The sequence below is a fragment of the Anser brachyrhynchus genome (genome assembly GCF_964034855.1).
Source record: "Anser brachyrhynchus genome assembly, chromosome: 1".
Taxonomy (NCBI): Eukaryota; Metazoa; Chordata; class Aves; order Anseriformes; family Anatidae; genus Anser; species Anser brachyrhynchus.
In genome coordinates this window covers 77,133,565-77,710,280 of record NC_137694.1, presented here as the reverse complement: position 1 = coordinate 77,710,280, position 576,716 = coordinate 77,133,565, and the positions used below count along the sequence as shown (strand labels likewise).

At 48.0% G+C, this 576,716-nt stretch overlaps 2 protein-coding genes and 2 long non-coding RNA genes across 27 annotated transcripts; 2 read left to right on the top strand and 2 right to left on the bottom strand.

Annotated features, from left to right (window-relative positions):
- Window positions 1-269,925: 269,925 nt before the first annotated feature.
- C2CD5 (C2 calcium dependent domain containing 5) lies at window positions 269,926-337,765 on the top strand. Of its 22 annotated transcripts, XM_080596951.1 has the most exons (29): window positions 269,926-270,183; window positions 273,416-273,502; window positions 275,395-275,566; window positions 277,870-277,965; window positions 278,436-278,591; window positions 280,064-280,262; window positions 281,742-281,951; window positions 282,846-282,997; window positions 285,891-286,085; window positions 288,530-288,615; window positions 294,287-294,395; window positions 296,120-296,185; window positions 308,558-308,672; window positions 311,188-311,376; window positions 313,028-313,219; window positions 315,629-315,815; window positions 316,911-317,075; window positions 317,393-317,533; window positions 319,583-319,646; window positions 322,736-322,797; window positions 323,754-323,852; window positions 324,258-324,347; window positions 325,143-325,230; window positions 326,326-326,412; window positions 331,577-331,627; window positions 332,611-332,712; window positions 333,557-333,747; window positions 335,552-335,698; window positions 336,373-337,765. In XM_080596951.1, exons 1-29 carry the CDS (start codon window positions 270,094-270,096, stop codon window positions 336,502-336,504), a joined length of 3,720 nt encoding a protein of 1,239 aa, XP_080453077.1. In that variant the 5' UTR covers window positions 269,926-270,093; the 3' UTR covers window positions 336,505-337,765. The 22 variants fall into 22 exon arrangements, with proteins under 22 accessions (XP_080453077.1, XP_080453064.1, XP_080453078.1 ...); XM_080596952.1 differs by lacking the exon at window positions 281,742-281,951 and having other exon boundaries at window positions 269,931-270,183; window positions 311,188-311,316; XM_080596954.1 differs by lacking the exon at window positions 281,742-281,951 and having other exon boundaries at window positions 269,932-270,183; window positions 311,188-311,283.
- On the bottom strand, window positions 337,026-354,907 carry LOC308197145. 2 transcript variants are annotated; one of them, XR_013952628.1, is made up of 3 exons: window positions 354,748-354,907; window positions 353,972-354,089; window positions 337,026-353,746 (listed from the first exon to the last, which is right to left on the bottom strand). It is a non-coding gene; the product is annotated as an uncharacterized lncRNA (long non-coding RNA). The 2 variants fall into 2 exon arrangements; XR_013952627.1 differs by having other exon boundaries at window positions 353,972-354,907.
- A 352-nt stretch (window positions 354,908-355,259) lies between these two features.
- On the top strand, window positions 355,260-504,528 carry ST8SIA1 (ST8 alpha-N-acetyl-neuraminide alpha-2,8-sialyltransferase 1). Of its 2 annotated transcripts, XM_080597123.1 has the most exons (6): window positions 355,260-355,657; window positions 396,106-396,250; window positions 432,901-433,010; window positions 433,139-433,249; window positions 439,669-439,761; window positions 490,490-504,528. In XM_080597123.1, the coding sequence occupies exons 1-6, from the start codon at window positions 355,410-355,412 to the stop codon at window positions 490,974-490,976; spliced, it is 1,194 nt and encodes a 397-aa protein (XP_080453249.1). In that variant the 5' UTR covers window positions 355,260-355,409; the 3' UTR covers window positions 490,977-504,528. The 2 variants fall into 2 exon arrangements, with proteins under 2 accessions (XP_080453249.1, XP_080453250.1); XM_080597124.1 differs by lacking the exon at window positions 433,139-433,249.
- Window positions 504,529-531,083: 26,555 nt separating this feature from the next.
- LOC308197150 lies at window positions 531,084-534,766 on the bottom strand. Its single transcript, XR_013952632.1, has 2 exons — window positions 532,022-534,766; window positions 531,084-531,950 (listed from the first exon to the last, which is right to left on the bottom strand). It is a non-coding gene; the product is annotated as an uncharacterized lncRNA (long non-coding RNA).
- Window positions 534,767-576,716: the final 41,950 nt, after the last annotated feature.

The window sequence follows — 576,716 nt, the reverse complement described above, 5'->3', positions numbered from 1 at the left end:
CTCTCTGGACTCACTGTAGTACATCCCCAGTGGTGCTAGTGCACTCTCTGGACTCACTGCAGTGCATCCCCAGTGGTGCCAGTGCACTCTCTGGACTCACTGCACTGCATCCCCAGTGGTGCCAGTGCACTCTCTGGACTCACAGCAGTGCATCCCCAATGGTGCCAGTGCACTCTCTGGACTCACTGCACTGCATCCCCAGTGCTGCCAGTGCACTCTCTGGACTCACTGCTGGGCATCCCCAGTGGTGCCAGTGCACTCTCTGGACTCACTGAATTGCATTCTCAGTGGTGCCAGTGCACTCTCTGGACTCACTGCAGTGCATCCCCAGTGGTGCTAGTACACTCACTGGACTGACTGCAGTGCATCCCCAGTGGTGCCAGTGCACTCTCTGGACTCACTGCACTGCAACCCCATTAGTGCCAGTGCATTCTCTGGACTCACCGCACTGCACCCTGAGTGGTGCCAGTGCACTCTCTGGACTCACTGCACCGCATCCCAGTGGTGCCAGTGCACTCTCTAGGCTCACTGCGCTGCATCCCCAGTGGTGCCAGTGCACTCTCTGGACTCACTGCAGTGCATCCCCTGTGGTGCCAGTGCACTCTCTGGACTCACTGCACTGCATCCCCAGTGGTGCCAGTGCACTCTCTGGACTCGCGTCACTGCGTCCCGAGTGGCGCCAGTGCACTCTGTGGACTCACTGCACTGCATCCCGAGTGGTGCCAGTGCACTCTCTGGACTCACTGCAGTGCATCCCCAGTGGTGCCAGTGCACTCTCTGGAGTCACTGCACTGCAGTCCTAGTGGTGCCAGTGCACTCTCTGGACTCACTGCACTGCATCCCCAGTGGTGCCAGTGCTCTCTCTGGACTCACTGCACTACATCCCCAGTGGTGCCAGTGCACTCTCTGGACTCACTGCACTGCATCCCCAGTGGTGCCAGTGCACTCTCTGGACTCACTGCACTGCATCCCCAGTGGTGCCAGTGTACTCTCTGGACACACTGAAGTGCATTCTCAGTGGTGCCAGTGCACTCTCTGGACTCACTGCAGTGCATCCCCAGTGGTGCCAGTACACTCACTGGACTCACTGCACTGCATCCCTAGTGGTGCCAGGGCACTCTCTGCAGACACTGCAGTGCATCCCCAAAGGTGACAGTGCACTCTCTGGACTCACTGCACTGCATCCCCAGTGGTGCCTGTGCACTCTCTGGACTCACTGCACTGCTCTAGCCGCGGCAGTCGTACCAGCCGCGGTAGCCTTTCAGCCTCGGCAGCCGCGGCAGCCGCTCCAGCCGCGGCAGCCGCTCCGTCCGCGGCATACGCGGCAGACTCTCCAACCGCCGCAGCCGCTCCAGCCGCCCCAGCTGCGGAAGCCGCGGCAGCCGCTCCAAACGCGTCAGGCGCTCCAACCGCGGCAACCTCTCCAGCCGTGGCATCCGCTCCACTCGGTAGCGGCTGGAGCGGCTGCCGCGGCTGGAGCGGCTGGAGCGGCTGCCGCGGCTGGAGCGCCTGCCGCGTTTGGAGAGGCTGCCGCGGCTGGAGCGGCTGGAGCGGCTGGAGGGGCTAACGCGGCTGGAGAGGCTGACGCGGTTGGAGCGTCTAGAGCGTCTGCCGCGGCTGGAGGGGCTACCGCGGCTGGAGCGGTTGACGCAGCTGGAGCGGATGCCGAGGCTGGAGCGGCACTCTCTGGACTCACGGCACTGCATCACCAGTGGTGCCAGTGCAATCTCTGGACTCACTGCACTGCATCACCAGTGGTGCCAGTGCACTCTCTGGACTCACTGCACTGCATCCCCAGTGGTGCCAGTGCACTCTCTGGACTCACTGCACTGCATCCCCATTGGTGCTAGTGCACTCTCTGGACTCACTGCACTGCATCCCCAGTGGTGCCAGTGCACTCTCTGGACTCACTGCACTGCATCCCCATTGGTGCTAGTGCACTCTCTGGACTCACTGCACTGCATCCCCAGTGGTGCCAGTGCACTCTCTGGACACACTGAAGTGCATTCTCTGTGGTGCCAGTGCACTCTCTGGACTCACCGCACTGCACCCTGAGTGGTGCCAGTGCACTCTCTGGACTCACTGCACCGCATCCCCAGTGGTGTCAGTGCACTCTCTGGAGTCACTGCGCTGCATCCCCAGTGGTGCCAGTGCACTCCCTGGACTTACTGCACTGCTCCAGCCGCGGCATACGCTCCAGCCGCGGTAGCCCTCCAGCCGTGGCAGACGCTCCACTCGGTAGCGGCTGGAGCGGCTGCCGCGGCTGGAGCGGCTGGAGCGGCTGCCGCGGCTGGAGCGGCTGCCCCGGATGGAGCGGCTGCCACGGCTGGAGAGGCTGGCGCGGCTGGAGGGGCTGGAGCGGCTGCCGCGGCTGGAGCGTCTGCCGCGGCTGGAGGGGCTACCGCGGCTGGTGCGGTTGACTCGGCTGGAGCGGATGCCGAGGCTGGAGCGGCACTCTCTGGACTCACGGCACTGCATCCCCAGTGGTGCCAGTGCACTCTCTGGACTCACTGCAGTGCATTCTCAGTGGTGCCAGTGCACTCTCTGGACTCACTGCACTGCATCCCCAGTGGTGCCAGTGCACTCTGGACTCACTGCAGTGCATCCCCAGTGGTGCCAATGCACTCTCTGGACTCACCGCACTGCACCCTGAGTGGTGCCATTGCACTCTCTGGACTCACTGCACCGCATTCCCACTGGTGTCAGTGCACTCTCTGGAGTAACTGCAGTGCATCCCCAGTGGTGTCAAAGCACTCTCTGGACTCCAGGCACCGCATCCCCAGTGGTGTCAGTGCTCTCTCTGGACTCCCGGCACCGTTTCCTCAGTGGTGCCAGTGCATTCTCTGGACTCACGGCACTGCACCCTGATTGGTGCCAGTGCACTCTCTGGACTCAGTGCACCGCATCCCCAGTGGTGCCAGTGCACTCTCTGGACTAACTGCACTGCATCCCCAGTGGTGCCAGTGCACTCTCTGGAGTCACTGCAGTGCATCCCCAGTGGTGCCAAAGCACTCTCTGGACTCCCGGCACCGCATCCCCAGTGGTGCCAGTGCACTCTCTGGACTCGCGGCACTGCATCCGCAGTGGTGTCAGTGCACTCTGTGCAGTCAATGTAGTGCATTCCCAATGTTGCCGGGGCACTCTCTGGACTCACGGCACTGCATCCCCAGTGGTGCCAGTGCACTCTCTGGACTCACTGCACTGCATCCCCAGTGGTGCCAGTGCACTCTCTGGACTCACTGCACTGCATCCCCAATGGTGCCAGTGCACTCTCTTTACTCACTGCACTGCATCCCCAAGGTGCCAGTGCACTCTCTGGACTCACTGCACTGCTCCAGCCGCGGCAGCCTCTCCAGCCGCACCAGCCGCGGCATCCGCTCCAGCCTCGGCATCCGCTCCAGCCGCGTTAACCGCTCCAGCCGCGGTAGCCCCTCCAGCCGCGCCAGCCTCTCCAGCCGCGGCAGCCGCTCCAGCCGCTCCAGCCGCGGCAGCCGCTCCAACCGCGGCAGCCGCTCCAGCCGCGGCAGCCGCACCAGCCGCTCCAGCCGCGGCAGCCGCTCCAGCCGCTACCGAGTGGAGCGGCTGCCGCGGCTGGAGCAGTGCAGTAAGTCCAGGGAGTGCAAAGGCACCAGTCGGGATGGAGTGCAGTGAGTCCAGAGAGTGCACTGGCACCACTGGGGATGCAGTGAAGTGAGTGCAGAGAGTGCACTGGCACTACTGGGGATGCACTGCAGTGAGTCCAGAGAGTGCACTGGCACCACTGGGGATGCACTGCAGTGAGTCCAGAGAGTGCACTGGCACCACTGGGGATGCCCTGCAGTGAGTCCAGAGAGTGCACTGGCACCACTGGGGATGCACTACAGTGAGTCCAGGGATAGCACTGGCACCACTGGGGATGCAAGGCAGTGAGTGCAGAGAGTGCACTGGCACCACTGGGGATGCAGTGCAGTGAGTCCAGAGAGTGCACTGGCACCACTGGGGATGCACTGCAGTGAGTCCACAGAGTGCACTGGCACCACTGGGGATGCACTGCAGTGAGTCCAGAGAGTGCACTGGCACCACTGGGGATGCACTGCAGTGAGTCCAGAGAGTGCACTAGCACCACTGGGGATGCAGTGCAGTGAATCCAGTGAGTGCACTGGCACCACTGGTGATGCAGTGCAGTGAGTCCAGAGAGTGCACTGGCACCACTGCAGATGCAGTACAGTGAGTCCAGTGAATGCACTGGCAGCACTGGGGATGCAGTGCAGTGAGTCCAGAGAGTGCACTGGCACCACTGGTGATGCAGTACAGGGAGTCCAGTGGGTGCACTGGCTCCACTGATGATGCAGTGCAGTGAGTCCAGAGAGTGCACTGGCACCACTGCAGATGCAGTACAGTGAGTCCAGTGAATGCACTGGCAGCACTGGGGATGCAGTGCAGTGAGTCCAGAGAGTGCACTGGCACCACTGGGGATGCAGTGCAGTGAGTCCAGAGAGTGCACTGGCTCCACTGATGATGCAGTACAGTGAGTCCGGTGAGTGCACTGGCACCACTGGGGATGTAGTGCAGTGACTCGAGAGAGTGCACTGGCACCACTTGGGATGCAGTGCCGCGAGTCCAGAGAGTGCACTGGCACCACTGCGGATGCGGTGCCGGAGGTCCAGAGAGTGCATTGGCACCACTGGGTATGCACTGCAGTGAGTCCAGAGAGTGCACTGGTACCACTGGGGATTCACTGCAGTGAGCCCAGAGAGTGCACTGGCACCACTGGGGATGCGGTGCCGGGAGTCCAGAGAGTGCTTTGGCACCACTGGGGATGCACTGCAGTTACTCCAGAGAGTGCACAGGCAACACTGGGGATGCATTGCAGTGAGTCCAGAGAGTGCACTGCCACCACTGGAGATGCAGCGCCGGGAGTCCAGAGAGTGCACTGGCACCACTGGGGATGCGGTGCAGTGAGTCCAGAGAGTGCACTGGCACCACTCAGTGTGCAGTGCGGTGAGTCCAGAGAATGCACTGGCACCACTGGGGATGCAGTGCAGTGAGTACAGAGATTGCACTGGCACCACTGGGGATGCAGTGCAGTGAGTCCAGAGAGTGCACTGGCACCACTGGGGATGCAGTGTAGTGAGTCCAGAGAGTGCAGTGGCATCACTGGGGATGCACTGCAGTGAGTCCAGAGAGTGCACTGGCACCACTGACGATGCACTGCAGTGAGTCCAGAGAGTGCATTGGCTCCACTGGGGATGCAGTGCAGTGAGTCCAGAGAGTGCACTGGCACCACTGGGGATGCAGTGCAGTGAGTCCAGAGAGTGCACTGGCACCACTGGGGATGCAGTGCAGTGAGTCCAGAGAGTGCATTGGCACCACTGGGGATGCACTGCAGTGAGTCCAGAGAGTGCACTGGCACCACTGGGGATGCACTGCAGTGAGTCCAGAGAGTGCATTGGCACCACTGGGGATGCAGTGCAGTGAGTCCAGAGAGTGCACTGGCACCACTGGGGATGCAGTGCAGTGAGTCCAGAGAGTGCATTCGCACCACTGGGGATGCACTGCAGTGAGTCCAGAGAGTGCATTGGCACCACTGGGGATGCACTGCAGTGAGTCCAGAGAGTGCACTGGCACCACTGGGGATGCACTGTAGTGAGTCCACAGAGTGCACTGGCACCACTGGGGATGCACTGCAGTGAGTCCAGAGAGTGCACTGGCACCACTGGGGATGCACAGCAGTGAGTCCACAGAGTGCACTGGCACCACTGGGGATGCAGTACAGTGAGTCCAGAGAGTGCACTGGCACCACTGGGGATGCAGTACAGTGAGTCCACACAGTGCACTAGCACCACTGGGGATGCACTGCAGTGAGTCCAGAGAGTGCACTGGCACCACTGGTGATGCACTGCAGTGAGTACAGAGAGTGCACTTGCACCACAGGGGATGCAGTGCAGTGACTCCAGAGAGTGCACTGGCAACACTGGGGATGCAGTGCAGTGAGTCCAGAGAGTGCACTGGCACCACTGGGGATGCAGTGCAGTGAGTCCAGAGAGTGCTCTGGCACCACTGGGGATGCACTGCAGTGAGTCCAGAGAGTGCACTGGCACCACTGGGGATGCAGTACAGTGAGTCCACACAGTGCACTAGCACCACTGGGGATGCACTGCAGTGAGTCCAGAGAGTGCACTGGCACCACTGGGGATGCACTGCAGTGAGTCCAGAGAGTGCACTGGCAGCACTGGGGATGCAGTGCAGTGAGTCAAGAGAGTGCACTGGCACCACTGGGTCTGCAGTGCATTGAGTCCAGAGAGTGCACTGGCACCACTGGGGATGCACTGCAGTGAGTCCAGAGAGTGCACTGGCACCACTGGGGATGCAGTACAGTGAGTCCACACAGTGCACTAGCACCACTGGGGATGCACTGCAGTGAGTCCAGAGAGTGCACTTGCACCACAGGGGATGCAGTGCAGTGACTCCAGAGAGTGCACTGGCACCACTGAGAATGCACTTCAGTGAGTCCAGAGAGTGCACTGGCACCACTGGGGATGCAGTGCAGTGAGTCCAGAGAGTGCACTAGAACCACTGGGGATGCAGTGCAGTGAATCCAGTGAGTGCACTGGCACCACTGGGGATGCAGTGCAGTGAGTCCAGAGAGTGCACTGGCACCACTGGGGATGCAGTGCAGTGAGTCCAGAGAGTGCACTGGCACCACTGGGGATGCACTGCAGTGAGCCCAGAGAGTGCACTGGCACCACTGGAGATGCAGTACAGTGAGTCCAGTGAATGCACTGGCAGCACTGGGGATGCACTGCAGTGAGTCCAGACAGTGCACTGGCACCACTGGTGATGCAGTTTAGTGAGTCCAGTGAGTGCACTGGCACCACAGGGGATGCAGTGCAGTGAGTCCAGTGAGTGTACTGGCACCACTGGGGATGCACTGCAGTGAGTGCAGAGAGTGCAATGGCACCACTGGGAATGCACTTCAGTGAGTCCAGAGAGTGCACTGGCACCACTGGGGATGCACTGCAGTGAGTCCAGAGAGTGCACTGGCACCACTGGGGATGCAGTGCAGTGACTCCAGAGAGTGCACTGGCACCACTGGGGATGCGGTGCAGTGAGTCCAGAGAGTGCACTGGCACCACTCAGGGTGCAGTGCGGTGAGTCCAGAGAATGCACTGGGACCAATGTGGATGCAGTGCAGTGAGTCCAGAGAGTGCACTGGCACCAGTGGGGATGCAGTGCAGTGAGTCCAGAGAGTGCACTAGCACCACTGGGGATTCACTGCAGTGAGTCCAGAGAGTGCACTGGCACCACTGGGGATGCACTGCAGTGAGTCCAGAGAGTGCACTGGCACCACTGGGGATGCAGTACAGTGAGTCCACACAGTGCACTGGCACCACTGGGGATGCACTGCAGTGAGTCCAGAGAGTGCACTGGCACCACTGGGGATGCACTGCAGTGAGTCCAGAGAGTGCACTGGCACCACTGGTGATGCACTGCAGTGAGTACAGAGAGTGCACTTGCACCACAGGGGATGCAGTGCAGTGACTCCAGAGAGTGCACTGGCAGCACTGGGGATGCAGTGCAGTGAGTCCAGAGAGTGCGCTGGCACCACTGGGGATGCAGTGCAGTGAGTCCAGAGAGTGCTCTGGCACCACTGGGGATGCACTGCAGTGACTCCAGAGAGTGCAATGGCACCACTGGGGATGCAGTACAGTGAGTCCACACAGTGCACTAGCACCACTGGGGATGCACTGCAGTGAGTCCAGAGAGTGCACTGGCACCACTGGGGATGCACTGCAGTGAGTCCAGAGAGTGCACTGGCAGCACTGGGGATGCAGTGCAGTGAGTCAAGAGAGTGCACTGGCACCACTGGGTCTGCAGTGCATTGAGTCCAGAGAGTGCACTGGCACCACTGGGGATGCAGTACAGTGAGTCCACTCAGTGCACTAGCAACACTGGGGATGCACTGCAGTGAGTCCAGAGAGTGCACTGGCACCACTGGGGATGCACTGCAGTGAGTCCAAAGAGTGCACTGGCACCACTGGTGATGCACTGCAGTGAGTCCAGAGAGTGCACTTGTACCACAGGGGATGCAGTGCAGTGACTCCAGAGAGTGCACTGGCACCACTGAGAATGCAATTCAGTGAGTCCAGAGAGTGCACTGGCACCACTGGGGATGCACTGCAGTGAGTCCAGAGAGTGCACTAGAACCACTGGGGATGCAGTGCAGTGAATCCAGTGAGTGCACTGGCACCACTGGGGATGCAGTGCAGTGAGTCCAGAGAGTGCACTGGCACCACTGGGGATGCACTGCAGTGAGCCCAGAGAGTGCACTGGCACCACTGGAGATGCAGTACAGTGAGTCCAGTGAATGCACTGGCACCACTGGGGATGCAGTGCAGTGAGTCCAGACAGTGCACTGGCACCACTGGTGATGCAGTTTAGTGAGTCCAGTGAGTGCACTGGCACCACAGGGGATGCAGTGCAGTGAGTCCAGTGAGTGTACTGGCACCACTGGGGATGCAGTGCAGTGACTCCAGAGAGTGCAATGGCACCACTGAGAATGCACTTCAGTGAGTCCAGAGAGTGCACTGGCACCACTGGGGATGCACTGCAGTGAGTCCAGAGAGTGCAGTGGCACCACTGGGGATGCAGTGCAGTGAGTCCAGAGAGTGCACTGGCACCACTGGGGCTGCAGTGCAGTGAGTCCAGAGAGTGCACTGGCACCACTGGGGATGCGGTGCAGTGAGTCCAGAGAGTGCACTGGCACCACTCAGGGTGCAGTGCGGTGAGTCCAGAGAATGCACTGGGACCAAAGTGGATGCAGTGCAGTGAGTCCAGAGAGTGCACTGGCACCAGTGGGGATGCAGTGCAGTGAGTCCAGAGAGTGCACTAGCACCACTGGGGATGCACTGCAGTGAGTCCAGAGAGTGCACTGGCACCACTGGGGATGCACTGCAGTGAGTCCAGAGAGTGCACTGGCACCACTGGTGATGCACTGCAGTGAGTACAGAGAGTGCACTTGCACCACAGGGGATGCAGTGCAGTGACTCCAGAGAGTGCACTGGCAGCACTGGGGATGCAGTGCAGTGAGTCCAGAGAGTGCACTGGCACCACTGGGGATACAGTGCAGTGAGTCCAGAGAGTGCTCTGGCACCACTGGGGATGCACTGCAGTGAGTCCAGAGAGTGCACTGGCACCACTGGGGATGCAGTACAGTGAGTCCACACAGTGCACTAGCACCACTGGGGATGCACTGCAGTGAGTCCAGAGAGTGCACTGGCACCACTGGGGATGCACTGCAGTGAGTCCAGAGAGTGCACTGGCAGCACTGGGGATGCAGTGCAGTGAGTCAAGAGAGTGCACTGGCACCACTGGGTCTGCAGTGCAGTGAGTCCAGAGAGTGCACTGGCACCACTGGGGATGCACTGCAGTGAGTCCAGAGAGTGCACTGGCACCACTGGGGATGCAGTACAGTGAGTCCACACAGTTCACTAGCACCACAGGGGATGCAATGCAGTGAGTCCAGAGAGTGCACTGGCACCACTGGGGATGCACTGCAGTGAGTCCAGAGAGTGCACTGGCACCACTGGTGATGCACTGCAGTGAGTCCAGAGAGTGCACTTGCACCACAGGGGATGCAGTGCAGTGACTCCAGAGAGTGCACTGGCACCACTGAGAATGCACTTCAGTGAGTCCAGAGAGTGCACTGGCACCACTGGGGATGCACTGCAGTGAGTCCAGAGAGTGCACTAGAACCACTGGGGATGCAGTGCAGTGAGTCCAGAGAGTGCACTGGCACCACTGGGGATGCACTGCAGTGAGCCCAGAGAGTGCACTGGCACCACTGGAGATGGAGTACAGTGAGTCCAGTGAATGCACTGGCAGCACTGGGGATGCAGTGCAGTGAGTCCAGACAGTGCACTGGCACCACTTGTGATGCAGTTTAGTGAGTCCAGTGAGTGCACTGGCACCACAGGGGATGCAGTGCAGTGAGTCCAGTGAGTGTACTGGCACCACTGGGGATGCACTGCAGTGAGTCCAGAGAGTGCAATGGCACCACTGAGAATGCACTTCACTGAGTCCAGAGAGTGCACTGGCACCACAGATGATGCAGTACAGTGAGTCCAGTGAGTGCACTGGCACCACTGGGGATGTAGTGCAGTGAGTCCAGAGAGTGCACTTGCACCACTGGGGATGCAGTACAGTGAGTCCAGAGAGTGCACTGGCACCACTGGGGATGCACTGCAGTGAGTCCAGAGAGTGCACTGGCACCACTGGGGATGCAGTGCAGTGAGTCCAGAGAGTGCACTGGCACCTTGGGGATGCACTGCAGTGAGTCCAGAGAGTGCACTGGCACCACTGGGGATGCAGTGCAGTGAGTCCAGAGAGTGCACTGGCACCACTGGGGATGCAGTGCAGTGAGTGCAGAGAGTGCACTGGCACCACTGGGGATGCAGTGCAGTGAGTCCAGAGAGTGCACTGGCACCACCTGTGATGCAGTGCAGTGAGTCCAGAGATTGCACTGGCACCACTGGGGATGCACTGCAGTGAGTCCAGAGAGTGCACTGGCACCACTCAGGGTGCAGTGCGGTGAGTCCAGAGAATGCACTGGGACCAATGTGGATGCAGTGCAGTGAGTCCAGAGAGTGCACTGGCACCAGTGGGGATGCAGTGCAGTGAGTCCAGAGAGTGCACTGGCACCACTGGGGATGCACTGCAGTGAGTCCAGAGAGTGCACTGGCACCACTGGGGATGCAGTGCAGTGAGTCCAGAGAGTGCTCTGGCACCACTGGGGATGCACTGCAGTGACTCCAGAGAGTGCACTGGCACCACTGGGGATGCAGTACAGTGAGTCCACACAGTGCACTAGCACCACTGGGGATGCACTGCAGTGAGTCCAGAGAGTGCACTGGCACCACTGAGAATGCACTTCAGTGAGTCCAGAGAGTGCACTGGCACCACTGGGGATGCACTGCAGTGAGTCCACAGAGTGCACTAGCACCACTGGGGATGCACTGCAGTGAGTCCAGAGAGTGCACTGGCACCACTCTGGATGCAGTTCAGTGAGTCCAGTGAGTGTACTGGCACCACTGGGGATGCAGTGCAGTGAGTCCAGAGAGTGCACTGGCACCACTGGGGATGCACTGCAGTGAGTCCAGAGAGTGCACTGGCACCACTGGGGATGCGGTGCAGTGAGTCCAGAGAGTGCACTGGCACCACTGGGGATGCAGTGCAGTGAGTCCAGAGAATGCACTGGCACCAGTGGGGATGCACTACAGTGAGTCCAGTGAGTGCACTGGCACCTCTGGGGATGCAGTGCAGTGAGTCCAGAGAGTGCACTGGCAGCACTGGGGATGCAGTGCAGTGAGTCCAGAGAGTGCACTGGCACCACTGGGGATGCAGTTCAGTGAGTCCAGAGAGTGCACTGGCACCACTGGGGATGCACTGCTGTGAGTCCAGAGAGTGCACTGGGACCACTGAGAATTCACTTCAGTGAGTCCAGAGAGTGCACTGGCACCACTGGGGATGCAGTGCAGTGACTCCAGAGAGTGCACTGGCACCACTGGGGATGCACTGCAGTGAGTCCAGAGAGTGTACTGGCACCACTGGGGATGCACTGCAGTGAGTCCGGAGAGTGCACTGGCACCACTGAGAATGCACTTCAGTGAGTCCAGAGAGTGCACTGGCACCACTGGGGATGCAGTGCACTGAGTCCAGAGAGTGCACTGGCACCACTGGGGATGCAGTGCACTGAGTCCAGAGAGTGCACTGGCACCACTGGGGATGCCCTGCAGTGTGTCCAGAGAGTGCACTGGCACCACTGGGGATGCAGTGCAGTGAGTCCAGAGAGTGCAGTGGCATCACTGGGGATGCACTGCAGTGAGTCCAGAGAGTGCACTGGCACCACTGGGGATGCAGTGCAGTCAGTCCAGAGAGTGCATTGGCACCACTGGGGATGCAGTGCAGTGAGTCCAGAGAGTGCACTGGCACCACTGGGGATGCAGTGCAGTGAGTCCAGAGAGTGCATTCGCACCACTGGGGATGCACTGCAGTGAGTCCAGAGAGTGCATTGGCACCACTGGGGATGCACTGCAGTGAGTCCAGAGAGTGCACTGGCACCACTGGGGATGCACTGTAGTGAGTCCACAGAGTGCACTGGCACCACTGGGGATGCACTGCAGTGAGTCCAGAGAGTGCAGTGGCACCACTGGGGATGCAGTGCAGTGAGTCCACAGAGTGCACTGGCACCACTGGGGATGCAGTACAGTGAGTCCAGAGAGTGCACTGGCACCACTGGGGATGCAGTACAGTGAGTCCACACAGTGCACTAGCACCACTGGGGATGCACTGCAGTGAGTCCAGAGAGTGCACTGGCACCACTGGTGATGCACTGCAGTGAGTACAGGGAGTGCACTTGCACCACAGGGGATGCAGTGCAGTGACTCCAGAGAGTGCACTGGCAACACTGGGGATGCAGTGCAGTGAGTCCAGAGAGTGCACTGGCACCACTGGGGATGCAGTGCAGTGAGTCCAGAGAGTGCTCTGGCACCACTGGGGATGCACTGCAGTGAGTCCAGAGAGTGCACTGGCACCACTGGGGATGCAGTACAGTGAGTCCACACAGTGCACTAGCACCACTGGGGATGCACTGCAGTGAGTCCAGAGAGTGCACTGGCACCACTGGGGATGCACTGCAGTGAGTCCAGAGAGTGCACTGGCAGTACTGGGCATGCAGTGCAGTGAGTCAAGAGAGTGCACTGGCACCACTGGGTCTGCAGTGCATTGAGTCCAGAGAGTGCACTGGCACCACTGGGGATGCACTGCAGTGAGTCCAGAGAGTGCACTGGCACCACTGGGGATGCAGTATAGTGAGTCCACACAGTGCACTAGCACCACTGGGGATGCACTGCAGTGAGTCCAGAGAGTGCACTGGCACCACTGGTGATGCACTGCAGTGAGTCCAGAGAGTGCACTTGCACCACAGGGGATGCAGTGCAGTGACTCCAGAGAGTGCACTGGCACCACTGAGGATGCACTTCAGTGAGTCCAGAGAGTGCACTGGCACCACTGGGGATGCACTGCAGTGAGTCCAGAGAGTGCACTAGAACCACTGGGGATGCAGTGCAGTGAATCCAGTGAGTGCACTGGCACCACTGGGGATGCAGTGCAGTGAGTCCAGAGAGTGCACTGGCACCACTGGGGATGCAGTTTAGTGAGTCCAGTGAGTGCACTGGCACCACAGGGGATGCAGTGCAGTGAGTCCAGTGAGTGTACTGGCACCACTGGGAATGCACTGCAGTGAGTGCAGAGAGTGCAATGGCACCACTGGGAATGCACTTCAGTGAGTCCAGAGAGTGCACTGGCACCACTGGGGATGCACTGCAGTGAGTCCAGAGAGTGCACTGGCACCACTGGGGATGCACTGCAGTGAGTCCAGAGAGTGCACTGGCACCACTGGGGATGCAGTGCAGTGACTCCAGAGAGTGCACTGGCAGCACTGGGGATGCAGTGCAGTGAGTCCAGAGAGTGCGCTGGCACCACTGGGGATGCAGTGCAGTGAGTCCAGAGAGTGCTCTGGCACCACTGGGGATGCACTGCAGTGACTCCAGAGAGTGCAATGGCACCACTGGGGATGCAGTACAGTGAGTCCACACAGTGCACTAGCACCACTGGGGATGCACTGCAGTGAGTCCAGAGAGTGCACTGGCACCACTGGGGATGCACTGCAGTGAGTCCAGAGAGTGCACTGGCAGCACTGGGGATGCAGTGCAGTGAGTCAAGAGAGTGCACTGGCACCACTGGGTCTGCAGTGCATTGAGTCCAGAGAGTGCACTGGCACCACTGGGGATGCAGTACAGTGAGTCCACTCAGTGCACTAGCAACACTGGGGATGCACTGCAGTGAGTCCAGAGAGTGCACTGGCACCACTGGGGATGCACTGCAGTGAGTCCAAAGAGTGCACTGGCACCACTGGTGATGCACTGCAGTGAGTCCAGAGAGTGCACTTGTACCACAGGGGATGCAGTGCAGTGACTCCAGAGAGTGCACTGGCACCACTGAGAATGCAATTCAGTGAGTCCAGAGAGTGCACTGGCACCACTGGGGATGCACTGCAGTGAGTCCAGAGAGTGCACTAGAACCACTGGGGATGCAGTGCAGTGAATCCAGTGAGTGCACTGGCACCACTGGGGATGCAGTGCAGTGAGTCCAGAGAGTGCACTGGCACCACTGGGGATGCACTGCAGTGAGCCCAGAGAGTGCACTGGCACCACTGGAGATGCAGTACAGTGAGTCCAGTGAATGCACTGGCACCACTGGGGATGCAGTGCAGTGAGTCCAGACAGTGCACTGGCACCACTGGTGATGCAGTTTAGTGAGTCCAGTGAGTGCACTGGCACCACAGGGGATGCAGTGCAGTGAGTCCAGTGAGTGTACTGGCACCACTGGGGATGCAGTGCAGTGACTCCAGAGAGTGCAATGGCACCACTGAGAATGCACTTCAGTGAGTCCAGAGAGTGCACTGGCACCACTGGGGATGCACTGCAGTGAGTCCAGAGAGTGCACTGGCAACACTGGGGATGCAGTGCAGTGAGTCCAGAGAGTGCACTGGCACCACTGGGGCTGCAGTGCAGTGAGTCCAGAGAGTGCACTGGCACCACTGGGGATGCGGTGCAGTGAGTCCAGAGAGTGCACTGGCACCACTCAGGGTGCAGTGCGGTGAGTCCAGAGAATGCACTGGGACCAAAGTGGATGCAGTGCAGTGAGTCCAGAGAGTGCACTGGCACCAGTGGGGATGCAGTGCAGTGAGTCCAGAGAGTGCACTAGCACCACTGGGGATGCACTGCAGTGAGTCCAGAGAGTGCACTGGCACCACTGGGGATGCACTGCAGTGAGTCCAGAGAGTGCACTGGCACCACTGGTGATGCACTGCAGTGAGTACAGAGAGTGCACTTGCACCACAGGGGATGCAGTGCAGTGACTCCAGAGAGTGCACTGGCAGCACTGGGGATGCAGTGCAGTGAGTCCAGAGAGTGCACTGGCACCACTGGGGATGCACTGCAGTGAGTCCAGAGAGTGCACTGGCAGCACTGGGGATGCAGTGCAGTGAGTCAAGAGAGTGCACTGGCACCACTGGGTCTGCAGTGCAGTGAGTCCAGAGAGTGCACTGGCACCACTGGGGATGCACTGCAGTGAGTCCAGAGAGTGCACTGGCACCACTGGGGATGCAGTACAGTGAGTCCACACAGTTCACTAGCACCACAGGGGATGCAATGCAGTGAGTCCAGAGAGTGCACTGGCACCACTGGGGATGCACTGCAGTGAGTCCAGAGAGTGCACTGGCACCACTGGTGATGCACTGCAGTGAGTCCAGAGAGTGCACTTGCACCACAGGGGATGCAGTGCAGTGACTCCAGAGAGTGCACTGGCACCACTGAGAATGCACTTCAGTGAGTCCAGAGAGTGCACTGGCACCACTGGGGATGCACTGCAGTGAGTCCAGAGAGTGCACTAGAACCACTGGGGATGCAGTGCAGTGAGTCCAGAGAGTGCACTGGCACCACTGGGGATGCACTGCAGTGAGCCCAGAGAGTGCACTGGCACCACTGGAGATGGAGTACAGTGAGTCCAGTGAATGCACTGGCAGCACTGGGGATGCAGTGCAGTGAGTCCAGACAGTGCACTGGCACCACTTGTGATGCAGTTTAGTGAGTCCAGTGAGTGCACTGGCACCACAGGGGATGCAGTGCAGTGAGTCCAGTGAGTGTACTGGCACCACTGGGGATGCACTGCAGTGAGTCCAGAGAGTGCAATGGCACCACTGAGAATGCACTTCACTGAGTCCAGAGAGTGCACTGGCACCACAGATGATGCAGTACAGTGAGTCCAGTGAGTGCACTGGCACCACTGGGGATGTAGTGCAGTGAGTCCAGAGAGTGCACTTGCACCACTGGGGATGCAGTACAGTGAGTCCAGAGAGTGCACTGGCACCACTGGGGATGCACTGCAGTGAGTCCAGAGAGTGCACTGGCACCACTGGGGATGCAGTGCAGTGAGTCCAGAGAGTGCACTGGCACCTTGGGGATGCACTGCAGTGAGTCCAGAGAGTGCACTGGCACCACTGGGGATGCAGTGCAGTGAGTCCAGAGAGTGCACTGGCACCACTGGGGATGCAGTGCAGTGAGTCCAGAGAGTGCACTGGCACCACTGGGGATGCAGTGCAGTGAGTCCAGAGAGTGCACTGGCACCACCTGTGATGCAGTGCAGTGAGTCCAGAGATTGCACTGGCACCACTGGGGATGCACTGCAGTGAGTCCAGAGAGTGCACTGGCACCACTCAGGGTGCAGTGCGGTGAGTCCAGAGAATGCACTGGGACCAATGTGGATGCAGTGCAGTGAGTCCAGAGAGTGCACTGGCACCAGTGGGGATGCAGTGCAGTGAGTCCAGAGAGTGCACTGGCACCACTGGGGATGCACTGCAGTGAGTCCAGAGAGTGCACTGGCACCACTGGGGATGCAGTGCAGTGAGTCCAGAGAGTGCACTGGCACCACTGGGGATGCAGTGCAGTGAGTCCAGAGAGTGCACTGGCACCACTGGGGATGCAGTGCAGTGAGTCCAGAGAGTGTACTGGCACCACTGGGGATGCACTGCAGTGAGTCCAGAGAGTGCACTGGCACCACTGAGAATGCACTTCAGTGAGTCCAGAGAGTGCACTGGCACCACTGGGGATGCACTGCAGTGAGTCCACAGAGTGCACTAGCACCACTGGGGATGCACTGCAGTGAGTCCAGAGAGTGCACTGGCACCACTCTGGATGCAGTTCAGTGAGTCCAGAGAGTGCACTGGCACCACTGGGGATGCAGTGCAGTGAGTCCAGAGAGTGCACTGGCACCACTGGGGATGCACTGCAGTGAGTCCAGAGAGTGCACTGGCACCACTGGGGATGCGGTGCAGTGAGTCCAGAGAGTGCACTGGCACCACTGGGGATGCAGTGCAGTGAGTCCAGAGAATGCACTGGCACCAGTGGGGATGCACTACAGTGAGTCCAGTGAGTGCACTGGCACCTCTGGGGATGCAGTGCAGTGAGTCCAGAGAGTGCACTGGCAGCACTGGGGATGCAGTGCAGTGAGTCCAGAGAGTGCACTGGCACCACTGGGGATGCACTGCTGTGAGTCCAGAGAGTGCACTGGGACCACTGAGAATTCACTTCAGTGAGTCCAGAGAGTGCACTGGCACCACTGGGGATGCAGTGCAGTGACTCCAGAGAGTGCACTGGCACCACTGGGGATGCACTGCAGTGAGTCCAGAGAGTGTACTGGCACCACTGGGGATGCACTGCAGTGAGTCCGGAGAGTGCACTGGCACCACTGAGAATGCACTTCAGTGAGTCCAGAGAGTGCACTGGCACCACTGGGGATGCAGTGCACTGAGTCCAGAGAGTGCACTGGCACCACTGGGGATGCAGTGCACTGAGTCCAGAGAGTGCACTGGCACCACTGGGGATGCCCTGCAGTGAGTCCAGAGAGTGCACTGGCACCACTGGGGATGCAGTGCAGTGAGTCCAGAGAGTGCAGTGGCATCACTGGGGATGCACTGCAGTGAGTCCAGAGAGTGCACTGGCACCACTGGGCATGCAGTGCAGTCAGTCCAGAGAGTGCATTGGCACCACTGGGGATGCAGTGCAGTGATTGCAGAGAGTGCACTGGCACCACTGGGGATGCAGTGCAGTGAGTCCAGAGAGTGCATTCGCACCACTGGGGATGCACTGCAGTGAGTCCAGAGAGTGCATTGGCACCACTGGGGATGCACTGCAGTGAGTCCAGAGAGTGCACTGGCACCACTGGGGATGCACTGTAGTGAGTCCACAGAGTGCACTGGCACCACTGGGGATGCACTGCAGTGAGTCCAGAGAGTGCACTGGCACCACTGGGGATGCACAGCAGTGAGTCCACAGAGTGCACTGGCACCACTGGGGATGCAGTACAGTGAGTCCAGAGAGTGCACTGGCACCACTGGGGATGCAGTACAGTGAGTCCACACAGTGCACTAGCACCACTGGGGATGCACTGCAGTGAGTCCAGAGAGTGCACTGGCACCACTGGTGATGCACTGCAGTGAGTACAGAGAGTGCACTTGCACCACAGGGGATGCAGTGCAGTGACTCCAGAGAGTGCACTGGCAACACTGGGGATGCAGTGCAGTGAGTCCAGAGAGTGCACTGGCACCACTGGGGATGCAGTGCAGTGAGTCCAGAGAGTGCTCTGGCACCACTGGGGATGCACTGCAGTGAGTCCAGAGAGTGCACTGGCACCACTGGGGATGCAGTACAGTGAGTCCACACAGTGCACTAGCACCACAGGGGATGCACTGCAGTGAGTCCAGAGAGTGCACTGGCACCACTGGGGATGCACTGCAGTGAGTCCAGAGAGTGCACTGGCAGTACTGGGCATGCAGTGCAGTGAGTCAAGAGAGTGCACTGGCACCACTGGGTCTGCAGTGCATTGAGTCCAGAGAGTGCACTGGCACCACTGGGGATGCACTGCAGTGAGTCCAGAGAGTGCACTGGCACCACTGGGGATGCAGTATAGTGAGTCCACACAGTGCACTAGCACCACTGGGGATGCACTGCAGTGAGTCCAGAGAGTGCACTGGCACCACTGGTGATGCACTGCAGTGAGTCCAGAGAGTGCACTTGCACCACAGGGGATGCAGTGCAGTGACTCCAGAGAGTGCACTGGCACCACTGAGGATGCACTTCAGTGAGTCCAGAGAGTGCACTGGCACCACTGGGGATGCACTGCAGTGAGTCCAGAGAGTGCACTAGAACCACTGGGGATGCAGTGCAGTGAATCCAGTGAGTGCACTGGCACCACTGGGGATGCAGTGCAGTGAGTCCAGAGAGTGCACTGGCACCACTGGGGATGCAGTTTAGTGAGTCCAGTGAGTGCACTGGCACCACAGGGGATGCAGTGCAGTGAGTCCAGTGAGTGTACTGGCACCACTGGGAATGCACTGCAGTGAGTGCAGAGAGTGCAATGGCACCACTGGGAATGCACTTCAGTGAGTCCAGAGAGTGCACTGGCACCACTGGGGATGCACTGCAGTGAGTCCAGAGAGTGCACTGGCACCACTGGGGATGCACTGCAGTGAGTCCAGAGAGTGCACTGGCACCACTGGGGATGCAGTGCAGTGACTCCAGAGAGTGCACTGGCACCACTGGGGATGCGGTGCAGTGAGTCCAGAGAGTGCACTGGCACCACTCAGGGTGCAGTGCGGTGAGTCCAGAGAATGCACTGGGACCAATGTGGATGCAGTGCAGTGAGTCCAGAGAGTGCACTGGCACCAGTGGGGATGCAGTGCAGTGAGTCCAGAGAGTGCACTAGCACCACTGGGGATGCACTGCAGTGAGTCCAGAGAGTGCACTGGCACCACTGGGGATGCACTGCAGTGAGTCCAGAGAGTGCACTGGCACCACTGGGGATGCAGTGCAGTGAGTCCAGAGAGTGCACTTGCACCACAGGGGATGCAGTGCAGTGACTCCAGAGAGTGCACTGGCAGAACTGGGGATGCAGTGCAGTGAGTCCAGAGAGTGCACTGGCACCACTGGGGATGCAGTGCAGTGAGTCCAGAGAGTGCTCTGGCACCACTGGGGATGCACTGCAGTGAGTCCAGAGAGTGCACTGGCACCACTGGGGATGCAGTACAGTGAGTCCACACAGTGCACTAGCACCACTGGGGATGCACTGCAGTGAGTCCAGAGAGTGCACTGGCACCACTGGGGATGCACTGCAGTGAGTCCAGAGAGTGCACTGGCACCACTCGGGATGCAGTGCAGTGAGTCAAGAGAGTACACTGGCACCACTGGGTCTGCAGTGCAGTGAGTCCAGAGAGTGCACTGGCACCACTGGGGATGCACTGCAGTGAGTCCAGAGAGTGCACTGGCACCACTGGAGATGCAGTACAGTGAGTCCACACAGTGCACTAGTACCACTGGGGATGCACTGCAGTGAGTCCAGAGAGTGCACTGGCACCACTGGGGATGCACTGCAGTGAGTCCAGAGAGTGCATTGGCACCACTGGGGATGCACTGCAGTGAGTCCAGAGAGTGCACTGGCACCACTGGGGATGCACTGTAGTGAGTCCACAGAGTGCACTGGCACCACTGGGGATGCACTGCAGTGAGTCCAGAGAGTGCACTGGCACCACTGGGATGCACAGCAGTGAGTCCACAGAGTGCACTGGCACCACTGGGGATGCAGTACAGTGAGTCCAGAGAGTGCACTGGCACCACTGGGGATGCAGTACAGTGAGTCCACACAGTGCACTAGCACCACTGGGGATGCACTGCAGTGAGTCCAGAGAGTGCACTGGCACCACTGGGGATGCACTGCAGTGAGTCCAGAGAGTGCACTGGCACCACTGGTGATGCACTGCAGTGAGTACAGAGAGTGCACTTGCACCACAGGGGATGCAGTGCAGTGACTCCAGAGAGTGCACTGGCACCACTGGGGATGCAGTGCAGTGAGTCCAGAGAGTGCACTGGCACCACTGGGGATGCAGTGCAGTGAGTCCAGAGAGTGCTCTGGCACCACTGGGGATGCACTGCAGTGACTCCAGAGAGTGCACTGGCACCACTGGGGATGCAGTACAGTGAGTCCACACAGTGCACTAGCACCACTGGGGATGCACTGCAGTGAGTCCAGAGAGTGCACTGGCACCACTGGGGATGCACTGCAGTGAGTCCAGAGAGTGCACTGGCAGCACTGGGGATGCAGTGCAGTGAGTCAAGAGAGTGCACTGGCACCACTGGGTCTGCAGTGCATTGAGTCCAGAGAGTGCACTGGCACCACTGGGGATGCACTGCAGTGAGTCCAGAGAGTGCACTGGCACCACTGGGGATGCAGTACAGTGAGTCCACACAGTGCACTAGCAACACTGGGGATGCACTGCAGTGAGTCCAGAGAGTGCACTGGCACCACTGGGGATGCACTGCAGTGAGTCCAAAGAGTGCACTGGCACCACTGGTGATGCACTGCAGTGAGTCCAGAGAGTGCACTTGCACCACAGGGGATGCAGTGCAGTGACTCCAGAGAGTGCACTGGCACCACTGAGAATGCAATTCAGTGAGTCCAGAGAGTGCACTGGCACCACTGGGGATGCACTGCAGTGAGTCCAGAGAGTGCACTAGAACCACTGGGGATGCAGTGCAGTGAATCCAGTGAGTGCACTGGCACCACTGGGGATGCAGTGCAGTGAGTCCAGAGAGTGCACTGGCACCACTGGGGATGCACTGCAGTGAGCCCAGAGAGTGCACTGGCACCACTGGAGATGCAGTACAGTGAGTCCAGTGAATGCACTGGCAGCACTGGGGATGCAGTGCAGTGAGTCCAGACAGTGCACTGGCACCACTGGTGATGCAGTTTAGTGAGTCCAGTGAGTGCACTGGCACCCCTGGGGATGCAGTGCAGTGAGTCCAGTGAGTGTACTGGCACCACTGGGGATGCAGTACAGTGAGTCCAGAGAGTGCACTGGCACCACTGGTGATGCAGTGCAGTGAGTCCAGAGAGTGCACTGGCACCACTGGGGATGCACTGCAGTGAGTCCAGAGAGTGCAGTGGCACCACTGGGGATGCAGTGCAGTGAGTCCAGACAGTGCACTGGCACCACTGGGGATGCACTGCAGTGAGTCCAGAGAGTGCACTGGCACCACTGGGGATGCGGTGCAGTGAGTCCAGAGAGTGCACTGGCACCACTCAGGGTGCAGTGCGGTGAGTCCAGAGAATGCACTGGGACCAATGTGGATGCAGTGCAGTGAGTCCAGAGAGTGCACTGGCACCACTGGGGATGCACTGCAGTGAGTCCAGAGAGTGCACTAGCACCACTGGGGATGCAGTGCAGTGAATCCAGTGAGTGCACTGGCACCACTGGTGATGCAGTGCAGTGAGTCCAGAGAGTGCACTGGCACCACTGGAGATGCAGTACAGTGAGTCCAGTGAATGCACTGGCAGCACTGGGGATGCAGTGCAGTGAGTCCAGAGAGTGCACTCGCACCAGTGGGGATGCAGTACAGGGAGTCCAGTGAGTGCACTGACACCACTGGGGATGCAGTGCAGTGAGTCCAGAGAGTGCACTGGCACCACTGGGGATGCAGTGCAGTGAGTCCAGAGAGTGCACTGGCTCCACTGATGATGCAGTACAGTGAGTCCGGTGAGTGCACTGGCACCACTGGGGATGTAGTGCAGTGACTCGAGAGAGTGCACTGGCACCACTTGGGATGCAGTGCCGCGAGTCCAGAGAGTGCACTGGCACCACTGCGGATGCGGTGCCGGAGGTCCAGAGAGTGCATTGGCACCACTGGGTATGCACTGCAGTGAGTCCAGAGAGTGCACTGGTACCACTGGGGATTCACTGCAGTGAGCCCAGAGAGTGCACTGGCACCACTGGGGATGCGGTGCCGGGAGTCCAGAGAGTGCTTTGGCACCACTGGGGATGCACTGCAGTTACTCCAGAGAGTGCACAGGCAACACTGGGGATGCACTGCAGTGAGTCCAGAGAGTGCACTGCCACCACTGGAGATGCAGCGCCGGGAGTCCAGAGAGTGCACTGGCACCACTGGGGATGCGGTGCAGTGAGTCCAGAGAGTGCACTGGCACCACTCAGTGTGCAGTGCGGTGAGTCCAGAGAATGCACTGGCACCACTGGGGATGCACTGCAGTGAGTACAGAGATTGCACTGGCACCACTGGGGATGCAGTGCAGTGAGTCCAGAGAGTGCACTGGCACCACTGGGGATGCAGTGCACTGAGTCCAGAGAGTGCACTGGCACCACTGGGGATGCCCTGCAGTGAGTTTAGAGAGTGCACTGGCACCACTGGGGATGCAGTGCAGTGAGTCCAGAGAGTGCAGTGGCATCACTGGGGATGCACTGCAGTGAGTCCAGAGAGTGCACTGGCACCACTGACGATGCACTGCAGTGAGTCCAGAGAGTGCATTGGCTCCACTGGGGATGCAGTGCAGTGAGTCCAGAGAGTGCACTGGCACCACTGGGGATGCAGTGCAGTGAGTCCAGAGAGTGCACTGGCACCACTGGGGATGCAGTGCAGTGAGTCCAGAGAGTGCATTGGCACCACTGGGGATGCACTGCAGTGAGTCCAGAGAGTGCACTGGCACCACTGGGGATGCACTGCAGTGAGTCCAGAGAGTGCATTGGCACCACTGGGGATGCAGTGCAGTGAGTCCAGAGAGTGCACTGGCACCACTGGGGATGCAGTGCAGTGAGTCCAGAGAGTGCATTCGCACCACTGGGGATGCACTGCAGTGAGTCCAGAGAGTGCATTGGCACCACTGGGGATGCACTGCAGTGAGTCCAGAGAGTGCACTGGCACCACTGGGGATGCACTGTAGTGAGTCCACAGAGTGCACTGGCACCACTGGGGATGCACTGCAGTGAGTCCAGAGAGTGCACTGGCACCACTGGGGATGCACAGCAGTGAGTCCACAGAGTGCACTGGCACCACTGGGGATGCAGTACAGTGAGTCCAGAGAGTGCACTGGCACCACTGGGGATGCAGTACAGTGAGTCCACACAGTGCACTAGCACCACTGGGGATGCACTGCAGTGAGTCCAGAGAGTGCACTGGCACCACTGGTGATGCACTGCAGTGAGTACAGAGAGTGCACTTGCACCACAGGGGATGCAGTGCAGTGACTCCAGAGAGTGCACTGGCAACACTGGGGATGCAGTGCAGTGAGTCCAGAGAGTGCACTGGCACCACTGGGAATGCACTGCAGTGAGTCCAGAGAGTGCTCTGGCACCACTGGGGATGCACTGCAGTGAGTCCAGAGAGTGCACTGGCACCACTGGGGATGCAGTACAGTGAGTCCACACAGTGCACTAGCACCACTGGGGATGCACTGCAGTGAGTCCAGAGAGTGCACTGGCACCACTGGGGATGCACTGCAGTGAGTCCAGAGAGTGCACTGGCAGCACTGGGGATGCAGTGCAGTGAGTCAAGAGAGTGCACTGGCACCACAGGGTCTGCAGTGCATTGAGTCCAGAGAGTGCACTGGCACCACTGGGGATGCACTGCAGTGAGTCCAGAGAGTGCACTGGCACCACTGGGGATGCAGTACAGTGAGTCCACACAGTGCACTAGCACCACTGGGGATGCACTGCAGTGAGTCCAGAGAGTGCACTGGCACCACTGGTGATGCACTGCAGTGAGTCCAGAGAGTGCACTTGCACCACAGGGGATGCAGTGCAGTGACTCCAGAGAGTGCACTGGCACCACTGAGAATGCACTTCAGTGAGTCCAGAGAGTGCACTGGCACCACTGGGGATGCAGTGCAGTGAGTCCAGAGAGTGCACTAGAACCACTGGGGATGCAGTGCAGTGAATCCAGTGAGTGCACTGGCACCACTGGGGATGCAGTGCAGTGAGTCCAGAGAGTGCACTGGCACCACTGGGGATGCACTGCAGTGAGCCCAGAGAGTGCACTGGCACCACTGGAGATGCAGTACAGTGAGTCCAGTGAATGCACTGGCAGCACTGGGGATGCAGTGCAGTGAGTCCAGACAGTGCACTGGCACCACTGTGATGCAGTTTAGTGAGTCCAGTGAGTGCACTGGCACCACAGGGGATGCAGTGCAGTGAGTCCAGTGAGTGTACTGGCACCACTGGGGATGCACTGCAGTGAGTGCAGAGAGTGCAATGGCACCACTGGGAATGCACTTCAGTGAGTCCAGAGAGTGCACTGGCACCACTGGGGATGCACTGCAGTGAGTCCAGAGAGTGCACTGGCACCACTGGGGATGCACTGCAGTGAGTCCAGAGAGTGCACTGGCACCACTGGGGATGCAGTGCAGTGACTCCAGAGAGTGCACTGGCACCACTGGGGATGCGGTGCAGTGAGTCCAGAGAGTGCACTGGCACCACTCAGGGTGCAGTGCGGTGAGTCCAGAGAATGCACTGGCACCAATGTGGATGCAGTGCAGTGAGTCCAGAGAGTGCACTGGCACCAGTGGGGATGCAGTGCAGTGAGTCCAGAGAGTGCACTGGCACCACTGGGGATGCACTGCAGTGAGTCCAGAGAGTGCACTGGCACCACTGGGGATGCACTGCAGTGAGTCCAGAGAGTGCACTGGCACCACTGGTGATGCACTGCAGTGAGTACAGAGAGTGCACTTGCACCACAGGGGATGCAGTGCAGTGACTCCAGAGAGTGCACTGGCAGAACTGGGGATGCAGTGCAGTGAGTCCAGAGAGTGCACTGGCACCACTGGGGATGCAGTGCAGTGAGTCCAGAGGGTGCTCTGGCACCACTGGGGATGCACTGCAGTGAGTCCAGAGAGTGCACTGGCACGAATGGGGATGCAGTACAGTGAGTCCACACAGTGCACTAGTACCACTGGGGATGCACTGCAGTGAGTCCAGAGAGTGCACTGGCACCACTGGGGATGCACTGCAGTGAGTCCAGAGAGTGCATTGCCACCACTGGGGATGCACTGCAGTGAGTCCAGAGAGTGCACTGGCACCACTGGGGATGCAGTACAGTGAGTCCAGAGAGTGCACTGGCACCACTGGGGATGCACTGCAGTGAGTCCAGAGAGTGCACTGGCACCACTGGGGATGCACAGCAGTGAGTCCACAGAGTGCACTGGCACCACTGGGGATGCAGTACAGTGAGTCCAGAGAGTGCACTGGCACCACTGGGGATGCAGTACAGTGAGTCCACACAGTGCACTGGCACCACTGGGGATGCACTGCAGTGAGTCCAGAGAGTGCACTGGCACCACTGGGGATGCACTGCAGTGAGTCCAGAGAGTGCACTGGCACCACTGGTGATGCACTGCAGTGAGTACAGAGAGTGCACTTGCACCACAGGGGATGCAGTGCAGTGAGTCCAGAGAGTGCACTGGCAGCACTGGGGATGCAGTGCAGTGAGTCCAGAGAGTGCGCTGGCACCACTGGGGATGCACGGCAGTGAGTCCAGAGAGTGCACTGGCACCACTGGTGATGCACGGCAGTGAGTCCAGAGAGTGCACTGTCAACACTGGGGATGCACTGCAGTGAGTCCAGAGAGTGCACTAGAACCACTGGGGATGCAGTGCAGTGAGTCCAGAGAGTGCGCTGGCACCACTGGGGATGCAGTGCAGTGAGTCCAGAGAGTGCTCTGGCACCACTGGGGATGCACTGCAGTGACTCCAGAGAGTGCAATGGCACCACTGGGGATGCAGTACAGTGAGTCCACACAGTGCACTAGCACCACTGGGGATGCACGGCAGTGAGTCCAGAGAGTGCACTGTCAACACTGGGGATGCACTGCAGTGAGTCCAGAGAGTGCACTGGCAGCACTGGGGATGCAGTCCAGTGAGTCAAGAGAGTGCACTGGCACCACTGGGTCTGCAGTGCATTGAGTCCAGAGAGTGCACTGGCACCACTGGGGATGCACTGCAGTGAGTCCAGAGAGTGCACTGGCACCACTGGGGATGCAGTACAGTGAGTCCACTCAGTGCACTAGCAACACTGGGGATGCACGGCAGTGAGTCCAGAGAGTGCACTGGCACCACTGGTGATGCACGGCAGTGAGTCCAGAGAGTGCACTGTCAACACTGGGGATGCACTGCAGTGAGTCCAGAGAGTGCACTGGCAGCACTGGGGATGCAGTGCAGTGAGTCCAGAGAGTGCGCTGGCACCACTGGGGATGCAGTGCAGTGAGTCCAGAGAGTGCTCTGGCACCACTGGGGATGCACTGCAGTGACTCCAGAGAGTGCAATGGCACCACTGGGGATGCAGTACAGTGAGTCCACACAGTGCACTAGCACCACTGGGGATGCACGGCAGTGAGTCCAGAGAGTGCACTGTCAACACTGGGGATGCACTGCAGTGAGTCCAGAGAGTGCACTGGCAGCACTGGGGATGCAGTGCAGTGAGTCCAGAGAGTGCACTGGCACCACTGGGTCTGCAGTGCATTGAGTCCAGAGAGTGCACTGGCACCACTGGGGATGCACTGCAGTGAGTCCAGAGAGTGCACTGGCACCACTGGGGATGCAGTACAGTGAGTCCACACAGTGCACTAGCACCACTGGGGATGCACGGCAGTGAGTCCAGAGAGTGCACTGGCACCACTGGTGATGCACGGCAGTGAGTCCAGAGAGTGCACTGTCAACACTGGGGATGCACTGCAGTGAGTCCAGAGAGTGCACTGGCAGCACTGGGGATGCAGTGCAGTGAGTCCAGAGAGTGCGCTGGCACCACTGGGGATGCAGTGCAGTGAGTCCAGAGAGTGCTCTGGCACCACGGGGGATGCACTGCAGTGACTCCAGAGAGTGCAATGGCACCACTGGGGATGCAGTACAGTGAGTCCACACAGTGCACTAGCACCACTGGGGATGCACGGCAGTGAGTCCAGAGAGTGCACTGTCAACACTGGGGATGCACTGCAGTGAGTCCAGAGAGTGCACTGGCAGCACTGGGGATGCAGTGCAGTGAGTCAAGAGAGTGCACTGGCACCACTGGGTCTGCAGTGCATTGAGTCCAGAGAGTGCACTGGCACCACTGGGGATGCACTGCAGTGAGTCCAGAGAGTGCACTGGCACCACTGGGGATGCAGTACAGTGAGTCCACTCAGTGCACTAGCAACACTGGGGATGCACTGCAGTGAGTCCAGAGAGTGCACTGGCACCACTGGGGATGCACTGCAGTGAGTCCAAAGAGTGCACTGGCACCACTGGTGATGCACTGCAGTGAGTCCAGAGAGTGCACTTGCACCACAGGGGATGCAGTGCAGTGACTCCAGAGAGTGCACTGGCACCACTGAGAATGCAATTCAGTGAGTCCAGAGAGTGCACTGGCACCACTGGGGATGCACTGCAGTGAGTCCAGAGAGTGCACTAGAACCACTGGGGATGCAGTGCAGTGAATCCAGTGAGTGCACTGGCACCACTGGGGATGCAGTGCAGTGAGTCCAGAGAGTGCACTGGCACCCCTGGGGATGCAGTGCAGTGAGTCCAGAGAGTGCACTGGCACCAGTGGGGATGCAGTACAGGGAGTCCAGTGAGTGCACTGACACCACTGGGGATGCAGTGCAGTGAGTCCAGAGAGTGCACTGGCACCACTGGGGATGCAGTGCAGTGAGTCCAGAGAGTGCACTGGCTCCACTGATGATGCAGTACAGTGAGTCCGGTGAGTGCACTGGCACCACTGGGGATGTAGTGCAGTGACTCGGGAGAGTGCACTGGCACCACTTGGGATGCAGTGCCGCGAGTCCAGAGAGTGCACTGGCACCACTGCGGATGCGGTGCCGGAGGTCCAGAGAGTGCATTGGCACCACTGGGTATGCACTGCAGTGAGTCCAGAGAGTGCACTGGTACCACTGGGGATTCACTGCAGTGAGCCCAGAGAGTGCACTGGCACCACTGGGGATGCGGTGCCGGGAGTCCAGAGAGTGCTTTGGCACCACTGGGGATGCACTGCAGTTACTCCAGAGAGTGCACAGGCAACACTGGGGATGCACTGCAGTGAGTCCAGAGAGTGCACTGCCACCACTGGAGATGCAGCGCCGGGAGTCCAGAGAGTGCACTGGCACCACTGGGGATGCGGTGCAGTGAGTCCAGAGAGTGCACTGGCACCACTCAGTGTGCAGTGCGGTGAGTCCAGAGAATGCACTGGCACCACTGGGGATGCAGTGCAGTGAGTACAGAGATTGCACTGGCACCACTGGGGATGCAGTGCAGTGAGTCCAGAGAGTGCACTGGCACCACTGGGGATGCAGTGCACTGAGTCCAGAGAGTGCACTGGCACCACTGGGGATGCCCTGCAGTGAGTTTAGAGAGTGCACTGGCACCACTGGGGATGCAGTGCAGTGAGTCCAGAGAGTGCAGTGGCATCACTGGGGATGCACTGCAGTGAGTCCAGAGAGTGCACTGGCACCACTGACGATGCACTGCAGTGAGTCCAGAGAGTGCATTGGCTCCACTGGGGATGCAGTGCAGTGAGTCCAGAGAGTGCACTGGCACCACTGGGGATGCAGTGCAGTGAGTCCAGAGAGTGCACTGGCACCACTGGGGATGCAGTGCAGTGAGTCCAGAGAGTGCATTGGCACCACTGGGGATGCACTGCAGTGAGTCCAGAGAGTGCACTGGCACCACTGGGGATGCACTGCAGTGAGTCCAGAGAGTGCATTGGCACCACTGGGGATGCAGTGCAGTGAGTCCAGAGAGTGCACTGGCACCACTGGGGATGCAGTGCAGTCAGTCCAGAGAGTGCATTCGCACCACTGGGGATGCACTGCAGTGAGTCCAGAGAGTGCATTGGCACCACTGGGGATGCACTGCAGTGAGTCCAGAGAGTGCACTGGCACCACTGGGGATGCACTGTAGTGAGTCCACAGAGTGCACTGGCACCACTGGGGATGCACTGCAGTGAGTCCAGAGAGTGCACTGGCACCACTGGGGATGCACAGCAGTGAGTCCACAGAGTGCACTGGCACCACTGGGGATGCAGTACAGTGAGTCCAGAGAGTGCACTGGCACCACTGGGGATGCAGTACAGTGAGTCCACACAGTGCACTAGCACCACTGGGGATGCACTGCAGTGAGTCCAGAGAGTGCACTGGCACCACTGGTGATGCACTGCAGTGAGTACAGAGAGTGCACTTGCACCACAGGGGATGCAGTGCAGTGACTCCAGAGAGTGCACTGGCAACACTGGGGATGCAGTGCAGTGAGTCCAGAGAGTGCACTGGCACCACTGGGGATGCAGTGCAGTGAGTCCAGAGAGTGCTCTGGCACCACTGGGGATGCACTGCAGTGAGTCCAGAGAGTGCACTGGCACCACTGGGGATGCAGTACAGTGAGTCCACACAGTGCACTAGCACCACTGGGGATGCACTGCAGTGAGTCCAGAGAGTGCACTGGCACCACTGGGGATGCACTGCAGTGAGTCCAGAGAGTGCACTGGCAGCACTGGGGATGCAGTGCAGTGAGTCAAGAGAGTGCACTGGCACCACAGGGTCTGCAGTGCATTGAGTCCAGAGAGTGCACTGGCACCACTGGGGATGCACTGCAGTGAGTCCAGAGAGTGCACTGGCACCACTGGGGATGCAGTACAGTGAGTCCACACAGTGCACTAGCACCACTGGGGATGCACTGCAGTGAGTCCAGAGAGTGCACTGGCACCACTGGTGATGCACTGCAGTGAGTCCAGAGAGTGCACTTGCACCACAGGGGATGCAGTGCAGTGACTCCAGAGAGTGCACTGGCACCACTGAGAATGCACTTCAGTGAGTCCAGAGAGTGCACTGGCACCACTGGGGATGCAGTGCAGTGAGTCCAGAGAGTGCACTAGAACCACTGGGGATGCAGTGCAGTGAATCCAGTGAGTGCACTGGCACCACTGGGGATGCAGTGCAGTGAGTCCAGAGAGTGCACTGGCACCACTGGGGATGCACTGCAGTGAGCCCAGAGAGTGCACTGGCACCACTGGGGATGCAGTACAGTGAGTCCAGTGAATGCACTGGCAGCACTGGGGATGCAGTGCAGTGAGTCCAGACAGTGCACTGGCACCACTGGGGATGCACTGCAGTGAGCCCAGAGAGTGCACTGGCACCACTGGAGATGCAGTACAGTGAGTCCAGTGAATGCACTGGCAGCACTGGGGATGCAGTGCAGTGAGTCCAGACAGTGCACTGGCACCACTGGTGATGCAGTTTAGTGAGTCCAGTGAGTGCACTGGCACCACAGGGGATGCAGTGCAGTGAGTCCAGTGAGTGTACTGGCACCACTGGGGATACACTGCAGTGAGTGCAGAGAGTGCAATGGCACCACTGGGAATGCACTTCAGTGAGTCCAGAGAGTGCACTGGCACCACTGGGGATGCAGTGCAGTGAGTCCAGAGAGTGCACTAGAACCACTGGGGATGCAGTGCAGTGAATCCAGTGAGTGCACTGGCACCACTGGGGATGCAGTGCAGTGAGTCCAGAGAGTGCACTGGCACCACTGGGGATGCACTGCAGTGAGCCCAGAGAGTGCACTGGCACCACTGGGGATGCAGTACAGTGAGTCCAGTGAATGCACTGGCACCACTGGGGATGCAGTGCAGTGAGTCCAGAGAGTGCACTGGCACCACTGGGGATGCACTGCAGTGAGCCCAGAGAGTGCACTGGCACCACTGGAGATGCAGTACAGTGAGTCCAGTGAATGCACTGGCAGCACTGGGGATGCAGTGCAGTGAGTCCAGACAGTGCACTGGCACCACTGGTGATGCAGTTTAGTGAGTCCAGTGAGTGCACTGGCACCACAGGGGATGCAGTGCAGTGAGTCCAGTGAGTGTACTGGCACCACTGGGGATACACTGCAGTGAGTGCAGAGAGTGCAATGGCACCACTGGGAATGCACTTCAGTGAGTCCAGAGAGTGCACTGGCACCACTGGGGATGCACTGCAGTGAGTCCAGAGAGTGCAGTGGCACCACTGGGGATGCACTGCAGTGAGTCCAGAGAGTGCACTGGCACCACTGGGGATGCAGTGCAGTGACTCCAGAGAGTGCACTGGCACCACTGGGGATGCGGTGCAGTGAGTCCAGAGAGTGCACTGGCACCACTCAGGGTGCAGTGCGGTGAGTCCAGAGAATGCACTGGCACCAATGTGGATGCACTTCAGTGAGTCCAGAGAGTGCACTGGCACCACTGGGGATGCACTGCAGTGAGTCCAGAGAGTGCAGTGGCACCACTGGGGATGCACTGCAGTGAGTCCAGAGAGTGCACTGGCACCACTGGGGATGCACTGCAGTGAGTCCAGAGAGTGCACTGGCACCACTGGTGATGCACTGCAGTGAGTACAGAGAGTGCACTTGCACCACAGGGGATGCAGTGCAGTGACTCCAGAGAGTGCACTGGCAGAACTGGGGATGCAGTGCAGTGAGTCCAGAGAGTGCACAGGCACCACTGGGGATGCAGTGCAGTGAGTCCAGAGAGTGCTCTGGCACCACTGGGGATGCACTGCAGTGAGTCCAGAGAGTGCACTGGCACGAATGGGGATGCAGTACAGTGAGTCCACACAGTGCACTAGCACCACTGGGGATGCACTGCAGTGAGTCCAGAGAGTGCACTGGCACCACTGGGGATGCACTGCAGTGAGTCCAGAGAGTGCACTGGCACCACTCGGGATGCAGTGCAGTGAGTCCAGAGAGTGCACTGGCACCCCTGGGGATGCAGTGCAGTGAGTCCAGAGAGTGCACTGGCACCAGTGGGGATGCAGTACAGGGAGTCCAGTGAGTGCACTGACACCACTGGGGATGCAGTGCAGTGAGTCCAGAGAGTGCACTGGCACCACTGGGGATGCAGTGCAGTGAGTCCAGAGAGTGCACTGGCTCCACTGATGATGCAGTACAGTGAGTCCGGTGAGTGCACTGGCACCACTGGGGATGTAGTGCAGTGACTCGGGAGAGTGCACTGGCACCACTTGGGATGCAGTGCCGCGAGTCCAGAGAGTGCACTGGCACCACTGCGGATGCGGTGCCGGAGGTCCAGAGAGTGCATTGGCACCACTGGGTATGCACTGCAGTGAGTCCAGAGAGTGCACTGGTACCACTGGGGATTCACTGCAGTGAGCCCAGAGAGTGCACTGGCACCACTGGGGATGCGGTGCCGGGAGTCCAGAGAGTGCTTTGGCACCACTGGGGATGCACTGCAGTTACTCCAGAGAGTGCACAGGCAACACTGGGGATGCACTGCAGTGAGTCCAGAGAGTGCACTGCCACCACTGGAGATGCAGCGCCGGGAGTCCAGAGAGTGCACTGGCACCACTGGGGATGCGGTGCAGTGAGTCCAGAGAGTGCACTGGCACCACTCAGTGTGCAGTGCGGTGAGTCCAGAGAATGCACTGGCACCACTGGGGATGCAGTGCAGTGAGTACAGAGATTGCACTGGCACCACTGGGGATGCAGTGCAGTGAGTCCAGAGAGTGCACTGGCACCACTGGGGATGCAGTGCACTGAGTCCAGAGAGTGCACTGGCACCACTGGGGATGCCCTGCAGTGAGTTTAGAGAGTGCACTGGCACCACTGGGGATGCAGTGCAGTGAGTCCAGAGAGTGCAGTGGCATCACTGGGGATGCACTGCAGTGAGTCCAGAGAGTGCACTGGCACCACTGACGATGCACTGCAGTGAGTCCAGAGAGTGCATTGGCTCCACTGGGGATGCAGTGCAGTGAGTCCAGAGAGTGCACTGGCACCACTGGGGATGCAGTGCAGTGAGTCCAGAGAGTGCACTGGCACCACTGGGGATGCAGTGCAGTGAGTCCAGAGAGTGCATTGGCACCACTGGGGATGCACTGCAGTGAGTCCAGAGAGTGCACTGGCACCACTGGGGATGCACTGCAGTGAGTCCAGAGAGTGCATTGGCACCACTGGGGATGCAGTGCAGTGAGTCCAGAGAGTGCACTGGCACCACTGGGGATGCAGTGCAGTCAGTCCAGAGAGTGCATTCGCACCACTGGGGATGCACTGCAGTGAGTCCAGAGAGTGCATTGGCACCACTGGGGATGCACTGCAGTGAGTCCAGAGAGTGCACTGGCACCACTGGGGATGCACTGTAGTGAGTCCACAGAGTGCACTGGCACCACTGGGGATGCACTGCAGTGAGTCCAGAGAGTGCACTGGCACCACTGGGGATGCACAGCAGTGAGTCCACAGAGTGCACTGGCACCACTGGGGATGCAGTACAGTGAGTCCAGAGAGTGCACTGGCACCACTGGGGATGCAGTACAGTGAGTCCACACAGTGCACTAGCACCACTGGGGATGCACTGCAGTGAGTCCAGAGAGAGCACTGGCACCACTGGTGATGCACTGCAGTGAGTACAGAGAGTGCACTTGCACCACAGGGGATGCAGTGCAGTGACTCCAGAGAGTGCACTGGCAACACTGGGGATGCAGTGCAGTGAGTCCAGAGAGTGCACTGGCACCACTGGGGATGCAGTGCAGTGAGTCCAGAGAGTGCTCTGGCACCACTGGGGATGCACTGCAGTGAGTCCAGAGAGTGCACTGGCACCACTGGGGATGCAGTACAGTGAGTCCACACAGTGCACTAGCACCACTGGGGATGCACTGCAGTGAGTCCAGAGAGTGCACTGGCACCACTGGGGATGCACTGCAGTGAGTCCAGAGAGTGCACTGGCAGCACTGGGGATGCAGTGCAGTGAGTCAAGAGAGTGCACTGGCACCACAGGGTCTGCAGTGCATTGAGTCCAGAGAGTGCACTGGCACCACTGGGGATGCACTGCAGTGAGTCCAGAGAGTGCACTGGCACCACTGGGGATGCAGTACAGTGAGTCCACACAGTGCACTAGCACCACTGGGGATGCACTGCAGTGAGTCCAGAGAGTGCACTGGCACCACTGGTGATGCACTGCAGTGAGTCCAGAGAGTGCACTTGCACCACAGGGGATGCAGTGCAGTGACTCCAGAGAGTGCACTGGCACCACTGAGAATGCACTTCAGTGAGTCCAGAGAGTGCACTGGCACCACTGGGGATGCAGTGCAGTGAGTCCAGAGAGTGCACTAGAACCACTGGGGATGCAGTGCAGTGAATCCAGTGAGTGCACTGGCACCACTGGGGATGCAGTGCAGTGAGTCCAGAGAGTGCACTGGCACCACTGGGGATGCACTGCAGTGAGCCCAGAGAGTGCACTGGCACCACTGGAGATGCAGTACAGTGAGTCCAGTGAATGCACTGGCAGCACTGGGGATGCAGTGCAGTGAGTCCAGACAGTGCACTGGCACCACTGGTGATGCAGTTTAGTGAGTCCAGTGAGTGCACTGGCACCACAGGGGATGCAGTGCAGTGAGTCCAGTGAGTGTACTGGCACCACTGGGGATACACTGCAGTGAGTGCAGAGAGTGCAATGGCACCACTGGGAATGCACTTCAGTGAGTCCAGAGAGTGCACTGGCACCACTGGGGATGCACTGCAGTGAGTCCAGAGAGTGCAGTGGCACCACTGGGGATGCACTGCAGTGAGTCCAGAGAGTGCACTGGCACCACTGGGGATGCAGTGCAGTGACTCCAGAGAGTGCACTGGCACCACTGGGGATGCGGTGCAGTGAGTCCAGAGAGTGCACTGGCACCACTCAGGGTGCAGTGCGGTGAGTCCAGAGAATGCACTGGCACCAATGTGGATGCACTTCAGTGAGTCCAGAGAGTGCACTGGCACCACTGGGGATGCACTGCAGTGAGTCCAGAGAGTGCAGTGGCACCACTGGGGATGCACTGCAGTGAGTCCAGAGAGTGCACTGGCACCACTGGGGATGCACTGCAGTGAGTCCAGAGAGTGCACTGGCACCACTGGTGATGCACTGCAGTGAGTACAGAGAGTGCACTTGCACCACAGGGGATGCAGTGCAGTGACTCCAGAGAGTGCACTGGCAGAACTGGGGATGCAGTGCAGTGAGTCCAGAGAGTGCACAGGCACCACTGGGGATGCAGTGCAGTGAGTCCAGAGAGTGCTCTGGCACCACTGGGGATGCACTGCAGTGAGTCCAGAGAGTGCACTGGCACGAATGGGGATGCAGTACAGTGAGTCCACACAGTGCACTAGCACCACTGGGGATGCACTGCAGTGAGTCCAGAGAGTGCACTGGCACCACTGGGGATGCACTGCAGTGAGTCCAGAGAGTGCACTGGCACCACTCGGGATGCAGTGCAGTGAGTCAAGAGAGTGCACTGGCACCACTGGGTCTGCAGTGCAGTGAGTCCAGAGAGTGCACTGGCACCACTGGGGATGCACTGCAGTGAGTCCAGAGAGTGCACTGGCACCACTGGGGATGCAGTACAGTGAGTCCACACAGTGCACTAGTACCACTGAGGATGCACTGCAGTGAGTCCAGAGAGTGCACTGGCACCACTGGGGATGCACTTCAGTGAGTCCAGAGAGTGCATTGCCACCACTGGGGATGCACTGCAGTGAGTCCAGAGAGTGCACTGGCACCACTGGGGATGCACTGTAGTGAGTCCACAGAGTGCACTGGCACCACTGGGGATGCACTGCAGTGAGTCCAGAGAGTGCACTGGCACCACTGGGGATGCAGTACAGTGAGTCCAGAGAGTGCACTGGCACCACTGGGGATGCAGTACAGTGAGTCCACACAGTGCACTGGCACCACTGGGGATGCACTGCAGTGAGTCCAGAGAGTGCACTGGCACCACTGGGGATGCACTGCAGTGAGTCCAGAGAGTGCACTTGCACCACTGGTGATGCACTGCAGTGAGTACAGAGAGTGCACTTGCACCACAGGGGATGCAGTGCAGTGAGTCCAGAGAGTGCACTGGCAGCACTGGGGATGCAGTGCAGTGAGTCCAGAGAGTGCGCTGGCACCACTGGGGATGCACGGCAGTGAGTCCAGAGAGTGCTCTGGCACCACTGGTGATGCACGGCAGTGAGTCCAGAGAGTGCACTGTCAACACTGGGGATGCACTGCAGTGAGTCCAGAGAGTGCACTAGAACCACTGGGGATGCAGTGCAGTGAGTCCAGAGAGTGCGCTGGCACCACTGGGGATGCAGTGCAGTGCGTCCAGAGAGTGCTCTGGCACCACTGGGGATGCACTGCAGTGACTCCAGAGAGTGCAATGGCACCACTGGGGATGCAGTACAGTGAGTCCACACAGTGCACTAGCACCACTGGGGATGCACGGCAGTGAGTCCAGAGAGTGCACTGTCAACACTGGGGATGCACTGCAGTGAGTCCAGAGAGTGCACTGGCAGCACTGGGGATGCAGTGCAGTGAGTCCAGAGAGTGCGCTGGCACCACTGGGGATGCAGTGCAGTGAGTCCAGAGAGTGCTCTGGCACCACTGGGGATGCACTGCAGTGACTCCAGAGAGTGCAATGGCACCACTGGGGATGCAGTACAGTGAGTCCACACAGTGCACTAGCACCACTGGGGATGCACGGCAGTGAGTCCAGAGAGTGCACTGTCAACACTGGGGATGCACTGCAGTGAGTCCAGAGAGTGCACTGGCAGCACTGGGGATGCAGTGCAGTGAGTCAAGAGAGTGCACTGGCACCACTGGGTCTGCAGTGCATTGAGTCCAGAGAGTGCACTGGCACCACTGGGGATGCACTGCAGTGAGTCCAGAGAGTGCACTGGCACCACTGGGGATGCAGTACAGTGAGTCCACTCAGTGCACTAGCAACACTGGGGATGCACGGCAGTGAGTCCAGAGAGTGCACTGGCACCACTGGTGATGCACGGCAGTGAGTCCAGAGAGTGCACTGCCAACACTGGGGATGCACTGCAGTGAGTCCAGAGAGTGCACTGGCAGCACTGGGGATGCAGTGCAGTGAGTCCAGAGAGTGCGCTGGCACCACTGGGGATGCAGTGCAGTGAGTCCAGAGAGTGCTCTGGCACCACTGGGGATGCACTGCAGTGACTCCAGAGAGTGCAATGGCACCACTGGGGATGCAGTACAGTGAGTCCACACAGTGCACTAGCACCACTGGGGATGCACGGCAGTGAGTCCAGAGAGTGCACTGTCAACACTGGGGATGCACTGCAGTGAGTCCAGAGAGTGCACTGGCAGCACTGGGGATGCAGTGCAGTGAGTCAAGAGAGTGCGCTGGCACCACTGGGTCTGCAGTGCATTGAGTCCAGAGAGTGCACTGGCACCACTGGGGATGCACTGCAGTGAGTCCAGAGAGTGCACTGGCACCACTGGGGATGCAGTACAGTGAGTCCACACAGTGCACTAGCACCACTGGGGATGCACGGCAGTGAGTCCAGAGAGTGCACTGGCACCACTGGTGATGCACGGCAGTGAGTCCAGAGAGTGCACTGTCAACACTGGGGATGCACTGCAGTGAGTCCAGAGAGTGCACTGGCAGCACTGGGGATGCAGTGCAGTGAGTCCAGAGAGTGCGCTCGCACCACTGGGGATGCAGTGCAGTGAGTCCAGAGAGTGCTCTGGCACCACGGGGGATGCACTGCAGTGACTCCAGAGAGTGCAATGGCACCACTGGGGATGCAGTACAGTGAGTCCACACAGTGCACTAGCACCACTGGGGATGCACGGCAGTGAGTCCAGAGAGTGCACTGTCAACACTGGGGATGCACTGCAGTGAGTCCAGAGAGTGCACTGGCAGCACTGGGGATGCAGTGCAGTGAGTCAAGAGAGTGCACTGGCACCACTGGGTCTGCAGTGCATTGAGTCCAGAGAGTGCACTGGCACCACTGGGGATGCACTGCAGTGAGTCCAGAGAGTGCACTGGCACCACTGGGGATGCACTGCAGTGAGTCCAGAGAGTGCACTGGGACCAATGTGGATGCAGTGCAGTGAGTCCAGAGAGTGCACTGGCACCAGTGGGGATGCAGTGCAGTGAGTCCAGAGAGTGCACTAGCACCACTGGGGATGCACTGCAGTGAGTCCAGAGAGTGCACTGGCACCACTGGGGATGCACTGCAGTGAGTCCAGAGAGTGCACTGGCACCACTGGTGATGCACTGCAGTGAGTACAGAGAGTGCACTTGCACCACAGGGGATGCAGTGCAGTGACTCCAGAGAGTGCACTGGCAGCACTGGGGATGCAGTGCAGTGAGTCCACAGAGAGTGCACTGGCACCACTGGGGATACAGTGCAGTGTGTCCAGAGAGTGCTCTGGCACCACTAGGGATGCACTGCAGTGAGTCCAGAGAGTGCACTGGCACCACTGGGGATGCAGTACAGTGAGTCCACACAGTGCACTAGCACCACTGGGGATGCACTGCAGTGAGTCCAGAGAGTGCACTGGCAGCACTGGGGATGCAGTGCAGTGAGTCAAGAGAGTGCACTGGCACCACTGGGTCTGCAGTGCAGTGAGTCCAGAGAGTGCACTGGCACCACTGGGGATGCACTGCAGTGAGTCCAGAGAGTGCACTGGCACCACTGGGGATGCAGTACAGTGAGTCCACACAGTGCACTAGCACCACAGGGGATGCAATGCAGTGAGTCCAGAGAGTGCACTTGCACCACAGGGGATGCAGTGCAGTGACTCCAGAGAGTGCACTGGCACCACTGAGAATGCACTTCAGTGAGTCCAGAGAGTGCACTGGCACCACTGGGGATGCACTGCAGTGAGTCCAGAGAGTGCACTAGAACCACTGGGGATGCAGTGCAGTGAGTCCAGAGAGTGCACTGGCACCACTGGGGATGCACTGCAGTGAGCCCAGAGAGTGCACTGGCACCACTGGAGATGCAGTACAGTGAGTCCAGTGAATGCACTGGCAGCACTGGGGATGCAGTGCAGTGAGTCCAGACAGTGCACTGGCACCACTGGTGATGCAGTTTAGTGAGTCCAGTGAGTGCACTGGCACCACAGGGGATACAGTGCAGTGAGTCCAGTGAGTGTACTGGCACCACTGGGGATGCACTGCAGTGAGTCCAGAGAGTGCAATCGCACCACTGAGAATGCACTTCAGTGAGTCCAGAGAGTGCACTGGCACCACAGATGATGCAGTACAGTGAGTCCAGTGAGTGCACTGGCACCACTGGGGATGTAGTGCAGTGAGTCCAGAGAGTGCACTTGCACCACTGGGGATGCAGTACAGTGAGTCCAGAGAGTGCACTGGCACCACTGGGGATGCACTGCAGTGAGTCCAGAGAGTGCACTGGCACCACTGGGGATGCAGTGCAGTGAGTCCAGAGAGTGCACTGGCACCTTGGGGATGCACTGCAGTGAGTCCAGAGAGTGCACTGGCACCACTGGGGATGCAGTGCAGTGAGTCCAGAGAGTGCACTGGCACCACTGGGGATGCAGTGCAGTGAGTGCAGAGAGTGCACTGGCACCACTGGGGATGCAGTGCAGTGAGTCCAGAGAGTGCACTGGCACCACCTGTGATGCAGTGCAGTGAGTCCAGAGATTGCACTGGCACCACTGGGGATGCACTGCAGTGAGTCCAGAGAGGGCACTGGCACCACTCAGGGTGCAGTGCGGTGAGTCCAGAGAATGCACTGGGACCAATGTGGATGCAGTGCAGTGAGTCCAGAGAGTGCACTGGCACCAGTGGGGATGCAGTGCAGTGAGTCCAGAGAGTGCACTGGCACCACTGGGGATGCACTGCAGTGAGTCCAGAGAGTGCACTGTCACCACTGGGGATGCACTGCAGTGAGTCCAGAGAGTGCACTGGCACCACTGGGGATGCAGTGCAGTGAGTCCAGAGAGTGCACTGGCACCACTGGGGATGCAGTGCAGTGAGTCCAGAGAGTGTACTGGCACCACTGGGGATGCACTGCAGTGAGTCCAGAGAGTGCACTGGCACCACTGAGAATGCACTTCAGTGAGTCCAGAGAGTGCACTGGCACCACTGGGGATGCACTGCAGTGAGTCCACAGAGTGCACTAGCACCACTGGGGATGCACTGCAGTGAGTCCAGAGAGTGCACTGGCACCACTGGGGATGCAGTTCAGTGAGTCCAGAGAGAGCACTGGCACCACTGGGGATGCAGTGCAGTGAGTCCAGAGAGTGCACTGGCACCACTGGGGATGCACTGCAGTGAGTCCAGAGAGTGCACTGGCACCACTGGGGATGCGGTGCAGTGAGTCCAGAGAGTGCACTGGCACCACTGGGGATGCAGTGCAGTGAGTCCAGAGAATGCACTGGCACCAGTGGGGATGCACTGCAGTGAGTCCAGTGAGTGCACTGGCACCTCTGGGGATGCAGTGCAGTGAGTCCAGAGAGTGCACTGGCAGCACTGGGGATGCAGTGCAGTGAGTCCAGAGAGTGCACTGGCACCACTGGGGATGCAGTTCAGTGAGTCCAGAGAGTGCACTGGCACCACTGGGGATGCACTGCTGTGAGTCCAGAGAGTGCACTGGGACCACTGAGAATTCACTTCAGTGAGTCCAGAGAGTGCACTGGCACCACTGGGGATGCAGTGCAGTGACTCCAGAGAGTGCACTGGCACCACTGGGAATGCACTGCAGTGAGTCCAGAGAGTGTACTGGCACCACTGGGGATGCACTGCAGTGAGTCCAGAGAGTGCACTGGCACCACTGAGAATGCACTTCAGTGAGTCCAGAGAGTGCACTGGCACCACTGGGGATGCACTGCAGTGAGTCCAGAGAGTGCACTAGCACCAATGGGGATGCACTGCAGTGAATCCAGTGAGTGCACTGGCACCACTGGGGAATGCAGTGCAGTGAGTCCAGAGAGTGCACTGGCACCACAGGGGATGCAGTGCACTGAGTCCAGAGAGTGCACTGGCACCACTGGGGATGCCCTGCAGTGAGTCCAGAGAGTGCACTGGCACCACTGGTGATGCACTGCAGTGAGTACAGAGAGTGCACTTGCACCACAGGGGATGCAGTGCAGTGACTCCAGAGAGTGCACTGGCAACACTGGGGATGCAGTGCAGTGAGTCCAGAGAGTGCACTGGCACCACTGGGGATGCAGTGCAGTGAGTCCAGAGAGTGCTCTGGCACCACTGGGGATGCACTGCAGTGAGTCCAGAGAGTGCACTGGCACCACTGGGGATGCAGTACAGTGAGTCCACACAGTGCACTAGCACCACTGGGGATGCACTGCAGTGAGTCCAGAGAGTGCACTGGCACCACTGGGGATGCACTGCAGTGAGTCCAGAGAGTGCACTGGCAGCACTGGGCATGCAGTGCAGTGAGTCAAGAGAGTGCACTGCCACCACTGGGTCTGCAGTGCATTGAGTCCAGAGAGTGCACTGGCACCACTGGGGATGCACTGCAGTAAGTCCAGAGAGTGCACTGGCACCACTGGGGATGCAGTACAGTGAGTCCACACAGTGCACTAGCACCACTGGGGATGCACTGCAGTGAGTCCAGAGAGTGCACTGGCACCACTGGTGATGCACTGCAGTGAGTCCAGAGAGTGCACTTGCACCACAGGGGATGCAGTGCAGTGACTCCAGAGAGTGCACTGGCACCACTGAGGATGCACTTCAGTGAGTCCAGAGAGTGCACTGGCACCACTGGGGATGCACTGCAGTGAGTCCAGAGAGTGCACTAGAACCACTGGGGATGCAGTGCAGTGAATCCAGTGAGTGCACTGGCACCACTGGGGATTCAGTGCAGTGAGTCCAGAGAGTGCACTGGCACCACTGGGGATGCACTGCAGTGAGCCCAGAGAGTGCACTGGCACCACTGGAGATGCAGTACAGTGAGTCCAGTGAATGCACTGGCAGCACTGGGGATGCAGTGCAGTGAGTCCAGACAGTGCACTGGCACCACTGGTGATGCAGTTTAGTGAGTCCAGTGAGTGCACTGGCACCACAGGGGATGCAGTGCAGTGAGTCCAGTGAGTGTACTGGCACCACTGGGAATGCACTGCAGTGAGTGCAGAGAGTGCAATGGCACCACTGGGAATGCACTTCAGTGAGTCCAGAGAGTGCACTGGCACCACTGGGGATGCACTGCAGTGAGTCCAGAGAGTGCACTGGCACCACTGGGGATGCAGTGCAGTGACTCCAGAGAGTGCACTGGCACCACTGGGGATGCGGTGCAGTGAGTCCAGAGAGTGCACTGGCAACACTCAGGGTGCAGTGCGGTGAGTCCAGAGAATGCACTGGGACCAATGTGGATGCAGTGCAGTGAGTCCAGAGAGTGCACTGGCACCAGTGGGGATGCAGTGCAGTGAGTCCAGAGAGTGCACTAGCACCACTGGGGATGCAGTGCAGTGAGTCCAGAGAGTGCACTGGCACCACTGGGTATGCACTGCAGTGAGTCCAGAGAGTGCACTGGCACCACTGGGGATGCACTGCAGTGAGTCCAGAGAGTGCACTTGCACCACAGGGGATGCAGTGCAGTGACTCCAGAGAGTGCACTGGCAGAACTGGGGATGCAGTGCAGTGAGTCCAGAGAGTGCACTGGCACCACTGGGGATGCAGTGCAGTGAGTCCAGAGAGTGCTCTGGCACCACTGGGGATGCACTGCAGTGAGTCCAGAGAGTGCACTGGCACCACTGGGGATGCAGTACAGTGAGTCCACACAGTGCACTAGCACCACTGCGGATGCACTGCAGTGACTCCAGAGAGTGCACTGGCACCACTGGGGATGCACTGCAGTGAGTCCAGAGAGTGCACTGGCACCACTCGGGATGCAGTGCAGTGAGTCCAGAGAGTGCACTGGCACCACTGGGTCTGCAGTGCAGTGAGTCCAGAGAGTGCACTGGCACCACTGGGGATGCACTGCAGTGAGTCCAGAGAGTGCACTGGCACCACTGGGGATGCAGTACAGTGAGTCCACACAGTGCACTAGTACCACTGGGGATGCACTGCAGTGAGTCCGGAGAGTGCACTGGCACCACTGGGGATGCACTGCAGTGAGTCCAGAGAGTGCATTGGCACCACTGGTGATGCACTGCAGTGAGTCCAGAGAGTGCACTGGCACCACTGGGGATGCACTGTAGTGAGTCCACAGAGTACACTGGCACCACTGGGGATGCACTGCAGTGAGTCCAGAGAGTGCACTGGCACCACTGGGGATGCACAGCAGTGAGTCCACAGAGTGCACTGGCACCACTGGGGATGCAGTACAGTGAGTCCAGAGAGTGCACTGGCACCACTGGGGATGCAGTACAGTGAGTCCACACAGTGCACTAGCACCACTGGGGATGCACTGCAGTGAGTCCAGAGAGTGCACTGGCACCACTGGGGATGCACTGCAGTGAGTCCAGAGAGTGCACTGGCACCACTGGTGATGCACTGCAGTGAGTACAGAGAGTGCACTTGCACCACAGGGGATGCAGTGCAGTGACTCCAGAGAGTGCACTGGCACCACTGGGGATGCAGTGCAGTGAGTCCAGAGAGTGCACTGGCACCACTGGGGATGCAGTGCAGTGAGTCCAGAGAGTGCTCTGGCACCACTGGGGATGCACTGCAGTGACTCCAGAGAGTGCACTGGCACCACTGGGGATGCAGTACAGTGAGTCCACACAGTGCACTAGCACCACTGGGGATGCACTGCAGTGAGTCCAGAGAGTGCACTGGCACCACTGGGGATGCACTGCAGTGACTCCAGAGAGTGCACTGGCAGCACTGGGGATGCAGTGCAGTGAGTCAAGAGAGTGCACTGGCACCACTGGGTCTGCAGTGCATTGAGTCCAGAGAGTGCACTGGCACCACTGGGGATGCACTGCAGTGAGTCCAGAGAGTGCACTGGCACCACTGGGGATGCAGTACAGTGAGTCCACACAGTGCACTAGCAAAACTGGGGATGCACTGCAGTGAGTCCAGAGAGTGCACTGGCACCACTGGGGATGCACTGCAGTGAGTCCAAAGAGTGCACTGGCACCACTGGGGATGCACTGCAGTGAGTCCAGAGAGTGCACTTGCACCACAGGGGATGCAGTGCAGTGACTCCAGAGAGTGCACTGGCACCACTGAGAATGCAATTCAGTGAGTCCAGAGAGTGCACTGGCACCACTGGGGATGCACTGCAGTGAGTCCAGAGAGTGCACTAGAACCACTGGGGATGCAGTGCAGTGAATCTAGTGAGTGCACTGGCACCACTGGAGATGCAGTGCAGTGAGTCCAGAGAGTGCACTGGCACCACTGGGGATGCACTGCAGTGAGCCCAGAGAGTGCACTGGCACCACTGGAGATGCAGTACAGTGAGTCCAGTGAATGCACTGGCAGCACTGGGGATGCAGTGCAGTGAGTCCAGACAGTGCACTGGCACCACTGGTGATGCAGTTTAGTGAGTCCAGTGTGTGCACTGGCACCACAGGGGATGCAGTGCAGTGAGTCCAGTGAGTGTACTGGCACCACTGGGGATGCACTGCAGTGAGTCCAGAGAGTGCAATGGCACCACTGAGAATGCACTTCAGTGAGTCCAGAGAGTGCACTGGCACCACAGATGATGCAGTACAGTGAGTCCAGTGAGTGCACTGGCACCACTGGGGATGTAGTGCAGTGAGTCCAGAGAGTGCACTTGCACCACTGGGGATGCAGTACAGTGAGTCCAGAGAGTGCACTGGCACCACTGGGGATGCAGTGCAGTGAGTCCAGAGAGTGCACTGGCACCACTGGGGATGCAGTGCAGTGAGTCCAGAGAGTGCACTGGCACCTTGGGGATGCACTGCAGTGAGTCCAGAGAGTGCACTGGCACCACTGGGGATGCAGTGCAGTGAGTCCAGAGAGTGCACTAGCACCACTGGGGATGCACTGCAGTGAGTCCAGAGAGTGCACTGGCACCACTGGGGATGCACTGCAGTGAGTCCAGAGAGTGCACTGGCAGCACTGGGCATGCAGTGCAGTGAGTCAAGAGAGTGCACTGGCACCACTGGGTCTGCAGTGCATTGAGTCCAGAGAGTGCACTGGCACCACTGGGGATGCACTGCAGTGAGTCCAGAGAGTGCACTGGCACCACTGGGGATGCAGTACAGTGAGTCCACACAGTGCACTAGCACCACTGGGGATGCACTGCAGTGAGTCCAGAGAGTGCACTGGCACCACTGGGGATGCAGTGCAGTGAGTCCAGAGAGTGCACTGGCATCACTGGGGATGCAGTGCAGTGAGTCCAGAGAGTGCACTGGCACCACTGGGGATGCAGTGCAGTGAGTCCAGAGAGTGTACTGGCACCACTGGGGATGCACTGCAGTGAGTCCAGAGAGTGCACTGGCACCACTGGGGATGCAGTGCAGTGAGTCCAGAGAGTGCACTGGCACCACTGGGGATGCACTGCAGTGAGTCCACAGCGTGCACTAGCACCACTGGGGATGCACTGCAGTGAGTCCAGAGAGTGCACTGGCACCACTGGGGATGCAGTTCAGTGAGTCCAGAGAGTGCACTGGCACCACTGGGGATGCACTGCAGTGAGTCCAGAGAGTGCACTGGCACCACTGGGGATGCGGTGCAGTGAGTCCAGAGAGTGCACTGGCACCACTGGGGATGCAGTGCAGTGAGTCCAGAGAATGCACTGGCACCACTGGGGATGCACTGCAGTGAGTCCAGTGAGTGCACTGGCACCTCTGGGGATGCAGTGCAGTGAGTCCAGAGAGTGCACTGGCACCACTGGGGATGCAGTGCAGTGACTCCAGAGAGTGTACTGGCACCACAGGGGATGCACTGCAGTGAGTCCAGAGAGTGTACTGGCACCACTGGGGATGCACTGCAGTGAGTCCAGAGAGTGCACTGGCACCACTGAGAATGCACTTCAGTGAGTCCAGAGAGTGCACTGGCACCACTGGGGATGCACTGCAGTGAGTCCAGAGAGTGCACTAGCACCACTGGGGATGCAGTGCAGTGAATCCAGTGAGTGCACTGGCACCACTGGGGATGCAGTGCAGTGAGTGCAGAGAGTGCACTGGCACCACTGGGGATGCAGTGCAGTGAGCCCAGAGAGTGCACTGGCACCACTGGAGATGAAGTACAGTGAGTCCAGTGAATGCACTGGCAGCACTGGGGATGCAGTGCAGTGAGTCCAGAGAGTGGACTGGCACCACTGGGTATGCAGTTTAGTGAGTCCAGTGAGTGCACTGGCACCACTGGGGATGCAGTGCAGTGAGTCCAGTGAGTGCACTGGCACCACTGGGGATGCACTGCAGTGAGTCCAGAGAGTGCACTGGCACCACTGGGGATGCAGTGCAGTGACTCCAGAGAGTGCACTGGCACCACTGGGGATGCGGTGCAGTGAGTCCAGTGAGTGCACTGGCACCACTCAGGGTGCAGTGCGGTGAGTCCAGAGAATGCACTGGGACCAATGTGGATGCAGTGCAGTGAGTCCAGAGAGTGCACTGGCACCACTGGGGATGCAGTGCAGTCAGTCCAGTGAGTGTACTGGCACCACTGGGGATGCACTGCAGTGAGTCCAGAGAGTGCACTGGCACCACTGGGGATGCAGTGCAGTCAGTCCAGTGAGTGTACTGGCACCACTGGGGATGCAGTGCAGTCAGTCCAGTGAGTGTACTGGCACCACTGGGGATGCACTGCAGTGAGTCCAGAGAGTGCAGTGGCAGCACTGGGGATGCAGTGCAGTGAGTCCAGAGAGTGCACTGGCACCACTGGGGATGCAGTGCAGTGAGTCCAGAGAGTTCACTGGCACCACTGGGGATGCGGTGCCGGGAGTCCAGAGAGTGCTTTGGCACCACTGGGGAAGCACTGCAGTTACTCCACAGACTGCACTGGCACCACTGGGGATGCAGTGCAGTGACTCCAGAGAGTGCACTGGCACCACTGGGGATGCACTGCAGTGAGTCCAGAGAGTGCACTGTCACCACTGGGGATGCACTGCAGTGAGTCCAGAGAGTGCACTGTCACCACTGGGGATGCAGTACAGTGAGTCCACAGAGTGCACTGGCACCACTGGGGATGCACTGCAGTGAGTCCAGAGAGTGCACTGGCACCACTGGGGATGCAGTGCAGTGAATCCAGTGAGTGCACTGGCACCACTGGGGATGCAGTGCAGTGAGTCCAGAGAGTGCACTGGCACCACTGGGGATGCACTGCTGTGAGCCCAGAGAGTGCACTGGCACCACTGGAGATGCAGTACAGTGAGTCCAGTGAATGCACTGGCCGCACTGGGGATGCAGTGCAGTGAGTCCAGAGAGTGCACTGGCACCACTGGTGATGCAGTATAGTGAGTCCAGAGAGTGCACTGGCACCACTGGGGATGCAGTGCAGTGAGTCCAGAGAGTGCACTGGCACCACTGGGGATGCACTGCAGTGAGTCCAGAGAGTGCACTGGCACCACAGATGATGCAGTACAGTGAGTCCAGTGAGTGCACTGGCACCACTGGGGATGTAGTGCAGTGACTCGAGAGAGTGCACTTGCACCACTGGGGATGCAGTACAGTGAGTCCAGAGAGTGCACTGGCACCACTGGGGATGCACTGCAGTGAGTCCAGAGAGTGCACTGGCACCACTGGGGATGCACTGCAGTGAGTCCAGAGAGTGCACTGGCACCACTGGGGATGCAGTGCAGTGTGTCCAGAGAGTGCACTGGCACCACTGGTGATGCACTGCAGTGAGTCCAGAGAGTGCACTTGCACCACAGGGGATGCAGTGCAGTGACTCCAGAGAGTGCACTGGCACCACTGAGAATGCACTTCAGTGAGTCCAGAGAGTGCACTGGCACCACTGGGGATGCACTGCAGTGAGTCCAGAGAGTGCACTAGAACCACTGGGGATGCAGTGCAGTGAATCCAGTGAGTGCACTGGCACCACTGGGGATGCAGTGCAGTGAGTCCAGAGAATGCACTGGCACCACTGGGGATGCACTGCAGTGAGCCCAGAGAGTGCACTGGCACCACTGGTGATGCAGTTTAGTGAGTCCAGTGAGTGCACTGGCACCACAGGGGATGCAGTGCAGTGAGTCCAGAGAGTGCACTGGCACCACTGGGGATGCAGTGAAGTGACTCCAGAGAGTGCAATGGCACCACTGAGAATGCATTTCAGTGAGTCCAGAGAGTGCACTGGCACCACTGGGGATGCACTGCAGTGAGTCCAGAGAGTGCAGTGGCACCACTGGGGATGCAGTGTAGTGAGTCCAGAGAGTGCACTGGCACCACTGGGGCTGCAGTGCAGTGAGTCCAGAGAGTGCACTGGCACCACTGGGGATGCGGTGCAGTGAGTCCAGAGAGTGCACTGGCACCACTCAGGGTGCAGTGCGGTGAGTCCAGAGAATGCACTGGGACCAATGTGGATGCAGTGCAGTGAGTCCAGAGAGTGCACTGGCACCAGTGGGGATGCAGTGCAGTGAGTCCAGAGAGTGCACTAGCACCACTGGGGATGCACTGCAGTGAGTCCAGAGAGTGCACTGGCACCACTGGGGATGCACTGCAGTGAGTCCAGAGAGTGCACTGGCACCACTGGTTATGCACTGCAGTGAGTACAGAGAGTGCACTTGCACCACAGGGGATGCAGTGCAGTGACTCCAGAGAGTGCACTGGCAGCACTGGGGATGCAGTGCAGTGAGTCCAGAGAGTGCACTGGCACCACTGGGGATACAGTGCAGTGACTCCAGAGAGTGCTCTGGCACCACTGGGGATGCACTGCAGTGAGTCCAGAGAGTGCACTGGCACCACTGGGGATGCAGTTCAGTGAGTCCAGAGAGTGCACTGGCACCACTGGGGATGCACTGCAGTGAGTCCAGAGAGTGCACTAGAACCACTGGGGATGCAGTGCAGTGAGTCCAGAGAGTGCACTGGCACCACTGGGGATGCAGTGCAGTGACTCCAGAGAGTGCACTGTCACCACTGGGGATGCAGTACAGTGAGTCCACAGAGTGCACTGGCACCACTGGGGATGCACTGCAGTGAGTCCAGAGAGTGCACTGGCACCACTGGGGATGCAGTGCAGTGAATCCAGTGAGTGCACTGGCACCACTGGGGATGCAGTGCAGTGAGTCCAGAGAGTGCACTGGCACCACTGGGGATGCACTGCAGTGAGCCCAGAGAGTGCACTGGCACCACTGGAGATGCAGTACAGTGAGTCCAGTGAATGCACTGGCCGCACTGGGGATGCAGTGCAGTGAGTCCAGAGAGTGCACTGGCACCACTGGTGATGCAGTATAGTGAGTCCAGAGAGTGCACTGGCACCACTGGGGATGCAGTGCAGTAAGTCCAGAGAGTGCACTGGCACCACTGGGGATGCACTGCAGTGAGTCCAGAGAGTGCACTGGCACCACAGATGATGCAGTACAGTGAGTCCAGTGAGTGCACTGGCACCACTGGGGATGTAGTGCAGTGACTCGAGAGAGTGCACTTGCACCACTGGGGATGCAGTACAGTGAGTCCAGAGAGTGCACTGGCACCACTGGGGATGCACTGCAGTGAGTCCAGAGAGTGCACTGGCACCACTTGGGATGCAGTACAGTGAGTCCAGAGAGTGCACTGGCACCACTGGGGATGCAGTGCAGTGAGTCCAGAGAGTGCACTGGCACCACTGGGGATGCAGTGCAGTGTGTCCAGAGAGTGCACTGGCACCACTGGGGATGCAGTGCAGTGAGTCCAGAGAGTGCACTGGCACCACTGGGGATGCAGTGCAGTGAGTCCAGAGAGTGCACTGGCACCACTGGGGATGCAGTACAGTGAGTCCACAGAGTGCACTAGCACCACTGGGGATGCAGTGCAGTGAGTCCAGAGAGTGCACTGGCACCACTGGGGATGCAGTGCAGTGAGTCCAGAGATTGCACTGGCACCACTGGGGATGCACTGCAGTGAGTCCAGAGATTGCACTGGCTCCACTGGGGATGCACTGCAGTGAGTCCAGAGACTTCACTGGCACCACTGGGAATGCAGTGCAGTGAGTGCAGAGAGTGCACTGGCACCACTGGGGATGCAGTGCAGTGAGTCCAGAGAGTGCACTGGCACCACCTGTGATGCAGTGCAGTGAGTCCAGAGATTGCACTGGCACCACTGGGGATGCACTGCAGTGAGTCCAGAGAGTGCACTGGCACCACTGGGGATGCACTGCAGTGAGTCCAGAGAGTGCACTGGCACCACTGGTGATGCAGTACAGTGAGTCCAGAGAGTGCACTGGCACCACTGGGGATGCACTGCAGTGAGTCCAGAGAGTGCACTGGCACCACTGGGGATGCACTACAGTGAGTCCAGAGAGTGCACTGGCACCACTGGGGATGCAGTGCAGTGAGTCCAGAGAGTGCACTGTCACCACTGGGGATGCACTGCAGTGAGTCCAGAGAGTGCACTGGCACCACTGGGGATGCACTGCAGTGAGTCCAGAGATTGCACTGGCACCACTGGGGATGCAGTGCAGTGAGTCCAGAGAGTGCACTGGCACCACTGGGGATGCAGTGCATTGAGTCCAGAGAGTGCACTGGCACAACTGGGGATGCACTTCAGTGAGTCCAGAGAGTGCACTGGCACCACTGGGGATGCAGTGCAGTGAGTCCAGAGAGTGCACTGGCACCACTGGGGATGTGTCCAGTGAGTCCAGTGAGTGCACTGGCACCACTGGGGATGCAGTGCAGTGACTGCAGAGAGTACACTGGCACCACCGGGGATTCACTGCAGTGAGTCCAGAGAGTGCACTGGCACCACCTGTGATGCAGTACAGTGAGACCAGTGAGTGCACTGGCACCACTGGGGATGCAGTGCTGTGACTCCAGAGAGCGCACTGGCACCACTGGGGATGCAGTGCAGTCAGTCCAGTGAGTGCACTGGCACCCTGGGGGTGCAGTATAGTGAGTCCAGAGAGTGCACTGGCAGCACTGGGGATGCAGTGCAGTGAGTCCAGAGAGTGCACTGGCACCACTGGGGATGCAGTGCAGTGAGTCCAGAGAGTGCACTGGCACCACTGGGGATGCACTGCAGTGAGTCCAGAGAGTGCACTGGCACCACTGGGGATGCAGTGCAGTGAGTCCAGAGAGTGCACTGGCACCACTGGGGATGCACTGCAGTGAGTCCAGAGCGTGCACTGGCTCCAGTGGGGATGCAGTACAGTGAGTCCAGAGAGTGCACTGGCACCACTGGGCATGCAGTGCAGTGAGTCCAGAGAGTGCACTGGCACCAATGGTGATGCAGTGCAGTGAGTCCAAAGACTTCACTGGCACCACTGGGGATGCACTGCAGTGAGTCCATAGAGTGCACTGGCACCACTGGGGATGCAGTGCAGTGAGTCCAGAGAGTGCACTGGCACCACTGGGTATGCAGTGCAGTGAGTCCAGTGAGTGTACTGGCACCACTGGGGATGCACTGCAGTGAGCCCAGAGAGTGCACTGGCACCACTGAGAATGCACTTCAGTGAGTCCAGAGAGTGCACTGGCACCACCGGGGATGCACTGCAGTGAGTCCAGAGAGTGCACTAGCACCACTGGGGATGCAGTGCAGTGAATCCTGTTAGTACACTGGCACCACTGGGGGTGCAGTGCAGTGAGTCCAGAGAGCTCACTGGCACCACTGGGGATGCACTGCAGTGAGTCCAGAGAGTGCACTGGCACCACTGGAGATGCAGTACAGTGAGTCCAGTGAATGCACTGGCACCACTGGGGATGCAGTGCAGTGAGTCCAGAGAGTGCACTGGCACCACTGGGGATGCAGTGCAGTGACCCCAGAGAGTGCACTGGCACCACTGGGGATGCGGTGCAGTGAGTCCAGAGAGTGCACTGGCACCACTCAGGGTGCAGTGCGGTGAGTCCAGAGAATGCACTGGGACCAATGTGGATGCAGTGCAGTGAGTCCAGAGAGTGCACTGGCACCACTGGGGATTAAGTGCAGTCAGTCCAGTGAGTGTACTGGCACCACTGGGGATGCACTGCAGTGAGTCCAGAGAGTGCACTGGCACCACTGGGGATGCAGTGCAGTCAGTCCAGTGAGTGTACTGGCACCACTGGGGATGCAGTGCAGTTACTCCACAGACTGCACTGGCACCACTGGGGATGCAGTGCAGTGAGTCCAGAGAGTGCACTGGCACCACTGGGGATGCACTGCAGTGAGTCCAGAGAGTGCACTGTCACCACTGGGGATGCAGTACAGTGAGTCCACAGAGTGCACTGGCACCACTGGGGATGCAGTGCAGTGAGTCCACAGAGTGCACTGGCACCACTGGGGATGCACTGCAGTGAGTCCAGAGAGTGCACTGGCACCACAGATGATGCAGTACAGTGAGTCCAGTGAGTGCACTGGCACCACTGGGGATGTAGTGCAGTGACTCGAGAGAGTGCACTTGCACCACTGGGGATGCAGTACAGTGAGTCCAGAGAGTGCACTGGCACCACTGGGGATGCACTGCAGTGAGTCCAGAGAGTGCACTGGCACCACTGGGGATGCAGTGCAGTGTGTCCAGAGAGTGCACTGGCACCACTGGGGATGCAGTGCAGTGAGTCCAGAGAGTGCACTGGCACCACCGGGGATGCAGTACAGTGAGTCCACAGAGTGCACTGGCACCACTGGGGATGCAGTACAGTGAGTCCAGAGAGTGCACTGGCACCACTGGGGATGCAGTGCAGTGAGTCCAGAGAGTGCACTGGCACCACTGGGGATGCACTGCAGTGAGTCCAGAGATTGCCCTGGCTCCACTGGGGATGCACTGCAGTGAGTCCAGAGACTTCACTGGCACCACTGGGAATGCAGTGCAGTGAGTGCAGAGAGTGCACTGGCACCACTGGGGATGCAGTGCAGTGAGTCCAGAGAGTGCACTGGCACCACCTGTGATGCAGTGCAGTGAGTCCAGAGATTGCACTGGCACCACTGGGGATGCACTGCAGTGAGTCCAGAGAGTGCACTGGCACCACTGGGGATGCACTGCAGTGAGTCCAGAGAGTGCACTGGCACCACTGGTGATGCAGTACAGTGAGTCCAGAGAGTGCACTGGCACCACTGGGGATGCACTGCAGTGAGTCCAGAGAGTGCACTGGCACCACTGGGGATGCACTACAGTGAGTCCAGAGATTGCACTGGCACCACTGGGGATGCAGTGCAGTGAGTTCAGAGAGTGCACTGGCACCACTGGGGATGCAGTGCATTGAGTCCAGAGAGTGCACTGGCACAACTGGGGATGCACTTCAGTGAGTCCAGAGAGTGCACTGACACCACTGGGGATGCAGTGCAGTGAGTCCAGAGAGTGCACTGGCACCACTGGGGATGTGTCCAGTGAGTCCAGAGAGTGCACTGGCACCACCTGTGATGCAGTACAGTGAGTCCAGTGAGTGCACTGGCACCACTGGGGATGCAGTGCTGTGACTCCGGAGAGCGCACTGGCACCACTGGGGATGCAGTGCAGTCAGTCCAGTGAGTGCACTGGCACCCTGGGGGTGCAGTATAGTGAGTCCAGAGAGTGCACTGGCACCAGTGGGGATGCACTGCAGTGAGTCCAGAGAGTGCACTGGCACCACTGGGGATGCACTGCAGTGAGTCCAGAGAGTGCACTGGCACCACTGGGGATGCAGTACAGTGAGTCCACAGAGTGCACTGGCACCACTGGGGATGCAGTAGAGTGAGTCCAGAGCGTGCACTGGCACCAGTGGGGATGCAGTACAGTGAGTCCAGAGAGTGCACTGGCACCACTGGGCATGCAGTGCAGTGAGTCCAGAGAGTGCACTGGCACCACTGGGGATGCACTTCAGTGACTCCAGAGAGTGCACTGGCACCAATGGGGATGCAGTGCAGTGAGTCCAAAGACTTCACTGGCACCACTGGGGATGCACTGCAGTGAGTCCAGAGAGTGCACTGGCACCACTGGGGATGCAGTGAAGTGAGTGTAGAGAGTGCACTGGCACCACTGGGGATGCACTGCAGTGAGTCCAGAGAGTGCACTGGCACCACTGGGGATGCACTACAGTGAGTCCAGAGAGTGCACTGGCACCACAGGGGATGCAGTGCAGTGAGTCCAGAGAGTGCACTGGCACCACTGGGGATGCAGTGCAGTGAGTCCAGTGAGTGTACTGGCACCACTGGGGATGCACTGCAGTGAGCCCAGAGAGTGCACTGGCACCACTGAGAATGCACTTCAGTGAGTCCAGAGAGTGCACTGGCACCACCGGGGATGCACTGCAGTGAGTCCAGAGAGTGCACTAGCACCACTGGGGATGCAGTGCAGTGAATCCTGTTAGTACACTGGCACCACTGAGGGTGCAGTGCAGTGAGTCCAGAGAGCTCACTGGCACCACTGGGGATGCACTGCAGTGAGTCCAGAGAGTGCACTGGCACCACTGGAGATGCAGTACAGTGAGTCCAGTGAATGCACTGGAACCACTGGGGATGCACCTCAGTGAGTCCAGAGAGTGCACTGGCACCACTGGTGATGCAGTACAGTGAGTCCAGTGAGTGCACTGGCACCACTGGGCCTGCAGTGCAGTGAGTCCAGAGAGTGCACTGGCTCCACTGGAGATGCAGTGCAGTGAGTCCAGAGAGTGCACTGGCACCACCGATGATGCAGTACAGTGAGTCCAGTGAGTGCACTGGCACCACTGGGGATGCAGTGCAGTGACTCGAGAGAGTGCACTGGCACCACTGGGGATGCAGTGCAGTGAGTCCAGAGAGTACACTGGCACCACTGGGGATGCAGTGCAGTGAGTCCAGAGAGTGCACTGGCACCACTGGGTATGCAGTGCAGTGAGTCCAGAGAGTGCACTGGCACCACTGGGGATGCAGTGCAGTGAGTCCAGAGAGTGCACTGGCACCACTGGGGATGCACTGCAGTGAGTCCAGAGAGTGCACTGGCACCACTGGGGATGCACTGCAGTGAGTCCAGAGAGTGCACTGGTACCACTGGGGATGCACTGCAGTGAGTCCAGAGAGTGCACTGGCACCACTGGGGATGCAGTGCAGTGAGTCCAGAGAGTGCACTGGCACCACTGGGGATGCAGTGCAGTGAGTCCAGAGAGTGCACTGGCACCACTGGGGATGCACTGCAGTGAGTCCAGAGATTGCGCTGGCACCACTGGGGATGCAGTACAGTGAGTCCACAGAGTGCACTGGCACCACTGGAGATGCAGTACAGTGAGTCCAGAGAGTGCACTGGCACCACTGGGGATGCAGTGCAGTGAGTCCAGAGATTGCACTGGCACCACTGGGGATGCAGTGCAGTGAGTCCAGAGACTTCATTGGCACCACTGGGCCTGCAGTGCAGTGAGTGCAGAGAGTGCACTGGCACCACTGGGGATGCAGTGCAGTGAGTCCAGAGAGTGCACTGGCACCACTGGGGATGCACTGCAGTGAGTCCAGAGAGTGCACTGGCACCACTGGTGATGCAGTACAGTGAGTCCAGAGAGTGCACTGGCACCACTGGGGATGCACTGCAGTGAGTCCAGAGAGTGCACTGGCACCACTGCGGATGCACTACAGTGAGTCCAGAGATTGCACTGGCACCACTGGGGATGCAGTGCAGTGAATCCAGAGAGTGCACTGGCACCACTGGGGATGCACTGCAGTGAGTCCAGAGAGTGCACTGGCACCACTGGGGATGCACTTCAGTGAGTCCAGAGAGTGCACTGACACCACTGGGGATGCAGTGCAGTGAGTCCAGAGAGTGCACTGGCACCACTGGGGATGCACTTCAGTGAGTCCAGAGAGGGCACTGGCACCACTGGGGATGCAGTGCAGTGAGTCCAGTGAGTACACTGGCACCACTGGGGATGCAGTGCAGTGAGTCCAGAGAGTGCACTGGCACCACTGGGGATGCAGTGCAGTGAGTCCAGAGAGTGCACTGGCACCACTGGGGATGCAATCCAGTGAGTCCAGTGAATGCACTGGCACCACTGGGGATGCTGTGCAGTGAGTGCAGAGAGTGCACTGGCACCACCTGTGATGCAGTACAGTGTGTCCAGTGAGTGCACTGGCACCACTGGGGATGCAGTGCTGTGACTCCGGAGAGCGCACTGGCACCACTGGGGATGCAGTGCAGTGAGTCCAGAGATTGCACTGGCACCACTGGGGATGCAGTGCTGTGACTCCAGAGAGCGCACTGGCACCACTGGGGATGCACTGCAGTGAGTGCAGAGAGTGCACTGGCACCACTGGGGATGCAGTGCAGTGAGTCCAGAGAGTGCACTGGCACCACTGGGGATGCAGTGCAGTGAGTCCAGAGAGTGCACTGGCACCACTGGGGATGCACTGCAGTGAGTCCAGAGAGTGCACTGGCACCACTGGGGATGCAGTGCAGTGAGTCCAGAGAGTGCACTGGCACCACTGGGGATGCAGTGCAGTGAGTCCAGAGAGTGCACTGGCACCACTGGGGATGCACTGCAGTGAGTCCAGAGAGTGCACTGGCACCACTGGGGATGCACTGCAGTGAGTCCAGAGAGTGCACTGGCACCACTGGGGATGCAGTGCAGTGAGTCCAGAGAGAGCACTGGCACCACTGGGGATGCAGTGCAGTGAGTCCAGAGACTGCACTGGCACCACTGGGGATGCACTGCAGTGAGTCCAGAGATTGCACTGGCACCACTGGGGATGCAGTGCAGTGAGTCCAGAGAGTGCACTGGCACCACTGGGGATGCAGTGCTGTGACTCCAGAGAGCGCACTGGCACCACTGGGGATGCAGTGCAGTGAGTGCAGAGAGTGCACTGGCACCACTGGGGATGCACTTCAGTGAGTTCAGAGAGTGCATTGGCACCACTGGGGATGGGTTTCAAGCCAACTGCATTAATCGCTCATTCTTCTTTCTTATGAGACGTTAGTAAACCAATTACATAGTCTTGTCAAGACTAAATCACAGGTAAAAATCCTGTACATCTCATGTGGCCAACCACTCCCAACTAGGATTCCAAGAACCAGGAGGTTCGGTGAAAATAGGGCTAGTGCTATTAGAGGGGTGATTATTAGGTTAAGCCCTAAGCTGTCTTTAATGGAGAAGTATGGGTGGAATAGGATTTTGTCGCAGTCTGATACGATTCCTAGTGGGTTATTTGAGCCTGATTCGTGTAGGAAGGTTAGGTGGACTAGGGTGATTCCTGCAATTAGGAAGGGCAGTAGGAAGTGGATGGCGAAGAATCGGGTTAAGGTTGGATTGTCTACTGAGAATCCTCCTCAGGCTCATTCTACTAGAGTTTGCCCAATGTACGGGATGGCTGAGAATAGGTTGGTGATTACGGTGGCCCCTCAGAATGACATTTGTCCTCATGGTAGGACATACCCTACGAAGGCAGTTGCTATTAGGGTGAGTAGGAGGATTACTCCTGTGTTTCAGGTTTCTTTGTATAGGTAGGAGCCGTAGTAGAGGCCTCGTCCGATGTGTAAGTAGATGCAGATAAAGAAGAGCGAAGCACCGTTGGCGTGGAGGTTGCGGATGAGCCATCCGTACTGGACGTCTCGGCATGTGTGAGCTACTGAGGAGAAGGCGAGTGAAGTGTCTGCGGTGTAGTGTATGGCTAGTAGCAGGCCTGTTAGGATTTGTGTGGCTAAGCAGATGGCTAGAAGGGAGCCGAAGTTTCATCAGGCAGAGATGTTGGAGGGGGCGGGTAGGTCGATTAGGGAGTTGTTGATTATTTTTAGTAGGGGATGGGATTTGCGGATGTTAGGGGCCATTAGTGAGTCTGTGTGTTATTAGGATTATTACCAGGATGGAGAGGGCGAAGGATCCTAGGTAGGCCTTAATTAGCCCTGTGTGTATTGAGGTTGCGGCTTTGCTTGCGGCTACTTGTAGTTCAGCAAGGCCCTCTGGCCCTATTTTTTTGAGTCAGGAGAGGTCGATCAAGTGTAGGGCAATGTTTTGTCCCTTTTCTAGTAGGTTTTTGGAGAAGAATCGGTGTACTAGGGGGTTGAAGTACCCTAATGCAGAGGAGAAGTTTATGAGGGGGTTTGGTTTGGGGTGAGTGAGGGTGTGTGTTATGTTCGATAGTTCTAGGGCTAGGATGATTCCTAGGATTGTTATGAGGATGGCAGCGGTTTTGGTGATAAGGGGTATGGTTATTGGGGGGGTTTTGGTTGGTGTGATGAAAGAGGTAATGATTATTCCTGCTGTAATGCTGCCTAGGGCGAGTCGGGTTAGGGGGGCGGTGATTAGTGGGTTGTTTTCGTTTATTGATACTATTGGGGGGATTCGGGTTTGTCCAGCTTGGACTAGGATGGTTATGCGGATGCTGTAGGTTGCGGTGAATGCTGTGGCTATAAGGGTTAGGAGTAGGGCTCAAGTATTTAGGTATGATGTGTTTAAGCTTTCGATGATGAGGTCTTTTGAGTAGAATCCGGCTAGGAATGGGGTTCCTATCAGCGCCAGGTTTCCGATGGTTAGGCAGGAAGTAGTGACTGGGAGTATTTTCTGTAGGCCTCCTATCTTTCGGATATCTTGTTCTCCGTTTAGGTTGTGGATGATAGACCCTGAGCATAGGAATAGTATGGCTTTAAAGAAGGCATGGGTTGAGATGTGTAGGAAGGCTAGTTGTGGGAGGTTTAGTCCGATAGTGACTATTATTAGTCCTAGTTGGCTGGATGTTGAGAAAGCAATGATTTTTTTGATGTCATTTTGGGTTAGGGCGCATGTGGCAGCGAATAGGGTTGATAGAGCACCTAGGCATAGGCAGGCAGTTAGGGCTGTCTGGTTGGTGGCTAGCAGGGGGTGCATGCGGATGAGCAGGAAGATTCCGGCTACTACTATGGTACTGGAGTGCAGTAGGGCTGATACTGGGGTGGGGCCTTCTATTGCTGCGGGCAGTCATGGGTGGAGTCCAAATTGGGCGGATTTTCCTGCGGCTGCGAGGATTAATCCTATGAGGGGGAGGATTGGGGTTTGGTGGGGGTGTACGGCTTGTTGGATCTCTCAGGTGTTGAATGTTGAAGCTAGTCATGCTATGCTCAGGATCAGTCCGATGTCTCCGATTCGGTTGTAGATTACGGCTCGTAGGGCGGCGGTGTTGGCATCTGCTCGGCCTTGTCATCAGCCGATGAGAAGGAAGGACATGATTCCTACTCCTTCCCAGCCTACGAATAGGAGGAATATGTTGTTTGCGGTTGTTAGGAGGAGTATGGCGACTAGGAATGTCAGTAGGTAGGTGAAAAATTTTGTTACGTATGGCTCTGAGGCCATGTATCATATGGCGAATTGTAGGATTGATTATGTTACAAATAGGGCGATTGGAAGAAATGTTATTGAGTATTGGTCTATTTTTAGGCTCAGGGGGATTTTAAAGTTTATAATGAATTTTCACTCCCAGTGGCAGGTGACAGATTCTACTCCCGAGTAGATGAATGCGGTTGTAGGGGCTAGGCTAATTAGGAATGCGGTTTTAACAGCGCGGGTGGTGGCTTGTGGGGTGTTTTTAAAGTTTTTAAATAGAAATGGCAGGATGATTGGGGTTAGGAGGATTGTCAGCGTGAGTAGTGTGAGGGAGTTGATTAGTAGTGTGGGGTTCACTACTTTTACTTGGATTTGCACCAAGATGGGTGGTTCCTAAGACCAGTGGATTGCTGTTATCCTTTAAAAGTAAGGGGGCTGAGGTTTTAGGCTCAGATGTAAGAGTTAGCAGCTCTTGTTGGTTAAACCCTCCCCTCGGCAGGTAAGAAGGTTTGAACTTCTATTCTTAGAATCACAGTCTAATGTTTGGTTTAAACTATACTTGCATGAGGGGATTCCGGAGATCAGTTCGGGTTTGAGGATTAGGAGGAATATTGGGATAATGTGGGGTGTTATGAGCAGGTGTTCTCGCGTGGTTGAGTTTTGCATAGATGTGATGTGGGAGGGGATTGAGCCTCGTTGGGTCATTAGTAGTATGAATAAGGTGTAGGAGGCGGTTAGTAGGGTTGCGATTCCTGTTAGGATGATCGTGAAGGCAGATCAGTTGAATAAGGTGATTATAATGGTTAGCTCTGCTATGAGGTTTGTTGTTGGGGGTAAGGCTATGTTTGTTAGATTGGCCAGCAATCATCAGGTAGCTATGAGTGGTAGGAGAGGTTGTAGGCCTCGTGTGAGTAGTAGAATTCGGCTGTGCGTACGTTCATAGTTTGTGTTGGCTAGGCAGAATAGTATGGAGGAAGTTAGTCCATGGGAAATTATTAGGATCATTGCCCCTGAGAATGATCAGTGGGTTTGGATTATTCCTGCGGCGATAACTAGGCCTATGTGGCTAACGGATGAATAAGCGATTAGTGATTTTAGGTCTGTCTGTCGTAGGCAGATTGAGCTAGTCATTAGGGCGCCTCATAGGGCCAGGGTTAGGAAGGGGTAGTGCAGGAGGTTGGACAGTGGGCCCATAAATAGAGTGACTCGTATAATTCCGTATCCTCCTAGCTTTAGTAGTAGGGCGGCGAGGAGTATTGAGCCTGCGATGGGTGCTTCTACGTGGGCTTTTGGCAGTCAGAGGTGTAGGCCGTATAGTGGGGCTTTTACTATGAATGCTATGAGCAGTGCTAGACCTGATAGTATTCCTGTCCATGAGGTGGATAGGGTTGGGTGGGTTAGTTGTAGGGTTGGCAGGTGCAGGGTGCCAATTTTCACGTATAGGTGTATGATTGTGATTAGCAGGGGTAGAGAGCTTACTAGCGTGTAGAATAGCAGGTAGATGCCAGCGCTTAGGCGTTCTGGTTGGTTCCCCCATCGGGTGATTAAGATTAGGGTGGGAATGAGGGTTGCTTCAAATGAGATGTAAAATAGTGCTAGTTCTGTGGTGGAAAAGGCTAGTAGGATGAATGGCTGGACTGCGACTAAGGTTGAGATAAAGATTCGTTTGCGTTGTAGGGGTTCTTGTTGCAGGTGGTTTTGGCTTGCTATGATTATGAGTGGGAGTAGTCAGCAGGATAGTACTAGGAGGGGGGATGAGATTTGGTCAATTCCTGTTCAGTTGGATAAAAATTTGTAGGGGTAGTAGGTTGGGATTAATCACTGTAGGCTTAGGGCAGCGATTAGGAGGCTGTATAAGGTGGTGTTAGTCCATAGAAATTTTGGTGGAGACAGCAGGGCTGTTGGAAGAAGTATGATTGTGGGTAGGATGATTTTTAGCATTGCAGGAGGTTTAGGTTGTGTAGATGGTCGGAGCCATGTGTGCGGGTGGAGGCTACTAGGATGGCCAGGCCTGTGCCCGCCTCACACGCTGAGAAGGTTAGCATGAGAATTGGTACCATGGTGAATGAGGAGACTTGGTTTTCGATGGATCATATTGATAGGCCTACGAATATCGATAATATTATGCTTTCAAGGCATAGTAGGGCGGATACTAGGTGGGTTCGGTGGAAGGCTAGTCCTAGTCCGCTGAAAATGAAGGCTGAGTAGAAGCTTAAATGTAGGGGCGACATAAGAAAGTTACAGGGTTGGCTGTAATCTGCTGGGTCGAAACCAGCTATCTTTTTGGTTAGACTAACTTTCTGTTATTCTGCTCATTCTAGGCCCCCTTGAATTCACTCGTAGGCCAGTCCGAGTGTTAGGAGAAGGAGGATCACTACAGTTCAGGTGAGGGTCATTAGGGGGGATTGGAGTTGGACGGCTCATGGCAGGGGGAGTAGGAGGGCGATTTCTAGGTCGAATAGGACGAACAGGATGGCTACTGAGGAAGAATCGGACTGAGAATGGTAATCGAGCAGATCCAAGTGGGTCGAATCCACATTCGTACGGTGAGAGTTTCTCTGAGTCGGGGTTTATTTGGGCGAGTCAGAAGTTTAATGCGGTTAGGGCGGCGCTTAGGATTGATGATAGGGCGAATATGAACATGAGTGCGTTCATTGCTCTCCTCTGGGTTTATACCAGATTCTAGAGATTGGAAGTCAATTGTAATTAATATACTAGAAGAGCAAGATCCTCATCAGTAGATGGTTATGTAGAGGAATAGTCAGATGACGTCTACGAAGTGTCAGTATCAGGCTGCTGCCTCGAATCCGAAGTGGTGGTCTGATGTAAAGTGGAACTTGATCAGTCGGAAGAGGCAGACGGTCAGGAAGGAGGATCCGATGATTACGTGGAGTCCGTGGAATCCAGTGGCAACGAAGAAGGTAGATCCGTAGACGCTATCGGCGATTGAGAATGGGGCTTCGTGGTATTCTATTGCTTGTAGGGCTGTGAAGTAGAATCCCAGGAGGATCGTTAGGGTTAGGGCGTGGATGGCGTGTTTTCGGTTTCCTTCTGTGATGCTGTGATGGGCTCACGTTACGGTAACGCCTGAGGCTAGTAGGATGGCTGTGTTTAGTAGGGGGACTTCTATCGGGTTGAGTGGTTTAATTCCTGTTGGGGGTCATTGGCCTCCTAGTTCTGGGGTTGGGGCCAGGCTCGAGTGGAAGAACGCTCAGAAGAACCCTAAGAAGAAGAATGCTTCGGATGTGATGAAAAGGATTATGCCGTATCGTAGGCCTTTTTGGACTGTGGGAGTGTGATGGCCTTGGAAGGTGCTTTCTCGTACAATGTCTCGTCATCATTGGAGTATTACTAGGAGTATTGAGATGAGGCCTAGGGTTAGTAGTATGGATGAGTTGTAGTGGAATCACATGATTAATCCTGAGGTTGTGAGTAGGGCGGCGGCTGCCCCGAAGATTGGTCAAGGGCTTGGGTCAACTATGTGGTATGAGTGTGCTTGGTGTGCCATTAGATGTTTTCTTGTAAGTATAGGCTTAGAAGGAGCACGAAGACGTAGGCCTGGATTATGGCTACTGCTACTTCTAGGATGGTTAGGAGTAGTAGGATGATTATTGTTAGGATGGATACTACAGGAAGGGTGGGTATTAATGCAATGGAGGCTGTAGAGATGAGTTGGATGAGTAAGTGTCCTGCTGTAAGGTTGGCTGTAAGGCGGACTCCGAGGGCTAGGGGGCGGATTAGTAGGCTGGTTGTTTCGATCAGGATTAGTGCGGGGATTAGGGGTGTAGGGGTACCTTCGGGTAATAGGTGGGCTAAAGAGGCTGATGGTTGGTTTCGTAGGCCTGTTAGTAGTGTGGCGAGCCATAGTGGGAAGGCTAGGGCTATGTTCATAGATAGTTGGGTGGTTGGGGTGAATGTATATGGAAGGAGGCCTAGAAGGTTGATTGTAAGAAGTATGATTATTAGGGATGTAAATATTATGGCTCATTTGTGGCCATTTTTGTTGAGTGGGACTATTAGTTGTTTTGTGATTAGGTGAAGGAGTCATGTTTGGATAGTAGAAAGGCGGTTGTTGATTCATCGGTTGTTTGGGGACGGGAATAGTAGGGCTGGGAAGAGTAGGGATAGTAGGATTAAGGGGATGCCGAATAGATTGGGGCTGGAAAATTGGTCAAAGAAGCTTAGGTTCATGGTCAGGATCATGGTGTGGGTTTGGTAGTGAGGGAGGTCTTATTTGATGGGGGGTTGGTTGTGGTGAAGGCTAGTAGTTTTGGTTGGATGAGGAGTGCTAGGGTTAATCAGGTTATAATTATGATTGAAAATCATGGTGCGGGGTTAAGCTGTGGCATATCATTAAGGAGGGGGAAGTCCCTCTTTGGCTAGCTTAAAAGGCTAGTGCTGTTGCATAGCTTCTTAATGATTAGGATGATGATAGAAGGGACGATCAGGCCTCGAAATGTGGGAGTGGGGTTGATTCTACTACAATGGGTATGTAGCTGTGATTAGCCCCGCAAATTTCTGAGCATTGTCCGTAAAAAATCCCAGGCCGGGTGGTAATGAATGAAGTTTGGTTTAGTCGGCCTGGGATTGCGTCTGTTTTAACTCCGAGCGTTGGGACTGCTCAGGAGTGGAGTACGTCTCCTGCAGTAATGATCACGCGGATGGGGGATTCTATTGGGATAACTACGCGGTGGTCAACTTCTAGCAGTCGGAAGTGGCCGTTGGGTAAGTCTGGGGTGGGCACTATGTAGGAGTCGAAGGATAGGTCTTTGAAGTCTGTGTATTCGTAGCTTCAGTATCATTGGTGGCCGATGGCTTTTAGGGTGAGGTCTGGTTCATCGATTTTGTCCATTATGTAGAGGATTTGTAGGGATGGGAGGGCGAGGAGTACCAGGACGATAGCAGGTAGGATTGTCCAGATCAGCTCTACTTCTTGGGCGTCTACAGCATTGGACGAGAGTTTTTCTGTTAGTATGTGGGCTAAAAGGTAGAGAACTAGGCTGCAGATAGCTAGGGCAACGATTAGGGCGTGGTCGTGGAATTCAACGAGTTCTTCTATGATGGGTGATGAGGCGTCTTGGAATCCTAGTTGGGAGTGGTTGGCCACATGAGATGTACAGGATTTTTACCTGTGATTTAGTCTTGACAAGGCTATGTAATTGGTTTACTAACGTCTCATAAGAAAGAAGCATGAGCGGTGAATGCAGTTGGCTTGAAACCAGCATGTGAGGGTTCGATTCCTTCCTTTCTTGTACTTGGACGAAGGCCGGTTCCTCGAAAGTATGGTATGGGGGAGGGCAGCCGTGGATTCATTCAACGTTTGTGGTAGTTAGTTCTGGTTGTAGGACTTTTCGTTTGGCCGAAAAGGCTTCTCAGATGATGAATATTAGTATGATTACGGCTACTATTGAGATTAGGGAGCCGATGGAGGAAATGGTGTTTCATAGTGTGTAGGCGTCGGGATAGTCCGAGTATCGTCGGGGTATTCCTGCTAGGCCTAGGAAGTGCTGGGGGAAGAACGTTAGGTTTACTGCTGTAAATATTACCCCGAAGTGGGCTTTTGCTCATGTTTGGTGTAGGGTAAACCCAGTGAGTAGTGGGAATCAGTGAGTAAATCCTGCTAGAATGGCAAAGACGGCGCCTATGGATAGGACGTAGTGGAAGTGGGCAACTACGTAGTACGTGTCGTGCAGGGCGATGTCTAGGGAAGAGTTTGCAAGAACGATTCCTGTTAATCCTCCGATGGTAAATAGGAAGATAAATCCTAGAGCTCATAGTATTGGGGGGGTCTCATTTGATTGTTCCTCCGTGCAGGGTGGCTAGTCAGCTAAATACTTTGATTCCGGTAGGGATGGCAATGATTATAGTGGCTGATGTAAAGTAGGCTCGGGTATCAACGTCTATTCCTACTGTAAACATGTGGTGAGCTCAGACGATGAATCCTAGGAAGCCGATGGATAGTATGGCTCAGACTATTCCCATGTAGCCGAAGGGCTCCTTTTTGCCTGAGTAGTACGTGACTACGTGTGAGATGATTCCGAACCCCGGTAGGATCAGAATATAGACTTCTGGGTGTCCGAAGAATCAGAATAGGTGTTGGTACAGGATTGGGTCTCCTCCTCCAGCGGGGTCGAAGAATGTGGTGTTTAGGTTTCGATCAGTTAGTAATATTGTAATACCGGCGGCGAGTACGGGGAGTGATAGAAGGAGTAGGATGGCGGTAATTAGTACGGATCAGACAAATAGTGGGGTTTGGTATTGTGAGAGTGCGGGGGGTTTTATGTTGATGGCTGTGGTGATAAAGTTGATGGCCCCAAGGATGGAGGAGATACCGGCTAAGTGGAGTGAGAAGATAGCCAGGTCTACTGAAGCTCCGGCGTGGGCAAGGTTACCTGCTAGGGGAGGGTAGACAGTTCAGCCTGTGCCGGCGCCAGCTTCTACAGTGGATGAGGCTAGTAGGAGGAGGAATGATGGGGGGAGGAGTCAAAAGCTTATGTTGTTTATTCGCGGGAATGCTATGTCGGGGGCACCGATTATGAGGGGGACTAATCAGTTGCCGAATCCTCCGATCATGATGGGTATGACTATAAAGAAGATTATTACAAAGGCGTGAGCGGTAACGATTACATTGTAAATTTGGTCGTCGCCTAGGAGAGTTCCTGGTTGTCCTAGTTCTGCGCGGATTAATAGGCTGAGTGCGGTGCCGACTATTCCTGCTCATGCCCCGAAGATGAGGTACAGGGTGCCAATATCCTTATGGTTAGTGGAAAATAGTCATCGGTTGATGAAGGTGACGGGTAAGATGGCTGAGTGTTGAAGCGTTAAGCTGTAGTCCTTTTTACAGAGGTTTAATTCCTCTTCTTATCGGCTCTGTAGTGAAATTCATGTTGAGTTGCAAGCTCATCGATGCGCACTAGGGTGCGTCAGGGTCTTTGTAGGCAGAAGCCAATTGGTTTAGGCATTTAGCTGTTAACTAGAGTTTTGTGGGATCAAAGCCCATCTGTCTAGGGAGGCTTTACCTTAATTAAAGCGTCTGACTTGCATTCAGACGCACTCTCATTCATTGCACTGCATTCATTGCACTCTCTGGACTCACTACAGTGCATCCCCAGTGGTGCCAGTGCACTCTCTGGACTCACTGCACTGCATCCCCAGTGGTGCCAGTGCACTCTCTGGAGTTACTGCTCTGCATCCAGAGTGGTGACAGTGCACTCTCTGGACTCACTGCAGTGCATCCCCAGTGGTGCCAGTGCACTCTCTGGACTCACTGCAGTGCATTCCCAGTGGTGCCAGTGCACTCTCTGGACTCACTGCAGTGCATCCCCAGTGGTGCCAGTGCACTCTCTGGACTCACTGCAGTGCATCCGCAGTGGAGCCAGTGCACTCTCTGGACTCACTGCACTGCATCCCAAGTGGTGCCAGTGCACTCTCTGGACTCACTGCACTGAATCCCCAGTGGTGCCAGTGCACTCTCTGGACTCACTGCACTGCATCCCCAGTGGTGCCAGTGCACTCTCTGGAGTCACTGCACTGCATCCCCAGTGGTGCCAGTGCACTCTCTGGACTCACTGCAGTGCATCCCCAGTGGTGCCAGTGCACTCTCTGGACTCAATGCAATGCATCCCTAATGTTGCCAGTGCACTCTCTGGATTCACTGCACTGCATCTCCTATGATGCCAGTGCACTCTCTGGACTCACTTCACTGCATCCCCAATGGTGCCAGTGCACTCTCTGGACTAACTGCAATGCATCCCCAGTGGTGCCAGTGCACTCTCTGGACTCACTGCAGTGCATCCCCAGTGGTGCCCGTGCACTCTCTGGACTCAATGCAATGCATCCCTAATGTTGCCAGTGCACTCTCTGGATTCACTGCACTGCATCTCCTATGATGCCAGTGCACTCTCTAGACTCACTGCACTGCATCCCCAGTGGTGCCAGTGCACTCTCTGAACTCACTGCAGTGCATCCCCAGTGGTGCCAGTGCACTCTTTGGACTCACTGCAGTGCATCCCCTGTGGTGCCAGTGCACTCTTTGGACTCACTGCACTGCATCTCCAGTGGTGCCAGTGCACTCTCTGGACTCACTGCAGTGCATCCCCAGTGGTGCCAGTGCACTCTCTGGACTCACTGCATTGCATCCCCAGTGGTGCCAGTGCACTCTCTGGACTCAATGCAATGCATCCGTAATGTTGCCAGTGCACTCTCTGGATTCACTGCACTGCATCTCCTATGATGTCAGTGCACTCTCTGGACTCACTGCACTGCATCCCCAGTGGTGCCAGTGCACTCTCTGGACTCACTGCACTGCATCCCCAGTGGTGCCAGTGCACTCTCTGGACTCACTGCAGTGCATCCCCAGTGGTTCCAGTGCACTCTCTGGACTCACTGCAGTGCATCCCTAATGTTGCCAGTGCACTCTCTGGATTCACTGCACTGCATCTCCTATGATGCCAGTGCACTCTCTGGAGTCACTGCAGTGCATCCCCAGTGGTGCCAGTGCACTCTCTGGACTCACTGCAGTGCATCCGCAGTGGTGGCAGTGCACTCTGTGGACTCACTGCACTGCATCCCAAGTGGTGCCAGTGCACTCTCTGGACTCACTGCACTGCATCCCCAGTGGTGCCAGTGCACTCTCTGGACTCACTTCACTGCATCACCAGTGGTGCCAGTGCACTGTCTGGACTCACTGCAGTGCATCCGCAGTGGTGCCAGTGCACTCTCTGGACTCACTGCACTGCATCCCAAGTGGTGCCTGTGCACTCTCTGGACTCACTGCACTGCATCCCCAGTGGTGCCAGTGCACTCTCTGGACTCACTGCAGTCCATCCCCAGTGATGCCAGTGCACTCTCTGGACTAACTGCAATGCATCCCCAGTGGTGCCAGTGCACTCTCTGGACTCACTGCAGTGCATCCCCAGTGGTGCCCGTGCACTCTCTGGACTCAATGCAATGCATCCCTAATGTTGCCAGTGCACTCTCTGGATTCACTGCACTGCATCTCCTATGATGCCATTGCACTCTCTAGACTCACTGCACTGCATCCCCAGTGGTGCCAGTGCACTCTCTGAACTCACTGCAGTGCATCCCCAGTGGTGACTGTGCACTCTCTGGACTCACTGCACTGCATCCCCTGTGGTGCCAGTGCACTCTTTGGACTCACTGCACTGCATCCCCAGTGGTGCCAGTGCACTCTCTGGACTCACTGCAGTGCATCCCCAGTGGTGCCAGTGCACTCTCTGGACTCACTGCAGTGCATCCCCAGTGGTGCCAGTGCACTCTCTGGACTCAATGCAATGCATCCGTAATGTTGCCAGTGCACTCTCTGGATTCACTGCACTGCATCTCCTATGATGCCAGTGCACTCTCTGGACTCACTGCACTGCATCCCCAGTGGTGCCAGTGCACTCTCTGGACTCACTGCACTGCATCCCCAGTGGTGCCAGTGCACTCTCTGGACTCACTGCAGTGCATCCCCAGTGGTTCCAGTGCACTCTCTGGACTCACTGCAGTGCATCCCTAATGTTGCCAGTGCACTCTCTGGATTCACTGCACTGCATCTCCTATGATGCCAGTGCACTCTCTGGACTCACTGCACTGCATCCCCAGTGGTGCCAGTGCACTCTCTGGACTCACTGCAGTGCATCCCCAGTGGTGGAAGTGCACTCTGTGGACTCACTGCACTGCATCCCAAGTGGTGCCAGTGCACTCTCTGGACTCACTGCACTGCATTCCCAGTGGTGCCAGTGCACTCTCTGGACTCACTGCACTGCATCACCAGTGGTGCCAGTGCACTCTCTGGGCTCACTGCAGTGCATCCCCAGTGGTGCCAGTACACTCACTGGACTCACTGCACTGCATCCCCAGTGGTGCCAGTGCACTCTCTGGACTCACTGCACTGCATCCCCAGTGGTGCCAGTGCACTCTCTGGACTCACTGTAGTGCATCCCCAGTCGTGCCAGTGCACTCTCTGGACTCACTGCAGTGCATCCCCAGTGGTGCCAGTGCACTCTCTCGACTCAGTGCACTGCATCCCCAGTGGTGCCAGTGCACTCTCTGGACTCACTGCACTGCATCCCCAGTGGTGCCAGTGAAGTCTTTGGACTCACTGCACTGCATCCCCAGTGGTGCCAGTGCACTCTCTGGAGTCACTGAAGTGCATCCCCAGTGGTGCCAGTGCACTCTCTGGACTCACTGCACTGCATCTCCAGTGGTGCCAGTGCACTCTCTGGACTCACTGTACTGCATCCCCACTGGTGCCAGTGCACTCTCTGGACTCACTGCACTGCATCCCCAGTGGTGCCAGTGCACTCTCTGGACTCACTGCACTGCATCCCCAGTGGTGTCACTGCACTCTCTGGACTCACTGAAGTGCATCCCCAGTGGTGCCAGTGCACTCTCTGGACTCAATGCACTGCATCCCCAGTGGTGCCAGTGCACTCTCTGGACTCAGTGCACTGCATCCCCAGTGGTGCCAGTGCAATCTCTGGACTCACTGTAGTACATCCCCAGTGGTTCCAGTGCACTCTCTGGACTCACTGCAGTGCATCCCCAGTGGTGCCAGTGCACTCTCTGGACTCACTGCACTGCAGCCCCAGTGGTGCCAGTGCACTCTGTGGACTCACTGCACTGCATCCCCAGTGGTGCCAGTGCACTCTCTGGACGCACTGCACTGCATCCCCTGTGGTGCCAGTGCACTCTCTGCACTCATTTCTCTGCATTCCCAGTGGTGCCAGTGAAGTCTCTGGACTCACTGCACTGCATCCCCAGTGGTGCCAGTGCAATCTCTGGACTCACTGCAGTGCATCCCCATTGGTGCCAGTGCACTCTCTGGACTCACTGCACTGCATCCCCAGTGGTGCCAGTGCACTCTCTGGACTCACTGCACTGCATCCCCAGTGGTGCCAGTGCACTCTCTGGACTCACTGCAGTGCATCCCCAGTGGTGCCAGTGCACTCTCTGGACTCACTGCACTGCATCCCCAGTGGTGCCAGAGCACTCACTGGACACACTGTACTGCATCACAGGTGGTGCCAGTGCACTCTCTGCACTCACTGCACAGCATCCCCAGTGGTGCCAGTGCATTCACTGGACTCACTGGACTGCATCACCAGTGGTGCCAGTGCACTCTCTGGACTCAATGCACTGCATCCCCAGTGGTGCCAGTGCACTCTCTGGACTCACTGCACTGCATCCCCAGTGGTGCCAGTGTACTCTCTGGACTCACTGCACTGCATCCCCAGTGGTGCCAGTGCACTCTCTGGACTCACTGCACTGTATCCCCAGTGGTGTCAGTGCACTCTCTGTACTCACTGAAGTGCATCCCCAGTGGTGCCAGTGCACTCTCTGGACTCACTGCACTGCATTCCCAGTGGTGCCAGTGCACTCTCTGGACTCACTGCACTGCATCCCCAGTGGTGCCAGTGCACTCTCTGGACTCACTGTAGTGCATCCCCAGTGGTGCCAGTGCACTCTCTGGACTCACTGCAGTGCATCCCCAGTGGTGCCTTTGCGCTCTCTGGACTCACTGTACTGCATCACCAGTGGTGCCAGTGCACTCTCTGGACTCACTGCACTGCATCCCCAGTGGTGACAGTGCACTCTCTGGACTCACTGCACTGCATCCCCAGTGGTGCCAGTGCACTCTGTAGACTCACTGTACTGCATCCCCAGTGGAGGCAGTGCACTCTCTGCACTCACTGCACTGCATTCCCAGTGGTGCCAGTGCACTCTCTGGACTCACTGCAGGGCATCCCCAGTGGTGCCAGTGCACTCTCTGGACTCACTGCAGTGCATCCCCAGTGGTGCCAGTGCACTCTCTGGACTCACTGCACTGCATCCCCAGTGGTGCCAGTGCACTCTCTGGACTCACTGCACTGCATCCCCAGTAGTGCCAGTGCACTCTCTGGACTCACTGCAGTGCATCCCCAGTGGCGCCAGTGCACTCTCTGGACTCACTGCACTGCATCCCCAGTGGTGCCAGTGCACTCTCTGGACTCACTGCACTGCATCCCCAGTGGTGCCAGTGCACTCTCTGGACTCACTGCACTGCATCACCAGTGGTGCCAGTGTACTCTCTGGAGTCACTGCAGTGCATCCCCAGTGGTGCCAGTGCACTCTCTCGAGTCACTGCACTACATCCCCAGTGGTGCCATTGCACTCACTGGACTCACTGTACTGCATCATCGTTGGTGCCAGTGCACTCTCTGGACTCACTGCACTGCATCCCCAGTGGTGCCAGTGCACTCTCTGGACTCACTGCACTGCAGGCCCAGTGGTGCCAGTGCACTCACTGGACTCACTGTCCTGCATAACCAGTGCTGCCAGTGCACTCTCTGGACTCACTGCACTGCATCCCCAGTGGTTCCAGTGCATTCACTGGACTCACTGTACTGCATCACCAGTGGTGCCAGTGCACTCTCTGGACTCACTGCACTGCATCCCCAGTGGTGCCAGTGAGCTCTCTGGACTCACTGCACTGCATCCCCAGTGGTGCCAGTGTACTAACAGGATTCACTGCACTGCATCCCCAGTGGTGCTAGTGCACTCTCTGGACTCACTGCAGTGCATCTCCAGTGGTGCCAGTGCAGTCTCTGGACTCACTGAAGTGCATCCCCAGTGGTGCTAGTGCACTCTCTGGACTCACTGCAGTGCATCCCCAGTGGTGCCAGTACACTCACTGGACTCACTGCACTGCATCCCCAGTGGTGCCAGTGCACTCTCTGGACTCAATGCAATGCATCCCTAATGTTGCCAGTGCACTCTCTGGATTCACTGCACTGCATCTCCTATGATGCCAGTGCACTCTCTGGACTCACTGTACTGCATCCCCAGTGGTGCCAGTGCACTCTGTGGACTCACTGTACTGCATCCCCAGTGGTGACAGTGCACTCTCTGGACTCACTGCACTGCATCCCCAGTGGTGCCAGTGCACTCTCTGGACTCACTGCACTGCATCCCCAGTGGTGACAGTGCACTCTCTGGACTCACTGCACTGCATCCCCAGTGGTGCCAGTGCACTCTCTGGACTCACTGCACAGCATCCCCAATGGTGCCAGTGCACTCTCTGGACTCAATGCAGTGCCTTCCGAGGAGTGCCAGTGCACTCTCTGGACTCACTGCAATGTATCCCTAGTGTTGCCAGTGCACTCTCTGGACTCACTGCACTGCATTCCCAAGGTGCCAGTACACTCTCTGGATTCACTGTACTGCATCGCCAGTGGTGCAAGTGCACTCTCTGGACTCACTGCACAGCATCCCGAGTGGTGCCAGTACACTCTCTGGACTCACTGCAGTGCATCCCCAGTGGTGCCAGTGCACTCTCTGGACTCACTGCAGTGCATCCCCAGTGGTGCCAGTGCACTCTCTGGACTCACTGCACTGCATCCCCAGTGGTGCCAGTGCACTCTCTGGACTCACTGCAGTGCATCCGCAAGGTGCCAGTGCACTCTCTGGACTCACTGCACTGCATCCCCAATGGTGCCAGTGCACTCTCCGGACTCACTGCACTGCATCCCCAGTGGTGCCAGTGCACTCTCTGGACTCACTGCACTGCATGCCCAGTGGTGCCAGTGCGCTCTCTGGACTCACTGCACTGCATCCAGAGTGGTGCCAGTGCACTCTCTGGATTCACTGCACTGCATCCCCAGTGGTGCCAGTGCACTCTCTGGACTCACTGCAGTGCATCCCCAGTGGTGCCAGTGCACTCTCTGGACTCACTGCACTGCAGTCCTAGTGGTGCCAGTGCACTCTCTGGACTCACTGCACTGCATCCAGAGTGGTGACAGTGCACTCTCTGGATTCACTGCACTGCATCCCCAGTGGTGCCAGTGCACTCTCTGGACTCACTGTAGTGAATCGGTAGTGGTGCCAGTGCGCTCTCTGGACTCAATGCAATGCATCGCCAGTGGTGCCAGTGCACTCTCTGGTCTCAATTCAATGCATCCCTAATGTTGCCAGTGCACTCTCTGGATTCACTGCAGTTCATACCTAATGTAGCCAGTGCACTCTCTGGACTCACTGCACTGCATCCCCAGTGGTGCCAAAGCACTCTCTGGACTCCCGGCACCGCATCCCCAGTGGTGCCAGTGCATTCTCTGGACTCACTGCACGGCACCCCAGGTGGTGCCAATGCACTCTCTGGACTCACTGCACTGCATCTCCAGTGGTGCCAGTGCACTCTCTGGACTCACAGCAGTGCATCCCCAGTGGTGCCAGTGCACTCTCTGGATTCACTGCACTGCATTCCCAGTGGTGCCAGTGCACTCTCTGGACTCACTGCAGTACATCCCCAGTGGTGCCAGTGCACTCTCTGGACTCACTGCAGTGTATCCCCAGTGGTGCCAGTGCACTCTCTGGACTCACTGCACTGCATCCCCTGTGATGCCACTGCACTCTCTGGACTCACTAAACTGCATCCGCAGTGGTGCCAGTGCACTCTGTGGACTCACTGCACTGCATCCCAAGTGGTGCCAGTGCACTCTATGGACTCACTGCACTGCATCCCCAGCGGTGCCAGTGCACTCTCTGGACTCACTGCAGTGCATCCCCAGTGGTGACAGTGCACTCTCTGGACTCACTGCACTGCATCCCCAGTGGTGCCAGTGCACTCTCTGGACTCACTGCACTGCATCCCCAGTGGTGCCAGTGCACTCTCTGGACTCAATGCAATGCATCCCTAATGTTACCAGTGCACTCTCTGGATTCACTGCCCTGCATACCCAAGGTGCCAGTGCACTCTCTGGACTCACTGCACTGCATCCCCAGTGGTGCCAGTGCACTCTCTGGACTCACTGTGCTGCATCCCCAGTGGTGCCAGTGCACTCTCTGGACTCACTGCAGTGCTTCCTAACTGGTGCCAGTGAACTCTCTGGACTCACTGCACTGCATCCCCAGTGGAGCCAGTGCACTCTCTGGACTCACTGCACTGCATCTCCTGTGGTGACAGTGCACTCTCTGGACTCACTGCACTGCATCCCCAGTAGTGCCAGTGCACTCTCTGGACTCACTGCAGTGCATCCCCAGTGGTGCCAGTGCACTCTCTGGACTCACTGCAGTGCATTCCCAGTGGTGCCAGTGCACTCTCTGGAGTCACTGCACTGCATCCCCAGTGGTGCTAATGTACTCTCTGGACTCACTGCAGTGCATCCCCATTGGTGCCAGTGCACTCTCTGGACTCACAGCAGTGCATCCCCAGTGGTGCCAGTGCACTCTCTGGAGTCACTGCACGGCATCCCCAGTGGTGCCAGTGCACTCTCTGGACGCACTGCAGTGCATCCGCAGTGGTGCCAGTGCACTCTCTAGAATCACTGCACTGCATCCTTAGTGGTGCCAGTGCACTCTCTGGACCTACTGCACTGCATCCCCAGTGGTGACAGTGCACTCTCTGGAGTCACTGCACTGCATCCCCAGTGGTGACAGAGCACTCTCTGGACTCACTGCAGTGCATTCCGAGGAGTGCCAGTGCACTCTCTGGACTCACTGCAATGTATCCCTAGTGTTGCCAGTGCACTCTCTGGACTCACTGAACTGCATCCCCAGTGGTGCAAGTGCACTCTCAGGACTCACTGCACTGCATCCCCAGTGGTGCCAGTACACTCTCTGGACTCACTGCAGTGCAGCCCCAGTGGTGCCAGTGCACTCTCTGGACTCACTGCACTGCATCCCCAGTGGTGCCAGTGCACTATCTGGAGTCACTGCAGTGTATCTCCAAGGTGCCAGTGCACTCTCTGGACTCACTGCACTGCATCCCCAAGGTGCCAGTGCACTCTCTGGACTCACAGCAGTGCATCCCCAGTGGTGCCAGTGCACTCTCTGGATTCACTGCACTGCATTCCCAGTGGTGCCAGTGCACTCTCTGGACTCACTGCAGTACATCCCCAGTGGTGCCAGTGCACTCTCTGGACTCACTGCAGTGTATCCCCAGTGGTGCCAGTGCACTCTCTGGACTCACTGCACTGCATCCCCTGTGATGCCACTGCACTCTCTGGACTCACTAAACTGCATCCGCAGTGGTGCCAGTGCACTCTGTGGACTCACTGCACTGCATCCCAAGTGGTGCCAGTGCACTCTCTGGACTCACTGCACTGCATCCCCAGCGGTGCCAGTGCACTCTCTGGACTCACTGCAGTGCATCCCCAGTGGTGACAGTGCACTCTCTGGACTCACTGCACTGCATCCCCAGTGGTGCCAGTGCACTCTCTGGACTCACTGCACTGCATCCCCAGTGGTGCCAGTGCACTCTCTGGACTCAATGCAATGCATCCCTAATGTTACCAGTGCACTCTCTGGATTCACTGCCCTGCATACCCAAGGTGCCAGTGCACTCTCTGGACTCACTGCAGTGCATCCCCAGTGGTGCCAGTGCACTCTCTGGACTCACTGTGCTGCATCCCCAGTGGTGCCAGTGCACTCTCTGGACTCACTGCAGTGCTTCCTAACTGGTGCCAGTGAACTCTCTGGACTCACTGCACTGCATCCCCAGTGGAGCCAGTGCACTCTCTGGACTCACTGCACTGCATCTCCTGTGGTGACAGTGCACTCTCTGGACTCACTGCACTGCATCCCCAGTAGTGCCAGTGCACTCTCTGGACTCACTGCAGTGCATCCCCAGTGGTGCCAGTGCACTCTCTGGACTCACTGCAGTGCATTCCCAGTGGTGCCAGTGCACTCTCTGGAGTCACTGCACTGCATCCCCAGTGGTGCTAATGTACTCTCTGGACTCACTGCAGTGCATCCCCATTGGTGCCAGTGCACTCTCTGGACTCACAGCAGTGCATCCCCAGTGGTGCCAGTGCACTCTCTGGAGTCACTGCACGGCATCCCCAGTGGTGCCAGTGCACTCTCTGGACGCACTGCAGTGCATCCGCAGTGGTGCCAGTGCACTCTCTAGAATCACTGCACTGCATCCTTAGTGGTGCCAGTGCACTCTCTGGACCTACTGCACTGCATCCCCAGTGGTGACAGTGCACTCTCTGGAGTCACTGCACTGCATCCCCAGTGGTGACAGAGCACTCTCTGGACTCACTGCAGTGCATTCCGAGGAGTGCCAGTGCACTCTCTGGACTCACTGCAATGTATCCCTAGTGTTGCCAGTGCACTCTCTGGACTCACTGAACTGCATCCCCAGTGGTGCAAGTGCACTCTCAGGACTCACTGCACTGCATCCCCAGTGGTGCCAGTACACTCTCTGGACTCACTGCAGTGCAGCCCCAGTGGTGCCAGTGCACTCTCTGGACTCACTGCACTGCATCCCCAGTGGTGCCAGTGCACTATCTGGAGTCACTGCAGTGTATCTCCAAGGTGCCAGTGCACTCTCTGGACTCACTGCACTGCATCCCCAAGGTGCCAGTGCACTCTCTGGACTCACTGCACTGCATCCCCAGTGGTGCCAGTGCACTCTGTGGACTCACTGCTCTGCATCCCCAGTGGTGCCAGTGCACTCTCTGGACTCACTGCAGTACATCCTCAGTGGTGCCAGTGCACTCTCTGGACTCACTGCAGTGTATCCCCAGTGGTGCCAGTGCACTCTCTGGACTCACTGCACTGCATCCCCTGTGGTGCCAGTGCACTCTCTGGACTCAATGCAATGCATCCCTAATGTTGCCAGTGCACTCTCTGGATTCACTGCCCTGCATTCCCAATGGTGCCAGTGCACTCTCTGGACTCACTGCACTGCATCCCCAGTGGTGCCAGTGCACTCTCTGGACTCACTGTGCTGCATCCCCAGCGGTGCCAGTGCACTCTCTGGACTCACTGCACTGCAGCCGCAGTGGTGCCAGTGCACTCTCTGGACTCACTGCAGTGCTTCCTCACTGGTGCCAGTGAACTCTCTGGACTCACTGTACTGCATCCCCAGTGGAGCCAGTGCACTCTATGGACTCACTGCACTGCATCCCCAGTGGTGCCAGTGCACTCTCTGGACTCACTGCAGTGCATCCCAAGGTGCCAGCGCACTCTCTGGACTCACTGCACTGCATCTCCAGTGGTGCCAGTGCACTCTCTGGACTCACTGCACTGCATCCCCAAGGTGCCAGTGCACTCTCTGGACTCACTGCAGTGCATCCCCAGTGGTGCCAGTGCAATCTCTGGAGTCACTGCACTGCATCCCCCGTGGTGCCAGTGCACTCTCTGGACTCACTGCAGTGCATCCTCAGTGGTGCCAGTTCACTCTCTGGACTGACTGCAGTGCATCCCCAGTGGTGCCAGTGCACTCTCTGGACTCACTGCACTGCATCCCCAGTGGTGCCAGTGCACTATCTGGAGTCACTGCAGTGCATCCCCAAGGTGCCAGTGCACTCTCTGGACTCACTGCACTGCATCCCCAAGGTGCCAGTGCCCTCTCTGGACTCACTGCACTGCATCCCCAGTGGTACCAGTGCACTCTCTGGATTCACTGCACTGCATCCCCCGTGGTGCCAGTGCACTCTCTGGACTCACTGCAGTGCATCCTCAGTGGTGCCAGTTCACTCTCTGGACTGACTGCAGTGCATCCCCAGTGGTGCCAGTGCACTCTCTGGACTCACTGCAGTTCATCGACATTGGTGCCAGTGCACTCTCTGGACTCACTGCACTGCATCTCTAGTGGTGCCAGTGCACTCTCTGGTCTCAATGCAATGCATCCCTAATGTTGCCACTGCACTCTCTGGATTCACTGCAGTGCATCCCTAATGTTGCCAGTGCACTCTGTGGACTCACTGCACTGCATCCCCAGTGGTGCCAGTGCACTCTCTGGACTCACTGCACTGCATCCACAGTGGTGACAGTGCACTCTCTGGACTCACTGCACTGCATCTCTAGTGGTGCCAGTGCACTCTCTGGAGTTACTGCTCTGCATCCAGAGTGGTGCCAGTGCACTCTCTGGACTCACTGCACTGCATCCCCAGTGGTGCCAGTGCACTCTCTGGACTCACTGCACTGCATCCCCAGTGGTGCCAGAGCATTCTCTGGACTCACTGCAGTGCATCCCCAGTGGTGCCAGCGCACTCTCTGGACTCACTGCACTGCATCTCCAGTGGTGCCAGTGCACTCTCTGGACTCACTGCACTGCATCCCCAAGGTGCCAGTGCACTCTCTGGACTCACTGCAGTGCATCCCCAGTAGTGCCAGTGCACTCTCTGGAGTCACTGCACTGCATCCCCCGTGGTGCCAGTGCACTCTCTGGACTCACTGCAGTGCATCCTCAGTGGTGCCAGTTCACTCTCTGGACTGACTGCAGTGCATCCCCAGTGGTGCCAGTGCACTCTCTGGACTCACTGCACTGCATCCCCAGTGGTGCCAGTGCACTCTCTGGACTCACTGTGCTGCATCCCCAGCGGTGCCAGTGCACTCTCTGGACTCACTGCACTGCAGCCGCAGTGGTGCCAGTGCACTCTCTGGACTCACTGCAGTGCTTCCTCACTGGTGCCAGTGAACTCTCTGGACTCACTGTACTGCATCCCCAGTGGAGCCAGTGCACTCTATGGACTCACTGCACTGCATCCCCAGTGGTGCCAGTGCACTCTCTGGACTCACTGCAGTGCATCCCCAGTGGTGCCAGCGCACTCTCTGGACTCACTGCACTGCATCTCCAGTGGTGCCAGTGCACTCTCTGGACTCACTGCACTGCATCCCCAAGGTGCCAGAGCACTCTCTGGACTCACTGCAGTGCATCCCCAGTGGTGCCAGTGCACTCTCTGGAGTCACTGCACTGCATCCCCCGTGGTGCCAGTGCACTCTCTGGACTCACTGCAGTGCATCCTCAGTGGTGCCAGTTCACTCTCTGGACTGACTGCAGTGCATCCCCAGTGGTGCCAGTGCACTCTCTGGACTCACTGCACTGCATCCCCAGTGGTGCCAGTGCACTATCTGGAGTCACTGCAGTGCATCCCCAAGGTGCCAGTGCACTCTCTGGACTCACTGCACTGCATCCTCAAGGTGCCAGTGCCCTCTCTGGACTCACTGTACTGCATCCCCAGTGGTACCAGTGCACTCTCTGGATTCACTGCACTGCATCCCCCGTGGTGCCAGTGCACTCTCTGGACTCACTGCAGTGCATCCTCAGTGGTGCCAGTTCACTCTCTGGACTGACTGCAGTGCATCCCCAGTGGTGCCAGTGCACTCTCTGGACTCACTGCAGTTCATCGACATTGGTGCCAGTGCACTCTCTGGACTCACTGCACTGCATCTCTAGTGGTGCCAGTGCACTCTCTGGTCTCAATGCAATGCATCCCTAATGTTGCCACTGCACTCTCTGGATTCACTGCAGTGCATCCCTAATGTTGCCAGTGCACTCTGTGGACTCACTGCACTGCATCCCCAGTGGTGCCAGTGCACTCTCTGGACTCACTGCACTGCATCCACAGTGGTGACAGTGCACTCTCTGGACTCACTGCACTGCATCTCTAGTGGTGCCAGTGCACTCTCTGGAGTTACTGCTCTGCATCCAGAGTGGTGCCAGTGCACTCTCTGGACTCACTGCACTGCATCCCCAGTGGTGCCAGTGCACTCTCTGGACTCACTGCACTGCATCCCCAGTGGTGCCAGAGCATTCTCTGGACTCACTGCAGTGCATCCCCAGTGGTGCCAGCGCACTCTCTGGACTCACTGCACTGCATCTCCAGTGGTGCCAGTGCACTCTCTGGACTCACTGCACTGCATCCCCAAGGTGCCAGTGCACTCTCTGGACTCACTGCAGTGCATCCCCAGTGGTGCCAGTGCACTCTCTGGAGTCACTGCACTGCATCCCCCGTGGTGCCAGTGCACTCTCTGGACTCACTGCAGTGCATCCTCAGTGGTGCCAGTTCACTCTCTGGACTGACTGCAGTGCATCCCCAGTGGTGCCAGTGCACTCTCTGGACTCACTGCACTGCATCCCCAGTGGTGCCAGTTTACTATCTGGAGTCACTGCAGTGCATCCCCAAGGTGCCAGTGCACTCTCTGGACTCACTGCACTGCATCCCCAAGGTGCCAGTGCCCTCGCTGGACTCACTGCACTGCATCCCCAGTGGTACCAGTGCACTCTCTGGATTCACTGCACTGCATGCCCCGTGGTGCCAGTGCACTCTCTGGACTCACTGCAGTGCATCCTCAGTGGTGCCAGTTCACTCTCTGGACTGACTGCAGTGCATCCCCAGTGGTGCCAGTGCACTCTCTGGACTCACTGCAGTGCATCGACATTGGTGCCAGTGCACTCTCTGGACTCACTGCACTGCATCTCTAGTGGTGCCAGTGCACTCTCTGGAGTTACTGCTCTGCATCCAGAGTGGTGCCAGTGCACTCTCTGGACTCACTGCACTGCATCCCCAGTGGTGCCAGTGCACTCTCTGGACTCACTGCACTGCATCCCCAGTGGTGCCAGAGCATTCTCTGGACTCACTGCAGTGCATCCCCAGTGGTGCCAGCGCACTCTCTGGACTCACTGCACTGCATCTCCAGTGGTGCCAGTGCACTCTCTGGACTCACTGCACTGCATCCCCAAGGTGCCAGTGCACTCTCTGGACTCACTGCAGTGCATCCCCAGTAGTGCCAGTGCACTCTCTGGAGTCACTGCACTGCATCCCCCGTGGTGCCAGTGCACTCTCTGGACTCACTGCAGTGCATCCTCAGTGGTGCCAGTTCACTCTCTGGACTGACTGCAGTGCATCCCCAGTGGTGCCAGTGCACTCTCTGGACTCACTGCACTGCATCCCCAGTGGTGCCAGTGCACTCTCTGGACTCACTGTGCTGCATCCCCAGCGGTGCCAGTGCACTCTCTGGACTCACTGCACTGCAGCCGCAGTGGTGCCAGTGCACTCTCTGGACTCACTGCAGTGCTTCCTCACTGGTGCCAGTGAACTCTCTGGACTCACTGTACTGCATCCCCAGTGGAGCCAGTGCACTCTATGGACTCACTGCACTGCATCCCCAGTGGTGCCAGTGCACTCTCTGGACTCACTGCAGTGCATCCCCAGTGGTGCCAGCGCACTCTCTGGACTCACTGCACTGCATCTCCAGTGGTGCCAGTGCACTCTCTGGACTCACTGCACTGCATCCCCAAGGTGCCAGTGCACTCTCTGGACTCACTGCAGTGCATCCCCAGTGGTGCCAGTGCACTCTCTGGAGTCACTGCACTGCATCCCCCGTGGTGCCAGTGCACTCTCTGGACTCACTGCAGTGCATCCTCAGTGGTGCCAGTTCACTCTCTGGACTGACTGCAGTGCATCCCCAGTGGTGCCAGTGCACTCTCTGGACTCACTGCACTGCATCCCCAGTGGTGCCAGTACACTATCTGGAGTCACTGCAGTGCATCCCCAAGGTGCCAGTGCACTCTCTGGACTCACTGCACTGCATCCCCAAGGTGCCAGTGCCCTCTCTGGACTCACTGCACTGCATCCCCAGTGGTACCAGTGCACTCTCTGGATTCACTGCACTGCATCCCCCGTGGTGCCAGTGCACTCTCTGGACTCACTGCAGTGCATCCTCAGTGGTGCCAGTTCACTCTCTGGACTGACTGCAGTGCATCCCCAGTGGTGCCAGTGCACTCTCTGGACTCACTGCAGTTCATCGACATTGGTGCCAGTGCACTCTCTGGACTCACTGCACTGCATCTCTAGTGGTGCCAGTGCACTCTCTGGTCTCAATGCAATGCATCCCTAATGTTGCCACTGCACTCTCTGGATTCACTGCAGTGCATCCCTAATGTTGCCAGTGCACTCTGTGGACTCACTGCACTGCATCCCCAGTGGTGCCAGTGCACTCTCTGGACTCACTGCACTGCATCCACAGTGGTGACAGTGCACTCTCTGGACTCACTGCACTGCATCTCTAGTGGTGCCAGTGCACTCTCTGGAGTTACTGCTCTGCATCCAGAGTGGTGCCAGTGCACTCTCTGGACTCACTGCACTGCATCCCCAGTGGTGCCAGTGCACTCTCTGGACTCACTGCACTGCATCCCCAGTGGTGCCAGAGCATTCTCTGGACTCACTGCAGTGCATCCCCAGTGGTGCCAGCGCACTCTCTGGACTCACTGCACTGCATCTCCAGTGGTGCCAGTGCACTCTCTGGACTCACTGCACTGCATCCCCAAGGTGCCAGTGCACTCTCTGGACTCACTGCAGTGCATCCCCAGTGGTGCCAGTGCACTCTCTGGAGTCACTGCACTGCATCCCCCGTGGTGCCAGTGCACTCTCTGGACTCACTGCAGTGCATCCTCAGTGGTGCCAGTTCACTCTCTGGACTGACTGCAGTGCATCCCCAGTGGTGCCAGTGCACTCTCTGGACTCACTGCACTGCATCCCCAGTGGTGCCAGTTTACTATCTGGAGTCACTGCAGTGCATCCCCAAGGTGCCAGTGCACTCTCTGGACTCACTGCACTGCATCCCCAAGGTGCCAGTGCCCTCGCTGGACTCACTGCACTGCATCCCCAGTGGTACCAGTGCACTCTCTGGATTCACTGCACTGCATGCCCCGTGGTGCCAGTGCACTCTCTGGACTCACTGCAGTGCATCCTCAGTGGTGCCAGTTCACTCTCTGGACTGACTGCAGTGCATCCCCAGTGGTGCCAGTGCACTCTCTGGACTCACTGCAGTGCATCGACATTGGTGCCAGTGCACTCTCTGGACTCACTGCACTGCATCTCTAGTGGTGCCAGTGCACTCTCTGGTCTCAATGCAATGCATCCCTAATGTTGCCACTGCACTCTCTGGATTCACTGCAGTGCATCCCTAATGTTGCCAGTGCACTCTGTGGACTCACTGCACTGCATCCCCAGTGGTGCCAGTGCACTCTCTGGACTCACTGCACTGCATCCACAGTGGTGACAGTGCACTCTCTGGACTCACTGCACTGCATCTCTAGTGGTGCCAGTGCACTCTCTGGAGTTACTGCTCTGCATCCAGAGTGGTGACAGTGCACTCTGTGGACTCACTGCACTGCATCCCCAGTGGTGCCAGTGCACTCTCTGGACTCACTGCCCTGCATCCCCAGTGGTGCCAGAGCATTCTCTGGACTCACTGCAGTGCATCCCCAGTGGTGCCAGCGCACTCTCTGGACTCACTGCACTGCATCTCCAGTGGTGCCAGTGCACTCTCTGGACTCACTGCACTGCATCCCCAAGGTGCCAGTGCACTCTCTGGACTCACTGCAGTGCATCCCCAGTGGTGCCAGTGCACTCTCTGGAGTCACTGCACTGCATCCCCCGTGGTGCCAGTGCACTCTCTGGACTCACTGCAGTGCATCCTCAGTGGTGCCAGTTCACTCTCTGGACTGACTGCAGTGCATCCCCAGTGGTGCCAGTGCACTCTCTGGACTCACTGCACTGCATCCCCAGTGGTGCCAGTGCACTATCTGGAGTCACTGCAGTGCATCCCCAAGGTGCCAGTGCACTCTCTGGACTCACTGCACTGCATCCCCAAGGTGCCAGTGCCCTCGCTGGACTCACTGCACTGCATCCCCAGTGGTACCAGTGCACTCTCTGGATTCACTGCACTGCATCCCCCGTGGTGCCAGTGCACTCTCTGGACTCACTGCAGTGCATCCTCAGTGGTGCCAGTTCACTCTCTGGACTGACTGCAGTGCATCCCCAGTGGTGCCAATGCACTCTCTGGACTCACTGCAGTGCATCGACATTGGTGCCAGTGCACTCTCTGGACTCACTGCACTGCATCTCTAGTGGTGCCAGTGCACTCTCTGGTCTCAATGCAATGCATCCCTAATGTTGCCACTGCACTCTCTGGATTCACTGCAGTGCATCCCTAATGTTGCCAGTGCACTCTGTGGACTCACTGCACTGCATCCCCAGTGGTGCCAGTGCACTCTCTGGACTCACTGCACTGCATCCACAGTGGTGACAGTGCACTCTCTGGACTCACTGCACTGCATCTCTAGTGGTGCCAGTGCACTCTCTGGAGTTACTGCTCTGCATCCAGAGTGGTGACAGTGCACTCTGTGGACTCACTGCACTGCATCCCCAGTGGTGCCAGTGCACTCTCTGGACTCACTGCACTGCATCCCCAGTGGTGCCAGAGCATTCTCTGGACTCACTGCAGTGCATCCCCAGTGGTGCCAGTGCACTCTCTGGAGTCACTGCACTGCATCCCCAGTGCTGCCAGTGCACTCTCTGGACTCACTGCAGTGCATCCCCAGTGGTGCCAGTGCACTCTCTGGACTCAATGCAATGCATCCCTAATGTTGCCAGTGCACTCTCTGGATTCACTGCCCTGCATACCCAAGGTGCCAGTGCACTCTCTGGACTCACTGCAGTGTATCCCCAGTGGTGACAGAGCACTCTCTGGACTCACTGCAGTGCATCGCCAGTGGAGCCAGTGCACTCTCTGGACTCACTGCACAGCATCCCCAATGGTGCCAGTGCACTCTCTGGACTCAATGCAGTGCATTCCGAGGAGTGCCAGTGCACTCTCTGGACTCACTGCAATGTATCCCTAGTGTTGCCAGTGCACTCTCTGGACTCACTGCACTGCATTCCCAAGGTGCCAGTACACTCTCTGGATTCACTGTACTGCATCGCCAGTGGTGCAAGTGCACTCTCTGGACTCACTGCACTGCATCCCGAGTGGTGCCAGTACACTCTCTGGACTCACTGCAGTGCATCCCCAGTGGTGCCAGTGCACTCTCTGGACTCACTGCAGTGCATCCCCAGTGGTGCCAGTGCACTCTCTGGACTCACTGCACTGCATCCCCAGTGGTGCCAGTGCACTCTCTGGAGTCACTGCAGTGCATCCCCAAGGTGCCAGTGCACTCTCTGGACTCACTGCACTGCATCCCCAGTGGTGCCAGTGCACTCTCTGGACTCACTGCACTGCATCCCCAGTGGTGCCAGTGCACTCTCTGGACTCACTGCACTGCATCCAGAGTGGTGCCAGTGCACTCTCTGGATTCACTGCACTGCATCGCCAGTGGTGCCAGTGCACTCTATGGGCTCACTGCACTGCATCCCCAGTGGTGCCAGTGCACTCTCTGGTCTCAATGCAATCCATCCCTAATGTTGCCAGTGCACTCTCTGGATTCACTGCAGTGCATCCCGAGTGTTGCCAGTGCACTCTCTGGACTCACTGCACTGCATCCCCAGTGGTGACAGTGCACTCTCTGGAGTGACTGCACTGCATCCCCAGTGGTGACAGTGCACTCTCTGGAGTCACTGCGCTGCATCCCCAGTGGTGCCAGTGCACTCTCTGGACTCACTGCAGTGCATCGCCAGTGGAGCCTGTGCACTCTCTGGACTCACTGCAGTTCATCGACATTGGTGCCAGTGCACTCTCTGGACTCACTGCACTGCATTCCCAAGGTGCCAGTACACTCTCTGGATTCACTGCACTGCATCGCCAGTGGTGCAAGTGCACTCTCTGGACTCACTGCACTGCATCCCCAGTGGTGCCAGTGCACTCTCTGGAGTCACTGCAGTGCATCCCCAGTGGTGCCAGTGCACTCTCTGGACTCACTGCAGTGCAGCCCCAGTGGTGCCAGTGCACTCTCTGGACTCACTGCACTGCATCCCCAGTGGTGCCAGTGCACTCTCTGGAGTCACTGCACTGCATCCCCAAGGTGCCAGTGCTCTCTCTGGACTCACTGCACTGCATCCCCAAGGTGCCAGTGCACTCTCCGGACTCACTGCAGTGCATCCCCAGTGGTGCCAGTGCACTCTCTGGACTCACTGCACTGCATCCGGAGTGGTGCCTGTGCACTCTCCGGATTCACTGCACTGCATCCCCAGTGGTACCAGTGCACTCTCTGGATTCACTGCACTGCATCCCCAGTGGTGCCAGTGTACTCTCTGGACTCACTGCACTGCATCCCCAGTGGTGCCAGTGCACTCTCTGGTCTCAATGCAATGCATCCCTAATGTTGCCAGTTCACTCTCTGGATTCACTGCAGTGCATCCACAGTGGTGACAGTGCACTCTCGGGACTCAATGCAGTGCATTGCGAGGAGTGCCAGTGCACTCTCTGGAGTCACTGCAAGGCATTCCTAGTGTTGCCAGTGCACTCTCTGGACTCACTGCTCTGCATCCCCAGTGGTGCCAGTGCACTCTCTGGACTCACTGCACTGAATCCCCAGTGGTGCCAGTGCACTCTCTGGACTCACTGCAGTGCATCCTCAGTGGTGCCAGTGCACTCTCTGGTCTAAATGCAATGCATCCCCAGTGGTGACAGTGCACTCTCTGGACTCACTACACTGCATCCACAGTGGTGACAGTGCACTCTCTGGACTCAATGCAGTGCATTCCGAGGAGTGCCAGTGCACTCTCTGGACTCACTGCAATGCATTCCTAGTGTTGCCAGTGCACTCTCTGGACTCACTGCTCTGCATCCCCAGTGGTGCCAGTGCACTCTCTGGACTCACTGCAGTGCATCCCCAGTGGTGCCAGTGCACTCTCTGGACTCACTGCACTGCATCCTCAGTGGTGCCAGTGCACTCTCTGGACTCACTGCACTGCATCTTCAGTGGTGCCAGTGAACTCTCTGAAGTCACTGCAGTGCATCCCCAGTGGTTCCAGTGCAATCTCTGGACTCACCGGGGTACATCCCAAGTGGTGACAGTGCACTCTATGGACTCACTGCCCTGCATACCCAAGGTGCCAGTGCACTCTGTGGACTCACTGCAGTGCATCCCCAGTGGTGCCAGTGCTCTCTCTGGAGTCACTGCGCTGCATCACCAGTGGTGACAGAGCACTCTATGGACTCAATGCAGTGCTTCACCAGTGGTGCCAGTGCACTCTCTGGACTCACTGCTGTGCATTCCGAGGAGTGCTAGTGCACTCTTTGGACTCACTGCAATGCATCCCCAGTGGTGCCAGTGCACTCTCTGGACTCACTGCAGTGCATCCCCAGTGGTGCCAGTGCACTCTCTGGACTCACTGCACTGCATCCCCAATTGTGCCTGTGCACTCTCTGGACTCAATGCAGTGCATTCCGAGGAGTGCCAGTGAACTCTCTGGACTCACTGCAATGCATCCCTAGTGTTGCCAGTGCACTCTCTGCACTCACTGCACTGCATCCCCAGTGGTGCCAGTGCACTCTCTGGACTCACTGCACTGCATCCCCAGTGGTGCCAGTGCACTCTCTGGACTCACTGCCCTGCATTCCCAGTGGTGCTAGTGCTCTCTCCGGAGTCACTGCGCTGCATCACCAGTGGTGACAGAGCACTCTCTGTACTCACTGCAGTGCATCGCCAGTGGTGCCAGTGCACTCTCTGGACTCACTGCACTGCATCCCCCAATGGTGCCAGTGCACTCTCTGGACACACTGCACTGCATCCCCAATGGAGGCTGTGCACTCTCTGGTCTCAATGCAGTGCATCCCCAGTTGTGCCAGTGCACTCTCTGGACTCACTGCAGTGCATCCCCAGTCGTGCTAGTGCACTCTCTGGACTGACTGCAGTGCATTCCCAGTGGTGAGCCGTCCACTGGGGATGCAGTCACAGGAGTGGGAGCGGCTGCCGCGGCTGTCGCAGCTGGAGCGGCTAACGCGGATGGAGAGGCTACCGCGGCGAGAGCGGCTGGAGCGGCTGGAGCAGTTGCCGCGGTTGGAGCGGCTGCCGCGCCTGGAGCGGCTGGAGCGGCTGCCGCGGCTGGAGCGGCTGGAGCGGCTGCCGAGGCCGAGGGGCTGCCGCGGCTGGAGCGGCTGGAGCGGCTGGAGCAGAGCAGTGAGTCCAGAGAGTGCACTGGCACCTTGGGGATGCAGTGCAGAGAGTCCAGAGAGTGCACTGGCACCACTGGGGATGCAGTGCAGTGAGTCCAGAGAGTGCACTGGCACTACTGGGGATGCAGCGCAGTGAGTCCATAGGCTCCATAGTGGTGCCACTTCCCTCTCTGGAGTCACTGCCCTGCATCCCCAGTGGTGACAATGTACTCTCTGGACTCACTGCGCTGCATCCCCAGTGGTGACAGAGCACTCTCTGGACTCACTGCAGTGCATCGCCAGTGGAGCCAGTGCACTCTCTGGACTCACTGCACAGCATCCCCAATGGTGCCTGTGCACTCTGGACTCAATGCAGTGCATTCCGAAAAGTGCCAGTGCACTCTCTGGACTCACTGCAATGTATCCCTAGTGTTGCCAGTGCACTCTCTGGACTCACTGCACTGCATCCCCAGTGGTGCCAGTGCACTCTCTGGAGTCACTGCAGTGCATCCCCAGTAGTGCCAGTGCACTCTCTGGACTCACTGCAGTGCAGCCCCAGTGGTGCCAGTGCACTCTCTGGACTCACTGCACTGCATCCCCAGTGGTGCCAGTGCACTCTCTGGAGTCACTGCAGTGCATCCCCAAGGTGCCAGTGCACTCTCCGGACCCACTGCACTGCATCCCCAAGGTGCCAGTGCACTCTCCGGACTCACTGCACTGCATCCCCAGTGGTGCCAGTGCACTCTCTGGATTCACTGCACTGCATCGCCAGTGCTGCAAGTGCACTCTCTAGACTCACTGCACTGCATCCCCAGTGGTGCCAGTGCACTCTCTGGTCTCAATGCAATGCATCCCTAATGTTGCCAGTGCACTCTCTGGATTCACTGAAGTGCATCCCGAGTGTTGCCAGTGCACTCTCTGGACTCACTGCACTGCATCCACAGTGGTGACAGTGCACTCTCTGGACTCAATGCAGTGCATTCCGAGGCGTGCCAGTGCACTCTCTGGACTCACTGCAATGCATTGCTAGTGTTGCCAGTGCCCTCTCTGGACTCACTGCACTGCATCCCCAGTGGTGCCAGTGCACTCTCTGGACTCACTGCACTGCATCCCCAAGGTGCCAGTGCTCTCTCTGGAGTCACTGCGCTGCATCACCAGTGGTGACAGAGCACTCTCTGGACTCACTGCACTGCATACCCAATGGTGCCTGTGCACTCTCTGGACTCAATGCAGTGCATTCCGAGGAGTGCCAGTGCACTCTTTGGACTCAATGCAATGCATCCCCAGTCGTGCCAGTGCACTCTCTGGACTCACTGCGCTGCATCCCCAGTGGTGCCAGTGCACTCTCTGGACTCACTGCACTGCATCCCCAGTGGTGCCAGTGCACTCTCTGGACTCACTGCCCTGCATCCCCAGTGGTGCCCGTGCTCTCTCCGGAGTCACTGCGCTGCATCACCAGTGGTGACAGAGCACTCTCTGGACTCACTGCAGCGCATCCCCAGTGGTGCCAGTGCACTCTCTGGACACACTGCACTGCATCCCCAATGGTGGCTGTGCACTCTCGGGACTCACTGCAGTACATTCCCAGTGGTGAGCCGTCCACTGGGGATGCAGACACAGGAGTGGGAGCGGCTGCCGCGGCTGTCGCTGCTGGAGCGGCTAACGCGGCTGGAGAGGCTACCGCGACGGGAGCGGCTGGAGCGGTTGGAACAGTTGCCGCGGTTGGAGCGGCTGCCGCGCCTGGAGCGGCTGCCTCGGTTGCCGCGGCTGGAGCGGCTGGAGCGGCTACCGCGGCAGGAGCGGCTGCGGCGGCTGCCGCGTCTGGAGCGGTCTGAGCGGCTGCCGCGGCTGGAGCGTCTGGAGGGGGTGCCGAGGCCGGAGGGGCTGCCGCGGCTGGAGCGGCTGGAGCAGAGCAGTGAGTCCAGAGAGTGCACTGGCACCTTGGGGATGCAGGGCAGAGAGTCCAGAGAGTGCACTGGCACTACTGGGGATGCAGCGCAGTGAGTCCATAGGCTCCATAGTGGTGCCACTTCCCTCTCTGGAGTCACTGCACTGCATCCCCAGTGGTGCCTGTGCACTCTCTGGACTCACTGCAGTGCATCCCCAGTGGTGCCAGTGCACTCTCTGGACTCACTGCACTGCATCCCCAATGGTGCCTGTGCACTCTCTGGACTCAATGCAGTGCATTCCGAGGAGTGCCAGTGCACTCTCTGGACTCACTGCAATGCATCCCTAGTGTTGCCAGTGCACTCTCTGCACTCACTGCACTGCATCCCCAGTGGTGCCAGTGCACTCTCTGAACTCACTGCACTGCATCCCCAGTGGTGCCAGTGCACTCTCTGGACTAACTGCAGTGCATCCCCAGTGGTGCCAGTGCTCTCTCCGGAGTCACTGCGCTGCATCACCAGTGGTTACAGAGCAGTCTCTGGACTCACTGCAGTGCATCGCCACTGGTGCGAGTCCACTCTCTGGACTAACTGCACTGCATCCCCAGTGGTGCCAGTGCACTCTCTGGACTCACTGCACTGCATCCCAAGTGTTGCCAGTGCACTCTCTGGACTCACTGCAGTGCATCCCCAGTGGTGCCAGTGCACTCTCTGGACACACTGCATTGCATCCCCAGTCGTGCTAGTGCACTCTCTGGACTGACTGCAGTGCATTTCCAGTGGTGAGCCGTCCACTGGGGATGCAGACACAGGAGTGGGAGCGGCTGCCGCGGCTGGAGCGGCTGTCGCGGCTGGAGCGGCTAACGCGGCTGGAGAGGCTACCGCGGCGGGAGCGGCTGGAGAGGCTGGAGCAGTTGCCGCGGTTGGAGCGGCTGCCGCGGCTGGAGCGGCTGCCTAGGTTGCCGCGGCTGGAGCGGCTGCCGCGGCTGGAGCGGCTGGAGCGGCTGGAGCAGCTGGAGCAGAGCAATGAGTCCAGAGAGTGCACTTGCAACTTGGGGATGCACTGCAGTGAGTCCAGAGAGTGCACTGGCTCCACTGGGGATGCAGTGCAGTGAGTCCATAGAGTGCACTGGCTCCACTGGGGATGCAGTGCAGTGAGTGCAGAGAGTTCACTGGCACCAGTGAGGAAGCACTGCAGTGAGTCCAGAGAGTGCACTGGCACCACTGGGGATGCACTGCAGGGAGTCCAGAGAGGGCAGTGGCACCACTGGGGATGCAGTGCAGTGAGTTCAGAGATTGCACTGGCACGACTGGGGATGCACTGCAGTGAGACCAGAGAGTGCACTGGCACCACTGGAGTTGCACTGCAGTGAGTCCAGAGAGTGCACTGGCACCACTGGGGATGCAGTGCAGTCAGTCCAGAGAGTGCACTGACACCACTGGGGATGCACTGCAGTGAGTCCAGAGAGTGCACTGGCACCAATGGGTATGCAGTGCAGTGAGTCCAGAGAGTACACTGGCACCGATTGTGATGCACAGCAGTGAGTCCAGAGAGTGCACTGGCACCAATGGGGATGCAGTGCAGTGAGTCCAGAGTGTGCACTGGCACCACTGGGCATGCAGTGCAGTGAGTCCAGAGAGTGCACTGGCACCACTGGGGATGCAGTGCAATGACTCCAGAGAGTGCACTGGCACCACTGGGGATGCACTGCAGTGAGTCCAGAGAGTGCACTGGTACCAATGCGGATGAACTGCAGTGAGTGCAGAGAGGGCACTGGAACCACTGGGAATGCAATGCAGTGAGTCCACAGAGTGCACTGGCACCAAGGCAGATGCACTGCAGTAGTGCAGAGAGGGCACTGGCACCACTGGGAATGCAGTGCAGTGAGTCCACAGAGTGCACTGGCACCACTGGGGATGCACTGCAGATAGTCCAGAGAGTGCACTGGCACCACTGGGGATGCAGTGCAGTGAGTCCAGAGAGTGCACTGGCACCACTGGGGATGCAATGCAGTGAGTCCAGAGAGTGCACTGGCACCAGTGGGGATGCACTGCAGTGAGTCCAGAGAGTGCACTGGCACCACTGAGGATGCACTGCAGTGAATCCAAAGAGTGCACTGGCACCACTGGGGATGCACTGCAGTGAGTCCAGAGAGTGTACTGGCACCACTGCGGATGCACTGCAGTGAGTGCAGAGAGGGCACTGGCACCATTGGGAATGCAATGCAGCGAGTCCACAGAGTGCACTGGTACCACAGGGGATGCACTTCAGTGAGTCCAGAGAGTGCACTGGCACCACTGGGGTTGCAGTGCAGTGAATCCAGAGAGTGCACTGGCACCTTGGGGATGCAGTGCAGTGAGTCCAGAGAGTGCACTGGCACAACTGGGGATGCAGTGCAGTGAGTCCAGAGAGTGCACAGGCCCCACTGGGGATGCAGTGCATTGAGTCCAGAGAGTGCAGTGGCACCACTGGGGATGCAGTTCAGTGAGCATAGAGAGTGCACTGGCACCACTGGGGATGCAATGCAGTGAGTCCAGAGAGTGCACTGGCACCACTGGGGATGCAGTGCAGTGAGTCCAGCGAGGGCACTGGCACAACTGGGGATGCGCTGCAGTGATTCCAGAGATTGTAGAGCCACGACAGGGAATGCATTGCCGTGAGTGCAGAGACTGCACTGGCACCATTGGGGAATGCAGTGCAGTGAGTTCAGAGAGTGCACTGGAACCACTGGGGATGCACTGCAGTGACTCCAGAGAGTGCACTGGCACCACTGGGGATGCACTGCAGTGACTCCAGAGAGTGCACTGGCACCACTGGGGATGCACTGTAGTGAGTCCAGAGAGTGCATAGGCACCACTGGTGATGCAGTGCAGTGAGTCCAGAGAGTGCACTGGCACCAATGGGTATGCAGTGCAGTGAGTCCAGAGAGTACACTGGCACCGATTGTGATGCACAGCAGTGAGTCCAGAGAGTGCACTGGCACCAATGGGGATGCAGTGCAGTGAGTCCAGAGTGTGCACTGGCACCACTGGGCATGCAGTGCAGTGAGTCCAGAGAGTGCACTGGCACCACTGGGGATGCAGTGCAATGACTCCAGAGAGTGCACTGGCACCACTGGGGATGCACTGCAGTGAGTCCAGAGAGTGCACTGGTACCAATGCGGATGAACTGCAGTGAGTGCAGAGAGGGCACTGGAACCACTGGGAATGCAATGCAGTGAGTCCACAGAGTGCACTGGCACCAAGGCAGATGCACTGCAGTAGTGCAGAGAGGGCACTGGCACCACTGGGAATGCAGTGCAGTGAGTCCACAGAGTGCACTGGCACCACTGGGGATGCACTGCAGATAGTCCAGAGAGTGCACTGGCACCACTGGGGATGCAGTGCAGTGAGTCCAGAGAGTGCACTGGCACCACTGGGGATGCAATGCAGTGAGTCCAGAGAGTGCACTGGCACCAGTGGGGATGCACTGCAGTGAGTCCAGAGAGTGCACTGGCACCACTGAGGATGCACTGCAGTGAATCCAAAGAGTGCACTGGCACCACTGGGGATGCACTGCAGTGAGTCCAGAGAGTGTACTGGCACCACTGCGGATGCACTGCAGTGAGTGCAGAGAGGGCACTGGCACCATTGGGAATGCAATGCAGCGAGTCCACAGAGTGCACTGGTACCACAGGGGATGCACTTCAGTGAGTCCAGAGAGTGCACTGGCACCACTGGGGTTGCAGTGCAGTGAATCCAGAGAGTGCACTGGCACCTTGGGGATGCAGTGCAGTGAGTCCAGAGAGTGCACTGGCACAACTGGGGATGCAGTGCAGTGAGTCCAGAGAGTGCACAGGCCCCACTGGGGATGCAGTGCATTGAGTCCAGAGAGTGCAGTGGCACCACTGGGGATGCAGTTCAGTGAGCATAGAGAGTGCACTGGCACCACTGGGGATGCAATGCAGTGAGTCCAGAGAGTGCACTGGCACCACTGGGGATGCAGTGCAGTGAGTCCAGCGAGGGCACTGGCACAACTGGGGATGCGCTGCAGTGATTCCAGAGATTGTAGAGCCACGACAGGGAATGCATTGCCGTGAGTGCAGAGACTGCACTGGCACCATTGGGGAATGCAGTGCAGTGAGTTCAGAGAGTGCACTGGAACCACTGGGGATGCACTGCAGTGACTCCAGAGAGTGCACTGGCACCACTGGGGATGCACTGCAGTGACTCCAGAGAGTGCACTGGCACCACTGGGGATGCACTGTAGTGAGTCCAGAGAGTGCATAGGCACCACTGGTGATGCAGTGCAGTGAGTCCAGAGAGTGCACTGGCACCACTGGGGATGCACTGCAGTGAGACCAGAGAGTGCACTGGCAACACTTGGGATGCAGTGCAGTGAGTCCAGAGAGTGCACTGGCACCACTGGGGATGCACTGCAGTGAGTCCAGAGAGTGCACTGGCACCAATGGGGATGCAGTGCAGTGAGTCCAGAGAGTACACTGTCACCACTGGGGATGCACTGCAGTGCGTCCACAGAGTGCACTAGCACGACTGGGGATGCAGAGCAGTGAGTCCAGAGAGTGCACTGGCACCACTGGGGATGCACTGCAGTGAGTCCAGAGCGTGGACACTCACCACTGGGGATGCAGTGCAGTGAATCCACAGAGTACACTGGCACCACTGGGAATTCAGTGCAGTGAGTCCAGAGAGTGCACTGGCACCACTGGGGATGCAGTGCAGTGAGTCCAGAGAGTGCACTGGCACCACTGGGGATGCAGTGCAGTGAGTCCAGAGAGTGCACTGGCACCACTGGGGATGCACTGCAGTGAGTCCAGAGAGTGCACTGGCATCACTGGGGATGCAGTGCAGTGAGCCCATATAGTGCACTGGCACCACTGGGGATGCAGTGCAGTGAGTCCACAGAGTGCACTGGCACCACGGTGGATGAACTGCAGTGAGTCCAGAGAGTGCACTGGCACCACTGGGGATGCAGTGCAGTGAGTCCAGAGAGTGCACTGGCACCACTGGGAATGCAGTGCAGTGAGTCCACAGAGTGCACTGTCACCACAGGGGATGCACTGCAGTGAGTCCATAGAGTGCACTGACACCACTGGGGATGAACGGCAGTGAGTCCAGAGAGTGCACTGGTACCACTGGGGATGCAGTGCAGTGAATCCAGAGAGTGCACTGGCACCACTGGGGATGCTGTGCAGTGAGTCCAGAGAGTGCACTGGCACCACTGGGTATGCAGTGCAGTGACTCCAGAGAGTGCACAGGCACCACTGGGGATGCAGTGCAGTGAGTCCATAGAGTGCACTGGCACCACTGGAGATGCACTGCAGTGAGTCCAGAGATTGCACTGGCACCACTGGGGATGCAGTGCAGTGAATCCAGAGAGTGCACTGGCACCACTGGGGATGCACTGCAGTGAGTCCAGAGAGTGCACTGGCACCACTGGGGATGCAGGGCAGTGAGCCCATAGAGTGCACTGGCACCAGTGGGGATGCAGTGCAGTGAGTCCAGAGAGTGCACTGGCACCACTGGGGATGCATTGCAGTGAGTCCAGAGAGTGCACTGGCACCAGTGGCGATGCACTGCACTGAGTCCAGAGAGTGCACTGGCACCACTGGGGATGCACTGCAGTGAATCCAGAGAGTGCACTGGCACCACTGGGGATGCAGTGCAGTGAGTCCAGAGAGTGCACTGGCACCACTGGGGATGCTGTGCAGTGAGTCCAGAGAGGGCACTGGCACCACTGGGGATGCGCTGCAGTGACTCCAGAGATTGCACTGGCACGACTGGGGATGCAGTACAGTGAGTCCAGAGACTGCACTGGCACCATTGGGGAATGCAGTGCAGTGAGTCCAGAGAGTGCACTGGCACCACTGGGGATGCAGTGCAGTGAGTCCAGAGAGTGCACTGGCACCACTGGGGATGCACTGCAGTGATTCCAGAGAGTGCACTGGCACCTTGGAAATGCAGTGCAGTGAGTCCAGAGAGTGCACTGGCACCACTGGGGATGCAGTGCAGTGAGTCCAGAGAGTGCACTGGCACCACTGGGGATGCACTGCAGTGAGTCCAGAGAGTGCACTGGCACCACTGGGGATGCAGTGCAGTGAGTCCAGAGAGTGCACTGGCATCACTGGGGATGCAGTGCAGTGAGCCCATATAGTGCACTGGCACCACTGGGGATGCAGTGCAGTGAGTCCACAGAGTGCACTGGCACCACGGTGGATGAACTGCAGTGAGTCCAGAGAGTGCACTGGCACCACTGGGGATGCACTGCAGTGAGTGCAGAGAGTTCACTGGCACCACTGGGAATGCAGTGCAGTGAGTCCACAGAGTGCACTGTCACCACAGGGGATGCACTGCAGTGAGTCCAGAGAGTGCACTGTCACCACTGGGGATGCAGTGCAGTGAATCCAGAGAGTGCACTGGCACCAGTGGGGATGCAGTGCAGTGAATCCAGAGAGTGCACTGCCACCACTGGGGATACAGTGCAGTGAGTCCATAGAGTGCACTGGCACCACTGGGGATGAACGGCAGTGAGTCCAGAGAGTGCACTGGCACCACTGGGGATGCAGTGCAGTGAATCCAGAGAGAGCACTGGCACCACTGGGGATGCAGTGCAGTGAGTCCAGAGAGTGCACTGGCACCACTGGGGATGCAGTGCAGTGACTCCAGAGAGTGCACTGGTACCACTGGGGATGCAGTGCAGTGAGTCCATAGAGTGCATTGGCACCACTGGGGATGCATTGCAGTGAGTCCAGAGAGTGCACTGGCACTAGTGGCAATGCACTGCACTGAGTCCAGAGAGTGCACTGGCACCACTGGGGATGCACTGCAGTGAATCCAGAGAGTGCACTGGCACCACTGGGGATGCAGTGCAGTGAGTCCAGAGAGTGCACTGGCACCACTAAGGATGCGGTGCAGTGAGTCCAGAGAGTGCACTGGCACCACTGGGGATGCACTGCAGTGAGTCCAGAGAGTGCACTGGCATCACTGGGGATGCAGTGCAGTGAGCCCATATAGTGCACTGGCACCACTGGGGATGCAGTGCAGTGAGTCCACAGAGTGCACTGGCACCACGGTGGATGAACTGCAGTGAGTCCAGAGAGTGCACTGGCACCACTGGGGATGCAGTGCAGTGAGTCCAGAGAGTGCACTGGCACCACTGGGAATGCAGTGCAGTGAGTCCACAGAGTGCACTGTCACCACAGGGGATGCACTGCAGTGAGTCCATAGAGTGCACTGGCACCACTGGGGATGAACGGCAGTGAGTCCAGAGAGTGCACTGGCACCACTGGGGATGCAGTGCAGTGAATCCAGAGAGTGCACTGGCACCACTGGGGATGCAGTGCAGTGAGTCCAGAGAGTGCACTGGCACCACTGGGTATGCAGTGCAGTGACTCCAGAGAGTGCACAGGCACCACTGGGGATGCAGTGCAGTGAGTCCATAGAGTGCACTGGCACCACTGGAGATGCACTGCAGTGAGTCCAGAGATTGCACTGGCACCACTGGGGATGCAGTGCAGTGAATCCAGAGAGTGCACTGGCACCACTGGGGATGCAGTGCAGTGAGTCCAGAGAGTGCACTGGCAAGACTGGGGATGCAGGGCAGTGAGCCCATAGAGTGCACTGGCACCAGTGGGGATGCAGTGCAGTGAGTCCAGAGAGTGCACTGGCACCACTGGGGATGCAGTGCAGTGAGTCCAGAGAGTGCACTGGCACCAGTGGCGATGCACTGCACTGAGTCCAGAGAGTGCACTGGCACCACTGGGGATGCACTGCAGTGAATCCAGAGAGTGCACTGGCACCACTGGGGATGCAGTGCAGTGAGTCCAGAGAGTGCACTGGCACCACTGGGGATGCTGTGCAGTGAGTCCAGAGAGGGCACTGGCACCACTGGGGATGCGCTGCAGTGACTCCAGAGATTGCACTGGCACGACTGGGGATGCAGTACAGTGAGTCCAGAGACTGCACTGGCACCATTGGGGAATGCAGTGCAGTGAGTCCAGAGAGTGCACTGGCACCACTGGGGATGCAGTGCAGTGAGTCCAGAGAGTGCACTGGCACCACTGGGGATGCACTGCAGTGATTCCAGAGAGTGCACTGGCACCTTGGAAATGCAGTGCAGTGAGTCCAGAGAGTGCACTGGCACCACTGGGGATGCAGTGCAGTGAGTCCAGAGAGTGCACTGGCACCACTGGGAATGCACTGCAGTGAGTCCAGAGAGTGCACTGGCACCACTGGGGATGCAGTGCAGTGAGTCCAGAGAGTGCACTGGCATCACTGGGGATGCAGTGCAGTGAGCCCATATAGTGCACTGGCACCACTGGGGATGCAGTGCAGTGAGTCCACAGAGTGCACTGGCACCACTGGGGATGCACTGCAGTGAGTGCAGAGAGTTCACTGGCACCACTGGGAATGCACTGCAGTGAGTCCACAGAGTGCACTGTCACCACAGGGGATGCACTGCAGTGAGTCCAGAGAGTGCACTGTCACCACTGGGGATGCAGTGCAGTGAATCCAGAGAGTGCACTGGCACCAGTGGGGATGCAGTGCAGTGAATCCAGAGAGTGCACTGCCACCACTGGGGATACAGTGCAGTGAGTCCATAGAGTGCACTGGCACCACTGGGGATGAACGGCAGTGAGTCCAGAGAGTGCACTGGCACCACTGGGGATGCAGTGCAGTGAATCCAGAGAGTGCACTGGCACCACTGGGGATGCAGTGCAGTGAGTCCAGAGAGTGCACTGGCACCACTGGGGATGCAGTGCAGTGACTCCAGAGAGTGCACTGGCTTCACTGGGGATGCAGTGCAGTGAGTCCATAGAGTGCATTGGCACCACTGGGGATGCATTGCAGTGAGTCCAGAGAGTGCACTGGCACTAGTGGCAATGCACTGCACTGAGTCCAGAGAGTGCACTGGCACCACTGGGGATGCACTGCAGTGAATCCAGAGAGTGCACTGGCACCACTGGGGATGCACTGCAGTGAGTCCAGAGAGTGCACTGACACCACTGGTGATGCAGTGCCGTCAGTCCAGAGAGTGCACTGGCACCACTGGGGATGCACTGCAGTGAATCCAGAGAGTGCACTGCCACCACTGGGGATGCAGTGCAGTGAGTCCATAGAGTGCACTGGCATCACTGGGGATGCAGTGCAGTGAGCCCATATAGTGCACTGGCACCACTGGGAATGCAGTGCAGTGAGTCCAGAGAGTGCACAGGCACCACTGGGGATGCAGTGCAGTGAGTCCAGCGAGGGCACTGGCACAACTGGGGATGCGCTGCAGTGATTCCAGAGATTGTAGTGCCACGACAGGGAATGCAGTGCCGTGAGTCCAGAGACTGCACTGGCACCATTGGGGAATGCAGTGCAGTGAGTTCAGAGAGTGCACTGGAACCACTGGGGATGCACTGCAGTGACTCCAGAGAGTGCACTGGCACCACTGGGATATGCACTGCAGTGACTCCAAAGAGTGCACTGGCACCACTGGGGATGCAGTGCAGTGAGTCCAGAGAGTGCACAGGCACCACTGGGGATGCAGGGCAGTGAGTCCAGAGAGGGCACAGGCACCACTGGGGATGCAGGGCAGTGAGCCCATAGAGTGCACTGGCACCACTGGGGATGCAGAGCAGTGAGTCCAGAGAGTGCACTGGCACCACTGGGGATGCATTGCAGTGAGTCCAGAGAGTGCACTGGCACCAGTGGCGATGCACTGCACTGAGTCCAGAGAGTGCACTGGCACCACTGGGGATGCACTGCAGTGAATCCGGAGAGTGCACTGGCACCACTGGGGATGCACTGCAGTGAGTCCAGAGAGTGCACTGGCACCACTGGGGATGCAGTGCAGTGAGTCCAGAGAGGGCACTGGCACCACTGGGGATGCACTGCAGTGAATCCGGAGAGTGCACTGGCACCACTGGGGATGCAGTGCAGTGAGTCCAGAGAGGGCACTGGCACCACTGGGGATGCGCTGCAGTGACTCCAGAGATTGCACTGGCACGACTGGGGATGCAGTACAGTGAGTCCAGAGTCTGCACTGGCACCATTGGGGAATGCAGTGCAGTGAGTCCAGAGAGTGCACTGGCACCTTGGAAATGCAGTGCAGTGAGTCCAGAGAGTGCACTGGCACCACTGGGGATGCAGTGCAGTGAGTCCAGAGAGTGCACTGGCACCACTGGGGATGCGGTGCAGTGAGTCCAGAGAGTGCACTGGCACCACTGGGGATGCAGTGCAGTGAGCCCATATAGTGCACTGGCACCACGGTGGATGAACTGCAGTGAGTCCAGAGAGTGCACTGGCACCACTGGGGATGCACTGCAGTGAGTGCAGAGAGTTCACTGGCACCACTGGGAATGCAGAGCAGTGAGTCCACAGAGTGCACTGGCTCCACTGCAGATGCACTGCAGTGAGTCCAGAGAGTGCACTGTCACCACTGGGGATGCAGTGCAGTGAATCCAGAGAGTGCACTGGCACCAGTGGGGATGCAGTGCAGTGAATCCAGAGAGTGCACTGCCACCACTGGGGATACAGTGCAGTGATTCCATAGAGTGCACTGGCACCACTGGGGATGAACGGCAGTGAGTCCAGAGAGTGCACTGTCACCAATGGTGATGCAGTGCAGTGAATCCAGAGAGTGCACTGGCACCACTGGGGATGCAGTGCAGTGAGTCCAGAGAGTGCACTGGCACCACTGGGGATGCAGTGCAGTGAGTCCAGAGAGTGCGCTGGCACCACTGAGGATGCACTGCAGTGAGTCCAGAGAGTGCACTGGCACCACTGGGGATGCAGTGCAGTGAGTCCACAGAGTGCACTGGCACCACTGAGGATGCACTGCAGTGACTACAGAGAGTGCACTGGCACCACTGGGGATGCACTGCAGTGACTCCAGAGAGTGCACTGGCACCACTGGGGATGCAGTGCAGTGAGTCCAGAGAGTGCACTGGCACCACAGGGTATGCAGTGCAGTGAGACCAGAGAGTGCACTGGCAACACTTGGGATGCAGTGCAGTGAGTCCACAGAGTGCACTGGCACCACTGGGGATGCAGTGCAGTGAGTCCATAGAGTGCACTGGCACCACTGGAGATGCACTGCAGTGAGTCCAGAGATTGCACTGGCACCACTGGGGATGCAGTGCAGTGAATCCAGAGAGTGCACTGGCACCACTGGGGATGCACTGCAGTGAGTCCAGAGAGTGCACTGGCACCACTGGGGATGCAGTGCAGTGAGCCCATAGAGTGCACTGGCACCACTGGGGATGCAGTGCAGTGAGTCCAGAGAGTGCACTGGCACCACTGGGGATGCATTGCAGTGAGTCCAGAGAGTGCACTGGCACCAGTGGCGATGCACTGCACTGAGTCCAGAGAGTGCACTGGCACCACTGGGGATGCACTGCAGTGAATCCAGAGAGTGCACTGGCACCACTGGGGATGCACTGCAGTGAGTCCAGAGAGTGCACTGGCACCACTGGGGATGCAGTGCAATGAGTCCAGAGAGTGCACTGGCACCACGGTGGATGAACTGCAGTGAGTCCAGAGAGTGCACTGGCACCACTGGGGATGCACTGCAGTGAGTGCAGAGAGTTCACTGGCACCACTGGGAATGCAGAGCAGTGAGTCCACAGAGTGCACTGGCACCACTGCAGATGCACTGCAGTGAGTCCAGAGAGTGCACTGTCACCACTGGGGATGCAGTGCAGTGATTCCAGAGAGTGCACTGGCACCACTGGGGATGCAGTGCAGTGAATCCAGAGAGTGCACTGCCACCACTGGGGATACAGTGCAGTGATTCCATAGAGTGCACTGGCACCACTGGGGATGAACGGCAGTGAGTCCAGAGAGTGCACTGTCACCAATGGTGATGCAGTGCAGTGAATCCAGAGAGTGCACTGGCACCACTGGGGATGCAGTGCAGTGAGTCCAGAGAGTGCACTGGCACCACTGGGGATGCAGTGCAGTGAGTCCAGAGAGTGCGCTGGCACCACTGAGGATGCACTGCAGTGAGTCCAGAGACTGCACTGGCACCACTGGGGATGCACTGCAGTGAGTCCAGAGTGCACTGGCACCACTGAGGATGCACTGCAGTGACTACAGAGAGTGCACTGGCACCACTGGGGATGCACTGCAGTGACTCCAGAGAGTGCACTGGCACCACTGGGGATGCAGTGCAGTGAGTCCAGAGAGTGCACTGGCACCACTGGGGATGCACTGCAGTGAGTCCAGAGAGTGCACTGGCACCACTGGGTATGCAGTGCAGTGAGACCAGAGAGTGCACTGGCAACACTTGGGATGCAGTGCAGTGAGTCCACAGAGTGCACTGGCACCACTGGGGATGCAGTGCAGTGAGTCCATAGAGTGCACTGGCACCTTGGGGATGCACTGCAGTGAGTCCAGAGATTGCACTGGCACCACTGGGGATGCAGTGCAGTGAATCCAGAGAGTGCACTGGCACCACTGGGGATGCACTGCAGTGAGTCCAGAGAGTGCACTGGCACCACTGGGGATGCAGTGCAGTGAGCCCATAGAGTGCACTGGCACCACTGGGGATGCAGTGCAGTGAGTCCAGAGAGTGCACTGGCACCACTGGGGATGCACTGCAGTGAGTCCAGAGAGTGCGCTGGCACCACTGGGGATGCAGTGCAGTGAGTCCAGAGAGTGCACTGGCACCACTGGGGATGCAGTGCAGTGAGTCCAGAGAGTGAACTGGCACCTTGGGTATGTCGTGCAGTGAGTCCAGAGATTACACTGGCACCATGGGGAAGCAGTGCAGTGAGTCCAGAGAGTGCACTGGCACCATTGGGGACGCAGTTCAGTGAGTGCAGAGAGTGCGCTGGCACCACTGGGGATGCATTGCAGTGAGTCCAGAGAGTGCGCTGGCACCACTGGGGATGCAGTGCAGTGAGTCCAGAGAGTGCACTGGCACCACTGGGGATGCACTGCAGTGACTCCAGAGAGTGCACTGGCACCACTGGGGATGCAGGGCAGTGACTCCAGAGAGTGCACTGGCACCACTGGTGATGCAGTGCAGTGAGTCCAGAGAGTGCACTGGCACCTTGGGGATGCAGTGCAGTGAGTCCAGAGAGTGCACTGGCACCACTGGGGATGCAGTGCAGTGAGTCCAGAGAGTGCACAGGCACCACTGGGGATGCACTGCAGTGAGTCCATAGATTGCACTGGCACCACTGGGGATGCAGTGCAGTGAGTCCAGAGAGTGCACTGGCACCACTGGGGATGCATTGCAGTGAGTCCAGAGAGTGCACTGGCACCAGTGGCGATGCACGGCAGTGAGTCCAGAGAGTGCACTGGCACCACTGGGCATGCAGTGCAGTGAATCCAGAGAGTGCACTGGCACCACTGGGGATGCAGTGCAGTGAGCATAGAGAGTGCACTGGCACCACTGGGGATGCACTGCAGTGACTCCAGAGAGTGCACTGGCACCACTGGGGATGCACTGCAGTGAGTCCAGAGAGGGCAGTGGCACCACTGGGGATGCAGTGTAGTGAGTTCAGCGATTGCACTGGCAAGACTGGGGATGCACTGCAGTGAGTCCAGAGACTGCACTGGCACCATTGGGGATGCAGTGCAGTGAGTCCAGAGAGTGCACTGGCACCACTGGGGATGCAGTGCAGTGAGTCCAGAGAGTGCACTAGCACCACTGAGGATGCACTGCAGTGAGTCCAGTGAGTGCACTGGCACCACTGGGGATGCACCGCAGTGAGTCCATAGAGTGCACTGGCACCACTGGGGATGGACTGCAGTGACTCCATAGAGTGCTCTGGCACCACTGGGGATGCAGTGCAGTGAGTCCAGAGAGTGCACTGGCACCACTGGGGATGCACTGCAGTGAGTCCAGAGAGTGCACTGGCACCACTGGGAATGCAGTGCAGTGAGTCCAGAGAGTGCACTGGCACCACTGGGGATGCAGTGCAGTGAGTTCAGCGATTGCACTGGCAAGACTGGGGATGCAGTGCAGTGAGTCCAGAGACTGCACTGGCACCATTGGGGATGCAGTGCAGTGAGTCCAGAGAGTGCACTGGCACCACTGGGGATGCAGTGCAGTGAGTCCAGAGAGTGCACTGGAACCACTGGGGATGCACTGCAGTGACTCCAGAGAGTGCACTGGCACCACTGGGGATGCAGGGCAGTGACTCCAGAGAGTGCACTGGCACCACTGGTGATGCAGTGCAGTGAGTCCAGAGAGTGCACTGGCAAGACTGGGGATGCACTGCAGTGAGTCCAGAGACTGCACTGGCACCATTGGGGATGCAGTGCATTGAGTCCAGAGAGTGCACTGGCACCACTGGGGATGCAGTGCAGTGAGTCCAGAGAGTGCACTGGCACCACTGGGGATGCACTGCAGTGAGTCCAGAGAGTGCACTGGCACCACTGAGGATGCACTGCAGTGAGTCCAGTGAGTGCACTGGCACCACTGGGGATGCACCGCAGTGAGTCCATAGAGTGCACTGGCACCACTGGGGATGGACTGCAGTGAGTCCATAGAGTGCTCTGGCACCACTGGGGATGCAGTGCAGTGAGTCCAGAGAGTGCACTGGCACCACTGGGGATGCACTGCAGTGAGTCCAGAGAGTGCACTGGCACCACTGGGAATGCAGTGCAGTGAGTCCAGAGAGTGCACTGGCACCACTGGGGATGCACTGCAGTGAGTCCAGAGAGTGCACTGGCACCACTGGGGATGCAGTGCAGTGAGTCCAGAGAGTGCACTGGCACCACTGGGGATGCACTGCAGTGAGTCCACAGAGTGCACTGGCACCACTGGGGATGCACTGCAGTGAGTCCAGAGAGTGCACTGGCACCACTGGGGATGCAGTGCAGTGAGTCCATAGAGTGCATTGGCACCACTGGGGATGCATTGCAGTGAGTCCAGAGAGTGCACTGGCACTAGTGGCGATGCACTGCACTGAGTCCAGAGAGTGCACTGGCACCACTGGGGATGCACTGCAGTGAATCCAGAGAGTGCACTGGCACCACTGGGGATGCACTGCAGTGAGTCCAGAGAGTGCACTGGCAGCACTGGGGATGCAGTGCCGTGAGTCCAGAGAGGGCACTGGCACAACTGGGGATGCGCTGCAGTGATTCCAGAGATTGTAGTGCCACGACTGGGGATGCAGTGCGGTGAGTCCAGAGACTGCACTGGCACCATTAGGGAATGCACTGCAGTGACTCCAGAGAGTGCACTGGCACCACTGCGGATGCAGTGCAGTGAATCCAGAGAGTGCACTGGCACCACTGGGGATGCGCTGCAGTGAGTCCAGAGAGTGCACTGGCACCACTGGGGATGCAGTGCAGTGAGTCCAGAGAGTGCACTGGCACCACTGGGGATGCATTGCAGTGAGTCCAGAGAGTGCACTGGCACCACTGGGGATGCAGTGCAGTGAGTCCAGAGAGGGCACTGGCACCACTGGGGATGCAGTGCAGTGAGCCCATATAGTGCACTGGCACCACTGGGGATGCAGTGCAGTGAGTCCAGAGAGTGCATGGGCACCACAGGGGATGCACTGCAGTGAGTCCATAGAGTGTACTGGCACCACTGGGGATGAAGTGCAGTGAGTCCAGAGAGTGCACTCCACCACTGGGGATACAGTGCAGTGATTCCATAGAGTGCACTGGCACCACTGGGGATGAACGGCAGTGAGTCCAGAGAGTGCACTGTCACCAATGGTGATGCAGTGCAGTGAATCCAGAGAGTGCACTGGCACCACTGGGGATGCAGTGCAGTGAGTCCAGAGAGTGCACTGGCACCACTGGGGATGCAGTGCAGTGAGTCCAGAGAGTGCGCTGGCACCACTGAGGATGCACTGCAGTGAGTCCAGAGACTGCACTGGCACCACTGGGGATGCACTGCAGTGAGTCCAGAGTGCACTGGCACCACTGAGGATGCACTGCAGTGACTACAGAGAGTGCACTGGCACCACTGGGGATGCACTGCAGTGACTCCAGAGAGTGCACTGGCACCACTGGGGATGCAGTGCAGTGAGTCCAGAGAGTGCACTGGCACCACTGGGGATGCAGTGCAGTGAGTCCAGAGAGTGCACTGGCACCACTGGGTATGCAGTGCAGTGAGACCAGAGAGTGCACTGGCAACACTTGGGATGCAGTGCAGTGAGTCCACAGAGTGCACTGGAACCACTGGGGATGCAGTGCAGTGAGTCCATAGAGTGCACTGGCACCTTGGGGATGCACTGCAGTGAGTCCAGAGATTGCACTGGCACCACTGGGGATGCAGTGCAGTGAATCCAGAGAGTGCACTGGCACCACTGGGGATGCACTGCAGTGAGTCCAGAGAGTGCACTGGCACCACTGGGGATGCAGTGCAGTGAGCCCATAGAGTGCACTGGCACCACTGGGGATGCAGTGCAGTGAGTCCAGAGAGTGCACTGGCACCACTGGGGATGCACTGCAGTGAGTCCAGAGAGTGCGCTGGCACCACTGGGGATGCAGTGCAGTGAGTCCAGAGAGTGCACTGGCACCACTGGGGATGCAGTGCAGTGAGTCCAGAGAGTGAACTGGCACCTTGGGTATGTCGTGCAGTGAGTCCAGAGATTACACTGGCACCATGGGGAAGCAGTGCAGTGAGTCCAGAGAGTGCACTGGCACCATTGGGGACGCAGTTCAGTGAGTGCAGAGAGTGCGCTGGCACCACTGGGGATGCATTGCAGTGAGTCCAGAGAGTGCGCTGGCACCACTGGGGATGCAGTGCAGTGAGTCCAGAGAGTGCACTGGCACCACTGGGGATGCACTGCAGTGACTCCAGAGAGTGCACTGGCACCACTGGGGATGCAGGGCAGTGACTCCAGAGAGTGCACTGGCACCACTGGTGATGCAGTGCAGTGAGTCCAGAGAGTGCACTGGCACCTTGGGGATGCAGTGCAGTGAGTCCAGAGAGTGCACTGGCACCACTGGGGATGCAGTGCAGTGAGTCCAGAGAGTGCACAGGCACCACTGGGGATGCACTGCAGTGAGTCCATAGATTGCACTGGCACCACTGGGGATGCAGTGCAGTGAGTCCAGAGAGTGCACTGGCACCACTGGGGATGCATTGCAGTGAGTCCAGAGAGTGCACTGGCACCAGTGGCGATGCACGGCAGTGAGTCCAGAGAGTGCACTGGCACCACTGGGCATGCAGTGCAGTGAATCCAGAGAGTGCACTGGCACCACTGGGGATGCAGTGCAGTGAGCATAGAGAGTGCACTGGCACCACTGGGGATGCACTGCAGTGACTCCAGAGAGTGCACTGGCACCACTGGGGATGCACTGCAGTGAGTCCAGAGAGGGCAGTGGCACCACTGGGGATGCAGTGTAGTGAGTTCAGCGATTGCACTGGCAAGACTGGGGATGCACTGCAGTGAGTCCAGAGACTGCACTGGCACCATTGGGGATGCAGTGCAGTGAGTCCAGAGAGTGCACTGGCACCACTGGGGATGCAGTGCAGTGAGTCCAGAGAGTGCACTAGCACCACTGAGGATGCACTGCAGTGAGTCCAGTGAGTGCACTGGCACCACTGGGGATGCACCGCAGTGAGTCCATAGAGTGCACTGGCACCACTGGGGATGGACTGCAGTGACTCCATAGAGTGCTCTGGCACCACTGGGGATGCAGTGCAGTGAGTCCAGAGAGTGCACTGGCACCACTGGGGATGCACTGCAGTGAGTCCAGAGAGTGCACTGGCACCACTGGGAATGCAGTGCAGTGAGTCCAGAGAGTGCACTGGCACCACTGGGGATGCAGTGCAGTGAGTTCAGCGATTGCACTGGCAAGACTGGGGATGCAGTGCAGTGAGTCCAGAGACTGCACTGGCACCATTGGGGATGCAGTGCAGTGAGTCCAGAGAGTGCACTGGCACCACTGGGGATGCAGTGCAGTGAGTCCAGAGAGTGCACTGGAACCACTGGGGATGCACTGCAGTGACTCCAGAGAGTGCACTGGCACCACTGGGGATGCAGGGCAGTGACTCCAGAGAGTGCACTGGCACCACTGGTGATGCAGTGCAGTGAGTCCAGAGAGTGCACTGGCAAGACTGGGGATGCACTGCAGTGAGTCCAGAGACTGCACTGGCACCATTGGGGATGCAGTGCATTGACTCCAGAGAGTGCACTGGCACCACTGGGGATGCAGTGCAGTGAGTCCAGAGAGTGCACTGGCACCACTGGGGATGCACTGCAGTGAGTCCAGAGAGTGCACTGGCACCACTGAGGATGCACTGCAGTGAGTCCAGTGAGTGCACTGGCACCACTGGGGATGCACCGCAGTGAGTCCATAGAGTGCACTGGCACCACTGGGGATGGACTGCAGTGAGTCCATAGAGTGCTCTGGCACCACTGGGGATGCAGTGCAGTGAGTCCAGAGAGTGCACTGGCACCACTGGGGATGCACTGCAGTGAGTCCAGAGAGTGCACTGGCACCACTGGGAATGCAGTGCAGTGAGTCCAGAGAGTGCACTGGCACCACTGGGGATGCACTGCAGTGAGTCCAGAGAGTGCACTGGCACCACTGGGGATGCAGTGCAGTGAGTCCAGAGAGTGCACTGGCACCACTGGGGATGCACTGCAGTGAGTCCACAGAGTGCACTGGCACCACTGGGGATGCACTGCAGTGAGTCCAGAGAGTGCACTGGCACCACTGGGGATGCAGTGCAGTGAGTCCATAGAGTGCATTGGCACCACTGGGGATGCATTGCAGTGAGTCCAGAGAGTGCACTGGCACTAGTGGCGATGCACTGCACTGAGTCCAGAGAGTGCACTGGCACCACTGGGGATGCACTGCAGTGAATCCAGAGAGTGCACTGGCACCACTGGGGATGCACTGCAGTGAGTCCAGAGAGTGCACTGGCAGCACTGGGGATGCAGTGCCGTGAGTCCAGAGAGGGCACTGGCACAACTGGGGATGCGCTGCAGTGATTCCAGAGATTGTAGTGCCACGACTGGGGATGCAGTGCGGTGAGTCCAGAGACTGCACTGGCACCATTAGGGAATGCACTGCAGTGACTCCAGAGAGTGCACTGGCACCACTGCGGATGCAGTGCAGTGAATCCAGAGAGTGCACTGGCACCACTGGGGATGCGCTGCAGTGAGTCCAGAGAGTGCACTGGCACCACTGGGGATGCAGTGCAGTGAGTCCAGAGAGTGCACTGGCACCACTGGGGATGCATTGCAGTGAGTCCAGAGAGTGCACTGGCACCACTGGGGATGCAGTGCAGTGAGTCCAGAGAGGGCACTGGCACCACTGGGGATGCAGTGCAGTGAGCCCATATAGTGCACTGGCACCACTGGGGATGCAGTGCAGTGAGTCCAGAGAGTGCATGGGCACCACAGGGGATGCACTGCAGTGAGTCCATAGAGTGTACTGGCACCACTGGGGATGAAGTGCAGTGAGTCCAGAGAGTGCACTCCACCACTGGGGATGCAGTGCAGTGAGACCAGAGAGTGCACTGGCATCACTGGGGATGCAGTGCAGTGAGCCCATATAGTGCACTGGCACCACTGGGGATGCACTGCAGTGAGTCCAGAGAGTGCACAGGCACCACTGGGGATGCAGTGCAGTGAGTCCATAGAGTGCACTGGCACCACTGGGGATGCACTGCAGTGAATCCAGAGAGTGCACTGGCACCACTGGGGATGCAGTGCAGTGAGTCCAGAGAGTGCACTGGCACCACTGGGGATGCAGGGCAGTGAGTCCATAGAGTGCACAGGCACGACTGGGGATGCAGTGCAGTGAGTCCTGAGAGGGCAGTGGCACCACTGGGGATGCAGTGCAGTGAGTCCAGAGATTGCCCTGGCACGAATGGGGATGCACTGCAGTGAGTCCAGAGACTGCACTGGCACCATTGGGGATGCAGTGCAGTGAATCCAGAGAGTGCACTGGCACCACTGGGGATGCGCTGCAGTGAGTCCAGAGAGTGCACTGGCACCACTGGGGATGCAGTGCAGTGAGTCCAGAGAGTGCACTGGCACCACTAAGGATGCACTGCAGTGAGTCCAGAGAGTGCACTGGCACCTTGGGTATGCAGTGCAGTGAGTCCATAGAGTGCACTGGCATCACTGGGGATGCAGTGCAGTGAGCCCACATAGTGCACTGGCACCCCTGGGGATGCAGTGCAGTGAGTCCAGAGAGTGCACTGGCACCACTAAGGATGCAGTGCAGTGAGTCCAGAGAGTGCACTGGCACCACTGGGGATGCAGTGCAGTGAGTCCAGAGAGTGCACTGGCTCCACTGGGGATGCACTGCAGTGAGTCCAGAGAGTGCACTGGCACCACTGGGGATGCAGTGCAGTGAGTCCAGAGAGTGCACTGGCACCACTGGGGATGCAGTGCAGTGAGTCCAGAGAGTGCACTGGCACCTTGGGAATGCAGTGCAGTGAGTCCAGAGAGTGCACTGGCACCCCTGGGGATGCAGTGCAGTGAGTCCAGAGAGTGCACTGGCACCACTGGGGATGCACTGCAGTGAGTCCAGAGAGTGCACTGGCACCATTGGGGACGCAGTGCAGTGAGTCCAGAGAGTGCGCTGGCACCACTGGGTATGCATTGCAGTGAGTCCAGAGAGTGCGCTGGCACCACTGGGGATGCAGTGCAGTGAGTCCAGAGAGTGCACTGGCACCACAGGGGATGCACTGCAGTGAGTCCAGAGAGTGCACTGGCACCACTGGGGATGCACTGCCGTGAGTCCAGAGAGTGCACTGGTACCACTGGGGATGCAGTGCAGTGAGTCCAGAGAGTGCACTGGCACCACTGGGGATGCAGTGCATTGAGTCCAGAGAGTACACTGGCACCACTGGGGATGCAGCGCAGTGAGTCCATAGAGTGCACTGGCACCACTGGGGATGCACTGCAGTGACTCCAGAGAGTGCACTGGCACCACTGGGGATGCAGGGCAGTGACTCCAGATAGTGCACTGGCACCACTGGTGATGCAGTGCAGTGAGTCCAGAGAGTGCACTGGCACCTTGGGGATGCAGTGCAGTGACTCCAGAGAGTGCACTGGCACCACTGGGGATGCAGTGCAGTGAGTCCAGAGAGTGCACTGGCACCACTGGCGATGCAGTGCAGTGAGTCCAGAGATTGCACCGGCACGACTGGGGATGCACTGCAGTGAGTCCAGAGACTGCACATGCACCATTGGGGATGCAGTGCAGTGAGTCCAGAGAGTGCACTGGCACCACTGGAGATGCACTGCAGTGACTCCAGAGAGTGCACTGGCACCACTGGGGATGCAGTGCAGTGCAGTGCGCATAGAGAGTGCACTGGCACCACTGGGGATGCACTGCAGTTACTCCAGAGAGTGCACTGGAACCACTGGGGATGCAGTGCAGTGAGTCCAGAGAGGGCAGTGGCACCACTGGGGATGCAGTGCAGTGAGTCCAGAGAGTGCACTGGCACCACTGAGGATGCACTGCAGTGAATCCAGAGAGTGAACTGGCACCACTGGGGATGCACTGCAGTGAGTCCATAGAGTGCACTGGCACCACTGGGGATGGACTGCAGTGAGTCCATAGAGTGCTCTGGCACCACTGGGGATGCAGTGCAGTGAGTCCAGAGAGTGCACTGGCACCACTGTGGATGCACTGCAGTGAGTCCAGAGAGTGCACTGGCACCACTGGTGATGCACTGCAGTGAGTCCAGAGAGTGCACTGGCACCACTGGGGATGCACTGCAGTGAGTCCAGAGAGTGCACTGGCACCACTGGGGATGCAGTGCAGTGAGTCCAGAGAGTGCACTGGCACCACTGGGGATGCACTGCAGTGAGTCCACAGAGTGGACTGGCACCACTGGGGATGCACTGCAGTGAGTCCAGAGAGTGCACTGGCACCACTGGGGATGCAGTGCAGTGAGTCCATAGAGTGCATTGGCACCACTGGGGATGCATTGCAGTGAGTCCAGAGAGTGCACTGGCACTAGTGGCGATGCACTGCACTGAGTCCAGAGAGTGCACTGGCACCACTGGGGATGCACTGCAGTGAATCCAGAGAGTACACTGGCACCACTGGGGATGCAGTGCAGTGAGTCCAGAGAGTGCACTGGCAGCACTGGGGATGCAGTGCCGTGAGTCCAGAGAGGGCACTGGCACAACTGGGGATGCGCTGCAGTGATTCCAGAGATTGTAGTGCCACGACTGGGGATGCAGTGCGGTGAGTCCAGAGACTGCACTGGCACCATTAGGGAATGCACTGCAGTGACTCCAGAGAGTGCACTGGCACCACTGGGGATGCACTGCAGTGAATCCAGAGAGTGCACTGGCACCACTGGGGATGCAGTGCAGTGAGTCCAGAGAGTGCACTGGCACCACTGGGGATGCAGGGCAGTGAGTCCATAGAGTGCACAGGCACCACTGGGGATGCAGTGCAGTGAGTCCTGAGAGGGCAGTGGCACCACTGGGGATGCAGTGCAGTGAGTCCAGAGATTGCCCTGGCACGAATGGGGATGCACTGCAGTGAGTCCAGAGACTGCACTGGCACCATTGGGGATGCAGTGCAGTGACTCCAGAGAGTGCACTGGCACCACTGGGGATGCGCTGCAGTGAGTCCAGAGAGTGCACTGGCACCACTGGGGATGCAGTGCAGTGAGTCCAGAGAGTGCACTGGCACCACTAAGGATGCACTGCAGTGAGTCCAGAGAGTGCACTGGCACCTTGGGTATGCAGTGCAGTGAGTCCATAGAGTGCACTGGCATCACTGGGGATGCAGTGCAGTGAGCCCACATAGTGCACTGGCACCCCTGGGGATGCAGTGCAGTGAGTCCAGAGAGTGCACTGGCACCACTAAGGATGCAGTGCAGTGAGTCCAGAGAGTGCACTGGCACCACTGGGGATGCAGTGCAGTGAGTCCAGAGAGTGCACTGGCACCACTGGTGATGCACTGCAGTGAATCCAGAGAGTGCACTGGCACCACTGGGGATGCACTGCAGTGAGTCCAGAGAGTGCACTGGCAGCACTGGGGATGCAGTGCCGTGAGTCCAGAGAGGGCACTGGCACAACTGGGGATGCGCTGCAGTGATTCCAGAGATTGTAGTGCCACGACTGGGGATGCAGTGCGGTGAGTCCAGAGACTGCACTGGCACCATTAGGGAATGCACTGCAGTGACTCCAGAGAGTGCACTGGCACCACTGCGGATGCAGTGCAGTGAATCCAGAGAGTGCACTGGCACCACTGGGGATGCGCTGCAGTGAGTCCAGAGAGTGCACTGGCACCACTGGGGATGCAGTGCAGTGAGTCCAGAGAGTGCACTGGCACCACTGGGGATGCATTGCAGTGAGTCCAGAGAGTGCACTGGCACCACTGGGGATGCAGTGCAGTGAGTCCAGAGAGGGCACTGGCACCACTGGGGATGCAGTGCAGTGAGCCCATATAGTGCACTGGCACCACTGGGGATGCAGTGCAGTGAGTCCAGAGAGTGCATGGGCACCACAGGGGATGCACTGCAGTGAGTCCATAGAGTGTACTGGCACCACTGGGGATGAAGTGCAGTGAGTCCAGAGAGTGCACTCCACCACTGGGGATGCAGTGCAGTGAGACCAGAGAGTGCACTGGCATCACTGGGGATGCAGTGCAGTGAGCCCATATAGTGCACTGGCACCACTGGGGATGCACTGCAGTGAGTCCAGAGAGTGCACAGGCACCACTGGGGATGCAGTGCAGTGAGTCCATAGAGTGCACTGGCACCACTGGGGATGCACTGCAGTGAATCCAGAGAGTGCACTGGCACCACTGGGGATGCAGTGCAGTGAGTCCAGAGAGTGCACTGGCACCACTGGGGATGCAGGGCAGTGAGTCCATAGAGTGCACAGGCACGACTGGGGATGCAGTGCAGTGAGTCCTGAGAGGGCAGTGGCACCACTGGGGATGCAGTGCAGTGAGTCCAGAGATTGCCCTGGCACGAATGGGGATGCACTGCAGTGAGTCCAGAGACTGCACTGGCACCATTGGGGATGCAGTGCAGTGAATCCAGAGAGTGCACTGGCACCACTGGGGATGCGCTGCAGTGAGTCCAGAGAGTGCACTGGCACCACTGGGGATGCAGTGCAGTGAGTCCAGAGAGTGCACTGGCACCACTAAGGATGCACTGCAGTGAGTCCAGAGAGTGCACTGGCACCTTGGGTATGCAGTGCAGTGAGTCCATAGAGTGCACTGGCATCACTGGGGATGCAGTGCAGTGAGCCCACATAGTGCACTGGCACCCCTGGGGATGCAGTGCAGTGAGTCCAGAGAGTGCACTGGCACCACTAAGGATGCAGTGCAGTGAGTCCAGAGAGTGCACTGGCACCACTGGGGATGCAGTGCAGTGAGTCCAGAGAGTGCACTGGCTCCACTGGGGATGCACTGCAGTGAGTCCAGAGAGTGCACTGGCACCACTGGGGATGCACTGCAGTGAGTCCAGAGAGTGCACTGGCACCACTGGGGATGCAGTGCAGTGAGTCCAGAGAGTGCACTGGCACCTTGGGAATGCAGTGCAGTGAGTCCAGAGAGTGCACTGGCACCCCTGGGGATGCAGTGCAGTGAGTCCAGAGAGTGCACTGGCACCACTGGGGATGCACTGCAGTGAGTCCAGAGAGTGCACTGGCACCATTGGGGACGCAGTGCAGTGAGTCCAGAGAGTGCGCTGGCACCACTGGGTATGCATTGCAGTGAGTCCAGAGAGTGCGCTGGCACCACTGGGGATGCAGTGCAGTGAGTCCAGAGAGTGCACTGGCACCACAGGGGATGCACTGCAGTGAGTCCAGAGAGTGCACTGGCACCACTGGGGATGCAGTGCAGTGAGTCCAGAGAGTGCACTGGCACCACTGGGGATGCAGTGCATTGAGTCCAGAGAGTACACTGGCACCACTGGGGATGCAGCGCAGTGAGTCCATAGAGTGCACTGGCACCACTGGGGATGCACTGCAGTGACTCCAGAGAGTGCACTGGCACCACTGGGGATGCAGGGCAGTGACTCCAGATAGTGCACTGGCACCACTGGTGATGCAGTGCAGTGAGTCCAGAGAGTGCACTGGCACCTTGGGGATGCAGTGCAGTGACTCCAGAGAGTGCACTGGCACCACTGGGGATGCAGTGCAGTGAGTCCAGAGAGTGCACTGGCACCACTGGCGATGCAGTGCAGTGAGTCCAGAGATTGCACCGGCACGACTGGGGATGCACTGCAGTGAGTCCAGAGACTGCACATGCACCATTGGGGATGCAGTGCAGTGAGTCCAGAGAGTGCACTGGCACCACTGGAGATGCACTGCAGTGACTCCAGAGAGTGCACTGGCACCACTGGGGATGCAGTGCAGTGCAGTGCGCATAGAGAGTGCACTGGCACCACTGGGGATGCACTGCAGTTACTCCAGAGAGTGCACTGGAACCACTGGGGATGCAGTGCAGTGAGTCCAGAGAGGGCAGTGGCACCACTGGGGATGCAGTGCAGTGAGTCCAGAGAGTGCACTGGCACCACTGAGGATGCACTGCAGTGAATCCAGAGAGTGAACTGGCACCACTGGGGATGCACTGCAGTGAGTCCATAGAGTGCACTGGCACCACTGGGGATGGACTGCAGTGAGTCCATAGAGTGCTCTGGCACCACTGGGGATGCAGTGCAGTGAGTCCAGAGAGTGCACTGGCACCACTGTGGATGCACTGCAGTGAGTCCAGAGAGTGCACTGGCACCACTGGGGATGCACTGCAGTGAGTCCAGAGAGTGCACTGGCACCACTGGGGATGCACTGCAGTGAGTCCAGAGAGTGCACTGGCACCACTGGGGATGCAGTGCAGTGAGTCCAGAGAGTGCACTGGCACCACTGGGGATGCACTGCAGTGAGTCCACAGAGTGGACTGGCACCACTGGGGATGCACTGCAGTGAGTCCAGAGAGTGCACTGGCACCACTGGGGATGCAGTGCAGTGAGTCCATAGAGTGCATTGGCACCACTGGGGATGCATTGCAGTGAGTCCAGAGAGTGCACTGGCACTAGTGGCGATGCACTGCACTGAGTCCAGAGAGTGCACTGGCACCACTGGGGATGCACTGCAGTGAATCCAGAGAGTACACTGGCACCACTGGGGATGCAGTGCAGTGAGTCCAGAGAGTGCACTGGCAGCACTGGGGATGCAGTGCCGTGAGTCCAGAGAGGGCACTGGCACAACTGGGGATGCGCTGCAGTGATTCCAGAGATTGTAGTGCCACGACTGGGGATGCAGTGCGGTGAGTCCAGAGACTGCACTGGCACCATTAGGGAATGCACTGCAGTGACTCCAGAGAGTGCACTGGCACCACTGGGGATGCACTGCAGTGAATCCAGAGAGTGCACTGGCACCACTGGGGATGCAGTGCAGTGAGTCCAGAGAGTGCACTGGCACCACTGGGGATGCAGGGCAGTGAGTCCATAGAGTGCACAGGCACCACTGGGGATGCAGTGCAGTGAGTCCTGAGAGGGCAGTGGCACCACTGGGGATGCAGTGCAGTGAGTCCAGAGATTGCCCTGGCACGAATGGGGATGCACTGCAGTGAGTCCAGAGACTGCACTGGCACCATTGGGGATGCAGTGCAGTGACTCCAGAGAGTGCACTGGCACCACTGGGGATGCAGTGCAGTGAGTCCAGAGAGTGCACTGGCACCACTGGGGATGCAGTGCAGTGAGTCCAGAGAGTGCACTGGCACCACTAAGGATGCACTGCAGTGAGTCCAGAGAGTGCACTGGCACCTTGGGTATGCAGTGCAGTGAGTCCATAGAGTGCACTGGCATCACTGGGGATGCAGTGCAGTGAGCCCACATAGTGCACTGGCACCCCTGGGGATGCAGTGCAGTGAGTCCAGAGAGTGCACTGGCACCACTAAGGATGCAGTGCAGTGAGTCCAGAGAGTGCACTGGCACCACTGGGGATGCAGTGCAGTGAGTCCAGAGAGTGCACTGGCTCCACTGGGGATGCACTGCAGTGAGTCCAGAGAGTGCACTGGCACCACTGGGGATGCACTGCAGTGAGTCCAGAGAGTGCACTGGCACCACTGGGGATGCAGTGCAGTGAGTCCAGAGAGTGCACTGGCACCTTGGGAATGCAGTGCAGTGAGTCCAGAGAGTGCACTGGCACCCCTGGGGATGCAGTGCAGTGAGTCCAGAGAGTGCACTGGCACCACTGGGGATGCACTGCAGTGAGTCCAGAGAGTGCACTGGCACCATTGGGGACGCAGTGCAGTGAGTCCAGAGAGTGCGCTGGCACCACTAGGGATGCGCTGCAGGGAGTCCAGAGAGTGCACTGGCACCACTGGGGATGCAGCGCAGTGAGTCCAGAGAGTGCACTGGCACCACTGGGGATGCAGTGCAGTGAGTCCAGAGAGTGCACTGGCACCTTGGGAATGCAGTGCAGTGAGTCCAGAGAGTGCACTGGCACCACTGGGGATGCAGTGCAGTGAGTCCAGAGAGTGCACTGGCACCACTGGGGATGCAGTGCAGTGAGTCCAGAGAGTGCAATGGCACCACTGGGGATGCAGTGCAGTGAGTCCAGAGCGTGGACACTCACCACTGGGGATGCAGTGCAGTGAATCCAGAGAGTGCACTGGCACCACTGGGGATACAGTGCAGTGAGTCCAGAGAGTGCACTGGCACCACTGGGGATGCAGTGCAGTGAGTCCAGAGAGTGCACTGGCACCACTGGGGATGCAGTGCAGTGAGTCCAGAGAGTGCAATGGCACCACTGGGGATGCACTGCAGTGAGTCCAGAGCGTGGACACTCACCACTGGGGATGCAGTGCCGTGAATCCAGAGAGTGCACTGGCACTACTGGGGATGCACTGCAGTGAGTCCAGAGAGTGCACTGGCACCACTGCGGATGCACTGCAGTGAGTGCAGAGAGGGCACTGGCACCAGTCGGAATGCAATGCAGTGAGTTCACAGAGTGCACTGGCACCAATGCAGATGCAGTGCAGTGAGTCCAGAGAGGGCACTGGCACCACTAGGAATGCAGTGCAGTGAGTCCACAGAGTGCACTGGCACCGCTTGGGATGCACTGCAGTGAGTCCAGAGAGTGCACTGGCACCACTGGGGATGCACTGCAGTGAGTACAGAGAGTGCACTGGCACCACTGGGGATGCAGTGCAGTGAGTCCAGAGAGTGCACTGGCACCACTGGAGATGCACTGCAGTGAGTCCAGAGATTGCACGGGCGCCATGGGGATGCACTGCAGTGAATCCAGAGAGTGCACTGGCACCACTGGGGATGCACTGCAGTGAGTCCAGAGAGTGCACTGGCACCATTGGGGACGCAGTGCAGTGAGTCCAGAGAGTGAGCTGGCACCACTGGGGATGCATTGCAGTGAGTCCAGAGAGTGCGCTGGCACCACTGGGGATGCACTGCCGTGAGTCGAGAGAGTGCAATGGTACCACTGGGGATGCAGTGCAGTGACTCCAGATAGTGCACTGGCACCACTGGTGATGCAGTGCAGTGAGTCCAGAGAGTGCACTGGCACCTTGGGGATGCAGTGCAGTGACTCCAGAGAGTGCACTGGCACCACTGGGGATGCAGTGCAGTGAGTCCAGAGAGTGCACTGGCACCACTGGCGATGCAGTGCAGTGAGTCCAGAGATTGCACCGGCACGACTGGGGATGCACTGCAGTGAGTCCAGAGACTGCACATGCACCATTGGGGATGCAGTGCAGTGAGTCCAGAGAGTGCACTGGCACCACTGGAGATGCACTGCAGTGACTCCAGAGAGTGCACTGGCACCACTGGGGATGCAGTGCAGTGCAGTGCGCATAGAGAGTGCACTGGCACCACTGGGGATGCACTGCAGTTACTCCAGAGAGTGCACTGGAACCACTGGGGATGCAGTGCAGTGAGTCCAGAGAGGGCAGTGGCACCACTGGGGATGCAGTGCAGTGAGTCCAGAGAGTGCACTGGCACCACTGAGGATGCACTGCAGTGAATCCAGAGAGTGAACTGGCACCACTGGGGATGCACTGCAGTGAGTCCATAGAGTGCACTGGCACCACTGGGGATGGACTGCAGTGAGTCCATAGAGTGCTCTGGCACCACTGGGGATGCAGTGCAGTGAGTCCAGAGAGTGCACTGGCACCACTGTGGATGCACTGCAGTGAGTCCAGAGAGTGCACTGGCACCACTGGGGATGCACTGCAGTGAGTCCAGAGAGTGCACTGGCACCACTGGGGATGCACTGCAGTGAGTCCAGAGAGTGCACTGGCACCACTGGGGATGCAGTGCAGTGAGTCCAGAGAGTGCACTGGCACCACTGGGGATGCACTGCAGTGAGTCCACAGAGTGGACTGGCACCACTGGGGATGCACTGCAGTGAGTCCAGAGAGTGCACTGGCACCACTGGGGATGCAGTGCAGTGAGTCCATAGAGTGCATTGGCACCACTGGGGATGCATTGCAGTGAGTCCAGAGAGTGCACTGGCACTAGTGGCGATGCACTGCACTGAGTCCAGAGAGTGCACTGGCACCACTGGGGATGCACTGCAGTGAATCCAGAGAGTACACTGGCACCACTGGGGATGCAGTGCAGTGAGTCCAGAGAGTGCACTGGCAGCACTGGGGATGCAGTGCCGTGAGTCCAGAGAGGGCACTGGCACAACTGGGGATGCGCTGCAGTGATTCCAGAGATTGTAGTGCCACGACTGGGGATGCAGTGCGGTGAGTCCAGAGACTGCACTGGCACCATTAGGGAATGCACTGCAGTGACTCCAGAGAGTGCACTGGCACCACTGGGGATGCACTGCAGTGAATCCAGAGAGTGCACTGGCACCACTGGGGATGCAGTGCAGTGAGTCCAGAGAGTGCACTGGCACCACTGGGGATGCAGGGCAGTGAGTCCATAGAGTGCACAGGCACCACTGGGGATGCAGTGCAGTGAGTCCTGAGAGGGCAGTGGCACCACTGGGGATGCAGTGCAGTGAGTCCAGAGATTGCCCTGGCACGAATGGGGATGCACTGCAGTGAGTCCAGAGACTGCACTGGCACCATTGGGGATGCAGTGCAGTGACTCCAGAGAGTGCACTGGCACCACTGGGGATGCAGTGCAGTGAGTCCAGAGAGTGCACTGGCACCACTGGGGATGCAGTGCAGTGAGTCCAGAGAGTGCACTGGCACCACTAAGGATGCACTGCAGTGAGTCCAGAGAGTGCACTGGCACCTTGGGTATGCAGTGCAGTGAGTCCATAGAGTGCACTGGCATCACTGGGGATGCAGTGCAGTGAGCCCACATAGTGCACTGGCACCCCTGGGGATGCAGTGCAGTGAGTCCAGAGAGTGCACTGGCACCACTAAGGATGCAGTGCAGTGAGTCCAGAGAGTGCACTGGCACCACTGGGGATGCAGTGCAGTGAGTCCAGAGAGTGCACTGGCTCCACTGGGGATGCACTGCAGTGAGTCCAGAGAGTGCACTGGCACCACTGGGGATGCACTGCAGTGAGTCCAGAGAGTGCACTGGCACCACTGGGGATGCAGTGCAGTGAGTCCAGAGAGTGCACTGGCACCTTGGGAATGCAGTGCAGTGAGTCCAGAGAGTGCACTGGCACCCCTGGGGATGCAGTGCAGTGAGTCCAGAGAGTGCACTGGCACCACTGGGGATGCACTGCAGTGAGTCCAGAGAGTGCACTGGCACCATTGGGGACGCAGTGCAGTGAGTCCAGAGAGTGCGCTGGCACCACTAGGGATGCGCTGCAGGGAGTCCAGAGAGTGCACTGGCACCACTGGGGATGCAGCGCAGTGAGTCCAGAGAGTGCACTGGCACCACTGGGGATGCAGTGCAGTGAGTCCAGAGAGTGCACTGGCACCTTGGGAATGCAGTGCAGTGAGTCCAGAGAGTGCACTGGCACCACTGGGGATGCAGTGCAGTGAGTCCAGAGAGTGCACTGGCACCACTGGGGATGCAGTGCAGTGAGTCCAGAGAGTGCAATGGCACCACTGGGGATGCAGTGCAGTGAGTCCAGAGCGTGGACACTCACCACTGGGGATGCAGTGCAGTGAATCCAGAGAGTGCACTGGCACCACTGGGGATACAGTGCAGTGAGTCCAGAGAGTGCACTGGCACCACTGGGGATGCAGTGCAGTGAGTCCAGAGAGTGCACTGGCACCACTGGGGATGCAGTGCAGTGAGTCCAGAGAGTGCAATGGCACCACTGGGGATGCACTGCAGTGAGTCCAGAGCGTGGACACTCACCACTGGGGATGCAGTGCCGTGAATCCAGAGAGTGCACTGGCACTACTGGGGATGCACTGCAGTGAGTCCAGAGAGTGCACTGGCACCACTGCGGATGCACTGCAGTGAGTGCAGAGAGGGCACTGGCACCAGTCGGAATGCAATGCAGTGAGTTCACAGAGTGCACTGGCACCAATGCAGATGCAGTGCAGTGAGTCCAGAGAGGGCACTGGCACCACTAGGAATGCAGTGCAGTGAGTCCACAGAGTGCACTGGCACCGCTTGGGATGCACTGCAGTGAGTCCAGAGAGTGCACTGGCACCACTGGGGATGCACTGCAGTGAGTACAGAGAGTGCACTGGCACCACTGGGGATGCAGTGCAGTGAGTCCAGAGAGTGCACTGGCACCACTGGAGATGCACTGCAGTGAGTCCAGAGATTGCACGGGCGCCATGGGGATGCACTGCAGTGAATCCAGAGAGTGCACTGGCACCACTGGGGATGCACTGCAGTGAGTCCAGAGAGTGCACTGGCACCATTGGGGACGCAGTGCAGTGAGTCCAGAGAGTGAGCTGGCACCACTGGGGATGCATTGCAGTGAGTCCAGAGAGTGCGCTGGCACCACTGGGGATGCACTGCCGTGAGTCGAGAGAGTGCAATGGTACCACTGGGGATGCAGTGCAGTGAGTCCAGAGAGTGCACTGGCACCACTGGGGATGCACTGCAGTGAATGCAGAGAGTGCACTGGCACCACAAGGGATGCACTGCAGTGAGTCCAGAGAGTGCACTGGCACCACTGGGGATGCAGTTCAGTGAGTCCAGAGAGGGCACTGGCACAACTGGGGATGCGCTGCAGTGATTCCAGAGATTGTAGTGCCACGACTGGGGATGCAGTGCGGTGAGTCCAGAGACTGCACTGGCACCATTAGGGAATGCACTGCAGTGACTCCAGAGAGTGCACTGGCACCACTGCGGATGCAGTGCAGTGAATCCAGAGAGTGCACTGGCACCACTGGGGATGCGCTGCAGTGAGTCCAGAGAGTGCACTGGCACCACTGGGGATGCAGTGCAGTGAGTCCAGAGAGTGCACTGGCACCACTGGGGATGCGCTGCAGTGAGTCCAGAGAGTGCACTGGCACCACTGGGGATGCAGTGCAGTGAGTCCAGAGAGTGCACTGGCACCACTGCGGATGCAGTGCAGTGAATCCAGAGAGTGCACTGGCACCACTGGGGATGCGCTGCAGTGAGTCCAGAGAGTGCACTGGCACCACTGGGGATGCAGTGCACTGAGTCCAGAGAGTGCACTGGCACCACTAAGGATGCAGTGCAGTGAGTCCAGAGAGTGCACTGGCACCACTGGGGATGCAGTGCAGTGAGTCCAGAGAGTGCGCTGGCACCACTGGGGATGCAGTGCAGTGAGCCCATATAGTGTACTGGCACCACTGGGGATGCAGTGCAGTGAGTCCAGAGAGTGCACGGGCACCACAGGGGATGCACTGCAGTGAGTCCATAGAGTGTACTGGCACCACTGGGGATGAAGTGCAGTGAGTCCAGAGAGTGCACTCCACCACTGGGGATGCAGTGCAGTGAGTCCATAGAGTGCACTGGCATCACTGGGGATGCAGTGCAGTGAGCCCATATAGTGCACTGGCACCACTGGGGATGCAGTGCAGTGAGTCCAGAGAGTGCACAGGCACCACTGGGGATGCAGTGCAGTGAGTCCAGAGAGTGCACTGGCACCACTGGGGATGCACTGCAGTGAATCCAGAGAGTGCACTGGCACCACTGGGGATGCACTGCAGTAAGTCCAGAGAGTGCACTGGCACCACTGGGGATGCAGGTCAGTGAGTCCATAGAGTGCACTGGCACCACTGGGGATGCAGTGCAGTGAGTCCTGAGAGGGCAGTGGCACCACTGGGGATGCAGTGCAGTGAGTCCAGAGATTGCCCTGGCACGAATTGGGATGCACTGCAGTGAGTCCAGAGACTGCACTGGCACCATTGGGGATGCAGTGCAGTGAATCCAGAGAGTGCACTGGCACCACTGGGGATGCGCTGCAGTGAGTCCAGAGAGTGCACTGGCACCACTGGGGATGCAGTGCAGTGAGTCCAGAGAGTGCACTGGCACCACTAAGGATGCACTGCAGTGAGTCCAGAGAGTGCACTGGCACCTTGGGTATGCAGTGCAGTGAGTCCATAGAGTGCACTGGCATCACTGGGGATGCAGTGCAGTGAGTCCAGAGAGTGCACTGGCACCACTAAGGATGCAGTGCAGTGAGTCCAGAGAGTGCACTGGCACCACTGGGGATGCAGTGCAGTGAGTCCAGAGAGTGCACTGGCACCACTGGGGATGCACTGCAGTGAGTCCAGAGAGTGCACTGGCACCACTGGGGATGCAGTGCAGTGAGTCCAGAGAGTGCACTGGCACCACTGGGGATGCAGTGCAGTGAGTCCATAGAGTGCACTGGCACCACTGGAGATGCACTGCAGTGAGTCCAGAGATTGCACTGGCACCACTGGGGATGCAGTGCAGTGAATCCAGAGAGTGCACTGGCACCACTGGGGATGCACTGCAGTGAGTCCAGAGAGTGCACTGGCACCACTGGGGATGCATTGCAGTGAGTCCAGAGAGTGCACTGGCACCAGTGGCGATGCACTGCACTGAGTCCAGAGAGTGCACTGGCACCACTGGGGATGCACTGCAGTGAATCCAGAGAGTGCACTGGCACCACTGGGGATGCACTGCAGTGAGTCCAGAGAGTGCACTGGCACCACTGGGGATGCAGTGCAAAGAGTCCAGAGAGGGCACAGGCACCACTGGGGATGCGCTGCAGTGACTCCAGAGATTGCACTGGCACGACTGGGTATGCAGTACAGCGAGTCCAGAGACTGCACTGGCACCATTGGGGAATGCAGTGCAGTGAGTCCAGAGACTGCACTGGCACCACTGGGGATGCAGTGCAGTGAGTCCAGAGAGTGCACTGGCAGCACTGGGGATGCACTGCAGTGAGTCCAGAGAGTGCACTGGCACCACTGGGGATGCACTGCAGTGAGTCCAGAGAGTGCACTGGCACCACTGGGGATGCATTGCAGTGTGTCCAGAGAGTGCACTGGCACCAGTGGCGATGCACTGCACTGAGTCCAGAGAGTGCACTGGCACCACTGGGGATGCAGTGCAGTGAATCCAGAGAGTGCACTGGCACCACTGGGGATGCACTGCAGTGAGTCCAGAGAGTGCACTGGCACCACTGGGGATGCAGTGCAGTGAGTCCAGAGAGTGCACTGGCACCACTGGGGATGCACTGCAGTGAGTCCAGAGAGTGCACTGGCACCACTGGGGATGCAGTGCAGTGAGTCCAGAGAGTGCACTGGCACGACTGGGGATGCAGTACAGTGAGTCCAGAGACTGCACTGGCACCATTGGGGAATGCAGTGCAGTGAGTCCAGAGAGTGCACTGGCACCACTGGGGATGCAGTGCAGTGAGTCCAGAGAGTGCACTGGCACCACTGGGGATGCACTGCAGTGATTCCAGAGAGTGCACTGGCACCTTGGAAATGCAGTGCAGTGAGTCCAGAGAGTGCACTGGCACCACTGGGGATGCAGTGCAGTGAGTCCAGAGAGTGCACTGGCACCACTGGGAATGCACTCCAGTGAGTCCAGAGAGTGCACTGGCACCACTGGGGATGCAGTGCAGTGAGTCCAGAGAGTGCACTGGCATCACTGGGGATGCAGTGCAGTGAGCCCATATAGTGCACTGGCACCACTGGGGATGCAGTGCAGTGAGTCCACAGAGTGCACTGGCACCACTGGGGATGCACTGCAGTGAGTGCAGAGAGTTCACTGGCACCACTGGGAATGCACTGCAGTGAGTCCACAGAGTGCACTGTCACCACAGGGGATGCACTGCAGTGAGTCCAGAGAGTGCACTGACACCACTGGGGATGCATTGCAGTGAGTCCAGAGAGTGCACTGGCATCACTGGGGATGCAGTGCAGTGAGTCCAGAGAGTGCACTGACACCACTGGTGATGCAGTGCCGTCAGTCCAGAGAGTGCACTGGCACCACTGGGGATGCACTGCAGTGAATCCAGAGAGTGCACTGCCACCACTGGGGATGCATTGCAGTGAGTCCAGAGAGTGCACTGGCATCACTGGGGATGCAGTGCAGTGAGCCCATATAGTGCACTGGCACCACTGGGAATGCAGTGCAGTGAGTCCAGAGAGTGCACAGGCACCACTGGGGATGCAGTGCAGTGAGTCCAGCGAGGGCACTGGCACAACTGGGGATGCGCTGCAGTGATTCCAGAGATTGTAGTGCCACGACAGGGAATGCAGTGCCGTGAGTCCAGAGACTGCACTGGCACCATTGGGGAATGCAGTGCAGTGAGTTCAGAGAGTGCACTGGAACCACTGGGGATGCACTGCAGTGACTCCAGAGAGTGCACTGGCACCACTGGGATATGCACTGCAGTGACTCCAAAGAGTGCACTGGCACCACTGGGGATGCAGTGCAGTGAGTCCAGAGAGTGCACAGGCACCACTGGGGATGCAGGGCAGTGAGTCCAGAGAGGGCACAGGCACCACTGGGGATGCAGGGCAGTGAGCCCATAGAGTGCACTGGCACCACTGGGGATGCAGTGCAGTGAGTCCAGAGAGTGCACTGGCACCACTGGGGATGCATTGCAGTGAGTCCAGAGAGTGCACTGGCACCAGTGGCGATGCACTGCACTGAGTCCAGAGAGTGCACTGGCACCACTGGGGATGCACTGCAGTGAATCCAGAGAGTGCACTGGCACCACTGGGGATGCACTGCAGTGAGTCCAGAGAGTGCACTGGCACCACTGGGGATGCAGTGCAGTGAGTCCAGAGAGGGCACTGGCACCACTGGGGATGCGCTGCAGTGACTCCAGAGATTGCACTGGCACGACTGGGGATGCAGTACAGTGAGTCCAGAGTCTGCACTGGCACCATTGGGGAATGCAGTGCAGTGAGTCCAGAGAGTGCACTGGCACCTTGGAAATGCAGTGCAGTGAGTCCAGAGAGTGCACTGGCACCACTGGGGATGCAGTGCAGTGAGTCCAGAGAGTGCACTGGCACCACTGGGGATGCGGTGCAGTGAGTCCAGAGAGTGCACTGGCACCACTGGGGATGCAGTGCAGTGAGTCCAGAGAGTGCACTGGCATCACTGGGGATGCAGTGCAGTGAGCCCATATAGTGCACTGGCACCACGGTGGATGAACTGCAGTGAGTCCAGAGAGTGCACTGGCACCACTGTGGATGCACTGCAGTGAGTGCAGAGAGTTCACTGGCACCACAGGGAATGCAGAGCAGTGAGTCCACAGAGTGCACTGGCTCCACTGCAGATGCACTGCAGTGAGTCCAGAGAGGGCACTGGCACCACTGGGGATGCAGTGCAGTGAGCCCATATAGTGCACTGGCACCACTGGGGATGCAGTGCAGTGAGTCCAGAGAGTGCATGGGCACCACAGGGGATGCACTGCAGTGAGTCCATAGAGTGTACTGGCACCACTGGGGATGAACGGCAGTGAGTCCAGAGAGTGCACTGTCACCAATGGTGATGCAGTGCAGTGAATCCAGAGAGTGCACTGGCACCACTGGGGATGCAGTGCAGTGAGTCCAGAGAGTGCACTGGCACCACTGGGGATGCAGTGCAGTGAGTCCAGAGAGTGCGCTGGCACCACTGAGGATGCACTGCAGTGAGTCCAGAGAGTGCACTGGCACCACTGGGGATGCAGTGCAGTGAGTCCACAGAGTGCACTGGCACCACTGAGGATGCACTGCAGTGACTACAGAGAGTGCACTGGCACCACTGGGGATGCACTGCAGTGACTCCAGAGAGTGCACTGGCACCACTGGGGATGCAGTGCAGTGAGTGCAGAGAGTGCACTGGCACCACAGGGTATGCAGTGCAGTGAGACCAGAGAGTGCACTGGCAACACTTGGGATGCAGTGCAGTGAGTCCACAGAGTGCACTGGCACCACTGGGGATGCAGTGCAGTGAGTCCATAGAGTGCACTGGCACCACTGGAGATGCACTGCAGTGAGTCCAGAGATTGCACTGGCACCACTGGGGATGCAGTGCAGTGAATCCAGAGAGTGCACTGGCACCACTGGGGATGCACTGCAGTGAGTCCAGAGAGTGCACTGGCACCACTGGGGATGCAGTGCAGTGAGCCCATAGAGTGCACTGGCACCACTGGGGATGCAGGGCAGTGAGTCCAGAGAGTGCACTGGCACCACTGGGGATGCATTGCAGTGAGTCCAGAGAGTGCACTGGCACCAGTGGCGATGCACTGCACTGAGTCCAGAGAGTGCACTGGCACCACTGGGGATGCACTGCAGTGAATCCAGAGAGTGCACTGGCACCACTGGGGATGCACTGCAGTGAGTCCAGAGAGTGCACTGGCACCACTGGGGATGCAGTGCAATGAGTCCAGAGAGTGCACTGGCACCACGGTGGATGAACTGCAGTGAGTCCAGAGAGTGCACTGGCACCACTGGGGATGCACTGCAGTGAGTGCAGAGAGTTCACTGGCACCACTGGGAATGCAGAGCAGTGAGTCCACAGAGTGCACTGGCACCACTGCAGATGCACTGCAGTGAGTCCAGAGAGTGCACTGTCACCACTGGGGATGCAGTGCAGTGATTCCAGAGAGTGCACTGGCACCACTGGGGATGCAGTGCAGTGAATCCAGAGAGTGCACTGCCACCACTGGGGATACAGTGCAGTGATTCCATAGAGTGCACTGGCACCACTGGGGATGAACGGCAGTGAGTCCAGAGAGTGCACTGTCACCAATGGTGATGCAGTGCAGTGAATCCAGAGAGTGCACTGGCACCACTGGGGATGCAGTGCAGTGAGTCCAGAGAGTGCACTGGCACCACTGGGGATGCAGTGCAGTGAGTCCAGAGAGTGCGCTGGCACCACTGAGGATGCACTGCAGTGAGTCCAGAGACTGCACTGGCACCACTGGGGATGCACTGCAGTGAGTCCAGAGTGCACTGGCACCACTGAGGATGCACTGCAGTGACTACAGAGAGTGCACTGGCACCACTGGGGATGCACTGCAGTGACTCCAGAGAGTGCATTGGCACCACTGGGGATGCAGTGCAGTGAGTCCAGAGAGTGCACTGGCACCACTGGGGATGCAGTGCAGTGAGTCCAGAGAGTGCACTGGCACCACTGGGTATGCAGTGCAGTGAGACCAGAGAGTGCACTGGCAACACTTGGGATGCAGTGCAGTGAGTCCACAGAGTGCACTGGAACCACTGGGGATGCAGTGCAGTGAGTCCATAGAGTGCACTGGCACCTTGGGGATGCACTGCAGTGAGTCCAGAGATTGCACTGGCACCACTGGGGATGCAGTGCAGTGAATCCAGAGAGTGCACTGGCACCACTGGGGATGCACTGCAGTGAGTCCAGAGAGTGCACTGGCACCACTGGGGATGCAGTGCAGTGAGCCCATAGAGTGCACTGGCGCCACTGGGGATGCAGTGCAGTGAGTCCAGAGAGTGCACTGGCACCACTGGGGATGCACTGCAGTGAGTCCAGAGAGTGCGCTGGCACCACTGGGGATGCAGTGCAGTGAGTCCAGAGAGTGCACTGGCACCACTGGGGATTCACTGCAGTGAGTCCAGAGAGTGAACTGGCACCTTGGGTATGTCGTGCAGTGAGTCCAGAGATTGCACTGGCACCATGGGGAAGCAGTGCAGTGAGTCCAGAGAGTGCACTGGCACCATTGGGGACACAGTTCAGTGAGTGCAGAGAGTGCGCTGGCACCACTGGGGATGCATTGCAGTGAGTCCAGAGAGTGCGCTGGCACCACTGGGGATGCAGTGCAGTGAGTCCAGAGAGTGCACTGGCACCACTGGGGATGCACTGCAGTGAGTCCAGAGAGTGCACTGGCACCACTGGGGATGCAGGGCAGTGACTCCAGAGAGTGCACTGGCACCACTGGTGATGCAGTGCAGTGAGTCCAGAGAGTGCACTGGCACCTTGGGGATGCAGTGCAGTGAGTCCAGAGAGTGCACTGGCACCACTGGGGATGCAGTGCAGTGAGTCCAGAGAGTGCACAGGCACCACTGGGGATGCACTGCAGTGAGTCCATAGATTGCACTGGCACCACTGGGGATGCAGTGCAGTGAGTCCAGAGAGAGCACTGGCACCACTGGGGATGCATTGCAGTGAGTCCAGAGAGTGCACTGGCACCAGTGGCGATGCACGGCAGTGAGTCCAGAGAGTGCACTGGCACCACTGGGCATGCAGTGCAGTGAATCCAGAGAGTGCACTGGCACCACTGGGGATGCAGTGCAGTGAGCATAGAGAGTGCACTGGCACCACTGGGGATGCACTGCAGTGACTCCAGAGAGTGCACTGGCACCACTGGGGATGCACTGCAGTGAGTCCAGAGAGGGCAGTGGCACCACTGGGGATGCAGTGTAGTGAGTTCAGCGATTGCACTGGCAAGACTGGGGATGCACTGCAGTGAGTCCAGAGACTGCACTGGCACCATTGGGGATGCAGTGCAGTGAGTCCAGAGAGTGCACTGGCACCACTGGGGATGCAGTGCAGTGAGTCCAGAGAGTGCACTAGCACCACTGAGGATGCACTGCAGTGAGTCCAGTGAATGCACTGGCACCACTGGGGATGCACCGCAGTGAGTCCATAGAGTGCACTGGCACCACTGGGGATGGACTGCAGTGACTCCATAGAGTGCTCTGGCACCACTGGGGATGCAGTGCAGTGAGTCCAGAGAGTGCACTGGCACCACTGGGGATGCACTGCAGTGAGTCCAGAGAGTGCACTGGCACCACTGGGAATGCAGTGCAGTGAGTCCAGAGAGTGCACTGGCACCACTGGGGATGCAGTGCAGTGAGTTCAGCGATTGCACTGGCAAGACTGGGGATGCACTGCAGTGAGTCCAGAGACTGCACTGGCACCATTGGGGATGCAGTGCAGTGAGTCCAGAGAGTGCACTGGCACCACTGGGGATGCAGTGCAGTGAGTCCAGAGAGTGCACTGGAACCACTGGGGATGCACTGCAGTGACTCCAGAGAGTGCACTGGCACCACTGGGGATGCAGGGCAGTGACTCCAGAGAGTGCACTGGCACCACTGGTGATGCAGTGCAGTGAGTCCAGAGAGTGCACTGGCAAGACTGGGGATGCACTGCAGTGAGTCCAGAGACTGCACTGGCACCATTGGGGATGCAGTGCATTGAGTCCAGAGAGTGCACTGGCACCACTGAGGATGCAGTGCAGTGAGTCCAGAGAGTGCACTGGCACCACTGGGGATGCACTGCAGTGAGTCCAGAGAGTGCACTGGCACCACTGAGGATGCACTGCAGTGAGTCCAGTGAGTGCACTGGCACCACTGGGGATGCACCGCAGTGAGTCCATAGAGTGCACTGGCACCACTGGGGATGGACTGCAGTGAGTCCATAGAGTGCTCTGGCACCACTGGGGATGCAGTGCAGTGAGTCCAGAGAGTGCACTGGCACCACTGGGGATGCACTGCAGTGAGTCCAGAGAGTGCACTGGCACCACTGGGAATGCAGTGCAGTGAGTCCAGAGAGTGCACTGGCACCACTGGGGATGCACTGCAGTGAGTCCAGAGAGTGCACTGGCACCACTGGGGATGCAGTGCAGTGAGTCCAGAGAGTGCACTGGCACCACTGGGGATGCACTGCAGTGAGTCCACAGAGTGCACTGGCACCACTGGGGATGCACTGCAGTGAGTCCAGAGAGTGCACTGGCACCACTGGGGATGCAGTGCAGTGAGTCCATAGAGTGCATTGGCACCACTGGGGATGCATTGCAGTGAGTCCAGAGAGTGCACTGGCACTAGTGGCGATGCACTGCACTGAGTCCAGAGAGTGCACTGGCACCACTGGGGATGCACTGCAGTGAATCCAGAGAGTGCACTGGCACCACTGGGGATGCACTGCAGTGAGTCCAGAGAGTGCACTGGCAGCACTGGGGATGCAGTGCCGTGAGTCCAGAGAGGGCACTGGCACAACTGGGGATGCGCTGCAGTGATTCCAGAGATTGTAGTGCCACGACTGGGGATGCAGTGCGGTGAGTCCAGAGAGTGCACTCGCACCACTGGGGATGCAGTGCAGTGAGTCCAGAGAGTGAACTGGCACCTTGGGTATGTCGTGCAGTGAGTCCAGAGATTGCACTGGCACCATGGGGAAGCAGTGCAGTGAGTCCAGAGAGTGCACTGGCACCACTGGGGACGCAGTTCAGTGAGTCCAGAGAGTGCGCTGGCACCACTGGGGATGCATTGCAGTGAGTCCAGAGAGTGCGCTGGCACCACTGGGGATGCAGTGCAGTGAGTCCAGAGAGTGCACTGGCACCACTGGGGATGCACTGCAGTGACTCCAGAGAGTGCACTGGCACCACTGGGGATGCAGGGCAGTGACTCCAGAGAGTGCACTGGCACCACTGGTGATGCAGTGCAGTGAGTCCAGAGAGTGCACTGGCACCTTGGGGATGCAGTGCAGTGAGTCCAGAGAGTGCACTGGCACCACTGGGGATGCAGTGCAGTGAGTCCAGAGAGTGCACAGGCACCACTGGGGATGCACTGCAGTGAGTCCATAGATTGCACTGGCACCACTGGGGATGCAGTGCAGTGAGTCCAGAGAGAGCACTGGCACCACTGGGGATGCATTGCAGTGAGTCCAGAGAGTGCACTGGCACCAGTGGCGATGCACTGCAGTGAGTCCAGAGAGTGCACTGGCACCACTGGGGATGCAAAGCAGTGAGCATAGAGAGTGCACTGGCACCACTGGGGATGCAGTGCAGTGAGCATAGAGAGTGCACTGGCACCACTGGGGATGCACTGCAGTGACTCCAGAGAGTGCACTGGCACCACTGGGGATGCACTGCAGTGAGTCCAGAGAGGGCAGTGGCACCACTGGGGATGCAGTGCAGTGAGTTCAGCGATTGCACTGGCAAGACTGGGGATGCAATGCAGTGAGTCCAGAGACTGCACTGGCACCACTGGGGATGCAGTGCAGTGAGTCCAGAGAGTGCACTGGCACCACTGGGGATGCAGTGCAGTGAGTCCAGAGAGTGCACTGGCACCACTGGGGATGCAGTGCAGTGAGTCCAGAGAGTGCACTGGCACCACTGAGGATGCACTGCAGTGAGTCCAGTGAGTGCACTGGCACCACTGGAGATGCACTGCAGTGAGTCCATAGAGTGCACTGGCACCACTGGGGATGGACTGCAGTGACTACAGAGAGTGCACTGGCACCACTGGGGATGCAGTGCAGTGAGTCCAGAGAGTGCACTGGCACCACTGGGAATGCAGTGCAGTGAGTCCAGAGAGTGCACTGGCACCACTGGGGATGCAGTGCAGTGAGTCCAGAGAGTGCACTGGCACCACTGGGGATGCACTGCAGTGACTCCAGAGAGTGCACTGGCACCACTGGGGATGCACTGCAGTGAGTCCAGAGAGTGCACTGGCACCACTGGGGATGCACTGCAGTGACTCCAGAGAGTGCACTGGCACCACTGGGGATGCAGTGCAGTGAGTCCAGAGAGTGCACTGGCACCACTGGGGATGCACTGCAGTGAGTCCAGAGAGTGCACTGGCACCTTGGGAATGCAGAGCAGTGAGTCCAGAGAGTGCACTGGCACCACTGGGAATGCAGTGCCGTGAGTCCAGAGCGTGGACACTCACCACTGGGGATGCAGTGCAGTGAATCCATAGAGTACACGGGCACCACTGGGAATGCAGTGCAGTGAGTCCAGAGAGTGCACTGGCACCACTGGGGATGCAGTGCAGTGAATCCAGAGAGTGCACTGGCACCACTAAGGATGCGGTGCAGTGAGTCAAGAGAGTGCACTGGAACCACTGGGGATGCAGTGCAGTGAGTCCAGAGAGTGCACTGGCATCAAGGGGGATGCAGTGCAGTGAGCCCATATAGTGCACTGGCACCACTGGGGATGCAGTGCAGTGAGTCCACAGAGTGCACTGGCACCACGGTGGATGAAGTGCAGTGAGTCCAGAGAGTGCACTGGCACCACTGGGGATGCAGTGCAGTGAGTCCAGAGAGTGCACTGTCACCACAGGGGATTCACTGCAGTGAGTCCAGAGAGTGCACTGTCACCACTGGGGATGCAGTGCAGTGAATCCAGAGAGTGCACTGGCACCACTGGGGATACAGTGCAGTGAGTCCATAGAGTGCACTGGCACCACTGGGGATGCAGTGCAGTGAGTCCAGAGAGTGCACTGGCACTACTGGTGATGCAGTGCAGTGAATCCAGAGAGTGCACTGGCACCACTGGGGATGCAGTGCAGTGAGTCCAGAGAGTGCACTGGCACCACTGGGGATGCAGTGCAGTGAGTCCATAGAGTGCACTGGCACCACTGGAGATGCACCGCAGTGAGTCCAGAGATTGCATTTGCACCACTGGGGATGCAGTGCAGTGAATCCAGAGAGTACACTGGCACCACTGGGGATGCACTGCAGTGAGTCCAGAGAGTGCACTGGCACCACTGGGGATGCAGTGCAGTGAGCCCATAGAGTGCACTGGCACCACTGGGGATGCAGTGCAGTGAGTCCAGAGAGTGCACTGGCACCACTGGGGATGCATTGCAGTGAGTCCAGAGAGTGCACTGGCACCAGTGGCGATGCACTGCACTGAGTCCAGAGAGTGTACTGGCACCACTGGGGATGCACTGCAGTGAATCCAGAGAGTGCACTGGCACCACTGGGGATGCACTGCAGTGACTCCAGAGAGTGCACTGGCACCACTGGGGATGCGCTGCAGTGACTCCAGAGATTGCACTGGCACGACTGGGGATGCAGTACAGTGAGTCCAGAGACTGCACTGGCACCATTGGGGTATGCAGTGCAGTGAGTCCAGAGAGTGCACTGGCACCACTGGGGATGCAGTGCAGTGAGTCCGGAGAGTGCACTGGCACCACTGGGGATGCAGTGCAGTGAGTCCATAGAGTGCACTGGCACCACTGGGGATGCACTGCAGTGACTCCAGAGAGTGCACTGGCACAACTGGGGATGTAGTGCAGTGACTCCAGAGAGTGCACTGGCACCACTGGGGATGCAGTGCAGTGAGTCCAGAGACTGCACTGGCACCACTGGGAATGCAGTGCAGTGAGTCCACAGAGTGCACTGGCACCACTGGTGATGCACTGCAGTGAGTCCAGAGAGTGCACTGGCACCACTGGGGATGCACTGCAGTGACTCCAGAGAGTGCACTGGCACCACTGGGGATGCAGTGCAGTGAGTCCAGAGAGTGCACTGGCACCACTGGGGATGCACTGCAGTGACTCCAGAGAGTGCACTGGCACCACTGGGGATGCAGTGCAGTGAGTCCAGAGAGTGCACTGGCACCACTGGGGATGCACTGCAGTGAGTCCAGAGAGTGCACTGGCACCTTGGGAATGCAGAGCAGTGAGTCCAGAGAGTGCACTGGCACCACTGGGAATGCAGTACCGTGAGTCCAGAGCGTGGACACTCACCACTGGGGATGCAGTGCAGTGAATCCATAGAGTACACTGGCACCACTGGGAATGCAGTGCAGTGAGTCCAGAAAGTGCACTGGCACCACTGGGGATGCAGTGCAGTGAGTCCAGAGAGTGCACTGGCACCACTAAGGATGCGGTGCAGTGAGTCAAGAGAGTGCACTGGCACCACTGGGGATGCAGTGCAGTGAGTCCAGAGAGTGCACTGGCATCACTGGGGATGCAGTGCAGTGAGCCCATATAGTGCACTGGCACCACTGGGGATGCAGTGCAGTGAGTCCACAGAGTGCACTGGCACCACTGGTTATGCAGTGCAGTGAGTCCAGAGAGTGCACTGGCACCACTGGGGATGCAGTGCAGTGAGTCCATAGAGTGCACTGGCACCACTGGAGATGCACTGCAGTGAGTCCAGAGATTGCATTGGCACCACTGGGGATGCAGTGCAGTGAGTCCAGAGAGTGCACTGGCACCACTGGGGATGCACTGCAGTGAGTCCAGAGAGTGCACTGGCACCACTGGGGATGCAGTGCAGTGAGCCCATAGAGTGCACTGGCAGCACTGGGAATGCACTGCAGTGAGTCCAGAGAGTGCACTGGCACCACTGGGGATGCAGTGCAGTGAGTCCAGAGAGTGCACTGGCACCAGTGGCGATGCACTGCACTGAGTCCAGAGAGTGTACTGGCACCACTGGGGATGCACTGCAGTGAATCCAGAGAGTGCACTGGCACCACTGGGGATGCACTGCAGTGAGTCCAGAGAGTGCACTGGCACCACTGGGGATGCAGTGCAGTGAGTCCAGAGAGTGCACTGGCACCACTGGGGATGCGCTGCAGTGACTCCAGAGATTGCACTGGCACGACTGGGGATGCAGTACAGTGAGTCCAGAGACTGCACTGGCACCATTGGGGAATGCAGTGCAGTGAGTCCAGAGAGTGCACTGGAACCACTGGGGATGCAGTGCAGTGAGTCCGGAGAGTGCACTGGCACCACTGGGGATGCAGTGCAGTGAGTCCAGAGAGTGCACTGGCACCACTGGGGATGCACTGCAGTGAGTCCAGAGAGTGCACTGGCACCACTGGGGATGCAGTGCAGTGAGTCCAGAGAGTGCACTGGCACCACTGGGGATGCACTGCAGTGAGTCCAGAGAGTGAACTGGCACCTTGGGTATGTCGTGCAGTGAGTCCAGAGATTGCACTGGCACCATGGGGAAGCAGTGCAGTGAGTGCACAGAGTGCACTGGCACCATTGGGGACGCAGTGCAGTGACTCCAGAGAGTGCACTGGCACCACTGGGGATGCAGTGCAGTGAGTCCAGAGAGTGCACTGGCACCACTGGCGATGCAGTGCAGTGAGTCCAGAGATTGCACCGGCACGACTGGGGATGCACTGCAGTGAGTCCAGAGACTGCACATGCACCATTGGGGATGCAGTGCAGTGAGTCCAGAGAGTGCACTGGCACAACTGGGGATGCACTGCAGTGACTCCAGAGAGTGCACTGGCACCACTGGGCATGCAGTGCAGTGAATCCAGAGAGTGCACTGGCACCACTGAGGATGCACTGCAGTGCAGTGAGCATAGAGAGTGCACTGGCACCACTGGGGATGCACTGCAGTTACTCCAGAGAGTGCACTGGAACCACTGGGGATGCAGTGCAGTGAGTCCAGAGAGGGCAGTGGCACCACTGGGGATGCAGTGCAGTGAGTCCAGAGAGTGCACTGGCACCACTGAGGATGCACTGCAGTGAGTCCAGTGAGTGCACTGGCACCACTGGGGATGCACTGCAGTGAGTCCATAGAGTGCACTGGCACCACTGGGGATGGACTGCAGTGAGTCCATAGCGTGCTCTGGCACCACTGGGGATGCAGTGCAGTGAGTCCAGAGAGTGCACTGGCACCACTGGGGATGCAGTGCAGTGAGTCCAGAGAGTGCACTGGCACCACTGGGAATGCAGTGCAGTGAGTCCAGAGAGTGCACTGGCACCACTGGGGATGCACTGCAGTGAGTCCAGAGAGTGCACTGGCACCACTGGGGATGCAGTGCAGTGAGTCCAGAGAATGCACTGGCACCACTGGGGATGCACTGCAGTGAGTCCACAGAGTGCACTGGCACCACTGGGGATGCACTGCAGTGAGTCCAGAGAGTGCACTGGCACCACTGGGGATGCAGTGCAGTGAGTCCATAGAGTGCATTGGCACCACTGGGGATGCATTGCAGTGAGTCCAGAGAGTGCACTGGCACTAGTGGCGATGCACTGCACTGAGTCCAGAGAATGCACTGGCAGCACTGGGGATGCACTGCAGTGAATCCAGAGAGTGCACTGGCACCACTGGGGATGCACTGCAGTGAGTCCAGAGAGTGCACTGGCACCACTGGGGATGCAGTGCCGTGAGTCCAGAGAGGGCACTGGCACAACTGGGGATGCGCTGCAGTGAGCCCATATAGTGCACTGGCACCACTGGGGATGCAGTGCAGTGAGTCCAGAGAGTGCACGGGCACCACAGGGGATGCACTGCAGTGAATCCAGAGAGTGCACTGGCACCACTGGGGATGCAGGGCAGTGAGTCCATAGAGTGCACAGGCACCACTGGGGATGCAGTGCAGTGAGTCCTGAGAGGGCAGTGGCACCACTGGGGATGCAGTGCAGTGAGTCCAGAGATTGCCCTGGCACGAATGGGGATGCACTGCAGTGAGTCCAGAGACTGCACTGGCACCATTGGGGATGCAGTGCAGTGAATCCAGAGAGTGCACTGTCACCACTGGGGATGCGCTGCAGTGAGTCCAGAGAGTGCACTGGCACCACTGGGAATGCAGTGCAGTGAGTCCAGAGAGTGCACTGGCACCACTGGGGATGCACTGCAGTGAGTCCAGAGAGTGCACTGGCACCTTGGGTATGCAGTGCAGTGAGTCCATAGAGTGCACTGGCATCACTGGGGATGCAGTGCAGTGAGCCCACATAGTGCACTGGCACCCCTGGGGATGCAGTGCAGTGAGTCCAGAGAGTGCACTGGCACCACTAAGGATGCAGTGCAGTGAGTCCAGAGAGTGCACTGGCACCACTGGGGATGCAGTGCAGTGAGTCCAGAGAGTGCACTGGCTCCACTGGGGATGCACTGCAGTGAGTCCAGAGAGTGCACTGGCACCACTGGGGATGCACTGCAGTGAGTCCAGAGAGTGCACTGGCACCACTGGGGATGCACTGCAGTGAGTCCAGAGAGTGCACTGGCACCTTGGGAATGCAGTGCAGTGAGTCCAGAGAGTGCACTGGCACCCCTGGGGATGCAGTGCAGTGAGTCCAGAGAGTGCACTGGCACCACTGGGGATGCACTGCAGTGACTCCAGAGAGTGCACTGGCACCATTGGGGACGCAGTGCAGTGAGTCCAGGGAGTGCGCTGGCACCACTAGGGATGCGCTGCAGGGAGTCCAGAGAGTGCACTGGCACCACTGGGGATGCAGCGCAGTGAGTCCAGAGAGTGCACTGGCACCACTGGGGATGCAGTGCAGTGAGTCCAGAGAGTGCACTGGCACCTTGGGAATGCAGTGCAGTGAGTCCAGAGAGTGCACTGGCACCACTGGGGATGCAGTGCAGTGAGTCCAGAGAGTGCACTGGCACCACTGGGGATGCAGTGCAGTGAGTCCAGAGAGTGCAATGGCACCACTGGGGATGCACTGCAGTGAGTCCAGAGCGTGGACACTCACCACTGGGGATGCAGTGCAGTGAATCCAGAGAGTGCACTGGCACCACTGGGGATGCAGTGCAGTGAGTCCAGAGAGTGCACTGGCACCACTGGCGATGCAGTGCAGTGAGTCCAGAGATTGCACCGGCACGACTGGGGATGCACTGCAGTGAGTCCAGAGACTGCACATGCACCATTGGGGATGCAGTGCAGTGAGTCCAGAGAGTGCACTGGCACAACTGGGGATGCACTGCAGTGACTCCAGAGAGTGCACTGGCACCACTGGGGATGCAGTGCAGTGAGTCCAGAGAGTGCACTGGAACCACTGGGGATGCACTGCAGTGACTCCAGAGAGTGCACTGGCACCACTGGGGATGCAGGGCAGTGACTCCAGAGAGTGCACTGGCACCACTGGTGATGCAGTGCAGTGAGTCCAGAGAGTGCACTGGCAAGACTGGGGATGCACTGCAGTGAGTCCAGAGACTGCACTGGCACCATTGGGGATGCAGTGCATTGAGTCCAGAGAGTGCACTGGCACCACTGGGGATGCAGTGCAGTGAGTCCAGAGAGTGCACTGGCACCACTGGGGATGCACTGCAGTGAGTCCAGAGAGTGCACTGGCACCACTGAGGATGCACTGCAGTGAGTCCAGAGAGTGCACTGGCACCACTGGGGATGCACCGCAGTGAGTCCATAGAGTGCACTGGCACCACTGGGGATGGACTGCAGTGAGTCCATAGAGTGCTCTGGCACCACTGGGGATGCAGTGCAGTGAGTCCAGAGAGTGCACTGGCACCACTGGGGATGCAGTGCAGTGAGTCCAGAGAGTGCACTGGCACCACTGGGAATGCAGTGCAGTGAGTCCAGAGAGTGCACTGGCACCACTGGGGATGCACTGCAGTGAGTCCAGAGAGTGCACTGGCACCACTGGGGATGCAGTGCAGTGAGTCCAGAGAGTGCACTGGCACCACTGGGGATGCACTGCAGTGAGTCCACAGAGTGCACTGGCACCACTGGGGATGCACTGCAGTGAGTCCAGAGAGTGCACTGGCACCACTGGGGATGCAGTGCAGTGAGTCCATAGAGTGCATTGGCACCACTGGGGATGCATTGCAGTGAGTCCAGAGAGTGCACTGGCACTAGTGGCGATGCACTGCACTGAGTCCAGAGAGTGCACTGGCACCACTGGGGATGCACTGCAGTGAATCCAGAGAGTGCACTGGCACCACTGGGGATGCAGTGCAGTGAGTCCGGAGAGTGCACTGGCACCACTGGGGATGCAGGGCAGTGAGTCCATAGAGTGCACAGGCACGACTGGGGATGCAGTGCAGTGAGTCCTGAGAGGGCAGTGGCACCACTGGGGATGCAGTGCAGTGAGTCCAGAGATTGCCCTGGCACGAATGGGGATGCACTGCAGTGCGTCCAGAGACTGCACTGGCACCATTGGGGATGCAGTGCAGTGAATCCAGAGAGTGCACTGGCACCACTGGGGATGCGCTGCAGTGAGTCCAGAGAGTGCACTGGCACCACTGGGGATGCAGTGCAGTGAGTCCAGAGAGTGCACTGGCACCACTAAGGATGCACTGCAGTGAGTCCAGAGAGTGCACTGGCACCTTGGGTATGCAGTGCAGTGAGTCCATAGAGTGCACTGGCATCACTGGGGATGCAGTGCAGTGAGCCCACATAGTGCACTGGCACCACTGGGGATGCAGTGCAGTGAGTCCAGAGAGTGCACTGGCACCACTAAGGATGCAGTGCAGTGAGTCCAGAGAGTGCACTGGCACCACTGGGGATGCAGTGCAGTGAGTCCAGAGAGTGCACTGGCTCCACTGGGGATGCACTGCAGTGAGTCCAGAGAGTGCACTGGCACCACTGGGGATGCACTGCAGTGAGTCCAGAGAGTGCACTGGCACCACTGGGGATGCAGTGCAGTGAGTCCAGAGAGTGCACTGGCACCTTGGGAATGCAGTGCAGTGAGTCCAGAGAGTGCACTGGCACCCCTGGGGATGCAGTGCAGTGAGTCCAGAGAGTGCACTGGCACCACTGGGGATGCACTGCAGTGAGTCCAGAGAGTGCGCTGGCACCACTGGGTATGCATTGCAGTGAGTCCAGAGAGTGCGCTGGCACCACTGGGGATGCAGTGCAGTGAGTCCAGAGAGTGCACTGGCACCACTGGGGATGCAGTGCAGTGAGTCCAGAGAGTGCACTGGCACCACTGGGGATGCACTGCCGTGAGTCCAGAGAGTGCACTGGTACCACTGGGGATGCAGTGCAGTGAGTCCAGAGAGTGCACTGGCACCACTGGGGATGCAGTGCATTGAGTCCAGAGAGTACACTGGCACCACTGGGGATGCAGCGCAGTGAGTCCATAGAGTGCACTGGCACCACTGGGGATGCACTGCAGTGACTCCAGAGAGTGCACTGGCACCACTGGGGATGCAGGGCAGTGACTCCAGATAGTGCACTGGCACCACTGGTGATGCAGTGCAGTGAGTCCAGAGAGTGCACTGGCACCTTGGGGATGCAGTGCAGTGACTCCAGAGAGTGCACTGGCACCACTGGGGATGCAGTGCAGTGAGTCCAGAGAGTGCACTGGCACCACTGGCGATGCAGTGCAGTGAGTCCAGAGATTGCACCGGCACTACTGGGGATGCACTGCAGTGAGTCCAGAGACTGCACATGCACCATTGGGGATGCAGTGCAGTGAGTCCAGAGAGTGCACTGGCACCACTGGAGATGCACTGCAGTGACTCCAGAGAGTGCACTGGCACCACTGGGCATGCAGTGCAGTGAATCCAGAGAGTGCACTGGCACCACTGAGGATGCACTGCAGTGCAGTGAGCATAGAGAGTGCACTGGCACCACTGGGGATGCACTGCAGTTACTCCAGAGAGTGCACTGGAACCACTGGGGATGCAGTGCAGTGAGTCCAGAGAGGGCAGTGGCACCACTGGGGATGCAGTGCAGTGAGTCCAGAGAGTGCACTGGCACCACTGAGGATGCACTGCAGTGAATCCAGAGAGTGAACTGGCACCACTGGGGATGCACTGCAGTGAGTCCAGAGAGTGCACTGGCACCACTGGGGATGGACTGCAGTGAGTCCATAGAGTGCTCTGGCACCACTGGGGATGCAGTGCAGTGAGTCCAGAGAGTGCACTGGCACCACTGTGGATGCACTGCAGTGAGTCCAGAGAGTGCACTGGCACCACTGGGGATGCACTGCAGTGAGTCCAGAGAGTGCACTGGCACCACTGGGGATGCACTGCAGTGAGTCCAGAGAGTGCACTGGCACCACTGGGGATGCAGTGCAGTGAGTCCAGAGAGTGCACTGGCACCACTGGGGATGCACTGCAGTGAGTCCACAGACTGCACTGGCACCACTGGGGATGCACTGCAGTGAGTCCAGAGAGTGCACTGGCACCACTGGGGATGCAGTGCAGAGAGTCCATAGAGTGCATTGGCACCACTGGGGATGCATTGCAGTGAGTCCAGAGAGTGCACTGGCACTAGTGGCGATGCACTGCACTGAGTCCAGAGAGTGCACTGGCACCACTGGGGATGCACTGCAGTGAATCCAGAGAGTGCACTGGCACCACTGGGGATGCAGTGCAGTGAGTCCAGAGAGTGCACTGGCAGCACTGGGGATGCAGTGCCGTGAGTCCAGAGAGGGCACTGGCACAACTGGGGATGCGCTGCAGTGATTCCAGAGATTGTAGTGCCACGACTGGGGATGCAGTGCGGTGAGTCCAGAGACTGCACTGGCACCATTAGGGAATGCACTGCAGTGACTCCAGAGAGTGCACTGGCACCACTGCGGATGCAGTGCAGTGAGTCCAGAGAGTGCACTGGCACCACTGGGGATGCGCTGCAGTGAGTCCAGAGAGTGCACTGGCACCACTGGGGATGCAGTGCAGTGAGTCCAGAGAGTGCACTGGCACCACTAAGGATGCAGTGCAGTGAGTCCAGAGAGTGCACTGGCACCACTGGTGATGCAGTGCAGTGAGTCCAGAGAGGGCACTGGCACCACTGGGGATGCAGTGCAGTGAGCCCATATAGTGCACTGGCACCACTGGGGATGCAGTGCAGTGAGTCCAGAGAGTGCATGGGCACCACAGGGGATGCACTGCAGTGAGTCCATAGAGTGTACTGGCACCACTGGAGATGAAGTGCAGTGAGTCCAGAGAGTGCACTCCACCACTGGGGATGCAGTGCAGTGAGTCCATAGAGTGCACTGGCATCACTGGGGATGCAGTGCAGTGAGCCCATATAGTGCACTGGCACCACTGGGGATGCAGTGCAGTGAGTCCAGAGAGTGCACAGGCACCACTGGGGATGCAGTGCAGTGAGTCCATAGAGTGCTCTGGCACCACTGGGGATGCACTGCAGTGAATCCAGAGAGTGCACTGGCACCACTGGGGATGCAGTGCAGTGAGTCCAGAGAGTGCACTGGCACCACTGGGGATGCAGGGCAGTGAGTCCATAGAGTGCACAGGCACCACTGGGGATGCAGTGCAGTGAGTCCTGAGAGGGCAGTGGCACCACTGGGGATGCAGTGCAGTGAGTCCAGAGATTGCCCTGGCACGAATGGGGATGCACTGCAGTGAGTCCAGAGAGTGCACTGGCACCATTGGGGATGCAGTGCAGTGAATCCAGAGAGTGCACTGGCACCACTGGGGATGCGCTGCAGTGAGTCCAGAGAGTGCACTGGCACCACTGGGGATGCAGTGCAGTGAGTCCAGAGAGTGCACTGGCACCACTAAGGATGCACTGCAGTGAGTCCAGAGAGTGCACTGGCACCTTGGGTATGCAGTGCAGTGAGTCCATAGAGTGCACTGGCATCACTGGGGATGCAGTGCAGTGAGCCCACATAGTGCACTGGCACCCCTGGGGATGCAGTGCAGTGAGTCCAGAGAGTGCACTGGCACCACTAAGGATGCAGTGCAGTGAGTCCAGAGAGTGCACTGGCACCACTGGGGATGCAGTGCAGTGAGTCCAGAGAGTGCACTGGCTCCACTGGGGATGCACTGCAGTGAGTCCAGAGAGTGCACTGGCACCACTGGGGATGCACTGCAGTGAGTCCAGAGAGTGCACTGGCACCACTGGGGATGCAGTGCAGTGAGTCCAGAGAGTGCACTGGCACCATTGGGGATGCAGTGCAGTGAGTCCAGAGAGTGCACTGGCACCACTGGGGATGCACTGCAGTGACTCCAGAGAGTGCACTGGCACCACTGGGGATGCAGTGCAGTGAGTCCAGAGAGTGCACTGGAACCACTGGGGATGCACTGCAGTGACTCCAGAGAGTGCACTGGCACCACTGGGGATGCAGGGCAGTGACTCCAGAGAGTGCACTGGCACCACTGGTGATGCAGTGCAGTGAGTCCAGAGAGTGCACTGGCAAGACTGGGGATGCACTGCAGTGAGTCCAGAGAGTGCACTGGCACCATTGGGGATGCAGTGCATTGAGTCCAGAGAGTGCACTGGCACCACTGGGGATGCAGTGCAGTGAGTCCAGAGAGTGCACTGGCACCACTGGGGATGCACTGCAGTGAGTCCAGAGAGTGCACTGGCACCACTGAGGATGCACTGCAGTGAGTCCAGAGAGTGCACTGGCACCACTGGGGATGCACCGCAGTGAGTCCATAGAGTGCACTGGCACCACTGGGGATGGACTGCAGTGAGTCCATAGAGTGCTCTGGCACCACTGGGGATGCAGTGCAGTGAGTCCAGAGAGTGCACTGGCACCACTGGGGATGCAGTGCAGTGAGTCCAGAGAGTGCACTGGCACCACTGGGAATGCAGTGCAGTGAGTCCAGAGAGTGCACTGGCACCACTGGGGATGCACTGCAGTGAGTCCAGAGAGTGCACTGGCACCACTGGGGATGCAGTGCAGTGAGTCCAGAGAGTGCACTGGCACCACTGGGGATGCACTGCAGTGAGTCCACAGAGTGCACTGGCACCACTGGGGATGCACTGCAGTGAGTCCAGAGAGTGCACTGGCACCACTGGGGATGCAGTGCAGTGAGTCCATAGAGTGCATTGGCACCACTGGGGATGCATTGCAGTGAGTCCAGAGAGTGCACTGGCACTAGTGGCGATGCACTGCACTGAGTCCAGAGAGTGCACTGGCACCACTGGGGATGCACTGCAGTGAATCCAGAGAGTGCACTGGCACCACTGGGGATGCAGTGCAGTGAGTCCGGAGAGTGCACTGGCACCACTGGGGATGCAGGGCAGTGAGTCCATAGAGTGCACAGGCACGACTGGGGATGCAGTGCAGTGAGTCCTGAGAGGGCAGTGGCACCACTGGGGATGCAGTGCAGTGAGTCCAGAGATTGCCCTGGCACGAATGGGGATGCACTGCAGTGCGTCCAGAGACTGCACTGGCACCATTGGGGATGCAGTGCAGTGAATCCAGAGAGTGCACTGGCACCACTGGGGATGCGCTGCAGTGAGTCCAGAGAGTGCACTGGCACCACTGGGGATGCAGTGCAGTGAGTCCAGAGAGTGCACTGGCACCACTAAGGATGCACTGCAGTGAGTCCAGAGAGTGCACTGGCACCTTGGGTATGCAGTGCAGTGAGTCCATAGAGTGCACTGGCATCACTGGGGATGCAGTGCAGTGAGCCCACATAGTGCACTGGCACCCCTGGGGATGCAGTGCAGTGAGTCCAGAGAGTGCACTGGCACCACTAAGGATGCAGTGCAGTGAGTCCAGAGAGTGCACTGGCACCACTGGGGATGCAGTGCAGTGAGTCCAGAGAGTGCACTGGCTCCACTGGGGATGCACTGCAGTGAGTCCAGAGAGTGCACTGGCACCACTGGGGATGCACTGCAGTGAGTCCAGAGAGTGCACTGGCACCACTGGGGATGCAGTGCAGTGAGTCCAGAGAGTGCACTGGCACCTTGGGAATGCAGTGCAGTGAGTCCAGAGAGTGCACTGGCACCCCTGGGGATGCAGTGCAGTGAGTCCAGAGAGTGCACTGGCACCACTGGGGATGCACTGCAGTGAGTCCAGAGAGTGCGCTGGCACCACTGGGTATGCATTGCAGTGAGTCCAGAGAGTGCGCTGGCACCACTGGGGATGCAGTGCAGTGAGTCCAGAGAGTGCACTGGCACCACTGGGGATGCAGTGCAGTGAGTCCAGAGAGTGCACTGGCACCACTGGGGATGCACTGCCGTGAGTCCAGAGAGTGCACTGGTACCACTGGGGATGCAGTGCAGTGAGTCCAGAGAGTGCACTGGCACCACTGGGGATGCAGTGCATTGAGTCCAGAGAGTACACTGGCACCACTGGGGATGCAGCGCAGTGAGTCCATAGAGTGCACTGGCACCACTGGGGATGCACTGCAGTGACTCCAGAGAGTGCACTGGCACCACTGGGGATGCAGGGCAGTGACTCCAGATAGTGCACTGGCACCACTGGTGATGCAGTGCAGTGAGTCCAGAGAGTGCACTGGCACCTTGGGGATGCAGTGCAGTGACTCCAGAGAGTGCACTGGCACCACTGGGGATGCAGTGCAGTGAGTCCAGAGAGTGCACTGGCACCACTGGCGATGCAGTGCAGTGAGTCCAGAGATTGCACCGGCACTACTGGGGATGCACTGCAGTGAGTCCAGAGACTGCACATGCACCATTGGGGATGCAGTGCAGTGAGTCCAGAGAGTGCACTGGCACCACTGGAGATGCACTGCAGTGACTCCAGAGAGTGCACTGGCACCACTGGGCATGCAGTGCAGTGAATCCAGAGAGTGCACTGGCACCACTGAGGATGCACTGCAGTGCAGTGAGCATAGAGAGTGCACTGGCACCACTGGGGATGCACTGCAGTTACTCCAGAGAGTGCACTGGAACCACTGGGGATGCAGTGCAGTGAGTCCAGAGAGGGCAGTGGCACCACTGGGGATGCAGTGCAGTGAGTCCAGAGAGTGCACTGGCACCACTGAGGATGCACTGCAGTGAATCCAGAGAGTGAACTGGCACCACTGGGGATGCACTGCAGTGAGTCCATAGAGTGCACTGGCACCACTGGGGATGGACTGCAGTGAGTCCATAGAGTGCTCTGGCACCACTGGGGATGCAGTGCAGTGAGTCCAGAGAGTGCACTGGCACCACTGTGGATGCACTGCAGTGAGTCCAGAGAGTGCACTGGCACCACTGGGGATGCACTGCAGTGAGTCCAGAGAGTGCACTGGCACCACTGGGGATGCACTGCAGTGAGTCCAGAGAGTGCACTGGCACCACTGGGGATGCAGTGCAGTGAGTCCAGAGAGTGCACTGGCACCACTGGGGATGCACTGCAGTGAGTCCACAGACTGCACTGGCACCACTGGGGATGCACTGCAGTGAGTCCAGAGAGTGCACTGGCACCACTGGGGATGCAGTGCAGAGAGTCCATAGAGTGCATTGGCACCACTGGGGATGCATTGCAGTGAGTCCAGAGAGTGCACTGGCACTAGTGGCGATGCACTGCACTGAGTCCAGAGAGTGCACTGGCACCACTGGGGATGCACTGCAGTGAATCCAGAGAGTGCACTGGCACCACTGGGGATGCAGTGCAGTGAGTCCAGAGAGTGCACTGGCAGCACTGGGGATGCAGTGCCGTGAGTCCAGAGAGGGCACTGGCACAACTGGGGATGCGCTGCAGTGATTCCAGAGATTGTAGTGCCACGACTGGGGATGCAGTGCGGTGAGTCCAGAGACTGCACTGGCACCATTAGGGAATGCACTGCAGTGACTCCAGAGAGTGCACTGGCACCACTGCGGATGCAGTGCAGTGAGTCCAGAGAGTGCACTGGCACCACTGGGGATGCGCTGCAGTGAGTCCAGAGAGTGCACTGGCACCACTGGGGATGCAGTGCAGTGAGTCCAGAGAGTGCACTGGCACCACTAAGGATGCAGTGCAGTGAGTCCAGAGAGTGCACTGGCACCACTGGTGATGCAGTGCAGTGAGTCCAGAGAGGGCACTGGCACCACTGGGGATGCAGTGCAGTGAGCCCATATAGTGCACTGGCACCACTGGGGATGCAGTGCAGTGAGTCCAGAGAGTGCATGGGCACCACAGGGGATGCACTGCAGTGAGTCCATAGAGTGTACTGGCACCACTGGAGATGAAGTGCAGTGAGTCCAGAGAGTGCACTCCACCACTGGGGATGCAGTGCAGTGAGTCCATAGAGTGCACTGGCATCACTGGGGATGCAGTGCAGTGAGCCCATATAGTGCACTGGCACCACTGGGGATGCAGTGCAGTGAGTCCAGAGAGTGCACAGGCACCACTGGGGATGCAGTGCAGTGAGTCCATAGAGTGCTCTGGCACCACTGGGGATGCACTGCAGTGAATCCAGAGAGTGCACTGGCACCACTGGGGATGCAGTGCAGTGAGTCCAGAGAGTGCACTGGCACCACTGGGGATGCAGGGCAGTGAGTCCATAGAGTGCACAGGCACCACTGGGGATGCAGTGCAGTGAGTCCTGAGAGGGCAGTGGCACCACTGGGGATGCAGTGCAGTGAGTCCAGAGATTGCCCTGGCACGAATGGGGATGCACTGCAGTGAGTCCAGAGACTGCACTGGCACCATTGGGGATGCAGTGCAGTGAATCCAGAGAGTGCACTGGCACCACTGGGGATGCGCTGCAGTGAGTCCAGAGAGTGCACTGGCACCACTGGGGATGCAGTGCAGTGAGTCCAGAGAGTGCACTGGCACCACTAAGGATGCACTGCAGAGAGTCCAGAGAGTGCACTGGCACCTTGGGTATGCAGTGCAGTGAGTCCATAGAGTGCACTGGCATCACTGGGGATGCAGTGCAGTGAGCCCACATAGTGCACTGGCACCCCTGGGGATGCAGTGCAGTGAGTCCAGAGAGTGCACTGGCACCACTAAGGATGCAGTGCAGTGAGTCCAGAGAGTGCACTGGCACCACTGGGGATGCAGTGCAGTGAGTCCAGAGAGTGCACTGGCTCCACTGGGGATGCACTGCAGTGAGTCCAGAGAGTGCACTGGCACCACTGGGGATGCACTGCAGTGAGTCCAGAGAGTGCACTGGCACCACTGGGGATGCAGTGCAGTGAGTCCAGAGAGTGCACTGGCACCTTGGGAATGCAGTGCAGTGAGTCCAGAGAGTGCACTGGCACCCCTGGGGATGCAGTGCAGTGAGTCCAGAGAGTGCACTGGCACCACTGGGGATGCACTGCAGTGAGTCCAGAGAGTGCACTGGCACCATTGGGGACGCAGTGCAGTGAGTCCAGAGAGTGCGCTGGCACCACTAGGGATGCGCTGCAGGGAGTCCAGAGAGTGCACTGGCACCACTGGGGATGCAGCGCAGTGAGTCCAGAGAGTGCACTGGCACCACTGGGGATGCACTGCAGTGAGTCCAGAGAGTGCACTGGCACCTTGGGAATGCAGTGCAGTGAGTCCAGAGAGTGCACTGGCACCACTGGGGATGCAGTGCAGTGAGTCCAGAGAGTGCACTGGCACCACTGGGGATGCAGTGCAGTGAGTCCAGAGAGTGCAATGGCACCACTTGGGATGCACTGCAGTGAGTCCAGAGCGTGGACACTCACCACTGGGGATGCAGTGCAGTGAATCCAGAGAGTGCACTGGCACCACTGGGGATACAGTGCAGTGAGTCCAGAGAGTGCACTGGCACCACTGGGGATGCAGTGCAGTGAGTCCAGAGAGTGCACTGGCACCACTGGGGATGCAGTGCTGTGAGTCCAGAGAGTGCAATGGCACCACTGGGGATGCACTGCAGTGAGTCCAGAGCGTGGACACTCACCACTGGGGATGCAGTGCCGTGAATCCAGAGAGTGCACTGGCACTACTGGGGATGCACTGCAGTGAGTCCAGAGAGTGCACTGGCACCACTGCGGATGCACTGCAGTGAGTGCAGAGAGGGCACTGGCACCAGTCGGAATGCAATGCAGTGAGTTCACAGAGTGCACTGGCACCAATGCAGATGCAGTGCAGTGAGTCCAGAGAGGGCACTGGCACCACTAGGAATGCAGTGCAGTGAGTCCACAGAGTGCACTGGCACCGCTTGGGATACACTGCAGTGAGTCCAGAGAGTGCACTGGCACCACTGGGGATGCACTGCAGTGAGTACAGAGAGTGCACTGGCACCACTGGGGATGCAGTGCAGTGAGTCCAGAGAGTGCACTGGCACCACTGGAGATGCACTGCAGTGAGTCCAGAGATTGCACGGGCGCCATGGGGATGCACTGCAGTGAATCCACAGAGTGCACTGGCACCACTGGGGATGCACTGCAGTGAGTCCAGAGAGTGCACTGGCACCATTGGGGACGCAGTGCAGTGAGTCCAGAGAGTGAGCTGGCACCACTGGGGATGCATTGCAGTGAGTCCAGAGAGTGCGCTGGCACCACTGGGGATGCACTGCCGTGAGTCGAGAGAGTGCAATGGTACCACTGGGGATGCAGTGCAGTGAGTCCAGAGAGTGCACTGGCACCCCTGGGGATGCACTGCAGTGAATGCAGAGAGTGCACAGGCACCACAAGGGATGCACTGCAGTGAGTCCAGAGAGGGCACTGGCACAACTGGGGATGCGCTGCAGTGATTCCAGAGATTGTAGTGCCACGACTGGGGATGCAGTGCGGTGAGTCCAGAGACTGCACTGGCACCATTAGGGAATGCACTGCAGTGACTCCAGAGAGTGCACTGGCACCACTGCGGATGCAGTGCAGTGAATCCAGAGAGTGCACTGGCACCACTGGGGATGCGCTGCAGTGAGTCCAGAGAGTGCACTGGCACCACTGGGGATGCAGTGCAGTGAGTCCAGAGAGTGCACTGGCACCACTGGGGATGCGCTGCAGTGAGTCCAGAGAGTGCACTGGCACCACTGGGGATGCAGTGCAGTGAGTCCAGAGAGTGCACTGGCACCACTGCGGATGCAGTGCAGTGAATCCAGAGAGTGCACTGGCACCACTGGGGATGCGCTGCAGTGAGTCCAGAGAGTGCACTGGCACCACTGGGGATGCAGTGCAGTGAGTCCAGAGAGTGCACTGGCACCACTAAGGATGCAGTGCAGTGAGTCCAGAGAGTGCACTGGCACCACTGGGGATGCAGTGCAGTGAGTCCAGAGAGGGCACTGGCACCACTGGGGATGCAGTGCAGTGAGCCCATATAGTGTACTGGCACCACTGGGGATGCAGTGCAGTGAGTCCAGAGAGTGCACGGGCACCACAGGGGATGCACTGCAGTGAGTCCATAGAGTGTACTGGCACCACTGGGGATGAAGTGCAGTGAGTCCAGAGAGTGCACTCCACCACTGGGGATGCAGTGCAGTGAGTCCATAGAGTGCACTGGCATCACTGGGGATGCAGTGCAGTGAGCCCATATAGTGCACTGGCACCACTGGGGATGCAGTGCAGTGAGTCCAGAGAGTGCACAGGCACCACTGGGGATGCAGTGCAGTGAGTCCAGAGAGTGCACTGGCACCACTGGGGATGCACTGCAGTGAATCCAGAGAGTGCACTGGCACCACTGGGGATGCACTGCAGTGAGTCCAGAGAGTGCACTGGCACCACTGGGGATGCAGTGCAGTGAGTCCTGAGAGGGCAGTGGCACCACTGGGGATGCAGTGCAGTGAGTCCAGAGATTGCCCTGGCACGAATGGGGATGCACTGCAGTGAGTCCAGAGAGTGCACTGGCACCATTGGGGATGCAGTGCAGTGAATCCAGAGAGTGCACTGGCACCACTGGGGATGCGCTGCAGTGAGTCCAGAGAGTGCACTGGCACCACTGGGGATGCAGTGCAGTGAGTCCAGAGAGTGCACTGGCACCACTAAGGATGCACTGCAGTGAGTCCAGAGAGTGCACTGGCACCTTGGGTATGCAGTGCAGTGAGTCCATAGAGTGCACTGGCATCACTGGGGATGCAGTGCAGTGAGTCCAGAGAGTGCACTGGCACCACTAAGGATGCAGTGCAGTGAGTCCAGAGAGTGCACTGGCACCACTGGGGATGCAGTGCAGTGAGTCCAGAGAGTGCACTGGCACCACTGGGGATGCACTGCAGTGAGTCCAGAGAGTGCACTGGCACCACTGGGGATGCAGTGCAGTGAGTCCAGAGAGTGCACTGGCACCACTGGGGATGCAGTGCAGTGAGTCCATAGAGTGCACTGGCACCACTGGAGATGCACTGCAGTGAGTCCAGAGATTGCACTGGCACCACTGGGGATGCAGTGCAGTGAATCCAGAGAGTGCACTGGCACCACTGGGGATGCACTGCAGTGAGTCCAGAGAGTGCACTGGCACCACTGGGGATGCATTGCAGTGAGTCCAGAGAGTGCACTGGCACCAGTGGCGATGCACTGCACTGAGTCCAGAGAGTGCACTGGCACCACTGGGGATGCAGTGCAGTGAATCCAGAGAGTGCACTGGCACCACTGGGGATGCACTGCAGTGAGTCCAGAGAGTGCACTGGCACCACTGGGGATGCAGTGCAAAGAGTCAAGAGAGGGCACAGGCACCACTGGGGATGCGCTGCAGTGACTCCAGAGATTGCACTGGCAGGACTGGGTATGCAGTACAGCGAGTCCAGAGACTGCACTGGCACCATTGGGGAATGCAGTGCAGTGAGTCCAGAGACTGCACTGGCACCACTGGGGATGCAGTGCAGTGAGTCCAGAGAGTGCACTGGCAGCACTGGGGATGCACTGCAGTGAGTCCAGAGAGTGCACTGGCACCACTGGGGATGCACTGCAGTGAGTCCAGAGAGTGCACTGGCACCACTGGGGATGCATTGCAGTGTGTCCAGAGAGTGCACTGGCACCAGTGGCGATGCACTGCACTGAGTCCAGAGAGTGCACTGGCACCACTGGGGATGCAGTGCAGTGAATCCAGAGAGTGCACTGGCACCACTGGGGATGCACTGCAGTGAGTCCAGAGAGTGCACTGGCACCACTGGGGATGCAGTGCAGTGAGTCCAGAGAGTGCACTGGCACCACTGGGGATGCACTGCAGTGAGTCCAGAGAGTGCACTGGCACCACTGGGGATGCAGTGCAGTGAGTCCAGAGAGTGCACTGGCACCACTGGGGATGCAGTGCAGTGAGTCCAGAGAGTGAACTGGCACCTTGGGTATGTCGTGCAGTGAGTCCAGAGATTGCACTGGCACCATGGGGAAGCAGTGCAGTGAGTCCAGAGAGTGCAATGGCACCATTGGGGACGCAGTTCAGTGAGTCCAGAGAGTGCGCTGGCACCACTGGGGATGCATTGCAGTGAGTCCAGAGAGTGCGCTGGCACCACTGGGGATGCAGTGCAGTGAGTCCAGAGAGTGCACTGGCACCACTGGGGATGCACTGCAGTGACTCCAGAGAGTGCATTGGCACCACTGGGGATGCAGTGCAGTGAGTCCAGAGAGTGCACTGGCACCACTGGTGATGCAGTGCAGTGAGTCCAGAGAGTGCACTGGCACCTTGGGGATGCAGTGCAGTGAGTCCAGAGAGTGCACTGGCACCACTGGGGATGCAGTGCAGTGAGTCCAGAGAGTGCACAGGCACCACTGGGGATGCACTGCAGTGAGTCCATAGATTGCACTGGCACCACTGGGGATGCAGTGCAGTGAGTCCAGAGAGAGCACTGGCACCACTGGGGATGCATTGCAGTGAGTCCAGAGAGTGCACTGGCACCAGTGGCGATGCACTGCAGTGAGTCCAGAGAGTGCACTGGCACCACTGGGGATGCAAAGCAGTGAGCATAGAGAGTGCACTGGCACCACTGGGGATGCAGTGCAGTGAGCATAGAGAGTGCACTGGCACCACTGGGGATGCACTGCAGTGACTCCAGAGAGTGCACTGGCACCACTGGGGATGCACTGCAGTGAGTCCAGAGAGGGCAGTGGCACCACTGGGGATGCAGTGCAGTGAGTTCAGCGATTGCACTGGCAAGACTGGGGATGCAATGCAGTGAGTCCAGAGAGTGCACTGGCACCACTGGGGATGCAGTGCAGTGAGTCCAGAGAGTGCACTGGCACCACTGGGGATGCAGTGCAGTGAGTCCAGAGAGTGCACTGGCACCACTGGGGATGCAGTGCAGTGAGTCCAGAGAGTGCACTGGCACCACTGAGGATGCACTGCAGTGAGTCCAGTGAGTGCACTGGCACCACTGGAGATGCACTGCAGTGAGTCCATAGAGTGCACTGGCACCACTGGGGATGGACTGCAGTGACTACAGAGAGTGCACTGGCACCACTGGGGATGCAGTGCAGTGAGTCCAGAGAGTGCACTGGCACCACTGGGAATGCAGTGCAGTGAGTCCAGAGAGTGCACTGGCACCACTGGGGATGCAGTGCAGTGAGTCCAGAGAGTGCACTGGCACCACTGGGGATGCAGTGCAGTGAGTCCAGAGAGTGCACTGGCGCCACTGGGGATGCACTGCAGTGACTCCAGAGAGTGCACTGGCACCACTGGGGATGCACTGCAGTGAGTCCAGAGAGTGCACTGGCACCACTGGGGATGCACTGCAGTGAGTCCAGAGAGTGCACTGGCACCTTGGGAATGCAGAGCAGTGAGTCCAGAGAGTGCACTGGCACCACTGGGAATGCAGTGCCGTGAGTCCAGAGCGTGGACACTCACCACTGGGGATGCAGTGCAGTGAATCCATAGAGTACACTGGCACCACTGGGAATGCAGTGCAGTGAGTCCAGAGAGTGCACTGGCACCACTGGGGATGCAGTGCAGTGAATCCAGAGAGTGCACTGGCACCACTAAGGATGCGGTGCAGTGAGTCAAGAGAGTGCACTGGAACCACTGGGGATGCAGTGCAGTGAGTCCAGAGAGTGCACTGGCATCAAGGGGGATGCAGTGCAGTGAGCCCATATAGTGCACTGGCACCACTGGGGATGCAGTGCAGTGAGTCCACAGAGTGCACTGGCACCACGGTGGATGAAGTGCAGTGAGTCCAGAGAGTGCACTGGCACCACTGGGGATGCAGTGCAGTGAGTCCAGAGAGTGCACTGTCACCACAGGGGATTCACTGCAGTGAGTCCAGAGAGTGCACTGTCACCACTGGGGATGCAGTGCAGTGAATCCAGAGAGTGCACTGGCACCACTGGGGATACAGTGCAGTGAGTCCATAGAGTGCACTGGCACCACTGGGGATGCAGTGCAGTGAGTCCAGAGAGTGCACTGGCACTACTCGTGATGCAGTGCAGTGAATCCAGAGAGTGCACTGGCACCACTGGGGATGCAGTGCAGTGAGTCCAGAGAGTGCACTGGCACCACTGGGGATGCAGTGCAGTGAGTCCATAGAGTGCACTGGCACCACTGGAGATGCACCGCAGTGAGTCCAGAGATTGCATTGGCACCACTGGGGATGCAGTGCAGTGAATCCAGAGAGTACACTGGCACCACTGGGGATGCACTGCAGTGAGTCCAGAGAGTGCACTGGCACCACTGGGGATGCAGTGCAGTGAGCCCATAGAGTGCACTGGCACCACTGGGGATGCAGTGCAGTGAGTCCAGAGAGTGCACTGGCACCACTGGGGATGCATTGCAGTGAGTCCAGAGAGTGCACTGGCACCAGTGGCGATGCACTGCACTGAGTCCAGAGAGTGTACTGGCACCACTGGGGATGCACTGCAGTGAGTCCAGAGAGTGCACTGGCACCACTGGGGATGCGCTGCAGTGACTCCAGAGATTGCACTGGCACGACTGGGGATGCAGTACAGTGAGTCCAGAGACTGCACTGGCACCACTGGGGATGCAGTGCAGTGAGTCCACAGAGTGCACTGGCACCACTGGGGATGCACTGCAGTGAGTCCAGAGAGTGCACTGGCACCACTGGGGATGCACTGCAGTGACTCCAGAGAGTGCACTGGCACCACTGGGGATGCAGTGCAGTGAGTCCAGAGAGTGCACTGGCACCACTGGGGATGCACTGCAGTGACTCCAGAGAGTGCACTGGCACCACTGGGGATGCAGTGCAGTGAGTCCAGAGAGTGCACTGGCACCACTGGGGATGCACTGCAGTGAGTCCAGAGAGTGCACTGGCACCTTGGGAATGCAGAGCAGTGAGTCCAGAGAGTGCACTGGCACCACTGGGAATGCAGTACCGTGAGTCCAGAGCGTGGACACTCACCACGGGGGATGCAGTGCAGTGAATCCATAGAGTACACTGGCACCACTGGGAATGCAGTGCAGTGAGTCCAGAAAGTGCACTGGCACCACTGGGGATGCAGTGCAGTGAGTCCAGAGAGTGCACTGGCACCACTAAGGATGCGGTGCAGTGAGTCAAGAGAGTGCACTGGCACCACTGGGGATGCAGTGCAGTGAGTCCAGAGAGTGCACTGGCATCACTGGGGATGCAGTGCAGTGAGCCCATATAGTGCACTGGCACCACTGGGGATGCAGTGCAGTGAGTCCACAGAGTGCACTGGCACCACTGGTTATGCAGTGCAGTGAGTCCAGAGAGTGCACTGGCACCACTGGGGATGCAGTGCAGTGAGTCCATAGAGTGCACTGGCACCACTGGAGATGCACTGCAGTGAGTCCAGAGATTGCATTGGCACCACTGGGGATGCAGTGCAGTGAGTCCAGAGAGTGCACTGGCACCACTGGGGATGCACTGCAGTGAGTCCAGAGAGTGCACTGGCACCACTGGGGATGCAGTGCAGTGAGCCCATAGAGTGCACTGGCAGCACTGGGAATGCACTGCAGTGAGTCCAGAGAGTGCACTGGCACCACTGGGGATGCAGTGCAGTGAGTCCAGAGAGTGCACTGGCACCAGTGGCGATGCACTGCACTGAGTCCAGAGAGTGTACTGGCACCACTGGGGATGCACTGCAGTGAATCCAGAGAGTGCACTGGCACCACTGGGGATGCACTGCAGTGAGTCCAGAGAGTGCACTGGCACCACTGGGGATGCAGTGCAGTGAGTCCAGAGAGTGCACTGGCACCACTGGGGATGCGCTGCAGTGACTCCAGAGATTGCACTGGCACGACTGGGGATGCAGTACAGTGAGTCCAGAGACTGCACTGGCACCATTGGGGAATGCAGTGCAGTGAGTCCAGAGAGTGCACTGGCACCACTGGGGATGCAGTGCAGTGAGTCCGGAGAGTGCACTGGCACCACTGGGGATGCAGTGCAGTGAGTCCAGAGAGTGCACTGGCACCACTGGGGATGCACTGCAGTGAGTCCAGAGAGTGCACTGGCACCACTGGGGATGCAGTGCAGTGAGTCCAGAGAGTGCACTGGCACCACTGGGGATGCACTGCAGTGAGTCCAGAGAGTGAACTGGCACCTTGGGTATGTCGTGCAGTGAGTCCAGAGATTGCACTGGCACCATGGGGAAGCAGTGCAGTGAGTGCACAGAGTGCACTGGCACCATTGGGGACGCAGTGCAGTGACTCCAGAGAGTGCACTGGCACCACTGGGGATGCAGTGCAGTGAGTCCAGAGAGTGCACTGGCACCACTGGCGATGCAGTGCAGTGAGTCCAGAGATTGCACTGGCACGACTGGGGATGTACTGCAGTGAGTCCAGAGACTGCACATGCACCATTGGGGATGCAGTGCAGTGAGTCCAGAGAGTGCAGTGGCACCACTGGGGATGCACTGCAGTGACTCCAGAGAGTGCACTGGCACCACTGGGCATGCAGTGCAGTGAATCCAGAGAGTGCACTGGCACCACTGAGGATGCACTGCAGTGCAGTGAGCATAGAGAGTGCACTGGCACCACTGGGGATGCACTGCAGTTACTCCAGAGAGTGCACTGGAACCACTGGGGATGCAGTGCAGTGAGTCCAGAGAGGGCAGTGGCACCACTGGGGATGCAGTGCAGTGAGTCCAGAGAGTGCACTGGCACCACTGAGGATGCACTGCAGTGAGTCCAGTGAGTGCACTGGCACCACTGGGGATGCACTGCAGTGAGTCCATAGAGTGCACTGGCACCACTGGGGATGGACTGCAGTGAGTCCATAGCGTGCTCTGGCACCACTGGGGATGCAGTGCAGTGAGTCCAGAGAGTGCACTGGCACCACTGGGGATGCAGTGCAGTGAGTCCAGAGAGTGCACTGGCACCACTGGGAATGCAGTGCAGTGAGTCCAGAGAGTGCACTGGCACCACTGGGGATGCACTGCAGTGAGTCCAGAGAGTGCACTGGCACCACTGGGGATGCAGTGCAGTGAGTCCAGAGAGTGCACTGGCACCACTGGGGATGCACTGCAGTGAGTCCACAGAGTGCACTGGCACCACTGGGGATGCACTTCAGTGAGTCCAGAGAGTGCACTGGCACCACTGGGGATGCAGTGCAGTGAGTCCATAGAGTGCATTGGCACCACTGGGGATGCATTGCAGTGAGTCCAGAGAGTGCACTGGCACTAGTGGCGATGCACTGCACTGAGTCCAGAGAATGCACTGGCAGCACTGGGGATGCACTGCAGTGAATCCAGAGAGTGCACTGGCACCACTGGGGATGCAGTGCAGTGAGTCCAGAGAGTGCACTGGCACCACTGGGGATGCAGTGCCGTGAGTCCAGAGAGGGCACTGGCACAACTGGGGATGCGCTGCAGTGAGCCCATATAGTGCACTGGCACCACTGGGGATGCAGTGCAGTGAGTCCAGAGAGTGCACGGGCACCACAGGGGATGCACTGCAGTGAATCCAGAGAGTGCACTGGCACCACTGGGGATGCAGTGCAGTGAGTCCAGAGAGAGCACTGGCACCACTGGGGATGCAGGGCAGTGAGTCCATAGAGTGCACAGGCACCACTGGGGATGCAGTGCAGTGACTCCTGAGAGGGCAGTGGCACCACTGGGGATGCAGTGCAGTGAGTCCAGAGATTGCCCTGGCACGAATGGGGATGCACTGCAGTGAGTCCAGAGACTGCACTGGCACCATTGGGGATGCAGTGCAGTGAATCCAGAGAGTGCACTGTCACCACTGGGGATGCGCTGCAGTGAGTCCAGAGAGTGCACTGGCACCACTGGGAATGCAGTGCAGTGAGTCCAGAGAGTGCACTGGCACCACTAAGGATGCACTGCAGTGAGTCCAGAGAGTGCACTGGCACCTTGGGTATGCAGTGCAGTGAGTCCATAGAGTGCACTGGCATCACTGGGGATGCAGTGCAGTGAGCCCACATAGTGCACTGGCACCCCTGGGGATGCAGTGCAGTGAGTCCAGAGAGTGCACTGGCACCACTAAGGATGCAGTGCAGTGAGTCCAGAGAGTGCACTGGCACCACTGGGGATGCAGTGCAGTGAGTCCAGAGAGTGCACTGGCTCCACTGGGGATGCACTGCAGTGAGTCCAGAGAGTGCACTGGCACCACTGGGGATGCACTGCAGTGAGTCCAGAGAGTGCACTGGCACCTTGGGAATGCAGTGCAGTGAGTCCAGAGAGTGCACTGGCACCCCTGGGGATGCAGTGCAGTGAGTCCAGAGAGTGCACTGGCACCACTGGGGATGCAGTGCAGTGAGTCCAGAGAGTGCACTGGCACCATTGGGGACGCAGTGCAGTGAGTCCAGGGAGTGCGCTGGCACCACTAGGGATGCGCTGCAGGGAGTCCAGAGAGTGCACTGGCACCACTGGGGATGCAGCGCAGTGAGTCCAGAGAGTGCACTGGCACCACTGGGGATGCAGTGCAGTGAGTCCAGAGAGTGCACTGGCACCTTGGGAATGCAGTGCAGTGAGTCCAGAGAGTGCACTGGCACCACTGGGGATGCACTGCAGTGAGTCCAGAGAGTGCACTGGCACCACTGGGGATGCAGTGCAGTGAGTCCAGAGAGTGCAATGGCACCACTGGGGATGCACTGCAGTGAGTCCAGAGCGTGGACACTCACCACTGGGGATGCAGTGCAGTGAATCCAGAGAGTGCACTGGCACCACTGGGGATGCAGTGCAGTGAGTCCAGAGAGTGCACTGGCACCACTGGCGATGCAGTGCAGTGAGTCCAGAGATTGCACCGGCACGACTGGGGATGCACTGCAGTGAGTCCAGAGAGTGCACATGCACCATTGGGGATGCAGTGCAGTGAGTCCAGAGAGTGCACTGGCACAACTGGGGATGCACTGCAGTGAGTCCAGAGAGTGCACTGGCACCACTGGGCATGCAGTGCAGTGAATCCAGAGAGTGCACTGGCACCACTGAGGATGCACTGCAGTGCAGTGAGCATAGAGAGTGCACTGGCACCACTGGGGATGCAGTGCAGTTACTCCAGAGAGTGCACTGGAACCACTGGGGATGCAGTGCAGTGAGTCCAGAGAGGGCAGTGGCACCACTGGGGATGCAGTGCAGTGAGTCCAGAGAGTGCACTGGCACCACTGAGGATGCACTGCAGTGAGTCCAGTGAGTGCACTGGCACCACTGGGGATGCAGTGCAGTGAGTCCATAGAGTGCACTGGCACCACTGGGGATGGACTGCAGTGAGTCCATAGAGTGCTCTGGCACCACTGGGGATGCAGTGCAGTGAGTCCAGAGAGTGCACTGGCACCACTGGGGATGCACTGCAGTGAGTCCAGAGAGTGCACTGGCACCACTGGGAATGCAGTGCAGTGAGTCCAGAGAGTGCACTGGCACCACTGGGGGTGCACTGCAGTGAGTCCAGAGAGTGCACTGGCACCACTGGGGATGCAGTGCAGTGAGTCCAGAGAGTGCACTGGCACCACTGGGGATGCACTGCAGTGAGTCCACAGAGTGCACTGGCACCACTGGGGATGCACTGCAGTGAGTCCAGAGAGTGCACTGGCACCACTGGGGATGCAGTGCAGTGAGTCCATAGAGTGCATTGGCACCACTGGGGATGCATTGCAGTGAGTCCAGAGAGTGCACTGGCACTAGTGGCGATGCACTGCACTGAGTCCAGAGAATGCACTGGCAGCACTGGGGATGCACTGCAGTGAATCCAGAGAGTGCACTGGCACCACTGGGGATGCACTGCAGTGAGTCCAGAGAGTGCACTGGCACCACTGGGGATGCAGTGCCGTGAGTCCAGAGAGGGCACTGGCACAACTGGGGATGCGCTGCAGTGAGCCCATATAGTGCACTGGCACCACTGGGGATGCAGTGCAGTGAGTCCAGAGAGTGCACGGGCACCACAGGGGATGCACTGCAGTGAATCCAGAGAGTGCACTGGCACCACTGGGGATGCAGTGCAGTGAGTCCATGGAGTGCACAGGCACCACTGGGGATGCAGTGCAGTGAGTCCTGAGAGGGCAGTGGCACCACTGGGGATGCAGTGCAGTGAGTCCAGAGATTGCCCTGGCACGAATGGGGATGCACTGCAGTGAGTCCAGAGACTGCACTGGCACCATTGGGGATGCAGTGCAGTGAATCCAGAGAGTGCACTGGCACCACTGGGGATGCGCTGCAGTGAGTCCAGAGAGTGCACTGGCACCACTGGGAATGCAGTGCAGTGAGTCCAGAGAGTGCACTGGCACCACTAAGGATGCACTGCAGTGAGTCCAGAGAGTGCACTGGCACCTTGGGTATGCAGTGCAGTGAGTCCATAGAGTGCACTGGCATCACTGGGGATGCAGTGCAGTGAGCCCACATAGTGCACTGGCACCCCTGGGGATGCAGTGCAGTGAGTCCAGAGAGTGCACTGGCACCACTAAGGATGCAGTGCAGTGAGTCCAGAGAGTGCACTGGCACCACTGGGGATGCAGTGCAGTGAGTCCAGAGAGTGCACTGGCTCCACTGGGGATGCACTGCAGTGAGTCCAGAGAGTGCACTGGCACCACTGGGGATGCACTGCAGTGAGTCCAGAGAGTGCACTGGCACCACTGGGGATGCAGTGCAGTGAGTCCAGAGAGTGCACTGGCACCTTGGGAATGCAGTGCAGTGAGTCCAGAGAGTGCACTGGCACCCCTGGGGATGCAGTGCAGTGAGTCCAGAGAGTGCACTGGCACCACTGGGGATGCACTGCAGTGAGTCCAGAGAGTGCACTGGCACCATTGGGGACGCAGTGCAGTGAGTCCAGGGAGTGCGCTGGCACCACTAGGGATGCGCTGCAGGGAGTCCAGAGAGTGCACTGGCACCACTGGGGATGCAGCGCAGTGAGTCCAGAGAGTGCACTGGCACCACTGGGGATGCAGTGCAGTGAGTCCAGAGAGTGCACTGGCACCTTGGGAATGCAGTGCAGTGAGTCCAGAGAGTGCACTGGCACCACTGGGGATGCAGTGCAGTGAGTCCAGAGAGTGCACTGGCACCACTGGGGATGCAGTGCAGTGAGTCCAGAGAGTGCAATGGCACCACTGGGGATGCACTGCAGTGAGTCCAGAGCGTGGACACTCACCACTGGGGATGCAGTGCAGTGAATCCAGAGAGTGCACTGGCACCACCTGGGATACAGTGCAGTGAGTCCAGAGAGTGCACTGGCACCACTGGGGATGCAGTGCACTGAGTCCAGAGAGTGCACTGGCACCACTGGGGATGCAGTGCAGTGAGTCCAGAGAGTGCAATGGCACCACTGGGAATGCACTGCAGTGAGTCCAGAGCGTGGACACTCACCACTGGGGATGCAGTGCAGTGACTCCAGAGAGTGCACTGGCACCACTGGGGATACAGTGCAGTGAGTCCAGAGAGTGCACTGGCACCACTGGTGATGCAGTGCCGTGAATCCAGAGAGTGCACTGGCACTACTGGGGATGCACTGCAGTGAGTCCAGAGAGTGCACTGGCACCACTGCGGATGCACTGCAGTGAGTGCAGAGAGGGCACTGGCACCACTCAGAATGCAATGCAGTGAGTCCACAGAGTGCACTGGCACCAATGCAGATGCAGTGCAGTGAGTCCAGAGAGGGCACTGGCACCACTGGGGATGCAGTGCATTGAGTCCAGAGAGTGCACTGGCACCGCTTGGGATGCACTGCAGTGAGTCCAGAGAGTGCACTGGCACCACTGGGGATGCACTGCAGTGAGTACAGAGAGTGCACTGGCACCACTGGGGATGCAGTGCAGTGAGTCCAGAGAGTGCACTGGCACCACTGGAGATGCACTGCAGTGAGTCCAGAGATTGCACGGGCGCCATGGGGATGCAGTGCACTGAGTCCAGAGAGTGCACTGGCACCACTGGGGATGCACTGCAGTGAGTCCAGAGAGTGCACTGGCACCATTGGGGACGCAGTGCAGTGAGTCCAGAGAGTGAGCTGGCACCACTGGGGATGCATTGCAGTGAGTCCAGAGAGTGCGCTGGCACCACTGGGGATGCACTGCCGTGAGTCGAGAGAGTGCAATGGTACCACTGGGGATGCAGTGCAGTGAGTCCAGAGAGTGCACTGGCACCACTGGGGATGCACTGCAGTGAATCCAGAGAGTGCACTGGCACCACAAGGGATGCACTGCAGTGAGTCCAAAGAGTGCACTGGCACCACTGGGGATGCAGTTCAGTGAGTCCAGAGAGGGCACTGGCACAACTGGGGATGCGCTGCAGTGATTCCAGAGATTGTAGTGCCACGACTGGGGATGCAGTGCGGTGAGTCCAGAGACTGCACTGGCACCATTAGGGAATGCACTGCAGTGACTCCAGAGAGTGCACTGGCACCACTGCGGATGCAGTGCAGTGAATCCAGAGAGTGCACTGGCACCACTGGGGATGCGCTGCAGTGAGTCCAGAGAGTGCACTGGCACCACTGGGGATGCAGTGCAGTGAGTCCAGAGAGTGCACTGGCACCACTGGGGATGCAGTGCAGTGAGTCCAGAGAGTGCACTGGCACCACTGGGGATGCAGTGCAGTGACTCCAGAGAGTGCACTGGCACCACTGGGGATGCACTGCAGTGAGTCCAGAGAGTGCACTGGCACCACTGGGGATGCACTGCAGTGACTCCAGAGAGTGCACTGGCACCACTGGGGATGCACTGCAGTGAGTCCAGAGAGTGCACTGGCACCACTGGGGATGCACTGCAGTGAGTCCAGAGAGTGCACTGGCACCTTGGGAATGCAGAGCAGTGAGTCCAGAGAGTGCACTGGCACCACTGGGAATGCAGTGCCGTGAGTCCAGAGCGTGGACACTCACCACTGGGGATGCAGTGCAGTGAATCCATAGAGTACACTGGCACCACTGGGAATGCAGTGCAGTGAGTCCAGAGAGTGCACTGGCACCACTGGGGATGCAGTGCAGTGAATCCAGAGAGTGCACTGGCACCACTAAGGATGCGGTGCAGTGAGTCAAGAGAGTGCACTGGAACCACTGGGGATGCAGTGCAGTGAGTCCAGAGAGTGCACTGGCATCAAGGGGGATGCAGTGCAGTGAGCCCATATAGTGGACTGGCACCACTGGGGATGCAGTGCAGTGAGTCCACAGAGTGCACTGGCACCACGGTGGATGAAGTGCAGTGAGTCCAGAGAGTGCACTGGCACCACTGGGGATGCAGTGCAGTGAGTCCAGAGAGTGCACGGGCACCACAGGGGATTCACTGCAGTGAGTCCAGAGAGTGCACTGTCACCACTGGGGATGCAGTGCAGTGAATCCAGAGAGTGCACTGGCACCACTGGGGATACAGTGCAGTGAGTCCATAGAGTGCACTGGCACCACTGGGGATGCAGTGCAGTGAGTCCAGAGAGTGCACTGGCACTACTGGTGATGCAGTGCAGTGAATCCAGAGAGTGCACTGGCACCACTGGGGATGCAGTGCAGTGAGTCCAGAGAGTGCACTGGCACCACTGGGGATGCAGTGCAGTGAGTCCATAGAGTGCACTGGCACCACTGGAGATGCACCGCAGTGAGTCCAGAGATTGCATTGGCACCACTGGGGATGCAGTGCAGTGAATCCAGAGAGTACACTGGCACCACTGGGGATGCACTGCAGTGAGTCCAGAGAGTGCACTGGCACCACTGGGGATGTAGTGCAGTGAGCCCATAGAGTGCACTGGCACCACTGGGGATGCAGTGCAGTGAGTCCAGAGAGTGCACTGGCACCACTGGGGATGCATTGCAGTGAGTCCAGAGAGTGCACTGGCACCAGTGGCGATGCACTGCACTGAGTCCAGAGAGTGTACTGGCACCACTGGGGATGCACTGCAGTGAATCCAGAGAGTGCACTGGCACCACTGGGGATGCACTGCAGTGAGTCCAGAGAGTGCACTGGCACCACTGGGGATGCGCTGCAGTGACTCCAGAGAGTGCACTGGCACGACTGGGGATGCAGTACAGTGAGTCCAGAGACTGCACTGGCACCATTGGGTAATGCAGTGCAGTGAGTCCAGAGAGTGCACTGGCACCACTGGGGATGCAGTGCAGTGAGTCCGGAGAGTGCACTGGCACCACTGGGGATGCAGTGCAGTGAGTCCATAGAGTGCACTGGCACCACTGGGGATGCACTGCAGTGACTCCAGAGAGTGCACTGGCACAACTGGGGATGTAGTGCAGTGACTCCAGAGAGTGCACTGGCACCACTGGGGATGCAGTGCAGTGAGTCCAGAGAGTGCACTGGCACCACTGGGGATGCAGTGCAGTGAGTCCACAGAGTGCACTGGCACCACTGGGGATGCACTGCAGTGAGTCCAGAGAGTGCACTGGCACCACTGGGGATGCACTGCACTGACTCCAGAGAGTGCACTGGCACCACTGGGGATGCAGTGCAGTGAGTCCAGAGAGTGCACTGGCACCACTGGGGATGCACTGCAGTGACTCCAGAGAGTGCACTGGCACCACTGGGGATGCAGTGCAGTGAGTCCAGAGAGTGCACTGGCACCACTGGGGATGCACTGCAGTGAGTCCAGAGAGTGCACTGGCACCTTGGGAATGCAGAGCAGTGAGTCCAGAGAGTGCACTGGCACCACTGGGAATGCAGTGCCGTGAGTCCAGAGCGTGGACACTCACCACTGGGGATGCAGTGCAGTGAATCCATAGAGTACACTGGCACCACTGGGAATGCAGTGCAGTGAGTCCAGAAAGTGCACTGGCACCACTGGGGATGCAGTGCAGTGAGTCCAGAGAGTGCACTGGCACCACTAAGGATGCGGTGCAGTGAGTCAAGAGAGTGCACTGGCACCACTGGGGATGCAGTGCAGTGAGTCCAGAGAGTGCACTGGCACCACTGCGGATGCAGTGCAGTGAATCCAGAGAGTGCACTGGCACCACTGGGGATGCGCTGCAGTGAGTCCAGAGAGTGCACTGGCACCACTGGGGATGCAGTGCAGTGAGTCCAGAGAGTGCACTGGCACCACTGGGGATGCAGTGCAGTGAGTCCAGAGAGTGCACTGGCACCACTGGGGATGCAGTGCAGTGACTCCAGAGAGTGCACTGGCACCACTGGGGATGCAGTGCAGTGAGTCCAGAGAGTGCACTGGCACCACTGGGGATGCACTGCAGTGACTCCAGAGAGTGCACTGGCACCACTGGGGATGCACTGCAGTGAGTCCAGAGAGTGCACTGGCACCACTGGGGATGCACTGCAGTGAGTCCAGAGAGTGCACTGGCACCTTGGGAATGCAGAGCAGTGAGTCCAGAGAGTGCACTGGCACCACTGGGAATGCAGTGCCGTGAGTCCAGAGCGTGGACACTCACCACTGGGGATGCAGTGCAGTGAATCCATAGAGTACACTGGCACCACTGGGAATGCAGTGCAGTGAGTCCAGAGAGTGCACTGGCACCACTGGGAATGCAGTGCAGTGAATCCAGAGAGTGCACTGGCACCACTAAGGATGCGGTGCAGTGAGTCAAGAGAGTGCACTGGAACCACTGGGGATGCAGTGCAGTGAGTCCAGAGAGTGCACTGGCATCAAGGGGGATGCAGTGCAGTGAGCCCATATAGTGCACTGGCACCACTGGGGATGCAGTGCAGTGAGTCCACAGAGTGCACTGGCACCACGGTGGATGAAGTGCAGTGAGTCCAGAGAGTGCACTGGCACCACTGGGGATGCAGTGCAGTGAGTCCAGAGAGTGCACTGTCACCACAGGGGATTCACTGCAGTGAGTCCAGAGAGTGCACTGTCACCACTGGGGATGCAGTGCAGTGCATCCAGAGAGTGCACTGGCACCACTGGGGATACAGTGCAGTGAGTCCATAGAGTGCACTGGCACCACTGGGGATGCAGTGCAGTGAGTCCAGAGAGTGCACTGGCACTACTGGTGATGCAGTGCAGTGAATCCAGAGAGTGCACTGGCACCACTGGGGATGCAGTGCAGTGAGTCCAGAGAGTGCACTGGCACCACTGGGGATGCAGTGCAGTGAGTCCATAGAGTGCACTGGCACCACTGGAGATGCACCGCAGTGAGTCCAGAGATTGCATTGGCACCACTGGGGATGCACTGCAGTGAATCCAGAGAGTACACTGGCACCACTGGGGATGCACTGCAGTGAGTCCAGAGAGTGCACTGGCACCACTGGGGATGCAGTGCAGTGAGCCCATAGAGTGCACTGGCACCACTGGGGATGCAGTGCAGTGAGTCCAGAGAGTGCACTGGCACCACTGGGGATGCATTGCAGTGAGTCCAGAGAGTGCACTGGCACCAGTGGCGATGCACTGCACTGAGTCCAGAGGGTGTACTGGCACCACTGGGGATGCACTGCAGTGAATCCAGAGAGTGCACTGGCACCACTGGGGATGCACTGCAGTGAGTCCAGAGAGTGCACTGGCACCACTGGGGATGCGCTGCAGTGACTCCAGAGATTGCACTGGCACGACTGGGGATGCAGTACAGTGAGTCCAGAGACTGCACTGGCACCATTGGGGAATGCAGTGCAGTGAGTCCAGAGAGTGCACTGGCACCACTGGGGATGCAGTGCAGTGAGTCCGGAGAGTGCACTGGCACCACTGGGGATGCAGTGCAGTGAGTCCATAGAGTGCACTGGCACCACTGGGGATGCACTGCAGTGACTCCAGAGAGTGCACTGGCACAACTGGGGATGTAGTGCAGTGACTCCAGAGAGTGCACTGGCACCACTGGGGATGCAGTGCAGTGAGTCCAGAGAGTGCACTGGCACCACTGGGAATGCAGTGCAGTGAGTCCACAGAGTGCACTGGCACCACTGGGGATGCACTGCAGTGAGTCCAGAGAGTGCACTGGCACCACTGGGGATGCACTGCAGTGACTCCAGAGAGTGCACTGGCACCACTGGGGATGCAGTGCAGTGAGTCCAGAGAGTGCACTGGCACCACTGGGGATGCACTGCAGTGACTCCAGAGAGTGCACTGGCACCACTGGGGATGCAGTGCAGTGAGTCCAGAGAGTGCACTGGCACCACTGGGGATGCACTGCAGTGAGTCCAGAGAGTGCACTGGCACCTTGGGAATGCAGAGCAGTGAGTCCAGAGAGTGCACTGGCACCACTGGGAATGCAGTGCCGTGAGTCCAGAGCGTGGACACTCACCACTGGGGATGCAGTGCAGTGAATCCATAGAGTACACTGGCACCACTGGGAATGCAGTGCAGTGAGTCCAGAAAGTGCACTGGCACCACTGGGGATGCAGTGCAGTGAGTCCAGAGAGTGCACTGGCACCACTAAGAATGCGGTGCAGTGAGTCAAGAGAGTGCACTGGCACCACTGGGGATGCAGTGCAGTGAGTCCAGAGAGTGCACTGGCATCACTGGGGATGCAGTGCAGTGAGCCCATATAGTGCACTGGCACCACTGGGGATGCAGTGCAGTGAGTCCACAGAGTGCACTGGCACCACTGGTTATGCAGTGCAGTGAGTCCAGAGAGTGCACTGGCACCACTGGGGATGCAGTGCAGTGAGTCCATAGAGTGCACTGGCACCACTGGAGATGCACTGCAGTGAGTCCAGAGATTGCATTGGCACCACTGGGGATGCAGTGCAGTGAGTCCAGAGAGTGCACTGGCACCACTGGAGATGCACTGCAGTGAGTCCAGAGAGTGCACTGGCACCACTGGGGATGCAGTGCAGTGAGCCCATAGAGTGCACTGGCAGCACTGGGAATGCACTGCAGTGAGTCCAGAGAGTGCACTGGCACCACTGGGGATGCAGTGCAGTGAGTCCAGAGAGTGCACTGGCACCAGTGGCGATGCACTGCACTGAGTCCAGAGAGTGTACTGGCACCACTGGGGATGCACTGCAGTGAATCCAGAGAGTGCACTGGCACCACTGGGGATGCACTGCAGTGAGTCCAGAGAGTGCACTGGCACCACTGGGGATGCAGTGCAGTGAGTCCAGAGAGTGCACTGGCACCACTGGGGATGCGCTGCAGTGACTCCAGAGATTGCACTGGCACGACTGGGGATGCAGTACAGTGAGTCCAGAGACTGCACTGGCACCATTGGGGAATGCAGTGCAGTGAGTCCAGAGAGTGCACTGGCACCACTGGGGATGCAGTGCAGTGAGTCCGGAGAGTGCACTGGCACCACTGGGGATGCAGTGCAGTGAGTCCAGAGAGTGCACTGGCACCACTGGGGATGCACTGCAGTGTGTCCAGAGAGTGCACTGGCACCACTGGGGATGCAGTGCAGTGAGTCCAGAGAGTGCACTGGCACCAGTGGGGATGCACTGCAGTGAGTCCAGAGAGTGAACTGGCACCTTGGGTATGTCGTGCAGTGAGTCCAGAGATTGCACTGGCACCATGGGGAAGCAGTGCAGTGAGTGCACAGAGTGCACTGGCACCATTGGGGACGCAGTGCAGTGAGTCCAGAGAGTGCGCTGGCACCACTGGGTATGCACTGCAGTGAGTCCAGAGAGTGCGCTGGCACCACTGGGGATGCAGTGCAGTGAGTCCAGAGAGTGCACTGGCACCACTGGGGATGCACTGCAGTGAGTCCAGAGAGTGCACTGGCACCACTGGGGATGCACTGCCGTGAGTCCAGAGAGTGCACTGGTACCACTGGGGATGCAGTGCAGTGAGTCCAGAGAGTGCACTGGCACCACTGGGGATGCAGTGCATTGAGTCCAGAGAGTGCACTGGCACCACTGGGGATGCAGCGCAGTGAGTCCATAGAGTGCACTGGCACCACTGGGGATGCACTGCAGTGACTCCAGAGAGTGCACTGGCACCACTGGGGATGCAGGGCAGTGACTCCAGATAGTGCACTGGCACCACTGGTGATGCAGTGCAGTGAGTCCAGAGAGTGCACTGGCACCTTGGGGATGCAGTGCAGTGACTCCAGAGAGTGCACTGGAACCACTGGGGATGCAGTGCAGTGAGTCCAGAGAGTGCACTGGCACCACTGGCGATGCAGTGCAGTGAGTCCAGAGATTGCACCGGCACGACTGGGGATGCACTGCAGTGAGTCCAGAGACTGCACATGCACCATTGGGGATGCAGTGCAGTGAGTCCAGAGAGTGCACTGGCACAACTGGGGATGCACTGCAGTGACTCCAGAGAGTGCACTGGCACCACTGGGCATGCAGTGCAGTGAATCCAGAGAGTGCACTGGCACCACTGAGGATGCACTGCAGTGCAGTGAGCATAGAGAGTGCACTGGCACCACTGGGGATGCACTGCAGTTACTCCAGAGAGTGCACTGGAACCACTGGGGATGCAGTGCAGTGAGTCCAGAGAGGGCAGTGGCACCACTGGGGATGCAGTGCAGTGAGTCCAGAGAGTGCACTGGCACCACTGAGGATGCACTGCAGTGAGTCCAGTGAGTGCACTGGCACCACTGGGGATGCACTGCAGTGAGTCCATAGAGTGCACTGGCACCACTGGGGATGGACTGCAGTGAGTCCATAGAGTGCTCTGGCACCACTGGGGATGCAGTGCAGTGAGTCCAGAGAGTGCACTGGCACCACTGGGGATGCACTGCAGTGAGTCCAGAGAGTGCACTGGCACCACTGGGAATGCAGTGCAGTGAGTCCAGAGAGTGCACTGGCACCACTGGGGATGCACTGCAGTGAGTCCAGAGAGTGCACTGGCACCACTGGGGATGCAGTGCAGTGAGTCCAGAGAGTGCACTGGCACCACTGGGGATGCACTGCAGTGAGTCCACAGAGTGCACTGGCACCACTGGGGATACACTGCAGTGAGTCCAGAGAGTGCACTGGCACCACTGGGGATGCAGTGCAGTGAGTCCATAGAGTGCATTGGCACCACTGGGGATGCATTGCAGTGAGTCCAGAGAGTGCACTGGCACTAGTGGCGATGCACTGCACTGAGTCCAGAGAATGCACTGGCAGCACTGGGGATGCACTGCAGTGAATCCAGAGAGTGCACTGGCACCACTGGGGATGCACTGCAGTGAGTCCAGAGAGTGCACTGGCACCACTGGGGATGCAGTGCCGTGAGTCCAGAGAGGGCACTGGCACAACTGGGGATGCGCTGCAGTGAGCCCATATAGTGCACTGGCACCACTGGGGATGCAGTGCAGTGAGTCCAGAGAGTGCACGGGCACCACTGGGGATGCACTGCAGTGAATCCAGAGAGTGCACTGGCACCACTGGGGATGCAGTGCAGTGAGTCCAGAGAGTGCACTGGCACCACTGGGGATGCAGGGCAGTGAGTCCATAGAGTGCACAGGCACCACTGGGGATGCAGTGAAGTGAGTCCTGAGAGGGCAGTGGCACCACTGGGGATGCAGTGCAGTGAGTCCAGAGATTGCCCTGGCACGAATGGGGATGCACTGCAGTGAGTCCAGAGACTGCACTGGCACCATTGGGGATGCACTGCAGTGAATGCAGAGAGTGCACAGGCACCACAAGGGATGCACTGCAGTGAGTCCAGAGAGTGCACTGGCACCACTGGGGATGCAGTTCAGTGAGTCCAGAGAGGGCACTGGCACAACTGGGGATGCGCTGCAGTGATTCCAGAGATTGTAGTGCCACGACTGGGGATGCAGTGCGGTGAGTCCAGAGACTGCACTGGCACCATTAGGGAATGCACTGCAGTGACTCCAGAGAGTGCACTGGCACCACTGCGGATGCAGTGCAGTGAATCCAGAGAGTGCACTGGCACCACTGGGGATGCGCTGCAGTGAGTCCAGAGAGTGCACTGGCACCACTGGGGATGCAGTGCAGTGAGTCCAGAGAGTGCACTGGCACCACTGGGGATGCGCTGCAGTGAGTCCAGAGAGTGCACTGGCACCACTGGGGATGCAGTGCAGTGAGTCCAGAGAGTGCACTGGCACCACTGCGGATGCAGTGCAGTGAATCCAGAGAGTGCACTGGCACCACTGGGGATGCGCTGCAGTGAGTCCAGAGAGTGCACTGGCACCACTGGGGATGCAGTGCAGTGAGTCCAGAGAGTGCACTGGCACCACTAAGGATGCAGTGCAGTGAGTCCAGAGAGTGCACTGGCACCACTGGGGATGCAGTGCAGTGAGTCCAGAGAGGGCACTGGCACCACTGGGGATGCAGTGCAGTGAGCCCATATAGTGTACTGGCACCACTGGGGATGCAGTGCAGTGAGTCCAGAGAGTGCACGGGCACCACAGGGGATGCACTGCAGTGAGTCCATAGAGTGTACTGGCACCACTGGGGATGAAGTGCAGTGAGTCCAGAGAGTGCACTCCACCACTGGGGATGCAGTGCAGTGAGTCCATAGAGTGCACTGGCATCACTGGGGATGCAGTGCAGTGAGCCCATATAGTGCACTGGCACCACTGGGGATGCAGTGCAGTGAGTCCAGAGAGTGCACTGGCACCACTGGGGATGCACTGCAGTGAATCCAGAGAGTGCACTGGCACCACTGGGGATGCACTGCAGTGAGTCCAGAGAGTGCACTGGCACCACTGGGGATGCAGGTCAGTGAGTCCATAGAGTGCACTGGCACCACTGGGGATGCAGTGCAGTGAGTCCTGAGAGGGCAGTGGCACCACTGGGGATGCAGTGCAGTGAGTCCAGAGATTGCCCTGGCACGAATGGGGATGCACTGCAGTGAGTCCAGAGACTGCACTGGCACCATTGGGGATGCAGTGCAGTGAATCCAGAGAGTGCACTGGCACCACTGGGGATGCGCTGCAGTGAGTCCAGAGAGTGCACTGGCACCACTGGGGATGCAGTGCAGTGAGTCCAGAGAGTGCACTGGCACCACTAAGGATGCACTGCAGTGAGTCCAGAGAGTGCACTGGCACCTTGGGTATGCAGTGCAGTGAGTCCATAGAGTGCACTGGCATCACTGGGGATGCAGTGCAGTGAGTCCAGAGAGTGCACTGGCACCACTAAGGATGCAGTGCAGTGAGTCCAGAGAGTGCACTGGCACCACTGGGGATGCAGTGCAGTGAGTCCAGAGAGTGCACTGGCACCACTGGGGATGCAGTGCAGTGAGTCCAGAGAGTGCACTGGCACCACTGGGGATGCAGTGCAGTGAGTCCAGAGAGTGCACTGGCACCACTGGGGATGCAGTGCAGTGAGTCCATAGAGAGCACTGGCACCACTGGAGATGCACTGCAGTGAGTCCAGAGATTGCACTGGCACCACTGGGGATGCAGTGCAGTGAATCCAGAGAGTGCACTGGCACCACTGGGGATGCACTGCAGTGAGTCCAGAGAGTGCACTGGCACCACTGGGGATGCATTGCAGTGAGTCCAGAGAGTGCACTGGCACCAGTGGCGATGCACTGCACTGAGTCCAGAGAGTGCACTGGCACCACTGGGGATGCACTGCAGTGAATCCAGAGAGTGCACTGGCACCACTGGGGATGCACTGCAGTGAGTCCAGAGAGTGCACTGGCACCACTGGGGATGCAGTGCAAAGAGTCAAGAGAGGGCACAGGCACCACTGGGGATGCGCTGCAGTGACTCCAGAGATTGCACTGGCACGACTGGGTATGCAGTACAGCGAGTCCAGAGACTGCACTGGCACCATTGGGGAATGCAGTGCAGTGAGTCCAGAGACTGCACTGGCACCACTGGGGATGCAGTGCAGTGAGTCCAGAGAGTGCACTGGCAGCACTGGGGATGCACTGCAGTGAGTCCAGAGAGTGCACTGGCACCACTGGGGATGCACTGCAGTGAGTCCAGAGAGTGCACTGGCACCACTGGGGATGCATTGCAGTGTGTCCAGAGAGTGCACTGGCACCAGTGGCGATGCACTGCACTGAGTCCAGAGAGTGCACTGGCACCACTGGGGATGCAGTGCAGTGAATCCAGAGAGTGCACTGGCACCACTGGGGATGCACTGCAGTGAGTCCAGAGAGTGCACTGGCACCACTGGGGATGCACTGCAGTGAGTCCAGAGAGTGCACTGGCACCACTGGGGATGCACTGCAGTGAGTCCAGAGAGTGCACTGGCACCACTGGGGATGCAGTGCAGTGAGTCCAGAGAGTGCACTGGCACCACTGGGGATGCAGTGCAGTGAGTCCAGAGAGTGAACTGGCACCTTGGGTATGTCGTGCAGTGAGTCCAGAGATTGCACTGGCACCATGGGGAAGCAGTGCAGTGAGTCCAGAGAGTGCAATGGCACCATTGGGGACGCAGTTCAGTGAGTCCAGAGAGTGCGCTGGCACCACTGGGGATGCATTGCAGTGAGTCCAGAGAGTGCGCTGGCACCACTGGGGATGCAGTGCAGTGAGTCCAGAGAGTGCACTGGCACCACTGGGGATGCACTGCAGTGACTCCAGAGAGTGCATTGGCACCACTGGGGATGCAGTGCAGTGAGTCCAGAGAGTGCACTGGCACCACTGGTGATGCAGTGCAGTGAGTCCAGAGAGTGCACTGGCACCTTGGGGATGCAGTGCAGTGAGTCCAGAGAGTGCACTGGCACCACTGGGGATGCAGTGCAGTGAGTCCAGAGAGTGCACAGGCACCACTGGGGATGCACTGCAGTGAGTCCATAGATTGCACTGGCACCACTGGGGATGCAGTGCAGTGAGTCCAGAGAGAGCACTGGCACCACTGGGGATGCATTGCAGTGAGTCCAGAGAGTGCACTGGCACCAGTGGCGATGCACTGCAGTGAGTCCAGAGAGTGCACTGGCACCACTGGGGATGCAAAGCAGTGAGCATAGAGAGTGCACTGGCACCACTGGGGATGCAGTGCAGTGAGCATAGAGAGTGCACTGGCACCACTGGGGATGCACTGCAGTGACTCCAGAGAGTGCACTGGCACCACTGGGGATGCACTGCAGTGAGTCCAGAGAGGGCAGTGGCACCACTGGGGATGCAGTGCAGTGAGTTCAGCGATTGCACTGGCAAGACTGGGGATGCAATGCAGTGAGTCCAGAGAGTGCACTGGCACCACTGGGGATGCAGTGCAGTGAGTCCAGAGAGTGCACTGGCACCACTGGGGATGCAGTGCAGTGAGTCCAGAGAGTGCACTGGCACCACTGGGGATGCAGTGCAGTGAGTCCAGAGAGTGCACTGGCACCACTGAGGATGCACTGCAGTGAGTCCAGTGAGTGCACTGGCACCACTGGAGATGCACTGCAGTGAGTCCATAGAGTGCACTGGCACCACTGGGGATGGACTGCAGTGACTACAGAGAGTGCACTGGCACCACTGGGGATGCAGTGCAGTGAGTCCAGAGAGTGCACTGGCACCACTGGGAATGCAGTGCAGTGAGTCCAGAGAGTGCACTGGCACCACTGGGGATGCAGTGCAGTGAGTCCAGAGAGTGCACTGGCACCACTGGGGATGCAGTGCAGTGACTCCAGAGAGTGCACTGGCACCACTGAGGATGCAGTGCAGTGAGTCCAGAGAGTGCACTGGCACCACTGGGGATGCACTGCAGTGACTCCAGAGAGTGCACTGGCACCACTGGGGATGCACTGCAGTGAGTCCAGAGAGTGCACTGGCACCACTGGGGATGCACTGCAGTGAGTCCAGAGAGTGCACTGGCACCTTGGGAATGCAGAGCAGTGAGTCCAGAGAGTGCACTGGCACCACTGGGAATGCAGTGCCGTGAGTCCAGAGCGTGGACACTCACCACTGGGGATGCAGTGCAGTGAATCCATAGAGTACACTGGCACCACTGGGAATGCAGTGCAGTGAGTCCAGAGAGTGCACTGGCACCACTGGGGATGCAGTGCAGTGAATCCAGAGAGTGCACTGGCACCACTGGGGATGCGCTGCAGTGAGTCCAGAGAGTGCACTGGCACCACTGGGGATGCAGTGCAGTGAGTCCAGAGAGTGCACTGGCACCACTAAGGATGCAGTGCAGTGAGTCCAGAGAGTGCACTGGCACCACTGGGGATGCAGTGCAGTGAGTCCAGAGAGGGCACTGGCACCACTGGGGATGCAGTGCAGTGAGCCCATATAGTGTACTGGCACCACTGGGGATGCAGTGCAGTGAGTCCAGAGAGTGCACGGGCACCACAGGGGATGCACTGCAGTGAGTCCATAGAGTGTACTGGCACCACTGGGGATGAAGTGCAGTGAGTCCAGAGAGTGCACTCCACCACTGGGGATGCAGTGCAGTGAGTCCATAGAGTGCACTGGCATCACTGGGGATGCAGTGCAGTGAGCCCATATAGTGCACTGGCACCACTGGGGATGCAGTGCAGTGAGTCCAGAGAGTGCACAGGCACCACTGGGGATGCAGTGCAGTGAGTCCAGAGAGTGCACTGGCACCACTGGGGATGCACTGCAGTGAATCCAGAGAGTGCACTGGCACCACTGGGGATGCACTGCAGTGAGTCCAGAGAGTGCACTGGCACCACTGGGGATGCAGGTCAGTGAGTCCATAGAGTGCACTGGCACCACTGGGGATGCAGTGCAGTGAGTCCTGAGAGGGCAGTGGCACCACTGGGGATGCAGTGCAGTGAGTCCAGAGATTGCCCTGGCACGAATGGGGATGCACTGCAGTGAGTCCAGAGACTGCACTGGCACCATTGGGGATGCAGTGCAGTGAATCCAGAGAGTGCACTGGCACCACTGGGGATGCGCTGCAGTGAGTCCAGAGAGTGCACTGGCACCACTGGGGATGCAGTGCAGTGAGTCCAGAGAGTGCACTGGCACCACTAAGGATGCACTGCAGTGAGTCCAGAGAGTGCACTGGCACCTTGGGTATGCAGTGCAGTGAGTCCATAGAGTGCACTGGCATCACTGGGGATGCAGTGCAGTGAGTCCAGAGAGTGCACTGGCACCACTAAGGATGCAGTGCAGTGAGTCCAGAGAGTGCACTGGCACCACTGGGGATGCAGTGCAGTGAGTCCAGAGAGTGCACTGGCACCACTGGGGATGCACTGCAGTGAGTCCAGAGAGTGCACTGGCACCACTGGGGATGCAGTGCAGTGAGTCCAGAGAGTGCACTGGCACCACTGGGGATGCAGTGCAGTGAGTCCATAGAGAGCACTGGCACCACTGGAGATGCACTGCAGTGAGTCCAGAGATTGCACTGGCACCACTGGGGATGCAGTGCAGTGAATCCAGAGAGTGCACTGGCACCACTGGGGATGCACTGCAGTGAGTCCAGAGAGTGCACTGGCACCACTGGGGATGCATTGCAGTGAGTCCAGAGAGTGCACTGGCACCAGTGGCGATGCACTGCACTGAGTCCAGAGAGTGCACTGGCACCACTGGGGATGCACTGCAGTGAATCCAGAGAGTGCACTGGCACCACTGGGGATGCACTGCAGTGAGTCCAGAGAGTGCACTGGCACCACTGGGGATGCAGTGCAAAGAGTCAAGAGAGGGCACAGGCACCACTGGGGATGCGCTGCAGTGACTCCAGAGATTGCACTGGCACGACTGGGTATGCAGTACAGCGAGTCCAGAGACTGCACTGGCACCATTGGGGAATGCAGTGCAGTGAGTCCAGAGACTGCACTGGCACCACTGGGGATGCAGTGCAGTGAGTCCAGAGAGTGCACTGGCAGCACTGGGGATGCACTGCAGTGAGTCCAGAGAGTGCACTGGCACCACTGGGGATGCACTGCAGTGAGTCCAGAGAGTGCACTGGCACCACTGGGGATGCATTGCAGTGTGTCCAGAGAGTGCACTGGCACCAGTGGCGATGCACTGCACTGAGTCCAGAGAGTGCACTGGCACCACTGGGGATGCAGTGCAGTGAATCCAGAGAGTGCACTGGCACCACTGGGGATGCACTGCAGTGAGTCCAGAGAGTGCACTGGCACCACTGGGGATGCAGTGCAGTGAGTCCAGAGAGTGCACTGGCACCACTGGGGATGCACTGCAGTGAGTCCAGAGAGTGCACTGGCACCACTGGGGATGCAGTGCAGTGAGTCCAGAGAGTGCACTGGCACCACTGGGGATGCAGTGCAGTGAGTCCAGAGAGTGAACTGGCACCTTGGGTATGTCGTGCAGTGAGTCCAGAGATTGCACTGGCACCATGGGGAAGCAGTGCAGTGAGTCCAGAGAGTGCAATGGCACCATTGGGGACGCAGTTCAGTGAGTCCAGAGAGTGCGCTGGCACCACTGGGGATGCATTGCAGTGAGTCCAGAGAGTGCGCTGGCACCACTGGGGATGCAGTGCAGTGAGTCCAGAGAGTGCACTGGCACCACTGGGGATGCACTGCAGTGACTCCAGAGAGTGCATTGGCACCACTGGGGATGCAGTGCAGTGAGTCCAGAGAGTGCACTGGCACCACTGGTGATGCAGTGCAGTGAGTCCAGAGAGTGCACTGGCACCTTGGGGATGCAGTGCAGTGAGTCCAGAGAGTGCACTGGCACCACTGGGGATGCAGTGCAGTGAGTCCAGAGAGTGCACAGGCACCACTGGGGATGCACTGCAGTGAGTCCATAGATTGCACTGGCACCACTGGGGATGCAGTGCAGTGAGTCCAGAGAGAGCACTGGCACCACTGGGGATGCATTGCAGTGAGTCCAGAGAGTGCACTGGCACCAGTGGCGATGCACTGCAGTGAGTCCAGAGAGTGCACTGGCACCACTGGGGATGCAAAGCAGTGAGCATAGAGAGTGCACTGGCACCACTGGGGATGCAGTGCAGTGAGCATAGAGAGTGCACTGGCACCACTGGGGATGCACTGCAGTGACTCCAGAGAGTGCACTGGCACCACTGGGGATGCACTGCAGTGAGTCCAGAGAGGGCAGTGGCACCACTGGGGATGCAGTGCAGTGAGTTCAGCGATTGCACTGGCAAGACTGGGGATGCAATGCAGTGAGTCCAGAGAGTGCACTGGCACCACTGGGGATGCAGTGCAGTGAGTCCAGAGAGTGCACTGGCACCACTGGGGATGCAGTGCAGTGAGTCCAGAGAGTGCACTGGCACCACTGGGGATGCAGTGCAGTGAGTCCAGAGAGTGCACTGGCACCACTGAGGATGCACTGCAGTGAGTCCAGTGAGTGCACTGGCACCACTGGAGATGCACTGCAGTGAGTCCATAGAGTGCACTGGCACCACTGGGGATGGACTGCAGTGACTACAGAGAGTGCACTGGCACCACTGGGGATGCAGTGCAGTGAGTCCAGAGAGTGCACTGGCACCACTGGGAATGCAGTGCAGTGAGTCCAGAGAGTGCACTGGCACCACTGGGGATGCAGTGCAGTGAGTCCAGAGAGTGCACTGGCACCACTGGGGATGCAGTGCAGTGACTCCAGAGAGTGCACTGGCACCACTGAGGATGCAGTGCAGTGAGTCCAGAGAGTGCACTGGCACCACTGGGGATGCACTGCAGTGACTCCAGAGAGTGCACTGGCACCACTGGGGATGCACTGCAGTGAGTCCAGAGAGTGCACTGGCACCACTGGGGATGCACTGCAGTGAGTCCAGAGAGTGCACTGGCACCTTGGGAATGCAGAGCAGTGAGTCCAGAGAGTGCACTGGCACCACTGGGAATGCAGTGCCGTGAGTCCAGAGCGTGGACACTCACCACTGGGGATGCAGTGCAGTGAATCCATAGAGTACACTGGCACCACTGGGAATGCAGTGCAGTGAGTCCAGAGAGTGCACTGGCACCACTGGGGATGCAGTGCAGTGAATCCAGAGAGTGCACTGGCACCACTAAGGATGCGGTGCAGTGAGTCAAGAGAGTGCACTGGAACCACTGGGGATGCAGTGCAGTGAGTCCAGAGAGTGCACTGGCATCAAGGGGGATGCAGTGCAGTGAGCCCATATAGTGCACTGGCACCACTGGGGATGCAGTGCAGTGAGTCCACAGAGTGCACTGGCACCACGGTGGATGAAGTGCAGTGAGTCCAGAGAGTGCACTGGCACCACTGGGGATGCAGTGCAGTGAGTCCAGAGAGTGCACTGTCACCACAGGGGATTCACTGCAGTGAGTCCAGAGAGTGCACTGTCACCACTGGGGATGCAGTGCAGTGAATCCAGAGAGTGCACTGGCACCACTGGGGATACAGTGCAGTGAGTCCATAGAGTGCACTGGCACCACTGGGGATGCAGTGCAGTGAGTCCAGAGAGTGCACTGGCACTACTCGTGATGCAGTGCAGTGAATCCAGAGAGTGCACTGGCACCACTGGGGATGCAGTGCAGTGAGTCCAGAGAGTGCACTGGCACCACTGGGGATGCAGTGCAGTGAGTCCATAGAGTGCACTGGCACCACTGGAGATGCACCGCAGTGAGTCCAGAGATTGCATTGGCACCACTGGGGATGCAGTGCAGTGAATCCAGAGAGTACACTGGCACCACTGGGGATGCACTGCAGTGAGTCCAGAGAGTGCACTGGCACCACTGGGGATGCAGTGCAGTGAGCCCATAGAGTGCACTGGCACCACTGGGGATGCAGTGCAGTGAGTCCAGAGAGTGCACTGGCACCACTGGGGATGCATTGCAGTGAGTCCAGAGAGTGCACTGGCACCAGTGGCGATGCACTGCACTGAGTCCAGAGAGTGTACTGGCACCACTGGGGATGCACTGCAGTGAATCCAGAGAGTGCACTGGCACCACTGGGGATGCAGTGCAGTGAGTCCAGAGAGTGCACTGGCACCACTGGGGATGCAGTGCATTGAGTCCAGAGAGTGCACTGGCACCACTGGGGATGCAGCGCAGTGAGTCCATAGAGTGCACTGGCACCACTGGGGATGCACTGCAGTGACTCCAGAGAGTGCACTGGCACCACTGGGGATGCAGGGCAGTGACTCCAGATAGTGCACTGGCACCACTGGTGATGCAGTGCAGTGAGTCCAGAGAGTGCACTGGCACCTTGGGGATGCAGTGCAGTGACTCCAGAGAGTGCACTGGAACCACTGGGGATGCAGTGCAGTGAGTCCAGAGAGTGCACTGGCACCACTGGCGATGCAGTGCAGTGAGTCCAGAGATTGCACCGGCACGACTGGGGATGCACTGCAGTGAGTCCAGAGACTGCACATGCACCATTGGGGATGCAGTGCAGTGAGTCCAGAGAGTGCACTGGCACAACTGGGGATGCACTGCAGTGACTCCAGAGAGTGCACTGGCACCACTGGGCATGCAGTGCAGTGAATCCAGAGAGTGCACTGGCACCACTGAGGATGCACTGCAGTGCAGTGAGCATAGAGAGTACACTGGCACCACTGGGGATGCACTGCAGTTACTCCAGAGAGTGCACTGGAACCACTGGGGATGCAGTGCAGTGAGTCCAGAGAGGGCAGTGGCACCACTGGGGATGCAGTGCAGTGAGTCCAGAGAGTGCACTGGCACCACTGAGGATGCACTGCAGTGAGTCCAGTGAGTGCACTGGCACCACTGGGGATGCACTGCAGTGAGTCCATAGAGTGCACTGGCACCACTGGGGATGGACTGCAGTGAGTCCATAGAGTGCTCTGGCACCACTGGGGATGCAGTGCAGTGAGTCCAGAGAGTGCACTGGCACCACTGGGGATGCACTGCAGTGAGTCCAGAGAGTGCACTGGCACCACTGGGAATGCAGTGCAGTGAGTCCAGAGAGTGCACTGGCACCACTGGGGATGCACTGCAGTGAGTCCAGAGAGTGCACTGGCACCACTGGGGATGCAGTGCAGTGAGTCCAGAGAGTGCACTGGCACCACTGGGGATGCACTGCAGTGAGTCCACAGAGTGCACTGGCACCACTGGGGATGCACTGCAGTGAGTCCAGAGAGTGCACTGGCACCACTGGGGATGCAGTGCAGTGAGTCCATAGAGTGCATTGGCACCACTGGGGATGCATTGCAGTGAGTCAAGAGAGTGCACTGGCACTAGTGGCGATGCACTGCACTGAGTCCAGAGAGGGCAGTGGCACCACTGGGGATGCACTGCAGTGAATCCAGAGAGTGCACTGGCACCACTGGGGATGCACTGCAGTGAGTCCAGAGAGTGCACTGGCACCACTGGGGATGCAGTGCCGTGAGTCCAGAGAGGGCACTGGCACAACTGGGGATGCGCTGCAGTGAGCCCATATAGTGCACTGGCACCACTGGGGATGCAGTGCAGTGAGTCCAGAGAGTGCACGGGCACCACTGGGGATGCACTGCAGTGAATCCAGAGAGTGCACTGGCACCACTGGGGATGCAGTGCAGTGAGTCCAGAGAGTGCACTGGCACCACTGGGGATGCAGGGCAGTGAGTCCATAGAGTGCACAGGCACCACTGGGGATGCAGTGCAGTGAGTCCTGAGAGGGCAGTGGCACCACTGGGGATGCAGTGCAGTGAGTCCAGAGATTGCCCTGGCACGAATGGGGATGCACTGCAGTGAGTCCAGAGACTGCACTGGCACCATTGGGGATGCACTGCAGTGAATGCAGAGAGTGCACAGGCACCACAAGGGATGCACTGCAGTGAGTCCAGAGAGTGCACTGGCACCACTGGGGATGCAGTTCAGTGAGTCCAGAGAGGGCACTGGCACAACTGGGGATGCGCTGCAGTGATTCCAGAGATTGTAGTGCCACGACTGGGGATGCAGTGCGGTGAGTCCAGAGACTGCACTGGCACCATTAGGGAATGCACTGCAGTGACTCCAGAGAGTGCACTGGCACCACTGCGGATGCAGTGCAGTGAATCCAGAGAGTGCACTGGCACCACTGGGGATGCGCTGCAGTGAGTCCAGAGAGTGCACTGGCACCACTGGGGATGCACTGCAGTGACTCCAGAGAGTGCACTGGCACCACTGGGGATGCGCTGCAGTGAGTCCAGAGAGTGCACTGGCACCACTGGGGATGCAGTGCAGTGAGTCCAGAGAGTGCACTGGCACCACTGCGGATGCAGTGCAGTGAATCCAGAGAGTGCACTGGCACCACTGGGGATGCGCTGCAGTGAGTCCAGAGAGTGCACTGGCACCACTGGGGATGCAGTGCAGTGAGTCCAGAGAGTGCACTGGCACCACTAAGGATGCAGTGCAGTGAGTCCAGAGAGTGCACTGGCACCACTGGGGATGCAGTGCAGTGAGTCCAGAGAGGGCACTGGCACCACTGGGGATGCAGTGCAGTGAGCCCATATAGTGTACTGGCACCACTGGGGATGCAGTGCAGTGAGTCCAGAGAGTGCACGGGCACCACAGGGGATGCACTGCAGTGAGTCCATAGAGTGTACTGGCACCACTGGGGATGAAGTGCAGTGAGTCCAGAGAGTGCACTCCACCACTGGGGATGCAGTGCAGTGAGTCCATAGAGTGCACTGGCATCACTGGGGATGCAGTGCAGTGAGCCCATATAGTGCACTGGCACCACTGGGGATGCAGTGCAGTGAGTCCAGAGAGTGCACAGGCACCACTGGGGATGCAGTGCAGTGAGTCCAGAGAGTGCACTGGCACCACTGGGGATGCACTGCAGTGAATCCAGAGAGTGCACTGGCACCACTGGGGATGCACTGCAGTGAGTCCAGAGAGTGCACTGGCACCACTGGGGATGCAGGTCAGTGAGTCCATAGAGTGCACTGGCACCACTGGGGATGCAGTGCAGTGAGTCCTGAGAGGGCAGTGGCACCACTGGGGATGCAGTGCAGTGAGTCCAGAGATTGCCCTGGCACGAATGGGGATGCACTGCAGTGAGTCCAGAGACTGCACTGGCACCATTGGGGATGCAGTGCAGTGAATCCAGAGAGTGCACTGGCACCACTGGGGATGCGCTGCAGTGAGTCCAGAGAGTGCACTGGCACCACTGGGGATGCAGTGCAGTGAGTCCAGAGAGTGCACTGGCACCACTAAGGATGCACTGCAGTGAGTCCAGAGAGTGCACTGGCACCTTGGGTATGCAGTGCAGTGAGTCCATAGAGTGCACTGGCATCACTGGGGATGCAGTGCAGTGAGTCCAGAGAGTGCACTGGCACCACTAAGGATGCAGTGCAGTGAGTCCAGAGAGTGCACTGGCACCACTGGGGATGCAGTGCAGTGAGTCCAGAGAGTGCACTGGCACCACTGGGGATGCACTGCAGTGAGTCCAGAGAGTGCACTGGCACCACTGGGGATGCAGTGCAGTGAGTCCAGAGAGTGCACTGGCACCACTGGGGATGCAGTGCAGTGAGTCCATAGAGAGCACTGGCACCACTGGAGATGCACTGCAGTGAGTCCAGAGATTGCACTGGCACCACTGGGGATGCAGTGCAGTGAATCCAGAGAGTGCACTGGCACCACTGGGGATGCACTGCAGTGAGTCCAGAGAGTGCACTGGCACCACTGGGGATGCATTGCAGTGAGTCCAGAGAGTGCACTGGCACCAGTGGCGATGCACTGCACTGAGTCCAGAGAGTGCACTGGCACCACTGGGGATGCACTGCAGTGAATCCAGAGAGTGCACTGGCACCACTGGGGATGCACTGCAGTGAGTCCAGAGAGTGCACTGGCACCACTGGGGATGCAGTGCAAAGAGTCAAGAGAGGGCACAGGCACCACTGGGGATGCGCTGCAGTGACTCCAGAGATTGCACTGGCACGACTGGGTATGCAGTACAGCGAGTCCAGAGACTGCACTGGCACCATTGGGGAATGCAGTGCAGTGAGTCCAGAGACTGCACTGGCACCACTGGGGATGCAGTGCAGTGAGTCCAGAGAGTGCACTGGCAGCACTGGGGATGCACTGCAGTGAGTCCAGAGAGTGCACTGGCACCACTGGGGATGCACTGCAGTGAGTCCAGAGAGTGCACTGGCACCACTGGGGATGCATTGCAGTGTGTCCAGAGAGTGCACTGGCACCAGTGGCGATGCACTGCACTGAGTCCAGAGAGTGCACTGGCACCACTGGGGATGCAGTGCAGTGAATCCAGAGAGTGCACTGGCACCACTGGGGATGCACTGCAGTGAGTCCAGAGAGTGCACTGGCACCACTGGGGATGCAGTGCAGTGAGTCCAGAGAGTGCACTGGCACCACTGGGGATGCACTGCAGTGAGTCCAGAGAGTGCACTGGCACCACTGGGGATGCAGTGCAGTGAGTCCAGAGAGTGCACTGGCACCACTGGGGATGCAGTGCAGTGAGTCCAGAGAGTGAACTGGCACCTTGGGTATGTCGTGCAGTGAGTCCAGAGATTGCACTGGCACCATGGGGAAGCAGTGCAGTGAGTCCAGAGAGTGCAATGGCACCATTGGGGACGCAGTTCAGTGAGTCCAGAGAGTGCGCTGGCACCACTGGGGATGCATTGCAGTGAGTCCAGAGAGTGCGCTGGCACCACTGGGGATGCAGTGCAGTGAGTCCAGAGAGTGCACTGGCACCACTGGGGATGCACTGCAGTGACTCCAGAGAGTGCATTGGCACCACTGGGGATGCAGTGCAGTGAGTCCAGAGAGTGCACTGGCACCACTGGTGATGCAGTGCAGTGAGTCCAGAGAGTGCACTGGCACCTTGGGGATGCAGTGCAGTGAGTCCAGAGAGTGCACTGGCACCACTGGGGATGCAGTGCAGTGAGTCCAGAGAGTGCACAGGCACCACTGGGGATGCACTGCAGTGAGTCCATAGATTGCACTGGCACCACTGGGGATGCAGTGCAGTGAGTCCAGAGAGAGCACTGGCACCACTGGGGATGCATTGCAGTGAGTCCAGAGAGTGCACTGGCACCAGTGGCGATGCACTGCAGTGAGTCCAGAGAGTGCACTGGCACCACTGGGGATGCAAAGCAGTGAGCATAGAGAGTGCACTGGCACCACTGGGGATGCAGTGCAGTGAGCATAGAGAGTGCACTGGCACCACTGGGGATGCACTGCAGTGACTCCAGAGAGTGCACTGGCACCACTGGGGATGCACTGCAGTGAGTCCTGAGAGGGCAGTGGCACCACTGGGGATGCAGTGCAGTGAGTTCAGCGATTGCACTGGCAAGACTGGGGATGCAATGCAGTGAGTCCAGAGAGTGCACTGGCACCACTGGGGATGCAGTGCAGTGAGTCCAGAGAGTGCACTGGCACCACTGGGGATGCAGTGCAGTGAGTCCAGAGAGTGCACTGGCACCACTGGGGATGCAGTGCAGTGAGTCCAGAGAGTGCACTGGCACCACTGAGGATGCACTGCAGTGAGTCCAGTGAGTGCACTGGCACCACTGGAGATGCACTGCAGTGAGTCCATAGAGTGCACTGGCACCACTGGGGATGGACTGCAGTGACTACAGAGAGTGCACTGGCACCACTGGGGATGCAGTGCAGTGAGTCCAGAGAGTGCACTGGCACCACTGGGAATGCAGTGCAGTGAGTCCAGAGAGTGCACTGGCACCACTGGGGATGCAGTGCAGTGAGTCCAGAGAGTGCACTGGCACCACTGGGGATGCAGTGCAGTGACTCCAGAGAGTGCACTGGCACCACTGAGGATGCAGTGCAGTGAGTCCAGAGAGTGCACTGGCACCACTGGGGATGCACTGCAGTGACTCCAGAGAGTGCACTGGCACCACTGGGGATGCACTGCAGTGAGTCCAGAGAGTGCACTGGCACCACTGGGGATGCACTGCAGTGAGTCCAGAGAGTGCACTGGCACCTTGGGAATGCAGAGCAGTGAGTCCAGAGAGTGCACTGGCACCACTGGGAATGCAGTGCCGTGAGTCCAGAGCGTGGACACTCACCACTGGGGATGCAGTGCAGTGAATCCATAGAGTACACTGGCACCACTGGGAATGCAGTGCAGTGAGTCCAGAGAGTGCACTGGCACCACTGGGGATGCAGTGCAGTGAATCCAGAGAGTGCACTGGCACCACTGGGGATGCGCTGCAGTGAGTCCAGAGAGTGCACTGGCACCACTGGGGATGCAGTGCAGTGAGTCCAGAGAGTGCACTGGCACCACTAAGGATGCAGTGCAGTGAGTCCAGAGAGTGCACTGGCACCACTGGGGATGCAGTGCAGTGAGTCCAGAGAGGGCACTGGCACCACTGGGGATGCAGTGCAGTGAGCCCATATAGTGTACTGGCACCACTGGGGATGCAGTGCAGTGAGTCCAGAGAGTGCACGGGCACCACAGGGGATGCACTGCAGTGAGTCCATAGAGTGTACTGGCACCACTGGGGATGAAGTGCAGTGAGTCCAGAGAGTGCACTCCACCACTGGGGATGCAGTGCAGTGAGTCCATAGAGTGCACTGGCATCACTGGGGATGCAGTGCAGTGAGCCCATATAGTGCACTGGCACCACTGGGGATGCAGTGCAGTGAGTCCAGAGAGTGCACAGGCACCACTGGGGATGCAGTGCAGTGAGTCCAGAGAGTGCACTGGCACCACTGGGGATGCACTGCAGTGAATCCAGAGAGTGCACTGGCACCACTGGGGATGCACTGCAGTGAGTCCAGAGAGTGCACTGGCACCACTGGGGATGCAGGTCAGTGAGTCCATAGAGTGCACTGGCACCACTGGGGATGCAGTGCAGTGAGTCCTGAGAGGGCAGTGGCACCACTGGGGATGCAGTGCAGTGAGTCCAGAGATTGCCCTGGCACGAATGGGGATGCACTGCAGTGAGTCCAGAGACTGCACTGGCACCATTGGGGATGCAGTGCAGTGAATCCAGAGAGTGCACTGGCACCACTGGGGATGCGCTGCAGTGAGTCCAGAGAGTGCACTGGCACCACTGGGGATGCAGTGCAGTGAGTCCAGAGAGTGCACTGGCACCACTAAGGATGCACTGCAGTGAGTCCAGAGAGTGCACTGGCACCTTGGGTATGCAGTGCAGTGAGTCCATAGAGTGCACTGGCATCACTGGGGATGCAGTGCAGTGAGTCCAGAGAGTGCACTGGCACCACTAAGGATGCAGTGCAGTGAGTCCAGAGAGTGCACTGGCACCACTGGGGATGCAGTGCAGTGAGTCCAGAGAGTGCACTGGCACCACTGGGGATGCACTGCAGTGAGTCCAGAGAGTGCACTGGCACCACTGGGGATGCAGTGCAGTGAGTCCAGAGAGTGCACTGGCACCACTGGGGATGCAGTGCAGTGAGTCCATAGAGAGCACTGGCACCACTGGAGATGCACTGCAGTGAGTCCAGAGATTGCACTGGCACCACTGGGGATGCAGTGCAGTGAATCCAGAGAGTGCACTGGCACCACTGGGGATGCACTGCAGTGAGTCCAGAGAGTGCACTGGCACCACTGGGGATGCATTGCAGTGAGTCCAGAGAGTGCACTGGCACCAGTGGCGATGCACTGCACTGAGTCCAGAGAGTGCACTGGCACCACTGGGGATGCACTGCAGTGAATCCAGAGAGTGCACTGGCACCACTGGGGATGCACTGCAGTGAGTCCAGAGAGTGCACTGGCACCACTGGGGATGCAGTGCAAAGAGTCAAGAGAGGGCACAGGCACCACTGGGGATGCGCTGCAGTGACTCCAGAGATTGCACTGGCACGACTGGGTATGCAGTACAGCGAGTCCAGAGACTGCACTGGCACCATTGGGGAATGCAGTGCAGTGAGTCCAGAGACTGCACTGGCACCACTGGGGATGCAGTGCAGTGAGTCCAGAGAGTGCACTGGCAGCACTGGGGATGCACTGCAGTGAGTCCAGAGAGTGCACTGGCACCACTGGGGATGCACTGCAGTGAGTCCAGAGAGTGCACTGGCACCACTGGGGATGCATTGCAGTGTGTCCAGAGAGTGCACTGGCACCAGTGGCGATGCACTGCACTGAGTCCAGAGAGTGCACTGGCACCACTGGGGATGCAGTGCAGTGAATCCAGAGAGTGCACTGGCACCACTGGGGATGCACTGCAGTGAGTCCAGAGAGTGCACTGGCACCACTGGGGATGCAGTGCAGTGAGTCCAGAGAGTGCACTGGCACCACTGGGGATGCACTGCAGTGAGTCCAGAGAGTGCACTGGCACCACTGGGGATGCAGTGCAGTGAGTCCAGAGAGTGCACTGGCACCACTGGGGATGCAGTGCAGTGAGTCCAGAGAGTGAACTGGCACCTTGGGTATGTCGTGCAGTGAGTCCAGAGATTGCACTGGCACCATGGGGAAGCAGTGCAGTGAGTCCAGAGAGTGCAATGGCACCATTGGGGACGCAGTTCAGTGAGTCCAGAGAGTGCGCTGGCACCACTGGGGATGCATTGCAGTGAGTCCAGAGAGTGCGCTGGCACCACTGGGGATGCAGTGCAGTGAGTCCAGAGAGTGCACTGGCACCACTGGGGATGCACTGCAGTGACTCCAGAGAGTGCATTGGCACCACTGGGGATGCAGTGCAGTGAGTCCAGAGAGTGCACTGGCACCACTGGTGATGCAGTGCAGTGAGTCCAGAGAGTGCACTGGCACCTTGGGGATGCAGTGCAGTGAGTCCAGAGAGTGCACTGGCACCACTGGGGATGCAGTGCAGTGAGTCCAGAGAGTGCACAGGCACCACTGGGGATGCACTGCAGTGAGTCCATAGATTGCACTGGCACCACTGGGGATGCAGTGCAGTGAGTCCAGAGAGAGCACTGGCACCACTGGGGATGCATTGCAGTGAGTCCAGAGAGTGCACTGGCACCAGTGGCGATGCACTGCAGTGAGTCCAGAGAGTGCACTGGCACCACTGGGGATGCAAAGCAGTGAGCATAGAGAGTGCACTGGCACCACTGGGGATGCAGTGCAGTGAGCATAGAGAGTGCACTGGCACCACTGGGGATGCACTGCAGTGACTCCAGAGAGTGCACTGGCACCACTGGGGATGCACTGCAGTGAGTCCAGAGAGGGCAGTGGCACCACTGGGGATGCAGTGCAGTGAGTTCAGCGATTGCACTGGCAAGACTGGGGATGCAATGCAGTGAGTCCAGAGAGTGCACTGGCACCACTGGGGATGCAGTGCAGTGAGTCCAGAGAGTGCACTGGCACCACTGGGGATGCAGTGCAGTGAGTCCAGAGAGTGCACTGGCACCACTGGGGATGCAGTGCAGTGAGTCCAGAGAGTGCACTGGCACCACTGAGGATGCACTGCAGTGAGTCCAGTGAGTGCACTGGCACCACTGGAGATGCACTGCAGTGAGTCCATAGAGTGCACTGGCACCACTGGGGATGGACTGCAGTGACTACAGAGAGTGCACTGGCACCACTGGGGATGCAGTGCAGTGAGTCCAGAGAGTGCACTGGCACCACTGGGAATGCAGTGCAGTGAGTCCAGAGAGTGCACTGGCACCACTGGGGATGCAGTGCAGTGAGTCCAGAGAGTGCACTGGCACCACTGGGGATGCAGTGCAGTGACTCCAGAGAGTGCACTGGCACCACTGAGGATGCAGTGCAGTGAGTCCAGAGAGTGCACTGGCACCACTGGGGATGCACTGCAGTGACTCCAGAGAGTGCACTGGCACCACTGGGGATGCACTGCAGTGAGTCCAGAGAGTGCACTGGCACCACTGGGGATGCACTGCAGTGAGTCCAGAGAGTGCACTGGCACCTTGGGAATGCAGAGCAGTGAGTCCAGAGAGTGCACTGGCACCACTGGGAATGCAGTGCCGTGAGTCCAGAGCGTGGACACTCACCACTGGGGATGCAGTGCAGTGAATCCATAGAGTACACTGGCACCACTGGGAATGCAGTGCAGTGAGTCCAGAGAGTGCACTGGCACCACTGGGGATGCAGTGCAGTGAATCCAGAGAGTGCACTGGCACCACTAAGGATGCGGTGCAGTGAGTCAAGAGAGTGCACTGGAACCACTGGGGATGCAGTGCAGTGAGTCCAGAGAGTGCACTGGCATCAAGGGGGATGCAGTGCAGTGAGCCCATATAGTGCACTGGCACCACTGGGGATGCAGTGCAGTGAGTCCACAGAGTGCACTGGCACCACGGTGGATGAAGTGCAGTGAGTCCAGAGAGTGCACTGGCACCACTGGGGATGCAGTGCAGTGAGTCCAGAGAGTGCACTGTCACCACAGGGGATTCACTGCAGTGAGTCCAGAGAGTGCACTGTCACCACTGGGGATGCAGTGCAGTGAATCCAGAGAGTGCACTGGCACCACTGGGGATACAGTGCAGTGAGTCCATAGAGTGCACTGGCACCACTGGGGATGCAGTGCAGTGAGTCCAGAGAGTGCACTGGCACTACTCGTGATGCAGTGCAGTGAATCCAGAGAGTGCACTGGCACCACTGGGGATGCAGTGCAGTGAGTCCAGAGAGTGCACTGGCACCACTGGGGATGCAGTGCAGTGAGTCCATAGAGTGCACTGGCACCACTGGAGATGCACCGCAGTGAGTCCAGAGATTGCATTGGCACCACTGGGGATGCAGTGCAGTGAATCCAGAGAGTACACTGGCACCACTGGGGATGCACTGCAGTGAGTCCAGAGAGTGCACTGGCACCACTGGGGATGCAGTGCAGTGAGCCCATAGAGTGCACTGGCACCACTGGGGATGCAGTGCAGTGAGTCCAGAGAGTGCACTGGCACCACTGGGGATGCATTGCAGTGAGTCCAGAGAGTGCACTGGCACCAGTGGCGATGCACTGCACTGAGTCCAGAGAGTGTACTGGCACCACTGGGGATGCACTGCAGTGAATCCAGAGAGTGCACTGGCACCACTGGGGATGCACTGCAGTGAGTCCAGAGAGTGCACTGGCACCACTGGGGATGCGCTGCAGTGACTCCAGAGATTGCACTGGCACGACTGGGGATGCAGTACAGTGAGTCCAGAGACTGCACTGGCACCACTGGGGATGCAGTGCAGTGAGTCCACAGAGTGCACTGGCACCACTGGGGATGCACTGCAGTGAGTCCAGAGAGTGCACTGGCACCACTGGGGATGCACTGCAGTGACTCCAGAGAGTGCACTGGCACCACTGGGGATGCAGTGCAGTGAGTCCAGAGAGTGCACTGGCACCACTGGGGATGCACTGCAGTGACTCCAGAGAGTGCACTGGCACCACTGGGGATGCAGTGCAGTGAGTCCAGAGAGTGCACTGGCACCACTGGGGATGCACTGCAGTGAGTCCAGAGAGTGCACTGGCACCTTGGGAATGCAGAGCAGTGAGTCCAGAGAGTGCACTGGCACCACTGGGAATGCAGTACCGTGAGTCCAGAGCGTGGACACTCACCACGGGGGATGCAGTGCAGTGAATCCATAGAGTACACTGGCACCACTGGGAATGCAGTGCAGTGAGTCCAGAAAGTGCACTGGCACCACTGGGGATGCAGTGCAGTGAGTCCAGAGAGTGCACTGGCACCACTAAGGATGCGGTGCAGTGAGTCAAGAGAGTGCACTGGCACCACTGGGGATGCAGTGCAGTGAGTCCAGAGAGTGCACTGGCATCACTGGGGATGCAGTGCAGTGAGCCCATATAGTGCACTGGCACCACTGGGGATGCAGTGCAGTGAGTCCACAGAGTGCACTGGCACCACTGGTTATGCAGTGCAGTGAGTCCAGAGAGTGCACTGGCACCACTGGGGATGCAGTGCAGTGAGTCCATAGAGTGCACTGGCACCACTGGAGATGCACTGCAGTGAGTCCAGAGATTGCATTGGCACCACTGGGGATGCAGTGCAGTGAGTCCAGAGAGTGCACTGGCACCACTGGGGATGCACTGCAGTGAGTCCAGAGAGTGCACTGGCACCACTGGGGATGCAGTGCAGTGAGCCCATAGAGTGCACTGGCAGCACTGGGAATGCACTGCAGTGAGTCCAGAGAGTGCACTGGCACCACTGGGGATGCAGTGCAGTGAGTCCAGAGAGTGCACTGGCACCAGTGGCGATGCACTGCACTGAGTCCAGAGAGTGTACTGGCACCACTGGGGATGCACTGCAGTAAATCCAGAGAGTGCACTGGCACCACTGGGGATGCACTGCAGTGAGTCCAGAGAGTGCACTGGCACCACTGGGGATGCAGTGCAGTGAGTCCAGAGAGTGCACTGGCACCACTGGGGATGCGCTGCAGTGACTCCAGAGATTGCACTGGCACGACTGGGGATGCAGTACAGTGAGTCCAGAGACTGCACTGGCACCATTGGGGAATGCAGTGCAGTGAGTCCAGAGAGTGCACTGGCACCACTGGGGATGCAGTGCAGTGAGTCCGGAGAGTGCACTGGCACCACTGGGGATGCAGTGCAGTGAGTCCAGAGAGTGCACTGGCACCACTGGGGATGCACTGCAGTGAGTCCAGAGAGTGCACTGGCACCACTGGGGATGCAGTGCAGTGAGTCCAGAGAGTGCACTGGCACCACTGGGGATGCACTGCAGTGAGTCCAGAGAGTGAACTGGCACCTTGGGTATGTCGTGCAGTGAGTCCAGAGATTGCACTGGCACCATGGGGAAGCAGTGCAGTGAGTGCACAGAGTGCACTGGCACCATTGGGGACGCAGTGCAGTGACTCCAGAGAGTGCACTGGCACCACTGGGGATGCAGTGCAGTGAGTCCAGAGAGTGCACTGGCACCACTGGCGATGCAGTGCAGTGAGTCCAGAGATTGCACTGGCACGACTGGGGATGCACTGCAGTGAGTCCAGAGACTGCACATGCACCATTGGGGATGCAGTGCAGTGAGTCCAGAGAGTGCAGTGGCACCACTGGGGATGCACTGCAGTGACTCCAGAGAGTGCACTGGCACCACTGGGCATGCAGTGCAGTGAATCCAGAGAGTGCACTGGCACCACTGAGGATGCACTGCAGTGCAGTGAGCATAGAGAGTGCACTGGCACCACTGGGGATGCACTGCAGTTACTCCAGAGAGTGCACTGGAACCACTGGGGATGCAGTGCAGTGAGTCCAGAGAGGGCAGTGGCACCACTGGGGATGCAGTGCAGTGAGTCCAGAGAGTGCACTGGCACCACTGAGGATGCACTGCAGTGAGTCCAGTGAGTGCACTGGCACCACTGGGGATGCACTGCAGTGAGTCCATAGAGTGCACTGGCACCACTGGGGATGGACTGCAGTGAGTCCATAGCGTGCTCTGGCACCACTGGGGATGCAGTGCAGTGAGTCCAGAGAGTGCACTGGCACCACTGGGGATGCAGTGCAGTGAGTCCAGAGAGTGCACTGGCACCACTGGGAATGCAGTGCAGTGAGTCCAGAGAGTGCACTGGCACCACTGGGGATGCACTGCAGTGAGTCCAGAGAGTGCACTGGCACCACTGGGGATGCAGTGCAGTGAGTCCAGAGAGTGCACTGGCACCACTGGGGATGCACTGCAGTGAGTCCACAGAGTGCACTGGCACCACTGGGGATGCACTGCAGTGAGTCCAGAGAGTGCACTGGCACCACTGGGGATGCAGTGCAGTGAGTCCATAGAGTGCATTGGCACCACTGGGGATGCATTGCAGTGAGTCCAGAGAGTGCACTGGCACTAGTGGCGATGCACTGCACTGAGTCCAGAGAATGCACTGGCAGCACTGGGGATGCACTGCAGTGAATCCAGAGAGTGCACTGGCACCACTGGGGATGCAGTGCAGTGAGTCCAGAGAGTGCACTGGCACCACTGGGGATGCAGTGCCGTGAGTCCAGAGAGGGCACTGGCACAACTGGGGATGCGCTGCAGTGAGCCCATATAGTGCACTGGCACCACTGGGGATGCAGTGCAGTGAGTCCAGAGAGTGCACGGGCACCACAGGGGATGCACTGCAGTGAATCCAGAGAGTGCACTGGCACCACTGGGGATGCAGTGCAGTGAGTCCAGAGAGAGCACTGGCACCACTGGGGATGCAGGGCAGTGAGTCCATAGAGTGCACAGGCACCACTGGGGATGCAGTGCAGTGACTCCTGAGAGGGCAGTGGCACCACTGGGGATGCAGTGCAGTGAGTCCAGAGATTGCCCTGGCACGAATGGGGATGCACTGCAGTGAGTCCAGAGACTGCACTGGCACCATTGGGGATGCAGTGCAGTGAATCCAGAGAGTGCACTGTCACCACTGGGGATGCGCTGCAGTGAGTCCAGAGAGTGCACTGGCACCACTGGGAATGCAGTGCAGTGAGTCCAGAGAGTGCACTGGCACCACTAAGGATGCACTGCAGTGAGTCCAGAGAGTGCACTGGCACCTTGGGTATGCAGTGCAGTGAGTCCATAGAGTGCACTGGCATCACTGGGGATGCAGTGCAGTGAGCCCACATAGTGCACTGGCACCCCTGGGGATGCAGTGCAGTGAGTCCAGAGAGTGCACTGGCACCACTAAGGATGCAGTGCAGTGAGTCCAGAGAGTGCACTGGCACCACTGGGGATGCAGTGCAGTGAGTCCAGAGAGTGCACTGGCTCCACTGGGGATGCACTGCAGTGAGTCCAGAGAGTGCACTGGCACCACTGGGGATGCACTGCAGTGAGTCCAGAGAGTGCACTGGCACCTTGGGAATGCAGTGCAGTGAGTCCAGAGAGTGCACTGGCACCCCTGGGGATGCAGTGCAGTGAGTCCAGAGAGTGCACTGGCACCACTGGGGATGCAGTGCAGTGAGTCCAGAGAGTGCACTGGCACCATTGGGGACGCAGTGCAGTGAGTCCAGGGAGTGCGCTGGCACCACTAGGGATGCGCTGCAGGGAGTCCAGAGAGTGCACTGGCACCACTGGGGATGCAGCGCAGTGAGTCCAGAGAGTGCACTGGCACCACTGGGGATGCAGTGCAGTGAGTCCAGAGAGTGCACTGGCACCTTGGGAATGCAGTGCAGTGAGTCCAGAGAGTGCACTGGCACCACTGGGGATGCACTGCAGTGAGTCCAGAGAGTGCACTGGCACCACTGGGGATGCAGTGCAGTGAGTCCAGAGAGTGCAATGGCACCACTGGGGATGCACTGCAGTGAGTCCAGAGCGTGGACACTCACCACTGGGGATGCAGTGCAGTGAATCCAGAGAGTGCACTGGCACCACTGGGGATGCAGTGCAGTGAGTCCAGAGAGTGCACTGGCACCACTGGCGATGCAGTGCAGTGAGTCCAGAGATTGCACCGGCACGACTGGGGATGCACTGCAGTGAGTCCAGAGAGTGCACATGCACCATTGGGGATGCAGTGCAGTGAGTCCAGAGAGTGCACTGGCACAACTGGGGATGCACTGCAGTGAGTCCAGAGAGTGCACTGGCACCACTGGGCATGCAGTGCAGTGAATCCAGAGAGTGCACTGGCACCACTGAGGATGCACTGCAGTGCAGTGAGCATAGAGAGTGCACTGGCACCACTGGGGATGCAGTGCAGTTACTCCAGAGAGTGCACTGGAACCACTGGGGATGCAGTGCAGTGAGTCCAGAGAGGGCAGTGGCACCACTGGGGATGCAGTGCAGTGAGTCCAGAGAGTGCACTGGCACCACTGAGGATGCACTGCAGTGAGTCCAGTGAGTGCACTGGCACCACTGGGGATGCAGTGCAGTGAGTCCATAGAGTGCACTGGCACCACTGGGGATGGACTGCAGTGAGTCCATAGAGTGCTCTGGCACCACTGGGGATGCAGTGCAGTGAGTCCAGAGAGTGCACTGGCACCACTGGGGATGCACTGCAGTGAGTCCAGAGAGTGCACTGGCACCACTGGGAATGCAGTGCAGTGAGTCCAGAGAGTGCACTGGCACCACTGGGGATGCACTGCAGTGAGTCCAGAGAGTGCACTGGCACCACTGGGGATGCAGTGCAGTGAGTCCAGAGAGTGCACTGGCACCACTGGGGATGCACTGCAGTGAGTCCACAGAGTGCACTGGCACCACTGGGGATGCACTGCAGTGAGTCCAGAGAGTGCACTGGCACCACTGGGGATGCAGTGCAGTGAGTCCATAGAGTGCATTGGCACCACTGGGGATGCATTGCAGTGAGTCCAGAGAGTGCACTGGCACTAGTGGCGATGCACTGCACTGAGTCCAGAGAATGCACTGGCAGCACTGGGGATGCACTGCAGTGAATCCAGAGAGTGCACTGGCACCACTGGGGATGCACTGCAGTGAGTCCAGAGAGTGCACTGGCACCACTGGGGATGCAGTGCCGTGAGTCCAGAGAGGGCACTGGCACAACTGGGGATGCGCTGCAGTGAGCCCATATAGTGCACTGGCACCACTGGGGATGCAGTGCAGTGAGTCCAGAGAGTGCACGGGCACCACAGGGGATGCACTGCAGTGAATCCAGAGAGTGCACTGGCACCACTGGGGATGCAGTGCAGTGAGTCCATGGAGTGCACAGGCACCACTGGGGATGCAGTGCAGTGAGTCCTGAGAGGGCAGTGGCACCACTGGGGATGCAGTGCAGTGAGTCCAGAGATTGCCCTGGCACGAATGGGGATGCACTGCAGTGAGTCCAGAGACTGCACTGGCACCATTGGGGATGCAGTGCAGTGAATCCAGAGAGTGCACTGGCACCACTGGGGATGCGCTGCAGTGAGTCCAGAGAGTGCACTGGCACCACTGGGAATGCAGTGCAGTGAGTCCAGAGAGTGCACTGGCACCACTAAGGATGCACTGCAGTGAGTCCAGAGAGTGCACTGGCACCTTGGGTATGCAGTGCAGTGAGTCCATAGAGTGCACTGGCATCACTGGGGATGCAGTGCAGTGAGCCCACATAGTGCACTGGCACCCCTGGGGATGCAGTGCAGTGAGTCCAGAGAGTGCACTGGCACCACTAAGGATGCAGTGCAGTGAGTCCAGAGAGTGCACTGGCACCACTGGGGATGCAGTGCAGTGAGTCCAGAGAGTGCACTGGCTCCACTGGGGATGCACTGCAGTGAGTCCAGAGAGTGCACTGGCACCACTGGGGATGCACTGCAGTGAGTCCAGAGAGTGCACTGGCACCACTGGGGATGCAGTGCAGTGAGTCCAGAGAGTGCACTGGCACCTTGGGAATGCAGTGCAGTGAGTCCAGAGAGTGCACTGGCACCCCTGGGGATGCAGTGCAGTGAGTCCAGAGAGTGCACTGGCACCACTGGGGATGCACTGCAGTGAGTCCAGAGAGTGCACTGGCACCATTGGGGACGCAGTGCAGTGAGTCCAGGGAGTGCGCTGGCACCACTAGGGATGCGCTGCAGGGAGTCCAGAGAGTGCACTGGCACCACTGGGGATGCAGCGCAGTGAGTCCAGAGAGTGCACTGGCACCACTGGGGATGCAGTGCAGTGAGTCCAGAGAGTGCACTGGCACCTTGGGAATGCAGTGCAGTGAGTCCAGAGAGTGCACTGGCACCACTGGGGATGCAGTGCAGTGAGTCCAGAGAGTGCACTGGCACCACTGGGGATGCAGTGCAGTGAGTCCAGAGAGTGCAATGGCACCACTGGGGATGCACTGCAGTGAGTCCAGAGCGTGGACACTCACCACTGGGGATGCAGTGCAGTGAATCCAGAGAGTGCACTGGCACCACTGGGGATACAGTGCAGTGAGTCCAGAGAGTGCACTGGCACCACTGGGGATGCAGTGCACTGAGTCCAGAGAGTGCACTGGCACCACTGGGGATGCAGTGCAGTGAGTCCAGAGAGTGCAATGGCACCACTGGGAATGCACTGCAGTGAGTCCAGAGCGTGGACACTCACCACTGGGGATGCAGTGCAGTGACTCCAGAGAGTGCACTGGCACCACTGGGGATACAGTGCAGTGAGTCCAGAGAGTGCACTGGCACCACTGGTGATGCAGTGCCGTGAATCCAGAGAGTGCACTGGCACTACTGGGGATGCACTGCAGTGAGTCCAGAGAGTGCACTGGCACCACTGCGGATGCACTGCAGTGAGTGCAGAGAGGGCACTGGCACCACTCAGAATGCAATGCAGTGAGTCCACAGAGTGCACTGGCACCAATGCAGATGCAGTGCAGTGAGTCCAGAGAGGGCACTGGCACCACTGGGGATGCAGTGCATTGAGTCCAGAGAGTGCACTGGCACCGCTTGGGATGCACTGCAGTGAGTCCAGAGAGTGCACTGGCACCACTGGGGATGCACTGCAGTGAGTACAGAGAGTGCACTGGCACCACTGGGGATGCAGTGCAGTGAGTCCAGAGAGTGCACTGGCACCACTGGAGATGCACTGCAGTGAGTCCAGAGATTGCACGGGCGCCATGGGGATGCAGTGCACTGAGTCCAGAGAGTGCACTGGCACCACTGGGGATGCACTGCAGTGAGTCCAGAGAGTGCACTGGCACCATTGGGGACGCAGTGCAGTGAGTCCAGAGAGTGAGCTGGCACCACTGGGGATGCATTGCAGTGAGTCCAGAGAGTGCGCTGGCACCACTGGGGATGCACTGCCGTGAGTCGAGAGAGTGCAATGGTACCACTGGGGATGCAGTGCAGTGAGTCCAGAGAGTGCACTGGCACCACTGGGGATGCACTGCAGTGAATCCAGAGAGTGCACTGGCACCACAAGGGATGCACTGCAGTGAGTCCAAAGAGTGCACTGGCACCACTGGGGATGCAGTTCAGTGAGTCCAGAGAGGGCACTGGCACAACTGGGGATGCGCTGCAGTGATTCCAGAGATTGTAGTGCCACGACTGGGGATGCAGTGCGGTGAGTCCAGAGACTGCACTGGCACCATTAGGGAATGCACTGCAGTGACTCCAGAGAGTGCACTGGCACCACTGCGGATGCAGTGCAGTGAATCCAGAGAGTGCACTGGCACCACTGGGGATGCGCTGCAGTGAGTCCAGAGAGTGCACTGGCACCACTGGGGATGCAGTGCAGTGAGTCCAGAGAGTGCACTGGCACCACTGGGGATGCAGTGCAGTGAGTCCAGAGAGTGCACTGGCACCACTGGGGATGCAGTGCAGTGACTCCAGAGAGTGCACTGGCACCACTGGGGATGCACTGCAGTGAGTCCAGAGAGTGCACTGGCACCACTGGGGATGCACTGCAGTGACTCCAGAGAGTGCACTGGCACCACTGGGGATGCACTGCAGTGAGTCCAGAGAGTGCACTGGCACCACTGGGGATGCACTGCAGTGAGTCCAGAGAGTGCACTGGCACCTTGGGAATGCAGAGCAGTGAGTCCAGAGAGTGCACTGGCACCACTGGGAATGCAGTGCCGTGAGTCCAGAGCGTGGACACTCACCACTGGGGATGCAGTGCAGTGAATCCATAGAGTACACTGGCACCACTGGGAATGCAGTGCAGTGAGTCCAGAGAGTGCACTGGCACCACTGGGGATGCAGTGCAGTGAATCCAGAGAGTGCACTGGCACCACTAAGGATGCGGTGCAGTGAGTCAAGAGAGTGCACTGGAACCACTGGGGATGCAGTGCAGTGAGTCCAGAGAGTGCACTGGCATCAAGGGGGATGCAGTGCAGTGAGCCCATATAGTGGACTGGCACCACTGGGGATGCAGTGCAGTGAGTCCACAGAGTGCACTGGCACCACGGTGGATGAAGTGCAGTGAGTCCAGAGAGTGCACTGGCACCACTGGGGATGCAGTGCAGTGAGTCCAGAGAGTGCACGGGCACCACAGGGGATTCACTGCAGTGAGTCCAGAGAGTGCACTGTCACCACTGGGGATGCAGTGCAGTGAATCCAGAGAGTGCACTGGCACCACTGGGGATACAGTGCAGTGAGTCCATAGAGTGCACTGGCACCACTGGGGATGCAGTGCAGTGAGTCCAGAGAGTGCACTGGCACTACTGGTGATGCAGTGCAGTGAATCCAGAGAGTGCACTGGCACCACTGGGGATGCAGTGCAGTGAGTCCAGAGAGTGCACTGGCACCACTGGGGATGCAGTGCAGTGAGTCCATAGAGTGCACTGGCACCACTGGAGATGCACCGCAGTGAGTCCAGAGATTGCATTGGCACCACTGGGGATGCAGTGCAGTGAATCCAGAGAGTACACTGGCACCACTGGGGATGCACTGCAGTGAGTCCAGAGAGTGCACTGGCACCACTGGGGATGCACTGCAGTGAGCCCAGAGAGTGCACTGGCACCACTGGGGATGCAGTGCAGTGAGTCCAGAGAGTGCACTGGCACCACTGGGGATGCATTGCAGTGAGTCCAGAGAGTGCACTGGCACCAGTGGCGATGCACTGCACTGAGTCCAGAGAGTGTACTGGCACCACTGGGGATGCACTGCAGTGAATCCAGAGAGTGCACTGGCACCACTGGGGATGCACTGCAGTGAGTCCAGAGAGTGCACTGGCACCACTGGGGATGCGCTGCAGTGACTCCAGAGAGTGCACTGGCACGACTGGGGATGCAGTACAGTGAGTCCAGAGACTGCACTGGCACCATTGGGGAATGCAGTGCAGTGAGTCCAGAGAGTGCACTGGCACCACTGGGGATGCAGTGCAGTGAGTCCGGAGAGTGCACTGGCACCACTGGGGATGCAGTGCAGTGAGTCCATAGAGTGCACTGGCACCACTGGGGATGCACTGCAGTGACTCCAGAGAGTGCACTGGCACAACTGGGGATGTAGTGCAGTGACTCCAGAGAGTGCACTGGCACCACTGGGGATGCAGTGCAGTGAGTCCAGAGAGTGCACTGGCACCACTGGGGATGCAGTGCAGTGAGTCCACAGAGTGCACTGGCACCACTGGGGATGCACTGCAGTGAGTCCAGAGAGTGCACTGGCACCACTGGGGATGCACTGCACTGACTCCAGAGAGTGCACTGGCACCACTGGGGATGCAGTGCAGTGAGTCCAGAGAGTGCACTGGCACCACTGGGGATGCACTGCAGTGACTCCAGAGAGTGCACTGGCACCACTGGGGATGCAGTGCAGTGAGTCCAGAGAGTGCACTGGCACCACTGGGGATGCACTGCAGTGAGTCCAGAGAGTGCACTGGCACCTTGGGAATGCAGAGCAGTGAGTCCAGAGAGTGCACTGGCACCACTGGGAATGCAGTGCCGTGAGTCCAGAGCGTGGACACTCACCACTGGGGATGCAGTGCAGTGAATCCATAGAGTACACTGGCACCACTGGGAATGCAGTGCAGTGAGTCCAGAAAGTGCACTGGCACCACTGGGGATGCAGTGCAGTGAGTCCAGAGAGTGCACTGGCACCACTAAGGATGCGGTGCAGTGAGTCAAGAGAGTGCACTGGCACCACTGGGGATGCAGTGCAGTGAGTCCAGAGAGTGCACTGGCACCACTGCGGATGCAGTGCAGTGAATCCAGAGAGTGCACTGGCACCACTGGGGATGCGCTGCAGTGAGTCCAGAGAGTGCACTGGCACCACTGGGGATGCAGTGCAGTGAGTCCAGAGAGTGCACTGGCACCACTGGGGATGCAGTGCAGTGAGTCCAGAGAGTGCACTGGCACCACTGGGGATGCAGTGCAGTGACTCCAGAGAGTGCACTGGCACCACTGGGGATGCAGTGCAGTGAGTCCAGAGAGTGCACTGGCACCACTGGGGATGCACTGCAGTGACTCCAGAGAGTGCACTGGCACCACTGGGGATGCACTGCAGTGAGTCCAGAGAGTGCACTGGCACCACTGGGGATGCACTGCAGTGAGTCCAGAGAGTGCACTGGCACCTTGGGAATGCAGAGCAGTGAGTCCAGAGAGTGCACTGGCACCACTGGGAATGCAGTGCCGTGAGTCCAGAGCGTGGACACTCACCACTGGGGATGCAGTGCAGTGAATCCATAGAGTACACTGGCACCACTGGGAATGCAGTGCAGTGAGTCCAGAGAGTGCACTGGCACCACTGGGAATGCAGTGCAGTGAATCCAGAGAGTGCACTGGCACCACTAAGGATGCGGTGCAGTGAGTCAAGAGAGTGCACTGGAACCACTGGGGATGCAGTGCAGTGAGTCCAGAGAGTGCACTGGCATCAAGGGGGATGCAGTGCAGTGAGCCCATATAGTGCACTGGCACCACTGGGGATGCAGTGCAGTGAGTCCACAGAGTGCACTGGCACCACGGTGGATGAAGTGCAGTGAGTCCAGAGAGTGCACTGGCACCACTGGGGATGCAGTGCAGTGAGTCCAGAGAGTGCACTGTCACCACAGGGGATTCACTGCAGTGAGTCCAGAGAGTGCACTGTCACCACTGGGGATGCAGTGCAGTGCATCCAGAGAGTGCACTGGCACCACTGGGGATACAGTGCAGTGAGTCCATAGAGTGCACTGGCACCACTGGGGATGCAGTGCAGTGAGTCCAGAGAGTGCACTGGCACTACTGGTGATGCAGTGCAGTGAATCCAGAGAGTGCACTGGCACCACTGGGGATGCAGTGCAGTGAGTCCAGAGAGTGCACTGGCACCACTGGGGATGCAGTGCAGTGAGTCCATAGAGTGCACTGGCACCACTGGAGATGCACCGCAGTGAGTCCAGAGATTGCATTGGCACCACTGGGGATGCACTGCAGTGAATCCAGAGAGTACACTGGCACCACTGGGGATGCACTGCAGTGAGTCCAGAGAGTGCACTGGCACCACTGGGGATGCAGTGCAGTGAGCCCATAGAGTGCACTGGCACCACTGGGGATGCAGTGCAGTGAGTCCAGAGAGTGCACTGGCACCACTGGGGATGCATTGCAGTGAGTCCAGAGAGTGCACTGGCACCAGTGGCGATGCACTGCACTGAGTCCAGAGGGTGTACTGGCACCACTGGGGATGCACTGCAGTGAATCCAGAGAGTGCACTGGCACCACTGGGGATGCACTGCAGTGAGTCCAGAGAGTGCACTGGCACCACTGGGGATGCGCTGCAGTGACTCCAGAGATTGCACTGGCACGACTGGGGATGCAGTACAGTGAGTCCAGAGACTGCACTGGCACCATTGGGGAATGCAGTGCAGTGAGTCCAGAGAGTGCACTGGCACCACTGGGGATGCAGTGCAGTGAGTCCGGAGAGTGCACTGGCACCACTGGGGATGCAGTGCAGTGAGTCCATAGAGTGCACTGGCACCACTGGGGATGCACTGCAGTGACTCCAGAGAGTGCACTGGCACAACTGGGGATGTAGTGCAGTGACTCCAGAGAGTGCACTGGCACCACTGGGGATGCAGTGCAGTGAGTCCAGAGAGTGCACTGGCACCACTGGGAATGCAGTGCAGTGAGTCCACAGAGTGCACTGGCACCACTGGGGATGCACTGCAGTGAGTCCAGAGAGTGCACTGGCACCACTGGGGATGCACTGCAGTGACTCCAGAGAGTGCACTGGCACCACTGGGGATGCAGTGCAGTGAGTCCAGAGAGTGCACTGGCACCACTGGGGATGCACTGCAGTGACTCCAGAGAGTGCACTGGCACCACTGGGGATGCAGTGCAGTGAGTCCAGAGAGTGCACTGGCACCACTGGGGATGCACTGCAGTGAGTCCAGAGAGTGCACTGGCACCTTGGGAATGCAGAGCAGTGAGTCCAGAGAGTGCACTGGCACCACTGGGAATGCAGTGCCGTGAGTCCAGAGCGTGGACACTCACCACTGGGGATGCAGTGCAGTGAATCCATAGAGTACACTGGCACCACTGGGAATGCAGTGCAGTGAGTCCAGAAAGTGCACTGGCACCACTGGGGATGCAGTGCAGTGAGTCCAGAGAGTGCACTGGCACCACTAAGAATGCGGTGCAGTGAGTCAAGAGAGTGCACTGGCACCACTGGGGATGCAGTGCAGTGAGTCCAGAGAGTGCACTGGCATCACTGGGGATGCAGTGCAGTGAGCCCATATAGTGCACTGGCACCACTGGGGATGCAGTGCAGTGAGTCCACAGAGTGCACTGGCACCACTGGTTATGCAGTGCAGTGAGTCCAGAGAGTGCACTGGCACCACTGGGGATGCAGTGCAGTGAGTCCATAGAGTGCACTGGCACCACTGGAGATGCACTGCAGTGAGTCCAGAGATTGCATTGGCACCACTGGGGATGCAGTGCAGTGAGTCCAGAGAGTGCACTGGCACCACTGGAGATGCACTGCAGTGAGTCCAGAGAGTGCACTGGCACCACTGGGGATGCAGTGCAGTGAGCCCATAGAGTGCACTGGCAGCACTGGGAATGCACTGCAGTGAGTCCAGAGAGTGCACTGGCACCACTGGGGATGCAGTGCAGTGAGTCCAGAGAGTGCACTGGCACCAGTGGCGATGCACTTCACTGAGTCCAGAGAGTGTACTGGCACCACTGGGGATGCACTGCAGTGAATCCAGAGAGTGCACTGGCACCACTGGGGATGCACTGCAGTGAGTCCAGAGAGTGCACTGGCACCACTGGGGATGCAGTGCAGTGAGTCCAGAGAGTGCACTGGCACCACTGGGGATGCGCTGCAGTGACTCCAGAGATTGCACTGGCACGACTGGGGATGCAGTACAGTGAGTCCAGAGACTGCACTGGCACCATTGGGGAATGCAGTGCAGTGAGTCCAGAGAGTGCACTGGCACCACTGGGGATGCAGTGCAGTGAGTCCGGAGAGTGCACTGGCACCACTGGGGATGCAGTGCAGTGAGTCCAGAGAGTGCACTGGCACCACTGGGGATGCACTGCAGTGTGTCCAGAGAGTGCACTGGCACCACTGGGGATGCAGTGCAGTGAGTCCAGAGAGTGCACTGGCACCAGTGGGGATGCACTGCAGTGAGTCCAGAGAGTGAACTGGCACCTTGGGTATGTCGTGCAGTGAGTCCAGAGATTGCACTGGCACCATGGGGAAGCAGTGCAGTGAGTGCACAGAGTGCACTGGCACCATTGGGGACGCAGTGCAGTGAGTCCAGAGAGTGCGCTGGCACCACTGGGTATGCACTGCAGTGAGTCCAGAGAGTGCGCTGGCACCACTGGGGATGCAGTGCAGTGAGTCCAGAGAGTGCACTGGCACCACTGGGGATGCACTGCAGTGAGTCCAGAGAGTGCACTGGCACCACTGGGGATGCACTGCCGTGAGTCCAGAGAGTGCACTGGTACCACTGGGGATGCAGTGCAGTGAGTCCAGAGAGTGCACTGGCACCACTGGGGATGCAGTGCATTGAGTCCAGAGAGTGCACTGGCACCACTGGGGATGCAGCGCAGTGAGTCCATAGAGTGCACTGGCACCACTGGGGATGCACTGCAGTGACTCCAGAGAGTGCACTGGCACCACTGGGGATGCAGGGCAGTGACTCCAGATAGTGCACTGGCACCACTGGTGATGCAGTGCAGTGAGTCCAGAGAGTGCACTGGCACCTTGGGGATGCAGTGCAGTGACTCCAGAGAGTGCACTGGAACCACTGGGGATGCAGTGCAGTGAGTCCAGAGAGTGCACTGGCACCACTGGCGATGCAGTGCAGTGAGTCCAGAGATTGCACCGGCACGACTGGGGATGCACTGCAGTGAGTCCAGAGACTGCACATGCACCATTGGGGATGCAGTGCAGTGAGTCCAGAGAGTGCACTGGCACAACTGGGGATGCACTGCAGTGACTCCAGAGAGTGCACTGGCACCACTGGGCATGCAGTGCAGTGAATCCAGAGAGTGCACTGGCACCACTGAGGATGCACTGCAGTGCAGTGAGCATAGAGAGTGCACTGGCACCACTGGGGATGCACTGCAGTTACTCCAGAGAGTGCACTGGAACCACTGGGGATGCAGTGCAGTGAGTCCAGAGAGGGCAGTGGCACCACTGGGGATGCAGTGCAGTGAGTCCAGAGAGTGCACTGGCACCACTGAGGATGCACTGCAGTGAGTCCAGTGAGTGCACTGGCACCACTGGGGATGCACTGCAGTGAGTCCATAGAGTGCACTGGCACCACTGGGGATGGACTGCAGTGAGTCCATAGAGTGCTCTGGCACCACTGGGGATGCAGTGCAGTGAGTCCAGAGAGTGCACTGGCACCACTGGGGATGCACTGCAGTGAGTCCAGAGAGTGCACTGGCACCACTGGGAATGCAGTGCAGTGAGTCCAGAGAGTGCACTGGCACCACTGGGGATGCACTGCAGTGAGTCCAGAGAGTGCACTGGCACCACTGGGGATGCAGTGCAGTGAGTCCAGAGAGTGCACTGGCACCACTGGGGATGCACTGCAGTGAGTCCACAGAGTGCACTGGCACCACTGGGGATGCACTGCAGTGAGTCCAGAGAGTGCACTGGCACCACTGGGGATGCAGTGCAGTGAGTCCATAGAGTGCATTGGCACCACTGGGGATGCATTGCAGTGAGTCCAGAGAGTGCACTGGCACTAGTGGCGATGCACTGCACTGAGTCCAGAGAATGCACTGGCAGCACTGGGGATGCACTGCAGTGAATCCAGAGAGTGCACTGGCACCACTGGGGATGCACTGCAGTGAGTCCAGAGAGTGCACTGGCACCACTGGGGATGCGCTGCAGTGACTCCAGAGATTGCACTGGCACGACTGGGGATGCAGTACAGTGAGTCCAGAGACTGCACTGGCACCATTGGGGAATGCAGTGCAGTGAGTCCAGAGAGTGCACTGGCACCACTGGGGATGCAGTGCAGTGAGTCCGGAGAGTGCACTGGCACCACTGGGGATGCAGTGCAGTGAGTCCATAGAGTGCACTGGCACCACTGGGGATGCACTGCAGTGACTCCAGAGAGTGCACTGGCACAACTGGGGATGTAGTGCAGTGACTCCAGAGAGTGCACTGGCACCACTGGGGATGCAGTGCAGTGAGTCCAGAGAGTGCACTGGCACCACTGGGAATGCAGTGCAGTGAGTCCACAGAGTGCACTGGCACCACTGGGGATGCACTGCAGTGAGTCCAGAGAGTGCACTGGCACCACTGGGGATGCACTGCAGTGACTCCAGAGAGTGCACTGGCACCACTGGGGATGCAGTGCAGTGAGTCCAGAGAGTGCACTGGCACCACTGGGGATGCACTGCAGTGACTCCAGAGAGTGCACTGGCACCACTGGGGATGCAGTGCAGTGAGTCCAGAGAGTGCACTGGCACCACTGGGGATGCACTGCAGTGAGTCCAGAGAGTGCACTGGCACCTTGGGAATGCAGAGCAGTGAGTCCAGAGAGTGCACTGGCACCACTGGGAATGCAGTGCCGTGAGTCCAGAGCGTGGACACTCACCACTGGGGATGCAGTGCAGTGAATCCATAGAGTACACTGGCACCACTGGGAATGCAGTGCAGTGAGTCCAGAAAGTGCACTGGCACCACTGGGGATGCAGTGCAGTGAGTCCAGAGAGTGCACTGGCACCACTAAGAATGCGGTGCAGTGAGTCAAGAGAGTGCACTGGCACCACTGGGGATGCAGTGCAGTGAGTCCAGAGAGTGCACTGGCATCACTGGGGATGCAGTGCAGTGAGCCCATATAGTGCACTGGCACCACTGGGGATGCAGTGCAGTGAGTCCACAGAGTGCACTGGCACCACTGGTTATGCAGTGCAGTGAGTCCAGAGAGTGCACTGGCACCACTGGGGATGCAGTGCAGTGAGTCCATAGAGTGCACTGGCACCACTGGAGATGCACTGCAGTGAGTCCAGAGATTGCATTGGCACCACTGGGGATGCAGTGCAGTGAGTCCAGAGAGTGCACTGGCACCACTGGAGATGCACTGCAGTGAGTCCAGAGAGTGCACTGGCACCACTGGGGATGCAGTGCAGTGAGCCCATAGAGTGCACTGGCAGCACTGGGAATGCACTGCAGTGAGTCCAGAGAGTGCACTGGCACCACTGGGGATGCAGTGCAGTGAGTCCAGAGAGTGCACTGGCACCAGTGGCGATGCACTTCACTGAGTCCAGAGAGTGTACTGGCACCACTGGGGATGCACTGCAGTGAATCCAGAGAGTGCACTGGCACCACTGGGGATGCACTGCAGTGAGTCCAGAGAGTGCACTGGCACCACTGGGGATGCAGTGCAGTGAGTCCAGAGAGTGCACTGGCACCACTGGGGATGCGCTGCAGTGACTCCAGAGATTGCACTGGCACGACTGGGGATGCAGTACAGTGAGTCCAGAGACTGCACTGGCACCATTGGGGAATGCAGTGCAGTGAGTCCAGAGAGTGCACTGGCACCACTGGGGATGCAGTGCAGTGAGTCCGGAGAGTGCACTGGCACCACTGGGGATGCAGTGCAGTGAGTCCAGAGAGTGCACTGGCACCACTGGGGATGCACTGCAGTGTGTCCAGAGAGTGCACTGGCACCACTGGGGATGCAGTGCAGTGAGTCCAGAGAGTGCACTGGCACCAGTGGGGATGCACTGCAGTGAGTCCAGAGAGTGAACTGGCACCTTGGGTATGTCGTGCAGTGAGTCCAGAGATTGCACTGGCACCATGGGGAAGCAGTGCAGTGAGTGCACAGAGTGCACTGGCACCATTGGGGACGCAGTGCAGTGAGTCCAGAGAGTGCGCTGGCACCACTGGGTATGCACTGCAGTGAGTCCAGAGAGTGCGCTGGCACCACTGGGGATGCAGTGCAGTGAGTCCAGAGAGTGCACTGGCACCACTGGGGATGCACTGCAGTGAGTCCAGAGAGTGCACTGGCACCACTGGGGATGCACTGCCGTGAGTCCAGAGAGTGCACTGGTACCACTGGGGATGCAGTGCAGTGAGTCCAGAGAGTGCACTGGCACCACTGGGGATGCAGTGCATTGAGTCCAGAGAGTGCACTGGCACCACTGGGGATGCAGCGCAGTGAGTCCATAGAGTGCACTGGCACCACTGGGGATGCACTGCAGTGACTCCAGAGAGTGCACTGGCACCACTGGGGATGCAGGGCAGTGACTCCAGATAGTGCACTGGCACCACTGGTGATGCAGTGCAGTGAGTCCAGAGAGTGCACTGGCACCTTGGGGATGCAGTGCAGTGACTCCAGAGAGTGCACTGGAACCACTGGGGATGCAGTGCAGTGAGTCCAGAGAGTGCACTGGCACCACTGGCGATGCAGTGCAGTGAGTCCAGAGATTGCACCGGCACGACTGGGGATGCACTGCAGTGAGTCCAGAGACTGCACATGCACCATTGGGGATGCAGTGCAGTGAGTCCAGAGAGTGCACTGGCACAACTGGGGATGCACTGCAGTGACTCCAGAGAGTGCACTGGCACCACTGGGCATGCAGTGCAGTGAATCCAGAGAGTGCACTGGCACCACTGAGGATGCACTGCAGTGCAGTGAGCATAGAGAGTGCACTGGCACCACTGGGGATGCACTGCAGTTACTCCAGAGAGTGCACTGGAACCACTGGGGATGCAGTGCAGTGAGTCCAGAGAGGGCAGTGGCACCACTGGGGATGCAGTGCAGTGAGTCCAGAGAGTGCACTGGCACCACTGAGGATGCACTGCAGTGAGTCCAGTGAGTGCACTGGCACCACTGGGGATGCACTGCAGTGAGTCCATAGAGTGCACTGGCACCACTGGGGATGGACTGCAGTGAGTCCATAGAGTGCTCTGGCACCACTGGGGATGCAGTGCAGTGAGTCCAGAGAGTGCACTGGCACCACTGGGGATGCACTGCAGTGAGTCCAGAGAGTGCACTGGCACCACTGGGAATGCAGTGCAGTGAGTCCAGAGAGTGCACTGGCACCACTGGGGATGCACTGCAGTGAGTCCAGAGAGTGCACTGGCACCACTGGGGATGCAGTGCAGTGAGTCCAGAGAGTGCACTGGCACCACTGGGGATGCACTGCAGTGAGTCCACAGAGTGCACTGGCACCACTGGGGATGCACTGCAGTGAGTCCAGAGAGTGCACTGGCACCACTGGGGATGCAGTGCAGTGAGTCCATAGAGTGCATTGGCACCACTGGGGATGCATTGCAGTGAGTCCAGAGAGTGCACTGGCACTAGTGGCGATGCACTGCACTGAGTCCAGAGAATGCACTGGCAGCACTGGGGATGCACTGCAGTGAATCCAGAGAGTGCACTGGCACCACTGGGGATGCACTGCAGTGAGTCCAGAGAGTGCACTGGCACCACTGGGGATGCAGTGCCGTGAGTCCAGAGAGGGCACTGGCACAACTGGGGATGCGCTGCAGTGAGCCCATATAGTGCACTGGCACCACTGGGGATGCAGTGCAGTGAGTCCAGAGAGTGCACGGGCACCACTGGGGATGCACTGCAGTGAATCCAGAGAGTGCACTGGCACCACTGGGGATGCAGTGCAGTGAGTCCAGAGAGTGCACTGGCACCACTGGGGATGCAGGGCAGTGAGTCCATAGAGTGCACAGGCACCACTGGGAATGCAGTGCAGTGAGTCCTGAGAGGGCAGTGGCACCACTGGGGATGCAGTGCAGTGAGTCCAGAGATTGCCCTGGCACGAATGAGGATGCACTGCAGTGAGTCCAGAGACTGCACTGGCACCATTGGGGATGCAGTGCAGTGAATCCAGAGAGTGCACTGTCACCACTGGGGATGCGCTGCAGTGAGTCCAGAGAGTGCACTGGCACCACTGGGAATGCAGTGCAGTGAGTCCAGAGAGTGCACTGGCACCACTAAGGATGCACTGCAGTGAGTCCAGAGAGTGCACTGGCACCTTGGGTATGCAGTGCAGTGAGTCCAGAGAGTGCACTGGCACCCCTGGGGATGCAGTGCAGTGAGTCCAGAGAGTGCACTGGCACCACTGGGGATGCACTGCAGTGAGTCCAGAGAGTGCACTGGCACCATTGGGGACGCAGTGCAGTGAGTCCAGAGAGTGCGCTGGCACCACTAGGGATGCGCTGCAGGGAGTCCAGAGAGTGCACTGGCACCACTGGGGATGCAGCGCAGTGAGTCCAGAGAGTGCACTGGCACCACTGGGGATGCAGTGCAGTGAGTCCAGAGAGTGCACTGGCACCTTGGGAATGCAGTGCAGTGAGTCCAGAGAGTGCACTGGCACCACTGGGGATGCAGTGCAGTGAGTCCAGAGAGTGCACTGGCACCACTGGGGATGCAGTGCAGTGAGTCCAGAGAGTGCAATGGCACCACTGGGGATGCACTGCAGTGAGTCCAGAGCATGGACACTCACCACTGGGGATGCAGTGCAGTGAATCCAGAGAGTGCACTGGCACCACTGGGGATACAGTGCAGTGAGTCCAGAGAGTGCACTGGCACCACTGGGGATGCAGTGCAGTGAGTCCAGAGAGTGCACTGGCACCACTGGGGATGCAGTGCAGTGAGTCCAGAGAGTGCAATGGCACCACTGGGGATGCACTGCAGTGAGTCCAGAGCGTGGACACTCACCACTGGGGATGCAGTGCCGTGAATCCAGAGAGTGCACTGGCACTACTGGGGATGCACTGCAGTGAGTCCAGAGAGTGCACTGGCACCACTGCGGATGCACTGCAGTGAGTGCAGAGAGGGCACTGGCACCAGTCGTAATGCAATGCAGTGAGTTCACAGAGTGCACTGGCACCAATGCAGATGCAGTGCAGTGAGTCCAGAGAGGGCACTGGCACCACTAGGAATGCAGTGCAGTGAGTCCACAGAGTGCACTGGCACCGCTTGGGATGCACTGCAGTGAGTCCAGAGAGTGCACTGGCACCACTGGGGATGCACTGCAGTGAGTACAGAGAGTGCACTGGCACCACTGGGGATGCAGTGCAGTGAGTCCAGAGAGTGCACTGGCACCACTGGAGATGCACTGCAGTGAGTCCAGAGCTTGCACGGGCGCCATGGGGATGCACTGCAGTGAATCCAGAGAGTGCACTGGCACCACTGGGGATGCACTGCAGTGAGTCCAGAGAGTGCACTGGCACCATTGGGGACGCAGTGCAGTGAGTCCAGAGAGTGAGCTGGCACCACTGGGGATGCATTGCAGTGAGTCCAGAGAGTGCGCTGGCACCACTGGGGATGCACTGCCGTGAGTCGAGAGAGTGCAATGGTACCACTGGGGATGCAGTGCAGTGAGTCCAGAGAGTGCACTGGCACCACTGGGGATGCACTGCAGTGAATGCAGAGAGTGCACTGGCACCACAAGGGATGCACTGCAGTGAGTCCAGAGAGTGCACTGGCACCACTGGGGATGCAGTTCAGTGAGTCCAGAGAGGGCACTGGCACAACTGGGGATGCGCTGCAGTGATTCCAGAGATTGTAGTGCCACGACTGGGGATGCAGTGCGGTGAGTCCAGAGACTGCACTGGCACCATTAGGGAATGCACTGCAGTGACTCCAGAGAGTGCACTGGCACCACTGCGGATGCAGTGCAGTGAATCCAGAGAGTGCACTGGCACCACTGGGGATGCGCTGCAGTGAGTCCAGAGAGTGCACTGGCACCACTGGGGATGCAGTGCAGTGAGTCCAGAGAGTGCACTGGCACCACTGGGGATGCGCTGCAGTGAGTCCAGAGAGTGCACTGGCACCACTGGGGATGCAGTGCAGTGAGTCCAGAGAGTGCACTGGCACCACTGCGGATGCAGTGCAGTGAATCCAGAGAGTGCACTGGCACCACTGGGGATGCGCTGCAGTGAGTCCAGAGAGTGCACTGGCACCACTGGGGATGCAGTGCAGTGAGTCCAGAGAGTGCACTGGCACCACTAAGGATGCAGTGCAGTGAGTCCAGAGAGTGCACTGGCACCACTGGGGATGCAGTGCAGTGAGTCCAGAGAGGGCACTGGCACCACTGGGGATGCAGTGCAGTGAGCCCATATAGTGTACTGGCACCACTGGGGATGCAGTGCAGTGAGTCCAGAGAGTGCACGGGCACCACAGGGGATGCACTGCAGTGAGTCCATAGAGTGTACTGGCACCATTGGGGATGAAGTGCAGTGAGTCCAGAGAGTGCACTCCACCACTGGGGATGCAGTGCAGTGAGTCCATAGAGTGCACTGGCATCACTGGGGATGCAGTGCAGTGAGCCCATATAGTGCACTGGCACCACTGGGGATGCAGTGCAGTGAGTCCAGAGAGTGCACAGGCACCACTGGGGATGCAGTGCAGTGAGTCCAGAGAGTGCACTGGCACCACTGGGGATGCACTGCAGTGAATCCAGAGAGTGCACTGGCACCACTGGGGATGCACTGCAGTGAGTCCAGAGAGTGCACTGGCACCACTGGGGATGCAGGTCAGTGAGTCCATAGAGTGCACTGGCACCACTGGGGATGCAGTGCAGTGAGTCCTGAGAGGGCAGTGGCACCACTGGGGATGCAGTGCAGTGAGTCCAGAGATTGCCCTGGCACGAATGGGGATGCACTGCAGTGAGTCCAGAGACTGCACTGGCACCATTGGGGATGCAGTGCAGTGAATCCAGAGAGTGCACTGGCACCACTGGGGATGCGCTGCAGTGAGTCCAGAGAGTGCACTGGCACCACTGGGGATGCAGTGCAGTGAGTCCAGAGAGTGCACTGGCACCACTAAGGATGCACTGCAGTGAGTCCAGAGAGTGCACTGGCACCTTGGGTATGCAGTGCAGTGAGTCCATAGAGTGCACTGGCATCACTGGGGATGCAGTGCAGTGAGTCCAGAGAGTGCACTGGCACCACTAAGGATGCAGTGCAGTGAGTCCAGAGAGTGCACTGGCACCACTGGGGATGCAGTGCAGTGAGTCCAGAGAGTGCACTGGCACCACTGGGGATGCACTGCAGTGAGTCCAGAGAGTGCACTGGCACCACTGGGGATGCAGTGCAGTGAGTCCAGAGAGTGCACTGGCACCACTGGGGATGCAGTGCAGTGAGTCCATAGAGTGCACTGGCACCACTGGAGATGCACTGCAGTGAGTCCAGAGATTGCACTGGCACCACTGGGGATGCAGTGCAGTGAATCCAGAGAGTGCACTGGCACCACTGGGGATGCACTGCAGTGAGTCCAGAGAGTGCACTGGCACCACTGGGGATGCATTGCAGTGAGTCCAGAGAGTGCACTGGCACCAGTGGCGATGTACTGCACTGAGTCCAGAGAGTGCACTGGCACCACTGGGGATGCACTGCAGTGAATCCAGAGAGTGCACTGGCACCACTGGGGATGCACTGCAGTGAGTCCAGAGAGTGCACTGGCACCACTGGGGATGCAGTGCAAAGAGTCCAGAGAGGGCACAGGCACCACTGGGGATGCGCTGCAGTGACTCCAGAGATTGCACTGGCACGACTGGGTATGCAGTACAGCGAGTCCAGAGACTGCACTGGAACCATTGGGGAATGCAGTGCAGTGAGTCCAGAGACTGCACTGGCACCACTGGGGATGCAGTGCAGTGAGTGCAGAGAGTGCACTGGCAGCACTGGGGATGCACTGCAGTGAGTCCAGAGAGTGCACTGGCACCACTGGGGATGCACTGCAGTGAGTCCAGAGAGTGCACTGGCACCACTGGGGATGCATTGCAGTGTGTCCAGAGAGTGCACTGGCACCAGTGGCGATGCACTGCACTGAGTCCAGAGAGTGCACTGGCACCACTGGGGATGCAGTGCAGTGAATCCAGAGAGTGCACTGGCACCACTGGGGATGCACTGCAGTGAGTCCAGAGAGTGCACTGGCACCACTGGGGATGCAGTGCAGTGAGTCCAGAGAGTGCACTGGCACCACTGGGGATGCACTGCAGTGAGTCCAGAGAGTGCACTGGCACCACTGGGGATGCAGTGCAGTGAGTCCAGAGAGTGCACTGGCACCACTGGGGATGCAGTGCAGTGAGTCCAGAGAGTGAACTGGCACCTTGGGTATGTCGTGCAGTGAGTCCAGAGATTGCACTGGCACCATGGGGAAGCAGTGCAGTGAGTCCAGAGAGTGCACTGGCACCATTGGGGACGCAGTGCAGTGAGTCCAGAGAGTGCGCTGGCACCACTGGGGATGCATTGCAGTGAGTCCAGAGAGTGCACTGGCACCACTGGGGATGCACTGCAGTGAGTCCAGAGAGTGCACTGGCACCACTGGGGATGCACTGCAGTGACTCCAGAGAGTGCACTGGCACCACTGGGGATGCAGGGCAGTGACTCCAGAGAGTGCACTGGCACCACTGGTGATGCAGTGCAGTGAGTCCAGAGAGTGCACTGGCACCTTGGGGATGCAGTGCAGTGAGTCCAGAGAGTGCACTGGCACCACTGGGGATGCAGTGCAGTGAGTCCAGAGAGTGCACAGGCACCACTGGGGATGCACTGCAGTGAGTCCATAGATTGCACTGGCACCACTGGGGATGCAGTGCAGTGAGTCCAGAGAGAGCACTGGCACCACTGGGGATGCATTGCAGTGAGTCCAGAGAGTGCACTGGCACCAGTGGCGATGCACTGCAGTGAGTCCAGAGAGTGCACTGGCACCACTGGGGATGCAAAGCAGTGAGCATAGAGAGTGCACTGGCACCACTGGGGATGCAGTGCAGTGAGCATAGAGAGTGCACTGGCACCACTGGGGATGCACTGCAGTGACTCCAGAGAGTGCACTGGCACCACTGGGGATGCACTGCAGTGAGTCCAGAGAGGGCAGTGGCACCACTGGGGATGCAGTGCAGTGAGTTCAGCGATTGCACTGGCAAGACTGGGGATGCAATGCAGTGAGTCCAGAGAGTGCACTGGCACCACTGGGGATGCAGTGCAGTGAGTCCAGAGAGTGCACTGGCACCACTGGGGATGCAGTGCAGTGAGTCCAGAGAGTGCACTGGCACCACTGGGGATGCAGTGCAGTGAGTCCAGAGAGTGCACTGGCACCACTGAGGATGCACTGCAGTGAGTCCAGTGAGTGCACTGGCACCACTGGAGATGCACTGCAGTGAGTCCATAGAGTGCACTGGCACCACTGGGGATGGACTGCAGTGACTACAGAGAGTGCACTGGCACCACTGGGGATGCAGTGCAGTGAGTCCAGAGAGTGCACTGGCACCACTGGGAATGCAGTGCAGTGAGTCCAGAGAGTGCACTGGCACCACTGGGGATGCAGTGCAGTGAGTCCAGAGAGTGCACTGGCACCACTGGGGATGCAGTGCAGTGACTCCAGAGAGTGCACTGGCACCACTGGGGATGCAGTGCAGTGAGTCCAGAGAGTGCACTGGCACCACTGGGGATGCACTGCAGTGACTCCAGAGAGTGCACTGGCACCACTGGGGATGCACTGCAGTGAGTCCAGAGAGTGCACTGGCACCACTGGGGATGCACTGCAGTGAGTCCAGAGAGTGCACTGGCACCTTGGGAATGCAGAGCAGTGAGTCCAGAGAGTGCACTGGCACCACTGGGAATGCAGTGCCGTGAGTCCAGAGCGTGGACACTCACCACTGGGGATGCAGTGCAGTGAATCCATAGAGTACACTGGCACCACTGGGAATGCAGTGCAGTGAGTCCAGAGAGTGCACTGGCACAACTGGGGATGCAGTGCAGTGAATCCAGAGAGTGCACTGGCACCACTAAGGATGCGGTGCAGTGAGTCAAGAGAGTGCACTGGAACCACTGGGGATGCAGTGCAGTGAGTCCAGAGAGTGCACTGGCATCAAGGGGGATGCAGTGCAGTGAGCCCATATAGTGCACTGGCACCACTGGGGATGCAGTGCAGTGAGTCCACAGAGTGCACTGGCACCACGGTGCATGAAGTGCAGTGAGTCCAGAGAGTGCACTGGCACCACTGGGGATGCAGTGCAGTGAGTCCAGAGAGTGCACTGTCACCACAGGGGATTCACTGCAGTGAGTCCAGAGAGTGCACTGTCACCACTGGGGATGCAGTGCAGTGAATCCAGAGAGTGCACTGGCACCACTGGGGATACAGTGCAGTGAGTCCATAGAGTGCACTGGCACCACTGGGGATGCAGTGCAGTGAGTCCAGAGAGTGCACTGGCACTACTGGTGATGCAGTGCAGTGAATCCAGAGAGTGCACTGGCACCACTGGGGATGCAGTGCAGTGAGTCCAGAGAGTGCACTGGCACCACTGGGGATGCAGTGCAGTGAGTCCATAGAGTGCACTGGCACCACTGGAGATGCACCGCAGTGAGTCCAGAGATTGCATTGGCACCACTGGGGATGCAGTGCAGTGAATCCAGAGAGTACACTGGCACCACTGGGGATGCACTGCAGTGAGTCCAGAGAGTGCACTGGCACCACTGGGGATGCAGTGCAGTGAGCCCATAGAGTGCACTGGCACCACTGGGGATGCACTGCAGTGAGTCCAGAGAGTGCACTGGCACCACTGGGGATGCATTGCAGTGAGTCCAGAGAGTGCACTGGCACCAGTGGCGATGCACTGCACTGAGTCCAGAGAGTGTACTGGCACCACTGGGGATGCACTGCAGTGAATCCAGAGAGTGCACTGGCACCACTGGGGATGCACTGCAGTGAGTCCAGAGAGTGCACTGGCACCACTGGGGATGCGCTGCAGTGACTCCAGAGATTGCACTGGCACGACTGGGGATGCAGTACAGTGAGTCCAGAGACTGCACTGGCACCATTGGGGAATGCAGTGCCGTGAGTCCAGAGAGTGCACTGGCACCACTGGGGATGCAGTGCAGTGAGTCCGGAGAGTGCACTGGCACCACTGGGGATGCAGTGCAGTGAGTCCATAGAGTGCACTGGCACCACTGGGGATGCACTGCAGTGACTCCAGAGAGTGCACTGGCACCACTGGGGATGTAGTGCAGTGACTCCAGAGAGTGCACTGGCACCACTGGGGATGCAGTGCAGTGAGTCCAGAGAGTGCACTGGCACCACTGGGAATGCAGTGCAGTGAGTCCAGAGAGTGCACTGGCACCACTGGGGATGCAGTGCAGTGAGTCCAGAGAGTGCACTGGCACCACTGGGGATGCAGTGCAGTGACTCCAGAGAGTGCACTGGCACCACTGGGGATGCAGTGCAGTGAGTCCAGAGAGTGCACTGGCACCACTGGGGATGCACTGCAGTGACTCCAGAGAGTGCACTGGCACCACTGGGGATGCAGTGCAGTGAGTCCAGAGAGTGCACTGGCACCACTGGGGATGCACTGCAGTGAGTCCAGAGAGTGCACTGGCACCTTGGGAATGCAGAGCAGTGAGTCCAGAGAGTGCACTGGCACCACTGGGAATGCAGTACCGTGAGTCCAGAGCGTGGACACTCACCACTGGGGATGCAGTGCAGTGAATCCATAGAGTACACTGGCACCACTGGGAATGCAGTGCAGTGAGTCCAGAAAGTGCACTGGCACCACTGGGGATGCAGTGCAGTGAGTCCAGAGAGTGCACTGGCACCACTAAGGATGCGGTGCAGTGAGTCAAGAGAGTGCACTGGCACCACTGGGGATGCAGTGCAGTGAGTCCAGAGAGTGCACTGGCATCACTGGGGATGCAGTGCAGTGAGCCCATATAGTGCACTGGCACCACTGGGGATGCAGTGCAGTGAGTCCACAGAGTGCACTGGCACCACTGGTTATGCAGTGCAGTGAGTCCAGAGAGTGCACTGGCACCACTGGGGATGCAGTGCAGTGAGTCCATAGAGTGCACTGGCACCACTGGAGATGCACTGCAGTGAGTCCAGAGATTGCATTGGCACCACTGGGGATGCAGTGCAGTGAGTCCAGAGAGTGCACTGGCACCACTGGGGATGCACTGCAGTGAGTCCAGAGAGTGCACTGGCACCACTGGGGATGCAGTGCAGTGAGCCCATAGAGTGCACTGGCAGCACTGGGAATGCACTGCAGTGAGTCCAGAGAGTGCACTGGCACCACTGGGGATGCAGTGCAGTGAGTCCAGAGAGTGCACTGGCACCAGTGGCGATGCACTGCACTGAGTCCAGAGAGTGTACTGGCACCACTGGGGATGCAGTGCAGTGAATCCAGAGAGTGCACTGGCACCACTGGGGATGCACTGCAGTGAGTCCAGAGAGTGCACTGGCACCACTGGGGATGCAGTGCAGTGAGTCCAGAGAGTGCACTGGCACCACTGGGGATGCGCTGCAGTGACTCCAGAGATTGCACTGGCACGACTGGGGATGCAGTACAGTGAGTCCAGAGACTGCACTGGCACCATTGGGGAATGCAGTGCAGTGAGTCCAGAGAGTGCACTGGCACCACTGGGGATGCAGTGCAGTGAGTCCGGAGAGTGCACTGGCACCACTGGGGATGCAGTGCAGTGACTCCAGAGAGTGCACTGGCACCACTGGGGATGCACTGCAGTGAGTCCAGAGAGTGCACTGGCACCACTGGGGATGCAGTGCAGTGAGTCCAGAGAGTGCACTGGCACCACTGGGGATGCACTGCAGTGAGTCCAGAGAGTGAACTGGCACCTTGGGTATGTCGTACAGTGAGTCCAGAGATTGCACTGGCACCATGGGGAAGCAGTGCAGTGAGTGCACAGAGTGCACTGGCACCATTGGGGACGCAGTGCAGTGACTCCAGAAAGTGCACTGGCACCACTGGGGATGCAGTGCAGTGAGTCCAGAGAGTGCACTGGCACCACTGGCGATGCAGTGCAGTGAGTCCAGAGATTGCACCGGCACGACTGGGGATGCACTGCAGTGAGTCCAGAGACTGCACATGCACCATTGGGGATGCAGTGCAGTGAGTCCAGAGAGTGCACTGGCACAACTGGGGATGCACTGCAGTGACTCCAGAGAGTGCACTGGCACCACTGGGCATGCAGTGCAGTGAATCCAGAGAGTGCACTGGCACCACTGAGGATGCACTGCAGTGCAGTGAGCATAGAGAGTGCACTGGCACCACTGGGGATGCACTGCAGTTACTCCAGAGAGTGCACTGGAACCACTGGGGATGCAGTGCAGTGAGTCCAGAGAGGGCAGTGGCACCACTGGGGATGCAGTGCAGTGAGTCCAGAGAGTGCACTGGCACCACTGAGGATGCACTGCAGTGAGTCCAGTGAGTGCACTGGCACCACTGGGGATGCACTGCAGTGAGTCCATAGAGTGCACTGGCACCACTGGGGATGGACTGCAGTGAGTCCATAGCGTGCTCTGGCACCACTGGGGATGCAGTGCAGTGAGTCCAGAGAGTGCACTGGCACCACTGGGGATGCAGTGCAGTGAGTCCAGAGAGTGCACTGGCACCACTGGGAATGCAGTGCAGTGAGTCCAGAGAGTGCACTGGCACCACTGGGGATGCACTGCAGTGAGTCCAGAGAGTGCACTGGCACCACTGGGGATGCAGTGCAGTGAGTCCAGAGAGTGCACTGGCACCACTGGGGATGCAGTTCAGTGAGTCCAGAGAGTGCACTGGCACCACTGGGGATGCACTGCAGTGAGTCCAGAGAGTGCACTGGCACCACTGGGGATGCAGTGCAGTGAGTCCATAGAGTGCATTGGCACCACTGGGGATGCATTGCAGTGAGTCCAGAGAGTGCACTGGCACTAGTGGCGATGCACTGCACTGAGTCCAGAGAATGCACTGGCATCACTGGGGATGCAGTGCAGTGAGCCCACATAGTGCACTGGCACCCCTGGGGATGCAGTGCAGTGAGTCCAGAGAGTGCACTGGCACCACTAAGGATGCAGTGCAGTGAGTCCAGAGAGTGCACTGGCACCACTGGGGATGCAGTGCAGTGAGTCCAGAGAGTGCACTGGCTTTACTGGGGATGCACTGCAGTGAGTCCAGAGAGTGCACTGGCACCACTGGGGATGCACTGCAGTGAGTCCAGAGAGTGCACTGGCACCACTGGGGATGCACTGCAGTGAGTCCAGAGAGTGCACTGGCACCTTGGGAATGCAGTGCAGTGAGTCCAGAGAGTGCACTGGCACCCCTGGGGATGCAGTGCAGTGAGTCCAGAGAGTGCACTGGCACCACTGGGGATGCACTGCAGTGAGTCCAGAGAGTGCACTGGCACCATTGGGGACGCAGTGCAGTGAGTCCAGGGAGTGCGCTGGCACCACTAGGGATGCGCTGCAGGGAGTCCAGAGAGTGCACTGGCACCACTGGGGATGCAGCGCAGTGAGTCCAGAGAGTGCACTGGCACCACTGGGGATGCAGTGCAGTGAGTCCAGAGAGTGCACTGGCACCTTGGGAATGCAGTGCAGTGAGTCCAGAGAGTGCACTGGCACCACTGGGGATGCAGTGCAGTGAGTCCAGAGAGTGCACTGGCACCACTGGGGATGCAGTGCAGTGAGTCCAGAGAGTGCAATGGCACCACTGGGGATGCACTGCAGTGAGTCCAGAGCGTGGACACTCACCACTGGGGATGCAGTGCAGTGAATCCAGAGAGTGCACTGGCACCACTGGGGATGCAGTGCAGTGAGTCCAGAGAGTGCACTGGCACCACTGGCGATGCAGTGCAGTGAGTCCAGAGATTGCACCGGCACGACTGGGGATGCACTGCAGTGAGTCCAGAGACTGCACATGCACCATTGGGGATGCAGTGCAGTGAGTCCAGAGAGTGCACTGGCACAACTGGGGATGCACTGCAGTGACTCCAGAGAGTGCACTGGCACCACTGGGCATGCAGTGCAGTGAATCCAGAGAGTGCACTGGCACCACTGAGGATGCACTGCAGTGCAGTGAGCATAGAGAGTGCACTGGCACCACTGGGGATGCACTGCAGTTACTCCAGAGAGTGCACTGGAACCACTGGGGATGCAGTGCAGTGAGTCCAGAGAGGGCAGTGGCACCACTGGGGATGCAGTGCAGTGAGTCCAGAGAGTGCACTGGCACCACTGGGGATGCAGTGCAGTGAGTCCAGAGAGTGCACTGGCACCACTGGGAATGCAGTGCAGTGAGTCCAGAGAGTGCACTGGCACCACTGGGGATGCACTGCAGTGAGTCCAGAGAGTGCACTGGCACCACTGGGGATGCAGTGCAGTGAGTCCAGAGAGTGCACTGGCACCACTGGGGATGCACTGCAGTGAGTCCACAGAGTGCACTGGCACCACTGGGGATGCACTGCAGTGAGTCCAGAGAGTGCACTGGCACCACTGGGGATGCAGTGCAGTGAGTCCATAGAGTGCATTGGCACCACTGGGGATGCATTGCAGTGAGTCCAGAGAGTGCACTGGCACTAGTGGCGATGCACTGCACTGAGTCCAGAGAATGCACTGGCAGCACTGGGGATGCACTGCAGTGAATCCAGAGAGTGCACTGGCACCACTGGGGATGCACTGCAGTGAGTCCAGAGAGTGCACTGGCACCACTGGGGATGCAGTGCCGTGAGTCCAGAGAGGGCACTGGCACAACTGGGGATGCGCTGCAGTGAGCCCATATAGTGCACTGGCACCACTGGGGATGCAGTGCAGTGAGTCCAGAGAGTGCACGGGCACCACAGGGGATGCACTGCAGTGAATCCAGAGAGTGCACTGGCACCACTGGGGATGCAGTGCAGTGAGTCCATAGAGTGCACAGGCACCACTGGGGATGCAGTGCAGTGAGTCCTGAGAGGGCAGTGGCACCACTGGGGATGCAGTGCAGTGAGTCCAGAGATTGCCCTGGCACCAATGGGGAAGCACTGCAGTGAGTCCAGAGACTGCACTGGCACCATTGGGGATGCAGTGCAGTGAATCCAGAGAGTGCACTGGCACCACTGGGGATGCGCTGCAGTGAGTCCAGAGAGTGCACTGGCACCACTGGGAATGCAGTGCAGTGAGTCCAGAGAGTGCACTGGCACCACTAAGGATGCACTGCAGTGAGTCCAGAGAGTGCACTGGCACCTTGGGTATGCAGTGCAGTGAGTCCATAGAGTGCACTGGCATCACTGGGGATGCAGTGCAGTGAGCCCACATAGTGCACTGGCACCCCTGGGGATGCAGTGCAGTGAGTCCAGAGAGTGCACTGGCACCACTAAGGATGCAGTGCAGTGAGTCCAGAGAGTGCACTGGCACCACTGGGGATGCAGTGCAGTGAGTCCAGAGAGTGCACTGGCTCCACTGGGGATGCACTGCAGTGAGTCCAGAGAGTGCACTGGCACCACTGGGGATGCACTGCAGTGAGTCCAGAGAGTGCACTGGCACCACTGGGGATGCAGTGCAGTGAGTCCAGAGAGTGCACTGGCACCTTGGGAATGCAGTGCAGTGAGTCCAGAGAGTGCACTGGCACCCCTGGGGATGCAGTGCAGTGAGTCCAGAGAGTGCACTGGCACCACTGGGGATGCACTGCAGTGAGTCCAGAGAGTGCACTGGCACCATTGGGGACGCAGTGCAGTGAGTCCAGGGAGTGCGCTGGCACCACTAGGGATGCGCTGCAGGGAGTCCAGAGAGTGCACTGGCACCACTGGGGATGCAGCGCAGTGAGTCCAGAGAGTGCACTGGCACCACTGGGGATGCAGTGCAGTGAGTCCAGAGAGTGCACTGGCACCTTGGGAATGCAGTGCAGTGAGTCCAGAGAGTGCACTGGCACCACTGGGGATGCAGTGCAGTGAGTCCAGAGAGTGCACTGGCACCACTGGGGATGCAGTGCAGTGAGTCCAGAGAGTGCAATGGCACCACTGGGGATGCACTGCAGTGAGTCCAGAGCGTGGACACTCACCACTGGGGATGCAGTGCAGTGAATCCAGAGAGTGCACTGGCACCACTGGGGATACAGTGCAGTGAGTCCAGAGAGTGCACTGGCACCACTGGGGATGCAGTGCACTGAGTCCAGAGAGTGCACTGGCACCACTGGGGATGCAGTGCAGTGAGTCCAGAGAGTGCAATGGCACCACTGGGAATGCACTGCAGTGAGTCCAGAGCGTGGACACTCACCACTGGGGATGCAGTGCAGTGACTCCAGAGAGTGCACTGGCACCACTGGGGATACAGTGCAGTGAGTCCAGAGAGTGCACTGGCACCACTGGTGATGCAGTGCCGTGAATCCAGAGAGTGCACTGGCACTACTGGGGATGCACTGCAGTGAGTCCAGAGAGTGCACTGGCACCACTGCGGATGCACTGCAGTGAGTGCAGAGAGGGCACTGGCACCACTCGGAATGCAATGCAGTGAGTCCACAGAGTGCACTGGCACCAATGCAGATGCAGTGCAGTGAGTCCAGAGAGGGCACTGGCACCACTGGGGATGCAGTGCATTGAGTCCAGAGAGTGCACTGGCACCGCTTGGGATGCACTGCAGTGAGTCCAGAGAGTGCACTGGCACCACTGGGGATGCACTGCAGTGAGTACAGAGAGTGCACTGGCACCACTGGGGATGCAGTGCAGTGAGTCCAGAGAGTGCACTGGCACCACTGGAGATGCACTGCAGTGAGTCCAGAGATTGCACGGGCGCCATGGGGATGCAGTGCACTGAGTCCAGAGAGTGCACTGGCACCACTGGGGATGCACTGCAGTGAGTCCAGAGAGTGCACTGGCACCATTGGGGACGCAGTGCAGTGAGTCCAGAGAGTGAGCTGGCACCACTGGGGATGCATTGCAGTGAGTCCAGAGAGTGCGCTGGCACCACTGGGGATGCACTGCCGTGAGTCGAGAGAGTGCAATGGTACCACTGGGGATGCAGTGCAGTGAGTCCAGAGAGTGCACTGGCACCACTGGGGATGCACTGCAGTGAATCCAGAGAGTGCACTGGCACCACAAGGGATGCACTGCAGTGAGTCCAAAGAGTGCACTGGCACCACTGGGGATGCAGTTCAGTGAGTCCAGAGAGGACACTGGCACAACTGGGGATGCGCTGCAGTGATTCCAGAGATTGTAGTGCCACGACTGGGGATGCAGTGCGGTGAGTCCAGAGACTGCACTGGCACCATTAGGGAATGCACTGCAGTGACTCCAGAGAGTGCACTGGCACCACTGCGGATGCAGTGCAGTGAATCCAGAGAGTGCACTGGCACCACTGGGGATGCGCTGCAGTGAGTCCAGAGAGTGCACTGGCACCACTGGGGATGCAGTGCAGTGAGTCCAGAGAGTGCACTGGCACCACTGGGGATGCAGTGCAGTGAGTCCAGAGAGTGCACTGGCACCACTGGGGATGCAGTGCAGTGACTCCAGAGAGTGCACTGGCACCACTGGGGATGCACTGCAGTGAGTCCAGAGAGTGCACTGGCACCACTGGGGATGCACTGCAGTGACTCCAGAGAGTGCACTGGCACCACTGGGGATGCACTGCAGTGAGTCCAGAGAGTGCACTGGCACCACTGGGGATGCACTGCAGTGAGTCCAGAGAGTGCACTGGCACCTTGGGAATGCAGAGCAGTGATTCCAGAGAGTGCACTGGCACCACTGGGAATGCAGTGCCGTGAGTCCAGAGCGTGGACACTCACCACTGGGGATGCAGTGCAGTGAATCCATAGAGTACACTGGCACCACTGGGAATGCAGTGCAGTGAGTCCAGAGAGTGCACTGGCACCACTGGGGATGCAGTGCAGTGAATCCAGAGAGTGCACTGGCACCACTAAGGATGCGGTGCAGTGAGTCAAGAGAGTGCACTGGAACCACTGGGGATGCAGTGCAGTGAGTCCAGAGAGTGCACTGGCATCAAGGGGGATGCAGTGCAGTGAGCCCATATAGTGGACTGGCACCACTGGGGATGCAGTGCAGTGAGTCCACAGAGTGCACTGGCACCACGGTGGATGAAGTGCAGTGAGTCCAGAGAGTGCACTGGCACCACTGGGGATGCAGTGCAGTGAGTCCAGAGAGTGCACTGTCACCACAGGGGATTCACTGCAGTGAGTCCAGAGAGTGCACTGTCACCACTGGGGATGCAGTGCAGTGAATCCAGAGAGTGCACTGGCACCACTGGGGATACAGTGCAGTGAGTCCATAGAGTGCACTGGCACCACTGGGGATGCAGTGCAGTGAGTCCAGAGAGTGCACTGGCACTACTGGTGATGCAGTGCAGTGAATCCAGAGAGTGCACTGGCACCACTGGGGATGCAGTGCAGTGAGTCCAGAGAGTGCACTGGCACCACTGGGGATGCAGTGCAGTGAGTCCATAGAGTGCACTGGCACCACTGGAGATGCACCGCAGTGAGTCCAGAGATTGCATTGGCACCACTGGGGATGCAGTGCAGTGAATCCAGAGAGTACACTGGCACCACTGGGGATGCACTGCAGTGAGTCCAGAGAGTGCACTGGCACCACTGGGGATGCAGTGCAGTGAGCCCATAGAGTGCACTGGCACCACTGGGGATGCAGTGCAGTGAGTCCAGAGAGTGCACTGGCACCACTAGGGATGCATTGCAGTGAGTCCAGAGAGTGCACTGGCACCAGTGGCGATGCACTGCACTGAGTCCAGAGAGTGTACTGGCACCACTGGGGATGCACTGCAGTGAATCCAGAGAGTGCACTGGCACCACTGGGGATGCACTGCAGTGAGTCCAGAGAGTGCACTGGCACCACTGGGGATGCGCTGCAGTGACTCCAGAGATTGCACTGGCACGACTGGGGATGCAGTACAGTGAGTCCAGAGACTGCACTGGCACCATTGGGGAATGCTGTGCAGTGAGTCCAGAGAGTGCACTGGCACCACTGGGGATGCAGTGCAGTGAGTCCGGAGAGTGCACTGGCACCACTGGGGATGCAGTGCAGTGAGTCCATAGAGTGCACTGGCACCACTGGGGATGCACTGCAGTGACTCCAGAGAGTGCACTGGCACAACTGGGGATGTAGTGCAGTGACTCCAGAGAGTGCACTGGCACCACTGGGGATGCAGTGCAGTGAGTCCAGAGAGTGCACTGGCACCACTGGGGATGCAGTGCAGTGAGTCCACAGAGTGCACTGGCACCACTGGGGATGCACTGCAGTGAGTCCAGAGAGTGCACTGGCACCACTGGGGATGCACTGCACTGACTCCAGAGAGTGCACTGGCACCACTGGGGATGCAGTGCAGTGAGTCCAGAGAGTGCACTGGCACCACTGGGGATGCACTGCAGTGACTCCAGAGAGTGCACTGGCACCACTGGGGATGCAGTGCAGTGAGTCCAGAGAGTGCACTGGCACCACTGGGGATGCACTGCAGTGAGTCCAGAGAGTGCACTGGCACCTTGGGAATGCAGAGCAGTGAGTCCAGAGAGTGCACTGGCACCACTGGGAATGCAGTGCCGTGAGCCCAGAGCGTGGACACTCACCACTGGGGATGCAGTGCAGTGAATCCATAGAGTACACTGGCACCACTGGGAATGCAGTGCAGTGAGTCCAGAAAGTGCACTGGCACCACTGGGGATGCAGTGCAGTGAGTCCAGAGAGTGCACTGGCACCACTAAGGATGCGGTGCAGTGAGTCAAGAGAGTGCACTGGCACCACTGGGGATGCAGTGCAGTGAGTCCAGAGAGTGCACTGGCACCACTGCGGATGCAGTGCAGTGAATCCAGAGAGTGCACTGGCACCACTGGGGATGCGCTGCAGTGAGTCCAGAGAGTGCACTGGCACCACTGGGGATGCAGTGCAGTGAGTCCAGAGAGTGCACTGGCACCACTGGGGATGCAGTGCAGTGAGTCCAGAGAGTGCACTGGCACCACTGGGGATGCAGTGCAGTGACTCCAGAGAGTGCACTGGCACCACTGGGGATGCACTGCAGTGAGTCCAGAGAGTGCACTGGCACCACTGGGGATGCACTGCAGTGACTCCAGAGAGTGCACTGGCACCACTGGGGATGCACTGCAGTGAGTCCAGAGAGTGCACTGGCACCACTGGGGATGCACTGCAGTGAGTCCAGAGAATGCACTGGCACCTTGGGAATGCAGAGCAGTGAGTCCAGAGAGTGCACTGGCACCACTGGGAATGCAGTGCCGTGAGTCCAGAGCGTGGACACTCACCACTGGGGATGCAGTGCAGTGAATCCATAGAGTACACTGGCACCACTGGGAATGCAGTGCAGTGAGTCCAGAGAGTGCACTGGCACCACTGGGGATGCACTGCAGTGAATCCAGAGAGTGCACTGGCACCACTAAGGATGCGGTGCAGTGAGTCAAGAGAGTGCACTGGAACCACTGGGGATGCAGTGCAGTGAGTCCAGAGAGTGCACTGGCACCACTGGGAATGCAGTGCAGTGAGTCCACAGAGTGCACTGGCACCACTGGGGATGCACTGCAGTGAGTCCAGAGAGTGCACTGGCACCACTGGGGATGCACTGCAGTGACTCCAGAGAGTGCACTGGCACCACTGGGGATGCAGTGCAGTGAGTCCAGAGAGTGCACTGTCACCACAGGGGATTCACTGCAGTGAGTCCAGAGAGTGCACTGTCACCACTGGGGATGCAGTGCAGTGAATCCAGAGAGTGCACTGGCACCACTGAGGATACAGTGCAGTGAGTCCATAGAGTGCACTGGCACCACTGGGGATGCAGTGCAGTGAGTCCAGAGAGTGCACTGGCACTACTGGTGATGCAGTGCAGTGAATCCAGAGAGTGCACTGGCACCACTGGGGATGCAGTGCTGTGAGTCCAGAGAGTGCACTGGCACCACTGGGGATGCAGTGCAGTGAGTCCATAGAGTGCACTGGCACCACTGGAGATGCACCGCAGTGAGTCCAGAGATTGCATTGGCACCACTGGGGATGCACTGCAGTGAATCCAGAGAGTACACTGGCACCACTGGGGATGCACTGCAGTGAGTCCAGAGAGTGCACTGGCACCACTGGGGATGCAGTGCAGTGAGCCCATAGAGTGCACTGGCACCCCTGGGGATGCAGTGCAGTGAGTCCAGAGAGTGCACTGGCACCACTGGGGATGCATTGCAGTGAGTCCAGAGAGTGCACTGGCACCAGTGGCGATGCACTGCACTGAGTCCAGAGAGTGTACTGGCACCACTGGGGATGCACTGCAGTGAATCCAGAGAGTGCACTGGCACCACTGGGGATGCACTGCAGTGAGTCCAGAGAGTGCACTGGCACCACTGGGGATGCGCTGCAGTGACTCCAGAGATTGCACTGGCACGACTGGGGATGCAGTACAGTGAGTCCAGAGACTGCACTGGCACCATTGGGGAATGCAGTGCAGTGAGTCCAGAGAGTGCACTGGCACCACTGGGGATGCAGTGCAGTGAGTCCGGAGAGTGCACTGGCACCACTGGGGATGCAGTGCAGTGAGTCCATAGAGTGCACTGGCACCACTGGGGATGCACTGCAGTGACTCCAGAGAGTGCACTGGCACAACTGGGGATGTAGTGCAGTGACTCCAGAGAGTGCACTGGCACCACTGGGGATGCAGTGCAGTGAGTCCAGAGAGTGCACTGGCACCACTGGGAATGCAGTGCAGTGAGTCCACAGAGTGCACTGGCACCACTGGGGATGCAGTGCAGTGAGTCCAGAGAGTGCACTGGCACCACTGGGGATGCACTGCAGTGACTCCAGAGAGTGCACTGGCACCACTGGGGATGCAGTGCAGTGAGTCCAGAGAGTGCACTGGCACCACTGGGGATGCACTGCAGTGACTCCAGAGAGTGCACTGGCACCACTGGGGATGCAGTGCAGTGAGTCCAGAGAGTGCACTGGCACCACTGGGGATGCACTGCAGTGAGTCCAGAGAGTGCACTGGCACCTTGGGTATGCAGAGCAGTGAGTCCAGAGAGTGCACTGGCACCACTGGGAATGCAGTGCCGTGAGTCCAGAGCGTGGACACTCACCACTGGGGATGCAGTGCAGTGAATCCATAGAGTACACTGGCACCACTGGGAATGCAGTGCAGTGAGTCCAGAAAGTGCACTGGCACCACTGGGGATGCAGTGCAGTGAGTCCAGAGAGTGCACTGGCACCACTAAGGATGCGGTGCAGTGAGTCAAGAGAGTGCACTGGCACCACTGGGGATGCAGTGCAGTGAGTCCAGAGAGTGCACTGGCATCACTGGGGATGCAGTGCAGTGAGCCCATATAGTGCACTGGCACCACTGGGGATGCAGTGCAGTGAGTCCACAGAGTGCACTGGCACCACTGGTTATGCAGTGCAGTGAGTCCAGAGAGTGCACTGGCACCACTGGGGATGCAGTGCAGTGAGTCCATAGAGTGCACTGGCACCACTGGAGATGCACTGCAGTGAGTCCAGAGATTGCATTGGCACCACTGGGGATGCAGTGCAGTGAGTCCAGAGAGTGCACTGGCACCACTGGGGATGCACTGCAGTGAGTCCAGAGAGTGCACTGGCACCACTGGGGATGCAGTGCAGTGAGCCCATAGAGTGCACTGGCAGCACTGGGAATGCACTGCAGTGAGTCCAGAGAGTGCACTGGCACCACTGGGGATGCAGTGCAGTGAGTCCAGAGAGTGCACTGGCACCAGTGGCGATGCACTGCACTGAGTCCAGAGAGTGTACTGGCACCACTGGGGATGCACTGCAGTGAATCCAGAGAGTGCACTGGCACCACTGGGGATGCACTGCAGTGAGTCCAGAGAGTGCACTGGCACCACTGGGGATGCAGTGCAGTGAGTCCAGAGAGTACACTGGCACCACTGGGGATGCGCTGCAGTGACTCCAGAGATTGCACTGGCACGACTGGGGATGCAGTACAGTGAGTCCAGAGACTGCACTGGCACCATTGGGGAATGCAGTGCAGTGAGTCCAGAGAGTGCACTGGCACCACTGGGGATGCAGTGCAGTGAGTCCGGAGAGTGCACTGGCACCACTGGGGATGCAGTGCAGTGAGTCCAGAGAGTGCACTGGCACCACTGGGGATGCACTGCAGTGAGTACAGAGAGTGCACTGGCACCACTGGGGATGCAGTGCAGTGAGTCCAGAGAGTGCACTGGCACCACTGGGGATGCACTGCAGTGAGTCCAGAGAGTGAACTGGCACCTTGGGTATGTCGTGCAGTGAGTCCAGAGATTGCACTGGCACCATGGGGAAGCAGTGCAGTGAGTGCACAGAGTGCACTGGCACCATTGGGGACGCAGTGCAGTGAGTCCAGAGAGTGCGCTGGCACCACTGGGTATGCACTGCAGTGAGTCCAGAGAGTGCGCTGGCACCACTGGGGATGCAGTGCAGTGAGTCCAGAGAGTGCACTGGCACCACTGGGGATGCACTGCAGTGAGTCCAGAGAGTGCACTGGCACCACTGGGGATGCACTGCCGTGAGTCCAGAGAGTGCACTGGTACCACTGGGGATGCAGTGCAGTGAGTCCAGAGAGTGCACTGGCACCACTGGGGATGCAGTGCATTGAGTCCAGAGAGTGCACTGGCACCACTGGGGATGCAGCGCAGTGAGTCCATAGAGTGCACTGGCACCACTGGGGATGCACTGCAGTGACTCCAGAGAGTGCACTGGCACCACTGGGGATGCAGGGCAGTGACTCCAGATAGTGCACTGGCACCACTGGTGATGCAGTGCAGTGAGTCCAGAGAGTGCACTGGCACCTTGGGGATGCAGTGCAGTGACTCCAGAGAGTGCACTGGAACCACTGGGGATGCAGTGCAGTGAGTCCAGAGAGTGCACTGGCACCACTGGCGATGCAGTGCAGTGAGTCCAGAGATTGCACCGGCACGACTGGGGATGCACTGCAGTGAGTCCAGAGACTGCACATGCACCATTGGGTATGCAGTGCAGTGAGTCCAGAGAGTGCACTGGCACAACTGGGGATGCACTGCAGTGACTCCAGAGAGTGCACTGGCACCACTGGGCATGCAGTGCAGTGAATCCAGAGAGTGCACTGGCACCACTGAGGATGCACTGCAGTGCAGTGAGCATAGAGAGTGCACTGGCACCACTGGGGATGCACTGCAGTTACTCCAGAGAGTGCACTGGAACCACTGGGGATGCAGTGCAGTGAGTCCAGAGAGGGCAGTGGCACCACTGGGGATGCAGTGCAGTGAGTCCAGAGAGTGCACTGGCACCACTGAGGATGCACTGCAGTGAGTCCAGTGAGTGCACTGGCACCACTGGGGATGCACTGCAGTGAGTCCATAGAGTGCACTGGCACCACTGGGGATGGACTGCAGTGAGTCCATAGAGTGCTCTGGCACCACTGGGGATGCAGTGCAGTGAGTCCAGAGAGTGCACTGGCACCACTGGGGATGCACTGCAGTGAGTCCAGAGAGTGCACTGGCACCACTGGGAATGCACTGCAGTGAATCCAGAGAGTGCACTGGCACCACTGGGGATGCACTGCAGTGAGTCCAGAGAGTGCACTGGCACCACTGGGGATGCAGTGCAGTGAGTCCAGAGAGTACACTGGCACCACTGGGGATGCGCTGCAGTGACTCCAGAGATTGCACTGGCACGACTGGGGATGCAGTACAGTGAGTCCAGAGACTGCACTGGCACCATTGGGGAATGCAGTGCAGTGAGTCCAGAGAGTGCACTGGCACCACTGGGGATGCAGTGCAGTGAGTCCGGAGAGTGCACTGGCACCACTGGGGATGCAGTGCAGTGAGTCCAGAGAGTGCACTGGCACCACTGGGGATGCACTGCAGTGAGTACAGAGAGTGCACTGGCACCACTGGGGATGCAGTGCAGTGAGTCCAGAGAGTGCACTGGCACCACTGGGGATGCACTGCAGTGAGTCCAGAGAGTGAACTGGCACCTTGGGTATGTCGTGCAGTGAGTCCAGAGATTGCACTGGCACCATGGGGAAGCAGTGCAGTGAGTGCACAGAGTGCACTGGCACCATTGGGGACGCAGTGCAGTGAGTCCAGAGAGTGCGCTGGCACCACTGGGTATGCACTGCAGTGAGTCCAGAGAGTGCGCTGGCACCACTGGGGATGCAGTGCAGTGAGTCCAGAGAGTGCACTGGCACCACTGGGGATGCACTGCAGTGAGTCCAGAGAGTGCACTGGCACCACTGGGGATGCACTGCCGTGAGTCCAGAGAGTGCACTGGTACCACTGGGGATGCAGTGCAGTGAGTCCAGAGAGTGCACTGGCACCACTGGGGATGCAGTGCATTGAGTCCAGAGAGTGCACTGGCACCACTGGGGATGCAGCGCAGTGAGTCCATAGAGTGCACTGGCACCACTGGGGATGCACTGCAGTGACTCCAGAGAGTGCACTGGCACCACTGGGGATGCAGGGCAGTGACTCCAGATAGTGCACTGGCACCACTGGTGATGCAGTGCAGTGAGTCCAGAGAGTGCACTGGCACCTTGGGGATGCAGTGCAGTGACTCCAGAGAGTGCACTGGAACCACTGGGGATGCAGTGCAGTGAGTCCAGAGAGTGCACTGGCACCACTGGCGATGCAGTGCAGTGAGTCCAGAGATTGCACCGGCACGACTGGGGATGCACTGCAGTGAGTCCAGAGACTGCACATGCACCATTGGGTATGCAGTGCAGTGAGTCCAGAGAGTGCACTGGCACAACTGGGGATGCACTGCAGTGACTCCAGAGAGTGCACTGGCACCACTGGGCATGCAGTGCAGTGAATCCAGAGAGTGCACTGGCACCACTGAGGATGCACTGCAGTGCAGTGAGCATAGAGAGTGCACTGGCACCACTGGGGATGCACTGCAGTTACTCCAGAGAGTGCACTGGAACCACTGGGGATGCAGTGCAGTGAGTCCAGAGAGGGCAGTGGCACCACTGGGGATGCAGTGCAGTGAGTCCAGAGAGTGCACTGGCACCACTGAGGATGCACTGCAGTGAGTCCAGTGAGTGCACTGGCACCACTGGGGATGCACTGCAGTGAGTCCATAGAGTGCACTGGCACCACTGGGGATGGACTGCAGTGAGTCCATAGAGTGCTCTGGCACCACTGGGGATGCAGTGCAGTGAGTCCAGAGAGTGCACTGGCACCACTGGGGATGCACTGCAGTGAGTCCAGAGAGTGCACTGGCACCACTGGGAATGCAGTGCAGTGAGTCCAGAGAGTGCACTGGCACCACTGGGGATGCACTGCAGTGAGTCCAGAGAGTGCACTGGCACCACTGGGGATGCAGTGCAGTGAGTCCAGAGAGTGCACTGGCACCACTGGGGATGCACTGCAGTGAGTCCACAGAGTGCACTGGCACCACTGGGGATGCACTGCAGTGAGTCCAGAGAGTGCACTGGCACCACTGGGGATGCAGTGCAGTGAGTCCATAGAGTGCATTGGCACCACTGGGGATGCATTGCAGTGAGTCCAGAGAGTGCACTGGCACTAGTGGCGATGCACTGCACTGAGTCCAGAGAATGCACTGGCAGCACTGGGGATGCACTGCAGTGAATCCAGAGAGTGCACTGGCACCACTGGGGATGCACTGCAGTGAGTCCAGAGAGTGCACTGGCACCACTGGGGATGCAGTGCCGTGAGTCCAGAGAGGGCACTGGCACAACTGGGGATGCGCTGCAGTGAGCCCATATAGTGCACTGGCACCACTGGGGATGCAGTGCAGTGAGTCCAGAGAGTGCACGGGCACCACAGGGGATGCACTGCAGTGAATCCAGAGAGTGCACTGGCACCACTGGGGATGCAGTGCAGTGAGTCCAGAGAGTGCACTGGCACCACTGGGGATGCAGGGCAGTGAGTCCATAGAGTGCACAGGCACCACTGGGGATGCAGTGCAGTGAGTCCTGAGAGGGCAGTGGCACCACTGGGGATGCAGTGCAGTGAGTCCAGAGATTGCCCTGGCACGAATGGGGATGCACTGCAGTGAGTCCAGAGACTGCACTGGCACCATTGGGGATGCAGTGCAGTGAATCCAGAGAGTGCACTGTCACCACTGGGGATGCGCTGCAGTGAGTCCAGAGAGTGCACTGGCACCACTGGGAATGCAGTGCAGTGAGTCCAGAGAGTGCACTGGCACCACTAAGGATGCACTGCAGTGAGTCCAGAGAGTGCACTGGCACCTTGGGTATGCAGTGCAGTGAGTCCATAGAGTGCACTGGCATCACTGGGGATGCAGTGCAGTGAGCCCACATAGTGCACTGGCACCCCTGGGGATGCAGTGCAGTGAGTCCAGAGAGTGCACTGGCACCACTAAGGATGCAGTGCAGTGAGTCCAGAGAGTGCACTGGCACCACTGGGGATGCAGTGCAGTGAGTCCAGAGAGTGCACTGGCTCCACTGGGGATGCACTGCAGTGAGTCCAGAGAGTGCACTGGCACCACTGGGGATGCACTGCAGTGAGTCCAGAGAGTGCACTGGCACCACTGGGGATGCAGTGCAGTGAGTCCAGAGAGTGCACTGGCACCTTGGGAATGCAGTGCAGTGAGTCCAGAGAATGCACTGGCACCCCTGGGGATGCAGTGCAGTGAGTCCAGAGAGTGCACTGGCACCACTGGGGATGCACTGCAGTGAGTCCAGAGAGTGCACTGGCACCATTGGGGACGCAGTGCAGTGAGTCCAGGGAGTGCGCTGGCACCACTAGGGATGCGCTGCAGGGAGTCCAGAGAGTGCACTGGCACCACTGGGGATGCAGCGCAGTGAGTCCAGAGAGTGCACTGGCACCACTGGGGATGCAGTGCAGTGAGTCCAGAGAGTGCACTGGCACCTTGGGAATGCAGTGCAGTGAGTCCAGAGAGTGCACTGGCACCACTGGGGATGCAGTGCAGTGAGTCCAGAGAGTGCACTGGCACCACGGGGGATGCAGTGCAGTGAGTCCAGAGAGTGCAATGGCACCACTGGGGATGCACTGCAGTGAGTCCAGAGCGTGGACACTCACCACTGGGGATGCAGTGCAGTGAATCCAGAGAGTGCACTGGCACCACTGGGGATACAGTGCAGTGAGTCCAGAGAGTGCACTGGCACCACTGGGGATGCAGTGCACTGAGTCCAGAGAGTGCACTGGCACCACTGGGGATGCAGTGCAGTGAGTCCAGAGAGTGCAATGGCACCACTGGGGATGCACTGCAGTGAGTCCAGAGCGTGGACACTCACCACTGGGGATGCAGTGCAGTGACTCCAGAGAGTGCACTGGCACCACTGGGGATACAGTGCAGTGAGTCCAGAGAGTGCACTGGCACCACTGGTGATGCAGTGCCGTGAATCCAGAGAGTGCACTGGCACTACTGGGGATGCACTGCAGTGAGTCCAGAGAGTGCACTGGCACCACTGCGGATGCACTGCAGTGAGTGCAGAGAGGGCACTGGCACCACTCGGAATGCAATGCAGTGAGTCCACAGAGTGCACTGGCACCAATGCAGATGCAGTGCAGTGAGTCCAGAGAGGGCACTGGCACCACTGGGGATGCAGTGCATTGAGTCCAGAGAGTGCACTGGCACCGCTTGGGATGCACTGCAGTGAGTCCAGAGAGTGCACTGGCACCACTGGGGATGCACTGCAGTGAGTACAGAGAGTGCACTGGCACCACTGGGGATGCAGTGCAGTGAGTCCAGAGAGTGCACTGGCACCACTGGAGATGCACTGCAGTGAGTCCAGAGATTGCACGGGCGCCATGGGGATGCAGTGCACTGAGTCCAGAGAGTGCACTGGCACCACTGGGGATGCACTGCAGTGAGTCCAGAGAGTGCACTGGCACCATTGGGGACGCAGTGCAGTGAGTCCAGAGAGTGAGCTGGCACCACTGGGGATGCATTGCAGTGAGTCCAGAGAGTGCGCTGGCACCACTGGGGATGCACTGCCGTGAGTCGAGAGAGTGCAATGGTACCACTGGGGATGCAGTGCAGTGAGTCCAGAGAGTGCACTGGCACCACTGGGGATGCACTGCAGTGAATCCAGAGAGTGCACTGGCACCACAAGGGATGCACTGCAGTGAGTCCAAAGAGTGCACTGGCACCACTGGGGATGCAGTTCAGTGAGTCCAGAGAGGACACTGGCACAACTGGGGATGCGCTGCAGTGATTCCAGAGATTGTAGTGCCACGACTGGGGATGCAGTGCGGTGAGTCCAGAGACTGCACTGGCACCATTAGGGAATGCACTGCAGTGACTCCAGAGAGTGCACTGGCACCACTGCGGATGCAGTGCAGTGAATCCAGAGAGTGCACTGGCACCACTGGGGATGCGCTGCAGTGAGTCCAGAGAGTGCACTGGCACCACTGGGGATGCAGTGCAGTGAGTCCAGAGAGTGCACTGGCACCACTGGGGATGCAGTGCAGTGAGTCCAGAGAGTGCACTGGCACCACTGGGGATGCAGTGCAGTGACTCCAGAGAGTGCACTGGCACCACTGGGGATGCACTGCAGTGAGTCCAGAGAGTGCACTGGCACCACTGGGGATGCACTGCAGTGACTCCAGAGAGTGCACTGGCACCACTGGGGATGCACTGCAGTGAGTCCAGAGAGTGCACTGGCACCACTGGGGATGCACTGCAGTGAGTCCAGAGAGTGCACTGGCACCTTGGGAATGCAGAGCAGTGAGTCCAGAGAGTGCACTGGCACCACTGGGAATGCAGTGCCGTGAGTCCAGAGCGTGGACACTCACCACTGGGGATGCAGTGCAGTGAATCCATAGAGTACACTGGCACCACTGGGAATGCAGTGCAGTGAGTCCAGAGAGTGCACTGGCACCACTGGGGATGCAGTGCAGTGAATCCAGAGAGTGCACTGGCACCACTAAGGATGCGGTGCAGTGAGTCAAGAGAGTGCACTGGAACCACTGGGGATGCAGTGCAGTGAGTCCAGAGAGTGCACTGGCATCAAGGGGGATGCAGTGCAGTGAGCCCATATAGTGGACTGGCACCACTGGGGATGCAGTGCAGTGAGTCCACAGAGTGCACTGGCACCACGGTGGATGAAGTGCAGTGAGTCCAGAGAGTGCACTGGCACCACTGGGGATGCAGTGCAGTGAGTCCAGAGAGTGCACTGTCACCACAGGGGATTCACTGCAGTGAGTCCAGAGAGTGCACTGTCACCACTGGGGATGCAGTGCAGTGAATCCAGAGAGTGCACTGGCACCACTGGGGATACAGTGCAGTGAGTCCATAGAGTGCACTGGCACCACTGGGGATGCAGTGCAGTGAGTCCAGAGAGTGCACTGGCACTACTGGTGATGCAGTGCAGTGAATCCAGAGAGTGCACTGGCACCACTGGGGATGCAGTGCAGTGAGTCCAGAGAGTGCACTGGCACCACTGGGGATGCAGTGCAGTGAGTCCATAGAGTGCACTGGCACCACTGGAGATGCACCGCAGTGAGTCCAGAGATTGCATTGGCACCACTGGGGATGCAGTGCAGTGAATCCAGAGAGTACACTGGCACCACTGGGGATGCACTGCAGTGAGTCCAGAGAGTGCACTGGCACCACTGGGGATGCAGTGCAGTGAGCCCATAGAGTGCACTGGCACCACTGGGGATGCAGTGCAGTGAGTCCAGAGAGTGCACTGGCACCACTAGGGATGCATTGCAGTGAGTCCAGAGAGTGCACTGGCACCAGTGGCGATGCACTGCACTGAGTCCAGAGAGTGTACTGGCACCACTGGGGATGCACTGCAGTGAATCCAGAGAGTGCACTGGCACCACTGGGGATGCACTGCAGTGAGTCCAGAGAGTGCACTGGCACCACTGGGGATGCGCTGCAGTGACTCCAGAGATTGCACTGGCACGACTGGGGATGCAGTACAGTGAGTCCAGAGACTGCACTGGCACCATTGGGGAATGCAGTGCAGTGAGTCCAGAGAGTGCACTGGCACCACTGGGGATGCAGTGCAGTGAGTCCATAGAGTGCACAGGCACCACTGGGGATGCAGTGCAGTGAGTCCTGAGAGGGCAGTGGCACCACTGGGGATGCAGTGCAGTGAGTCCAGAGATTGCCCTGGCACGAATGGGGATGCACTGCAGTGAGTCCAGAGACTGCACTGGCACCATTGGGGATGCAGTGCAGTGAATCCAGAGAGTGCACTGTCACCACTGGGGATGCGCTGCAGTGAGTCCAGAGAGTGCACTGGCACCACTGGGAATGCAGTGCAGTGAGTCCAGAGAGTGCACTGGCACCACTAAGGATGCACTGCAGTGAGTCCAGAGAGTGCACTGGCACCTTGGGTATGCAGTGCAGTGAGTCCATAGAGTGCACTGGCATCACTGGGGATGCAGTGCAGTGAGCCCACATAGTGCACTGGCACCCCTGGGGATGCAGTGCAGTGAGTCCAGAGAGTGCACTGGCACCACTAAGGATGCAGTGCAGTGAGTCCAGAGAGTGCACTGGCACCACTGGGGATGCAGTGCAGTGAGTCCAGAGAGTGCACTGGCTCCACTGGGGATGCACTGCAGTGAGTCCAGAGAGTGCACTGGCACCACTGGGGATGCACTGCAGTGAGTCCAGAGAGTGCACTGGCACCACTGGGGATGCAGTGCAGTGAGTCCAGAGAGTGCACTGGCACCTTGGGAATGCAGTGCAGTGAGTCCAGAGAATGCACTGGCACCCCTGGGGATGCAGTGCAGTGAGTCCAGAGAGTGCACTGGCACCACTGGGGATGCACTGCAGTGAGTCCAGAGAGTGCACTGGCACCATTGGGGACGCAGTGCAGTGAGTCCAGGGAGTGCGCTGGCACCACTAGGGATGCGCTGCAGGGAGTCCAGAGAGTGCACTGGCACCACTGGGGATGCAGCGCAGTGAGTCCAGAGAGTGCACTGGCACCACTGGGGATGCAGTGCAGTGAGTCCAGAGAGTGCACTGGCACCTTGGGAATGCAGTGCAGTGAGTCCAGAGAGTGCACTGGCACCACTGGGGATGCAGTGCAGTGAGTCCAGAGAGTGCACTGGCACCACGGGGGATGCAGTGCAGTGAGTCCAGAGAGTGCAATGGCACCACTGGGGATGCACTGCAGTGAGTCCAGAGCGTGGACACTCACCACTGGGGATGCAGTGCAGTGAATCCAGAGAGTGCACTGGCACCACTGGGGATACAGTGCAGTGAGTCCAGAGAGTGCACTGGCACCACTGGGGATGCAGTGCACTGAGTCCAGAGAGTGCACTGGCACCACTGGGGATGCAGTGCAGTGAGTCCAGAGAGTGCAATGGCACCACTGGGGATGCACTGCAGTGAGTCCAGAGCGTGGACACTCACCACTGGGGATGCAGTGCAGTGACTCCAGAGAGTGCACTGGCACCACTGGGGATACAGTGCAGTGAGTCCAGAGAGTGCACTGGCACCACTGGTGATGCAGTGCCGTGAATCCAGAGAGTGCACTGGCACTACTGGGGATGCACTGCAGTGAGTCCAGAGAGTGCACTGGCACCACTGCGGATGCACTGCAGTGAGTGCAGAGAGGGCACTGGCACCACTCGGAATGCAATGCAGTGAGTCCACAGAGTGCACTGGCACCAATGCAGATGCAGTGCAGTGAGTCCAGAGAGGGCACTGGCACCACTGGGGATGCAGTGCATTGAGTCCAGAGAGTGCACTGGCACCGCTTGGGATGCACTGCAGTGAGTCCAGAGAGTGCACTGGCACCACTGGGGATGCACTGCAGTGAGTACAGAGAGTGCACTGGCACCACTGGGGATGCAGTGCAGTGAGTCCAGAGAGTGCACTGGCACCACTGGAGATGCACTGCAGTGAGTCCAGAGATTGCACGGGCGCCATGGGGATGCAGTGCACTGAGTCCAGAGAGTGCACTGGCACCACTGGGGATGCACTGCAGTGAGTCCAGAGAGTGCACTGGCACCATTGGGGACGCAGTGCAGTGAGTCCAGAGAGTGAGCTGGCACCACTGGGGATGCATTGCAGTGAGTCCAGAGAGTGCGCTGGCACCACTGGGGATGCACTGCCGTGAGTCGAGAGAGTGCAATGGTACCACTGGGGATGCAGTGCAGTGAGTCCAGAGAGTGCACTGGCACCACTGGGGATGCACTGCAGTGAATCCAGAGAGTGCACTGGCACCACAAGGGATGCACTGCAGTGAGTCCAAAGAGTGCACTGGCACCACTGGGGATGCAGTTCAGTGAGTCCAGAGAGGACACTGGCACAACTGGGGATGCGCTGCAGTGATTCCAGAGATTGTAGTGCCACGACTGGGGATGCAGTGCGGTGAGTCCAGAGACTGCACTGGCACCATTAGGGAATGCACTGCAGTGACTCCAGAGAGTGCACTGGCACCACTGCGGATGCAGTGCAGTGAATCCAGAGAGTGCACTGGCACCACTGGGGATGCGCTGCAGTGAGTCCAGAGAGTGCACTGGCACCACTGGGGATGCAGTGCAGTGAGTCCAGAGAGTGCACTGGCACCACTGGGGATGCAGTGCAGTGAGTCCAGAGAGTGCACTGGCACCACTGGGGATGCAGTGCAGTGACTCCAGAGAGTGCACTGGCACCACTGGGGATGCAGTGCAGTGAGTCCAGAGAGTGCACTGGCACCACTGGGGATGCACTGCAGTGACTCCAGAGAGTGCACTGGCACCACTGGGGATGCACTGCAGTGAGTCCAGAGAGTGCACTGGCACCACTGGGGATGCACTGCAGTGAGTCCAGAGAGTGCACTGGCACCTTGGGAATGCAGAGCAGTGAGTCCAGAGAGTGCACTGGCACCACTGGGAATGCAGTGCCGTGAGTCCAGAGCGTGGACACTCACCACTGGGGATGCAGTGCAGTGAATCCATAGAGTACACGGGCACCACTGGGAATGCAGTGCAGTGAGTCCAGAGAGTGCACTGGCACCACTGGGGATGCACTGCAGTGAATCCAGAGAGTGCACTGGCACCACTAAGGATGCGGTGCAGTGAGTCAAGAGAGTGCACTGGAACCACTGGGGATGCAGTGCAGTGAGTCCAGAGAGTGCACTGGCACCACTGGGAATGCAGTGCAGTGAGTCCACAGAGTGCACTGGCACCACTGGGGATGCACTGCAGTGAGTCCAGAGAGTGCACTGGCACCACTGGGGATGCACTGCAGTGACTCCAGAGAGTGCACTGGCACCACTGGGGATGCAGTGCAGTGAGTCCAGAGAGTGCACTGTCACCACAGGGGATTCACTGCAGTGAGTCCAGAGAGTGCACTGTCACCACTGGGGATGCAGTGCAGTGAATCCAGAGAGTGCACTGGCACCACTGGGGATACAGTGCAGTGAGTCCATAGAGTGCACTGGCACCACTGGGGATGCAGTGCAGTGAGTCCAGAGAGTGCACTGGCACTACTGGTGATGCAGTGCAGTGAATCCAGAGAGTGCACTGGCACCACTGGGGATGCAGTGCAGTGAGTCCAGAGAGTGCACTGGCACCACTGGGGATGCAGTGCAGTGAGTCCATAGAGTGCACTGGCACCACTGGAGATGCACCGCAGTGAGTCCAGAGATTGCATTGGCACCACTGGGGATGCACTGCAGTGAATCCAGAGAGTACACTGGCACCACTGGGGATGCACTGCAGTGAGTCCAGAGAGTGCACTGGCACCACTGGGGATGCAGTGCAGTGAGCCCATAGAGTGCACTGGCACCACTGGGGATGCAGTGCAGTGAGTCCAGAGAGTGCACTGGCACCACTGGGGATGCATTGCAGTGAGTCCAGAGAGTGCACTGGCACCAGTGGCGATGCACTGCACTGAGTCCAGAGAGTGTACTGGCACCACTGGGGATGCACTGCAGTGAATCCAGAGAGTGCACTGGCACCACTGGGGATGCACTGCAGTGAGTCCAGAGAGTGCACTGGCACCACTGGGGATGCGCTGCAGTGACTCCAGAGATTGCACTGGCACGACTGGGGATGCAGTACAGTGAGTCCAGAGACTGCACTGGCACCATTGGGGAATGCAGTGCAGTGAGTCCAGAGAGTGCACTGGCACCACTGGGGATGCAGTGCAGTGAGTCCGGAGAGTGCACTGGCACCACTGGGGATGCAGTGCAGTGAGTCCATAGAGTGCACTGGCACCACTGGGGATGCACTGCAGTGACTCCAGAGAGTGCACTGGCACAACTGGGGATGTAGTGCAGTGACTCCAGAGAGTGCACTGGCACCACTGGGGATGCAGTGCAGTGAGTCCAGAGAGTGCACTGGCACCACTGGGAATGCAGTGCAGTGAGTCCACAGAGTGCACTGGCACCACTGGGGATGCAGTGCAGTGAGTCCAGAGAGTGCACTGGCACCACTGGGGATGCACTGCAGTGACTCCAGAGAGTGCACTGGCACCACTGGGGATGCAGTGCAGTGAGTCCAGAGAGTGCACTGGCACCACTGGGGATGCACTGCAGTGACTCCAGAGAGTGCACTGGCACCACTGGGGATGCAGTGCAGTGAGTCCAGAGAGTGCACTGGCACCACTGGGGATGCACTGCAGTGAGTCCAGAGAGTGCACTGGCACCTTGGGTATGCAGAGCAGTGAGTCCAGAGAGTGCACTGGCACCACTGGGAATGCAGTGCCGTGAGTCCAGAGCGTGGACACTCACCACTGGGGATGCAGTGCAGTGAATCCATAGAGTACACTGGCACCACTGGGAATGCAGTGCAGTGAGTCCAGAAAGTGCACTGGCACCACTGGGGATGCAGTGCAGTGAGTCCAGAGAGTGCACTGGCACCACTAAGGATGCGGTGCAGTGAGTCAAGAGAGTGCACTGGCACCACTGGGGATGCAGTGCAGTGAGTCCAGAGAGTGCACTGGCATCACTGGGGATGCAGTGCAGTGAGCCCATATAGTGCACTGGCACCACTGGGGATGCAGTGCAGTGAGTCCACAGAGTGCACTGGCACCACTGGTTATGCAGTGCAGTGAGTCCAGAGAGTGCACTGGCACCACTGGGGATGCAGTGCAGTGAGTCCATAGAGTGCACTGGCACCACTGGAGATGCACTGCAGTGAGTCCAGAGATTGCATTGGCACCACTGGGGATGCAGTGCAGTGAGTCCAGAGAGTGCACTGGCACCACTGGGGATGCACTGCAGTGAGTCCAGAGAGTGCACTGGCACCACTGGGGATGCAGTGCAGTGAGCCCATAGAGTGCACTGGCAGCACTGGGAATGCACTGCAGTGAGTCCAGAGAGTGCACTGGCACCACTGGGGATGCAGTGCAGTGAGTCCAGAGAGTGCACTGGCACCAGTGGCGATGCACTGCACTGAGTCCAGAGAGTGTACTGGCACCACTGGGGATGCACTGCAGTGAATCCAGAGAGTGCACTGGCACCACTGGGGATGCACTGCAGTGAGTCCAGAGAGTGCACTGGCACCACTGGGGATGCAGTGCAGTGAGTCCAGAGAGTGCACTGGCACCACTGGGGATGCGCTGCAGTGACTCCAGAGATTGCACTGGCACGACTGGGGATGCAGTACAGTGAGTCCAGAGACTGCACTGGCACCATTGGGGAATGCAGTGCAGTGAGTCCAGAGAGTGCACTGGCACCACTGGGGATGCAGTGCAGTGAGTCCGGAGAGTGCACTGGCACCACTGGGGATGCAGTGCAGTGAGTCCAGAGAGTGCACTGGCACCACTGGGGATGCACTGCAGTGAGTACAGAGAGTGCACTGGCACCACTGGGGATGCAGTGCAGTGAGTCCAGAGAGTGCACTGGCACCACTGGGGATGCACTGCAGTGAGTCCAGAGAGTGAACTGGCACCTTGGGTATGTCGTGCAGTGAGTCCAGAGATTGCACTGGCACCATGGGGAAGCAGTGCAGTGAGTGCACAGAGTGCACTGGCACCATTGGGGACGCAGTGCAGTGAGTCCAGAGAGTGCGCTGGCACCACTGGGTATGCACTGCAGTGAGTCCAGAGAGTGCGCTGGCACCACTGGGGATGCAGTGCAGTGAGTCCAGAGAGTGCACTGGCACCACTGGGGATGCACTGCAGTGAGTCCAGAGAGTGCACTGGCACCACTGGGGATGCACTGCCGTGAGTCCAGAGAGTGCACTGGTACCACTGGGGATGCAGTGCACTGAGTCCAGAGAGTGCACTGGCACCACTGGGGATGCAGTGCATTGAGTCCAGAGAGTGCACTGGCACCACTGGGGATGCAGCGCAGTGAGTCCATAGAGTGCACTGGCACCACTGGGGATGCACTGCAGTGACTCCAGGGAGTGCACTGGCACCACTGGGGATGCAGGGCAGTGACTCCAGATAGTGCACTGGCACCACTGGTGATGCAGTGCAGTGAGTCCAGAGAGTGCACTGGCACCTTGGGGATGCAGTGCAGTGACTCCAGAGAGTGCACTGGAACCACTGGGGATGCAGTGCAGTGAGTCCAGAGAGTGCACTGGCACCACTGGCGATGCAGTGCAGTGAGTCCAGAGATTGCACCGGCACGACTGGGGATGCACTGCAGTGAGTCCAGAGACTGCACATGCACCATTGGGTATGCAGTGCAGTGAGTCCAGAGAGTGCACTGGCACAACTGGGGATGCACTGCAGTGACTCCAGAGAGTGCACTGGCACCACTGGGCATGCAGTGCAGTGAATCCAGAGAGTGCACTGGCACCACTGAGGATGCACTGCAGTGCAGTGAGCATAGAGAGTGCACTGGCACCACTGGGGATGCACTGCAGTTACTCCAGAGAGTGCACTGGAACCACTGGGGATGCAGTGCAGTGAGTCCAGAGAGGGCAGTGGCACCACTGGGGATGCAGTGCAGTGAGTCCAGAGAGTGCACTGGCACCACTGAGGATGCACTGCAGTGAGTCCAGTGAGTGCACTGGCACCACTGGGGATGCACTGCAGTGAGTCCATAGAGTGCACTGGCACCACTGGGGATGGACTGCAGTGAGTCCATAGAGTGCTCTGGCACCACTGGGGATGCAGTGCAGTGAGTCCAGAGAGTGCACTGGCACCACTGGGGATGCACTGCAGTGAGTCCAGAGAGTGCACTGGCACCACTGGGAATGCAGTGCAGTGAGTCCAGAGAGTGCACTGGCACCACTGGGGATGCACTGCAGTGAGTCCAGAGAGTGCACTGGCACCACTGGGGATGCAGTGCAGTGAGTCCAGAGAGTGCACTGGCACCACTGGGGATGCACTGCAGTGAGTCCACAGAGTGCACTGGCACCACTGGGGATGCACTGCAGTGAGTCCAGAGAGTGCACTGGCACCACTGGGGATGCAGTGCAGTGAGTCCATAGAGTGCATTGGCACCACTGGGGATGCATTGCAGTGAGTCCAGAGAGTGCACTGGCACTAGTGGCGATGCACTGCACTGAGTCCAGAGAATGCACTGGCAGCACTGGGGATGCACTGCAGTGAATCCAGAGAGTGCACTGGCACCACTGGGGATGCACTGCAGTGAGTCCAGAGAGTGCACTGGCACCACTGGGGATGCAGTGCCGTGAGTCCAGAGAGGGCACTGGCACAACTGGGGATGCGCTGCAGTGAGCCCATATAGTGCACTGGCACCACTGGGGATGCAGTGCAGTGAGTCCAGAGAGTGCACGGGCACCACAGGGGATGCACTGCAGTGAATCCAGAGAGTGCACTGGCACCACTGGGGATGCAGTGCAGTGAGTCCAGAGAGTGCACTGGCACCACTGGGGATGCAGGGCAGTGAGTCCATAGAGTGCACAGGCACCACTGGGGATGCAGTGCAGTGAGTCCTGAGAGGGCAGTGGCACCACTGGGGATGCAGTGCAGTGAGTCCAGAGATTGCCCTGGCACGAATGGGGATGCACTGCAGTGAGTCCAGAGACTGCACTGGCACCATTGGGGATGCAGTGCAGTGAATCCAGAGAGTGCACTGTCACCACTGGGGATGCGCTGCAGTGAGTCCAGAGAGTGCACTGGCACCACTGGGAATGCAGTGCAGTGAGTCCAGAGAGTGCACTGGCACCACTGGGGATGCGCTGCAGTGAGTCCAGAGAGTGCACTGGCACCTTGGGTATGCAGTGCAGTGAGTCCATAGAGTGCACTGGCATCACTGGGGATGCAGTGCAGTGAGCCCACATAGTGCACTGGCACCCCTGGGGATGCAGTGCAGTGAGTCCAGAGAGTGCACTGGCACCACTAAGGATGCAGTGCAGTGAGTCCAGAGAGTGCACTGGCACCACTGGGGATGCAGTGCAGTGAGTCCAGAGAGTGCACTGGCTCCACTGGGGATGCACTGCAGTGAGTCCAGAGAGTGCACTGGCACCACTGGGGATGCACTGCAGTGAGTCCAGAGAGTGCACTGGCACCACTGGGGATGCAGTGCAGTGAGTCCAGAGAGTGCACTGGCACCTTGGGAATGCAGTGCAGTGAGTCCAGAGAATGCACTGGCACCCCTGGGGATGCAGTGCAGTGAGTCCAGAGAGTGCACTGGCACCACTGGGGATGCACTGCAGTGAGTCCAGAGAGTGCACTGGCACCATTGGGGACGCAGTGCAGTGAGTCCAGGGAGTGCGCTGGCACCACTAGGGATGCGCTGCAGGGAGTCCAGAGAGTGCACTGGCACCACTGGGGATGCAGCGCAGTGAGTCCAGAGAGTGCACTGGCACCACTGGGGATGCAGTGCAGTGAGTCCAGAGAGTGCACTGGCACCTTGGGAATGCAGTGCAGTGAGTCCAGAGAGTGCACTGGCACCACTGGGGATGCAGTGCAGTGAGTCCAGAGAGTGCACTGGCACCACGGGGGATGCAGTGCAGTGAGTCCAGAGAGTGCAATGGCACCACTGGGGATGCACTGCAGTGAGTCCAGAGCGTGGACACTCACCACTGGGGATGCAGTGCAGTGAATCCAGAGAGTGCACTGGCACCACTGGGGATACAGTGCAGTGAGTCCAGAGAGTGCACTGGCACCACTGGGGATGCAGTGCACTGAGTCCAGAGAGTGCACTGGCACCACTGGGGATGCAGTGCAGTGAGTCCAGAGAGTGCAATGGCACCACTGGGGATGCACTGCAGTGAGTCCAGAGCGTGGACACTCACCACTGGGGATGCAGTGCAGTGAATCCAGAGAGTGCACTGGCACCACTGGGGATACAGTGCAGTGAGTCCAGAGAGTGCACTGGCACCACTGGTGATGCAGTGCCGTGAATCCAGAGAGTGCACTGGCACTACTGGGGATGCACTGCAGTGAGTCCAGAGAGTGCACTGGCACCACTGCGGATGCACTGCAGTGAGTGCAGAGAGGGCACTGGCACCACTCGGAATGCAATGCAGTGAGTCCACAGAGTGCACTGGCACCAATGCAGATGCAGTGCAGTGAGTCCAGAGAGGGCACTGGCACCACTGGGGATGCAGTGCATTGAGTCCAGAGAGTGCACTGGCACCGCTTGGGATGCACTGCAGTGAGTCCAGAGAGTGCACTGGCACCACTGGGGATGCACTGCAGTGAGTACAGAGAGTGCACTGGCACCACTGGGGATGCAGTGCAGTGAGTCCAGAGAGTGCACTGGCACCACTGGAGATGCACTGCAGTGAGTCCAGAGATTGCACGGGCGCCATGGGGATGCAGTGCACTGAGTCCAGAGAGTGCACTGGCACCACTGGGGATGCACTGCAGTGAGTCCAGAGAGTGCACTGGCACCATTGGGGACGCAGTGCAGTGAGTCCAGAGAGTGAGCTGGCACCACTGGGGATGCATTGCAGTGAGTCCAGAGAGTGCGCTGGCACCACTGGGGATGCACTGCCGTGAGTCGAGAGAGTGCAATGGTACCACTGGGGATGCAGTGCAGTGAGTCCAGAGAGTGCACTGGCACCACTGGGGATGCACTGCAGTGAATCCAGAGAGTGCACTGGCACCACAAGGGATGCACTGCAGTGAGTCCAAAGAGTGCACTGGCACCACTGGGGATGCAGTTCAGTGAGTCCAGAGAGGGCACTGGCACAACTGGGGATGCGCTGCAGTGATTCCAGAGATTGTAGTGCCACGACTGGGGATGCAGTGCGGTGAGTCCAGAGACTGCACTGGCACCATTAGGGAATGCACTGCAGTGACTCCAGAGAGTGCACTGGCACCACTGCGGATGCAGTGCAGTGAATCCAGAGAGTGCACTGGCACCACTGGGGATGCGCTGCAGTGAGTCCAGAGAGTGCACTGGCACCACTGGGGATGCATTGCAGTGAGTCCAGAGAGTGCACTGGCACCACTAAGGATGCAGTGCAGTGAGTCCAGAGAGTGCACTGGCACCACTGGGGATGCAGTGCAGTGAGTCCAGAGAGGGCACTGGCACCACTGGGGATGCAGTGCAGTGAGCCCATATAGTGCACTGGCACCACTGGGGATCCAGTGCAGTGAGTCCAGAGAGTGCACGGGCACCACAGGGGATGCACTGCAGTGAGTCCATAGAGTGTACTGGCACCACTGGGGATGAAGTGCAGTGAGTCCAGAGAGTGCACTCCACCACTGGGGATGCAGTGCAGTGAGTCCATAGAGTGCACTGGCATCACTGGGGATGCAGTGCAGTGAGCCCATATAGTGCACTGGCACCACTGGGGATGCAGTGCAGTGAGTCCAGAGAGTGCACAGGCACCACTGGGGATGCAGTGCAGTGAGTCCAGAGAGTGCACTGGCACCACTGGGGATGCACTGCAGTGAATCCAGAGAGTGCACTGGCACCACTGGGGATGCACTGCAGTGAGTCCAGAGAGTGCACTGGCACCACTGGGGATGCAGGTCAGTGAGTCCATAGAGTGCACTGGCACCACTGGGGATGCAGTGCAGTGAGTCCTGAGAGGGCAGTGGCACCATTGGGGATGCAGTGCAGTGAGTCCAGAGATTGCCCTGGCACGAATGAGGATGCACTGCAGTGAGTCCAGAGACTGCACTGGCACCATTGGGGATGCAGTGCAGTGAATCCAGAGAGTGCACTGGCACCACTGGGGATGCGCTGCAGTGAGTCCAGAGAGTGCACTGGCACCACTGGGGATGCAGTGCAGTGAGTCCAGAGAGTGCACTGGCACCACTAAGGATGCACTGCAGTGAGTCCAGAGAGTGCACTGGCACCTTGGGTATGCAGTGCAGTGAGTCCATAGAGTGCACTGGCATCACTGGGGATGCAGTGCAGTGAGCCCACATAGTGCACTGGCACCCCTGGGGATGCAGTGCAGTGAGTCCAGAGAGTGCACTGGCACCACTAAGGATGCAGTGCAGTGAGTCCAGAGAGTGCACTGGCACCACTGGGGATGCAGTGCAGTGAGTCCAGAGAGTGCACTGGCACCACTGGGGATGCACTGCAGTGAGTCCAGAGAGTGCACTGGCACCACTGGGGATGCACTGCAGTGAGTCCAGAGAGTGCACTGGCACCACTGGGGATGCAGTGCAGTGAGTCCACAGAGTGCACTGGCACCTTGGGAATGCAGTGCAGTGAGTCCAGAGAGTGCACTGGCACCACTGGGGATGCAGTGCAGTGAGTCCAGAGAGTGCACTGGCACCACTGGGGATGCAGTGCAGTGAGTCCAGAGAGTGCAATGGCACCACTGGGGATGCACTGCAGTGAGTACAGAGCGTGGACAATCACCACTGGGGATGCAGTGCAGTGAATCCAGAGAGTGCACTGGCACCACTGGGGATACAGTGCAGTGAGTCCAGAGAGTGCACTGGCACCACTGGGGATGCAGTGCAGTGAGTCCAGAGAGTGCACTGGCACCACTGGGGATGCAGTGCAGTGAGTCCAGAGAGTGCAATGGCACCAGTGGGGATGCACTGCAGTGAGTCCAGAGCGTGGACACTCACCACTGGGGATGCAGTGCAGTGAATCCAGAGAGTGCACTGGCACCACTGGGGATACAGTGCAGTGAGTCCAGAGAGTGCACTGGCACCACTGGTGATGCAGTGCCGTGAATCCAGAGAGTGCACTGGCACTACTGGGGATGCACTTCAGTGAGTCCAGAGAGTGCACTGGCACCACTGCGGATGCACTGCAGTGAGTGCAGAGAGGGCACTGGCACCACTCGGAATGCAATGCAGTGAGTCCACAGAGTGCAATGGCACCACTTCAGATGCAGTGCAGTGAGTCCAGAGAGGGCACTGGCACCACTAGGAATGCAGTGCAGTGAGTCCACAGAGTGCACTGGCACCGCTTGGGATGCACTGCAGTGAGTCCAGAGAGTGCACTGGCACCACTGGGGATGCAGTGCAGTGAATCCAGAGAGTGCACTGGCACCACTGGGGATACAGTGCAGTGAGTCCATAGAGTGCACTGGCACCACTGGGGATCCAGTGCAGTGAGTCCAGAGATTGCACTGGCACCACTGGGGATGCAGTGCAGTGAATCCAGAGAGTGCACTGGCACCACTGGGGATGCACTGCAGTGAGTACAGAGAGTGCACTGGCACCACTGAGAATGCACTTCAGTGAGTCCAGAGAGTGCACTGGCACCACTGGAGATGCACTGCAGTGAGTCCAGAGATTGCACTGGCGCCATGGGGATGCAGTGCACTGAGTCCAGAGAGTGCACTGGCACCACTGGGGATGCACTGCAGTGAGTCCAGAGAGTGCACTGGCACCATTGGGGACGCAGTGCAGTGAGTCCAGAGAGTGCGCTGGCACCACTGGGGATGCATTGCAGTGAGTCCAGAGAGTGCGCTGGCACCACTGGGGATGCAGTGCAGTGACTCCAGAGAGTGCACTGGCACCACTGGGGATGCACTGCAGTGAGTCCAGAGAGAGCACTGGAACCAACGCGGATGAACTGCAGTGAGTGCAGAGAGGGCACTGGAACCACTGGGAATGCAATGCAGTGAGTCCAGAGAGTGCACTGGCACCAATGCAGATGCACTGCAGTAGTGCAGAGAGGGCACTGGCACCACTGGGAATGCAGTGCAGTGAGTCCACAGAGTGCACTGGCACCACTGGAGATGCACTGCAGATAGTCCAGAGAGTGCACTGGCACCACTGGGGATGCAGTGCAGTGAGTCCAGAGAGTGCACTGGCCCCACTGGGGATGCAGTGCAGTGAGTCCAGAGAGTGCACTGGCACCACTGGGGATGCAGTGCAGTGAGTCCAGAGAGTGCACTGGCACCACTGAGGATGCACTGCAGTGAATCCAGAGAGTGCACTGGCACCACTGGGGATGCACTGCAGTGAGTCCAGAGAGTGTACTGGCACCACTGCGGATGCACTGCAGTGAGTGCAGAGAGGGCACTGGCACCATTGGGAATGCAATGCAGCGAGTCCACAGAGTGCACTGGTACCACAGGGGATGCAGTGCAGTGAGTCCAGAGAGTGCACTGGCACCACTGGTGTTGCAGTGCAGTGAATCCAGAGAGTGCATGGCACCACTGGGGATGCAGTGTAGTGAGTCCAGAGAGGGCAGTGGCACCACTGGGGATGCAGTGCAGTGAGTCCAGAGATTGCCCTGGCACGAATGGGGATGCACTGCAGTGAGTCCAGAGACTGCACTGGCACCACTGGGGATGCAGTGCAGTGAGTCCAGAGAGTGCACTGGCACCACTGGGGATGCAGTGCAGTGAGTCCTGAGAGGGCAGTGGCACCACTGGGGATGCAGTGCAGTGAGTCCAGAGATTGCCCTGGCACCACTGGGGATGCACTGCAGTGACTCCAGAGAGTGCACTGGCACCAGAGGGGATGTACCCCGGTGAGTCCAGAGATTCCACTGGCACCACTGGGGATGCACTGCAGTGACTTCAGAGAAGGCACTGGCACCACTGATGATGCAGTGCAGTGAGTCCAGAGAGTGCACTAGCACGACTCGGGATGCAGAGCAGTGAGTCCAGAGAGTGCACTGGCACCACTGGGGATGCAGTGCAGTGAGTCCACAGAGTGCGCTGGCACCACTGGGGATGCAGTGCAGTGAGTCCAGAGAGTGCACTGGCACCACTGGGGATGCAGTGCAGTGAGTCCTGAGAGGGCAGTGACACCACTGGGGATGCAGTGCAGTGAGTCCAGAGAGTGCACTGGCACCACTGGGGATGCAGTGCAGTGAATCCAGAGAGTGCACTGGCACCAGAGGGGATGTACCCCGGTGAGTCCAGAGATTCCACTGGCACCACTGGGGATGCACTGCAGTGACTTCAGAGAAGGCACTGGCACCACTGATGATGCAGTGCAGTGAGTCCAGAGAGTGCACTAGCACGACTCGGGATGCAGAGCAGTGAGTCCAGAGAGTGCACTGGCACCACTGGGGATGCAGTGCAGTGAGTCCAGAGAGTGCACTGGCACCTTGGGAATGCAGTGCAGTGAGTCCAGAGAGTGCACTGGCACCACTGGGGATGCACTGCAGTGAGTCCAGAGCGTGGACACTCACCACTGGGGATGCAGTGCAGTGAGTCCAGAGAGTGCACTGGCACCACTGGGGATGCAGTGCAGTGAGCATACAGAGTGCACTGGCACCACTGGGGATGCACTGCAGTGAGTCCAGAGAGTGCACTGGCACCACTGGGGATGCAGTGCAGTGAGTCCAGAGAGGGCAGTGGCACCACTGGGGATGCAGTGCAGTGAGTCCAGAGATTGCACTGGCACGAATGGGGATGCACTGCAGTGAGTCCAGAGAGTGCACTGGCACCATTGGGGATGCAGTGCAGTGAGTCCAGAGAGTGCACTGGCTCCACTGGCGATGCACTGCAGTGACTCCAGAGAGTGCACTGGCACCACTGGGGATGCAGTGCAGTGAGTCCAGAGAGTGCACTGGCACCACTGAGGATGCACTGCAGTGACTACAGAGAGTGCACTGGCACCACTGGGGATGCACTGCAGTGACTCCAGAGAGTGCACTGGCACCACTGGGGATGCACTGCAGTGACTCCAGAGAGTGCACTGGCACCACTGGGGATGCACTGCAGTGAGTCCAGAGAGTGCACTGGCACCACTGGGGATGCAGTGCAGTGACTCCAGAGAGTGCACTGGTACCACTGGGGATGCAGTGCAGTGAGTCCACAGAGTGCACTGTCACCACTCTGGATGCAGAGCAGTAACTCCAGAGAGTGCACTGGCACCACTGGGGATGCAGTGCAGTGAGTCCAGAGAGTGCACTGGCACCACTGGGGATGCAGCGCAGTGAGTCCAGAGAGTGCACTGGCACCACTGGGGATGCATTGCAGTGAGTCCATAGAGTGCACTGGCACCACTGGGGATGCAGTGCAGTGAGTCCAGAGAGTGCACTGGCACCACTGGGGATGCAGTGCAGTGAATCCAGAGAGTGCACTGGCACCACTGGGGATGCAGTGCAGTGAGTCCAGAGAGTGCACTGGCACCACTGGGGATGCACAGCAGTGAGTCCAGAGCGTGGACACTCACCACTGGGGATGCAGTGCAGTGAGTCCAGAGAGTGCACTGGCACCACTGGGGATGCAGTGCAGTGAGCATAGAGAGTGCACTGGCACCACTGGGGATGCACTGCAGTGAGTCCAGAGAGTGCACTGGCACCACTGGGGATGCAGTGCAGTGAGTCCAGAGAGGGCAGTGGCACCACTGGGGATGCAGTGCAGTGAGTCCAGAGATTGCACTGGCACGAATGGGGATGCACTGCAGTGAGTCCAGAGAGTGCACTGGCACCATTGGGGATGCAGTGCAGTGAGTCCAGAGAGTGCACTGGCTCCACTGGCGATGCACTGCAGTGACTCCAGAGAGTGCACTGGCACCACTGGGGATGCACTGCAGTGAGTCCAGAGAGTGCACTGGCACCACTGAGGATGCACTGCAGTGACTACAGAGAGTGCACTGGCACCACTGGGGATGCACTGCAGTGACTCCAGAGAGTGCACTGGCACCACTGGGGATGCACTGCAGTGACTCCAGAGAGTGCACTGGCACCACTGGGGATGCACTGCAGTGAGTCCAGAGAGTGCACTGGCACCACTGGGGATGCACTGCAGTGAGTCCAGAGAGTGCACTGGCACCACTGGGGATGCAGTGCAGTGAGTCCAGAGAGTGCACTGGCACCACTGGGGATGCAGTGCAGTGAGTCCATAGAGTGCACTGGCACCACTGGGGATGCAGTGCAGTGAGTCCAGAGAGTGCACTGGCACCACTGGGGATGCAGTGCAGTGAGACCAGAGAGTGCACTGGCAACACTTGGGATGCAGTGCAGTGACTCCAGAGAGTGCACAGGCACCACTGGGGATGCAGTGCAGTGAGTCCAGAGAGTGCAATGGCACCAGTGGCGATGCTCTGCAGTGAGTCCAGAGAGTGCACTGGAACCACTGCGGATGTAGTGCAGTGAATCCAGAGAGTGCACTGGCACCACTGAGGATGCACTGCAGTGATTCCAGAGAGTGCACTGGCACCACTGGGGATGCACTGCAGTTAGTCCAGAGAGTGCAGTGGCACTCCTCGTAATGCACAGCATTGAGTCCAGAGAGTGCACAGGCACCATTTGGGATGCACTGCAGTGAGTCCAGAGAGTGCACTGGCACCTTGGGGATGCAGTGCAGTGAGTCCAGAGAGTGCACTGGCACTACTGCGGATGCACTGCAGTGAGTCCAGAGAGTGCACTGGCACCACTGGGGATGCAGTGCAGTGAGTCCAGAGAGTGCACTGGCACCACTGGGGATGCACTGCAGTGAGTCCAGAGAATCCTGCAGAGTGCACTCTGTGGACTCACTGCACTGCATCATCAGTGGTGCCAGTGCCTTCTCTGAAGTCACTGCAGTGCATCCCCAGTGGTGCCAGTGGAATCTCTGGACTCACCGGGGTACATCCCCAATGGTGCCAGTGCACTCTCTGGATTCACTGCACTGCATCCCCAGTGGTGACAGTGCACTCTCTGGACTCACTGCAGTGCATCCCCTGTGGTGCCAGTGCACTCTCTGGACTCACTGCACTGCATCCCCAGTGGTGCCAGTGCACTCTCTGGACTCTCTGCATTTCATCCCCTGTGGTGCCAGTGCACCCTGTGGACTCACTGCACTGCATTCCCAGTGGTGCCAGTGCCCTCTCTGTACTCACTGCACTGCATCCTCAGTGGTGCCAGTGCACTCTCTGGACTCACTGCAGTGCATCCCCAGTGGTGCCAGTGCACTCTCTGGACTCACTGCAGTGAATCCCCAGCGGTGACAGTGCACTCTCTGGATTCACTGCACTGCATCCCCAATGGTGCAAGTGCACTCTCTGGAGTCACTGCACTGCATCTCCAATGGTGCCAGTGTACTCTCTGGACTCACTGCACTGCATGCCCAGTGGTGCCAGTGCACTCTCTGGATTAACTGAACTGCATCCCCAGTGGTGCCAGTGCACTCTCTGCACTCACTGCACTGCATCCCCAGAGGTGCCAGTGTACTCTCTGGACTCACTGCACTGCATCCCCAGTGGTGCCAGTGCACTCAATGGACTCACTGCAGTGCATCCCCAGTGGTGCCAGTGCACTCTCTGGACTCACTGCCCTGCATCACCTGTGGTGCCAGTGCACTCTCTGGACTCACTGCACTGCATCCCCAGTGGTGCCAGTGCACTCTATGGACTCAATGCACTGCATCCCCAGTGGTGCCAGTGCACTCTCTGGACTCACTGCACTGCATCCCCAGTGGTGCCAGTGCACTCTCTGGACTCACTGCAGTGCATCCCCAGTGGTGCCAGTGCACTCTCTAGACTCACTGCACTGCATTCCCAAGGTGCCAGTGTACTCTCAGGACTCAGTGCACTGCATCCCCAGTGGTGCCAGTGCACTCTCTGGACTCACTGCACTGCATCGCCAGTGGTGCCAGTGCACTCTCTGGACTCACTGCAGTGCATCCCCAGTGGTGCCAGTGCACTCTGTGGACTCACTGCACTGCATCCCAAGTGTTGCCAGTGCACTCTCTGGTCTCATTGCACTGCATCCCCAGTGGTGCCAGTGCACTCTGTGGACTCACTGCACTGCTTCCCAGTGGTGCCAGTGCACTCTCTGGACTTACTGCATTGCATCCCCAGTGGTGCCAGTGCACTCTCTGTAGTCACTGGAGTGCATCCCCAGTGGTGCCAGTGCACTCTCTGGACTCACTGCAGTGCATCCCCAGTGGTGCCAGTGCACTCTCTGGACTCACTGCAGTGCATCCCCAGTGGTGTCAGTGCACTCTCTGGACTCACTGCACTGCATCCCCAGTGGTGCCAGTGCACTCTCTGGAGTCACTGCAGTGCATCCCCAGTGGTGCCAGTGCACTGTCTGGACTCACTGCAACGCATCCCCAATGGTGCCAGTGCAGTCTCTGGACTCACTGCACTGCATCCCCAGTGGTGCCAGTGCACTCTCTGGATTCACTGCAGTGCATCCCCAGTGGTACCAGTGCACTCTCTGGAGTCACTGCAGTGCATCCGCAGTGGTGCCAGTGCACTCTCTGGACTCACTGCACTGCATCCCCAATGGTGCCAGTGCAGTCTCTGGACTCACTGCAGTGCATCCCCAGTCGTGCCAGTGCAATCTCTGGACTCACTGTAGTGCATACCCAGTGGTGCCACTGCCCTCTCTGGACTCACTTCACTGCATCCCCAGTGCTGCCAGTGCACTCTCTGGAGTCACTGCACTGCATCCCCAGTGGTGCCAGTGCAATCTCTGGACTCACCGGGGTACATCCCCAGTGGTGCCAGTGCAGTCTCTGGACTCACTGCAGTGCATCCCCAGTCGTGCCAGTGCAATCTCTGGACTCACTGTAGTGCATACCCAGTGGTACCACTGCCCTCTCTGGACTCACTTCACTGCATCCCCAGTGCTGCCAGTGCACTCTCTGGAGTCACTGCACTGCATCCCCAGTGGTGCCAGTGCAATCTCTGGACTCACCGGGGTACATCCCCAGTGGTGCCAGTGCACTCTCTGGAGTCACTGCAGTGCATCCCCAGTGGTGCCAGTGCAATCTCTGGACTCACCGGGGTACATCCCCAGTGGTGCCAGTGCACTCTCTGGACTCACTGCACTGAATCCCCAGTGGTGCCAGTGCACTCTCTGCACTGACTGCACTGCATGCCCATGGTGCCAGTGCACTCTCTGGATTCACTGCACTACATACCAAGGTGCCATATCACTCTCTGGACTCACTGCACTGCATCCCCATTGGTTCCAATGCATTCTCTGTACTCACTGCAGTGCATCCCCAGTGGTGCCAGTGCACTCTCTGGACTCAGTGCAGTGCATCCCCAGTGGTGTCAGTGCACTCTCTGGACTCACTGCACTGCATCCCCAGTGGTGCCAGTGCACTCCCTGGACTCACTGCAGTGCATCGCCAGTGGTGCCAGTGCACTCTCTGGACTCACTGCAGTGCATTCCCAGTGGTGCCAGTGCACTCTCTGCACTCACTGCGCTGCATCTCCAGTGGTGCCAGTGCACTCTCTGGACTCACTGCAGTGCATTCCGAGGAGTGCCAGTGAACTCTGTGGACTCACTGCAGTGCATCCCCAGTGGTGCCAGTGCACTCTCTGGACTCACTGCACTGCATCCCAGTGGTGCCAGTGCACTCTCTGGACGCACTGCAGTGCATTCCCACTGGTGCCAGTGCACTCTGCGTACTCACTGCAGTACATTCCCAGTGGTTCCAGTGCACTCTCTGGACTCACTGCATCTGGACTCACAATGCATCCCTATTGTTGCCAGTGCACTCTCTGGACTCACTGCACGGCATCCCCTGTGGTGCCAGTGCACTCTATGGACTCACTGCCGTGCATCTCCTTTGGTGCCAGTGCACTCTCTGGACTCACTGCACTGCATCCCCAGTGGTGCCAGTGCACTCTTTGGACTCACTGCAGTGCATCCCCAGTGGTGCAAGTGCACTCTCTGGACTCACTGCACTGCATCCCCAGTGGTGCCAGTGCACTCTCTGGACTCACTGCAGTGCATACAGTGTGGTGCCAGTGCACTCTCTGGACTCACTGCACTGCATCCCCAGTGGTGCCAGTGCACTCTCTGGAGTCACTGCACTGCATCCCCAAGGTGCCAGTGCACTCTCTGGACTCACTGCACTGCATCCCCAGTGGTGCCAGTGCACTCTCTGGACTCACTGCAGTCCATCCCCTGTGGTGCCAGTGCACTCTGTATACTCACTGCACTGCATCCCCAGTGGTACCAGTGCACTCTCTGGACTCACTGCAGTGCATCCCCAGTGGTGCCAGTGCACTCTCTGGATTCACTGCAGTGCATCCCCAGTGGTGCCAGTGCACTCTCTGGACTCACTGCACTGCATCCCCAGTGGTGCCAGTGCACTCTCTGGACTCACTGCAGTGCATCCGCAGTGGTACCAGTGCACTCTGTGGATTCATTGCACTGCATCCCCAGTGGTGCCAGTGCACTCTATGGACTCACTGCACTGCATCCCCAGTGCTGCCAGTGCACTCTCTGGACTCACTGCAGTGCATCCCCAGTGGTGCCAGTGCCCTCTCTGGACTCACTGCACTGCATCCCCAGTGGTGCCAGTGCACTCTCTGGACTCACTGCAGTGCATCCCCAGTGGTGCCAGTGCACTCTCTGGACTCAATGCAATGCATCCCTAATGTTGCCAGTGCACTCTCTGGACTCACTGCAGTGCATCCCCAGTGGTGCCAGTGCACTCTCTGGAGTCACTGCACTGCATCCCCAGTGGTGCTAGTGCACTCTCTGGATTCACTGCACTGCATCCCCAGTGGTGCTAGTGCACTCTCTGGATTCACTGCACTGCATCCCCAGTGGTGCCTGTGCACTCTCTGGACTCAATGCAGTGCATTCCGAGGAGTGCCAGTGCACTCTCTGGACTCACTGCAATGTATCCCTAGTGTTGCCAGTGCACTCTCTGGACTCACTGCACTGCATTCCCAAGGTGCCAGTGCACTCTCTGGATTCACTGCACTGCATCGCCAGTGGTGCAAGTGCACTCTCTGGACTCACTGCACTGCATCACAAGTGGTGCCAGTGCACTCTCTGGAGTCACTGCAGTGCATCCCCAGTGGTGCCAGTGCACTCTCTGGACTCACTGCAGTGCATCCGCAGTGGTGCCAGTGCACTCTCTGGACTCACTGCACTGCATCCCCAGTGGTGCCAGTGCACTCTCTGGACTCACTGCAGTGCATCCCCAAGGTGCCAGTGCACTCTCTGGACTCACTGCACTGCATCCCCAGTGGTGCCAGTGCACTCTCCGGACTCACTGCAGTGCATCCCCCGTGGTGCCAGTGCACTCTCTGGACTCACTGCACTGCATCCCCAGTGGTGCCAGTGCACTCTCTGGACTCACTGCACTGCATCCCCAGTGGTGCCAGTGCACTCTCTGGATTCACTGCACTGCATCCCCAGTGGTGCCAGTGCACTCTCTGGACTCACTGTACTGCATCCCCAGTGGTGCCAGTGCATTCTCTGGACTCACTGCAGTGCATCCCCAGTGGTGCCAGTGCACTCTCTGGAGTCACTGCAGTGCATCCCCAGTGGTGCCAGTGCACTCTCTGGACTCACTGCAGTGCATCCCCCGTGGTGCCAGTGCACTCTCTGGACTCAATGCACTGCATCCCCAGTGGTGACAGAGCACTCTCTGGACTCACTGCAGTGCATCGCCAGTGGTGCCAGTGCACTCTATGGAGTCACTGCACTGCATGCCCAGTCGTGCCAGTGCACTCTCTGCATTCACTGCACTGCATCCCCAGTGGTGCCAGTGCAATCTCTGGACTCACTGCACTACATCCCCAGTGGTGTCAGTGCACTCTCTGGACTCAATGCAGTGCATCCGCAGTGGTGCCAGTGCACTCTCTGGACTCACTGCACTGCATCCCCAGTGGTGCCAGTGCACTCTCTGGACTCAATGCAATGCATCCCTAGATTTGCCAGTGCACTCTCTGGACTCACTGCACTGCATCCCCTGCGGTGCCAGTGCACTCTATGGACTCACTGCACTGCATCCCCAGTGGTGCCAGTGCACTCTCTGGACTCACTGCAGTGCATCCCCAGTGGTGACAGTGTACTCTCTGCACTCACTGCACTGCATTCCCAGTGGTGCCAGTGCACTCTCTGGACTCACTGCCGTGCATCTCCTTTGGTGCCAGTGCACTCTCTGGACTCACTGCAGTGCATCCCCAGTGGTGCCAGTGCACTCTCTGGAGTCACTGCAGTGCATCCCCAGTGGTGCCAGTGCACTCTCTGGACTCACTGCACTGCATCCCAGTGGTGCCAGTGCACTCTCTGGACTCACTGCAGTGCATTCCCACTGGTTCCAGTGCACTCTGCGTACTCACTGCAGTACATTCCCAGTGGTTCCAGTGCACTCTCTGGACTCACTGCATCTGGACTCACAATGCATCCCTATTGTTGCCAGTGCACTCTCTGGACTCACTGCACGGCATCCCCTGTGGTGCCAGTGCACTCTATGGACTCACTGCCGTGCATCTCCTTTGGTGCCAGTGCACTCTCTGGACTCACTGCACTGCATCACCAGTGGTGCCAGTGCACTCTTTGGACTCACTGCAGTGCATCCCCAGTGGTGCAAGTGCACTCTCTGGACTCACTGCACTGCATCCCCAGTGGTGCCAGTGCACTCTCTGGACTCACTGCAGTGCATACAGTGTGGTGCCAGTGCACTCTCTGGACTCACTGCACTGCATCCCCAGTGGTGCCAGTGCACTCTCTGGACTCACTGAACTGCATCCCCAGTGGTGCCTGTGCACTCTCTGGACTCACTGCACTGCATCACCAGTGGTGCCAGTGCACTGTCTGGAGGCACTGCACTGCATCCCCAGTGGTGCCAGTGCACTCTCTGGAGGCACTGCACTGCATCCCCAGTGGTGCCAGTGCACTCTCTGGACTCACTGCACTGCATCCCCAGTGGTGCCAGTGCACTCTCTGGAGGCACTGCACTGCATCCCCAGTGGTGCCAGTGCACTCTCTGGAGTCACTGCACTGCATTCCCAGTGGTGTCAGTGCACTCTCTGGACTCACCGGGATGCATCCCCAGTGGTGCCAGTGCACTCTCTGGACTCACTGCAGTGCATCCCCAGTGGTGCCAGTGCACTCTCTGGACTCACTGCACAGCATCCCCAGTGGTGCCAGTGCACTCTCTGGAGTCACTGCAGTGCATCCCCAGTGGTGCCAGTGCACTCTCTGGACTCACTGCACTGCATCCCCAGTGGTGCCAGTGAAGTCTCTGGACTCACTACACTGCATCCCCAATGGTGCCAGTGCACTCTCTGGACTCACTGCACTGCATCCCCAGTGGTGCCAGTGCACTCTCTGGACTCACTGCACTGCATCCCCAGTGGTGCCAGTGCACTCCCTGGAGTCACTGCACTGCATCCCCAGTGGTGCCAGTGCACTCTCTGGACTCACTGCAGTGCATCCCCAGTGGTGCCAGTGCACTCTCTGGACTCACTGCACTGCATCCCCAGTGGTGCCAGTGCACTCTCTGGACTCACTGGGATGCATCCCCAGTGGTGCCAGTGCACTCTCTGGACTCACTGCAGTGCATCCCCCGTGGTGCCAGTGCACTCTCTGGACTCACTGCACTGCATCCCCAGTGGTGCCAGTGCACTCTCTGGACTCACTGCACTGCATCCCCAGTGGTGCCAGTGCACTCTCTGGAGTCACTGCACTGCATACCCAGTGGTGCCAGTGCACTCTCTGGACTCACTGCACTGCATCCCCAGTCGTGATCACTGTACATATCCAGGAACAGGTGTGCATAAATGAATTGGCTCTCTACATTAGAGAATCTTTTGATGTTGATGTTGTGGAACTCCAGGCTGGGAATGATAAGGTTGAATCCCTGTGGGTTAGGATCCGCGGTAAGGCCGGCAAGGCTAACTTCCTGGTCGGGGTCTGTTATAGGCCGCCGAACCAGGATGAGGAGACGGATGAGGAGTTTTATAGGCAACTGACAGAAGTTGCAAAATCGTCGGCGCTTGTCCTCGTGGGGGACTTCAACTTCCCGGACATATCCTGGAAACACAACACGGCACAGAGAAAGCAGTCTAGGAGGTTTCTGGAGAGCGTGGGAGATAGCTTCCTGACGCAGCTGGTCAGCGAACCTACCAGGGGTGGTGCCCCGCTAGACCTTCTCTTCACAAACAGAGAAGGACTGGTGGGAGATGTGGTGGTCGGAAACTGTCTTGGGCAGAGTGACCACGAAATGGTAGAGTTCTCTATTCTTGGCGAGGCCAGGAAGGGGACCAGTAAAACTGCTGTATTGGACTTCCGGAGGGCTGACTTTGAGCTGCTCAGGACGCTGGTTGGCCGAGTCCCTTGGGAGGCGGTTCTGAAGGGCAGAGGAGTCCAGGAAGGCTGGGCGCTCCTCAAGAAGGAAATCGTGATGGCACAGGAGCGGTCCGTCCCCACGTGTCCAAAGACGAGCCGGCGTGGAAGAAGACCGGCCTGGCTCAACAGAGAGTTGCGGCTTGTGCTTAGCAGAAAAAAGAGGGTTTATAATCTTTGGAAAAAAGGGCGGGCCACTGAGGAGGACTACAAGGATGTAGCGAGGCTATGCAGGGAGAAAATTAGAAAGGCCAAAGCTCATCTGGAGCTCAACCTGGCTACTGCCGTTAAAGACAACAAAAAATCCTTTTACAAATATATCAACGCGAAACGGAGGACTAAGGAGAATCTCCATCCTTTACTGGATGCGAGGGGAAACCTAGTTACTAAGGATGAGGAAAAGGCTGAGGTGCTTAATGCCGCCTTTGCCTCAGTCTTTAGCGGCAATACCGGTTGTTCTCTGGATACCCAGTGCCTTGAGCTGGTGGAAGGGGATGGGGAACAGGACGTGGCCTTCGCTATCCATGAGGAAATGGTTGGCGACCTGCTACGGAGCTTGGATGTGCGCAAGTCGATGGGGCCGGATGGGATGCACCCGAGGGTACTGAAAGAACTGGCGGAGGAGCTGGCCGAGCCGCTTACCATCATTTATCGGCAGTCCTGGCTATCCGGGGAGGTCCCAGTTGACTGGCGGCTAGCCATTGTGATGCCCATCTATAAGAAGGGCCGCAGGGCAGACCCGGGGAACTATAGGCCTGTCAGTTTGACCTCAGTGCCAGGAAAGCTCATGGAGCAGATTATCTTGAGGGTCATCACGCGGCACTTGCAGGGCAAGCAGGCGATCAGGCCCAGTCAGCATGGGTTTATGAAAGGCAGGTCCTGCTTGACGAACCTGATCTCCTTCTATGACCAAGTGACGCGCTTGGTGGATGAGGGAAAGGCTGTGGATGTGGTTTACCTTGACCTCAGTAAGGCTTTTGACACAGTTCCCCACAACATTCTCCTCAAGAAACTGGCTGCTCGGGGCTTGGACTGGCGTACGCTTCACTGGGTTAGAAACTGGCTGGATAGCCGGGCCCAGAGAGTTGTGGTGAATGGAGTCAAATCTGGTTGGAGGCCGGTCACTAGTGGTGTCCCCCAGGGCTCGGTACTGGGGCCGGTCCTCTTTAATATCTTTATCGATGATCTGGATGAGGGCGTCCAGTGCACCCTCAGTAAGTTTGCAGATGACACCAAGCTAAGTGCGTGTGTCGATCTGCTCGAGGGCAGGAAGGCTCTGCAGGAGGATCTGGATAGGCTGGAGCGATGGGCTGAGGTCAACTGTATGAAGTTCAAAAAGGCCAAGTGCCAGGTCCTGCACCTGGGGCGCAACAACCCCAAGCAGAGCTACAGGCTGGGAGATGAGTGGCTGGAAAGCTGCCTGGCCGAGAGGGACCTGGGAGTATTGGTTGATAGTCGGCTGAATATGAGCCAGCAGTGTGCCCAGGTGGCCAAGAAGGCCAACAGCATCCTGGCCTGCATAAGAAGCAGTGTGGCCAGCAGGTCTAGGGAAGTGATTGTGCCCCTGTACTCGGCTCTGGTGAGGCCGCACCTCGAGTACTGTGTTCAGTTTTGGGCCCCTCGCTACAGGAAGGACATGGACGTGCTCGAGCGAGTCCAGAGAAGGGCGACCAAGCTGGTGAGGGGTCTGGAGTACAAGTCTTACGAGGAGCGGCTGAGGGAGCTGGGCTTGTTCAGCCTGGAGAAGAGGAGGCTCAGGGGCGACCTTATCGCTCTCTACAGTTACCTTAAAGGAGGCTGTAAAGAGGTAGGGGTTGGTCTGTTCTCCTATGTGCCTGGTGACAGGACGAGGGGGAATGGGCGAAAGTTGCGACAGGGGAGTTTTAGGTTGGATGTTAGGAAGTACTTCTTTACCGAAAGGGTTATTAAGCATTGGAATGGGCTGCCCAGGGAGGTGGTGGAGTCACCATACCTGGAGGTCTTTAAAAGACGTTTAGATGTAGAGCTTAGCGATATGGTTTAGTGGAGTACTTAGTGTTAGGTCGGAGGTTGGACTCGATGATCTTGAGGTCTCTTCCAACCTAGAAATCTGTGGTACTGTGATACTGTGATAAATAACTCAGAAATACAGTTTTAGGTCTGAGACATAATTGTGCTTATTTTTACCCCCTAAATGTAAGCCTTGAGAATAACTCTAGGCTTCTGTTTTTCCCTCAAAGGACTCTCAGGTTTTACTCAATTCACTAGCTCAGCATAGGAACAATATTTTAGAATGTCACTGGAATTGGAGAAAAGAGTTTTTGTTGGGTAAGCTTTTTTGGTACATATTTTTAGCACATTTATCTGGATCTTACTATCTGTTCTACCAGTAGTACAGCATTTAAACTTCTTGACAATCTTTAACTTCAAAAAATTAATTTCAACATATTGTCTTCTTTTAAAGTCCAAATAAGTTCTGCATTCAGTTTCTGCATAATACAATGTAATAGACTATATTATCATATATCACTAATGTCAGCTCAAATTAATCCCCTTAGCCTCAGAACTACTTTGAATAGATTCAGGAAAAAGTGAAGTATGTGATACAAGCAATGGCATACACTGGCAGTTTAATTCCATCAGGGAAATCCCTCATTATGACCATCTGATTTTTACCTACTAGTTACAGCATCAAGATTAGAAAACATTACTGGCAGAGATAGCTTTACGCATAGCAGGATGAAGTCAACAAAACTGAGCCCATGACATTCTCCCCAAGTAACTGAGGGTCAAGATGAACCTCTTGGCTCAAGTACTAAATGGAAACTGTTCATTGCTTGCCTTCACAACCTCCTGCTGGAGCTGTCTTCAGGCTTGTTTTTCACCCATACTGTGCGTATGAACGGGCAGGAGGGAGTTGCCCTAGCAGTGAGATGACAATAAGGGAGGACTGGAGGCTGTGCACAGTCACATCCTTCCTTATCTTAACAAGGCCAACAGCCTTTTCTTACAAATTTCTCTTACAAATACGTCAGCAAAAAACGCAGCCTTAGTAATAAACTACAGACTCTAGGCAGTCTCAATGACTTATGATGATGAGCAATTAAAAAAATGAGCAAAAATGATGAGCAAAAAAAAAAAAAGTAACGTCGGTGACTTACTCAATGATAACCTGCATTTCCATTAGTCATGTCCACATATTTCCTGTTTTAATTTGTCCCACTCAGACTTCCATTCTTTCCTAATCATTGCCTGCTATATTAAAGACCCTCATGGTATCAGCAATTTGTCCGTGTAGATAGTGATAGACATTAAGATTGCTCTTAATCTTCTGTTTAAACATGTTAACTGCAGTCAGCACCTCCAGTGTAAAATCAGAAACCTCAGCAATGAAGTCTTGGTCCCTCCACAGATCATAATAAAATCCACCTATTCATTTCAGTGAGGTAGAGTTTCACCTTACTGATTTGACTGAGACAGGATTTCATGCCCTATCTTTTGTTGACAGAAGGGGTTCCAGTGCTACAGCAAATACATACAGGCAGTAATAGGTAGCAGTGATCAGATTTTGCCCTGTCTAAAACCTTGTAGTGGGCATAGCATAACACATGTACTCAGAGTGTATATGAGTTTTTTTGTCTGGGATAGCAGAGGTTCATTACTAAGTGATATTATACATACACACATATAAAAATATATATGTATATATAAATATACATAACTCTGGATTCAAGACCCTCAGGGCATTATTAAAAATATTTTTGGATTGTTCTCTTTTAGATTTCAGCCAGATAGTTTTGAAACGTGCAGTTTTACAGAGAAACGCTGTCATTTTTCCAGCAACCTAAAACTGGTACTGCAAAATTTTCTTTGTAATAATAGTTGACAACTATTACAGTAGTGTCCTGTTCCAGACACTACTTGGCACAGTAACTGCAGTAGAAAGAGCCAGTATCTTCTGTGAATGCCTCTATGCAAAAGCAGACGTATTTTAAGTATTTTTAGACTTCTGATGAAGTCTCGTTGGTGTGTTTCATCAAGGTAAAAGCAAACAAACAAAATTTCTTCATTCATTTTTCTTCAAATCAGCTTAATGCAGGATAATCAAAAAGTTATCTTTTCAATGTTTAAGACACCCATCCCATTTCAGGTCACACTGTAACCTGGGGGAAGCTTAGCATAACACCTTCTAATCAGTATCTTAAAAAAGGTCAGTAAGCCGGTATCATTGAAACCTACCCTAAAGGGATAGGTTTAGTCAGCAGACTAAAGTTATGGGGAAAACTTTTATTTGGAGTATCAGTTTCTAAACTAAGGGTTAAACATGTACATCTTTCACAAGGGAAATCTCTTTGTTGGAAATCAAAGCATATACTGAGATAGTAGTTTAGGCAGAAAGCAGAACAAAACCCTATCATATTTCAAACACCTGGGAGAAAGAAGAAGACAAGGATGCATGAATCTTTACATTTAGATGGTAAAATCTCTCAGCTTCCCTACACAAAAATCTTATTTTTATGGCACTCATTGTTCCACACAAGATGTCTTTAAAATTATAATTAGCAATGTTCTTGGTTTGTAGATGTTGGCTTACAATGCCATTGAATACATGACAATACCTGCTCAAATAAGATAACACTGTTCTTCAAGTTTATCACGCTTGTTATCTAGCTGAAGCAGGACTTGTCACAACCTGCTAAAACACCAGTTTTAAGCAGAAGGGAAAGAAACTTAGCAGGAGACAAAATGGATGCTAAAGTGCAGCCAGTTCCTCACATCTTTACTGCTCTTATGATGAAAATACATCTCTTGATATTTTCTATGGACTTTGAACATGCATATTACCAAAAAACTACATATTATAGGTTTAAAGTATATTCATTACATTGAATGTTTGCCTGAACAGCAGGAAACGTAATGCTTTTTTAGATGCTTCAAATAGTTTATCTGTTTTAGGGCTTTGGCTAAACTTTTGCCTGAGTCCTTTCTACCTTAATCGTTCTGTAAATTCCTGCTGGCCCTGGGGAACTGGAATGCTGTTGGCATGAGATGTGTTAAAGGACATGCTAATTGATGGGAAGACAGGTCTCATTCTGCCAGTATGGAAAGTCCTCAGCCCTAAGACAGATATAACACACCAAGCAGGTTTCTTAAAACATGAAATCATATCCTTACTGATCCTTTCAACTATGTAAGAAACAGATTTGAACTCGTTTCTCCATTTTTTTTATTTTTATTTTTTTGTCTACTAAGATTTTCTTTTGTAAAGCTGGATCCTCAGGAAAAAAATAGAAGTATGTACACATCAATCTCTGTATTTCATTATTCCACAGAGAGGGAGAAGCATGGTCACTAGGAAACACTGGTCCTGGAACATGGTTTCCCATCTGAGATACTACAGTTCCAGAAAAAACATGGCCTGTTCAGAGAGTCTTCAGGTGAAATTAAGAAGAATGTTCAGACACATGAAGGAAAGGCCTATGGGGAAAAAAAAAAAAAAAAAAGACAGGAAAAAATTAAAGTTATTTTAAAAAATAATAATAATAATAAAAAGTGAGATGGTAAGTCCATAAAAAAATCCCCTTTAAAATGTTGCATGAGTAAAGGGAACAATTATTCACTCTTTCATAATATAAGAGAGAGGAATCCACAAATTAAATCAGTTTGCAAGTTCAAAATAAAGAGGTAGATTTTCCCAATACAAGTAGTTAACCTGTGGATCCTACTGGCCCCACAAACTGTAAGTTAAACATAAAAGATTACCTAAAAGCATATGCACCAGTTGCTAGCAGTTTAATCTAGTAAGGGTCTTCTAATATTTCTAAAGGGATAATCTATTCCCTAGGTTCAGTGGGTAAGACAAGAACAGATTTGTATTTCACCATCCAGCATTCAGTTTGAAAACTAGAAACATTTTTATGTATTTATTTATTTTTTAAACTGGATAATAAGAAGCAGTGAAGTGAATTTTCTGGGAAGATATGAGAGGTCTTTGAATCAGCAGTGCCGCAATTTAACCAGAACCTGTCTGGAAGAGTTTATTGCCTTAGAGTTCTCTTGAATGCTTCCCTTACAGCATGCAATGGGCACAATAAAGGTTGAATTGTCTAAGGATTGTCCCAAACTTTAGCTATTTTATTTAACAAGGCAGTACATTTAGTCAGGTATTCACTATTAACTGGCCATTAGTCAGTCAAACTGTCCAACCTCTGGTGAGCCGTAACGAATTCCAGAGTTTTTTTGTTTAGTGTTCAGGGTAGAAAGACAGATTTAGGAGCACCCTGACTTCACCAACAAATTTCACAGAGCCACATACCAATCTCTAAAGGGATACAACTAAACTAAATTTGTGTTCTTTACCTTATAACGTACAAGACAGTTTCAATCTTTATTGTTAGGTTAGGGTTAGGAATTTCTTCTTCCAAAGCAAGAAGTTTCAAGTATTCACATCTCCAAAAGCTCAAAAAACCCACTCTACATATCATAAGATGTAGTAAAGTCACAGTAACTGCATAATGTTTCCTAAAAATCGTTGCATCGTAATTTATCTGGCAAAGGAAGCAAACAAGAGTGTGTCTTGTCAGAAATAAATAAATAAATAAAAATTTACATATGACAAAGTTTGTCTTTACTTCGTTCCTACTTATGTACAGTCAGGAACTTAGTTTATGCTCTGAATCTTGGGCTATAGAGCCCAAGAATTAATGAAGGCCAAACAATGTCATATCTAACAAGGGCAACAGAGAATGTTGTGTTTCTTTTTGTCATCACACCCTCTGCTGGTAATTTTCTACTCTATTAGGGAAGTTACGTTACAGGAATGGCTGTTTACAAGTAACATAGTGGATTAATGACCTGTATTTAGGGCTAAACAATGCTGAGGATCCAACATCCACACCATGTGCAATTCAGGGGATTTCATTTCATATTATCTTTAATTTGCTGCCATGACCTGCATGGTCTTAAACAACCAAAATACATTTGGTGAGTTGCTCGTGTATGCTTTCTGGTTTGGCCTAATTGGAATGAAATCTCCAGTACCTGCGTTCTGTGACTGCTCCAATTTGCAAGCCAGAACGTTTGAGCAGCCAAGATCTAGGTATTTTATTAAAAATTGCCGGTTTCTGGTCTAAAACTGTAACATTAGCAACAAGTTTTCTGCTTTTGACTCCCGTCCTGGATCTTTGCTCTTTTCTATATTGCCTTGGGATAACTGAGTTCCAGTACTCTGCTCAAACAAGGGTGGATAAAGAAGAAACATGGATTTAGCCTGGTTATAACTTCCCCAGGTTTGACAGACAACAAGAAGAGTGGTTCCTAAGATGCCTTCAGAGCACACACTAACGAGAGGAGGCGCCATCTGCACTAACAAGGCAAGAAAGCAGTAAACTGGAGGGCAGAGAAGCCGAGAACCCCTACGTATCGCTCTGCTCTAGCCACCCGCTGCTGAATTTTGTTCATTGTGCTTTTATCGCCACGGCCTGACCCACAACATTACTTAATGCTTGTAGGCTTATAACGACCGATGCTCCAGCACCCTCGGGCCGCCATTTTGGCTGCGGGGCGGAGCGTTGCCGCGAGGGGGCGCGATCTGGATGGGAGGCGTGGCCGAAACGAGGGGCGGTCGCCGCTGGGTCCTACAGCCCCCCCCATCACCGCGCTCCTCCGCCGCGTAGCGCATGCGCCCCGCGGCTTGCGTCAGGGCGCGCCCCGCGGCGGCGGCGGCGGCGGCGGCGGCGGCGGGTGCGGGTGCGAGGCGGCCGCGCCGGGCATGGGCGGGCGCCGGCAGCGGCGGCTGCGGGCCGTTGGGCGGTGCGGCGCATGCGCATCCGGCCCCTCACCCCCCCCTCCCGGCGGGCCGCGGCGTGCCTGCGGGCGGTGGCGGCGGGAGGCGGCGGCGGAAGATGCCGGGCAAGCTGAAGGTCAAGATCGTGGCCGGGCGCCACTTGCCGGTGATGGACCGCGCCAGCGACCTCACCGACGCCTTTGTGGAGGTGGGGGGGATCGAGAGCGGGGAGCGCCGCCGCTCAGGCACCTGCCGGGCCCCGCCGCGACAGGCCCGCGGGGACGGACGCGGGCGGCGGGGGGAGGGCGGGTAGAAGCGGAGGTGGTCCTGGTCCGTGATCCGGGTCTGTGATTCAGTACTTCCACCATACCGCGCGTAACCCCGAGCGATTTCGGCAGCATTTCAAGCGCTCAGAAACCGCGCTCGAGGAGAAACGTGTTTAAAAAGGGAACGGATGCTGCATAAACGCGTGCTTGTGCTATAGGTAGTAACTGGGGCTGGCACAGTGCTGCCCTGAGGTAGGGAGACAATGTCCTTTTAAACTGTATGAACGGAAGAAAATGTCCTAGAACTCTATAAATAGAAAAAGTGCGTATATTAATCTCAAAATAGATTTGATTTGGTGCGTGTAAATTTGACTGTCACTACGTTTGCTTAGTGAGACAATTCATTGAAAATAAAGTGAAAATGTGTTTCTGATGTGCTTTTCAATGGAGCTGAAATGCTACATAGCTGTGCTGTCTTAAATATAGGAAAACATGATACTACAGTGTTTGTTTTCAGAAATTGCATCACTAAGTTAAATTTATTAATAAATCGCCGTGTGATTTAAATATGATTGATAGGTAAGCTATAATATCTCTGATGTGTATTAGTAGGAGACAGGGAAAACAGGAGTAAGAAGTGTGGCTCTGAGTTTCATGTAGCCTGTTTTTGAGCTGCCTTGAGAAACAGCTTTCCTCTCCCTTCGGTCACTTGTTCCCAAACCTGCACTTTCTGCACCAACCCTAGAGCGTGAGTAGCTGTGTGGCAGCATAGCTGTAGAAATTAATCTGGTTAAACGCTAACTTAACAACAACAAAAAGAGGACAATATACTCAGCAAGATCAATTTTCTTAGCTAGATTAACATGCAGCTTCATGAATGTATTGGCACAAATAAGGCTGAAGAAATTCATAGATGGAGCCTTGCTTTTAGGACCACTGTTTAGGAAAAAAAAATCGACGTGGGAATTACCCTTTGCTATGTGGAGTGAGTATGGCTGCAGGTGAAGGGTGTCAAAATAAATTGAGCTTAAAACTGTCGTTTTGTTTTTCTGTGTGAGGTTGCTGAAAGCCTTTACAAAACTTTTTAACTTAAGTAAAAATGACAAGTGGAAGTAATGTTAAAGTACTAGTTGGTTACTAGCCTTTAAATTTCCCTTTTAAAGATTCTAACATAAATCTAGAATTAGAAAAGAAATGAAAGACTTTAGAGCTGTTACTTCAGGTTATGCATAACTTGCCAGAATGTGTGGTCTGGAGCAAATTAGCACAATTTCTTCTGCATCTGTGCTTCTAAATTTGTACAGCGGACAGCACTGCAGTGCTTGATTACCTCTGCTAGCTTTAATGAACTAACTTGACTACTGGCAAAGTTTAGTTATAGTTGCCTGAGGCTCTGAGGGAGCTAATTTACTCCCTAGATAACGTGTAAAATTAGACTGGGTGGAGCTCTGGGCTATTGCATGTTGGCAGCTTGTGTATAAAATAGCTCTGTTAAAACTAGCATCATTATTGCTTTATTATACAGCTTTGTGCAATGAATACACGTTCTGAGTAGTTATGCTGCTAGTTTTTTCTATGCTCCTAAGCTGAATCTACATTTACATAGCTAGATCTGTGTTTTCATACTCTGTGTTTTCATACCCTCTGACTTTTAATTCGAAAGCTTACTCTGAAAACAGTATCTTTTCCAAAATCATTACTGTTTATTGAATCAAGTGGGGGGCCTCAATAGAGTTCTGTAGGGTTCTGTTGATCGAGGTGTGGTAATATACAGAGTTCAATGGGAATTTGTAGTCCAGTTTTGCAGCGCTTTCAGCTCTCAGAACTAACTAGATGTATGTATGTAAGTACAGAATCTCATTAGAGTTGAGCTACGCACATATGTAAAATAACAACCATACGCTGACATATATATATATATATAAAATGACATACGCTCATACTGATGTTTCATGTGGAAACATCTAAGTATCAATACTTCCTTAATTAATGTTTTAAAAAATGCTATGTAGTGTTCCAAATCTAAGACTGAATTTAATCTCCAAGATCTATTTGCACTTTTAAAAAGATAATTGTATTCAGAATCCACAGCTGCCTTTGACTGTAGAGTGTCTTTTAAATCAGCACACATTATTTTCTTAAGAATCTTGAATACGTTCAAAAACTTTACGTATTTGTAAGTAACATCAGATATTTGTTACAAGTTGAAGTACTAATTCTTTTGAGAGGTACCATTCACGGAATTACGAGTGTGCATAATGGCTTGGAATGAAAGGTACAATGAGATAAAACCTTTTAGATTACGTAGCATGGTTTCTTGGTGTATGGATTGTCACAGAAATTCTGTTAGATGTTTTTTCAAGCAATTGGGGTGGTCCTTAAATAGACTGCTGTGAAGACCAAATGGAGATTCCCAAAATACGTACTTTTAACTGCTTAATAGCCTTAATCAATAGAAGTATGTAGAATATTTAATCTGTGTTAATTGAAGATTAGAAGGATATATATAGATATGTAGTCCCTCTGTCCTTTTTGCTGATATGCTTTCTGGAATTTTCTATAAGAAGGGAGGAATAGAGCTGGTTAAGGTTCTTCCCCCTGCTGCTGTGAATTTACTGATATGTGTCCAGCATGTCAAGACTGCAGTTTATGGAAATGGTTTCAGTTATTTTCTGGTGCGTATCTATCAAGACAACATGTTTTAAGAAATAAGATGACTGATGTTATCATTTTAGTTCTGTGTTTCTTTTATAACTTGACAATAAATCTGATTTAGAAAACCTAGAGAGAAGAGTAATGGCACATAAACTATCAGTATTTATATAGAATACTTTTGCTTAAAATATTTCTAAACAAAAGACAAGCAACTGCTAAGGTGATCTACCAAGTGACTTTGAATAGCCAGTGTAACTGCTATTTTTAACTAAAGTGATTGAGGAGAAAAAGAAATAATTTTGAAACTAGTGGGAGAGAGAGGTTTATTGGGAGTTCTGGTGATACGTGGAAAGTTACTTAAACATGTAACATAGATTCAAAAAGAAACTCACTGAAAAGAACTTGTAGATGTTATTAAAACATGTATTTGAAATTATTTGCATGTGTAGATTTAATTAGTAACTCAGTTTCTAAATCTACTAATTAATGTTTGTTTTTAATAATTGCGTATATTTTTAGGTAAAATTTGGAAATACAACATTTAAGACCGATGTGTATCCAAAATCACTTAATCCTCAGTGGAATTCTGAATGGTTTAAATTTGAAGTAAGTGGTTTTTTTTTTTTTTTTTAAGAGCTTGCCTTTATCTATCTACATGGATGTTCTGTTTTAGATGCCCTTGAAATATTTTCATTTCAGGCAGAAAATGGGTTTTGAGGAGTGATGGTATTCATGTTTAAATACACATGAAATCTTTCAGCAAATCTATCTATGTGTAGATCTTCTTTGCCAAGGTGCCTTATTTTATCTTTACAAACGGTTTAAAAAAGAGGCAAACATGACAGAATGGATCTGACACAAATGTTTTGGGGGAGGTGAAAGGGAGGGAAAGCATTTTCCGTTAAGCTTTCAGATACCAGTGTCGGTATACCTGCCTTTTTTTTCCTGAAGGGGTAGTTTTGAGGAAGGAAAGTTACTTGGTATTTGGAATGTTACTTTGGCTTGCAAATAATGTACTTGAAGAAGAAAATGGAGAATTTGTACAAGAAAATTATAAAATAAAGAGCTTGGACAACAACTATCAGACACTTTTTTCTCATTTCCTTATGTAATAATGAGGGCAGTCAGCATTTTCCCATAACTGCTTGTTTGTTTCTAGGATCTGATCAGTTGACCTTAATGAACTGAGTACAGTAGTACCATAGGTGTCCTTTGACATTCTACCGTGAAGAACTGTTTGCATAGTTATTATTTGTTACTGCATTTTTGTTGCATTAAAAATAATAATTGTGTAGTGGTATTCAGAACAAATTAGTTGTTAAAACATTTGAATGTATAGTACTGATTTGTTTATATTGTTCAAAGATAGTATCACAATACAGTCATGTTTGTAAATACTAGCTACTATGTCACTACATGTGCATATAATGTTAGAAATGCAACAAATATAAAAAAGGTAAGTTTAGGAACCTTATTAATCAACATGGAGTGCTTGATTAAGAGCATCTCTCAATCAGTAATCCATGTTGATTAAGAAAGTAGTACTAGCATAGTGAGGTTCACTCTGTTCTTTTTTTTCTTTTTTATTTCAATTCCTTGGGTCTTTTTTGTGGAGTGGAAGGAGCTGGATGATGTGGAGGATTAACTCTCTTAGTACAGAGAGTTGACTCTGTCAATAACAGAAGTCTTAAAATTCTATCTTTTCTTTCCCAAATCCATTTTTCCATGCAAAAAGAGCCAAACAACAACACTAAAAAAAATACATCAGAATTCCACATTTCAAAGAGTGGAAAAGCACTACCTGCTTAAGAAATCTTAAGTGCGTGCATTTGTCTGTAGTTTGATCTTTTTACAACATTGCGTTATAATTCTAAAAAAAGCTTACGTGAGTCCTCACAGTATATTTAGCAAAACTTATTTTGGTTCATGATGTTTAGCACAAAGTTTTAGAATGCTTGTCTTTTATCTCCTAAAAAAATAGCTGAGGTATCTGAAGATGGATTATTGCATCTATTTAGGGAAATACATGTCTGAAATTACTGAATTTTTGCAGTGGGTTACATAAAATGTATTGCCTTTTTTAAGCCACCAGCCAGCTTGGAAGTGTGAGAGCAAAACTTAAGAGTTAAGACTTCAGAGTGAGATGTTTTGTCTTAAATTTTCATGTTTTTTCTTTTTTTTTCCCTCAAGAATATGGATTGTGGGGATTGGTAGACAAACTAAAGAATGTGACTTAAAAGCGGGATTTTAAAATAATGTAGTCGCCATAACCTTCTTTTTCTGTACTTCTCGAAGTGATAAGTCTAATTGCAGGATGTTAGCATTCTGTGAAGGGTAATATCAAAATAACACTGTTTAGATCCAGGAAATAGAAATCAGATTTCTGTGTGTAATGTCACTGTACATGACGAACTTGCCTCTTACTGCATTTGTTTTTCCAGGAGTGTTTCCTTGTGCTTTTTTTAATATTCAAATTCCATGTCAATATTTGTTTCTAGGTAGATGATGAAGAGCTGCAAGACGAGCCTCTCCAGATCACAGTTCTTGATCATGATACCTACAGTGCTAATGATGCCATTGGCAAAGTGTACATAGATATTGATCCTTTGCTGTACAGTGAAGCAGCTACAGTTATTTCAGGATGGTTTCCAATTTATGATACCATCCATGGTAAGATTTGCTAAGTTAAAAGTAAAACAGTGTTGTTTGAGATGTAATCTGCTTCTTGCAATATTCATTGCTGTAAGCTGGCTTTGGAAACGTGTAATAGTTTTAGCCTTGGGAGCTGGAAAGCTATGGTTTTGGTACTTTTTTTATTAGGTCTTCGGAAAGTTAAGAGTGCCATCTAAAATCATTGGCAAAGTACTTCTACGATAATCTTCACTTTTGATAATACTAATGATTGTACATGAAAGATGTCTAAAACTTCTGGAATGAGAATTTCTGGCATAGTAGTTGACTAGTGTTTGGCAGAATGCCTTTCATAGAATTTGCAACAAGTGGAAAACATCTTCACATAGTATTTAAAATAGTAACTGGAAAATTCAGATTAAAAAAAAAAAAAACTAAAACATGCTTACTCAATCACTATATGTTTACTAAAAGAACGTACTCTTGCTGAAGTCACTTGGGGTACGCCTTCCTGGGATGTTGCATAAACTTTGTTTGAGATGTGGCAAACACAAAATGCAGGGTGAAACTCCTTTTCCTTGCAGAAGGTACTCTCAGTCCTATGTATATTTCTTCAGAATATTTTGAAGGTATGATAAAATCAAGTTAATGATGCTTTTGCCTTTGATTTTAAGGAAGCAGAGCTTTCATCCCAGAAAGTTAAGGTCAGTTCATAGCTAGTTAGCTTCTTGATACCTTATTGCAGAACATCTATGTGGTTATTATTGCTGCTCTAGTTTATTATCCAGTGGGAGTTAAGTGACTTAGCTATTTTAAAAGCTGATTATAAGGCATCGATGGGGAAGCATTAGTTGTATTTATTGTCATTACTGATGATAATTTTTGTTTTTATTTGTAACAGTTATATTGAAGAAGGTTCTTGAGAAATATTGCATGCATTTTCTTCTGCTTTTAGTCTATTCTTTCATATATACTTTCTTTTGAAGTTAATTTAGGTGAACGCTTGTCTCAGGATGTGTGCAACTTGTTTGTCAGAGAGAATTAGATTGCTCTGTTTTCTAGGTCTGTTGGTACTTCACAGCTTTTTTTCTATTTAAATAAGAATTCTTATTTTTTCATGATTGTAGCAGTAGGTTCTAATTATTGTGATGCTTGGCAAATGGCAATTAATGCTTCCTTAAAAATGTTGACATAATATTTATAAATACTTACTAGATTGTATTTGCACCCTAACATGATTATTTGTGGAAAATAAGAGCCTGATGCACTTCCTGTTAAAGTAAATGGGGGCTTCTTCTTTTGACGTTTTGGAGGATAGTTCTAGGTGACTATTGCAATAATGTCAGAGTCAGTCTGTGAATCTAATGCATTTGAGCGTCAGATATTTCTGTGATAAAATCACAAGAGACCAGACTTATCAAGTAGTTCAGTCCTCAATATGTCAGAATCTATAATGATGTGAAAGGATTTTATTGGGGGGGGGGGGGGGGGGGGGTAAGCTGAAAATAGAAAAATCAAAAAGGAATGGCTGTGTTTTGAAGAAATGCTGTATTAATGAGATGTAAATGTAGCCAAAATACTAAGATTTATCTAAAAAAGTTTGTAATACCTTATTTAAAATATTTCTTCTCAACATATTTTACATTGCCTGCTTTCTGGTTCTCAGAAGAACCATCACTTTTCTTATTGGATTGAACTTCAGCGAGTAGCTTTACTGTGATGTTGAAATTATGTGAGGGAGAAAATTTAAAATGCTCTGAACAACAACATAAAGCTTTTTATGTGGACAGGACTCTAGTAGTTTCAAGGCATCCAAGGTAAAGCTTCTACCCTTTTATACTGAGGATGTCTTGGGACAGCATTGCAGTACTTGGCTCTTGATTTCATTCCCTGCCTGCACTGATGATATAGGACACAAGAGCAGAGAAAGCGCTTGCTGCAGCTGGAACCACTGCAACAGCAGGAGGCTGATGGCTTCTCTTTTCCCAGTCACATCCTTCTATAAATTCCTGCTTGCTGCAGCAGGTATTTGAGGACTGTTTCATGCATGGCTTCAGCCTGAAAGGCTGGACAGAACTAAAGCTTCCCCTGTGAGGGTGTCTCTGCAACATGCCCGAGAGGCAAGGAAGTGTCTTCCTGCCCCTCTGGCCCTAGTTGGAATTGACACATTAGCTGTCAGTTTAAGCAAGCCTTTTAGCATGGTTATATTAAATTCTTTGTAGGAAAGCTAACTCATTTGTAATAAAAGGTACTTCAATTACTACTAATAAGGATTAATTAATAGGGCTAGTTTGTATTGCTTTTTGATACAGTTTCACATTTTTTTTTCTTTTTGTTGATAGGCATACGTGGGGAGATCAATGTGGTGGTGAAAGTAGATCTCTTCAATGATTTAAACAGATTTAGGCAGTCATCATGTGGAGTCAAGTTTTTTTGCAGTAAGTAGAGGGGTGGAAAAAAAAGAGGGGAAAGCAAAGCTTTTTTTTTTTTCCTTTCCCTTTTCTTTGCCAATTCTGTCCTTTACCATCCAGTCAACCAGCTCATTCTATAAGCCCAATGCGTGTTACATTGACACCAGTAGCAAATATATGAATTTGTTTAGTTTGCTTCTCTTCTTTAAATTTTTTATATTTCAAGTCAGTGTAGGTAACTTTTTTTTTTTCCTGATCTTGCTGGTGCATGTGAACGTTATGTTACTTTGGGTGCAGATTCTGTTAAAAAGGTACACAGTGAAAAGCTTTCGCTCTGGTACATGTTCCAGCATCTTCCAGAAAAAAAAACTGCTTGGATATGTCTACATTTTAACAGTTGAAGCTGTCTGATGTAGAAAATCAAATTTTTATTTTTTTTCTTTGAATTCCTGTTCTTAGATTCATGCCTTACGTCTTTTTGTATTTCTTTTTAACAGCCACATCTATTCCGAAGTGTTACAGAGCAGTAATAATTCATGGGTTTGTGGAAGAACTTGTAGTTAATGAAGACCCAGAATACCAGTGGATAGACCGAATTCGCACACCGAGGGCATCAAATGAGGCTAGACAAAGACTCATTTCGCTAATGTCAGGTATTAATACATACACTGTAATAGTTATTGCTGCTTTTTAAAAAATGTCACCATTTAAAGAAGTGACTTACTTTTGAGACAATGTTGTATATGATTTTTGGTATTAACTGTGTTCATTTTTTCAATTCACTCTGTCTTGTGTTTCTGAAGATTCTGTTTTCCTAACTGAGGACAAGTATGACAGACTTCCTCTTCTCAACATTATGAAGTTTTAAATACGGTTTCTCTGCTATGCCACTTTACAGGATTAACATTTGCGTATTCCTTGTTTGCATAAATGGTAGAAGTGGATGAAAGCGCACGTGGAAGTAATCTGCTATGTTTTATTAGTATTTGTGGCAGTGATTAAGAGGAAAAAACATAGAAGACTTCATAGTAATACTGCTTCATGTCATGTAATACAGTGCTTAATACTGCAGTCATTGGTGGCCATTTGAAGAATCCTGAAGAACTCTCGTAACTCTTCTGAGAATGGCGTGTTTTGCTTTTGCAATCAGTCTTCCATTGCTATGAAGTCTGAGAAGCATCATCATTCCATGATTTGTAATGAGTTACGTGATTGATTTAGAACATGTTCCCAGGACATTTCGTAGGTCTCTGTCATATTATGTGTTGAATACTGGAAAAGAATTCTGTTACAACCTCGGGTTGAATGGAGTCCATAGCAATTGCAGTTCCTTCCACTTGGCTAGAAACTTTCATATTCTACTACCACTCTTAGAGGTGTTTTTCAAGACCAGTGCATTCATAATTTCAGTCTGCAGTTAAGTAGGTTGCAATAGGAACCTGTTCCAATAAGGGTGAAAAACTTATAGAAGGCAAAAGTGATCATTTTGTTCCCTTTGGTTTCTTAAGCGAAAATTCCTAATGTCAATAATGTCATCTTCTGTGGCGATGAAGCTTTTTCAGTTTGTTAAAAGAAGATTTTTGTCAGTCCTTCATTAAAAGACAGATGATGTTTTGTACTTAGCATTATCAACGCTATCTAGCTATGTTGATCAATGTCTCTGATTTTGTTGCTTAAATAAGTTTTAAGAGTTCGGAGACTTAATAAAAAAAAAAAAAAGCCTTTTCTCATGGATTTCAAAGATGTTGCTTTGGTCTGAACTGTATGAAGGAGTATCTAGAAACTTTTGTGTTCCAGCACACATCTTGACCATCTTTTTCTCTCTCTAAATAAGAAAGGAAATAGCTAAAGAAAATTTGGAAAAAAAAAAAAAAGAAACATCTATGAAATAATATACTGTGGTTGCAGTTGGAATAGATTTGGATAGAAAGAGAAAGCTATGCAACTAATGAAACTTCATGCTATGTTCCAGGAAGCGGAGGTTATCACCAGCTACTTGGCATATATAAATTTGAATCTATTGCCTGTTTTGTTCATCTGCAATTCCAAAAGCAGAGAGGATAATGCCCACAAAAGAGAATAGGAAAAGGTCACTGTGATCAGCTCTTTACCTTTTGTTTTGTAGGTGAACTGCAAAGGAAGATTGGCTTGAAAGTGCTTGAAATGAGAGGAAATGCTGTTGTTGGTTATTTGCAGTGTTTTGATTTGGAGGGGGAATCTGGACTGGTAGTACGAGCCATAGGAACAGCCTGCACGTTGGATAAATTAAGTAACACATCAGCATTTTTACCTGCATGTAACTCCCCATCCAAAGAAATGAAGGAGTAAGTATGAATTAATAGTTTTTTAGGGGAACAAGTTTCTTCTCTCTTTTCGTACTCGTTCAGTTTTACAGTGTGATTTCTACCTGTCTCCCTTCCCCCCCCCCCCCCCCCCCTTTTTCCCAGGAATTTGTTTCTTTTGTAGTTTTTTGTCTGCAACTCAGTTTGTATTCCACAATTTCAAAATGTTTTACGTTGGATTACTTGCATTCTTTCTTTAGAAGCTGGAGTGGCAAACCTTAATGACTTTTTCGTATTTCTGTTGCTAGCAAAAGTATTTCATATCCTTGGGCTGGGATCCACCAATTTCCTAACATATAATTATGCATTGACTCTGTGTTTGTACAACAAACGCTTTTGTGAGGGCTTCTTATGATACGCATTGTATACAAGATATTCTGATATGAGTACAGTCAGGTTTGAGTGGCTGTGCTGAGCATATAAGAAAAGGTAGATTTACCTTTGAGTCCATACAGTTCAGTAAATGGTTTAGAAAGTGACCCTGAAGTAGTGTCATCTTTTTTTGTGCGCTTTGCTTTTTACTGTTGACGTTTGGCCTGTTATACAAGCAGGGCTAAAGTGTACTTGCAGAGAATACCGTTTATGATGAGAAATAGTATTTCTTGATCTCTTTTACCTACTGCAGCACCAAACACAGTTGCATGCAGATTTTCAATGTGCATAGAAATTAATAGATAAATACTTGCAGTCTCTAAATTGTTGTTTGGATAAATTACCTATTTTCTGTTTGATAGAGCCATCCAATTTCTGGAAGGAAAAATGAGCATCAAAAAGCATATTATTTCTGTAATGTTCCCCACCGTCTTTATTAACTTGCTGTTGTGTTGTTATAATAGTAATCAGGCATTTTTGTAGCGTAGGCAGCAATGTGCTCTGACTTCTCAAAATTATGGTTTTCTATTTCAAATCATAGCTTGTTTAACTTGTCTTAATTTTAAAACTTTGCTATCAATAAAGGCTTCAGGATATGCTGGAGCATAAAATAACAGTAGTGATTAAAAAAAAACCAACCAAACAAACAGAAAACTGGACCTGGTAACCACCAACTTAAAAGGCATTCATAAGTCACTCTGAAGTGAAACGTGAAAATTCCATCCCCTAAATAATCTATGTTTAGCAGCTTGGTAGTGGATGTAGACAGAATGATTGTCCCTCAGTCCAAAAAACGATAATGCTTCTCAAAGGCAGCAAAGTCGACTAATGCTTCTTAATATTGGCTTTACTAACTTGATGCACTGTTGCCAAAGAATCTTTTTACATTCACAAGGTAGTGCTTAAGCTATTCCTTTCTCTCTCTATTTCATCTGGACTCTTGCATGCTAGGAATTAAAATTCTTAGTCTGCTTAAAGTAAAAGATCTCCTCTAGCTAAACCTCCCTTTAAATCATTTATAACATAACTTTGCAACCTGTTTGTATGTATTGTTTTCTTTTCTTCCACCCTGGCTGCAAATTCTCTCAGGTCTCCGCTGGTTCATCCGCCAAGCCATGGATGCCGCTCGACTCACAACAGTCCAATTCACACTGCTACTGGCTCACGACTTACTCAGAACTTCTCTGTGTCTGTTCCCACTCTCATCTACACTGGTACGAGACTGCTCAGACTCAAGAGCTGGGGAGAGACAGGCCACAAGCACAGTGGTCGCAAAGTGCAGGCAGGCAGGCAGTGTAGGCAGGTACCACTCATCTTTTCTCCCTCATTTTCTCATGGAGACGCCTACTGTTGTCAGTGAAGATCTATTCTGTGCAGCTGCTGAAACAAAGGAAGTAGTTTCTTGAAAGTGCATCAGTCTCTTCCACAAAGCCACACTCTTCATTTCTCTTTTAATGGGCTTACTTCATAAGAAATTAAGTAAAACTAATTTGATGCATCCGATTAACATTCGCTGTGTTACAGTTGTCGGGGGAAATATATTTCAATTGAAGTTAATAATTGCTTTCAAGCATAATTCGCATACAGTATGTGGGTTTTAAAATGGTTATAAGAAGGGTATGTGCCATTTGTGGAAGACACAGTTTTGGAGAGCAGGTAAGTCAATCTGTAAATCAGTGAACTGTTAATGTAGCTGTTCCCATAAAGATTCTCCTCTTTGCTCTGTTTTTAGCTGTGGCATGCTGATGATGCTATAGGATAAGGAAACATTTTATTTTTTTTCTTAAAAAGTGTATGTGTGTATATACATAAATGTATGACTATGTATAGACACAAATATAATTTGAAATCACTTTTTCTTTATTAAACTAACTCAAAGCATTGTGCATTTGACCAGATTTTTAAGCCACAAACTGTTTTCAGTTTTTTCTTTTGTGTATATATAATCTTTTTTTCTTTGGTCCCATCTCATGCCTTTCATTTGGCTTAATTGTTTCATTGTAGATTATCAGCATCTATCTGTAGAATGCTGAATGGGTAAACAGCGTTTGCCTTTGGCCTCATCCCCAGTTTCGCACCTAAGGAATAGCTGCTGGCCCTGCCCCAACCCTATCCTGGTGTTTGGATCATGCTGCTGTCAGCCAGGTCCTTTGGCACAGGATTACTGAATGTGTTTCCACCTTCTTCTGGCAGGATTCCCTTCAATGAAGATCCCAATCCCAATACTCATTCATCAGGACCCTCCACCCCTCTGAAAAACCAAACCTATTCCTTTTCACCTTCCAAGTCCTACAGTCGACAGTCCTCTTCTTCTGACACAGATTTGAGTTTGACACCCAAAACTGGTAAGGCGCTTCCACCCACTTTTAATTTGTGTTTCTCTTTTTATATTTTCATTCAACCCCTTTTTGCTTTTTGGCATTTAAGTTATCAAAATGATGTAGAAATTGAAAACTTTAGGTAGCACATCTCATGCTTGAAAAGAGTTTCGGTAGGGTGAAAATTTAAATCCCACCTTAGGTTTCCACTAATATGGAAATGTCATTAAAATATCATTAAAGTGACACTTCTAACACAACTGTATTCAAGCCAAAATAAAATACCACAGACCAAGGGAGTCCTAAGCAACTGCCTTTTTCTGATTTCCTCCGTTTCATATCAGATCATGGGAGTACATTTCTCACCATAATACAATAAGAGGCAGAGTGTTCTTACTAAAACTGTTTAATTTTCAAGCACAATGTATTGTACTTCAAGTGTATTGTTGTATGCTGATCTGTGACTTTTTACTTCTTGCAAATGATATAATAGAAATGGTGCAGCTACTGTCTGTTTAATCTCCTTGGTATATGGAAATAGCTTTACATACACAGTATAATTTTTGAAAGTAACCTAAATTATACTCTACCCATCTTCTAAAAGCATTTTTTTTCTCCATTGGTATATCAAATTTTCTTTGATATTTCCTTCTTCCCTTCTTAATTTTTTTTTAGTCTGTGGTTAGAATCATGTCAGTAATAATGTCAGCATAGCTCAAAGAACTGCGTTCTGCTTATTCTCTATTATGTGACCTGAGTTTTTGCCACTGTAGGGCTAAATAGTTTCCAGATTTGTTTATAAAAGTTTGGTTGTCTTTGAAGTAGTGTTTTAAATTGTGGTATTCGAAGCTCAAAGCATTCTTGTCTCCATCTAATCATGAAAGCTTTTAAGCATATTAAAGTTGGTTCAGCTTTACTTGATAGCACTCCTTCCAAGAACCTTGTGAGAGTTTTTCCAAGCAGATAAATTAACGGCATTTGAATGTAGCATTTATATTAAATATTTTACCTAGTTTATTCTCCAGATTTCTGTTGAAAAATGTTCCCTGTTGGAAAGCTGTCTTTCCTTGTTCTGTTACTTCTGTCCTGTTTAAAATAAAACAACCCGAAACCAAACAAATAAGAAATAAGAACAACAAAAAGGAAAAAAAAACAAAACAGAACAAACCAACCAAACATAAAAACAACACCACACCACCAGCACTTTCTTTTTTGGTCCTTTAGTGTAAATAACTTTTGTGGAAAACCTATGATGGTCACTTGTGTAAAAGATATTTATATAGGAGAACTACAAATTCTTGTTTGTTTTATGGAGTATTTGAAAGTGTGTTTTTTGAACAGATTTTCATGGTAAGGACTGTGTCATATAAAGGATTTAAATGCAGTGTTGATACTCATCCCTGTAGGTGTAAACATTCTGAATTTATGAAGGCAGCAATTCACTGTGTGTGAATTTGTCAAATTTTTGAAGCTGCAACTGTACATTGTTACTGGTAATGTTATGTGAGTGGATGGTCTCACCTTCAGTCAGTTCATTCAGAACTAAAACAGACTGTGTAATTGATACCTCTTATTTGTAGGGATATTGAAGTATGTAGAAAAGGCAGACCTATTTTCTACCAATCCTTTTAGTATTAAAGCTAACAGTAGGTGTGCTTTTGCTTTCTAGCACTGTTTTTTTAGCAGCTTTTAATTCTGCTGCTGAAACTGAAGAGGATTTGCTCATTACACTTAAAAATAATCTATCTTGGTGCTATGTACTAAATTTTGAATCTTATTAGCTTGAAAGAACAATATTTTTTTGTAACTTGTTTTACCTAAAATATGATGATGTGCAAAAGGTGTTTCCATAACATACTAAATTCAGTATGATGCTTTTAACAATTCAGTGTGTGTGTTTCAGCATCCATTGTCATTTCTGAAGACTGTAACTGCTTTTCAGTGTGAAAGTTAGTAATGTTAGTATTAAAATAAATAGCCATTTTTATTAACGTGACACGTAAAACATCAAATTTGAGATAGCAGTTACTGAGATTGGCTGATGTGAAAAACAAAGTACTTCCTGATTATTTTTTTCTGCAGTACACTACAGTCTCTTTATTTCTCAGTCAGGTAGCTAGTACGTTCACATGCTTGAGATGGAGACTAACCCTGAAAAAGAGTGCAGATACCACAATTTCACAATATGAATAACTAAACAGAAGAGATCAAACCTTGGATATGCGTAAGCATGTAGTTTTCATTAGCTCCAAGTCAGGAGAATATTACCCTAATGTCTTTTAGGAAAACATTGCATTATTCATTCTGGCTTATGTTTGCTCTAAATAGAAGGGAAACTTTTTCTGTTCTGAGAAGGCTTGTTTTGGTGTGAAGCTTGATTTCTTCAGTGAGCAGTGGCCTATTTTATGCCGCCACAAGCTAACAGAAATATCAGGCAGACAAACAACATTGAATTTTTTAGTAAGGTAATACATTTGATGTAGCATATGTTAGGAGGAAATCAAGAAGGTAGGAACTCCTTTTCTTTGTGAGACTACTATTCTATGAGATTTAAGACTCCCAAGAACTTTTTACACCTAAATAACAAAAGTAATCAGATTGTGTGAGAAGACTGTGTTATTTAGCCTTAATTCCATACCACTTAAATTCTGTATAAAATCTAAAACAAATTTTAGATTATCATGGCTTTTTAATAAAACTACATCATTTCAAAGTGAAATTAATTGGTTCATGATTTTTGATAACATGCTTCTCATTCACATTGTGTAGCTGTACTGTCATTCCATTTCTTTGTATGTTGAGAAATAATTTAGTGTGGGTTCATTTGGAGAACAAAAAAATTGCTTCGTTTTGATTTTTTCTGTTTCTTTAGTCATCTTCTGAATCTACATCTTTTTGTCTCTATTACTTTCCTCCACAGCACCTTCCCCACAGGGACCTAGGATTTTCCTGTTTCCCAGCTCCCCTACACTCTCATGTGATTCCCCACATCTTAAAAAGTCCTGTCTTCTCCTCTTGGGGTCTAGCCTTAACCCTCTACACTCTAGCCATGTCAGCCCAGTTGTTCTGAGGAAAAGTGTTTCTTTCACTGAAGAGCTGCTTCTGGCTGCTTCTGGTAGGATCAATCTATTATGGCCTTTTAAACAAACTTTTAAGAATTTGTTGTTGCTATTTGATGTAGGGACACTTAACACACAGCCTTCTATAACCCTGTGTTTTTGTTAGCCTCTGAAAACTGCTGGCTACGTGACTATTCATACCATCTCTCACCTCTGCTTTAGAAGCTTGCAACAGCTTCAGAACTTCTTAAATTACAGGAATTGAAACACACATAGTTCATGCTAAAGAACTTTCTCGTCTCCCCTCTCAATTTCCTTTGGTAATTGAACTAAAATAAGTTCTCCTTCTCCCCCCCTGTTCCCTTCAGTTTGTTGTTCCTCTGTTTTGCATGGCACACGCACATGCTCATTGATTCATTCATATTTTTTTTGGAAGTCTGGCTATCAGATGGCTAGCAACTCTGCTCTCTTAATGTGTTTTAAGCAAAGTCCATACAGATTTTTTTATTTGCACTGCCCTTTTTTCCATTCCACTGGCATGTATTATTTTCATAGATTTAAATTAAATAGTTGATATTATTGCCTTTTTTCTGTAGAAGCTATTTTGATTAGTTTGTATTTTTGTTTGTTTCATGTCCAGTATTTGTACTGTTTGTCTGTTTTTAATATTGTATAGTCCCTGACAATGATACTTAAAATCAATGACAAATAAATAAATAAAAAAGAAAAAGGACAAAAAAACAACAATAAAAATCTCGTTTAACGGGACTATACAGATACTAATCCTTTTTGTTTCCTTATCCAAGAACAGCTAAAAATACTTATTCTTCAGAAATTATGGTGTGTGTGTGGGTGTGTATATACACACACAATTACATGGCAATGATAGTCTAGTCATTTTCGAAAATGTTAGGAATAAAGTTAACATGTATGAAGTCCAGTATTATTTCCAGATCTCCCTGTGTTTGATTAAAACAAGTGACTACACTTTGGTGTATTTGTACAATCTCATTCATGTTTATTAGTTGCTTAATGAGAAGAAAAAAGAAACTAGCAAGGAATTGTGTTTAATTATTTAGAATTATTGTGACAGAATATCACTTAGCTGTTTGCACTGTAGTGTGTTTTTATTTCATCTTGCTCCTGATAGTTCTTTTTTTTTCTTTATCCTTAGTGATTTCGTAAACTTAGGTGCTTATTTTTGCAGGGTCTAGTTAGCTCTGATAGTTTTAGAGGCAGTAAATAACAACAATAGTACATTTTTAGGCATGAAGCATTACCAAGAAAATCTGATTCACCAGTATTGTTTAATTTAGGAAAAACACAATCTGGTAGGGGCTTAATTTTTACTTCTGTGATTGCTTCGTAGAGCAAACAACACAGTCATACATATAACCTGCATCTTGCCATGCTCAATTAAGAGTACAGTTCCTTGATTACAGATCCTTTGGTAGCAAAGATGTTTGCATATCTGTTAAACTTAATAGCTCTTCAGACAAACTCCTGGAGTGAAATATATGAAAAAAAAGAAATAGAGTATTATCCTTTTATGCAAAACTAGAATTTACTTGTTGTTTTCATTTACAAACAATCTGCAGGTTGTGTGTGTGAGAGCGTAGTAGTCAAATAAGTGTGGCAGTTTTAAGTGGTGAGCATTATTCCTTAGCTTATCTGAGTGAATCAGATGAGTGAATATTCCATAGTATAATTGTTAAAATAATTACTGTGTTTTTCAGAGTTTATATTTCAGTTCAAAGGATTTGCATTGCCTTTGCAATTTTCTTTTTAGTTCCACTCATGCAATATATAGCTACTGCTGATATTGTGTAGCGTCTCCTCCCAGTGGTTAGGAAAGGTGATTTAGTTATTCTGAAACTATTGGAAAGGCAGATTTTTTTTTTTTTTAAACTGATGCAAGTACACATCTCTTACTATAGAGGAATCTAGCAGAGAGGAATTGTTTGACAGTGTGGAATTCATGGTGACTGCAGCCCTTTTATATAAGGATTGAAACTGATTATGTAGAAACTTCCTGTGAAAAGCACAGAAGGTAGGTAGGTATTTATTGAAATTACCAGTACAACTGCCAGTAGTGACAGTTGAGGAAAGGGGAAAAAAAAAAAAAAAAGCTTTTTCAAATGAAAGAACTGCAAGCCCAGGTCTAAGATCTACTTTCTATTTAGAAGCCTTTTAAATTCAGGACATGAGGAAAAGGTCTTAGATCAGGAGGTTTTTTATCCAAATCTGTAATGCTTAAAGATGCTGCTAGTCACTTAAACAAACAACAAAAGAAATTCCCAACCACTCCCTTACCCTACTGCTTTCACCCAAACACGTTAACTGTGATACTCAGTGTTTTTTTCCCCCTGAAAATTTAAGGGGATAATTTGTCTATTTTCAATGACTTTTATATAATTTTAAATCAAAGTTTCATTACAAATGATAATATATGTTTTCTTGAATGTTTCTATTGAATGTCATTTGTACTGGTACTCTTCAGGAATGGGCAGTGGGAGTGCTGGAAAAGAAGGGGGGCCATTTAAAACTCTTTTAAGACAGCAGACTCAGTCAGCTCTGGAACAAAGGGTAAGGCATTTTATACTTACATTTCTGATCTACTAACCTGAAAATTTAGCTTGTAAGTTAAATGTTTCCTCTTTCTGTTTAAAAGTATGCATAATTTTTATGTTTGAAAACTTAGTGTAGATGTTGAATGTTTAATAGCCTTTTTAGTCCAAACAAAACAACACCTGAATTCTAATATATTACTAAAGCATTAAGAGTGGGACAAATAAACATAATGTGTGTATATTAGCAATTACACTCAACTGATTATTGTTGGTATTACAAGAAAGTTACCGCAAATGTTACTGATATTTACTAAATTACTGATGCATGTGTCATTTTAATACTTTACTGTCATGTATTTAGTTAAATTTTTATAGAAGCCAAACTCAAACATTGAAATAGTTTCAAACAAGGTGAAAATCCCATTTATAACTAAGAATACTTTTTTGGTTTGGGGAAAAAAGAAAGTTGGTGCATAGTTTAGCATTGTTTCTACTGCATGAAATGGTATGCATGTAGCCTTTATAAGATGGTAACCTAAATTCATTTCCCAAACAATAAAAGGTCTTCGTATGTTTACAGGCTTTGGAAGAATCTCTGTAGGGCTAAAAATACCACGTGTTACTATGCTGTCAGTATATTATTGAATATACAGCAGTATAAAAATAGTGGTTTTAATTTTTTAATTAAAAAAAAATCCTTGCTACTTTTATTTTTATACTGCTCTTATCAAACTGTTGTGTTATTAGTGAGGTGTCTTGGAGGAATAAATGCGAATCTTCTCCTGTCCAAGGAGAAAAATTCTGTTTTAACTTTTTTGATTATCTGAGCTACTTATGTAGAACTTATGTACCTTTGTTGAAAACAATATCAGCTACATCTGTAAAACAGAAGTGAATAGTTATTATTTTGAGTTAAGTGGATGATTTTCTTCTCTTATTTTGTGTTGTTCATTGCTAAGGGAGGATCGCCTCATAGGTTCTGTAGAAGGCGGGTATGTTCCAAAACATTGTGTGACTCTTACTGTAGGCTTTTTCCTTTTTTTTTCTTATTTTTATTTTTTTTGGTATTGAAGATCTCTGAATAATAATTTGGAATCTTTTGATTTTCTTCTTTGTGAGGTTTCTGCAGATTTCTTTGGAATCTTGTTTATGCAGGATTTTTCTTTTGTTTTTTTGTTTAAGTATTTATCAGGTTGGTATATTTTGGTTTAATTTTATATTTTGCATGCTGATACATTTCAGTTATAATTTCTCCTTAAATACAAATCCATGGCTCTGCTTTTAATGTTTTAGAGGAGAAAAAAACCTTAAAAAAGATCTTTTTATTTTACCTTTTTCAGCTAGCATTATAGATATTTCATGGCTTATCTGTTATTTCTTTAGGAAACTTTTTAAAAGTAATTAAAAATACAAAATAAGGACAGATAACATGTCTTTAGAATTTGAATGATTTGTGAATTGTTTTGATAAGACCTGTACATTGACTAGTGGAAAAAATACCGTAAAATCGAATAGAAATATGTTGAATCTCTTCTTAATGATAAGATGATCGTGATGTAGCAAAGCATACAGACTCTTAATTGATATAAAAAAAAAAATTGTGTTCCTGTTGTCTTTCTGAAAATTTCGGGTTGGAATTGGTTTTGCTACAGTTAACTCTCTTTCAGATATTCAACTAGAAGTTAATAACAGGGATGGGGAAAGACATTTAGCTCCATGTCTTTGGCATTCATAAGAGTTTTTTTTTGTCTGTTTCAATATTACAAATAGAGTGCATTCTAGTTACCTGTCTGGATTAGTTAAGGTAGCATGTAAGGTAAAGTCTAAAATCGATGTGTGTTACCTTTCCACATGTATTAGATATCTAGTTAAATTCTTTTGAATCTTAGCTATAATTATTTAGGTATATGGCAATGCTAAACATTAGAAACAATTCATTTAACTGGGTATCTTCTCAGTTTTTTTAATCAGTGTGTTTTTAGTCTGTCACTTAAATAACCCTAACTGCAAACCAGAACAGATTTTGCTAGAAGAGTAATCTTATTGTTACTGTTTCTTCTGGGAAAATCCACCTGCCATGGAAAACTCATATACATGTTATATTTTATATTAATGTATTTTTAACAATTCACAGGGTGCCTGTTGATAGCAGTTGTAACTATAGCACAGTTATCTGTGTACTTTTATATGTGTACTTTTATCTGGAAATGTATATGCTGTATTTCTGTCAGCAGGCAAAAATTTACCTGTGTTTTCACGGAAACAATCAAGTGCTGCTCTTGATTGTAATTTGTATCTGTGTTGACTCCAACTTGGACAAATGCTGTTACTCCTCCATATTTGCATTCTGCAAGTGCTTGAGAGATCTTTACTGCCGCCTTTACAAAACAGAGATCCACCGATCTTCATTTGCCAAGAGCACTGCTAGATAACTGTTGCTAGAATGCAGTTCTCTGTGTGATTCTGCTGGCTGCAATGCTGACTTGAGCAACTTTTCTTTCCAGCGACTTGTTACTACTATCTAGGCCATCCCCTCAGTTCAGTTGAAATACAAAGTATAAGATCGTTTGGGGACTTCATGAGAAGGCACATTTATTTACATAGAATAAGAATAATTGAAGCAGGAAATTAACAGTATTTGAATATGGATCAGATCCGTATACTGTGGCTCAGCCGACAAAGCTCTATGAAAATACCAGCATTACTAGCATTATCTGAGGGAGTGGTACAGTGTTGGGAATGAGTGAAAGGCTGGAAGGAAATCTGATATCTGCTTCTGTGGCACTAACACCGAAAGATGTGTCTATGTAGCCTTGTTCCATGTGCTTTTTCATCATTTTGTGTGTAATGTATGTAAAATGCAGCTAAAATACTAGCAATACATGTATGCATACACACAAGCATTTTAAAACACTGTATTAAACATTACATTAACTTTATTGTAGCCTTAACAAACTTTCTCCAAACTTTCTCTGGCTATAAAATCTCTGTGTAGTTGCAAGGATGAGATCAGTGACATCTTTCAGAGACTATGCAATCAGTAACTGAAGTGACATAGCAAATTAGAATCATGTCCTGATTTGGAAGGGACCTACAAGGATCATAGCGTCCAACTTCTAATTTACCAATTAGTATTGATAACATGATTGACTGTGTTCAGTTGTAGATTGGAAAATCAAAGTCAGGGTGTCTTCTCTCACACAAGAAGATGCTGTGTTTGTGCCACCATGTTTTAAAGGTAGTCCCTTGCAAAGTGTAGGAATAGAGGAAATCTCTAATACGCAAGTACTGCAACTGTTTCTTAGGGAGTCTGTTTTCCATGCAATGAGTATAGCTTTAAAGTGTTGAAATATTACAGACTACCACATGTAGTTGAGGCTGAATCTTGTATTTGAGTAATACGATAATAATAAAACCAAAACCCTTAAGCTTGGGGGAGAAAAAAAAAAAAGGCTGTCATACTAAGTGACAGCATTCTGTGTCAGAAGGTTTGAGACACGTTAATGGAGTAAGAATATGTTGGAATAGTTCAGTGATTCAGTTGTGTAGATTTGTTTGTGGCTGAAATTAACCGATCAGATACAGGTCTAATTTTAGCATATATCATAACATAGACTTCCAGTTATTGATATACCTGACTGTATTGATTGAGACAAAGCCATGTTATTATTTTAAAGTTTTATTCCTAGTTTGTGAAGTGGAAAATCAGGCAAACTGGAAATCTCAATGTGTTAAAATTACTTGCACTATAAAGCCTTATGAAACTAAATCACAAATTTAAAGTAACTTCTGAATCTCTACAAAAGCATTGGTTTGTATTTTAGAGTGTGGAGTAAAAACGTTCACTTTAAGTGTGCTGTAAGTATGAATATATGTATGTATAAAACATAAATGTAGTATAGAATGGAACTTCATATAAATGGCATGCATTAAAATTTTAAAAATTATTTCTGTAGTTCTGGGAAAGCTAGCTATTAATTCTTAATGTTACAAATGCAGGATAACTATATTCAGGGGACAAAACAAATCTAGGATATATTTAAGTTATGCAGAATAGGTGCCATAGAATTAAATGGAAAAAAATATTATCGCTGTACTTGTGAATCACTGAACAGTTGATGTAGCAAGCAAAAATGAAACAGTTCTGACAAAGTCTTGCTGTACTGGAATTTTTCCTTTTCTTGGCATGAAAACAGTACAGAAAAGGAGTCTAGATTGTGTTGTAGTCAGGGTTTTCTGGCTACTCTGGTGACCTGCAAAGCACTTTGTGCTTTGGTGCAACCATCTGGTGGAATCTTTTCTCTAGCCCTCTTTAGAGATCCACTGATGCTCCTGAAGAAAATTAGCCAAGCAGCTTTGCAGAGTCCTGTGGTGAAATATTCCTACTTTTTAATTGCTTCATAAAATGCGCATGCAGTATTTTTTTTATTTGCTTATGATTGTTGATACTATTGTTACTACTGATTACAAAGTTTGTCTCAGTTTTGAAATTCTCTAAAATAATTGAAAATCCAGAAAAATAGGAGTTTGTAGGATCTTTTAAGAGTTGTAAGAGTTTAAATAACCTTTGTATGGGTGGTAATAATCCTGAAGTGTTCATTTTTAATCTACATTGGGCTTTTGCTTAAGAGGATTTTTCATGCCGTGTATTGCTGGAAGAACCATGATCTTCATTTAATCTGCAGCATGTACACTATTTAGGTAGAGGCTCAGTTGCACTGTACTGTTGCAAGTGCTTCAAGTCTGTGAGAAGGGAATCTATCCTGTACTTTTTCTCATATAGAATGACGGTGTTTATTTTTTCCATTTAACCATTCATCGTGACTACACAAACCATGATTGCACGATTTTTCTTTTTTTTTTTTTGCATCTGCATTTAGAATTGCTGAATATTAATCTGTCACCTTTCCCCCATACATACGCTATAATATATATAATAGATATTGCATAGAGTATCTCTTTAGAAAATATTCCGATTTGGGGATTCACCTCCCCTGAGTATGAAAGATTTATTTTCTGTCATGTATGTCATGAAAAACTGTTACTTCTTACCTGGCCTCGTGTATAACTGTTCTCAAACAATTGCCGAAACTTAATGCCTCATTTTATTTATGAATTGGTAAAACCCACCTATGTAAATGAAAGTGGAATTGAATTTCTTTTTTTTTTTTAAGAACTTAGTTGTACTTCAAAGACTTACGCTTTATTCTATGCTATATTTATGAGACATTCATCATTCTTGCAAAATTACAATTAGCTTTACACTGTGCTTCAGGATCAAACTGCATTCAGATGTAACAATAAACCCTAGAATTTGGAGGAAAGTATTCCTTTATTTTTTATCAGCTAATAAGAGTAAAATTATGGTGTTCTGCTGCCTCCCAAAAGTTAACCAATAACACAAATATATGAAGTTTTGATCATTAATTAATGCTATTTTGGGATGCAGATCTATGGGGGAAAAGTATTTTTACATTTTTAGAATCTCTCTACTTTTACTATACTATTGGTATATGAAGATGAATGGTTACACAGTGCTTAGTAAGCCTGAAGGTATGTTTGGCCCAATGTAACTGCTTTGCTTGTATTCCAGAGGAATTACCAGTTCACTGCATGTTTATTGGCAACCAGTATTGGTTGATAAGCAGTCATTTGATATGTTTTATTTTATTTTTTACTCATAACAGGAATTTCCGTTTTTTACCTTGACGGCCTTTCCACCAGGCTTCCTTGTCCATGTTGGTGGTGTTGTCAGTGCACGTTCTGTGAAGCTCTTGGATCGCATTCACAATCCTGGTATGTTGACACAAATCTTGCCCAAGTCCAATTGCAATACTTATAATCTTTGAAACTTTATAGAATACCAATATTATAATAGATGCAGATCTCTTCTAACAGTGTATATTAAAAGCAATAATTTAAGCGTGAACAATAATAGTCGTTCAGAGGGTATGTCTTCAGTGAGAAATCTCTTAGCAAGTTAATGAAATTATAAAGTACTTGAATCCAGTAACTTCACCAAGAACTGTCTCTGAATTATTGAGGGTTTAATTATTTTTTGTCTACTTCCAAATATTAAAACAGTTGTCCATTCAAACAGAAATCAGATTAAATGCTTGAAGTGTTTTCTAACTTTCAGCTCCTTGCACTTCTTAAGAACTAATTGCAACAGTTTAGCTCATTATGTGTTTTTTTAACCTCAGTTGATAAAACGTTTACAGTGTAGTTTCTGTTCTTACTTAAAAACATATACATAACAGTCGTTTAATATTTTTATTTAATATTTACAAGGGAACTCCAATAACAGAAAGTGTATTTTGCATGTCCTAGTTCTGAAATCAGAATTAAGTGGCTGCTGACTCTGTTATATTCACTGAGACAAGCAGAGACACTATTTAAAAAGCTGGAGTTAACAAGTGCATTTAAAATCCGGACAGATGAGAGACAAAAATAGCACCTATAGTGGTTTTGCATGCACTGGCCAGGAGTAATAAAACAAAGTTTGTGCAAATGCATCTTTAAAAAAAATAAATCTTTTTCCTGTTCTTTCCTCTAAGGCAAGTAATTCTTGAAGCAGGTAGATTGTTACTGCAGTAAACTGACAATATGAAATAAAATCACAGACTTAATTTGTATTCAAGAAAACTACGTTAGGGTTTTTTTAAAGCATCTGAGTACATACTACTGTTCTTTTTTCTTCTTTTTAAGGTGCTATTTATAAAAATGGAGAGGAGATTAAGATAAATATCAACATATAATTTACGTGCCCTTTTTTGCCACAAAGTTGTCATAGACTTCTGTATTTTTGACACATGTAATACAGATCACTTATGAAATTTACTATGTGATAAATTTAAGACAAAATGGAAAAAAATTGTTTACGGTCAGGAGTTTTCCAAAATGATATCTTCCGTTATGTACTCTTATTTTTTGCCTACTGAGTGAAAGCAGGATGAGAAATAATAGAAGTAGAGATGCATATCTGCACAACTAAGTAACATTTTGCAGTTTTTTGTGGGATTTATAGATTGCTCCTGACAAGTGAATGTAAGATGCATGATACTTCAAACTCATTGTATTTCAAAACAATGAAAACTGAAAAAGGAGAATGAAGGGACATGGCAACGGAGGGGAAGGTGAAGAAGTAAGGAAAAAAAATCTTATGCAGTGATGGTCATACTAAGCATTTGAATCAAGTATGTAAAGTATTAAAGGAGTTGCATAAGCTGTCAAGTAAATATGCAGGAAAATATAGAAGAGGAAAGAACAATAAGAGAGGTTGTTTGAGAACATAATGATTACACAATAATTGCTATATGCTGTACACTTTGATCACGCCTAGTGCTAGATTGCTATAGCATGCTCCTTTTTTCCCTTTCTATTTCAGCCTCTTATTAACTCTGCTGTCTGTGTCTTTCCAGTTCCTGTGGAGTGGTGTTGTCAATTGTGTTCTTGTTGGTAGTTTTTTTTCACTATTCTGCTCCTATAACTGATCTACTAATTTGCTGTTTTGAACTCAGCCTTTGTCGGAATTATGGGTAACACAAGATCATACAAACTGCTAGACTGGAATAGTTTCAATTCAGGTATTTTACTAGTCATTTGGTACTACATACGCTGACAGAAATTATGGCAGCTCAGTGAAGTTCTTAGAAATGCTGTAGGATATTCATTAGGTTAATGCTTCAAATTTAAATCTGTTTAACCATCAAATGCCTCAATGTATTACTTGTTAATGTTGTTAAAGGCTTTCTTTAAAATTGCAAAACATTGTTTTAGTATAAAATAGCATTACTAAGATTATAATAATATCTGAAAAGCTGAATACTCATGTTCTCAGTAGCTTTCAGCAAAGTGTTTGGAAAACAAGTAAGTTAGGGAAAGAGAACAGGTTCAGGTTCTGATTTATATAGTGGGAATCATGTCAGGTGTGACTTCTTTTTGCATGGGCTTGTGCTTTCTTCAACAATGGCTGTACTTCTGTTTGTTTCAGGAAATCAATGAATATGTTTATTGTAAATTTTAGAGATAAATAGACTGAGTGAATGAGAAATAGACAAAATTTACTAAGAGGACAAGCTGCTTAAAGAGGATTGTATGTAGTCCAGAATTTGTTGGTTCATAATTCCTGTATTGTAAAATGCATTTAGCTTGCAGGTCTTACAACGTAATTATTTGAATTTCTAAAATCACTTCAAAACTTAATGTGGAAAAAGCCCCAATGTTCTATTTTTTTTTTTTTACCTGCAGTTTTAGGGATCAAAATGTGTACAGCTGCAGAGAAAATGGAAGAGCTGATGGTACAGTTTGCATAAAAGCTGTATAGAGTACTGGCCTCTTCTGGCAAGAAATGAAGATGATTCCCCCCACTGTTTCTCTGGAAACAAAATACTTTGGAAGAAGCAGAGGCATAACTTCTCTATATGTAGTATCAAAGTCAGCAGAGCTTGCCAAATAGTAAAGTTTTTAAAGCTGACACAGTAAAAGGGTAGAAAGCTGACCTCTGTTCCCTGTCCCCCCCCCCCCCCGCCCTCCCCCCCACCCCGAATCAAACCTGCCTTGCTGTTACTGCGCTGTTGCAGTATGTATATCACATGCCTTTGAAAATTATCTACAGTCATACTTTAAACTTTGGTTTAAACTATCTGTATACATTTTTCATCTTACAAACAGTGCAATTACAGTTAGTATGTGAAACAGCTTTTTTTTGTGTCCTTGTTCCTTGCCACATAACGCGTCCTGGAAAATTAGAATTGAGAGTTCATTTTTTAAATTTGTCTGTTCTCAAACGGTCTTTTAAATTGAATTTTAATTTCCATATGCAAATAATGTTATGGAATTTCCAGATTTATTATTGGTGTATCATGGCCTAATCTAAGGTGTTTAAAGGTGTAGAAATTTCACATCTTTTATGCTACCTTGAAAAGTTTGAATTAATTGTTGCTTCTTTGATATAGTGTTTAGGAGGATGTTACGATGGAAAAACTTATGAGAATAATGGAGTAACTGAGTTGTGTACAGACGCTAATATATATATTAAGCTAGGCTAGAAAGTGATCCAGAAATGTAAGCCTTTGAAGCTAAGGAAAAGCTAGTCTCGAATTCATTTCTTGATGAATTATCCAAAACAGTAGTCTAAATTGTTTAGAGATAACAGGAAAGAGAAGGCATATGGCTGTTACGTGCATTTTATACCTTGAGGTGGTGGTTATACAAAAATTTTGGATTAGAGAGGCCTAAATTAAAGTCTAATTTTAGAGTTAATACCTCTCTTAAGAACTGTCTGCATTTCTGTTGCCTTGAACATGGATCAGCAGTGCTCTGCTAGCAGTCTTGATTTATCTTACTGGTCAGGGACTGAGCCGGTCATGCCTCATATTCCTGGAAGTACGTTTTCTTTTCATCCGTTGGTGTGTTGCTGAGCAAGAAGAGAGGAAAAAGGCAGTAGATCAAGTGTTATATATCAAGGTTGGACATGGTGGTTAGGGACATGGTTTAGTGGGTCGTATCGGTGCTAGGAGGATGGTTGGAAGTCTTTTCCAGCTGTTATGAATCTATATGTACAATGGATAATGAGTTTTGTAGTAGAGTTTAGATTACATGCATTAATCCTGTCTTAGATTGAAATAAAGAATGTGCTGTGTAAATCTGCTACTATTGAGAAATCACTGCAGGAGATTTCTGTTCATCTCCCCCCTTCTAGAGCTCGCTTGCCGGCTCTGTTGTTGCTTGCTAATACTTGGCCTGAAGGAGAGCAAAGAGTTGTGTTGTTTTTTTTAATACAGATTAAGGAAAACATTACTACATGTTTACATTGCATTCCTGTCAGCAAGAATGCAACCAACAACCATAAGTAGGCTAAAATTATTTTCCTTTTTGAAAGTGTTCAGACTTCATTTAAGCTTGTCATGTAACTTGTGTACAGACACTAAAGAATATGGAAGGATATTCCTTTTTTATTTTTATTCTTTTTACTTTTTAAATGGGGCTTTTTTGTGTAAGGTACAACAGTATCTGATGGTGGTAAAAAGTTGCAGAGATTTGAGAATGCTTGAAAATCAAACGTGGAAGTAAAGGCTGATTGTTGGATGATACTTAAACATCTGGGAATTGTATATAGTTCAATGACATAATTGTTTAAATGTTTGTAAAGAGATGAAAAGATGATGATCAAGATGAACCTGCAAAGTAAAAGTAGAGAGGTAAGGGCACAAATTCTTAGAAAAGAGGGCACATAATGCAAAGGAAAAAATCCTGTGGTGCTGTCACTGGAAAAGGGTGCTGATGATACACTGTAAATATAAAAATGTGGAAGGAAACCTGGGTCCACAAGACTTTGTTACTTTCTCATTAAAGTTAAATGTAGAGAAGGAAAGTTTCTTAGCAAGTAAGAGGAACTAGTTGAATAGAGACCCTTCTTGCATACAACTGTTTCATAGACTAACGTATACGGTGTGCTTAAATAATTCCATTTTTAACCTCCTCATTCAGGGAGCTGCTCCAATAGTGCTTCTTTGGCTCCAGTAGTCAGAAACATGGAAGGAGAAAAGATGTTTAATAAAATTCCCAAGGATCTCTTGAGTGCTTTGTGTGTTATTCCAGACTTGTTGTTGGAGTGTGAAATTCTCCAGAATGCTAGTTTTGTGTGTGGGGAAATGTAAGAGGAAAGCTTGAAAACATTTTGGTTCTGAAATGGAATGCTTTTCTTTACAGAAATACAAACATATGGTGAATGTGCAAATTACATTTCATACTGTTGCTTTCTGGGATGTAAATGTGGCATACTTGAAAGAATGCAGTAGAAAATGTCAGAATGTTTCTGTTAGTGTGTAATATGGCTATTGTTCAGAACCAGCAGGCAAGGCAGAATTTTCAGCTTGACCTCTAGCTGTTTCCAGAAGAATCTCCAGATTGACTTACGTGTGTTGATATAATAATGGGTAAGGCAGATGTCGGAAGGTTTTCTGAACAGGGGGAGGAGTAGTAAAAACTACATGGTACCTGAATGGATCTTTAGCTTTTCACAGTTTATTAGTATGTCTATTAGTATATGATGTTTTTTAGTATTACTTTCCTCTACTTTTTTGCAAACATTTCAAAGGAGTGAGTAATTCCAAATATTTTTATAGTTAACGTGGATGGTTTTTGAATACTCTTTTGACGTAGGTATACCCTTAATTACCCTTAAATTAATGAAATAATTTTCTTTGGGATTGTGTGTTATTTTTCATTTAGAGAGTTTTGAGTAGATTCAACATAACTGAACAAAGGCTGATCATTGTCAGAATGTAGAATTTGTCTTTGATCTTTTAGTGTGCACTTGCAGCCTAGAAGGCCAACTGTATCCTGGGCTGCATCAACAGAAGTTTGCCTGCAGGCGAGGGAGTGGGTCCCCTCTGGGTCCCCTCTACTCTGCCCTTGTGAGGCCGCACTTGGAGTGCTGCATCCAGCTCTGGGGCCCCCAGCACCATAAAGATGTGGACATGTTAGAGTGGGTCCACAGGAGGGCTGTGAAGATCAGGGAGCTGAAGCACCTCTCCCGTGAAAAACGTCTGAGAGGGCTGGGGATGTTCAGCTTGGAGAAGAGAAGCCTACGGGGAGACCTCATTGCAGCCTTCCGGTACTTTAAGAGGACTTACAAGTATGATGGAGATTGACTTTTTACACAGGCAGATAGTGATATAGGACAAGGAGGAATGGTTTTAAACTAAAAGAGAGGAGATTTAGACTAGATGTTAGGAGGAAATGTTCCACTCAGAGGGTGGTGAGGCACTGGAAACAGGTTGCCCCGAGAAGCTTTGGATACCGCCTCCCTAGAGGTGTTCAAGGCCAAGTTGGATGGGGCTTTGGACAGCCTTATCAAGTGGGTGGCGTCCTTACCCGTGGTGGTGGTGGTGGGGTTGTAACAAGATGGTCTTTAAGGTCTATTCCAACCCAAGCCATTTTACTGATTTTTATTTGCAGAAATATTTTTAGTGGTTTTTGTAAGTTCTGAGTTTTTGCCTCTGTTAGTGTGGTCTCGAGGTCCTGAACTTGCTCCAAAAGTGACTGTAGGAAAGACTCATTGGATGTAGAAATTTAGAGATGGTTCTTCTGCTAGCTTGTCTTTAAAATCAAAACAAAAATAAATGGTTGTGAGTGTATAGAAATAATGTATGCAGAGGTTCTGTGTATGTAATGCATAAAAGCGTGAGGAATGTAAACAAGGAGTAGGAAATGCAGAGACAGTATTCCTGCCAAATAATGCCATCTTATTTCTGCAATTGTACAGTGAGGTAGATTGTCTGCATGGCAGTCAGCAAGAAAGCAGCAATCCTGTCTGTGAACAGCTGTTTTTGTTGAGAGATTAATGTTTTTGTTTGAAACTCCATATTTTTCTTTCAATGACTGTTAGATACAATAATATTCTTGCTTTTTTTAAGGTTCCAAATAGTTAGGCTTGTTTAAAACTTTAGAACATACCTGTAGGTCAGTTAGCGATACTAGTTATAAAATACACACCCTTGTTTTAAAAAACCTTGACTTGTTACAGCTGAGTAATGAGCTCAGGTAATCTCCAGCTTTGGGTAGTAGTCTCTTCACTGCTATCATTTGAAAATGTCCTCTGTATTTATTGTGCCTAAATGACAGAGCAGCAGATAAGAGATGAAATAAGTAGTTTCTTTATTACCTATCAGCTTGTCAAAATGGCAGACTTTTGCAATTGTTACTATAATAGGAACAATTAAAACACTCCTATATCATACTGAATATCCCATTCATTTTGTTATCAGAAGAACCTTATGCACAGTTATAAGGACTTCACCATTATAGGAAAAATGACTGATTGAGATAATAACTAAAAACTAGAGTGACAGACGTAGGCCTGGCACACTAATTTTCAAGAGACAAAATAATTCTGGTATTTAACATTTCATTATGTCTGGGCAACTAAGGAAGTATACAATAGTGCTAAGGAAATACGGTGAAGATGAATCTTTTTTTTTGTTGTCTTAATAATAGTTTAATTTTAGGTTTAATTTTTAATATGTATATATAACAACATTTTTTAAATCTTCAAATGCAGCATGTTTTGTAAGTTCATTTTAGTTGTCACATGATGATTTTCTTTCACTGTAAACCAAATTATTACTGCCATGTTGGTGGTATTACAGATTTTTTTTTTAAATGGTGCTATTTTGTAGCTTGTGTTACTGCTATCAAACCTCCACATACAATTTAAAGGAGGAGTTAAAAGGTTGTGTTACCATCATGGATGTGTAGTTAATGCTGGCAGTATTTTTCAGCAGATTTGGTTGAACCAGGTTATGGAAAACTGTTTCCTCAAAGACTATGTGCAATGTCTAGGAAAGTTTAAATTATGCTGTGGTCTGTCCAAGTGGTTCTTGCTTGCTTATTTCTGATACCAATCATAGATAATTTGCAGTGCGTGACTGATAGACAGTGTAGAACAGTGGGGGCTTGGCTTTTTTCACTGTGAAAATCCAAGTAGTTACTCTTTTCTCATGTGGGATGTTGTTTAGATTTACAAGGTTGAATTAGCATAGGTTACGCACTGGTTTATATAAAATATTTGTATTTTGTGATGTCATTCGTGAGACTAGAAGATGCTAATCTTCAGGTATCTGAGTGTTTAACCCATTCCAAGGATTATTTGTTTGAGATTAGGAACGTGTTAGGAATGTCTCAAGGCTTGGTGTTGGGGATGTCAGGAATGTGAGGTTGCTTATGATCATAAGGCTGAGAGAGTTAGCTCTTTTGAGGTTAAGGCAGGATTCTAAGTGCCAAACTTCTGAAGTATGATTTGTATCATTGCTTTTTAGGGGTATGACAATTAAAACATCTTGATCCATTTAGAATTCCTGGATGGAAGCATAATGCTATACATTCCTTTCTAAATTACAAATACATTCACCCATATCAGAGAAACAGGAATTACAGAGATGCTTAATTCTGTTTTCTAGTTAAAGCAACTTCTCTTTTTTTTCTTACAAAAGAAAGAAAAGAAAAGTGTTCTCGAGTGTTCTAGCAAGGATGTAGGGGGATTTCATGGAATTTGGAGTATAAGAAAATTTAGGAGTTGTGGGAATGTAAGTAAGTGAAACACTGTTTTTTCCTCATCTAGAGGTGTATCTTGGTATTAAACACTCCAACAGTGAGTTGTCACTAAAAGCAGTGATCCTACTTTTCTGCACAATTTCTGCCATGTGGTCCTGCAGTCTTCTGGTGATCATGTGCTTGCAGAGTGAGTCACTTGGCCTGACTAACCTGATAGAAGACTAGCCATGCAAATGAATGGTTGTGTTCAATCAGCCAGCTGAAATACTAGCTGTAAATGCATCCTGTAAATGCATGAAGGGTGGATGCGGTTCTAATCCTTGATGCTGCATCTTCAATAATTGAAGAACTTCCTCAACATCAACGTTTATACCTGCTTTTCTTCTCGTTCAGCAGGTTGGGCTTGAGAAATGAGATAGGTGCTTTCTGACCTCATTTCATAGGTTGGCAGGAAAGCACTCACAGTGCTATTCTCTAGCCTGAATGTTTTGTCTGTAGGAGTAAGTGTACCATTTCTCTTTGGCATTTATGCACTGATTTTTGCTGTTCTAGTCTATCTTAGTTTCTATTTGATAAATCACAGTAATCGATTTCCTTCGGTTTCTATATCATAATAACAGTTTTTCATTTTCACATCTTTTGGTCTTAAACATGAGGAGCAATTTAAAGAGGGTGAAAAAAGTATTGTAGTGCCATTGAGAATCTTTAAGTTGTAGATTAGTCTTGGTGTGTTGTAGGATTACTTATTTGCTACCCAAGTTGTATGTTTAAAATTTACTGACAAGAGGCTTTTTGTGCACCTACCGTTAAATATTTTAAAGAGGTGATAAATACTATTATCTATGGGATAACCAGAGAGGTTCAAATTAGATTTGTAGGTCAGGGAGCTTCTACACAAAGGAGTCTCTTTAAAAAAAAAAAAAAGGGGGGGGGGGAACTCTTTCAACAACAAAACCAACCCACACTCAGAAAACAAAACAAGCAAATAAAAAACCCACTCCCTCCTGTATAAGCAGACTAATAGGTTTTAATAGAAAAGGATTTAGAATAAAGGGATAAGGAAGCTCAGTTTGCAGTATAAAAGCACAGTAACTATGCCTGTTCCTGCAACTTTGAGGTTATTAAGAATGAGGCGCTGCTCACGGACGTGTGGATTATGGCTCTGCCTACTGAAAGACTCTAAGATTAAATTTGTTGTCTCCATTGCTATTTTTTGAGGTGCCAGAACAATGACTCATTTGTAGATTGTTAAAACTTCCATAGTATGATTGTCCTCCTCATTTCAGAATGCTGCATGGTAGATTTAAATGTTGACTAGATTTCAATACTAATCATAATAATAGGTTGAAATGAACCATAACAATTCCTACTTCAGAGTGATTTTCTCAGGATGTCTAGGGATTCAGCTTTAATACAGTAACTCTTGAGTACAATCTGTGTAATTCAGAAATCATTCTTCTTAGGTTTTCTTCAAGTTTTAAAAAATCTGTAGGGACCTTGCCTAGTGCAGATTCTGGCTAAATCTTGACAGGCCTTGAAGAGAACCTCTAGGAAATAACTCTTTGGAAAGATGCAGGTGTTTTCCGATTCGCAGGAAACAAGTATGTCAGGTGAAAGATGTTGGCTGTATTGTTAACAGGACAACATCCTGTCTAATGGAAGTCCACCTTGTATTTTGATGGCAAGAAATAGGTGGCTTCTGGAACTGCCCAAATGAACACCTGGGGCACGAAATAAACGCAATGTTTGTAACTACTGGAGCTGTTTAATAAAGTAAGTTTGGAAGGTTTCAACTGAAGGAGGTTGGAGTTGGCACAATTTTTATAGAGTACTGTACTGTTCACAGCATTGTTTCTCAAGTCTTCAACTCCAGAAAGAGTAGGGTTTGCTTCCACTTTGTTATAAATATGCCAATTTTTAAACATTAATGAAAGTAGGTTTAATATTCAGTCTTTGGTTTCCAATAAAAGGGGTATATTAGCAGTGTAATTTTTGCAGACTCTTTTGCTTGGAGTTAAGATAAACCTTGCTATAAACCTCTTGATAGATTTGCTAGAAAAGCTTGTGATTGAGTGCTATGTATGCTTGCCTTTTTGCTTCCACCTAGAATCCAGGGCCATTACTTTCTGTAACCATTTCAGTGAGCTGCCATAGTTTTCAGTCTGTACTGTCACCTGATCCAAGCATGCGCCAAAATACCCACCGTTTCTGGCTACTGTCTGCGGAATCTGCTTTGCAAACCCTTAGTTCTTAAGCTTTTGCCATAGCAAAAAACAGCAACAGACACTCTTATGGAGTGTACTGGACACATGCCATCCTGCTTCCCTAATTCCTCTAATTGTTTATATAAATCCTTAGCTTTACTAAACTTGTAAATGCTACAGTGGCATCCCCATGTGAAATTGTGTGGCTCGTGTCAAAAAAAGGCTGCTTGTGAAAATATTTGTCAGAAGAATATGAATGCTACACATTGCACTGCATTCAGTGTTTTGTATCAATTTATTACTGCAATGTCATGGTGTTTGATCTTAATTGTAGACAATCATTTTGTATTTTAATATTCAAAGGTAAGTTCATGTAAACTGTGTGTGAATGTACAGTATTAATATATAAACATACTGATTCACATTTGACCTCTGGAAGTGAAAAAATAGTGACTCAGTTAAATGTCTTAAAGGAGACTGGGTTCTCTGCTTACAAGCATTTATGCATGACTATAATATAAATTTTGAACTTGCACAATTTGTTGGATTTTTATTTGAAAGATATTGGGCCTGATCTTGTGAACATTTGAAGACAATGGCTGGAAAATTATCTTTAATAAGAATGAAAATGATGGATTATATTACTGTAGTTATATAATTTTGTTAATTCTGATGTTGAACAGATTCTCAGTAAAGGGTTAAATGTTACCTGAGCAAGGCATAGTGTTGAGCAACCTCACAATAATATGTGTTTTCCATTATGATAAGTCATTCTTGTAGATAGACTAGGTGAGAAAATTGTGTTAACTCTTAGGAACTTGTTTCTAAACTTTGATTTAAATGATAAATTTGTTGTGGAGGAAAGTTTACATGTTTGCAATAGAATTTGGGACCCGTCACTTCTATCTCTGCCATTTCTGTTCCTGTTAAGCATATCTGTTGTTTCAACACTTCATTCTGTTTCAGTTCTTCCTGTCAGACCACGTTCTTTTTTGGTGTCATCTTGCTTGTAATCTCATTCTTTATTCCACAGCACTTTCCCCGTTCATCTGCAGTTGCTTCACCTGTTGCTCACTTTCAACTCCTTCGTCATAACATCATTTCCTTTGCACTTTTTGTCATAGGAAGGTCATTAGCAGTGTTTGCCAAATGGTAACTAATGGTGTGAAGAGAAAACAGATGATATAATAAAAACAGTTTTCCTTTGCTTAAGTCTCTATGTCTGGAAAAAGATTGCAAGAGTCCTGTTACATCTCCATTTTAGGTTTTTCTGTGAAGTGCAAACATTTGTGTGGCTGTTCCATCCATGATTGTAGCCACCAGCCTGTGGTCAAGTCTAACTGAGCAAGAATTGTTTTGCATAGTCAGTATACCACTTTTCCTACTACTTACACCTTTCACTTGTAGAGAGAAACACACATTAATAAGCAAACTTCTTGTCTGTGATTGGATGGGGAAGGAAGAATTTCTCCTGAGATCCATGTGTCTTCCACCATGAAGAGTTAGTGACAACGTTTACAGAATCTGCTTGTGGTCTCACATCTTCCATGCAGCTCCCTGTTTTATCGGACCTTGTAGATTTTGCCTTAAAATGGGTTTCCAAAGTTCCTCTGTTCACTAGCACTACTACCATCAGCTGGTGGCAACAAGGACAGTCTCTGTTCTGACTCAGAGATGCACGTGCAAAAGACAACATTTTTATCTCCTGCTTTCCTTTGTGTACCACAAATTGTTCACCTAGCTGAGCTTGGGAACTCCAGCGCTCTGATGTGATGGGCTACTTCTGCATGATTCTCAGCTCTTAAAAGCTGAAAAGTTTGAGACCTTGATAGCAAGTACCCCAGCCATCTGAGTCAGGATTACTGTATATATAACCTTTATATAACATTTGATTTTTCCCAGTCGGCAAAAGTCCTTTCAACAGTGGTTCGCTTTGAGGAACAGCAAAGTATAGTGCCTAGAGATTCTGCTAGGAATATATTGAAACCTGGTGAAGGTGAACTCACCTATAATGGAACATGATACAGTTCATGAAAATCCTTAGTCTGTTTTGTGTTGTGGTGTGTATGTTTCTGTCTCAGTTCTTAGGAGGGTTTTCTACAGTCATCAATGTAGTTATTTGTTCTTAAAGCTAAGTTTGGATAAACCTGATTCCGCACACCAAAGCCTGCTCTTAGTACAATGCTATGAGTACACAAGCATTAACATCTGAAGTTAGATATGGTTGAATATACAAACCTCTGTGCTTTTTTAATTATTAGAAAATGTTCATTAGTTTATTTTAGCTGAAAGCCCAGTTCCATATCAAAAGCTGAGGTAAATTCATGGATGAATACGTATTGCTGTACAACACTTCTGCTTCAGTAAATTTCAAAATATCTGTATATCTACATCTTCCATTTTTGTTTGCATGTTGTCAGAGAACTTAGTGTATGATACGTGATTATCATACACTATACTTAGAAACATTCCTAATAGTAACAAAGTGCAAAAGTGGTTCCCAATGAATCTCAGACTTTGGCATTAATATTTTAAATCATGATTTAGCAAGGAGATCTCAAGGGCTGGATGTATCCATGCAAAATTGAGTTGATTTCAGAGAAAATGTACCTGAATCCATCTGTTCAGATCCCTTTGCAGCATCTGAGTGCCTACTGTTTATTACTGTTTTTCCTCTTATTTTATGTATGAACGATTACCATAGTTTTTAACTAAGTTCATTTGTACACATAAGCCATTTTGAAAGAAGAAACACTTCACAAACTCCAGTTTTAAGCTATTGTACCTGTTGACTTATACGTAAAAAGTTCACAGGAGGAGAGCTTTAGTTCTCGGAAACTTAGTGCTGAACGACTTACTCTAGTAGCACTCTTCTTTGCGTTTTTAATACAGTTTTCAGGAAAAGCAGGTAGGATGTATTTTAAGATATACTTCAAAGACAATAAGGTAATTAGATAAAGAATCCATTTTGGAAAAAAAAAAAGTACAGTCACCAGGATACTGAAGCAAAAAATGAATAAATTGATGAACGTCAGCATACATCTTGGACTTCTTAATGTTGTTAATTTAGAAGTAGTTGCAAATAAGTATGGTTTCTGTAAGTTAGAAGTACTGAAATGAGCCACAGAACACTGTGTGTTTGACTGGTGATATAACCTTGAACAAATATTTAAAAAAAATCTGATGAACAGGACTTCTGATTGCAGTAGGAAAAACTGTTCAGGTTATTTTAAAGATGTCAGATGTACACTGATGTAAAATATTATCACTATAAATACTGTTTCATTACTGCTACTGGTAGTTTTTCCATATTACAGAAGATCTTTGATGCTTTATTGCAAATTACATTCTCCTCATATGTTGTTGGAAACTGACAGTATGATCTTAGAGTAGGTAGAGATTGGAACAACGTCTACAATATGTCGATGTCGGTTGTCATAAGGACACCAACAAGAACACAGTAACTTGTCAGAACCAGTTCCATGGATGATTTAAAAAAAATAAAAATAAAAAAAAAGAAATTAATGAAACTGTCCCGTTGGTGTTTGTTCAATACTTGAAGTGTGACAGCTAGGAAATAGAAAGTTGTCAGATAAAACACTTGAACATAAAAAATTCAAACTTACAGATTAATTGCATGAAACTTTATGTTGACAAAGTGCAGAATAGTGAACTGATTTATGCTTTGTCTTTCAGATGAACCAGAAACACGAGATGCATGGTGGGCAGAAATCAGACAAGAAATAAAATCCCATGCCAAGGCATTGGGTTGTCATGCTGTAGTGGGCTACAGTGAATCAACTAGCATTTGGTAAATCATGATGATGATTTGATTTTCAAAATGCCACAGAAAATTTATTTCTTCTACAGTGGATTACAAATGATAAACTATTTCAACATAGTTGTTTTTACTCTCTAGCATGCCTACTTTGGAGAGCTTGTGGAATTAACTTAGATATTGGTATTGTGCTTAAGAAGTTAAACAAGTTGTCAGATTTTCTTTTTGTTAACAGGTGTTTTTTTGGGTTTTTACTGGATTTTCATTTGTTCTCTAATGAGCATTTTATTGTTCTTATTTCTTTTTTTATTTTGAAACCTGCATGTTTGTTTTCGTTTTGTTTTTTGTTTTTGTAGTAACAATCTATCTATGAAATTTTCTAAACTTAATCTACCTAAATACTTAAGATTGTTCCTAAAAGTATATGTATTGCAGTTTCAGTATTGGATTAAAACTGGCAGACTGGTACTTAAATGGTAAACTTCAAACTTAAGACACAAGCTCTTTACTAAGAATTAATTAATTGTACATTAAAGGCAAATGTGCTGCCTGATAGATCAAGATAGATTGGTACTTCAGGTGTCAATGTTTGTCTTACTAGAAAATGCATGTCATTATTTTTCTCAGAATGCTACAGTACTGTTCAACATGTTAAGCTGCAGCTCTGCAGTAGTCTTTCTGAAGCACAGGGTTAGGAAACGATTAAGTTCCCCAGATCTGTATCCAACTCAAGCCAAAATTCCAGTGTCTTGCTGTATTCCCCTTGACAAAGACCATTCCAATCTTGGGTGTTTTGTGGCGTAATAATAAAATGTGAGAAGCTTGGAGATGAGGAGAAATAACTGGGGGTTTATTTAATTACTCCTCTTTCTCTCTGGCCCAAGAACATTTTTTGTCTAGTTATACCTTGGGAAAGTAATCTGTGAAGAATTCCTCCTGGGGCTGAGTGAATCTGAAAAACACTTTGGTTCACTAGTTGTTTGAGTTGCTCTAGGAATGTAACTGAAGCAGACTTGGATTACTAAATTTATTTTCTGTCTAGTTGATTATGTCTAAATACTTCAAAGAAAAAGTAATAGTAATTTGCATTTTTAAAGAGATAAGGAGGAAAAAGTTTTGTTTTATTTCGCAGCTGGTAAGTTGAAGAAAGTAAGAGTTACACAGTGCTTTCATGAGTCTATCCATAAAGCAGTAAGATAATCAGAAATGATCAGTCTGAAAGCCATGACATGGGTTGCTTCACGTGTTGCTCCTTCACATTTATTGCTTCACTGCATTAAAAAAAATGTATTTAACAAAACTTGAGGACAGTTTTTGGAAGTCAAGTACTTGTTCTCCTGTGTAACTATTCCACTAGCACTTAGTATACAGACAAGGCAGGGTTTCTTTTCCTTACGCTGTTTTATCTGGTTGTGTTTTTTTGGTGTATTAAAGACTTTATTTACCTCATATATGTAGTTTTCAAGTTTCATCCCTTGTGGATGGATTTACAGTAAAAATGGAAAAAACGTGCCTTTGGTCATCAGTCTCCCTATAAAAAAAGTATGAATATTTGGGGGATTTTTTTAACTATGGGGAAAGAGTGTACAGAGGTAACCTAATAACAGACTGCCTATTTCACGCTTTCCTTTTCTTTAGAAATTTAATGTAGTTAAAACTTAAAAATGTAGTAAGCATAAAACTTAAAATTAGAGTTTCTGTGCTTACTTGTGAATTCACTTTAATTCCATGCTTAAAGAGCAAAGGTCTTTTCTGTAAGTACTGGTCTGCTAGATAATGTATAAGAAAAAATTATTCTGAAAATAAATGACAACTAAGAAGGAAAATATATCATTTGAGAAAATGTGGGAAAGCTTTTCTCCATATTTTTCCAACATAGTATTTTATGTACTTAGTGTTATAGATTTGTTTCTTATTTAACAATTTCAAAAATACTAAAAGCTTTGTGATCATGCTTTGCACTTCTGCAGGCTTTAACTCTGCTAAATCGGGAATATGGTCGGTTACATTACATGCTACATGTACCATTATTGTAGTTTGTAGTTAAATTTTACTGTTCTGCTACTTTTTATACTCCAAGAAGCATCCTTGTCAGTGTTGTATTGTAGCTGCATTTTGAGAGTGAATGTCTGTAAGATGATGAGGCTCTCAACTTCCAGCTTAATTCTTTAAAGCCCTTTTTTTTTTTTTTTTTACTAATGTTGCTTTACTTTGGTTGACTGGATTTCTATGCTTTATTAACTGTACTATTGAAAACCATTCTTAAACCTGGTTAACCTTTGTGATACTATAGCATATTCTTTATAATCTTGTGCAAAGCTCTTTAGTCTTTCTGTTCAGTCCTTCTGCATCTTACTGATACAATGGTTTAAACAACACAAGAGGATTGTGTGTAAGGTTTAATGGATAAAATTGCACAAATGCATAAAATTAATAGCCATATTTAATTCACTGAGACTTAAGTACAAGCCTTTTAATCTAATAGTTTTATTTTAAAGTGGCACTAACTAGTAGGAATTCACTTTTTTGTAATTCTTTTCTCTTATAGTGAAGAGGTCTGTATTTTGTCCGCGTCTGGCACAGCAGCTGTACTGAACCCTAGGTTTCTTCAGGATGGCACCATGGAAGGCTGTTTGGAACAAAGGTTGTCATGGCAGCCTGGCTTCTTTTCCATAGGGTCAGAGAAGGGAGAGGTTGATTTTTTTCCTCAGAGCCAAGATAGTTCTTCTCTATTAGGGTAGGTTACAGTGTTACAGTGCAGGATGCGGGACCAACCACTTTACTGCTTTTCACTAACAACAACAACAACAGAAGTAATGGAACTCTGCAGCAAATTATATATTCTGTTTTTATTTCTAACAGTCTGAATAAGGTAACACATTTGATACTAACCACAGATAACTCAGTGTTTTTTTTGGCACTCCTCAGGTATCTTTCTCAACTTTATATCTTACTAAAAAAAAAGACAGATATATGATAAAGTACATACGCCAAATGCTGCTGTGGCTATAACATCTGTATATATGCTCTGTGTGTTATTTAAGAGCTGTATAGGAAATAAAGTAGCATAGTTGTAAAACAAAGGTGATCACAGACTTGCAAAGGATGTATGTTTTAGTTGAAGCTTGAAGAAAATCATTAAACTGAAGGAAGAACATGAAGTTTTCTGCTATATCCCTTTGTTTCTGCCTTTGCAAATAAAATGTGAAGAGTGATGATTGATAAACACTTTCAGGAAAAAAAACAATTAGATTAATGTATATTGGTAGTTTGTTTGTCAGAAAAGTCGTCATATATTTCAAGGGATTGCTGTAGTTGTAAGTAAGGCTATTTATTGTACCTGAACACTTTTTCCATATAAGCCTGCTAATGTTGTACTGTGTATTACTTTTTTACTTTGTTAGCAGGAGGCTGTTATTATGTAGATAAACTCTTGAAAACTGTAGCCAGAACAAAAATACTTCTTTCTGTATTCAGTATATCAGTGGACATTCTGTCAGGAAAGTAAGAGATGAAGAGAAAGAAATGTTATGTTTATATTGTGAAGGAAATTACATTTTTATCTCAATATATATTTCACTACTACTAAGAATCTTGGCAAGGATAACAAATGCCAAAGGAAGGTAAAAACAACCAGGTAGACAAAGCCTATGTTTGAGACAAAGTATGCTTGGCAAAGCGACACCTAGTCTCTCGGATTTGTTTTAAGCATCTCCTCAAAAATCACTGTGAAGAATTGCTCATGTGAAACAAAATAAATTTGTTGGGATGCTGTTAGCCTATGCTTTCCTGGTTTATATTTTTATAGTGGTTGTTTCTAGATATTTCCTTTTGGGGAGGGGGACTAACTGTTCTTAGTGAATAACAAGTTTTACCTTACACCTTATCTTAGGAAATAAATTTGCTGTTCTTACAATGTTAATGCATATTGTGCTGCTTCTCAGTAGGATGGTTGTTGTGTTGTTCATGTTCTGCTCATTTGGTTTGTGGATACAATCCAGGTAAAAGAGGCTTTTTGTCGTATTTGGAACAGCAAATTCTCAGCGGTTGTACCATGGACTACATTTAGAAAGTCATGGAGCCTAAAGCCAGCTCAGTAACATTTTAGATTTATATAAGTCATTTGGCCACTGTATGTATGTGATCTTTCTATAATAAGTTTGAACACAAATTTTATTACATCGTTTTATCTAGTAGTGTGCAGCCTAATTTTATCCTTTTTATTGATGAGGTGTAATACATGTCATGTTGGTATAATAGAACAAAATACAGCTGCAGTGTATGATTTAAGTAGGTATTGCTGTAGGTGTTTATACACATATGCACATGTTGATGTTTGTCAATAAGATGCGGATGTTTTAAGTATGTTCTCCATAATGTATTTTTAGGATTGAAGAAGCTTCACCACCAGGTTGTGGATTTTGCCATATTCCATATGATGAATTGAACATGCCATTCCCTGCTCATCTCACTTATTGTTACAACTGCAGGAAGCAAAAAGTTCCTGATGTCCTTTTCACCACAATTGATCTTCCTGTAGAGGCAGCAGTTATTGGGAAGGGATGTCTTATTCAAGCCAGGTATCGATCAAAATGTTCTCCTAGTAAAGTTTTAGAGATCTTTGAAAGAATTCCTGTTGCTAAAATCCAGTATGTTATCAAATCTGAAATTTTGATGCTGAATTGCTAGGCATTAATGACAGTGTACTAGGGTATGGGAGGAGAAGGAGAGCCTTCTCCCATTGTATTGTGCGTCATGTTTGCTGATGGAACCCTTGGTAACTTTTGTGTGGACACTGCGGTGTTTTGTCTGCCTGGATTAGAGTTTTCATGCTTTAATTTGCTGTTTGCCACTGCTAACGTGAACATTTAAAGCTATTCCCTTGGAAACTCAACTGTTAAAGTCAGTTATATTAATTCTGTGATTGCATCTGTAACTGAACTTCATCTCTGTAGAATTGTCAGCTATGTCCAGCTGAGAGACTCTAGTCTTTGAATTTTGAAAAGAGAATAAGGAGATTTGGGGTGAAGAAGGAAGGGTTAGCTGTGTACAGTCTGTATAGGGTGGCCAGCTACATGAGTAGGTAACTACTACCTTGGGCTGAGAGGGTTGTCATTTATGGTTCGTAACCTGTCTGGATGACTGTGACAAGTGTAATAAGGTCTGCAGTGGGACCTGTCTTGTTGAACATGTGGAGGGGGTGATGGTCTGCGCTCCCTTCATGTTGGCTGGTTATACCACACTGAGGGGGACCAGTCAGTACAATACCCTTTGTTTTTTTTTTATTCTCTGAGAGTAAGAAACACATCAGTAAACTAGAGTGAGTTCAGTGGAGGGCCAACAAAAGAGTAAGGAGCACCTGAGCTGGACTAGTCGTCTCTGGAGAGAGGAAGGATACAGGGGGATCTAACAGTATCCTGCCCACCAATGGGGAGGTAATGGAGAAGATGGAAAAAGGATTGTGCGCAGTGGAAGGACAAGAGGCATAAGCTGAAGGTAATAGAGGTTCATACTGGATATAATGAAAAGCTTCTACCCCATGAGGACAGTCAGGCAGTGGAGCAGATTGCATAGAGAGGCTGTGCACTCTCCATCCTTTGGGAGTTTTCAAGACCACGCTATATAAAGCTCAGAGCAGCATGCTATGATCTTGCAAGCTGGCCCTGCTTTGTGAAGGAGGTTGTACTTCTCACGTGAGGGTTTTTTTAATCACCCTACAGTTATCATTCTTTGAGTTGTGTTAGAGAAGAATTATTGGAGCTACTGTAGAGGTGTATTATGCAGTTCTCCTTTGGTATTTTCCATATTATTAAACTGTGTGTTCAGCACCAGTTTGGAAGTCGACTTTGTGTCACAATGTTGTTCCTGCTATGCCTCTGGAGTGCTTGCAGATGTCCCATCTTCTTTAGGATAGTTTCTCAAAACATTCCCAACCTCTGATCAACCCTCCCCCTAAAAAAAAAAAAAAAAGAGACATGGAGCTATAATGACAAAGATTTTTGAGGTGAACTTCACAACTTGATAGGATTGGGTGAATTACCACATTTTTCATGGTCATGTAGTAATGGTGGTCCTTAGAAGAAAGTGTCTGACTATATCATTAAATTAAAAGTTGTTGTTTGCTTTTTGAATGACAGTTTGCCACTGAAAGTAGGCAGTCATTACACTGGTGTGGTGTTTGAATTTCAGCTTATGGGACTATAAACTCAAAGGGTGGATGGACTATGACTATCAGTGTAGTCAGAGATGGTATTTGTAGTTGTTTTTTTTCCCATGGAAATACAAGTATTTTTAATCTTGTTAGTGCTTAAATTGTGAGAGCATTTGATTTTTCTTCTCCTTTTTTTCCTTTATTCCCAAGTGTGCCTTGAATAACTGTATTAATACGAATTTTTAAAGTTCTACCAGTAGATGTAATTTCCTGTACTTGTACGTGGCGCGCTTAAGAGATTTGCAGCAACAGAAATATGAAACAGGTGTTTGTTATTTGGTGCTGTCAGACTATTTTGAAAAACAACCTGTGTGAGGCATGTTGTTTCTATTTGATAGCAACCCTTAAGCATATTTTAAGGAAGGAAATGATGTGACTTCGTTCAATAGTCTAGAAAAAGGCAGTATTTCTAATTTTTGTATACTGCTTTGATAGAGAAGATAGAGAATATTTTTAAATATTGCTGAAGGTTACATATTGTTCTACTTTGTTTCCGTTATTGTTACATGTTTTTATTGATAATTAAAACAGCTTCCTATTAAAAATGAAGATCAAATCTTAAGTTATCGAGCCTCAGTGCATTAGTCTGCCTTGATCTTACTGACAAGGATTTACTTTAATTTTTTTACAGGATTTTAAAATATATTAAAAAAAAACTATTTTTATTAAGTTATACGTTGAGGGGGGAAGATCAAAATATACTATTATCCCTTTTGGTTTTCAACAGTCCATTGAAACTGTTTCTCTGCTGATGCCATATACCACTTCATCTTGTCAGGTTATGCCGTCTAAAGAAGAAAGCTCAAGCAGAAGCAAATGCAACATCTATCAGTAATCTCTTGCCATTTATGGAATATGAAGTGCACACTCAACTGATGAATAAACTTAAGCTGAGAGGAATGAATGCTCTGTTTGGGCTAAGAATTCAAATCACTGTGGGTGAAAATATGCTAATGGGGTTGGCAGTAAGTACAGTTTTAATCTTGGAATTCTTTTGCCTTCTTACAGTATTTTTTTGAAGACATGTAAGTGTTGTGGAATTCACGGTGACTAGAGATATTAAAATGTTATTTTAAGAAAAAATTGAAATGATGGAAAGCAGTAAGATGCCTAAATGTTGACAAATGAGGACAGGCTGTCTTTCAGTGCCAGAAAAGAAGATTGGAACATCTTGGTCCTCTGCTAGAGGAGAAGATTACTAGAAATGGGATGAGAGGAAAAGAAGCTTTAAATGGTTTAATGGCATAAATTACAGAAAAACGATTGTGTTCTTTAAAGGTCCTGTCAGAGATCCCTGTTCTTCAAGTTGCATTACAGTTCCATGACAAAGAAGGTCAATTAAGTCTCTCAAATACATCCTTTGGTTAGTTGCCAACAAGAGAAAGATCTGTTGCCTCTTCTTTAATGGCACTGAAGAAATAAATTATAGATTGAAAGCGTCCTAAAGTTAGTGAGGAAATGTTAACTCACAATATTTTCTAACCTTGTTCTGTCATGTGGGGTTAGAACAATGAATTATGCTTCTTCCTGCATCAGTGTAAGAGGATGCTTGGGTTAATATTGACTGGTTTGCATTTTCTTTTGTCTGAACTGGTGATCTGTTTCCTGTAAATACAAAATGGAACTGTCAGAACTTCAGTAATACTGTAAATGGTTTGGACAGGTTTTAAATCTTTGAAACTGGGAAACCATCACTTGCCTATGCAAGATATACTAATGCCAAGGCCTATATCAACATAATTCATTTTGAAGATATAAATTCACAACAGTTTAGAGGAACAAATAGGTTTTAATTCGTATTTTGTTTGGAACTTTTAGGTAAGTTATGAGCTCCATCATGCAAAAGATCTATGAGAAGGAAGGAGTTCATAAAATAATTGTTCTGCATAAGTAAACATGTTGTAGAAAGTGATTGTGCTGCAATGTACACATCATACTGCATTATAGCATAAGCATTATTTATTGAAAACTATTTCTATGAAAATATTAAAAGCACGTGCTTGTTTAAGAGATTTGAAGATGCTGAAGAGTATCATTTTTCTTAATGACTTTTTAAAAAGTCTGCAACAGGTGTGTATCTAGCAGCTTTGCCAACACCTGGTGGTATTCAGATTGCCGGGAAGACTCCAAATGATGGCAACTATGAGCAGCATATATCTCACATGCAAAAGAAAATAAATGATACGATAGCAAAAAACAAGGAGCTTTATGAGATTAACCCTCCAGTAAGTAGAACTTTTGTATTCTTAAAAACCAAGCCTTCTGAATCAAACACACATATGATATGTATATCCTTGAATTCTTAGTTTGTATCACGTTAAATGTAAATTGTTTTTTAATATATTATTTTCACTATTTTTTTTGTGAACCTACTGCAGTTTTCAGATCTCCTAATCTACATAATCAAATCAGTTTGATCTTGTTTAGATCTATTTCTGTTATTTTCAGAATGTTCTGATTCTTAGAACTGTAAACAAATTGCTTAGAACTGGAATTATTTTGAAGCTATGTAGAGCAACTGTTAATTTGATACCCTTTTTAGGAGCTACCTGAAGAAATCATTGGGTCTCCCATTCCAGAACCAAGACAACGTTCCAGGTTGTTAAGATCTCAGTCAGAAAGCTCTGATGAAGTTACGGAGCTAGATCTTTCACATGGGAAGAAGGATGCTTTTGTCTTGGAGGTGATGAATGTTTTCAGTACTTTAATATTTTTATTTTCCTGAAATATACGTTAAAAAAGAAAAAGGTAGAAAAAAATTCTTATTCATCCCCAAAGACAATTTTTAAATTGTATACAAATTTTTCTATTTAGTATCAGTAGAAAGAAAAATCAAATTTTTAACATTTTCTCTTCTTCCAATTCTTTAAAGCATAGTTAATGTGTGCCTCTAGGGACAATGTCTGAAAAAAGATTTTGTGAACATATCACAGGATATAGAATTAAAACTAAGCTGGCAAGAATTGTTCTTCCGTTTGTTCGACCATTTTCATTAAGCACTTTTGCAGTTATCATTCTCTTTGTGCACCAACAGGAATGGAATTGTATCCTCAAAACAAAAATGGTGAGAGGTGCTCTTTGAGGCACTGCATTGAAATAGATGAGTTAATCAGAAGATATTTGATTAAATACAAAAGGGTTGAATGCCTCTCTCAAAAACAGAGGATTATGTTAAGGCATAAAAGCCCCCAAAGACCGTTTTGCTGCAAGAGACCCTTTGGAGAAATTACAAAAAATATCTGAAAAAACATATGCCCAGCCTCCATTTTGCTTTCACATTTCTCAAATGGTAGAGGGATAGTGGTAATAAAAACTAGGTGTATTTCTGTTGGGTTACCTCATTGAGAAGGTAAATACATTACAAGCAAAGATCAGCTAGTTAAGGACTGCATTATATGGTCCAAGCAGAGTTCAGCTCAGTTTTTACTGTTTCAGGGAATTCTTCCCTTCACCTTATATATAGACCATGGTACATGTGGTTGGAAGGATAAGAGGAGTTTTCTATGTGGAAAGGAAAATCATAAGTGCATAGGAGAGTATGTTATAAACGCTGCTCAGAGTAGGGAAAAAAACTGATACTTGGAGAACGGAGCCTGAATTTAGGGACCATGTTTAGTGCCTTACATTATGTGAATGTGTTTGTCCTAGAATATGCGCCCCTATGTTTTGTTAGCACGATCTTTATTTATAGAAAAAATAAAAGACTTTTCATGTGTGCGACCACTTACTACTGTATCCTTTGTTAAGAAATGGAGTATTAGACACAGTATTCGAGGGGCTTTAATGAGGCTGCCTACTCTGACCTCAGTTAAAATCATTGGTCACTGGAAATATGTAAGAGAGTGGTTTAAAAAAAAAGTCATGTGATGAGGAAGTGCTGTGAGATGGTGGGAAGGCAATTATGAGTGCTAAGGTTGTCTGTATTTAACAACATCAAAGTATTCTTCTTTTGCTTTTTTTAAATGAGAAAGTTGTGTGTGTGTCAAAGAGAAGCAGTACACGACAGAAAACCGCTTAATACTGGAATTAAGATAAAAGCAATTTCCAAAAAACGTGGTAAGAAAATGTCAGAAGCTTAAAAGTAAACTTGGATCTCTTGCAGATCAATTAGGCAGAATGAATCTACATATAAAGAGCACAGAAATATTTACAGAATGCTGGAGTAGATGTGTTCTCAGTCTGATCTGAAATAAGAAAAGTCTTTAAAAATTGAATGTGGCAGAGTTTATTTCAACAGAAAAACTAATAACCCAAAATGTGCCTTTTCCGATTTGATTTTCCATTGCTCATACTGAACAAGGCTTTTTAAAGTCTTGGAAAGATTTTTGTCTGGCACTGGAAGAGGCAGGGAATGATCACATCAGTATAATTATAGACTTTATGAGAGCTCTCATAGTCAAGGCTCTAGTTCTAAGTTGTGTAAAACCTTTAGTATTTTAAATTGTTTTAGAAATTATCTTTTTGTTATTATTATCTAGTGCAGTTCCTGTGTGTTCTGGGTGTGTTATTTTATTTTTAATACCATTTAGTTAAGGTAACTGCTTTTCAAGTGTTAAGCACACCATAGACTGCTGGATTAGATTAAGAAGTCTGGTTGATGGAATCCTTTTTGAAAATCTCTCCTTAACTGTCAGATACAGATCTCTTGATAACATAATTTTTACATCTTTATGAGACTTAAAACTGGAAGAGCAACATGATTTTTATCTATAACTACTTTTTTTTTTTCCAGATTGATGATACAGATGCGATGGAAGATGTACATTCTTTACTGACAGATGCTCCACCACCTTCTGGTATAGTTAAAAACATATTTTTCTAATTTATGCTGTAGCCTGTATAACTTCATTTTTATGACATACTGGGCAAAATAGAACATTGTAAGTTAAAGTGAAAATTGTCTTGAAGAGTTCAGTTTGTCTGACATACCTGGGAAGAACAAGTCCCTAAGACTTCTGTGGGGATTGATCTGTACTGAAAACAGGTAAACACAGTATTTGTGTGGCATATTGTGTGTCACTGATTTGTACTGTTGTTGTAAATCTGTAGTTAATTCATATAGGCATGGAGCACGGTATGTTGTTCAAGTATTTTTAGCCGTATAATGTGACATAGTGGTTTTGTATTCCAAGAACGTTTTAATTTGAGGTGAGCAATTTGCCCTTCTGTAGCAGTCTTGTTTATCTGGTACATATGTATTTTCCTTACTTTGTGATTGTGCTATACTGTCAATTCAAATGTAAGTGATTTTCTATAGGAAGCAATAAGGTCACATAATAGAAACAACAGTAGTTTCTAACTTCAGTGTTTATAGATGTATTTCTTTTTTCTTTATTTTTCTTTATTTATTTTTCTCATTTAAGAATCCAACACGGGAAGAGGTGTACTGTATCACCTTGTGTAAGCTTGCTGACAGGGATTAGTCAAGAATGTGTGTTGTATTAAATTAAGAGCAAGTAAAATGAACAAAAAATAGTCTGCTAAGAGTTCATAGTTCAGCAGCATCCCAAGAGAAGGATATTTTATGTGTAATTCATAGCTTTTTGTCAAACTCTTCTGTGCATTTGGATGTTTGCATTTTAAATCCATGTGCTTTCAGTGTTTGTAGAATTTTGCACCAGAACATGCACCCTTATACCCATTTCCTTATGTTTGTTTTGAATCAGCCACCATCTTACTTCTTGTTTGTTTTTCTTCCTTACTGTATTGGGAAAATATGACTCATTGCTTTCTGTCAGTCTTCTTTATGCCATCTATGGCTTTATAGACATCTGTCATATGCCTCTCAGTGGAACTCTTTGATCTGGATAAGAGGCTAACATAGTTGTTGATTATACAGAAGTTGCACGGTATGTTTGGTTATACTTGTCATCCCTCTTTCTTTCTGAGTTTACCATGCATCTGAGAATATATCCGTTCCATTCCTAATAATTGCTATTAGTACATACCTTTTAAGTTCTGTTGAGTCCAGAACTATCTTTATCATAGTTCCCTATTATTAGAACCAATTTTTTTATTCCTCATAGTCTCTATTGGCTATAATCTATCATTGTATATATGATGTTAAAATTTTCTGCATGCATCAGTTGTTTTTTTATATTGATTTTCATCTATTATCAACTTATTATCTATTGTTAGGTCCCACTGCAGTTGATTTTACTACCCTAAAATAAGGCTGTCAGCAGTTGCCTCATTTTTTCCTCTTTTGTAGATAAGTTATGTTGGGAGCATACAATCCTGAGTTAAAAATGTCTCCATTGTGAAAATTGGCCATTTCTTCTGACCCTCTGTTTAGTCTTTTAATCAGTTGTATTTTCTTCATGGTATTCTATTCTGCCCTTGAGCATATTGGTTTATTGAAGAGTCCTTGGTGGAGGATCTTACAAAATGTCTTTTGATGTCCGAAGTAGGTTGTGTCAGCCTTTTATTTACATGTTTGTCGATTCCTGCAGAGAACTCTGTTGGATGTGTAAGACATCAGTTTATTTACAAAAGTAATATTGGCTTCTCTTCAGCGTTCTGTTTTTCTGTGTGCCCATGAACTTCATTTTCTAGAATGTCTTTGACAGACCAGTAATATCAATATCTGTACTAAGCAAATTAGTAGCTCCCAGTTACTTCGAGGCATCTCACTACCAGAAGATGAAAGGATCCTTTCATCTGGTAGCAAGGTAATTTTAAGTGAGAGTTTGATCAGTTAGTCAGCTATTTCATCTTTTCCCTTTCCAGTTGTTTATATGATTTCTTACTTGTTATTTTGCCCATTTGTCCAATAAATTCTTCAGAAACTTTCATTTAAGACAAGTTCTTAAATGAAAACTAAACAAGGGTTTTCTACCAGCATGGAAACCTTCACCGCCATCGTGAACATTGATGCAAAAAATGCATATTTTTCTGCTATTGTTAACTTCTCTGAATATTCTTTCTGTCTTAACTTGATTCTTCAACAAGATTTCTGCTTTTGATATTCTGAAAGAAAACTTACTTATTTTTATACCCTTTGCAAGCTGGTTCACAATTTCTTTTCTAGCTAATTTTGTGTGTTGACACAGAGCCCACCAGATTTTTCTCTTCTGAACACATTAGGTGTATATTCAGATTTTCAAGGTTGCTTATTTACTTTTGATAACTTCTCTTACTGTGCTGTTTAGTCATTATCCCTTTTTTTCAGTCTTTTCAAGTCTCTCTTAGTAAGTGCTAGGAGTTTGTACTCCAGTCTTCAGGCAGTATCTTCAAAGCATCTCTATGCTGTCTGTCAAGGGTTATCTTTTAGCTTCTCCAACAAGCACCTTTTTAGTAAGCTTCGTCATTTGTACTTAGTGTATTCAAATTAAATAGTGGATTTTGGTGTTGGTCCTTCCTATGAGAATGCTTAAGTGTATTCTTCATCAGAGCAAAAGTACTTTGTATGCTTCTTCTTCCTCAGGACCAGCTAGCTGGGAGTTTCTTGTTTCACAGGATCTGGGAGAAGTGGCAATGTGAAGCAGTCAGGGAGCATGTCTCACCAGGTCGTCTTAGCATCATGGGACATGAGCTACCCAGTCTCCATGGGGAGTAACTCAGTGTTGCATTTCATACTACTTAGTCTCAACACGATGACACCTCTGGTCTTGCTTTTTGGTATTTCAAGAAATATTCAGAATAAGAATTCTGCAGTCAGAGTATTTGTTTTAGAAGTGGTGAGTTCAATCTCTATTATTAGTTTTTCACTTTAATATAAATAACAGAAGCTATGTGTTGTTCTTTTATTTATGTTATTATCCAGTATTCAGGAACACTTGAGGGGAATTACTTGGAAAACTTCAAATGATATTGTATATATTTCTTTCAAAGTATTTTGATATTTCAGTGTACAGCATAATTTTCCCAAATATTTTCTTCGCAGGTTTTTACAGTTGCAACACAGAAATTATGCCTGGTATAAATAACTGGACACCAGAAATTCAAGTAAGGTTATTTGAAAGAAAGAAAGAAAAATAAAAACTTTTTTTCAAATTGGGTTGAAATATGAAGTAGTAATTTCAGCGATCTCTGAAGTATACTGATTTTGAAAGATAAATTTAAAGGATACTCTTGTGTTAGAAATACAAGTGATATTTTGGTAAGAAAAGTAGGGTATGAGAGTATATTTTGTTGTGCTTTTTAAAATGCCGTTATCTAACAATTTATTAAAATAACGTGAGTGTTAGAAAGTAGCTGCAGTAAAATACGGAATTTTAAGTTTTCAGGCATTCTTAATAGTTTGTTTAGATTTTACAGACTCTTAAACAGGTGTTGAAAGTGTTATGTGAGATTCTGAATTTGATAACATTAATAGGTTAAGATAAGTAAGAATTTGTAAACCCAATCTGGAGGTAGGAGAAAATTCTGTTAATAATGAAGTTTAAACACTTTAATGGGGGTTGTACGACACAGTTCAGTCCCGTGTAAAACAGATGTAAATTGGTACAGTGTAAGACTGTGCTTTGCAGAGGTACAGGTCGAATCTGAAAACAATGGCTGTGTTAGCAACATGCTTTCAGGTTGATGGGATTGCCAGTGTATCTGTTATGACAGTCCATTATTGTACGTGATTTACATAAATTTTATTTCTGCTGTTGAAAATCATGGAGGTGGTAGCATGACTGCTTTATGAAGCAAGTGAAAATGACATACAGTATTTCATATCTTGCTTAATCACTTTTTTCATATATTCATAAGCAATGGTTTGTAGAAATTTTGTCTCAAAACTTTGAGCAACAAGTGTTTTACTTGACTGGCTACAGCTTTTTCCCTTTCCTTCATATTTCTATCTCTCATTTTTTCTTAACTATGTTATGAGTTATTTATATTCTTTATGAATTTCTGGTTTTAATATGATAGATAGACGTGCATTTTAAAAAGTGCGTTTGTTTCTCATTCAGATGTTCACAGCAGTAAGAGTATCCAGATTAAGCAACATTAATCTAACAAATCAAACACTTAATAAGAACTTCAATGATCTCTGTGAGAATCTGTTGAAGGTAAGAATCTTTGATTTCAAACATATTTTGAGTTGTTCATGTGGAAGCAAAGTGAAGCGAGGCTGTATTGAAAATAACATTTTCTTCATAGTTGCTTTCCACATTTAGGCTACACCGTGCCTGTTATTAGTTGGTAAGCTACTCTAAAGATAGATTCAGCCTTCTTAATATATCAAGGATTTCTGAAGCTTTTTGAATCAGAATGAATCCTTTGATTGGTAGTGTACTTTGGAAACAGTGATATAAAGACAGTTATTCTATCCTGACTTTAGACTTTTAATTCTTCAAGAAAAATTAACATGATTAGATGATTTCTGCTATGAATTTTGATCATTAATTCTTCTGAAGTAAACCATACCTTTTTTTTTTTTTTACCTAACACAAATAATGTTTTGTCTTTGGCAGAGCTTGTATTTTAAACTGCGATCTATGGTTCCTTGCTGCCTTTGTCATGTAAATTTTACAGTTGCTCTACCAGAGGATGAAATAGTTCAGGTAAGTAAACTGCTTCTTTTGATTTTCAGCATATAGGCGTGCCAGTTTTGGCCTTCAATTGACATGTGCTGCTGAGAGTAAACTGGGCTAGAACTGGATTACTAGTATGTCTGTGGAATTCTGAAGTAAAACTTACAGCTGTAATGTGTTGTGAAGAAAAAGGGGTGACCTATCGGGTCATCAGTTCTGCGAATCATGGGATTGCATGGTGTTTCCTGATCATGGTGTATCTAATGACATCTCTTTAGCTAGATAGGAAACAAAAAGCCCTGATTAGATACCCATTAAAAGGTTTTATCACATACTCTGTAAGAATATGGCATACCAGTTTCTAAGTGTTTTTCTTTCAGTTTCAAGATGATGCAATATACTTGATTATTTTAAAACAAAATGTTTTTTTTAAGTATAGCATCATTCTTGTGATCAATTGAGCATCTTTTTCTCTTGCAAAAATAGTAATGAGTTTGATTCTTTTTGTCACTTCACTAAGAATGAATGAGCAAACATGAATAAAATCATAACCTGTCAGATGTATATGCTAACAGACCTTAGAATTATCATTTAATAGTGATTTATAAATGTTTATAAATAAAGATTATAAACCTGTGAAGGCTTTTATTATATCTACTTATATCTACTTAGTTTTTTTTTCCCTTCGTTGTTTTCCTGTGGCAAAATCTGTGGTTGTGTTTTATTGTTGTGTTGATTTTTCCTGTTTTTTTTTTTTTTTTCCAAAAATCTTTTTGGACTTTGCATGAGAGATTAAGTTACTAATATATTATTTCTGATTTGCAGATTGCAGTCACAGCTGTTGCAATTACATTTGACAAAAACCAAGCATTACAAGCCAGTAAACCCCCTATAGAAAAATCACAGCAAAGAGGTAAATACTGCAATGCACATAAACATGAAAGAGAATCTTTTTTCTCACTTTTTAAAATTTTATTTATCCTGATACGTAATTAATCTACATTTTAATTGCAGTTACACATACACAGTTTTTACAGGGTAGTTCTATAAAATCATAACACGGGTTTTTAGAGTTCAGGTATGTGACCTCCAGCAGAATGACTTAGTTGTCAGGTAGTAGGTATTTGTTTGCACCTAATCAACAAACTTACAGTCATATGAAAGAAATGTTTGGTATTTCCTTATTGCGTGTACTATATTTGAATTCATTAGACAAAAATATTCATGTAACAGATGACAATGTTTTCATTGTATTTTGAAGTACATGATATAAGTACATGATGTAAGAGAATATTTGTGCTTAAAACTTACAAATCCTGTCCTTACTTCAAGAAGACATAAAATAAGTTATTCATAATACTTTAAAAAAAAAAACAACACACACACCAAAAAACCTTAAGTTAGTTAAGTGATATTGTTTGATATCAGTGAAAGCATGTAGGATTATTGAGGGAGAAGACTACTGCAATCTGCCTTTGTCTTTCTCATAATGAAGCACCATCATACACTAGAAATGTACGTATGCAGTCTGGACATAGGAATTTAGACAGGCTTTGAAGATACTCCATTCTGTAGAATGGAACTTAGCAGTAGAACACAGAGCCTTATGTTTCTAAAATATGAGTTGTATATTATCTCCTTCAATAGGAACAGTAAATTGTTTTCCTCTTACATTAAATAAATTATGCTTTTTACTGTAATGTATAGCTAAACATATGCTTTTTACTGTAACGTATAGCAGAATCAAGTGTAAGGTACATGAATTGACTTAATATTTTTTTTTTCCTGAAAATACTGAATCCTAATAAATACAACACAGGTTCTGTTCAATTTTGCAGCTGGCTTTCCTGTCAAGCATCTAACTGTTCATACAGAACAGCAACAGAACAGTGTTCATGTGCTGAAAAACTGTGTTCTGGTCAGACCGGACTAAACTGAATCTGTAGTGCTTATTATTACTGGCAAAACATTTTGGAATAATTACCAACTTGATATGTTTTCTTTGAAGCATCAACAGATAATGAAGAACAGCTACAATTTCCATTGGAACTTAGCTCTGATCCCCTTGCTTCTCAACCATTCTCACCAGCTAAAGGTTGGTTAAATGGAAGAAGAGTGAACTCTGCTTTTTACTGATTTTGAGTACTGCTCTTTCACTGTTGCAGTAGCATTAAAATATCTGTATTTTCACATGTTTTAAATATTTTGTACTACATAAGCATAATGGATATGCTCACTCCTAAAGCCAATTTTTTTGAGAGTCAGATAAGGTGGCTAATTTTTCTGTTTATGTTCCTTTGTAGGTTTCCTATAGTTCTATCTTTTGTTGTATTCAGTGTATAGGAAATGTAAAACTACTGAATGTTTGGTGTCGTTTCACTTAAAGAATTATAAATTACTTTATAATTATAAAAAATTATAAAAGGCTTGCCTCACACTGCTTTGCTTCTAGGGATGGCCCATATAGATCAACTCCATGAATTTATTGTCAGCTTCAAATAGCTTAAGTCATAGTTTTCGTGGTGGGAAATACTTTATCTAGCAAATGTTGGTGTTTTGGCTGAGCAAAATTGCGTGCAGTTTTTTTGAGGTGAAGTGGCTTAAACTTGTATAATAAACAACTTGTACCATGCAGCACTTCTATTAGCTGTTAAACAGCCTTCATTGAAATCAGCTGTATTTTCTTTCTTGTATGTTGTTGGAGGATAATCTGCCCACCATATAGATAATCTGTCCACCATCCTGCTAGGCATAGAAAGTTTAGTATGTGTGAATTTTGTAAATGTTTTTGCTAAAATGTTACAGCTCCTCTTTTTCTGTTACACAAGTTCTGTAAAAGAGGATGTCTACCATGTTTGTTTGCATTTTCAGAGGTCAGTTTAATTTCAGCAATGATATTCTCATTGTGTTGTATTATTTTAATACATTTTTCATTGCTTAACTTCTAATTGTTTATGCTATGATAATATCAACCTTTCATCCTCAAAAAGAGGAGCTACCCAGAAATTACTGACCAGGATAAACTTTTGAGTACCATATTGTTTCTGTAGTAGAGATGCTTCAAAACTTACACTTTCACTGAGGCACTGAATACTTTGTTTTTAAGTACTGGAGCCCAGTGTTCATTGCTCTATGATTGTGTCATGATTTTGAGATTCAGCATTTAATACACAAAAAGGGAACCCGTGTATTAACTATGGCAAATTCTGTTGATTAGTCCCATGTCTAACAGTCTCTGTTTTTTTGTTTTCCTCAAAGTCTACTGATTATGGTTGAGGAAAATAGTGGAGCATTTTTATCGCTTACGTAGCAGCAAGTTATTACTTGAAGGTGATGTGATTTTTGTCATTTAGCTTGCTTTTAGTTTTGTTTAAAACAATCAGTGCATTTCTTTAAATTCTTGAAAGCAAGATGTGCTTTATAGGCATCAGTTATCTTATTAGCATTTTGGTTTAAAATGTCATTCTTGCCTGTGCAATATAAGTGAGCAGTAATGTCTATTTATTGTCCCTAGACTGTGCTAGTTGTAAAATAGGCGCTGACCAGTAGAGGGTAGCCTGCTCATGTGTATAACTCTTCTGGGTGGTCTTTACAATCGATGCTGTACTACAATTCACTTCGGAGGCTTTCAACTAGATAATTATTTAATTTGTCATTTCTTCACAAGTAGGCATTGAGGCTTCCCTGTAGTTATACTTACTTAGCAGTTTATTTAATATACTGATGACCTTTTTCTCTTATTTTTCTGTAAGATTGTTATTTTTTTAAAGTATTTTTATACAACTTTATTATATAATGACCTTTAGTAAATAAAAAGTTACCACCCTTGAAATAAACAAAATTTGACAGGTTGGTTTTCGCTTAGTGGCTTTTAATTTGTGCATTAATCCAGCTTAAAATAATTCACTAAAGAGAGATTAAAGAAAAAACAGGAAGGGGAAAGTCATGGTTTCATCTGAAAATTTTTGTTCTACTCTCAAAACATAAGATTCTCAAAACTGATAGCTTACAAGAGGATTGTTTGTTTGAGTTCTTCGGTTTTTCCACTTCCATTTTTGCATTTGGCAGAACTTCTATATCTGTTTTCCATATTAGTCAGTTGCTTATCTTGTTCTATGCTGCTGGTGTGCTGTGTGGAGAACCTCAAGTACTCTTTAGAGTACTGTTATTACACGAGCTGAGCTGAAAGTGAGTTAGGAGCCTGGAGAATGAGCCTTTTCTTAGGGAGTCTTGCTCACATCTAGTGGTGTTAGGAGTTGTGTAGTCCTTCTTTTCCCACCCCCAGCAGTGGAATGTAGGGATTTTTGGGGGGTGATAGGGTAGGAGTCTGACGAAGGACTTGAGGAATCTACTTTTCTGTTCTCACATGCCTGTATATTGTCAGGGCCCTGAGGATGACTGTAAAGTTTACAGTAGTGTCCTAGTAAGTGTTAAACTCCTTTAATCTGTTAGAAGTGAAGAAATGCCATTTTCCATACAGGTGTCGAATCCCTGGCCAACAGGCAGGCATATAAAAAGAGGGATGAGAAATTTTGCTTTATTTTCAGGTTCCAGGTATTATTCCGTGATGCAAAACGGCTTTTCAAAAAACATCCCAAGGACCAGAAAACATAAAAATAGATTACATATGTACACTGTAATACTCAAACAGGACTTAAATAATGTACCAAGTTATATGTAACTAAATACTTCTACTGTGACATAGTTTATTAAAAAAATGTTACTGTGCACTGTAGTATCTAGCATATAGTATAGTAATTAGGTTGTGTTGTTTGCAGTGGAGTTAAGATTGATGCTTTCACTGGACTGGATGTCATTCGTTATTACCATGAAAATTGTTACTTGTCAATAACAAGTATGAAGTTAAATGCAGCTGAATAATATTTTAGACACAATTAAACTGCAAGCGTGGAGTTAAGTTCTCCAATTTTTAACAGTTTTCATAAAAACATTGAATTTATTTGAGATTTGAATTAATTTGAGATTGAATTTTAATTATTTTTGAATTTTGAATGTTAATTAATTTTGAATTTTTAATTAATTTTGAAATTGAATTAATCTGAGATTGTATGTTATTTATAGCCTTGGAACAGAGACTAGGCCATTGTGTGTGATTGCTTTTCTAGCGCCAAATCTCATGTACTGTTTAAGCAATATGATCTTTGAACATACAGAGTTTGATGGTACTCAACAGTAGAATGTTCCAAATGCATCTAATCTATCTATATAGATATATATAGGAAGGGGCGGAGAAATTCTAACCTGTACTTTGTAGATCAGTTTCTGATATGACTGTAAAATTACCAGAAAGTAAAGAGGCAAACTAGGGTCTATTAAGATGGACTGTTTGTAGTTTAGTCCATATCCGTGAGGTTTTACTTTCTTCAAAGATGTTTATAAAATCATCTGTAATCAGAGAGCTGTGTGTGTGTGCAAGTGAACATAGGAGAAGAAAAGTAAGTTTTGAAAAGCATTGGATGTCTGCCAATATCCTGTTAGATGTTCTTAATTGATGTCAGGTAGGGTTAGAATGGTGTTAAATGGCTTTTGCTGTGCTTGGATTGATCAGAAAATGTGTGAGACTAGAGACAAGTATAATAAAATAGATTTCTGTTAAACTTCTGACAGTCCTAATGTCAAAGGTTGAGGCCTGAATATACATCATTCTTCTAACACATTCTCTGTAAGACACTGCTACCCTGGCTGACTTCTGTTCTTCACGGTGAATGGTTTCTTTTAGGGTAACATTTGCAGTATCCTCATTCCTGTATTGTTTATTATTCAGTATAAGTCATAGGGAAAAATCTTAGCTCTTGTTGTATTGTTCTTAAACTTACCAGCAACAGTGCATAAATGTTGCTAGTGGTTTAGTTGCAATTGGTATTAAAACCAGGCTTTCCTAAGTCTCCTGAGGACTTAAAGATTTAATACTTCACTATGAATGGGATTCATGTGAGCAAAAGTGCTTATATTTACTTCTGATCTTACCTAGATGACTATTACAGTTGATGCAGATAAATAGACACTACTGGGACACAGCATAGCTTATTCTAAAAGAAAAGTTAATTTTAGGATCAGATGCATCGTGCCCTAAAAACGTATGCCCCTTCTTATAAAGGGAGCAAGAATGATTAGGTATCAAGTTGGGGGGAAGAATCCATCATCCTTTTCATAGAGACTCAGCATGCTTGCCATCTCTTCAACACGTAAGCAGGAAAAGTTGCGTGCCACTCACCAGTTCTTGTGTTATGACACATCACTGTAAGTAGGACCTCTTCTGCTCACTGCTTATCAGAGATGTTGCTATGGTAGATTGCTGAAGTTATGACAGTTTTGAAAGTCTAATCTGTTATCGTGATAAAAGATGCAGAAGTAATAACTGTAAGGTTAAATGGCAACTCCTGGGGTAATATAGACTAAATTTATTTTTGCATTCAGATAGCATTTTAAGAGTTACTAAAAGTTGAAAGGCCAGTTAAAAGTCAGACTGACACCCGGTTTCTGTAGTGACAGACTGTAGCAATAGACCATAAATTCATCTACCAGAACAATGAGAATCACAGTCTTCATTGGACCATTATTTCTAAGAACCTTATTCCTGTGCTGTGAGGGGTGATGAGAGCAAATGTGTTGGAAGTGATGGGTGTATTTACTTGTTTGTGTGTTATTGATTAAAGAACTGGTAAGTGTGCCAAGAAAAGTGTAAACGGGATGAAAGGTACTTCTTACAAGAAAAAATAATGATCAGAATCGCCATCTATGATTTTAAACTTGCTGTTTCTTGTTGTTACTTGTTGAGCTTATTTATTGCCTTATGTTCAAAGAAAAATCATAATTGATCTCAGTTTTTCCTTTTTTACTGAAAATCTTTGCTGTTGCTATGGGATGGGAGGTGAAAAAAGTTGGGGATTCCTTTATTTCAAATAAACATTGAAGTTTGACTTCTGTAACATAAACTCTAATGTAAACTCTTCTGTTTGTTTACATTAAGCTAAACATTAAATGTCTGTACGTAGTATCTATGTGCTTTCGGAACTGCTTAACAAATTATCTTTTTGCAAGACATTTAATAAACTATACTAATTTATAATTAATTTGTGTTTTCAAGGTACATTACATAGCAGAGTATATATAGAAGGTTTTTCTGATATTTACTCTAAAACTTTTTTATAAAAAGAAAGCTGTTAGTCACATCCTACATGACTTGCAGTTACCAGTGCTCATATATTATCTGAGTGAAATTCATTTTATTTTATTAGAAGTCCTGGAGGGTGCAAGTTCCCACACAGGTATTCCTGCTGCTCAGAGAGGTGAGTTTACTTAATTTAGCCATATGCCAGAACAGAATAAGCATTCTTAGGACATTGGTATACTCTTTTTGGATGTGTCTTAATCCAGGAAGTGTTTACTAGTTAACTGAGAATGCATGCTCTGGTGTGGCTTAATAATATCATAATATTTTGATGTTTTATAATTACAGAAGTCAGATTTTTTAATAATAGGTGTGTCTCTGCCAAATATATTGAGATCACTTTATCTGCCAGAAAATTAGTTTCCTGAGAGAGAGCTTTTTTTGCTTTTAATGTTGTCTTAATTTAAAGTTAGCATGTGTTCCTTCCATTTCTTCAGGATAATGAAGAAATGGTGTTTGCAAAACTTGTGTTTTTGAAGAAATGCAAACACCACTGCAACTAATTCCAAAAAGTAATAACAGAAACAACTCTAGTCCTTGTTGTAATGATAATGTTGGGTGGGGAAGGAGGATAGCATTTTGTTAAGGAAAATTCATTTGTGTTTAAAACTGAGGTGCTATTTCAGCTTGTGACTCTTATTATCATCACCAGTGGTTTTTTTCAGTCTCTGGGTTAGATAGTGGTAGTTAGGAAGTTTAAATCACGATCTGCAGCTCTTCAGGAGGAAAGGAATAGCAATGAAAATTAAACAAGGCTTAGATAAGCTTAAAGAAATAAAAGCTTAATACCTAACATGGGATTTAAAAATAAAATAAAATCTAGCGTAAGGTATTAATGACTGTATTTGCATGTTTTTTCAGTGATGAAGTCCCAGTCAGGCAGTTGGTTCACAACTGTGACCTCACCAGAAATCGGTACACTGGTTTGGACAAGTCCAGACCTATACTGTAACTTTTCCTTTAAACAGACCTGGAAAGGGATGTTCATTCTCTCTCAGACAGATAATTGCCTCCTCAGAAGGAGCATTGAGATGAGCAAGAGACATCATCCATACTTTTTTCTTTGTTTTTTTTCTTTTGTTTTTCTGTCTGTGTTTTCAGCAACGTCAATTGATTACAGTTCCTTTGCAGACAGATGCAACAGCTGGATAGAGCTCATTAAACTGAAAGCTCAGACCATAAGGCGCGGATCAATTAAGACAAGTAGGCGGCTGTTTCTACCACGTTATGATAATCTGAGACATACCTCTGATTTCCCAGTGGTGAATAGTGGAGTTTCTTGCCCAGCAGTAATATTTCAGATCACATATAGAATGAATACCTGAGTATGAAAACTGCCGACATTGTTAATGTCTGTGTAAGCTAACACAGGGTTTATGAACCAGTATCATAAAGAGCAAAATACAGTATTTCTGTTCACTTAGTAAAAATTAGTTATCAATAAATGTGTATGGCTACTAATTATATAACATACACTGCATGGATGTAGGTGTATGTATGATCTTGGAAAATTTTTGGTGAGAAACAGGAAGCAATCACCAAGGTGACAGTCAAGGCAATGGTCACTAAATTAGCAAGTGGTGAGTTATTTTTCAGCAGTTCTTTGGCCACAGGTCTGACTATCTTGCTTAAATTAGTAGAGATTAATATCTGTTTTAATGGAAAATGCTGCACTGGGGAAACACAACAACTTTCACACTTCCTATAATAATTTGTTCCTCCAGCAGAATATGTGTTTCAAAATGTTGGCACTTTTTTCTTTACCTTCACTTTATAACTGATTGTTGTATGTGCAGCTACTCGCCTCAGTGTTTTCTTTTGCAGGAATGCCACTCTTCCAAATAAATTCCATTTCAGCTTTTTGTCTCCTTTTTGCATGCATTGCATGATAATTTCCTTTCTCACATGATATGGCTGAGCATCACAGGCAGCTGAATGTTGTCACCAAGCTATTTGGAAACCATAAAGAAGAGTTGTTGTGTGTTAAGAAACAGTGATTGATCTTTCTTGATGGTTACTTTCTCTTCTTTCTTTTTCATCTTTTTAGCTGCTTCACTTGATAAAGCAAGTCCATTGGCTGAGGGATACTTACGGCATCGTTCTTTTCCATCATGTGCCAATTCTACCATCTCAGTTGTTAAGATGACACCTCTTTCTTTCATACCTGGAGCAAAAATAACCAAATATCTTGGGATAATCAACATGTTTTTTATACGAGAAACTACTTCTTTACGTGAGGTGAGCTGTGTATCAGGGATTTGCACTTTGTTTATTATAATAATCAAGGCTAAGTATATAATGCCTGCAGAGGTTTGAGTTGAGGTATGGCATAGAGAATTGAGTTTTTTGTCACTTGAGGCTAGGTGCTGAATGGGGATTAAGTTGTATCATGTTGCTCTTGTCATAGTAGAGCGTTTTTGTGTTTGGCATTGTTAAGAAAGGGCTGCTTACCCTAGGGCCATTGTTGATGGTTGATTTGGGTATAATATTAAACCAGTAAGTTCTTAAACAGAACTATGTGAAAAAATGGGTCTGACTGGCAGTGGGAGTTGGACTCTTTTGTACCCAAAACAGATTAATTTGAATGCTTAAAAAAAACGCCAAACAAAAACATTCTCATTTAGCAAGTTCAGTGATGAACTTTCATAGTGTATTCGGATTTTAGAGGTCTTCAGTTAATAAAGATTTCCTATACAGTATATAACATTTGCACTGACTTTTAATGTTGCATTCTCAGTAACATAGGTCTGTATCATAAATGTCCAAAAAGCATGCTATTGAGTATATCACCACACAAGCAGCTTAGAAGGTATAGTTCATGATATTCAAACAATGAAGTCCAGTCCAGATCTAGACTCCTCTGAGAAAAATCTCAAGACATATTCTTTATCATCGTCATGTTCTTTTTGGGAAGCTGCTCCATCCTTCTGCCACAATTTCTAGATGCAGAAATAGAACGAACCTATCTGGTTTACCACTACTGAAGAGTATGCTGTTTCCCAATAATTACACATTTATAAAATTACATAGCAGATGTTAATAAAAATGATAAGTCTTTATAAAAATTTGTCAAAAGCTCTATATAGAAACTTTGAATGCCTTGTTTGGATCTTGCAAGTAATGGCCCCTTTTAATTTGAGAAATCTATGTGAAAAGGACAACATTTTCAAAAGGATGTAGTAAGGTATGATGAGGACATTGAGTTCATGGCATTTTTATTCTAACTGCAGCTTCTATAGATACAAATTAAATAGCTGATACTCAAGCTTTGGTGACTATGATAACAGATCTCAGTGGAAGTAAGTTGCTCAAGTATTGAATTCAGCTCCTCCGTGAAGTTGGGAAGCCTGTGTAGTTTTTCAGTGATGCTGACAGTGTGCTTTTTTTCAGCACTGAGACCAACTAATTAATACCTATTTCAGCTATATAGACTGAGTCACAAACCAGTTTTATTAAAAGTTCTATTGCCCCAAGGTTGCGACAGAGTCAAAAGAAAGGTCATTATATCCAACTTAAGTGGTATCATCTCAGATTCTACAGAAGCATAATTAGCTACATTTGTGTTTGTATTGCTTTATACTTTGGTTATGGTAGTTGGTGACAAAAGGTAGCGGCCACTCCTTACTATTCATTTCCTGGAAATGCAAATGATTCTTAGTCCTCGGTGTAAATTATTCTGTGTCTACTACACAAAAAAATAAAACGGCACTACTCTTCCTGGTGAAAGAAAAGCTCGTTACTCAAGTGTCAATTGAACATGCATGCTCCTGCAAAGGTGTAGGAATATCTGAAAAGAATGGGGTGTATGTACTACACTTACTACGAAGAATATCAATCACAAATGAATAACCTAGTTGTGAGTTCAATTGATCTGTGTTTTATCTGTGATAGATTAAAAAGTGAATGGGTTTCACGTTCTGTACAAAATGCAATTTCAGATTTACTGAAATATTCAGTGGATAAAAACGTAAGGAGAGTATTCATCATCTTATTGCAATACCTGACATAAAATACTTTTTCTTTTTCCTTTTCCCCATTATAGGAGGGTGGTGTCAGTGGCTTTCTCCATGCTTTTATCGCTGAAGTGTTTGCAATGGTGAGAGCACATGTTGCAGCTTTAGGGGGCAATGCAGTTGTCTCATACATAATGAAGCAGTGTGTTTTCATGGAGAATCCGAACAAAAATCAGGTAAATTATTGAAAGAAACTACAGTGCTTGTATTAGTAAGACAGAAATATTTTTAATAAATTAAGATCCCTGTAGAGCCATGTCTGCATAGCATTTCAGGATCTCTCATCATAATGTTGCTTTAAAGAAACCAAGAGCATTCTGAACACCCCAAGTTAACATGAAATTGCAGATATGCTTCATAAATACCCAAATGGTATTGATGTTAAATACATAAAATACTAGGTTTGCTAGGATGAAGTAAATGGCAGGAACCACAGAACACAGTAGTGCTAAACTTAGTTGTTCTGATGCTGCGGTGTTAGTGTTTACATTATTTTCACATGGAATTGGTCCATTTTGGACGTAAAGGTATAAAGCTTTATTAGAAGAGAAAACCACTGAATTTGGTTGTCTTGGTGTGTGAAATAAATTCAAAACAATAGTGAAATGAACAGCCACCCAGGTATTCCATTTTTGTTGGTCTTAGGAGAATCTATCTGCATGTTTGATAGCATGAGTGGATATAAAAGGGATATGGCAGAGATTGCCTTACTAATAATAATTTGTCTTTCTAATAATTTGTCCTTTGATCTCTGGCAACTTTTATCATCTGTGTAGTTATATGGTGCAGATTAAATAGTTACGTATTTTATGTTTGGTAACTGTATGTTGTCTTCTTTTTTTCTTCCTAGGCCCAGTGCTTAATAAATGTAAGTGGAGATGCAGTCGTCTTTGTACGTGAATCTGAGTTAGAAATGCTACCAGTGCAACCTTCTACAGTTGTTTCTCAACCTGCAAGTACTGGAGGAGATGTTACAACATGAAGACAGAAAAATTGAAACGATCTCTGTCAAATAGATTGTTTAAAATATGGAAATGTTAGGTTTGCAGCTTCAGAATCAATATCTCCCATCAACATCATTAGCCAAAATCTAAGACAATCACTGTATTTTGTCCTTCAGGTTTATGCAATAGTCAGGACACCATACTGGCAGGTATGCTCTGATTTTTTTGTTAAAATTACAGGACCTTTGAAACCTATACGGAAAGAGAAGCACCCACGGAAAACTATGCATTGAAATAGTAGGCATCACATGAAAGTAAACAAAAATTCTGTTGTATTTTTCAGCTGTTCAACAGGACCATGATAAGTTAAAATTCAGACCGATCTGAGTTTGCTTATTGTATTAGCTGATTCTCAGCTCAGCTGAAAGGAAAAAGCGGGTGGGGAGCAGATGGGAAGTAACTGAGAGTCCTGTATTAGCAACCTTTGCTGGAGAACCCAGAGATACATGCTAATAAAATGTGAAGCCTAAACTTGTTTTAGATTGTACAGCGAGGAGAGGAAAAAGCAGCACCAAGAAGTTACAGTTTGAATTTCTGCACACTAAAAATATTTTTCAACTGTTTGAGAACTGCTGTTTTTTTTTTTAATTAGTAGTATATGAAATATGTTTTGGGTATTTATTTTTTTTGGAAAAGCTGTCAGACCATAATGCTGTTCTGATAATCCCTATGAATCAAAAAAATAATAATGGGTTAAGTGCTGTTATAAGATTTCACGTCAATGTTGACAAAGAAAAAAAAACTTTATATAAAAAAGGTTCTGTGAAAGAATTGTCATGAGGCTGATTACCTTAAGGAATGATTTCTTGCAAGGATGACATTAGCAGTTCTCTGAAAGTGTACAGAGGTATAGTCCGGCCTCCTTTCCGTTGGAGATGGGAAATGCCTGGCTAATTAGAGACAGACATATGGTTGTGATGCTAATTTCTGCTAGTTGTTCTTCTCTTCCAGTACAGTAACTGGGAAATGAGGGTACTGCAAAGAAAGGAAATTTGTCATTTCTGGTAAATGTCTGAAAGGCAGTGATATTTTAGTATAAAAAATGCAAATCTTTGATCTGAAGATGCATTCTTACTTAAGTCTGACTGTCATACATGGAACTTGAACAAACATGTAAACTTGAATGTAAATATTCTGCTTAGTGTTGAAATTAAGCAATGGCATGGTTATTTGTTAAAATATTTCATTGTAAATGAGCATGAAAATCATTCTTTGCACAATAAATTTGTGTAAAAAATATCTTGCCTTTTTATATGTATAATAGCTAAATGTGTACACTGAATACGTACTAAAATGTCACATCCCCTTTCTCCTCAGGGAAACATATATTTTTAAATAGTGTTACAACCTGCTTATTTAAAATTCATTGAGTAATTATATTTGAAGAGTTTGAGTTTGGTGCTTACCAGAACACTTCTCTCATATAGCTAATTGTTTTTCTGAGTTTTGTAGCTGTTACGGCCAAAACTACCATAAGTTGTATCATCAGTGAGTAGCTGCAGCTCTCTTAATTATTTTGCAAGGCAAATCTTGTTCCCTTTGAAGCTGGTGGCAGAATAATTTGTGAAGGTCTTGGATCTGGCACAACAAGTTATTTTCAGCATAAATAATCAGCATTGCAATACTGACTGAAACAGCATATTAGAGTAGCTTTTTTTTTTATTTGAGGGGAGGGATTTGGTAGCGTCTGTGGGAGTATCAATGCCATCTTTTTTCATTTTGTAGCTATTTAAAAAAAGTTTACATTTTTCATCTACTGTGTTTCATTAGAGCTAGAGTAAAAAAATTACAGTTTCCAGATGAGAAAGCATTAATTATTATTCCTGAAGTAACAAATATATCTAACTGTTGCTAATTGGGATCCAGCTTTTCCTCATTAGTTCAGCTGGATAAACTTAATCTGTAGGAAGTTGTACACTTAATTTGCTCTATGCAGGTTCTTCTTTTAAAAAAAAAGAAAAGAAAAGCACAACTAATACATTGAAATACATAGGACATTATATCTAATATATTTCTCATACTTAAAAAGGATCTTATGAAATTCAGGCAATTATTAGAGGATATTAGAAAAGCAAAACTAAACCACAAGGTAAATACTTAAGTCATCTGTGTGCAAAACACCTTTGAGGAGCTGAGTGCCTGCAATTTACTTTCCTTAGCTGGTTCAGAATGGCTGAAAAATCATGAAATTTTCAGCCATTTCTGCCTTGTGTAGGTACTTAAGGTACCTCGTTTATTGACTTTTATTCCTTTAGCGATGATAAAATGACCAAAGTTTTGATTGTGAGAGAATCATTGAAGTTCCTGCTAAAACAGGAGCTGTTAATGGAAGATAATCCTGTTCTCTACTCAAATGGGACTTCCAGATGCAAGGTGAAAAACAGTATTGATTGAGATATTTATGGCTGAAACATTGCTGCTTTGTCAGGAATTTTACCCTACTCTGAGAATAGCTGTTTGGGGATAGGAGCTAATGCAACTTGTTGCTTTCTCTTCATTTGAGAAATCCAAGTTGACAGAGGGTAGAGTGAAAGTAGCCCTTCTTTCTGCAGTGGTTGAAGTGTCACCTTCACAGTGACTGGGAAGCTTGTGGAGAGCGCTTGGTTCCTTTTTCTTGTTCAGATGGGTAGATGGAAGCTTGGATGATTGATCTAAAGGAGTAACAGAGCTTTCTTGGCAAGCATGTTATGAATATCTAGGCTAAATGCAGCATCTGCAAATCTGTTGAGCTTTAGGTTGCGTGGGCAAGAAAACTTTTCTTGCCACACACAATTTGTGGGTTTGGGAGGTAGGAGTTTTGTCTGCTCTGCAAAGCAGCAGTGAGGCAAATTAAGGGTGAGTGGTGTGCCTTGTTTGTAGATGAGTGTCAGGCTCTGGGGACACCAGCAGCTCTTACAGTCCCTGTCTGGCCTCCCCCCAGCACCCCATATCAGCCCCAGCCCTGGCAATGCTACAGCAGGGCCGGATCCAGCTCCCCATGGCCCTGTCTGGCCACCCTGCTCCTGGCTGGCCAGGCCCTGTCCTGCTGCCCCTGGGGGCCTGTGCCACACGGGTGAGAGCTGGGTTTTGAGGTGCAGGCTGAGACAGCATTTCAAATGCAAAACATGAGGTGTTCAGAGCTTGCACAACCTGCGTTAATTGTGGGAAGGCTGGTGTGCGTGCTCAAGGTCTCAGGTGGCAGGAAGGGATGCTGCCTTTCAAGGACTCCGTACTCCTTTTCAGCTGTGTGAATTGTGCCTGGTGTGAGAGGAAGCCAGGCTGCTGGTCCTCATTGTTACCAATGACCCCATCGGCTAACACTTCCCGTTGGTAGACCTTAAGTGTTTCAAGTGTTTCACAGAAGTGGTTGCTATCTTTCTTGCATTTTACAGCGGAAGGAGCAGAGGCGTGAAGCAGTGTGCTAAGGTCATGCTGGGGGCTGGTGGGAGAAGCAGGTCTCACTCCAGACGTCAAAACACTGTGCTTGTGAATAGGGTGCTAAAAATGAGAACTGGCCGAAGATGGATTTCTGTGGTGCTGGGTCTGTTGGCATTGCAGCTACGCAATCAACACACCTGGAAAACGGACCTGGGTCTTCACAAGTGCAGCCACTACAGATACAAACTTCCTGTGTTTATCAGTCCATGGGCAAATTGCTGAATGGAAGCTGGAGCTTTAAATTGTTGATTTCACTTTGGAAGTGGGCTTTGTTTCAGTTGACCTGCAGGCATTTAGCATGAAAATGCACATTCACATTAAATGGCTGACATTTATTTTTGTTGCGAAAGCATTTTCATTAGTGCATGCAGAAATATGCCCTTAAATTGTAGGGAGGGGAGGAGCTAGGGTGTTCAGTTGTGGCAGTTTAGGTTTTATTTTCTTGAAATAAAATGCTCTTAATGCTTCAGCCAAGGAGAATCTCTGCCTAGAAACCTTGTGAGACTTGGAAACATCGCACTAATTGCAACCTCGCACATCGAATATTTTCACACACGCACACCTGAAAGAGCTCTTAAGTTTTGTAGGAGGGCATCTCAGCCCAGGAGGCTTTAAAGAGATGCCATTCCCTCCTGGCATGCACTCGAAAATCCAGAGTGAGCAAAAGCACATGCAGACAGCAACCCTTCCTCTTCCTGCATCCCTCCTCTGCCCAGGCTGCCCTGTGCCCTGTCCCTCCCCTGCACCTTCCATTCCCGGGGTCCCACCTGGGGCGGCGCTTGCCCCGTCTGTCCGTGGTGGGCTTGGTTTGTCACAGCGCATATGCAGCTGCTCTCTGCTTTTTCCACCATTCCACAGGGCGGCTGTGTTTGGATTTGGAAATGCTAGATTCTGTTCACACTTCTCAGATGATGGCAGAGCTGTCGGAGTTGCACAGCTGTAACTCAATTTTCAAGCTTTTACTGAAATTTCTGATCTTACTTATATTTTGGCTCCAGTCCAAGGGTTGGTGCTGTTTGCATGGGTGAAAATAGCTGAGAGAAGGTTGAGAGAAGGTTAAAAGGAAGAGATGCTTATTATTAAATTGTCATAATCCCCTACCTCTGTCTTCCCTAATGCTCAGCTCCTGCCCTTATGCTGTCCACCCTGCACTTAGTTACCCATTTGCTCTGTCAGTTGAAGTTGGATGTGCAGCACGATGACAGCACTCTGGTCTGGAGAGATCTCTTGTTTATGCCAGGAATCTGCAAATGAGCTTTTAAATTGTCACTTTAATTTTACATATATCAACTGTTAAACCTACCCAGAGGCCATGTGAAGGGAGTGAAACTTGGCAATAATGCTTTCACAACATTGTTTCTGTTGACAGCACCAGAGCACCATTTGTTGAAGGTGAAACGCTTTTATTTCTAGTGCTGTTATTGCTGTTGATGGTCTCCACAAAGAGCAGCAGAGCACATCTGCAGGCCATCTAATGCCCAGGCAGAGTTAGGTGCCTTCTGGGTTTCCATTTCTCTATTGCTATTGCAGAAGAAGGGCTGAGATAAAGAAGGGAAAGGCAAGAGATGCGTTAGATAAAAAGCTTAATGCAGACAGAAGAAACAAGGGAAGAACACAATGAAGTTGAGTATCTACTGAGCAAAAATGATGGAAAGGAAAATAATTGGTTGAAGAGACATATGAATAATGAATCCCCAATCAAAATAAATAAGAAATGCTGAAAATAATGTAATGATAATATGTTATTTCATCAATCAATGCAGTAATGTCTCACTCTCATGCAAAGCATTTCATCGGTAGGCCTTGAAACACTGCAGAGGCTTAGATTGTTGTTGGGCCTTAAGGTGAAGGGGCATGGCTAGAAACAGACACTGCTTTTCACCATGGCCTTGCCTGCAAATGAAATGACATTGTTTTAATAATGTGATCAGACTGGCGTGAAACACGTCATTACTGTTCCTTTCCTAGGTTAATCATGATTTGGCTGAGCTCATTATAGAATTTATCCTTTAAAAAAAAGGCACAAACAAACAAACAAAAACCCTCTGAAATTAAAAGATTTTGTACTACAACAGTTAAATCTGTGTCCAAATCATTTATGTTAAATTGGAATGGGGAAATAGCCTAGATGGAAGCTTGCTCAGATCCTGGTGATAATGTTATTTCAAATACACGTGCATAAATACAATCTATTCTGCAATAAAACAATTACATTGTCTCATTTAATTTAATGAACCATAAAGTCATTACTTCTTGCAATTAAAAAGGTGTATGAGACAAGCAGCTGATCTCTCAAGCACCCTGGCTGTACTTAAGGGAGAAATTTCTTTGACAGGAAATGATTGGAGACTTTTCAAAGAAATTGCCTGAGCCATTAGGCAGTCTGACATCAGAGTTTTCAAGTGATTAATGACTTCAGTGGTTTCACCATAGATTTATTTGATACCAAACAGCCACTCTGTGAAAAATACTAACAGAGCATCATTAATTTCTCCACAGTTCATTCTATTAAAAAATTGCATAGCTAATGGTTCTCAGATACCTGCTACAAGACATTTTGGGCTGCTATAAAATGAATATAATGCCAAACGTGTGTTTCTTTTCAAGTGATTGTGGCTGAGCAGTAAACCCCCACAATGGAAGAAGGCTGAGGAGAGATGGGCAAGGGCACTGTGCACATGAAGCTCAGGGAATAATGCAAGGTGTGACTGACCGTGGCTGTTGCAAAGCAAGCTGCCTTTAACTCAGCACAAAGGGGGAGAGGATGGCCTTTGTTTTAGATAAACATCCACCAGCAGTCGAGTGGATCAACTGGGGATGTGTTTCTCCCTGAGTTAGAACGACCATTACAGGGGAGAGTGAATACATGGCTCAGCCCAATCTAGAACCTAAAAATCAACACAATTAACAAAAGGATTTTGAAAAAAGCAATGGTCTGGTTTGGCTTTAACCCACATATTCCTTCCCTGTGACTGGTGATGCCCAGTGTCATGATGGAGAGCACATTAGAGACCAGTAATATGATTCATGTTGGTATTGTGAGAAACACTCTGTAGCCAATAACTTAGGCTCAGCCAAGGATCTCAGTGAAGTACTAATTTATTCGCAATTGCAATGGTGGGCGTCCCACAAGCAGGAGCGCATCTACTAGTCACACAGTACAGTTCATATACTTTATTTCTCGATGACCGGGACCCTCCCCTGTTTCCCCATTGACTGGGTAATCCAGGTTCACAACCTATCCGATGCTTCACAGACAATACATGGCCTTCAGTTACCGGCTTGTTAAATTTCAAATTTATTTTGACTTTTTTTACTGTTTGAACTGGTAATGTTTCTTCACTTATCTGACTTGACTTGACACCATGATCTTCACCTAGTTTTCTAAGGAGTCTGGTTGTCTGCATTTTACAAGGTTGCCTGCTAAGTTTTCTTATCACTGCAAGCATATCTCAATACCCCATTCCTTACCTTTAAACAATGTAACTCTGTGCAAAAACAACATTTTTATTCCCACAGTATTGTGACTGAACTTTGTACTGCAACTGCTGTATTTTGCTAAGTGCAACTTACATGTGTATTGTGTTTTCAGTATGTTTTGTATCACTCTGTTAAGTCAGAAATCTCTTGTAACATCAAATATTTTCAAATAAGTAAATTAGATATTAAACATTTTACCCTCTGCCTGTGGTATATATAAAATAACCTGGTCGGAGAGCATTGGGCTCTGACAGTGATAAAAATCAGTGGCTATTCTGATCAGTTTGCTTCTTTTGAAACCTTCAAGTGAGTTCTTTTTGACAGCATTCAGCAGCAAATTCAAGCCCAGTCATTGAAACATCATTATAAAAGCTGTAGTGCAGTGCAGTGGATTTAAAGAAACATGGAATACAGTCACACAGGGATGGAATGCAAAACCATTACAGCTTGGGCAAAATGGATATCACTGCTGTAGTACTATTTCTAGCTTAACCATGAACAAGTAAGCACCAGGTTCCTACTTTCCTTTTTTCCTGCTCATTTCGCTGTGACGTTTCCTTAGCTTTGAGCTAGATAGCGTGGCTCATCTGCTGGGGGTATCTCTGTTATTCAGAGTGAACTGCTTGACTTTGCTGGTTTATTTTGTTTAGAAGATTGTTCAAAATGAACTGTCTTGTAGGAGCTTCAAGGAAATCAGAGTAAATATTTCACCAGAAATAATGTAGCAGGAATATTAGAAGGTGGTAGTTAAAACAGGGAACAGTCTGAATGTAAAGTAATTGTTTGTGGAACATAATCACACAGGAACAATTTTTCTATTGTCTTGTGATTCTACTTGGGGAAGAAAAAATGTACACTCCAATGACAACCAAAAATATTTTTGGTTGGCTAGACAGATTTAATTCATATGATTTGCTTGAATGGTATAATTATGATATTAATTTTCATCATGTTGCCTAAATACAAGTGCCAGAAACAGAAGACTGAATTGGCAGCCACTGAAATACAGTGAACCCACAGGAAATGTCTCAGACTAAAGTAATCTACAGATTAAGAGTGAGTGGGAGTGAAGCATCAAGAGAAAAGAAAAATATAATCTATGGCAAGGAGAGGAAATCAAATTAAATACAGATTTCACCTTCATTGCATTTTACCAGCTATGCTTACTTTTTCTTCCAAGAAAATCTCAAAACATATTAGTCCTAAATTTCTTAATGACAGGGAATTCAAATATTTCTGATCATTCTTTGGCATAATGTCTAAAAAAAAAGTCTTCAGTTGCTGAAGAAATCCTGCTGTTGTAGGTAAGTGGGGACTGAAGACTCCTAAAGGCTCAGAATAGTCTTAAGGCTGATTAATTAGTGAAGAGAATGTAGAGCCATACCAAGGATGGATAAAAGTGTGCATGGCTATTAATAATGAGGAGAAATATCCAAGCGCTGATATAGCTTCTAAGAGTACTGGGATCTTAGCTGTAAATTTTCAAAAATATTGAATGACATAAAGAGAAGGGAAATTCAGCATTTGTAGGATGTAGGAAACTTTTAAAGATTTCATGCTTAGTCTTAGCTCTTAGTCTTAGTGTATGAGGGAGGGAAAAGATTCTCAAAATCTATTTTCTTCCTCAGCTTTCCTGTTTTATCAATGGATATCAAGTCTATCTATGGTACTTCTGGAGACAAATAATTGCAACGTACAAGCATACTCTAGTATGTGCATACATATTGTTGCTGTGGGAATTTTTACTTAAGAATGTGCAAATACATCAGTCTGACCTCATTTTTTTTTTTAAACTAATACAAAAAAAATCTAGCTGACATTTGAAGATTACACAGTAAGCATGTTGAGAGGCACAGCTGGATAGCTTACAGACAGACAAAACACACTGCCCATGAAAAACAGGTTATGAAATTTAAGGAAGACATTGCAAATTGAATATGGGTCTGCTGCAGAGATAACACAGAAGCCAATAAAATAGTGAGTCATGGATGTCATGGTAGTCACTTTATTTCTGAAATGCTTAAGGTTATGCTTGAGCTAATTCCTATCATATTAGAAAACTGAGATAAATGAATAGATTAGTATACCATTTTACAGTGCTTGAGTGCTCCTGAGAGTTATCTGAGGACAGTTTGGTCCCAGGAGGAATATTCCTAGATTAATGGATAGAACCAGGTGAACGTTGTTAGTGGACAGGCTGTAAATATACAAAAAGCTGAATTTCTCACTGTTTTCTTCAAAGCTAGCACAGTAGAAAGAAAATCTTCATAGAATATTAGGGGCACACTTAGAAAATCAATGTAAACTTTCGATCTCAATTATTTTTTTTTACCCCACACTGTAAGATATGTTCTTGTTCCTTATGAAATTAGATAATATGCTTGCTAGAATTTGGTCTACAAGATGCTTGTTTCATTAAAGGGGTTGATGGGTAGTCAGTTCAGAAATGTCTTGCTGAGTTTTTCTGGGTTTAACATATTCTTTCTATAGTTTTATAATGATATTTTAGAGCAACTGTGAATCATTTGAGTTGTGAGTAATTAACCCCTCTGGAAATGTGACTCTTAAGGATGTCTCAGGTTGAATAATCATAAAATGAGTCATTGAAATTGGACACATTGGGAATATTTTGAGTTAATCATCCAAAAATTTGGAGTCACTGTTAGAGCAGATAATGACCCAAAACATAAGTGTATGTGCTTCTATGATGTGTGTCATGCAGGAAAATAAAAAATATCTGAATAAATCTAAATTAGTATTGTATCCAAGACAGAAGAGGGAGGACCGCAGTTAAATTCTAGGACTGAAATTTTGCCAAACAGTAGCCAAACTTAGCAATCGAAAAGCAATCAACTGCAATGAATAGAACATCCTTTATTAAATCATTTCTGTACTGATATAAAATGCTATTTGAAGATCCATTTAACTGTTTTTATGCATTCATTCCTTTTCCAGCTTCCAAGAACTAACTTATCTTTCTAAAACTACAAACATATGAAAACAACACTTCCTCCATCTGAAGAATTATCTGCTTATTCAGCATTTATGGATTCTGAAAGTCTGCAGGAGAAAAAATGCAGACTTTGTAAGATGTTTGCCACTTTATAATTATTGTAACTCCAAAACACAAAACATTATTTGTACGAATAATAAGTCTAAGCAGCAACAAAGTGTGTGCCTTTCCTCCAGGTTTCAGCTCTGGGAAGTATTTTGACAGTTGGATCCACGGTACGTCTCTACATGTGGGCAGAGTTGTTTTTCTTTTGCTGCTGAAGAGAGGCTTTTACATTTGCTACAAATCCCAATTTACGAGCAGATTTTTCCTACTAAAAATCCTTTCTTATGCTCTCATTTTCTTCACATGGAATGAGATGGTTGCTATCCTGATTTGTATTTACTAGTATCACCCACCCTCTGGAAATGGTTCCACTACTATTAGAGGGATACCACGATGTCAAATACTACTTGCTCTAACAAAACTATGACAGCTGGGTCTGCAAGACAAAATTCTCCTCTAAGCTTGAGCTAGCACACAGCCTGACACCACTTTGATCACTAATGCCCCTTTGGAGGCTATCAGCTAGGCATTGAGCTTGTCTTGGGCCATTCTGAGGGCAGGATTCCCCTGGTTCTGGTGTTAGCTGTTATAAATCATGACCACTGGAAGAAGGAGATCACCCCAGCAACTGATAAGGTTGTAACAAAGCCTCTTGGATCTTTTCTTTTTTTGTTTGGGAATAGAAAGTATGTGATGATCTGTTCTGCTATCCAGGGGAGATGCTATCAAAATCACCACCAGATAGCCAACATGAGAATTGCGGGAACTCCTGATTACATTATAGCTATGACTTAGAAAGAGAAGCCACATCTAAAACCAGTTCAAGCCCAGAAGCTGAAGGCAAGTATCTGGAGAATTCAGCATCAGCTTCAAGATATCCACTGTGGAAGTTTCTTTCCTTTGTTTACTTGGGGTCACAGGCTCTTTCACTTCAATACTCTTCAGAGGATAGGTAGCTACTGTATAAAGATTCGTAGATAAAGTTTTCTGTCTCTGAAAAGGAACAATTCTAAAAAGGGAGATCTTTAGATCTTTTTTATTTTATTTTTCCAGTTTGTGGTATGATAATCGTAAGTAACAGCTTTCTCTGCAATTTAGAGCTTACTGGTGTCCTGACATCAAAAAGCTTGATGGTTTCATGCAATTTGGTTAAGTGGTCTACATTTCAAAGCTTTTCCAAGCCCTGTTAGGTTGGGAAGCTCATGAGCACAGACCTCCCTGTGGTGGTTGAGCAATTTTGCCTGTCCTGCTACAACGGAGGAACATGTAGAGGAAAAATGAAAGTTCATTTACTTCACCTTGTTAGTCAAGTTTATATTTCTTGAGTATTTTTCTAAGCTACTTATGATAGGTATTAATATACAGACTTTTTGAGTAGTAACTTTTTGTACCTTAGAATGACTATAATTGTTAGGGGAAAGGACCACTCTGTATGGCTTTGTAGAAGAGATTTTAGGTGAGATCATGTGCAACTTCACAATGCACTTTTTGCAAACACTTTTCAGGAAAATCAGGTCTGCTTCAATCGCCGAGTTTGGAAAAAAAAAAAAAAAAAAACAACCACGCCTACAGCAAGGACTTTGTTTATTTATTTATTTTTAAAAATGTCACTCAATAATATGTTACCTGAATGGCTTTCACTACTATTTTTTACACTCCTACCTATATTTTGGGCCTTTCAACTCAGCAGAGATCTTGTTAATGGTGATACTTTAATCTTGCTGTAAGGGGAGACATATGAACAGATGCCTGTTTAATTGCAGGTCAAAGATTTTGTTCTTTACTTAAATTCCGGTATATGGGCAACTGTTATCTTCTCTGAGCCCAAACAATTCTTTGTGCAGCAATATTAAAATGTAAGTTAAAACTGTTTGATGTCACATCTCCCACAAGCAAATATGTAGGTTGGAAAGTATGTTGTGTCTGCAAAAGAGCCTTTGTTGATATTTATGTTCCCATCCAGCTTATGTTACCTATTAGACTGCACCACCATCTGGTTGAATTAATGACTTGTGAAACTCGCCTTCTAGATGTCAGAAATCGCAATGTGACATTTTGTAAGACAAAGTAATCCATCTCCTGTGTTTCTTCTCGAGAGAAAACTGTTATTTCTTTTCAACTCTTGCAGAACTTGCCTTGAAACGGAGTGAATGTGTGGTCCTTAAAATGGTTTAAAACTTATTTGCATAAGTAACTTCAGAAAAAAACAACATGGGGAAGTTCCAGAATTAATGGTGACTGTGTGTCCAGGGTCTATGCAACCTGGATAGCATGGGAGAGATCACATTACTACTGACAAGTGTGAAAGAACTGCTGTGACCTGAGACTGCGAAGTGCCCCTGAAGTTCAGCAAAGGAACATGCAAGTTGCACTAGTGATGTTTCCCAGCTTCTTGATCGCTAGAGATTTTAGTGATGGGGTTGATGATTTGGGCAATACTACAGACCTCTGTATGAGGTTGCTTTTCCTCAGAAACCTTATTGAGTCATACGGTGCTTCTGTCTTCCTTTGCTAGTGCTTTGTGCTTTCACTCAGCACAGAGAACAAATTTTTTTTTCCTAGCTTCATCTCTGTCTTTTGGTATAAAATCTCTTGCTCTTATCTTCATTGTATTTGTGAATAAACAAATTAAACTTTAATTATTGTTTGCTCATTAATGAAACTTTAAATTGTTTGCCTGGGTCTAGGTGAAATGCTGCTGCATAACTTTAGAGGCCTTAAAAAAATCCATAATAGTTTTGAAGCACTTGTCTGATATTACCTGTTGGTGCATCCAAGAGTTTGAATTACAACTGAAGTTGCCCTTGCAGTGTGTGTCCTACAGTACTACAGTAGGCTTGAAGAAGTCTCAGTTACAAATCTATCCAAATCTACCTCAGTCATCAGTCAAGCCTTTTCAGCTGTCTCTGTTTCCCCTGGGTAATAATGGTAACAATAACTTTCCTTTGTAAAACAAAACAAAACAAAACAACAACAAACAAAAACTTTTGAGACCTACTTAAAAATGCCAGAGTGGTTCTGGTTCCTGTATATAAATATTGTTGTATGCATATTTTTGCTAGTCACAAGTATGTTTCAATTAATATGTTTGGAAAAGCTCTCCGGAGGTCAGCATGTGAATTTTGCTTTAAATAAATGGGCTAATGGAAGATGTGGCTAATGTAAATCTTACAGATAACCCTAGCTCAGCATAGAAGTCAGCAGTTTTTGCACTGTTTCTGCACCTGAAATCTTATCTAGCCAGGTTGTTCAATTTCCTGTCACTGAAGCCTTGCTTTTTCTCCATTTTAAGTCAGGTTTCCATTTATGCTGTGTATGCTGGAGCTGGTTTTACTCACCATCCTGCACAACAGGTTCTGCTCAGGGTCCACGTGCTTGCCTGAGGAGGCTGCAAGCAGTGAGCATCTGTGAGGCTTCCTCTTAGATGGTTTAGGCTTTGAGGGTTGCAACCATCCTTGCTGAAATTTCTCTTTAAACACATTTCTGTATCACCCTTGTTCACCTTAGAGGCGGACAACTGAACAAATCTCATAACCTAGGCCCACTGCTAATTCTCAGCTAGTCCCAGAAGCAGAGAGGAACTTCTCATGCCTCACACAAAATCATGGTTTTCCTTAATGATAGCTAAGAAGCATTTGTTACAGGAAGAAGACGTAAGGCAGTGATATCAACAAGCTGTTTCCTCTCCTTTGTTTTTATTTCATTTATTTTATTTATTTAGAGGGGTTACTTCTTGCAGACCAAATTTATTATGTCCCTCTGTATATGAGACATGACCTTCTCATGAACAGGCATTCTTAAACAACGCTGAATTATGAATGATGGCTTCCTGACAGCAACAGCTCAGATCGAAATTTCAGCAAATGTCAGACATGAGGTCAGAATCTATCTGAGTCCCCAAGGTAAAGGAACTCTACTAAACAAGGTAAGTGCCTACTCGCTTAAGCAATTCGTTTGAAGTCTGTGTGCATGTACATGTGCATGTTCCAGTGCTACTCCTACAAACATTTTATTTCCATTTTAAATGGTGTATCATAAAAGGATCCCTCCAGCCATAATGCTTTTGGTGTGACAGAACTAACACATAATTGATACCACTCCAGCAAGTCCCTGACTCTTCTGAGTAGCCCTTCTCCTTGTGAGTAACCCCCTTAACTGCAGTAGAAATTGCTTTCACTAGTAAGGACAACGCATATGGCCACACAGGGGTTCACATTCACTACAGCATGTTCATGATTAATTTTCCCTACGGAAGATTTCAGAGAGGCTGCTGAGCAAACCTGTCTCCAGTAATGTATGCGTATGTGTGCACCATAATTTTTTTCTCTGCAACTTTAAACTATTCTTTGTAACTGATCTCTCAGAATGGAGGCAGTATGCTTTATAAAGAGAGCTTCTTCTAGGAATTCTAGAAGAATAGCTTCTTCTATTAAAGTAATAAATATTGCAGTGGTCTGGTCTGGAAGCAGATTTCTTTCCCTTTGTTACAGTAGGCCAGACCTACTGGATCCAGTTGTGCATAAGGTCAAACCCTTTAAAGATTATAATAAGCTTATTGTGATTTATAGATGCATCTACTTCAATTGGATAAAATTAAACTAATTGTGTGAGCATTTGTTTTATGGGTGAGGGAGGAAGATTTGGATATATACTGTGAAATTCACTGTACTCCCATATTGTAACAGCAGTGGAGCTCCTGACCACCCATGTCTTTCGTAGACACTTTCACATGTTTTAAAATGTGCTAAAGAGGTGTCCTAAAGCCAGTGCTGTACAATAGAAGTCTGGTCTTTATGACTTTCCTAGAGATACCTTAATGACGTACAGCAGTAATGGCAAAGTTGTGGAGAAAAAAAAAAAAAGGCTCTGCTCGTCTGTTTTAAATACATCCCCTCCCCCTCTCCCATTTCCCTGCAAAACCCAAAAGCAAAGTTCCTGTGGTTAATGGCTTGATACAGTCTTTGTTACTGAAGCCTGTAGGTTTTTACTCCTTTTTCCACCTTGGTACTAGGTAACATTACTGGCCACATACAAGGATGTTTTGAAAGTCCTTTCAACACTGCTCATAACAGAGGTTCTCTGTTTTAGGAAACGAACTCCGTCTTTGATCAGTAAGATCCTTTTCCCCATTTTATGCTTCTTCCCTGTGCATTCTGATTTCTCTCTGCAGCTGAAAAGATGATTGTACACGTTGTCACAGTAATAATATTATTACAGCATGCTAGCTGAGGAGCAAAGATATGGCAAAACTTCTAAGGAGAAATGATATTCTTTTTTTCCTAAGCCAACTGATACAGCCAGGTAAAAAGCAGATTAGATTTAGACACCATGCTTTTCCAGGAATATTAATTTGATATTGTTTTTGGCTGTAGTTAAAATTATCCCCCTCTAATAGGATTATTGAAAACTATCTGTCATAGTAGGGGCTTAAAATGTTTTATCAGTGAGAATACACATTTGTTAGGGGTTTTAGCAAAGCTGTAAAGTAAATCCTGATGGAAAGAAGTATTATGGGAATTTACCAACTGGTCTTTGTATGGGCAACTGTTTGTCCATTCATAAATGCACTCTCATTGTTTGTGTTATTCTTACAAAAGATGGAGATGTTAGTTTTTCAAAATATATCAATTGAAGGAATGCAAAGAAATCAGAATGTTCAAAGGTGACATCATACAAAAGCTGACCTAAAATAATATGTAAAACAGATGATGATTTCTGAACATTTTGCTGTTGAACATTTGGCCAAAACACATACAAAATGAGCACAGAACATTTATAGTAGTGGGGAATAAGGGTTGCCATTATACACTAAAGACCAATGTTTTTTTCAGCTCCCTTCTTCCTTAGAAAAAAAATCCATTCTTCACATAGACTCTACTAATGGAGCATGAAATACTTGCAGAACTGACGGCAGTGCATAGAGTGAGGTATTTCAGTCAGGTGGTAACTGAGTGCATTTGGAAGATAACAGATTTATCTTGTAGGTATACGACACGATAGCATTTTCATAAACTGAAAGGGTGGTATAGCCTAAAGGCTGATTCCAATGCAACTGCTCTGCTAAAATCTGCAGAGCAGAAAATGAGTGGAGTGTTGAAGCAGAGGGGTAAAGCCCTGTCATTTTGGAAACGAGAGGGCTTGAAAGGGAGCAAAGAAAAGGCATCAAAGGATATGTATAGGAAGCTCTAAATGAAAGCACTTAAAAACTGGATTTTTGAACAGAGGCAGCTCTATTCTTGATGTGTGCTTTGGGTTGGGGGTAAGGGAAAGAGCAGCTGCTCAGAAAAGATCTTTACCCTGCTCTCCTGAGCACGGCTTTCTCAGAGACAGCAGCAGCATTAAGTAACTGAGCAGAGTATCAGCTCCACCCGCAGGGGCAGAAAGGGAAATGCAAAGCCATCAGATGAGTACAGCTAGCTCAGGGATGTTGTGAATGAGTCTGCATGGCTGTACTGTTTGCATTGTTGTGGCAAATAAACAGGCAATAGAAAACTGGAAGAGAGGTCTGCTGATGGATTTTGCAGTGAACCCAGGAAAAACATAACACTTTTCTTTCTGATCTGTGGATAGCATCTCTATTTCTTCTTAATGCTCAAAATGCTTGTTATTCACTGGTCTCACCCATTGCTTTTTCTCTATGTTTCTTTCTGAAGGCATCTCTCAATATATATATATTTTTTCTTTTTCTGTATGAGGCCCGCTTATGAACCTTGTCCAGAGTAATTAGCCTTTCTGCTTGTAGATCTTACCTGGGACCAAAAGAATGAAGATGAGAATAAATCTCACTACTGAAGTTCTCGCTAATGTGGAGTACAGCAGAGAGGAAACTTCCATCTTTCGGCTTTGATTTAAAGGCACGGATTGTCAATTACATCTTCACAATGATTGCAAACTGCCATTGAGGTAGTTAAGACTGTTTGCTCGAAAGCAAGATTAATGTTTAGCAGTTTATTCTTATCTTCAGTTTATTCTCCACCTGAAATCATTACCCACAATGTAAAGCATCAGTACGCTTTTCTTCAGGGCTCACTGTCAGAAGGTAAGGAAAGAAGACATTTCTACCTGTATAATAACAGAACGAGGCCAGACATTTTCAGTTCTCTGTGCCATGTCAGTAACAACATAACAGGCTCTGCCTCATCTCTGTCTTGGTACATCTGGCTCCTTGTGGGCTGTAGGCAGGAAATGGTGAAGGAGTTAACAGCCATTGCACTAGACAGACTGTGGACTGTTATAAATTCAGTGAACAGCCTGGGGGCTTGAGGCTGAAAGATATTCAGAAAAAAAAAAAAAAAGGAAAGAAAAAAAAGAGGAAAGGCTTAGGAATACTTTATAGGTTCACAAACAAAAAATACCCCCCAACCCTGCATCTAATTGTGTAAGGGCAGAAATCCTTTATTAAAGAAATGATCCCTCCCTACACTACTTAAGGAGGGACTACGTTACCAAAGAAACTAGCAAATAACTGCATCTATTTCATTTCTACTTACTTCATTGCATCCAGTTTGGACGGTCAAAGAATAAGCCATTTCTACTTTCTTTTTGTTCCTTTTTCCACTTTCTGGTTTCCCAAGTGACATCAAGACTCAGGTTTGTCTCTCTTCTCAGCTAAAGGTGAGCAACGAGGCAGAATTTAATTTGGAGTTCATGGTTTTGCACATTTACACAAAAATGCACAGTTTTGCACATTTTAATAATTTTTACTTTTGATAAGTCTAGCTAACTACATTTTGAATAAGTCTCCCTAAAGATCATAGAATCATAAAGGCTGGAAAAGACTCCAAGATCACCCAGTCCAACCATTACGCTACTACCAATATCACCCACTAAACCATGTCCCCTAAGCACCCAGTCCAACCTTTCCTTGAACACCCCCAGGGACAGATTGATTAGTTCTGTTTGTTTTTAGTGGAGTTGATTGGACAGTTTTATGTTACTGTTGGTAAATAGCTTCCTCACCAAAAATACAAGTTTACTTAGGGAGGATGTAAACATCTGTTCTACTTGGAACATATTTGTCAGGTGTTGGCCAGGAACACATTGCTCGATTTCTTTTCCCATTTGGTCTGAAGAGTGCAGCTCTAATGCTCTAGACAGCTCTGCTGTGTAAGGTGTGAATGAAAACAATATTTGTTACGCAGTAATAGGTCTCGGACATGAGAGGCTGTAAATGTCCTCTCGCATCCTTGGATCTCCCAAGTTACAAGTAGCTGTGGGTACACACGGACGTAACGGCGCTGTCAGTCGGAGCCCGCTCCCCTCTTACACGGGCCACTCCTGTCAGGTTCTCGAGTCATCCAGCACCCCCAGCCTTTCCAGGCTCAGCTCTGGCGGGCCACTTCTTCCCTCCCAGCTGCAGCCCCGAGCCGGGGGCTGCTCCTCGCCAGCTGGCTCCCGGTGGCAGCCACGAGGCGGTGGCTCGGGCTGGCTCCGCGGGCGAGAAGATGGCCGCCAGGGCGCGCTGCGGCGCCGGCCCCCGGCGGGAGCGCCGCTGCCGGGCGGTGCGGCGGCTCCCGGGGGAGGAGGCCGGGACTGCGGGGGGCTCGGCGGCGGCTCCTCAGCCCCGCGCAGGGGCCGGGAGGTGCCTCGGCCCCGGTGCGAGCGGAAGGAAGCCCCGGCGCGGGGCTAAGCCCGCACAGGCTGAGCGAGAGAAGGGGCCGGGGTGGAAATTTACCGGGGCGGCCCGCAGCGAGAGCGGGCGGGAGGCGGAGGGAGGGGAGCATCGCCTCGCCTCGCCTGGCGGGCAGAGCGAGGGACCAAATGCCTGTGAGGAAGGGGGGCAGCAGCCACCGCCGAGAGAGGAGCCAACCGCGGCGCAGCCCCCGGGAGGAGCCCGGCCGGGCTGCGATGGCCGCGGGCAGCGGGCGCCGGCCGGGCCGCCGGGCATAGGGCGGCGAGGCTGGGCGGCCCCCGCACGGCGAGGGCCTGATGCAGGAGCGCAGCCCGGCGCCGCGGCGGCGCTGCGGGCGGAGGAGGAGGAGGATGGCGGGGCTGGCGTGGAAGTGGCCGCGCACCCGCCTGCCCGTAGGGGCCAGCGCCCTGGGCGTCTTCGTCCTCTGCTGGCTCTACGTCTTCCCCGTCTACCGGCTGCCCGACGAGAAGGAGATCGTGCAGGGGGTGCTGCTGCAGCAGGGCAAAGCGTGGAGGAGGAACCACACTGCGGTCGCCGGCTTCAGGTACCGCCGGCTCAAGGGCGGCCGGGGACGGGCACCCTCACCGCCCCAAACTTTGCGCTGCCAGCCCCGTCCCTCCGCTGCTGCCGCCCCCAGCCCGGTCCCGACCCTTTCTGCTCTGCCAAACTTTTGTGGGGGGCTCGTCCTGGGCCGAGCAGGCAAAGGGCCGGAGTGCAGCCGGGTGCTCCTGCGGCAGGGAGGGCTTTCTGGGCGCCCCTGGCCTGAAAGGGGGTGCGGAAGAGATTTGCCTTCCGCTGAAGCCCGCTCGAGCGGCTGGGTGAAATGCAGATAGCTGCGGGGTCTCCCTTCCCCTCCAGGTGGGAAGCTGGGTTTTCTCCTTGTCCTCTAAGCAGCAGATGAAAGATCAGAGTCAGTGGTAACCGGGCTGCCTGCAAAAAGACTCCCTTTCTTTAGTAAATGCCACAGTGAATCAGATCCCAGTTCCTAGGGGCTTCTGTTCTGGCATACAGCTTTATTTGGTGTTCTTCTTTGTTTTGTGAATGCAGCTCAACTTGTGTTTGCCGTGAACTGGAGCTGGCATGTGATTGCTTACTATCTTGTCTGCTGGGATAGCAGAAACTTTGCAGTTCTTCAAAAGCACACCCTTCAGCACCTGGAGCTTGCAGGAAATATAAGCAATGAGAGATGATAAATGGGCTTGTGTTAATAGAATCTAGGCCTGAAAGAAGTCCTCCCTTTAATACAGAGCTAACAATGAGGTTCTGATGTAGAATCCTTGTTCTAGAGCACAGGATATAAAACTGGAATAAACTGGGTTGGTCTCCTCAGTTATTAATTTATCTTAATTCTTTTGTGCCACAGATTTACATTTTTTAGGTAGATTAATCATTTTTTTAAAAAAATTAACCTGATAGGTGATATAGGAGAGAGCTTGATGCATTATTTCTCATGTTTGTAAGCCAAATGTTGCTTTGAAGGGTGACACAGCTGCTGCAACTTCAGTTTAAAAAATATTTTTTAGTCTATTTCAGCCACATGGTTTACAAACACAAACTCTGTGTGGCTTCTCAACTATTCCACCTGCCCAGATATTTTTCCACTGTCTAAGCATAGTGGTTATCTCAAGGATGCTTACAGAAGAGAATATCTTGCAATAAAGTGAGCTGTGGTTTCTCGTCTGTGTCTTGCTCAGTTGGTGCAGTGCTAAATACAATTAACTTTAAATCAATCTGCTTTAGGAATTAATGCTTTTTTAAAGGAAATTTTCACTGGAGATATGTAGTGAATATACCAAAATAGTCAAACAATAGTGATGTAGAACTCTGAATTCTTGCTGAGTAGATTTGCTGCTCTTAACATTGGTAGAAAGCTATGAAATTAAAGTCCTTGTCAGGTAAACTTCTCTATATTGTAATACCATCAACAGAAACAATGATGTTCTTTGCTACCATTCTTTTCTTTTTATGTAAGAGCATTGTAAAAGCTCCAAGTTTCAGTTTGTACTGGAAACTCTCTATGAATGCAGGTCTCTGTTTTAAGTGGTGAGCAGGTATAGAGCTTTGTAGACAACCTCTGTGCGGACTTTGAAGTAATACTGCCTTCCATAATAGCCTAATATTGGGTGGGTTTCCATAAGATAGTATCCTTATTTAAGAAGGACATGGATTGCTATTCTCTCTAGCGCTCCTGCACACAGGAGGTTGTGAAACAATTTTGGCTGTGCACAGTTCTGAAGAACAAATCTGTACTTCTGCTAAAAATCTGTATGAGGAAGTACAAGATTTTCCATTACTGTGCTTGCATATATTTCTTTGTATAATACTATATTGTATAACATGGTACATTATAAGTGTTCAAATAGCCAGGTTCTTGCTACGTAGTGAAAATATCTGACACCTCTGCATCTCTCTTCCTATAAACTCACTTGGCTCCTATTGTTGAAGTAGATGATGGTTGTCCCCAGGTAGTTAACTTTATCAAAATATATTTTTCAAAACTAGGGAGTGCTGTTCCCTTTGCATTATGTGCCTGATTCAAAGAGCTCTTCAGTGAGTAGCTTAGCAAGGTCAGAGAAAGCACCTCTGCTGATGTGGGCTGAACCCTGGCAGATGAGTGCCAGCAACTCCTTAATCTCCACAGTGGCTCCTTCCTCCTTCAGAAACCCTATAAAAAGGTCTAACTGATGTATGCTCGTGTTTATGCAGGTATATGCGCTGTCCGGGTGCTTGTGGGATGATCTACATGAGGGTTTTTTGTTTGAACATGGACTCACTGAATTGTTTTCCAAATCTAAACACCTGTGTAAATAGTCATGTGTTTCTGAGGCCGTGTCCTTCACTTGCAGTATGTGTTGCCTTCTGCATCTGTGAATAAGGACAGGTTGTGAGAATAACAAAATGAGCAGGATTAAGCCTTTGGCTTTGGAATGAATCTGCGTTTAAAGCATGCTTTCAGCCTTGACTCTGCATACACGACTTCCGTGAGTAATCCTCGCATGATGTTTGTGTGCTGGGTGCTGCTGGCATCAGTGTGGTGGGTGTTTGCGTAGCAGTTACCTAGGTTCTTAGATGAAGGAACAAATCCTGAAAAGCCTGAAGATACAGTTGAAGTTATTAAGAGCTCTTGGTCCAAATCCTTTCCGCAGTTGACAATAGCTTCCTGTAAAGCCTTCAGGTTCTGGGCATTCAGGGGTAAGCACAGCCTAACTGCAAATTATTGCTGTTAGCATCCTTTAAATTTCAAGTCACTACTGGCTGAGGGCAGTCAAACTCTGCTGTGGAAATATCTCGTCTCTGACAAATGCTGAATAACAGTCTGTCAGTCAGATTGCAAACTGCTTGATCCTGGGCTGCCCACACTACAAAGCGGTCAGAATAGGAATGAGACTGTCATTAGAGTCAGTAATGGCTAACGTGTCTAATTTACCTACAGTATAATGGCTTGTCATACTCTGAGGTGTTTAACGTTATTGCGCCCTAATTGTTTTTACAGATTGCTTAGCTTTTTTAAAGGCTTAGTGCTGCTTAAATTATTTAGGCAAGAATTTTGTTAATTGCTGTTTGTTATTAGTGAAATAAATTACATTCAAGAATACCTTTAGGATTATTTTATTTAAAATTATTGCAGTTGATGAAAGGCAGAGCTGAATCTTTCCATCTGCTTTATGAGCTCCATACAACCGCACATCCCAAGTGCTGTGTGTGTATCTGACACTTCTTCATTTCTCAGCCAGGGCGGGCTCCTCTGGGCAGTCAGCAACCTTGCGTGGAAAAACTTCTGTTCTCCTATGAAGACAGATGGGGGAGCTGGGGTTGCTCAGCCTGGAGAAGGCTTCAGGGAGACCTTATTGCGGCCTTCCAGTACCTAAAGGGGGCCTGCAGGAAGGGGACTCTTCACCAGGGAGTGCAGTGATAGGACAAGGGGGAATGGCTTTAAATTAAAAGAGAGGAGATTTAAATTAGACATTTGGAGGAAATTCTTCACTCAGAGGGTGGTGAAGCACTGGCACAGGCTGCCCAGAGAAGCTGTGGATGCCCCATCCCTGAAGGTGTTCAAGGTGAGGCTGGATGCAGCTCTGGGCAACGTGATCTGGTGGGAGGTGTCCCTGCCCGTGGCAGGGGGGTGGAACCAGGTGGGCATTAAGGTCCCTTCCAGCCCAAACCGTTCTGTGACAGTGAATGGGCTTTTGACTGTCAGAGCTCCCACTGCACTAACTTATATGGTTCAATGGTGATTAGTGACTGAGTTAGAGGTTAGAGACTCCTCAAGAAGAGATGAGACAATTGTGAGATGAGGACAATGAAAATGCTACCCTTGAGATTCGGATCGTGTTGTTACTTCTGCTGCAGCAGCTTTGTGTGATGCCAAAAGGTTCTCCAGGGTTTATTCTGGGGGTGGCTTGGCTGAGCTGGTGGCAGACATCTCCTGTGAACTCACCATTGGTGACCTGCCTCCAGTCCAATGCATCTGCTACAACTTGGCTCTGCTCCCCAGTGCTGTCCCCCCTGTCCCTAGATCTACACTGGCTGTGCTTATCTTTGCAGGTGGCTTGTCTGCTCCATTTTCCTCAGGTTTGGGCTGTTGCCCATTTTCAAGGACAGAGAGGTGAAACTACTAGCTTGAAATCACACTGAAGCGGCTGAATACCCAGGCAGAATATGCAGACTTGATGGACTGTGGTGCTTTTGGTCTCTGCTCTTAATGCTGTGTAGGTGTGAACAGAGTGCATGAAGGTTCTTCTATGGTTAGCTTCATGTGCCATCCAAAAATAATGCTCTGTCACTGTCATGTGCGGTGCCAGGTGGGTCTTCCTACTGTGATCTGCCAGCTGTTCTCTGCCAGCTGTTAATAGCTGTACCTCACGTGTAATCACAACAAACACCAAAGAACATCCTCTCCTACAAATCATTTTTCATTTTTAGGTCGCATTAATGCAGAGCTGGTATTCCAGGTCACCTCCCAGTCTGGGTAAGATGAATGCTGTTGCCAAGTCAGCAGGAGTTCCTTTAGTTCAGCTGACTTTTCCTTCTCTTTTGATGCAGGCATTGGAAATTACATAAGAGGTGTGATCCTTACTGGGATAATTCGAGGCAAATCTGAGATAAACCTTCATATTGCTCAAGTTGACTAGATAAGAGTTTTGCCCTGCTTAAACAGCTTTATAGGATTCTAAATTATTGCTGCTTGTTTCACTGAAACGTGAAAAATGAATTTCGGATTGGAGCTGGGAAATGCTGGGTTAGATTACTTCTACTTCTGTGGCTCATGGAGCCCTATCCTAAAACCATCGGGTTTGAACCATAGGTTCAAATGTGCTTCAGCAGTTGCCAAATCCAGCTTGGTTTGCTCTCCTGAGTAAGTGTCACTACTACATGCCTGTATTTTTAACTTACTAACATTTTGAATGACTGTTTTTCTTTTCATTATGTTTGTTGCATTTCATGGCAATTGGATATTTGCAATTTGTAGTTTCTTAGCATCTCCATCTGAGCAGGGAAGTTGTTTTTGCAGAGAGGTACCAATTTGAAGAGCAGGTTAAAGATGAGAGAAGTGTTCTTGTCCCATACAATTATTTGGAGGCTGTGGTGAAGAAAGCAAGTTGCAGAGAGGTCTGGGACTATACCCTCAAGGTCTTTAGGAGTCTTCAGATACCTACATTACTTGAAAACAATACGGATTAGTTGTCTGAGTTCAAAGTGTCTTTGCAGATTAGGGCTGTGGAGGCAAGATTGAATTAAATTCAGGATTCCGGAGTTCTTGCTCATGGTATCCTTCCTTGCCCATAAATAGTTTTTTCTTACAGACTTTGAATCTGCCTTCCACAAGAAACATACAGTTGAGTTCCCTGTTTTCAGTATCTGCTTTTGCAGAGATCTTTGCTCTTTTCTTTTGAATCTGTAAAGACTCTAGTGCTGCCAGCATTTCTGGGAGGGTATAACCAACTAAGACTTTTGCTGTTAGCTGGGAGCATCCAAAGGCCCAGTGCCAGGCACCAGGGAACTGGAAGAACAGAGACTTCAGTGGAATTTTGGTTACCAGACTAGGGCCCTGAATGTCTGGTATGTGCGTACACAGATACTGCTGGATGTATATAGTTTCACATCTGTGTTTTCCCTTTTCCTACCTTGTAGTGGATGTAATGGACACTGAATAATCCATACAATATAGTAACTTGTGATTTATTGCTGTGCTTGTAATTTTTGTCTTCACAGCAGTGAAGCAAACAGCATATTTGATGTATGTTCAATGACGTATATAAAAAGACTTACTTCTGAGACTAGCTCCTACTAGGTAAATGCATGGGAAATGAATTGTCTGTCCCCCTTTTGAATTTATCTTGCCACAGTGAGGATGAACCTCATTGAATTGATGAGGCTGTTTGGACTGCGATCTTCTGTTTTTCCACTTTCTTAATATTCTTAAAAATGTTTAATTTAAAATCTTTGTATATATTTTCATCTTTTTCTGTATGCTACATATGGCTTCCAAAATGCAAGAAAATTGCTCTTAAAGTTACACACTAATGTCAAATCATTTTAACATAGCCGTGTGCAGTTAAATTCATGCTGAAGTACATTATCTGTGTTATATAGTATTTGCAAACCTCTGCAGAGATTTAGGTTTCACTGTGTCACAATTTTTATGCACAGAAAGCCAGGGACAATTCTTCTCTTGGGCCTTACAATCTAAACTGGTTAGATAAAGGGTGGAGTGGGTGATGGCATTGATAAGTCACTTAACCCTAGTGAAGACCTCTTCCAAAAGAGTAATTATTACAGAAGGTCTGAGCTTCAAAAAGAAGCTATACCTGTTGCCCTGACAGTTATTTTTAAATCAACAGATTGAATTATTTTTACTTCTCCTTCTATTCCATCAGCCTCTTGAAAAGCCCTCTTGAATTTCTTCATTTAGCAATTATTTTTTTTCAAGCAGAAATGTGACTACAGTGAGGTTTTAAAACCTGGTTGGAACGGCTGAACAGAAATGGTTACCTTATTTTTGTCTTCCATGTTTGCTGTGAGCATAGTTTCATCTCCTGAGTGACCATTTTGTTTATCTTTCTTTTCACCTCTTCTTAAATATCTTCCCATCCTTATGCTGCTTGAAGTCCTTCTCAGCTTTCAAGGGACCCCCAGACTCCTTGCATGGCTCCTGTTATAATCACCACTACTTTCAATGCTAATTGGATATAAAGAACTTGTATGAAATTATTTACTTATCTCCCTCTCCTACTGAGTTTCCAGTCACCTTCAGACTCTTGAGTATCACATTGATGCTCATGGCATGTGTCATTCTCCGTTCTTTATGTACCCTATTGTTGCCTATCACACTTTCAAGATAAATTACGGACTTTGCGTTAAGGTAGTAGCAATATAAGATACCTACTTATCAGGTTTCCTCTGCTCTGAGGTTGCACAACAAGCTTTAATTTAAAAGCTGCTATGTAACTTGCCTGTATTTTAAAGAGTGCTGAGGAAACAGATCAGCTATTTTGCTTGCCTCCTTGTAGGAAAACTTGCTCTGTCTATTTTTGAAATGTGTAGAGTGGCCAACCTTGTAATTGAGGAGTAACTGCTTTGTATTTCCTGTCGAAGATGAAAGATAAACAACTTTTTTTTTTTTTCCTTCCAGTGAAGAGGTTTTAATGTTGTTCTATGTGCTTTGCCTTGGCCAAGTTTCAGCTCTTGTAATGCTGTTTCATCTGCTGCAATATTTGGAGTTTCCATCGTATACGATGTTCTATTTGCACCATCAGTGTCGCTTTATGGCATGTCCCAGTGCAGGGTGAGGAGGTATCTAACATTGTAAGTAATGCTCAGAAGTGCCACAGGGTTTGAGAACCAGTCCCCAAAGCACTCAAATATGCACTTAGAGGGTGATTCTGAATCCAAGGCTCACCAATGCCTGCCTCTCTCAGTGAAAGTCAATAAGACTTAGGCTTAATGGCATGAAGACTCTCAAGTTACTTAGCTGTGTTTAAATCTTTACTTTTGATTGCCAGGAGAGTCTTAATTCTGTTTCCCCATGTACTTTTATACAGGTGAGGAAGTAGAGTTATAATGGAAGTTAAGGAAATGTCTCTGTTACAAGGCTATCTCTTGTAACTGAACTTCATGTCCAGGTCACAGCTAAAATCAGTGGGGAGTTTTATGAGTAATTGCCGTTCTCTACTGAGATTATTGTTTATACTATGCCATAAGCTTGCAGAGAGATGTTCCATGCTCTGAAGGATTTTCAGTCTGAGAACACGCATAGTGAGATTTATCCCAGTTATGCAGATGAGGATTTTTGATTAATGGAGTAGATTTGCTGCCGGTTACTACAGTTCTTCCTGCAAAGAAATATCTGGGCTGTTTGCTAGTGACATGCCATCCAACTGTTCTCTGGAAGAAAGATCCAAGTACTTGTAATGGGGATTTGGTGAGTAGTGTTCCTTCTTGCCACTCATGGCATCATCTAGAGGTATCAGCTTACTACTGGGAAAATGCTTAATGCTTTTCTGTAAATCTTTGTCGTCTCTCCAGGGCTTCCACTGAAGCATTAATTTGTTTAAAGGGAATAGAATAGCTCTTTATTTAACATACAGTATTGACTAGAAAATGAATCTTTGTTCTCAGGTAGTAACTTACAGTTTAAATTTGTTTTCCCTAACAAGTTGCAGTGTTAGAAAGCAGTGAGGTGGTATGGTTCTGAAGCATGGAGGATGCTTCTGCATTATATCACATAGGATTCTTTGAGATGCATACTACTGCCTGACATGGGTTAAGTCTTTCCAAAGTTTCTGCAAATGTTTGCTGCAAGTGGGAAGTAGAGGGTAGTGCGCGTGTGTGTTTGGCTATGCTGAGGATAGGCATTTCTGTGGTGTGTGAGTGAATCAAGATGCATGGAGTTCCTCTAATGCTCCCATAAGACCATGTGGGCAAATAAAACGCTAAAGAGATTGCATAAGCAGAAAGCTGTATGTTTCTGCTTCATCCAAATGTTTCTGCGGAGCAACAAGATTTCTGGAAAGGTCATTACAAAGAAACAAAGTTTTAAAAGGGAGGCAAACAGACAAGGAGAATCTTCAATGAAATTGCAGCTGTGTCTTGAGCTGGCAAGAGAGAAGAAATGCTGTTCAACTAGGGAGGGGAAAAAGGACTCTGCACAGGAGTCAAAGATCCTGATTCATGCTAGAGGAGTTGACTGCAACCCATGTAATGCAAAGAAGAGCTAATAATATGTTTGAAAGAAATGCATGCTGGGTTTATTTTTTACTTGCTTTTTATTGGGCCTCCGTAATTTTTATCACGTTAATTAAGAAATACTGATGCGATGAGAAACTCTGCACACAATGCCTATTTATGTCTGCTTGCATATGCATTTTCTGCACTTCTGAAGAATTATCTGTAAACCAGATAGCTCAGCTGTAAGTTTTGAGAAAGTTTATACTTTAGCCATAGCCCTTCCTTGTTTAAGCAGAAAGGAGTTTAAAATTCTTACTCTGGAGGTCTTCAACCAAGAGTATTAAGAGACCTGTTGCCAAGGGCCAGGGCTTTGACTTTTTCTGTCTCCAGTCTCCAAGATTTAGCAGTGAGGAGATGCCCACATGCAGAATTTCACCTGGCTCGGTGATGGTTTCACTCTCCTACAGCAAAGCAGGAACAGATCCTGAACCATGTATGCTTGCAGTTAATATAACTTCGGAAATACTGCAGAGACTGCTGTTACCTGCCCTTTTAACAGTTATGCTAGCTCCTGCAATCAAGTGAAACTATGATGGTCTTGATTTCATGTAATGAAAACAGAGAAGGACTTTTTTATGCCTCAGCTACAGTGAGGGGCTTGAAAGCATGAATGGGGGTTTATATGCCAAAAGGTAAATAGAAATCCATTGTGGGTTGTTGTTTTCCAAATGCCTAATCTCTGTGCCTTAATCATAATTCTGGGGGCCTGACTCATGGCTTCTAAATTGTAGGGATTTCTATAGTGAGAATTACATATTAACCTATAATTAGATGCATTTTTTTAACAGAAGAAGCTGCAACAGTGAAATGAAAAGGAGGAAAAAAAATCTGGGCATTCCTTTATAGGGCATGCAATTAATTGAACGTTTTGTCTTGGCACCCGGCAAACACCTAGCACAAACAGGCTTGCTGAGCCTTATGGACAAATACTGAGCATCTCAGGGGTTTAGTATGCCCAGCTGGATGAAGCAGTAAAAATGCACATGAGATATTTATTCTTTCAATCCTACTCCAGTCATTGCCTTTAAATGTTTAAGCATGTCCAGAAGGGAATGGCAGAGCGTAGCTGATCCAAAAATGGTAACAACAACAAAGAAGTAAACCTATCATTAGAGAAATCATGTGTTTTGATAGTTCTGTTTAGACAACAGAACAAATGAAAATACTTATGTAGTGTAGTTCAGTAAATGCTAATGGGTCCAGCCTGTGATAACATGTTTGTTTTTGCCTTGGGTCTTTGCTGAGTGAACATAGTACTTTCTCTCATTTTGTTTAAAAACCCTGTTTTGTGCTTCCCTTGTCAAACAGACCATTGCTGGTAAAAGTCTTCTACTAAGAGGCTTGAATCTGTTCTTCCCCCACCTCATCTGCGGAGGAATGTATTGGCTTCCCTGGGCACTTATAGCACAGTTGGTGTTTTATAAGTTTAGTACAAGTTCTGCTTTCTCTTCTGCTGTGGAACTAAAGATCTACATCATGGAGAAAGGCAAAGTTACCTCTACAGTCTCTGGCATGAGTGGTTGGGGGGAGGGGGGTTTAGTGGGGTGAAGGCTCTCTTCTCTGTCTTCTCTGTCGTGTAGCCATGAGCATGTGTGCAGTGAGCCTTCATTAGAAATCAGGGGCCAGCCTAGAGGAATAGGGGCTTGCTCAGGACTACAAATCTTAAGTTCTTTCCTGAATTTGACTTGGTCATTTGGTTTCAGGTGTTGTCTTGTGTTTCTCTGCAGTGTGTCCTTTGAGACTCTTCCTCCTTTTCATTTAAGATCAATAACTTAGTTTGCCTTAGATGAATTTAAAAGAAATCCTAAAAAGCCTGAAAAGTAAGCTGTTTCCACTCATGAAATGCGCCTCAGTCTACAGATACTTCTTAAACAGTATGATAACTGCTAAGAACAGATTAGCTTTCAACAAATCTAATGAATATATAGCTAGGCTTTGTTATTTCATTTCCACCTTTTTTGGTTCTAAAGCAAATGATTTGAGTGTATGAGGAAGGAAAATCTCCTGGATTTTCCTGGCTGGCTCTGGAATAAGCACCAAGCACATGAATGTGATTTAAAAGTATTTTAGAACCAACTTTCAAGCAGTATTCCTATCTTAAGATGCCTAGTTGAAGGCTGAGTAGGCTGAGTGTGGTTCAGAGGCTGGTGCCAACACAGAAATTTTGTTTTTTTTTGACCATGGGGCGCTTTACTTGGCACTTGGCCTGGTAACTGCAGATGGGTCCCACCTGTCTCTAAGGGGAAAATGGATACTAGCACAGGAGCTGGCAGGGCTCATTGAGAGGGCTTTAAACTAGGAAAGAAGGGGGACGGGGCTGAAATAAGGCTCGTTAGAGGTGTGCCAGGGGGAACAATGTCAGGGCTGGGGGAGAAGGCAACGGCCCAACTGAAGTGCATCTACACTAATGCACGCAGCATGGGCAACAAACAGGAGGAGCTGGAAGCCATCGTGCAGCAGGCTAGCTATGACTTGGTTGCCATCACTCAAACGTGGAGTGCTGCAATTGTTAGCGTAGCAACCACATAACCACCAAGTGATTATATGAAGGTGCTTTATTCAGCGCTGGAAGCCGGGGCAGGTGCCCAAATCTGGCTTCAAGTCCCGTTACTTTCCAGCCATTATTTATACATTCAACATTACGTAAGGCATACATATTCATTACAGGTTGCAACATCAGCCTCGCATTCCATTCTAATTAGCTCTCCTCCCATTTGCACATGCGTGGTGCTCTCTGGTGGTCGTCCAGGTGGTCGTCCAGATGAAGTAAGGAGTCTTCCTCTCTGCTAAACTTTTCACCTTTCTCACTCGACGCATGCTCCCTCCACTCCTTGGTTCTGCTTCAACTCATTTCAGCACTTCCAGGCCCTTATCCAAGGTCAGGTTGTATCTGTTCCCTCCCAGGGTTCCCCTTCAAAGATTCATTTGACTGTTCAGTATACTCCCTAAGTTTCCCAGTATACATAGATTATTTGATAATATACTCCCTAAACTTCCCAGTATACATAAATTAATTGATAATGTAAGTACATTTGGCAATGCTTAATTATACTGTATGACCCATCACCTAAGAGACATTAATAAAACATCCATTCGATTCTCCCCAACACTAACATTTCCCCCCTTTGAAAATACTTCACTCATACCAAGAGCAAGTATTTTCATTACTATTAGGTTGAATCAGGTTAGTAGAGGTTAGTGAGTATAACTTGATATAGAGATTAGTAAGTATAATCTTAACGCATCTTCGTTAGTCTACTATCTTATTGATTCCTCTATGCCTGCTTGTTAACGCTAGTACTATAGGATGGGGGTGGAGTAAGTGGGATAGGGTGTTCTGGGTGATTCCCAGTAAGGACTCTCATTATTTGGCGATTCCATGCACTACTCCTAACTATTTCTCCCTTCACACACGAGAACATTACTCCCATTGCAGCGAATACAATTAGCAGCAGCACAATGCTTTGTAGGAGGGACTTGAGCCATCCTTCCAGATGAAGGCCTAGTCCCTCAACAATTTTGCTCAGCTTCTTGCTTTTCTTCCTCTAGCTCATGTTCCACATGAGCTAGTTGGGATATGTCATTTTCCACATCTATAGTTACATTTGGAATATGTACACAGCAATGATCAATTCTGCCTTTCAAATATCCACACACCCCATGCTCTTTTAACAAAAGCATGTCCAGAGCCATTCTGTTTTGCAGGGTCATTTTGGTTGTGGCCTGTAATTGTAAGTTTAAATCTTTGAACCCCTTCTTGGTTACCTTTGCCAACCTGTTTACCAGTAACATGTATATTTGGGTTTGGTTCAGGAGACTCATAAGGTTTTCCATACATGATTTCATAGGGACTTACTGACATCCCACTTCCTGGCTTTATTCTAATTCTTAGCAAAGCTATTGGTAAGGCCTGTGGCCACTGTATCTTAGCTTCCTGACAAATTTTGCTTAATCGTCCTTTTAAAGTTTGGTTCATCCTCTCTACCTGACCACTAGATTGAGGCCTCCATGGGGTATGTAAGTTCCAGGTAATTCCCAATAACCTACTAACCTCCTTAACCACACTGGCAATGAAATATGGTCCCCTGTCTGAAGAAATACCCAATGGTACACCAAATCTAGGGATTATTTCCTGTAGTAACCATTTTACCGTTTCCTTTGCTTGGTTGGTGCGACAGGGAAGGGCCTCCGGCCATCCTGAAAAAGTATCAACCCCTACCAATAGGTATTTATAACCTCTTGCTTTAGGCAGTTCCACGAAGTCTATTTGCCAGTAATCTCCAGGCTCTATCCCAGCCCTAGTTCTTCCCATCTCAGCATGTTTCCTCGCTACCGGATTATTCTTTAAGCAAAGCTCACATTTTGACATTACTGACTTTGCCATTGTTAACATGTGTACCGAGATGACACCTCGTTTCAAATAGGTCACCATTGCTCCTGCACCCCAGTGACATTCATTATGTTTTATTTGTAAGATTTCTCACATTACTATAGGAGGCACTATGAGTTGTCCTGTCGTAGTCACATACCATCCATCAGGATTCTTCTGGGCCTTCATCAAATTTGCAAGTCTCTCATCTTCTGCTGAATACTTTGGGTCTTTAGGTAATTTAAAACAAGAGAGGCCTACCTTTGATGGAATTAGAGCCATTACTTTCCATACTTCACGCGCAACCTTCCAGGCCGTCAAATCTGCCAGTCTGTTACCTTCTGCAATCTCTGATGCCCCTCCTTGATGGGCTTTACAATGCATTATGGCCACCTGTTGGGGTTTCTGTACAGCTGTTATTAATTTCAATATTTCTTCCTGGTATTTTATATTAGTCCCTTGTGAGGATAGCATTCCCCTTTCTTTCCATAATGCCCCATGTACATGAACTACCCCGAATGCATATTTTGAATCTGTCCAAATATTCACGTTCTTACCCTCGCTTAGTTCCAGGGCTCGTGTCAGGGCAATTATTTCTGCTCGTTGGGCTGAAGTCCCCGGAGGTAGGGAATTTGCCTCAATCACTACCTTTGATGTAGTTACCGCGTATCCTGCATAACGAGTCCCATTTTCCACAAAGCTGCTTCCATCCGTGAAAAGTTCCCAATCCGGTCTCCCTAGAGGCTGATCCTTTAAGTCTGTTCTGCTGGCATAGGTATGTTCGATGATCTCCACGCAATCATGACTGAGGTATCCTTCCTCCGTAGTTGTTCCTAGAAACACTGCTGGGTTCAATAAGTTAGTAGTTCTTAAGATTACATCATCTTGCTCAGTTAGTATAGCTTGATATTTCATCATTCGGCTGGGCGATAGCCAATGGCCCCCCTTTTGCTCCAATACCGTAGTCACCATATGTGGCACGAACACCTCAATTCGTTTCCCTAATGTGAGCTTCCTGGCTTCCTGTATTAAAAGGACTGTGGCTGCCACGGCCCTTAAACACGAGGGCCATCCAGCGCTTACCGCATCCAATTGTTTAGAAAAATACCCCACAAGTCTTTTCCAGCTCCCAAGTCGCTGGGTCAGTACTCCTAATGCCAATCGTTGTCTCTCATGCACAAACAGCTGGAAGTCCTTTGATAAGTCCGGCAAGCCCAAGGCAGGCGCCTTTATCAGGGCTTCTTTTAATTTCTTAAAGGCCTCTTGTTGTGGCTTTCCCCAGGTAAATGTACAGGCCTTTTGGGTTTCATTGGGCTCTGCCGGACGATCTGGATAGGCTGGAGTGATGGGCTGAGGTCAACTGTATGAAGTTCAACAAGGCCAAGTGCCGGGTCCTGCACCTGGGGCGCAACAACCCCAAGCAGAGCTACAGGCTGGGAGATGAGTGGCTGGAAAGCTGCCTGGCCGAGAGGGACCTGGGAGTATTGGTTGATAGTCGGCTGAATATGAGCCATCAGTGTGCCCAGGTGGCCAAGAAGGCCAACAGCATCCTGGCTTGCATAAGAAGCAGTGTGGCCAGCAGGTCTAGGGAAGTGATTGTGCCCCTGTACTCGGCTCTGGTGAGGCCGCACCTCGAGTACTGTGTTCAGTTTTGGGCCCCTCGCTACAGGAAGGACATGGAGGTGCTCGAGCGAGTCCAGAGAAGGGCGACCAAGCTGGTGAGGGGTCTGGAGTACAAGTCTTACGAGGAGCGGCTGAGGGAGCTGGGCTTGTTCAGCCTGGAGAAGAGGAGGCTCAGGGGCGACCTTATCGCTCTCTACAGTTACCTTAAAGGAGGCTGTAAAGAGGTGGGGGTTGGTCTGTTCTCCTACGTGCCTGGTGACAGGACGAGGGGGAATGGGCGAAAGTTGCGACAGGGGAGTTTTAGGTTGGATGTTAGGAAGTACTTCTTTACCGAAAGGGTTATTAAGCATTGGAATGGGCTGCCCAGGGAGGTGGTGTAGTCACCATCCCTGGAGGTCTTTAAAAGACGTTTAGATGTAGAGCTTAGCGATATGGTTTAGTGGAGTACTTAGTGTTAGGTCGGAGGTTGGACTCGATGATCTTGAGGTCTCTTCCAACCTAGAAATCTGTGTGATACTGTGATACTGTGATAGAGGGGCTTTGCTATGAGTCCATAGTTCATTACCCACAGTCTGCACCACCCGGCCATACCTAGGAAAGCCCGTAGTTCATGCAAATTTCGCGGCTCGGGGATTTCACAAATAGCTTGTATTTGGTTAACTCCCAATTTTCTTTGTCCTTGAGAAATTTCACATCCCAAATAAATTACTGTTGTGCACGCGATTTGTGCTTTTTGTTTAGAAACCTTGTACCCATTTAGTCCCAATTGATTCAAAATATCAATAGTTACCTGAATACATTCTGACTCTCCTTCGGTAGCTATTAATATATCGTCCACATATTGTAACAGCAGGTATCGATCCTTTGGTACCTGAATCTGCCCTTGGTTAATCCAATCTTCTATTTCTTTAGCTAGTTGACCGCCGAAGAGGGTCGGGCTATTCTTGAATCCTTGAGGCAATCTTGTCCAGGTCAGTTGCATCTTTCGTCCGTTCCGTGGATTTTCCCATTCAAAAGCAAAGAGTTTTCTACTATCCTTGTCAATGGGTATGCAGAAGAAGGCATCTTTTAAATCAATTACCGTAAACCACTTATATTTCTCTTTTACAGATGTTAACAATGTATAAGGATTAGCCACCACGGGGTGAATATCTTTTGTTATTTCGTTTATTGCCCTAAGGTCCTGCACTAGCCTGTATTCCCTATTAGGTTTCTTTACTGGGAAAATTGGGGTGTTATATTCAGATTTGCATTCTTCCAGAATGTGGTAGCTAAGAAATTTATCTATAATCTTTACTATTCCTAGCCTAGCTTCCAGCTTCAATGGGTACTGTTTAATCCGTACCAGTCGGGCCCCTTCCTTAAGTTCAATTTTTACTGGCTGGGCTACTTTTGATTTTCCGGGCACGTCCGTTTCCCAAATCGTAGGCATTACGGCATTTTCTACCTCTTTTGGGATATGAGGAACAGCCTTCTCTTTAATCATTAATATTTGTCCCACTTTTGATTCCGGGATTCTCATAATCAATTCTCCATCTTCAAACGTTATGGTAGCGTTTAGTTTAGTTAACAAATCCCGTCCCAAAAGAGGAATAGGGCATTCTGGTACATATAAAAATTCATGCGTAATTTCTTTACCTCCAAACCGTAAATCAAGGGGTTGTAAGAAAGGCCATATTTCCTCCTTCCCGGTGGCACCTACAATAGTAGTTTTCCTTTCCCCTATCTTACCACTTAATCTATTGAGTACTGAATATGTGGCCCCTGTATCAATTAAAAATTTTACTTCCTTATTTCCTATTTGAATTTTTACTAAGGGCTCTTTAGTTTCTGCTACCGGATCTCCTAGTCAGCTACTATATTCCCCCAGAACCATCGCCTTAGCTGCTTCTTGGTTTCGGAACGAATTTCCCCCACCAATGATCAGCTGTCCACGGAGAAGGCACTCGTTTTTCCAATGACCCTCCCCCTTACAATGGGCACATTGGTTAAGACCCAGCCGGTTTCCCCCTGAGCTCGGGTAGCCTCTTCCTGTTCCTCTACCTCGACCATTAATATTTCCTCTTCCCCTGCCCCTTAATCCTGCATGTTCTCTCCCTTGAATTACTGCTAATAAGTTCTGTTGTTGCCTTTTTGTCGTTTCCTTTTCTCCGTTATTATACACTTTCCAGGCTATTTCCAACAGCCTATCCAAATTTCTCAAATCTGCACCTTCTAACTTTTGCAATTTCTTCCTAATATCCTCTTGGGCTTGTCCCAGGAAAATGAGTGCTAATTGAGCTTTAGCTTGCTCAGTCTCTACGTCCAAATCTGTATATTTCTTAGCAGTTTCTTTCAATCTCTCTAAAAAGGCGGAAAGTGATTCCACTTTTTCTTGCCTGACATTATACAATTTTGACCAGTTTATGGTCCGGGGCATGGCATTCTGTACCCCGACTTGTACCTAATCTTGATATCTCTTCAGCCTCCTTATTCCATCCCCTGTGTTATAATCCCATTGGGGATCCTCAGTGGGGAAGTTTTGATCTAGATTTCCAAGCACTAATCCATTTCGTATATCTTCTCGGGCTCTCTCTCTGGCTGCCCGCAATACCATGTCTTTTTCTGTCGAGTCCATCAAAGTATCTAGGATCACCTGGAGATCATCCCGATCGGGATTTTGGGTTTTAATTATCATTTTCATTACCCTGGCTACTTCATCTGGGTTTTCCCTGTAGGTGCCGGCTGCTTGTTTCCATATCATTAAGTCCCCAGCTGAAAAAGGCACCTTAACATATACCGGTCCTTCTGTCCCCACTCCTTGCCTGAGGGGAGCGATTATTTTCCCTCTCTGTTCATTTATAGTTTCTCCTGCCCTTCGCTGTTGCCGAGTCCTATGTGACACAGGGGAGACTAAAGTCGGGGATTCTCCATCACTACTGCTATCTTCCTTTTCTCTTTTCCCTCCCTGTCCTGGCTGTTCCGGCGGGACGGCGCAACTTCCAAATCAATATTTCCATTATTCATTTCCCCATAATACTTATTATTCTCTATTGCCTGATGCTGTATACAGCATCCCTCCCTAGTACATGCACAACAACGTTCCTCAGTTGAAACTTCAAGCACCATTATTCCACAAGCATGCTGCCATTCAGGCTTTCGGCGCAAATAAAAGAATAATTCCACATACGGCAGTTCATCATATTTTCCTTCCCGCTTGCAAAATAGCATCAATTGTAAAATTGTATTATATTGCAATGTTCCATTCTCAGGCCAAGTTTCTTGGTCCTCTAGTTTATACTGTGGCCACCAAATATTACAATAATCAATCAGCTTTCCTTTCCGCATTTCTTGACCAAAACCTCCCTCTTTCCAATGTGCTAACAAACACTCCAGTGGGGATGTTCGCGGGATAGGTACATCTTTTCCCAGAATTCCTTTAATCTTTTTCATTTTGAGCTTATGATACAAACCCAGAAGCTGCCAGAGCAGCAGCACACTCTCCCAGAAGCTGCCGGAGCAGCAGCACACTCTCCCAGAAGCTGCCGGAGCAGCAGCATGCTTACCACATACCAATAATACCAGGTGCTGACCCTTCAGCACAAACCAATACAATTACCAATACCAAACCACCAATGCCGAACCTGCAGAGCTTTCGCTCTGTCTAACGGACGGCGCCTAGGCTTACCCCGGGAGCTCCCTGCCCAATCGAGCGTGGCTTTCGCCGCGTCTGACCGGCAGGCTTTCCCAACCAAATCGGTACCGAATACCCAAAGTTGAAAGCACCTTTGCTTACCGCTCCAGTGGTACGTCGTGAGCAGCGGAGGTCGGTCGTGGTCGACTGCTCCCCGAGAATCCCTCGGTGCCGGCTGGAGCGAAACCGAGACACGATCCGCCTCAGCAGTGCCCACGCTGTCCCATCTGGGTCGCCAAAATGTTAGCGTAGCAACCACATAACCACCAAGTGATTATATGAAGGTGCTTTATTCAGCGCTGGAAGCCGGGGCAGGTGCCCAAATCTGGCTTCAAGTCCCGTTACTTTCCAGCCATTATTTATACATTCAACATTACGTAAGGCATACATATTCATTACAGGTTGCAACATCAGCCTCGCATTCCATTCTAATTAGCTCTCCTCCCATTTGCACATGCGTGGTGCTCTCTGGTGGTCGTCCAGGTGGTCGTCCAGATGAAGTAAGGAGTCTTCCTCTCTGCTAAACTTTTCACCTTTCTCACTCGACGCATGCTCCCTCCACTCCTTGGTTCTGCTTCAACTCATTTCAGCACTTCCAGGCCCTTATCCAAGGTCAGGTTGTATCTGTTCCCTCCCAGGGTTCCCCTTCAAAGATTCATTTGACTGTTCAGTATACTCCCTAAGTTTCCCAGTATACATAGATTATTTGATAATATACTCCCTAAACTTCCCAGTATACATAAATTAATTGATAATGTAAGTACATTTGGCAATGCTTAATTATACTGTATGACCCATCACCTAAGAGACATTAATAAAACATCCATTCGATTCTCCCCAACACTAACACAATGACTGGCTGTAGGCTCTTCAGAAGGGACAGGCAGCACAGAAGGGGTGGTGGTGTGGCTCTGTATATTAAAGAGTGTTTTGATGTTGTGGAACTCGAGACTGGGAATGATAAGGTTGAGTCCTTATGTGTTAGGATCAGCAGGAAGGCCAACAAGGCAGGCATCCTGGTGGGGGTCTATTATAGACCACCAAACCAGGATGAGGAGACGGATGAGGAGTTCTACATGCAGCTGGCAGAAGTTGCGAAATCACCAGCACTTGTTCTTGTGGGGGACTTCAACTTCCCAGACATATCCTGGAAATGCAATACAGCTCAGAGGAAGCAGTCTAGGAGGTTTCTGGAGAGCGTGGAAGATAGTTTCCTGACGCAGCTGGTTAGTGAGCCTACCAGGGGAGGTGCCCCGCTAGATCTTCTGTTCACAAACAGAGAGGGACTGGTGGGAGATGTGGTGGCTGGGAGCTGTCTTGGGCAGAGTGACCATGAAATGGTTCAGTTCTCTATTCTTGGCGAGGCCAGGAAGGGGACCAGTAAAACTGCTGTATTGGACTTCCAGAGGGCAGACTTTGAGCTGTTCAGGACACTGGTTGGCAGAGTTCCTTGAGAGGCTGTTGAAGGGCAGAGGAGTCCAGGAAGGCTGGGCACCCCTCAAGAAGGAAATCTTAAAGGCTCAGGAGCGGTCTGTCCTCACGTGCCCAAAGACAAGCCGGAACGGAAGAAGACCGTCCTGGCTGAGAGTTGTGGCTAGAGCTTAGAAAAAAAAAAAAGAGGGTTTATGACCTTTGGCCTTTTCCAAGGCATACTGTGGGCAGGCCACTCAGGAGGACTATAAGGATGTTGTAAGGATGTGCAGAGACAAAATTAGAAAGGCCAAAGCTCATCTGGAGCTCAATCTGGCTACTGCTGTTAAAAATAACAGAAAATGTTTTTATAAATACATAAACACGAAAAGGAGGACTAAGGAGAATCTCTATCCTTTACTGGATGTGGGGGGAAACTTAGTGACAAGAGACGAGGAAGAGGCTGAGGTGTGCTTAATGCCTTCTTTGCCTCAGTCTTTAGCGGCAAGACCAGTTGTTCTCTGGATACCCAGTACCCTGAGCTGGTGGAAGGGGATGGGGAGCAGAATGTGGCCCTCGTAATCCGTGAGGAAGTGATTGGTGACCTGCCACAGCACTTAGATGTATGCAAGTCGATGGGGCCGGATGGGATCCACCCAAGGGTACTGAGCGAACTGGTGGAAGAGCTGGCCAAGCCGCTTTCCATCATTTATCAGCAGTCCTGGCTATCAGGGGAGGTCCCAGTCGACTGGCGGCTAGCAAACGTGACGCCCATCTACAAGAAGGGCCGGAGGCTGGACCAGGGAAACTATAGGCCCGTTAGTTTGACCTCAGTGCCAGGGAAGCTCATGGAGCAGATTATCTTGAATGTCATCACGCGGCAGTTGCAGGGCAACCAGGCGATCAGGCCCAGTCAGCATGGGTTTATGAAAGGCAGGTCCTGCTTGACGAACCTGATCTCCTATGACCAAGTGACACGCTTGGTGGATGAGGGAAAGGCTGCGGATGTGGTCTGCCTTTATTTCAGTAAGGCTTTTGACACTGTTTCCCACAGCATTCTCCTCAAGAAACTGGCTGCTCGTGGCTTGGACTGGCGTACGCTTTGTTGGGGTAAAAACTGGCTGGGTGGCTGGGTAGCCGGGCCCAAAGAGTCACGGTAAATGGATTTAAATCCAGTTGGAGGCTGGTCACTAGTGGAGTACCCCAGGGTTCAGTACTAGGGCCAATTCTTCTTAATATCTTTATCGATGATCTGGATGAGGGGATCGAGTGCACCCTCAGTAAGTTTGCAGATGACACCAAGTTAGGTGCGTGTGTCAATCTGCTTGAGGGTAGGAAGGCTCTGCAGGAGGATCTGGATAGGCTGGACCGATGGGCTGAGGTCAACTGTATGAAGTTCAACAAGGCCAAGTGCCAGGTCCTGCACCTGGGGCACAACAACCCCAAGCAGCGCTACAGGCTGGGAGATGAGTGGTTAGAAAGCTGCCTGGCAGAGAAGGACCTGGGAGTGTTGGTTGATAGTCGGCTGAATATGAGCCTGCAGTGTGCTCAGGTGGCCAAGAAGGCCAACAGCATCTTGGCTTGTATAAGAAACAGTGTGGCCAGCAGGTCTAGGGAGGTGATTGTCCCCCTGTATTCGGCTCTGGTGAGGCCGCACCTCGAGTACTGTGTTCAGTTTTGGGCCCCTCGCTACAAGAAGGACATGGAGGTGCTCGAGCGAGTCCAGAGAAGGGCAACAAAGCTGGTGAGGGGTCTGGAGAACAAGTCTTACGAGGAGCGGCTGAGGGAGCTGGGGTTGTTCAGCCTGGAGAAGAGGAGGCTCAAGAGTGACCTTATCGCTCTCTATAGGTACCTTAAAGGAGGCTGTAGAGAGGTGGAGGTTGGTCTATTCTCCCACATGCCTGGTGACAGGACGAGGGGGAATGGGCTAAAGTTGTGCCAGGGGAGGTATAGGTTGGATGTTAGGAAGAACTTCTTTACCAAAAGGGTTGTTAGGCATTGGAATGGGCTGCCCAGGGAAGTGGTTGAGTCACCATCCCTGGAGGTCTTTAAAAGACGTTTAAATGTAGAGCTTAGTGATGTGGTTTAGTGGAGGACTTGTTAGTGTTAGGTCAGAGGTTGGACTAGGTGATCTTGGAGGTTTCTTCCAACCTAGATGATTCTGTGATTCTGATGGTTTATTTAATGAATTTTTACCTTTATACTCATAGTTAGCAGATTTTTCTTGCATTAATTGCTCAAGGAGTTTTTAGGATTTTTGCTTGCTTTGTCTAGCAGCATATTTTAAATATTGATACTAGAAAACGATGAACGGAATGTTATTTGAGAAGCACAAAAGCAATTTGCTTTATATGTTTTATATATAGACATTTTATAATGTAGTATAAACTTTGTCAGCAACTTGGGCATTCTGCTGGAAAAAACTTAAAAGTTTATTCACTATGAAAAATATTTTGGGTACTTTCCCTGAGGAAGCTGGTAAACCCTTCTCAAAAGAGTACTAGCTAATGTTCATCATTTATCCAAGCCCGTATGATGTAGTGTGCCTTGATAGCAGTAATATCTTGCCATAATATCTGGACCCTCCTGGTCTCAGAAAGGAAAAGAAATGTTATGCGTCTGGAGGCATGGAGTGACCCTCTGGGTTTCTTGCTTGCTTTCTCTTCACGTGCCCTCATGACCCACAGGCTGCTGTGATGTTGTCCCTTGCGAGCTTACTCAGAGGCGGCATTTCAGGTGCTCCTGGCTCAAGCATAACTTAATTCTTTGGACCAGCTCCAAAATGACCCCGGTAGACACCATCATCTCTTCCCATTTTAAAGAGCAAGTTGTTCTATAAACAGCAGTGCTAATTAGGCTCGGCCTGTGTCCCAGTTCCCTCAACTCCTTTTGCCCCCCTTGTCGTGTCCATCACCCAGGGGCAGCGGGTGCTGGCCGAGCAGCCGGCTGCTCGCAGGCAGGGTGTACAACATGGGGGCTCGGCCGCTGTGGGGAGCGTATGCCTGGGTCACCTATTTTTCTATTAGGAAGCATGTCAGAACCCTTTTGCCATGTGAAAAGAAGGGATTGTGGAATGGGGTACTCCACCAGGAAAGAAAATATATGTGGTTGGAGGGCAGGGTGGGAGAGGGTGATGGTGAGGTAGTGAGATGGAAGGGTCCTAGGAAACTGGAGGGGAGATGGAGGGTTGGTAGGTTTCAACACAACAGAGGCAAGTAGATTTTAGCAGCAGGGGCACTGAAGAAGAAGAAACAGTAAAAACAGAGAATAAAGTAAGGAAACACTTAGGTGAAGCAATATAGCAAAGAAAGAAAGACTGTGGTTAGGAAATTTGAGAACAAATATGTGGATAAATCAGAAAGACAATCAAGAACAAAACATTCGACGAAGTGGACAATTTAAGAACAGCTCAATTGGGCAAGACAACCCAGGGAGTACCAATTAAACCAGCATGGATTAAATTACTATAATCTCAGTTGAGAAGATCAAGTATCAGATGGAAGCAGGTCACTTAGGTAAATTGTGGATCCAGTTTGAATGGGCTATATGCAGTATAAGAGAGGATATGAAACTGGAATAGGAGAGGGCATTTTCACGCCACAAGATAGGGCATATGAATCATTTTGCTCTAGAGATGGCTGTTAAAGCAATGAGATTTGGAAGTGGAGTGATGAAATACGTGGAATACAGCCCACTCACTGCAGCTATCTCTGGTACCTGTCCTACTTCAGAGCTGTGGTAGGGAAAATGTCCATATGGTTAGCAATAAGACAGCAAAACAACATTTGTTGCTTTTTTTTTTTTTTTTTTTTCTCCTCCATTCTGTGTTTGCATGTTGCCAAGCAGACAATCCACAAACTTGGCATCTAGTGAACTATATGTATGCTGAGTTTTAGACTACCTGCTGGAACGCCAGCAGCTCATGCTTGGGGATGATGAATTGATGGACAATTCTTCTCTTCGTATGTCAAAAACTGGGGATAGTTACTACAGTTTGAGGGTGAGACTTTAAAACAGAGGCGCTCTTTTTTCTCTTTGGATGTCACCCATAGCATTTCTGCTGAGCTGACTTCCCACTTGGTGCTCTAGTAGAGTCATACACATGGTTGGCATTAAATTGATGGCCAGATAATGCATATTCAGCACTGTGCTGAGCAGATTCGGCTTTTCTAGAATTCCTACAACACCTACATTTGGATAGTTTTGGCTCCAAACCTTGGCACAGCTCTGGGAAGCAGAGTGTTTTGTTGGAGCAGACATGGAGGTTCTATGCTTCTGGTCATCAAGTCCCAGCATATTCTCCACGCTGAACTTGCTGGGCAGGAGGCAGAGTGGAAAGCAATGAAATTCTGTGTCTCAAGTCTTCTATGTCTGTGATTATTGTTCTGAAATATTTACTTCATCTAGCTTCTGCCCCAAATACAGCTGCTTTCTTGTGGCTATGAAAAGACACCCTTTGGGGAACTGCAAGGCAAACTTGTGAGAAGCTTGCAGCATAGATTGGTCTATAGCTTTAATTACAGTGGGTAGGAACACAGAAAGGTCTTTGGTAGGACTACTAGATCAGGTCCATTTAGGTTCCTGTCTCTGTCAAGGGCTTGCACCAAATGTTGCGGAGAAAGTAATGCAACAGATAGGGTTACGTAGTAAAATCTCTCCCCAAAATAATATCTCACGTTCTTAGAGTACTGAGGCTATGAGTAACATAGTTTAATACCTCATTCAAAATTACTCTCGTCAATTGTAACATTCTTGGTGCATGCATAAACAACCAGTCCCTTTTGAAACATGATTATGCTTTGAAAATTCAGGTGTTCTCAGAGTGCGTGTTCTCTCATCCTTAAATATATGCTTCATTCTTAGACTGGTACTTTAAAAATGCATTTCCTCTTCTGTTGGTATACACTTTTTGTACTAATTTGTTTATTTCTTTGGTTTATTTTTAAATTGTTACATTGTACCATTAAACAAAATGTCATCATACTGTTGAAAATGAAATAGCCCATCTTCAGCCTGGCGGTAAACAGTTTAATCACTGTGGAAATTGAATTACTGCTCTTTAAATTTTTTAATTATTGCTTCTGAAATATGATTCTCCTTTCTAAATAACTGCTTGAATTTCTTGAGATGAGTAGCGTGGACCAACTAAAAGACATTCCCATGGTTAAATATTACTCTCTATCCTGTCTTCTAGACTTGCATTCCTGAGCTGCAATGTGAACTTTCAGGACTGGTTTTAGAGACTTGAAAAGGTGGGAACTGGACTGCCCCATTGCTGGATGCTCTCAAGCACTTGGTGAATTTTCACCAGCTAGTTTCAGGGCTGGGAGCTCTGAATGTAATGACAAGTTCAGTCAAATGCGTTCCCAGAAAGCAAATGTTACTTCACCTTTTGTGCAGTATACATCGTGGGGGTGTGATTGCGAAAGTTTTCTTACAGCAGTCATGGAGACCAACATTTAACTGTGTGACAGGACACATTTCTCATGTTCACTCGGTGGCAGGAAGAAAAACCACAAAGCCAGCAACCGTGTTGGAGTCTGTTGTCACTTCCTTGTGAAATCAGTCCACTGCTGTCCCAGCAAGGTGGGCAGGAAGGGCTACAGAAAGAGAAAACACCCTGGGCTACAGTGTCTTCAGGCTCCATCTCTGCTGTAGGACCCTCATTCTTGACATGTAGTCGCCACAATAGCGATAAATGATGGAGCTACTTCCAGTCCAAACTGATGAGTTCCAGACCAATCAGTACATTACAGAGTCACAGGATAATTTGGGTGTTTAGGGGCTTCTGGAGGTCTGTAGCCCAACCTCCTGCTCAAAGCAGGGGCAGGATTGCTCCCCCATGGTGATTACGTAGTGTGAGCTGAAGGTAGCAAGTTGGAGCAGATGCACTGGACCTCAGCTTGCCCCTGAATTGCTATTGAGTGGGGCAATGTTTGTTGGAGTTGTGCAGACATCACACAGTTCTCCAGGAGCAGTGCAGCTCTTCTTCCCCTTAGCCGGTCAGCGGGATGGCTTGGACATGGTAGCCTGAGAGACTGTGTGGCTGTGAGGTCAGGGTTTTGTGTCTAGTTTGTAACTGTGGATTTATGAATCTCCCTTTTAGCTCTTGTCAGTACTTAGTTCCAGGCCTTTTTTTTTTTTATTTAGATGTTTTTGGATTATGGATACTCTGTGAAAACTAGAGTGAGGCTAATTAAATGTAGGATTTCAACAGTTCTTCAAGCAAAAATAGTTTCCTATGATATGTGTGGCTGTATATGTCAAACACTTCAGGTTTTGCTTTTATTTAGAGCTTCATGATGTTGCACTATATATAATTCTTGGAGGCATCAGAAGGTAGCATGTTTTGCAGCACTGTATTATGCCAGGCAGCTATCTAAGCAGCAACAGTTCACTTACTGCCTGAACTCTAATGCATCCTGTTACCAGGTGTTTGGAAATCTAAGAAAAACAGAAAATTCTTGACCGTTAGAGCAGAAAGAGGAGGGAAAGTAAAACCCCAAACTTAAATTCTCTGACAGGAACATTTCCAATAACTGTAGGGAAGCTGTTTCACAGCCCTGGAATCCTAACGTGTCTCAAAATTGTTGCCTCTCTGGGTGTGCTTCAGCAGAGAAGTGATTCTATAGCTGGGGGCAGGTCCAGCAGATGGCAGAGGCAGGAGAGGTAGATGGAAAACAAGTACCTTGGCAAAATAAGGTAGGAGTCAGAGCATGTAGTAATCTCCATGATTTTGTGTTTGACAGGCTTTTGGGAATTCTTTTCTTGCATGTAGTGTTTAACAAACTTGTTGAAGGCCACCAGATTAAAGGGGTGAAGTTGGATACATTGCTTACATTGCTTTTATTTTATTTATTTATTTATATTTCCAGGACTTCAGGCCTTAAAGAGCTCAGTACATAAATCATGTTTATCCCCAGGGAAGCTGTTTGATTGCTCCAGGTAATGGAGTTTGTGCATTCCTGACTTTTTCGCAGCAGCAAGGAGCATACTGCAGCAAAATATTTAGATTAGGATAGGCAGGAACATAGTTCTTGTCCCCTCTTCCCCCGTTCTTTTTCACTGCCAAGCAACTACCTGGTTTCTACTGCTACTGCTTCTTCTATGTTTAACCAGTTGTGTCCCCCAAAACACTGAGTATTGTGGTCTGTTGTGCAACCGTGTTTGCAGTGAATGCTGCCAAATGAGTTGTTTAATGGTAATGGCAAAATAGCGTGCAATAAGTTGGAAGCTGGAGTTGTAAATACGGATGACCTTGGCAGCTGAAGCTATTTCAATTATGCCCCAGACTGTTTCAGAGCCCTGACGAGATGTAGTGATATGCTTGTGAAATTCTGGGTGCTTTGGAGATGTGTCTTTTGTAAACTGTGCTTTCAGTGCTATTTGAAATTTTGTCCTGAAAGGTGAGGTTTATGTTGTCTGATTACACTGGCAAATTCTTTATAGCTGGTTTGGGGAAGTGTTCAGGGGAGCCCTGCCAGCTCCTCTTAAAGTCTGGAATGTCTCAGGTGATAAGCCTCTACATGTCCTTTGAAAGCACCACTTCACTAATAAATACAGAATATGTGCTTAGAGGACATGCAGAGTGCTTAGGTCCCTGCTAGTAAGTGTGACCCAGGAAATTGTTGACGTTTTATACACTGTGGAATCAAAACATACAGCTGCGGTGGCGAACAGGGAATTGCGCTGTGACTCCAACCAAAGGGAACTGGCTCAGGCTAGGTTGCTAGTGAAAGAGTAGCATGACTCAGAAATGATATGTTGTGGATAGGAACTTGGAAAACTTCTGTTGGACTCTTCCGTCTCTCCTGTTATAGTCTAGGCTATTTTGCGGTAGTGAGCATTGATGAGAATGGAGGTCTGAGCATGAGTTAAGTAATCACAGGAGATATTTTAGGTAGAGTTGTCAGTAAGATGTTGTGGGGAAATGGCAGAAGTTTACTTCTGTGTTTGTATATAATCCTTTCTAGTTAAGGTGCTGAAGGGAGTTAGGTATGATGGCAATTTTTGTTCCTGAGATATGTTCAAAAAAACCCACTTTCCTGTGATTGTGTTCCATTTTAATGATATATAGTTACCTTTATATATGGCAAATTGAGATTCATCACACTTACTTTAACCATCTAAGAGATAAATTTATCTGCTAATACTCCTACTATAGCTACCTCCTGCTATAAGTAATAGAGGTACTTGCAAACATGGGTAGCTCTCTTGCGCTTCAGGTACCTGTTTGTAGATGATGCGTAAAAGCATCTCAGCTGACCTTCTGTATAAGAACAGACTGAGAATCTCATTCCAAGTCAGAGTTGGTGAGATCCTTTCTGATTTTAGTAAGCCTATAAAACAGGGAATAGCTTGAATTTAAACATGATGGAATTAGATGAGTGTAAGATTTCCTCTAGCGAAGTCAGAAAAAAAGTGGCAAAGATAGAAAGTACTGGAATTGGAGCTTCTAATGAAAAAAGTTCTAAACTGAATGTGCCTTTCCTTTATTTGAATCAGTTTTCTACATTTAGCAAAGGATTTGCATCAATGAAAACTGATTTAATAACACCTAGTGGTCAGGCAAGATTTAAAACAAATTATCAAAACTGTCTCGAAATTAAGCTTGTAAAAGCAAATAGCAGAAATGCAAGTTCAAGATATACTTCAGTTAAATTGGCTCTGTTTTAATCTGAGATTATTCTACCTTTCATTTTAATCTGTTAGAAGACATATGTCACTACACAGAAGGATGGCTGATTTATGTTCAGTGATCTCTCTGGCTACTTGGCCAAACTGATCATCAGCTGTTTTCAGAAGTGGTATTGATGGTGGCAGCAGCTCAGGCTGTAAGTGAAGTCCAGTGTCAATGCTTCACAGTGCATTAAATCTTGGCTTTGATCCAGAATTAGACAATTACAGCTTAACCGATGTGTAATTCTGGGTATACAGGGGCAACAAAGATCACAGTTTTGTCAGTGTTGTCCTTTTTAAGAAACCTAAAGCAAGGTATTATTTGGAATTTATTTATTTATTTTCATCCAGTAGGAAATGTGATTTACATGATAGAAATCTCAATCATACTCCACCCCCTTTCTGAAATGTCTCATTGCCCAATTTTATCCAAATTTGGATAGTAGATAGTTCCTACAACTTTCATGAAAAACAGAAGCTGGGTAGAAGAGGGAAATCAAAACCAAGGTTTTCTGTTTTGTTTGGCTGGTCAGCTTGGACTGCTAGATGGCAGGGCATCAAGAGTGTGCTTCCCAACCAGGCGAATCTTGCTTTGTCTTCTAAACAACTTGATAGTTACAAGATGTGGGAAGCAGTTTCTGAAAAGTGAGTGGAACAAGTTTCTCTTCAAAACTGGGCTTTGTTCAGCTGTCTATTCACATCTTTGACAGGTTAAAGCTTCCCCCCAAGCATGCAACTTTTTTTTTTGCCTTTGAAGATATATATTGCTCTTTCATGTCTGTTCATGTGGTACTTCTACACTTTCTTCTCTATCACCTGCATAGGCAATGGCTGTCTGGTTATCTGCAGTTTTTGCATCAAAGAGCAGTCTGACTGACCAGTGATGGATTTTTTCGTTCCCCTTCATATGTATGATCTCAGTTTTGGACATTTCAAGGTATTTAAGTCTGTTTCATGCAGTTAAAATAGGTTTCCCTGGCCCTTCTTTGAAGGTCATGACTTTAACTGATCAAATTAGTAAAATGCTCTCTATGGACTTTCTTGGATTAAAGCACAGAGATGCTTTTGTGCGCAGCATTATGTAGTACTTACAAGGCTTTTATCTAGGTTGCAGAAGCAGGTGGAGAAGTCACTGTAGTGTTTTAATTGATCTAGGTGGTATATATCATTGTTCTAGATATTGCAAGCTCAAATGTAAGATTCGAGCTGCTCAATTTATTTTTAGTGAATCTCCTCCTCCTGGAAGAATACAGTTGCCCTGCATCCTTGCTGGAGCTGAATACTTCTTTGTGCTTGTAGCTGGGGCAGAGCAAGCAGCTGAAAGGTGCTGAAAGACACCTAGAAAGTGGTAAGACCAGTGTATTTTTACCCCCTGTAGCAGCACAGTCATGTATTCTAACTTGCTGACTCAGAATTGCTAACAGAATTGCAAGACAGTAATTCATTAATTTCACCTCATCTCTCTCAAAGTGGCTCTTCTCATGACAAATTTATAAGATGGGAGGAAAAAAAAGCATATAAAGCAGTTAATCCATTCCCCCTTCCGCAGTTCGCTTTGTCTCTGAACTCTCTCTGACAAAACTGCCAGTTCATGCACTAATACCATATCATCTTTCTGGCAGTCTGCTGAGAGGGCTGTATGAACAGAGATGGAAGACCATCAGATGACGCTGCTGGCAGATAGCTTTCTTGTGTGAGGTGCTGCAGATGGGAAATAGACCTCCAGTCCCTCCCTTGTATCTTGTGATGATTGCAGAAGCCTTGTTAAACTCTGTGGGGCCTGGAGCAGTAGTTCTGGCTTCCTGGCTTGAATTCATCTGCCAAACGTAGATGTCTCTGTCCAAGGTAGTTGGTCTCTTTATGGTCATTGGAGAGGAAATCGGTGTCTGTTTAGCTTGAAACAAATCACATCTTGAAAGGAACTATCTCTGCTGAACATGAAGCCCTAGAGTGATTTGCATAGAAGTGTTTACATTTCAAATACTATAAAAGAAGTGAGATGAACCCTGTGTTTTCCTGGGATGGGCACTCAAACCCTAAACTGTCATGTTTAGGGGCTGTTGTTTGTGGTATTAGCAGAGTGGTCTGGTGCAAGGCCCGTGAATACCACTGTCACGTGAAGTCATTTCTCTTGAGCAACCCATGCTGCTGGCAACTGCCCAGAAACAGTCAGCTCATAAGCAAATTCATCATTTCTCAAGGAAACATGGCTGTTAGTCACAGTCTCTAGGTGAGAAGACAAGTCACTACTGCTGTCTCTCCTGGATGTGGTTGAGATTTCCTTGGGAAGAACACATACAACTCGGAGGCAGCCTGCATTCCAGTAGATGTAGCTGCATAAGTAATAAAGCTGTGCTACAGTACTGCTTTTGCTAATTGCAAGTCAGAACTTGTAATATTGTGATGGTTTCCTTTTACATAGCTCTTTATACATCTGATATAAGAGTCTTAGAAAAACTTTATCTGAATGAATACCAGAATTCATACATTATATTTCATACAGTATGATTTGTGTTTCCAAGCTCGTAGGTAGGCTTTGTGCACGGCATTTTGAAGCCAGTTTACATGAATCAAAATGTACTTCCATACAGTATTTCTGTGAAAAGAAACTAAAAGTTCTGTGTTTCAGTAGCTTTCCAGATCAAATTAGTTTGTAAGTAAAAGAATTGACAGGAGGAAAGGTAAACTTAAAGCTTGTTAGATGTTTAGGTAGACCTCTATTCTCTGGGAAATATCTAGTTTGTGAACATCATTCAATAACGAAGGTAGTCCCTGGAAAATTTGGATTTATCTAAGTATTGTGCAGTTCAGTCCTCTTCTTCACTTGAAATATTGATGAAGATATGGAATAAATTGATATGATACAATTAAAAGAATCATGTCTGTTTACAGTGGTAGAAAACTATATCCTTTCAATTACTCTTCTTAAAATGTAGGATTTTGATCAAAGAGAGAATGCATAATCAACTAAAGTAACTGCATTCACAGCTGAGCCACAGTTCAATTTGGAGAGAGCAGAATATAGGCAAGTTTGAGAATATAGGCAAATTTGAGAAAAAGAATAAAAGACTTCAGATCCTTGACATTTTAAACACTAAATCTATCTTTCTTTGCTTTGTTTGCTTTGGAGGGTAGAGGAAAAATGTTTTCCTTGATACTCTGTACATTTCTTGAAAAAAGAGATTATTTGTTGTAAGTTACGTTAAAAAAAAAAAGTTGGGCAAATCCAGTAACTGATTAGGGTGGTATGATGCAATAGGTGACAGCTCAGGTTTTGCCTTGTGCAAGATGGTTTGTACTGTGCCAGGGTTGTAAGGATACAGGGTAGCCCAATACTCAACATTAAAAAACAGTTTTACTTTTCTTTTGCAATCTGGAAAGCAGAACTGCTAACTATACTGTGCAGGTGGCACCAGATGTCTTGTTTAGTGACTTTAAAATAGTGAAAACCACAAAATACAATACTCTCAGGTTACATAAAATACTTTGTTTCCCTTTTGGGCACCTCAAAAAGACTTGGAAGAAAGTTCTAAAGGAAAAGGTATTGATGATGCAGAAAAGATGGAAGTGTTTAATTTCATAATTCCCCCATTCCCCTTCCCTATTAATTTGTCAATTTGTTGCAAATTATTCAAATGTTTTGTTATTAAATTTCTTACTTTAGCAAGTCACAACTCTACTACTAAACTAATGAACGTAGTTTCCATGAACTGTACTTTTTCTAAGAAGCATCCATGGTTTCTGCAACCTTTTTCTTTTCATGCAGGTTGCAGGTCTATGCAGTTTAGTACCTGGTTTGTTTCTGCCTGTGATCTTATTGTCTTGATCTCTTTCCTCTCTTGGGGAGTATAGGGAAAATATTACATGACCCTTGTAAAGTCCAGAGAACAGGAATTGATGCAGGGGGTCATTGAAATAGTCTGAAAGTTTCATAACAAGGAAAAATATATCCATAAATATGAGGACAAAAACTGCTGTGACTTTAGTCTTCATAAAAATTTTATATTGTAGAAAGCTTGTTTGGGAAGTAGAACAGATTATCTCTATGTTCTGCTCTGTGGTGTCCACTCCTTTTCATATTTATTTTTCATTGCATATCGACCTATTCTTCAGGCTTAGGTAACTGGGGACTTTTCAGAAATGAACCTGTACAAAATGATGCATTCTTGATTTAGATGTCCCGTGCCTTCAAATGTTTTTGGCAAATGTCTCAATTTTAGTTACAACTTAAACTAGTGTTTCTTCCCCACCCCCAAAATAGTAATAATTTGTTGTGTTTTTATGAATATACAGAGCATTTGCTTTGGCTGCTCTCTTGTTTATTTTGGACTCTTATACGTGATGTTCTTTGAAAAGCCATTTTGAGATCATATTCTTGAATTTATTTTTAAATTTCATCTCAGGTGGGATAAACTCTACTATAGAGAGCAGTGGCAGTCTCTCTAGTGGCAAGAGCCAGTTTTGTTTCTGATCTTAAGGAGAAAGACCATGTGGCTCTGTGTTGTGTAACTTGGTGTCTTGAGTGCACCCATTAGCATCATGGCTCTTACTCATGTTCTTACCACAGCTTTCATACAGGGGCAGTTAGATATATGAAGCAAGAGTTTCTTGTGTAGGATATCTACCCTGATAAGACAAGAATGTTACATTCCACTTTAAGACTCTTCATACTTGCTGTATTCTATCCTTCCTAAGGTGCAAGCTAGCGTGTTTTGAACACTAAAATACTGTAAACCCCATTTAAGCTTTGAAGCTTCAGTGATTTCTTCAAGCGAACCCCTTCTTATAAGTGTTATGTTGACCTTGTTTGGAAAGAAAAATACAGTGTGTGACCAAACCCAATTAGTGATGTTTTTACAGAATATTCAGAAGCTGAATGCAAAATGCATCCATGAGGTCATGCAGCCACACTGACTGCAAACAAATCCATGATTTTACTGTTATTGAATGGTTTGTGTAGCCTTCTGTAGAGTCATAAAATTCTCAGGCTGCCAGCTCAGAGCAAAAAATAGCCAAAACTATAGCCCTTATGTGACTATATGAGATGACTCTTTTATGTCTGTAAGCATTAGCCACTGCCTACTGTTGGAGATGGGATGTGGGGCTAGATTTTTTTATGTACTTGGATGGCAGTGGTCGTTGAATGAATGAATTCAGAATGGGTCCAGCTGTTAACTTGCACAGATAGATGCTTGACCCTCCACATTTCTTTTAATCAGTGATCTTCAAGTGAACATTAAAATTTCCACATGTAAAAAGGAGCAGGGCAGTAGCTGATCCAGTGGGCAGGCCCAGAGATAGACCAGTCTGAGTTACCTCCTAAGCTTCCTAATGTCAAATGTGAAATTTCATTTTTAACAAATCAGGGTGCAGGTTGCAGTTACAGATGGATGCCCTCATCCTGGGAATCATTGGCAGTGACAAGGAGCGCTAAATAGTTCATTGGGTATATGTGCTTGGACCTTGGGTGTGGGATGCATGGGCAACAGCAGGGAGGTTATTTTGTCCCTGTAATTGTCAGGGGTTGACTACCCTAAAAATATTATTTACAGGCTTCGTATATTTAGAGGTAGATTTTGAAAAAAAGAGAGTAGCCATGAGAATGATGGAAGGAGTGAAAAACTTTGTTCAAAGTTGAGAAATTCAGGAAACTATAGCTTTTCCACTCATCACAGGGGAGGGTGAAATCTTCGAAGCGGAGGGATCTTTTTTTTAAAAAAAAATAAAAGAAGAAACAAAACTGAAGTGACAAAAATTCAAGCTCTAAGCTGGGTGTAAAATTGTAAAAAGCAAGATTTTCACTATTTAGCAACAGTTTCACTATTTAGCAGCAGTTGTGGTCTCTCCTCTGCCACCAAAACTTGGAAAAATGTGTGCGAATATTATTCTCATAGAAACATTACTTTGAAGAATTCCTGGTTTAGAGAATATCAGGATTAGATTTCGAGCCTCACAGTGCTGGAGCTGGTGAGACCAGCTCAGTTTCAGAGCTGCCAGTGATGCTAATCCCTATGGGATTTCTGATGGGGCATTAGTGCAGGGTTCCTTCAGTGTGCCTGTGCTGGCAAGTAGGTGCGGATTGAGTTCAGGAGTCTGAGATGCTATCGAGAGAGATGTCCTCCTGCCTCTGCTGTGGGATGTGTCGATGGAAGCAATTAAGAAACTACACTGAAACGGGGTTGTGCAAACCTTTGTTACAGAAGCCGAATGACCACCTGCACGTTGGATGTCAGCAGGGCTGCCGGTCCTTGGCTGTGGGCGAAGGCCCTGTTTTGAGTAAATAGCAGCTGAAACTCCAAGGGCAGATTTCCCCCCCGGGTGTTCAGATTCATGTACTCCCAAAGCAAAACATGGGAAGTTGAGGCAAATGTGAACTGAAATGTGAACAAAAGGAGGTTTTGTCAGACCAAATGCTGCAGTCCTGTGCTGTCATCTTATGGCTCCGTTTTCCAGTCACCAGATGTAGGCTAGTACTATATCAGTTAAATCCCAGCAGCTGAGCAGAATCTGACTAAAGCAGTGGGTTTGACCAGTTATTTGTATCTCAGAACAGAACCTGAACCTCAGTCATTTTTTTTTGCCTTTGCACTGGTGCACTGCTCTGCACACCTGGCTGGGGACCTGTGTGTGATTCAGCAAGTGTGTGGGGAGGATTTGCTGTAAAAGTGCTGTCACCTTGGGGCAGAAAAAGGAGTATTGATAGTGTCAACAATCAGGGCACCTGTAGGCCTTAATAAACTCTTTGTCCCTTCTTCTTTCCCCTGTATGCCATGCTGTGCTGTGTCACCTTTGCCCATTGCTCTATTTAAGATCAGGCCTAAGCCCTTAACTTCAGGCCTGTCAAAGAGAGCTGGAGCGGTTATAGTGTTGTGCTGGGTGTGCAGGAGCTGCTCCACATGTGGAGAGTCACAGAATGGTTTGGGTTGGAAGGGAGCTAAAAATCATCTAATTCCATCCCCCCTCCCCCCCTCATCATGGGCAAGGACACCTCCAACCAGACCAGGTTGCCCAAAGCCCCATCAAACCTGGCCTTAAACACTTCCTGGGATGGGGCATCCACAGCTTCTTTGGGCAACCTGTTCCAGTGCATCGCTACCCTCTGAGTGAAGAATTTCTTATTTATATCTAATCTAAATCTGCCCTCTTTTAGTTTAAAGCCATTCCCCTTTGTCTTATCCCTATACTCCCTGACAGAGAGTTCCTCTCCAGCTTTCCTGTAGGCCCTGTTCAGGTACTGGAAGGCCACAATAAGGTCTCTCCGAAGCCTTCTCTTCTCCAGGTTGAACAACCCCAACACCCTCAGACTGTCCTCACAGGAGAGGTGCTTCAGCCCCTTGATCATCTTTGTGGCCCTCCTCTGGACTTGTAATAGTACTTCCATGTCCTTCTTGTGCTGGGGCCCCAGAGCTGAAGACAGTGTCCCTGGTGGGGTCTCATGAGAGCAGAGCAGAGGAGAATCACCTCCCTTGCCCTGCTGGCCATGCTGCCTTTGATGCAGTCCAGGACATGTCTGGCTTTCTGAGCTGCAAGCGCACGTTGGTGGATCATGTAGAACTTCTCGTCACCCAGCACCCCCAGGTCCTTCTCCTCAGGGCTGCTCTCAATCCATTCTTTTCCCAGCCTGTATTTATGCTTAGCCCTGGCCCAGATGCAGGACCTTAACACTTGGCCTTGTTGAACCTCATGAAGTTCACATAGGCCCATCTCTCAGGCCTGCCCAGGACCCCCTGGATAGCATCCCTTCCCTCCAGCCTGTCAACCGCACCACGCAGCTTGGTGTTATCAGCAAACTGGCTGAGGGTGCGCTCAATCCCAGGGACCATGTCACTGACAAAGATGTTAAACAGTGCCAGTCCCAGTACTGACCCCTGAGGAACAACACTTGTTACTGATCTCCACCTGGACATTGAGCCATTGACTGCAACACTTTTTGAAGAAGTTGTGATAGCAAAAGGTTACCTCCTGGTTGACAGCCTCTGCTTTAGAATTGCACATTTCCACTATTAGATACTATCTTTGTCAGTTTGAAGATACTTGGTATGCTTGATCTAGCCACTCAGTCATTTTTCACTGGGACCAGTGTGAAATCAGGGTAAGATTTCGCATTAAGTGGCTGCAAACTGAAACCAAACTGAGAAGTTTGTTAGTTTAAGTTCAAGAATTAATAGTTTAGTATTTTTACCTAAGATCTTTCACTGATGATGCATTTGAATTTTGGTTTAGATTTTCCAAGGTTGTCTGGCTTCCTCTCTGCTTTTAGGTGGAAAAGGGTGCATCTATATTAGCCCTTTGGTGAGAAGTAGGCTTTTCAGGCACGTTTCCTGATTGTCTCTGTTTACCACGCTTTGGTAAGGCATGATGTGCCACAATCACTCATAGGCTCCTTGTGGAAGCAGACCAGAACTGGTCTGCAGCAAATCCCATGAAAATCGTATAATGTGGATGTAGGATCCTTGGTACCAACTCTGCTTCTTTCAATGTGCAATGTCTGCTGATCTAACCTCAGCAAAGTGTACCGTGGGGATGTGGCTAACATCTCAGAATTGCTGTTCAGTTCCCACCTTGAGCAGAGGTTGCTGCTTGAGTTGATCTGCCGTCGCTTAAGTGCTAATACTGCCTTGCAGTTAATGACCTGCTTGGTGCCCAATTCAGCCTGATGTCTTGGATTCCTGAAGTGAGATTCACATAGTAACTTTTATCCTGCTTCTCTCACAAGTGGGATTTGTCCCTTAAGTGTTTTCAGGTCTGAGTGTGCAAAAGTGCCAGTATTCAGGTCATTTAATTCCTCTCATATGCAGGCCTCCTCTGAACTGGAGATAACTTTGAGTCAAAGTACATAATTTATGTCCTGCGAATGAATCAGTGCTTGCAGTGAATTGAAATCCTTGGCTAAAAGCTGCTACAATTTTGCAAATTCTACTGTAACGCTTTAGCTGAATCAAGTTCATCAAATCAGTCCAGACTCCATCATCCTGAAATTGCCCCGCTTTAGTTTCCCTTTGAATACCTTTTTCCTTCTTAATGTGTATTTTTGTGGAACATCTCTCATTTTATAATTTTTGGATTTGGATCAGAAAGAGAGATTGAATAATGTGAGACAGTTATAATTATTCTTTTGTGATAGAAAGCATGTGTGTGCACAAGATTTTTTGTGCTAATACATGCAGGTGCATAATACTTGAACTAGTGACCTGCCTATCTCTGGCCTTTGGGGAGACACCTACTGCTTTTTCATAATAGATTTATTAATGAAGAATGAACTGGAAGAATGCATTTTTAGGGAGAGGGAAGAGTAGATATGTCTCTAGTCAGATGATTAGGGAAAAAAAACACATACAGAGCGCTGTTCCTTAGCTTATCCATTTACCCTGGTTAAAGAAAGATCCATTAATATAGAACATACCCTAGTTACTTTTCCACGGGGTTATCTATTGTTTTTTGTTTCTTGCTTAGATCAGATTTTCAATGAAGGTATGAGTTGCAGGATTTCAGTTGGAAATTTTAATTTTGCTATGCAGTTGTACTTGGAGGCTCCAGCTGATCTTGGATTACTGTATACTTTTTTGAAAAGCTGCAATAGTTATAGAAACAAACAAACAAAAAGAAAAAAAGGGGTGAAGGGAAGAGAAGCAAAAATTATTTTCTTTCCTAAAGCTACAAATTAAAGTTTGTTGAAAGCCATGCAAATCTCTGTGCTCAAATTTATTTGGAGAAATACTCCATGCCTGATTTAAGCTGCTTTGCAAAGATTATATGGCGAGCGATTTCAAATTGCCTTCAGTTTGATTTCCTCGTTTTGGTAATGCAGGAGGATGATGGGAAGCCTCTCTGGGTGTAGGTTGTCCTGGTGGTTTTTCTGGGAATTGGGATTGCCACTCTGGCTAAAGCTCTGCTCTGCTCAGAGGGAAACAAGACAGCTCTGCAATGGGTGGACTAAGGGTAATCTGCTCCAGAAACTGTGTAGTCCATCAGTAACTTAAGGTCATCATTTAAAGTTGACTTGCCCACTATTGATTTACACAGTTGGAGGAATTCAGGTGCAAATATAGGGCAAACACATGGAAGCGAGTCTGCTTATAGCGCTATGAGCAGTAGGATGCTCTGCAGGCATGCGCCTTGTACCCTTGCTAGATAAGGTGTGGGTATGTGACAGTGTCTTGTGCTCAAAGGGACAATATATTGAAATTTTGAGCCACAAAGCACCGTGGCATAAGGTTCTGATTGAGTCTTTGTAAAAAGCTTTTGATTCTTTGTCTAATTGTGGGGACGCAGGGGCTGATTGGCCTGTTAAAGGGTAAGAGCTTCCTTGCAGCTCTTCCTAGAAACTGGCTGCTGATTTATAGCAGAACATGGCCCTTTGGTGGTGGTGGGGATAGAGCTGCCGTGGAAGATAACCAAAGCAAATCACTAAACTTCACAAGAGGAAAAAGCTAATGAGTGGTACTAAATCCTATAGATTGCTGCTTGTCATGCAACATTTTCAAGCTGTTTCCTGTCCTGCAAATATCAGAATGAGTATGCTCTATGGCTTTCAGCACATTTTCAGTTGAAATATCTATGTAAAATAGTATTCACATACTTGCAGAAAAGTATTAACTATCTATTTTAAGTATATTATAAGTAAAAGTATTAACTATCTATTTTAACTATCTATTTTTGACAGGAAAAATACTGATCTTTTCCATATCATTTTCTAGAGGGAAAAAAAAAGTAACAGTGAGACTTTGGGAAAATGCTGAAAAAAACCCACGTATTTGTGTGAATGACTTCTTCATTTTGAGTAAAATCTACTCTTTCGCAAAAGAGGAAAGTTATACAAAACATTTAAGTAGTCACTAATAACTGATATTTTTCTTCTGCCTACCATTTGCAGCTCTTATACAGCCACTGGAAATGGCTTCAGTCTTGTTCACTTTAAAATAAACAGTAAATTAATATATCTTATTAATATAATAATAAACACCAATACATTAAAATACTCTATTGACATAATTGTGCAATGTATATTTTCACATTGTATCTATTACATATAAAAACTAATATGAGCTTCATCCTTCCTTTAAAGAGCTACCCACGTGCTGGCTTTGGGATATTCTTGCTCTGCAAATGTCTGGAGTTTTTCACCATTCTGTATTTCAAGATAATAATTGCTGAGCTTTCAGCAATTTTTACAGAATTTTTGCTCAATACAACCTCATCAGCTCTTAAATTGCTACTCAAGCTCAGTAATAGATATTTTAGGGAAGTAAGTGTAAGAGGATATACTGTTTGAATGAGAAAAGGAGAAGTGTATATATGTGTGTGTGTGTGTGTATATATATATGTATCAAACTGAGATGACTCAAGTTGGACTTGAGTCAGGCGCTCCAGGCAGACTCTAATACTGCTGTGAAAGTTGCACAAGGATATTTAGTAACTGGAAAGAGACGCCAAATTTTTCCATCCTCAAGTTTATGTAATTGCAGGGTTTTATATAAGGCCTACTGTTCATGAGTAAGGTTGGGTTCTGAATTTTCATATAACTCAGATTTAATTTTCAAAGGTGCTTCTCTGATTTCTGTGTGTGTTGGAGAACTTAGTTGTTTATTAACTTGGATTGATTGAAAAGGATGGACTTTGTTCTGCTAAATCTTGTTTTTATTTCTGTGCCACTCAAAAGTGAATGGAGGGTTTAGTTTTTAACTGGATACTTTTAAGATTTTCTAGAAAAAAAATAAGGATTGGCGGCCCTTCTTTAAGTAAAAATTAAAAATTAAAAAATGAGGAAGTTGCTAAATTCGAGATCCTGCTTTCTGAATTCTCTGTTAGCATCTGTTAACTGATGTGCAGTGTCACCCATGGCACATCACACTGCTGGGAAAATGAAAGGCTTGCTCTGTAGCACCCAGGAACTGAAGGCTCTCAGATGCCTGAGCCATCACTTAAAGATGGGCTTTAGAGATGGATCTGCTAGAGCTCTAACTCATTTCTTTCTCTTTTTTAAATTTTTTTTTATTTTTTATTTTTCTAGAAAACTGCTGGAAGACTGCTGTGACCCTGGGCAGCTCTTTGTGATGACAAAGCTGAACTCCCCCATGGGAAAGAACCTCTGGTTTGATGGGGAATTTTTGTATTCTTTCACCATTGACAATACAACTTACTCTCTCTTCCCACAGGTTGGTAGCTTTCTTTTCTTCTCACTTTAAGTATTAATATACTAAATGGTAACATGGTACAAATAAGTTACCTAAATATTCATCAAGAAATAGTCTGTATCTTCATTTGTCAATTCAAAACAGAGTTTTTACTTCTGTGCTCTGAAAATTGCAAAATAGCTGCAGTATTTCCCTGGCCACTTTCCAGATGTGCAAATATACACAAGTGATGAAATAGGTCCACCAGTCTTGATTTTCAAAATGATGATAAGTTCTGGCTATTTTTAGAGTGTGATTTCTGCTTTTCTGGCAGTGATCATGCTCATGGACTGTGGTTTCAAAAAATGAGAGCCAGAAACTTCCCTCAGCTGAACAAGGGCTGCAGGTCTTGCGTAACCACGTGTCCCAAGAAGCTGTCACTGTAAATACAACATCAAATCTGGCAAGATTGGCTCTGATGCTGTGTGAGCTGACAGGGCTGTGGGGCTCACGGAGGTGCATCCTGAGGAAAATTTCCTACCATAATACTTAAACATCTGCTAGTGTCATTGGCATATGTCTCCTATTTTTGTTTTTTTAAACTGTTTGAAAGGGCAGCGTCTGGCCTGTGTTTGGATCCAAGTTCGAACTGGATCGGTTCCACTGACGTCAGTGGATTTGCTGCCACATACTGTGGCTGAATTTGCCTGGCTTAAATTAGAATCACAGAATCATAGGATATCCTGAGTTGGAAGGGACCCACAAAGATCATCAAGTCCAGCTCCTAAAAGAAGTCTCCAAAAGGAAAAGGTTGGTAGAGAACTAGATTTTCATCTTGATTGCTGTGATGCTGATTATCTGGAATAATTCCTTCTACCTTTCAAATTCTCATGTAGGATTGCTTCCCTTTTGATCAGTCTAGATAGGGTGTGAAGGTGGTTTGTGTGAAGTTGTCTGAGTTACCTCCAAATAAATTAATTTTATTGATGGCAAGCAATGTAAGCACAATAACAGCAGCAGACAACGTGATTTAGTTGATTCTTGTTGCGTTATGAATACTAGAAATGGTTTGTTGTTTTTCAGCAAAAGTGTTTTGAGTTAGGTGCATGCTTATTGAGTGCTGAGAATTTGTAATATTGATCTAAGCTGCTTGTATTTTTAATTAATATATGAACTGATGTTAAATGAGTTTATTATATTGACTTTTGAACGTGGAAGGAGAGATGTTTTATGTGGCTATAGGTTTAAAGAAAACCAACCATCTGGACATGTTCATAGATTTACACGTTACTTCAATTTCTTAGATTAAAGGTATAGGTATTTTTTAAGCCTCACAGTCAATGTTGAGTCATTCACACCAGGCTTTTCATTTATTGCTGTTTCAGTTATACGTGTAGCAGAGTTCTTGCTTGTTAAACTCATGGTGTGAATAAACATCAAAGAGGTTGTTACATATATATACGTACTTCTACAGTGGTTTCCAGATCTCAACAAAAGAGTTATGACTTTGAATTAGTTTCTTTTGGTGGATAAAGAGGGACGGAGATCTAAGATGTAGGGAAAAGAGACCAGAAGGGCCATTTCCTGTGTTAACGTGGTGAAGCAGCATGAAGCTGCATCTTGTTCAGGCTACTAATCTGCTCTTGTGTCATTTCGCTGTGCCTGTTGCAATGAACCAGGTAATGGACCTCTGCCTCTCTTGCACTAAGCATTCCTCAAGTCTGTTCCACTGCTGCTGGTCCCTGCAAGCTGAATAAACAAGTAAATGTCTGACATGTGTGCAGAGTGGTTTTGCTGTGGTATAGCTGGGAAGAGGCAGCCCTGCTGGAATGGGCTTTTCTCCCTGCCTTTGAGACTTGTAGAAAGCTTATAGTGTGTCCCAGTGTAGCAGCTGTAAATCTTTTTTATGATGACTATTAATGATCTGTTCTACAGTGTTGCACTGTTGATTGGAGAAAACGAAACTCCTTGGTAGAGCTGTAAACTCTGTTCCACATAGATGTTGACAGCAACCACTCCAAATATGTATATCCTTTTCAACATTTTAGAAAACCCTTACCTGGGCTGATATAGAGAGGTCATTGTATTTTGTGATGGATTTGAAATTTCATATTTGGTTTTGTCAGGATTAAAATCTAGCACTCTGCCCAGTCACAGTGGTGTCCTACATACTGTCACAGAAAATTGCAGAGTACTGGATGGGCTCCTTTGGAGAGGTAAATGCTGGTTAAAGAGGAGTCATGACCTCTGGAAGTCCAGCGGTTCCCCAGCTCCCAAGCCTTTTCCACAAAGATTATCAGTTGGCCAGATTGAGAGCAAGGGTCTGGGAAGCCCTGGAGAGACATACAGGGGGACAGCATGAACTAAGGACATCAGTGTCCCTAGGTCCCTTCGGCTTGCCAAGCAGGCTGCAAAGAGGATGGTGAGGTGCTGCTGGGGTGGTGGTGAGAAAGCTGAATAGTTAAGATGTTCCAACTCCAGAACAGTGCTAAGGACAGGTTCTGAAAATGTTATTCCTTTAATGAATTGGAAGGCAGTTCATTTCTGACACATGCTACTCCCTGCTACTTCCTCTTTTCTTGTAAGTGCTGCTTCCCATAATGTAATGTATTATTCATATGTATTTTGCCTGGAGGAATTTTGTAAACCTTTATCAGATGAAATCTGGCCAACCTTAAAAGCTTAGGAAGATTTATTTGCAGTAAATTCTTAAATGAAGTGGTTTTCTACCTCTTTCTTTGTTTCAAGAAAAACACTAGACTAAATTTTACAGGCCTCTGCTTTGAAGAATGGCGTCTATTAGCTTACTAGCAACAGGAAAGCAATTTTTGTAAAGATGAATATTCCTTTCAAAAGTATTCAGAAGCTTAAAACCACTTACAAAATATGGGTAATACTCTAAAATGGTCAGGGGACGCAACAGGAATGTAAAGGACTGCAGCTATGTTGATATAATTGAAAAAATATTTCCTCTAGAATAAATAATAATAATAAAAGCTCCATCCACATCGTTCTACTGGGCTTAAGCCTTTTTGTGCTTGCAGATTTCTCAATCCTTAAGTGGTTATTAACTTAAGGATAAAGTAACTCAAAAGTAAATAAGAAACTTGCTATATTTGATGGAATGGAATAAGCTGGCTATGCATCAATGCAGAATAATACAGCAGTAAATATCACAGAACTTAATATGCAAAATGTCTATTATTTTTGAATGTGAGCAATACAAAATAGAATATTTTTCTTCTGGGTAATCTATGTAGATAAAGTTCTTATAGCTGGTTCAACATTTTCTGATAGATTGCTTTTCCACTGGAAAAATGCTATTTTATCAAAATATAAATATCAGTTCAATTATTTTTTCCAAATTTTCTCTGAAGTGAAAAGGTTGAAAGGTTTTGGTAGTGTTATGGTATTTGATTTTACCATTTTTGGAATGTAATATTTCAGCTGATATTTTTATCAACTCTGTTGCTAGCTTTTTTTTTTTTTTTTAAATCCAGCTTTTATATGCAAATATGAAATATGCAAGAGAAAATAAAAAAAAATGTGGGAATTGAATGATTCAGAGTTTCATTTCAATTTATGAGAACAAAATTTGATGTTGCAGTGTTCTGCATGAACCAACAATTCTCGTTGCCAGAAGTGCCTCCTCTTACTCTCCCCCTTCTCTCTCTGTGCCATTTTCCTCTGATTTCTAGAATAAAAGTTTTTTTGCTTGCTTGCTTGTTTGTTTTTGAAACAAAAATGTTACACAGGCTGTAACATCTTTCCCATGCTGGAGAGAAAAGGCTAATGGTTCATTATCGATACCCAACAGGAGAAGGCAAGGGGTAGTAAGATGTATCTTGTCACAGAGCATGACCTTGGGTACGGTGAGGGTGGAGACCTCACCTGCATCTGATCTCCCAAAACATTTTACAGTGGCGCTTTCTGGAGCTGTCAGTCACTGAATGCTGACATTTCTTGACAGCAGCTTTATCATATTGCTTGGTGTGATCTACAACATTATTTCCCAATCTTAAGAGACAAAAAGCATGGAGTCTGCATGTGACCATCGGTATAGGTTTAATATTAACAAAAGAAGGTTATTCTTAATGTGTACCTACCAGTTTTCTAAAGCTTTTCATGTGGGTGTAAAGTTTCAGCATTAGCTGGAACTTTCGAATAGCTGGGGGCACTGAGGAGTCAGAGATGCAGATGGCTCTACTACAGGCGCCGTGGTTGGGTAAGCCTCTGAATAGCCAGGCTGTGGTGTCTCAGGTTGGCCACTAAAGGCCATGGGTGACTTGTAAATGTGTTCCTCCCCATTGTGGTTCAAATATTATACAGAAAATGGAACTGCGTGTTCTTAAGTGTTCATGAGTCCTGTCCCTGGCAGGACAGAGACATGCACGCTTCTGGATCTTCAGCCTGGAGGTTCCATCATGTAACTCTGGTCCTGTTGCATTGTACCAAGGCATGTCAGAAGGTATAACCAGCATTTTCCACCCCTTATCGTCTGACTAAAATGGAAGAAACCAGCCTTCCATATATTCCACCCAGTAACTTTTAGTTGCTGTGAATAAACATGACCATAACCACAGGAGCAGCTGGGCTGTAACTCAAAGCCACGCGAGAGGAAAGTAAGCTAACAGTCACCTGCTTTTTAGAAGAAAGCAAGCCCTTTTCAAATATTTTCTGAAAGAATTTTGCACTCCTTGAGGCCTTTTTCTTCCTCAGAGTTTCAGAACTGAATTTCAGACCATCTTTACTATTAGGGAAAAAAACCTCACCCTAGTATTTATCTGTCTATGCAAATAATAGATTTTTTTGCTTGATGTCAAAAGCTTATATGAAGATTTTGAGTAGAGCTGAGATGAATTTCCGAGGTCTCCTCTCCCCTTCCGCAGAAAAAAATAAATATTTAAATCAAATGGGACTTTTAGCTCTGCTATGTAAGGTATTATTTTGGAGGGGAGAGAAGAGAACAGATTTCAAAAGAATTTTCAAATCTTAAACTTCAACCTTTTAATTTGAAAAAATAGCTCATTGATTTTTTTCTTATTTTATTGTATTCTACCTGAAGCAATTAGATATACTTAGTACTAGTAAATTATTTCAAATTACTATAAAATGATCCCCCACCTGTTCCATATCATTTCTGAATTTCATCTGCAAAATACTGTCAGATGAAAGAATGGCTGCTTGCAATGAGTGTTTCATGAATAATCATCACAAACGGCTTATGAGAAATCCAAAGGAAATAGCTTCAAACCACAAATAAATTTGGGAAAGCTGGCAGCTGTTTCCAGATATATTGCTTTTCTCCTGATCACAAGGTCTTTCAAATTATTAATTGGAGTTTAAAGTTGAAATTCTAGTCCACAATATAAAGGCAGGTAAAATGTTATTGCTTTACTTGTAAAAGTCTGTGAGTTGTTTTGACTGGTTTTTACACCAGAAGATAGCCTTGATCCAAAAATTGTGTCTAAAATGGCAAGCCACTCAAAGTAAAGGGTTTAGAATTTGATGGACTGCACTGCTGCCAGAATGTATGAAATTATTACCTTTGGTGTTGACTTCGGAAGTGCTCTGTTTTTCTGTTAAGTATTCTGTAAATTCTCACCAACAATCCAACTTATTGAAGTACTCTGTTCTTAGTAAGCTCTGTAATTAATTGCTGCTTGGAGAAATACATTGATATATTGGATGTCATATGTGTCCTGATTTTTTCCCTTGATGTCCTGGGTAGGGAAATGAAATGCCCGCAGACCTAACATTTATTGAGCCACTCTTATATTTTCTTCCATTAATTCTACTATCTCAATGGTACTTCCCTGACTTCTTTTGTGCTGCCTTTAATTAGTATTTGGAGGAGTTTCTTGATAGTGTCCCTTTTATTTTCCTAATTTTTTTCTCTATTTTTTTTCTTCGTTAACTATACTGTAATGCAAATGTTTGTCTTGCTTGGGTCTTACATATATTTAATCAAAACAAAAATATAATAAACATATTCTTGCAATATATGGAAAATATTAAAATGAGGAAGGGTAGTTATGTATCGTGAAGAAATATGCACACATTAGGAATGCAATTTAAAAAAAAAAGATCTTCTGAATTGTTGGCTTCTGAATAGCTTAAGCAATTGTGTCAGATAGTGCCTGTCATAAACTAGGAAATGAAATGCTAAATATAGAGACCAGACAAATTTTGGTCTTTTAGAGCATGAGTCTTCCCTTCAGCACTGGGTAATCTCAGTAGCATCATGGTAATTGAGATCAAAAATCTCAATTAGTATTTAGTTAAGTGAAACCCCTACCTTCACTTTGATTACTTACTAATTAAGAACTGTGTAATTGGACCATTTTGTGTAGCCTGTTGGCAAACCAGGAATAGGGCAGCATCTGTTATATCCGGTCAGTTAAGCAAAAGCCATGGTCCATCTGAAACTACTCCATATAGACGAGATGCGAACATGCCTGCTGGTGAAAATTAAAGTTATGCTAAAAAGACTGTAAGATGCAGCATACATAATTTTAAGTAATTAATGAGAGGATGGGCAATGTGCTCTTGTTGAAGCAAGTTACAGCAGACCAATGAGTGGCTTTCTGTCCTCGTTGATCACCACATGTGTGCTTTGGTCTCTCTCGGCTTGCCAAAATGTGTTCAGCCAGCCACTCAGCCAGACTGCATTTGGTGAGCGTGATTTATCTGCCTCGAGTTTGTTTGCAATGGAGTTTATCTGCACATGCCAAACTGGCTTTATGTCAGTTAACGCAAGTACATAAATAGACACTGACCTTTCCAAATGTAGCAAATGGAGGGGAAGGGAAGGTTGAGATCTGGCTGCAAAGTGTTTGGCCCAAAGGCAAAGCAAAGGGTCCAGCCACCTTAGCTCAACATCTCTGTTTCCAGTCTGAAGTGACAGAGCATCAATCACTTTCTGTCCTAGGTAATAGAGGAGCTGATCCAAGCACACCCCAGTGCCTTTTGCAGACAGGCCCTTGGGTGTTCAAAAAACCACAGATCAATCCACTGCCATTTGGGATTTGGGGGATATGAGGGTGTGGAAGAGCAAACATGGTTCATCTTCTGCATTGATACTGAGCAGCACTTAAAATAGCATTAAAACCAGTGGGATCGTCATGGAGCCCACTTAAGACTGAAGGGACATGAGGTATTTTCAACAGGGTAGTTCAGCCATGAGAGTGTTTCAGCTTTGAGTGATTTCTGAATATTGGAAAACGCTTGAAATAGCACAGCTGATTTATTCATTTCTATTAGCACCCCGGGCTGTATGGTTACTGAGTGGTCAATACAGGCCTACTGAGAGTGAAGAGGCTGTGACAGGGCTGGGAACGTGGGCAAGGCTAGGTGATGTGGGGCTGTGCTGTCCCCAGAGAGGGGGCCCCGTGGAAGTGCATCCCCTGTCAGAGGCAGCGAGGATGCACGGCAGAGTGTACTCGCAAACGTTTCTTCTCATTTGCTGCACAACTGAATTTTTCTACCTCAAGAGATATTTTTGACACCTGGAAGACACAGTTATGAATAAAGCCATGTTATGTTGTGGGAATGCAAAGCCCAGAGCAAAAAGACTCTCCTGAACCCAAAGAGGAAGAAGAGGACAGTGTGGGCTAGGACCACTGGAGAGGCTGTACTATGCCATGGGGATTTTATGGACTTTTGGTCAGTGTTCAGCTTTTTCACAGGAACATAAATTTTCTGCTTCATAAGCTAGAAATGTCATAAGCAGAAGAAAATTAAAGGAAGTGGTTACAGATGAGGAGCTATAGGAGCAGTGAGCTTCTCATGGCTACAAGTAATTACAGGGTATATGATCTGCTGTGCTGAGAGATAAAAACACAAGTAAGAGTTAGTCCTAACCTGCCCAAAGGCACAGCAGTTAGATTTGGTTTGTTCGGTTTATGGTAGCTTTATGTAACGGATGAGAAGCTAAAAGGAAGTTTTTCTCAATGCATTTCTTTTTTCCTTTTTTTTTTTTCTTCTGACAGTGATCTTTTTAATATACCAAGACTTCCACCCACAGGGCAATTAAACCTTTGCTTCTTTGGAAGTCAGTTTCTAAACCTTGAGTAAAATTTATCCTTTATATTCTGGCCACCTGTTAGCCTTTCTTATTATCGATGAATTTTAGTATAAAGAGTCACCTTGTTCAATCTCTAGACTTCTTATCATAAATGTGACTATATATTTTGATTATTCAATGATTGTATTTGATTATATTAATTTGCTGTATTTGATAGTTAGATTTTTTGGTGAAATACTACTAAAATAGGCTTAAAATCAATGCTGGTTTGTTTGAGACTAAGGTTTGATTCCATTTCATGGCTGGCACTTACCACCTGGCAGAAGCCTGAGTAGGGATTGATGAAACACTACATATTTGCATTTTTCATATAGTAGTCTGGTTTCTTGATGTGACTTGTAAATTGTACTGGGGTGTAGCAGTATATCAAATGATGTTCAGAAAGCATTTCACCTGCAACAAAGATGTAGTACCCCTGTTCTTCCAAGTGTTCCTAATTATGGGTGGAAGAACAGCTTAGCAGAGTCTGAAGGCTTGAAGAAAATCAGGAGAGGCTACACTACTACAGAAGCTATTAAAAAGGGGTAGCATGGTTACAAATCTTGTAGGAGGATTATATAGTGACTTTCAAAAGAACCTTTGTGCCTTCTTGCTTAGGGTGGAGTGTAAGCCCAGCTTTCCATTTAATGAGAAATCTGCTGCATTACAGTTCAGGAGTTGACTTATGTCGCTGGGCATGGTTGATTTTAAAGTCCTTATAACCTGTTATGGTATGGAGGAGAAGGACTGTGGTTCTCTTTCAGAATAAATTTTATAATCTGAATGGCTCCTGGGAGGCAAGCATTGGCTTCCAAATGACATTTCAGACACTGGGAAAACAGCACAGTAGTATTTTTTGTACATTAGGATGTACCAGAAAAATCCTGTGATGCTGGACATGCATGAGAAGTAACATTTAGCTTACTGTTGCTCATGTCAAGAATTCAGGCTGTTTCCTTTTTCTTGATCAACAGAGTCTATGCTTTTTTAGAGTTGTTAGGGGAGATGTTTTTGACAATGAAATTGGTGCTGCAGATTGTCTAATGGCCAAAAACTACCCATATGAGGTGATAATTTTGTGTGTGCTGGCTAAAGGGATGGATTGTAGTGGCAAGATAACTGAAAGCACTGGTGTTTTTCCAGTTGAAATGAGTCAGCATATGATGTTTAACAGCCTTGTGAATCTGGACTTGAGTAATATAGAGTCCCAATACAGAATGCTGTGACAAATAGTTCTTTCCAGCACAGAAGTGGTATCTTTTTTTAAAAGACTATCTTAGACACTTCCGTGAACTGTGGGCCTTTGGGGCTGGTGACATTTGGCAGTGCTAGTTCAGGTATGCTATGTGCAAGAGCAGATTGCATATATTCTGCCTGGCTTTGCAGGTGTTTTCAAGGAAGAATATTTAAGAATACCAAGACTATGGTTGAGGCTCACCGGCTTTAGTGCAGTCCATCAATCCCAGGAAGGCTGCTGTGGGTATTCACAGGATGTTTTCATATGAAGTACATTTTTGCCAGCAAAATATTGCACATTTCTAAGTGAGCCATTGATCTATAAGCTGAAAGTCAGTTACAAAATCTCAGGGTCAGGATTAGGCTGGAGGTTCAAGGTTCCTGGATGCCAGCAGATTGGCTGCAGCACAGCTACCTGAATATTGCCTCATGTAGACTCTACTTCCAATGGCTGTATGTTTCTCTGTGTAAAATGTACTGGACTAATCATCTCCAATTACAGAAAGCTCAGATGGAAGGCACTGGATTCCAGATGGTCACTTGATCAGCTGGGAATTCCCTGAATTATATCCCAAATACTAGCTCTGTGAAAGCAGTAATATTTTCTAAGAACTCCAAGTCACACAGATGGACTTAGGTACCTTTGTACTCTGGTGTGGGAATTGCACACTACAGAAAGAGCAAAACATACACATGATGGGGGGCCTGGCTTTTCCCTTTGTTCAGAAAACATGCCTCTGTGAGAAAGGGTAGAGAGAAGTTTTCTTTATGAATAAACTACCTGTCTTGGTGTGAAGGAGTAGTACCTGTGGATGGAAAAGCCTGATGTGAAACAGCTCTTGGAGGTCAATTGTCTTAACAAGAGCCTACTGCCTCTGTTTACCTAGTGCTGCCCCAGCTAGTCTGCCTAGCACAGGAGTTGTGTGGCTAAGGGTAAGCAGATGAAGTCCATAATCCCTCACATCCTGTGCTTGATAAGTGTTTTATCAAGCTTTATTTTATCAGGCTTTTATTTTAAGACAACATCTAGATTCATTGAACAATTTAGGCAAAGGTGTATTACACTGAGAAGCGAGTGTGTTGCTGTCTCATGTTGATGGGGCTATCTAGTCAGCCGTTCAGTCAGATAGGGATTAATGTACTACGTAATGCTGATAGAACAATTTCTGATGTGTATAACATCTTCTTACTTATGGTTTTATGGGGTGTAACCACAGTGTCTGCAACCTATTAAGTCCCATGGTAATGAGGCTTTCCTACAGAGACCAAAGGAGAAAAGTCAGTGCGGTGAAGGTGATAGCAGCGACACTAACATTCCTGCAACCATCTGTGGTATACATAGGCAGGCAGCTTGCTCAAACATCCCTCCTTGCTCACCCTTTTTGTAACACCTCACTGATTTTGTTGTATCTAGTTAAGTACATAGTTGGCTGGAAACTTATGCTGGGGAATGCCTAGCAACCACACATGTTGACTGGGAATATGCTTGTTAGCTCCATCCTGCACCTGCTGTACTAGGACAAAAAGCACCAGTTATAAAAGAACAAGTGCTCCAGATGTATCCCCTCAACTGGGAGACACCAAACAGAAATCAACATGAGCAAGCCTGTTTTCATATAGTTCCTTTTGCACTCAGAAGACCACACAAAGAAGTGCATTCACTCACAGCACGTAATCCAGACATACAGCACCCTTTATAATTTTACTTTTACAAAGCTAGGTTTTTAGGGGAAAAAGCCTTGCATCTTCATATAGGGATTCACTAGGCAGTGCTACACCAAAATACAGAGGTACTGATGTCCCGTTTTGATGGTATCATGTTGAAACCTGCACAGAATAGTTGTCTGCTGGGGGGGAAGGAGGAGTATTCAGAGGTCACTGCCCTCTCGCCTCTGCCCCATGGCAGACAGCTCTACCTGGGCTGTATCTGACAGATTTTATCTAATAAATGATTACAGCTTCCACTAATGGGAATTTCACAGACAGTCCATTCCACTACTTCTCCGTCCTAACGTGTAGGATGCATTTCCTGATGTCTAACTTAGAGTTACCCCATGGCTATAACGTAAGATTTTTTTTTCTTATCTTTTCCCCATATGACTGCTAACAAGACTCCCCACAGTCTTTTTCTCTAGGCTAAACGATGTCGACTTTTTCAATCAGACCATTTATTCTAATGCATTGAACATTTTTGTTTTTCTTATTGTTTGTAAGGAAGATGTGTTAAAACTGTGTGGAGATGGTACAAAACATCAAGGGAAAAGCGCCTTATACTCTGAAGGGCAGAACTTACTGGCACCTTTTTGCTATAACAGGCTTGTGTTTAGTGTTGCTGCTTATTCTCGTAGCCAAAGATCACTGGATGTTGCTACTAATGAGAAAAACCTAGTGACCTGACAGACACGCACAGTTTTCTCCCTGATAATAAGTGCAGAAGACAGAACTGGGAATGGAACTGAGGTGTCGTCATCTTTCCAGGGTAAGATCTCTGGAATCACAGCTCTGACAGTCTGTTTCAGCTGAACTTGTCCATCACTCCACCTCAGTAAACATTATGCTGTTGGAGACAGTCAGACCATTGTTAATGGTCAGTGCTCTACCCAGGGGACACAGTGAAGATTGCATGGAGCTGCTATTGTACCTCTATTTCTCAGTTTATAGAATCAAACTGAGTTAGACCTGCCAGCAGGGCATGAAACAATAACAAGCAATACTTTGTTAATAATTTTTAATTAGGTTGTGACTATGACAAGAATGTAGAATGGGAGTGTGGAGTGTGTTCTATTTTTTAGGTAGGCTAGTCTTTTTGTAGGCTGACCATTTTATAGATACTCATCCATTCAGACATCTCCAGCCTTTTCTTTAATCTAAAATCCACTGGCTTGTCTCTCATCCTTTCCCTTGCAGCAAGACTTGGCATATGCACAGTGTAGCTTGTTGTTCAGAAGCAATGCTGCGAATTTAAGTGATGGGACTAGGCTTAATAGCGGACAGTTTAGGTGAAAGGAGACAATAAATGCAAAGGCTACACAGATCTATTCTGTGATCCAATACTATGCCAGAAGGAGAAATGAGAAAGCCAGAGATAAATAATCTTTGGTATGACTATGATGCTCTTTATAGCAATTCCCTGAGGCACTTCACAGTCATTCAAATTCAATATATGGTGTTGCTGCACAGTAAAATCTATTCCTAGAAACCTCTGCAGACAATTAAAATGATCAGTTTTGCATAGGGAATATGTGGAGAAGAAATACTGCAAAACTCATTCTTCCTGTGCAATAAACAGATATACATGACGATCCGCTATTCCTTTTGCTTCACACATACAAAGAAAAGAAGAAAAAAAAAAAGGGAAGAGGCCTTGAGAACCCTTGTGATGTTCTGGCCTGTATGTGAATATAGCAGATAGGAGCTCTTCTCTACTCCATGTCATTAAGCAAGGTCTTTGAAAAGTGGGACCACATCAGTTTAAGATCTTCAGTAGTGCTTTCCTAGCTCCAGTCTTGGCAGAATTTCTGAATTTTCAGTTGCTCAGTTTAGGGTCTGTTCTTCAAGTGTTATCCAGGGCTGGCACATCCTCATCCTACCATGGCTGCTGTGGCTGTGATTGGCACAGCAGTTGCACTCATCTTTTCAAGGCAGTCCCTCAGTGAGAAGTGTGGGTGCTGGATTGTTATGCACCCAAAGAAGCATGGTGGGGAAACTACTTATTTTGCAACACAGATTGTTGCTAAAGTGAAACTTGGTTGTATCAAAGTCAACAGCAGAACTCCAGTTGACTTCAGCATGGCCAGGATTTAGTCAACAGTATCCACTTACTGAGTACAATTCTGCTAGGGACATGTAGGTTTGGTTTTGTGGCTTCTTTCTGGGTGACATAAAAAAATACTTTTTTTTTCTCCCTCCAGTTCTTGGCTTTTACTAGCCTCTGCTTTCACATAATCAGTGAATGATTTATCTTGTTCATCTAGTCTGACTGAAAAATATTGTTTGTACCCCTTAAGACTGACCTTGAGGGAAAGTGCAAGACAATCAGCTCTTCAGATGAGATAAAACGGAGCTTTTTGTCATTATTCTTCTTTGCCTCCATCCCAACAGACAACATCCTTTATGTTACCTGTGCCAATAAGCAGGGTATCATCCTTGACTGATGGTTCAATGAGTCACAGAATCATAGAATCATTAAGGTTGGAAAAGACCTCCAAGATCATCTGGTCCAACCATCACCCTACTACTAATGTCACCCACTAAACCATGTCCCTAAGCACCAGGTCCAACTTTTACTTGAACGCTCCCGGGGTGGTGACTCCACCACTTCCCTGGGCAACCTGTTCCAATGCCTGACTATTCTTTCTGAGAAGAAATGTCTCCTAATCTCCAACCTGAACCTCCCCTGGCGCAACTTGAGGCCATTCCCTCTAGTCCTATCACTAGTTATCTGCGAGAAGAGGCCAACCCCCAGCTCCCCACAGCTTCCTTTCAGGTAGTTGTGGAGATTCCTGGCAAACAGTCTACGTGCAAGTCTTGCAGAATCTTTGCATGCTTTCCTAGTTCTCTGTCTCTCTCAATGAGCTGTTCTTACTCTAAAGCTGTTAGTTTTGTAGGGTAAAGGCAGTATTGTTTGTATGCCTATACACTGCCTGGAACCATGGAGTCCCAGTCTGTGCACAAGGACAGTGCGTGTAATGATCAACATTGCCATATTAAAGTGGGGTCACCCATAATTTTTTTGACTTCTGTTTTTCATTTTGTTTTTAAGAGGTACAGAGATCCTTGGCATGTGACCCAGTGAAAGAAGAGAAATCACATCTAGGGCCCTGGTTTCCTGAGGCAGTAGTGGAAATGTTATTTTTCAAAAGCTTTTTCTTCAGAGTGGCTCAGATACTATCCTTCTCAGGTGTGAATTTATCCTAAGTTTTCATCAGGAAGATCAGATTGCCCCTGTGTTTTTTTTCTTTTCAAACTGAATATCTGATTGCTCTGGAACAGACCATCTGAGAGTGAAAAAGATGCAGAGGAAAACTGTGTAGTGATAATTAGCAATGGTTGCTTCTCTGTAAAGTTTGATGTCTGGTCCCATTGGGCACTTGTAAGGCTGAATACTATTCCGAAACCTGCTGTTGTGTGATGCCTACAAAATAAATAACTTCTTCAGTGTTTTTTTTTTTTTTTTTTGTAATTTCAAAGGTGCTTCTTTCATCAGAGATGAAAAATGTGGAGGCAAAGTCAGAAAGTGTTTGGGGTGGTTCTACTCCAATGTAAATTAGATTCTTCCTGATAGCTTCATTGCTAGCGTTTTGATCCTTCAAGGAGCATAGCTATCAAACTCCTGATTCACAGTAATTAGGCATGCAAGAGATAATCCCTGTTTTTATTCTTTTAAATGTAAGCTTTCAGCCCTTCTTTCCATTTTACAAGCACTCCAAATATCTAAGCATATCCAATATTACTCTTATTAACCATGTACACTTGAATTTCACACTGATTTGGTTTATACAATGCATGTTAATAACTATGTCCATGTTATCCTACTTTTTTTTTTTTTTCTCCTACTTGTGAATACTTCTGGGTCTGCACTTTGTGTAACTTTGCACTTTATTCTCTTTGAAAGCTTTAGTTAAGGGTAATATTTTTCTAGGATAAGGTAAACTGAAAGGCCGACTTGACCTGACAGAGGCAGTAATGACTTTACCAACACACTTTTGGGGATTCTAGCAAAATGCTGATTGGAATGGGAATAAAGATTTATTGTAACATGCTCTCTGTGAGTGTATATTTACAAAAAAATGTTAACTTGAAAAATGGCACCTTCTTACTCAACAGAAATTGAGGACTTCTTTCATTTCCCCAAGGTTGGTCTTCCCACTGAGAAAAGTGAGTTTTCGTTCCTGTCATTGCTTCAGAGCGCATACAACTACAGAAAAACAAGTTATATTGTGTATTTTGCCATGCTCCTAACTAGTGCTGCCAGCTTGATGGTTTTCTTTTCATCATACATTTGTTGGGTGCTAAGATTTTACATGACTCTGTTATCTTCTCCATAGAGAGAATCTCTGTACTCTTCTCCATAAAGTTGACAATGCATAAAGCAGATCAAAATCAAACCTGATTTACAAAGACATCTAACAGAGGTCTTGATTTCAAAAATCGTGTGTTCTGATAATAATAACTTTCTCTTTAAGCCTGTAAGAGCAAAACTCTGGCTTGCCTGTTGGACCTGATAGGATCCTTCTGTGCCTAAGCTGAAATTTGAGCTGGTGTCTGACTGAAGGGGGGGGGGGGGGGGGGGGGATGATGTAAAACTACTGTACATATTCCTTTGGTTTGATAGCAGCAGAGTTTTCCTAATATAAAAGTAAGGTGAACTAGTACATATTCTATACTGTAGATATATCTGTGCTTAATCCTATTACAGGTAAGGGAGTGAGACAAAATCTGTATTTTAAAAACTCTACACATTCCAGTGTACTGTTGTGTTAGCTCAAAGAGAATTGCCATCTACGGTGTCCCCTTGGACCGGTGTCCCCTTTTCTGATGTGTAAGACTTTCGTCTTCTTTCCTGCTACACAACACAAAGAAATGTACTCCCAGACACCAGAGGCTGAGCCTTTGTCTTGTCTGTCTGCAGAAGGAGTCTAGTTTATGGCTCCTTACTGTCAGTAACAGCCTGTTTTTCTCCTGAGTTTCAGTCCAAACACCCTGGACAACAGCTCCCTGGTCTGCTGTAAGTTCTTTCTTTTGCCTTCCTCCCCAGTTTTGTCTGGCTTTGAGATGTCTCATAGGTAGCCTCCAGACTTCCCCACTTGTTGCCCCTGTTCTTCAGTCTTTACTAGCATCTCTTTATAAATGGTCTTTTCGTCACAGTTAGGGGGTCAGTTCACTCCACCATTTATACTTTCTGGGCTGCTGCCATGCCTCATGGAGGTCATGTAGCTTATTTTACAGCAGTGTAACTTTTCTGGCGTTTGTGGGCTTACATCTCTTTTATACTGCTGCAGGAATTTGGATCATGTATAAAAATGAGACAACCTCCTTCCATTTAAGTAGATTAGCCAGATACTAGTGTAATTTGTATACCTGGTGTGAAATTCAAAGTGTTTGTTCATTCTAGAAATGAATTACAGCTTTTCATTGTCAAATTTTCAACTATAGAGTGATGTACTCGTGATTGGTGTCAGATAGGGGTTGCAATTGTTTTCCTATTGCCTATTCCTTTATTGTGTAGGTGTTTATTTATTTATTTATTTATTTTCTCAAGGTAATACTGTGTAATAATGTTCTCCTGTTATTCTGATAGCTTTATTGTGGATTTGAAGGTATAAAAACATAGATAAACTTTGTAGAGGGAGGTAATATATATATATACATATATATATATATTTTTTTTTACTAAAGCAAGGTAAGTGTAGCTCTTGTAGTGCACACTTTCTGTGTGGATGCCACAATACAGACTTTACTGTTGTCCTCTGTTTTAATTTTTGGATGGGAAAACAATTTTCTAAGATGATTAGTAAAATGTAGAACAGAGCTACAGTTTAATGCACATATTTTTAATGCTTTGTAAATGTTGGTGCATTCTTCATTTACATAATTTAATCCACAGAGTTTACAGTCTTTCCCAGTATAACTCAGCAATTAAAGACAGACTCTTTTCCCTTTCAGATTTGTGGAATTTAAACTCGTCTTCTGTGCTTGATGCACTAACTTCTGAAGTTTAACTGGCTAGTTTCTAAATTTCATCAAGCAATGTAAAGTCAAAACAGTCAGAGTGTTTACTTATCACAGGCAATAAAAGGTGAAATGAGGATTCTGCAGAATGACTACACATTCTGTCAGGGCTTTTGATTAGTTGGCATTTACCTAGCTTCAGCTGAATTATGTGTTTCTTTTGTTTATTGCTCCATAATTAGAATCTTGTTGCTCATACATATTTTGTGATTTTTTTTTTTTTTTGCCTGCCGTGAGGAGTTCTCTGTTATGGCGTTGCCCTATTTTAGTCATTGTTTCTTCTTGCCTGCCTGAATGTGCAATATCCCCTCTTGTCAGCCTTCTCGCATAACCTTAAGATTATAGGTACATTACAATTTCTTTCTCTAATTTTCTCAGTTTTTTTTTTTTTTTGTATTTTTGGTCTTTTTTTAGATCACAAAGCTATGCTTCACAATTCTGAGTCCTTTCAGTTAATGTATTATGATGACATTTGTCTGTGGAACTTTAAAGTAATTTTGATATTATTTAAATGTTCTGCAGATAAAATTTTTGGAAACCATATGAAATTATTTTGTTAAACATCTCATTGGCTGGCCAGTTATGGCTCATTTTGAAATCTCCTTAAAGCTTGAGTACATACAGAAAATCTAAGATGTGTAGCACTCACAGTTTGACAGTAATCCAAATCAGTCACTGTAACAGCCCTTTTACCTGTCAATTTAAGAAGTTTCTTCAACCTTCTGGCAAATGGGTCAACATCCCATCATTTATTGTTGTACTTCCAAGGAAGCTAAATGCAGTATAACTTGCAAAAAATTGACAAGTATGTGTGTGGCTTTGATGAGTATCCTTTTCAGCAGAATTCATGAAAGTTCTCTTTCAAAAAGCATTTTCTCTGAAATTACGCTTTTAGGGCCTTTTTCATTTCACTAACATATGCCTAAGTACCGTTTACTGGCATGGCTCTCCAAATTCCTGTCAAAAGGAGTCAATTTAAAAAACACAGTTTTGTACTTTTAAATTTGTCTTTTGATTGCCATATCTGTATGTTTTCCCTTCAACAGATGTCTAGCTACTTAGTCAAGGGAGAAAAAAGATGTCTCTGCAAAAAAGATGAGCCGAGTAAAAATGATTTTTTTTTTTTAACTTTGGCTGTGTGTTAAGAACAATTTACTCTGTGCATTGATATCCTTCCCACATGTTTGGGACTTGTAGGGAATCATCTGTGATAGTTTCATTTGAATGAGGAATAGGAACTTTAATTTGAGGAAAGGAATAGAAAATAAATCAGTTCCAATAGAGTCTGTATTGCAGCCTGTAGGTTCCCTGTGTTGTCAAATTCCTATTGTCTGTGCTTGGAGTGCCATGAAAAGGCTGCTGGCAGATCCTAAGCTGAGATGTGATGATTATTATTCTATTAGCCACACTTACTTAACATCTTTCTTCAGATATTTTTGGCACCTACAGGTGCAAAGTGCTCTGTGCCATCATCTCCAGTGCAGGAGACTTTTAAAGGCAGCAGGAAGCCTTTAACCCAACCTGACCTCCTGAGTAACTCCAGCTGTAGGGTGGCATCGAGCGATTCTTCAGTCTAGTACAGGAGTGATGCTTCAATCGCAGCATTACTGCTACAAGGCTGCAGTTGCTGTGCTGCAGCACAGGCGCTGCTTCTGGATACAAAAGCCTCTTTATGTTTACCATACCCTTAGCAGTAAGTTCCAGTAAATAACTGCTGCATTCAAAAGTCTGTATATTATTTCCACCATCCCTGGGAATACAAATGTGGGAGCAGAGCTGCTGGCTTTGCCTGCCAGACTCGCAGTAACAAAATACATCACTATAGATTAAAACATAGATTTTTAGAAAGTTTGCTACCTGGGTCTACCATGCAAATGAGACACATGAAACACATTACTTTACCAGATCACTCAAATGCATGAACAATCAAAATATAAATGAAATAAAACACACATCCAGATTGCAATCAGAATACTGGGAACGTGAGCCATGATCCTAAATGTAAAGTTCACTGTAGAAAAATATAGTTTTTATAGAGAATATATTTACATTTATATTTCTACCCCCTGGCTGCTTGAGCTGTTAACTGAATGATTGATTTTCTTTTCTTTTGTGCTTTAGGTTCTTTAGAGTGCTACTCTGGCTGTGCAAATGGGTAGGAATTACATCAGCGTTAAGAGACAATGAAAATCAGGATCTATTGGGTGTACAATCAGCTGTGGGTAGGATATTACCTCATCTGCTGGGTCAACAAAGAAAACTTGCTCTTCTGTTATGTTTATTGCAAAATCATTGCAATATTTGTTCCTTCATTTATGCTTGTTGATTCATTGTAATTTCACCTATTTACTGCTTATCTCTAGCCATAATAGTAATAATAGTCTCTTTTATCATTACACACTCTCTCTATAGGTATAAATGTGATATATATATATATATATAAAAATATAAAATTACATCATTCAATACTTCGGAAGTAATTGACGCTATTGTATCTAGCAATGAAATTTGTATTAAAAGCTCTCCATGTTATGGCTTGATATTTTTCCCTATGTACACGTGCATCTGTTTAGGAATTACAGATTTTTTTTTTAACCTAACTAAGGTGTGACCTTTACATTAGAGGTTTCCTTCATATTGACCAGACCAAAATCTAAACCTATTTTCTTTGTTTTTCTGCTTTATTTTTAACTTTCTCTTTTTCTTCCTTTTGGAATACATTTTTGTATGTTGCAGCAGGAAGGAAGGGAAAAATGCCAAATGCCAGCTGCCTGAGATCATGCATCCTGCTCTGTGATGCTCTTGGAAAGCGTGTCTTTTCACCATTTACTGACTCAGTGTATGAAACCCTGTGCAACTATTCCCTGTGTTAATCAGTGTGAAGAGGCAAAGGGGTGCTTGTGGGGAAGTTAACTGTATAATAGTAGTGGATGTGACTGCATGTGGTATTAGTGAGAGGTTTCTGGGAGGCGAGGCTGCAACTCCCAGTGGAGTGGTGTTTCATTGGGTTTCTCTGAGCACAAGACTGTGGTAGGAGTCACATGGCAGCTTCTCTTTCTCTTTAACACCCCCTGTGCTTGTCAGGCAAGCTCACTAAGGATGAAAATTCCAAAAGCAGGAGGATGGCTAGCTTGTATATTGATGATCCCATAGTGGGGAAATGTCATCTAGGAGGGGACACATACGTGAGTCACATTTATAATATCTGAGGCTTGAGAAGTCTGAGGAAGTGTTTTATCTCAACCCTAGATGGCATGACAGAGTATGGCTCCTGCCCTAAGACACACGGATTTTGTTCTTGTTCTGTTGTAGGATGAAATCTCTGGGTGTGCAGCGAGTTCTTAGCTCCATGTAGCTTAGCTCCTGTTATGTATCAATTACTGTGAGTTCAAATGGAGCTGTAGCATTTATTTGAGGTATGGAGTTTAGATGTCTGAATTGTAAGCAGGAATAGAAATTATTTAAACAAAATACTGTAGCCTGTGACCTACAGCTTTGCCGAACTAGATGTGAAAGACTTACCCATTTTGAATCCTAATGTGGAACCATTGCTAATTTATCTTTAGCATAGTGTTTTAAAGCAACCTTCTCCTTGTTTTCCTGTAATACTTGGAATGCAGTATCTGTCAGTCAGTTCTGTCTACAGGTATCTTCTTCAGGCTTAATGAAACCTTGGTGAATTTTTTTGCTGCTGAAATGAAAGCTGTGCTACTAGACTTTGTTATGAATAAAACTACAGGCCGTTAATTCATTAATATTCATACTTTAAGTTGAATATGAGCCAGCAGTGTGCCCTGGCAGCCAGGAGGGCCAACCATATCCTGGGATACATCAAGCACGGCATCGCTAGTCGGTCAAGGGAAGTGATTGTCCCGCTCTACTCTGCGCTGATGCGGCCTCACCTCGAGGACTGTGTGCAGTTCTGGGCACCACAGTACAAAACGGACATGGAACTGTTGGAGAGTGTCCAGAGGAGGGTGACGAAGATGGTGAAGGGCCTAGAGGGGAAGACGTATGAGGAGCGGCTGAGGTCACTGGGCCTGTTCAGCCTAGAGAAGAGGAGGCTGAGGGGGCACCTCATCGCAGTCTACAACTTCCTCGCGAAGGGGAGTGGAGAGGCAGGTGACCTATTCTCCATTATCACCAGTGACAGGACCCGTGGGAATGGTGTCAAGCTGAGGCAGGGAAAGTTTAGGCTAGACATCAGGAAGAGGTTCTTCACCGAGAGGGTGGTCGCACACTGGAACAGGCTCCCCAGTGAAGTAGTCACTGCACCAAGCCTGTCTGAATTTAAGAAGAGATTGGACTGTGCACTTAGTCACATGGTCTAAACTTTTGGGCAGACCTGTGCGGTGCCAGGAGTTGGACTTGATGATCCTTATGGGTCCCTTCCAACTCAGGATATTCTATGATTCTATGATTTTCAATTGAATCCTGATTATGAAACATTAGGAATTTCATGGGCTCGGAAGATTTTCATGCAAAAACTAAACAAAACTCAGTAGTTCTGGTAAAGTTTTCCTTTGGGATTTAGTTTTGAAATGAAATTGCTTTTGAAAGGAAAGAAAATATTTCATGTCTGAACTTCTATATATTAAAACTGATCTCTGTTATCAGACTCTCTAGGCAGTTTTCTGTAGTGCTTTTACTCTGCTAGATGTCCAAGGGTGTAAGGGAGTTTGTCTTGTGCTGGACCAGTATCTGTGTTTTCAGGTTGTCTTTTCTGTCATCAAAGCTGGCAGGTCTTTCACTCCAGCTCAAGAAGGGACATTATCTTTCCTCTTCTCAGTGTGATAGCATGGGGCAGGTCAGAAACGTGGTCTCCATCATCAGCTCATAGGCTGATCATTCCGTACATGGCCATAGGATGTTAGTACCATGGCCTGTATGCCCAGGTGCTCTTCTGTGCTAGCCTGGATGTTTTGGCAGACAGCATCCTTCTGCAGGTGGGTATGCAAAGAACTCCTGGTACAGTTAAATCAACCACGTCTTTTGACTGTGTCCCTGGGAGATGTACGAGGGGGATAAGCTTTATTTGGGTGTTCTACATACACTAGGCCAGCTTGTCTAGATTGGTGGTAGAAACAATGAAGGTAAATACCCGAAAAGTGCCATGCATCACAAAGGCAAAGTAGACTCTGAATAAAAACAATGAAAAAACGTGGGCTACAACCATTCAAGACAACAACAGTCCCATTTATTTCTAGTGAAAATAATACAGATACTTGTTGAGGGGCATGAAAACGTAATTAGGAGTAGAAAAGGGATGCTATAAAAACAATGTATTTGAACTACTTGATATCCACGTATTCTGAAATCATTACACCCTTATATAGCAGGGAAAAAAAATGGGAGAAAAACATGTTGTTGTTATTAACTTGGTTGTTACAATGGAATAGTCTAATAGCCTTTTGTTTCCAAATATCAGGAATGGCACTGTCAGGAGACGAGAACAAAAATGAAAGATCTAAATGGTCCACTTATGCTCTTACTTTGCGCAGAATCTTAGTAACAATGAAAATACAAAAAGAGGAAAAAAAAAAAAAAAGAAAAACACAAACAAACCCGATCTGATTTGATAATCGCGGGTCACATTTTCAGAGGTTATATCCCTAGGAGAAAAAGCATCTTTTTGTATTTCAAGTGACATTTTTTTAGCTGGAAAAAAAAAAAAAAGAGAGAATATAATGTACAACATTCACGATGTCATTTTACAATCTTTTTTTTTTTTTTTCCCTAAGTCTGCCCTTTAGAGACTATCCAGACATGAGAGGAGAGCAACATCACTTGAATACCTCTCTTTAATTGACTGTCTGTGAGAGCTTTAAAAATAAACTTACAGATACTGTGGAGAGATGAAACTAGAGGACACAGTTACATGTCTTATCAAAAGCCAACAACCAGGCTGTCCTATCTCTTGCCATGAGACTTCCTATGTGAAATAAAGAAACCTAAAGGAGAAGTTAAAATATTAAGTTTTGAAAATGCCAAAATCAAATTTTTAAAGGGTGGAAGATCACAGCAGTCCTTGCATGACTTCTGTCTTTGTGAAAGGATTACATCTGAAGCAGTACAATGAGTATAACAGGCAGAGTGGAATGGTTTTCTTATCCAGAGTAACAAGCCTGGCAAGGATGTGTGTTTAAAAATGCTGTGTGGCAGCTACAGTCATCTGCCATGTTCGAACGTTCTTGTTCTATGCTAGCACGTGTGAGACTGGGTTCAGCACAAAGGCTAATTAATGACCCCTTATCTCTGCTGGGGACCCAAATGTTCTCAACTGATAAACTCCACATCCTGCACTTTCTTACTGCTGTCCTCTTCCGAGTTCCTTTAGCAGCTGAAAGAGCCAGAAGCAGGCCCCAGGAGAAAAGTGAGAAGGAAAGCCCTCCAGACCTTGAGAAGTTGGCTGGTCTGTGGTGCTTAGCATGTAGGGAGTAATCAATCCAGCGCATTCTTGTGATGTTAATAGCTTCCTGTGGAGTGAATCATCTTGATGATCACTAGATTACCTTTGAATTGCTTTTTGTTTGAGAATAGATTTTAATGAAAAATAAAGTTATTTTTAGTCCAGTAGTTGAAAAAAATATTGGAGGGTCTGACAATATCTTCAAAAAAGAAAAAAAGAAAGAAAAAAAGCAACCAGAAAAGGAATATGATGTCTTACTAGCTACTCTGATTTTCATGGTGTTTTATTTAGTTGCCAGAAGAGATTTGCAGCTTATTAAAACTTCTGACATTGTCCTTTCCAAATTGCAACCTCTGACAGGGAACAGCACGTCATTTTTTGAGCCTCCTCCCTCAGAGCATGTCTGTATACCTGTAAAAGATTTCTACTGGCCAAACGTAACGGAGAGTAAGACATGAACAACGTGAACAAAAAGAAACGGGCCAGCAAGAATATAGGTGTAGTACTTGCTCAGAACAATGGGATAATCAAGGTATGCAGAATTATTAAGTGCTGTTGCACAGAGACCCACAGTCCCTTACCACTCTAAGTCTTCAAGTGAAAACCTAGTGCCCTCCTTCCATCATGCCAGCAGCTCCTTGGGGTGAGCTCTGCTGGTTTCGGAGTGCCCTGGAGCTGGCATTGTCCTGACCCGGTGGGTGGTGACTTGGGCCAGCCCCTGCCTACCTGCCCCCAGGCTGTCCCACTGCAAGAGCAGCCCAACAGGTTGCAGCTCCAAACTAGCGTGTGGGTGAGCCTGCCTGGAATAGGAAATTGGACTAGGTATCCTGACATCCCTCCCAGCCTGAATTACAGTATGATGCTGAAACCAAGGGAAGCACCAACCGGGTGAAAAAAGGTGTCCCTTTAGGTGAAATTTCCTTTGTTCTGTAGTGCCGTGCAATAGGCATACCGTTTCACTAGTGTGTATAATTTAATGGACTTCTAATGTTCAGATTCTGATGTATATACTGCATTACTGAGACTTCAGTCTTAGGTTGGGTTTAGCCCCTGAGGTCTATATCCGTGTGGAGGAGCTAGCCCCAAATGATCTTTTCTGTTGGTTTGCAACAAATGTCCTATTCTGTTTGTTTGAGGAACCTACACCCTCATATAATGAAATGATACTTTCCCCATTTTAATCTTATATTGCTAAGTATTTTATTATTGATGTAGAAAAATGTTATTCAGACAAGTTCATGAATTACTCTCATGCCTCTGGATCCATGCTATCCTTTTGTCCCATTCAGTAGTGCATTTAAATGAACCCACTATTTCTGCAAAGATTATATTACGTTGGATTTTTTTTTTTTAATGTTTCCAGGCAGCCCAATATCATCAAGCTTTTTCTTTTGATCATCACCCGCAGCATACTCTAAACACTTTGAAGCATTAGAGCTCCTAAAATGTTTCCTAGCTAACCTTTCTCTGTTGTAGTTTACTTTGCTGTTTATCTCAAATTACCTAGCTGGAACTAGGGGGTAATTGTTTGTTTGTTTGTTTTGTTTTGTTTTACTGAAAGAAATATCAGTAAAAATATGTTTTATAAAATTTGGGATTTGTGGAGTTTAAAATTTGGTTTAGAATATTTAGATAGTTCCTTCTTACATATAAGATAAATGAAGCATTTTTAAGAGGCTTAAATTTTTTTCATTAATGGAGAAGAAAAAAAACATCTAGTAGAATTATTAAAGAAAGTCAACAGTGCTTCCATGCTGCCAGAAACCAAGCTCAGTGTTTAAATTCCACTCATATAATTGCAAATTTCCTAGAGAGATCAATCCTTGCTGGTTGTCTTTAATGTCTTTTTAACTAGTGATTCTCGATAGACATCATTGATTTATCAGAACTATTTAGAGGTAAAGCAAAGGCAAGAATAATTTTTTGATTAGTGGATCTTTTCTTTTTAGAAGCACATTGTTTAATATGGTAGCTAAAAGGAAGTGTATTGTTTTTAAGACATCTTAAAAAATAAAAGCGAAAAGCTTTAAACTTTTGTACCTATCATATGATAACTAAATCCATCTTTTGGTGCCAGTAGAAGTTGAACTGATTTCCTATGCTGCAGTTCTTTATTCATATTAATGGGATCAGAGGGCCCTCAGGAATTCAGAGAGCCATGCCTTTAACTGTTATTGTCTTTTATACAAAGTAGTATTGGAAGCCCTTTATATTTTTTATGGGCTGAAACTGACCTTATTTATTGCATATACTGTGTGCTACTAATAGGATTTAAAGAACTTTTTTATTTCTGTAGCAGGATGGGCTTTTAGTAAATCAGCCACATATACGCAGATGGGCTTCTTGACGCCTTCTTCAGAGTTCTTCTGCTTGCTGTCTTTCCTACCCCCATCCACGTTCAATGCAGGCTATTATTGCGTTTCACAATTATTTGTATTCTGCTCATGCTATTGCAGAAACATTCATCCTCTATCAGTTCTACAGGGTTAGGAATGATCTCAAAATACTTAGGAACTGTGCGTTTGATTCTGGATTAGTCTTTGCGATGACCTTACATATGTATGAAACAGTGTTGTGGGATCCTTTGGTGCTCATGGAAAATATATGGGTAGTACCTCTTACTAATCAATCAGTTGGTCTTGCAAAATTCCCAAATATTTTGCAATCTTTAACTGTGCATTGTTCCACCCTCTCAAAAGAGAATAATTCAACATGTGAGTATATTTTCTACTTTTTCGTACAACAGGTGTAAGGGAGCAGATACCCTGATATTTTCCCTACTCTGTTTTGGTTTCAGCTTGTTACTGTTCTTCCATCCTGAAATGACTGAGGAAGAAAGTACAGTTAGAATTGGAGGACATTGTCACTGGGCAATCATATTATTTGCATTATGTATGCATTTCTCTAACTAGAGTATTATAGTTAATTACTTTACTAAAAATTTCATGCCTGAAAGTTAAAATGAATGCCTACATACAATAACTTCCTTGGCTAGGAAATGGTATACTGCAATGCAGGAGATTAATTTAAAAATTTTCTACTGCATTTTTTTTTCAGGATTGCAGAAGAACTCATTAAAATCATATAATAACTACTCTTGTTGTTTAATAGATGTGCATAATATTAAAAAAAGTAGTTTTTCCCCCTGAAGTGATGATGTGCGCTTGTTTCCATGGAATATCTAGTCAAAACTACAATATTTTTTTTATTATTTTTTTTTAATACTTGAGCCTAGAAGCATTGTATCAATGTAACCATGGCATACAGCATTTGATATACTTGACTTTTTCTTGTCTGCTCAGACTTGGAGTAGATTAAGAAAGGAATGGGAAAAGTGGAGGACTGGCAAACCCTTAAAAAGCAGCATCTGAAAGAAAGGTCTCCAAATTCAAAAGATAAATGGTTGCTGTCAAACAGTCAGTGTTGTGCAATATTAAATAACCACTAGAATACCTGGTATGTTTGAACGTCTTTTTGCTGTATAGTGCCAGTGAACCAGAAGATGAATTGCTGTCCCACGTGTATGTGCTGTAAAGTGTGAGCTTGTAAGTCTGAGTCAGTTGAATTCTAAGCGAAAGGGTGTTGGCTGTGTAGCTTTTAAGGTGCTGGCAAAACAGAGCAGGCTTGAGAATCCCACACAGTGGATGGTGTTTTCCTCCAAGCTCAGCATGGCATCTGATATTGTCAGGTGGTCAGGTAAAAGGAAGGAATTGCTGAGTGTTTCTTTGGCTGCAGGCAGAGTTTATTGACTCATCCTATGAATAGAATTTTATCCTTATTGTCACACAGGATAAAAAAAACGGAGTTATCCAAGTGTATGGAAAGGTGTTTAGGGAAGCCAACATAGGCAATTTATAAATTCTGGTCAAGATGCTTTTGAAGATAGTTGTACATTATTCTTCCATTTTGTACAGTTTACATGGAACTGTGTTTCTCCACGGAAAATCTAAACGCAGCTATGTAGAATGAAGCCTATGTCCTTCGTGAGGCCTCCCTGTTATGGAAATCATAGAATTATAGAATATCCTGAGTTGGGAGGGACCCACAAGGATCATTGAGTCCGACTCCTGGCTCCACACAGGACCACCCAAAAACCAGACCCTACATCTGAGAGCATCGTCCAAACACTCCTTGGACTCCAGCAGGCTTGGTGCCGTGACCACTGCCCTGCGGAGACTGTCCCAGTGCTTCACTACCATCTGGGTGCAGAACCTTTCCCTAACACCCAGCCTGACCCTCCCCTATTGCAGCTCCATCCCGTAATGTAGGAAGCTATAACTTTTTTCAGAGTAGGAGAAACCCTCCCCACACCCAATAGGTTGAGTTCCTTTTCGTAATTAATCATATTTCCTTTTTCTTATTTTTATTCAAAGTTTGGGGGTCCTAGTGCATTGCAGATTATAAAGTTTAGATCCAGAAATCTTACAGAACTTTGGAATTTTTCAACCATTAATTTTACCTAGTCATGTAATTCACACAAAATAGAAGCACTCCCTTCCCATTCCTGGAGCATTCACTTTAAAATACTGTTTATGATATACCCTTGGTAGTCTGTTTTCTAAAATAAACCATTACAATTTCCAAATATGAAATTTTTCATAACCCCGCATTGTGCTATCCTGACTGTGTGAAAGCTTATTCAATTGAATTAAATGCCATGGTAGCAATTTGAAATGTTCTTTTAATCCAGTGCAAGTGAGTACTTGCAGTGACTTCATGCTGGGTGGAAAGCTATTAGAGAGCAGACCATTTTGAAGTTCCTGCTAAGTACAGCTTGGACTAAAAGTAACTGCCAGCTAGTTACTGGCAGTACATATTTTTTTGTGTGAATATGTAGGTATGTTGCAAAGTGTTCTTTTGTATGTGACTGCTCTACAGTTAATATTCCATGCATCCTTTTGGATATAAGAGGTTTACCTGCTGTGGCAGAACATTGTGTTCGGTCTCCTAAGTGGTCTTTTGCAGTCCTATGCACTCCTGTAAATACAAAGTGGAATACTAATCTCCTGAAAAAAACTTACTGTCTGAACTACATATTTGCAAACAGCACAAAGTTTACGTGAAATTGAATGTTTAATTCCACTTGGATCCTTGATAAAGACTCTGCTGTCATGGCTGAGACATGTTTGCATGACATTACAGAGAAGCTTGCTCCACCTGGACCCTTTCTCTTTTGTATGAGCAGTGAGTTTCAAGTTTCATAATGTGTCAATTGGCAGTGCCTCTGTGGAGCAACGAAGCTATTAAAAAAAAAAAAAAAAGCAGTAGCTGGGGGTTCATTTTAGGGTCTCTTTCCCATCTCCTAAGGGGATTTCATAGCCACTGTCACAGTTTCTTGCAATAATTTCTTTGTAGTCAGATATTGGGGTTTGGTAGTACCTGAGTCCAGAATTTGGAAAACCAAGCTCAGCTTATTTTTTAATAGTTAGCATGCACACAAAAGGTCAGCGTGTTACATACCTGGGTCAGTCTGGCAGGAGTTTCGTTCTGATCAATTGCACAGAATAAGTATGCTTATACCTATCCCTCTGTTTTGTGACAGTATTACCTTATGGGAAACGTTTTTGGTTTGCTTCTTGCTTAACATTTCACATATTAGTGGAGCACAGAGAGCTTTATATGAGTTTAGCAATTCTCAGTGGAGCATACATCATGATTCTGACAGATTTTTTGCATGCAAAATATAGGTTTCAACAGTTTCACTGATGTGCTTTTGCAGTAGACCTTTGCATGAACACAAAACAATTTAGATTTCCTGAATGCTTTATAATTCCTACCAGTCAGTGTGGTTTCTTAAAATGCATGCATCTTCCAGCCCCCAACATTCAGTCAAGATTTATGATATTTTCTGCCCTTATGGCACTCATACACAGACGCTTTCACTCTAACCCATTTTTCTTCTGCTACTCTACATAAAAAGACTTCTAAATTACTATTAAAATATTAGATGCCTTTCCAACTTTGTGCAGTTATTTCAATCAGTAACTACAAACAGAAAGGACAGGTGGAAAATAGGGGTATGATTGAAAATTTCTGAAGTTATGAATTACTACCACACATGAGACTTCTTATGCAACAGCACAACCAATTTTAAAGAAAATCTTCCTGGAAAAAAGTTCATCTTTTATTTTTCAAAAATGATTAGATGGTCTTTAAGGTCCCTTCCAATCCAAACCATTCTGTGATTCTATCATCACAGGAGGACTGTGGCAGGTTGGCTGAAAGGGACAAGTGAAATGCAGGGGAACACAGCCACCATCTTCATTCCCTTACAGAAGACACACTATCCCTGCATGAGTGATGCTGATGCTTTTTGGAGAGTTACTGTCAAGCTGTCGTGTCTTCCTGCTTGACAGCTCCACTGGAGGAAGAAAAGGCCCATCGGACTGAGGATGATTTGTAAACAATAAAGAAAGGAAGAAGGAGCATTTGGCACCCTACCATGTCTTACAGTGTAAAAATCAGTGCCATGTTACCTGTAGTTGACACAAAGAGAGCTGTCTTTTCAACTGTCAGACGCTTCCTTATGCAAAAGTGCAAGAAAGCAACATTAAGGGCTGAATTTGGCTTCTTGTTAATTCTCAGGATTTTGTTGGCTCCTTAGGAACATTGGTAGAACCAGGCAATTTTCCTCAAGGTGCTTTATTCTCAGAAAGGACAGAGAGCAGCCCCATGCTCATGGCAGCACAGCTGGGAAGAGCCGAGGACGATGAGCTGCATCCCTCGGTCACCAGTGGTGCAGTGGTGAAGTGTCCAGGTCCCTCAGCAGAAAAGCCTCCCGGCACTGTGCCTGGGCCATCTCGTGCTCCCCACACGCACAGCTCCCCGAGCCCCCACACCCACCACAGCCATCCTCCGGGGCACATGCCCCCGGGGCACACCTCAACTCTGCTGCAGCGAGCGCACCTTGCGGGGCCCCAGCTGCCTGATGTGGGCAGGGCCGGGAGAACACCGGGTGATGGCTGCGGGGATGGGGGCTGAGAGACGCTCCCAGCAGTCCCAAAAGCACAAGCCAGCACCCAAACCAACTGGTCGCTTGACCTCCAAGCCTTGCATACCCACGCAGTGTGAGTCTAGGCACAAGACCAGCTGGGCCAGGCCGGGCACCCAGATATAAGCTGTGAGGGCCACGCAACACAGTCCATCGCTCAGTCTTGTCACAGCCTGTTGCTCAGTGGTGTCACTGTGATGACACTTCTCTTGTCTGTTTATGTCAGGGTATGATTGTTTATCAGACTCAATTTCCCAACTGAAGTCTACTTTGAGGGCTGTTCCGTGTCTTAAGTCTACATGCTTTATTTATTTATTTATCATTGTTTGGAGGTTCATTGTTGTTGATTTAAAGCTGTCACATTACATGTCTGAAGGCTCTCAGGATGAATGGGTACCCCACGTGTTTCTTGGGTTTTTCAAATAACATCTTAGAAGCCAGTGTCTTGTTTGTTCTGTTACCTGTTTAAAACCGTCATGACACTGGTCCCTAGAATGGGCATATCTAGGAGTGCTTCTAAAATCTGCTTCTTTTCCTTCTTCTTGTAGAGTGTTCATCGTGAAGGTATTCAGCGCTTTTCCTCAAACTCATACCACTTAAGCGCTCTGAGATCCTTGAAAACAAAATAAATTGTATAAACATGGTAGTATGGTGGTGATAGATAGGTGATAGATTTGCTGGTGGCACTCCCCGGCAGGCTGGTACCACCAACGTTGGGACCTGGCAGGGCAGAAGGAAAGGCAGCAGGGAAAGGGGGAGAGCAGCACCACGCTCATGGCAGCACCAGCTCTGTTTTGAGTGAGACCGAGACTTTGTGGAGTAATCTGTATGTATTTATTTATTTATTATTATTATTATTATTAAATTCAGGAGAAATGTATGCCCTGCTAGTTCTGCCGAGGCGGTGGCCTCTTGCAGGGTGTGGGGAAATACTCCCTGTGTACTCAACTCTCGTCCCCCTGTACTTGGATAGGCTGCACCTTGACTACTGTGTTCAGTCTTGGGCCCCTCACTACAAAAAGGACATGGAGGTGCTCGAGCAAGTCCAGAGAAGAGCAACAAAGCTGGTGAGGGGTCTGGAGAAAAAGTCTTGCGAGGAGCGGCTGAGGGAGCTGTAATTGTTCAGCCTGGAGAAGAGGAGGCTCAAGAGTGACCTTATCGCTCTCTACAGGTACCTTAAAGGAGGCTGTAGCGAGGTGGAGGTTGGTCTGTTCTCCCACATGCCTGGTGACAGGACGAGGGGGAATGGGCTAAAGTTGTGCCAGGGGAGGTATAGGTTGGATGTTAGGAAGAACTTCTTTACCAAAAGGGTTGTTAGGCATTGGAATGGGCTGCCCAGGGAAGTGGTTGAGTCACCAACCCTGGAAGTCTTTAAAAGACATTTAAATGTAGAGCTTAGTGATGTGGTTTAGTGGAGGACTTGTTAGTGTTAGGTCAGAGGTTGGACTAGGTGATCTTGGAGGTCTCTTCCAACCTAGATTATTCTGTGATTCTGTGATAAATTGTATAAACATGATAATTTTGTGGTGACAGGGTGATGATAGATTTAGTGGTGGCGCTCAACATTGGTAGAACCAGGCCATTTTCCTCAAGGTGCTGTATTCTCAAAAGGGACAGTAAAAGCCGAGCACCTTTTTGCAAATTTAGAAATGCTTATTTAAAAACCCATTTGATTTTAATTTATGCTCCCAGTGTTTTCAATGTTTTTGACATCTTCAGCATTAAATCAGAGGCTGAACACTGTAATTTTTCCTGTTTTCTCAGTGAGGACTTGGTTGGTGATTAATGTCTTTGGCAGTGAGTGGGCAAAAATTAATGCATTAACAACCTAACAATGAAATCAAAGTGAATTACAATAGCATTATCTAAAATAAATTTTATTTTGTTAGTACTATGTAATGTTCTTTTAACTGATGACAATGATTTATTTCTGCTTAGATGAATGATGAAACTAATCAGGGAATTGCTGGATAGATGCTCCGTTAAATTACTCCTATATTCAACTGGGAGTCTTCAATCTATTGCTCTGTGTGCTTATTTGTCATTGAATTCATAGGGGGATGTGCAGGTTCTTCTTTCATTTACATAAATAGGAACTAGAACATCTTCATTGGTTATCAGTGGAATTTCATTGCTTTCACAGAATTTCACATTGCTTTGAACCAGGGAAAATGAAACAAAAGACCCTGTCTTTAGTTTTCTTTCAAGAGATACTTTCTATCTAAAAACCAGCTCATGAACCTCCCCCTCCCCCCCTTTTTTTTTCCTTTCTAATTTTAGTTAATGGTATTTGCAAATTGTGTTGTAACGATTGCTTAAAAATGGGGGTGGGCTGATCACTTATTTTTACATTTTCTCTGTTACACCAAATAAACTGATGCTGCACTACTTTTTCTTGTCCACCCACAAGAATCAGACTGTTCATTAAAGTATTACTAATGAAGAAAAATAACAAATGTGTTGACAATCAAAATGACACAGTTTCAGGAAGATAATATTAATGGAAATGCTTTTGTTACAACTTTGCAAGCCAAAGCAAGCATTTGTCAGGCCAGTTTACAATTCAAAGGAGAAAAGCAACTGAGCTTTTTGTGAGTATTTAGCGTAAATGACAGCTGGGTCCCCAATATGTGAGAACTTCTATTGCTGTTAAATTAAGAACTGACAATTTGCCTAGGAAAGAGTTCCACTGTGGGAGGTGAAGAGGGAAAGCATTAGAAGGTTTTTATAAGTCCTGTGAAACATATTTTGCCAGTAATAGAAACCTAGAAGCAATTTTGGTTTTACTATATGGAATTCTCTCCAAATAGCACCATCACCTTAAAAATGTAATATTAAAAATTGTCTGCTACTGAAATTGCAAGTATCTCCCAAGAATATTTTACAAAAAAAGTAAAAATGGTTTAATTCTTGAGCTAGTTGTAGCATTGTTCTACCTCTTCAATCATAAAACAACATGCAAAAAAAATGAAGATGGATTGCCCATACTGTGAAGATAGCATAGGATTACTTGGCATGGGGAAGAAAACAAATCATTATTGGAGTCCATCTTCAGTGTTTTTCACTCTTAAATGAAAACAAAACAAAACAAAAACACTCCAGGTTTTGATAATTAATTACATGTTTGACTTCAACCTTAAATCCACAGTCTGTACCCTGATAAACCAGTGGTAGGAACAACAAGTGGATGCATGGAAACATCTCAGGAGCCCAGTAGTGGGGTGGAAAGATTTTAACAAGGCTAGTAATTTGACTACATGTTAGGGCTGGAGCTTCCTTATGGTTAATTGCATTGCAATTTTGCTTAACCTGTCTGCACCTCATATTTTGGTCAGCCTCAAGGAAGGAGCTGAATGCTCATGGGAAGTCACAGAGTGAAGCCCACAGCACTTTGGCTTTGAAGAGCCTATAAATGCCTTTATCTGTGCTGTCTGTCCTGTGAGCATCCTTTTAAATATTAGGCGTCCCTGCTGCTTGAAGGCATTTCAACTGCTTTTACCCTAATGAAGAACAATTGCTTAGCATGCTCTGGGGGAAACTTGTATTTTTTATTTTGCACATGACTGTTCTTCAGTGTTTTTCAAACCAATGTTTGACACTGGTAGTAGGGTGATGGTTGAACCAGGTGATTTTGAAATTCTTTTCCAACCTTAATGATTCTATGATATGGAGGGAAGTGTGCCATCTACACTACCATCCTGCAGTGCTTTGAGCATGCTGCTGCTAACTGGATTAAAAGATGGTGATTCCTAACAGTTTGCAAACCAGGAGTTGGTTTCTTCCTCTTTGCCTTTTGCAGAGAGACAAAGAAGCCACATGTTTTGGACTTGCTTGTAGGCAACACTTGAGTTTAAGTCTTGTATGATTTGTGTATGACCGGACAGTTTGTTGTATAAATGGGCTCAGAACAGAGTTCCTGAGTCTGCAGTCTGAGCAATAATACAGTTTGTAACTTGAATGTCTGAAGAACATTCAGTGTGCAAAATAAAAAAATACAAGTTTCTTCCGGAGCATGCTAAGTAATTGTTCTTCATTATGGTAAAAGCAGTTGAAATGCCTCCAAGCAGCAGGGACACTTAATATTTATGCCAGGTTAGGCCACAGGTGATTTTTGTTTGTGTGTTTTTCTGCCCCTTCTGCCTTCCTTTAGCTTCCTCAAGTCATCCTGGCATGCCTGATCTTGCTCTTCTGTCTGTTGGGCTCTCCTAAGGGCAAGAGTTTCAAAGCTTCATGTGCTTTTGGAAATGAAAGTATATATGAAAATGAAAATATATATGCAAATGACAGCTAGTATTATCATCTCTAAGCATAAAAGGATATAAGCATCCCTTGAAGGACAGCAATTCATCTCAAGCAATATCAAAGGCTGTTTGCAACTCAGGATTTTGAAGCATTTAGTAATTCCTAAATGTTTATTTTGGGTATATAAAGACATTTAACATTTACTGAAGCCACAGAAGTTATGTGACAAGAGTGTTCACAGCTCTTAAGTTAATGGCTTCTGCCTTTGTCTGTGATTTGTCACAGCCTTGCCTTTGCACAGTTAGCTGTCTTGAAAAGAGCTCTGACATACCTTGAATAAGAAAGGTACTGTTATGTATAAAAACGTAACGCTTCTAAATTTTCATCTATCCTACTTCACCCCCACCCTTTGCTAAACATATGAGCTCTCATTCGGTCAGGGTCACCTCAGCAATGAGAAGTCCTTTGAATTTCAACATACGCTCCTTGTTCGCTTACTGGGTAAATTCAGAAATGTTCTTGGTAAGACAGATGTGGGATCAGAATGCAGCTGCATATGAGTATTCCTCTGCTGTGCTATCCCTTCGTTCTCAACAGTGGCTGGGCCTCAGTAAACTACAATTGATTTTTCTGTTGTAGCATATGTTAAACCAGAATTAGGATATGCAGAATGCTTAGATTTATTTTGTTAGAAAGCAGGTTGTAGCTTCATACTAGCTGAATGGAATCTAATTTGCTGAGAAAAGATGATGAAGCAAATACATCTAAGAAAGAAAATAAATGACAGTAGAAATAAGTCCTAACAAATACAGTTTGTGCTATTATACTGGGTCTGTTTTCTAGACCATGTGCACTGTTATAATGCCTGGTAAATACATTATGCAGTGTTAGATGTTGCTCTGTACATTTAAGTGACAATAAGTACTGCTACCATTCCAGCTTGTCCTCCAGGACGGAATAATTGTTTTGCCGTGCTGCATCCTCTCACTGTGGCATTTGCATTCTCAGAGACCCAGGCAGTAACTTCTGTCTGTGCTGCAAAGTCAGGTTTTGACAGGTTTGATAAATAAAAAATCCCTGCACAATATTTGGCACAAGGAGAGTATTAACTCTTGTATTGTAGACAAATCCCATTCTTATAACTATAACATGCTACTTTAAATTCCCACACTGTTCCCCCCCCCCAAAAAAAAAAAAAAAGTATTTGCTGGGCTGCACTGATGTACTGTGAGCTGTTTAAATGGCTGTCCCAGCCCCACTAAAGGTGAATGACTTGAAGCTGACAGGAAGATGTTCCACATGTAGTTGAGATCCTCTGAAATGAAGGATATACAAATCTCATTTATCACTGATGCATAAGATAGCACAACAACTTGACCTTGCAATTTAATGCCCATCTAAGCTGCTACAAGAGCTCCTTAGTTAAAATGATTCCTTTCTAATTTTAATTTATACTGTGTTTAAGAATCTGCTGTCAAGGCTCTAAATATCTTTGCTTAAGGCTTCAGTGCGACCAGTCCCAGTGATAGAATGATGGAGGGATACCAGGCGACTCCTGAGGCCCAGTGCCCTCCTGTAATCATGTTGTTCCTCCTTCCTTCCTTCCTTTATTCTCCAGAGCTGTCTTTTGTGTATGAGCTCCGGAATGTCACTTTCATGGTTTTTTTTCCTGGTAATTTTTTTCCCCCTGTGTCTTTGCAGCTTGGCTAGAAGACGCATTTGGACTGCCGTCTTTGTCATTATGTGCATCATGACTTTATAACTATGCAGTTTTGCTTATGCAGAAATGTTACAGTCCTTTGTGTCATATGTTTGTTGCATTCTGGTTTGGGGAGTGGGGATAAGAACTGTCCTGTGTCTATTTACCAGCTAATTTCAGGACTTTTTTCCTAGCTCCTAATTCTGCCTTTTCTTTCTTCATTTTGAGCCCTGCCAGCTCCCTGGGTTTTCCAGGAACAGCTGCTACAAAGATGTATGTGTTCTCCTCAGTAAAACTGGTCCTTGTTTTGTGTTGCTAGGCTACACCCTTCCAGCTGCCACTGAAGAAATGCTCTGTGGTGGGAAACGGTGGGATTCTCAAAAAGAGCGGCTGCGGCAAACAAATAGATCAAGCAGATTTTGTCATGCGGTAAGACAGAAACCTCAATGACAAATTGTCTCCCCTTCCCCCCGCTCAATCTCTGACTTTTCAAAGCTATTCAGTTGTGATTAATCTGTTATAATTTGCCTTGGGTACTTTCTTTCTTCCCTTTGCAGGATGCTTTACACAAGTGATTTGGGCAGAAGAGTGAGGAGAGGCAACAGTTTTGGCTGGCTTCTGCAGATACATGTGTACTGCGGGGGTAGCGTGCAGATGGATGCATTGAGGTTGTGACGGCCTGTACAATGTCATAGACAGGGACTTAACAGCTGCTTTTCTTTTTAATTATGCTATATTAGACAGGGTCTCATCCCGTACTGTGCTTCATCCTCCACAACTGTAAATGCCATCATATGAAACCCATTGAATTAATGATGAGTAGATACTGACTCATAGGGCAAGGCTTAAGGAAGAAGATAGAACAAGCTAAAATGTTTCCATGTTTTTCCTCCCTCCAGATTAATTTCTGGCTGACTGGCTGACAAAAGGCCAAACCTCTTTCCTTGATGCCATTTTGTTTTTAAGTTCTCCACATACCCTTTCACTCTGGCCTTTGTGAAGTTATCAGAATCTGTCAGGAGGGATGCTGAATCAGCTACCACTTTCTTGACTGAACTTGGCACTTTCTAGATCTGCATTCTCTAAGGAAGAAAGACACAAATTAGCTTCTCTCTGTTAAACATGAACAAGAAAAATATTGTGAGGGAGAAACTGGAGGACTGCTTCCAAAGAGATGAGAGATGGAATTTCTTTGGGTTTTGAGGTAGATACATAATGATCTCCCACTTTAGCAAGTCTCCTTATTAAATCCTGATAGCTTACTATAAACTCATACAAATTTGCTGTAAACCAAACAATACTACTATAATTTCTGGTTTGGATCTCAAGGAACAAAAATGCTTTCAATGTTAAACGAAGAAATACAACAAACTAAAGACAAAGGAAATGTATATTTAGAACCTTCACAGAGGAGAATATGTAAGGCACAGAGGGAGAGACTCAGTGTACTGATTGCTGTTACTGCAAAACACCTTGGGTGTTCCAGAGACTAAATACAAGAAACTGCTGGGTATGCCATGGTAATATGTAGATGCAATGGGAAGTTGAAATACCATAGGAGCAATCAGTTACAAAGACAATAGAAACTTTTTTTTTTTTTAAACAGCTCTTATCACTTGATCAGAAAAATGTTTTTTTTTCTCTCCAGGGAGGGTAAACTAGCCATTATCTGTACTAAACTTATTTTGAATTGTAAAGAAGTGGTAGGGAAAATCCTGCAAAAATCCCAGTAACTGCTGGCAAGCTGTTTTGTATTAGTGATATGCAATCATGTTTATGGAAGATGTTTCGGTTCTTTAGGGTAGAAGCTAATATACCACTGGGAGAAAGTATTTTTGTAGCATAGGATAGGATTTAGCAGATCTTTTCTAAATCTGATTTCTATAATCTGAGAGCTGAGAGGGAAAGAACACGATGACTTGTGTAATATTTTACATTTTTTCATAAGAAATTTGTGATGTCTTTTAAGTATTTCTGCAGTGTGAAATAATTATGCTAGGTTTTGCCATTGTTCTTTTCTTCTATTCATATTGTTTTTGATTTCACTTATGACAGAGCTTATGGAAATACAATTGCAGCCATCTTTGATAAATTGTAATCACTGGGGTTAATTAATGAGTTTAAACTGCATCTTGTTGCTGAGCATCTTCTACAAGCACAGTTGTGCCGACATAGAGATTAAAAAAGCAGGAGTTTTCAGCCCCTAAGGCTGAAAATACAGCACACTGCATCTGCAATAAAAAAGGTACATGGCATATGGTCTACATGTTTAGTTAGTGTGGTTATCATAGGCTTTTCTTGAGATACCTGGCTGTTTTTCAAGTTTGTAGTCCTTATTTTCAGGAAGGTTTTTTTGATTTGCCCTCTCTCTTCATGCAAGCATGTATTTTAAGAGACGTGTTGGGTACTGAACTATAAGCAATGTTTTTGTCTCTATTCTGACAGAAGAGACATGTTTTCTTGGCATTAGATCGTGAAGAAATATTTCTGTGTCTAATGATTCTTCCTGTCCCTCAGCTGTCTTTTGTCTCTGCTGTGGTTTGTACATCTGCCACGGAGAGGGTTTCTACCCAGGGAACTTGGGGGGAGTTCTCCAAGCTATTGTTGGTGAATTTGTTCCAAAACTGGAAGCCACTGACTAGTGGCTGTCATGGTTTGGGGAAGCCAAGCTGTTATCTTTCCATTACAACGTGACATGCCATCTAGCCATACCAGCCCTGGTGGAGCTGGGGATATTAAATATGGTACTACTTTTGGGGTTTGTAGACAAGTCCAGAGAAACATTGTGTTCAGTTCCCCTATGTAATTATTGTCTTGATAATGGCCAAGGTGCCACAAAAGAATAAAAATGAATATTTGAAATCATGTATTAAATTCATATTAGTCCCTAGTGTTTAGTAATATGCGAATATACAATATATAAAGAGCTAGATAATCATTTAACATCTACCAAATGCACATGACATTGCCTGGCCAGGCTGCCTGGATTCTCTGCACCTGCAGGAGATGGACTTTTCTCTGGGCCAAACCCAGAAGAGGCATTTCTGCCCTGTGAAGGTTGAAGGATCCCTCTCATTTCACTCTTGAAGGTGTTGCTACCTAGTGAGTTGGAAGTTCTCAGATGTCAAAAAGGCACACATGGACAGCTGTGCTTGTTGATATATTTTTCCCCAAAAAAATCTGTGTCTAAGCAAGGAGAAACTAAAGACCAGTATGTTCTCCTCTTTCATTTATGCTCATGTCAAAAATGCTGGCCTCAGACACTGTCCTGGTACTTCCTTCTTTCATGTACATGCACACTCATGTTCTTACTCCTTAGTACCAGGAGCAAGAGTAAGATAATTAAAAAGGTGTGTTTCTTAGGATGAATCTTTTACTTCTTGATGCATTCCTCAATTGCGCAGAGCTCAAAACGCTGCTGACTTGTTAAAGAAAAGGCCAAGAAGTTTCTGTTGATCAAGTGAATTTGTGATGAGTTTCCTGCTAGATACTTGGGCTACTTAGTATTTCATGCAGAATAAGCTGGGAATGAGATTTACTGCTAAAAGGAATTAGATGTGTTTAAATAATGCATCTGGAACTGGTTGTGAAATAAATTTCATTATTCATATGTTAAGATGATAAAACTAGAGACAGAAGAAAAAAGTCCTTTACAGTGCTTTTAAATAAACTTCAATCAAAAATGGCTTCTTTAAAGCTTGCCCTAAAAGTTTGTGTTTATTCGAATCAGAGACCATTAAATTGTAGCCTGACAGAGGTCATTTATTCCATCTCTTTGCTCTGAGGCAAGATCTTGCTTCACGAATGTTTGTTTGACATGCCATTGAAAACTGCTACTGGGAGGGTTCCTACACACAACCTCTGCAGATAGTATTATGCTGATTAATTTGTATCCTACTCAGTGCAGGTATAGAAAACAACAAATTACTATCTTTTTCTTTTTTTTTGTTTTTTTTTTCAAAATGTAAACCTTTCTCAATTTCTAAAGTTTTATCACTCTTTGGGAATTAATCTTTCCCTATGCTCGTTTATTCCCCCCCCCCCCCCCCCCCCGTTCTCTCTTATTTTTGATCTGTCTTTTCTGGCTTCATTTTAAGTTTTCTAGCTTCTCTTAAATTGTGGTAGATCAAATGAGAAGCTGTTCCCCAAATGAGATTGTGATTCCTCATGCACATCTTAACAAATATGGTCAAGAAAAGGAGCAAAGCTTTCCTGAAAATTTTATTTTTCATGATGAACATGGTTGAATTAGTCTGTTACGTATACGTAGAATCGTAGAATGGTTCGGGTTGGAAGGGACCTTAAAGACCACCTGGTTCCAACCCCCTGCCATGGGCAGGGACATCTCCCACTAGACCAGGTTACTCAAAGCCCCGTCCAGCCTGGCCACCTCCAGGGATGGGGCATCCACAGCTTCTCTGGGCAACCCGTTCCAGTGCCTCATCACTCTCTGAGTAAAGAACTTCTACGTTATATCTAATCTAAACCTCCTGTCATTTAGTTTGAAGCCATTACTTCTTGTCCTATACTCGCTTGTAAAAAGTCCCTCCCCAACTTTCCTGTAGGCCCCCTTTAGGTACTGGAAGGCTTCCATAAAGTCTCCCCGGAGCGTTCTCTTCTCCAGGCTGAACAACCCCAACTCCCTCAGCCTGTCCTCAGAAGAGGGGTGCTCCAGCCCCTTGATCAACTTTGTGGCCCTCGTCTGGACTCACTCCAACAGGTCTGTATCTTTTTATATAGAGAGCCCCAGAGCTGAACTCAGTGCTCCCAGTAGGGTCTCACAAGAGCAGAGCAGAGGGGGAGAATCACCTCCCTCGCCCTGCTGGCCATGTTGCCTTTGATGCAGTCTAGGACACGTCTGGCTTTCTGAGCTGCAAGCGCACATTGATGGATCATGTAGAGCTTCTCGTCAACCAGCACCCCCAGGTCCTTCTCCTCAGGGCTGATCTCAATCCATTCTTTTCCCAGCCTGTATTTGTGCTTAGGATTGCTCTGGCCCAGGTGCAAGAGGACATACATATGACTTTGCTGTCCTTCATGGCATTTTCTCATAATGTGAATTTAAGAATATGGTTCTGATGGCTGGTATTTGACTGTATTCTAACACATGCAATGCACTATTCTGGTGTTTTTAAGGAATGTGGGATGTTTGGCATTAAGAAAACTGTATGAAGCATACTGTGTGCACACACACTAGCACCCTTGCTGGGCACCAGTACCACACGAACAACAGCATGTGGAGGTGCAGCCTCCAGCCTGAGTAGCTCCTTTGCTGCTCCCAGCCACGACACTTGTGTGGAACCATCCTGCCACTGCTGTGGAGGCCAGTGAAAATATTTGCAGGGCAGCAACCGCTATGGGAGCAAGGGCTTTCCTTGTCATAAAACATGTTGTCCCAGAGTTTCTGGAGTAGCACCCAGAAACAGCCCTAAAAACTGAACCATGGCTCCATAGGTCCTGCTTCTCACTAGCTTAGGAAACGGGCCTTTGATTTAGTAAGATTAAAAACTAAATGGAATAAGCAACTGGTTGTTGCTGGACTTGAGGGTGACCAAACCGGTCTGCCTGGAAGATGAACACAGAGATATTGCTGGAGAAGAGGAGTGCCAGAGAAAGTTTAATGGAGAACATGGTGAGAAATGAGGTTGACTTTCACAGGAGTATGACCTGCAGCAAAGAAACCCACATATCTGTGGCAATGGGAAGAGACATGGCGAATTTGAAATAAGGACTCCCTGCAAGGCCGCGGGCCCAACTGAGTCCTGGGCCACCTGACCCTGGGCCTAGGGCAGCTCCTGCCCAGCACAGCAGCAGCCAGGTGCTGGCTTCCTTCCTTGCCTTGAGCTCTGCTCCTCTGGGCTGTGCTGTGGCAAGGCAGGGAAACCAGCACAAGCCCATGGCGATCTCTTGATTCCGTGGCTGAGTTTAAAAAATCGAGGGCAAATTTGGTTATAATACAGGCCAAAACAATATTTTTTGGGGGGGAGGGAGGAAACACCTCAAAAACAACCCAGCAGCACTAAAACACAAAAGACTTGTTACAGAAAAAATCCAAATCCTACTTTTCTCTGAGAATCTTTGTTTCCTTTTTGCCCTTTTTGCATTAAAAATATTATCTGTATCTTTGATTTTAAAAAGCTAGACAACTTTGAAATGGAAAAAACTGTTTTGACGTCCATTTTTGGTGTCAATTTAGTGACCATTTTAGTTGCAATGTGTTGAGTATGTTTCTCCTAACTGTTATTTCTACAGCAGTGCACAGGCTTGGATACTGCTTGCATGTATTTTCACCTTTATCTACCACTCCTTCCTTCTTCTCCGAGGTCTTTACTCAGAAACATTTAGGACTGTGTATTGTTTGGAAGTTTCTCTCTACTTCTGTTTTTCGGAGCCTTGTCTTTCTGCTTGCCATAGTAGATCTGCTTAGTCACTTCATTGTTTTACGTTATCACCCTTCCCACCAGAACAAGGCTGTGAGAGGACTGTTATGCACATATTAAATAAGCACTTACATTTTTTCTGTTTTCTTTGTAAATTCTGGTATGCTGAAGACTACACCACAAAGTAATGTTAAAAAATTCCAGTTGCCCATTGCTTGCAAGACATATGTAATGCTTGTAAGACATATGTAATGCTTGTACTGCTACAGAGTGATAACAGTCAGGAGTGTGATACTGGAAAACAAAACAAAATGAGTAAAAACTTTTCAGAACTTGAGAAGAGGTTGAAAAATGTTTTTGCTATAGATAATAACAGCTTCTTCCATCACCTTTCAACCTGTCAGAAATGCCAAGTCACTGTCTATGTTTTTGATTAATAGTTACATAGGATGGGATCATTTCTGCAAAAGATTTTATTTCTACATTTCCCTGCAATCTGGTACAAAAATGTCCTATTGTGCTTATAGATGTGGTATAGTAGGGAACATTGGTAGCTTGGTCTAATATCTGTACAGCACTTCTACGTTTTCTGTCAGCTTGCAGTTTTTGTTTTTGAATACTGCAAATTTGCAGACTTAAAAAGACTGAGGTGGAAGCCTGTCAATCCTGAATGTCAGTTAAAATTTTGAATGTTTTTCTGTGCACAGGTGCAACCTTCCTCCACTATCAAGCGAATACAGCAAGGATGTTGGAACAAAAACCCAGCTGGTGACTGCAAATCCCAGTATAATTCAGAAAAGGTAGGGAGCATATTATTCTTTCTCTGGACTGGAGAAATCAAAACAAAAAATGCTTCATCTGTGTTATAGATATTAGTGTGCCAGAGTTATGTTCTTGTCCTGGAAAAGGTTCTGGAAAAGATGAAATGCACATTGGGTTGTTGTTAGGTGAAATAAACCAAGATCTTTTCACTGTAAGCATGGAAACTAAGGGAGAATGGCTTCCTGCAGAGTTATTTCTCCTACCTCACTCCCCTCAGTGCTTGCAGCTCCCTACTTTTAACTGGATGGCTGGGTACATGCCAGAGGTGCTTTGGCTACTCGTAGGCCAGGCACATACCAATGGGTGGTCCAAACTAGTACGCTGGTGGGGCCAGCTGGCTGCTGCATTCCATGGTTAATGAAGAGGCTAATGAAGGAGCCACAGATTATTTCTGCATCCTTACTCTCTTTCTGTTATTTGATGTTGACTTACGGGTACAAAAAAGATTAGAATAGAACCAATCAGCAGGTTGTGATCATACAAGCTGTGCTTCTTAGGAGACTGGGATAAAATTTTGTTGACTATTTGAGTTGGTTGAAATTTTCCAAATGTCAATAGTTGATGAGAGAGGGGAAGAGACAAGGAAAAAAAAGTCGGTGCCATCTCTCTGATTTTGCCTTGCTGAATTTTAATTGCCATGTTATTTGTTTATCACCCGGAATGAGGTAGGCTTTTCTCAGGCAGAATGAGATCTGGTAGTAACCTGCCATGCTCACTGAAAAACATAGAGAAAAAGCATAAACCAAGAGAGTGAGCAGGAAATGATTAGGCATAAGAGAAATGTATAATGTAGGTACTGGGAGGTGAGGGATTGTGAAAGGAAACAAAGTAGTGGAATAAAATAAATACTAGAAAGCCAGGTGTTTGAGAAAGAAAGGCACAGAACAGACCTGGAATTTGATGTTTGTTGTTATCTAAATGTAGTATTTTTCCTCTGTCAGGAACTGAAGGGTTGTCTGCTTTTGTGTGTGGAAAAGATGGGTTGTATGCCAGTCTTGGACAGAGTGGAAAAGGCAGGGTCAGCAAGAGGGAAATGGAGAAGTCATCAACTTCAAGAGCTGATTCCAAGCAGAGAGTGTCTGAACAGGGGAAGAAACAGGAAGGCTGTTGGGATAAAAAGAAAGCAAAACAAGCAGAATTGGCAGAGAATGGCACCAGGTGCCAGGCAGGAAGAGGGAGCTGCTCAGGGCAGTGGGCCCTGAGGGTGGGGGGATCTGAAAATCCTATGGAAGGTACACAGCTAATGATGTTGATTTAAAAAATGGGATGAAACGGACAGAGCATCAAATGGAGGAAAGAAGATTATCTTTGCATAGCATTGTGGGTAAAATGAAGAAGAGCAGTGGGAAGTACAAAGTTTGCAAAGGATTTTACAGTTGCCAGTGCAGAGGATTATTAAACTCATGGACATTTTCTGTCCCTCACACACCTCACCAAGGCTTACAGTGGAAAGCATGCTGTACTTAATATTTTTGAACAGAAAGTAAAAAGGAAAAAGAGTTTTAGTGATGTTACAGGAAGACTATGGAACTACACTAGAGAGACTGTGGAGTTAACCAGCAAGGAGGAAAGGAAGGAATGAGCAGACGTGAAATGATACCCTGTGAGAGAAGGATATCAACAGGGGGAGTGGATGGGGAAGGAAAATGGAGAAAGTGAAAGTGAGGAAAGAACAAGAGATCAGAAAATGGGATTGTTTTCAATGTCAGTTTTCAAAATGGATAACAGTGATGCAAGACCTTTGATAAGAAAGTAATGTGGGATGTATATGTGTGTGTATTGATTAGATAAGGAGATGTATAGACAATTATTGAGAATGAGACAAAGAACAAACCCATAGTGCTGAAAATTGGCAGAAACCTCCTCAGGCTTGAAGATCTTGAGAGATCTGACACTTCCTCTGCCTGTTCAGAAAGAGTTTCTTTTTTTTTTCTTTTTTAATTATATTTTACTAATCTTTCTTGTAAACTTATTATTTTGCCTTCTGCATGTTAAGTTAGAATTTGATAAAAGGTGCAAGCTTGGAAGTTAAAATGCAAAAATGACTACTACTCTCAAAAAAGAATCCATTTCTATGGAAACAAGCTTTTTAAGGAACTAAGACTGCTTGTAAGTCCAGACTTTCATGATATTCAAGGACTTTCAGACTGGTGACTGGTATGTATCTGTTTCTAAGCTGTAAGTTAACTAGCTTCACATAATGGTATTATTCATTATCATTCTTCCACTGTCCTCTTGTCCTTACTTTGAGTAGGTTGATACTGATGAGGCTTGACATCTCAATTATCTCTCAAGTGTGTTATGGCAGATTTAGTGAATTGGCCCTGCAATCCCATTCATTGCTTCTAAAAGATTTATCATTGCTAGATAATTTATGATTAGGCATGTTGGATAGGGCAAAGTTTTCATACCAAGGTTGTGGAGGCAGTTTTCTCTGTTATAAAATCAGAAGGATTGCCTATAGGAAACTAAATTGTTGCCAGTAATTATTGCTCAGTGATATCTGAGCTACCACTCTTTCTCTCTAGCTTTAGAGCCATGGGATGGGACAGTAAAAACTTTAGTCTGGGAGTACATCGACTTTAGTGATACCTTCTAAATGCTGCCTTTTGCAAAACTCGAAGTTGGCAAATAATAATAACAGACTTAGAGATCAAGTTCCTACTTGGTTTTAAGCAGGAAATATAACTGTGCAAGTAGTACAGTTTTATGTGTAAAATATGGTGCTCAGTTCTCACTTGGATTTTAAAAACTCTGAGGAATTTCCTACCCTAACTTTGCTTCATATTATACATGAGCACTGACAATAGAATTATCATAGAAATTTCCTTAGCTGACTAGACGACTCATGATGACTGCCCTAATTTCTTTTTTTATCTAAAATGTGTCACAGGCATTTCCCTTCAGTTAGTGCTTTGAGCTTGTGTAAAGCTTCCTTTTCCACTTTACAGTCAAAATTTACTTTCCTGTCAAAGCCTGGATTGAGGTTGTAATTGGGACTGAAATGTTGTGTAAAGCTACTCCTGGGACCACCACAGTCTTCCCCGCTCTACCTCCCCTTCCTGCCCCCCACCCCCCCCATACCTTAATCGAATAGAGGACTGTAAATGGGTTGATGTTTCCAGTTTCCCTTGATGTTTCCAGTTCATTCCCCTACCTTCCTAGTCAGCTATGAGTAGCAGCTGTATATCACTGCTAGGAAGAAGGCAGTGCAGTAGTGAGACCTGTGATGTGCATGTGGTGAACAAGGTAACATTATTTACAGTGATGGTTTTATGTATTCTGAACACTTGCCTACAACTGTGGAGTGGGACTAGTTAGAGGATCACGTGTGAACGTAAAAATGCTTATGTAGACGGTGATGATTTTTGATCAATGGTAGAAGATTTTGACTAAGTGATACAAAGGGTTACTGTTTAGGATGTAGATATTACATGTTTCTGAAGTCACTGTTTCTGGGCTATTTAAGAGAAGCAAATTCTAGCTTTCTTACCATATGCAACATCTGTGGCAAATGTCCTGTAATAATACCCTTACATTTTGTCTAACGTTTCAATTAAATCTGCAAACAAATGCTGTTTGCAGCAGTCTTTCTAGTTTCTAGTTGCCATGCGTTCCTACTCTGTCTAACCTATGCAGACATATATCATCATTAATGTGGATATAGCTGTCTAAATAGATGTTTTCCCAGCATTCACTGAGTTTCAGATCTACTGATGTCTGTTGGTGAGTATTTTATCCACAATCTGTGTGCGTTTCTGACCTGTGTAGAAATAATCTCATTAGCAAATGGCACAATGAACACAGTAACATTCTTTATTTACGATAATTCAGAATTGTTATAACTAACAGAAGTCCCTGAGGTATGTAACACACTGACACTGTCTTTGGGACATAATACAAAAACCAGTTGGATTGTGTGAGGCTTTTCTCCCTTGTCCTTTCAAGGTTTTCTGTTTTATAAGCATCGACGATGCTTGAAGGAGCACACTTTGCACTCGTGAGAGCACAGACAGCCGTGCAGCTGCTCTGTGGGCTGCTGCTGTTGTCAGCTTGAGCAGCAGATTGTGAAAGGGGACTTGGAGTCATTGCCCTCGCAACCCCCTCTGCATGATGAGTGATTAGATCTGCTCCTTTTCCTGGAGAAGTCCCTCCCTACCTCCTACTGGCCTCAGCCCTCCATGATGGATAGTGGTATGTGGTAGGAGAATAGTGGGGATTAATGCTGCTGGTCTAGTAAGAGAAGACAGCCCTTCTGTTGAAAGGAAGAGACAAGGTGCCCTTCCGTACCTCCAGCTCCTCTGTGGCTGGCTTGGTGCTGTGGTCCCAGGTGTGGGAGCTTGGTGTGTGCAGAGGCTGCAGGGCTGGGCTCTGAGGCAGCACTGTGCAGTCCCCGTTTGATAACCTCTCACTTCATTGAGAATATTCACTTGGATGAGGACTGGGTAATTTCTGTATGTGTTCAGGGCTTTGGAGTCACCATAATTAGATTTGTTATGAAAAATTCTGTGAAATACCTGCACTGTCTGCTGTCAGAGAGGGGGTGTAGGCGATCCATGTGTCTGCTACTGCAGCGTCTTGTTGCTTTGAATACAGAACACACTGAAGGGTTAGCTGAGGTGATATTGACCTTCACTGTTTGAAATGTGGATGTTTTTATTTAAGTCTTTATAGTGGAGTCTCTCAATAGTTGTATAACATTGCTAATGGAAATAGTCTGACTGAAACTTGAAGAACTAGCTTTAGGGTCACCCATCACTCTTGGCAGCTTGGTATGAACTTCTATTCACTGGGTGTGAATACTTTTTTTTTCAGTAAATTAATTCACTTTTTTGATCTCTGATATTTGACAATTTTTTTCTGCCTCCATTTCCTGCACTGAAGCAAGATGAAGGAATGAGACTAAAGGCTAACAAATGCAATGATTCTGCCTTGAAGCTTTGAAATGTCAGTTAAATATCGCAGTTGTTTATTAGGTTCCCACAAAATTTGAGTGGGATTAAATTGCTTTCCAGTTCTCCCTGCATCTAAGAGCCAGCTAATAATCTTTCCTGGATTCAGTCCTGGAGACAGCTTTGAGTCCAACTGACTTAAGCCATTAGGAATAGAAAGACTGAACTGAGACAATTGTTTAATTTGATAAAAGCTTCCTTCATCTTTGATTAAACAGATGTACAGTATTAAGCCCTGTTGTTCATGGTCCTGTTGCTCACATTCATAAAAATGATGCATCAGAATTCCTCTTGACTATGTCTCCACGTAAAAGCAATATATTCTGTTCCTAGGTAGTTACATTTTAAGGTGGTAATTGAAAAAGAGCAGGAAAAAATAAGAAAAAGAAAGAAAGGAAGAAAGAAAGAAGAAAAGAAAAGAAAGAGAAAGAAAGTAAAAAAAAGAAAGAAAGAAAAATATGTTATTGAAGGGATATCCATCTTGCTCATCTCTTGTTCTTTCTTCAGCTATCAAGGGGATGAGAGGATCTTTCCATGTGAACTCATTTAACCACTGGATTTTAAATAATTCACATAGTGGTTCTTCCTTCATTCCTGGTACCCACTGTTGAGTATAGCTCAGGTTATTCCACTGAGAAGCACTCCAAAGTATTAATAATCATTGTTTTCATTCACATCACAAAACTGCCCTTTTATGTTCTACAAGAGTCTGAGAATGTCTTTGCCAAAAACAAGGGGATAATATTTCTGGGAAACAGTTCTTATGGGCAAGCTACAAAGTACAACAAACCTTTCTGTATATAGCGGGTGCTTGGAGCCTCATTGGCTTTTAATCAGTCTTTTCTATAATATGAAATTCATTTGAAAGCTTCAAATTTGTTAGCAACTGAAGCCGTAGTTTCTGTCTGTGAGGAACACCTATTTTTGTCCTCAGTTGAACAGAAAAGGAAGCCTAAGTGAGGTGATGAAAAGGACTTGCCAATGTTGCCATCAGGCCAAAGGCAGAACCAGGAAAAAAATCCAGAATTTCTGATTGGCTTTTGTTGATTATTAGCTGGTGCATAGAAAAATGTGGACTTGTAACAACAATCCATGCTGTGATGTTTTCATGTTATTATAGCCATGCCTTGAGCAGAACTCAGTTTGTTTTCACTTTCTGAGACGCACCATGTAAATCAATGGCTTTTACTCTATTTTCTGCCCCCTCTCTCCTTGATTGCCAGTGTGGACAGGATTATAATCTATTTTAAAGTAAGAAAGAGATAAAAAACACTTTAAAAAAAAATTTATTGTGTATTTTCTTTTGCTTCTCGCAGATGAGTTTTAGATTATTTTTCCTCTGAAAAGCTGCAGAGACTGACTGCAAAGTTATACTTTTTAGGTATCACCAAATCCTAACCCATGGAGGAAGACATAGATGGAACAGTCTTTTACAGTGTAATCAAACATTCCTAAATAATCTGGTTAATTTGAATTAAGCCCCATATGTACAGTTACAATTTTAAAGTCAGCTTTTGAAATCATAGCAGTAGATTAGTCACACTGAAAGGCATCTATTTTCTCAATACAAATATGCAGCCATACCATGTAAATTGGCATTGCAATTTAAATTCAAAGCTATGATGAAAAATTAGAGAAGCATTCTGAACTAAACAGAATGCTATCCAGAAGAAGCAAATGCAGAGGCCTCCACTCAGTAAGGAAAATGCAAAAAAATGTGTGAGTTATTGGCTAGGTGGCATTTCTGCAGAAAAGAAACATGTTGTGTTTGATCCAGTGCCTGAGCATGAATAAGCAATATCCTACTATTTAGATGATAGCAAATGCTATGTTGGGTTATCTAAAAAAATATAATACATGAAGAGATACATTTAAGCCCAGCCATGCCTTGGCTAGGGTACTGTGCTCAGATTTGGCACTGTGTGTTTGGTAAAACCCCGAATACTAAGTGCCAACTGTAGAGAGAAGTGAAGAGCAGAAACAAGAAGATCTCTGAAACCTGAGCCCCAAGGAAAGGATTACTACATCTAGAGGTATCTCAAAATACATCAGTGGCTTCAAAGAAAAATTTCAATTGCTAGTGATGAGATGAGAAACAATGGGATGAAATTTTGAGGAAAATGAGAAATGAGAGGAAAAGTTAACCAACAATCTGGTTGTGGAGAAGGGGGAAATAGGAAAGACTGAGGAGAGCTATAACAGTTTCCTGGGGTGCTGCTAGCTAAGGTGACTGGAGGTGAGGCAATACTTCATCAGGTGAAGTGATTACTAGATATTAGAAAGAACATCCCAGAGAGTGCTGTGAAATCCTTCTAGCTTGTGTTTAAATACAGGTCTGATAAGTTTGGCTGATCAAGTAGAATTTCCCCTGAGACAAGGCAAGATGATATTTTGGGGGACCCTCCATTCAGTTACTCTTCAAAAGTTTCCATGCTAAAATAATTGAAAGGACTAATTGATAATGGGGTGAAATGAGAAATTGTAAGTGAAATGTCATGAAATCGTAGTTCAATGCTCTCTCTTAAAAAAAATTCAATGTTTTATTAATGATTATCATATAGCAAAAGTAGAAGACATCAGGTTTAAAATAATCCATTTGGATTTCTGATAGGAAAGTCCTCAAATTTCATTGCTAATGCATATTTATTGTAGAAGTAGAGAAGCACTATCTTACATATGTGTTTGTACATCTCCTAGTTTAAACTGGGATTTTGGTGATAATTATAGTTATCAGTATTGCAAATGGCATTTTAATTGCAAATCTTTGTCTTACCAAAATCACCAGTGCTTGCCAGTATGTGCTGATATTCATTAACACATTGTCTCACACATTTTCATTTTCTTGGCAAGCCATTGCAGGAGAACTTGCTTTTTCTTTTTCCCTACCTCCTGCTGTCTTAAGATGACTGTATTGAAAAGTCTACCAGCAGTACCGAACAGAAAGACAACCAGCTGTCTGATTTTCCATTATTAGGTTTGTGAAATGCGAGAGCTATATATGTCCTTGAGCAAGTAATGCTTTTAATTAGGGTGATTTTCTTCATCCTTATACTCCTGTGGAAGAACTTGATATGAGAGCTGCTAAACCTATCGCCTGTATGTGGAATAGTGTACCCAAGTACTGTTTTCATATTTAAGTGTGCAAGTAATATTTCAAAATCAGTGAAATAACTTGTATTTGTAATGTTTTTCTGTATCAAGCAATTTAATGTCATGTATGAGCAACCCAAGTTTGTTCAAGGTCACATCTCAAAAGTTTTTTAAGAAACTGTTTAAGTAACTAATCTTTCTTTGCAGTCTATGGTTTTAACCCAGATTTTTCTACTGCTATCCCAGCTCTTGGATTTTTTCAGATATTGATTGGGAAAAAAAAAAAAAAGAAGCAAGTGTATCTTTTTAAAGTGAAGATACATGACTTCCTGCAATCTAGAAGAGTAAAGATAATGAGAACACAGAAAACTACTTTTCTGTGGTCTGTCAGATTGTGACATCCTCTCCTCCTCACTCCCCCCCCCCAAAAAAGAAAAAAGAAAAAAAAAAGAATAACTTCCACTTTTAATAGTATCTGCTGCTGTGTGATACCATAAACTTCAAAGAAAGACTTCAAATTCAGGAGACTGTCACAGGAGTGCAAGAATTATCCTAATGGGCTGAGCCACAGGCCAAAAGCTTTAGATTATGTATAGGCATCAAAGAGGCAGAGAGAGGTTAATTAATATCTATTCTCTCATTAAACAGTCAGGGGATTGCTGGAAATGAGATAATCTAACTGATAAGGCTGGTGGGTTTTACTCATGTTAATCTCTGCTGATTTGTGAGATTCCAGCACTGCTGGCCTCCAGCAGAGGCTGATGGGCTGTGTAGGTCGTTATTCATCACTCTTGAGTCTTGGGCGGCAAAGTCAGTAGGGAAACCAGTTGCTAGGTTGGTCAACAAGAGCTTGTACCATAGAAGCCTCCTCCTAGATTTTATTTTGGCACTCTCAGCTGGGGAGGACAAGATCCAACCAATCATTTTCAGACAGAATTTATTATAATGAATATGAAAGTATTTGATTTTTTTTTTCCTGACATTTTGGTGTTGTTTTCATAGTCAATATTTTCCTTCCCGTAAACTCTGGAAAGATTTAATTTTCTATTACCAAGATCATTTTTCTGCTCAATAAACATTTTAGGACATTATTTCAACATGAATTTCAGTGAAAAACCTAAATCAGTAAAACTTAGAATAAATGCTACAGGAAAGGGTGAATGGAGAGAGAAAATCCAATATGGAGTCTTTTAGGGGTATAAATGATTGTAGCTCCCACTGCAGTGCTTTACACCAACCAAAAACTTGACACAGTTTTTTTTTTTTTTCTTGTCAGGGAAGGTTTGTTATTTTGTTCATGGATCCGTTGGCTGGACTTGCCTTCCAAGGTGAAAAATCGCAGGGGGTGTGGATGAGGCACTCTCTTCTTCCCTGTCTGCTCTGGCGTCTAGGTAGCCTTTCCTGCCCACCCGTAGCCCCTTAGTCCTGGAAGTATAGCCTGTCCTTTGAGGAAGAAATGTAAGCAAGTTGATTTATTGGAAAACATCAATACATTTGTTGTTTTTTATACTATTATGCTTGCCCTATGATGAATGTGCAGTTAAAAAATCTAGGAGTGTGAGGTTGTGACTCATGAAATAGTTTTTATAAGCAAAAATTGAGCTGATTAAAAGGACAATTCACTTGAGTCAGAATGTTAAAAAACTTCTCTATATTTCTTACAAGAAGATGTTGTTAAATTGCTAGAAATGAGTCGTTGTAAGCATCAGAGAACATTTTTCATCAGCAGTCTTTTATGTATGATCTAGAAACAGAATAATTTTTAGTGAAAATACGCCTCCAAGTAGAGTTGGGTTTATTTTATTTTATAGTGAAACTGCTAGTTTTCTGAACAGAACAGTTGTAAAAATTGGCATTTGCATTTTATTGCTTTTAGTTTACTTCTGTAGAAATTTTGGGAAGTTGACAGCTGTCAAATTAGTGTTTTCCTTTTATTTGTTTAGATAAATGTTTAGCTGTAAAGATCCTTGAAAGGTAAGTGATACACTTTCTTCAGATGTGACTGAATAGCGGATCACTTTGTGCACAGGAAGGTTGGTTAATATGGCATAGGGCTTTCAGTGAGAGTCAGCTGCTCTGGTTAGATGGGCAGACATGGGGGTCTCAGTCTGTTTGGCCTTCAGGGCCTCTTCCTGGTGCTGGCTCTGAATAGTTATTTCATGGTTTCTCATCAGAGAAAGGTCCGTTGTCAGAAAATTGAAGTCAATTGTAACAGGATGCCTGTTGCTCTCTGCATGACACATTTTTGTTGTCATTTTGGGTCAGGTGAATACTTACAGCTGGCCCCATCTCTGAGATTTTATGAAGATCTGATGCTGAACACTTCTACCCTCTCTCTCAAATCATGAAGGAATTCATTATTGGTTTTAAGGGAAAGGAAAGTGTAATCAGAAAACTTTCCTGAAAAACAAACAAACAGTCCTTTGAAGAGGAACTGCTGTAAGAAGTTGAATCTAAAGGGATGAAGAGAGGATTAGAAAAAGGAGGCTGAGCACTTCTACCCTATCTCTAAAATCATGAAATTTATTATGGGTTCTAAGGGACAAAGGAAGAGGGAGTTACTTCCCTTTCTTCCATGTAATGTAGTAGTAAAAAGCTGTACACTTTATCTTACTGACTTGGACACTTGTCTTATCTCTGTAGTTTCCTGTGAGTTACAGCTGTTAGATTTTTTTTTTTTTTTCCCTGGAAGGTTGATGCTACTTAAAACAGCCTCATCCCCTTTCTTAATGCTCCATATTAAAAGCTGGATGTTGACCAACTATATTTTATTTGCTTATTGTTTACCATTTCTGTTCCTTGGATTTGCTACTCTAAGTACAAGAAGCAAACTGTTTTAGAGGAAATGTACTTGAAATGTTAAAAAAATGACTTCGAGAGGTAGGGGAAATAGAGCAGGGGAAACAGCAGAGGGAAAGAAGCAATCTTCTAAAAACACTTACATGCTACATTGAATATTTTATCTTTTATAGTTTTCTGTTTCCATCAGTTTCTCTGTGTAAGGACTGAAGGGCACCGAATCTAGCAATTGCATGAAAAGGTTCAAAATGTGATTTATAAAATTCTAAATGAAAATTTTGCAGTAGAATTCTGAGAATTTGGTAGAAATCTATTAAAAGTGGAGTAATGCAATACCTGTAAGACAATACTGTGACATTATTGAGGAAACCAGAATTTGACTGTAAATACACTGAAAGAATGAGGAAGAGGTAAGCTACAGCAGGTCTAGTGCCCAATAGTGAAGGAGTTAATGCAGAAAAGATGAACGTTTAGTCCTAACAGAGGGTTTAGAACGGAAGTGAGAATGGAGAACAAAAGGTTAAGGGATCCCTAGGTAAATCAGAAATTAAAGGGATTGTGAGATTTTTTTTCTGGAGTTTTTAAGTAGCCAGAGCATTATCAGAACCATTAAGGAAAGATCTTTGGGACTGTTTTTTCCACGTGTCCTCAGAAAATAGGGAAAAAAAAAAAAGAATAAATAGTACCTGTATTAAGAGAGCGAGGAAAAATGAAGGTCAGAAGGAATTAGTTACTCTGACTTAGTTGGTTAGTGTAGTACATGGAAAAAGAGTGGAAGTGATTAAACATCGAAGGAAGTATCTAGATGTTCAGAAAGCCTTCCACAGAAGGCAAGAAAAAGTTAAATGACATCAAAACTGAGAAAAAAGTATAATGAGGGATTAAAACTTGTTTCCAAAGCCATGGTGTGTAAGGTATGAAAGTCAATTTTTCCAGTTGATGTCATTAATTTATGTTTCATGAGAAGAAGTCTTTAAAACTGTAAATAGCTTAATGCTGAGAATTCCAAAAAGCAAATTTAAACTCTGGTGGGGAAAAAGCATCAAACAGCTCTCTGAGACTCATTACTGTTCATTAAAAGGTCATCAGAAGAAACGTTGTGACTTTATTGTAGAGATGTAGTGGGTTTACGTGGCAAGGTTTTGGTAGCAGGGGGCCATAGGGGTGGCTTCTGTGAGAAGGATCTAGAAGCTGCCCCATGTTAGGTAAGGGCCCCATTGCTGACCAGAGCTAAGCCAATAAGCGATGTTGTTTGCGCCTCTGTGAGAGCAAATTTAAGACAGGGAAAAAAACACTGCGCCACACAACAGCTGGGAGAGTGAGAGGAGTGAGGAACAGCCTTGCAGGCGCCAAGGTCAATGAAGAAGGAGGGGGAGAGGTGCTCCAGGCGCCGGAGCAGAAGTCCCCTGCGGCCTGTGGTGAGGACCATGGTGAAGCAGGCTGTCCCCCTGCAGCCCATGGAGTACCACGGTAGAGCAGGCGGACCTGCACTGATGGAGGCTGCGGCCTGTGGAAGACCCCTGCCGGAGCAGATTCCGGGATGGAGCTGCAGCCCGTGGAGAGGAGACCACGCAGGAGCAGGTGACCTGGCAGGAGCTGCTGCCCGTGGGGGACCCAGGTTGGAGCAGTTCGCTCCTGAGGGATGGACCCCATGGTATGGACCCATATCTGGAGCAGTTCTTGAACATCTGCTGTCTGTGGGAAGCCCACACAGGATCAGTTCAGCAAGGACGGAATCCCGTGGGAGGGACCCCACAGCACAGGGGACGAGAGTGACTGAGAAGGAGCAGCAGAGAAGCGCTATAGACTGACCATAACCCCCATTCCCCCGCGCCGCTTGGGGAAGGAGGTGGAAGAGGGTGGATGGGGGGGAAGGTGCTTTTGGTTTCTTTCATTTGTTTCTCACTTCTCTAGCTTGTTAGTAATAGGTAATAAATCTTACTGTCTCCCTATGCTGAGTCTGTTTTGCCCGTCACAATAATTACTGCGTGATCTCCTCATCCTTATCTCAACCCTTGAGCCCTTTTCATCGTATTTTCTCCCTGTTCCTCTTTGAGGAGGGGGAGTGAGAAAGCGGTTGTGGTGGAGCTTGGCCACCCACCCGAGTAAAACCACCTCAATTTGTACGCAGGCTGACAGGGTGAACAATTAAGTGTACGTGTATATGTGAAATTGGTAGAGTATTTGTGGAAGCCAGCATTTCAAAATAAGATGGCACAGATAAAAAGACAGATGACTTTGTTACCAGAACAAAGTCTTTTTTTTTTTTTTTTTTTTTTAATGAGTAAATTGTATTTGTGAAGAAACATAAACTCAGAACTGAAGGATTTGGTAGCATATGACCAAGTCATGGCTTATTCATGGAAAACTCTTTGGAGACCTTCCAGAAGGAGCAATATGGACAACATTCTCTCAACAAAGGGGGTACAAGAGGTAGTTTGCTCTTTATTCATCATGTCCAGAAAAAGCTTTGCTTCTTTTGACTTCCTTTTTTGCTTCCTTCTAGGAGCATGTACACTTTCTTCTAAAAAGCAATTGTAATAGTTTTGTAGCTGTTGTAGTTTAGGGACATAAAAGGTAAGGTCTGTAGGGAGAGAGAACATTAAGTGAAAATATAGACAAACATTTAATCATACAGAAGCTCTTCCACAGAACATAAACAAGAAAAAATGCCAAATGAACAACCATCAGTTCTGAGAACTATTTCTATTTTTCAAGATGAATCACCTGATCTAAGATACTACCTCTCCCTGCAGATCTCGCCTTGTTTATTTGCTGGAGAGGTAAAGTCAGAGGTTTTATTTTCATTCTCTTATGCTCCATCCATACCCTGGAAGTGTAGCAATAGTAATCCTCTCAGGAGTTGACCTCAGACCTACAGAAGGCAATGGAGTCATGACTGCATTGCAGTGATGGGGTTGCTTCCAAACCAGACAGAAGCCAAATGTAAGGCATCTGCCCCGGCAGTCTGTGTCTTGTCTTCATGAGTGTTTTGGTAGTGCAAACCTGATTTGGTTTAGAGGACATGCTTCAGCTACACCTGAAGTTGGACTTAATGGATTCATGCCATGGGAGAAAACACAGTTCTGTTTTTCATGGTGTCTCTGGAGTAACCAGGAAGAAACAGTGAATCATGGTTGTAGAGTGTTTATTTAAGGGTTTCCCTGGTCTGTTGGGATGGTGCAGAGGAACTCAAAGTGTAATGTGTGTGGTACAGTGGCATCCGTTCATCTGCCTCATCCACCAAAGAGTTTAGCAGCAACAAGTCCCCTGCAATATTGTAAGAGGATATTAAACTGTGGTTGCTAGTGACAGGAGAGACAGTCTAGTGATGAAACAAGTTTTAGTCTCAGTGGAGCTCCTGGTTTCGTTTTGATTGTCCAAATAGAGAAAATAGCAGAGATGTCTACCTTTTGGGGAGTGATAGGAAAGACAGGAGAGGCTGTCATGCTTATTTGTAAACATGTAGGACTGTTTTATCAACCTATGGTTTCATTTTCTGACTTAGCTAGAAATACCTTATAAGAACACATCTATTGCTCCTATGCTTGGGCTTAAAGCAGGTTTATATACTGGTTTATAGTACCAAAGGGTGTGAGGGTCTGTTGAAAGAACATTTCTTCCCTCTTCCTTAATTTCTGAGTGAAATGAAATGGAAATGAGTTTAACAGCTCATGGGCCATATGTTGTGCTTTAATTTTTATGCTTCTTCTATCATGAATTTTTAGGCCCCTTTCTTGTGAGATGGTCTTACAGGCTAGCAATAACCCTCACTGAAAAGAGGTTAGGGAGGGTATGCAATGTACGTGGAGAGAATGTGAGAGGCCCTGAGGAAATCTTTCATTGGTTTTGCCTCATTTCTTCCCTCTTATGCAATCCAAAATTCTTTTACTTTTTAGTCCCATGACTGAGGAGTTGTATTAATTTTGGACTAGTAGGAAAGATAGGGATGAAGTAGAGTAGGAAGGTGATTAAGACCAAAGGCTGCAGTGTAAGTTGGAAAATGCTCAGAATATGTGACATCAGCCACCTGACTAGGCAAGGATTCCCCTTGTGTGCTCCATCTCCCTTCTTTCCTTTTCTTGTGCAGTGATGAGCTCAGCTGGGCAATGTAGCCATGTACTTGAACTAAACAGTGAAGACTTCCCCTGATTACCATCAGCTTGCAGGACTAATAAAGTACTGTAGTGTGTAATAGAGTAATGTAGACTTACACCCCATGGTTGTATATACTACCCAAGAGAGTTGCTAATGAAATATTACTTTGCCAGACAAAGACTTGTCTAAAACCTGTAGGTAGATTTTACATACCCAAGTCTAAGCATGTAGTTCATAAAATTCTGCTTGCTCTCTGGAGAGCCTGAATGGATGCAGATTTTCATAGCTAAATTTACTTGCCCAAGTATTATTAAGTGAAATACTGCAAATATGCAATCAAAACAGCCACCATCTTAGCAGGATTGAGTTGAAATCTTTTTTTAACAGCTAAGCCTGATTAAGTTTCACAGCAACACAGAATGATAGAGGTTGGAGTAGACCCTTGGAGGTCATCTTGTCCTATCCCCTGCTCAAGTGGGGCCACCTGGAGCCAGTTGCCAAGACAATGCTCAGTTGGCTTTTGAGTATCACCAAGAATGGAGAATGCACAAACTCCTTGGGCCACATATTCCAGTGTCTGACCACCTTTACAGGAGAAAAAAACACACACACAAAAAAAAAACAAACTCTTTCCTATGTTTAAATAGAATATTTTGGTTTCAGACATCAGGTGTCTGTATCCTTTGAGGTGTTTCATTTGATAGGTCTGCTTAGATGTGCATAGCTGAGAATACTAACAGTATCTGCTAGAACCTGAACAGAAGCTCCATGATATAACCATGCCTTCTGTGTAGAGATTTTAGTATTCTCCTTCCCTCTCTCCCCTCTGCCGACTCCTGTCTCTAGTTCTTTCTTTGTACTTGCTCTTCCATTTTGTATTCCAACATATATCAAGGTGGCATTCTCCTTGTCACTGATAATTTAGGTCATGTACTCTTTCAGAGATGTAAAAAATAAATAAATTGAAATCTAGTCTAATGCATGTAGAAATACCCACAGTGCTTCTTCCACTCACTCCCAATGATGATATTAAAGACAGAGCTGAGGAAGCTGACCTGTGGAGCAGCGAGCTGAGTGGCACTGCTCTGGTGTATCCTGACTGGAGGTAAATCGAAACCGACTAGAAAGAGTAACTGCCAAAATGAGTGAAAGACAAAATTTAACAAGCAGAATAAAAGGGCAGAATGTAGCTTGTTTTTTTGTAATTTATTTATTATTATTTTTACAAAGGTCAGTTCAGGTACTGGAAGATCTGCTTTGTAGAAGGTAAAAGGGAGTGTTTCTTAGATTCATTAAACTAAACTTTGGTCATCATGTGGATATTTGGCTTGCTGTTGATATGCTGAAGGGTTGCTTTTCAGATATTTCTGTACAATTTATATCCTACCTTCCACTGTGTTTATTCCAGACTAAGCTCTGGGGGAAGTAGCTAGATTTGTATTCTGACAGTAGATTGGTTGAGCAATAGTCAGGTCAAGAAAAGAGTAAGCATTAAACCTAATTTTTTAGGACAGGAAGTGAATTATAAAGCAAAACAAAACAAAAATACACACAAAAAAACCCACACAACAACAAACAAACTAAACTATTAGTTAATAGCAGGTGTACTATTCAATTCTGTGACACCTGGGACTTAAAACAGAAGATAGAAATTTAGTCAGTTATATATCTCTTTGCCAACTAAAATACAGGGAAGACTCAGGATCAGTACCAAGTTTCTTCCTAGGCTCCCATTATTTGTAAAAGATACAAAGGATGAATAGTCAGAAGGGTAGCCTTGTATATCTGAATCAGATTAGGGGCTAAGGTGTAATACTGAGCTAGATTATTGATAAGAAAATTATCATGGTACGCATACAGCCCATTTCCCGGATGCAAAGCACAGCTGTTTGAACCAGTAGAGCTCATACAGCCCATTTCCCGGATGCAAAGCACAGCTGTTTGAACCAGTAGAGCTCACTGCTCTTTAAATGGTTCATTACAGGAGAAGTGCAGCTCATCATCTGCACATGTTCTTCCCATCAACTGACCTAGATGAGGCTTTTGCAGGGACATGCTAAATGGATGCATATCCCTGGACTCCTAGTCACGCTCTGTCCAGCCGTATGTCTCCTGGTTATGCTGATTTTCATCATGCTGTGGTCTAGGCCAGTAAAAGTTAATGTAAATGCAGAATGGACTTAGATCACTGACTGCAAACTGCTTTGAGGTAGAACAGAAATAAAAACAAGCCTTTGGGTTGGCATGAAGGTGTCTGGATAGTGCTAACAAGTGAAATGTGAGGCAATTCAGAAATGCAGTTTTTTCACTGGCTGTCTTCTGGCTCGAGTCCCTTCATGCCTTGTCCCAAACAGCCTTGCAGTGATTCATGATGTAGGCTGTTCTCATCCTCTGTGTCAGGCAGGAAGGAGCCTTCGGAAAAGCTGCAAAGTGTGAGGGTGGTACTAAGGCATGTTTGACAGCCAGCTGCAAGGTTTAGAGCTGGCCTTTAGGAAGGGTTTCTGACTGTTGAACATGAACTGTGGTGGAGAGCAGGAACTAAAAGGCTTGTTTGTGGGGCATGGTATAAAAGTTTTCATCTCTGTCATCACTTCAGAAGGTGTTTATTTGTAACTGAAATAAGTTTAAGTCAAGCTGCTGTTTACAAACTGTTGTGGAGCAGTTAGCAAGGCAGATGAAATATCATTGCCCTTTATTTTCAGCTAGGATAACAGGAGCATGAGGAAGCAATTACAGCCGGAGTAAAAGTCCTGAGCAGCATCTTTCTGGCTCTTTGCCCAGCGTTCAATCATAGTTGCTTGTTGTAATACCTGGCATGATAAGCAGGCTTACATTCCTGGCTACTCATGTGATCTCTTTTATGAGTATTAAATCTGCATAAAAAGATTAATGGTACCTGCCAGAGAACCTGCCTTTGTTTATAGGGTTGCTAATTGCTGTTCACATGTTGTCACAATATTGCAGGGTTTGTTTCTCATCTGTGGTGCTTATTCCTGATATACAGAGGCATCCACCAAGTGGCAAACTTACTGTCCAAGCAATTTTCATCTAGCATGGACTGGCAGGACCCTGAGCATCCCACTTTCCCACAGACTGGATGGTATCCATCAGTTAGTTGTTCAGGGACAACAGCCACAGCACAGAAAGACCTTCACCATCCTCCTTTTATTTTTGTTAGCGTTCCTGTTCCTGAATGTTGCTAGGTCAGCTCAGTTCTGGAGTAATATTTTCTCTCCCTCTCATTTTGCCCTTTGTAACCTTGCCTTTAAATGCATCTCTGTGAAATGAAGCCTTAAATAACCACCATCAACAACAGTCCTGGAAACCCATGTAAAAAAATTATAAATTCATCAGTGGTAGCAAATGTTATTTACTTACATGAAGTAAAGTAGGTGTAAGATATTAAAAGATATAAATGCTTTTTTATTTTCCCCCTGTGTGTGCTTACTAGTTGCAAATATTCTCTCCTATACAGTAAACTGTCTTGCAAGGGGCCAATTCCATCTCCAAATGGAAAAAGGCCTGCACCCATAATAACCTTCAAATTAAGTTTCATTGTCTTCAGGTGGCTCTCATAAGGATCTGCTGTCTCTGTTAAGATAATGGAGGTAGGGCAGCTGAGGTCCTGACCCACAGTTTTCAGTTTGACTTTTGTACTACTCAGAAAGACTTTTAATTCCCTAAAGGACATTTATTGTTGAGTGTGGAAGGGACATTGCAGTGGCTAGGGCAGGAACTAGAAAGTGAGATTTCTGTTACGTGCTAACTTTCTGATGTCAGGAAAGGTTGTTTTGCTTCAGATCACTTGTTTGAAAAGTTGGCTGTAAGGCTAAAAATGTTGGCATAGTAGGATTTGATTTTAGAATAAACGTGTACAGAGTTCTGGTGACCTTGGTTAGACTGCAAGTGACATCCTTTGGTTAAAGCTGAAGCGATACTGCTTTTGCTGTTGCAGCAGGGTGTTGTTCTTAGCAACCAGTGCAGGGATATTAGGTAATCTCACGCCACTTTTCTATTTTATGTTTTATTCTACTTTTCAGTCTGGTTTTATATGTAAAGTAGCATTGTGTAACTGGAAGGGTGTATGAGGGTTGAATCTAACCTTTGGAAAGTTTCTGTCTGGTCCATCTCCCTTCCCTGTGGATGAGATAGGGAATAGCTGCTTGAGCAGCAAGCACAGTCTGGCTAGCCAAATGACTCGTTCAGAGCCTCCTTACAGCCTGACAAAGAGATTTGTCAGCAATAGCTGTTGCTGCTGAGACCAGGGAAGTATGGGGGGACCAGCAGCTACTGTACAGTACAGGGAAGGGAGCTGGAAGAGAAGGTGGCATGAGAGTGGTTGAGAGATGCAGAGATCTAAACCCTAGGTCCACTTCTCATCTTTCTTGCTCTATTTTTTCCCCCTTTCCTCACGAAGCATTTAACACACTGAACAGATAATGCCATCTCTCCATGGTTGGAAGCAAAACTATGTAGGCGCCATAGAAGAGTTTGCAACTATAATGCGTGTGACTGATGTGGAGCAACGTGTGCTGCTAGCGAGGCATGTATTCCCTCTGTTTCTCTGTATTGCATGCTGACTAGTCATGAACATCCTGTGGCAGCTGCCTGAAAAGGACTCACGGCAAATTTCTCAGAAGGTACTTTGCAACTTCCTTTCATGCCATTTGCCAGAAGTTTGAGTCATGCAAAGTGACTGAGTGGTTGTATGCATGCATAGACTGTAATTGTGAAGTGCAAGCTGTTCAGGCAGCTCTGACAGCAGCAGCCTGAAGAAAGAGGACATCATAGTACATGATGAACTGACTGCTTGCAGGATGGTGGCACACTAATAGAGCCAGGCATATGTTGTCACCATTTTTTCTGTGCATATCCTTTAACTTGCTAAGCAAATTTGTTCAGACCTAGATTTTTCTTCCCTCATTACATTAACTTATAATATATATGCACATTTCTTCTTAAAATGTTTGCTGAATCTGTAAATCTGCCCTGAATTCTGCGGGGTGGGAAAAAAAAAAAGTCGTTAAATAAAGAATTTTAAGATAAAACTGTTTATAGGGCAGCAACACTTTGGCTATCTCCCATCTCTTGGCAGCTTCGGACTTCATTCTCACTGAGAACAACTTGAACATGGAGGATTGAGCGCTCATAACAAAGCGCTCACAATATGCGCTACACAAGGCATTTCAACAAATCAATGCATTTTGATCACACTTTTGTGTGTATGTGGACTGCTTGGTAGCTTGTTTAGTAGTCCTATCGAAAACTATGCTGTTGCTTTACCTGCTGTGCCATATTCACATAGCTCTGTGTCATTGTGAGTTCAGACAGAAATTATCTACACGTGTCTTCTTTGTATTTAAATTATATAAAGCGATCTGCTTCATGCCATGTAAGTCTTGACTCAAAGATCTGGCTGGATTAGCAATGCAGGCACAGCTGGAGTTAGAGATAATGGATAACATCCTCAGCTGGTGTATTATATTCACTCTAATTCCAGTGAAGCCAACAGAGCTATACTAATTCCTACCATCTGAACAGCTATACTTCTTGCAATTGCTCTCTTTCTCTCAGCTGCCAAAGCTTATGTTTGGGCCTTTGTGCTTCTCCAGCAGAACTTAATGATATCCCTTGTGCCTGAATAGGGCAGAGTGCCCTATAAACAATAGGTTTTCTTGCAAATGATTGAATATTAATGCTAGGAGGTGCTTTTGGTTTTCCTCCAAAGTGAGGTGTATGCAGCACTTCTGGAGTACCAGATCTAGGTCACTTGTGAGGTATTTGTGATTTTTATGAGAGTTTTCTTTTGTAATGAAGGTAGCATTAAACTAAGGGTTGCTATTTAAATTAGTAATTCATAAGACAATGTCATCTTGTAACCCTTAATTAATCAGAGACGTTTCCTGCTTTCTTTACCATTTTAGTTAGTTAAACTTACGTATCTGCTCTCCAGATGTCTGTCCACAATCAAACATGAACAAATACAAATTACTGCAGAAATCTGTAACAAACAAGCCTATTGTTCTTAAAGACACAGGACAGTAATTTCTGAATGATTTCCAAATGGTGGAAAATTTTCAGTGCAGAAAGCAACACTCCAGCATTACTTGTGTGTTTGGCCCTGTCTATTAGAAAGAGTAGGATTGAAGTAATATGGACAAATGAAGCACTTGTTCCAATGTAATTTAATAGCCTTGCATTCCATGTGATAACATAGAGAATTTCCTATTGTAAGTGCAGTTGTTCAGTTGGGACAGCTGTAGAGCTTTGGATCTAGCTGCACTGCAAGTCATCTCACCTAACTGTGAGCGTCACAAAGCCCAGGGTATCCTTGAGGCTTCTGCAGCTGATGGGAAGAGAGAGGAGCGCCCTGTGGAGATGAACTGCTCTATGAAGGTGCTTATTGCTCTGAGCAGACAACAGGGGTACTTAAAATGACCAGTTTCGATTAAGATTGGTATTAGCCCTTCTCTCTTGTGTCAAAGAGAATAGGCAAGAGCATGTATGTTTTGGCAGAGAAAGTGCCAAAAGGAATTGGTTTGAAAAGCAGTGTCCTTAATCCAGCCTCGAAGAAAAGCAATTTATAGACAAGGGAATAGGAGATTTCCACTGTCCCAAATACTGGCTGGGACCTGAGGCCTGATTCACATGAATTTGAACTGAAATGTTAGAACAGTTCCTCAGCCTCCCTACTGCATATTATCCTTCTTTCCGTTGCAGTGACATCTAAAGAGACAAGGATGCAATCTGCTAGGCAACGTGTGAGTAAAGAACAAAAGGTAGTTTTCTCCCAGGTTGCTGGCACTCTCTATCATCTCTGGCTATCAGAGATTTAGGTTGGCTTTAAACTGATAAAAGAGAGGAGAAGCTGCCTTACCGGTGAACAATGTTTACAGCTACTGGGTCACAATTTTAATTAGTGTGTTTGATAATTAGCAGCAGCTTTCAATTTAAAAATCCTGTTCCATATCACAAATTTTGATTTATTACTGTTGTGCAATAAACTTGATGTGGCTCTTGTTATCTGCTTGCTAGCACTGTGCAAACCAAAAATTGTTTGCTAATGATTGTTACTGCAAAGAGACCAAAACAATCAATCTGCACATGCCATTCCAGGAAAGAGTATAATAAACCCAACTCTCTTTCTGTTATATGAGTATATATGCATGTCTGACAGAATTTACTTCTGACAAACTAGCCTTATTGCTGTGCAAATAGCTGGTTATTTTGTTATCTGGAAGGTCAAAAAAAAATGAAAAATAATTATTTTGAGTTGCAAGAAATGTTTTGTAGGGATCAGACCAGAGAATTGCATTTTGTTTTGAAGCAATAAAAGTATTTCTATTTGAGAAAAAATGAGAACTGAAATACAATTTAAAGTGAAACCTTGGCTCTATTTTGTTTAGAATATATCGGAATAGCTTCCCCTCCAGCTCTTATTTCAATTTCTTCTCCTGAATTATATTGTTTACATCTACATGAATTAGGGAAATTCGTGGGATAATTTGGATCTAATAATTTTGGATAGAAAGTTCCACCAAAAATGTTGCCTAATTTCCATCAGTTAAGGTCAGCAAACAGAAAAAAAAAATCTGATTCAAACTCTTAATAGCCTTTTGTGCTCACAGTAGCAGTTTATCTCCCAAGTGTTACTCTGCATTTGCAAATATGTCATTAAGAGTAGAGTATGGGTCTGTTTTGTAGGAAACCTAAAGCTAGTAAGAACAAGAAGCTTTTGTTCAAGAAGCAGTTGAAGTTGTAATTTCACATTATTTTTATTCAGTGATGAAGAGATCCCTTCTAGCCATGATTAATATTAGTAAATATCCCAATGTTTCCAAAAGGCTGTCATTGTTGTTTCCTGTGTATTTTGTGGTGCCTATACCTTTAAATTCATGTGATTTCTTTAGAAAGTGTAATTGGATATTTTTATTGTGTATAGCAGGGAATGCTGTCCAGTATTTTGAAAGATGACATTTTGATGACTACCCATAAAACAGCAGTCTGCTTCTGGCCAACAGAATTCTAACGTTCATTTTTCTAGGAATCAGCCAGCCCATAATACATGCGACAGCAGTAGCATATTATTTATTAAAAAAAAAAAAAGAGGCTATACTATTCCATTTTTAATTTATTGCAATGCATTTACAGACTCCCATAAAAGCTTTAAGCCATAGTGTACATTCTTCTATAGGTTAATGCTATGACTAAGGAGATACGCTCTAGTAAAGTAGCCTTTGCTCTTAGGTACAACTTTGCAGCCTTACAGAACGAGCACTGCTTCCTGTTTTGCGCTAATATTTTTTAAGTGTTGTGCGTGCAGCAGTTCCAATATTTGAACAGTAAAACTGAGAAGTAGCCCTATCACACTAGTGACAGTATAATTGGTGTTGCCCATTAAGGTTTATGAATTCCTCCTGCAGCTGAAGGTAATTACTGATATATTGTTCACCTTCAAAGCCAGTCTCAGGTATAGATGCAGGCACTGTCTATTCTGAACTTCACTGCAGCTCAGCTCCATGACCCAGTTTTCTGCATTTTTGTGGTATGCTGCTACTTGATTTTACTTTTGACTGGACACTTCGGTCAGTTTGAGTGTGAGGAAAAGCTCCTTTCCCTGCCTTGTATTTAAAGGGACAGAGTGGGTGCAATCTCTGCAGTTTCAAATTACACTAGGAGTGAGGAGACAGTAGGTTAATTGATTATAGAGAAAAGGTGCAATCTTTTAGCTGAGCACTGGAAGTGACACCTGGCAAAGAGAGTGTCAGACTGAAAAAGCCCACATGGCTGAGCTGGGTGGATGGGTTACATGTGGCAGCACTGCCTACTGCTTCACCGTGTTGTAACAGAATTGAAATATTAACCTATATCCTCTTGGCAGGGGATTACGAGGTCCTAATCCCCACCAGCTTGTTACTGAATTATGCTATGAACCAAGAAAATCAGCTTTTCCTTGTTTGCTTACTGTTCTAATGAATTAAAAATAAATCAAATCAGTTCACACTTTTGAAACTTTTGATGTTTCAAAAAACAAACAAACAAACCAATTAACAGATAATCAGCTTATTTACAGATTTTGAATCAAGGACTCAGGTTAAAGCATCTTTATAGTAGTTGGTGAAATCCCTCAGATTGTCTGTTCTTCAGGTAAGCTTTACATTTCTGGCCCCTTTCCATAGACTCACAGATTCAGATACAAGCACCTTATGCCTTAGGTATGTATTTACTTAGAAAACACTTGAGGTAGATTTAAGGGCTACCTGTCCTATCTTCTTGCTACTGATGCAAGGCAGAACTTGGGGAATTTGGTGCATTTTCTGTGGCTTTAGCTCAATTCTCCTCCGAGTGCAGTGCTAGCAAAGTGGCAGGGCTTTGCACTGAAGTTTCATTTTACTGACTTTCCTTGGAGGTAGTAAGCCCTAGCAGGATGCAGGAACAAACAGGAGAAGAGATCATTATATTTTAAATCACCACAATGAATGTGAGTCAAAGCCTGCAGCAATTCTGCAAATCCATCCAACTGTTTCTGTTTAGTTTTCCATTGTGTAATGTAACCCCTTTTAAATAATCGTCCTTTTCCTTGTCCTTCCTATAGGGCATCAAACTTAGAAGTGTTACTCTTGTGTGGCTGATGGTCATTTACCTCCATCAGCATCAGTCTCTTATTGTTGTAACTTAATCAACATCATCTAAAAAAAATCAGCCCTGAGACATAAGAAGTGATTTGTGATGGGTATACATTGCTTAGGGAGAGGAAAAAAAAAAGAAAATAGGTACTGGGAACTCACAGTTGTTCAGTGTATGATAGAAGGACAGTTGGAATAAGCCATGCTGTGATGATATCTGGAGGCAACGTTATAGTCCACAATTTTGAACATTCTGCAGAGATCTTCTCTATTTTTCAGTAAGTGCCATCCGTCTGCTTGCTTCAGCACTGCAAAAGCTTACATGCTCTTACTGAGAGATCCTGGTATAGGATGAGAGGGAAGAGCTTACAGTAAAGCTTTTTCAAATCAGCAGAAGTGAGAAATTGATTGAATTACACAACAACCATGCTAGCTAGGGATGGGTAGGAAACAGCTGTTTTCAACATCAAGGATTTTCTCCCCAGATAACCCTTCATAAAAATCAAAATACCATTTTTTGTTATACTGATGATCTTATATAAACACGAGTCAGAGTGTTTAAGGACTGAAAGGGGAATAGAGGTTTTTTCCCTCTCTGTTACACCAAGCCCTTGCTTCCTTCAGCCTTAGGCTAGCGTAATATGTTGGGTTCTGAGTGTCCAGACTTATTTAGCAGAGTCACAGAGGAAAGGACTGTGTGTCCACCTTGCTTCTGGCAGTACATCTGCCCCCCAGGAAAGAGATACTTTGAGCAACGGTTCAACAATGAAGGTGAAACCGTTAAAAATACTTGGCCTTTACATTTTTTTCTGCACTCACTTTTCCTTTATCTCAGTACAAATTAAATGAAAGAAGTTCTATAAATGTGTGCTGAAGAGATTTGGGAGTGAAAGGTGTTGTTTGAAATCCTTAAAATGATTAAAGCTTATTTCCTCAATGATCTTTGACTCAATTACAACATTAGAGTTTGCTTCCTGTTGGACATTGTTTCCTGGGAAGCAAAAGCAAATACCCAGGGGTCCACAGCTAATAAGGCAGTTCCTTATTGGTTTTGGAGGCCTGTTTTCACAGCAGTCAACAAAATCAGTTCATGCAAATACTTTGTGTGTTGCTGTGTATTATTTTTGTTATAAGAGCCACCTGTGTGTTGTCATACTGTGGAGGATGTCAAATCATCAATGAAAAATGGGGATGTGAAGAGGAAGAGGAAAGCACTGGGAAATGAGGTCTTGTTAGCTTCTGGGAGTTCATGAGATGCTCTTGGAAGGCAAGGAGGAAAGGCAGACAGAGGAGAGAAAAGAAAGGGAAGCTGTGTGAAGTACTGTGTGGTGTAGGTATAAGCTCCAGAATAATTCATTAGAAAATGTTATGAAATTTCACTTTGTGCTAAAAGTCAATTACCAAGGGTTCCCTAGAGAGGTATGAGTTTTTTTTTTGGATGGGAGCATGTTACTGAACTATCTGAGTTTAATCGTTACTTTGCTAGTGTTCCTGTAAGCAAAATAAATGATTTTGCTGTCATGATTGCAACTCCCATTTCCAACTGAATGAAGTGTGAGAAATAAAAACAGGATTTATTTACATAGTTATAAATCCAAGTCCAGCAGAATTAGACATTTGCAGTAATGGTTAGGCTACTTTTTCTTCCCCAGAGCTGTGGGGGAAAGCCATTATTTCAGAATCTTAAATCTTTGTGAGCATGTTGCCTTATTTAATTTTTAATTATGTATTCCATTTTATTAAGGACCCATGCGGGTGTGAGTTTCTGTATTGTGTTTTTTTTTTTTTTTTAAGGCTGTGCATTAACCTAAAGGAAGTTGTTTGTATGTTTGAAATGGGAAATGGAGCAGCTTTAGCAGATTCACTGACATTTGGTCGTTCGTGCAGCCTGAAATCTCTAACAGACCACCGAAAAATCAGTCTGAGATTGGCCTAGCTACAAAATCACTTGTAAAGGCCTCTCCTCATCTACATAACAACAGAGGACACCCTTGGCATATCTGGATATCGGTGAGGAAAAACACTCCCAGCCAATCATGATGAAGACTAGATCAAAGGGCTGATCAATATTTACTGTGAAGTCAAACCTGCTCAGGTAATGCTCTGCAGTACTGACCAGGAGACAGATTCTCTCATTTTTATGTTTTGCTTGTTTTTCTTCTAGTGTGAGTGAGGCAGGTTAGGTAGACAACTTTCTGAACTTGCTGCTGGGGCTTTTGGCATAGATGGAGCAAATGGACTTTGAGCATCTTCAGGAGCAACTCTGATGGCTATTCTTACTCCTTGTTAAATTCTGCAGTTAGCAGGAGCCGTCTGGTTCCACTGGACAGCAGCTCTCCTTGGGTGACAAAATGAATCAAAAATTGCAGATGTATCCCATTCATGTCACATCAGAAACAGTTGGATGCAGTCTGATTTTTTTTTTCTTCCCTGTTTCTGCCCTTCAAACCTGCTAATCACCAGTGACCATCCATTTTCAAATAGTTTGCCGAGGAACTTGGCTGGTTATTCTTTTCCTTTTCCACATATTGTGCAGTGTTTAAAATACACTGCCCTTCCTTGAGACTGTTTGTTGCCTGTGTGCATTTTAATTTACTTCTCTCCTCTGTGGCTTTAAGGGCCCTTCCTCTGAGGAGCTGAACATGTCCTACATTGTGCCATGCATTTCCTTCCTTCTCTCTTCCCCTCCTTTCACCCAACAGTCTCAAAGAGAGTGATGGGAGTAGAGAATGTGTAACAACACAAGCAGGCCCAGGTCCCTATTTGTAATTATTAAGCTGCATTACGGACATGTACACAAAACACGTGAATAAAGACATGTGCAAACAGCAGATCTACAGCTGGGGTGAAATGGTCACAACTGCAAACTGGAGAAGCTGTTGTATAAAAACAACTAAACTGCCTCATATTCTGTGGCATTTTAGTTATAGCTGTATGATCTATGTTTGTTCTATACTGTTTGCTATCTCAACAGGACAACAAGAAGGACTTCTTCAAATACCTGAGTAGCAAAAGAAAGACAAGTGAAAATGTGGGCCCTCTGCTGAACTGGGTGGGTGTCCTTGTGATGAAGGCTAGAGAAGGTAGAGTTACTAAATGTCGTCTTTGCTTCAGGAGTACCAGACCCTGGAGACGAGAGAAAGTCTGGAGAAAGGATAACTTTCCCTTGGTTGAGGAGGGTCAGGTTAGAGATCATTTAGGTGAACTTGAGACCCACAAATCCATGGGCCCTGAGGGGATGCACTCACGAGTGCTGAGCGAGCTGGTGGATGTTATTACTAGGCCATTCTCCATCATCTTTCAAAGGTCATGGAGAACAGGAGAGGTGCCTGAGGACTGGAAGAAAGCCAATGTCACTCCAGTCTTCAAAAAGAGCAAGAAGGAGGACCCAGACAACTACAGGCCAGTTAGCTTCACCTCCATCCCTGGAAAGGTGATGGAACAGCTCACCCTGGATGTCATCTCTAAGCATGTGGAGGAAAAGATGATCGGGAGTAGTCAGCATAGATTCCTCAAGGGGAAGTCATGCCTAACCAATCTGATAGCCTTCTATGACGGAATGACTATCTGGGTAGATGAGGGGAGAGCAGTGGATATTGTCTGCCTTGACAAGGTAGGGCTAGGCAAGGCTTTTGACACCGTCTCTGGCAATATCCTCATAGGTAAGCTCAGGAAGTGTGGGTTAGGTGAGTGGACAGTGAGGTGGATTGAGAACTGCCTGAATGGCAGAGCTCGGAGAGCTGTGGTCAGTGATACATCTTAGATGGAGGCCTGTAGCTAGCAGTGTCCCCAAGGGGTCAGTACTGGGTCCAGTCTCATTCAATTTATACATCAGTGACCTGGATGAAGGGACAGAGTGCACACTCAGCAAGTTTGCTTATGACGCAAAACTGGGAGTAGAGGCTGATACGCCAGAAGTCTGTGCTGCTGTTCAGAGAGACCTGGACTGGCTGGAGAGTTGGACGATGAGGAACCTTATGAAGTTCAATAAAGGGAAATGCAGGGTCCTGAACATAGGGAGGAATAACCCCATGTACCAGTACTGGTTGGGAGCTGACCTGCTGGAAAGCAGCTCTGTGGAAAAGGAGCTGGGAGTTGTGTTGGACAATGAGCAACCATGAGTCAACAGGCTTGGCCCGACGTTTATGGCCTAGAAGGGCAATGGTATCCTAGGGTGCATTAGGAGGACTGTTGCCAGCAGGTCAAGAGAGATTATCCCCCACCTCTACTCAGCCCTGGTAAGGCCACATTTGGAGTACTGTATCTAGTTCTGGGCTCTCCAGTACAAGGGAGATGTGGAGCTTCTGTACAGTCTGGTGGAGGACTACCAGTTGGTTAGGGGACTGGAGCATCTCTATTATGAGGAAAGACCAAGAGAGATGGACCAGTTTAGCCTGGAGAAGAAAAGACTGAGAGGGGATCTTAGCAATGTATACAAATATCTTAAGGGAAGGTGACTGAAACACAGGATGTTCCACCTGAATGTGAGTAAAAACTTCTTTACTGTGAGAGTGACAGAGTGCTAGAATGTGTTGCCCAGAAAGGCTGAGGAGTCTCCTTCTCTGGAGATGGTCAAAACTCACCTGAATGTGACCCTGTGCAACGTGTTCTAGATGACCCTGCTTGAACAGGGGGGTTGAAGTAGATGATCTCCAGAGGTCCCTTCCAACTTCAACCACTCTGTGACAGTGTCTGTAAGTGTGCTTTGTTTTCCTTCTTCAACTGTAAAATTTTCATTGTGTAGGCTATGTTGGGGGCATTAATAACCCTTTCAGACACAACTTTCTAAGCATGATATTAGTGACAAAGCCAGAAAAAGGGAGAAATGTCTTAATCATTAATGATGTTTATAGAATTATAGGCACCGGGTTGTCCTGTTCTTAATTATAATTATAGGCATCATGGTGTCCTGTTCTTAATTAAAGTATCAGCTGATTGGCCCTATGGTTCTGTTTACTGAAACTGGAAAAGGCTGGATAAGTGGAGCTAACTGTTCAGCGTTGGGCCAACATCTAGCTTGTAGAGACACTGGTGGCGTCCTGGGTCTAGATTAACGTTCATTGGTGCTAGGAAAGAGAAGAATGATTTTGTTCAGCAGAGGTTAGCAAAACATGAAAAGGTTCAGAGAAACCCTGCAACATCTGAAACCTTTGAGCACAAACCATAGCCCAGAGAAGGCAATGGAGAGGTTTTGAAAAGCGTTCATACTTGCATATAAACCAGTGTCATTTTAGGTCACCTTTGTCTTTCTCACCCTCTCACAAACTAAACTCAACCTATGACTCCCTTGTGCTTTGCACATCACTAGTTTTATAAATTGATTTCCGCATCACTTCTTTTTAATGTTTTATTGGGAATTTGCTCACTCTGCTTTTACACAGCATCTCTCAAAGCATCTTTTCTCTGGTTCTGACCTCAGCCTGTTCCTAGGTGGTCTATGTAACCTTTGCATCTTTTTTTCTCTTCCTTCTGCTTGTCTCATTATATAACAACCCCAGCTTTGCAACAAAGGCAAGATTAGCAATTTAAATGGCCTGCATCTGCGAGCTGATGTTAATCTGTGTAGTTACCTCATTTTACAACATGCTCAAAGCGCTCCAAGGTAGAGATAATTTTGCACTGTACATTTTATTTTATTTTATTTTATTTTTTCACAGTGAGGACAGTGTGTTAAATAGATAAGTGATGTGTTAACAATGAAAAAGCGAGAGGATGGGCCATCTGCTGTGCAAGACCTTGCCTTAGGGAGTTAAAAATGGCGTGACGTTATTATACCTGATCTTTGGCCACCTGCGCTCATGCTGTACAAGCAGGCTTTCAGACTGTGCTGATGGGGCTTTGTTTTTATTCATGATTGCAGCTGCAATGTCTTCATTGCACTTATGGTGGAATTGTTTGTTTTTGTCATTTCTGGCACTTTCTGCATGATAGGCATCTCCACACATGTTCTTTCAATATTAATTTCTGTGTCTAAGTGGTTAGAGGTGAAGGAGATTTTTAAATGGCCATTCTTCAGGAGCAGCAGCTGATTCTTTGCACGTCTGACAGACTGTCATTGACTCCAAAAGGCTTGGATAAGGTCCGAGACGTCTCTTCTCTTCCATTACTCCTTCCCCTGACAACCATGCGTGTTTGAAAATGCTGCTGATGGACTAATTGTGCGCTAATTGAGAAAAATTCTGGAGTGTCTCCACCGAAGTCAGACATGACATCAGCAGCATTATTCAGGCAGAGGGAGCTGGGTCTATTGTTCTTCTGACACAGCACACTTCCCGTGTCCCAAATTAGTACAAGGTAACTACGTCAAATGTGTGATGTGTTTCAATACTAGGTGCGGACTCAGCAATTTAGGCACAGCACAGGGATTTGTATGCGGTCAGTGTTTGCACTGGCAGACATTTTGTCCTTTTCAATAATTCTGTTGTCTAACCAGCTCATTTGGTGTAAGATCCTGGTGCTAGATAAGGCATTATTCTTTGCTGGCAAGTAGATTACTTGTCATAGTATGCTCTGGCTGCACTGTTGCTGCATAATATACCTATCCATCATCTCTTAAATTTACAAGGATAAATGCTATCTCTCAACCTAAGCTGATATAGATCTTCTCAAAAATACGTTTACCTGGAATATATATCAGGGTAATATTGAATTAATCTTTTTTAGGTTTAGATAACTTCATCCCAGTGAATTTCTTGTTGTGACAAAGATGCAGCTGGATAGTAAGTCCACTTACATCAAGTGATGACAACCTCACTTTCTGGGGAAATGTTACCACTTATTTGATTTATGCACTGCTGAAGACAACAGGAATTTCTCTTTTGGATCTCTGGGAGTGGAATCAGACCCTTCAATTTGCAAAATGTTGTTGTCTCTTTTCTTCTATGGCACCTGTTTTTAGAGCATGACAGGGTGTTTTCCATACATCTCTGTCTCTGAGCTGTTGGTTTCTACGTGCATTTTAATGCCCACTTCTGGCCATTTCGTCTTGGTCTCATTATAGCTTTCTCTGTCTTTCCCTGAGCTGATGAGGTATGTTTTTTATACAGTGCTTTTTTGCTCAGTCACTCTGAAGATGTAACTTGCTTAGGAGAACTGCTCCCTGCCATACAGCCAACATAGGTGAGCCTGCATCTGGGATCAGCAGTTTGAGGGTTATGAGGACTGCTTGCTCACTAACAGTCCCTGTTCATACCCTTTTCATCACAGATGTGCATTATTTGCATCAGTGACAGCCGTAATCTAAAATGCTTCCATTTTGCTTCCTCCAGTTGCAGCACATCCACTTTTAAAGGTGTTTTAAGTCTGCACACGGTTTCTGCCTCAGGTTGGCACGTCTGGACAATTACATGGGGGGAAGCCTGTTACCTCAAGAGCATGTTTTGCTGGCCTTCCTCCTCATTACCCTTCTTCACGAACAGCTTCCACACACATGTTGGGAGGCTTCTCCCTGGCTGTTACAGCATCTGTTGTTTAGGGCAGCAGTGTTTTGTTTTGGAGCATGCTTTCCTCCTGGCATGTCTGTGCGTGGAGTAGGGCAGCTGTGTCCTCATCACTGACCAGTCTTTTCTCCTTGCTCTGATTTTCTTAGTCTAGTGCTCTTAGTTCAGTGTCTTTGGAGTTTAAACCAAATTTTTGTGTGTATGTGTGTTTTCTTTCAATACAGTGTTTGTAATTTGGAGAGGGTGGGTCAGAAAACAAGGGTCTGTTTTTTCATCAGAGCTCTGAAGCTGTGTTCATCATTCACCAGGGAATCTATGTCTTTCTTGTGCCTGTGGTTATAAAGCATTAATATATATAATAAGTGTGATTTTGAATGTATCTTCTTAAAAGGATTTTCAGAACCTGGATTGTTGTTCTTCTTGTTATTGGAAGTAGGATTGGGATCCATAACTCTTTTTGTTGTTGTTGTTGTTATAAAAAGGACCCAGGCTTTGGTGATGGGGCTGCAACTTATGGATAGCCTTGTGGTACATTTTTCAGAAGAGTAATTAATGCATTGAAAAATACAATTTACTACATTTCTGTAGGTTCCTTTCAAAACTGATTTCACAGTTCTTAACAAGACAGTAGTAGTTTATCCAGTAAACAGATTGGTTCATTTTGGTGTTTTCTAAATGGTCTGCAACAAAGATAACCAAAAGTCCAGAAACAAGCATAAATAAAGACAAGATCAAAGTATAAATACAGAAAAGGAAGGCAGTCAGGACATTTTGAGTCAGGAAATGTTATGTATTACGAAACATCATAAGATCCCTCTCTGGGAAGTACTGAAGACACATCTATAGATAAATACGGCATGCAGGGTAACAAATCCGAACAGAGAATTTTCTGTTGGCTTGAATAAAAATATTTTGGGAAGTTTTATTCTTTTGTTTTGTCTCCATGTTACTTTGTCAGGTCTGTGTCTCAATGTGTTTGGATTTTTTATCTTCCCCTTTTCTTACCATTCCACTTTAGGATTTCCTCCATAAGGAAACCTTGCTGGAATACCCTCAGCAGTCAGCGTGACCTTTGTTGGTCAAGTTTGTTTCCTTCCCTGTTCTTGTTTATGTCTTTCTCCTTTCCCTCTTTTTTTTTTTTTTAATTATTATTTTCCCCTTCATTGAAAATGTCCTTGACCAGATAGCCTTAGAGGTGCAGATACTGTCCCTCCACATTTACTACATTTTGCCCTGTTTGTCCAGGAACTAAAGAATAGTTTTTAAATGAAATAAAACTGTGTAATATCTTTTCTCAATATAAACTTTAAAGAAGAAAAAGCTTTTATAAAACTGGTTGCTGAAGTATTTTTTGAATTAATATGTAAGAACAATATGGATATATACTAAGGAACAGAGAAGCACAGGCAGGGTACACAGATTTGTGCAATTGTTCCAACAACACCAGAAAAAAAAAGAAGTAGCAGCTGAAAATAATAGATTGGAGTAGAAAGAGGAAATAATATTTTGTGTAGACTAAGATAACTGCAGGTCTAGACAAAAATATCTTAAAGACTAACACGAGGGGAAAGAATGTTACGGGAAGTATATGCCAGAAGTATTTTCTACCAAAAATGAACGTTCCTTTCTGTACCACTGCACTCAGAGTTCACGATGAATTGTTTCCTTTGTATTTGTCTCAAGCTAGCCTTCAGGATCCTCAGTTTGCTCTACCTTGATATTACCCATCCAGATTTAGTCGCAAGTGCGGATGACTTTCATATGCGCTTAATCCTGTCTTTGAAATCATGTACCCTATCTTAGCCCATTAGCTTCTTTCAGTTCTTCAGCACAGTGGGAAATTGAAAAATCCTTTGAGGAAAGCATCATGCAATCTCCAGCACATGGAGAGTGATTTAAATATGTTGGCAATCTTGTTTTTATCTTCTTCTGGTACTCTGCAAGAAGCATAATACATTTTAGCTGAGCTCTGATCCATTGCCTAGAAACATCAAAATGGGAGGTGAGGAAAATCCTTACTAAGAAACTGAACTGCTGATGTGCAAAACATAAGAAAACTCAGCTTCCTCCCTGTCTTCCTAACAGAAAGAAAAGGCAGTAAAAAGAGAGTAGCTATGCTTATAGAAATAAGGAATTATGATTTCTGTACATGTTTTTTGGGTAGAACTTTTATTTTTAAGACAATTGACTAATTGTGGATTTCTTGTTAGCTAAATATATACGATTTTGTCTTCACATTTTATATCAGCAGCTGCACTCATCTGTAAAAGTAAATAAATAGTATTCCTTCCCACATGAATCTCCCTAGCTAAATTAGACAAGTTTGAACTTAAAGATTGAGTTTCTATATCATATGTAGCTTCTGGGGAAAAGCTGAATGATTGAAATTAGTTCTGACTGTTTTACTTGGATAATATAGCAAATGGCACAGACTGCTTTTGTACTAAGTTCAGCTACTCTCTTTCCAAGGAAGTTTGTTTTAATCAGTTTTTCATGGCAGTTTTCTACCATCTGGTCTGGAATGTATTACAAGCATAACTTCTACAGAATTAGTTAAATGAGAGTTGTGCCACCCTAATGCTTGCTTTCTACTTCCTGTCTCCTTTTTTTTCTTTTTTTTTTTCCTAGCAGTAATTCTTTTTTTAGATTTCTGATTTGAAAGAGTAAATAGTGAAAGCACAGTGATATTCAACATATGTGGAATATCAGCATATGTGGTAGGTTAAAGCCGATTTACAGATTTTTTTCATCTTGGTTTCATCTTTTTTTCCACAATAGCTGGTTTGTTGGAAGAGGAAACAGAAGCTTGCCAAAAGCTCATTCCGTTGAGAGAGAACCAAATGGTACTTATGAAAGATAAAGCAGGATGAAGAAAATCAAGCTGTCAGTATGTATAGTGCAGTTTAACAGAGCAGAGATTAATGTAGTTCTCATGGAGGACAAATTTCCCCGGAATAAATTAAGAGTAGAATTTGAATCCACACATTTTATTTTAGTAGCAATAAAAAAATAATAGCAATTTCAAGTGACTCTGAGAATAGAGGGAGAATTGGGTGGAAAAATGGATTAAACTGTTTCTATTTATCAATGCAGTCAATTCCTGGCATGCGGATTGCACAGAGAAATTTCCTAGTGTACCAGCTAAGAAGACTTAGCAAAATTATCTCTTAAGCCTCAATTGATTTCTTAGCTAATTTATACTTCACTAACAACAGCCAATAATCTTTAATCAGATGCCTAAATAGCAGGGCAGATGCTTAAAATTTTTATGCCACTGAAATATCAGGATTTATATGAAGGAAAATATGAGAGTGACTTGTTCCTTCATTGTATGTAATAAGCTACTACTGGATTTCTTGGTGAGTTGCGGCTTAACCATGAATTCTCAAGGCTGATGTTAGAGGAATGTAAACAAGGAGCTTTTCAATATAAATTAAGATTTTAAGTTATCTGGAAGCTTTACAAAATCTTGCTGTATATTGAGAAGTGGATAACTGGTAACCACTGTTTTTTTGTGAGTTTGTGAGTAAGTATTGTGATCCTAGAATTTTGTTGTTTATCACCATTAGTTTTCAAACACTACAAAGGATTTTTTAAGTGAGTTTTCTGTGTGGAAGGTAGGGGCTTCTGGTCTGTCACATATACGTCATAAAATATAGCATGTTGTGAAATTTCAGAATGTTGTTGTAGAAGAAAATTGAGGGCTTTTTTTCATGGTTCAGGGCAGCAAATCTGGAAGTGACTACTTGAATCTTGCAGGAACTCTCCCCAAGGAAATGAAATGCAGGAAGATGACAAGCAGGATATTTTGGGTGGAAGATTGTATGCATATGGAAGTTGTGAGCATGTGAATGCATATAGCAGTATACTCAGAATAAATGTAAAAATAAAAAGCTGTTGACAGTGAACAGATTGTGCTGTAAAGGATATTACACAATACTCTGTCCCCTTCTGCTACAGTGGGGAGTATTGTTGTGAGGCTCTTATTTTCTATCCTGCCTGGGTTCCTTCCTCCCTGAGATAACAGCTTGGGACAGCCTGAGTGAGACTGGTGCTCTGCCCCTTCCTCAGCATTTAGTGGCCTTCTCCTATTTGTTTCCTGCAGACAATATCTGAAGCATAAAGTTTACTCCCATTTTCATATGTGAATCTGGCAGGAAAGCCAAGTGGCTTGGCTGGCTCAGCTCAGCAAGTCTGTATATGTGCTGTAGCCATGCATAATCACAAACCTTTTATCAGTCTGGGAACTTGCAGTAGCGAAGTGTTCAGGGCTTTGCTTTTAATTCCCCCATAAGATCCCAGACTGGCTTTTGTAGACATCACTAAGGCAACCACGTTTGTTGTTCCTGGCCAGTGAAGTTACATCAACTAAAGACAGGTCCTCTGGCTGCCTCCCTGTGCTGTGGTAGAGTCCCAGTTGTAGCCCGAGAGCTAGCCTGTGACAAAGGCAAATTGTGTCTTGTTTCTCATTTCTACTGCTCCACACGAATGTGCTTCTCTTATCTGACGTGCACTGGAGATATAGCTACACCAGTAAATAAAAGAAGGCAGGGACCAATTCATGGCTCCAATGCCAAGCAGCACAGAGAGCACAGACTGGCCTACAAGGGCATTGACTGAGTCTCTGCAGCGTATTTGTCTTGGAGAGAAGTAGCTGGAGCACTTGAAACAGAGCCAAGGGGTGAGCTAACAGCATTAAGCTATGTGAACAATCAGGAATCCAGTACTTTTACTTGATTTGGGGTTGTTTTTAATTTAACAGAGACAACTAATTTCTCAGTACTATTACAGCACTATGTCCCCAGCAGTTATTAGGTATGACTATACAAAACTGTCCTCCTGAAATGATATTTGCACAGGTTGCCAGTGTTCTTTTGGGTATGTGAATTTTCAGAAGGTGGCTTAGGTGGTTAAGATGGTAGTGTTGCTCACAGTTTCATCTGCGTTTGGCTTTCAGTGTCTCAGCCTGTGTAGGTCTGAACCAAAGGGGTACTTAGTGGTACAGAGCTACACCAAACCAAAAGCATGCATCAGGTCTTATAAACTGAGACCACTGAATTTGGAGCCATTTCATTTGGGATCTGAGAACTGGAGTTTGAGTGTCCTGAACTGTAAAGGAGAAAAATCTAACAAAAGTGTTGGGAGAAAACTGATCTCTGAATCTGTGCTGAGCAAGTGTGAACAGTGGGTCTACTCATAGCTTTTGAATTGCAAGCTACAGATGCCTTCTTAAGATCATCTGTAAACTTTTTTTTTTAACGGCAAGCATCTTCTTAGTTTAGAGGCAAGAGGACATTGGTGATGGCCCTGATTTCTTCTGCTTTTTCAGCAGCATCTGACAGTTGTAGCATCTGATTCTTTATTACAGGTTTATGGTGGTTACAGAACATCAGAAAACATTTCAGAGCTGCTGAAAGCTCATATAGAACTTTCTGAAGTTGGCATCTCTTACAGTGAAAACCCACTGAAGGATTTCTAACAAACTCTTTGCTCTGCATCTTCTCTGTTCCTCTTGCTGTTCCCCACTGGCATCTCGGCTCTGCAAAGTGTCCGCAGTTTATCTGTGTCCCAGCCACAGCAGAAACTGTAAACCAGGTGATCTCTCCACTCCTTTGTTCCCGTGCCTTTGTTCCACGTCTGTTGGGGAAATTTGTACAAGTTGCTACATCCAACGAAGCTGTACATGAACAATTGCAGCTAGATTTTGCTGAAATAGATACTGCTGCTGGGCTGTCCCCAGAGACCTTGGTGGTTGGTATACTGAACTAGGTCAGACATTTGCCCTGCATATACCTCTAGTACTTCAGCACTTGAGGCTGCAGAGAATGGTACTGAGAAAAATAAATCAGAGAAATAGCTGGCATATATTGGGTGAACTGTTTTTGTCAACTGGCTTTCTGGACAGAAATTCATTAGGCAGATTAGTATGCCCTCATGCAAATTGTTTATGCTTTTGACTCCATGCTCCTAGGTACATTGAGCAGAAAATGGAGCTGGGTATGGCTGCTGAAACAGAGTACATGAGACTTTTCTGTCAGAGCCTGTGTGTTCATACAGTGTGCTGTCATATTTTTTGTCACAATATACTCCAGCACTGTTACTGCCATCCCTCATTTCTCCTGGTACATTAAACAAGCATGGCTCAGGAATGCAAATGATTATGCTGAATGAGTTGTCTCTATACCCTTGTGCATCCAGGTAAGATCATTGTCTTTAGTTGTATGTTCACAGTGTGCTTCTTGAATAATGCAGTGTACTAGTGGTTTCTGAAACTTTAAATATCTGGTGTACGATATCATGAAGTGAGCATTTGATAAAAAGTAGTGTAAATCCATGGATATCAATGGAATTGTGTCAAGCATCAAAAAAGCATCTTAATATTTCTACTTCATTTTGAGATATTTTTCAAAATAGAGAAACTTTAAAATGTGACGTTCCTCAGGTTGTTCTTTTTAAAATAAGAAATGCAGGTTTGGAGGGAGGTGGAAGAAATGTTCTGATTTTTCCAACAAGCAGGACCAGTTTGAGAAGAACTTCTTGGTATTACAAGCAAAGTGCTAGACTGCTGGAGCACGTAAGTTTCCTGACTCTGGTTTGGCAAGGCAAAACAGCACTGTGCACTGTGGCTTATTAGAGTAGCAGCAGCCAGGGAAGGGAAATTTGGCTTTGAGGCAAATTCAGATAAAAATATGTTGCTTGTTGAAAAGTAGATTTGTTCTTCAAATCGTTATCTGGATAAAGAGAGCTTCAACAGTTGCTCCCAAGTGTTGCACATCACTGTACAAGGTATTCTGGCATATGTCTGTAAAACAAAAGGCTAAATTCCATCAATTTTACTGTGTGATTAGCTGCTTTGGGAATATCTTACTGAGTTGCTAGGGATGTGAAGGTATAGTAGCCGAAGTAACTGATGGCTAAATGAAAACCTTTGGGGAGTGTAACCATTTCTGCACCATTCCTCAAGGTGGGGTTTATGAACATGACTTTCTTTTGTCCCATGTGATTCATGGCTAAGCTCAGGTTCTTCAGAGTCACTGGCAGATCTGACATTTACAGCTGCTTTCAAACCTACAGTAGGGCCTTATCTGAAAAGTGCTTTGACCTTATCAAGTAGATGCCCTTAAGACATCCTGTTTTCATGTCACTGCTTTGTGCTGTGGATCCCTGGCCGTTCCTTCCTCCTCACTCCAATATACCCTTTGGCCTGGTTGCCCAGTTCAAGTCTAAAGGTTTTTCAGGTAATGTGTTACTGCTGCTTCAGGGAGACGAACCACTAATGGATAGCTTTTGTTCCTGTTTGATTATTCAGTAATGATTTAAAATAGTGGCTTAATCTATGTTCACATCTTTGGTGTTTTTTGTAATCGCATAAAGCATGTGGAAGTCATTTAGTATTAATGTGATTGTCAGAAGTCCTTGGATAGAATTTCTATTGTAATTCAATATTAATTGCTCTGAGCATTAAAGAAAAGGAGCTTATTTTTTGTGCTGCCTGAATCTGAAAGAAATCTCCTTAATTCTGTAGAAGATGGAACTTGTTTTCCTTAATCATTTGAACATGAACACCTGTAACAGCTGGTGTTCTTTAGGTTTCAGAGAGACAAGTAAGCTCGATGGAGTACAAAAAAAGGAATTTACAGCTTGATTGTTGTTTCACATACAGCACTTGTTGGGAAGGTACTTAACCATCTCCTCTAAAACCCATGCAGTGTCACTTCAATCTAGCTCCTGTCGTAGTAATATTTTGATACATCCTTGAAGGGAATTGGTGCGAAGACCTCAGTCAAACAAAAAGAAATGAAACTAGAGCTGGATGTATTTTTTACTGACTAAAACTTCCCGATAGTATAGTTTAAGTTGTCCCTAAGCAATTTACAAAATCAGGCTGAGCAGTTTCAGCTGAATGACATAGAGCTTGGTTCAGAAAACTGCCCAAGGCAGATGTATTTTATGTGAGAGGCAAATAGTCACCTTAGTCACTGAAGTTGTGTTAGGTCCAAGTTCAGTTTCCTTTTCTATCTCTTATCTGGTAGGAGGTAGTCCTAACTATCAGGAAAGGGGTATGCAAGGTTTTCTTGCCTGATATTTAAGAATATGAGAAGGCAGGACAACACCTGTGTTAGTGTATTATGTAAAATAAGAGACGTAGCGCTTACAGATATGTGACACGGGAAGAACACGGACTGCATTTACAAAGCTGCTCTTATATAATGTAGTTTGAATGCCACTGATCCTTCCCTGGCATTTGAAAACAAAAAGAATAGTGAGTTAAGTGTTTTTTTCCACTCTCCTCCACAAATGCGGAGAGGGCTGTAAAGTAGTCAGGGACCAGAACTGCCTTTCAAAAGTATTACTCTTCTCCTAGCAAACTAAATTCATTTCCTGCTACCTTAAAGGAAAAAAAAAGTTTATTTTTTAATTTATTTGAATTTTTACTTCTTTTACGCTGTATCTCCTTTGAATTAAGTTAATGAGGAGAAAAAGATGAAGGAATTCTAGCACTTTCAAAAATATCAGAACAGTTGAAGAGATTAGCAAAAGCTCTAGCGTATTTCAGCTATGTGTACTGTGTTTCTTTTTGTTGAGAGTGTTATAGTTATTGCAATTTAAATTGAATACAGGCTGTACTACCAGACAAGGAGAAACCTTGTCAATTTAATCATGTTGAAAAGGAATTTAAGCAGCATTCTTGGCATTAAACACCATGCGTCTTAGAAAATATATCTGGATGATTACTCAAAATAGTAGACTCTCCAACACGTGCCATACTGGAAGGACAGTGCTAGGATCTGTCAAGCCTTAAGAAAAGGTAAAATAAAGTTGACATCACTAAATGGGAAAAGAAAAGGGAGATTACTGGAAACAGAAACATCCTAGCAAAAGCTGAAGTTGTTTCCAAACAAAGGAATTGAAAATTATTATAATCTCTGGCTGATTAAATATTAAATATACGTATATGTATGTGTGTGGCAGGCAGAAAAACTTTTCAAAAGCAACTAACTAGAGGAGTTAAAACCTAATGCTAAATCCTCCTTGCAGCAACAGCATGAGCCAAAAAAGCAAAAAAAAAAAAAACAAACCAACAACCCCATCCCCACCTGCCATAATATGTGTATGGTCAATTGATGATCAGGTATAAAAGAACTGTTTAGAGAAGACACATCCATTGCAGAAAGGCTGTTATGAATTATTTGCACTTATGCTCTCTGCGGAAGAAACTGAGGACATTCCCTGTGCCAATAGGGAGACTCAGCAAGCTGAAACTGACGTAACTGAGGTTGAAACTCAGTAAGTTTGCCGAGGACACCAAGTTGGGGGGAAATGTCGATCTGCCAGATGGTAGGAAGGCCCTGCAGAGAGACCTGGACAGGATGGGTCGGTGGGCAGAGGCCAATGTGATGTTCAACATAGCTAAGTGCTGGGTCCTGCACTTCGGCCACAACAACCCCATGCAGCGCTACAGGCTTGGGGCAGAGTGGCCAGAAAGCTGTGCAGAGGAAAAGGATCTGGGGGTGTTGGTCGATGCTCACCTGAACGTGAGCCGGCAATGTGCCCAGGTGGCCAAGAAGGCCAATGGCATCCTGGTTTGTATCAGGAATAGTGTAGCCAGCAGGACCAGGAAGCTGATTGTCCCCCTGTGCTCTGCTTTGGTGTGGCCACACCTCGAGTACTCTGTTCAGCTTTGGGCCCCTCAGTACAAGGACATTGAGGTCCTTGAACATGTCAAGAGAAGGGCTACGAAGCTGGTGAAGGGCCTGGAACACAAGTCCTGTGAGGAGAGGCTGAGGGAACTGGGGTTGTTTAGTCTGGAGAAGAGGAGGCTCCGGTGAGACCTTATTGCTCTCTACAACTACCTGAAAGGAAGCTGTGGGGAGCTTGGGGTTGGCCTCTTCTTGCAGATAACTAGTGATAGGACTAGAGGGAATGGCCTCAAGTTGTACCAGGGGTGGTTTAGGTTAGAAATTAGGAGACATTTCTTCTCAGGAAGAGTAGTCAGGCATTGGAACAGGTTGCCCAGGGAGGTGGTGGAGTCACCGTCCCTGGGGCTGTTCAAGGAAAGGTTGCACCTGGTGCTTTGGGACATGGTTTAGTGGGTGCTATTGGTGGTGGGGGGATGGTTGTACCAGATGATCCTGGAGGTCTTTTCTAACCTTAGTGATTCTGTGATTCAATGCTTCTATGCTTCTAATTACGTGAAAGTAAACAGCAGGACTGGACTCACCCATGAGTATTGAAGGAACAGTAGTGTGTGTTTCCTTACTTAAAACTGTCTTGGTGCTTGCAGGTAAGTAGGTATCAAAGGAACATTGATGTTTAAAAATAGTTCAGATAGGTCTGTAAGCCTGATATTTGTACCAACCCAATTGGTACAGTCTGTATTTTAAGATATTATTAGTGAACGTATGGATAAATGTACATGCTCTTGTGGAGAGTCAGCACTGTTGACTCCAAGGGAAATTTTAGCATGTAAAACTTTTAGAGTTCTTGAATAGATCACCAAGTATGTGGATAAGGATTGTCTATAGCCAGTAGATAAAGTCTATTTGAATTTTCAAAAGGCTTTTGACAAAGGAATCGAGTCAATCATGTTGTAAGAGAGAAGGTACTGGTAAAATAACTGGTTACAAGGATGAAGAAAAAAAAATATTAGGCAAGTACTTGGAAGTAAGATTCACTGGGCTTACTACACAGATAAACCATACCTGTATCTGAAAATCTTCTGAGTTGAAAATGCTTGGCTGTGGACGGAGTTCAAATTTACTTGTCATGTTCTTACTCTTCCCTAGGTGTTCATGTATGAGTTGCAGAGTAAAGGGTAGGTGCTTTCAAAGATCTAGTGTGCAGCAAATCAACACATCACAAACATTTGTTGAAAGCCTTGAGAAACATCTGCCAATGTTTCTAGGCAGAATTGAACAGCACCAGAATTGCGGAGAAATATTGCTGTAAATTGAGATTAAATGAAAGTGAAGTATTTTTTTTCTTCAGAAGGGACATTTTGAAAGCTCACTGAAGCTGGTGCCTTCAAAGTCTAGGGGCAACTGCAGTACTTGGACTGGCTTGAATTCTCGTGGCTCATTTCTAGAGATTTTAATGATGGCATGGACTCTTGTGCCAAGATCTGGAAGGGGCTTCATTGTCTGTTGGATTGTCAGTGTTTGTTTCACTCTTTTTCCATCTTTTCGCTTTGTGTCTTCCATCTTTTTGCTTTGTGTCTGGCCTCCACTAATCTAACTGCTCCAGAGCAATTTGTCACCTCTTCTGCTTATATTCAGGTGACTGCAACTTTGTTGTTCAGTAGCAATGCTCGTTGTCCCAGAGATGCCAGAACAGGTGAAGTTGCCTAGGGGAAGCAGCTAGTAAAGGAAATACTTTTGCAGGTTTTATAGTTTTGTAAATTGATTTTACCCTGTTTAAAACATTGTAGATTCATACCATATTCTTGTGGCCTATGAACAACTAATCATCAGACTTTTAGTTGATAACATTCTTTAATACAGATCTTCACTCCAGCTGCAGGCAATGTGACATGACCTCAGGGACCACCAGTGATACATATACTGTAGTTCACAAAACATTTCTTAGGTGATCATATATGTAAAAAAACAAACAAACAACAAAACAAACAAAAAAAACAAAACAAACAAACCCCACAGACAAACAAACAAAAACCCCAACTATCCTAGCTACAATTGTGTCATAATGCCTATCAAAGCATTTACTTCTTAAAATAATTTTTCTTCAATCTACACTTTTTGTTGCACAGGGCATCTTTAAGAAGAAACATTTTAATTCAAATATTGTTGGTTTTCTATATTCAAATTTCTTTGGAAAGAGCTATAAGAGGTTGAAGAGAAGATATAGTTGAATGTCAGCTTCACTGACATACGAAAATTATTAATATGCTAAGGAGGTCATGATGTTGAAGGCTTAGTAAAAAATCAAGTATACCTGCCAGAAAGTGTCCTCACTTATGAATTAGTTTTACATCACTGTAAACATAGACATAAAAATATATGTTTTATATTTAGGTTACAAAGAATTTAAGGCCAAAATGAACAGGCAGGAAAGCTTAATGTTACTAACTTTGTATTTGCTGCAATGCTATAGCAGGCAGTGATGTCTTGAGACTCAAGTCTGGACAGCATTGGGGTTAGAGACCTAAAAGTAGAGGGGATACTGCACTGTTCTTTTCCTGTTCGGTTGCTGTCTATAGACAGAGTGGACTGTTTTAGAGACTGCATGTTAATCAAGAGTAAATTTTCCAAAGACTGTATTTTCAATATTTTTATGAGGTAATCCTAAAATCTCTGGAGAGAGAGAGAGAGAAAGGGGGAAACAAAAAGGAAACAAAAGTGATCAGGCCAAATTTATTCTAGAACTTAAGGGAAGGATAGCAGAAATGGCTTTGCTATAGGACTTGTGTTCTGTTGGAGTTCTGTTTTCCTTTAAAACGTGAGAAAATGTATGATCTGATTATGTTTCTTCTCACAGGCTCACTCTGGCATGCAGTCCAGTAAAATTGAATGCTAAAGATATCAGGCTTAGTTCTATAACTTTTTTCTTCCAGTTGATTTCTTTGTTTCTCATTTCATTGGTTTTCACATTCTCCAGACTTTCAGTTGTAAGTGCTGTGAAATATTCAGAAGATTTAGAAATACTAGGGAGCAATTTCATTTCTACAGTGCAAGTAGTTTACAGTCATGCTGTTCTGCCTATCCTTTTATATTATTTCCACTTCTGTGTGACTATAGCAGCTGCAATCTTCAAAGAGTCAAACTAAGATGAACAGCTCATCTTTTGAAAGCTAAGATTCAAACTGTCAGGCAACAGAATGGATTGATGTTTAGCTCTACTGGTTTTGGAAAGAGTAGCTATTAAAAGCATATTCTAATTTGAGTTGGCAGAATGAGGATCACACACAGTCCCAAAATACCAGTGAACACTGATTTTAATATTTCGTTGCTTTGGTGTATAGGATAGCTCTATGTTCATTGAAAAATAGAGTCAGCTTTCCCTTGGTACTATATATAGTATTCTCAGCATGACAGTGTAAAAGCAGTAATTGGTGGAGGTTTAGAAAAAAATACCACAACACTAATTAATACAGAATCCAGTCCTATGATGAGTTTGCATCTTAAAAGGGATTAGAGTCTACGTCTGCAATGTCTAACTGGACTTGGAGTGCATCAGATTATTCTGAAGGTCATTTGGTAAGGACAGCATGTCGTTAAAAAACAGCCCATCTGAGAAAGATGTATTCTGCAGTCACTGTTGAAAGTATGTGTCTCCTTGCTTTGGGGTCTTTGGAGCTGATGGTAGGAGTGAACGTAATCCCCAACCTGGAAAAAAGCCATTGAAAAGGTGTGCAGAAGGAGAATCAGGCTAATTTGTTTGATTTTAATCTTTGGGAGCAGAGATGAGAGCATAGCACAGGTTCGTCAATGTTGGAAGCCTCTGTCCATATGAAAGAGGAGGCAGCATGGAGTCTTGGCAAGCTGTGTGTAAGGGATGAAGTAAAGTGATTTCTGGGAGGAAGGAGCATCTTTGCTGAGAGTCTGAGTGGAAGATTTTCTGCCTTTGAGTCTGTAAAGGGCAATCAGGTGTGGGAGGGAGGAGGGCAAAGGGAAAGGAAAAGATGGGAATAGCATCACCCCACCAGTGTGGTCAGTTCTCAACTGGGTGACCATGCTGCTTGTGGAGGGGGACCCACAGTGAGAACAGGGGAGAGCTCCTCGTGCTGAGGCCATTTGAAATGAAATTAGGCAAAGTATAGGGATCTTCCACCAGAATAAAAGCTCCTGGATTGATGAAGAACATTTAGAATTTCTGATTTTACTGATTTAATGATCAGTCTTTATGATTGATCTTGTTACTTCATACCATTTCTAACCACTCTCAAGTGCATTGCATGCCTGATTTTGTTGTTGTTGTTGTTTTATTTGAAGCTCTGAGCATACTACCACTGAGATTGGAGCTGGTTTTGCCACTGACTTTAATGGGATTATACTGAATCTTAAGTAAAGTAGCTTTCCCTAGGCTAAGTAAACAAGGGTTTGTGTAGTTGGGGAATTTGGGATAAAATGAGAAATAGGGTGAATTAATGGTACTTTAAGTGCTTGTTTCTGGCTTCCTGTGTGGACAAGTAAAATAGTCTACCTTGCATGTAATGCATGCCTAAAGTGCCTATGTGGAGAATGGGTGCGCGGAAACCAGCGTGCTGTTAATTCAGGCACAATCCATGGTTTAGTAACATTGGCTACAAAAGCCCTGAAGGGGTGAATAATCAAGAAGTGCATGATATGAATGAATGTGTAGGGCATTAAAGGGGGCACCACTATTTGAAAGCACAAAAGCACTCAGAACTGAGTGCAGTAAACTCTTGTGTCACAGCAGTATGGGTTCAGATGTGTGCTTGCAAGCTGACTCGTGACACCATCTGTAAGCATATTCCAACAGCTGCAGCAAATTGCTTAATCATTCCTGGCTAATGCTGACATCAAATTATCTAAATAATATTTGTAAGGTTATCCCTTGCCATAGGGACGAACACACAAGTCTTTATGGGCCTTCTGCTCTATTCCCCTGAGTTCTATTTATCTTAATTCCTAAAATAATACACTATTTCTTTGGCATTTGAGCTGCTGCTCCCTTCATAGCTCTTTTTTTTTTTCTTTTTTTTTTTTCTGTAAGTCAACTTGCAATTAATCCAGAATGCTGAACTTGTGACTTTGCAGATGCCAACACAGTAAGTGACTGAGATATCATCATAAGCATGAGACAGTGACTCTCAGGGGAGATGAAAAAGAAACTGAGATGTGAGAAAATGCTGCCATTATTAGCTGCAAGTAGGTTAGCTCAATATCACTGCAGCAAGTTCTTTGTGGTTATGGAAGTCATGTGTTAGTACTAGAGAGCAGTCATGTCCCAAATATCTGCTAGAGGACATCAATAAGAACATTAAAAACAGATTAAAAAACAAAACAAAACGAAACACTTAATGCTCTTAAGTCTTTGATAGTACTGTCTTAACAATGCACTGTCTCTGGCAGTTTTCTCTTGGATGCATTGTTCTCTCTGAAAAAGTAAACCACATCTGAGGGAACCTTACAACTGGTATAAAGGAATTTGTTTTTCTTATATCTATGCAGCTGTGCCTACATGTGCCTGTTGCAAGTTGTGCTTTTTAAGTTGATCTGTCATATGGACCTGACAGCGAAAATGTGTTGCTGAGGATTTCATGTGCTCTCTGGCCATTACTGCGTGTAGCGGAAGGGAGGCGCCCAGGCTGAGCAAGCTGTGATCTGCTTTCACCACTGTTCACAGTCATTGTCGCCTCTCTGGGCTGCCGTCAAGCTGCCGGGACACATTACTGCAAATTTCTGAACAGCTCTTGTCTTCTTCAGGTGCTGCTCAGGGCTCGGGAGATTCCAGCTCCAGTTTTATCTAAATGTTGGCAACCTGCCATGCATTTGTAGGAGCTTGACTGCAGAAGGTCAGAGGATGACTTTGAAAGCAGTTTTCACTGCTTCTTGCTCAGAGCCAAGTTGTCGTCTGAGATGCACTCTTGCACAAGGGGCTGGATCATTTGACAGGTTTATTTTGAAGACCCATGAATGCAGAGGAACTGCACAGCTGCCACTGAGAATACTGAATGTTCAAAACATGTAAGACAGAGGCAAGCAGACATGGACTGGAAGTTGAACAGAGAAGCACCAAGGCAATGAAGAGACTGGAGCACCTCTCCTATGAGAAGAGGCTGAGAGAGCTGGGACTGTTCAACCTGGAGAAGAGGAGGCTCAGAGGGTTCTTATCAGTGTGCGTAAATATCTGAAGGGAGGATGCAGTGAAGATGGAACCAGGCTCTTCTCAGTGGTGCCCACCGCCAGGGCAAGAGGCAATGGGCACAAACTGGAGCACAGGAGGTTCCACCTAAACACCAGGCAGCACTGCTGTGCTGTCTGGGGGAGGGAGCACAGGCACAGATTGCCCAGAGAGGCTGTGGAGCCTTCCTCCGTGGAGATCTTCAAAAGCCACCTGGACGTGGTCCTGGGCAGCCTGCTCTGGGTGGCCCAGCTTGAGCAGGGGTTGGACCAGACGGCCTCCACAGGCCCTTTCCAACCTCAACCCTCCTGTGATTCTATGAAACACTGACTAGGAACCAGTGGCCAGGCAAGGATTGGCACAAGGGAGGGTGTCTGTGTGCCCATCCGGATGTGAGGACTGTACCATTCATGCCAGGTCAAGCAGGAAGAAACCATATCATCACATTCACGCATACGCCTCAGAGCTGATCAGATGCAGAGGAAAAGCCCTTCTGGTCTCTCTTTCCTCGCTGTCGGCTGAGAAGGATGTGGTATTGTGCCCCAAAAGCCACTGCTGGAATGGGATTGCCTGCAGGACCCTCTGTCTGCATTGGTTATTAAAGGAAAATGTGCTTGAGCTTCAAGTACAGTATCTTAAAACTTCTCAATGTGTAGCATTTGTCCCCAGATTTCTCAGTCTCTAAGCAGCCTGTGAAAAGTCAGAAAGCTGGACAGAGCTCCTATTTTTACAAACGGGGAACAGAAAATATCATTTGCTTCTGATATCTCCCCTCATGAGGAGCGCAAGATGGGCAGCAGCTTTTTGGCTGTTTTAGGCTATCAGACAAGCCATAATCAGCATATTTTATGCTTGTGCATGGGCTCCTGGCCGCCTGTGTAATGTCCATCTGTTGAACTGGGCATGACGCCTGCCGATGTGGCAATCTAGATCACTTGAAAAAGGCACGGTTTTCCAGGAAGCGGTATTCCTGAAGGGCGGCCTGCAATTACGCGACAAATGCCATCCCTCCTGCATGAATTCCCCCCTATGCACCATTATCATAGCAGTGCCATTCACTTCTTGTTACTTCTAAGGTATTTTGGGAAATTCATGTAGAATAAATGCAAATGTGTTGTGGCAATGATGGCAAATGAATATTCAGAGACAGTCCCTGTCCTATGACTGTATCTGAGCATTTTAAATGTATCCATCTTCGAGATGCACAGTGCTTTTCTGAGAATAGTAAATTTGCTGAATAATGCAGCTTTAGAATAACCATATCTATTTGCCATCTGAAGTGAAAGTTGTTAACCAGCTGTAAGTGGGAAAGGACATGATGAAACCAGCTTCCAGGACTGGCAGAGGGGCTGTCTGTTTTCCCCTCCACCAAGGAGAAAGGACCCCATTGCTTCAAGACAGTGGGAGTTGTGTGCTCAAGTTCCCTGAGTTGTGAAAGGAAGTTTGAACCTGCATCTCCCACCGCCCAGTGGGCTCCCCGCATCATGGAGAGTGATACTCCGAAAGCCTGCTACAGACCCTATTCTACCTTTTATAAACAATTAGAGAGTTATTAGGACATGGTCTGAGTGTATAAGTGAATATTGAAAATATTAAGCTAGAGATTATTTTCCCCTTCGGTGACTGTGTGTCCTGATGACAATGGAACAGCTTTGCTAGGATTGGCCCAACTCCTAGAACTGATGATTTGACAAGGTGTTCTGCTGCTCTTATGGTAAATGCTATTTGGGGGAATGCTTAGTTAAAGGTCTGAGAGGGCCCATACAAGAAGGCAGAGCCAGACAATGAATTTTTGCCGGGGCACTTTGGTCTTGGCTGGCCTTCTACTTATCTTATCTCTTTCTACAGAAAAGAATGCCAAATTCAATGTTATGAAATTATTATTATTATTATTATTGTTATTATTATTTAATTTATTATTATTATTTGTTTTGTATATTCAGGTTGAATCAATTTCTTTGAAGGGGCTTTGTTAAGTTAGCTGCTTAATGCAGTAGGAGCTGGTCTGTAGGGAAGAACAGTTAGTAATGAAGATCCATGCAGATCTCAGAGGGTTTGCTTCAGAACAGATCTACTTTAATTCTACCTGAAGGAACTTGTGGCAAATCAGGAGACCAAATATTGCACTTTGAAAATGTCAACAAAACCTTTTTCACTTACTACAAATATTTTGAGTTTGCTGCCAGAGCAAAGACTTCTAAGAACCTGAGGTGTTCATGAGACATTTCTATGCTGTTGAAGCTGTATTTTTTGTTGGCAATTGCATCAGCTGTAATTTTATCTGGTGCTTGTTGTGGTCGTCTGGCATCCTATTCAAACCCGTGTATCATGACCTACCTGTGCTTTGAAGAGTACATGGATTCTGGAGAGGAAGCAGGTAATCAAGGGTGAATCATAGTGAATTTCTCATGCAGAGGTATTCTCCAGCATAGCCCGCACCTCAGGACAGCAAATGCTCTGGTTACTTAACAAGTTTGTGCTTTAGGTATTGGATTTTACCTGTCACTCTGGTGACAACTCTGTCAGTTACTTCCAATGGTGCCTATTCAGGGTACTTTAATATTTTACTGAAGGTGGTTTATTTAGTGTCAAACATCAGTGAAGGCCTTGGTGTGTGTGCACAGTCTACAGTTTCCTGCCAGATGTCTTGTGCATCTTGGTATGTCCAGAAGTATATGGCAAGGAAAGGTTATATTCTTGATAAAATACTGTTTCTGGACTAAACAAATTACTCAATTTTGTCAGGACCTTCTCTGGGTTCAGGAAAGATGTGCAATGAACTACAAATCTGTGTATGAAGAGCAGCTCGTAGCTGGATTTTGAAACAAGCAGAAAAAGTTTTGTGTTATCAACATGCTTTTCTCTCTTGTTTTACAGGTTCCAGAATCTGCTTTGGTCTCGAAAAGCATTTGTGGACAGCGTGAAGGTGTATAATCACAGCTACATCTACATGCCAGCCTTCTCGATGAAGACAGGGACAGGACCCTCCCTACGTGTCTACTACACCCTGGAGGACTTTGGTGCCAAGCAGGCGGTGCTTTTTGCCAACCCCAATTTCCTGCGTGACATTGGCAAGTTCTGGAAGAGCAAAGGTATCCATGCCAAACGGCTTTCCACAGGACTTTTCCTAGTCAGTGCCGCCCTTGGTCTGTGTGAAGAAGTAACAATTTATGGCTTCTGGCCGTTCTCAGTGGACCTGCACGGGAAGTTTATTAGCCATCATTACTATGACAATGTCTTGCCTGATTCTGGATTTCATGCCATGCCGGAGGAATTTCTACAGCTCTGGTTCCTTCATAAAAGTGGTGTACTGAGAATGCAGCTAGAACAATGTGAGGACCCTTTAGTCCCGTCTTCTGCCTAAGGATTGTAGCAGTCAGTTTGGAAGATCCAATAGTTTTTAATTTCCATGCTCTCCAACAGAGAGTTCTGTTTTTCTGTTGATTTTTTTTAAAGGGAAGATAATCACAGATCTGCATGGACCATACAAATGCTACTTGAAGGCCAAATGGAATACGTCCTTATTGTATAGTGTTTTGTGGAACTGGGGTGGGGGGAAACAAATCTCTCCATCAAGTCCATTCAGCAGTATTGTGAAAATAATGTCATAAGCGACACAGCTGAACTTTCTGGGTGATATTTTTAAATGACCAGTGTAAAAAGGGCATTAAGGCTCGGAGGGAAACAGGGCCACCCACAAGCTTTTGCTGACAGTGCCAAATATGACTGTCTGTACAAAAATCCATTTCATTCCAGACTGGCTCCTCATACAACTTCCTTTTTTTTTTTTCTTTATTTTCCTCTGTGTGTGTGGAGTGGGGTGGGGGGCAGGGGTGGCTATAGAGGAAAGTGTGTGTGTTGTCAAATTTCTTTGTTTCTTTCTTTTTCCATTTTATTTTTGTTTTCCAGTGGAAGAAAGGGGAAAGGTGTGAAAGCCAGAGGAGCTGAGTACCATCAACTCCTCCAAAAACTTCAGAGAGTGAAGGGTGTCAAGAATCTGGTAGAAAAATGTCCTGGGAATGCCCTGCTACTGAGAATGGATGTACCTCCCTGTTGTAGGCTTTATCAGGATAGTTTAGGTCATTGCACTTTTAGCTAAGCTAATGCTATGCTACGGGCAAGAGCTGACTAAGGGAAATTGGTTTGAAAATAAAACTTGTGTTACAAAAACAGAGGTGAAGTGCAATCAGATTTCAGTTGACCTGCTGCAAGATTTCCACAGTGACTTTTGTAGCAGGGATTGTTCCTGGCCTGTTTTGCTGTCCAGCCTTTGGGATTAATTCTGTATTCATTTGGGCTCCAGATGTTCACTGAATATCAAGGGGATATGAGGTGTTTAGTGGAATGCAGAATGAGGTTCTCCGTGTGCTTATAGCAGAAAAACTGCAGAAATGAATGTGTCATTTAAAATGAGCTGAAACTTTGAAAATCCTTTCTCATTGTGCAACTAGCTCTTCTGTTTGGATTGTAACATTAGCCTTAAAGACTTGTACTTTTCTTGCAAGATTGTGTCTTGCTAAACAGAGTCTGAAAAATAAAACAGCTTTTGGGAGCACTGAAAAAATACATAGCCAGAAAGAAAAAAAACAAAAAACAAACAAACAAAAAAGAAACACACAAGGAAAAGGCAGGCACTTACGTAATGCTGCTGCCTTTCTCTTCGCAATCAGTGAGTTACATAAGTGTGCACATTGCACTCCGGCTGCTCCGGTCAGTGCAGCGCTTAAAGGACTGTTTTATTTTTGGGTATTACTTGGACAGCGGATGATCCTATTGCCATGTAAATGAGAAATCTTTTGGTTTGTTTGCTTTGGTTTAGCACTGTAGGACAAGAAGAGAAAACCAGCTCAGTCCACAGTGCGATTTCAGCTGCAAGACGTTATCACCATTAACTTTAAAATCCGAACTAATGTTCTCTTTCTTCTACTTCTATCATTAGAAGCTGAAATTCTAGTCAAAGTGTTGAAACAACAAAACTGTCATCAGGTTTCCACAACAATTTCCTCTGCTACCTGTTTTAGCTCCAAAATGCTAGTGTTTTGGGGGATATGTCCTATCATATGTTAACAACCTCTCTCTTTGTAGACTACCAGCTGCAAGTTATATAGATATAATTAAAAAAAAAAAGAGCAAAAACCTTGGTTCTTCTTTAGATATGAATAATTTGACTATGTAGGACACTGAAACAAACAAACAAAATTACTGTTTTGCTTTTTAAATGTTTCAGAATAAAATCTTTCTAAATATGAATATTCCAAGCATATAGTGGGCATTGTTCCACAGGATTACAGTGCAGTTCTAAACTGCAAAGTGGAGGTTTGGATTAAATGCGGTTTTGGAGATTGTTCTGATAAAATCTGAATGTGCTTCTATAACCCGTTTTATTACTGTCCACTTTTGCTTATGCTTTTTTAAAAGTACAGTTAACAGACCAATATCATTTGATAATTCATTCACTTGGGTTATGTTTATCTTATCTATAATGTGGATACTCAGCGAGAAAGGATTTGAAAGCAGAATATTTTCTTTACTGGCAAATTTTTACTGAGCTGCCTTTCTTGAAGAACAGGTGCCTATATGGTTTTTATTAGATGTATCAAGCGTTGCACTTCCTGGTGCTTTAAAGATGTTATCTGTGAGAACAACTGTCAAAATGTGGTGTTTTAAGATGGCACTTCAGAAGGATGACGGTATTTCCTTGGGGTTGCAGGGGAATGAGGAGAGTAGTGAGAACTGCCCCTCTGCTGGTCATCGTTTGGCATTTGTACCAGTGCTTGGGAATTCAGTTCCGAACCTCTCTGATGGTTATCCAGCACTTTGGAAATCTTTTTTTCCTATGTTCTGGGAAAATAATCTGAGTAGTAGAAGAAGAGGAAGTGAGGATTTTCATAGGAATGACTTCATACTCAGTGCAGTATTTCATAACATCTGTATTGTTTATGTGCAGCCAGTGCCCTGGGTATCTGGGGCTGTTTTATTCCCCGTCTCTGTAAGACTGAAGCAGACTGAACCTGTAGCCTGTGGTCTTTGTGAGTCTCTTTTGATGTCTGCAATACCGAGGTTTGCAAGATGATAGGTTTAAAAAAATCATGGAGACAGAAGAGACCCAAGCTGTGTGTGGTAAGTGTGGCTGGTGTTGCAGAAATCAATAATTCTCTCTGTATTTGCATTTACCTGTAGTGAATATAACTGCATCTTAAAATGACAACCTTATTTATTAGGGAAGTAAAGGCTTCAAGGATAAATAATTTTCTGTAACTTTCAGAAAACTGTCAACTTAGGAAAGAAGAGAATCAAAAATAAATGTCCCTTTTGAGAGCAAGTCTACAGTGTGAGCTCAAAAAATACCTATTTTAGTTGGTTGATTTGTCAATCCATGCAGACACTGGCCAGCAAGTAGGCTTTTACCCTACAAGTAAAAATGGGATACAGGAGGGTACTGTAAGCATTTTGTGGCAAGAGCAGTCACAGCAAAAATGAGAAAACATCTGGGAATGTGAGAGTAGTAGCTGCCTGACAAAAATCTTGGAGTTAATGCACTGCACCCTTTCTGTTGCTTAGGGTGAGACTTACCTGGCTTAAGTCTAGGAGAAGTGGGTCATGTGTACAGGATCATTGATATGAAATGTGGAATTACATGTAAGGGATTGAAATAGTATCCCATTTTGGGAGGAAGGCTACACCACAGGATAAGACTGTACTTCTGTTCAAGCACAGGTGCAGTCAGACCCAGGAGGCTAACATAGGCATAAACGAAGAGAAATCAGCATCTTACAATTATAGCAAACTTTGGACAGAGTAATTATATTCTTCTGGCATTTTCCTATTGATTGATAGGCCCTTAAGTCTTGTGTTGCTATATTTTCATAGAATCATAGAATGGCTTGGGTAGGAAGGGACCTTAAAGATCATCTAACTCCAACGCCCCTGCCATAGGCAGGGAGGGATGCCACCCACTAGATCAGGTTGGCCAAGGCCCCATCCAGCCTTGCCTTCAAGTGAATTTTCCTTGAAGTGAATTGAAATCTTAATTTTGTTGTTGAAATTCCCCGCTCTAGCGCCTTTATTTCTACTACTAGCCGCTGAATTTCTCTGGTAGTGTAGCTAGAGCTGCACAAGTCTGTGCCAGGTTAAAAGCTACTGCAATTCATCTTCAATGAAAACTAGTTTGGGCTTGCCAAACAATTTGTTAAGGTTCTTAGTTATTAATTTTATCATAGAGGTGCCAAGATACAGAAATGTTGGAATCATTGCTCTGCATAGGAAGTACTGCCACCTGTTTGTAAGATGAATGAATTAAATCCCTTTACAAGAACTGTGCATGGGGGATATTTGGCACGGAAATCACTCTAGGCATAATCTTTTTGGGTACATGTATGTTTTTGAGTAACATAAGGCCAATGTATAAACTTGTTCTAAATCTATGTAAAACTCCTCCTTTCTGTTTATTATGAATATTCTGAAGCTCACTCTAAAACAGATAATCCAGCAGACTAAAATCATAGAAAATGATTATATGTGGCCATGAGAATAAAAATATTTATAAATTTTGCACAGACCTTTCTAAAATTTAAAGGACTCTTCTTCGTGAATGCTGTATTTCTGTATTTTTGCTGATATGAAAATTATCAAGTTTGGGGTGAAACAACTACAAAAGTCAAAGGTCCAAGCCTTTGTTACAGCTTAACTTCTCTAGAATATATAAATATTGGCCTTTTTTTTTTTTTGACTCAAATACTTTCACTGTTTGTTTCACCTGTGACATCGGAGTGGTGTCACAGAATCATAGAATCGTTCAGGCTGGAAAAGACCTCTTAAGATATCTAGCCCAACCTTTAACCAAGTACTAAAGCCCACCACTAAACCACTCTACTAAGTTCTATATCTACACATTTCTTGAAGACCTCCAGGGATGGTAACTCAACCACTTCCCTGGGCAGCCTGTTGCAGTGCTATACAACCCTTTGAGAAAAGAAATTTCTCCTAATATCTGACCTAAACCTCCCCTGGTGCAACTTGAGGCCATTTCCCCTCATCTGTTGTAATATTCACTGCTGAGTTTGCATCTTTGTGGAAACTGAAGCTAAGCAAAGAATCTGCTGTTTTAAACTGAATCTCTGTACTGTGGTAGTTGCATAAAATCCTCCATACATATTCATGGAACTGGTTTAATATTTGGCTCACTCTATCCCCTCATTAACAATGAGAATAGGAGTGAGGAAACTTTTGATCTAGAAATGAGGACGGTGAAGGAGGTGAATGCTATCTCACCATTTGCTGCCTGCTTTGGTTCTCTTCTTTAGCCTGACAGATTAGTAAGTGTTGGAACAAGTCTAGGTTATACAAAGTGTAAGCAGTTCCTGAAGAGCTGGATGATGAGGATGGAAAAAATGAAGATCACATCAGTGGTGTAACAAATTGGACTGTAGTAATTTTTGATAAAGATCCCCAGTTCTAAGCAACTTCAGAACACTTTGTTTTGTTAATGACTGTGAAAAATGGACTACCTATGACCTACCTAAGGTTTTCTGCAGGATGGCAGCAAAGCAAAATGCGATGGCAGCTATTACTATGAGATAGGGAAAATTATTAAACAGAAAAGGAAATACAATGGAAGTATGATGGCAAAGAATCCATCTTTCTCCTCTCTCCTTCCATTCCCCTTGAAACAAAAGTATAATGGACTATTATCCTAAGTCACCATCTCCTTGAAAGGATACGGTGAGATTTCTGTTAGATGATGATTCTTACTAAAAAAACAACAACATCAAACCTTGTCCAGAAATGCCCAGTCCCCTGCTCTGTGGCTATTTAGGGGATGTTCTGGTGGCTGTGGCTGCACTGGTGTGCTGTGACCTCTGTAATGGGATCTGCATCTAATATCATGTGTTCCCTTCAGACCTCCATCTGGGATCATCTTGGCTTGTATTTATGCCCCAGGTCATCCTAAAGGACCTCTTTGCCATCTCCTTCCTGCTGACCATCCTCATTGGGCTTAGAAGTGTGATTAAAAAAATCAGCCATGAAGTTAGCTAATATACTTTGTCATTTTGAACCATGTTTTCTTCAAAAGTGATCGAGACAACGAGAGTTAGCTGCAAATTGCAAATATGACTTCTGTTAGGTGGTGATAATTCTATCACTGGTGAACAAAAAGAGAATGGAAGAAGGCTGTGTTTTTCTTACCAATTGTAGAATAACTTCTGTTCCGTGAATTCCCAGAATTTGTCATTTGGAATTTATCATGTGTTTGACTGTTTAGTAGTTTTTGAACAGAACAATTAGACCTAGTGGCCTGTTTGTTAAATATCAGCAAACTCATTTTTCTAAAGGAAATATAAATACCCAATAGGAGACATAACCTATTCTCCCTAGCTGATATTTCCTTGGCAGCAACGAGAAGTTAAACAGTTACTTATTCCTACCAGATTATTCATTTCCTTCATTTTTTTATTACAACAGGCTGAGCCCTAATGTATTCAGCCTCTTTAGCTTAGTGCATAGACTTAAAAATGAATCTCGCTCTGTCTTTTCAGCTGTAAAAAAAAGAGGTTAAAAAAAAAAAAAAGTTCTTAATTGAAAATGGTTGCGTGGGTTCTCTGCAGTCAGGAGAGAGATGGGCACCTCCAGGTGGTGATTCATGCTTTTCCTGAACATGGGCTGCATTTACTGAGGTCTCCATAGGATTGTGAAAACACCCCAACTGTGTTTGTAAGGCTAAGTGGTGAAAGGCAAGACATAAGGATTTTTTTTTGCCAGTGCCACACAGTTCACTTATAAGCGTATATTGCTGTGGCTTTGTTGGGCGTCTACTGATGGGAAGCAGAGACCTGCTCCCCACAGCCTGCACAGATGAGACCAGCCTGGCCTGAGGAGTTCAGCTGAGCGTTGAGTTCAGCAGCCAGCGGTGTTCAGCAAGTAGTCCTCACCTGTGTGAGTCGGCAGGTATGGTCAGGACAGCATGGACTGCTGCCTGCGGCTGGTGCTGGGCAGTCACTGGAGCGGCTCCATTTGGATCTACTGTGGATGCAATTCAGCAAGTGCCATTGCAGAGCAGGTCCTAGAGGACTGCAAGGTTACCGTTCTTCTTCTTCACAGCCAGAAGTGCTGGGCTTGCTGGAAAGGATCCATCTGGAAACCAGCCTGCTTCTCACCCCGAAACACTTTTGATCCCTGGCAAGTCTCAGAAGTTCCTATTAAAACAGCATCTTAACATAATCCCCAGGTACTCCCTGCTGCTGTTGAGTTGGTCAGCATTTTGTTGAGATGAATATTTACCCTATTTTGGTTCCTCTAAGGCAAATTAAACAGTAGCACACAAACCACCTAGAATTTGCCGTGTTGTTTGGTGTCTTCACCTTTCAAGTTTCTTTTAGACTAGATAAAACTGTTGTGAGTGAATCCAAAGCTGCTTAAGAAAGCAGCACCACAAATAATTGTTCTCTGGGTTTATGAATAAGCCTCTGTTCAATAAAACATGAAAGTATCTTTTGAATAGTTCATGGTGATTTCTAGTTGTACATTCAATGAATTGTTTTGCTCAGGTGGGGCCCATAGCAAAGATGAGTTGCCTCATTTTCTGCTTATTGGAAGGGGCAATTACGGAGGCATGATGTATTTTAAACTAAATTCTTAACAAGAAGCTAGGAAATCTACATATTCTATGAGAAGCTTTGTTTTTGTTTGATTACCTTTATAGTAAAGGAAACATTTCACTAAAAGCAGATGCACAGAGGAACGGAGATTTTGATTGTAAAAATGTCATCTGGAGGACTGAGACCCAGATTTGAGTCTCTTGGAGATCTCAAGAGCAGGATCTCACTGTGCTGCAAGAGTGCTATAAGCTCATCTTCTTTTTCTTCTCTGCATATGTGTGTATATATATATATTTGTAGAAAATGCTTGATAGCTTTATTTATCCCTACATTGAAAATAAATGCTCCCCCCCCTTTTTTTTTTTTTTCAAGAGTGCAGGTTTTCCTTTTAAATACTCATAGCATTTAGTGTGCTCAGCAAATCTGACAGAAGACGTCCACTTTATAGGATAAAGCTGTTTTGGAGTAGTCTGGCAGGGCTCCTGCAAACATGCGTGTTGAGTGCTGCCTCTTGAATTGCAGTTTCAGCAGATGGTATGGAGTGTGTGGCACTGGCAAGAAAAAAAGATGTTAGTTGCAGCTCTGCCTGCTCAGCGTCTCCTCTATCCTGAGTGTCTTTTGTCAGTTCTGTGAGGGCTCCTCAAGTGTGGACTTCAATTCTGAAGATCATATGTTGATCAGCTTTAAAGGACTGGGCTTTGAATGTGCTGGAAACTAAAATGAACATTGAAGTGACTTGAAACAAGTCTTCTGTGGTTATAAGATACTGTTGCACTATCAGTATATTAAAGCGGTTCTATCTGAGTATGAGACTTATATATGTGAGGAGGATAGTGAAGGGTGAACATCTGATGATGCATAGGGCAAGGACTTCCAAAAAACACTGTTTTTATTTATATGAATAATGAAATCTCCATTGAGCCAATATTGAATTAGGTCAGCATTCAGTGCTCTTGAAATTACTACCCCATAAGCATTTTCAAAAATTCTTCCCTGTGCAGGCAGAAATAGGAGACTTTTGGTTTGTTCATGCTCCTCACCTTGTATTAAAAACAGACAAATATAAAACAAAACAGATAATAGGCTGAAGTTTATAACTCAAACACTGCTGAGTATATTTAAGAATTACTTTTAAATAATTTATTGAAAAAAAAATCACACATTTGTATATGAAAAAGCCCCCCTTCCCCCCCCCCCCCCCCCCTTTTAAATTTTTTTCGCTATAATGCATCAGTAACTGACCAAGTGGTTTTCAAGCTATTCAGCACTTCCAGCTTTGCTACTCAAGTCAAGAAAAAAAAGAGAAAACAACTCAGGAGAGTGGTTCAGGTCTTCTGAAGTCTGTTACTGTCTATGTGCTGCCATTTAGTAGTGGTGTCTAAAGAACTAGATGAAGATCAGAACCGAGATAAACAAGAAAAAAAGCAGTCTCTGTGGTGAAGAGAAGGAGATACAAGCTTATATTTCAATGCTTTGATGAATTGAGACCTAAAGTTATTAACAGATATTATGACTTTATTCTCTCACTTTTCATTTCCTCAGTTCTTGTGGTACTGGGGAGGAAACCTGCCAAGTCCACAAGTTGTTTCAGATTTCCTCTGCTCTGTTTATTGACTGCAGTGAACTTTCCTCTAGGCACTAAATCTAAAAACACAACACAGAAACAGAACATTTTAGGTTTAATAATGTTGAATGTGACTAAGCTTGTATGCAGCATTTCATGTCTTTCTAGTACTAATTACTGTATTAACTAGAAAGTAAAACAGCCTTTCTTATTTCTGGTGCTACTTCTCTCAGAGTGTTTGATATCTTTCTTCCTGCTGTGGTTGCTCTCTCAGGTGAACGGAGATTACATTTAGCTCACTGAGAGATGTTCTAAGAGTTAGTTAACTTACATTCGGAAAGTAATGTAAAACAAACAAACAAAAAAAACATTTTATAAAATACAAAGGTTTATATCTTTTGAACACTAAGGCAAGCAAGCAAGCAGAGATTTTTCTTTGACTGAATTTATGCTTCCAGGTTAAAATCCACCCTCATGGTTAGTAGGTGCAAGAAGGACATTACCTTCAGGTAATGCATAGCTTGTAAGAAAGTGAAAACTCATGAATTTTAATGAGAAAAACAGGTTTTCTTCTCTCTGCCCAGACCCTAATTTATAAGCCAAATTCTCCATTCTCTTCTACCACTCCAACTCCAGTCAAATCAATAGAATTGCATAGATTTTAATCATCTGTCTGTTCTCAAACCTGAGGGAATTCATCCTATGAAAATTTTAAATAAAGCTGTTTTGAAGCGGTGCCAGGTTATGCTGCCTAGTTAAAGGTACCTATTCTGTAAGCTACTGTTTTTTGTTTTTGTTTTTTTTTTCCCCACAAATGCAGACCATGAGTGTTTTCTGCTATTCCTTGGTTGTTGTTGTAAGGCAAATATTTTACTGCATTTCAAACATCTGCTGCACTAAGTTATCACAGTCTGAAATCAAATCGTGATCTTAGTCATGTCCTATATGAGAAACTGTTTCTGTAAGTTGCATAGAAGTGATGCATGAGTTGCTCAGTCTGCCAAGTATATTGTGTGAGCTGGATGAAAATGAAAAAAAGGGTTTTGCTTCAGTGTGAAACCTCACCATTGAGTGACTGTATCTGAGAATTAGATATCCTCCGGTAATTTATAGTCTGTGGTGGATCTGAAGGCTGCTAATGCTTCCACTCATTGTCAAATAATTTTTTTAGACTTTGATGATGCAATGATATGATCTTTTTCCTTCTGCTATTCCAGTGCAGTTTTTATTTTCTGATAAGTTTTGCAGGGAAGAAATCGTCTTTCTTATTTATTTATTTCAGTCTGCCTGTAATTGTCCAGGTTTCAGCTTAAATTGCCTGCAGTCAGATCTTGAATTTTTGCATTAATCTTTGTGCATCCATAGTCAAATCAGGCATCAGTAAAATACAAACTCATTTCCAAATTTTGACCTCAATACAAAACAAGGATTCTTTAATAAACCTTCATAATATTGGCCTGTTACTACTGAGGTGTGAAAATGTTTTTTATTTTCATTGTATGTCTCACAACAGTTACTAGATTAGACAAGGACATAAGCGACTGAAATCAGCATGTCTAGTTGTCTTTGTGTTTTTGGTACATGTATTCATTGACCTGTTTGTTTGTTTGTTTTTTTAATCTCTGACTGTCTTGCAGATTCTCATGAGAAGTGTGTATCAAACACACAATGTAATGTCCTATCTCTAAATAAGAAGAATGCACATCTATCATCTGAGAGAGCACTTGCATATTTTTTTCACCTGGGAATTAGTCTATGCTTTCTGTGTATCCAATACCGAAATTATTACCGAGTGTAATGTACAGGAATTGCACTTTGTAAGATTTCTGTTCCTCTCGGGAGTTACTAGTACTCTGCATTTTAAATGGAGTTTAGCACTTTTCTTGAGTGATTGGGTCAGAAAGCAAGGCATTAATAATGCTGCCTGGGTCTTGCCTTGCTTGCACTTCAACAGCCATGCTGGGGGGCTGACTCCTGGCTTGTGACCCCCTAGGGGCTTTGGGCAAAGCTCAGGAGTGCTGCTGGGGCTGCACCTTGTGTCAAGCAGAGGTTGAGGTAGTGCTAGGGGCTGATGGCTGGTATGAGCAGCTCATCACCAGAGCCAGGCGTTGGGGACCAGCCCTTGGCCAAGCAAATCCTCATCCTGCCCTGGGACCTGAGCTGTGGCCTTCTGAGTATGCCGAGGGACAAGCCAGCAAGTGTCTGGGCTCCCTTAACAACAGAAGAAACTTCATGTGCAACTGCTATGGTAACCAAATTGCTACCCTTCTTCCTTTGTTGTGGAAGGGAAGATGGTGCAAAGCATTTACATGCCATGCTTTAGCCCCGTACAGGTTGAGGTCAAGAAGTTTGAATGTGCAAACAGTTTGCTGTGAGCTCTTATTTTGCACTCCAAGTGTAGGGTAGATATGTCTCCTCATTTAGAAATCTACATTTAAAAAAATGTATTCAAGGACAAATTTGGGTATCTAAGTTAGCAAATGAAATATTGTAGAGTCGTTTACATCTTCTCCAGCTCTGGCAGTTCAAGATGACACAGAAAATCTGCCTTCACATGTAACTTTCAGGGCTTGTAAGCTGTTGTGTTTCCAATTTATAAAACACACCTTGCTTTAACCTGTGCCAGTGCTGGTTCCATCTGGCTATTTCTGAAAGCTCAAGGGAAAAGCAAACGTAGAAAGATAGAAAGGAAATTAAAGGTGCCTCGCTGTGATATTTTTCTAGAGTGGGACATTGACTTTGATAATGAACTGTGAAATGTAGCATGTGGATGCTGATGAATGTAAAAGACTGCATGTGTTTTTCTTTTAATGTTGCGTCCATGAGGTGGATTATTAGTATGAGCTCTGTGTTGTGAAAACGCTGAAAAGAGATGTGTAAATGGAAAGGAGAAGATATTTCTAGAAATTTATAGACAACTGTATTCTCTTTGGTCTATCTCCTTTTTCATGACCAGACTCAGATTCTGGTAATGTAAGCTTTACCATTACAATGGTAATAAACAAACTCAAAAGAGGAGTAGCTCTCTTCCTAAGATCAGATATGCTTCCTGTTAGCATTGTAAGGGAGTATCTGTACTTCCATCAGATCACACTTCTCAGGCTTGGGCTGGCAGGGATGCATTGGCTGGGACATCACCGGGGCTCACTAATGATGCCATATCACGTGTCTCCTGCCTGCAGAGTTCTGACATTTGTTGCCAGGCCAAGAAATAAGTGACTGGTTTGCTGCAGTCTTGAAATACTTGCCTGGTCACAGGGGCTTAGGGTGCCTGCTGCAGCCTCTGGGGCCTAGGGAGCCGCTAGTGTTTTGCTTTGGGAACAAAGTAGGTTATTTGAATGAGAGCAGCAGAGAAAGCACAGCTTGATAGGCTTCTGCTTGCCTCCCCATGTAGCTGCAAGGTCCCTACTCTCACCTTCCCTGTTACAGCATCCGTGCATCTCAGACCTCCTGCTTTATATCTGACCCTACTTGCAAGGCTGGTTATGAGGGAGGCTTGTTTGCCCAGGGCTAGCCTTCCTTCTGGTGGACTGCTCAAGTATGTGGCACTTGAATCAGTGGTGAAACAGAGCTTAATTTGAAACACCATTCACGCATTTGGCAGGAGCTCAGTGTTTGGTTGACACAAGTTGACTTGGGATCAGTCTGTGGCAATTACACTAATGCTGGTGTACAGGAGCACAGGGAGGACAGACAAGGTGTCTCCTGTCTTTTAGGAACTAGGCATAAGTGCAGATTTTGTTCTCTCGCACAAGACTGGCATCAGCTATTGATGACATCACTTATAAAGGAGCAATGTGATGTGGGACTTCAGTGTTAGCTGGTGATTTTTGCCCTTGCGTTATGCTAGTATTTTGATTTGCATTCCTTCTTATCTTGCCCACTTTATTGAAAAATGTGATGGTGATGTGGTAGTTCAATGTCTTGAGATGGTTTTAAAGTGGATAAGCAAACCATTATGCCTCTGAGGTTGTGTAATTCCATGGATTTGTTTTACCTCCAGTGACTGACATGTAACATTTATTGTATCATTTAATATGTATGTAAGCTTTACAGGCTGGATGTTGTGTCAAAATGATGTGGGCACTTGGGTAAACATCTCTTTGAATCACCATCATTTTGGCACGCTCAGGGGCAAAGGTACTTGTGTTGCGTGTTTTAAACATCACAAAGTGTGTTGCTGTTTAGAGTCTTGTGATTAGGGTATCAATCTAATTCTCTCCAATGTAGCAAATGTTTGCTGATGGCTAACACTGTTACAAGGACTAAGGGGTTGAATTTCTTTGCCTGGCAATAATGTATTTTCTATTATGTCAATAGAATCTGTTCATTTTCAAGTAGTGTGCAATGCTCCTTTGAAGAATGTCTCTTTTTTCAGGTGGTTTCATAGTGACTGTACCCCGATATGTTTAGATGTCTCTCAATAGCAAAGATTGCTTTGTTATTGAATGTATTATTTATTAACAGTACCTTGTTGTCTTTTTCTAGTCGCATTTTACAAAATATACCACAAGCATCTCATGTGATTTTTATAAGGAAATCTTATTTATAATATTCATGCTAGCAGACAGAAACAAATCTCAATTTTATAGTAGTTCATGCCTTTTTTCATAGCTGAAGAGTCTTAATGAGCATGATCAGAAGGGACAAGCTCATTGTTTTGTTTAATTTTGATGGAACTTTTCAAAGGTAAATGTTATGCTATTTATAATTTGGATTTACTTATCTTAACAAATAAATATCTCAATTTTAAGAAATGAAAATATTACTCGTGGGACTTCTTTTTATTCTTCTTTTCCACATTCTCTAATTCAGTATTTCTAAACAATGAAGGTCATTTCCTCCTCCTCTTTATTTTTTCCTGTATAGTCTATTGTCACATCAAGATTTACGTCCCTTGTCCTCATCTGAAATTTCTGCCATGTTGGTCATTCTGTTTACTCAGTTCCTTCTCTTTTTAGCTTAGTTAGTGAAAGACAACTTTATTTGTAGTGTGTCTGAGAATTAACCTGGGGCTAAACTTTTTACTTTCTCAGAACAACCCCCAGAAACAGCTTTGGGCTCACATCGAAATCCTAAGTAGATTAGAGCCATTTTGTCAAAGAGATTCCCATTCTACACTCAAATCAGTGTAACTGAACCCCACTTGCTTGGACTAGATGTCCCCATACTCAGTCTAATACTTGCATAAGATATTTTTACTATATTTCAACAAGCAAATAGTGATTCTAGATATCTGTACATCTAATTGACCAAGTTTAGATGTCTTTAGATTTTCAAGCCAGATTCTCCAAGTACAAATTTTCTGTGCACCAGCCTCTTTGAGGTAGGTAGAGTTTGACTTCAAGATCCTTTTGAGATTACAAAAATGCCCTGTCTCATTTGCACCCCTCCTTTAAAACCAATGGAGGATAAATGATGAAATGGTCTGGACCATTCCAGGGACAGCTGGAGTAGGGTTTCTCATTCAGGTAGATACAATCAATTGAGCATCTCTTTATCTTCATTTTATAGCAAGAATTATCCGTAGAAAAGGTGGTCTTTGCTAAGAGAAGATGAGAAGACAAAAGCTACTTTGCCTTTAGCTGTTTATTAGCTATGATAGTTCTATTTCAAAAAAAAAAAAAAAAAAAAAGCTAACTGAAGTTGTATGAGAAACAATTCAACTTCCAGTTGGAAGGAGTCCCAGTGACTATGGTTATATTAGAAATCCTCACATAATGCTATAACTTACCTCGACTATGTAGCACTTTTACTTCCTTTCCCTAAATGCATTTTCATACCCAGTAAGTAAGAGTTCTTCACTTCTCTCATTTAGTATTTCTCTGTTTTCAGAATATGCCATCTCTCTCTAGGTCAATCACTAGATTTCTCCCCATGTAGAGAGACTGCCTGTTACGATGAGGGACAAATGTCAACAGGGGCTCAAAAGATGACATCTTCTTTTGTCCGAAGACTTCAGCCAGGTGAGTTGTCAGTGGGTGGCAGCTTCTGCATAAGGGCTCTCTGTTGTTTACTTGCTTGTTTAGTACACATTTGCAATACTGTCTTGGACAGTGGGAAATCTAGGTCAAACCTCCAGTTCCTGAAGCTACATTTCCCTTTCAGCTGGTGAAGTGTTACTTGAAAGCTTTATCTTGCAGCTACTGATTTTTTTTTCTTTTCCTTTTTTTTCCATTTTTTTTGATTGTTTGTTTTTCTTTGTTTTGTTTTCCTTCCAGAATGGAATCATACCTTATCTATACCAGTGACAAAGCTATTTTTTCAGACCTGTGTCTCTTCTTCCTAGCCCTTTAACCTTGATAACCCCATTTTCATTCCTTGTATGAAAAAGTTCTGTGGAAAGGCAAAATGACTACAGTAACAGTACCTCAGACTCCCTCCATCAGGCTATAATAGGAGATGCTTGAATGTCATAGAGAAGATTGTAGCTGCTACAAGACAAGTTTGCCGAATTCAGGAAGCTTTCTTGGTATCTTACATCTCTTATGCCCAGAAGTCCAGCCCAATTTCACATTTCCAGATTGGAACAGCTAGGTGAGGGAGTTCTTTAAGGACTTTGACTTCTGAGTGTCTGTTTCCTTTACATACGTTCCCAGTTCACCTCTTCATGGCATTTTAGTGGAAGTGTTATGCAGTTTCTATTACTTGATCTAGATGTCTAGTACAAAATACACTCCAGAATGAAAAGACCATCTGTCAGTGAGAACTAAAGTGTAGGTATTATGATATTAATGCAGGTTAAAGATGTTCCCATCTGGTGTGATTCTGCCTAACTCTAACTCTGTTCAGAAGATACAGGAAGTTGTTACATCAGACTTTTGCACAGGGAGCTACCAGCTGGCTGGAGCACATTTGTTCAAGTTTGTTCAGTAATGAAGAGATTTTAGCCTCCATCAGGTAGTAGATGATGCATGGAATATGTTATCTTCCTAATGACCAGAAAGGTGTTTTGTATATAACAACTTCAAATAAAGTTTTTCAGGAGAAGACATTCACATGGGACTTAGGAAAGAGTTCTTTAGTGATTTTTGATACAAATTGCCTGCTTATACCCTCATAGTGTTTAACCTCATTATGTCAAATGGCTGCTGTCTGTCAACAAGGACAAATTCTTCCCAGTCTCACAGATGTTAAGTTAAAATATTTTTAACATATTTTGAAAAATGCTAGAAGAGAGAACTGGACTCTTGAAAACTGAATATGGTTGAGTGCTTGTCACAAGTCACCATGACTTTGTTTTGCTGTAGCTGGTTAGGGAATATTTCAAGTGTACTACAGCCACAGCAGGTTGTGTTATGAACATGTTGTTTAAACTGATACTTCATAAAGCATTTCTCTGTGTTGCCCATTCAGTGTGGTAGATAAATTTCCATCACGTCCGCAGCTTTTTCTCCATCTATCAAGCCAAAGGCCCTGAATCCTCTTCCAGACTAAGACTCCTTAGCCTATTTAGTTTTTCTTAATGAATGTCATCCAGTAATCTTGATTATCTTTGTTGCCCTTCCCTGTGTTTGTTTCTGGTTCTACTTCTTACTTTTGAGATGCAAGAATTAGAATAATATCCATTGGATATTAAATTAAACGTGTCTTTCCACTCATCTGAGTGTTTGTCAAATCATCTTACTCATCTTTTTATTTATTTTTTTTCCCCCCGGCAATGTCAGATCTGCAAGTTTTGCTAGGATATCAATTTAAACTAAGTTTTTGTCTTTTTTGTTGTTTTGTTTGCTTCTTTGGTTGTTTTTGTTTGTTTTAATGTTAATGTCAATGTTAATGTTCTGTTTCATTTCTATGCACATCCTCTTTTGTTATGAGAAGGCTTAAGATAAAAGTAGATTTCTGACTAAAGAGAGATCAAAATTGAAACATTTGCTATTTGGATGTTTGTGGAAAGAAATTATTTTAGAAAGACACAATTGTTTTGTATCAATACATTTGCAGGGCTTATTTTCTAAAGAGGAGAAAGATTAAATTTCTTTACCATGAAAGATACTGTGAGATGGAGTTGTTGACTCTAGTTTACTCTGCTAAGGCCTACTTTTATTTTGTAGCATTTAACAGTAATCAGACTGTAATGTGTTTTAGTCTTTACCAAACCAACCTGATGCAGTTCTCAAAAATCTCCCTGTAGTATTTTCAATTCTTGATCTGTCAGTTCATCCACTTTGTATTTTTCCTTTATTATGTGCCCAGAAATAAGTGTAAAAAGTAGGATTTTTAAATCAATACCAGCAATGTAGATAACTTGCAAAATGTTAAAAAAAGAATAGCCAAGAGCATGTATATACTACCAAAGAAAATTCAGTATTGCAAAAAAGATGCTAGATAAATGTCAGCAGCATATACACACAGATTTCTTGGAAATTTGTAGTCATTATTTTGGATTAAAATTGGTGATACATATGTACTTGTTAAAATTAGTCTATAGCCATGTTATTATACAAAAAAGGTTTCGTAAGCCATAGAGGACTTTCACAAGATATACAACATTCTTTTACTGTGTTATGCAGGCTTACTACAAGAAAAACATTATAGATCATGAGGAATAGCTATTCAACTGCTTCAGAAATGATCTATCATAATACTAAAAATAAAGCGCAACAGTGTGTGCCAAATCATCATCAGTGTGTGTGGTGTTTAAATTTAAAAAGAAGAATTTTAAAATAAAACAAAACACTTAAAATCACGTGAATGTAACACTTTCCAGTAAAGAGATAAAACTCTGAAAATATGCATGGGAAAGACAACAGAAAGTTCAAAGCAGTTCTATCACAATCTCCTTTACAATCCCATGCAAGAGCTGAGCATTTTTATCTTGGGTTAATGTATTTTCCAGAGTTCCTTTTAGAATACAGATCACTCAAAAATTGTTTAATTCATATAATTAAAAAAAGCTTTAATTTGAAGCCTGGTACAGGTTGAACATGTATTTTTGGCAAAGGCAAATTAAAAAATCCAAAAACCCATCTAATGTAGATGAGATGCCTTGCTCTCAGTTGGGTTTCTTCAAGTTCTCTGTCAACAAATCTACTATCCATTGCCATTGCAAACACTCACTGGCTACTGACAAATGCTCTACGAGAAAAGCCACCCTCGGTGACATACTAGACATGTCTGGGAACAGGCAAATGACAAAAACATGACAACAAAAGGAAATTGCGAGCGACAGTGGTATGGCCTTAGGTTCATGGATTGACATACCACTTTTGGCTTAGATTACATGTGGCCCGTCAAATGGGGTTTAGCTCTTGGAATTATTAACTGTCTGGATGAATTATTGTTAGAGATATCAGCCATCAGCAAAATTATCATTATGGCTCATAGAAAAAACACAAATGCAAAGTTTTTCATGTGGGACAGACTCCAGCAGACTGGAGCACAGCTTTTGTAGCAAAAGGGCCTGAGCTCCTGTGGTCAGCAGGTTGAATGTTAAGTCAACAGCATGTGCTTGTAATGATGAATGCCAACCTCATGGTGTGGTAAGGAGGATGAGAGAGGGGATTTTTCCCATGTGAGGCAATTTTGAGTCTGCTTCTGGAGTATTGTGCCCAACGCTGGACCCCCTTGTATAACAGATACTTAAAAATTGGAGTGAATTCATGGCTGTGGGGTGGGAGCACAGGACACCCAAAGAGAGCAGGGGCAGCTTTGTTCATCCTGGGCAAGAGAAGTCTGTAGGGGCAGCTAATGGTGCTCTTCAGCTTCCTGCTGGGACAGCAAGGGGCAGGACAGCTAGATGCCTCTCAAAAGTACACAGCGAAAGGATGAAAGACAGCAACTACAGGTTGCAGAAAGGGAATCTGCTATTAGGTATAAGAAAAAAAAATCACTGTGACAATTGTCCAACACAGGGCCAGGCGCCCAGGCAGGCTATGGGGTTTCCACCCTTGGAGATGTTCACCCAGAATGTGAGCGGGCAAGGCCTGAGCAACCTGCTTGAACTTTGAAGATAGCACTGAGCTCCAGATATCCCTTCCAACCAGTGTTACGCGGTGAGCAGTAGAGCTGGCAATAATATTATTGTGTGACAAAGCAGGTCCCAGAGGGAAAAACCTAAAACTTTTATGGATGTAGGGTGCTACAGCAAGATGTGAAGCTCTGTTCCTGTGACATGGGACTGCCAAGAGAAGGACTAGTGTGTTCCATGAACTGCAGGAGACCAGAGCAACTATATTGTACTAATAGTGTTACAGCGGAGGGCAGAATGCCTTCCCGAATCGCTTTTCCATTCCAGCGGACTTGTGTAAGAGACTTCTTTTGATATTTTGGCCTACCAGTGTTGAAACAAACTGTGATAGGACTGCTGCTATTCCTTCAACAGTCTGTTGAAGACTGACAATGAACTGTCTGTTCAACAGCCTAGGGGACCTTGCTGTTTCCTTTTGCAAACCTAACTTTTGCAAACCTAACTGTTCTTTTGCTCAAGCTGGACACGGAGGAGTATGATCAGGTGGCTTACAGGTGTGTACCTCCTCCATGGGCAGTATGTGCTGGTAGGACAGTGCGTGAGGGTGGCTAGGACTGGGGGAAAGATGCTGCTTCCTCTGTGTTTCTGTGGGGTTGGGGCCTCAGTGGTTGAGGGCTCGTTCTCCGTTTGCCTGTCATTTTCTGTGCTCACTGCTCGCTTCCCACTCACTTCCCATGCTCTGGCCACAGGCTGCACATCCTCTCAGCTCCCCACTTATTTCCACCCAGATCCCCATGGGTGCTGCTAAAACGGCTGATCTGCATTAAAGATATTTGACACGCCAAGGCAGATGCTACAGGGAAAATGACACAAGTAGCCTGAAGGAAGAAAACTGTTAAACTGTTTCATCAGTGTGTATTTTGATGGTATGAACTGTAGAAAGCTCAGGGCAACTGCACTACACATATACATACATATATAAATATATATATGTAACTGTTTATTCAGTGTACAAAGCAGAGATTCCTGTTTAGAAAAAAAAAAAAAAAAAGGAAAAATTATCCAACTCAGTATAGACACAAGGGAAGTGGAAGGAGCTGAGGAGTAAAGTTACATGGACAAACATAATTCTTGTATTTTCTAATTCTGAAGTGCTTGGTTTCATGATTTAATGTGCTTTGAATGTAGTCTTTTTGGATATAACTTTGCGCATTTACTCAGACATATATTAGTAATTTTGAATACTTGTTAGGGAGGGAGGTATAATAAGTAGAAAGCAGGGGTAAATGTGTAACCTTAGCTTAATGTAATCCACTGACTGTTACTGTATAAAACACAGGTACCCAGCTGTAGGTAGGTTGTGAATCAAATCTGATTATTCATACTAAGGCTTAGCAGTATTTTATCTGCATGCACTCTGCTCTGACAGTCTGTACTCAGGTCTTCAGACTAAAACAGAAGAGAGAGCACACCAGCCACAAGCATATGAGGGTGTGAAGAAAGTGAGAGCAGATAAGACTAATTTTGATCTTCATTCTGGACTGTTTGTCCTCCTTTAGAACTGCTCAGCAGACTCATCAGCTCCCCCTCTCCTAGATTTAGCCTTATAGTGTTAGAACTTCACACAGAATCTTCAGGTGAAACTCAAATACAAATAATATTGTTTAATAATACTTACATAATATAATAATAGTGTAACATGAGATGCTCTTGTCCCTTTAATTTTCTTCCTTTGACACTTCTACTACTTCTTGAAGCAGCTTATCCATTAGAAGTACAGATGAACTTTCAGCATTGTACAGCATAGTGTATCAAAATCAGCATTAAGTGTGCTCCTCTTGCACACATTAGTGCCTTATATTTTAAAGCTCACTTCATGTTTGTCTCAGTGGTGTGTGGTCTTCTGATAAAAAGCAGCACTGGGAATGCCAGAAACTGCCAAAATTAAACATGACACCCTGGGAGGAAATCTGCCCCCTTCTCCCTCCAAATAGAATAAAGCCTAGCCACCAAAAGAAACCCAGCCCTTACTTATTTTTCAGAATATATTGCTCTTTATTTTATCTTGTAACAATAGCTGGTACTATATCCTGGGCTTAGAAACACAATTTAGTTCAGCTTCTTCACAGGCACTCAACAGATTAGGTGCCTCTTAATAGCACCTAATAGTAACTGGGACCAACACTCCAGCTGACTTTTGTAGTCTTACTGTATCTCTCCCAATCAATAGCTATCAGTAGAAATGAAATATATTGAAGTATTAGCTGTCAAGAAGCACCACCAGTAGCTGTTGTGATCCCATCCCCAAAGTAAAGTTATCAGATAGCCAGATCTGGGCTGAACTGACTTTATTTGATGGTTGTGTTATTGATCACAGCCATTGAAGTAGACTACTTCAAAGCTATGAAAGTGATGCTGGAGGCACACAGCTGTGGAAAGGATGGAAAGTCATGTGATGGTGCTGTTTCTGCTTGTCTTGCCAATGTGCTGTACATCTCAGAGGGTCTGGAGATTTCTCCTGAGGCCCCTTGAGAGTCCGCTGCTATTGCTGTGTGTTGTGGTTTAACCCGGCTGGCAGCTAAACACCACACAGCCGTTCACTCACCCTCCCCCCTCCCTCTCTGGGATGGGGGAGAGAAACGGGAAAGTGAAGCCTGTGAGTTGAGATAAAGACAGTTTATTAAGACAGGAAAATAATAATAACAATAATAATAATAATAGTGATAATGGTAATAGTATTAACAATAATAATGTGTAAGAAAACAAGTGATGCACAATGCAATTGCTCACCACCCGCTGACCGATGCCCAGCCTATTCCCGAGCAGCCGGCCCCCCCACCCCGGCCAGCCACCCCTATATATTGTTTAGCATGACGTCAGATGGTATGGAATACCCCTTTGGCCAGTTTGGGTCAGCTGTCCTGGGTCTGTCCCCTCCCAGCTCCTGCTGCACCCCCAGCCTGCTCGCTGGCAGGACAGAGCAAGAAGCCGAAAAGTCCTTGGCCTGGTGTAAACACTGCTCTGCAACAATTAAAACATCAGCATGTTATCAGCGCTCTTCTCATCCTAATCCAAAACATAGCACCCTACCAGCTACTATGAGCTACTTAACTCTGTCCTAACTGGAACCAGGACACTGTGAAAGCCCAGGACACCTGATGCTTGTGAGCTCCTCCAGTGACTCTGAAATCAGCTGCACCTCAGCATTCACAGTGAAGTTCATTCTCTTTTGTGTTTGTATGTCTCACTGCAAAATCTCCAAAATCATTTCAGGCACCTGTCTGTATACGGTGTGCTAGAAATGGTTGTGAAAGAGAAAAGCAATACAGTTTCTGGTTTACCACTGCACTATGTCTGTGCTACACTGTGTGCTGCTCCTCTTCACCCTAACTCTCTGTAACCTTGTGTGGCAGCAGCCCTGAGTGAGTCAGGACTACAACCCACGTGTACCAGAGTGTGCTGTGCAGTGTAATAATGGGGAGAGAAAGAGGAGTGCAGAAAAACAATCCTACTAAAAGGTTGCTTTTGTAGATGATGACAATGTCATGCTTCTGACAAATATTGTTAACCATCCATAATCCAGATGGGTATTAGCGGCTGTATGAGCCTGTCATAAAACTTAATATTTATAAAAGCATGTGCAGTTCTGAGTGCATAGATCCCCTGGGCTTAATTTTGCAAACCATGCTGGCACCAAGCAGAGCTCAGAGCAGATGTATTTAGAAAGTGGAAACAAATATGCAACTTTTTCCACAAATGCCTGGCACAGGCGGACCACCTCTAGTATTTACTGACAGCAGTACAAACCCATTGAACAGAGCAGGATAGCTGATATAAAATACTCTATGCACAGTGGCAGAAGGAAGCCTTGTAAATAAAAACAGTTATCATATGGTATCATGGGTGGTGTCTCGTTGAACAAGTGTGTGTCCTCTGCCAGGACACCCCCAAAGCAGCATGTCTGACAGAGGTGTCACAGGCAGCCAGGACGGGGCCTGGAAGTATTGATGAAAATTTCTTTCAAATCAGGTGAAATCCCATGCACAGTAATTACAGTGCTGCCATGGGATCCTTCACCAAACCAGATAGTTTTTCTTGCTGCTCCCCCCATTTCAATGCCAGTGATCGTAGCATTTCAAATAAAGGCTATATACACAAAAGATAGCTTGGGAAGCCAGCTTGGGTAAGGCCCAGTGGTCTCAATGTGTGTTAATGAGTTGAGCCAGTAATATTTTTATTACAATGTTAGCCTTGAAAAGATTGCTGTCTCTCGTGTCTGCTGTTGAAGGTTGTCACTGACTCTCACTGTTGTTACTGCTGCATCAAAGAGACTGCAGCTCTGTAAGGAGGGGTGGCTCGAAGAGGTCAAGGAAAAAGGGATTTCCTGGCCATGGAAGTGTCCTGTCTGTGCATGGAGGAACCATCACTTTACTATGCATGATAACAGACTTGACTAACTTCTGTGACCAGGGTTATGACCACTTGAAAAGACGTAGTTTCTTCCATCTCTCCCATGTAATTCAAGAAGAGTCTCATAAGCAAGGTGCAAAGCCCTCAGCTGCAAAGGTATCACTTGATCATACTGGAGAAATAATTTATAGTCTCTGGAGCCAGCAGGTTAATATCTGGAGATTAAGGAAGACAAAGTTTATGGAGGTGGTTAAATAAACAATCCCCAGCATAAATTTGGTAGTAAAATTGGTTTGCTTATGTAGGCAGGGTTTGGGAAGGTATCTGTGCTGCAGATGAGACAGAGAGGCTGTTAATAATAAAGCATTCAGCCAGTTCAGAATATGAAGCTGGATGATTTTTGTATCTTTATTTTCTTTCTTTCTTTCTTTCTTTCTTTCTTTCTTTCTTTCTTTCTTTCTTTCTGCATGTCTCAAATAGCTGATTTTCTGAACTGAAGTAATCTTTGCTTGGTACAGGTTCAAGCCAGAAAAGAATTCATCTTTTTGCTGTTGAAATAATGGCCCACTAAGCACAGTGATAGCCTCTTGTTCGACTCATTCCATCAGCAATACTCTGGCAATATGGAAGCAATTAAAGCAAGGTCTTTAGATCTTTGCTTCTTTTCTTCTTCCTTTTGTTTGAATTTTTTTACTTTTTTTTTTTAATTGTATTAACAAATTGTCCTGCTATCATTTACACATTCTTTAGACTTACTAAGGAGCTAAAACAGGACCAACTACATTCTGTGTCAGTCTCCCTTCTGTGTTGAAAAGATTGGGTTTTCAAGGCTCTCACTTGGTTCCTGTCCCCAAAATGCATTTTGTGTATATTCTCAGATGTGTCTCTGTCTTGAAAATGCTGAACTTGAATCCAGTTAAAACTAAAAGTTTCACCAAACAAAACTTCAGGAAGAAAAACTGGATATGTTCCTTGTGTGGAGGAAAAGGTGGACCTCTTTTTGCACATTTCTTACGGAGCAGGGCATTTGCTATTTCATAACTTGCTAGGGTAATGTTTTCTTCTGCTTCTCATTAAGAAGTATGATGGTTGAAGTCTGTCTCAAGGTATAACACAATTAGAAGGAATGAGTTCATATTTTAATCCATTTCCAATAGTTCATAAGCTTTTTGCCATGCAATTAATGAAACAGAGTAAGAACAAGATACTTCTGATTTCAGATTGATCGTGAACCATATAAAACCGATGTGCAAAGGCAAAAGTTCACTTCTGTGCTAAAGCAACTTGTGGACAGATGGTTTGGATTTAAAGAGTAGCAGGATTTCTGGAAAAATTACACAAGATTAATAAAAATGTAAGTTGAGTTCAAGCTCAGTTCACGAAAAATCTAAAGGCAAGAGAATTAGAAACTCTACTTCAGTTTGATTTGTAAAGAACAGAAATGGAACTGCCAAGAAACATATATTGAAAGATCTTGTTTCTCATTTATATTTCTGTTAAAATTTCTAGGAATTATACATATCCTTGTAGGCACTTAATATTGATGTTATGTTCAGATTATTATTTTTTAAACATTAGTATACATTTAACCTTCAGAGACAGACTTCCAGAGTAAGATTTAAATGTACTCAGTTACTATCAGAGTAGAGTTGGAGAAGCACATATGAAACAGAAATCATCAGTGGAGTTTAAAGTTGAAAGTTATTACTCTCTCTTAACTTATCCTTTTTCAGATGTGAGAAGCTGAGTAGTAAATACATGATCTTAACCTTTTTTTTTTTTTTTTAACAACAAAAATTAAAGTCTGGGTTTTCAGAAGGATCCAGTAGTGGTTTAACTAAGTTCTGCGCAGCTTCCAAATTCAGCCTGGGGCTTTTCTGGGACCTGGTTTTCAGCAGATATCTGTTTTACTCTTTTTAAGAATGCTCTTGGACTGGTTCTTCCACTAGAGCTCTCAAATAAATGATGCTTCCAAAATCACTAAAAAGCAGAAGAAAAAAAACAGCTGGCTTTGGGGGTGATGTTTTGTTTTGTTTTCCTGAAAAACAAAACAAAAAACAGATATCCTCTACAGAGCTCTTACATCATTCTGCAAGAGTTAGTACTTTACTAAATGCATGGGTCTCAGAGGGCAAATCCCACATAACTGGTTAATGTAACCATTATCCACAGCCATTGACACTGGCTGACATCTGAATGCCAGTGGGAAGTTTGTATAACACTTACAGGGCTATGCAAAAAGCTTTTTGTCTAAACACATGTGAGCTGTTTGGCAGCTGTGAAATGACTTGATGGTAGCAGTGGATGCCAGAATAAGAGATTCATTTCATTAGGTTGAGATGGGTCTCAGTGTAGCATGACAAAGTGGCTCCTGGTGTTTTGGGTTGTCCTCAGTGGATTCCCACACTGGAGAAATGAGGATGAGTTATGATCTGCTGTTTGTCTTTGCCAAAGACTTTATGGCTGCCTCTGTGCTAGTAAGCTCCATGGTGCCTGGGTTGGCTCCCAGACATAGGAACCTCATCACTCATACCAGTAAGCTGTCAGTACAATCCCGCGCCTTTACCAGCTGGGGCCCTCCCAAATGGTTGCCAGGCACAGTTTAGGAAATAGAGCAATCCATGGATCATTCCCCAAAACATTTTTCATGTTATGTCAGTCCCTTGTTTTGGGCAGGATTTTCTTCATATGGATGTGGGCAAGACCAGTGGGAAATCATTTGGTATAGTTGATTGGTATAGATGTAGTCTCTGGGCCCAAAAGGTTTTGGAAAATGGTAATGCTTTTAGTTTCTTCTTTGTGAGTGTGAAGAAAATTGTTGCCAGTAGTTATGGTAGGCATAAGCGAACCAAAAAGCATCTGCAAAACTCTCATACTTTTCGAGATCAGAGCATGGGAATTGGGTCACTTACAAAAAGAGATGAAGTAGTTTGGGACTTGTGTGAAGAAAAAGTGGTAGATTGGTTGGGCTTTTCTTATTATTGTTTCCATGCCTGACTTTTGACACTGACGTATTATGATGTGGAGTGCCACAATATCAGCCCTGAGGGCTCACACAAATTACGGGCTTTCTGTTCATGGACCTGAGACACAGTGAGGTGGCGCTCTGAGTCTGAGAGCAGATTAAACTGTGCAGTCACACACGCTGTCTCCAACTAGATGATTATACCTTCTACCTCAAAAGAATATAAAAATAAACAAAAATAAAAATAAAAATATTGCTAGCATTGTCTGTGGTATATGGTATATACCAGCAGGTATGTCAGTAGCAGTATTTGAGCTAAGATACACAAAGGTGTCTTTCTAAGTGCTGGGAGCACTTCTTGCACTTCTCCCCTAGACAGACATGATCTACAATGTGGGACATGGAGTGCAGTGCTCTAGTATGAATTGGGTCAATGCAGAGCTTACCCACTTCCTCCTGCCTTACATGCATCATCAAACGAGAGACTTTTAGTAGCTTTTAGACTTCCTGCTTCATCCTGCCAAGAGGGTCCCTGGGCAAAACATGGGACATTCAGCTATTTGCAAGACGCACATTAAGAGTGCGTAAACAAGCCATTAAGAAAGGAGTTGTCACAAGAAAGCAGCTCTTTCTGCAGCAATTAAGATGACCTCCACAGAGCAATTAGATATGAGAGGATTGCACTGGCATTCATCTACTATGACCTGATAGATGAAGGTAATCTCTTGCAGTGTGTACTTGTAGCTACAGCTGGTAGTCAGTTTTGGTGTAGGGGGGGTTACTCTTAGTTTCGTAGTCATGCTGTTCACACAGCAGCGGCCAGGAAGAAGCTCTTAGGATCTGTGTTTTTGCAGATGTGGAAATTATAGTTAGGGATTCTCTAAGAAAGGACATGGGTAAATCTGTAAAAGGAAAAACATGGCTAATAAACACTGTTCTGTCTGAGGCAGATGTGTTCAAGACTAACTGGAGGAACAGCATCAGCGAAATGTGTGAAGCCAGAGCAATGGATGAGCATGTTAACCTGTTTTGGAGAAGATCATGTTTTTGTCTAATCAGCAGCATGATTTTTATTAATTTATTTATTTATTTTCGTGAAATGCAGACTGAAAATATCAGGAGGATAAGTCTTTGGACAATATTCCAAATATGTCCTAGCTGGAGCAAAGCAATAATGCAGGGACCCACCCTTGGTGTCTTCCCTCTTCCTTCTCTACATCTAGCTGGTGTCAGCCCTGGCTCTAGTTTTGGTCAGCAACTGAGGCTGACTCAGGACTGGCTCAAGGGAGAGATCCTACTGTGATGGAGGTGGTCACCTAGTGACTGGCTTGGAAATGTCAAACAGTTGAGAACAACACATTTCAGTTTTGCTGAAATATTTTTTTTTTTGCAAAAAGAAAAATGAGGTGTAGCAGGATGTCTTATTCCCATGAGGAGCTCAAGAGAAAATCAGTGGAAATCTTTTTTTGCTTGATTTTAACTAGCTTTGAAAGAGTGAAGGAGGACCTATACTCATTTTCTCTCTTAAAGTCACCCTCCTGCAAAGCTGATGTCATCTGTCTCAATCTATCTGTAATTTAGCCTGCAGCTCATTTTTTATGTAGATAGATACAGCCTCTTTCATTTTTTGATTTACTATTTTCTTCTCTCTCCTTTTTTTAAAAAAAAAATAGTTGTTGTTTGTATCCACTTCAATCATAGCTTACCATTTAAAACAATTTTTTTCTCTTCTTTAAAAAAAAAAAAAACAAAAAACAAACAACCAAAACAAAACAGAAAAACAACAGAATGACAGCTGTGGCATGCTGGTCTGAAGGCCGCAGGGAAGCAGAGGTCCTCAGCCCTGCTGCCGAGGTTGCAAACTCATGCTGCTGGCACCCAACATGGGGTAGGCAGCTGCTTGCTGGGGTCTCTAGTTCAGCTGGTAGCAGCTCTCCAGAAACTGCACCTGGTGGTGATGCCTTTGGGTTAGCACAATCTTGTGGCTGTCAGTCTTACCAATTATGCTTAACTGGTGAAGGTACGGAGCTGCACAGGAGGCCATGGATGCAGCAACGTGATCCAGATTTTGAACTAGAAACAGTTGATCCCATATTTTCTCATACTAACAGGTTGCCTTCTACAACTCTTCCACCATGCCTGGTTTTTAGGCTCCGAGTTATTTCTGATACTATGCATGTCCCAATTCATCCGGTGCAATTATTTCTCTCACTTCACTTTTCAAATGTTTTCGGTTTACTACTGTGCTTTTTCATTTACTTTTCCTGCATTTAATGCTTTCCAACACAAATATCTTATTAATTTTTATTTTATTTATCTAAGGATTTTTTTGGTCATTCATATTCCTATTTTATTTATCTCAATTTACATTAAGACCATTTTCCTGTTTGCAACATCCATATATTTGTAGCTTACCATGACTAGTCTGCTGTGAGTAGTACTAGAATGATTTATTTTGTGACCAGAACTGCAATTTGCCTCCTTCCAGTTCCTAAATTAGCTGCCATCTTTAATAAAGTCAAATATTTTACAGCACAAAAATAAAACATCTTCACATCTATTCACCTCTGGGTTATCCTCAGTCATTTCCCTGCAGCTGCTTTCCTGGCCGTGGAGCTCCCAAGGAAACACTGCCCCCCGATGTTGCAGACAGGACGAGTTTTGCTAGTCCAAATCCAAACTCGGCAGTTGTGCTCAGCCAGAATTTTTTTTTTTTTTTGGCTGTTTGGAGCACAGATGTTGAAACTGCCTGGGCATTTTCCAAAGCTGGCTCCTGCCGTGTGGCAGCCGACATTACCCTCACTGGAGCATAGGCAGAGCAGTGAAGATCTCCAGGGAGAAAACTGCTTTCTGGGGAGCACCTGTCCACATCAGCATCCTCTGCCAGTGAGAAGCACCTTACATGGGACTGGAGCAGGAGCAGAAAGAGGTGAACCGGAGCAGCCCTTCACTGCTCTCATCACATCCTTAAATGCAGCCATGCGACTGACAGGGATTTTTCTTCCTTTCAAAGGGCAATTAAGCCTTTGTTCTTTTGTTCTTGCTCATGTTAGCCTGGTAGAAGTGGAGAAAATAGTAGCAAAACAGTTATTTTTCTGTATATTCATTACATTCTCATGAAATCAAAGCTACTCACAGGCCCGAACTGCCTGTAGGTTACTGCAGGCTATTGCAAGGTTATTGTGCTCAGACTGACACCCTATCTCAGTATACAGCTCTCTCATGGGAGCAGTGCAACAGCACCTACACAGAGGTGCCTTTCTGCAGCACTTACTTAGAGAGTACTCCCCTCTAAAAGGTAGAGCTGAGAACGTGGGAGTGGACATTGAGCAGCCTCACGAAGAAAGTGGGAATTAAGGATCCCAGGGCTGCTTGATGGGGTTCCTGTGAATGTGAGTTCAATGCCATCCTCATGATGTATGTGTGTGGTAAGCATACCATCCTGGGAAAGAGGAGTTGTCTTTACTTGGATAGCATGCCTTACTCAGGGAAACATACTTTTATATATCCTAGTGCCTCCACAGGAGAAGGTGCTGCTTCTGGAAGAGCTGGTGGCCCTTGTGGTACTCCATCTGCGCTGTATTTCAGGGGCTGCTTAGTGCTTCAGAACAATTTAGAATGGAAAGTCATTATTGTTTTCCAGGCATTACTGGGAAGATGAGAGAAGCACCTGGTTCTTACTATATAACAAACAGGGATACATACTGCAGGCTGGGTGCCATAGTTTCACACGCTTTGCTCTGCAGCTGAGAGACATCTTTTAATAGAATACATTTTTACAGCTCCCTGGAGTCCTGCTGTTCACTTCTTCGATTTGTTTTTGTCTCTCATTTCTCTCTCTTTTTCTTTTAATGTCTCAAGACCTACTTAAAAGAGAGAGGAGTTTTTGTTGGTTTCCTTTCTAAAACAAGCTGACAATCCTGTATACCAAGACATTCTCCTGCACAGGTGCTCTTACTCTTTAAGTCTCTTTTGGTTCATTATGTGTTGTTTGGGAGGAGGTCTGAAATAAGGTATGATAATCCCCTGACTCTCATCCCACAATACAGGTGTTGACACTGAGGCATTCACCAGCACATGTAGCCCACCCCTACTGGCAATGTTTTTCTGGGCTATCCAATGTCTGGGGTCCCTTTTCCTCCATTGTGCAGCAGTGTACAATGAAATAATTCCTGTAGCCATTCCAGGTGGCATTTTCAAGCCTTAGATTGTGTTCTGCAGGGAGGTGGGATCTTCCCCTCTCCTGTCACTGATGTTGAAAGTCACTGTCTTGCATGTTTCTGCATGGCTAAACTAGCAGGCCCCTCTGCACACAAGCAAGGCCAGCCAACCCCAACATCCCTGCCTGTTTCTGCACTCCTTGGACAGAGGTAATTTTTGATTTGGCAAAGCATTAAATTTTCTAACTTAGAAATCTGTGAAGAAATTGGAGTGTCAGCAGGTAATTTTATAGCTCTTGGGTTTCTTTCTGTAGCTGTAAATAGCAGAAGAGGCAGACCAAGATTTGTCCCCTCTGAGGATTCTGAATGCTCAAGTGATAAAAGTCAAGGCTGTAAATCCTACCTGTATGTGTTATCAGCTAATACTGAAAAACAGATTAAACCAGTATGTTATAATTAAAACAGAAATCTAACAAGCAGAGCCCTGTGGACAAAATGTGGTATTGTACATTGACTAGGAATGCCTGCAGAAATTTTTACTTTTTATAACTTCAGTGACAGGATGACTTGTGAGTGATATTTATTAAAATAGTGATCTTCTAGATGCTCTGTCTCAGAACAATAAATCAACCAGTGTATCAATCTAACACATTTTTGAGAATTGACTGACAAGTTAAGAACTTGGGTACCTTCCTTTCCCTATAATGGAGAAATAAATATTCAGAGAGGTCTTGAAAAGGCTTGACTAATTTTAATGTATCGAACCAATTGCTTTTAGAGGTCACCTCCTCTGCATATGAAAACAGTTGGACTGTGCCACTGTGTTCATTTGACACATCATCTGTATCGTTTTCCTTTCGTGCCTGTAAACAGGAAAGTACCAAAAGCGCTGACCTGAGAGATGACAGTATCTGACGACCAAAGAGCAAGAACACGGCAGGCCCACACGGCCCTTTGAGGGAGGGGAGGCCGCTGTGGGGAAGAACAGCATCAGGAGGACCACAAGCAGCCCTTGTGCACACAGGAAACATGGTGGCCATGTAAATCTTAGGCATGATCCCTGTTGACTGCTCACCTACATCAGCTAGGAGCTGATGTCATGATCCTTCCTCGCCCTCCCCTGCACCCTAACCCTCACTGAGAGCTTTTCCCAAAGAGAAGACAAATCTCCTGACTAAATCCCACAAACCTTATTAGGATGAATGTTACTAATGTGTTACTAATGAGAAAATTATCCAGAGAAGGAAGATTATGTGTCGGGTTTGTCTGAGCCACAGTGAAAACCAAGGTCACAGCTGAAGTAAAAATATAGTCTCAGTTTACATGCCACCTTCATCAGCATGAAACACAGTAAACTCAGCAACTGAAAGCAAGCCAAACACCTGGTTATGGAGTGTGCTCTTCTGCTTTCCTGTGCTACCCTGTAGAGTAGATGCAGGAAGGCCTCACTAAGTAGTTGCTCCAGGGCCACAGAAATAGTCTTCACACATTTTGTCTCGGAAAGTGTGGTCATACGAGAGCAGATATTTTTAGTGGTGTCATCAGAGGTGGAGGCTGTGTGCAAGTATTGTGAGCAGCAATTCCAGCTCTGCTGGTTACACAGCAGCTCTGGTAGAGGAAAAGGATCAACTATAATTTTCTCTCTGGCCAGTCTCTTTGTAGCAGACATTACAGAATAGATCAGTGCTCTTATTCTCTCAGTGCCACAGTCTACACCCCACTTGAATTCCTGATTTGCTGCCTACTAAAAAGCTGAGTTTAAGCACTTTTTTTTTTTTTTTTTTTTTTTAACACCTTCAGGGCTCTGAACCTCTTGAATGTTCTCAAAAGCCTGTGTTGGGTTGGCTCCCTGCCTGTCCAGGACTTCTGCGTAAGGCACTAGGAACATCTGAGACCTCTGCCAGGGAAACTGGCAATGAGCACTGAAAGATCCTGCTGTCCTATTGTGATGCTTTGTTTAAAATTGGTCTGTAATGGCCTTCATCATGTGGAGATCTTCCCCTGGGAGCTGTATTAGAACATGATGCTCCCCAGCATCGTCCTGGTTGTACGATGGAGAAATGATACACAGTTGAGAGGCACTGCTCAGGCTGTGTCCTGTTCCCAGTGTTGTTATCCTTGGTGCCAATTTTAGCCTTTTACAGTGCTCAAAAAACAAACAAACAAAAAAACGGTTATGAAACCAACAGGAAGCCTGTGAGTTTACTATTTCCAATACTATAATGGGTAATTTTCCCTTCAGAAAGAAACCTGAAGGAAAGAATGGCTTAATTAAGGTATAGCAATTATTTGAGGCAATACCAGTTTTAGCCATGGAACCTCTGGAAGGCATCACAGTAGGAATTACATGATATATTATCATGTTATGGTCTCAGTCCTAGCTGGCGGGATGAAGGAACCATAAACCCTACCTTAGTATGGATGCAGATCTAGCTTGTGGTGAGCCAAGACCCAGTTTGGTTTTGCAGATCTGTGTGGCCATAGTCATATTTGTTGAGAAAACTGTTTCTGAGCTGTGAGAAAGTATGTGGGCTGAAGCCATACAAGATGAGATTGATGGTAATAAAGTATTAACAAGTGGTTTTTATTTTTATTGTTATTACATATATATATATTGTATTTTTAAAGATGGTCTGTCTATGAGAGTAACAATAATTCTTGGAAATACTTGCAGTGATGAAATAATTTCACTGATAATGTTGTGCACCTCATTTTAACTCTGAAGTTATCTGACTTCATGGATTTCTTGGTCATTGGATCTTCTGCCGCCTGCTAGGTTGAAGAAATCAGGATCACTGCCTGCCTACCTTTGTACTTATTTGCCTCTACAGAAATATATGCAGACCTATGATCGTTATTCTCCTACTGCCTGATGAAACTTAAATTTGAGCTCCTCAACAGTGTCTGCAGTATGTATTGTAGTCCTTTAACAGCTCAAGATAGCTTTTTCTCGGCTTTTTAATTTTTCAAAAGTTTTCTTGAAACGTGGGCAGCAAAGCAGGTTGTAGTATTCCTAAATCATTTGTACCAGTACTAAATGCAGATTTAAGAAAGTATGAACCATCATTGTTTGGATTTTATCCTAACAGAAGGTTATATTTTAATTACATCAATTCATGAATAAGTTTTGATTTCCTTCCTTCTTCGTAGGGCTTATTAAATCATTTCATACACTGACAGCCTAATATTCTTATAGATCTCAACTGTCACATCAACTTTAATGGGTGTGTTTAGATTGCAGCGCTGTTCCACAGACTACGCCTAGGCTCAAAACATGATCAAAACCTTATTAAGTGAAAATGTAGTCAGTTACTCTAAGCAGGCTTCTTTTTGCTACCAGCTAACTGAGTCAGTTGAACAATAACTGTGGTTTGTGCAGTGCAACCACAGCAGCCACGCTAGTATGGGCAAAAATCACAAGGTGGAAAGCAGCCTGTGCTTCAGCACAAGCAATTTTATACTTTTATAGTATGTATGGGAAATTCTGTCCAATAACTTATAAAGATATTTTTATTTTGTTCTTTGGATTTTTCACATGGTGGATGTTTGGCTATTACTTTTGGCTAGTCAAACTGTTTTGCATGCTCTCCCCTTCCCATGCAATGTGATCCTCCATGTAAAACAGAATTTATGGTGCAATAGTCAGCTGTGTAAGTCTGTTGAGATAATCAAAAATGGGAAACTTTTTCAGCTGTCAAAAGCAGTTGACAACAATAGTCTAAATGGGTAAATTACAATTCTTTTGGTAATTGTTATTAGTTTAGCCTAGAGCAATGCAGATGTTTTGCTGTCATGAAAAACAGATACTTGGAGATGAGAACAATGGACTCAAATTAATTGTCATTTCAAGTGAAAAACATACTTGAGAAACATATCAAACATTTAGCTAATGTCACGGAACGAATAATGAAATCCCTTATTGCTACTACATATGCTGTAGATCTAATGTAATGATGTTATATTTTCTTCATCCTGTTACTACCTTTCTACTTGCTCTCCAAAAATGGCTTTTCATTGCTTTATGTTCTGATTAGCTGGTCATTTAACAGACCTGGAGGAGAGGACAAGCTAATCAGGTGGTGTAAACTCCAGCTTCCACCCTGAGCCACAATACTCCTACTTTGATCCCTTGCAGATCTCAGCAGGCAGCAGGACAGTAATGCTTCCAATTTCCTTTCCTTGTTAATCATGGCTGCAAGCATGGGATCTAATCTTTGTGGCAGTAATTCCATTTGAAGCAGGAAATTTTCCAAATTAGTAAGTTTCTTATGAAATCTCTCCTTTAGTGAGAGCATGGTATCAACGCTTAATGAATTGACATGTAGGGAGAACACATTTTATGTGTGACAAGGCTGAAGAAAATATGAATTGCTGGTTCAGATGGTTATAGCTGTGCGACAATTCCACTGATTCATGAGACAACCTCCAGCCAATAGGTCTTTGTTTCACACAGACAGGCTTGCGTAAGTTCATAAAGAATTAATCACTAATGATTTTACATTAAAACAAAACAAAACAAAAGAATAAAAAAAAAGTCTAGTAGTCAGTGGGAAATTACATTTACAGACACCCAGCATGCTTCCAAAGTTAAGTGAAGGGGGACTAGAGCCAGGGGACAAAAATACAGTCTGGCAACACTGTTTTCAGATTAAAAACATTTAGAAAAATATACTGGCTAAATATATTAATTTTCTTTTAGATTTTAAACAGAAATACAGACAGTTTGCTGCTTCCACCACCTAGACACATCTCAAAAGTCAGTTCCAAACCTGAATCTATAAAGGTTTTTACTGAGAACTGCTTGTTTACCTGGTTCATTTTTATTCATGAGTTTTCTGGTGTATTTCTTGCAGAGGACTTTGATAATAAATATATAAAAATATATTCCCAGTTTAGTTCAAAAAAGGCCTTGAGAGTATGATGTAGTGTCAATCTACCATGACAGAGTGATTGTGCTGGTTCCATAAATATTTTGGGCTACCACTTCTCCATTTTTTTTTCTTTTTCCTTTTCTTTTTTTTCCTTTGCATTGTGAGATCCTACACCACATCCTTAGTGTTTCCCTGTGGAAAAACATGTTGAGAAGTCCTCCCCACCACAAGGGCAGTCAATGCTCTTTCGTATCCCAGTTTCTGATTTTTTTTTTTGGTGTTCCTAAGAGACAATTATAGCACTATAGTGCTTCTTTCTGTTAATATTCTTCAAAAGGTGCTGGGATAATTTCTTCTTTTTGTTACAAACTAGAGGGAAGTTACATGAATGGAAATATAAGAGCACTAGCTATGCTTTTCCCTCATCCTCTACTCCTGTCTGTATAGACCTCATTTAGAGTATTCTTACCAAGCTTTTCTGGTGGAAGGCTCCATTGCCATTGCAGTCCCACATTGTGTTCTTTTGGCAACATCAGTTAGTTTTTTGGCCACAGCTGAAACTCGGCTGTGGTATGAAATGCAGAAGAACTCATGTGACTAATTCACTTTTAACAATAGAGTTTGTATATAAGTCTTGCTTGGTCCTGGTGCCCAAGGTGCAAAAGAGAAATAACAGGGAAGATGAAACATGGTGAAATACAGATGAAATAACAGTAGGTGGGATCCATGCTTTGCTAATGTGTCCTTGGTACAGAGCCAGAGCTACACCGTGATACTGAATCAGTGAGTAAAAATAAAACCTAGATGCTACAACATCCTCATGATCAATGTGCTCCTTTGCAAGAGCCAGCTTTTTCTACAATAGAAGTAATGATTCAATTTCTCTAACACCAAACCATGAGCTGTCTACTAAACAAAATTAAGCCAAGGAAAGCGAGAAATCTAATTATCACACATATAAATCCTGTTTTCAATAGTCCAGATCTGGAATTTCAATTTTAAGTGCAAATAGCTGTAGGTCTAATTTAGTGATAACAAAAGCTACTTAAAAAACAAAAACAAATCAACAAAACAGAGCAGATGAGTCATGCTCCTTAGTGTATGAAGTTACATTTAATTTTATATTGAAATTATTGCATTATAATCACATCAAATTATTTTGCTTTAGCCAAAAAAATACAAGTCTTCTGTGCTATTTTATACAAGTTAGTAAGCAACAGTGGTTGGAAACCACAGAAATGTGAGAAATCATTTCCAGTTTTTGAAGCTTTCCTAGTGCTTATAACAGAGGTAATATAATGACTACTCCAGTTTGTTTTAAAACTTGGTCATGTTGCAACTGATTTCATAACTCAAAAGGTAAAAGGAAGGTTTCTGTAGGTCTCAAACATCTGAGTCACTAGATGCGTGTGGTATATATGGAACTTCTTACGGGAATGGGTTTAGTATGGGTGTAACAAGGCATGAGGTCTTTCATATCCATTGAGGACAAAAGCTCATTTTGTAATCATTTATTTTGTAATCAAAAGTATTCAATGCAGAGTTCAAAACCACTGTGTTGTACAGAAGCAGAATATTTCAGTTATGATACAAATAGGAGGCTTTGATGTAGGAAGAGAAACTTCAGTCAGTGCAAAGTAGCAGCTTCACAGTTTTAAAAATATGGTAATAGAATAATTGAACTGATGCGTTGCAAGCACTAACCCTCAAACTATGTTTCTGGAAGGCGGGCAGAGAAGTCAACGTATGTTTCACTGTGTGTTGCTGGTATTTAGGCAGATGGGTCTCTTTTGTGCTTACACAGGTCTAAGTTATTCATTGCTTAACGCACATCCCCTTTTCATTTTGATTTATCAATACTGATAGTTTATTATGCATGGTTACTTACAGAACTCAATTTGAAAAATTAAGACAATGAGAATTAAAGCAAAGTAATTCAGAAGGTGTCATGTCAGTTTTTTCCTTGAAGTAGTCTTCACCCATTGACCTTTTCTTTCCTCCTTAACTAGTGATTTTAACAAAAACCTAAAACTTCTTTTTATTCTTTGTGAAAAGTGGAGAATTGTGTCCAGAGAAGGAAAGCACTCAAATTAACTTGTCTCTTAGAGCTTACCAGTTTAGAAGATTAACTCTCTATTATGAGGTTTTGGCCCCACTTAAATGAATGCTGAAATCAATACTAAAATTGCATCCACTGAGTGTGATTAATACAAAACTAGAAAAGTGCATCAACAGTGGTGTTCCTCTTACATCGAAACATAGAAGGCTGAGGATGTTAATGCCCAGAGACAAGAAGTAAATGCAGTTCTTTCAAAATGCATGGGAGAAGATAATCTTCTGGGTGTATTATAAAGCAATCTATAATTGTCATTGGTTCAATTACAGGAAGCTTTGTGCTAATCCTCTTACTTCTTGTCCAGGAACTATTCATCCAAAATCTGTGAGGAATCACATTCAAAAAAGTGCAGTTCTTGTGTCACTAGCATTTCCTGGGCTGCTCATTATACAGTGTTTGAAAACCCCAGGAAAAAGAACATCGCTGAATATCCACAGGCATGTTTTACCACACCGCTGCTGCTGGAACTGTCTCAGCAAATGACAATTGTAACAAACAGAAGATGCACGACAGAAAGTGTCAGAACTAGAGCAAACCAAAGCTGGAGAAAGAATAAAGTCAGAGGGACAAGCAGGAATGGCAAATGCACGCATAGGTATTTAAGAAGCAAGTTTCTTTTCAAACAGAGACACTATAAACAGGACTGATATATGCCTGGCTTATACCACTGTCCCACATATTCCAGTCCAGCTCCAAGATCTAGTTTCTAGTTGCTGAATTTTCCTTTTTCTTAAACAAAAAAGCTGTGATCTGCAAATGGAAATATCTTCTACCCTTACAATGTTTTTCACCTACTCTGATATTGTCATGGGGAAAATAAGGTCTGAGTCCAGCCAAACAACATATGTTCAGCTAGCTCTTGCCCACCAGACAGTATTCAGGACTCTCTTGGAAGGGATTAGTTTTAATGAATTTTGCTACTTTCTGCAGTGATTTCATACTAATTGTTAGTTGCTTTCACTCATTTTTTTTCCCCTCTTTCTAATTGAAGTTCTCTGGCTTTTACTTTTAGCTATGACTTCTTACTCTGCCTTTTCTAAGCAGCATTAATAAGACTAAGAGGACATTGTCTGAGATGAATGCAACATCTAGAAGACTCCCTCCTTCTCCAGCATTCAGTTCTGAACTAATCCACTTATTGCTTCAAGGTTTAACTCCATTATATATGAATCTAATATAAAAAAATGTAATTATGGTTGAATTCATATCACTAAACCTCTCACTTTTTGGGAATATGATGTATAAAAGACTGTTGGCAGGTCTACATCTCTTTTTTTTTTTAATTTAAAAGAAATATTGATAGAAATGTTGGGGAAATATGATTTTTATCAACAATATTACCTATAAAGGAACAGTGGTTTTGGAAGAGAGTGGAGAGCCAGAAAAATATGGTCTTAATATCCCAGTAGGCAAAATGGATTTTATATGTGTGAAATTGATGAAGAATCACAAGTCAGAAGAAAGTGAATGACAAGTTCAGGAAAAAAAACTTTGTTCCATCTATATCAATCTGCTATATAATCCCAATCTATGTCATCTTCTTAATAAAAATTCTTGTAACAGCTGAATGGCAAATGAACTTTCTGAGATGGAGAAAATTGATTTGTCCTATACATATTTTGGACTAGATCCAAAAAGAGATTTGATCACTGCACTGAACTTGTGCTGGCCCCATTTACTCTCAGATAGCATACCTAGGGCTACTTACATGTGAATATTAAGTAGCTCTGAAGCACTTGGGTACCTTAGTTCACATTGCTAAGCAGTAAAAGCTTCTCTCAGTTTTTACTGTCATTACTCACATTCATCATGCAGTGCTCTGCCTCTTCCCAAATCCCCAGGGAGTTCCGGCGTGCTCCCAGCTGCTGCACTGCACAGAACCTGCCTGTGCTTTCCCCAGAGCAGCAGCAGCTGCCCTGGCAAGAACACTGCCACACACACTTACAGAAGAGATTTTGGCTCCGCTAAGTACAGGCAAGAATAACTATCCCAGGGGACACACAAGTAATAACACTCTGCTTGTTGCTGCTTTCAAGGCTTACCCACACTCATTTTCATCATCTCTCCAGGAAACAGTAGGAACCACAGATGTGAGATCAATACAGCAGGAAAATTCCAAACCAAAGCCAAAAGACCTTCCTCAGACCATATCAGCTGTCCCATCTCACTGCCTTGAGCATTAGCAGCTGGGTGTGGTAAGGTGGCAATGCCAGCAGCAGCAGGGAGGCAGGAGGGCATGAGAGAAGGGAGGGGATGGCTAAGTATAGACAAAGACAGGAATAGCATTGCCTCCCTCTCCCCTTGAAAAGTTGCAAAAACTTTGATATCACCTTGAAGAAAGTCTTCCAACCTTACAGAAGTAGCAGTCCCCAGGAAGATGGATGCAGCTAACAGGCTACTCACTTAGCTAAAGCAGCACAGCTGTCTAGCACCTCTTTGTAGCATGCATCAAAGTAATCCATTTTAATGACCCACCATCAGGCACTTCCCTAATAAGGATGAGAGAGGAAGGTATGCAAGGTGGGAAACAAATCACTACAGGTGCACAATGAGGATGTGAAGGACAGTAGCATAAGTTCACTTCTTATTGTTAATTGCCTTGCCAATAATGTCTATGTTTGAACCCTGCACAAAAAGAGCAGTTTATACAAATGTGCCTTCATCCATGAGAAATCTCAAAGAGCACTGGTCAGTGTAAGCTTTTGAAAAAACATGGCTAGTATTAGAAAAAGAACCTGAAGGCACCATCTGGTCCGTTCTCGTATGCCAAAGTCAGATCAAGTCTGACCTGAGCTATATCAAAATATGTGTAGGCAATTTTTCTTCTCCACAGTCACCTCTGTCAAATCTAGTCCAGTGGTTTACTGTCTTCACGATTAGAAAGCTTTTTTTTTTTTTTTTTTGTGTAATGACTAGCATAAATCTCCCTTACTCTAATGCAGGCCCATTACTTCTTAAAACTGATGAGCTCTAAACTTGGAGAACCAATTATCCTCATTTGCTGTAGTTGTCTTTTGTGTGTTTGAACACTGTCATTGCAGCTCCATTCAGTTGGCTCTTCTTTGACTGAACAGTCCTGATTCCTGCCTGGAACAATGCTGCATTTTAAAATACTTTTGTTGGCAGGGATCAGACTCCAAGAGACTTTCATGACTGAGATGCACCTTCCCCTCTGTTATCCTCAGTGAGTTCCAGTTATCTCTGTGGTTTGAATAATAGGTCCTGTTACTCCCTGTTTAAAAGGAGTACTCTCCTTTGCACTCTCATTTTATGTTATGTTATGTTGTATTATGTTATGCTATTTGTGTTTGCACTCACTAACTCTTTCTGAGCAATTTCTGGTCAGTTCTGCATGACATTTTTGACACTTCACACACAGGGCTGCGATTTCCTGCCTTCTGTAGGAGCACAAATGCAATGGAGACGCCTCAAGGCAAACTGGATTTCTGAATTTTAAAATTGCTGTCAATGTCCCCTTTCTAGGAGGTGCAATGTGAAACCAATGCCAGTAAACCCCATGTTATTTCTGTGGAAAATAGTCAGAGGAATTTTCACTACAAGTAGAGTCCATGGATAGATTTGTTTATTTTTGTATAAAAGGCCTCAGTTCACTTACAAATGAAGTTCAATCCCATTTTGTCAGTGTATTGCAGGGCAGTAAAATCTGAGCAGAGTGGCAGTAAATTCTCTCTAATATATGCATATTTATTTAGCTTTAAGTAGCTTCATGGTTCCTGGTTTCATAACCTCCTTTAGCTGCTTATTCTAATGGTTATAATTTTAGCTTTAAGTAGCTTCATGGTTCCTGGTTTCATAACCTCCTTTAGCTGCTTATTCTAATGGTTATAATTTTTTTTCTCTTGTTTAATCTAAATTTTCCCAACTGCAGTTTAAGCTCATTACTACTTGATCTATCTTCAGTACTAATGAGAAAATGTTTTACCCTGGTCCTCTTTAAAACACATTTTTGTCCATTAGGAAAATATTAATATCTCTTCTCAGTCTTTGCTCTCCTCTGCTGAAAATCCTCAGTTCTCGACATTGCTGGGCCTTTTCTAGGTCCTTTGTTTCTTTCTGTGAAGTCTTTAAATTGTGTTCCTTAAAACAAAGCACCCAGACTGTAAGTGCAGTTCCAGGCTGTAAGTGCAGTACTCCTGTTTGGGAGCCAGCCACCACCATGGAGAAGTATCTTGTCTCCTGGTCTATCAGCACTGCTCCTCCAGGCAGCACAGCAGAGCGCTCATGACTTGTGTGACAATGCCAACTTGCCTGGAGTTATCCACTGGGATAATAAGATCCTACTGTGTTACCATTTGCCATCTGCTGGCCAGGAACTGACTACAACATGACTGCTTTTGATATGAGTATTGGTTGTTTTGTTGTTTCACCAGTTTTAGATTTCTGAGGCTGAAAGAACAGATTTTGTCCAGCTGGAGCAGGTAAATCCACCTATCTTTAATCCCTTAAATAAAGGTGATCTGGGACCTGTGAAATATCCAGGGCAAGAATGCCACCTCTGTGCTCCTCCATGGGACATAAACGACATTGTGGTGACCCACTGGCTGGCTGGAGGAATTTCCTGAAGACCTGGTGTAGGACCCTTCAGGCAGTAGGAAGGGGGACAGGAAAGGTGAGAAGCAACTGAGGAAGCAGACCTGTGGTGACTACTATGGTGTGCATCATCAGAATGGTTGAATAGAATCACCTACCATGTCTTTCAAGACTGTCAAAATGACATGAGAGGCCATTACCAGGGCAGCCTGCAGCTGGGAGAGCTTTGCTTTGTCTCAAGAGCAGTAAAGTGGCATAAGAACCCAGCAGTTTTGCAATGCCACACTGTGGGCTACATTTCCATCTGGCATCACTCAGCTTTTATCTTCAGATATTTACAATGGCTGAAGATTTGGACAATGTATATACCTGTTCGTGCATGTACAAATGCTTTAAGTTCACATAAGATGTCTTAATAGTGATGCTTAAGGCCTCTCTTTTATAATACCCTCATTTCAAATGAATTCATCATCTTGTTGGATTGTTATCTTTACAGCAGTGGTTACTAAAAAGTGGCAGTATGCTAAACTGCTAAGAGATTCCATGGTGCTGTACCCTCTTGATATCCTGGCTCAGCCTTGGACTCCTGGCATATTATTTCTGTGTATAATTTACAACTCATCATGCTTTGGCCTTTGGGAAAGGACTGCCATTAAAACCAGAGAAGTAGCAATGCAATTTATTTATTTTCCATTCTTGGTAATGACTCACTTTTAGTTAATGAATTGGAAAAAGTACATGAAATTAATGGGGCGAGGTGTAGTCTAACTGTAAAGCAGGGAATGTGCTTCTGCTGGCCCTGTGATTTCTTCACAGGTAAAGGTCAGGGACTTGCTGACTCTGGGCAGATTATGCTTTGTAATTCTTGTTCCCAGCTGAAAAATAGCACCATCAGTCCCATGACCTGTGGGATTGGAAGAGATTTTCAAAGCAATTGGGTCTTTAACATCCATTGCACAATAACAAGTGCCTAATTCACATTTGTCCTTTAAAAAAATCTCTCCTAATTACTATCTTACTGCCTGGTAATCCAGGGATAAAGATTCTATTTATTAAAGGATAAGCAAACATTAGGAATCCTAACTCTACGAGCTGCTGGGCAGCCAAGGGTGTAGAGTTTTGGATGGGGACACCAGATCTGCTTCTATTTGCAGCTCTGCTAGCAGTGCTATAGGGCACTGAGCAAGCCACATTCCCTTCCTGCTGACAGCTAGGAGGTAGGCAACTGACAAAGTAACATCTGATGCCCATGTTGTGACCTCTCTGAGGTCAATAGGTAACAAATACATTCAAAATTTTTGCAGCCACTGTCATTAGTCATTTTCTTCAGCACAGTGGGATTGTACTGAATTTTGCAATCATTTTATCAGCTGTTGGCTTTGCTAAAGTTTACTGTGTCAATTCAGGTGTTTTAAAAATAAAACTTCTGAGTATTACTCATTTTGGCAATGGCTAAATAAAAGTAGAGGAAAAATAGGACGGTGCTCTTTAACAAACATTAGCCCCTTTAATAAAATTGAACCTACCTGTTCTACTTAGAATATGTGGTTAGCTTGGGAACATGGCTGCAGCTGTGACATGCAGAGTTAAGTCTCATAGGGGAAGTGATTGCCTCTTGTCACAGATGATCCAGTATGAATCTGGGAAGCAATGGGGCCAGCAGAGTGCCTGCCTGAACAAGAAGTAGTATGCTGTGAAGTCTATGTTTCTCTCACAAGATTTCATTATGCTGCTTCCCTGGCTTTATGGCTCTTCTTCAGTACAGATCCTAGTGGACAGGGATCTGTTTCATGAAAAAATGAAAAAGAAAAGAAGAAATTTCTTTGGGAGGCTTGGCTGAGAAATGAGACTCTTAGCAGACATAGCATGTTTTCCAGAAACAGCCCTGTGAGGCTGGTTTGAAGTACTTAAACAAGATTGCCTGTGGAAACTAATAGTGTACCTGAATCAAATAATAAAAATGGTTTGTTTTTTATCCGCCCTCTCCCTCCATCTTATCCTTATGAATACTTGTTTTGCAGGAACAACAGTGAAGGAGACTTATTGAAGTCTGAAGTGATTAAGAAATAAGAATATAACCATAACTGGGACACAAGTTGAAACAAAAACCCTTCCAGATTGGAAAAAAAATGGGGTGGAGACTCATCTATATCTGAAGGCAGAAAATGTCTTTACCAGAACCTTTAACCAGGTTTTGAAGTGCCCCTGTGACTGGTGATACTGTTTTCATTTGTGTGCTGTGTGCTGTATGTTACAGCCTTTTTAAAGGCTGCGGGGCCATGCCCTAGAAGTAGGGGTGGTGTGTGTTGTGGTTTAACCCAGCAGGCAGCTGAGCACCACATAGCTGTTCACTCACTCTCCCCATTCGCATGGGGCAGAAAATCAGAAGAAAAAAAAAGGTAAAAAATGTGGTTGAGATAAAGACAGTTTAATAGAACAGAAAAGGAACGGGATAATAATGACTACATTGATTAAAAAATATACAAAAAAAAGTGATGCACAATACAATTGGTCACCACCTGCCAACCAATGCCCATCCCATCCCCAGGCAGCTGCAGACACCCTCCAACCTGGCCAACTCCCCCCAGTTTTGTTGCTGAGCACGATGCGTGCTGGGATGTGATGTCCCTCTGGCCAGTTGGGACGCCTGTGCTGGCTGTGCCCCCTGCCAGCTCCTGGTGCACCCCTAGCCTCCCCACTGGCAGGGCAACACGAGGGGCTGAAAAGGCCTTGGCTGTGTGTAAGCCCTGCTCTGCAGCAGCTGAAACATCAGCACTGTTCTCATCACAAATCCAGAACATAGCACCGTAACAGCTACTAGGAAAAAAAATTAAATTTATCTCAGATGAAACCAGAATACTTTGCCTTACCTGCTGACTCTGAATTTTTCTCTGTTTTAAAAGTTAAGTTTCTAACATTTATTTGAATACATTTTGGCTTGAGTTTCAAAGCCTTTTGACCTTTTTTTGGAGAGCTTATTCCAGGGTAAGTTCAACATGAAACTCATTTAAAGTATGTCAGAGCCCCAAAGACAGTCTTCCCCCAGTCTGTCCTCCTCCCCTTCTTAAAGTGTTATTGTTCTGTTATTGTACTGTTTTCTAAGACATTAACTGATGAGAGAAAACACTGCTGAAACTCCATTTGTTGTCATTTAGCAATGTCTAATAAACAGGAGGTGAAAAAGAAGATGGTGTGAAATTTAGTGTGATAATTGCAAGTGGGAGTCTAATCTTGCTTCCTTTAAGTCAATGAGGAAGCTATGATTAACTTAACTTAGACCCAATACTATTTTTATTTACTCAATCGGCTTCTTCTAGATAGCTTTTCATGAAGCACTTCTGTGAAGAGCATTTAGAAACCTCTTAAGCTCTGTAGAAATTACTTTTCTGTTCCCTGGTGGCTCTGTTTTTGACAGAAGCCAGAAACAGACGTGGGAGCTGGCACTCAGAAGTTATGGGAAGAGCTGAATAACATCTATCCAAGGGTGACAGATTTTGGATAAGTTTTGCTTAAAGACACATCTTATCTAGATCCAAAGAGATCAGAATTTGAGGTCTGATCCACCTCCAAGGTCCTAAAAGAGGAGACTCTCTGAGAACAACCATGCCCTGCTGTTTGCATGGGGAAAAGTTTGACATGTGTTTATCAGCAAAATGTCTTTTGTATGTCAAGGTTATTGCAGTACACAGAAGGAAATGAATCACATAAAACCTGCAGTCCTTCCTGCCCTTTCCAAACTACATTATGAGAATGTCTGGGCAGCAGAAAATATCTCAACTCCATTGTATTTTCAGAGGTCATAACATGTTCCTAACAGCCTAGCAAGATATTTTATCATTGACTCATTTATTATTTAACATTGATATTTTATCATTGTAATACTTTTCTTTAGACCTCACACCTGAAAAAGAAAGCATCCAAAAGTATGTGGTATCTGGAAATAAGAAATTACTGCCTGAAACTGGAAAATCCAGAAATAGAAATTAACATTAATTATGGCACTGATTAAATTATTAGGAAGGTATAGGCCATGTTAGCAATGAATGTGCAGAGAATTGTTTTTTAGAGAAACAGTTATATAGAATATTTTGAAATCTGTTTATCTTTACTTTTGTGTGGCTAGGGCAGGTTTTATGTCAGTCTAGACAGAAAACACAGACCTGCTTAGTATAGCAGAGATGTGATTTTCAAATATACCTCAGTCTTCACATAATAAGTTCTAAAGTTCAAAGCTGTGTAGCAACTGAGGGTCATTTCAGGCAATATAAAGGTGGTAAAGAAGCTTGCAACAAAAATGAATACGAGGTGAAGAGTGACAGGTGTCTGTACTGGTATATGTATATATAAACTGGACATTAGTGTAGCAGTAAGCAAAATTTTCCAGTAGTATCCCATTATGTTTTGAAGAAGTACCCAGAGGTCTTCCTTCACACATATTTTAATGTCTCCTTTCCACAGGCTGCTTTTTATTTTTTTTTAATTCCAGAATTTTAATATATGACACTTTCTATTTCCATTTTTCTCTGACACATGAGACTGAGAACTGTGTCAATAAAATATTTCAGGAAGGAATGGCCTCTTTGATTTAAATAAATTCATGTAGTTATAACCTGAGAGGGAAAAAATAGCATAAAAATTATCAGTATTCATGTGCTAGCAAACGTAGGTCTGGAAAAATGGTCTGGGCCTGAGGAGGTGGCTACAAAAAGGAGCTGTTGGAAACTGTCCCTTAGTCCTGGTTGAATGTACTGCAGCAACTTCCTAGCTTTGTCATTCCATTTTTGCTTTGAAAAAGTCCCAAACTGGTTATACTGTACCATGAGCAGAACATCTGCTTTAATATTACGTATCTTTTGGGGAGGGACTGTGTGTTACTCTCAGATTTTATTTATCTATTTATTTTTTGAAAATACCAACATTTTTGATGTTCTGCACTGGAAATAAAAAGCTGTTTGACTACTACTAAGCTTTCCCTGTTACTTACAATATGAACCTCTCATTATCTACCTTCCAGCTAAGTGTTGTTATTTTGTTTCCCCATCACATTCCACCATGAAATTGTTACATAATATTAATAGATGCTTTATATAACATTTCTGAAATACTAGAAAATGTGTATATTTAATAGTTGCCATCAGAGGCTTCAGTAGCTCTAATAAATAAGGATAATGGTGACCTGGTAAGATATATTCTTCAGTAAAGCTTCCAATTCCTCGCTGGTTTAACAAATTACAGTAGTGCAGATTTTGTGTTTGATGTACACTTTGAGTAAATTATCACATGTAAAAAGCCGTCCATCATCTCTCCTTCTAATACTACCTTTACATGGTATTGTCTTTTGAGAAGGGCCATTTATGTACTGATTTTGTATTCATAGAGAGCAAACTGGTTTGTGTCATGAAGCCCAAGAACGTCTTTTTAGCTGACAAATATATTGATATTTGCAACAGAAAATATGTGAATGTGAGCTTGAGATTTGACACCAAATTCATGTCATTTGCAGTTAATCCTTCCATTGTAGTAATTTATTCAGAACAAGTGAAAAAGTTATTGCAAACATCCCTGAAAGCAGAATAAATAGAAAAATATCTGGAAGTTGAAAGTGTAGAATTAAAACTCAGATCCTTGATTATCATTTTGTCATCAGCCATCTGAGAGGGATCCTCAAGCCACCTATTACTGTAGAGTTCCTTCAAGATCCCAGTGACCAGTCAGCTACTTCTGCCTAGGATAAATCTGTGGCATTCTTAGTTATTTATTCATTTTCAATAATTTTCAGTTCGCATTTTTTTCCCTGTTTAGCTATTCATCTGAAACAAATTGGTATTTCTGAATAATTTGTTTGGATTCCTGTTGCAGCTGCTGCTGTTTAGAATAGTTAATTTTCCCGTATGAGCAATGCAAGACTTCTTATTGATCACATCAGTATGGATCAATAATTGTCAGATCTCTTTTTCTGGTGATACATTTATTAGTATACACTTCTATTAGCCATGTAGCTACTATTTGTATGTATTGCCAGTGCTACGCATCATAAGGAAACCAGATTTAATAAAAGCTGGAGGGCCCTCATTATGTCAGACTGAAGTAATTTTCTGTGTTTACGTCACAGGCCTATACTTCTGAATGCCTGGACTCTCCAATGTGCTCTGGGCTCTATCTCAGTGCATAGATGAGGATGAGAAAGGTTCATGTGTTTCTGATGCTAGTGGATAGCTTGGCATTATGGAGTGGGTGTTGGTAAAATATTCTCCTACATTTTCTTGCAACTTCATTGGAAATAAACAATTTTTAGTATTGTTGAGCATGGATACCTCAACAGGGAACTTTCTGTGCCTTACAATTTTCTCACAATAAAACCAATATTATCTAGTCAGTGAGATTAAGTATGAGTTTTCTTTATCCATCCAGTTTGGGAATAATCCAAGTGTCATCATTTCTGTAGGTAAAAATGGGATACAAAACACTAATAAATATACATTTAGGATGTATATTTATGCAATATATATTTAAACAACAGTATAATTTTAATACTCTTAGATACATTGAAATTCCAATGAGTTGTGATAAGGTACTTAAGTAGGTATTAAATGTTTTGACAAAAAGGGTCTCCTTGAGATTTCAATGTTTTCCAGTTTTGCTGTGTAGTGAAATGAAGAATTTTGGAAGCTTTCCATTAAAAAAAAAAAAAAAGAGAAAAAAGAAAAAGATTATTTAATCTTTGTTTCAGATTACTCAGGGGCTTGAACTTCAAACTTCCACATTGCAGTAACAATGTGCAGAAAAGGGATGACCAGCTAGCTCCAGGATTCTTTATGCAGGAGGGCAAAACTACTCTCTTGGTTCTTGAGGCACTGGTTTTGTACCCTTCTATTAGCTGACCTGGGCAGGGCAGCCTGGCTTTGCTTTTTTCTAGCCAGCCTCACCTCCATTTGTCCTCTCTTCTCTGATCCTTCTGTGGATCCAGGCCACTACTTTCTCCACAGTCTGTCTGTGAAGAGAGGGTGCACAAGGCACTAGGATTCAGCTGTGCTGCCCTTCCTCTCCTTCTCTTTAAGGATACTCTTACTACCTTGAGCAGGAGGGGAGCAGGGCTGGTGCTTGGGGCCCATGGCTTGGTGGGGCTCAGACGATGCTGTGCTGGTGGAAGGGTGCCCAGGCCCAACTGGCCGTGGAGCAGGGTCTGCAGTCATGGTCATGGTCATAAAGGTCATCTGACCTTCAAGAGGTCAGATCTGGCAAGCAGGGGGAACAGATGGTTTGGGCAATAGGAAGAGATTGGTATTACCCATTGCCACTGTCCCCTCAAACACCATTGGGCTGGTGGTGTCCAGAGGTTTAATGGCACTATACCTAGCAATGAGACATTTCTTGATATTAATCTCTTGAAAAAAACATATCTATCATGATATCCCAGAAAATGGCCAAGGAATGATGCCACTGATTATACGAAATTGGCTGAGAACCTGAGTGTTTGCCTTTCTCATTTTTTATGTGAAATACTATTTTGTTCTTACTTTGTTGGCAGGCTTTTGACCAACTTTGTTTAGCATATAAGCAGTATCAGTTAATGAATTCACACATAAGGGAGAAGCTTAGCATCTTGCTCTTCTCCATCCGTTCAGGAAATGATTGATTTTATACAAAAGTTTTAGGCTCTATTTGCTTAAACAGTTTTCCTGTTTTGGAACCCTCTGAGTCCCTTGGTCTTTGGTCTATTTGCCGTGGGCTTTTGTGCCAACAGCAGTTTGCTGGATTACGTCTTTTCTTGTCTGCCTGGAAACCAGAGTCCACCATGGGGATACTGCAAACTGCTCTTCCACATGTTTGATAGTCCATCTTGGAGAGCTGAGCTGACACTTGCTGGGTATCACTGCTGTCTTAGTCTGGCAATTGGCTTGTTGGTGCTAATACAGTTTGAGCAAGAAGCACCTGTGGAAAGGAGCAGTGCACCTTTTCACCTGTGTGGTGAAGACATTCCTTTCTCTCATGGAAAGCTGCCTGACTTAGGGACATTAATTTCTCTAGCAGTCAAACACTGTGACGCTTTGATATTTGATTTGGCCAGAAGGAAATGGAGCTCTCAGGGTAAACTAGTAGGGCATCAGATCCCAGTAGGTATGATTAAAAAACAAACAAAGAAACAGAAAAAACAGGGTGTGAGAGGATGACAGTAGCACACCATCCAAGATATCACTGAAGAGTTGAACAATGAAGGTGGGGGTACCCATATGATAATAGGATTTGTATTTTTTGCATCCTTATCCACTGCTGGCATGTCAGCTGCTCCATACGAATTACCTTGCAACATAGTAAATTGTTTGTCTATTTATTTTTCCTGAATTTTTTATTTTCTTAGACAAGCTGATGCCAAATTGTACATGAACTTGATAAATACATGTCAAGATGACTCTTATTTAATATTTGTGGGTTTTTTTTTTCTATGTACTTGAGTGGGCTATATAATTTATTCGCGAGGTGTTTTTAATTTACTTATGAGCTTCTTTGTCAATTGTCTGAGCCAGATGCTATTTTCACATTTTATATCTGTGTTGACTTAATCTTTTCTTTGGGGAAGAAATTACCGTACATAACGACAATTACTGTAGCATGCCTCTTTACATGAATATCTCAAATCCTTTCTATTTCCTTGTATCACACACTTCTTCTAGGCCTTTTATTTTGTATTTTCGCACCTAGTGTATGGTCCCTGTTTTGTATTACTTAGCTGTCCAAGTATTATTTGTCTATTTTGACCTCTCTTCCTGTGGATGAATGTGTTCTCTTCATTCATGTTCTCTCTCACGTCTTGCTTGTGAGGGGTTGTCTGCTGCCTTTTTGCTCTCATTCTCATCTTCTAATTTTTATTTTCTAACTCAGCCTTTAACTGGCTTATTTGGGGGAACGCTTGAGAGAAGCAAGCTTGAAGCTAATTTTCATCTGAATGCAGTTACAGATCTGGCATAAGTTAATTACCCTTGTCTACTCCATTCACACTCATGCATTTTCAAAAGGCCTTGGCTATTTATACAGTGACACCTATTGCTTGTTCTGAAAAGGACTTTTTCAGTTTTCAAGACTAATATCATTTTTTTTTTTTTTAAACCAGTGTATGTTGAACGCTAGGACTTTGCTGACATCTAATTTTCTTTGTGTGGAAACTTGCTGACCTGGATGACTCATCAGCCTGCTGGCTTTACTCTTATTTACTACTTCTGGGTAAAAAGTTCAAGCTGGGTTATGAGCCCAGTTCCTGTAATTTTTTTTGAGGAGGAAGAGTGGTGTTGGAGTCCTTTGAAAAATTCCTATCTGGCTTTAGTTCCCTAAATTCCTAAATGGATTGGCCAAAGTAATTTTTCAACAGCTGTTGGGATTTGTGGATGAAAAGATTTGAAAAAAGTTGTCGTCACACAGGTTCCTGTACCATCACACTTGGGAGAAGCTGCAATTGAGAGCTCATCTGGCTGCTTCTGCTCTTCCCTCTTTTTCTTTATTCTTATTTTATTTTACTTTATTTTACTTTATTTTACTTTATTTTATTTTATTTTATTTTATTTTATTTTATTTTATTTTATTTTATTTTATTTTATTTCCCAGTGTAAATACCTTATATTTGGAATAATTTTGGCCAATTTTCTGGACTACAAAAATGCAATCCTTTGAAACTGATTTCTGAGTCACGTGGGTGGAAAGCTTCTACATTTCTCTGTCTTCTAAATCTGATTTCCGGTACCCTTCCACCTTAATGCCAATGTTCAATGAAATCTAATGCTCATTTATTTAATATCACTTTTATTGGGAGCATTCTTGCCAACTCTAGTTCATTGTGGTTTTACCAAGAGGGGCAGCATGTAGGCTGCTAGACAAGGTGATGAGCTGGTGCCTGGGACCTTTGCTCTCCTCTCTCACTGGCCCATGGTGCAGCCTTGCCCTCTTCATCTTTGTTTCTGTTCTCTCCCTTTGTCTGGTCTGTCTGTTTAGACAATAAACTTTTTTGTTTGTTTGTTTTGTTTTGGTGTGTGTGTGTGTTTTAATGTTTTTTCATGTTTCAGTTTTACAGTACCTCCATCACTTACAATCACAGATGGAGCCCCAAGGTGTAGTTGTAATGCTAATCGTTAAGAATAATTCTATGATTCTGTGAATAAACTGGTTTCAGCTGTTTTGAATGACTGTTTCTTCTTCTGAAGAGGATAATCCCCAGAAATAAGTAGCAAGCACTGCATATAATGACTCCAATTCTACAGTTGTTTTTTTTTTTTTTCTTTTTTCCTAACATGAAGCAAATCTCTCTGAGACTTTTAGGAGGCAAAATTTTTTGTTCACCCCATCTGTTTTACAGTCTGTTCAACTCCCTACTCCATCCAGTTGAGGTCTGAGGAGGACATTTTCAAAAGCTCACCTCCTCAGTTCCTGTTATGGTCAAGAGCAGGTCAGAGCTGGGGAGTAATTGCTTGAGTTGCCCTCAGAGAGGGATCCTGTTATGATGGGGGGAGCCATAAGAGTTTGCCTCCCTAAACTAGTTGTAGCTTCATGATATCACTTCTTAAGAACTTTCTTCAGAGTCTGTACAGGTGTTTTGTTGTCTTTTTATTAACAGGCAATCCCTAATGGGAAACATGATTACAGAGACAAGTTACAGTTGAAACCAGTGTTCACCCTCTTTCACAGCTGATCTAAGACTTGCAGAGCAGTTCTCTCTTACGTTTCATTGCTGCTTGTGTGATATTCGCAGACTGCCCATAGCCATGCTGCACGTGAACAGGAGTTGCAGTCATTAGTTATAATATTCTGATATGGCGTGTGTAGCAGTGATGGCCTTTGCTCACAGTGCCTTTACGACTACACAAGGTGAGGTTTTGAGCTGCCTTGTTCACCTATGCTTATCTAAATCCTTTGGAGAGCCTGAGACAGTGCTCTAAAGATGATAGAAAAACGCGCAATTCCCTCACTGGGCTTGTGCTAAGGCTCTCTTTAAGTGAGATTGAGATCGAGGGATTTCATAAACCTCCAATGCCTCTTGCTTCTGTGCAGACTGAGCAGTACATTGGCCAATCTTGTACAGGTCTGTGCAGGCCTTTTCAGTTCCACGTGCACCCTTTCCTGTCTTCAGGAAGCCTGTGTCACCTGCAGCATGAGGAGGCGGCAGCAGCAGCATTGGTTTTCAACACGTGTCCACCCCAGCTCAGCACTAGGCTCAATTTGTCTTTCCTTCTCATCACCTGGGTCGATCTAATGCTCAGCGAACCTTAGCCCGAAATGAATCAGCAGTGCAGCCAGAGCCCTGCTGGGGGGGGGGGGGGGGAGGGGCAGGACACAGCTGTGTAGGGATGTACTGTTCAAATCTGTCCTGGAAGATCAAAATGAGTTGGAGGCAGTGTCCTGGATTAGTTTGTCAAGTGACATGGCTACAGGACCTTTCTAAGTGTACTTGTTCCTTTTCTATCAGCATGTCACAGCTGGTTTAATTTTTCTTGCCCTTCATACAATAATGCCTAAAGACTCTTGTTCAGAGAATCTGAACTACCAATATGACTGTCATTTTTAGGTGCAGGAGATGAAAATATTCGTTCTTTCTAATTGCTTTATGTATTTCCATTTGAGCTTATAGGATGAGAACAAGGCCCTGCCTATGGATTTTAGGATAATGTCTGATGTTAAAATTCATCTCCATTTTACAAGAGTGCAAGTCTGAGGGCTCTGTTAATTTGCTCTACATAAAAGAAGGGCAGGACACTAAAATTGTATATACTAAATTTGCCAGAACACCAAGAGTATTAAAGAATGAAGAACTGAGTTTTTGCTTTGTCAGTGGAATAATAGTAATAATAACAATGTGTTTTTTTGTTTGTTTGTTTGCTTTTTGGTCTAAGAAAAACAATAATAAAAAAGTTATTGTTTATAGTTGTCCAAAATATTTTTGTTCTGTCTCCTAATGTTTTGCTTAATTATAATTACTGAAATACTTTGAAGACTAAACTTAGGCATATCTTGAAACAAAATATTTTGTCAAGGAGTCTGAAAAAGGACACATTGAATTTCTCTCCTTTCTCTCCCATCCGTGCCCATTGCTCCAGAGTAAAAGTCTTTCTTGGCTAAAAGCATTTGTTGGATTTGACAATGGCTGCAGTTGAAAAAATTCTGACAAATGTCACGCAGCCTTTCCCCTGGGATCATGGAGCAATATATATGGTCCCTGTCATACCAGTAAGAAAAGAATAATAAAGGGATTTTTTAATCTGATTATTTGTCCTTCTGTCTCTGACACATGCTCTTCCTGTTGTACAGTAATTTTTTTTAAACACTGAATTTTCAGCCACAGATCAAACTGTCTCCCTGGTACCTTTAAGATGCTCCTATTGCTGTCCATTTGAACCAGGAACAAGAACACAACTGCCCTGGTTTGGGGTTTGGGCCCTGATTTTTCTCAGTTTTACTGCAAACCATGCTGATGTGTACAGCAACTTGTTCTATGGCTGACTCATCTTTGTGGAGTCATTTTTGTGTCAGTGTGGTGTGGTACAGAGGGCAATGAATTCATGTCCCTGTATGTAGCCTGTATCTTAAAAAAACAGATGTTCTTTAAACCCATGGGACCTGCTTCCAGAGCTTCATTTCAGCTCAGCTGCCTTACCCATGCTCTCCTCTGTACCTTTCCAGAAAACCTGTTCTTTTGGCAAGAGGTGTCCGGGGTATAAATAGAGGCACGTGCTCACCAAATGTCTCCATTTGCCATGGCTTCCAGTTCCCTATATACGAGCCTGCATTCTTATACACAGGCTTGCTTATACCAAACCAAAAATGAACCTCTACAGACTTCTTAATTTCTATTTTTTTCTTCTCCATGGGAGATGCAGCTGCTACATCTTCTGGGAATCTGCTGTGGAAGAATAAACACTTATTTCTGACATTCAGATCAACAACTGGTATGATCCCTGCTCTCAAAATCCCCTTAAAAGTCTTAAATTAGATCTGCCTTCACCAAAACACTATTGAACTCATAAAAGTAAAGACAATGGTGTCCACTAATGATTTCTATATTTCTTCATTCTCTCTTTGGCTGGAGGGGGATATGGGCCACCAGCATCACAAAGAGAAACTTCAGTGCTTTCTGTTGGGAGAATATTTAGTTACGGTGGTAACTAAAGTAGCCCCCCTTCTTTTTAAAGAAAGTAAAAAGAAAGTAAAAAGAAAGGCTGCTGGGGTGAGTGGTGGAAGGAGAAACCCCTTATGGCTAGGCATGCTGGGTCCATAATCCCTTCTGTGCCAGTGGAGCAAAGAAAAGGAGAACATCAGTATCCTCCTCAAATAAGGAAGGAACATCTCGGGGTGGTGTGCTACTTGGTCTGATTTACTTGTCCTCCCACAGTGATACTTGGAGCTACGATTGAGAGCATCATAGCTGAAATCGAAACTCAGTCTAGAGATTAGGGTTGCTGAAAATTTATAAGGGCAGAGTCTTGAATTTTAAACATCATAGCACTTTGCTTTGGAAAATGTATATGCTCCTTTGACTGCATTATTACCACAATACTGTATGAATGTCCCTTGAAGTTTGACTAATAGCTCTTTTAATTTTGCAGTACTATTGATATAAGCAATAAAGATCAATCTGTAGTGCTTTAGTGGAGTTTTTCTATGTATGTTGTAAACTTGACCATTTCAGTAAGGTCAGACATAGCTTCTTTTCCTCTTTCTAATGTTTCCTGGTAGATTTTTGGAGTTATTTTTGTCTGATTAGTCTGGTTAGTTTGTGGTGTGGGGACTTGCAGGTCTCTCTCTTGTAATCTTTTGCAGGCTTGTCTGAAATGTCCTAGTGCATTTATTGTGAGATCTTGGTACAAATAATTTAGGAGGTGCTCTGTTGCAATCCATTTGTAATAGAAAAATAAATGATTTTCTTCCAATATATTTAAGAGAATGTGCTACTTGTTTTTGTTTCTGCAGAATTTACTGACACCAAGGCTTTCATGGAAGCTCGTTGCTCCCCAAGGGGTTGTGCAAATATGTTTTATTTCCACGCACAAGATTTTTCTCAATTGAAACCAAACATTTCATGTTGTGCTTTCTCTTGGAAGAGAGCAGAAAGCAATGCTAGAGGATACCACTTAAATACTTCAGCATGAGTGCATCAGGTGTTGTGATCCTACTCGGTCTTCTGTAAAAGCCATTTGTATGATTTCAGGGTACCATGTATGGGGCAAGTCTATTGGTTTCCTCTCCTGCTTCCTGCAGAAAATTTGATCTGTATGGGGATAGGACCTGTCTATCTGGAGCTTTCTCTTCCCAGTGGAGGCTGATGCACAAGGACATGTTGGAAGTGATGAAAATGGTGGGATCTTCTTGTGGTACTACCTGGAATATGATGATCACACCAGTGAAACAACCCTGGAAAGGGCTGTGTCCAGCCAGTCCCTTCCCTGTTCCATCATTCCAGGTCTCCAGGGCAGGGCAATGTATGAAGGCTGTTTTTCTCTGGCCTGACCAGGACTGATTCTGCAAGACCGAAGATTAGTCTACTGCAGATACTGCAGCACTCCGAAAGTAGTGGCCATAGCTTTGGTAGCATTTTGCGTCATGTTCCATGAGAAGTGTGATGCTACAGAGTTTGCCTTACTGACTGAACATGCAAAGTAGTTTATTCCAGAGCAAGTATTTCTAGTTCTATATGATTCCAAATGACGGTAGCTTAAAAACATCCTAAAGTTCAGCCAAAGTTTTCTTGAATGTCTTAAAAGCCCTGAGAAGGAATCATTTACTTCATCCTTAATTGCATCCTGGCTGACAACTGTCAAACCCCTGGGTCTTGTATAGGAGAGAAGGAGAAAGGGAGATCTCAAACACAGACAGCGCTCACATCTGGGATTTGACTCTGGGACCAGATTTTTCAATAAAAGACCAAACCAGCACCTTTAATGCAAGTACAAAATAAGGACTTTGAGAAGAACTAGAGGCTTGGATAAGTTGATCGTCAAATATAAGGAACTGTCCTAAAAGCCTTTGTTCATTTCTGCACTACAGACCATTTCACGCATATCTTGTCAGTGCAGGGACGGTGAGGCAAATTCATATCCTGGTATTGCTAGCCTGGTGCAGAGCTGTACTGCTCCAGCCTCACATCACAGCTGGTATAGTCAGAATTTTAGAACCATTTTGAACTTAAGAATTCAGGAAATTGCAGATAAGTTTGTTTGAAAGGACTTTCTCTGCAGTTTAGCTGCCATTAATAACAGCAGCTTCTTTTCCTAAGCAAAGATCCATGTTAAAAATGTCTACTTTTAGTCAATGTCTAAATTCATAGTCAAAGGCTAGACCTTGACAGCTTGTGGTCTTGTGGTCCCTTGAAGTAAACAAGTGCTCATGAAATGCTTAAATGCATACTTTGGAAAGCTTAGATGGATTCGAATCCAGGAGACTGTAGCTGCTCTGTAGGAAACGTTACAGCCTCTTGTCAGGCTCCAAACAACTCAGTGACACACTGCACACTCCTTCTGAGCTGCAGCTTTACTTCAAGCATGTTCTCAGGCAACAGCAAAATGCCGGAAGTGACACCCAGCAGGCAAGTGGAGAGAATGTGAAGGGTAGAAGCGCTACCCTTTCATCTACTAGTTGACAGACACAAAACTTCATTTCGAAACTCAGAGGAGACTATCCAGGTTTAAGACTTCCTTCAAACACAGTTTGGGCTAGTTAGCTGGCTGAATTGTGGTTGCACTACCAGCTGCTCAACTTTAGACACTTTCTATATGAAAACAGATACAACAAAATGGCCTGGAATAGACCTTGGTGTCTGGACTGTCTCCAGGAGAACCTCAGAATGGATGTCTGTACCCATTGGAGTCAAACAATAAACACCGTCTATGTCACATGGGCAAAAAAATTTGCACTTTTGCCTATTGTCTTGTGCTGAAACTTCCTTGGAAGCTTTGAGACAAATTCTTGCACCCTGTAGGATGATAATAAGAGGCAGCAATTATGGGGAATAGTCTCAGTTTCAAGTAAAAACAGTGCACAGGCATACATCAGTGAACACTACTGCAGCATCATATTTACCTTCTTTGTTTATAGTGGACTTCATTTAACTGGAAGGAAAAATATCCGTGAGCATTTACTAGTGGAACAAATCAAGGTTGCTTTCTTGACACCAGTAAATATGATGATATTCACTGATTGATTGTCTATTTTAACTGCTCTGTTATTGTATGTGTACTGATAGGGATTGACGTATTGACAGACTTATCTCACACAACAGTTTTCTCTGAAGTGCTTTAATAATTTTGTTTCAATAAACTTACTTAGCATGTTAATCATTACTGTACAACACAAGTCACACCCCTCAACACAAGTCACACTCCTTTAGCTCAAGAGATGTTAAATAGGAAGATATGCTTTTTAAATGCAAAATAAAATCAGAGAGGGCAAAGAGGCGTTAAGATAGCTAGTCTGATTTTCTCTGACAGTGCAAGATCATTTCCTGAAAAAAGACATTGTGTATGCATGTGTATATGTGTATTTACATTTGAATATGAAATATATGCATTTCTTCTTTCTGTGGAGAATCCCCTTTCCATAGAGAAACCCTTTTAAAAATGAACATTGACAAGAGGTTGGCCCATAAAAGAGAATCTACTGTTATTTATGTTGCTAATGGCTGTCAACGTAAGCAGTGAAAGAGAATGAATACATTAAAAATTAATTATTCAGCAGCACCTGCTGGTGTCCTCAGAAACACTGCAGCATATTTCTGGTAAATGTTTCTTCATCGCCCTAAATTTTTTGGTACCTAACCAGTCAGTGAGAAGATTATGATACAAGGAAAGGAAAAAAAATATATTTTCTTTTAATAGCCGTCAATTCTTTTTTTTATTAGGATATATCCCTCCCTAATGGAGCTCTGCCTCTCTAGGGAGCAGCAAACCAACCACAGAGGATGTTGGTCCCATCTGTGCAGTAACAATTAGAAGCATTTTAACTCTGTGTGCAGAGGGATGAAATTACATTATTCATGAAGTGATCCCTTGCAGCTATTTGGCGTTACCTCAGTTTGCCTCCTGGATTTGGTTCTCACTCCCTTGCAGTAAGTGGCAGCTATTAGCAGCTCCATGGCCTCCCCCGGTTGCCTTAGCTCATGCCCTAGAGTCAAGGAAGCACCACCAGTTTTAGCAACAACATGGGGCTTTAAAAATCACTTGTGTTCCATAGGTCAGTAAGTTACCTACTCTCATTCCCTTGTGGACAAAATTTCCATTGACTCCACTGAGAACAAGTAAGGCTGTTATCCCATTAGGAGCTTTTCTGCATTATTAGAGTGCTTCTAGTATGGCCAGTTTGCCAGGCTGATTTAAATTCTGGTTTGGGTATTGCTGGAGCTATTTTTGATGCAGCATTTTTAATCTGATCTCCACGCACACAGTAGCAACCGTATACATGTGGTATGTTTAAGACTTGGAAGTATCTGTTTTTAATGAAAAGACATTAAATTTTGCCCTTCTTTTCCCCTGCTGACTAGAAGCAGCAGGTTCCTCCAAATTTGCTAGTTGTAATTTCTGGTCAACCTCAGAACCACTTCTTTCCTCTAGGACACCAGAAATTACAAAAATGCCTGTCTCTTTCCTGGGAGTGGGTGGGTTGTAATTTCTATTTAGCATCAGCTCCTGGAACTGCCCTTTTCTAAGGAACAACAAAGCCAACATGGGGCATCGTTGTCCCCTCCTTTACCAGGACAGCCTCAGTGGAGAAAGGAGAAAACAGATCACAGAAAAGGGAAGGCTGTAAGTCATTTACTATGAAAGTAGAGCCACTTTACTATTAAGTGACATTAACTGTAAATGTGGATATTTGTTATTGTTGTTGTTTATTTTCACTGATCATAAGAGTTTGTTATTATAGCAGCTACTAACCTACTGTGTTATGTTCACTGGTGAGCTGCTCAGCACTAATTCTTTCAAAGTCTGAGCGTATGGGGAGATGTGCTTTCTCACGGTATGCTCCGCACACTCAAGCATAGCTGTGAAAAGAAAGCATCTCAGAATCTCATCAAAAAATAAGAAAGAGCTAAAGGATGCATTTTGGCTCACACAGCAATGTGAAGACATGCATGAAAGCAGGTACTTCTCTCACAGCTTTCTGTTGGTTGCCAAAATAGAGGGTTGGGCTGACGACATATGTGGAGCTTTGGCTCCATGTACCTACCAAGTAGATAGAAGAACCAAGCTGTCATGGCAAGAGACCTCTTCTTTGCTCATTTAGTATTGGTCCTTCTTTCCTGCTCTGTAAAGAAAGCAGAAAAAATTAGGGTTTCTGCTTCCAGTTCACATCTGTGGTATGAGTTGCCCCTTACCCCAGCCAGGGTACAAGGTACCAGGAATCTTAAGAAAGTACCCAATTGTCAATTATGGCTTGTAAACTGCTCACTCCACTCTCCCTAAATCTCTAAATCAGTTGATCTCTGAAAAGGGCTACCCTATCAGCATAAAGTCCACATCAATTTGTATGGGATCTAGCAGGATTATCCTCAGTAGAAGGATGTGTGTATGGTGCTATATATAATGTGATGTCCCTGTTCTACAGATATAAAAATGAGTGAAATAATGCCAGTGAAAAATATTTCTTTTTTGCTGATGGCTCGAGGAAAAAGAAAAATAAAAAAAAAAAAAAGAGAGACAATAAGCCTGTAAAGTGCTGTACCTTCGAGAAAAGTAGTAGGATGAGTGCTAGCTCTAGCTTTCAGCCATGCTTGCATTAATCCCATGTTGACAGAGTTTGCCTGTGTTTGACCTTGGAAAAGCTGGCAGTCATAAAACAAGAATAGAAACCATTCAGAGATAATAGGAAAAAAAATCTATGGTACAGAGCCCATGTTATGACCTTGGTGACTTTTCTGAAAACAGAAAATTTCTACTTATCTGAGTTGTTTTCTTAAAGAATTCCAGACGTCTAGCACAAAATGATTGGAGTTGATGCTCTTGAAGGTCTTTTCGAAACTAAATGATTCTTTGATTCTATGAAACAATGAAGATACTTGTTAAAGTCCATTCTGAAATCACTTAAGTCCTACCCTAAGTTGTTTTTCCCATTGAATCCCAGCCAGACAATGAGACTAGATTGATTTCTTCTCATGCAAGTGTCTAAGCTGTTAGAGAGCACTGCTTCCTGAGAAATGACTGAAAGCAGGGGCCACTAACTATTACTCTTTCAGCCTGCTGCAAAACTCAGCCATCTCTCTCTGTACCCTCTTGTTTCAGGTTGTCATTAGGAATGAATTGTGCTGACAAGGGCATCCTCATTATGATGAACTAAAGTTTATCCACAAAGAAATGCAATTCATTCAGCAGAGACTGAAAGCAAATCACGTCCAATGACTACATGACTAAAATGGAAAAGTTAAAAGGAAGGAAACAACTGTAAAGGTAATAGGGCTTCCAATGAAATATTGTGAGGAAAAAAACCTATATTGTTGATGCATATCAAACTCTATGAATCAGAAGAAGAAATACAAAGACCTGAGTATAAATATTGCAGTGAAAATGTTCTGAGTGTTTTTCCCATTCTGTCTTTTCTGCAGCTGCCAGGCCCCTGTGGGATGAGATCTAAGCACTCGCTGAGTTTAAACTAATATGGGGGGGGGGGGGGGGGGGGGGGGAGAGATATGGAGCACTCATTGCTCTCTCTGAGTTGCACAACAAAATAAACATGTGAAGGAAAGATGTGTTAGCTTGGGGAAAAAAAGAATCCCACTGGTCCAATTCTGCCAGGCCTTAGGACAGTTGAGACCACAGGTGCCATTTTGGGAGGGAATTATATTAGAATGGAAGAACTCTTTCTTTTTCCATCTTGACAGTGCAGCTTTTCCTGTTTTCCTTTTGGCTCCCCAGTGCAGTTAGTGAGGCTCCAGGTTAGGTGCCAGGATGCAAGTATGAGGGGGAGTTTGAGAAGATGTGGATGACTAGAGGGCTACCAGCATGGACCAGCTTCCCCCCAGCCAGTGCTCAACCTCTGCTCTCTGCTGTTTTGTCATACAGAGGGCAAACATTCCTCTGAGATTTATCATCCTGCTAATTAAGCAGCAGCTGCGGCCCTCCATGTAATTTCATCTGCTGGTGGCATGCACGCTGTTTGGAGAGCTGTGAATTCCCTAGTCATCAAGTTTCTATGGGTGTGAATTTGCTCCCTTTGATGCTAGAGCACTATATAACAAACTGTCAAAGCTCAGGCTCATTTTACCTTAGCATTCTTGTGAACCTTAATTGCATATCTGATTTTTTTTGCTTAAGACAAATAAGTAAGTACAGTCCAGGGGCTGAAATATCAGCTTCTGCATAAACACAGATCATGTAGTTACAAATTATTTTATTGATAGTGATACATCTCCAGAATTAGTTTTTGGAAGGTGCATGTGCAAGACTATAGGTAATATTTAGACTATAGTTAGCAAGCTGGTTTTGTTTGCTCGGTATTTAAACACTTCAAACTGAATACGTTATTAGGTTTAGTATATGTCAAGTATTTTGTTTTACCTATTGTCATTTCCTTTTCCTTTGTCATTTAGTATATTAAGCTAAACTCAATGCTGTCACTGTTGTCCTTCTCTTTGATGAAAAATGTTCAAATCAGAATGACATTTTTTCTAAACCAAATGCTGTGGAACACAAGACAATGAAGGCAGAGATAACCAAGTTAGCTCTGAATGAATATAGTCACATCAATATGATAATTTTTCTGAGGTAAGTGGCTGAGACACCCATGTAGTTAGCTCAGGCACATGTTAACCAATGCTAGTACTCCCGTACCTAAACAGACAACACTGCTGGGATCAGGCTTGCAAAGCACCATCACACATATCTGTCCATCACCCTAAAAGATACTGAAAAACTGGAGAGGGTTTCATAAATCTATGCCAAAGTGACTACTGGGCTTGAAAATCTGCATTATACAGAGAAATTTAGAAATTCAATCAATTTAGCTCAACAGAGAGAGAGAATGAGGGCATAAGTTGATTGTACTCTTAATCAAATAGACTTTTCTTTAGATAAAATTGTGGAGAAATTAGGGTCCAGGTAAAAGGGTGGGGGAAGGGATTCACCTTTCCAAATGTAGATTTCCAAGTGTAGAAACATACCTGAGGCTATATATCTTGGAATTCAGATATAGCGACACTATACAGGTGATAAATATACATCTAGTACATACACCTCCATGCCTGAACAAGATTCCCTTTTAACCAATGAGAGAACAAGAAATAACTTGTCTAGGTCACTATTTAGCTGATCTAAAATAGGTCAACTGAACTGTGCTTTGGCAATGCCTGTTTTTTTCCACTGTCTATAAAGAGTCTATCTCAGGCATAGGTGTCTAGAAATGAGAGAAGAAAATTCTGCTCACAATGTACATTTTGAAACAATATGGGTCACTGTGACCTGGAGCATGTTGCAAAGGGAAGGGGACAGATTTTTTATACTGTTTGCTATCTATAAAACAAGACTGGCTACATTTTTTTTTTTTTTTTTTGAGATATGGTGTCTTCCTCAGCCTAAGCCCTATACAAGAATTATTAGGTAGGGCATCTTGGATGGTGACATATAGTTGTTACTATTAAAGCTATTGAAGTAATTTCAAATAATTTCTTTGCCAAAAAAATGAAATAACTTCATTGATGATAGTAAAACTCTGGAAGGTTTTATGGAAGCCTTGATTTCTATGTGCAATATGCTAATTAGAAACTGAATGTGCTAATTTGTCAGTATACCAAATTCAAACTAGTCAGCTTCACTTTGGTGTCCTCACACACAGACATAAGTCAGTATGTTAAAAGTAAATTTTTTTTGAGCATATTCTGGTTTTAAAACATAAATGATACTACCAAAAGATGAAAAGAGACATTAAGTTTTAAATACTGTTTATCTTCACTAAGCACAAATGAATGCAGTTTTATCAACTAACATGAAAATAAATTCTAAGCAAGTAGAGACATGCCAATAAAAATGTCTCAGTTGCTAAATCCTAACCAACTGATAAACTTATTGTCTTGCTAGAAAAGAAACAGTAATAATAAAAAAAGTTATATTTTCTATTAAGCTTCTTTTTATGGCTTGCAGTCAATTTATATATCTGTATGTAATTCCCTGGAATACAGAGGCAAAAATGTACTGCCTAAATGTTCAATTCACTTTGGGAAAGCTGACAATGATTCTTGATCAATAACAACTCACTGTTTTGACTAAGTGTGAATGTCACAACTGAAATTGGCTGGTAAAGCCTGTGAGGAGTTTCGGTCCATATGTTGCCTTCCACAAATGCACTTTTCTTTTGAGGTGCAGGAAAAAAAGGTAATTTTCTTTTACAACCATCAGCTAAAGGGTGTAGGAGTTGAACTAACTGGCAACAGGTTTAAATGCTTACTAAATTTTAAAATTATTTCTCAAGCAAAGACCATTTGTCAAATGAAAGGTCTTCCTCAGTCCTTCTCATAGTCCACTCATCACACTCAGCTGTGCTGGCAGTTGCTGCTGGGGGCAACTGGGGAAATGATCAGGTCTGGCAAGTGGAATATTTCAGTAAGTGTAGGAGGAGTCTCAGGTTTGTTTAGCTGAACAAGCACACAATGAATTTGCCTTTTTCCTCTTACTAAAAAAAAAAAAAAAGTAAATTAAAAAATGCAATTGTCTTTACTAAAAAGTCTGTACCATGCAACAGACTGTACTTTGCAATTAGCACAGCTGCTAAGGAGCACCTGGAGTTTCCAACCAGACTCATTTTACAATCCAGGTGCAGGTGTCTGCAGGATACATGCACTCCATTAAAATGTTGGATGCAAACACTTGCTGAGAATGAGCCAAGCAACCCCCTATGCACAGCACATGTTTACAGCCATCAAGCTGGGATCCAAGATGCCTTAGCACCAGGGACATGTACCCTTCTCAGTACAGTGTTAGGTGTCTAGAGTTCGAAGGGGCTATGGTGAGAAGTCAGAAATGCCACAGGCCCCAAGTTCCACGTCAGTCCACACCCCTGTGCAGCCCCGCCCCCCCCCCCCCCCCCCCCTTGTTTTCTTTCTTTTATGGAAATGGGGGATGTCTGTGGCTGTAATGTAGAGCAGCAACTGCAGAAAAATGGAGTGGCAGAAGAGTCAGAGAAGTTGTACAGCCCAAATCCTGCTTCCTCTCTGAGGCAGTCTGAGCCTATAGTAGATGGCATGGAGGGATTACGATCTCTTGCTAAGCATTGCTAGCAGATACAGCATGGATAGTCTAGACAATTTTAGATGGGGAACTTGTATGTCCTTCTAGCTACCTGGTCTGGTTTGAGCCAACACAGGTATTGAAAAGTTCCAGTTACTTTGTATTTACAGTGAAATAATTTCCAAAGAGATGATTGAAGTGACATGACCTGAGTGGTTTCACAGTGCAGATCACCTTTTCTCTGTGGTAGAGAATGGTGTCAGACACAGTTTTATAAGGGCTCAAGCCATAAAATGTCCAGGCAAAGGAATTAGAGCAGTGCTCAAGTTGGCCAAACACAGTCTGCCAGTTTATGTTACTGTGGCTTTATATGTATAATTACATCATTAAATGGTGCTGCATAACATACATGAGTAACTGCAGCAGCATCTTCAACGCTTCAACAGATGGCTTTCCGATCTCTCAGACAGAGGCAACTGGAGGTAATGATCCAATCCCAAAATATGAATGAGCATATTCAGGTGGCTGAATACACACTTTGTCAGCACAGCTGGGTGTTAGTCTCCTACATGGACTGAGGGCTTGAACTTCACTGAACAAAATAATTGCTTGTTCTGACTCACACATTTGTTCTCATCTAAAAAAGTTGCTCAGGATGTGTGGCAAGGATTTGGTTTCCCTCAACCAAACTCAGAGGAACTCATTTGGAATACTGCATATATAGTTCAATCCAGGGCTAGTGCCTGTGAATTAAAGGTGGAAGTAGAAGGTAAAGAGGACCTAGTAATGAAACAAAACACTTGAGTTTGTTTTGATCCATCCAAAGGGTGTTAATTAGATGCATGATTAACAATAATTGATGAGGATTCACTAATCCTTTTTTTTTTTTTTTTTCCCTCAGAAATCACATTTCTTGCAAGCATCAGAGCATGTATATTTTTGGAGAAGGACATTTGAAAAAACTAAAATATGTTATTTTGGAAAGCACAAGGAGTTAGACTTGTAACACCACCATCTGGTGCACTCTGGTCCTGCCAGCGGGGAGTCCTACCTGCCACAAAACATAGGAAGATATAGCCTTTGGTACATTTCCAGGCATGTTGCCTCATGCTATTGCCACCAAGAGGCTGCAGCAGAGAAAAACACGAGTTGCTTAGAAGCTCTCTACAGATCCTTAAAAGGGAGCTCTTCTGAGGGGTTATCTGAGCCCTCAGATTTCCCATGTGGTACACAGCATGAGAGAGAAACACAGTACTCTGGTGCAAAGTGAATTCTAAGTGCCACAGTTATATACCAAGTGTAGATACTATTTTATTAAATGAAAAAACAAACCTAAACGTCAACATGTATGGGTACCCAGCACAAGTTCTCACTCTGGTCTTTCCAAGCACCATAAGAGGAAGGTGGAATTAGTAAATGGGTTTAGCAGATCCCTTTTGATGTTCCCTGTAATAGCAAGACACATGATCTAGTATCACAAGATATTTATTGGAGGTTAGGGAGCCACTGTGTCTCAGACTATGAACTCTTAGGTTTGAGTTATTAGAGGGTCATACTAGGCAATGTTATTTTACCTTCTGGTGATCAATCCTCCAACAGTGCTCTGAACCTTGTTTATAGCATAAAAAGTAAATGACTTCTGCTTAAACCTTTTGGTTAACATGACAAGTAGAAGTATTAATCATAATGATAAAAACCAAGGTTTCTGTACAAAAACCTTGGTGATAATTGTCATTTGTCAGAGAAATAAACTTTTAACTAAACCTTTGTCTCCATTGCTTGTCTTCCACCACTGTGTAAACACATCTGATAGTATTAATTTCACTCAGTATGTCTAAGCACATAGGTTTTCTTTGTGGCATCATAAATATGGATGGTCTCCAAGGGAGATTTATGAGCTAATAGGTTCCATATGTCCAAACTACAGCCTGGCTTCCGCATAACTGTTAATGGGAACATACTTCCCTTCAGCTTCACACCCAAGCCGCTCATACAATATAGTGACAACGCAGAAGAGGGAGGAAGATAGTGACTGAGGCTCACAATCCAGCATAGCAGACAGCCCTTTCTATCAAAGTCTGAGAAAATGCGCACATGCAACCTGGGATGCCAAATAGGCCCACATGTTGCAAATGTTGTGTCTTCATTGAAAATGTTTTGGGTCTAACATCCTGACTTCACTTCAAGGAACATGAAAGCATTTGCTAACAAGGAATGCTGGAACAGCTTGGAAAACTCTTGGAATTTCTTTCTCATGTAGATCATCTATGCAAGGTTTCATAGCAATTTTTTTTTTTTAATGGACATTTGTCACAATTATCAACAATTTGAACTTAACACTCACGCTTAGGAAAAGCATTTTGACAATGTGGGTTCTCCCTATGGATCAATCTGATAGTTTAAAAGGTTGTCTAATTTATTGGAGATAAATGAATTTTGTAATGGCTTTCCAAGCAATAAATCTAAAGGTATAAATGCTTTGTTTTAGTCACTTTTGAATAAGCCACAAACAATTTGGCCTCTGTGTCTTCCTATCAGAAATTGTTTTGAACCTGTAGCTGCTCATTTGAATTTGTGAGAACAAGAAGTTTGGGGTATTGCCAAATCTCAGCTATACAGATCAATATTACACATTTGGTGCTGTTGTGTAGAATTATTTTTTCCAGTTTGTGGACTGCTTTATTACTGTGATGAATGCAGTGTGAGACTCATGGATGAAGGAAAGTCAAATAGTTGCCAACTATTTCTTCTGAAGCATTTGTGCAACTTGGAAGGTAATGTGACTGGTGCACACATCATGCAGTGGAACATATTCCTTGTTATAGGCTTGCAAGGCCACTGACTTTTTTTTTTTTTTTTTAAAGAGTTGATGCTGTTTAAAGTCCATATTTGAAAATATTACCAAAAGTTACCATGTGTTGCATCTGACATAAGCCATTTTATGCAGAAAGAACATGATAGCAAGCCTTAGTCCATTCTGTGAAAGCATAGGGTGAGCTGTGTGCTTAAGGTAGGATTTCAAAATGTAGCTACAATGGGAAGCTGAAGTTCAGTAGGGCTTGGGTGTCAAATTCCAGAAGGTTCCTTTGAAATTCAAACTCCAGTAATTTGGCAAGAGGTAATAAGCTTCTGTTTACTTTATTACTGAGTCTTAGCAGAGCTTGTCTCACTAGGAAGGCCCCATTTTGGGACAGAAGCAAGTGTATGCCTAATTGCACATGAGTAGCCATTTTCACTTCATTATTTAAGAACATGCGAAAGAGCTTTCCCAACATGAATACTTTCTTGAAGTTTGCTTTGGGACTTGTTGGCAAGTGTGCAAAATATTGTTTAACTTTTGGAAGTGTCATAAGGCTTATTTAATGAAGAACAACCACCTGCAGTGTTAGGAGAAACTGCACAGGTATTGTAGATTCTATTTTCTATATAATCAAAGTATACTGTATAAATTGCAGGTTTTCTGTATATTTTACTTTTTTGTTAATTTTGCTTTTTGTGATCAGATCTTTAGAAATAATTCTGCCCAGAATGCCACTGCCAGGTGATTTTTAATTTCCCTTTTCAAAATCATTAGGATCAGAACAGTCTGAATTTTTTAGTTACAAAAGGAAGAAAAATGCAGTGGAATAGATGAAGAGAGAACAACTGTCCACTTACTTCTTGTTATACAAGAAACAGAGTGCACCAGACAGGCTCATGGTGATGCTCCTGTGAGACTTCTTGGAGTTTAGATACAGATGCTCTGAAATACTCAGTATTTACCAAAATGCAGATGCCTGCACTCCTTCAGTGCTGTGGGAGTCCAGTGTACTTGTACATTTTTTTTTATCTTCACAGAGCACTGTCATAATTTACCAGTTTATGAGGGGAGATATATCTAACACTCTAAAAGCCTTGAGACATTACTGTAATAGTGGAGGGATAAATACTTTACAAGAGGTAGTGCTGTAATAGACTGCTCTATTAGAAATCTGTGAAGTGTGTTGTCCAATGACGTTAGTTGCCTGTCTCCACTGAAGCTGAACTGATGGTCTGGGTCCTTTATCTCCATATTTTCAATCACTATGGAAGCATAAAGTTGCAGCACATTGTCAGATTCTGGGCATTACACCACTGTCACAGAGGTGTCCCCATTGGGTGTTCTGTGCAAGAAAAAATGGCAAAAATGTGATTTTCTATACAGTTGTTTGGCTAGCTTCACATACTGTGAACACGTCACTGCACATTGATAGGAGCCAGGATAATTGGATGGGGTGATTAAGAATTAAAGTCATCAAGTTAGAGAACAAGAAAATCAATGTGCAACGTTCAGCACGAGACAGATCATGCAGGGGGAGCCAGAATTTGACCCATCTCTTCCTAATTTAAATGAAATGTGTGGGTTGTACGTTTGTCTGTGTTATATCCAGATGTAATGATACCAAACCAGATCAGCATAGATTTAAGCTAAAGATCTAGTTCCTTATTCATCTGGCACAAAAGTGAGTATTCAAACAGTTGCAAGTTCTTAAATTCACACATTAAAAAAAAAAAAAAAGCCTGATTGTCTTACTCATAAAGGAAGCGAGAAGTAACACATCCCTGATTTGCCTTTCCTTCAGAGCAGATGCTCCTTCTGGTTTATGTACTGAATTATTCGTATCACAGTGATTTGACATGAATCACTGTGAATGCAATGTCATAGGAACTCTGGCATTCTCGATATGCCCTGTCTTAAATGGATGCTGCAGGAAGTATAGATTTGTCACTGTGATTGTTTTAGATGAGGTAGCATTTACCATTTTTACAAATTATTGTTTGCATTTTTGTAATGATTGCTATTTATTTTAACACACAACAAATAAGTAGAGTTCAGGGTTTCTTAGCCACCCATGTTTTGCTGGTGTGAGGCTGTTCTGTTGTTCTGTCTGCATGGATGCTAAAGTAAAGAGGTCTTTGTGAAAGTGAACATTCGTGCTAGAAATGCTGCAAGCTTTACAGAAAAAAAAACACAGAAAAATAATGTAATTTTGGCCTGTGATTGATATCCTCCTATCTGAATGCTCCAGAAGTTTGAAACTATACTTGCTAAAGGTCCTGCAGTGGCCAGAATCTTATATAATTTCCATATATAAAATTGTCATGCATTTAAAATCAGGTGGAAAGGGGATATTTTTAGGATTAGATGAAAGTGCTTAAATGTCTCATACAGATGTTGTAGCACTTACTGCAATGGGGAGTTGATAAAAATCAATAATTACAGTTTTGAGGATAAGAGCTCTCTTCTCCAACAGCTGTGGAAAGCTTCCACTTCATTTTTGCTGTGTTACTCAAGACCACAATGTTGCAAAATCAAGTTTGTTTGGAAGTAATTCTATTTTCTTCTTTCTGTCTTCCTTTCTGTTTTGTGTCTCTATCTCAGCGGCATGGCTGAATAATTTCAAAGTGTAAATCCTGTTTTGGAGATATGAGAGGCTGACTTTTCAAACTTTAGGTGCTGAAAAGCTTGAGGTGCTCAAACAAACCCTAGTAGCAAAGGATAAGGGGTCAGAACTGGGGGATGTGAGGCAGTGCTAGTCCTTGAGGTGTACCTGTGCTTCAGAGCAGCAAAGCATTTAACTGTGGCTAGCACAGTTAACTCACCATCCTTCAGCTTAATTCACTCTGATTTTAAATCATGGTCGTGGGGTTTGCTTAATATAATTTTTTCTTTGAGGACAATGTTATTTCCTATTCGGCAGTCCCTTGCGAAGGCACCAGTGCCTTAATGTGCATGTATTAGGCATGCAGCTGCTGCACACTTCCCATTGGGAACAGTGCTTTATAATTTATGGATGTGTTTTTTGAAGTAATAACTCAAAATTACATTCTGTTTTATTTAATCTTTTTTAATTGGCATCTCAGAGGCTTTGCAGGAGTCTGGCTGCAGATTTTCCACTTTCTATTGGATTATTCTTTTTTCTTTTTTTTTCTTTTTCTTTTTTTATTTTTCTTTTTACTATTAACTACTGCATGCAGAGAAAAGTACACTCTCTGACAACAGTCCCTGCATGAAGATTCTTAATTAAATTGTACGCAGCATGTTGTAGAAATTGCACAGTTTCGGAGTCACGAGGTGCACGTATAATTTGGCATTTTACATGACAGCTTTGCATTTCAGCAGGATTCCAAGACACCTTCTTTGCCTCCAACATAAAATATTGTTAGAGGAAATGATCCAAAATGTGCATATACTTTGCTTCTCTTAAGTTTTAATTGCTTATCTTTCTTAAAGGTTTTTAAATAAGCCACTTACTGTTGATGTTAGTATATATATAAGCCACTTACTGTTGATGTTAGTATATATATCACATTTATTCATGCATACAAAATAGATTTAGGATATGGATACATTTCAAAGTCACAAATACATACATCCATTGATACGTGACTCCAGCTGCTTTATTTAGCAGTTTAATTTTTAAAAAAAAGGAGAAAAAATAAAAGAAAAAGAAAAAAAACACAACAGAACTTTCAAATGGAAATGGGGAGAAAAAAAAAAGAAAAAGAAAAAAAACACAACAGAACTTTCAAATGGAAATGGGGAGAAAAAAAAAAGAAAAAGAAAAAAAACACAACAGAACTTTCAAATGGAAATGGGAAGAAAAATGTGAGCAATAATTCCCATTCATCAGATACACTTTGGATTTCTAACCAGTTCTATCCATGGTGCTTTATACCCATAGTACCTTCATTCCTTCTACATGCATGCACATATATATATGCATGCATGCCAGAGAAACACAGAGTGCTGACAAAGGAGAAAGGAGGTTTTAGGACTATTCCTCACCCTAGAATATAATACCTGCAGGCTCCTTCTTTTTCAGAATAATTGCAGGATAGCAGCTGACTTCATCACTTTCATTTTTGTATGAAAATACTGAATTAGCTCCTGGATCCTGTGCCTTTACATGTACTTAGCTAGTCTTCAGGGATGATTGCTTTTTCCTGTCTGAAAGCAGCTCTAAGTTATGCTGTTACTCTTTGATCTCTCTTTGACGTAGTGTCTACAACCCTGGTACCAATTAGGAGATGTTTTCAGGGATGGCAGGGGAAGGCCACCAGCTCCCATGACGTGGCTGCCTTCCCTCTGGATTTCTCATTCTTCTCTTTTCCGAGAGCAACATTTTCAGACCCACAATAAGAAGCAACCCCACAGCCCACCAAGCCTCATCCGAAGGAGCTGAGTAGCCTGCAGTCATCAATGGGAAAATGCGTGCGATGGGGATATTTACTGGGCTGCAGGAGAGCAGCTTGCAAAGAATGGGTGTGCAAATGTCTCTTCTCACATGTTTCTCTCCCGTGTCCCTGACACGCCTGTAGCAGTCCCATTGAGAGAAATCATATCACAGTTTCTGAAGTCTTTTTTCACATTTGTGCCCACACCATCCAGTAGGACATTGGGAGGGAAAATTAACAGTGACTCTTATCTGGGGCATGCTGTGCTGGCACAGGGGAGCTTTCCTTTTCCTTTCTCTCATCTGAGTGACGTTTGCAGGCAGGCATATGGGTCTGACGCCTCCTTCAGGGGCTCTGGTGGATGGGAAATGACTCCTGCTAAGATGCAGCAGACCTGCCGCTCTGCATTCAGGTGAGCCTTCCCAGCGGCTCTGCTCTGAGAGGAAGCCTGATTCCAAGGCAGCATGGGGAGCAAAGAAAACAGCAACATGATCTGTCATAACGCTATGCAATTCTCAGCAGAGTACAGCCTGTAATACAGATTTGCTTTTAAGGATCTGCCTGTGAATTCAGGCCTTGTAGGGACCTGGCTGAGGTCCTTGCAAAGTAAGGACGCTACAGTGTTACTTACCCATAGCTCATCTACTGTAGTGTAGGCTACTGTCTGTATCTGCAGACGTCTCCCCTGTGGTGTGACCTGCGGGGCATTCTGCTAGGAGATGTCCCAGCAAAGCCATGACCTGCAGCTGGATTAAAAATTAAAAAAAAAAAAAATCTTTAGTAAACAAATAGTAACAAAAGTAATTTTCATAGTCAGGCTGTGGCCTCTCACTATGTCTGGTAACTTCTGCAGACTGGATGGTTTCCTAAACTGACTTGCAAAGTGGAAGCTCAGCCCAGCTTTGAGTGAAGATGTTGGCTCATGTCTGTCCTACCAGTCCATCTATCCCTGCGCTTCTCGTGGTCACTCATTATTCAGTAAGATCAGACAGTGACAGATGCGTGTTTTTACAGATAGAAGCTATTACCCTATGACATTTGTGTGCTTACAAGATTAAACAAATGTTACATGAAGCACAAAGCAATCATATAATGCCAATTCCTACCTCTAATACATACAGATAACTGTAAACTGGAAAAATCTAACAGTTTTTGGTGTCTACTCCGGTGACTGACAGGCATTCACTTAGGAAATTTCTCTGTTGGTCCTGCATACTAGGCATAACAGAGATACCCATTATTTATCTCTATGGAGAAGATTTCATGCCAGTCTAGGACATCTGGATGCAACTTGAAGTACTCAGATACCCTACGGGGAATCTGAAATAAAACCCTGCCAGGCAATCAGCCAACTACTATTTGCAATAGGCTCAATATAAAACAGAAACAAATTTTCTCTGTTTTATTTTCCTCAGAAGGGAGTACATTCCCCAGCCTTCAATATCCGGGTCTCTGACCAATCACTAATCTGGCATAGATATTTGATGGAGAAAAGCAAGTTTGCAACACTTGCAGGATAGTTCTCTAGGCTGTGCACCTCTTTCCCGCTTGTGTACTGAGAAAACCTTGTCCTACATCTAAAAAACAACCTCCTTGCCATCATTATAATAGCTTAATTTTGAATCAAAGGTCTCTATTAAAAATCACTGTGATCCAGATATGCCTGTTCCTACTTCCCTGCAGTGAGCTCTTCACAAAAAAAAAAAAAAAAAGAAAAAAAAAAGCTACTAGGATCTTTATAAATTCAAGTAATCTATAAGAACAGCTCTCTTCATTATTTCTGCAACAAAGTTTTCTCTGCAGTATAAGGGTGCATAGGAGGTAATTCTTGCAGGGAGGTAAAGAAAACCCTTGTAATCTCAGGAGCATGCTAGAAAACTCCAATAAATGCTTTCAGCACAAGATTTATTTATTTGGCCATTTTCAATTATTGCAAAGAATAGGACAGAAATACATCTATTGTAACCAAAGAGGAGCAAAATAGCAGATTTGCTGTCTCCCTATCTTGATATGAACATCTGGCTCCTTAACTCTCTGTCTTCATTTGTGGTGGTTGTGTTTTGATATAACTTATAACTCAGGAGTTGGACTCGATGATCCTTATGGGTCCCTTCCAACTCAGGATATTCTATGATTGATTCTACGAACTTTGTTTATCTTGAGCAATTTTTAAGCACGGTCCTTCTCGAATCCCAAGGAGCTGGCCTGGATCTTTTGCTTGCATAAATCCATGTTAACACATGTAGCTAGCAACAGAGTAAAGCCTGTATCTGATGCTGATCCAACCATGGGTTGGTTTTTCTTTTTGTTTGTTTGTTTGTTTACTTTGTGTTTTTTTCCTTAGGTAATCAGTGTGAGGGAAGCATGTGAGTGCTTTGGTTTTCAAGCTAGCATTACCTTGGTAAGGTGGACATCCTTACTACACAGCATGCATTTGTTTTGGTTTGGGCTATGGGGCTAGAGGCTCTGGGCTGCTTTCTAATTCACTGTTTTCCCTGTGTATTAACAAGTTGATATTGATGATTTGAGTGGGGTCCCTCTGGATGCTGTGCACAGAGAGGCTGATTCATTCCACATAAGAACCTGACCTAAGCAAGTGGCCTTGTGGAAAGGGAAGGAGACTTATCTTCCCATCAGTCAAAGAGGAGGAAGTTTCCCCAGTCAAAAACATTAAAGAACCTGCAACCTCACTTGAGGCTTAACCTCACAACTGATATTCATTCAAATACACTCCAATTTAGATTTGAGATTAATTTGAGCCACTTGTTCATTAAAATAGTAGTTAATTAATTTCGCTGGTAGCTATATTCATTTCTCAGCAGAATAATAAGATATCTTTTTCCTACTGAATCAAACCTACATGCAGTATATCAAAATGAATAAGACCGTCTATTTAATTTCCCAGGCATTAAATAATTAAAGCTTCCTTCCAGGGGATGACAGTGTGCTGTTGCCACTGGTGAACAGATATGACAGAGATATACTTTCTTAAGGGAAACATGCAGAGGCTGAAATATCTCCTATCTGTGTTTGCCCTGGCTTATCTCCATACTTTGCATTTATTACTAATGAATGCTACTAATTAACTATGTTAAAATACCTCTCAAAGGAATGCCACGTATCTGAAGTGTGATATTGTCAAGTGCATCATTTCAGGATACGTGAAGCTACTGTTTGTCAGTCTTCCAGATAAAGCCCACGTGCAATGCACTGTGCTGGAAAGCGGCATGAGGAGCACTGTGGCAGGAGATGCCCCAGCCAGGGAATGTCCTGTAGTAACACTCCTGTTGCAATATGCTCACACAGGGCAAAGCCACCCCAAAAAGTACTCCTTTGTCATGTTAGTCTTGCCATGAGAAGTGAAAAAGGCTCCTGTCAAAGTCGGTGTAAACAAAGGGGACAGGTATTAGCTTCATCCTATTCTCTGTGTTGACCAAGCTGCAGGAGAATCTGGCACTTTGAGCTGTCCTGACCATGGCAGGGCTCAGGTTGGCTCTGTGTTTGCCAGCATGATGCTGACTAAATGGACTGGGGAGAAAACCAGAAGACTTTACCTGCCTTCCTGGAGCCCATCCTTGGGTATTGTCTTTCCTATCAGGAAATAAATTGGCTGAAATCTTAAAATGCAGTAGTGACATTTTTTTAAAATCTGAGGTGCTTGTGGTGTTTTGGCAAAAGCCTGGAAAGAAGGAAAACTACAGCTGGTTTCGTTTTTTCAGGATTGACTCCTCTAATTCATGTCACAAACCACCCATGACTGGGAGAAGTCTATGGGGACCTGAAGTTCAGTTAAGCAGTGTAAACTAGAAAGAGGAGAGCGGAAGAGAAAATTAAGTTTTAGAAAACACTGGAAATAACATGAGAGCTCTACCATGCAGTGTGGTGATGTTTATGTAGCTACCTGGAAGAAACTAAAGTGTCCTGATGTTTCTCCTCAGGATACAAGAGAGATACATCAAGATTTGTTCAGGAAAGAGAAGTTACCTCAGGGGAAGTCATGACACACCATCTACTGAGATGGAGATAAAAGGTGGAAGGCAGGATGTGTTTTGAGGACTGTAGTCATGATAAAAGGCCTGTGAAGCTGACCTGCAGGCTTTTGTTTTTTTTCCTGCGGAGACTTGTTTTCATTTGCTCTGTTCATGGCCAGAAGACCCCCGGTCTGATCAGCTGAGGGACGAATTCAGGCACTATTTGACATACCACTGGTTCTCATACGAATGGTCTGCATCTGGCCCTTCAGCTCAATTAACTTTTTTTTTCTTTTTTTTTTTTTTTTTTTCCTCTGAAATGTTTAGCTTGGCACAATGAAGATTCAGTGTAACTAAGTGGGAGGACATAAGGAGGGGGAACAATGGTGTGTGTGTGTATTTTCCTGTAGGATTCAGCAAGTGGTGCAGGGTTAATGACCTGTTTCTCCTTAGGACAATTTGTGAACATATCATCCTGTCCCACGACAGAGCTATAACTGCAATCAAACAGCTCTTAATGATCTTCTTTATTGAGATTTTTGTGGTAGTTTATGGATTGCATAGCAGGGTATGCTTTCCCCTTCACTTAAGCAGTGTACTTGTGATTTATTAAAAAGTAATAAATGATAATTCTGCAAGTATCCGGTAAAAGTTCTGAAGGGAGAGGACAATATGATCCTATTGGTACCTATTCAGCAAAGCTGACACAACAGGGGTTGGGCAGGAGAAGATGTTCTTAGAAGTTGCTACTTAGAATATTATGTTCCAAAGAAGATAAAAAGCTGGGGAAAAATAGCTTCTCTGGCTGTGATGATGCTCAGGAATTTTATTGGTTTCTTTTGTTGTAAAGAGAGAGATCTAGATAGAGGAGTATTACGAAGATACGTCAAAGTTTTCCCACTTGAGATGTTGCAGCTTCAGAAATTCCCCAGGCTGGTAATTCATGTCTGATTAATTGGGTTCTAAATTGCTTTAATCAATACTTAGTGAAGTTGGCCAGCACAGCCAACAAGCTTTTATTCATTCTAGCAGCAAGAAGCAGGCACTGTTCCCAGCTACTCTGCCTCTATATATGAAGCCTTTGCCACAGAATGGCTGCACAACAGCTGTGCATTGAATCCCACTGTGAGACTGGAGGTCTCAGGCTCCACCAAATGAACAGCTTCAAAATGCAATTTGGGTATGTCTGTTATGACTTCAGATTACCATGCTATGATACCCCGGTCATGCGTGAGTGAAGGTTGATCATTAGATTTGTACCAACACATTTTCCTCTTTGTCATCATGGTTATTAATCTTATATATAATTCCTTGATATACTTACAGACATTTTCTTTTAATCTAGGTGAACAGTCTGTAAAGTAACCATCTTAATCTGTTGCATGTATTTAAATCCATTATCTGATGACTTTCTGATACCAGTGTGGAAGAAAATAGGATTGGATCACCACAATTAGTGGCAAAATGTCTCAGTGACATTCATATGAATTATTCAGCTTACTTCACAATCCATAAAGTTACAAACATTTTATTATATGAGAAAACCAATGCATTAGAGACTATGGAAAAGATGAGTTATATGTGAAATGTGAAGCTTTATTAATATCATTGCTTTCCATCAACATTCTTTAAAGTCCATCCTGACTTTTTAAGAAATCATAATACTTCATCTTTCCTCATCCTTCCCTCATGAGAATTACTTGAGCAGTACATCTTAATACACAATAAAATAGGTTTGCCAAATAAAGGGTAAGCATTAGCTTTCCTGGTCAAGTTTCAGCTTCCATTGCATGTATATTTTTCATTTTTGTCTGAAGGTAGACAGTCTTATGTATCATTGCACTCCAGGGGAAGAGGGTTGGTTTTTTTTTATTAAATGGTTCATAGTCTTGCCAGTATCAGAATGACCCAACACTTCATTTACATCTCTATTATATTGATAATATTGTGCAATGCAGTGGCTGTGGTAATACGATTTGTCAGTGTTTTTATGTGTTTACATGGCATGCCAATGGCAAAATCTCTTGCTGAGTGATTTTCTTTTGATACAAAAGATTAATTTGGGGACAGCTGTATCTAACCAGCATTAGGTTAAACCAGAGTGCTGTTGTATTCGATACTCCACTGCAGGATATTGATAAGGCTTTTATTCATTGTATTTCTTACTAGCAGTAGAAGAAATTAAAATTTTCTACATAGTTGAACATATATTTTTAAGGGTGATGTGGCTTAGCAAGTCTCCATCAGCCACCTGAGCTCCCACAATTAGCAGTGTGTTCTTCCAGTATAATTTAAAAAAATCAAAAGCATTAGTTCAAGCTGTCTTTATTCTTGTGACCATATACTGACTGTGATTAACCATTTTGGCTCAGGAAGCCAACAGTATTCTGGGCTGTATCAAAAAAAAGTGCAGCTAACAGGTTGAGGGACGTGATTCGTGATTGTCCCTCTCTATCCTGTTATTGTGAGACCCCATCTGGAGTACTGCATCGAGCTATGGGGCCTACAACTTAAGAAAGACATAGATCTGCTAAAGTGGGTCCAGAGGAGGGCCACAAAGATGTTCAGAGGGCTGGAGCACCTCTCCTTGAAGACAGCCTGAGAGAGTTGGGGTTGTACAGCCTGGAGAAGAGAAGGCTCCAAGGACACCTCGCTGCAGCCTTCCAGTACCTAAAGAGGGGAGACAGGAAAGCTGGGGAGGGACTCTTTGTCAGGGAGTGTAGTGATAGGACAAAGGGGAATGACTTTAAACTAAAAGAGGGTATAAACTAAAGGAGAGTAGATTTAGAATTAGAAAAATCTTCACTTCTAAATCATTTAGATTTAGAAATTCTTCACTCAGAGGGAGGTGAGGCATCAAAACAGGCTGCCCAGAGAAGCTGTGGATGCCCCCTCCCCAGAGGTTTACAAGGCCAGGCAGGATGGAGCTTTGGGCAACCTGATCTAGCAGGAGGTGTCCCTGCCTAAGTTGGGGGGGATGGAACGAGATGGTCTTTAAGGTCCCTTCCAACTCAAACCATTCCATAATTCTATGATTTACTTTAAAATGCTGCTTTTTTTTTTTCAAGTAAAGAGTCTAGGTTTCAGTCTCTAACACATCAAAGTCTAAGATAACTCTTTACTTCTGATATATACAAGGAGAAACACAAAGAAACTTTGTCTCCACCAATGAAAAATTCCAGTTGCTTTTAGGAAGTTTGTTATGTCCCTTCACAGTCAGGAGACTCAGCCGCTGTGCATGTGGCATCGCAACCACCCCACAGCAGCTGATTACTTTGCCAGTCTGTATTGTTCTCACACCTGAACACACAATAAAAAAGATGAAGGTAGATTTACACAGGTGTTTATAGAAAGTGTACATCTAAATATATAAAGCATCAGCATATTACCAACTGAAATATTTTTAGCTTAATTAAAATCCTTCTTGGTTTGAGCTTTCATGACTTCTGTAATTCTTTTGCTGTTGTCTTGCATATTTTTCTATCTTGTACTTCTATCTGATATTACTATTCCTTCCCCTCTTCTGTCCATGCCATTTATAATGAAAGAGAATATGACAAGCCCAGATCAAGGGTGGGAAGAATCAGAAAAGAGCACAACTCCTGCAGAAGGTTGAACATCCTCAGCTTTCACAACCATTCCTTTCACAACGTTAAATCTAGTCTCTGCTGGGAATAAACATATCAGCTCTTTTCTAAATATAAATGAATAAACACCACAGTTTAGGAGAGAAAATAACAGTCAGGCAGGAAGCTATGGTGGCAGGGAGACTTCAGGTACTTCAGGTAGTAGAAGTAAAATATTGAAAGAATTTGCTGTTATAATTAAAAACCACTGAGAAAAGAAAGCTACTCAGTGAATCCTAGTTTCCAGACTCACCAGAGCATACCTGTACAGTGATTCACTGTGCAACACATTGTGTCCAGTGGAGACACTATGGTAAATTTTGGCTTAGATTATAGCAGTTGAATGCTTTTTCCTAAATCTCTGTGCCCTGTGGTTTCTCACAGAAAATGACTCTTTCAGCAGTACATCAAGCAGCTAAAATGGTTCATAACAGCCCACATCAATGGCAGCTATTAACACATTATTCTTTACTTTTCTCCTTCAGTACTTCATATAGTAAATGGCACAGCTGTTGACTTCATGCAGACAGCAGTGTTAGAGAAATGGACGTGCTTCAAGACAGTCTCAATGCAAGTTGTTGTGTTGTGCTTTTTTTCCTAACCACAGGATGTTAGACTCAGATTGCTGAGGTACAGTGTCCTGATAGGAAAGCTCCACACTTCAGATGTCAAAATAAGCACCTCCATGCAAGTAAATGATTAGATGACATGCCAGAGGTATGAATCTCAGTGAGTATCAATTTGTTTGACTCAGGAGCTTAAAATGTATCAGTGCAGCTATGCTCCCTTAAAAAGTTTTTGTCAGTATTATTTTAGGTCCTATATCTTATCTAGTCAGAAATTGAAAGAGCCTCATAAATAGTAGGTGGTAGGAAGAGTGAGGCACTTAGCACCTGAAGCAGATATCAGAAAAAAGAAGGGATCAGGGGTGTTGGGAATGCCCTTAGATTTATAGGATTTCAAAGGAAATCAAACGGATCACAGGAGAGCAAGCAGTCAGAGCTTCAGACTCCCCATAAGTTATTCCTGTTTTAGGGCCTTAATTGGATCCAGAATGTAGTCCTGAAGAAAACAAGGAAAAATCTGCCTTGATATTTTTGCAATGTAAGCAAGTTAATGTTTTCTTGACAGTAGGCTCTTGGCTTATCCAGTTCATTTCCAGTTTTCTTAGTACTTGCAGCTGCTGAGGATTATTGCAGATGCTGTAACAAACTGATAAGCATTGTGGCTGAAGCCCCCAGTGAAGAAGTTCAGTTTGCTTAGCTTGTTCACTGAAGATATATCTGTTGCCTATAGCAGCTGCATCCTAACACACTAATTGCATTCAGGGTTTAATTGCACTGAGACTCCTGAATTGTAAGTCAGGTGGGGAGAATGATAAATGTAAAAATATGGAGGATCATATAGATATGCAGAATATGTCTACAATTTCTTAGGGTCATGGACTTTGCACAGCATAAGAAACAGAGCACATGAATTCAAAGGCCATTTCAAAACATAAGAGCTTTGCTTCTGAGAATTCATTGACTTTGAAGCAATAAAAAGCCATTTAAGATTTTGGTTATTCAGTAGGCATTGTTTTTGAGAAAAGAAGTATTTTTGTTCTGGTTTTGGTTTTTTGAACAAGAGTAGCCATGCACAGAAACTCATATCTGAAGCTAAAGATGATACAATTCTTTTTTCTTGACATTTTTCCCTTACAGAAAATTCAGCTTTCGAACAGTTCAGCCAAGCTGCACTTCAGAATATAAATAGGTCTTTATCACAAAACAAGTCCGTCCCTCTCCTGCCAGCTTCTTAATTTCCTGTGGTAGCAAAAGCCTTTCCATACAGGGTTCTTCCTGGCTGGTTTTCAATTAGTCTTCTCTGGCTACCCAACTCTTTGTGCAATGGAGAGGAAGAGTCCTTCAGTCTTCAATGAGTAAAAAAAACACTCCATAAAATAAAACAGCCAAGGTTTAGTCTTCTGAAAAAAATCAGAGAAGGCAGTCATTAACCAAGGTCAAACTTGAAGAGTACTTTGTATGTTGAAAAATGCCAAAGCACTGTTATCCCCTCACTAATCGAAGACAGAGTAAAATATCTGATTAACAGTGAACAGCAGTGTTGCATGAAAGTTTACTACAGGAAGTCAAGAAGAAGAAGGGGAATGTTCTGAACTGAAAACACAAGGGAAAATCTGATATCTTGTGTCTTATTGGCTATGTGGGAATTAAGGTCTCTTTGCAACCTGAAGAAGATTTTATGATTTCAGAATTCTAATCTATGTCTGCTTTTTGTTGTTGGTTTTCTCTTCTATTCTGAGACACAAAATTTCTTCATGGGGTTATTTTCTGTTCTTCAGAAGAAAAGAAAGCAACTATTGAATATCCTGTTCTCTGTCATGCTAAAACTCTTTCTGGTCTTCCTTCCAGATACCTTTATATTCATAGAACACTTGGGGGTGTTGTTTGACAAGAAGTTCAACATGAGCTGGCAATGTGCACTTGCAGCCCGGAAAGCCAACTTATCCGGGGCTGCATCAAAAGCAGCGTGGCCAGCAGGTTGAGGGAGGTGATTGTCCCCTTCTGTTCTGTTCTCATGAGACCCCACCTGGAGCACTGTGTTCAGCTCTGGGGCCCCCAGCACAAGAAAGACATGGACCTGCTGGAGCGAGTCCAGAGGAGGGCTATGAGGATGATCAGAGGGCTGGAGCACCTCTCCTGTGAGGACAGGCTGAGGGAGCTGGGATTGTTCAGCCTGGAGAAGAGAAGGCCCCAGAGAGAGCTTATAATGACCTTCCAGTACCTAAAGGGTGCCTACAGGAAAGCTGGGGAGGGACTCTTTGTCAGGGAGTGTAGTGATAGGACAAGAAAGAATGGTTTTAAATTAAAAGTGGGTAGATTTAGATTAGATATAAGGAAGAAATTCTTTACTATGAGGGTGGTGAGGCACTGGAACAGGCTGCCCAGAGAAGCTGAGAAGCTGAGGATGCCCTATCCCTGGAAGTGTTCAAGGCCAGGCTGGATGGGGCTTTGGGCAACCTGGTCTGGTGGGAGGTGTCCCTGCCCATGGCAGGGAGTGGTGGTGTTGTAATTAGATGGTTTTTAAAGACCCTTTGAATCTAAACTGTTATGTGATTCTATGATACTATTTCTGGTCTTCCTTCCAGATACCCTTAAATTCAGTTCCATTCTCTGTAAAACACAGGCAAAAACATAGAGCTGGCTTGGCCATCATGTGGGGAAAAATACAGCATATGTACACAAGCTCATTTGACAGGCTGCAGTGGTGTCACTTATGTATTTTCTATTCCAATTTAGCCTTACTCATACCTGAAGGAGTGCCACACACCTAGTGAGATGAAGAAATAAAGGCACAGAGAAACAACAATGAAAGACCCACAGAGATGCATTAGATTAACTTTTTATATTTGCCAGTAGTCTGGAAAATTATGAAGATGTTGCTTTTCCTAGGAGCACAGATAGAAACTCCAATTTGAAAAAGCAGTTCAATGGATACGTCATCTTGTTCTTTATGACATATATGCAACAGCAGAGAAACATACATATGATGGCAGAGAAACTTCCCTCAATAGGGAAGTAAACTGCAAGATAATAGAGATTTGCAAGTACATTGCTTTTCTACATATTTACAGCACCCACAGCTCAGCAAAGCTTTCCATAATTCATGATCACTTGTTTCCTTTCCTTGTTAAACTACATGCCTCTGTATCGTACCCTTAGGACACAATCTTTTGACTTCAGTCTGTTTATTCACCATATACAACAAAATATGTAAGAGACCTTCCGAAGGAGGGGTATTGGTAGGAAATGCTGTGATCTCTCCTACCTCAGTTGTGATGTGGCTGCTTCACGCAGAGAGGTCAAGGTCCTAATCACTGATAGCAGTAAGCTCACCTTGCTTCTTCAGGGACATTGCTCGCAGAGATTGCCAAACACAGAGGAAAATCAGTGACTTTCTGGTAACAATACTCTAGTTTGTCTGGATCTGTTGCAACATCTAAAACCAGACAGCAGACTTTCCCAGAGTTTTATATAGATGTATATTTCTCCTCTGTCTGTTTCCCAGGTCACAGCACTGGGAACTACCCCCTCCCACCTCTGCAGGAGAAGAGCAGGAAGAAAAGATCTGGCATCCTATTTGGGGTCATATAATCAGGCATCACATGTCTGTCTCATTATGTGACCTGATACAGGGACTTTCCCTTGATATTTTCAGTTGTTTATGGAAATAATCTCCTCTTCTAGTTGAGACAATCCTATGCACTTCAACACACTTTAGTTAAATTGAAATAGGTTTTTTATTATTATTATTTTTTAAAGTTATAATATTCCAATTTAAGGATTGAGAGAGGATGAATATTTCCCTTTAGCTGGTGTCTGTATTTTCCTGCTTTACTGAACTGTCACTACTCATTTGAATTTTAGCTTCTGGCCACTGAATATTTTTACTACCTGTGTTCCTTTAAAGAACTTTTAAAATTAGCTGTTCACTGCCCAGGTTCACGCAGACCGTGTCTGAGGACACCTGTTCTGGAGTACTAGGCCTCCTACATCTATTAGCTTGTGAGATGGTAAGTGAGTGTGTAGGAGGACAGAAGAGGCATAGTTAGAAATGAGTCAGAAGCCCCCACGGTCCTCCAGCCATACCTGACTGCCTCCCACTGCCTCTCCGTGTAGAACTAAGTCATGAACACAGACTTCCAGAGGTCAAAAATAGTATGTACGTCTATGTCTCCAACACGCATTTCAGCTTTCAGCACAAGATATTCTTGTATTTAAAGAACAAGCTGTCATGGCCCATTCAAGTTCTGTGAATTTAAAGTGGAATGGAGCAGAAGGAGGACAGACCCACCATGTGCTCCAGACTTGAGCCTGTGGCTTTGTTCTGGGAAACTTCCATAGATGTAGTATTGAAGATAGGCCTGACTCTTAGAGAAGTTGGATCCAGAAGTAGAATACAGAGTGTTCATTAAAATCAGGTTTGATTTGTCTGGGCTTCTCTGTTTTAATGCTGATCTGTCTTACCTGTCTTCTGTGTGACAAATGGCAGCAAGATTTCCTTGCCACCAGCTTTGAACCTAATAGTTCAGTGGTTGAACCGCTGAATAATTTACCTGATGAATTTCATACTGTTTTTGAAAGACTTATCTCTGAAAGTTGTTTTTTACTTTCCATATAGCTCTGCCAGATAAGTTCTAGAGGAGTTCTTGACAAATTTATTGGAAGTAAAAGCAATTACTGTTAGCAAACAGCCTTCAAAGAAACATACATTCCTCCATTTTAGTCTTGCCTGGGTTGTATGTCTAAAATTATAACGTATTTTCACCGGAGAAGAGCCTACAATGTTACACCAGTCAGTGGACTGTAGCAGGATACTGCCAGCCAAGAAAATGTATTTTTTAAAAAGTGGACAACTCTGGCTCTTCTGAAGATAATTGCCTTGGCTGTTTGAGACAAGTGATGCAGCTCTTCTGGGAAGAAATATGTATTAAATGAAATGCCAGTCAGAACACTTCAAGAGTGATCCTTCCTTCCATGGAATCATTGCTTTTCATCTTACATTAAGGGTTTTTAAACCTGTCTTAATAAAGGAGGTACCTCACAGAATCATTGCATGTTTCCCTCTGAATGAATGAAATGTAATGCATCCACGGAGAGAAACTTACCATCTCCATCTCCACAGAACCAGGTCAATGTTTCCATCCTAGTAAGACAGATGGTTTCCACAGCAGAGGATTTTTTTTATTTTTTTTTGATGGTGGTGAAGAAAAGAAGTGTAAACATATAAAGCTTTCAACAACACTGAAAAAATCCTCCACCTGGGAGCAGCAGTGTGGGAAAGATGGAAAACCTTTTATTTTGTTTCCAATCAATGTGACATCTCCCACATGTCCTGATACTTCATTTACTCCTGTTTTGGAATGAAACAAATAGTGGGATTTCCAAGGCAATCCTTCTTGCTTTTTATATTCGTATCCACCTTCTA

Coding starts and splice junctions, on each gene's coding strand:
- ST8SIA1 (XM_080597123.1), top strand. CDS start 355,410: ATGCAGGAGCGCAGCCCGGCGCCGCGGCGGCGCTGCGGGCGGAGGAGG. Junction 433,250..439,668: donor GTGCAGATGGATGCATTGAG/GTTGTGACGGCC, acceptor TTCTGTGCACAG/GTGCAACCTTCCTCCACTAT. Junction 439,762..490,489: donor CCCAGTATAATTCAGAAAAG/GTAGGGAGCATA, acceptor CTTGTTTTACAG/GTTCCAGAATCTGCTTTGGT.
- C2CD5 (XM_080596951.1), top strand. CDS start 270,094: ATGCCGGGCAAGCTGAAGGTCAAGATCGTGGCCGGGCGCCACTTGCCG. Junction 278,592..280,063: donor ACTCATTTCGCTAATGTCAG/GTATTAATACAT, acceptor TTTGTTTTGTAG/GTGAACTGCAAAGGAAGATT. Junction 286,086..288,529: donor GCTGCTTCTGGCTGCTTCTG/GTAGGATCAATC, acceptor GGTACTCTTCAG/GAATGGGCAGTGGGAGTGCT.